Below are 527,840 nucleotides of genomic sequence, written 5' to 3'. Positions count from 1 at the left end.
TTCCTCTGCATCTGGTACTGCAAATCACAGAGAAACTGTGACCGGTTGCAGGAAGGGGCATGAAAGTTTAATAGTATCTTGGCCTTCTGAGAGCCCAGAGCTGATACTGATTCTCCAGTCAGTTGTAGTTTGCCCTGAATCACAGAGGAACTCGGGTTTATCCAGGATCAGGATGTACCGCTCCTGCATCCCGTCTTTTATCCATGACTAAGACCTTTCTTTCTCCCTTATGGCAATATTTCTTTATGGTTCTGCCTCCTGCTCCTGGTTTTGGAGAAAGACAACCTGTTACGCTCATTCGTCTTCCTGAGGGCTTCTGGAGGCCCATGTACAACATCCTACCAGAACCTTTAAGGAACCTGTTAAGATTGTGTAAAGAAAGTAACTGCTGATCAACAGCTGGAATTTTGCTCAGTCCCATCACTCAGAAACAAAGGAATAAAATGTAGTTCTTAAAAACAGAACAAAAAAATTAAAAAAAAAACAACCAACAAACATGCTAATACTTTCATGAGTGAACAAAACAATGCTTAAAAAACATCAATATTAAAGCCCACTCATGCAACCTTTTAGTCTAATAGCCTAATATCTATTTCTCCTCAGAAAGATTTCCCTTAAAATAACTATACCTGCTAGCAGACTCTCCATTAAGAACCTGAGGACGAAACAAGCCTTCCATGAGGCCAAACTACAACCTGAGAGGAAGGCAGAAATCTTTTACATTGGAAACATTAATCCTATTCTGATATTGCACAATTTTTAAAGTTGCAAACAAGTATAACCTGTTCATGTGTTCATAATTTGAGTTTTTCAAACATTTCAATTTTATGAAATCTTCACTAAAATAATGTCCAAAGAATAATTTCATTATGACAGAAATAATGGTTTCGAGTTATGTAATCCATCAGTAATTAAAAATGGATCCAGTTTACATGAATCCTCATGCTGATCATATTTCAAATATTCAGGAATTTTTTTTTTTTTTTGGATAACCTTTATTTGTATTTTCTCTTTTCAAAATCATTTGCCAAAAATCTTTCTCTAAGCCAAGTAAAACAGAGAAAGTTATTATAAAGAGAATTAATCGGAGGACAAACACAGCTGAAGCAGATTATAGATGCAGAAAACAATGTGAGTGTTTCCAAAGATTTTCTAATGTGGCTCTCTAAGGCCTGTTGCCTTGGAGTGGTCCATTTCTTTTCAAAAATGATGGCCCATAAGAACTGCCGTCCACAGCTGCCATTAGTTTCTCTGGATGCATCATGACTGCCATAATCAAGGCACAGGTCATGTCCCCAATTCCTAAATCGCTTTGCAACTGCGGCCTCCTTACCCAGGCATACCAAGCAGAAATTAGAAGCCATCACATACATGTGGAAAGCTGTAAGAACACAGCAGCTTTCCCAACTAGGACCTAAACACTAATTTAGCTAGATGTGGTATGTTAAACTGGGCTAAATATTACAGTTGGTCTAAGCAAATGGCAAGAAACTATTTGTAGACAAGCACTGTTCTGCATGTGGGTTTTTCTCATCGTTCCAGATTTGCACATGACATCCTAATAAACATCCAAGTCCAGACCCTATCTCGTATAAAATGGCAAATCCATTGGTAATCTGTGTGTTTTTAGCCTTACTTCTTAAGAAGTCAGAGCTTAGGCTCTCAGCTTGTCCATGTACTGTCCTGTCCAGCAGTACTATTTTCTTCACATTGTTTCTTGTGGTATTTCACTCTGTGTTTAATCACACAGAAGCTCCTGAAGCTGTACATTCGCTTCATCCAGTTTTGACAGAAGAAAGAAGTCAAGATCCTGAAGTTCCAGCAATGTTAGCAGCTCTGAGGTGAAGCGAGCCTGTTGCCACCCTGCTTTCTTCCCACCTGCCCCAGGCAGAGGTTCCCAGATGAGCTCACCTCACCAGGACCAAGGCATACCCATGTAAGACAGAGCACTGTTTGTGTAAAAGTAGGCCCTGCAATGGCCTGGTCTTTTGGGATATTTTGTCCTTGGACAGTATTTTTTTGTGTGATATTAGAAAAGTTAATTTATTATTGAGCAACTGTGTTCAAAGGGTGAAAGAGCTATTACGTTGCAAGTAGCCAATGCACGCCATTTCCAGCTAAGATGAATATTAATTTACCAGTGTTGTAATTTCTGTATGAAAGCCATTCATATCTTTTTCATAACATTTTTGTGGTACTTCATATTTTTTAAAATGCTCTCTCCCCAGTAGTAAATTATCTGCTGCGTGTAACAAATGCAGAAACTTGTAATGTGTTAGTAACATTTCATACTCATTATCTCAGCAGTTGTAAGCATATAATCAAGCCCTGTTAATAAATCACCAGATATTGTGAAAGCTTAAATACCTTTGACCAGTCTTGCCAGCAGCCTGCCAGAAGTCCTGCTGTTCTGTCATATGTATTGCATTGAACCTTCCAAAACCAATTGCTATAAAAAATAATTAAAGTTTCACCTTACTTCGAAGGGAAGGGAAGCATTCACTGTCAGACTTGACAATATTTACCATTTCTCTTACCATGAGCAATTGTCCAGTGCCCTTAATGAAAAATTAATAAATAGAAGTTAAAAGGGGATTGGTAATAGGATACTTGTATTTTCTGTTTTCTTCAAATAAAGACACACTGCTTAGCATAGTTCCTGGAGGAGCTGAGGTATTGTAATTGCTCTGTCTTTATGCCTTTCTGTATACACATATAACTGTACCTCTGCATTTTGAATCTTTGAACCATCACAAATTTAACAAAGGAAGTAAGTACCGACAACTTCCTTTGAATTAGTTGGTCTGTTGAAGAAGAAAACCCTGAACTAGCGTTCTGACTTTGGGGAAGATGATTTGCTCCTTGTTACACAGCTGAGAATCCACACAGGAGATATGCATCTTTCAAGGACAGGAAAAGCTTGAAGCTTAGCTCACTTTTTATTAGAAGTGAGGAAACTGAACTCTGAGTTATAACCTGATAGGAAACCTGGCTTCATTGGTTTAACCGTAAACAGAACATTCTGTTTATGTATTTATTTTGTTGACAGGTTCCAGTGCTGCAATTTCAGCTAAACACAAATGGTCACTAATGGCACTGAAAAAAACCCCAACAACCATGTGCACACTGCTCCTGCATCTTTGTGTCTGTCTTCATCTCACCAGGAAGCCCAAGGGCATTATCAAGATACATTTGTGGAAGCTATGTTATTTTTTAAGTCCAATATGCATGATTCAACTTCCATGCTATGAGAGATGAGAGTTGGCACTCCAAAGGAGTTTGTGTATGTTGTATTGACAACAACAGAAATAGATAGGGAAGGCCATAATTGCATGGGGCTGCCTGTGGAATGCCTTCACAAAGAGGAGCTGTCCTGGGAGTGACAGAGTACACTTCAAAGAGAAAAAATACATGAACAGTCATGAAAACATAAGAAAAGTGTGTGTTTAAGCATACATTTTACACTTGAGTGTATTGTATCCCGCAAAGGCCATCAAAACTTCATAAATACATGTTTATATGTGCAAGTGTATATGTATGCCACATTACCCAATTTGTTTTCTTCTATTTGAAGTGTCTTTTTTTTTTCTTTTGATTTCCTACATTGCTTCAAGCCATTTAAAAAATATTTTAAAGAGTTTTCTACCTGCAACTGGCAGTGCCCCTTCCTAAATGGACTTGTATCTCCAGTACTCAGCGTAATACACGGCCCTCAGAAGCCTGGAATTTCATGTAAAACACACTTCATTCAGGGGATGTGGTGTGTCATTTCACCTCTGGTTTTGTACTAGACTTTCCGAGCTTGAAAAAAGTTTTAATCTTCCATCTAAGCCTCTACAGCTATGTATTAGTAAGCAGCAGGGGCCATCAGGTATGCATGTCAGAATTAACTGGGGCTTGTAGCATATGAGGAAGTCCCAAAACTCAGGCAAGACAATTAAATTAAGTCTGAGATCATAATTATTTTACCAGTAATATCTTGAGTAACCATGAAACTTATCAACGTTCTTTGACAGTCTTTGGTATTGTTGATGAAGGACAGGTAACAAAGAGCTTGCTGTCTTTGTCTGGCTTTCTCACAAACTTGTACATGTTCTTCAGTAAATCATTTCACTATTTAGCATCTGCATTTCCCTTTCTGATGTACCAGAAATATTAAAACTACATCTATATAAAAATATGCATATATAAAATATCATAGAAACATAAGACTGGTGTGGGTTGTAAGGGACATTGTTTCACATCCTAGTTTGGACAATGGTAATGGATGAATGCGGCAAAAAGCATGAAGAACTATGGAGAAGACAAGAGAAGCAGGAGATTCATAATCAGTTAGAACTTATGCTGTATGCAGCAAGAAGGTGGGATCTCTGCTCTATTCACTGCCTGCACATCCATGCACTCACACAAATGAATACACACATGCAGAGAATATTCCGGTTTCTGACAATTTTCAGTCCTGTTTTGCTTTTTCCAAGGGACAGGGCGGTGAGCTAAAATAGCAGTGCAAACTGCATTTGCACCTAGTTCTGGCGTTTAAGAAGCTTTTCCCGTCTGATTCTGAGCTATCCTAAAGACTAAGAAGTGACAGCCGGGCAGCGCAGCCGAGCGCGAGGACGGTCGTGTGGCTCATGCGGTGTTCTCGTACTGCCACCGCGTGGGGAAGAGCGCCGCGCCGTCACCCCAGAACGGTGGGCGCTTTCCAGAGCCCTACCGTGGACCTCCGAGGCTCTTCCCACGCACAAGTCCCGTGCAGGCACTCAGCCCCGCGCCCGGACGTGGCCGCAGGGCTGCCCCATACACAGCCGCGCTCCCCGCGCCTCCCTCAGCGCAGCGCGCTCCCGCTGCTCTCCAATGTCCCCACACGGGGGCGCGCCAGTGCCGCCGCCCAACGGCTGTCGGTCGCCGGCCGACTCAACCCATCTGCGCCGCTAACCGGGGCTGAGGCGGTGCGAGAGGGAACAGCAGCACTAAACCGCTTGTGAGTTTAATCATAGTGAGAGAAAAACAGCAGAACAGAAGCACACAAGTGTAATAATCTAAAATAAAACCTGGAGGTAAGACAAAGGAGCGAGCAAGAAAGGAAAGTGTAAAATGTTAAATGCTTAGAGAGCCTGTCTCTGTGTCTAAGGTGACCATGACCTGAATTCCTCTCTCCTGAGTTTGTGTGTGCACCCAGGGTGCACTGGTTTGGGATTCCTCTCACTTCTGTGGAGTGAGGCACCTTCAAAAGGAAGCAGTCCTGCTGCTCCAGGCTGTGGACAGCTCTGGCTCTTGCCCTCACGTGCCAAGGATTTGCTGACCTCTGCCCATTGCAAGACAGTCCTTGTAATGAAAATCACTGGAGGGAGAGATGTGGTTTGTGATTCGTGTGAGGCCAGCCCATGTGATCATCATTAACTCCCTGGTCTTAAAAACGTGACTTTAGTTTCAACCTTTGGCACATTGTCCTGAAATCTATTTTGAACTGAAACAGGAGGACGAGCAGAAAATCACGAAGCTGTGTTAGCTTCTCTGCTTGTCTTGGCTCCCTTCTCCCAAAAGGTTGTGCTGAACAGCAGTGTGCAGCAGCAAAGAAGCTGGATCATTATTTCTAAACAAACATGGATTTATTGGTGCATTTTTTTCTTATCTGTATCTCATTTTTTATACTTCAATCTTTGTGAGGCAATGGCAGTCTTTATCTGTGATGGCACTAAGACCATAATTAGTGTTTAACAGTAAAGCATAAAAGTAAGCTTAAGCCAAGCTGCAAAATTGCATGCTCATAGACACTTCAGTTAAAAAAAATCAAGTCACTACTTCACGTGTAGTTCATTTTCTTTGTATTATGTACTTCTAAGTACCACAAGAAGATGAATAATATGCATTAAGCACAAGCTTCACATTTCCATTGTGTTTCACTTTCTAATACATGGAAAAGAATTGTGCATGGATAGTGGCAACGTAAAGAATTAGCACCATAATGGATTTCTTTCTTAAGCTGAGAAAGCAAAGTCACAATAATACGTTATCAATGCTACTTATCAGCAGCAACATCCTGATTCATTTCAAAAGCTCAGCTTCGGTGGTAGCAATTTTGTACCTGCTAATTTTGGTAGTTCTGTGTACTTCAGATAGATACTATTGTTCATGTGTACTATAGATGCCTCTTGGTCATCTCAGATAACAAGTGCAAGTTATTAAGTGACTGAGTGTTTAATAAAAGGAGCATATACTTCTCTGTGGGGAAAAAAATAGCAGGATAATTTTCTTTCCTATTCAACTCAGATAATATTGATATCTTCTAGGACACTAACAAGAAGCAGAACTTTCTATGAGAAGATTACAGTGTAGTGTAAAAGTCTTGCCTGAGTAAAACACCTGCACTGTTTTGGCAGTCACACTAGAGCAAATAGCTTTACTTAAATCTGGAGGGAATATCTGTCATTTCAGAAGTATATTCGTGGCTGGGCTGTGGCAGCCAGTGCTGCAGACCTGCTATAATGCCAGGTCTCTCAGGGCCCTATGCCTTCTCCTCACAAATCTCCCTGGCATTTTTGCCATTCTCATGTGGAGGAGTGGTGGCAACACAAAGCAGAGCTGGCTGAAAATCTCTAACAAAATATATCTCCACCAGGGAAAAAAAATAAATTGCAATTGACAGGTTTCTGAGCAGTGTGTTGGCTCTGACAGAAGCCAGGCAGGATCCCAAGCTGTGTTCTTTCCCTGCAGGCTTCCTTGGCTTTCTCTGTCAGCTGCTTCATGCTTTCCAGGCTGTTTGTCAGCTCTACAAGGAAGCTACCTTGGGTCAAGAATCCTGCAAACTTGAGAGGTAGGGCCAGAATCAAGTCCACGTTTCTACTGTTATCTCTGTTTGATAGTCTTTTCCAGAGATGAAAAAGAGAAATTCTGGTTCTCCAGTGCTCTGATGACTGAGAAGATGGTCTCCTTTTTCAGAGTACTCGAGGTGATGACAATAACAGCAAGAGCATCTGTCCTTCTCCAGCTAAGTCAGCAGCAGTGGTAAGGTGCTACAAGGGAGAAGAGGCAACCCCTTGTCACTTTTTGAGATGCAGAGGTGGAAAAGACCTACCAGCAACATGAGGCTGCGGCTGCTGCGCTTTTCCATTCCTGGCCGTAACATTTTATATGATGATACAGTTACCAAACATATAGCCCAGAGCAGTGAGTGAGGGGAGTAAACAAAGGGTAATCTATAGCTCTCAACTACTGTTCTCAGGCAGATAATGGCACCATCACACCCTGGCTGCTTTGTCAGCGATGCTTGGATCTTGTCTGAAACCTTCCTTTGTAACTGTTGGGCATCTACAGTTTTTAAGCAAGCAGTGAAATGCTGAACAACTGTATGGCACGAATAGTTTTAGGCTAATAGTTTTAGGCTTTACCACTAAGTAGCCGTTCTTCAGTATAGCTCTAAGCACGTATGCTCCCTCTGCAATAAAAGCTGCCTAATAGATTAGCCTGGCAACACGGCAATTCTGCTTCTTCTCACTGTAGATTAGGAACTGTTCTACAGTGAATCTATTTCAAACCCAGCACACTCTGTGTTATGTAGACTCCAGAACAGTGCAGATCCCAATGTCTTTATTCAGATTTTGTTTAAACAAACTGCACAAGCATTAGTCCAGCTAACATGATGGTTTGCTGTATTTAGGTCCCAAGTCTAACTGAAGCAAAGTATTCAAGGAAGTTAAAATCGGGATGTAGCTTTCAATCTGTCATGCACATCTGAATCCTTGCACCTATGAATAAAGCCTATTATCACTTTCTCTTTTCATATCTTTTAGTTTTATTTAGCTTTTCACAGTCATCTGTAAGTTATTTTCCCATCAGGAGGTATCTGTAGAAGCAAATAGTGCAGGACAGTCTTGTAAGACATCTGGTCAAGAGGCAGCATTGAACTTATCACATCTAAGTGATTTGCCACAAAACAGTGAAAATCACATTAATCTTTCCCTGGTTCCATTTTAGGTTGTAAGAAGAGAGGTGAATACTTTTTTTAAAATGTGCTTTCTGTACACAATACCAGAAGGTTAAATGTGTGTTTTCTTCTTCATAAGCAAGTCCATGCTTCTGGCTACAGACCAACAGACGTTTCTCTTTGTCCATTAAGGCAATCTCCTACGCAGTTTACCAGGGAGGATTAAATTCCTCAAGCTGTGTTATAAACATTCATCACTGAAGTCACACTACTAATAGCACAAACAAAAGACAAAATTTAAGAGAGCTCTGTGCTGGGTGTGCTTTACATAGGCTGTAGAATCCAGACTGAAGCAGTAAAATCAAAGACCAAAGAAGCCACCGTGAAAAGCTTAAACAAGACAGTTTTCCATCACCAGGACTTCTGAGGTTCAGTGAAAGTAGGAGTTGTTCTTCTCCCTTCCTCTTGCTCAAGATCATTCCTCCTGCATAAAGTTTCTTAAAGATGAAATATAGGCCCTGTCAAATCCGCCCCCTCTATGAGCAGCACCGACTTCAACCTGGCCTGCTGTTCACCACAGGTCTGATAGCAGGCAGCACTGACAGCACCACCCACAGGCTTCTGGCCTGAGAGATTTCTTTATCAGCTCACCATCCTGTCTTCCTTTTCAGCTGCAATTTACTCCTTTCTCTACCAGTCTCACTAATTAGTTTAGGGGATTTGTTTGTGTATAGCCCTAATAAAGAGGAATCACCTAAGATATACAGCTTCCCCAGTCTCTGACCTTCTGCTCTTTGTGTATGTCCCGTGCCAAGTTACTGGGTGGAAGGATTGGGCAAGGATTTCCTATGTACTTTCATTGCCAGCAATGGAGAATTCAGACTTTCCTCCCTCATATAAGTCTGTGCTAAGGGTTACCACCATTAACAAATTATTTCTTTTATGAAAGTGTTTCACAGACTTGAGTTGGATAAAGACAAATAAGCTATCAAGAAATCAAACAAATTACTACAGAACTTCTAAAGCATTTTTAAAGATGAAAACTCTCATGTCCATGTTTTTGTGACAAAAGCTATGAAACTCCACAAATGGCATACTTTTTCTAGAAAAATAATAAATTTTAGAGGACTTCAAGAAGGTTTGATTACATGCTAATGGCAATAGGCTTCTGAGGTGGGATGTTCTGACCATACTGTGAGCATATGAGCACCAGTGTCCCTGCCACAGCAGTCTGCACATGGTTTTAGCGTTACATTTTCAATGATGCTGTTCTGGCAAGATTCTGATGCATGAACCTAAAGAATCTGGGAGTCCCACTGGACTATAACTTACACAGAAGGCTGCACTGAAGCCTTGCAAACCTGGTTCTCTAGAATTTAATGGCGCAATAGAAGGAAACATGCCAGCCCATCTACCTGAACTACTATTCCCTCAACACATTCCTCTGTGGTGTTTCTTTGCTGGCTGCTTGATCGCTCTGCTCTGGAACTGTTAAAAAATTGGTGCTTAGAATTACAGTTCTCACAGTTCTTCACATCAATTAAGTGGCAGAAATACCCCTGAATACTCTATAAGTTCAATTTTCCAAAAATAAACACAAAGCCTGAGAAATAATTGTATGTTCCTAACACCATTATGTTGATATACTTTTAGATAGTACTCGAAAGTAGCAAATGAATGCTCACAAATTTAGATACAGGTCTATGAAAATCAGAAGTGCATCTATGAACATATAGTTTTTCAAAACTTGAGCAAGATACTGTAAAATTAAGAAGTTGAATTAATTGCGTTTAAAAGCAATTTTAATTAGAAGATATTCTTTGAGCCAACACTACAAGCATTAATTTATCCTGTTTCATCACAAACACTCTCAGTTCTTTCTTCTCTGTGGAAAACTGGCCATCATCCCATCAACTGCAGTGCTCCTCTCCTCTCCTCAGAGGATCTCTATTTATGTAGCACTTAAAGGTAGGTACACAGTAAGTGCAAAATTGTGATTATGGAAACAGAGGAGCTTAGCACAGCAAAAGATCTAGCATACAACTGGTAAAGTATTGCAGAAGTGATTTAATTTGTGTTTTTATATTTCACTTGTGTAGATGATTACTATGTCTGCTGCAGAAAGGAGAGGGGTTTCAGTGTTTGCCTGTCTCACCGTGCCACAGTGAAACAACATGTTTTAGTTAGGTCATGAAAGTCAGTCATGTCAGTCAATGGGAAAATGCAGCTCAGCTTTCCTGGAAATGGTAGAACTGATATTTTTGTAAATTGTGGAGTACTTCAGGTTCAGAGTGTATGAAATTATGGTGTATTTATAATTCTTTATTGCTACCTACAACAAATATTGAGGATTGTTTCTAGCAGAAGCAATGCTTAATTTATTTCTTTGCTAAATACTAGTTATATACAAAGCAGTGAGTTTTAACAGCAGAGCAGTCGCACTACAATGGCCTTTAAGGACAGTGTGCTACTGTACCTATTGCACATAGTGTATAAAGAGCTGCTCAATAAGCAAAGACAGGAATCTGGAATAATTTGGTGCTATATATTTGTGGACACTTTCCATTTTCTTGACCAGATGAAATAAAGCAAGGAATCTTATTAGTAATCAACTAGCGGCTACCACTGGTAACTTCTACTGTTCCACAAGTTTATGTGAGAATAGTCTCACATACATAAAATTCTTTCTCTCTGTCATTCTTATCCATAAAGTAGATATTCCTCCCAGATGTCCTATCTCTGAATGATCATGGTATGCCATAAAATTTCAGTTAAAATTCTCTGTACACCCCAGTGATGCTGGGAATTCCTGCTGGAATGCAGGAGTCCTTTCACTGACTTCAACAAGCCTTGGGTCAGACTCTGACTTGCTTAGCCCATTTCTGGTAGAAGTCAGCAACCTTTCGTGACTTCACTCTCTCTTCATTTTGGAACACTAACTTATAGCCTTTCAGAATCTCAGTAATTATCTTAGGAGAGAGTTTGTTGTTTTTTGTTTGTTTGAAATTCTGGCATTAGACTATGGGTTGTTCGTAGACTAAAAAGAGCCTCATATTTATAGACCTCTTGAGAAAACTGAATCACAAGTACTCGATAAAAAATAATCAGCAATTTAAATTACTCACAGATATAAGAGTTTAACTAAACACAGAAAATACCCTGGTGTTCCACCCCACAGGGTCTTATTGTGATCAGTTTGGATTCTATACTACAAAAACATCTTTAACTCCTAAGTATGCCAGTAAACTTCCCCTACAAGGTAGACTTCCACAAATAAAGTGCTCCACTAGTGCACCAGTGTTTGCTTGTTAGTCTCAGAGTAAAAGAATCAAGCGTATCTCTGCTGAGCCAACAAGCTGCTGAAGGTGTTCAAATAAGCATGGGAAAGCAGAAAAGTTGAAACCATAGAGATAGGATTTGGGGCAAGGTGATGTCATTGCCTAGCATACAACATTTTAGTACACTGACAGCAGAATGCACAAACTCCAGAATCCTTCCAGTTCGGTTGTAGCATGGATGCCACAGGAGAGGTTTTTAGTAGACTGTACTGAGTCAAACCGAGGTCTTTGGAAAGCTCCAGTAGAAATGAAACATGCACATCTGGGAACTAAATCAAACCAACACAGTGCTTTAACAAGGCTTTTGCTTGCTATCACATATAAATAAAGGTTATGTGTTTTTTAAATTCTTTTTAAAATTTCACATTGATTCTTCAGGCAACTGTCTTATAAACAGGTAAATGAAAAGCTTCATTGATGGCTATCAGATTATAGCATCAATAACAAGAATAAAAGAGAGTTAGTCCCTGAGGTAATATATTATTTTACTTTGAATAAGAGTAAGATAGAGAAAGCAGTGTGTTACCGACTGCGGAGATGAAAAGGGCATAGCCTACACCCCAGGAGATTGGATGCATTCACAATGTACCGTTGCTCAGACAGGATGCTGGGAAACAGGATTGGCCATGAATGAGCAACTAGTTCAAATAAAGGAAACATAAAGTGATGTCAGAAGCATAGAGAACATTTTACAAACTATATTAAAAATAAACAACAAACAAACAAACAAACAAACAACAACAACAACAACAAACCCTGAGAAAAAATGTTTTCATTTTTAAAGCAATTTGTTCTGAATTGATTAAGCAATAGTTCAGTCTAAGGACAGTGGCTATTAATTTTCCAAGATATGCAAGAAAGCATAGCTGCAAATGCATATCTGCTATTAGATGCTAAGAGAAGTAAGAGTATGGCAGTAATAAACCAAGAAATATTTCCAGGGAAGGAGAACTTGTGGTACCCACAAATCTCAGAGACCTTCTGAGATAAACTGTGCCTCCTGTGCTGTGTATGGCACAACTGATATGCTGCCATTATTTCCTGTTAATAAAGAATAATCTAAAAGTGAAATTGATTTCACCTTTTGTTTAGATCTGCTTGCGTGTTCATTGCTCATCTTCAGAGACTGTGGTTTTGGAGGTCAGTGGGCATATCTTGTGTGATGTTCAGGCTTCGTGTGGGAGTCCCTTTATTCATGATACAAACTTAAGAGTAGATGTTCTTTGAAGGTCCCTTCCAGCCTAACTTCTTCTGTAATTTCACAAATATTTCTAGTTATAAAATATGAGGATTTTTCTGTATCAGTGGTGTCATTGGAGCACAGTGTTGCATTTAATGCAAGCACTTTGCTACAGCTACCAGGATGGCCTGTCACCAACTCAGGCAGCTGCTTGTACATGTACACAGCTGATCCTGAAGCACACAGTGGCAGATCCCCAGGGAAGGGCCTCTTAACAGTTCCTGCAGCCCAGGAGGAGCTGTAACAGTCAGCGCTAACAGTTTAACACAAGTGTTTTCCCAGGCAGCAACAGGGAGAGGCAGCATATCACAGCTCTTCTGCCATGAACGAAAATACTCATCCTTCTCATTTTGAAGGAAAAGTCATGAGTTTCTTTCCTCTTCCTGTATCTTCTTTTGGAATAGACTCAAGTGAAAAGATTTTGAGATATCTGGGTACCGGGTGATAGTTGGGGACCTTCTGAGAGGATTTTCAAAGGTTCTCATCAGCCTTCCATAGAAGAACCTGTTTAGCTGAGAGAGTATATGGGACAGTTCCCTATCTCAGCTGAATTCTTCTCCGCCCCCTTCTGCATTGTGGAGTTACGCCATTTTTTCCTGAAAAGACGCTGTGTACTTTCCAAGCAGCCTGCAATGTGTGTCTTGAGTGTGCACGTTAAGCACTGACCCACAAGTCAGGAGCCTCAGGTAGTTGCTTGAGCACACACTGAGCCCATCCACACCTGGAGAGTATTTTTCATGCTCAGGATGGACATGTGTGTTTCTTGAAAACCCGGCCTTTCATCTTATTCAAACTAGCCATAATAAGCATCAAAAGATTAAACCTGTGTTCACTGAGGCACCACCTCTCCCACAGATGGTCTGTAGGTCAGTTTATACACCCTCCATGCAGTCTTTGGGCTTTATAGCTGGAAGTAACCCTGGCCCTGCCAATGGGTGTTATATTACCTGGTGGTTTTGTGATGTTGGGTTAACCTTCAAAGCAACTTGACTGAAATCACGTAACTATTTTCATTACAGCCTCCACCTGGACTGACATCACAGTCTCACATAATAAACAAGAGCCCTGTCCACTAAACCCTTTCAAGCTGTATGCTTTAATGAAGTTTTCAGTTTATGTAAAGATTTTGGTGAAAATCCCACTTTGAAAAAATTGCACTGTGAGTGCCTTTATGTTTGTGGATTTCCCCTTGCCTTGATCCTATTTTATTTTCTTCTGTTTTCTTTACTAATTTTGCCAAAACTAACTTCTGCAGTCTGAGGTTTGCTTTACTCCCAGCTTTCTACTTCCAACATTTGATTTTTAAAGGTTTTAAAATTTGGACTCAGTAATAAATGTTTCAGATTTTCAAAGCCAGAGTAATTTGCTTTAGCGAGCCGGTGTATTGCACCTGTATCAGCTTAGCGGCACAAAACCTCATTAGGGAATTTTTCATTAGAGATTTTTCATTTTATTTTCATTCAGACACGAGAACAAGAGCCAAGACTGATTAAGCTTTAAATAGTTTTACTTATAACAGGGAGGAGAAATGGGCTGCATGAAGAATTTGCTTGCTGTGCGCTTGGCCTGTGCAAATGCTATACCATTACTGCTGAAATTATTCATACTTGTGTTCAGTGCTTAGCGTGTGCAGAAGAATAACGTATCAGAAGTTTTAGCAGATAAGACTTGGGTTCAAACCATGGCCTGAGGGGAAATATGCTGCTTTATTAAAGTTGCAGAACTGGCTCATGTGCCTGAGAATTGTGGATAATTACCAGCATTTTAAAATGCAGCCTTATTTGGCAATTTGTGCCAACCCGGTTATGTGCAGTTCAGATGATTTACGTGCATTATTCTGTATGCTCATAGTGAGAGACCTGTCCTCCGCATGGAATTTCAGTTAATGCTCATGACCTCAGCACTGTTTCATACAGGAAAAGGTTAGTGTTTGCTCTGCTCTTGTCCTTATACTTGAGATAGGTCCTTATGTAATTATGGGTCCTTTCATACACAAAATAAGCTCATTGCGTTTTCATGCTCTGAGTGGACTTCGCCTAATGAAATGAACAGTCATACAACAGGCTGTCCACTCTGAACCTGCTATTTCTCCACACAACCTGCTTTTCCACAGCTTTTACTGGGAATGCAGAACAAGATGACAGTTAAAATGTTCACTTAGCTGTGCTGAAGCCAGTCAACACCAGAAGTCATCATCTGAGGCCAGTTACAGGTATGTCTGTTGATGGAAGCTGGGGCAAGTCTATAGAACATTCTCAAGCACTGCACACCTCCTTGCTGGGGGTATACAGCTCTTAGCTAGTTAAGCTGGAAGCTGCAGATAGCTAAAGTCTCTGGCAGACCAGTATCTCACACTGTTCTTTAAGATGAGAAGATGGGAAGACCTTGTGGGCGATGTGTTTAGCCTCATTTAGTCTTTTTTTCTGCAGCCCTCTGCAGGGCTATTTGCTGGTGGAGCGACCCAAAAGAGGCAAAGGAGATGCATTTGCTTCAGTTCATTCTTCTTTCATCCTTATGCTAGGTAGTATTTAACTCTAAAGCTGCCCTGGCTGGACTCACAGCAGGAGCAAGGATCTCTGTATGCAACTGTGACAGTGTGTAACCCCCCTCAAAGCATCCTGCCAAGACTCTACCAGCATTGCTTCTATCTCAGAACCCATGAGTTCCCTCACCACTTGCTTCCCAGTTCTGCTGGCACAGCCATCTGCCATGTCTGGAAGAGGAGACCTCAGAGTGAACCAACCACTTGATCCTTGCTAATGTCAGCTCTTCAGTCACCCCCAGAGCACCATTCAGCAGCATCTACTCTTTTTTTGGATGCCTTCAGAAATGAGGTACTCCACAGAATATTGCTCTTATTGTAATGCTGTGTGGGGCTGTTCTTCCTACAGGGCAGGGTTGTGAATTATCCTTTTCTGAAATTTGTAAGGCTCTTGTTGTCTTATTCATTCAGCTTGTCAAAGTCCCCCTGAATGGCACCAAAACCACCTGGAGTATCAACCATCCCTCTTCATGCTGCACCATCTGCAAACTTGCTGAGGGTGCAATCCACTGCACTGTCTAGGTCATTAATGTAAAAGTTACCTAACTGAAGAACAATCTGATATTTCAAATGCTGCTGGCTTTTATCCACTGGCAGCTCACTTGCTCATTTGTTCATTTTATTTATGAATATTCTGAATATTTTGGGAAGCAAAGCCCAACAATTCTCCATTATTCAACTTTATGTCTTAAGTGCAACATAAAGCCATGAGGTTATTGAGAGAATCTTAATGTAATGAAATCTGTAATGGAGTATTTACGATAAAACAGTTTTGTTTTTCAGAATGAATCCAATGGAACAACATTCAGAAGACCACTGAAGCCTATTTTTTACTGAAGATTTGGTACAGAAATATTCAGTTTTCTAAAGAGGGTTTTGTGGTTAGAACACAGAACACACATACTAAAAAAGAACAAGGGATACTTCCTCCCTAGCTATGGTGTAAAAGCTAAGAACCTTTGAAATAAGGTGTTCCTGTACAAAACAAACAAACAATATATGTATATACATATATATATATACATATATATATATATACACATATATATGGATGTTCCTGTAATATATATATATACATACACATATATATATATATATACATACACATAATATATTATTTTAGTATGTAAAAATGAGAGAAGTTATATTTTCACTTTTCATCCAGCACAAACATAACCCACATTTGACAGGAGCAGAATGCTGTACACATTTTTATGCTAACACTGGTTCCTTCTGTTAATGCAAGCTTGTGTGCAGAAGACTGGACACAGATCTAAGGTGGGGAAGTTACAGAAGCATACACAGCTTGTAAAGCTCTCCTATGTAAGAAGTGCAACAGCAGCCAGAATTTGCACAAGGTCAACAGTCCCCATCCTCTTTCCTAGAAATAAATAAAGCTCCACGATGTCTCTGATAAACTGATGTTTGCTTCTGTTCCACCAGAGCTGTGCCTTTGGTTTTTGTCCAGTGTTCTGCCACAGTAATCCTATCATTCTTACTCCTGAGAGATAATGCAGCAAAATGTAACTGCTGTTTGTTCCTTTTGTGTTCGCAGGCTGTGTTCCTGTTTGATTAGTGGTGTTTCCTCTTTCCTGTTCTTTGTTTATTACTCTAACATATTTCCTGTTTATCAGTTTATAGTAACTGGACAAAAATAAAGTTGTTTAGAGCTTTGAGAGACCTCTGTCTCAAAGTGCTGGAGGTTCAGTCACACGAAGCGTTTGACTGCTATACTTCTTCCTGATTTCTCAGCTTCTTTTCCCTCTCCTTCTCCTCTCTTTCTCAGCCCTTCTCTCCTTGCTCTCTCACATGGTGCTTTTTGCTCTCCACCTAATCCTTCATTCACCTATTCTCATTTCAGACTCTGGAAACATAAGTACTTGGCCAGAAGGAGGGACCACAGAATAAGGTCACAGTGCAGCCAGCATAAATGTGAGCTTTGCAACGCTAGTAAGAGAAACACAGTTGGATGCTGCTCTCCAATGATAGGACATGTGCACAGAAAGCCAGACAACTGGGTGAAACCAAGCTCATTTCTGAGCACCCACCAAAATCTGGATTAAAAATTCTAAATCTCCAAAAAAAAAAAAATCATAATAAAATAAATATTGCTTTTGTTTCTTTGTGATCTGGGGATATTTAGGGCTTACATTTTCAAGCATTTCTCTACTATACTGAAGACTATTGTTTTTAAACTACTGTTTTCCTTTTTGAGAAAAGCTCACATCTATAGGTAACAACCTGACAACAGTACCTAGAACTTTAAAAAGACAGACAATGCAGGCACTACTCAAATACCATAAAACCCTGCCAGCAGACACCTCTTTGCCTGATCTCTATACCTGCAATTGCACTGATGTGTTAGCAGTTTGGAAGCAAGTTATCCTGCTTTCTTCATACATCATCCTCCACATCTGCCAACTGCACCAGCATCCCATAAATGTACAAATGCAGAGAAACTGGAGACCTTCATTAGGCCTGATAGGGATACTATATACAAATATTCAGGACACAGTTGCCTTAAGAATGGTTGTAGTCAAACAGATCACACCTTCATATCCAACCCCAATAGGAAAACAAACATAACTCTTCATGTCCAACATAAGAGAGTTGCACCCTAAGGTGCAGAGCACAGAGCAGCAATCTGTGGCATCACAGCTGCTGTGATCAGGAGCTCTTGGTAATCCCTGGCAAGTTCACTCCCCCTGACCTTCACAGGCTGCTCCCAGCTGCTGCAGAGGCCTGGAGAGCTGCCTCCAACATAACCCTCTTGCTCCACTCCTTGCTCCTTCCTGATAGTACAGTCCTATATGGTCTGGAAGGTTTACTGCAGAGTTTCGCAACCTGGAGGTTGGAACTGGAGGGCAAAGTAACATGTAGCAATGAAGCTGACGGTTTGCTGCAATAAATGAGACCTGAAAATCAGAAGGCTTTGGTCACAAAGAAGTGTCAAGAGCCATAATTTTCATTTTTCGGTGGCTGTAAAAATAGCTAGCCACTCAAAGTCTGCATAAACAATCTTATTAGCAGCTGGGAGCTGCTTAATGAAAAGAAATTATATTTGTCCAGAAGGTGAAGGAGCTGCCCTAAAGAGAGAATTAGATCATGTGAGACACGGAATGACCATACCAAGGAAAACAGACTCGTCCTTCCAGGATGTTATTTGAACTACCAAGGAAATACTTAAAAAGGTTGGAGAAACAAACTGCTTGGAACAATGCTTGTTCCAAGACCAGTAGGGATCACAGCAAAGGGCCAAAAGCTATTCCTTAAATAATAACTAGCCTGCAGCACTCAGAGCTTTACAGTGACAAAAACATAGCTGTGGCATGCAATAACACATAACAAGTCAAGTTTTACACTCCCTCCTACTACAGTAACTGAAAGCAAGAGGCATTTATAGGCACCAGGTCAAGCTTTGGTGCCTGTAAATCGCCTACATAAGCAACTACACTAGTGTTTCTAAAGAAGTTTTCCATTCATGCTTTCAGTTCATATCAGTGAAGATGACTATGCTGGCTATTTAGATGCCTAGTGAGAAACTTAAAGGCCCAGCTTGAGGTACAAGTTTTGAAATGCTGCCCTAATTTCCTCATCAGTGCACATAGTCAATCAATGAAAGAAGGGTGACTGCGTTCCAGAGCACTGCATTCCTACCACTTGACTGGATGTTGGAGAGCAGAATAAAAAAATAATTGTAGGGTAATAAATTCTTGCCTTGAACGTTTTCATTTTCATTGGCATTCTCGTTTTGAGTATTTTCACAGGCATTGATTTCCCTCAGGTAACAATATATGCACGAGAGTCACATTTACATTTTTGTTAAGTGTTGCCACCCTCTGTTTTTCAATAAGTTTTTATGCTTATGTTTAAAGACATGTAATTTGTAACAACTTTTATACTGCAAGAGAAACACATAAAATTCTGTTTATTATCGCATTCTTTATTTGTCTCCGAGTTCAGCCTGTCCCCCTGTGGCACTGAATAGTCATTTGCTCACAACTTAGACAGTAGATAATCACCAGTTTTGTCTCCAAGGCTTAAAATAGCTCAGGGTGGTACTTGTGAGCTTTTGCGTACACACACACACCCGTCCTCTGCCCCCAACAGCCGCAGTTAACCACAGACATATTTCCATATATCTAAATATCATTTTTCCTTGTGCAACAGTGGGAATATGTCCCGAGTCACCCCAGCTCACTCTTTTTCTTTGGAACCATACAATTAGCATCTGTTTTTAGTACTTTGTGTTCAGACAGAAGGGGATAGAGAGAAGTCCCTGTTGCTGTCCCTGTTGCTATGGCCTAGTTGGTAGCAGAGTGAAACATTTTAGCCAGCAGAATGAACTAGATCTTTCTCCAGAGTGCATCCCCACATATTTTGCCTATTAGCCTCCATTTCCCTGCGCATTACTAAAATCTTTTGGAGTCCCAGCAGAGGGCCAAGCAGTGCTGCTTCTGGGTGCACAGTGGGCTGTGGTGGGAAGAGAGAATGGAGGAGGTCTAAGACAATACGGTATTTGCGCGTAGCTCTCCTTTGTGGCCAGTTATTACAAATTCAAGACTTGGGTGCTCAGAATGGTGTCGCTCTATTCCAGCACAGAGGAAATACACTTCACTAAAAGACTCAGGTTTCTATCTTAAAATTTCCTTCTGCTGCAACTGAGCATCACTGCAGACAAGGCAATGTGAGGACTCTGATCTGTCAATGTTTTGCTATGTTTCCTAAATTCTTGTCAGAGTCGTTCATGGGGCACCACAAAAGACATATGAGAAAAGTAACAGCATGTTAAGAAAGTGAAACATCTCACCCTTCTTTAAGGTTAATAATTTGATGTTTGCCACAAAGGCCTCAAAAATAAAAGGTGTCTCTAACATTACATCTAACTTCACTTAAAGCTCAAGTTTGTCTGTGGTGATTGTTAGTTGTAAACACCAGATTAGACAACTACTGCTACCATCCTCACTGGTTTACAACTAGAGTACAACTCAGACTGCTACAGCATTTGCGTACCTTGTTTCTTTGTTTCAAGCAAGTTGGAGACGCAGTTATAAAATTGTGCAACCCAGAGTACTCCAGCTCCACATGCAGTTTCTATGGAGAGAGGTGAAGAGTTGAGTCATGCCCAGAAGGAATGTGTGTGAGCATGGTTGTAAAAGGGAAGAGACAGCAGCAGTGTGGTGATGTTGCCCTGTGCAAGGCTTCCCTGGTGCTGCAGGCAGCCACAAAGATGTTTCAGTTCAGGTCCTACCAGGCCCTTGGAAACAAGCTGGATACATGGACCGACAAAATTGTGGCTGATAAGGTAGGCTGGTTGGCTTACTTAGAATGTGACACAATTCTGTGGTTCTGAATTGAAAGAACATGGAGAGTTATTCTTAAGAATACTGCATCTTTCCCTTCGTAACATCCAGTGTAGTAGTTTTCAACTAAGCAATCACCATGACTTTAACAACTAACCGGTGACTACCGGTTATATAATTTTCCTACTCTTCTAATCATATTTAGCCACAGTTTTGTTGTAGCATTTCATGTATGGTTTTGATGACTAATGATCTCACTTTATATGTGCTCTTACCTAAAATACTATAGTTGTGCAAGCAGTGACATAGTAACATCATGACCTGCTTCTTTTCAGCTGTGGCAAGGTAGGCCTGAACCACAGATGCCCATATTTTTAAAATGTTTTAGGCTATTCTGTGTATCACTTGAACTCTTCTCTCACTGCTCAGTCAGCCATTTTGTTATTAGCCATAAGCTTCTATGTGAAGCTAAGTTTTTATTATCTCTGAATTATTTCTATCAAAGCAGTCACAGAGGCAATGATAAATAGCCCAATATGTTACACATATTTTCACGAAAAGGGAGCCAAATTCTTTCTTATTATATCAAGCATATGTTGGATTTTGCTAGCAGGAAGTGTTTGTGTATTTGCATACACATCGTTTTCAAGAGGATGAGCTCCTCCATTGCCAAACCACATTAGCAGTCAGACAAGATGTCTGTGATTTTCTGAATATTCAGCCCTGAAAATAATAAAACTAAAATTCTAATCCTAATTACTATGGATCATATATTGAATACATGTGCAAATTAATGCAGTCTGTTCTTCTACATGTCCTGTAGCAGAGAGAGACACAATCGCAGACCTGGAAAATCTAACATTCATCGCTGTGTGACAGGAGATATCAAAGTAATTTCCCATTCCTTCATTTGACTCTCTGTGTATGGGTCATATTGACTTTCATTTGAAAACCAGTGCACTATTATATCATGTCAACAAAAGATGGTGCCTCTAAATCTTATGACCTACATTTAAATTAAGGGTGTGACTTGTCCCAGTTTGCTGCTGAATTCTGAGGAAGTGGAATCAGAAATGCCACTCTGGAAACTCGTGAAGCTCAGCTTTAGAACATACTGTGGGTCCACTGTTTTACTCTTGCCATATGTCTTGACATTAGGCTTTGGGATTTAGCCCCAAACCACTCTGGATTTGAGACCAGCCTCAGGGTCTGATAATGCAAACCATCATGCGGTGCACCCACATAAGCATCAACACAACACTTTGCAGTTTATTCAGTGAGCTCACCGAAAGCTCTTCAATTTAAACCAGTAGTGCAAGACTGGAATGCTGTTTAACAGCATGGCTTTTATGTTGCAGATGGGTTTTGGCACATCAGATAAATATTCACATCGCAATCAGCAACTGCAATCTCAATTGCAATATCAGCAATCACAGTATGATTGAACCCATTTAATCTAAGATTTCAAAGAATCCAGTCCTCGTTGTTGTCTATAAAATGTCTCCTCTATCTACAATGGGCATGGTCTAATTTCAAAAGTGTTTATATTAAGGTAATTTTGCTATCCTATTTATCTGAACAATCTTTCAAGAAAAAGTTAAAGCATAGAAGAACTACAAGAAACTGTCTGTTATTTGGATGGTTCAGATGAGCATTGCTTCCAATAAAAGGCTTAGCTCCGACAATTAATTAATAGCCATCTTTCCAAAGATCAAAGAATAGAACCTGATCAGGAACAGATGCTGTTATGTGTGGTTATTTACATATTCCTGTCTGATATCCTAACATGTTTTTCATGATCTTTCTCCCTTCTGCAATGGATAATTCCACAGTTTTATGAAAGAAAATTGATGCATCTATTCTTGGCAGATGGCAGCATACCTAAGATTGTGCTGTCCTTGATCTGTACATGGAATTTTTCCCAGCATGAATGGGAGTTTCATATACGTGTAACCACAGTCCAGAAAGGGAAAAATCCTGCTGCCCTCAGGGAGTTTTTCCTGGGGAGTGATATTTTTCCTAGCAGTGATATGTCATTGATCAAAAGGGCTGCAGGCTCAGACATAAAGACTGGGAAGTGCTCATAACACACAGGCTTCTGTCTTCCCCTTCCTGTGAGGGTAAAGTCATGTAATTTACTATTTACTAATTAGTATTTTACTAATTAGTAATTTAGTATTTACTACCCTACTATGTAAATTTGGATGTCTGCAAAGAAATCTGGTATTCCAGGTGCTTCAAGAGAGTAGGTGCTGACTCTGAAATGTCCAAGCAACAAGATCCTCTTATCACTGTTTATGTCAGTAATTCAAGTTCAGACATACAGTGGAAGGAAAAGTAAACTCTCCTTAAGCTGAAACTGGACAAGGAATGTATGTTAGTTAAGTCTAATGATACTGAGCTCAATTTCCACCTAGAGAAAATGAAAATAACGACCACAAATTTACTTAAAAGGAAAAAAAGATGGCAAATGGTATCAAAATAGCTCAGAGAGAAGGGAGAAAGATGACAGAAATTATGGAAGGGCAGTAAGTGGCTGAGAACAGATGGGGAGAGAGGAAAAATCTCTTACTTGAAGCGAGATTTTGTGAGCATGCATATCCTGTATATAGGCCACCCACCCGTGACACATGGATTTTGAAAAGGTGTTATTCTACCCCTTATACATAGCACTGACTTTCCCTGTAACTAAGAAAACATTTATTTTAAAAATTGAATCAACCCTGACTAAAACATGGGTTTCAGTTACAGGAAGAATAGGTTCATGAACTCCAGCTAGATTTCTGAACCCTGCCATCTCAAATACAAAATAAAAAAATCTCGTATCTGCAAAACTCCAGCTCCAGGAGGCTCACCTCTCCCTGGTTCACCATGAAAACTACCCAGTAAGAGGTTTCAAACTGGATGTGAGGCAAAATAGTGGCTAACACTAACTTCTAAGCCACTAAAAAAGAAGAAAAATATGAAAATGGGTACCATGAGTGCCCTAGATAGCAGAACTACATCATTCTTCTGCTCCGAGGCAATGCTCATATGCACGGCTCCCAAAAACTTGCAGTGGATTGGACAAATATTAATGACAAAATGGGACAGATTCAAGTCTTTCAAAGTGTGATGGAGAAAGCTCTGCAAATCCTTTGCAGTTCCTAAAAGCGGAGTAGATTTGTAGTCCCAGTGCAGACCTCCCCTTTCTTTTCTAAGTAAAAGGTTTTGCCAGCCAGTGCAGCCTCACTGGCAATTACTGAGGATGAGCAGCAGTGGAGGTATGATGTGAACTCATAGGCCACATGAGGAGGAGTTTGGCCCTTTCTGGAGATCTGTGTGGTCCTACCCCAGCAAGGCAAGCAATGCTAGCAAAATGGGCTTCAAATGAGCAATGGGCATACCCTCATGAGTACCCAGAACCTTGATATTACCCTTTGGCAGGGGTAAAAAACCCCTGACTCATGAAGGAGAAAGATTTAGCTGAATGTTTTGCAGCTTTCTGAAGACATGTATCTACAGAGCCAACTGCTATTAGACATGGTGTGGCTTAAATTTCAATATAAACCTTATTTTGATCTCATACTGCTTTTACATCACTACAGCCTCACTAATTCAAGGCTCTGAGTGATGTGAGATGTAAATGAAACCCAACATGCTGCTTTAACTTCATGTAAATTAAAAGGTAGTTTTAATAACAGATCTTCGTGCAATTACTTTGTTTTGCACCTGAGGATAATAAAGATCAGAAACTTGCAAACTCTTGTTTGTCATAAAGGGTTTTTTAGTTTTCCCAGAAACATTGAGTTATGTCTTTTGACAGGTTCCTCCCTTCCGTCTTTTACCTGCCCGGAGTCACTCAGTGCACGCGTAACTGGACTGCATAATGGTTTGACTAGCATATGAGCAAGCAAAGGCTCAACTGCCTGCATCTGAGAAGATCTGGCATTTGGACCACAGCTTTCAGTGTTGTTTGTATCTATGAACTGAAATATATCGGTGTGAGTTCAGCAACTGTGTCTTCCCTGCATAGTGAGACCCATCTCCTGCTTGAATAGAAGGACCTCAGGAAGCTTGCCACGTTCAAGAACGAGGCTGTTCTGTTTGTTGTGGATGTTTACTTGACCAGATATACTCTTCTGAACAGTACTTGAAAAATATCTGTGGCATGTGCTTCATCCCAACCACTCATTCCCTTTTCTTGACCTGCCCTTTGTGGAGAGTGTGGAATGTTAAACATTTCTTGTTGGTCTGCCCAGCCTCCTGCTCTATTTACACTTATTCTCCCATTCCCTTATCCTGGGGCACCTTTCAGGATATTTTCTTTCCTGCTCAAAGTAATAGTGTTGGTAGGGACAGATTCTTCAGCCATTGAGAAGTGGAGCTGGCTATGAAGGCTATAGTTTGTATGCACTGAAGCTGTGTGCAGAATTAGAAGCAGTAAAGGAAGTTAGGATTTAAATAACGCACTGTGTCTTGCTAAGATTTCCTTTAAATCATCACTTTTTCTGCTGCTCTGGGAAACAGTATTTTTGAAACAGTAAGGAAAAATCAGTTCTGCAGAAACATTTCTTCTCAACATAAACAAGTTTTGGGCTCTTGAAAACCATTAGATCAGTAATAGCAAAGCCATCTCTGCCGCACTTAACAGACTGTGCAGAGAATGAGGCTCAGAGTGGAACAGCCGAGAGCCTGCACTTTCATCCAACCTAATTTACAGATTTTATTTTGAACTATTATAAGAAAACTGAGCGGTATTAACACTTAGCAGTCATTCAGGTTTGTTCCAGTTTCAGCAAGACAGCTTAGAGGCTGCTTTAAAATAAAACAAAACAGAACTCTGTGCCATTTTTTTGCTTCAAATCTATGTGTAGATGTTTTTATATGTATATGAGATAGGTTAAGAATTGAGGGAAGCAGATGGACAAGAAATACTCAGTCACCCAGAAATTTGAAGTGAATAAGAATTCAGCTCTTCCCCTAGATTTCAGCTATTGCCTCAGAATTCAGCTACTTTCAGAGCTTTATGTCACCTCCCGAAGAGGTGCTGTAATGCTACAGCTCCTGTATATGCTATTCAATTTCATATTTCAGTTGCATGTAATATTTAAAAAACGTGGTGCCACCTCCCTTTCTTCTGAGTTATCCTTTGCATTAAGAACAAACTATGAAACAGAAAAGATGTTTTCAGTAATGAGGTTGCAATATAAATGTAATTTTAAAGGGAAATCCATAGAAAAGTGTGGAGAAGCTTCCAAGCCTTTTTTAAAGGACATTCCTCAAAAGTTGTGTTAGATTTGAGCTCCTACAATCCCACAATGATGGTGCTAAATACATAATATACAACATTGTAATATTGGTGCCATATGGATCTTAATCACACCTGGATTACTTCTGAAAGTTCATACTCTTAAGCATTAATATAATTTAGTACACAGTATGACCCTGGCCAAGATTTTGGGATGTGCCTAATAAGCACAGGTGCCCCCACACTTAAGGCACTTTTCATGACCCAGGTTACAGAACTTGATGGAAATACTTGCAGCCATGTAAGGAAAGGAGTCCCAAACCCAAAGATGAGGCTTTGATAAGTTTGGTGTTTAGCTGTGGAACTTAAAAAGAGATGAAGAGTTGCAATTATATTCAAAGACTTGGTAACAGTGACACCAAAAATAGGCACACATGCCAGTGTCACAGAGGCTTACAGTGTTCAGACTGAAACACTGCCTGCCTGCCTCAAGTGGTCATAAGGTTCAGATCCGGCTGCTGGCTGCCTGCTGGGCTTCGACCTGAGCTAGGGCACAGTGAATCAGTCTGTGCCTAAAATCTTAGCCAGATCTTGGTGTGTTTCTTGGTGATAAAGGGAGCCTGCAGTCAGAGATGCAAAGCAGACCCATGGATTCCTCATCCTTTGATCTACAAAGAAGGATAAAAAGGATCTTGGCAGTGGCAAAGGACTGCACAGTTCATTCATTCATGAATGCCAGAGGGAAGCCAGAGAGTTTCATAGCAAGATAAAAACTGTCTGGAAGGTCTGGACGAAAAATTGCACTGTCATATTTTCCTATACTGTTGAATGGGTGACAGACCACATCTCATCAATAAAGCTATTATTCATGATCTCGTCTATCTGATGAAAAGATTCTTTGGGAATATCTGAAAATAACTTGGTTTTCAAGGATTTACAGGGGGAGTGGGTAAGAATTCCATGCAAAGCCCATGTTCAAAGCATTTAGATTCCTTGTGGTTTCTCATCTTCATGAGGTAAACTAATAAGAGAGAAAATGTGTACCAACTTCTGTGTCACTGCACAAGAACACTTTAAGACCATCCAAGAGATTTACTCACTAAACACTGAGAAGTTTATTTAAGGTATCTTTCTGCCCTGCCTGGAGATACACAGTGGTGTGGCTGCATGGAAAGAACAGACCCAGTACTGCTTTTTTACCTGCTTGAATGTGAGCACAGAAGTGGAGGAATCTACAGGTCAGACATAGAAGCAGACTGCAATTTAGGATTCAGGGGTTTAAGCCTGGGTAAATCTTTCAGTCATTCTGTACGTTTGTTCTTCCTCTGGAAGGAAAAAAAAAGAAAAAAGTTAAAGGCTGACAAATGCTAAATCTTCACAGAACAGAGGATGGGAAAATGTGAATACTTAATGTTGAAGCAGACACCAATCTCATACACACCGAGGACAAACAGAAAGGGTTTCCATGTGAGCAAGCTTGGGTAAAAATGTAAGCCATACCTCTGTAGTCCATGAGGTCAACAGAACATGGATACTCTGAACTTTGTAAAATTTCCCTCTGCATATTAACAGCAAGCTCAGCTCCTCCCAAATAATTAGTAATTGCAGTGTGTGTTGTAATTGCAGGTGCCAAGATGAGTGCTCAGCACTGATGAAGGCTGGTGGTGAAAGTCAGAGTAAAGCCACCTCCACACCCTAAGGAGTAAGAGCAAAGGCAGCCCTACTCAGGGATGCAGGAGAGCAGAGAGAGGTGGCAACACAAAGCAAAATGCCTACTGCTGAAAAACCAAGCCACCCACTGCCTACCTCAGGCACAAGGAGGTTTTACTCCCTGTGGGGTGACTTCAGTCACTGTCCTCAGAGCACTGTCCCCATCCCCAAACCAGCCATGGAGCTACCTGGCACCAGAACATCCACACAGCCAAGTGGTGTGTTTTGAACCCACTGCAGGGAGGAAAAGAGCAAATTGAAGATGGATGAAGTAATGATACTGCACTGAGATTAAACTGGGATTATCTATCATGTGTTAGGATTCTCATAACTCCTGGTGTTCGTGCAGAGAGTCTGGGAGAAAAGTGTTTTCAATTGCAGAGCTGATAGAAAAACTAAAATAAGAACTGAAGTGTGCAGGGAGTGAAATAGAGATAGATCCAATTTTCCCCACTCCTGTCCATATATTAGGAAAAAAACTGAAGATTGCACAGAAGGGGGAATCCCATCATTTCTAGTATAGTCTCTCTCATTTTGTTCTCCGTAGTCTGAAGTTTTTGAAAGTCGGTACATAAAGAGTCTCAGGGATGGGAATGGGGCATTCACCGTCACTAGTAGCAAATGTAAGTTTTGCAGTTGATTTGATAATAAGCTTTGGAAAAGGATCCTGAGTAATCCAAATATGAAATACAGAGTATATAGGTAATTAATATGAAATTGCAACATGAAGTTCTGGTTTTAAATAAAAAAACAATAAGCAAAATAAACATATGGCTTTTGCATTTTATATTTGTTTGTTGAAAAATACTTGAAGCACATCTTGTCCCTTCTGTACAACACTTTAGTTCAAAGGACACAACTGAAGCAGTCATTGTGAAATCTGAGATACACAACTTTGTTTACAGAATGAGAAAATTCTGATAAACCACTCCATGTCACCACATGCCTGCCCTTTGGGCTCATGTTTCAGCACTGGCCTTAATAACAACCTTCAAGAAATGTATTGGATCAGGATCATGCACTATTACTATTCCTTATCTCCTGATAGCAACAAACTATATGAATATACCAAAGCCTTTTTTAAGCTCCCCCCACCCCAAAAGCCTTTAAATTGTTCCTCAGACCTTTTGCTGCCAACTTCCTACCTGCTGCAGGGCCTGGTGTAAGCTTCTGAGATATTTTCCTCCGTTTTGCTTAATTGTAGCACTGAACAAGCAGCCTGTCATTCTACATTATGGAAACATCATAGGAAAAATAGCAATACTTGTTCCTTGCCTTTGCAGACCCAACACTGTCCTAGACCACTTGCAAAGACATTATTCCCAGTATGAACGCACAAAGGAAGAGCTAGGGAGAGAAGAAACAAATCTAGTCCTTCCTTTTCGGCTTGATGTGCGATTAGTCTGAAGACAAAAACCTGTCTGAGCTACAGCTACTGAATCAAACTATTCATTATAGACTGTTAGTTATTCACTTACGGAAGATGAAGTGGTTTGATTCATAGTTTTAGAAGTTCTCTAATCATTCAGGTTAATAGACATACAATCTAGAAAAGTGTGCTCTGGAAATGTGGAAATAGAAAGCAATTCATAGAAAAATCAAGTGACTTGAATAGTCTGATTCTGGGCACACAGTTCAATGTCCATTCTCTAAATATTCATACGTTCTTAACTGCTCACAGCAACTTTAACCTACATCAGTAAGACAGAATAATTTACCTTTTTCCCTCTAAGACCTTCACTTTTCCCATCTGTAAAACATATTAATTTGTAAAACCTATGTTAAATAATGACAGCAGTCTAATCAAAGATGGACTTTTTGCTCAGGGAATAAAAGACTCACAGACTTTTGGTTTGGGGAATGGTATCCCATCAAAAAGAAAAACAAGATCTGCCTCTGAAGAAGGGAATCTGTTATTGAATTCATTTGAACTTAATTTCCAATGTTAACAACCTTTTCTCTGCATAAACAGAAGCAGGAGTTAACCAAAGAAGTTCCAAGTTAAATTCTCAGTTTTCCATATCAATAAGAGAAATTCCTCTAAACCCTCAAACTCAGTATTTTCACTTTGTGTTGAAAGAGTGAAGCTGGTAGCCAAACCTCAGTATGCTACACATGCAACAGAGTAGCATCCGTTACATGGGTAATAAATTGCCTCTGGAGGAAGAATTTTCCAGCTCCGATGAGCTTCCAATAGCAAAGTGCAGGTGTTCCAAAGAAGTCCTTGGTTTAGATGTGGTGAAAGGATTTTACAGGTGATAAATCAGGACTATTGCTTTAGAACAACTACCCAGTTTTTATTTCTAAATTACCCATTTGCATCACACCTCCTCATCTCTGTATATTCAGTCTGAAATACTCCTTTCATTTGCCAACACCACTGACCACCCAGTGCTTTCAAACAGTGTGTTCTGAGAAAGAAAGGGAAAGCATGAGAATCTTTGCAGATACCCACTACCAAAACGTGCACACAAAAGTAATTTTCCAGGCAGTCATTTTGGCATAACCATAAAAATGAAATGCAAAACCACTTCCCTCTTTTAGATATCTAAATTTACATATCTTGGTACCCTCACCGTGATACCATAGGATCACAGCATAATGAGGGAGCACAGACGAAAGCTGTGCTGGCATCAGCTGGCAAGAACAGAAGATATCCAAGACAAATATGTGGCCTGGCATTTTAGACCATGCTAGAAAACAAAACACAGGGCCAAGATTCTTGGGTGAGCTCTTAGTGTGATGGTTGTCTAAGCTAATATGTAGAACTTTCAGATCTTCATTATTTTTGTCAGTCATGCTACTGGATTCGGTTGTCGTGGCAGGCCTATCCATATAACAGTCACACTTTTCCTGTGTACAGAACAGAAACTGCTGTAGCCAGAGTCTGAAGTAGAATTCAGGACTTTACTTTGAACATCTCAATCACATTCTTTAACTTCTGTGAGGTTTCCTGCCATTAATAGATGCCACAGTGTTTGGAAATAAATTTTTGTGGCACTTTGTTGCTGAGTTGGCATTTCAAGTCAGGTTATACTCTGAACCTTTTTTTTTTTTTTCTGAAGGAAAATGAATCTCCCTACATTTCTGCTACCTTAGATTCCACATGTCTTGTCAAATTACCTTCAAATTCACACATTGGAACTGTTCAAATCTCTAAGGTGTAATAATAGCTCAGTAAGAACAAAAATTTGTTCAGAAGACTGCCCTTTGAGTTCCCAGATCAGAAACAAAAACAGTTAAAATCAGCACTTTTAAAATGCACACAAATGCATGTTTAGTTTTAAGAGAAAATACGTTAATGCTACATGAAGTTTTTCAACTTGCAAGTTTGAAATGAACTTTTCCTCCTCTCCACCACATCTGCAGTTCACCACATGCAGACAGGCAATCTATGTTTTTGTTGAAACAGAAAAACGCAGTAAAATAATATGAAAGCTATCATAGCCACAAATGGCTTATGTGGAGTCATTGAAATGTTTGAAAATAGCACTTCCATGTTTTCTTCTAGGCAATATTTGCTGTCTCCCACACAGAAGACTGCTGAAGACCCCACACTTAACCAGGCAGTGCTCTTCACAAGGCCAAACTGCTGTTTGAAGTACCAGTCCCTCCCTGGATAACCACAGAACAGTTCAACATGTTTGTTGATGAACATTTCACAGATACATTTTGGTTCTACTATTTCCTGGTTTATACCTCCTCCAAGACCTTGTATGACACTAAGCCACCATCTGCTGGAACTCAACTTTTAACTCTCCTGAGCACATGTGCCCAGTATCAGCCAAGCAGATGATATTACGCTGAAATCTGTCTTTCTTGTGTATTTGAAATCACAAGTTGCTACAACGCACAGGACAACTTTTACATCTAGGCTACCTCAGTATTTCCTTTCACACTAATTCTGTAATGCCCTTCAATGAAATAACCACTCTCAGCCTCAGATATGGGAAATATCTTTCCATAAGCACTAATCTCCCTTTGCTTCTCATTCCCTCAGCCTACCACCAGCACTGGTGTGAACTCTGGTATTAATTAAGAATCTGGAGGCAGGAGATTTTGACCCTTCCAACATTTTAAGGTCTCCTCTCTGTGAAGAATAACATTATTCTTGTCATTAGCCCAAGTCCCAAACTTTCCTTTTTGTCAATAGAAATTAATTTCCCCTAGTTACTGCTGCATGCAGCACCACATAATCCCCGTTCTTATAGAGCTGTACCATGCTTCTCTTTCATCTTGCCTTCAGCCTGTCCCTGCTGCCCTGTACTCCACCAGATGCTGACTCCAGGACACAACAGAAATCAGTCATTTGGAAATGACACGGTGATTGTGACTGTAAAAACCTCCATCCAAAAGCACCTTTTAAAAGCAAAACTTTTGGAAGAATGCAGAAAGTCATAACATTTGCGTAGGATGCTACAGTGGCTGTCTACTCTAGCTAGCAGAGTGTTTACAAGTAAAATAGAATGAAGACTTTAACTGCACATGCTCTTACAGAGATATTTCTCCACACCCATCACAGCTAGGAAACCTGACCAGACCCTTCAGGTTTGTGGTCTAGGTCCAGTCTTCCCAGTCTCTCTGAGTACCTCACCAGTTATGTTTCCTGTCAAACAGCAGTTGGTCAGGTTTCTTTCTGTCCTGTCTCAGGGAAAACAGCCTTTTTTAACTGGCTTTTAGCAATCCAGTCTGCATTTGCAATACACTGACCCTACCAAAAGTTATTTTTATAAAACTGTGATATGCACAGAAGTAGCCTGGGCTTGAGTGATGATTCTCTTCTTTCCAATAAAAAGACAAAATTTTTGACCATTAGCATTTTTGTTAACTGTTTTTTTGTTTGTTTGTTTGTTTGCTTCTAGAAAAGTCTCGTCATTGGTTTGCAGACTGAGCACTGACATGCTCCATTGACTAATAACTAGTCAGGAGCATATTCTAGCTAGGTATTCTGTACATTATTAATTAAATGACTTCAGTATGTCCACTCTTTGATGGTGAATACATCCAACATTATTAAAAATTACTCATATGTTCTTCCTTTGGCATTAAATTCTATTGAATAATCATGAAAGTCTGTCATTCTTTACCCTTCGCAAGAATTGTAACTAGCTTACCATAGTAATAAGAATATTAAAATACTTAATCTGACAAAAATTGTTTACTTACCCATCCTAGCAGGGCAGCTCCAACCAATAAGCACATTTTTACAGGTCTCTAGAAATATACAAAATTGAAAAAAAATCACTCGTGAAAATGCTCAGATGAATGATGTAGTAAATAAGAAATTTTTACTACTAATAAATTAGTACTTTTTGAATAAGTGCTTTTGGACTTTGCAGTAATGTTTTCAGACAACAAAATGCTAGCTCAATTGTTTTGTTTTGTTTTGTCTTCTAGGATAGTCTTTCAATTTTATTTTAGTGCTTACTAAGTGATGGGTTGTCATCCCTTTGAGACTTAAAGCTCTGATTCATAGTTAACAAAGCATAGGCAACAAAGCTCCTACTCATAGCTAGTATGGCTCAATCAAAAGCAAGGCAAAAATCTCATTTTTTACAGGTTGCTAGGAAATGAAAGCAAAAAACAAACAAAAAAAAAAGACAACACATTTCTCTAAATTCAGAATTCTTTAAAATTATCATAACCATCTGCTATGATATACTAAAGTATCAACATGCCCTACTTGTATATTTTCCCGTTGAATATTTTCTAAAATAGATCAAGCAATTATAGGTGAGACAAAATTTCCATTAGGTAACATATTCAAGAGAGATCAGGACAGTTGCCATGACTGTACTGTGCTTATACTATGTACTACTGCACAGTTGCAATAACTGTAAGAGACTCCGCTCTCTTCCCGCTATATGAAAAATCCTCTGGGATAAAATATTCTGTTCATTAAAACATAAATATGCAGTGTCACTGAATATTCTTCAGCTTCATAAAATCACACTTAGTAGCACTGTTGATTGAACTGGGCTTTACAAACTTTGTATTCACTCCCTTCTCCTTTGCAGAGCCACATGGCACTCCTGTGAGCTCCTCTGCCTTGAAGCGCCTGTGTGAAGGTCTGTTGAAAACTGAGGAGCAGATCTGCTGACTAAGACAGATATATAACTTCGCTGAATGACTAAATTACTGGTTAAAACTCAATGAATTATTGAAAGCCAGCTAGTAGAGACTGTAGAACCACCCTAGCAGCAGCACAGACATCCCTTTACCCATCACTTAAAACACAAGCTTCCAGATTCACTTCCTTCCCACAGGAAGCATCTTTTATGGTATCCCAATAGGAACTCTTCAGCCACTCCCTTACTAGTACTGTTTACTAGAAAATCCTTCCAGTTCCTCCTATACCCTGTCCACCTACAAAAAAATTCTACTGTCACTAGGATGCAGCTCTAATTATCTTATGTCATTAGGCTGTGTTCAGGCATCTGGCAGCAAGACAGATGGCTGGGCCCCTAGCATTGGATGAGAACAGGCTAGGAGACCTTTTCTTTCTGCATATGCATCCTCTGGGTATGCGGATGTACCCACACAAACTGAAGGTAGGAGTCTCTACACTGGATAATTTATAAGAACTCCTTATCATAAGTTTTTGGCCTTATTAACACAAAGTTACATTCTTTTCATTGTAGCTCTTGGATGAACTTGATGCATGTAGAAAAAACTTGTCCCTCACATGTTGCACATGGGGAGGCAGATTTTATCCTTCCTTAATTTGGGCTTTGCTACTCTTCATTACACAATGTATCATGCTTGTACTAGCAAGATGTATGTACACCATGTGCAATGTCCTGAGTGCTCTAAGTGAATGAGAGCAAAAATCTGTTATTACCACAACCCATCTGCTCAGATACTAATACTCAGTGTCCTACAAATCTGTCTGTCATTACCCTCAGACCAAGTAATGACACCTCCCTTTTATGTCAGGTTTTGACTTGTCTCTGGAGAATAAAAGGCATTATAGTTTTGAATTAGCACTTTGAATTGCATTTAAGACCAAACTGAAACAGTGACTGACACACTGACTTGTAGCTCTTAGGAGTTATAATACCATTACATTTTCCGTTCTTGGACAAGTTGTAACTCCAGTACTCCAGCTGTGGGGTTTCACTGTTTTACGCATCTGTCCCTAAGCTGCAGGATTCACTTTACCTCAGCTACAGATGCACAAGGAAATGCTTTGGTGCACATTATGCTCTCTGTCATCAATGACAATCTCTTGTCTGTGCTATCATTTCTTACAAAGGGGAACAAGTAGTCTGTCTTTTGCCAGAAGAGTGATGCTATCAATATCTTGCAAAATCTACAAACAGCTCGTTCATCCATATGTTCACCAAACGCTCTTCAGCTCTATCTAGGCATCCTGGATCTGTAGAAAGCCATCTGGAACCATGTGTTGCCAACTTCTGATCTTAAGTAGCAAATTTCTGAGATTGTACTTGCTAAAATGACTAAATTTGGAAACATCATAAAAATGCATTACAACTGAGAATCCTGTTGGATATTTCATATCCTCAAAGCGCACTCCAGTGTTTTCATTCAGCCTTTTAAAAGTAGTATAAAAATAGTAAACAGCTTGATCTGCATCAATTCCAGAATAAATTCTGTGGGCAATTTCTCTATCATTTGTATTTTATCTTAATCCTTTGTTCATTCTTTATCAATTATATTTTAAAAGAACATTAATGGCATTTGTCATTTAAAACCATTGTTTCCTTAACTGCACTTGTCATTCAGTTTTCCTTTACCCTTGGTCTGTTTGTCCACTGACATTTCCTGTGTGAAACTGTTGCCCACACATTTTGCCACTTCTTCCAGAGCTGGAGTCATTGACTCTGGGGGACATCCTGGGTTTTTGTGAGGACAGAAATAATATCTCCCAAAAACATTTACAAAACTCACAAGCCAATAGATGTCATGGAGAACTATCACTTGCTGGAATCTCTGGGCAGAGCTAGCTACTAAGTTACTCTGCTTTTAGCTAACAGAATTACTATTTGCAGCAATAGCATAGGCAAGCACTTATACTAAGTGAGATTTTACCTCAACTGTGTTTTCACAAGCCTAAGATGACAACTTTGAACAAACTTTCAGAAGATACTGCTGTTAAATCAGATATTCAAAACAATATAATGTTCAATTTTTATCATTTTGCCAATGCTGGAAGCACAATGTTTATTAGAGATGTTTTAAGAAGAGGAGGTTGTAAGATATAGAAGACTTATCAATGAATTTTCATGGGGCTAGATGACTTAAAGGTCAATATCCATGCTGAGAAGAATCATAGAATGACAAAATCATGGAATCAGTAAGTTTGGAAAAGACCTCTAATATAATCAGGCCCAACTGTCAGCCCATCCCCACCATGCCCACTAACCATGTCCCTCAGTGCCACATCCACACAGTTCTTGAATACTCCTGGGAATGGAGACTCCACCACCTCCCTGGACAGCCTGTGCCAGCACCTCACTAATCTTTCTGAGAATATTTTACTTCTAATATTCAACCAGAACCTCCCCTGGCAGAATTTGTGGCTGTTACCTCTAGTATGTACTGTTTCACTGATCTGTTTTAAATCAGTGAAGAGTTCTAGATAAACAAACAGGAAAAAAGTTTATGCTGAATGAGTATTTACTCCAGTGTGTCATTAGCACATCTTGTTATGCCATTTTTCTCTGTTATTATTTCATGCTCAGAAACAAGAACAGTTCAGTCATTCATAGCTCTCTGGAATGCCTTTATCAGCAAATCAGTAAACGCTTTTGATGTCAGTGATTTACAATAGCTTCAGAAGTGCTCCAAACTTTGTTTTCATTTTTGGTTTCGTGTCACCATTTCTGAAGACAGAAGTGACTGTTAGTAATCCCAGTACTGTATCTGTCCAACTCCAATCAGAGGGATCAGAATTCATTTCATTTACCTGAAGCCTTTAAAAAAAAATCATCCTTCCCTCTTAATCACTTTTATATTTAAACATGAGTATTGCAAAATCTGATAAAAACAGTCAAAGTTTGTTCAAGAATGCCATTCTTAAAACACAGATCTATCTCAAGTAATGCATACTGGTCCAGTCTCTGCTTCCAAATGCCCTTTTCCAGGTTACTGTCTTTATACAGCTCCTGTACAACTTTCCTTGTCCAGAGGTGTTCTCTTCACCTCAGGAGTTTGTTTTGCTCTTATTTGTCTTTTTGTCTCTTATCTCCATGACACTTTTGTCAGGGGACATTATTCTCATTAAGTCAACTGTATGTATGGACTGTATGGATGATTTTCACTATGTTTTGTGTAAGAATAAGAATCTGTTTAATCATCAATTCAGCCAATCTAGTATTTAGGTTTATTATGTATGGACAGTCTCTTAGAGGATTTTACTTCATTCCTTTCTTCTTGAAAGTGACACAAGAGCTGTAGATGATGCAATGCTCAGGTGGTGACAAGAGAAGTGCCAGCAGATGCAGCTGAAGAACATGCAGCAAGTTCTTGAATTATGTTTTTTCATAGCAAGTGGCTGCTGGTGTTCCAAACACACTCAGTAAAGAAAAAACAAAAGAAAAAAATAGTGATCTGGATCTTTGTCTAGTTATCTATTTAAAGCAGATTAAAGTCACCCTCTTGAAAAACTGAGCAAGGAATTCTCAGTGAAGGTGTTTCAGCTTTGTCATCAAAGACATGCTATTCCCTCTATTGCAGACCTTTTATCAGAACCTTCTCCAAGCTCTTCTTGCTCTAAAAAGCCCACATTTTCATATTCAATTATGCCTTCTACTCAAACACTGCTACAACTTTTTTCATTTCTTTATGCCTTAATCCAGGCTAAATATGCATCCACTCTGCACAAAATCATTTTGAGACATTCACTTCTGCAAGGCAGTCAGGAAATACAAATCCATGTTGGTCACATCCTCTCCCCTCTGTAATATTACAAAGGAACTAGACAACATTTAACTAGAAAACAAGCAAGCAAAAATAACTTTCTTCTTCCACTCCCCCTAGAAGACCTTCCCACTACTAAATTAACACCTAGGATGTGATCTCTCGTTTTTGTATGACTCATTTTGTGACTTGGTCAAGGCTAGGAATAATCTGTAAATTTTCATCTCGCGTGAGCTGAAGAAGACGTTCAGTTTTTTCCAAAGAAATGAGAACATCAGCCTTCTTCACTCAAAGCCTAGAAGCTTTGAGGTAGGAAGACAGATTTTAGTTTGAGGTGAATAGGTGGGGAAGGAGAACATTTGAAATCACATAGGTTCGAGGTGGTGACAAATGAAAATACGGTGAATCTGTCTGAGGCAGTTTAAATTAGTGACTCCTTCCTTGTCTTTTGTTGTACTGAATTTCACAAGTAGGATTCAAGATCCATCTGCCTTTCTCTGCTTTTGTCCTCTTTACTTGCAGCTTACAATCTTTCCTAAATGATGGATGCCAGAAGTGCTGCCAGTAAAATGCTCAGTTCCATGAGATCTTCCTGTTGCCATTTAGGGTATGGTCTCATTTGGCAAATTTGGATGTTAATGTCAGAAAATTCTTCTGTGGCTCTCTGTCAGAGCCAACCAGGGAAATGGCACAGGGGAAATCATGTTATTACTTCAGTACCAACTCACCCACTGGTTCAACAGCATGATTCAACCAGTAGTTTAATACATTACCCTGCTTTATGACATTCTGCAGCTGAGACCAAGGCACATGCTTATTTATTTCTGCTCCAGGGGTGATAATATCAGGCAGATCCCCTTAGAAACATTTTTGTAATTTAAAGATCTCTAAAAATTGACAGTTCCTAAGCAGTTTCTCAAACTGTCTTCAATTCAGAAGACACTTTTAGCTGTAAAAGTGAGGATTAATATGACAGACCCACAACATCCTCTGTATAAGAAAGAATTAAACAAGCTCTACCTGCACACAGAGCTGTGCACAGCTGCTTTCCTGCTCCTCCATGTGCTCTGAGCATGCTGTGAAATATGGAGAGATCTTACTCGAGCATCAGAGATGCATTTGCAGTGCTGTGTTAGAGGACTCCTGGGTGCCAGGGCAGTAAGGGTACCAAATGTTGAGACACACAGCACTCAAACTTCAGATTTTGAGGTAATTCTGGAGTAATTGAGGATACAATGGCATTGCACATAGCTACTTGTGCCCTTGGGAATGGCACATTTCCCAGCCCTAGAGTTTGTAGCTCTCTTGGAAAGTCTCTTCTTGACAGTGGTTTGGCTGCACCACCCACATCTAGTAACCCTTTTGTGCAGTTGTGCATCTGTCATATTCATAACGTTACCTGACATCCTACTGTCAAAAAGAGGGGTGTGTAGCCAAAAATGCTAACAGCCTTTCACATTCCTTTCAATTTTGCAACTGTCAAACAGCTGGCATTTGAAATTAAATTAATACATTAAATCTAAATATTTAATTCTTTCATTAAATGGAGGAAAGTTTTCTTACAGTTTTTGTCTAAGGAAAGAGACTCAACTTTGTCAAAAACAGTCTTCTAGATCTTCTAGATGGCACATTTTTTGTTTCTGTCCACTTCATAGTATATAGTTTATAAGAAAATTCTGCAGTGGCATAAAATGTGAAGCTAAGATCATTATTAAAGCACAAAGGTGCACTATATTCTGCCAGGCAAAAACACCAGAGAAGCTAGAAGCCAATATGGAAATACTTAATCAATTTTTCAGTAGAAGTGCCAGATACTGTATTTCATCAGAAGGGAGGAGGATCTAAAACTAAACAATGCATAGATTTTGTAAAATGTGCATGTCATAATTTACAGTGAAAATAATTGAGGTTTTGGGGACTGTAGTCACCAACACTAAAATGCTATTTTTAAAAAGGAAATGATTGTCATTTATAGTGGCTCAGAAATACAGATATGCATAGAAATAGAGCCAGTTCTGTAACTGAGAATTACAAAGGTAATCTGAATCATTACAAACTATACTCAATTGCCTGCATTGCCATTGAAGATATACTGTTTAGAATAACAGAACTGAGAGATCTGCAGGAATTCCCCAATCAATAATCAGTCAGAACTGGTAAGAATATACTACCAAACCATGCCAGTCACATTTTACATCAGCTTTCCACCCTGGAAGTAATCAGACAATGCAGCACAATGGCTGTTGGAGTTTTGGAGCCAGAAACATCTGACTTTTAGAATATTTAGGACACACCTTTAGAATGTGATCTCCAAATTCTGCTTGCACTTATTTATGCATGTACATCCACAAACACACCTTATAAAGTATTTGTGCAAGTGGTCATATACCTCCAAATGTCTTCCCAACAGTATGGGGAATGATGATGGCTGCATGAGATGGCTTGAGTTATACTGATGAGTGGTCTAACATTACATTAAAAAATAATCCATACACCATTCTTAGAGAAGGTAAATATCACTAAAATGGAGAATAATTTTCTTTGCATGGATTCAGTGATAACTTATCTGTTACAGTACAAACAGAGTGAACTTTTTAGTTTTAAAATGATTCTCAGTTATGCCTCAGATAGGCACTGGGCCAAAATAAGACTCCTGAAGATGGTTCCAGTCTTCATTTCTCTCAGCAAGTTTATGATACCTTTTGCTCTTTGGGAAAAAGCACTCCTGAAAACACTATGAAAGGCAAAAGTTATTGTTTCAGGTTAACGTGTCAAACTGATTTGTCTACAAAAATGGAGTAGGTATATGGAATAAAGGAAGAGGATTTCCATGTAACAAACTGTCATGATAACTCAATGACTTATAGTGTTACTCAATCTCAAGGCCACTAATGCACTGCAAGATAAAATCCTACCCTTCACAAGTGTCAGGAAATGCATATTTATGTGCTTCATCATCTCTGTCTGATTTAGTGCTGACATTGTAAAGTGCTCTATAATCTACATCCAGGCTCCAACTGTACTTTAGGAGTACCATCAAGGAAATTAGCATGAATTAAATAGAGGAAAGATGAAAGACTCTAGGAAGCATTTAGGACCCAGTAATCGTGTTTTCCGTAGAATTAGACAGAGTGTGGTCAAATAAAGCTGCTGAGTGATTAGGTCAGAGATTTCTGTCTCACAATCCTGGGCCAATTTCAGTGAAAAATGCTGAGCAGCCACAGCTGAGAGAAGAGGGCGGCTCAGCACTTGCTATTTCTACCTGAATGTGTTCCCGTTTCCTTCCCTGTCTGTCCTTACCACATAGCCACTGCTACAGACTGTGAATTGGAGGTACCCTCTCCAGTTCAGCTTGACGTTCCCAGGAGAAATGCATCAGTTATACTTAAGCTGCTGGATGTCCGAAATCTGGAAAGTAAAAAGAGAAAAGGTGGGTCTTGGCTTCATGCTTTCTGTTTTCCAGGGACATTTGGAACAATGCTGTGTGATCCATCTGCCTTACCAAGCTAGATGCATGATGGCACTATAACCTGAGATTAGGGTAAGAGATATTCACATCCAAAGATCCAAATTACTCATGGAATCACTTCCACTTGCCTGTAAGGGCATACTGAACGTAAAACAAACTTCAGCAATTCTGTTTAGGAAGAAATATCTCTTCTCTTGGTGGAAGTAATCATGTAAACTATAGGTCTGTGAAAATCCAAACTGCACTACAATGTCATAGAGGTGTGATGAGGATAAATTAGTTGATACCTGATGATCAATAGTGACCTAATAATTAATTAACAATGAAGCATGCTTTGAATTAAAAAAAAATATTATAATCAGCAATTACTTTTTCAGGAAGATATGATGTAGTTTTCAATTCCTAACACTTAGCTTAACAGAATAATCTTATATTTTAGTAAAATTTTCAATCTGTTTTTATACTGTATTAAGACAAAATTAGAAGATCCCTTTAGTGGACATAGTTTCATCTGTCTACACCAATGTGACAGACAGGCTTCACTCATCAGAAAAAAACTGTTCCTATTACAACTTTAACATCTACTGCCTTCCTCACTGTGAGTGAACTAAGCTAAAATGCTGAGGCTGAGGTTGGGTGCCTATATGGGACAAGGGCTCTTTGGGTGGATTCAGTGGCATTCAGTTTCAGGGGTACTTCTGCGTTTGTTAGGTTGCAGTTTTAGGTAAATATGAATAGCTGTGACATGGTGGGTGATGTGTCCATATCAGTGCCTGCACAGTGCCATCCCCAGATCAGTAGTGGTTAATTTCCATGGCTCCCTGTGAGCCTTACCAACAAACAGAAAATCTGTTGGACAGACTGTTTCATACTCCAATTTTTTACTGACCTTATCTTGTGCAACATACTGATGTTCAAGGCTCCATGTAGTTTGACAAAAACATTCTACCAGCACAAATTAGTATCAACTCTTGCTGGAGAAAGCAGTCTTGCCCTGGCCTGAGCTGTTCTTGCCCTTGCTTACATGATATCTTGGGCATCCATAGAGTGAGATAGAGAACTGGCCTGCCTAAAAAACAATTACTCTGGCACATGGGAAGACCTCCAGAGTGATGGGGATGTGAATATGGGGTGGGCAGAGCAGGAAAAACAGCAGCACAAGCTTAAAAAATTTATCAAAGTAGAGCTGAAAAGATCTGGATCAACTATAGGAAAGTAGCTGTGCTGCAGTTATCACAGGACTCCTTGAAAACCAATTTATTCTGCTGAGAAACATCATTAGACAGTTTCAGTTACAAGATATGTTTTACTTATTATCAGAATCACCTTAACTTGACTCATAACTATAGAGTAATCGTGTATTCTGCCAGAGTTGCAATGTCTGACTTGGGAGTTTTCCAAGTACCAGGTGTTCTCAAGTCAGGACTGATTTCAGTACATACAAGGGGCTAACAGTGCTCAGTGTAAGGACTAAATAATCTTATGTGACTGCTGTTTAAAGGCTCTTGATTTACACTGAGATATGTATATACATATGTACACGTGCACATATATGTGTGAGGGTGTGTATAAAAATAGTATATGTTAAAACAGTTTTTAAAATATATGTATAGGGACAAGATTAAAGAAAGAAGAAATCTGTTGCAAGGAGAAGGAATTTCTGAAAATGATCACAAAACTCATTTAAAAATAATTCCACAAAGTTGCATCCCCAATAGGGGAAAGAAAGAAACGTAAGGAGGGTTTGAATGATTTGCTTAGGTGCTGCCAACTTAATGTAAGTCTTAGGTCAGCATGGGAATCCTCATGCTGACTCCAGCCAGCCTGGAATCAGGTCCTGAATTTTCAGCAGGGGAGTAGAGGACAGGGGACAAAACTCATTGCTGTTGATGTTATTGCTGAAACTTGCACTGATCTTGATTTACCAGAAGAAGAATGTATCCAGTTGTTTACACACATTTGTTCATAATTCACACAAAGTATGTCTGAAATATGTGGACTATGATAACATTTCAGAGCAAATTTGTTTCAGGTATAGAGTTAATCACAGTCATGGATTGGGTGATAGCTTTTCACTTTTCAAAAAAGTAACTTTTTTCAAAACTGTTTATCGATGTTTTCACATAACATAAAAGCATTGGAAATGCCAGTGATACTGAATTATAATCAGTATTATAAATCTGAGGCTACCCCACTGCTTAACTCCATGGTAAGCACAGTTTATTCTTTATTTGAGGTGCAATGAACTGGAAATAGAAGAAATAACATTCTGCTTTTTAATCCTTCATTTCATTCCGCCATCCATTCAGATTTCTTCTGTGTATTTTAAGTACATGCTGTGTCCAGTGTGTACACTGTGTACACCGTGTCCAGTTCTGGGCTACCCAGTATAAAAAAGACAGGGATCTCTTGGAAGGAGTCCAGTGCAGGGTCACAAAGATGGTGAAGGTCCTGGAGGATCTCCCCTGTGAAGAAAGGCTATGTGAACTGGGTCTCTTTAGCCTTGGGAAAAGAAGACTGAGAGGGGACCTGATCCAGGTTTATAAATATCTGAGGTGTGGGGGACAAAGTGGCGAGGCCAGACTCATTTCAGCAGTGTGTGGAGACAGGACAAGGGGGAACGGACAGAAACTGCAGCACAGGAGGTTTCGCACAAATGTGCACAAGAACTTCTTTACAGTGAGGGTGACGGAGCAGTGGCACAGCTGCACAGGGGGGTTGTGGAATCTCCTTCTCTGGAGATATTCAAGACCCACCTGGACGCCTACTTGTGTGACCTGGTGTAGGGAACCTGCTTTGGCAGGGGGTTGGACTTGATGATCTCTTGAGGTCCCTTCCAACCCTTGTGATTCTATGCAAAAATCTGGAATCGATACCTAAACTGACAAACTATTTTTTGAAGACAAGACACTGATTCTGTAACAGATTCTCAAGCCCTTTGTAGCTTGGCTGCTAGATCATGCCCTCTACATCACTTCCAATGACATTTTATGTAGTTGTCAGCATAGAAATCGTGAAAACTTCATATGATGTTACGACTGAAACAGAGCTGTCAACGTAGCCTGTCATTGCTGTGATATTTACTGTTTCATAGAATAACTAGTTCTTGTTCTGCAAAAAGCATGAAAACATCAAACTATTAAACAAGTTGTAAAGACCCTCACACACACATACACACGCACAAAAAAGTAGATTTTATTTATTTTCTAATATATCTTTACTGGGCTGACCTCAAGGCTTGATTTCCCTTGGAACTGGCAAGGCTAAATGAAGAAATATGGTACCTAGTTTACAGTGTTAAGTCTTTACAGTAACTATGACCAATATGCATATTGTATAAACAGACACTGGCATATTTATAAGAAAACCTGCACTGATAAATGCAATGTACACATGGAATTATTCCTACTTCAAAATATCTTATTGATTTAGGTAGAATTGCATGGAAACTGATTATGTCAGAAACATCTGCTGAGCTTCCTGGGACACAGAGTCTTTTTAAAGCAAATGAAATACAATATCACCATCTGTTTTTAGAGTAAGATATGACATAGACTAGGTAGAAGGTCACACTAAGTGTTTATAACATCAAGGAATAAAAAAAGAAGCATCAACATTTTTATTACTTAAAATCTCATGATTTTAAGGGAGAAACTGCCTTATTATTTTTGGATGACTGAGTTTTGCTATTGCACAAAATAAACTGCATAGTGAAAACAGCTCCTAGTAGAATTGTAATTGGTATAATCTATCTGTTATTCTGACTGCTTTTACAGATCCCAAAGTAGCTTAGTATGGTGGGGGGGGGGGTGGGCAGAGCTCAAGATTTTATAAATCCACCCATTATTCTAAATAAAACATTCTGTTCAAGCAATCTAACTACATTTCTTACAACTTATAACATTGGAAAACGATGATTCTCCTCTTTTAATACTAAAATTAAATCCTATATTATATTATTTCATGAAAAGTATGGATAGGGAACCACTTCTTGACTGAAAAATCAAAATTAAAATATTAATGAATCAAAACCACGTAAAAAGCATCAGTCCCATTATCATTAATAGGGGAACACATTTCTGGCATGCTTAAATGATACCAGTAGCCCCATCAATGTACTAATCTATCCCATAAGAGTGAAGGATTTGGTGATTTTTTTTACCTGTAGCATTTTCCGTTGTATACCAGACAAGCACATCTCCATCCATAAGAAAGCCACAGGGCAGCATGCTTATTCTGCACAGAGGGCTGCATTCCATGCATGCACTGAAATTACAGCTAAGTGGAAACCAGAGTTTCTCTGGGCAAGAATCATGACTTCTAATTAACAAAGCTAGAAGATAAACTGGAAAAAAATATATATTCTTTCAGATATGGCTAAAATTATGATGTGAGTCTTAGAAATATTTATCTTCCCTTCAATAGTGAATGTTCTTCTGGTAACTTGGAGTTTTTCTTGGACTGTTATTGCTGTTTCATAATGATATAAGGCTTTATTTGTAGTCTTAGCAGTGCTTATATAATTACGTAAATCTAAAAATATATAGTGCCTGATTATGCTAAATTCCAGCTAAAATGAGTCAGTCGAGAAAGGAACTATAGCTCAACATGTCAACTACACTTCAGAGGTTCATACATTCATTTGCTTAGCGGGCTGCAGAATGACTGATCTTGCCACAGGAGACAATCAGGATTTCTTCGAAATCCCAAATATAATTAAAATGTCTAAAATGTATTCACAGATATATTAAGCCACAAAAGGTAGCAGTGCTCAAAATCTCCAGTAGTAGTAGTACTTGGGCCAAAGGCTTTTAGGAAGCACTGAAGAAAGGCAAGGCTAATGAACACTGATAGTGTGGATTTAGAGTTGCTTACAAAGGTGTTCTCGTGCAATGAGGAAAACCAGCCAAACTCTGTCAGATGCTTCGTCCCTGTGTGGCAACATCACACAATCACATATCTCCAGGATTTCCTAGACATACTGCCCATCTACAGAGTAGTTATGCCTAGTACCCAGCACCCTAGTTGAATGTGACTCTTCCTATCTTTGTCAAGCTGTTTTTACAGGTCTGATGTGGCTGCACAGTGCATGCAGGGCCTACCTCATGCTTGCTGTAGCAGCAGGCATCATGTGCGTGATTTATATATACATCCCCTCTCACTACCATGTGTCCGCACTCTGCTTCTCTAGGACTTCTTACACAGAAGGACCAAAACTGTCAGCTCACATGTCAGTCAACTGCATTGTGTTCAAGAAACATTCAGATGTTTTACTGGGGGATGTGGTTTGGTGGGAAACGTTGGTGATAGGTGGATGGTTGGACTGGATAATCTTGAAAGTCTTTTCCAACCTTGGTGATTCTGTGATTCTATATGCAAAACAGGATCTGACCTTTAGCAAAGAACTGTCTCCAAGAATGTAGAAATCACCAGACAGGTATCGAAAGTGATTAAAATTTGTTCAGGAAAGACATACAGGCAAGAGAAGGGCAAATGCTGAGAAACAGCAACAAAGAAGCCAGAGGATGAGCCAGAAATGGCAGTTCTGCTCTATCATCCACAGCTGCTAACACATGCTATTGCTGTTGGAAAGTATGTAAATATAAAGTTGAAAAGGTTTTCTGCAGAAGCATATCTTCCTACTAACTAATTAAATGATGAAATCAAAAGTCTGTCTTATATCAGCTACTAATGACTAGAACTGGATCAAATGCAATCCAGATTCATTGCATTATTTTCTTTGTTTGCAATTCACATTTTTCTGTTGCCCAAGTGGGAAAAATCTCACCAAAGACATACAACAATAATTCCTCTCACTTAGAATTTAGAAGAAATCTTAGCAGCAACAGGATAAGACATCTGAGAAACTGTCTTAGTAATTGTTCAGAATGAAAACCAAACATTACAAGATACATGACAAAAATACAAGTTTAGCAATGCACAGCATTTAAAATGAAACATAATGTTCAATAATTTTCACTAGAAGTATAATACATTTCCAAGAGTAATGTGTTTCTGGACGCTGTAGGCAGAGACCTTTGCAGAGCACAGTGGATCCAAGTCTAAGCTTTTCCAGATTAAAAAATAGTAACAACAGTTCGTATCTTTTCCATATACTCTCTGCAAACTTCTGTAGATGAGAAGTTTCTAAACTTTGGCTACTTGCCAGTCTCGAGACATTAACTTTCTCTTTCACTGTCAATTAGAGGTAAAAATGGCAAAACCAGCTCTTTAGGGCTGGGTCCTGCTCACTGTTACATTACTACATTTGGACAACCAGAAAACGAACTAAGATAGAAAGTCTAAGCAGATCAGAAATCACTGTATTTCCATCCGTAGTATGTATTGTATGCAGCCATGAGGAGTTTGGCTAACATGTCTTTCTTCTTAGGAGAAAACATTCTCCATCTAGTAAGAATTTGCTGAATGTGTAATGCTTTCCTATTAATTCTGAACAAGAAATGCACACCTGAGAATCCCAATATGCAGCTGGATCAACATTCCTGCACGCTCATGCAATGACTCATCAGGTCTGATCCAGTTCATCTCCCCAGCTAATGAAAACGACAGTACCTTCAAAGTCCAGCTTTAAGCCTTTTATCTAGAACCACCTGATCATTGCTAAAAATAATGAATACTTTCCTGTGATAAACATGGAGATTCAGGACATTTTACTATGAATATTACGAAAACACATTTGTTTTCACTTAAAAGTCGATTTTCATGTCAGTTCCTTGGCTTAGATGGTTATATTGAGGCATTGCTTTTAAACAAAAAACAAACAAACAACAAAAAAAGATCCAATGTTTTCTATTCAGTGCAGATTCTTCCATTTTCTCTTTATCCATGAATCTATGAAGTTATCCAAATATAAATTAGAAGAAAATCTAGATATATATGCTTTGGAAAAGAAAATAGGAATTAAGTAATCACTGTCAGGCTGAGCTTTTGTTTTGTACCTCTTTCTTCAAACTAAACTATCCACAAACATAGGGCAGACGTTAACATTACATCTTTTCTTATAAATAATTAAGGTTCAGTTTCACTGACAATTTAGCATCACAGATACCTTAATATCAATGGAGTTTTCTTCTGATTTGCACTGCTCTTAACAACAGCAGAATCCAACCATTAGAAGATCTGCATTTTGTCAGAATTTGGCCTAGCATTGTACCTCCCTAATAGTAACAAATAGGCATTCTGTGTAGAAGCCTCAAGCATCAGACTTTTAATTAGGAGGATGATGAAGTGTCAAATTATCTCAACTCTTCCCTTCCATCAATTAAGTGATACAAAATGAGGTATTATTTGATTATGCCATTTTCTTTATGAGACCTACGTTATAGAAATGAATCCTAATAGTCACTGCTCAGCTACTGTCAAAAATAACATTAGCAAAAGACACAGTGGCTGTTGGAGTAGCTTGTCCCAAAAAAACACACAGAAGCCTCTTGGAAACTTGGAAAAACAAGCACTGTGAAAGCAAAGGATACATGTGAACTATAACAAACAGCTCTGATAAGAGCTACACAATGACTGTGCAACCATGGAGATAGCTAAGAGAAGGCACATAAATCCATGCAATTAGCCACAGATTAAATGTGGCCCCAGCTTTCCCTTCAGGGCACCCGCAGCTGAGCCCTTTGGCAGCCAAGGGAATGACACGTTTCCACCACCCCTGCAAGCAGCACATCACATACTGCTCCTGGCACTGCTCTCCCCAGGGCCAGAAGGACACCAGTGCCCAAAGCGGGTCCTGGCCTGCTCAGAACTGCCAGTGCAAGGAGCTCCAAGGCTGTCAAGCAATGCCCCATTTCTGTCTCCCAGACACCCCACTTTGCCAACCTGCCCCTAATTACAGGTACACTGTGGGAAGGAGAGGAAGGCAGAGTCCTAGAAGGTCATCCTTACTGGATGGTCAAGAAGCACTACGTAGATGCTACAGGAAGTGCCTCTAGGTGTGATGTTAACAAGCCCCGAGGTGTGGCTTGCATACTGTGAACTTATAGAGGGGTGGCAGACATGGTCAGATCGAAATGTCACTGTAGAATAAGCCCGAGGGTTGTCTAAACTATTGGACTGAGAAACACATTCAGCATCTGAGTGAGGGCTGCCCAACACTTCCCAGCTTCACACTGGGCAGAAAGGCAGAGGAATGCTGCCTGATCCTGCTCCAGGAAGCAGTACAGAAGCCCAGAAGAGAGCTGGTGAGGACCAGGTCCTGGTAGAGTTGGGAGGACCACGTGCACCAGAGTAGGCCCCTGCCCTCAGACTTGGCAAAACCTGCGCCTACCTGCTGCACCAGGGATATCCCTGTTCCACAGGAAATGGGACAGATCCTAAAAAAAAACAAACAGGGAAATGTTGATTCATAGCAGCCGTCGGCCTATGGTGATCTAACTGTGCTGCGATTTCACATACTCACATTCCTTGATTCAAACCTACCATGAGCTAATTGATGACACCTTTGGCTCCCCATTGGACAGCAAATAATAGGGGTTTAGATACCAATCAGGAATGCAGCACAAGTGAGGAAGCTGAAAGCTCCTATTTATTTGGGACTTCCCCGTATTGAGATCAGCAGTGATAGGAGGTCCAACTGAGCAGGAAGGATATTATGGGCTACTGCCTACTCTTTGCAATCAATTCCTTTCAAATCCATGCAGGATGTAGCCTTGTCATCCTGTTTGAAAACACTTAATGTCTTACACTTCTCAGTGACAAGAGAAAAGGTGGCTGAAAAGGTTTCTTATGGCCACAGGGATCAAGAGACATACATTTGTGAGGATGAGCGTCACTGAATAACTCTATCATCCTGTAGCTCACTGCACCTGTGCAAGCATTGTGTTTTTTAGGAAGTGTTTCAATTTACAATATCCTGTACCAGTCAGCTGAAGCCACAGCTATTTACAGAAAATGGCAATAGTATGCCAAAAAGAGAAATGGAATGTGGAAGTTCAGCGTTTCTTGGTACTACTTTGGACTCAACTATTGTGTCCCCACCCCCTGGAAATAGTTATTTAGATGTGAAGTAATTCAGTTCAGATGGGTATTTATTTCCCAGGTCAATATTTGCCTTTCAGGTAATTCCTGTTGTGGACAGTGAAATGCCTTCCTTCTTACTTTGAAGAAAAAAACTGCCTAACTATGAAACAAGAGTATTAATGTCATTGTCACTATGTGACATAAGTCATTCGGAAGTCCAGACAGGATTTTCTGCTAAGGGCAAACTTTGCCAAACCTCAGCAGATAAGCACTAGCAAGTTCCTTGTGGGCAAAAAAAGAACCTTAACACCTACTTGTCTGTGGGCTGCATTATTAGCTTAACTTACTTTTAACGACACTTTCCTTCCACATATTTATTTCCATTTCACTTTAAGAGACTGCATACTTCTATATAAATTACCCTAGGTGTTAATAATGCTAATTTTTTAATACTGTTAGTAAAATAAATAATTTCCTTGATTCTAAATAACAGAGTAATTTAAATTTAGATCTAAACAGTATGCTAGCCAGAGACTCTAAATGTGTAAATCTCATTAGGCTTGTTGCCAGGCAGAGAGCTCTCCCAAGCCAGCAAACTTTCCTTTGGACTTGGGTGGGCTGTAAGATAACCTGGCCTGGCCTAGGCCCCTGCGTCTGCTCCACAGCAGGGAGTGGGGCCATGCTGACGGGGTTTGCAGGCTAAACCTGTAATCTGGAGGCTTGTAGTTTAATCCAACAGTTATTCAGATAATGCAGCATCACTGTGCATAAGCTCCTTATTACCACCATCTTGCATCTTGAGGGGGGGCTGGTGTGAGTGGTGGGCTGGGCTCTGCAGGGCCTGTCAGCCAGCCACCAAGTACTCTGGAAGCTGATGGGGGGTCACCCTGTGCTCCAAAAGGCTGTACATCATGAAATAGGTTTTCATCAGAATTAGGTTGGAATGATTTGTCAGCACTTGTGATGTTTCACAGCTCAGAAATGCAGTTCCATACAGAGAGAGTATTATTAACCAGCGTGCAACTTCTGCAGGATGTCATGAATCACAGGTTACTGGACATCCTCCTGAAAGACTCCATAAATTCTGAATCACTTTTTAAACAAACACTAAACAATGGCAAGCAAGGCCAAGCAGAGGTAAATATGAAAACACTGACATGCAGTAATCAGATTCTTTCCTCTGTCTCCTGCCAGCTGATACCTTCCTCCCTTAGCCTGGGCACTGGACACTTTCCAAATGAGAGTCCCTTCAGGGAGAATTGTTTCTGCATCCCTCCACACACCCTGCCTCGTCAGAGTCTGAGGAAATCTCTGTTAGAAACTTCAGGAACTGGTCAGCTGTGAGCAAACTCTGAGTAAGGTTCTTTCCTTTTTTGATAAAATCCACTAGAGATTTAATAGTAATCTGCTCTGGCTTTTTTTTTTTTTTTTTTATGACACATTTTTTAATTCATTTTTCCACAGTTGGACATGCCATGAGAAAGTCTTCATATGATATCATCCCATGAAACCAAGATTTTTTTTTAATATGTGAGCCTATACAGCATAAAATACGCTTACCACTTCAGAGTCCAGTTGAAAATGGAATAGACTGAATAACAAAGTCATCTCTTCAAGAACTGATGTTCACAGTGTTGGACATTCGATTGTGTAGCTTTAGGCTGCGATGGCTTCAACAGTGCCATTAGATTCACAATATCAAACTGAAGATTGATTAATCTACATGGAATATTTGTATAAGTAACCCAAATTTGATGGAAAGAAAAGGACACTTCCAAATTTAAATGAGGTTGAAATGGAGAAAAAGTAGATATATGAAAGCAATTTCAATTTTTTCTATTTCTTTCAGATTTACTTTTTACAGTCTTGAGAAGACAACCAGAAGACAGAAAGGCTGAACAGGCAACTGATTCAAAAGTGGTGTATATTTTTGTTCCTTATGATGTGCTAGCTCAAATCCAATGTGGTTTATTAGATTTCATGTTGTCTGCACTTACAGGAGGCCTTGTGATCAACTTTTTATCGGTCTTTTTTTATTAATTCCATCATCAAAAGACATTAACTCATAACCTGGCATGGATAACTCATACCTTTGAGTTGCACTCTGAAATATTATGCCAAAGAGAAGGAGCTGTTCTTAGCACTTTCAGCACTGCTTGCTGAAAGTAGTGGAAATCTTATAACAAAAACACTTGGTGTGTTTCCAGTGAACCAATAGATGTTACTGACTGACTGTACTTCTTCCACAGTCCACAGTTCCCTTTGCAGACATCATTGCACATGTAAATCGTCTATAGTTAACAAAATTAAAAACAATAAAATTAAATAAAAAACAACTTCAAACATACCAGAATCCAAATAAAAAAATCAAAGTATTGTGGGTATTTAAGAAACATAAATTATGTCATTCAGCACAGACACATTCGACACACTCAGAATGATGTCTTTCCTCTCTAAAATATTTATTCCAGTCATTTCAATTTGCTTAAAAGATTACTCAGAAAGCATAATTAGCTAATGAAGAATGAGATTTAAAATATTCAGCCAGCGTCAAAAGACACAAAGAATCTGAGGACATAGTTCTGGACTAATTTATTGAATGTAAAATTCCTACAGATTTCAGTGAGGGTTTTCATATTCTAGGATTTATTTACACTAGTAGGACACTTTTTGCCTATAATTAATTGTCAGTTTGTATGTGGTTACCACATTTCAAAAGATTAGTCCAGTTGTTTCCCAAATAATCTTCAAGAATTACAACATATCTATGTATGTGTGGGAAGGTGAGGAGGAGGAGGAAGGAGTTAATCAAGGTTACATCCTTCAGATGAAAGTATTTTTGTCTGGGGAAAAAACCCACAACTATTTATTATAAGCAAATGAAGTTTTCCACTACTGTCAAATTATTATCCTATGCAATTTGATCAGTGTTTTAATGACATGCAATATGTTGGTTGTTTAGCCAGATGTCAGGTCATCTAATTATGTAACAGGAGTACTGGTATAAACACTACTGTAATTGAAGTGAATTTTACGAAAATTAAAACATATAACATTAATATTTGTTATTAAGCTTCCAGACATTTTTCTGCAAATCACTAGATATCTTATGGAATGTACTTCAGATGCTATCAGTCTAATCATTTTTAAGCTTTCCATATATTTTATTCCTACTAATACTTTTCAATCTAAAGTAAACAGCTAAATCTTTTCCATGTGTAGCAAAAAGGTGTAAGTTTGCATTCCCTGGATTATATATTTCAATATTTCTCATTCTGCAGGCTTCTAAAAATTTTTGTGCACAAATGCAAACCTACTGACAAAGTGTGTGCTTTTTTTATATACAAAGCCCTTAGAAGTGGTGCCCAGAGGTCCATGGGCCACAGGTTAAAAACTAAGGCTTAAAAACAGGGTAGTAACTAGCTTCTCTTAAATGATATGGAAATAGTGTTCAAGCAAAAAACAAAACAAACAACAACAGTAAAAAATAGACCTTTAAAATGTTGGTGTTTTCAAGCTTGGATGGTGACTTGCCTGAACTATGAACTGCAGAAAATCTGTGGGGCTGCGGGATAGATAATTTTACAAATTTCGCACTTTAAATGTTGATAATGATGCAGAGCATAGGCATAGCTAATCACATCTGTGAGAAGGGGCCTACTATCCAATGTCAGGAGAATCTATAGCAAAGGCAGACATGATCCTGGTTTCCAGGACACAGGGTAGGAGCTGCATGGCTATAGTAACATTAGGAGATAGAGAAGTACACAAAGTATATTCCTGTATGAAGTGTAGTCTTTAAGTGAGGTGCCTGATGAGGATTTCTCACCAACATTATGCCACCGATCATAATAGTTATTCCTGACGTATAATAAAATCAGATGAGAATCAACTCCATAGTGGAGTTTGCACAGTGCATTCATAGAGGCACTGTGTGAGGACCAGCACAGTAGATGAATCACTCCTTTGTTTCCAGTGGGCATGTGGTCTCAAAAAGGTCCTCGTGGCAAAGAAAACAGGTAATTATTGTTTTTAGCTCAGGTCTAAGCAAATGAATGGCACAGCTAATCTCCCGCGTATCTATCCTGCTACTATATTCAGTAATGTGACATACTGTGGTGTTTGAGGTGATATTTACTGGTTTTAATGGCATAGTCAACTGCATCGTCCTGTGGTATGCTGTGGGAAAACTGGTCTGTTCTTTGTGAGTACCTGTACAGATGTGACTTTGTCCTGAAAACATAGTAAACTGCTTTCAGCTTGGCATGCTGAAGTTTTCTCTCTGTAACCTCTATTCCAACAGTGGTAGGGCATTAATCCAGCTTGGCGCACTGATCTGTTCCAGCTGTTGGCATTAACGCAACTTTCATTTTGGAATCAGAAGGTAAATGCATGACAAGAGACATGCTTGAAGGCATTTTGTCAGTGACTTCTTGTTAGCCAGCAGCACACCTGTCTAACAACAATGTGCAGACACAGAGGCAGCTGACAGAAGCTTTTATGGCTGAGAAATCCTATAATGCTGATCAGTGATGCTGTGGTAAGGCTGCAAGCAGTGAGATGGCTTTGTCCTGCAGATTAGAAGAGGCGAGTCCTATGATGCTATTGGAAAAGCTTGCCCTTTCACTTGTCCAGAAAAGGAAAAGTAAGGCCCCTGATAAATCTGTGAGGAAATGATATCTTCCATTCCCTTAGGTACATCCCATCCAAATCCAAAACTGAGGACTTAATTGAAGCTACATTACAGCTGGAATTGTCCCATCGTCCTGGTAGGACACTGTGGTCTGAAGGTATTTGCTATCTTTCACTGTTGAATTAATATCAGAGAAAATGTGCAAGAACCAAAAGGAGACAACCAGTCTGCTCTTACTTTTGCAAGCCAGTGGGGTTTGTGGTGAGGGTCAGGGGCTCCACCATAGGCAGTGCTTGGAAAGCCCAACCTTCCTTGAGGACACACAGTGCTACTGCTTCTTAAGAGAACCTCTAGCTGCCTCCCTTCGCGACCTCATCCTTCCAGCACTGAAAACCAGAAGGTAGCTCTAATTCTCATCTGGATTAAAAATAAGACTGTGTCCAAATTTGGCTTGACCTGCTGCTTGCTGCTGGATTCACAAAGTGTTTACAAAAGAGTTTCGTGGAAGTGAAACTCAGAGAGCGATTGTTTAGCTTAGTGGCAATGGTACGAGGAATGTGAGATGCATATGTGATATCTGGATTTAGGGGCTGAAATCTGCAGTGTTTGTTACCTTTTGTTTTATCCTTTGCAAACTCTCATTTTCAGGTCGTGTAAAATGACTCTTTACCAGTCCACACCCACACCCAGCAGACTTCAGCATTTCCTAATTAGGTTATATTCAATCTTTATAATGTGCTTGTAATAGATGTGGTACTGTAGCATAATCTTAACTGATATTATTCACTTCCCAGGAATGTACAGCTGAAGCTGCTCTGCAGGCTCTGACTGAAAACAATGGGTGTGCAGCTGACAAATAGAAGTAGCTGTTTTACATACCCTGGTCTACTTGGATTCCATTGTTCAGGCGATGTCTGCTGAACAGGTATTCACATTAGAAAAACAAGCACAATTACAATTTTCTGATGTGGCAGCTATTTTTGAAACTCATTAAAGCTTACTAGTGCTTTTCCCATGCAAAGAAAAACTGGAATTGCCTGTTGTAATATTGGCCGGCAGTTATGAATGGTTTCACCTCACATTTTATAATGAAGAAATGAGCTCATGCTATATAGTTGCGGGCTATCCCCAAGAATATTTTTATTCAATCTTATTGTCAGACTAAATTAAAACCTCCAAAGAACCTGAATCTTCGGGATGCCGGGTGCTCTCAGCTCCCACAACAGTTAATGGGAAGCATGAGCACTCAGCAGTTTCAGAAGCAGTCCCTATATGCTGAAAGCAAAGTGCCAAAATTAACCAAGATAACATTTATAGAATTGCCACTGTTCTTTCACCCTTTGAGAAATGAGCAGTTACTACTGAAATTAGTATTCATTCTGTACCTTATCCATTTATTACATTCATATGAACTACTACAATATTCTTTCTAGTGACGTGTTTTACTTTTCCCTTCTAAAAGTTTAAAACAGCCATTGACTTCCTTTTATTAAAAAAATTAACTAATTACCTACCTGAAGCTGTCAGTGATTGTAGCCAATGGGCTCCACTTGGTACTAGTGACCTGTTTGCATCCCCTCCCTCCAACTGCAGGGGGACTTTTGTACTCTTCTTCCTCAGGAGATCTGCAGAGAAAAGCAGTCTGGATTTAGAAGACTCGGGAAGAGAAGAGGACAAAAGAAAGAAAAGCTGTTTGGGGCAGGACATGAACTGCCATCTCCTTTCACCAGCTGAATCACTGCCTCACCCCACGCACTGCCCCCAGGCACTGCCAGGCAGCCTGGGAATACTTGGGGGAAGGCCGCTGCCTGCACACACACGTGCCTGCACATGGGGATTTTCATAATGCAGGAGCAAAAGGCAGGGTAGGAAAGCCAAATTTTGTGCAGTGTTGGAATACCAAAAAAGCTGCATGTCAGACATCTATCATTAATATGTAAAAGGTCATGCTAAAGCTTTGCTCAAACGGAGAGTCAATTAGTCCTTCTTTCTCCCCTGAGCCCAAAGTGTTATCACCGCAGAGGATAAAGAGTCAAAGCAAAGTAAGGTCCTCTGGAGATCAGAGGTCATGGAATAAGAGACTAAAAAATGGGTTCCAAATACTGTAAGTCTTTCATCGCTGTTTTCTAGGTATTCTGTTAAATATCCCACTGGGAGGTTTCTTTTCGTCAAAGCTAACCACATTTCTTTGGACTTTTTTCTCTGAGTGATTTCAAATATATAAAGAATTCAGATGAAAAACAGATCTGTATTTTTTCATTGTTTAAAAAATGGTAGAAAACGTTTGCTTCTCAGAAGAGTGATAGTGATTTTATTTATAGAAATTTCCAAAGTGACAGTTATAGAAATAATCTGCGGCAAACAAGTTGCAGAAGATTTTTCTTTCAGTCAGATCATATCATTTCTTTCCAATGCTTCATAACAATTTCCACAAAAAGAAGCTGCATTGTGTAGCCCTGATTGTTATTTGGACGTGGTTAGAGAAATCAGTAAGGAAAAGGAATAAGGTTGGAGAGAAAAGAAGCCTCCAAAGCTCGGGGTGTGAAGAAAGTGAGCTACTCAGCTGCAAAGAAAGGTCTAAGGTATTAAACTGATGGTGAAATAGAAAAGAGAAAAAATAAAGATAGTAAAAGGATAAAACGGTGGAGTTATTGTGGGAGGCTGTGTGGTTTCTATCAGTGGATAATTTTAGGAAGAGGATGGACACACAGAACACAAAGGAGTGTGTGGTTTCTCAGCCTGCCCACAGTGCTATGGAGACCTATAGGGAACTGCAAAAGGTGGCTGAGAGGGCTGCATCCCCCCTCAAAAAGAGAACTGAGAGGTCCAGAGATTTCGGAAAGGTTTTAAAAGGTAAGTGTGCTTGATCCTGCATCAGGGCACAACGTGGAGGAGATGACACCGAAGTCCTTCAGACACTACAGTTCTGTATCTCTGTAAAGCAAGCTACCAGAAATGGTGCATGTTTGGGTACGTGCACATTGGCAATTTGCACAGATTATTAAAAGTGAGACAAAAATTCCTGTATAGGATTGCTAAGGACTATTTAGCAATAGTATTTCAGAAAGTAATCTTCAGGAACACTAGGAATTGTATTAGATGGATTGTGAAAAAGGTTTTAGAAATATTACCTTGTTTGTGGTTGCAGTATGAAGAGTGGTTGTGTTAAATAGTAACTTAGCTTCCAGAGCTTATGGTAACAGCACATACTTTACAGATCATAAAGCTTTTCTCAAAGTGTGTTTTTTTAACAGACAATTTCAAAGTATAAGAGCATCCACTTAACGATCCTCACTGTATTCATCATCTAGTTCCATCTGAAAAAAGCACAAGAGTGCCATATATAAATAAAAGCAGTACTATGGCAAATAGAAGTCATCCACATTCAGCAAGGCACTTAAACAGATACTTTAATACTTACATTCCCTAGATATCTCAGGGACTTAAGTATTCAAGTATTCAAGCATGCCTGTCATTTAGGAATCCTAAGACTACACTTTAAACTCCAGTTTTAGCTCCTAATGACAGAGGTTTGAAATGATAGGAGAGCCAGTATAAGTCTGTAGTGGCAGGAGACCAAGTGGTGGAAGATTCCATCACTCTCCATGATCAGTTCAAAATCTGCATGCTATTAATGATGTTGATACTTTAACTGCTAAGAATTCAAAGACATTCAGAGTTCAGGATCTTGCAGGAACCATGGTTCCCCCTCTGGCACGCACAGCTCTGTCTTCCAGGGTTTCCTGTAACACAGGAAGCCAGGGAATGGGTTGGCATTTATTCTGCAGAGAAACTGAAACTTTTCTCTGAACTGTTACTGTCTCAAAACAGTAACTGTATTTATTTGTATTCAGAACACATTCCTATTAATACATCCTTTGTTTCTTCATAGTAAAACAAAATTCAGGTTGGAAATCAGGAAAAGGATCTTCACCAGAAGGTTTTCAGGCCCTGGAGCACTGCTCCCAGGGCAGTGGACATGACCCCAAGCTGTCAGAGTTCAAGAAGTGTTTGAACAATGCTCTCCAATGCAGGGTTTGAATTTTGGGTGGTCCTATGGAGAGCGAGGAGTTGGACACAGTGATCCTTGTGGGTCCTTCCCAACTTGGGAGATTCTATGATTCTCTGCAGCATTATCATTGTGATCCATGGCTGTAGACTTGGGCACTGTGCAGGTTAAAGAAGATACTTCTTGTGCTGAGGTGGCTTTGCATGCCTTCTGTGACCTTAGGGTGACTAATATGGGATTGAAAAAGGTAAATGCAGTGACACAACCAAAGTGGCATTGCTGCAGCCTTCAGGTAGAATAGGCTTTTAGAACTAGAGAGTAGCTGGTCCTTTTCTCACGACAGTGGTGCAAAGCGCAAGCACAAATCTCAAAGTGGAAAAGACAACAGTAAAACAAAGAGGAAAAGCTGGAACAGGTGCTGCAGGCCAGAGGCACGGGAGGTCACTACAGAAAGAGTAGAAGAGAGAAACATGAGTTAAAACAACCGTGGCACAGTATAGCGACATACAGAAGTTTGAAACCCAAAAAAGAGGAAGCAAAGGAAGCATTCAGAAGGGGCAGGGATGTGTGACATGGCTGGGACAAGCTTTTTAGCTGTATGGTGCCAACAGCCTGTTATTATGGCAGATGAATCCAAGTGTCTGTTTTGTCCTCAGAAACGGCTGTGCGGATTGCCGCCAGCTCCGGCACATGAAGCCACACACATGCGTGCCCACACACATTTCCCTTCTGAACTGAAAAGAAACATGAGCAATGTCATCCCTCAAGTGTCCGTTTTCAAAAGCTCTAAACCACTTAAATTAGGTTCCTAAATGAAAAAGCAGTCTCAAGAATAGAGTCGGTAGATTAAAGGTAGCGTGGAATGCATTCACGCAGAATAAATAATTGAATAATTGCTCAGTTGGAAATGTGTCCAAAGAAGCCAGCAGTTATTACAGAATCCTTTTTTTCTTTTGCTTACACAAACTGTATAATAGCTGTTTTCTCTGAACGTCCTTCTGCATAAACTGGGAGCAGCCTCTGGGCTGCTCTCAAATTTACTTTGGCTTTTGCAACAGCAATTAAGAATTACTGGAACCGTGCGGTCCTGGCCTGTGCCATCGGTACCAGCAGAGCCCCACAGAGCCCCGCTGTGGGCCGGGGCCGGGCTGTGAGCCCAAAGCCTTCCCGCAGGCAGAAATCAACTCCCAGAGGGCTTGGCTTTTTGAAAAATCAAGTTCTGTAAACGGAATGGCTAAAAGGACTTTCGTGGATTTTGAAGTACTTCAGATTTCATCTGCAAGGACAGTATTTCCTAAGGAAGTTAAGAAGCTGCAGATGTCCTATCCCTGGAGGTGCTCAAAGCTAGGTCGGGTGGGCCCCTGGGCAGGCTGAGCTAGTGGGTGGTGCTCCTGCCCATGCCAGGGGTTGGAACAGGGTGGGCTTTTAAGGTCCCTTCCGACCCAAACCATTCTGCGATTCCATGGTTCAGAGAGCAGCATCGGGGAACCAAGTTTTCTGTACCGTGTGATGCTTCATGCCCACAGACACTACTGCAAGGGTGCTGCAGGCTGAGGGCACGCTCCCAACATGGAAATATTCTATGCATCCTGGCACTGCACGTACATAAAAGCAAATGTGCTTGTCCTGTGGTCAGGTGCCTTAGCACTGAAATGTTCCGATGCTAACAGAGCAAACAGAGCAAAGGGAAATATTCTCTCACCCAGGTGCGAGTACATAAACATATTCTGAACTACGCATACACCTATATACAATGCATCCACAGTTCACGCTTACTTAAAAATGCCATGCATAATGAAAATTATGCAAAAGCTCAGCAAAACGGCCCAGCTGAAGTCAGGTGCGTACCACATCAGACGCTTCCACAAACGCACACGCGGTGCTTTGGGATGCTGCCAAAACAGATCTTTCCAAATCGCCCCTTCAGCAGCACCGCCGTGAGCGGGGCAAGTAGCTGCCCACGGGCTGCCGGGGAGGGCAGGCTTGCGGGAGGGCGACGACCTCGGCTCTCTACCAAGGAAAGTGTAAAAAACATTATCGACGCCTCCCCACGTACGAACTCCCCACGCAGCGATCCGCTGGTCGGCCGACGGCCAGAACCCGTGCGACGGGACGGAGCCCTTCCGCCGGCCTCGGAGCTCTCCCTGCCGCCAGGGCGAGCTCCTCGCAGCGAGCACCCCGCGCGCGGCCCGCCCCGCTCCGCCGCGCCGGGATTTCCCTGCAGCCCGCCCCGGCGCCCGCCCTCCCCGCCGGCAGCACCGCCTCCCGCGGCTCCCGCTGCCGCTCGCGGCCCCGTGCCGCGCCCCCGGGACTACGGGAACCGCCGCCGCCCGGCCGCGCGCTGACGGGCGCTCGCAGGTGCCGGTCACGGAGGGGCGGCCCCGCTGCCCGCCCGGCTCCGCGGCGAGGAGCGAGGAGCGGCGGCAGCCGCCGGCAGAGCCGTGAGTCGGGGAGCGGGGCGGGCGGCTGCCGGTGCGGAGCTCCGAACCGGGGTGGCGGCGGCCCCGCGGCGAGCCGGGAGGGAGTGAGGGAGGGGAGGCGTTTATCAATGTATCCTCGCGTTGGGGTGCGGTTCTGCCTGACGGCTCAGCGTGTTTCTGCATCACTGTAATTCAGAGCTTACATTCGTCTCCCGATAATGGGTTTACATTGTCTCCGCTGCGGGTTTCGCCGGTTCCGATTTCCCGTTCTTGTCTCGGAGGCGCGGCCCCGCAGCGCGTCCGCTTTTTGTGCGGGGCGAGCCCGCACGTTCACTCTGCCCTCCATCCCTCCGTCCGTCCGTCCGTCCGTGTGCACCTGAGCGGCGGCCGGGAGCGGCTCCCGCTGCCCGCAGACAAAGAGTCCCGGCAGGGAGGTGCGGGGCGGTGCGGGGTTCGGCCGCCGGGGAAGAGCTGTGGGCGGCGGATTGAGGAAAGGGGCTCATTTCATCGTCGATGGAAATGGAGAAGGGAGTGAAGTAGAGGAAGCAATTAATTTAGGACTTGCGTCACCGTAGATTGTTGTTACGCTTTAAAAATAGGGTTTATTATGAAATGCTTAATGAAACGAATATGATCCGGATCTTTTATTTTCCTTTGAGAAGCATTTGGGTGTGGGGGGCGGGGAGAGTGCCCAGGACTGAAATTGCTTATACACTGACCAATAGTATCAGTTTTGTTGAGATTGTACATATGTAACAAAGTTCAGGGAAAATAGATGCTTTAAGGTATGAAAACCTAAAAGTGAGCAGTTGGTGAGGCGGGCGGCAGCAGAAATGTTGAAATCCATGTGCTGTGGCTCGGATGTTTGGAGGAATGACAGAGCTACCAAAAAAGGCATCGTGATGCTCAGAGCAATGCCAGGAGCAGAATTTTCTCCTTCCCTACAGAAAAGGAAAGCGCGATACTGGGAGCAAGAAGTGACAGATGTGGCATCTCAGCAGCTGGCTGAACATAAAAGCATCTATCAGCAGGTGACTGCCGTTGCCAGGATTTATTTTTAAAGTGTTTTGTACTGAAAGGGTCTTGCCTGTGGTCGTGTTAGCATTAAGCTTTACTTTAGCTCTTTGGCATGTTGAAAATAGTTTTTCAGTGGAAGCATTCAGAAAATAACAAAAAAATTCCTATGTTGAAGACATTCCTTGCTTTGAACATTTGTTTTTTATTACAGCGTGCAGGGGAGAGGAACCGAGCAGGTTCTCCGGTCGGTAGAATTGTACTGAAAGGAGTGATTTTTCCTGGCCTCAGCATAAGCCAGCAGTGTCTGCAAAGGAAACAATGGGGCCCATCTCCTCCTTAGATGAAAGATAATCCCAACTCCTCTTCTCTCAGCAGCACCTTGTGCGCTCGTAGGAGTGAAAATCAGGCTGCTGCAACTGTCTGTCCCTGTAGTCCTGCCTTCTTCAGTGATGCGTCAAGCCAGCCAGCATCGCCAGGTGGTGGCCTGGGTGCCTTTGGGAAGGAAGGAGATAGTATCACCCGACGGGCAGCCTGGAGCCACGCGTTCCCTGGGGCAGCGTGGCTCTGCACCGCCCCATTTGACAGCTGTCACACTGACTTCAAAGAGGTGTTTAAAACTGTTCCAAGCCACTGATAGAAGCTTTGCTGTAACCAGAGAAAGCCTTGTTTCATGGCAAAACATGTCTTGTTCTCAGCTTTTCATAATTACGTATGTTGCTTTGGTTTATAATCTTTTAAGCTAGGTGACTCCTTGTAGAAGAAATTCTGGTCCTCTGCCCAAGTCTTGAGAAATAGTTTAAGGTAGGGGAGGAAGCTGTGCTGGCATTTAGAAAGCCATTTCCTTCTGCATGTAGAACTTGCCTTCAGGTTCTTATTGCTTCTCCTGGCGCGGTGTCCTGGGGCTCGGAGGTGCTTGTGTTCCTCACCCTCATGGACAGAATTGCCGCAGATTCAAGTCACGTAGTGACTCAGAAGAGCTGTCTGGCTGTCCCTCCTAGCAGTACTTAGGGAACTGACTGGGAAGGCTATGCAGAGCACAGCCACACCAGTACAGTGCTTACTGGGGGGCACTTGGCTGTACGTATACCCTTATGGTTTTCATGCATGTGTGTGATAGAAAGGTGCCTCTCCCAGATAAACGTGGTTCTGAACCTTGATGTGGTTATGGAGAAAATTGTATGCAGGTGTTAGATGGTGGACGGTTTTTAAAGGATTTCTTCTCACTGCAGAGCAGCCCAGTTTCTAGCCTATGAAAGCATACAGCTTGTACTGATAGATATTGTTAGGCACACTATTGAGAGTGGATGTGAAGCACTACCAGCCAGGGGAGGGCTTTGCGTGAAGCTGCATGGCAGAGCTAGGTGCTACGAGTGAGTAAGAGTCCAGGTAAAGCTCACACTGAAAAGAAGATATGTTTCTAGAGCTGCTAAATAACAGACTTCTAAATGATCCTCATGATTATCATTCTTGCTTACAGTATTTTATAGAATTCAGTATTCTTCTAGCAATGGTATTGATCCAGCATGGTGACTGCAGTGGGAAGAATGTAGTAGGAGTGGTTAGAATTAACTTCTTCATAGTTTAAGGGTTAAATCAAGACACAGAACTTCATAAATCAAGATGAAGTGAGGTGATTACAAGTAGACAGCATTGGCCAAGGTGACAAGGTGTATTTACACCATCACTTGGGTTTCATTGGCATTTATGGAATAGTCTGGTGTAGAAAGAAATGTTTATTTTATGATTCAGCCACTAGTTAAGTGCACAGGAGCACAGTTAATCAATAATTTTTATAATCGACTGTATGTTTTTTCTTCTAAGAGCTTAGTGAACTGTTGAGTGTGTTTTATTCTTTTTTTGTGGGGGTATTTTTTTGCTTTTTGACGTGGGAGATAAGCCACATACAGGCTATGCACACTTTAGAGTAGTGTGGTTTAATACCTACAGCTGTGAGAATGATAGTTAAATACTTAGACAAAATCCTATCTTCATGACCATAGCAGTTTTTTGTTGTTTTTTTTTTTTTAATGTGAGACTATTTTATCAAAAGTATGTTTAGCAAAATTAATTTGAAGTATTGTTACATTTGAAATTATGGAAGTTGCACAATACTTTTAAAACATGATGACTCGTATCTCTTAAGTGCCAGGGTGCCACATTAAGGATTTCAATCTTCACCTTGTGTGGTTCAACAACTTAAAATTTAACTATGTAAATGTTCATGTTGTTCATTGAATAGTAGAAGAAAGCACGCCCAGTTTGATGCACAGCCTTGATTTCCATCATAAAGGTCAACATGGAACAGGTTAGATAAGAAGTTAAATGGGATGACGTAGTTAGTGTTCTGGGGCTCATTCGTAATGATCTAAGTGAACTTCTCAGTAGTTATGAGCAAACAGAAGCTGGACTTCTGTAGAGATGCAAGTGCTCATGACAAGCAGCACTGAAACTAGGTCCCACTTGCTTAGTCAGGTCTCTGCAAAGTTGTCTAGATGTAGTTAAAAAGTAATTTTTATTTTTTAAAGTAATTTGTAGAGAAGTTTCTAAAAATAAAGCCTTCTTGTCTTTGCTGGAAAAGTAAAAAATGTAGGGCTTGGGGTGTTTTTATTTTATTATTTATTCTGTCCCTTTGAAATACCAGATGTTTCAAGTCTGGTTCTCACTGTTCCGCTGTAGAAATTTTTGTGTATCTGAATATTTGTATTGTGCCTTAAACAAAGGAAACAGGTGTAGAGTCCTTATTCCAAATGTCTTTTTTGTGTTGTTGTTTTTTCCTGCTCTAAAATATTAGAACCTGTCAAAAAATAGTAAATGAGAGCAAACTACTAGTATGAAAGTTATTTTTTTCCCATTAAAAAAAATCTTTGTAGTATAACAAAAAGCCTATGTGAAAAGCTTGTCAATCAATGATGGCAAAAGCAAGTATACCTAAGTCAAAAAATGTCTGGGGAATATGATGATAGATGCATAAGGGCATTTTTGTAAGTTGTTACTTTTCTAACCCTCTTGCCTCAGAAAATACATGGGATGAATGAAGTGAGAAGTAGCAAAAGAAAGGATGCCTCTGAAATAATGGGCTGAGGCTGAATATCCTGCTCTGTCATAGCCCTTTTGGTTGTGCTGGACAGTGTAGACAGTGGAGGATTCAACTAATGCTTTCACAAGTAACATAACCTTGGGATTTCCTAACTTTGCCTTCTTTGACTTTGCAAGGCTGGTGTCCCACATATAAAATTTATAATTATGGAGTCTGAAGTGATACTCTGCAAAGAGGTTCAAAGGTGCTTTGTTCCAACACAGGAGGCATCTGTGAAGTATTTCTCCAAAGTAGTTGTGAAACTAGCTTTCTAACAACCAGAGATCTGTCATGATCTTTGCTAGGACAAACTGACAGCTGGAAGGATATGAGTGATATTGTTTCAGTAGAACACAGTGCTAGGTGAAAGAAATGACGGGAAGAAGTGGTAGACTAAACTTCAGTGAAGAAGTGGCTGATAAAGCATTTGTCAAAGCAATAAGATTCATCTATTCCTCCAATTCTAGTAAAGCAACTCCTTGAGTTTTAAGAGCATATTTCTCTCAAGTTGGGTCCTGTTTTGCTCAGCTGGGTCCATTCCTGTATAGTAGACATTTAGTAGACTTTTTTTTTTAATGCTTGAGTGGTGCACTAATACCGAGTACAAGAAGACAATGCCAGTGTTGCTGTTTTGTCTTCTTTTTTCTTTCCCACATTTACATTCTTGTCTTTCTGTTTAATTTTTCCCATATTTATTTTCATGAAGTGCTTAGCAGCACTAATGGATTCTTTTTGTTAAAGAAAGCTTTTAAATTTTAGAAAAAAAAGTACTTTAAGTTAGAACCTTAAAAAACCCTTGCGAGAGCAGAACAACTATTTAATGTTCCTCTTGATTCTAACAGTTACTAAATCAAACCTTTTAAATTGCATTCTTGAATCTGTTGTTACTAGAAAATGATTCCATTCCTTCTTTCTTGCATGTTTATCTCCAGCTCTAGTGAAGTAAAGACCTAAATTGTGTGTATAGATATGTATACATCTTTTTCATGAAGATCTAAAACATATTTTAGAAACCACAAACTTTATCTTTTTATCTCAGTTAATCTGATTTGGTATATACTTTGATTTAATTTGACTTTTAATTCTGTTTACTCATCAGATTTGGATAAATCAGATCTGAAACTCGGCTGAAGATAAGTCCAAGTTGTAGTAGGGTTTGAGATGAATGTTTTCTTTTGCTTTTTCTCTTTCCTCTGCTTGAGATGTACACTATAAATACTCTGTCCTCAATGTTATGGACCACTTTGAAGGAAAAGCACCTTGTTCAAGCATTCTGACACTGTTTTTAATTAGGAATTCTGTTGGGGAATGGCCATCAGTATTAATTTTCGGTCTTTATTTTTGGATTTGATTAAGCTGTCTTGTGGGAACTAAAATGTAATCTCAGTTTGTTTAAAAATTGTCCTAGATTTGTTAGGTCCATCTTCTTAAGGTTCAGATATCAAATAATATCTTAATCAATTTTGATTTTCAAGGTCTGTGACATTTTAAAGCATTTCTAAGACTCACTGTTTTTCTGAGAGTACTATTATTGTAAATGTAAAAAATAAAGAAAAAACAATAGTGATACCAAAAGCTGCATGTGTCGCAGTGAGAGTGAAGGGAAAAGAAAATGCAGATTTTGCCTTCTGTAGTCTGTTGTGACGGCCAGCCATGCTATTTCTGCCCAGTGCTGTGGTCCTTGCAAAGGCACTTCAGCTTTCGCATGAGCTGCCTGTGTTTATTTGAAGGATGGTGTGTAGCTATATAGATTTGTTGTCTCCCTTCTTGTGAGGATGCATGGCTCCTAGGAAAAATGTTAGGGATTACCCCAACTCAGGAAAGACGTAAACAGTGGGAGAGCGCTACATGGTGAGTGAAACGGGGAAAGGAAAGAATAGTGCTATTGATGGTCCTGCGTGTCAGATGCAGCTCACATGTTCCTTCCACAGATGCAAGAGATTGTTGCTCTTCATTAAGTTTAAGCTGGTCCTTTGCTTGCTCATTTCTCTCAGGCACATGACTTGGAAAAATAACCACAGTTCATAAGAAGGTAAGAAGCAGTGCATCTGCAGGCGTTGCTTGCATTTTCTGCAAGCAGCATTTTTCTGCTTCGATATTTAAAAAACAGATGGGAATATGGAGAATGGGGCAGTGTGTCCACACAGAGGATATGTGGACATATGGAATTGTATTTTACTGCGGTCCAAGCAATCATTTTGGGGTAAAAGATGGAAAGGGGAGGAGAGGTGATGCTTACAACAGTTATAAAATGAATGGTATCTCCTGCCCCAAAAGATGCTACAACTGATCAGCTGTATTTTGTGAGTTGTTCTTGTTATGTGTGCACAGTTTGTAACATGCAAGACATCTGGCTTGTCATTAGCACTCCTGTTGCTACAAAAATACTCCTCTCTTCCTTTATGTCCTTTTCCACTTGCATAGTACGATTTTAGTTGAGGAGGGAGGCTGTTTTTCTTTTTGTTTTTCTTTACAGCTGTTTTTGTCTACATATACCCTCGGGCAGGATGAAAACCCATCTCAGTCTCCAAAATCTTATAGATAAGGTCCACTAAGGTCAACAAGAAAGAAAACAAAGGCATCTGTTTTATGGCAGAGTGGCCTGTACAGTTCTCTTAAAAATAGTTATTTCTGGTCCCAAGGAAGAAGAGTTACAATAGCAAGAGCCCAAGTAGGCAAGGAATCTGTAGGAGTTCCTAAAGGAATTTATGAGATAGATAAGAAGAAACTTTACTTCTCCAAGTGAAAGTAGCAAATGCTCCATTCAGCTTTCATATTTTTGTCTGATAATTAACTTCACTTTTTGTTGTAGTTCTTTTACCTCAAGACTACAACAATGCTTCTTCTACTTAGACAGAAGAATATGCATTGTATGTGATGCATTTTGTAGTGTTGAATAACAGCTGGATTATTGGGATTTACTCTGATAACACAGTGGCAACTAATGAACTGATGACAGAGAAGTTGGAAGTTTTTTGCTACAGCCATTGGTGGGAAGTATACCCATTAAAGTGTAAATCTTGTAAGTGTATTCATGTAGTCTCTGAAAGTACAAAGATTTAATCTTCATAAAACTGAAAAAAAAAAGTTCAAGAAAACAAGTTTCAGTGCCCAAATAAGCAACCTAAACATGGAATTAACTCATACTGCTCAATTCCAGTTGATTTTTCTGTATCAAACCTGCTTGTATGTCTTTCTCTTTTGTGTATCTGCATGTGACGGTTAATCTCTTCCCCTCTTCCACTGTACATCATCTCCTGATTCTGCTTTCTTAGTTCTTGTGCACAGGTTCTGTCCTTTCTGACTTTGGACTGATGGTTCTTCTTTCATCATCAGTAATTACTGGGCTTTCTGAATTTCTGACTGCTCTGTGGTGCAGTCAACACACTGAAGGGAAGGGATGCCGTCCAGAGGGACCTGAACAAGCTTTAGAGCTGGGCCCATGTGAACCTCATTAAGATCAAGCAAGACTGAAAATAAGTGGTATTTCTGGTGTTGTCAAAATTCAAGTGTTATCTTAATTTCTCTTGAGAAAAGTAAATAAAACTGCATCTTATTTTTTGCTGTTCTTTTCTCCATAACTGAGTATCTTATATTGAGCGTTGAATGAATTCACTCAGTGAGGGATTTGCGATGCTTTTTTTTTGTAAGTTGGACTTTTAAAATGTTGCATTTTCCTTGTTAGCTTTGAGTAGTCTAAGTTGTTGTGAATGTATGGCCTTCTGCTTGCATCAGAGGAGAAACAGCTTTTAAAGCTTGTAGAATTCAAACTGTTCATGACAATTTGACAACAAATAATTTATTCCATTTTCTGTGTGCAGTGTTTGGAATGGTGTCAAACATAGTTGTTGGGGTCTTTTTTGTTTATTTGTCTGCTGTTGTTTTGTTGGGTTTTTTTTTACTATTTTGTGGTGAAAGACCAGAACTTTCAAAGCACAGCAATTTTGATGAATGCTCTATTTTCATAACTTTTAGGAATTCCACCTTTTCAGCCTCCAAAATTATCTTTATGGCCAAGAAAACGTAATTTGTGGACAAAACAGCTCTAAAAAAATAGTATGGCTTTTCCTAGGTAAAAATACTTTCCAAAATATTTAATCCTCTAGTGAAAGGTCATGTGTTTTTTCAAGGGAAAATACTATTCATACCTTGAATGTTAAAAAAGTCAGTAGGGAATGTGTGTATCACAAGCTGTAGGCCTTTCCTGAATTTTTACCAAGTTCTGTGTCAGTGTGGCTCCTGAATTGTTTTAATTAGATCATGAACAGTTTGTGGGGGAAAAAAAGTTAAAGTTAATAAACAAATAAATAAATAAGTAGAGAACCGACTACAAACCCTGGTAAAATGTTCTTATTCTTCAGAGAAAATATGTTTTTCTTTCTTCCTTTACTTTCTCTAGCTAAATGCTAGCAAACATGTAATAGCATAATTCAGTGGCTGGGAGCTGGATGTACTCTTATATATTTTTATTCCATATGAGTTAGTTACAGCCCACGATCAACTCATCACTAAGTTTTCAGAATAGCTGAGAAGATTCAATTTTCCATGGCTCTGTTTCTGTAAACTATCTAACTCTGTGGCTCTTTTCTTTAGTGACATCCTCCTGGAATTTTGGCTACCAGGAATGGACATGACAATGTCCTAATACAGAATTTTCCTTTCCCTTGTCATTTCTCATTTACCCAGTGGGGAATTGCAGTAGACCTTTTGACCTCAGCACAAGAAGATCTGGTTCAGCTGCTTGTCTGTCCTGACCTGCAAAACTCTTGCTACTGTTTCTGAGCTCTTATCTTCCATGGTAAAATTTTAATCTTGAATGTGTGAATTTGGCTACTGTTAAAACTTGAACAGCTTTCTGATGTTCTTGTGCCATGCTGGTGATCAAGTGTCAGCAAATCACATTTTTACTCTCATTTCCGCTCCTCCCCAGTCCACTCCTCCCTCAGTCTTTCAGAGAAGGTCATTTTAGAGTAATTCTACAAATGAAATGGCTAAACTAAAGGCAAAGATTTAAAAAGCATCCATTGGGAAGGCAGGTTGAAAGTCCTGCTGAGCAGAATGCCTACACAAGTTATATATCCTATAGTGGAAGGGAGTGCCACAACTTGTGTGTGGAACATACTCAGTCTTACTGTCTATGTACAGATAGGTACAAATTTAAACAAAATCCAGCATATTATACTGGTGTATAAGAAATTGGATTTGACCTACTCTATGATCCCACTGGTTAGATGAGGAGATGCCTTTGTTGGATGTTATACAAACTGTCCTTCTCCCATTGTAGCTGTATCATTTTTGTTATCTTGTAATCTATTTAGTGAAACAAAAGCCCTCATTCTGATTTGATTTAAAGTAGTTACAGCCTCTATCAATTACACCCATTTAATTACTGCTATCATAGAGAGAGAAGATGTGAACTAAGTGTCTCAAAAAATAAACCTGGTTGTACTTTTAAGCTATCTGAAAAGAGTAATCAGTGGCTGCTATCTGGTAATGTGTTTCAAAAAAGTTGGTTTCATGGTTGCTTCTTGAACTTAGTAGGGGAGTGTGGTTACAGAAAGAACAGAAAAAGGAGTTAATTGCACTTTCTAGGGTGAGGAGTTGTTTCTTTCTAAGTGAAGAAGAATATTTTGGTGTCTGGAAAAACACACAGGAAATCTTTCTATATCTTCTCCTATATAAGAAAAACAAATAGCAGGAGGTGTGAAGGGAATTTCACTATTTATTAGGTGTGGTCAAGTTCTAAAACAATGGTTAGTTCATATTGTTGGAAAGTAAATCACCAGGAGCTTAACCACCAAAATTCAAGGTAGGTTGAAGATCTGTCTGGATTTTCAGCTATTCTCAATTTTAGAAACAAAAATATTGTGATTTCATTTTAAGAAGTTGTGGTGTGCTAGGCGATGCTGCCTACCCTGTTACAATCAGTGTGGAACACCTGGAAAGGTGTGAGCTTTCCTAATCATGGCTGTAGAGATTAAACTGGGAGCCTGGACACTACTGAAAGTTAACAGTTCTACCACAAGCTGGTACTAAAGTTGAATCTGAAGTTTTGGTTTACTAGTGTAAATATTTATTTCTTTTTTCATGGCTGTTTGGGTCTCTCTTTACTTTGCATCCTTAATTGTCTCTACCTTCCCACTCTCATTCTCTAAAGTGAACGGATTGCGGTCTTTTCAGGAATGGCTAAAGCTTAAAAGCAGTGCCTGTGGCAGGATGTCTGTTTCACAACATATATAAATTGGAGTTACTGTAGGATAACCTGTGTTCAGCATTTTTGTGTTTGAGAGAATTTCAATAAAACAAAAAGAAAATTATATTTCCCCAAAGCGTCACTGAATTCTAAACAAGGAAAATTCTGCTGCTATTAATTCACTCAAAGGCCCTGTATGCAGTTAGATAGGTTCTGAATAACTGTAAGGCTATATAATGACTCAAGTTGCAAAAGAGTGTTTTCTCATAGTATGGAGAAATTACTCATCTTTAGCTTAAAACTGAATGTTTACAGAGATTCTGACACAAGAAAAAAAAGGAAAAAAAAGGCTTATCTGTATAGAGTATAAAATCCTGTATAATGGCAGTAGAGCAGGCAATAGGAAAGAAACATATAATATTTAAATAGTAATTTTAAAAGCTAAAGACTGTAGGTTCTCAGTGTTTCTGCAGAGGCTATTTCTGACATAAGAAACAGCATGGACTTTTATAAATAAGAGAAGAGAGAGCCACACTGTGCCTTAAATTAAGACAGTCCTGTTGCATTATTACAGTATTAAATGGAAGATATAATGACTAGATATTATTTCTATTTTCTCTTACTACCAAGGAATTAATCTCAGTTTCTGCTCCACTTGGCCACACTAAGGACATCAGGAATACCAGAGCATGCCCTGCTGTGGCTTGGGTTCTCACTGTCTTTGCATTGCTTTTATTTTCTGTTTGTTTTTTCCCTCCAGTGTTTTAGCAGAGGTTGTTGTTAGTACTGTGGGTGTCTGTCCTGAGCTCTACCGTGTGTCACATTTCCTTAAATATCAGTTGGATAGTAACCCATACTGAGTGACATACCACTCCTCCCGTGACTTGACTTTTGACTCCCTGGAGCTTGCAAGAGCCATTAGAAATTTCTTTCAAATAGCTGTCAGTAAAAGCAGAAGTTCATGTCACATACCTATTAAAGGATTAAGCAAATAAATGAATCCTTTGCATGGGAAAGTAGGTCTCTGAATAACATTCTTTTATTTGTCTGCCTACACCCCAGTGCCTTCCGTCCCAGGTATGTGAATTGGTACAGGAGCTACTCAGAGCATATGGTAACAGCTAGTGCTTGGGTTAAGGGAAAGGTGCATGCATGCCCACAGGGATTGCTGTGCCTCATTTCTCTCCTGTTACAGGTGTGTAAATAAAATGTATGATGACCAAGCAGAGTTATAACAGTCTTGCAGAAGTGTTGCAATGCCATGTAAGGCCTTGGTATGTGTGGTTGGTTTCAGAATTAGTTTCTCTCGACCATGTAGTAATGAGTGTACCTAGATAAAGCATGGGCTTAGCGTAGTTAGCTGGCGTTCGTTTTGCCCGATCTTAGTGTAACTTCTGCCATGTGTGATTGTTTCTCCTGCTGGTCAGCAGTACTCTGTAATGTGAGGGGCAAAATGGTGTTGTGAGAGGCAAGCTGAGACACTAATGAAAGCCAGGTTGTTGTTTCATTCAGGTGGCTATCAGAAACCCACTATAAGTCTTTTCAGTGTGTTGGAAGTGGAATGCTCCTGTCGCTCATTGTAAATTGTATGGACAGTGGTTTGGGCAATGGGTAACAAATTTATTGGTCAGCTTCAGGCTTTCTCTTCCCTTTGATATCCCTTGTAGGAAGCTGCATAAGGAACATGGTAGCTACTGCTGAAGAGCATAGTTAGCAGTTAGTTGGCACTAAGGGAGTGAACCTCTCCCCTGAGGGTAGGAGGGAGGGAGAAGTGTGAACTCATCCCCTGCTTAGGCTGGGAGGACTGCAGGTGTTGTCACCTGTGTTACCTGAAGTCTAGCCCAGTTTCTGTTGAAGCATCTGACTAATTTTTGGTTTTCTTTAATGTGGGTGTTGAACAAATTAAATGTGACCAACATCCCAAGAAGAATCTGAAATTTGTTTTCAACTGAAGCGCTCTTTATACAAATGAACATTCAATTTGCATAATTAAGCACACACTTTATTCCTGCTGAATACAATTGAATCTTGAGACAGAAATTGCTTCTTGCAATGCCTCTCTTAGACAGTGAAAGCTACTTAGGCCCAGTCTGTGTGCTCTTTCCCAATCTTTCTGGTGAGGGGTTAGTTTAAGAGCAGTTTACTACCTTTGAAAGGTTTGTGTACCCTGTCTTTCCTTGCAGACTAACAAACTGGGTGTTCCTCTCTCTTTGCATCCCAAGGATTTACAATCTTTTAAAGCGTGTGAGATTTTATTTAGATAGGAGAACTCTTCATAAAAAGTTGTAACTTGCTATTTTCACCAAGGGCAAGTTGTTGTTTTGGTTGAGTGTGGTATTACACCCCACTGCATTTGTCATTGTCAATTTACACTAGGCTTTAAATAGGATACTCTGCAATGAGTTTGTTTGCTGGTAGCCTGTAATGCATTCAGGCTAGCTAACATTAACAAGAGGCAGCATTACTGTGGCTGGTGTTCTTTTGATCATGCACAGCCCTAGTCAGGAAATGGGTGAGGAGCGTGAGTCATGATTGCATTACCCTAATGTGACTGCCTACTAGAAGTTTTCTTTTGCCGCCAATACTCTTTCCCTTGACATTACTTCTAAAAACAAAATGTGCATTTTGGAGCACTTTGAAATACTGATGTTTAAACACGGGGATTTATGTTCTTTTAGACTCAAGGCAAAATTCTGAGCTGGAGCCCCTGCAGAGAGCAGAGAGAACAAGAACGTGAGCAAAATGCCTTTTCAAAAAGCTGCTAAAGAACAGGAGCTGCAGTGCATTAGGTCTGCTTGGGTTCATTGGATACAGCCCCTTTTTCTGACCCTTTAATTGTTCTGTCATGCTGCCTGCGTATGCAAGCTCAAGGTCTGATCTTCTCTATGTACAGATGCTGCCATCTCATATACCATTCGGCTTAAGTTGTGTCATACATATATGATTATCATTGGAAATATGGCTGCAGCAATGGGGGGAGGGTTGTAGAGTACTGACTGAGCTAAAACTCTGAGTATCAAGAAGGTGGCTTTCCTGGGACAGCAGTGTTTCAGTCAGCTTAATTAGATGCATGGGGTTTACAATTTGAAAGAAATATTTGAAAGAATATTTTAGCTCTGAACTGGCACAGTGCCACTCTGAAAATTCTGCCAGTGTATCTCTGTAGTGCTTCCAAACATGGAAAAAACAAGTGCTGAGTATATTCATTTCTTTCAAATTAGACTGCTTGATTCTGCCTGGTTTTAAGAGCAGTATGTGAAATGCAACTATTGGCACAGAAAGTGAATGTACTCCAATATTATTTGATATATTCCAGGAAAAAAGGCTGATCAATATAGTAGAAGCAACTCAAGTTGACAGAAATGAGCACTTGTCAAAAAGAGATGTGAAGAGGAAATGGGGAACACAGAACTGCTGCTGTCCAGCGTGATGCAGCCCTATCAGCTGGGGCAAGTCACAGGTGTTGCTGACATGCTGCAGAGCAGAGAAAGATTATGATGTACATTTTAGTTGTCACTGTTACCTCTGCTGAAGCAGTATCTTCAAATAGTGGAGCTTTTTTGTTAGGAGTATAGCTTAAACTTGTAGTAAAGTAATTTCCACATTTTTCCTTTTATTTCATATAAACGTGGTAGAACAAAACCATTTAATTGTGTTAACAGTTTACTTTGCATTGCATACAAATGACCACTTTTTAAACTCTTATTAGCTCTGTGGTTTCATCTCCATTTTCCTTAAGGAGGGCATTACTTGGACCAAATAAGAAATTCACTGAAAGCTTGTGTAATTAATTCATTGAAAAATTTCCTTCCTTCCTTCAACCCCATCTTCGTGCTCTTTGATCTCATCCTGATGGCTGTTCTGCTCCCTGGAGCAGGCAGAACTGCAACAGAGCAATGGATGCATCCTTTCCAATGCAATGCAACAAGTCGGTTCTGTGAATTTAGATTTCTCTGTAGTTCTGTGCCTCTACTTCATAATTAACCTTTGCATATAGAGAGTTCTCTGGCCCCCAAGTTTGGTTTAAACTAGTTTATCAACCATTTCAAGATAGTAAATACTTCAAGTGAAACACTTGAGGAACTGAATAATAACAGAACTGGTGACTATAATATGCCTATGTCACTTGTGTTTCAAGGAGATGATAAAGAATATTTGACTTAGAGATGAAGAGTATTTGAGAATTGGAGGGGTGGATAAAGGGCTGGAGTTGGTTTGAAAGGGATCATGCAAGATTAGTTTATTTTTGTTCCTTTTTGTCAGGAGCTTACAGTTAAGGAAACATTAGAGATCTATTTAAAAATAATAATGATAAGCTGTTAAAAAATACCTGGAAAGCCTTTGTTTTTAGGTTATGTCAGCTTTGGGAACCCTAAGACACACTAAGGCATTTTTTCATCAGAAGTGAGTGGGAAAAAAAAAAATCCATGGGTATTTTGTTTTGCAGAAGAGTTGGTTATGAACTGCCTGTCCCTTCTGCCAGAACCCTTTGCTCGCTGAACTGCTTAAATGACCTCCTGCAACTGGAAGTAGCAGTCCCACTCCTAGCTGGGTGATCTTAAACCCCTTTCCTAGTTAGTTTTTACCCTACTCAGTGAGCTGAGCTGGCTTTTAAGGGGTCAAGTGTGTATGCATGGATGGTGGGAAGAGAATGTCTTTGACAGCAAGTTATATTGGGCTTGAACTCTCTCTGGACGTGTTACCAGCAGTCACCCTGCAGCTGTCTGTAAGCCTTTACTGTAAACTTGAGTCAGTGGGGAGAACTGCTGCTGTGCCCAGTTTGCAGTGTGGCTTGTAGGTCTGCCTGCATGCTGAGTGTACAAGGAAATGCAGTGTGCAACTGGGAACAAACTGAGAGGAAACAAGGGCAGGAACTTCTTAAACCAGCTTTGAGAGCAGAGCTTGGCTGGAGAACTACATCCTCTGTGTTAAAGGAGAAAGCTATGTAGGTAAGCTGCTCAGAATTATGAAGGGGCAGTCCTGCCCCTTCTGATTCTTCTGTATGGCAATAACAGCACTCAGGTCTTGTGCATCAGGGAGCTTCTTTGTCTAAAGACTAACCCTTCCTTTTCCCTTCACTCGTGAGATTTCAGCCAGAGCAGTTATCCAATCCTTTATGTGGCATATTGGCTTGGGTTCTAGAGGAGTGGGCTTTTTTTGTCCTTTTTCACCATTTTTTGTCACGCTAAGGGGCAAGATTTTTAAGCTGCTTCATCTTGTGGCCTGTGAGTTTATGGTTCCCAGCTGTTTGCTTATCTGATGAGCTGGCTTTGTAGGGAGGAAATGTGACCATGCTTCGGTGCACAACCTGGCTGATGTATCATAACCTCACTTTCACAGACTGCATGAGTTAAGGTGCTAGATTTTGTACTGACATGTACTTATGCCTAAATTGGCACGGTCACACATTGTTTGAAAGCCAATGATAAAACTGAACTATATGGTATTAAATCCATGTGTATGAATGTACCAGCTAGCAAAGCTAAGAAGAACATAGTAGAGACCTGCTTCAGTTCATGGAGCACACCAGCAGAATCCAGTGAGCTCATTATATGTCTGTCTCTAGAGAAGAAAAGACAAGAGGTTTTTATTATTCTGGAAAAGTTGCAAACTTTTCAAAACTAGAAGAAGTCTGTGGCCAAAGCCTGCTGGGTATTTTTTTCAGTGGGTATTTTAAAAAACATTCTGATGAGCAGTCAAAAGCACAACTGCAAAAATACACTGTATAAGGCATTTGACTCAGTATTGCCTCACAGCCAAATTTTTAAAACATTAGTTCTCTGTAGTGTCAACAAAGAACGTATTAAACACATTGAGGATCTCAGAGTAAATGTCAGAAGGACATTGGCATAAGAGAGGAATGTATTTCATTTGAAACCATCCAACAATGTTATACAACGCTGGGGTTTATGGTGTTTTCATAAGCAGTCTGCAAATAAAATTGTTGCAGTACAAATTTGCAGATCATGGACACTAGGGAAGCGTATTGATGAAGAAGGTGATTGAGCACATTCAAATAGAATGTTTTCTCTTTTTGAGTTATGGCCCTGCATTTTTTTCTGAAGAACATAAATACAGCTTACTTGCTCTAGAACAATAGCTTGGAAAGCCTTTTTTTTTTCTAAAGAATAGAGTCTTACTGGACAAATGGCATGGTATGAGCACTACCATTGGCTTGCTGGCCAAATCTGTTGATTAGATGTGTAAATGCTTATCTCCATCTTCAAAAAAATGGATGGGGTATCTCACACTGGAGCAACAAGCGACTCTGGTTACAAATTGCTGACTTTGCTAATAGAATTCATTGTGCTTGGAGAACAGCAGAAGAAATCTTGAAGGGTTTGTGATGCAGTGCTACTATCAAAGAGCTTACAAATACTGGAAAATTCCTGTTGTAAGATGGTGAAGATAGATGCAGAAATTTGATCTTGTTTACAAATGAGAAGAAATGATGGAAAGGAAGAAGTGATTTTATTCCTTTGTGTATGCTGCCAGGGAGTGTATGCTATATGAGAATGTTGTCACTAATTCTGATCTGCTCTGAAAAGGCTGTTGGAAAATTGGAGAGGGTTCAAAGGAGAGAAAGCAATATTTGAAGGCCTAAAATTACTCCCCCACCATCACCACATGAGGAATTCCCCCTGTTCACTTCGATCAAAAAAGACTACTGAGAAATGACTTGGTTAATATTCAAGTACCTTAACAGGGTGAAAGTTGCTGGTTGATAAAAGGCCTTTGTAATCTCACAGACTGATATAGAACAAAATAATAACCGGAGACAGGTGCCAGTTGTTCAGATTGGAGAGCAGCCCCAAATTAGGTGACTTCAGCAGCCCCTTCTAGTTGTGCTGGTACAGCTGTTTGTTTTCACAGTTAATTTTATCTTCCAATTATTTATAATTTGGTTGGCTTCATTTCAATATAATGCACACATTCTTTAGTGGTTTATAGTTGGAGGTGTTTCCTTGTTAATATGATTTACTCTAGCTTGATCCTTTGGACTAGATATTATGCAGGGCAAGGTTGTCAAGATTTAAGGCAGTCAACAATTGAAAATAATTTCAGGAACTTGCTTCTTTTCATTCGTAAACATGTTTGGGGCTGAGAGGTGCTGGACAAATGGAAGATAATTGGTGGAAAAGACACTGTATTCAGTCTGTTCCCTTTCTGTGCTTACTTTGAATGACATCTAATACCCCTTCAGGAATGCTCATTGCTAGTGTATTATTTATCCATACAATTTACATTGGAAAAAGTGTTTATAGCAAGGAAGTTGAAAACATAATCCTCAGATGATTTTCTTATCATGGGAAGGGAAAATCAGAAGGAAATATGGCTGTCAGTCCTCTGCTTTTATTTATTATTTTATTTCTCCTCAGCTTGTGTTACATATAGCTGAAGTTTTCCAGCCTTTTCTTGTCATTCGATGATGGATTTGTATTATAGAGTATATTCATATTTCCTTGCCCACTCCTTTTAGTTACCTTCATTCAGAAAAATTGTTTCAAAATTCAAACTACTTCAAATAGCAGAAACTTGGAGTTTTTAAGTTATCTTAATCTGGAAAGACATAGCAGGAAAAATTCTAGGGCTATCGCCATCTCTTGCAACACAGTGTTTCTTTGAATGATTCAAAGGTATGCTTATTATATCTGTAGGTGATTATAAACCCACGTACAGAAGAGGCCCAGATTAAAATTAAAATTGTTAGGATAATTTTCAAGTGTTTTCAATTAATAGAATGCAATGCAGTGAGTTTGAAGGCTTTGCTGCGGAGGCAGTAATAATGAAGAAGATGCAGAATAACTGGCTAGGCAACTGTTCTTCCTTAAAGAAGATAGGTCTTTAGCAGACCACAAACTAAACATAAGCCAACTATGTTGTGATACTAAAAGAAAAATGCAGATACACTATCAAGAGAGCAATTGAGATCTCAGTTTGAAGATTGTCTACTTTGGGGCATATTTAAAGAAAGATATGAATGAGAGGGAGGAGGACCAGAAAGAGAGGTTGTTGGGAAGCTGCCTAAGTTCTAGAAAGCATGTCTTGTGTTGAGAGATTGAGATACTTGTGTTGTTTCCGTATAAAAGAAGGATGAAAGGAGTTGCAGAATATGTATTAAAAAACAAACAAACACAAAAACTGTGTTTAGGATACAAATTGATGCCTTTTCCCTGAGGACTAGCCTATGCAGAGTGAATTACTGTGGGCAGTCTGCACATGTAGAAACTTTGAAGTGGAAAGAGAACAAACATCAGGATTAGCAGGCTACCTAGACCTCTGAAGGAAAATGGAGACATGAATGAACTGTATTGTAGGATCCTCTCTTGACTGTGTTTCTTTAAGTCTGGGAAGAACTGGGATTTTTCTGTTTATTGTTTTGTTTCTTAGTGGTTTTTGTGCATGTGTTTTCCCTTCATTTTCTAAAAAGTGTATGTAAAAATGAGATAAAATAGGTATGATTTGGTTTGGGAAACTAGGGTGAGTACGGTTGTTGTTGGAGATTAGTTGCACTGAAGTGTGATTAGCCTGATTGTTTTTATAGAGTAATTAAATCTGTAGCTCTAATCAGAAGGGTGCAAGTTCTTTGAAGAAGGGAGCAACCAGAGGGTAAGGGCTTTTAATCCAATCAAGGTGGTTGATTTTAATACAGATGAATTCAAAGGCTGGGCCTCTTAGAAACCAAGTAAACTTAGATGAGCAATCTGTAGAGGAAGTGTTACTACATCATTTGGTTAAGTTTATTTGGAAAGTGGTGGATGTATAAGCAAAGGCTCTCTGGTGAATTGATCTAGAAGTACATGGACTTGTGCCTCATTTTCAGAGGCTGCCAGTACATAGACACCCACATCCACAGGAATGAGAGAGGTAAGCTCTATTGTGCATGATCTGATGATTTTCTTGTATGTGAAGACTTAGTTATATGTACTGTGAGTTAGTTTTAGACACATCAGGAACTGGGACAGCATGAGTTCAAACCTCCATTACAAAAACATTGTACTGATGGAGTTTCAGGCATATTTGAAAATTAGCATAGACAATGAGGATCTCAACAGTTTGTGCTGGTGAGAGTGATTGGTAGCTGAAATCCAGAATGAACCTCTAAAGCCTCGAAGGCCTATGCTTACAGATGTTTCTTTAAATAAAGAAATGTCACCAGCTTATTACACAGCCTATCTCTGTCTTTTGCTGTGTTACTCTCTTTTCATTTGGTTACGTAAACAATGTACAGATTTTCTCATATTCCTAGTGGCTTGCTCTTTGTGCTAATTCCCTGCTGTTGTTATGATGCTTGGAAATGGGTTCAAAATGGAATTTTAAATGTTTTTAGCCAATGATACATAAAGCAGAATCTTTGCTAGGGATTGTCCTAAAGAAAGCCCATAGGCTTCCCAGAAAACCTCACTTCTTGTCCTACTCCGTGGAAACAGGATTTTGTTTCTATCATTTATTTGCCTAGGATACTGCCTAAGAAACTAAGCCTCTTGGGATTTGTCCACAAACAGTTTTTTGCACTCAGACCCTAATTTATCTCTGGTTTGTAAGCCTTGATGTTGAGGTACTTGCTGATAGCCTGTGGAATAGACTGAGGCATCCACTGAAAACTTCAAGCTCTGGGGAAGGTAGTTGCTGAGTGGACAGAAGGTTCACAAGGCAATTTGGGAAGTGCCTCTGAAAATATTGGCCTTAGTTACCAAGCAAAACACTTACATGAGAGTGTGAAGTGATAGGAATGAAAATGAGTTGGTGTTACAGCCAAACTGAAACTCTAATTTTCACTGGGCTGAAATTTCTGTCTTTGCTCACGCTCAGATCTTGTTAAAAGAAGGAAATCAGGAGATCTCCTAAACTGGAAGAAAAATCTCAGGTATTCTAAGGAAAGTCTTCTACTGTAGGATGGCAGTCTAGGACTGTAGATTATGGGCTATGCATTAGGTTTTCTGATAACTTCTCGTTCTGCTTTCCAGTTTGGCTAAGTGGTCAGTTACTGAGATGAAATTTATCAAAAAAGGTTCTTCTGAAACAGCCAGCACAGCTTTATCAATATCCAGGAGAAGGCCAGTGGCATTAATGTCCCTCAGGAGTCTGCCCTGAGGCCAGTACTACTTAACATTTTTGTCAGTGACAGAAATGCTGGGACCAAATACACCCTCAACAAATTTGTTGAAGACCAACTGTGTCCTGGGTTGCATCAGAAGAGTGGTGGCCGGCAGGGTGAGAGAGGTGACCGTCTCCCTTTTGAGGCCCTGTCTGGATTACCGTGTCCTGGTCAGGAGCCCACAGCACACGAGGGATGTTGAGCTTTTGGAGAGGGTCCGGCTGAGGGCCATGAAGAGGACCAAAGGGCTGGAGCACCTCTCCTGTGAATGGATGGTGAGGTGCTGGAATAGGTTGCCCAGAGAAGTTGTGGGTGCCCCATCCCTGGAGATATTCAAGGCCAGGTTGGATGAGGCCCTGAGCAACCGGATCTAGTACTTGATCTAGCAGTTGGCAATCCTGCCTGGGCAGGGGGTTTGGAACTTGGTGATCCCTTCCAACTGAAGCCATTCTATGACTCAATGAAAACAGCTAGATCAAAAAAATGCCTAATTTTAAGACAAAGTGAGCCTGTGTAGCCTGATATTGAGATAGTAGTGTGTTCTGTTTCTTTTTAAGCAGTATATACTGGTAATTTCATGAAATTTTGCTAAATGCAGGGAGTATGTAAGCTTCTTGTGGAAATTTTGTCAATTATTCTTTTAGCTCCGCGGGAGTTGGGCTGGGAGCTTTGTCTTTTTGTACCTTTTTTCACTTATCAAAGTCCGATTTTTAGTTAGCTTGTTTTTTTTCTTACCAAAGACTTCTGTTTTCATAAATCCACTTTATATACTGATATGTTTTTCCTTATTTAATTACAAAGTAACTATGAGGAAAAACAGTATTTTAAAAGAAGTCTGTTTCTTGATTGATTATGTATTTCACCTGATCAGAGAGGGTTGAAATCTGTCCTTTGGACAGGTGACAACTGGAGTAAATAAGCAGAAAGGAAGTTGCTCTGATGTCTAGGTTATGCTGTATGTTGAAAGATGGTCAGACCCTCTGTTTAATAGGGAGCCCTTATCTTTTATTTACAAATTGTAATTTCAGGATTGTCAATGGGATGGCTCATGAAATGTGCAGCTTTTGTTTTTAGCAGAGCAAATGATGCTTGCAGAAAAGTGTATAATTTTGAATGTTCTCTTCATATGCAAAATCTTCTTTGCACTGGCTGTGTGGAAGGCAAGGCCTTCCCAAGTGCAGAGGCTGCTCTGTAGAGAGGGATTATAATACCTGGCACTGAAGTCTCTTGAAGCATCTTCTGAGGTACTGTGGTTTTACACTGCCCCTTACTGGACTTTCTTATAGTGCAAGAACTAATGGCTATCCGGATGCCCGAAAGTTTGCTCTATTTCAAGTTCTTGAGTGTTGGCATTTTTTTTCCTCTAAACTATAAATTGAATAAAATACAGTACTCTTTTCTGTGTCAAAATGCATATTATTATTTTCACAGTTAATTCTAATATTTCTTGATATTTCATTGTGTACTTCAGGTTTGTTTGAAATCTCCTTGCAGAGTTTGGTGATAATAGTCTTTGATACAGACCCAAGCTGATAGGATCTTTGAAAGAAACAGAACTGATCTTTCATTTTGAGACTAGCAACCACTAGGCTTGACTTTCAACCACATATAATCTCTGTAGAGTTGAGGATGTTGTGTTCCTAAATTGGCTGCAAGGTTAGAGTGATAATCAGGGTAAGGTGAAGCACATAACAATGTGTTGATTTTATTTTTTATTTTTTAAATCTGAAAAGTTGCTGAGTTAAGTAATCAGTTTTGTTCTATGATATGTGGCACACGCAGAAATCTTATTTAGGACTTCAGAGTCTGTAAGATACAAAAGGGAGTTAGGTACATGGAGTTCTAGTATGTAATGGGAGCCTCCTAGTATTCTGTAGATCCTAATGAATTGGCATTTTTCTGTTAAGAGTAAAGCTGTGCAGGATTGTAAGCAATCTTATTTTCAAAATGGAGTTTAAAAGTATCAGATGTTCTCTGCATTCATAGATCATTTGGCTTATTTTGTATGACAGTGTTTTCTGTTTATATCTGTTGTACTTTTGTGTGGAGTGATTTTCAGCAGTACCTGAAGCGCAGCAGATATTTTGTGGAAATCAAAAACCAAAATGCTAACCTGGCAAGATTCCTAGCTCCCCTTGTGATGCACAGTTAAGCACCCCACTGAAGGAACTAATTACTCAGGTTAAAGGATTTGTGAAAATGCTTAAATACTTCTTGGCCATCTGGTTTTATTGCCAGTACAAAGCTTTAGAACTGATGGTTCTTGCTGGGCTTAATTTGACGAAGGAATATCTTTACTGGGGCATGCATAAAAGGAAGCAAAAGTATGGATGGGTTCTCTTTGTGTATTGCACACAGATGTGTTTCTGTGGAAAACACTGCAAGCTACATTACAGAATTAGGATGGAAATGGACAGTGTAAGAGACTGGGGGCTGAGAATTTTAGTGAGGAATGGCCTGTAATGCTCTTCTCACTGGACTGAATTGGGACGACTGCAAAGATACCCAGGATAAAAAATGCTTCTGTTCTGAGATTCTTACAGTATCCTTTCTTGATTCCCGAGCAAAGAATCACACCATTAATGCATTAGGAAAGAGTATTTTTTTTCCATAACTGACTGACCCAATCGCTTGGTTAACCCTTCTGAACACCATTCTAATAGGAAAACTTTATTTAAAAATAATGTTTCATTTGGTTGCACAGGGCAATTCTTAGTCCCCGTGGCCTTGTGGCCTACGTTGCTCATGAGCTACTATCTAAAACTAATTGCTGTGTAGAATTCCTGTAGTCTAAAGATTATGGTCACAAGAGTCAATCCCTCCTAAAACACCTTTGGATATTTGTAACTAAGGACATGGACCAATACTTCCATCAGATGCCTATAATTATCCTTTTATATGAGTGCATTTAAGAGAAAAGCTGTTTTTGACCATTCATTCCACTAGTAAATGGGAATATCAAAATTTCTCAAATCCAAGGTGATCTATTTCCATTAAGGAAAAGAACAAGTGCTTGAGTGACTTTGTTAGTTTTCCTGGGTCTACCAAAAGCTTAATGTTGTTGAATGTTATAAATCAGTTTCTGCGCTTGTACTTGAAGAACAGTATTTTGAATGCCAGAATGAGAAGAAAGATTCAGATAGTGATGTTTACCAAATGAACTGTGCTCAGCAACCGTGTCTAAGAAACTCTGACTTCAAAACAAGTTATAAAGTCAGAGAAAGGTTAGCTAGCCTTTGTTAATCTTAAACCCTTTTATCCTGCCTAATGAAGGAAAGAAACATCATAATGTTAATCTGCAGACTGGAACTGTCAGTACCAGTGCTAATTTTTTTCTGTGTGTGTGAAAACAGGACTGAACGAACCATGAAAAATTAACGATAACCTGATTTTCTATCCTGTGCAGGTTTTCTCAAGTTCTGGAAGTAAAACATTTGGTTGCTAACTGGCCTGAAACTTGTGTTCCATCTTGCAGAGTCCTCCAGTGGGAGACATTCGCGTACCCAGAAGTTCCCTGCCACAGAAGAAGGGGACTTGATGTGCAAGATTAGTACAAGGAGATGATGTAACATAGGTCACACTGAAGGTCTCCTGAGAAGAACTGGCTTTGTAAGAGGCTTCTCCTTTTTCTTCCTTTGGTTTTTTGGGGTTTTTTTTTGTTGTTGTTGTTCTTTTTTAATTCCCCCTCTAGAATCTACAAGCAAGATGCCAGCCAAGACACCCATCTACTTGAAAGCCGCTAATAATAAGAAAGGGAAGAAATTCAAACTAAGGGATATCTTGTCTCCTGATATGATCAGTCCACCACTTGGAGATTTTCGTCACACCATACATATTGGAAAAGAGGGACAGCATGATGTTTTTGGGGACATCTCCTTTTTGCAGGGAAACTATGAATTATTGCCTGGAAATGAAGGAGAAACTAGAGTTAGCCAATCTGGTGCCCACAGTGAATTCTTAAGGGCAAACAGCACTTCTGAATCCATGTTTACAGAAACTCCATCACCAGTGCTCAAAAATGCTATTTCCCTCCCTGCCATAGGGGGTTCTCAAGCCCTTGTGTTGCCCTTATTGTCACCAGTGACATTTAATTCAAAGCAAGAATCCATCAGGTCCTCAAGAAACCCAAGGCTTAGCTGTGAGCCTGTAATTGAAGAGAAGTTGCAGGAGAAAAGTAAACAGACAGAGAATGGAGAAACATACAAAGATGACGTATGGGAGCAAAATGGTTCTTCATCGCATTTTATTAATGGTAGAGACAGTAACTCATCCAGCTTTTCTGAACGATGCACTGATTGGCAAACAGTTGATTTGTTTGAAGATAGTCGACTTCCGTGTGAACTAACCAAGACAAAGTCAGAAGAATCCCTTTCAGATCTTGCAGGCTCTCTTCTCTCATTACAGCTTGACTTGGGACCTTCACTTTTGGATGAGGTCCTCAATGTAATGGACAAGAATAAATCTTAGAGCTGGTACTCCTTGCTTTCTTATAAGCGATTCACTTAACAAAAATAAACAAACAAAAGCGCAGTTCAAGAGAAGAGACTTAAAGAATCAGCTGTGTTTGCAGCTGTTTGACGGGTTTTCTAAAAAATATTCATAAAGTACTATTTTTTTACCTATTGTTTTTTCATAATTTTTATGACACTAAATTCTCGTAACAGGAAGGTAAATTTTAATAACAGTTTTCAGCAAACATAAAATGTTTTTAAGTACCAGTATACTGATCAGAAACTTAAGAAACAGAATTTGAGGATGAGGATGATACTGATTGTGACATTTGGTTAGTTCACTTCCATGGGCTTCTGAATATATGAGACTCTGTAAGTGTCAGAAAGGAGATTGGTATTAATTATTCACTGTTATAAATTATTGCAACATCACTTTACTTGTAGACCTCTTTCAAGAACCTTGTGCTTGGGGTCTTTGTTGTGTTTTATTTCATTTTCCATAGTACCGTTTCTGTTATACCTTCGCAGTAACTATTTCTGCAGTCTTATACTGCTCTGTATTCAGATGTAAACAGTTGAAGGCTTTTTCAGCTTCAGTGTCAACTGTTCTAAATGAGTATGCACAGATTTTCACAGTTTGAGGCTTTGGGCCTGATATTGTATATGAAATGATATGTTGTAAACAGGTGACACATGCAAAATATGATGGTTAAATTATTTTAGAAGTTGAAATATATTTTTGTGTGTATCTTGGCTTTTTACTGTGGAGTCTACACATACAGTATCTCATCAAAATAATTGCTTGACATTATTGGTGCTCTTCTGAAAATTGTATATTTGTGTGTTTGAAAAGAAAAATGTATTGATACTCCTTGCTTTTTTTCTTCATTTATTGCCACACATGCTTAAACTTGCAACCAAAAACTTTAATTTTTCAAGAAGGCACTGGTTATTCACAATGCTTGTGATGTGTGCTACAACAGGCAATGTTTTGGGAAACACGGATCCTTTAAATACAGTATCTACATGGATTGCATAGATATCTTGTGCAATACAATAAAGGAAATTAAATTACTATGTCTTTGTGATTCAGTACACATCCTCACAAAAATAAAAAACTTTTGTGTTCTGCTGTGTTAAAACAGTCTGCAGTAGAGTTGTGAAAATACAGGAGTGAGTGGCAGATCAGTACTACTGTCTCCATTAATTTGACGTATCCAATCCAATTTATTTGCTGGGGTAGTAAGGGCAAACTCCAAGCATGTAGGGCCTTCTGGGATAAGTGATTTTGTTAAGTAGTAGGAAACAAAAGAGTAATGCTTTGATATTATTTTAGTCACAGTGAAGTTAATGGTGAAGTTCTTGCTGCTTTCAGTGAAGGCAGGAATCCTGATACAGTTTGTAAACGGATTTGCATCTGTGTCTTCCTGCATCTTTATCGTTCCAGTCAGAACATGTAAATCATGGAGGACTTAATATCTGTCATCTTTGTGATCAAAATTTCTAAGGAGGCAAGGCCAACTAACTCCATTCCTTCAGTCTGTTATAGGAGCAATTTTGCCCATGACAGTCATTATTCTTTGTTCCAGTCGAGCAGTTATATTATTGTGTATTGATGAGACATGCTTTCTTCCAGGTTATTCTAGTAAATGAGGAACTGAGATACAGAATGCTCAAGAGCTGGATTTGTTTGTAAGATAATGCTTAATTGCCTTCAACATCATATTCGCTTTGTATAAGCCTGGATCTAATTTCCAGTGCATTCATGGAACAAGAACGGTGCTTCTGCAACTATAGTAATTTTGTATTTTGAAGAACAGGTTCAAGAATCTGCTTGGCCACATGTTTCTAATGGGATCTGCAGTTTCAGAATTTAATAAGACTTTAGGCCAAAACCTTCATTGGAAAAATCTGTCAGTTAGTAGAGAGGAAATTTGGGTGAAGTACAGAATTAGACATCTTCTGTGTAGACCAGCTTCAACTGTCATGAGTAGGACATATTCATTTACTGAATGAAAAGTCAGTATTGTGCAGGACTCCTCAAGTAAGTATTCTCTGGAAAGCAGAAACAGATTCTTAAAACTGTTGTTGCAGTTGTCTTATTTTTGCTTTGTCATACTTGATTTCCTGGATTAGTTCACTGAAGAAAGTTTCACCATTTCAGGAGTTTTCAGTCTTTGTTATCCTTCCTCTGTGATTGTACTTCTAAGTTTGCAGATCCTTAGCTCTTAGCGTGAGGGTGGGTGGTCTAAGATGTCATCACTTCAGGCAAAAAAGGACCACTGTGTTTTAGAGGAGCCTGTGCTCAAATCAGGAGTAGAATTTTTAAACTAGCAGCATAGTGTCATCTTTCTCATAGCATTTCTGTCAGTGCCCTCAGGAGCTACATTCCTGAATTTATCAGAACTGCTCAATCTTACCTGTAAAGGTTTGTTTAGAAGATGCGACTTCAAAACATGCCTGGCTTCTGTCCTGATGTGGTCTTCTGTAAAATACTGCTCTGTGTAATCTGATTTGGTATCTTGGCTGTCACAACACTGGTTGTCAGCTCAAAACCTTGGATTTCTGGTTTGTGAGGACTTTTGCCTTCCTGAAGGACTTTAGAGGAAAATGAAAGCAAAAGAAACCTCCACACCAAATCACAAATCAAGGGTAAGAAACAATCTGATGAGGGTTCCAGAAAGCCTGAGATTAGTTTGATGTAGTTCATAGTTTCTTTTCAAAGTCCACTGTATAAGTACATCGAGAAATTAACGACTTCCACACCTGCCTTACTTTCTTCCCTGCTGACAAAGCCATTTTATGTTAGAAAAATTTGCTCATTGATATTTGCTTCAATTCTTGCTCTTCAGACTTTCATATAGAGATGGTCTCCATTCATTTCACTTCACTTATTTACCTTTAAGACTAAAAAGTGTGTGCAGTACAGAACCACTTGGATATCCAGCAAATGGATATAAATAACCACACAGGATGTGAACATAACAGAAAAGGCAGCAAATGCAAATAAATAAATAAAAAAGCCGCAAGAGTGATAAACAATATATTGTTTAACAGTGACTTCCTTCATAGTTCATTTTCCTTTTTGCAGTTCCTGGTGTTAGCAAGGAAGCTAGCTACCAGGGTAACGAACATTCTCTAACTTGTGCAGGAAATTCTCAACAAGCAACAAGAAGAGTTTGAGACCAGGTTTCTGAAGGGCTTAGCTCTGAGAAGGCAGGTCAGCTCAAAAAGTTTTCATTCCACTACAACTGGTGAGAGAAGGGACCCTTCAGATGGCTGTCTCTTTGAGAAGGATAGACATGACCAGAATTGGAAGCAACTTTTGATATATCACATATCAATAATCCAGGTGCAAACCTAGCAGGGAAATTGTTGGACTTGACATAAGGCCAAATAATGTAATGCAAGGGAAAGCTAAGAAATATACACACTAGACTTCATTCCAAGGTAAGAAATTATCAGTTGTTGTAAGCAAATTAATTAAATGAACAGTGACCTAACCCTGTTCTCTTCACATGTATTTGTTTTTCATATGAGCACAAAATACATTAGTACATCTAGTTCCTATGAGTGCCTTCATTTATGAGCTTTTTAGAGGGGTTATTGGGTCCAAATGGAAGGCTGAATCTGTCACTGTTTCTCTCTAATTAGAATTCTGCTAGTTCTAGAAAATCAATAATGCACCTAATACTTTGTTTACTTTTTCATATTCCTAGATGTTTATATAAGGACTGATTTTCTCCCACTGTAAGTTAGCATCATTCCAGCTAAGTTGTGAATTCTAATCTCCACCAGAGAATTTCCAGGGAGATATAGATTTCCCAAAATATTTACACCTGAGAAAATATTATTTTTCACAACTTTATTGCAGTCTGACCCTACCATTCCTAAGGCTATTTCTTTTCATCGTTGTCTAAGACAATCCTTTCTTAGTTTGTACTCTAAATAACTAGGACTTGAGCTTTGAGGATGGTCAACTTTTAGTCTGAGCTATTTACTTTGTTTCTTCAGAAATTCATACATCTGGGGACCTCTCTTCTATTATAACCTGTGAGGGTGCTGCAGGAGCTATGGCAGAGGTGGAAGCCTGCACTCCCACAGTGTCACTGGGGACAGCTAAAATGAGGTCCTGAGCCCTTTGTCAGGGGTTGGAGTCCCATGTGAGGATCCTGACACGTCTGGCAAATTTCTGTGGATAGTGCTTTTGACTTGAGACATGAAGTTCGACCTTGTCTCCAGCAAGTCATAAATAGACATAGAAGCCATCTAACATGCTATTTGATTTTGGCAGAGTAGAAATGAAGGAGCCTTGGGACTTTCTCTATTTGCTACATTGGGTGAAACCATAAGGCAGAGAGAAGAGTAACGACATCTACCCATTTGGCAAATTGTTAATGCCATGCCAGGGCTCCTACTGCCTTATTAGAAATGGGGTAGCTTTACAAGACAAAGTGATGATCAATAAAAGTACTGTCCCCACATTTTGCAGGTGTAGCTAAGTTTTGGTAAAAACTAATAAGTTAGATATGACATGTCAGCAGTTAGCCCTGTGGATTTTTGCCAGTTTCTTCTTGTCTCCCTACAGCCTTAAGCACTTGGAGGTCTCAGTCTCCAGATATTCACAGGACACAATCACATTGCACTATAAGATGCTGTCTCATGCATTTTTGAAAAAAGAAATCAGTGAACTTGATCTTTCCTTGCTTCTTGCCAGATTGCCACAAGTCTGACCTCTTCCACGCACCCCTAGTTAGCTCACTCACACCAAGCGACAGCAAGTCAAGCTCAGACTCAAGCCAGAGCCAGAATGAGCTGTAGTGGAAAGCGAGCACTCAGAAGTTACAGTCCAGAGGTGTTACCTGTTGTAATCTCAGCTGGAGTCAGACAGACAATCTGGGATTCCTGGGAGGAGGCACCCAGGAACAGGCCAGCTGCTGGGAATATGAGCAATAATGCTGAGGTCCTGCTGGACGCATATCTTGGGCACCAAAGAAGGTTCACTGCAGTAAAGCAATAGAGTAATAGCTGTCCTCACTGTATGAGTGATTATTTCTATCATCAGTTGTGTGTTTTGTTTTACTTTTGTTTTCTTTTCCCTTTGGGCACACTTATACCTTGCAGGTGCTTTGCCACAGGGGAAGTCAGGCTCTTGGACTGCACCTCTTGCCACACACTGAGTCACGGTCTGACCAACGTCAGGTTTCCACCTGGCACAGAGAAGTTCTGCACGGCCAACAACCTTATACTGACAGGGCCCTGTGCCCCCATCCTCCTCTTCCCAGGCTTATATTTCCTGAATCCCATGGCAGAATTTTAAAAGCAAATGAAGGCACAGTCATGGAAATGCAGGAAAATCATAGAAATGCAGGAAAGCTCTGTCCCTCCACCCAGCTCAACAAGTAGTTGTATCAAATTTCAACAAATCACTCTGAGATTATAAAACTGAACTATATCTGAGATCATGAAGTAATTTTGTGAGAAATATCTCTCTGGATAATGGATATTTCCACTGACCTTTCAAAAGTCCAGGGATTAAGTGTGTCTACAAACACAGCTTCAGCATCATATTTAGCCTGGCTTTCCCCTTCCTTTGGGGGAAGAGGTATTTTTCTAGGTCTGAAGTGACACAGATCAATGTCACAGGAATGTAAGAGTAGTACTGGATCATGTCAAACTCCATCTAGCTGATGTTCTGTTACTCTAGAGTGAGTGCTCAAGGAAGAGTACAGGATAGGAGAGGGTGAATTAAATTTCTGAAAGTATTCACCCCACATCCAGTAACCTGGATCACAGATTGGTTCACAAACAGAGATGTATTTGTACTGAATATTCCTGGATCAATTTCTCTCTTCTACAAAGCTCTGTAATCTTTAACAACCAAATCTCTTGCTTCAATGAGTAACACAAGTTAATTTTACTGCAGGTAATTGGAGTGGTAACTAGTGGGACGCTCATGTGACCCTGGCATTGGTCTGACCTTTTGTGATTTTTAGTCTCCCTGGTCTGAGTAAAGATTCCCATAATCACTTGAGTCCCCATTCACAGCCATCAGTAGCAAGCAAATTTTCTTTCCTCAGTTTATCAGCCTTATCCCCTGTATTTGGATTTGTTTAAGGCTGAACAATTCCCATTCCATCTTGAAAGCACATAGGACTACCTGTTGCTATGAAGAGCAGTCGATGGCGGGAGCTATCTGTGAACTGAAATGCCCTTTCACTGTATTTGGCTTATTAAGTCAATTTTGAATGCAAACCATTAATATATTAAAGGTTAACCAGGATTCTACAGTGAGATCTATGTCCTGTGACAGTGTTGGGGAAATCCAGACTACACTAAGGACCTGCACAATGAGGAATGCAATTTCTTGTACTGGAGGTGACATGCTTCCCAGCACTCATGGCTGTCCTTGCACTGGTGAAGTGAAGGAAGTTTTCCCTAGCACTTCTAGAGCAGACAAGCAACCCAATAGGAAGAAGAAGAAGGAAAGGAAAAGTTTTGCCTGTGAGTATAATACTGACACGATCTTCTAGGCTCACTATGCTCTGGCACAAACTTCAGCTGTGGGCATAAACTTTGGCAAACCATTTAATAGGGATTAAATTTTTGGTTTGAGAATAGGTTGAAATCACAGCTTAGACTGCCCTCCCTAGAATAAGAAAAAGTAACATTATACTTCCATCAACTTCTGTCCTATCTACTTAGACAGAAAAAGAAACTGGTCAGTGTCTCTGAGGACAGTGCTTAGCCTCAAGAGGCATTAGCATGGTTATCTGAGTTGTATGCAACTATGGATGCTTTACTACATACATACAATATTATATTGTAAATACTTGTGCTCAAGAGTTTATATATATATAATTAGTGGTAAATGCCATAAAACCACATTTTCTTTAAACCCCTGTGTAAAAGTATCATTTGATGAAAAAAAAATCTGGCATTTACTCACAGCTTGAAATGAAATTGATCGCAAGACAAAATGAATGCACAGGTTTAAAAAGAGAGCAAGATGAGATAGTGACAGTTTCAGGAAGTCTAAATAGTCAGGATTACCACCAAGGAATCAAATTTGTTTGTTTGTTATTGTTGTGTTTTTGCAACTGTGCTGCAGAGCAAGGATTGTCTTAACCTAAGTTCGGAGAGCCCTTAGAGTAACTTGGCTGTCGCCACAGTTCAAGAAATAATGTAACACGTGGCCAGCAACAGAGAGATATTCACTGTGCCTGACCTGGGAGGAGAGATGTCAGGTAGAGGTCAAGTTTGTGGAGATACAATTCAGTGGGAACAGGTGTGTCCCTACCACCACGAAATAACTATCTGGTTAAGTCCTTCTAAGTGAGGCAGGAATCATTCAACCTTTGTGGTATTTGTAACCTTAAACCATCCTGCAGCCACAAAGTATCTGATGCTATTCCTAGAACAAGTGAGAGAAACCGACATCCTTTATGCCTCTTCATAAAAAATGTTTTATCCTGTGAATATTATGGACTGCTACCTGATTTGGCAGTAATCAAAGGATATTTTCCTTTCCTACTGTTATTGAATTAAGGAGGAAAACTCTAGGTACTCTGCACATGGAGTGCCCACTTTTAACCAGATCGTATCATCATTGTGGAGGAGAGCCACAGCAAGTGGATTACTTTGCACCTCACACAAGTCATGGCTCAGAGTTCCCAGCGTGTAGCTGCCACACAATCTGCAGGAGGCTGTGCCACTGCTTACTAAGTTTCAGTGCCTTCATACCAACTTAAAAACCCTCTAGGTTTTTCTACTTAGAAACTCATTCATTCAGCCTGTGTTGGCATTGAGCTATTGTTCAATTGTTCCAGTGGAACAACTCAAAGACCTAACCAGAGCATGTCCAGCTTGTGTCATAAAATCATCAAGGTTGAAAAAGACACTGAAGATCAAGTCCAACCATCTACCTGACCTTCCAAGACCCATCATGAAGCGATGTCCCTTAGTGCCATGAAACGTGACTTAAATACCCCCAGAGATGGGGACTCCACCATTTCCAGGAGCATATCTTTCCAACATTTGACCACTATTCTCCTTGTACAAATTCTTCCTTATATTCGATCTAAATCTCACCTGGCACAAGTTCGGGCCATATATTCAGTTCCATATTATGAAAACTGAGCATAGCAATGCAAAATGGATGTGTGCTTGGATCTTGCTCTGGTCTCAGACTGAATGCTGCCAGGGCACTTCCCGACAGCCAGAAACCCAAACATTCGCCATTTTCTTTCCCCTTCTGGAATCGTGAGGTTTGCCTCTTTACCATGGACCTTGCAAGGCGTCACTCCAATGAGTGAGCCCACTGTGCCTTGCTTTCTGTTTATCATATAACAAGACAGCAGGTCAGACATAAACAGCACACTTTTCCATTTGTAGATCTCCTGCAATCCACTGAATATGGATTTAAAAAAATTAAAAAAAAACAACCAACAACTAATTATCCCCCCTCTCCCCTGTTATCTTGCATTTGCAAGGCATGATCTGAAATCTTTATTACTATCTTAAATCACAACCTAATAACTCTTGTCATCTTGGAAGATACATCATATCAGTGAGCAAATCTGAGAGAAGAGTGTAAGTTAGTGGCTGACCTACTGAGTAACGCATCTTTTTCTGATATGGAATAAAACTCAATCTATAGCATAACTGGTATATTAAGACATAAATATGCACACTTAACCAAATAAAGCAGCAGTGTTAACGCATTATCATTTCTAAGAACTTTTATGTCCTTAGGAAATAGGGGAAATCCCTTTGTGTGGATTCTCTCATGTCTAAAAAGTTCCCTTTCATGATACAGCCTTTTCTGCATTTCATGCGTACAAACATAATACAAGGGTCTTTTTCTGCTCCTTAGTTACTCATCAAATGTCTGGCAAACACACACAAAATAAAGCCAAGCTAATCATGCACAAAGTTGTGTTCCTCATTGCAGTGTATGAAGTCAGGTGAGGTAAATTGTGTAAATTGATGTTGAATTCAACTCTGTGTCTCAAGATTCAGATGTGTTCTAAGTTCAAACAAATTTAAATACTATGCAGTCCAATTTTGGACTGTTTGTTCATTATCTCTTAACACATCTATTCATCTTCTGTGGACAAATCTATCTCTTCCTTTTTAGGAAATGTCTTAAAAGACATCACTTAAACTATCTCATAAAAAGTTTGTTATTGTCAGGCAGAGATATGGAAAATTGGGCTTGTGTATGGCTATTTTTTGGATTCTGTAAACTATTTCCTTTTAGGGAAAAATCTACTGATAGGAAAAACTTCCATTAGTTTTCATTCAAGGTATTTATATATATACTGTTATTTTTATTCTATACCTGCTCATTGATTTTCATTATACTTTCTACCAAGATTTTTTTTATATTAAAATTACTGTCTGATACATGCCAGTTTTTCAGTTCAGCCAGATCTTTTCCTTTACATTGTACATCTTTGCCTGTATATGGTGGTGTCAAAGTAGGAAGGATATGCATTAATCTGAAATGCTGAACCTCAACATTTTCTTTCAAAAATACCTGTAATGATTCATACCATCACACTTCCTGATTAAATCCTCCTTTCTTCTGAACTTGTTTTCCTGCACAGTTGAAGTGCTTTTCTATTTACAAGTGTGCATATAATGTAAGAGAGTTAAAAAATGTAAAAAGTTTTTTCACAGTTAGAAAACTGTGTCACTTGAAAGTCTGCTTAGATATTTTGACTCAGTAACACAAAAATTCAAAGAATATCTTGAAAAACAAAAATGGCACAGATTTTGTGGGTTTCCTTCTTCCCTCAATGTAAGATGTCACTTTAAATAGGATTTGATATATGTTTGCATACTCTATAACATGTGGGCTAGATAAAGAAAAAAAAACCACAATGAAATATATAAAATCCATCCGTATAACAGCAACAACTTACATCTATGTTAGAGATTTACATAACACCAATTAGGCCTGACAAAGTTCAGACTTATGAACTGTAAAATTGTTTAATATGATGAAAACTGTAGATCTGACCTGAGAATAAGTGAAATCCACGGTGCTCTGTGAAGCTTTCTTGTCAGTATATCTTCAAATCATTTTTATAGTGTAGTAAGTTCATAAGTTCATAAGTTCATAAGGTTGGAAAGGACCTATAAGATCATCTAGTCCAACCATCCTCCTATCACTATCTCTACCCAACTACTAAATTAAGTCCTTTAGCACCTCATCTAAACGCTTCTTGAACAGCGCTAGGGACGGTGCCTCAACCACCTCCCTAGGCAGGCCATTCCAGTGCCTGACCACTCTTTCAGAAAAGAGTTTAGTATCTGTGGAATGAAAGAATTTTCACATTAAAATTATATTTTGATCCAAGGAGATGTCAGAAAACAAACAGAAAATAGAGCTCTCTATAGGAAGCTGCGTGAGTTTATAATGCCCCAGTAATTCTGGGCCTGAACCTTTCCTCTTCCTCCCAGTCCTAGGCAAAAAGGCTGCATCAAAGTACTGAGAGTCTTCTGGCCATCACCCCTTAACCACTGTAGAGGCTAACAGATGTCTACAGAATTGAAAAATGAGTTGGGAAATACTACACAGAAACACCAGTTAGATTTTCACTAATACATGGCCTTAGAATCTTCCTATTCAGCCCAGTTAAGACCACAGATCTGGAATATAGCCATGATATGCAACCAATCTATACTGGAACAATATAATTTGGTATTCCTCAGAAACAAGCAGATATTTATTGAACATAGAGTCACCATTTGTTTTCTGTGATAACTTACTCCTCATGTTTATCCTGGGGTATTTCAAGATGGTCTCATAAATCTTTTCAATCTCATCCATTCGTAGGATTGTTTTCCCCTTCTCTTATTTATAGTGCTAGATCCAAATGGCTGAAATCCTCCCTGAAGTAACTCCTTTAAACCAGAAATCTCTCTTTTTATCGTGTTTTATAAATAAATCAGATCTTTGAATAAGATTACCCACAAGCTGATTATGCTTGAAGAGAAAATAACTGATACTTCTATAGTCTGCCTGCAAGTATTTACTGTACTAGATTAACAGTATCTTCCCATCAGATAAAATACAGTGAGGAACTTAAAATAAGCAAATCTAAATCTGATTATAAGGAGTCTAGGTTCTAGTGCTTTACTTCAGCTGTACGTTTAGAAACTCTGAAGGGGTGTCAGTCATTTTAAGAAAGAGCACACAGCCAAGGAAGGCCTCTCTGAGTTGCATGGTGATGCTGTAACCCAGCGCACATCTCTGGGTCTCTCTTCAGCATCAGGATGGGAAGAAGATAGATTGTCTTTAGACATTTTTTCACCTCTTTTGAGTAGATGGTCAAAATAAATTAAATGGGAGTATGAGGCAATGAGAAGAGTCTGAATAGTTATGTACTGTCCCTGTGTCAAATTGTATGACAAAAAGGAATTATAGGAACATTCATTAGCTTGCTCATCTGTAAAGGCAGTCTCTTTTTACCAAGTTCTTTATTAGCATGGCGTAGGAAAGCTTTGAGAAATTATTTCTCTGAGTTCCTAAAATGGACACATCTTAGAAGAATCTGCCTTAAGGAAACAGTAGGATTCTTCTACATTAAGTTTTCATTTCTCACAAGCAGTTTTAACAATGATTATCCTGCAACAGTAAAGAAAATATCAACCTCGCGTTTTCCTGCTTGCTCCCTTTCCCCATTTAAAGGAATAAGTAGAAAATCACTGAAATCTGGATGTGTCTATGCATCTATAAATCTTACTGTAGGAATCAAGCACGTTATTTTTATGTTTAGTCATGAATACAGTGAGATCTGAAGCTTATCATTAGTTCTACAAGGAACACATTCCAAATGTAGGAAAGCCAAGTCCCTGTCTCTTGCTTATGAGGGAGCCTGGACTCATTTCATTGTTCTTGTGGAATGTAGCTGCTCTGTTAAGGTCCTACTCACAGCTGGAGAGGCAGTGGATGGAGTTATTTCAGTACATGTTTGTTTGTAGGCTAGGTCTTAAAAAGGTAAAACTGCATTGACTATATCAAAACCAATCATCTCTCACATCACTGCTGGCCACATTATACAGTCTGTTCTACAGATATGTCAAAGTCCATCTTAAATGCATTTGCTTCCTCTGCTGCTGTCATTACCCCAGCATTTCATTCTTGCAGGAATCTTCTTGTTTTCTCAGTCCAAAACCATTAAGGGTCAGTCTGTACCCTTTTGCCAGTGTTGCTTTTTACCCTAAATGGCATTTCCTCCTAGTGTTTACCCTTTTTCTCCGGTGTATTTGTTGACAACATTCATCTCATCCTCATTTTGCTAGACTAAACAAGTTACTCTATTTAAGGTACTTTTTAAGGTATTTTTGCTAGACTAAACAAGTTACTCTATTTACTCCTAAAAGGCCTTTCATTCCTTAATGATCCTTTCAGCTCTTCCTTGCAAACATTCAGTTCACGTTCCTCCTTCCCATACGTGGATAATTATGCAGTTTCCAAAAAGTGGTTTCACTAGAGCCTAAACTTCTCAATTTGTACTGGAAGTGCCTGCTAGAGTCCAGAGTCTTGATAAGCATTATGGATTCCCTCTGACCTGCAAGGAATGGGAAGCTGCTATATGCAACAAAGCAGTTAAGGGAGATGTCCGCCTACTTTCTTTTGCTGCTAAGCAGAAACTCTTCCATGCTGAGAACCTGCTGGAGGCTGCACTGCTGTGTGTGGTTTTGTTTCTGGTTAAGTTACTGTAACATTGTCCTGAATTCCTGAACTTAGAGGTCACTGTAGTCAGGTCTACTTCTGAAAGGGAAGTTCAGTTTTAGATATAAGCAGGCACTATTTGGATACCTAATGGCAGTGAAATGCTTGAAAGAACTCAAGAGTTGTTGAGCATGTGTGTGAATTTGACATTTTACCACAGTACTTCTCTCTTGCTACAAGGCCATCTTTGTGTCCCCAACACCTCCAGCTGGCTGTTCTAACCAGCAGTTGATTTTTTGATAGAAAGCTGGAGGACTGTTCTGTGTGCATTTGAAGGGAAGACCTCAAAGACCCAGATAATACTACCCATCCACCATGAGTACTGTAGGCTGCCTTGCTGCATACCCTCCTGCAGGCAAACAGCTGCACATTTGTGGTGATCTGAAACCTCTTTGTGCAGTTTCCACCTCACCCTGTATTGATAATACATGGGGTCCCATGGGTCTGACAAGCCTGGAATCTGATACAGCTAAACCACCATCAGGACTAGGGAAAATTGAAGTATCCCACAGAGGTGGCCCTCACCACCCTAGAAACTGACTATGAATCCAATGTAGAGATATGCTGTTTTTGATGCTTTTTGTTTTCTGAGAAAAAAAAATTCTTCTTTCTCATGCTGTTGTGAAGTGGAGAAATAAACAACAACAAACCAGACCTAGTTTCAAAAACAAGTGAAGTCCTGGTGTAATTTAAATCAATGGCAAAACCCCCACTGACTTTCCTGGGGCCCAGGATAGCCTGGATATTAACCACAAGATATAGTATCGCTGCTTCTATTTGTTATCCTTTTTGGTAGAGACAAAAATTCTGCACAAGGTTTATTTTTTAATGGATTTTTATAGTTGTAATGCAAATATTATTGCAGGGAAGCTGAATTATAGCACTATGTGACAACTGAGCAAGAAGTCTTCAGCTGCTGAAAACTGTCACATCTTAGCTGAAATCACGTGTTTGCAAAGAATGCTCCCCACACATTTAGAATACAGGAATAGCTAAGGTGTTAGGAAATTTAAACGTGTGGGAAACAACTTAATGGTTCAGTTTGATTTAGTATTCCTATATTAAAGGAACTGAATAACCTACTCAGAGTGTAAAACATATCAACCTTGAAAGAAATGAAGGCATTGTTATATATTGCTGACTGCAAGCACAGACCCTCAAGCAAAGAAGAACAACTACTGGAAACTTGTATTTAAAATATAATACCTTCCAAAATAATTTTTACAAGCAGTAAGAATTAATGCATTGTGAACAAAACAGTGCTTTCAATATAAACATTTAAAAAGGAAAAAGGTTCAGCACAAAAAGTCTGCAGTTCAATCTCTGATGATTTCGGCTTTTTCCTCTGTTACATAGTCATAATTTATCAGGAAGCTTAAGGGTTTTCAGGAGAAAACTCCATGCTTGATCATTTTGAAGCAACTTTGTGTTTTTCCTTTTGTTTTCAATTTGTTATAGTTGCATTCTTTCAGAGTGGGAAAAATAAACCAAGCATTTCTAAGATATAAATAGTTTAGGATGAGATGAATAATTAAATGAGAAGAAACCAGAGCTGACTGGTGATAGATCTAAATGACATTACAATGAAATTTCATTCTTTCCTCCTAACTCAGCATTGAGGAGGTGATGATTTTATGAAACAATGCTCCATAAAAATACAATGTACTGCAGAACATGATTATATCTTCCCCAAAATAAAAAGCAACGACAGAAAAGAAAGATGAAAATCACCTCTTGCTTTTCAAGAGACAAAACACATGCAAACTTTGTCACATTATGTCATTTGAAGAGGTTTTCCTGGGGCTCTTGCTGCAGTTTCAGAGTTAGGGAAACTAGCCCCCTCCACACTGGAAAAAATAAAGCTTTTTCAGCTCTCACTCACCTACCTACTTTGGAACCTGCTCCTCAGAGGGAGGAATAGTAGCTGGTAAGGAGGAAGCACATTTTTCACAGTTTAGCACCCTTCTTGTTACATCTCAAATATTTTTGTTTCCTTCCTTCAAGGTACAAGAGCATAAAGGAAGCAAACCAAAAAAAACCATCAAGTAATCAAATAGCTTATGCTTCCTGTTCGGAGGAAAGATTAATAATGCCAACATTTCTCTAATAGAAGTAATAAAGAGTTGTAAATTTATGTAAAATGTAAATATGAATACGTGTAAATAAATATATTTGTTTGAAAAAATAATTGGTTATTTAGAGCAGATACTTTCATCCCTCTTCAAAGAATTATAGATGATTGAAATAAAGTCCATTGGTTCTACACTGTCTTGCCATACTTCTACTTCCCTATAGGTTGAGTTTTGAAGAATAACTGAGTATCCATGTCTTTGTTATTATTATTATGTTTTTCACTCAGAAGGTGGTGAGGCACTGGAACAGACTGCCCAGAAAAGTTGTTGCCACTTCCTTGGGAGTGTTCAAGGTCAGGTTGGATGGAGCCCTGGACACCCTGATCCAGTGGAAGAGCTCCCCACTCATGGAAGGAACACTGGAACTGGATGATCTCTAACGTACTTTCCAACCCAAAGTATTCCATGATTATAATGAAATAAAAGAGCTTAAATTAACTGAAAAGAAATGAATAAGACTTCCTGGATCCTCTCTTGACATTCATCAAACAAAACATGTTATATTTTCCTTAAACGTGAAAGAGCTATGATGCTCCAATATATATTGCAAGCCACTTTAAAAGAGCAGGTGCCAAGTAATAAATACCACATATTACTGTTACACTGGGAAAGGCAGTCACCTTCACTTTGGTAAGAGAATGAAGATCTTGATGCCTATCCTCTTCACTGTACTACAGTTTTGTATAGTTAAGTTAATGGAATAAGGGAAGGGACTTATTGTTTATTATTCCTAGATGAGCCATAGATTTCTAGAGGGGCCTGTCTGTACTGGTTTTACTGCTGCGAGGTTTTACAGAGTTCCCTTAGTGCAGATGAATGTGCTTATCCAAATACAGCTTCTTATTATAGAAGCTGTAATAGCCATTTCAGTGTCACACATTTATATATGGGTGTTCACCCAACTGCCTTTCCTGTATGTTACTATTTTGGTAAAACAGTACACCTTTAATCAAAACAGCAATGTAACAACAGCAAAACTCCTTAAGTATATCAGATTTGAATGACCTTTTGATTTTAATAATCTTCCAGTGGAAACTTCTCTCTCTTCCTTTTTAAGAAATGCCTTTCAAGATAAATTAATCTTGCAGAAAGATCATCACAAGGGAACAATAGATTGGACAACGGAGGTCTTGTGACCTCAGTTTTCCTGTTGATGTTGTGCAACTGAAGTGAATATCAAATCTATTGGTATAAAAGTCACTATGAAGAAACTCAAAATTATCAAAGCTGGGAATGCTGAAAGGTTAAATGCAAAAATAGCAATTTAAAACTATAAAACAAGTCAATTACTAAGAAACACGATTGAAACTACTTAGTCATGCAGTAGTGCTATTTGGGGTAAAGTAAACTCAGGTTCACCTCTACTACTAATGTTATTGTTAGAGAATACTGTTAGAGAATATATGGATGGTGCCAAGTTTAGAATTATGATTGCTGAAATTAAATTGTAATGATAGGATTATGCCTAGCTAGAGAGCCACTCCTCTGAAAAGCTTGTGCTTTCCTTGGATTTATGTTGGTAAGGAGGATTCATCTCCTTCTCAGTTTCCTTCCCATCTGCAATGAAGATGACTATAAAAAAGTGGCAAAAATGGTGACACTGTCAATTTTTGTCAGTAGGAGCAAGTATAGCAATTGAAAAGGATATCCTAAGTGGGTTTCTGTGCTCTGTCCTGAAAAGATTCCTTAGCTTGTGCTTCTCTTTTGTCTTAGGAGCAGAACATATTGCATATATATCAACAAGTCCATCCCACAGCCTCACTGAAGCAAAAGTGGTCTCTGTAGCAACAGCCTTTGAAAGACAAGGAGAAAATTCCCCAGTCTTTTTGACCTGAAGCTCTCCCTCTGGGGACCAGCTGCTGCCTTTTGTCTCTAACTCTAGTTTTAAAACATTTTAGCTTTGATCTGTGTTTATACTGACAAAAAGAATCCATATAAAATAAATGAGTCAAGTTCAGCTGTATAAACCTGCAGGCTGCCTCAGCAAGAGCTGGAAGCAACAACACTGAAGATAGAGATCTTCAGGATATTCCATTAACATACAGAGTCAAGTAACTTGGTGTTACTGCTGTCTTCAGTAGTTCTTACAAACAAGGTGAAGTATGTATTTCCACGAGGATAGATAGCACAGACCACTTACATACTCTCTTCTGTACAGAGCCTATGGCTTTATCGGACAACAGCCCTATATATATTTACTTGTGTTTAATTTCAAATATATGAAAAATATATTGATGATATATAAAAATAAACACATACATAAAACACCAAAGAGCAGGGTATCTGATATCTACCTGTTACATGCATGTCAGCCTGCTGCAATATGAGGAATTATGCAATATATTGCTGGCTTTTCATGTGTAAAGTATCAGTGGGTCATTAAATTACAGCTTTTCTGCAGCTGCGGTGCAAAAAAGCCTAAGAAAGCAAGTGTAAATAGAAAAAAATCACACTGTTGTGCTTAGGGAAAACCTTTGATGAACAGGGCTGAATGCTACCTGTATTTTTCAGTAACTTCTCAGCTGGTTAAAAAAACAAAAGTTTCACAAGAAGTGACATTAAGAGCTGTTGATGCTGTTGCTCATAGAACAGCTCTAGTCTTAGGAGTCCCAATAATGTTATGGTCCTGTCCAAGTGATCAAATTGGCTGAGAGTATTTCCTAGCAAAGCAGGGGTAGAAATTTTGACACAGTGTCCTAGTGGTTGCCTTGTTCTGTAGTTTCCCTCAACGTGATAATAAATGACTACTTCAGAAAAAGAATGATATGCTATCTCCAGACAGAGTTTTGATTATGCTTAATACTAGCTAGCTTACATGGCAATGAAAAAGCCTGGTTCAATGCCAGGCTTAATGCAAAGCTCTTCTGCATATGTATGTTTATACTCTAGCACATTCTCTGCCCCAACAAGTGACTGAGTGATCCAATGCCTAGGATCAGGTTTGTTTCACTTGGTGAGAGTGCTGCACTCAAATTCAGCATGCTTCTTGTCCCATTCTCCTATTGTGTCTCTGCCTGAGAAGTTCTACAGAACATGCAGGCTTTATAGACAAAATTTTACCTCTGCTTCTTTTCACACTGCTATTCATTATATGGGAGCACAAGATGAGTTATGCAAATATGCCACTACCTAAATAAAACTGAACACTAAAATTTCATTTGTAAGTAAACACCTCTAAAACTGATACTGAGGTGGAATTTCTGCTTTGCGATAAAACAGTTCTGCTAAAAATGCAATCAAGATAATGTTACCTTGAGATATTTTCATCTGTTACTATAGCGAAAAAAGAAAACAAGCTAGTAGTACAAGCAAAGACAGAGCTAAGCAACTTTGTAAGATGGTTATAGGGCAGAGTTCTGGAAACCTTCTGTCTACTGCAACTCCTAGATATTAACACAAGCAGCAGACTAAACATTTGTACCCTGTTTGTATTGCCAGCTGACAAATGAATGTAATTAATGGGCAGCTATAAGGTGAGGGGGTCTGGAAAATAGCAAAACTCGTCATCTTGGAATGTATAGCACTGATGCCAGAATATTGATTTAACTGCATTACTGTTGCTAAGCAATCTCGTAGTTTTGCATTATGTGTTGCCATTTGCAGCTCCTTATTTTCTTCTATTTTTTTAATACCGAATTATCCTTCACAACATTTATGGTTAGCTGGGCATTAAACAAAAGAAATATCCCATATTAAGTGCAGCTATTCAAGTCAGGTGGTGATGGGATTCAACAGTTTTAATTTTGTTTTAGAAGTTTCTATTCTACTTTTCACAATGTAAACTCTGCTAGGGGTTAATTACAGGGAAAATACTTAGCGAAATTAAAATCAGTGACATCTGTTTCATTGTTCACTGGGGAAATTAACAAAAAAACCCACCGTTTTCCAAATGACCTTTGTAAGTGGCTGGTACTAAATGAAATAGGAAAATAAAGATGCGTGATCGTACACCACTTGTTTTACTCTAGGTTCTTTATTTTCTCTAAAATTACTAGTCATGTGAAATGAACAGGCTGTATTTGCCATGAAATAAACTGTAGAGCTTCTTTCAAACACAGCTCTCTTCAGGGTCTCAATGCATCTACATCTCCGTGTTATAAGGGGAGGAATACTCCAGCTTCATGTTTGAAGTCAGCTTTCTACTGTTTGTCTGGAAGGCTATCAATCCATGGCCTAATAGTTACTGAGAAAAGCAATCATAGTTTGTAGTAAAAAAAGATGGTCATAATGGCATGGCCTGAACTGACTTCCTGCCTATCCTATCTAGCAATTTCCCTGATTTTCTAAAAAAAAATCCACTAGAAAACACATTTTTATGGAGACAGCTAATTCAAATTTAAGGAGGGCAAAACTTGCTGAATTTTCCATACTCTGGTGGACTGCTCCAGTAATTTTCCTTAGTGTTTTTTTTTTCCTGCTTAATGTAACAATGTAATCTTCAGCCATTGAGTTTCTGATGCATATATCTTGATACTAGAAAGTGCTCCATCTACCATCAGCACTGGCAAAAACTATTCTGTTTCTGGGTGGGAAGTAGGATAGGATTAAGGTTAGAAAGTAATAAATCAGCTCTCTCCGGCATAAAATATATATGTTTCATTATTTCTAAATTTAATCACACTCAAGAGATCGCTCCAAGATTGTGCCAACAGGAACGTATTATTAGATCAATCCATATGCAGATTATACATATATATTTTTTTTCAACAGCCTTTTCTCGTTATTTTATGCACAAATTTTAAGGAAGATATTCACGTCCCACTTCAGAAACATTACAGGGATTTGTGTGAGTGCATTGGCTTGCACAGAAGAATATTTTTGTCAAAGAAAGGGGGAGACTTGCTGCCGATAGCCACTGTGGGCAGTGAGAGTGGCAGTGCTGGTTCTGGAGAGTGTCAGTGGGAGCCAGGCCCCAGCATGGCAGCAGTGCTCCATGGGCACCTACTAGTGACAGGGAAATGGCTGACAGAAGGCAGAAGGGCACCTTCTGATATCCTTGGGTTTCCAAGTTTAGATAAAACAAGGGCTGAAATTCAATAAACAGACCGAACATGACTGAGAAGAGACTCAGCCTTTCCTCCCTTCCCACCTTTCTTACCTCTTTTCTCACACCACTTTTGGCACACTTTGGAGCCATCTATGCTCTAATTTAACTCACTAATATGACAAAGAGCTATCTTTATTTATTTATTTATTTATGTTCCGCTATAGCTAATGGAATTGGCACACAGGAAAGGCTCTGTCACCGTAAGCACCATCCTAAATGTGAGGAGGGCAGCCGTGAAGGGTGGACACGCAAACACTCCCTCTGGCAGCAAATGAGATTTTAGGTGGGCCTGCTGAGCCTTATGAAACTCCTTAAGTTTTAGATAAAGCCATAAATAGTGGTAATACCTCAAAATGGTCGGGCAAAAGCCCATCCCAGATCCCGGGGCAGCAGTTGGTAGCAGGCCGGCTGGCAGCAAGCACACAGGGAGCTGAGGGTTCCCTCTCAGGGCTACTGCAGCAATGGCTCAATGCGGGGCCTGTGGCACCTCTCGCCCTTCCAGAGTACTGAGGCAAAGCAGGGAAAGCTGCCTGGCTAACAGGGGACTGCAGAAGGGACAGCAGGGTTGCACCATCAGGACACTGGGATCTTAGGGCTGGAGCTGCTCCAGTATGGAGCTCTGCCCACTGCAAGGGGTTGAGGGATAAGGAAGAGGCCATGAGCCTGGAAACCTCAAGAGAATCAGGAGGCACTGCAGGACATCCTGATGGTGTGAGTTTTAATTATTATTATTGTTATTTTAATTTGGACTATATTCCTCTTTCCCCTACTTGCTTATAATGCTGTGGGTGTTCACCCATGATGGAGCCATTGAGGTTTTTGATGCCCTATGGTATAATTTTTTCCCACCAATCTCGATGTGCTTTGTTGATGTGCCTTCTTGATTTTGTTTTGTTGCTGCTGTGTGTTTAAATTGACTGCCTACATTTTCAGGCATTTTTTATTGTCTCCCAGCTCTGTTCTGTGCCGTTACTTATTCCATACAGTTTTGCTGCTTCTACTCACTTCAAGTTTTTGAAGTCAAAAGGCAAAACAAAACAAATACACATTTGCTTGAGATATTGAGATATAAGAAGAAAATTGATTAATCACATTTAAAAGTGTCTGTAATCACAATTTTGTTGTAGCAGAGGAAGAATTCTGATTACAGTATCTTTCTAAAATAATTCTGTGTAGCTCTAAGTTGTGTAAAATGGCTGCTGCTTCATTATGTTGGTCTTACAATGAAATAAACAGCAAAAACAATGTTGAATAAAACCAGAAATAAGAGAGAATAGTACTCTTTTTTTCCAGTTTAGATAAGGTTGTGAGAGACAGGCTTTTGTTTGTAAACTTGAGTCTTTATCCTTCCTTACTTCCTGATGTACTCAGTGCCCTTTTCACCAGACTGCTGCTGCTTTCACAGTGCATGTTTCAGTAGTATTTGCAAACCAGCTCCATATGGTTTCTAACAATCTTTAAAAATAGAAATACTGGAGAATTATTCTTTAAATCCAGATTTATCTCTGTTGAATGTTGAATGAATGTTATAAATCCAAAAGCTGCTGGTGAGCAGTCAGAGATTAACTAACATTTATTTTAAATGGCATTTTCAAAGCACCGGCTATTTTTTATTGAGTAAATTGAAGAGTAAATACGTAGTAACTTGAGGATGTTTTCTGTTATCAAAGTCACGGCAGCAACTTTGGCTGGACAGATACCGCAGAGAAAAGCCAGGCTAATACTGCACTGGAGCTCTTGCAGCAAGTTGAACAACTGGGGGCTGTTGGCAGGCTCCAAAATCAAGATTAATGTCAACTGGGATAGACTTGGTAACTATGAGAGTTAAAAATTGGTAATTATTTTTATTTGTTCAGTTATGTTCTCAGGTTTCATGTTTTCAAGATTTTTTGTGCAGTCCAGAGAGATATAAACATAAGAGACAGATATGCAGAAGTGCAGATATTCTATCAAATGATTAGAAGATGTAAGGGCTTAAAACACCTTTCATATGTGACAGGGTTTTCAGTAACAGTTAAGAGAGTTGGCTCCGCTAGTGAATACTCTGTTCAATTAAAAATCTGCTGCAATGATGTCCAGTTAATGCTTGTTACCTAATTCTGTTGTTCAAAGCTACTGCTGCTATCACAGATTGGTAATGTAGCACATGGTGGGGAAAAGAATTCTAAGAAATCTCTGCATGTAAATGGCTACTGTTCCTAACAAAATGCTGCTGCTATAAATAGGAGCAGTACCTGTGCATTCTTCAGTTTCCAGGATGGGGCACAAATCATTTGTTTTGCATGCTCTTACCAATACTTTTTAGCATTTTCCATGTGCAGAGTGTCTCTAGAGTACTTAATTTCTCACTGCCTGGCTTGAGTCTTAACTGAATATTCACTTCCTCTTTTAATTCTTTCAAAAAAAAAGTGTGCTTTTCATAGTAGATTTTTAAAAACTACATACTTTTGTGGGCATTCTGTGATTTTTAAAAATTCAGCATATTATTTGGACCTTTCAAGCTGTCTCTGATTCCTGCCTTGGATTTGTGCTTTTTTTGTCCCTTGAGTGCTATGTGGAACCAGACAGACTATGATTTGTTTCTTGCCATTAGTGAAGGGAATAAAGAATAGAGTTCTTTACAGTATAACCACTTTGCAAACACCTGCATCGAAAGAAAAGCATTGACACGTCCTCTGGTCAAGGAAGTTCCTCGGCTGCAGCTTGAAGGAACTGGGAGAGAGAAGGACAGAGAGGTTATAGCAGGGGATATATAATGTAATTCCCATACTGCTTCTGAATTCCTCTCTAGAAATCCATTAACCAGTTCTTGCAGACCTTTCTGTGCTAAGAGGACAGAGGATCTGGCCCATTAAGGCCCTTTCTGCACTTAAAGACTGAGGCCCTCAACAAGACATTTCACAAGACCAGAATAAATACTGACTGCACAGTTAAAGAGTTAAGTTTAATTTAGCTTCTTTCACAAACTGCTTCTTAAAGTCTTTTCTGTTTGCTCATACCCACTGGATCTTAAACAGAGACATTGTGTTGCTATGGAAAGTAGTGTGGAAGCAATAACAAATGCTTCCACACATAGAAGGAAAGCACCCTGTTAACCATCAGCCATGCAGATATGACTGAGAATGGAAAAGAAAATACAGGGAAAAATATGAAACCATTTCCAGCTTTCATTAGTTTTATGTGAAATACAACCTGATTGTCCTCTTTCAGCACTGTGTAGTGGAATTCGTATGATCCTGGGGAAGAGGGTCATTTGCTGATAGTGATTTCATTATTCAGGGATACCTGTCACAGTCACGAATATCAGTCTGAAACAAGAGATGTTGAGAAGCCTCGCCTGCCTTACACATATCCTGCACATACACGTATCCTTCACTAAGCCAAAAAGAATAAGGGATTTTTCCTTCTATGATTTCTTTGGTCCCAAGAAATTTCTTCATGAGACATATGTGGAACATAATATCCACAATCCAGTCAGACTTTGTCTTGCCTCCAGACTCTGAAAGCATTAGAGAAATATAAATTAGAAAAATTTGACACTGGCCTTGATCTTAGCTTTGCCACCTATGATGCATTCCAGGGTCAGCCTTGAAATTCAACACAACACCATTCTGTTGGAAAAAAGTAAAAGTTGCACAGTAGAGCTATTTTATTTTTTAAAATACAGCTAATTTTTTTTTAATGGTCACAGAGGAGCCAACCTATTTTTAAACAACTGAACCTTTTCATTCTAGAGCCTCTGTGTTTTTCCCATCTATATGCAGTTTTGTTTTTATAATGTTCTTAGCTAAGCAAAGCTAAAATCAGTACTCTTAGAGGATGCTGAAACTGACATTGTAGATCTTTGTTTAAAGAGGTGAGTTGTGTTGCGACTGGCTAAGAAAAGACCACAGTTATGTTGTTGTTCTTACTAAAGACAGGCAAAACTAGGCCAAATTCTATAGAACTTAAGCAAAACTCTAAAAGAAACTTTGCCTAAATGCACGTAAGAACTGTCAGAAGTGGAGCAGCTCTGTATTTTTCACTGTAATTTAAAAAACCATGATCATTCCTTTTTCCAAGTGCAGCTCATGTGTTACTCAAAAATGTCTAATTGAAATGTAGAGTAAATGTAAAAATTCAGCTAAAAATACATACCAGACATTCCTTCAGTATAAAGTTCCAATTACATATGAGTTGAAGCCTAGTAAATAGAAAATTCCCAATTAGCTGAACTCAAGATAATTTGTGTAGATTATGAATAATTAAGATGGTCAGAAAAATGTTCACTGCCTTTGAATATAATCTGCAGCAGCAATTGCATCACACTGATCTCCCTGAATCAGTAACGCATCTATTTGACAGAATAATTAAATTATGGGTTTATTTTTGTGCCTGGATCAGATGAACAAATCATAAAATCCAGAATCTTTTGTTACATCCTTTTCCAGATCTAGATGCTCATGTAAATGAGTACTTCTACTGGGAGAAAACATTACTTTGAAAAGATGTGCAGTAATTCACCTATGCACATAAACTTCTTTCTTTTGGTTATACACCCCTATTTTATTTTTATTATTATTATTATTATTTTAGAATTTTAACTTTTTCAAGGAACACTCCGGCTCAATATGGAATGCAGCACTCCACAATGTTTATTTTTTACCTAATTTCTAGCTAGACTGCCTGAAGCAGATGAGGTCTTGGCATATGCCCACAATTACATTTTGTGTCAGTACATGAAACAGGATTAATAAAAGACTTGTACTAAGCTTAATCACCAATCTGTCTGTAAAGAAATATGTTTTCCAGTGAGTGATTTAGACTGAGTCCAAGCTTGTAAATTTAACTCTTTGAATTTGGTTTCCTGTACCAGAAAAATACATTAACCCTCATTATTTACCAGGAAGGTAATGTACCTGCAAAATAGCAAGACAGTCCTGCAGAGAAAGTAACATAGCCATCTCTGGACATTGAAAACATGAAATAATATTTCACTTCTCCCTTGGTAGGGAATCAAAGAGAATCTTGAGCACTCTGGTTCAAACCACATCAATGCTGAAGTGTCCAAAGAGAATCTAAAGTTTCAGATACAACCACTGCTATGTGAAACAATGCCACAGGAACATTCTCATGTCAAAAACACAATTTTTATAGCCAGCTGAATAGCTCTTTTAGTCAATAAGCAATCAGTTCATATGTAAAACTTATTCCAAGTAAAACAGAGATCCACTGTATATCTGTTCATAGAGATTACTTAGCCTGGACTCTAATCTCTTGAAATCAGCATAATATGAAGGCACTCGAGAGAACAAACACTCAAATTACATACTGTTAAAATAGGAAATATGCTAGAGTTCTTTTACTGACATGTTCTGTTGGACGTTTCTCCAGTTATGCTGCTGTCCAAATATTACTGCTCTGTGTGTTAGTTTGAAAGGTTTGAAGGGTTGTGTTTTCTGTACATGAACCGAAATGAAGGCTGCAGATCAAACTTACAAAAATAAAAGATGTCAGACCTCAAGAGTGTGACCTCTATTCATGTGAATGGTAAGCTCTTCTATGATGGCTACAGAGAGAGGGCTGCCTTTACCTGGAAGAGGTATAGAGATGAAATCTCTTTTTTCTACTGGTGTCCAGCTCCTTTCTGCTTTTCCTCCATGTATAACACCCCCAGGGGATTGCCTTAGTTATCCCAAAAACCAGCTTAGCTTTAAATAGGAACAGAGCAAGACAGAATAACTGAATACCCTTCAGTCCCTCAAAAAGCTGTGTGCAGGTGAAGAAAGCTCATGTCCATAACAACTCATACAAACCTGCTTCCTCTTTTTCTCTTCTCCTATTGCAAACAGAAGATTTTCCAGATTACACAAAGCTGTGTGATTATTGAACCATCTAATGATTGGTGGCTCCCTCCCCTAGTTTCCTGAGTTCAGCTCATAACTGAATAAGGAAAATATATATTCTCAGAATTATTGCTCTGCAAAGCAAGTGGAGTTTTTCCTTCCAACACTCTTCTGAACCATCAGAGCAAGCTCAGCAGCTTCTACGGAGCTGAGAACATCAAGGTGCAGTTTAAAACTAAGTTGACCTTTGAAGTTCTGTGTTCTACCTAAGATAAACAAGAATGGATAAACCAAGTTTCTCTCATTCTTCAGTACAACTTTGCATTTTAAAAGATGACTTCTAGCTCTTTCTCTCTAGCTTCTGAAGATTGATTTCACTGAAAGTGTGTTCAAAGCACCAGGAATCTCTTAGGAACCTACTCCCTGTGTTAAGACATACAGATGCCTTGAAAGTAACCTCTCCTGATTAGAGAGAGGAAAAGATTTAACTTTATATGCTTTAAATTAATTTGCCATTGAAACACCTATTACTTTCTCAAACCTTCCTTCACAGTACCATTGATTCCTTTTGATGCAGGATATACAAGAACCTCATTTTTAATTTATTGTGCTATACTACTACATGAGACATCAGTGACATCAGGATTGGAGGCTGCCTGGGATGAACTGACCATGCAGTGGTGGAGTTTGAACTCTTGAGGGATATTGGACAGGCAAAGTATAAAATCGGAAAGCTTAATTTTAGGAAAGACAACTTCCAGCTCCTCAGGGAGTTAGTCAGTAAAACCCCCTGGAAATCTGTCCTCAAGGACAAGGGAGTGGAATAGAGCTGGCAGATCTTTGAGAAAGCTTTTTTTTTTTTAGGACAAAAGAGCTTTACATCCCAGGTGTTGGAAGTCAGGAAAGGAACACAAGAGACTGGCATGGCTTTACCAGCCATGGTAGAAAATGCACAGGCAGTGGAAATAGGAACAGGTAACCTGGGATCAGTATAGGGATGCTGCTAGGCAGTGTAGGGATGGGGTCAGAAAGGCCAAGGCCCATCTGGAACTGGATCTGGCAAGAGGCACAAAGAAAGGTAAGAAAGGCTTCTACAGATATCTACAGATACATCAACTGAAAAAGGAAGGTCCAGCAAGGCATACTCTCCCTAGTGAGTAACACAGTAACAACAGTTAGTTGCAGCTAGTAACAGCAGATAAGTAGAATGCTGAGGTATAGGATATCTTTTTTTATCAGTCTTCACTTGTGACTGCTCTACATACAGCCCTTGACTAGATGGTTCAGAAGGTGGGAACTGGGGAAGCACTGTCCCTCCTGCTGCAAGCCTGAGGAACCTGAACTTCCATAATCCTATGGGATGCATCCCAGAGTCCTGAGAGAAGTGGCTGACATAATCAACAAGTTAACCTTGATGGTATTTGAAAAGTCATGGCAGGCAGGTTAAGTCCCTAATGACCTAGTCCCTGGAAAAAAAGCAGCATAGCACCCATTCTTAAGGATAGGAAGGATGATGCAGGGGCTAACCTGTTAGCCTCATCTCAGTGCCAGGAAAGATGACAGAGCAGATCCACCTGGAAGCTATACTAAGGCACACAGAAGAGATGGAGGTGATATGGGATAACCAGCATGGCTTCAGCAAGGGTAGGTCCTACCTGAACAGCATGGTTGCTTTTTATGATGGTGTAACTGCATCAGTGAACATGGGAAGAGGCGCTGGTGTCAACTATGTAGACTATAGTAAGGCCTTTGGCATAGTACCCCATAACATCCTTCTCTTAAAATATATGCATTTGGTGGGTGGAATGTTAGATGAACAAGGTGGTTGTAAGATCACACCCAGAAAGTGGTGATCAGTAGCTTAACATGGAGATCAGTGACAAATGGTTTCCCTCAGTGATCAGTACTCGGACTGACATTGACAATGGGATCAATTGCATTCTCAGCTAGACTGCAGATGATACCAAGCTGCATGATACAGTCAACCCAAGGGACAGGATTCTGCTCAGAGACAACTAGGCAGGCTGAGCAGTGGGTCGAGGTGAACCTTATGAGGTTCAATAAATCCTAGGTCTTTCACCTGGGTAATCACAACCAATGCTGTCAGTACAAGCTGAGGTGTGTAAGGCCCAGAGGGGGGACCACAGAAATGATCCAAGGGATTAAACACCTCCGCAAGGAGAGGCAGAGAGAGCTGGGACTGTTCCACCTAGCGAAGGCTCCAGAAGACCTGACAATGGCATTGAAATGTCTAAATGGGTGCTATAAAGAAGGAAAAGGACAGACTCTTTAGCAAGGTCTCCTGTGATAGGACAAGGGGAAACAGTTTCAAATTAAAAGAGGGGAGATTTAGATTCGATATGAGGAAATTTATTACAGCAAGAGCAGTGAGGCACTGACACAGGTTGCCCAGAGATGCAGTGAATGTCCCGACATTTGAGTTGAGGCTGGATGGGGCTCTGAGCAACCTGATGTAGCTGTAGGTGTCCCTGTTCATTGCAAGATGGTAGGACTAGATGACCTTTAGTGGTCCCTTCCAACACAAAATATTCTGTGATTCTGTTCTATGATTCTACATTAAGTTTTAGGATAACTTTTCACTTGATGCTATTCAAGAAGTATGATCTAAAACACATTAAAATCAATCAGTTGCACAGAAAATATGAGTTTTCATTATATCAGTTTGAATTCATGACTCAGGCTACAGAGAAAAAATCATTTTCTTGTGAGGAAAGGTCCTCTGAATGTAAATATCAAACAACAATAAAGAGTGTGGTTTACTTCGGGGAAATCTCAGTGAAAATGGTTAAAACCTTGAACTGTGCTGACTAGAACTCTCTGCAGTTTTTGGTAGAAATCTCACATAGGCAAGAAAGCATGCCCTTGTTCCTTGGGTTCCAGGGAAGGATACCGTGGGCTGGCTTTCCTTAATATAAATATGTGCTCACTGCAAAAAACACCTACCGCTAGAAAATTTTAAAGGTTTTAGTAATTTTGACTAATCTGGGACCTGCATGTTCACCTGGACTTTAGAGCATTTTGAAGGGACACTGAAGCTACAATAGCATCAATTACATGGCACATGTAACTTTCCAGTATCTGGAAGCCTGCTGCCCTCCAGGTTCCTAGCTTATCCAGGAAATTATCTTTTTGTTGTTGATTTTCACATACACAAATGGAAATCTGTAGTTTCCCAAACCTGGCACTGAAACCCACAAAAAATTAGCATCAGTTTCAGAATGAAGTGCTAAAGGAAATAATAATAATCTTGAATTTAATATATTGATCTTTTTATATTTTTTGTTTGGCAATGTTTCTGTGGAAAAAGAAATGAAGTTCAGAGCTTCACATCTACTTAACACCTGGTTAAACTTCATGTAAATCCATGGCAGTGGCCAAATACAGCTCATTAAGGAAAACTTGTGGCTACTGTCCTTATTAAGTCCTAGACCTCTCTATCTACTATTGTGGAGTGATTCTCTAAAAGCTTTTTCAATAAAGCATCTGTTCAAACTAAGTGTGTACAAATTAAGTGACATATATTTTATTTAAATAACCTCCTCCAGGTGTGATTCCTCATGTCATTTGAAAATTTGCTTTTAAGAACACTGTTTGCAGGACAGCAGGGGGCAGATGTTTTTACAAAGTAAAAGCAGAACTGTTGACACTGTAAAAGCCAATTCTTCTTGGCACCTGCCAGTATTTGGCTCTGTGACCGACATGTCCCCCACTTTTTGGGCTTATTTTATGCACCAACTATCTAGCCAAAATCTTGACACCATTCTGACTTCATATCTTTTGCTGAGTGCTAAAGGCCAAGTGCCTTTTACCTCTCTTCTTTCACCTCTCGCTTTCACCCCCAGGGGTCAGAAGTTCATTTACATCTCTTTGGAGCAGCCAGTTTCAGTAACAATTCGTTGAATAAGATTACATTAAAGAAAGCAATGTTGATTACATTAGAAACCTGAGGGAAGAATTAAATGAAACAAAAATGAAAACAGAATAAAATTTCCTGTAGCTGGCAACTACACAAAGTCTAGCTCACCAGGTCACAATCCTATAGTCACAGAAATATGTATCAGACTTATCTGACCTTTCTTCTCGTAATATAGGCCACAGATCTGTTAGAACAGGAACACCAGCCAGCAAGCTACTTCAGGGAAGAACAATTCTGGCAGTCATGAACAGCAGGGAAATGTTTCACCTTTTGAAGCTCACATCAGCTGAAAAAAGTCTCTCTTGCTAGGATAACTGAGATCTACTGTTATAAATGGCTAGATGTGTTTAAATATATTCTGAGGACACAAACTGCAGAACATGGATAATAATATTTCCAAATCTTGTAAATTCCAGCTTTCTGCTAGGTGTATCAGAATTTTTTTTCCCTATTAACTGCAAAAGGAAATCTTTAGCTGAGACTACGTACATTTTTGGATTTGTTTATATACAGTGCCCACAGATCTGTCATCAGGAAAACATATTCCTCAAAGAAAAGAAAAAGAATTATTCTTTAAAATATAGTAATTAAAAATTAGGTATGTTGTAATTAAGGCAAAAGCTTTTGTCAAGAGACAGAAAACTTCACACACACAGGCTGGCTTACCAGTGGGCAATGTTGTATATGAGTTTGTACAATGGTACAGAAGGCAAAAATAATCTGCCTTCAGATTGGCATCCCTTTCAAATATGGAATTTAGATGCTTTGTCAAGAAGTCAGTATTCCTTAAATTGTTTTCATTTAGGACTGCCAGATTACTATTATTTTTTAAATTGCTTGTCAGAATTAGTATTTGGTCCCATTAGAGAAATCTGTCAACTAATGTTTCAAAAACCTATCAGACTAAACAGTTAGAAGCATCATCAATGGACACCTACTGCACTGTTTCTGTCTCTACATGGCTTAGACTTCGTTCTAAAATTTTTCAAGATCAGATTAAGTGGTTTAGGACATTCTTTAATGCTGACCCATTAACTAAACTGTTCAGGACAGGAAAATACAGCTCTAACGCACCAATGCATTTGTGGGATGTGTTCATGTTCTTTTCAGTTATTAAATGAAATTGTCACATGCAGCCCAGAGCCCTCATCCACTGCTGGAGTTGTGCTCTCTCTTTTCAGCCCCTGTACTCGGAATGGAGTTGCAGCAATCACTTCAAAATCTCTCATTTTCCATGTCCTAGTTGTGAGAGTGCATAATACATAACCAAGATTGACAGGAGATAATTGTCACATAGATGAAAGATTGGGATACACAGCTTTTTGTAAGAAGATAGAATGGATGGAGATAATGCAAGTAAGAACAGAGACAAGCAGGCCTTGACAGGCTTAAAATAAGGAAGAACAATGGAAACAATTGACAAGGAATAGGAAATTGAAAACAAGAAACAGAAACTACTCACTATTTCAGAGAAGGAGGAGGGCTTAAAAGACAGTAAAACCAGAATGAAAAGAAAAGGTGGAGGGATATGAAAGTGAGAAATGATATAAAGGAAAGCAGGAGGAAGTACAGATAAGTATAGGAGGTTAGAGATTGATCAAATGTTCTTAAGTATGAGGAATGAGTAAAGAAGGGAAAATTTGCTTGAGATTTGTATGAACTGTTGATGAAAGCAAAAAGAAATAGGAACAATAAGAAAAACATTTTGGGAATGCTAACAAAACGTAGAGATGTGAAGACGTTGGGACAAAGAGTAGACAAAAAAAAAAAAGACAATTCAAAGCAGAAGAGAAGCATGAGCAAAAAAAAAACTAAACCCAAGATAAATAAAAATACCAAGACCTTACTATCTTAAGCCATCCAAGCTAGGAGAAATCGATGAGGTGGTCCATATTCTCTCCTTTTACAAAAGAGTGTACACTGTTTTCATACTACAGAAATAGCAAAGCGTCTGTTTGTTGTTTTTTTTACCACAGTACATCCTAATGCAAGATAAACTCTTACTGGATGTCCGTGTTGGTTCTTACTTTCTTATTTACTTTCTCTGTGAACAGAACACTGAGATGCTAGTCAGGAATTCATTCATCAAGCCTTCTTGAACACACAGAAGTATTAATTGGCACATCTATGTGAAGAGAGCTATAAGGTACAGCATAATCCTTGCCTTGCAGTGCTATCCTTAGCACTACAGATGAACAAGCAGACTGGGGGACAAAAGTGTCTTAGTATAGCTTTCAGATTTAAGCAGATTCTTTACTGCTTTTGATCATGATTTTGCCATTAGCTGGATTCACTGGCCCAGAAAATCTGCTTTGCATATGAGGATAGTGGGCTTTTTTGTTTGTTTGTTTGTTTGTTTTCTATATATTTTATAGGAATGCTGCAAATCTTTCCTAAGTAGTGGCTTTATCCAAGAGCAAGATAGGAAAACATAATATTTAAATTAAATAAGATCAGAGAGAGAGTTTCTGTGAAAAACTTTCCAAGTATATCCACTACATATTCAAGTCCCTCAAGCTCTTCACACTGACAACAGGCATTGAATGAAACTGTTAAGTGTAAAACCAAACTGAAGCACTGATACTGAAAAACAGGATGTGGCCCACTGGATTCTCACCATTTAGGCCAAAAAAAAAAGCAACTTGAAACAGGTGTCAGACACATTTGGAAAAAAAGTAATTGCAATTTCCAAACAGTCAAATGGAGCAGCCATTTCATGAAGCAGTTAGGTAGCTGCTAATGCATGCCTATCACACTCAACAAATGTATTCAGATGTTTACAGAATTTTCTGCTACTCATAGATGGGACCACACTTTCAAATGATCATGGTTGATCTGTGTTTAATCTGTTCTTCCCCCTAATGTGCAAACACATGGAACTTATTGCAGGATACTTACAATGTAAGAGGCCACAAAACGTGAAATGAAATTGACTGAAATCTAATTATGTGAACACATCATTATCTGTAAAAAGTGAACTATAAAATGATAAATGAAAGAAAATTATTATAAGCTAGAAAAGTACTTGCACTGTAGATCTGGTCTGAGGGAAAATAGGCTCAAATCTCTCCTTTCCTTACTAAGCTGAACTGAACAGAGTAGAGAACTCAGAAAGGTAGAGTTAAAACATTCACTTCCTTTCAAGTGAATCATGTTTTTCTCTAATATTGTTACTCATTCTTTCTAGCTATGAAACACATTTGTGTTTTGTTTCCCCCCCCCCCCCACTGGACCATTTAATAAACCACAGAGTTATCCAGTTAGTGATCAAACCTTAATTAGATTATTTCCATGCCAAAACATCCCCAGTCATTGATATGAACCATATTAACTCCAAACAATTTGAAAGGAAAGCATAGGCCCTGAAAACAGCTCCCTCTCTCATGGATGGGAGAGCAGCTGCCTGTAGGATCACGGTCATGCCAAGGATACTTTATGCTCGGCAGATGGTTCCCTTCTGCCTCAAGTCTGAAGATAGAGAATTGCTGAACAAGCCTTTTGTAACATTCCTATTGAAAAGATAATGGTCAGCAATCAAGTCTGAACAAAAAAGAAGAGTCACTACTACAGAATAGTTACCCTAAATATAAAAATCTATCGATAGCCTTCTAGCAATAGCAACTAATTTGGTATTTCCTAAACAAGTACTTGATTGATAACATTTGGAAGGGATAGTGTTTTTAAACGTTAGAAGTGGAATGAAATTATATCACTGTTGATTGTAGCACATGCCTGCTCACACCAGTTATCATCCCATGCCTGTCTGAAGATTAATACTCTGTATATATACTGTGAGTGGAGAAAGTTGGAGAAAATTCCATTCCAGCATTTTTTTAGTTCAGCCAGATAATTTTCCCTGGTCAGAAAATCCTGTTCCCAATTTTTTATATGCAGCAATTGTAGGGAAATGCATTGAAAAGCCTTGGTCCACAGAGTCGCACCTTTATTGACAAAGGTGAGTGGTGAAAGCCTGCTCTTGTGCAGTCGAAATTGTTTGTGATGTTGGTCAGTGCCCACTGAGCTGGGCTGTACCACCTTGCAGAGATCTCTTATAGTCAGACTGAATCACTGTAGCAAGCCTGATGTACACCTCATGCAACCGAAACCTTTTAGGGATGGTGCATAAGAGAAATAAAAAGGCAGAAGTGAAAATCACCACACGCTGAAATGAGAAGATTTTTATGGCTGTTGATACAGTTTGATTTTTGTCTGCTTTTCTCATGGCTGTTTACAAACAAGTGTTATTATGTACCACCAGTACTATTACATAGTTTCAAAACTAAGCAGCTTTTCTTTACCAGTGGGAAGCCCACCAAAACCACAAAATGCCACTGCAGGTCTTGCCAGCAGAAACAGAAGTATTCTTCCCGTGTCAAGAAATACTGGCTCTGGAAAGTAATTTGTGACTTGTTTAACATTAAAATCATAGTTGACTTTAAAAAAATTGGTAAACAGGAATAAAAAGCTCTGAAGAGCTGGTAAGAGAGTGACAGAATGAAGTCAGAGAAGACTGTGCTATTAGATCTTGCTTCACACCAAGTCATTTGTCAACCCATGGAGAAATTAATGGAGTCCAAAAACTGCAGGACTCCAAACCATAAAGCCCTGCAGTTAGTACCCTATTTTGGGCACAGTGAAGTGGTATCCTGACGTGCATTCTTAGCAAACCAAAATGGAATTATACTGATAACACACAAAGTAGTCTATGCTCCTCTGCAACTTGTAGGACCTTATGACTTTGGTGCTAAATGGATTCAATCCACATATAAGCAAGTGATACAGTGATGGCAGGATTTCAATTTTGTTTGCTTTGCTGGTCCTTTCCAGTATTTCTTGGATATTCATTTCTTATCAGTTATTCCTCCACTATTATTTCCAAGGGCACTGCCTCTGACAGATCTGCCTATGAACTGCAAATGTTCATGGAACTGCCAAAATTATCTCATTCAACATCTGAGCCTTTCTTCACTCAACTGAGAAAAGATAAAGGCATCTGTGTTCTCATCTGCATACATACAAACTGATTTTTTCAATATTTACAACAAGAAATCATATTTTTGGACTGGCATTTAAAAAGCCTCCTTTCAGACCTTAAGGCAACTTAAAGAGTAGATATAAACTGGCAAACACCAGCACGTTCTCTAAAATTAAAGCATGATGAAATGCTAAAATCATAGTGTTGATTTTTGTTTTAGATTATCTTTTAACATTCAGATATCTCATAATTTCAATAAGCCTAAAAGGGTTAGCACCTACTAAGACTTATGTCAGTGATTTTACTTGGAACAATTCTTTATGTTTCATATACAGTTGCAGTAATTTTCACCATACATTCCCACCAGCTTTTCTTTCTCAGTTAAGAAAAGAATTCTGTTTTTAAAATTTAATAATATATGAAGAAATGTAAACTGCTCCCCTTCTCATTGCCATTACATAGGACTACTTATAATGTTTAAAAATCCCAAGAGGGACTTCTGCTAACTGCTCCATAAAGCCAAGCAAGTAGAAGCATCCTCCCAAATCTGTGAATAAAATATCACCTATCTATTCTACAGAGTAGACCTATAAGATAAGCATAACTTTTTTTTTTAAGCTGTTACCTAAGACTACTGATACTACTAGCAGTCAAATTCTTAATATCTGAGTATAAAGTAGCACTTGATTCTTTAATAGTACCAATTTCTCGAGCCAAACAGAAATTTTAGATCTGCTGCTTTTAAAAAATGAACTTGGCTTTTTATCTGTGGAAGACTTCTTCAAACGATTGCCTTGTGCTAAGTGGCCAGAGTATTAGTACATTAACAAGTTGCTTGCCCCAGGCTTTGTAGGCAGATGTTCAGCTATGTAAATCTCTCAGATTTCCACTTCCAAAATCATAAAGACAGAAGAGAAGGCAATAAAGGGTGCTGCTCCAAATTTACAGCATTTAGACAAGATAAAACCACTTTTCATTTTATTTTGGATTGTTTGCTGTGTTTCAGATGGCACGTGGTGGTGGGGGGAAAGGTTCTTAATAACTTACAGTCTTCAAAGAAAAGGGAAAAACATATTTTTTCTTATTTGCAATTTGTGTTCATGTCTTACTGGCAAAGTCCCATCTCTGTGATGTTACGCAACTGCATATTTCTAGTGTTTTTACTGCCGAATGCTGGGTAGACTGCTCACCAAATCATTCATCTACGAAGATATTTGGCAACCGCTGAAAATCAAAATAGAACCCCCAGAGGGTGAACATACTCCAACTTAGATTAATATTTCATATTAAGAAACACATTCTTGTTCTATTTTAGTTTTCAGAATGCCAAAGAACATGTTCTGGGCATGATTTGTGAAGAAAACCAAAGAAAATTTCACTTTTTCCTATCCCATAAACCTGCTAATCATTTATAGATAAGATCGTTAGAGTAAACTCAAGCTAGAATGCAGGATCTAAATCTTTGTGTCTTTAGTCAACGATTTATGAAAATGTTTTTAAAAGCTCCATCATAAATAACATTATCAATTATAACAGTGTGTCCTTGTTTATTTTTCCTTTTAAGAAATGGCACTGAAAAGAAAGGTTAAATAAAAGCCTACTCCTTACAGACATAAAACTACTTTCCAAGCAATGCTTATCGCACAAGAAATATTCTAAATAGCTGATTTGTGATAATTACGTAAAAGTCAACTTGCACAAGTTCCCTGAAAATGTCTCTCCCATCCTATAGAACAACAAACATGATACAGCAGCTAAAGAAACTCTGTTGTGAAAAACTGAGTAGCTTTTGTATGAGCTACATATATATGCATGGACACGCACACATGCACAAACACAAATACAGTGAGAGGGGTGTTCAGCATTGGTGTTTTATTCTGTGTTTAAGTCAAAATCTCTGATTTAATATGTTGGGAGTAACAGCCTAAATTTTTACAGAGGCAAATTACCCACATTCAAGGCATTTGATATAATTTTGACGTTCTGAGGGAAATTCAGTTTGAAAATTAACCTACTATTTTTCATCAGAACAATCTTTACAAAGTGCAAACATCCAAAATATATTTGAACCAGGTATTAAAAATAGGGTCTGTGACTGAAAGCTCTGATGCATGAAGACTGGAATTTTGGCATAGTTCGGGAGACAAATAATGCACTATAGGCACTTCAATGCCACAGAGAATTAGCAAAACATCATTAAGATGTTATAAAGACAAAAATAATTCATCTGGAATCCAGCTAAAATGAAAAATTAGCTGTAAGAAAAATCTCCTAAAAGCAACTCTTTGCCACATTTTAAAGCTGCTCATAAAAATGCATAAGATTGCCACAAAAAATCTTCAGATGAAATTCAAAAATAAAAAAGAGGAGGGAGTAGGTTTACCCAATCAGTACCTATAAAATTATTTTTTCCATCATTTTCTCATTTCTTATACTTTCTGTCCTTTAAATGTGATTTTTTTTTGTCTTCCTATTTCTGTTCAGCAGCCAAAACCAAAACAGTCAGAACATTCAAACCAAGTAATACATAGAATGTTTCCATTCCCCTGTTCTACAGACTATGACACTGCTGACAGTGTGTAGAGGGAAGGCCCTATCAGCAGCTATAAAAGAAGAGTTCAGCCACCACCAAGAAATACTGACTACTTTTGTACTCCCCACAAAGATATTATGAGCTTGCCCATATCCCTTGCATCTTATTCTTAAACAGCTTGCTGCTGCCTTGTCCAGAACTGCTGGTTCTAGTGTGGGCACTCAGTGCTGTCTTCATTCCAAGGCTGAAGAAGAAGCAATTCTAATTTTCCGTTCTTCTATGCCAATGGAGAAAAAGCTTTTTTTGTAAAGATAGCTGAGAAGGATGCTATTGAGAGAATTTTGAACAAATGGAAATTTTCTATGTCTTTCTCCAAACACAATAGCATTATTGCAGTGCCAAAGGTTAATTTTCATATAGTTCCTGTGTAAAAATTGTGTGCTATTTGAAGGATTAAAGCCAAAGTCTGATCTCACTGATGTCAGATGAGATACCCTCAAGACGAATGTGATTCTTGGCTTCCCAGGCAGCCATTGGAGTCAATGTGTTTCTAATAAGATGGAGATCCAGAAGGGGCCAGGTGCTCTATTAGCTTAAGAGTTAGAGTAGTAGGAGCTGTGTAGAAATTTAGTACGTGTAAAATGTTTTCTGCCTTCCCTTGACTCATTCTCCTAGCCCAGAAATTCAGTCATTGCAGCCCAGCGTTTGTACTGGCTGAATTTCTGACTGAGGCTTACTTTATAAGTCCTTTATGTAATAGTAATAAAGCAAACACTTGATGTTGTATATTTGTGCAAGAACTTCATTTCAGCTGCTTTATTTCTCCCTATTCTGTTTTTGAGCAGAATTCTGCTTATTTCCCTTAATTTTTTTTCCTCTTATATTTTCAAAAAGGCTTTTGTACCTGCTATTTAAATAGTCCTTTAGTTCTTAGGTAGCCAGTGTTCATTAAGCATACTACGGAACAAAATGCTTAATGCAAGCTAAACACAAAACCTGTGGCTTCATAATAATGTCATAATGGAGGAAAATGTTGTATTGCAAGAAGAAAGCTAAGTGAAGCTTCACATAGTCAGGCTGGAGTAATTTCAGACCATAATGCTGTAAAGTGGCTGGCAAGCAATGGGGTGATTTGCACTGGTATTGGTGGCTGTCCTGATGGAGGGAGCCCCATGACATCTTGTAAACATTCCAGAAGCACTTCTGAAACAGAGCAGCACCCTGAGGGACACTGCTGGGATGTCCACAAAATCGGCTTCCTGGCACTGGGCTCTTTTTCCAGAATAGAGAAGCTGTTCATTGGGCTACACTTCTTCAGGATACACTGTGTATGTGCTACTTGGCACAGCAAATCATATCTTCTCTCTCTGACAGCTCCTGCAGCAGCTCTCAGCACCTCCATCCCCTCATCTGCCCTCCTCAGAAGGAAGGCTTGCTTCTAAGTGGTGCTATGGCCCCAAGCTTTTCTTGGCTTCGTAAATACTGCACATTTTCGGGGATCCAGGAGAGATAGAAACTGGGGAGTAAATTGGAAGTATACTCACAGAAAATACAGCTTGAACAAATCTCTCTTTTTCTCTGAGTGCTTATCTATACACATATTTACACAGTATGTGACTTCAAGCAGTACCTCCAATTTACCACAGCAGAGCTGGAGAAGTGCCCTGGTGGTTAAATCAACCACGACAGAAAGACTTTTTTTCAGGACAGAGCAGTCTCGTGCCTAAAAGTATCTACATTTGTGTAGTGCAATTATAGAGAGGGTGAATGAAGTCCAGATGGCAGTCACAATCTCTGCAATTCACAGAGATGAAAACATCCTGCAGAGAGGTCACTAGTACCATCTGAGCTGTAATGGAGGTTCAGATCATACCACGCTACCCTGACTTGCTGATGCTTAACAGGTTTTAGCATCATCCGTGACCCACTAACACAGTCTGTGTGGAGATGACTGACCCTTTTACGAGCTTCACACACAAATTTCTAAAGTCAAGAACCAAATTCTGTGTATTTTATCCCATGAAGAGTTTTGAAAAACATACAAGAATAGTTCAGTCAGAAAAAAATAAAATAAAAAAAACCTACATAGATTAATTTTTCAAGTAGAATAGAAGCTGGACTATATCCCAGAGAGACAGTCAGGAGGAGTTCTAAGTGTGAGTTAGTCAGAAAAAAAATGCTGTTTTCTCTGTGATGAAAGAAGAAGCTCAGTGCTGACCTTCTGGGGAGTAAAGAACAGGCTCAGCTCCTCAAAGGAGCTGTCTCTGACAGAGACCCTCACTAAAATTTCAGTGAATTGCCCTAAAGCAGAGATAGCAATGTCAGAATGAACTCCTGCTCTGAGACCTTCCTTTCTCACAAAAAAGATCTACTACTACTTCTTGCTGATCTGATGGCTCTGCTGTTCAGTCTCACCTGACCACTTACCACATGGTGGTTCCATGAGAAAAATACACCCAGCATCACATGGAGTCCACAAAGCGATCTCTGTAGGAATATAAAAATATTATTCTTTCTACCATCAGGTAAAGCATTTGCCATATGCTGCATGAGGTGCTCCTGTGTTCTACACGAGGCCAGTCGGATCTCAGTGCTATCAGACATGAGTTGCTGCTCCCTGTGAGTGCAGGTGGTGGGCCTGAACTGAGAAGGTTGGGCAGGAAGGGCGAGACCAGGCACATTGCCCTGGTAGGAGATGATAAGGAGGGTGAACATTCTGACTACTTGTGCAGTGGTCCACCTCCTACGGTAGGAAGATAACTGTGTGTGTGGGAACTACAGTGTGAGTGTAGAAGCAGACAAGTACTGGGAAAGAGTCTTTCCCAGGAAAGAAACTAGCTAGCTTGCATAACAAATTAACAGCATCTACCACATTAAGAGATACAGTGCTTTTCTTTTGTAGTCTACTTGAAAATGACTTACTCATAATTAGTTCTACAACATAAGGAAGGAATTAGCTTCCGTTTGAAACAGTTCTGTTTCCAGAAAGAAAAAAAGTGAGCAAAATCTAGAGCAATATCCGTATCTTTTATTGAACAGCATGGTAACATTTCATTCCATAAGTGTTAACACTAAAAGCAAGCAGGTACTTCTTTTGTATATGCCATACTGGACTGACCCCCTGCAAGGCTGGGAGCACTCTGGCTGAGGCAGACAAGTTTCTATGTCCACTAATTGTGTGTGCTAGCTGATGCAAAGGGAGGCAGCAGAAAGAATTGTCTAGCAAATAAATACCTCCATTCAGTCCCTGCACTCCCTGCACTGCTGTGAATGTAATCAGCAGCAACCACTTTGTGGGAACAGTAGAGCAGAGAAGACTTCTTCAAAAGCTTTGAGAAGTCTTCACTGTCATCTGAAATTCTTTTCTTGCCACGGCATGGTAAGATGTTAACTTAATCATAACATCTCAGGTTGAGACAATAGTTAACAATACTAAAAACATACTCAATGAGAGAAAAACAAGGTTAAAACATTTTATTGTGTTTATAAAACCAAGAAAATGAAAATGTTGATGATAGTTAATTTTATATCCACTGAGATAAAGACACACATTGTATTAGTATGCACACATTCAACACTGGGTGTACAGTTGTCAGTTAGTACTTATGAGCCTGTTTGCCAAAACTGCAGTCAGTGTACTACAGTCTATGCTGGGCTTTATTTACTTATTTGTTTATTTATTTTCCACTCTACATGTACACCATTTACAAACAAAGAGCTAAGGTACATGATTGAAATCACACAGCCAGTGTCAGAAAAGAGTCTTCCAGTCTCAAAACTTGGAACTGAAAATAGATGTCCACAGTTCCAATTCACTACACAAAGCATAAGGCTGCCTTCTTCCCTTTTCTGTATTCAGACAAAGTAGGAAGTAATTCCAACGTTTCACATGATGTACATCTTGGTAAGTCCTATGAAGAGAGAGAGACTGTATAATTGCACTAACTTCAAATCCCTATCTTACTGAAAAATACAGTAGTAATTCCTTGCTCATGATAATCTGTTTTCTGAAGGAACTCACTTTTAGATATGGCTCACAGTAGGCATTCATGAAATTAATGAAATTAAAATTACTTTCCTGTGTGTCTCAAGTGACTAGTTAGGGGCACACAGAACGTGAGAATAAGAGAGCATTAATTAGCTTTACTCTGTAAAATATTTGCTTTGGGGTCAGCATTTCTGTTCTCTTAATATGCTAAAAGCATATGTGTTTAGCTGTATTTTTAATATGTCTGTGTGTGAACATTATTATACACTGCTGTGCACTTTGCAGCTCTTCTAACTTCGTACTTTCATATAAATGCTAATGTATTTTAATCATTTGAAAACAGATTAAAGAATTACTGTTTAATGTTTACACACAACTGTGGGCTTTTGAAATTATTGTTTGTTTGTTTTCTTTTCTCTACTATAATTTTGTACTCTGTAAATAGATGGGGTAACTGGTCTATTGAGCCAAGCAGGTATTTTGTGAACAACACAGTTACTAACTTCCATTGAAAAAGATTATAAAAAATGGTAACTTGACAGGGCAACATGATTATCTTGGGAGGAATTAAAGCCTTAATCAGAAGGAAAACATCTACCCTGATACACCTTCTTACTCAGCATGCTATCATTGCACTACCAACACATTGCAAAGTGGGAAAATTCTCTTACACTGCTTGAAGGAACTGGTATGAAATAGAGTAAGCCTGTCCAATATAAATGTCCAAGAAACAACTCTTATAGAAAGCAATATCTTTGTGCTGAATGGTATTACAGAGGTTAGGGTGCCAAAGATTTCAAATGTAGCTGAGATTGAAAAGCAAGTGCATCTGGAGATGTTTAAGGGAGAGGTCAGTTATGGGTTTCCAGATGGCTAAAAAGAAAGAGCTTTAGAAGAGAGAATAGGAGCTGGTTTTCTTGTAAAATTGATCAATCACAACCCTTCTTAAGTTCAAATTTAACTTGGAGAAGGTGTTCAGGGCTGACTCCCACTTCATCAAAAACTCAGTATTTAAGCTGCAAACAACAGACATTACTCTTAAGCTTTCTTAAAATTATGAAATCAACTGTATGTCAAGACCACGCATGCTCTCTTTGTTGAGGAAGTACAACAGTCCATTTGTCCGGCTGATGTGAATAGGGTCAAGGGAGTTCAACACCTGCTTTAGGAAAACATGCTCAACACTTACCACATTTTGCTGCAACAGGTGCTGAACTCATCTAACCTTGGTCATGCTAGATGGACAACTGTTTTCAATGTTATTTGATGAAAGGAGTAAGCTCTGGTATGTTTATTAGCAATATCTGTACCATGGTTACATCTCTGCATTCTTCCGGATGTGAATAGCTAATGACAATGATTTGCAATTGCAGTCTCTTCAAAGGAACTTCCCTCAGCCTGAAGTTTCTGTGTTTCTCTAAGATAGGTGAATAAGGCTAATATTTATCTGTACTTCTGAAAAATGTTTCCTAGAACTAAGAAAATGGCCCACTGAATATAGCAACAAAAGGTAGATCTAATTTGTAGAGCGATGCTGTAACCCACAGAGTCACAGCATCATGAATTGCTCAGTCTCATAAGAAATAAGTCATAAAAAATACAAGAAGGTTGTGAATAAGACCACTAAATTACAATTAAACACTGTTACAATCAAATAGCTCATGTATAACTTCATAAACACTTCAGCTGGTGCTCTTAAATCGCCAGATACATTTATTTTACTCCTTAAAAGCATGCTAAAGAAAAAGTGTTCTTTGTTATCTGGAACTATTTTGAATCTTTAGCAGTTCACTTAACACATCATAATGTCTGTCACAGGCTTTGCTAGAACACCAGGGAAAAATGCATACCTCAAGAGAGGAATAAATCTCCTATGAGGTGTTAGTGTAATTATGTAGGTAGCCCTGTAGAGGTGAAGTGCCTGTTAGTATCAGTGGCTTTTAGTCCTGATTCAGCAGTGTTTAAGCAAACTCCACTAAAAGCAGTATGCAAATACAGACGCAAATTCTTTTCTGAGTCATACTCTTTGTTATCCTACTGATTTGGGTGAATTCTGCCTCTTCGCTTCCCAATTGAGTATCAGCCTTACAGCACATGACAGAGCCAGATGTCCAAACATAAATTATATGCCTGTTTTTAAAGTTTATTGTTCTTCTTCTGAGCTGTCTCAGAGTATCCTATTCTAAACACACATGCATTCAAACCCTTGTATTCTGTGGTAAATCTGCAAGAAAGCGGAACAGTGTGACTAGTATTTTCAAACCTGTGGCTGCTCACACTAGAACAGACAGAAGATTGGAAGGAGCCAACAGTCTGGTCCTTCTCAGAGCTGAGCAAAGTTGATTTGCTTTGCATCCAGTTAGGTTTTGAATTATTTCTAATGACAAACTCCACAACCTGCCTCAGGAACCTATAAAGATTTTCCTTATCTTTAAACAGAATTTCGTGTATTCCAACATGTACCCATTGCATCTTGTCCTTTCACAGGGCACCACTGAGAGGTCAGGGCTCTCTCTTCTTTACTCCCCACCATCGTATGGTTGCATGCACTGAGAAGATCCCCCAGGAGCCTTCTCTTCTCCAGGCTGAGCAACCCCAGCTCTCAGACATTTCCCATTTGTGGCTGCCAGGAATTCAGATTAGGTTATTTCTGACCTGCAAGAGGCTGATGCTTTTTGCCTAAGCGCCCTTGCCCTGGAAGCAGGTGGCAGCCCTGCTGAGAAATATTTAAGTGAAAGCTTCTGGATGGCAGAGACAGGTTCTCAGGGGAAGCAGCTCATTTTTCTAAGGAAAGCCATTTTAGAATATGGACTACATCGTCCTGGAAGAGACATTTTAGAAGTGGCCATCTGAGACAGAATATATGATCTATGATTTACGATATATTATTATTAGTCATTCTTTTGTGTGTGCTGTTTCTTTTATTGTTTTGTTTTGCTTAAATTATTTTTTATTATTATATATTATTAAAGACAAACACCTTGAAGATGATGGGCCAATAATTTTCACACTGGGGGAGAGCTCTAGAAAACTGAACTATTATTCTGGTTCACTACTGAAGACTGAAAGATTGTTCACAAGATATGTCTGTTTCTGAAGCATTATTCAGAAACATTTCATTTCAGAGAAAGCTTTGGAAACAAAGCACGGATTATTGGAAGCAAGTTTCATGCAGCACTGAAAGCACATGCCATCAAATAAGCTGGCTGTACTATGATTTTAGCTCCGAGACTCAAGGGTGTTCACTTCTCTGAGCAGTGACAGCTTTTTGCACCATTCTTACAGACTAACACAAATCTCTTGTTCTGACATTCTCTCTGCCTTCCGAATTTCAACATTTCTTGGGCCACAGCATATCTTTATTTTTTACTTTTCATTACTTAGTCTCGTATTAGGGAAATTTTGAACACAGTGAGATAATCTGGCTTTGTGATTAGAAATTAAGTTAATTTGCCTGTGTGGCACATTTAAAAGCATGATAGGATCTGAAGTTTGCTTGCTGTAACTTTCTGTGCTCTGACTCCTCATGGATGTAGCAGGAGATTGGTGTTTTTGATGTCCCTATAGATAGCCTGACATGAAAGATGGATCCCTATTTTTGAATAAACAAACCAAATGGTCAAAGGAGCTGACAGACCAGCTGTCAGTGCATAGAAGGCAGTGAGGGAGAAGGTATGCGAACTCTTCACTAGGCTGCAAAGTTCTCACAGCTGTTCAGGCAAGTAAACTCTTCTACTTTTTTATTTGAAAGATGAACTCATAACTACTTAGATGCAAATGCATGCACTTCATATTTTAGTCATTACAGAAATGGCTGAAAAATGGTTTTCCCGTCATAAAATTACAGCAATCATCAGCAAACATGCAGGTATTTCAGCTTCCCAGCCCCTGAAAGCTGCTGTTGAGGTAGAAGTGATGTTCTGAGTGCTGGTTCATCTCTTTGCAGATAATCTGCAAAGTGCTTTCTGTGCTGGAAGCAGTTCAGACACTTGGGGGACCTCATGTAGCTGCATTAGCAATTGAGGAATATGCCTTTCTGGTGTTTTCCAGAAAGATCTCACAAAGGTGAAGGACTGGACAAAATAAATGACCAATTAGCTTCAGTGTAAAAAAAAAAAAAAAGTGGAGCATTTCACCTTGGAGAAAAATAGGATGATGAGCTTGAAAGTGGCACTTAGACTGCTCAGGGAAGAGATCTTGCAGTCATCACTGGCAATGTTGTGAAATCATCACCTTAAGATACAATAACTGAAAAATACCCCCCAGAACAGGTCAAGCGTGATCAGGAAGGGCACTGAGATCATGACAGAAAGCATCATTCTGCTTTGGTACAAAATCTCACTCACTCACATCTTGGTTATGGTGCGCAGTTTGTTCGAACACTGCAAAGAGTTACAGTCACATTAGAAAAGGTGTGGAGAAAGATGATTAAAGGTATCAAGTAGCTGCATTACAGAAAGAGACTTAAAGGTCTAAATCATCAATTTTGAGTGGAGCTGTTAATCCACCAAATCCTTCAGTAATAAAACTAGGTGTCACCCAGTAAAACTAGCAGAAAAATGAGTTTAAAACAAATGGAGGTATATATTTTCTCACAGCAGGCAGTCAAGTTCTGAAATTTATTGCCATAAATTTTGGAGGTAGATAGCAGGTGCTAAAAGGATTTGGATGTGCCTGAAAAACCAGTCAGGAATTGCTTAATCAGTCACTGTGGACACAGGAGCAGTAGTATCGGGATAGTGGCCAAGAGCACATACTCTCTCCAAATATCATTTCCTACTGCCACTGGTGGATGGAGAATACTGGTCCAGCACAGTAGGGTGTATCTGAGCTCTGCTGAGACATAATTTTCATTTGCTTTGCAGCACCACGTACAGGAGCCAGCTGGTCTGCAGACCACAGATCAGTAGATCAGATCCACTTCATACTTACAGCATGTGGGGTCACAGAGTAGAGGAGAGACTGCAACAACTTGTAGCAAGTCCATGAGAACCTCAGGCAACATCTGGAGTATGAGATGTGGTCAAGTGATTAAGTCATCTGCTGTATATCACGCCCGGTTGTCAGGGCTTCTGTCAGAGGAAGAAGAGAAAATCAGGCTGACAGGCAGTTAGAACAAAACCTATAAATTGTTCCTTCTGATTCCTTCTGTTCCCCTTCTGGCTCCTACTACATGACTTGAGAATAGGATTATGGGAGGCCATGAACAAGCTTAAAATCCGGGCACTACTTAACCACCTCCTATTTCATATGTGGGAAGGAAGTGGCCTCAATCTGACCCATCTAATATATATAATATATTCCACAGCATGTAATGTTTTGACAGCTTAAGTAGATATACGAGCACTGAATTGGTAACTCATTCAAATCCAAATTGGTATGCCTCCTATCTAAGTATTGCAAGTTCTGGTTTTATTCAGATAATTGTGTTTACTTTTTCTTTTCCAGCAAGATAATTGTATTACTTTAGCCTCTGGTATGTGTTAATCTTGTCCAGGTTTTTTCTAATGCATTTTTTTTGAAATTTTAGATATATTTCATGTTAGTAATGAAAAGTGTAGGTGCAGGACAGAAGCACAGAGGGATGAGAATCTGTTTTGTCAGTATCAAAAAGATGTTGCTTGTGCCAGAATTTTTTTTTTCCTCTTAGTACAACACTATGTGAACATTGTGAGCACATCACAGATGAGCTGATCTTTCTAGTATGTTTGTCAGGAACGTTTCCATTCTATAAATGAGGATCTAAGCCACTGAGAAATTTGTGTTTTGTCAGACATCAGTAACAGAAATAAGAAAAAACTCTGCAGTGCCTCAACCACAAAGCTGTTGAAACGATGGGCCATGGAGCTAGTCTTTTTGTGAGCCTGACACAATCACCGAGCTCTTCCAGAGACACTGTCTAAAGGAATTATTTTTCTGGGCAACATCGTATCTCCTCTAATGATGAAAATAAGTGACACACATCAGATACTCTCCTTGCAACTATTTGAAATCCTCTGGCATGCCTATAATACAGGTAAGTGGTACAAACAGGAATTATACCACTGGGAGTGTACACAGATACAACTCAAGACAGGCTAGGTCAGTCATTAAGAAAGCTTTCAATAAATCCCAGAAGCTTGGACCTTCAGTCATTCTTCTTGACTCACATAAAGATTAATGACTTACTTTTTTTCCTCTTTTTTTTTTAATCTTTCTTTTCTCAATATATTTTTTTTCCTTTGTCCAGCAAATGCTTGGCTGTTCCTGACAGCTCAGCCTCTAAGTCTTAAATCATTTAATGACCCCAGTAATGCCTCTTCTGGCTCCTGAGCCTCAGCCCATACTACCTGAGAAAGCTGTATTAGCAATCAAGAACACAGTTCTCACACTTGAACAGAAAGGATCACAAGCATCTCTTGATCATGCTTTATTCATATGAAAGTCTGACAGGCACATAGTTGTTGGCACTGATCACAGACCATGAATCAACAGCTTGGAAGCATCACTTCCCTCAACCCCTCATCTTGTCCTCAAGCCCAAGATCAGCATGAATCATGAGCAAATGTGCTTGCAAATATCCTATTGTCATACCAGTCCATGTTCTGCAACATTGTTGTAGTCTTTAATTAACTTTAGGAAAAACTTTTCACTTGCAAAATATTGCATTTATCTCTCACAGTATTATAGAATCACAGAATAATTTGATTTAGAAGGGACCTTAAAGATCCCCTAGTTCCAACCTCCTGCTTTGCTACTAGATGAGGTTGCTCAAGGCCCCATCCACCCAGGCCCTGAATACTTAGACTGAGACTCTTAGTAAACATTACCTTACCCTTCTAAAGGACCATCAAAAAGACAGGTCAACAATTCATTGTGGAGGTAGAAAAAGGCTGGGGAAGTTCATTCTTATCTCTGTCAGTTGCTGTCTTTATCACTTTAGTGGGAAGATAAAACACATGGACATGATTTTGCAGTGCTTAATCCCAAAACATGAGTTCAATTGCTTAAAGGAATCTTTGCATAGATATAATCTTTGTGAGTCCAATCCCTCCGGGATCTCATTTTCTTGCAATTCTTTTCCTGTGTCTCACCTTTTTTCTTTCCTTTGTGGTATTACTTCCTCTCCTGGAATTTGATAGATGCTGCAATGGAGAGATTTTCTGAGAAGCCTGAGAAGGAAGGCAGGGCTCAAGAGCCATTCTGCAACATGTTTAAAACAAACTTCAAGAGGACACTGAAGGATCCTTTCACTCATATATTTCAGCTATGGAAGCCCAATTAGCTAGTTGTCTGTGAGGGTCGCTAGAGCTCAAAGGAGCACTGAAAGCAATTAAAAGGATAAAAAATGAAAAAAAATTGATGAAGCAAATGTTGGCTTAGTTTTTTTGGAAACAAATGATCCTGTAATTTCCCAAACCCATGAGGAAGAAGGCTGAAGGATCTTAGCTTGTTCACAGGTTCTACTTGTGAGTGCAATTTTGTATTGAAGTGAGTGACTGAAATAGGGTTCTCTGTGTCTGCCACTTCTATCTAATGGCTCCTGTTAAGCAGGTCTATAGACAATCTTCCCATTAATTTTAATTCTTTTTTTCCATTTTAACCATTTCCTAATGCACTTTATGGTAAGGTAGGGTGAGATATTTTAACAATAGGCTAAGTAAAAACACAACAAATCTCAACCTGCAGCCCTTAGGAAGATGAGCATATTTTCTAATTTGGAGTTCTGGGCACAGGGAAAGATCCCCTTGATTTTACAAGCAATCCATCAAATCCTTGTCTGCATTTTTGGACACTCATTATCAACATAGATAGAAAGCTGAGCAGTTCAAAGATTGCAAATGAGTTGCACAATTTCTTTTTTCTGTCAACACAAACGAAAGAGCAAGTCCAGTGGGGACACATTATACATGCACATAATTATGGCAAAGAACTTAGGCACGCTAATGTATTTCTCATACATTTGAAATTTAATGCCCTTTACTTCAATAGTCTTTGATTAGGAGAGTCTGAAACCAATGACAAGTAAACACAAAAAGAACTGGGAAATCCCCTATGATATGTGAAGAGGAAAAAATGTAACTTAAGGCAGAGAACATTCTGCTGTCTCTGAGGATTTGTAAAAGGGAAAACAAGGAACAGTCAATAAATGTTTTAGTTTCCTCCACTATCTGGGTTATTCTGAGATGTAGCCTCAAAACGACAGTAAAAGATGAATTCTGACATTGTTGGAAAAAAATATATGGCAGAGCAATTTTTATTACATCTGAAGAAATGTAATGTTAAAGTTAATGCTAAATCTTCACATCTGATTTCTACACAGGTTCTCCTAGGTTGCACAGCCAAGTCCAAGAGATCCCTTTAAAACTTACATACTTAAACTCAGTGTGCAAATAAAGAAGTTGAATTACCTATTCATTTTTTTAAGACAGCCAAAGAACCATTAAATGCACAATAATATTTTTAATTTGTTCCAATTTCTGAAACTATATTGGTTTTTCAATGAGGACTTTATTTATTTCATCCTTCCAGTACCAGATCTTATGCTATTACCTTCCTGTCTTCAGACCAGCATTGCTCACTCTACTGCAGCACAAGCTGTGAGGATGAAGGTGTAGAAAATTTAATACCCGCATTCCATTCAAAAATCAAAAACAGCTCCAACTCTCACTTAAATAAATCCTTTGGAGACTCAGAACTTTCTTACATCATAGAAGGAATTATTTTTTGTAAAATAATTCTGCAGAAAAATAAGAAGATGACAAAGTGAGTGCTGATTTTTTTTTTTAAGGCACAGTACAAATCTGATCTGTATTTTAGTTAATCTATACAGCTTTTTGATTCTATGGTTATCCAGTCCTTCATATCAATAACTGGAAGTGAACTGGATCTGAATCACTGCTCAGATAGACTTCAAAATCAGTTACAGGGCCACACTCAAATCCCTCGAGGGAGCAATTAGTTCTATCTATGCTGTCTGTGTGGCAGAGCTCTGAGGCTCTCACCAGTACCAGATTCACTGCGTATGAAGGCAGTGACCCCAAGTACACATCCCCAGGTATGATAGCATGGTGTCCAATAGAGCCTCCAAGCTCTTGTGTGCCTGAGCACACCCTGTACACTACACCAGCCAATCTCGACAGGCTGGCTGCTGGCAGACTGCAGGTGTCCACACATTGCCCCAGTAAGAGGCAAGCAGGTCGAGGCATGATCACAGCCACTCCCCAGACTGCTTCCCTAACGAGATGTAAATGTAGCTGCCAGGGCTGACTCACTGCTGCTGCTTTTGCATTTATCACCACCACAGTTTCATGTGGTGGGAGTAATATGAAGAATGAAGCTGATGTTATCAGAATGATGAGAAAAATGAATAGATGAAGGACTAAGAACCTAGCACCTGTGTTTTGCAGTGATGAAAAGGGGGAATCATGCACTGTGAGGCCAGATGGGGCGGAATTAGAAATGCAGGGAACCCAAGCTGTGCAATATTGAACAGTCATGCAGTTAGGACACAGCATATTGCATAAATCATATCCATGGAAAGGCGTTCCCATTTCAGTCATTCAAGCTCTTACATTCATTTCTTAAAGTAAAACAGTTATATTCATCATTTTTACTATCAAATAAAAAGGATGTTCACATGAGAACCTGTTGCTGCAGCTTTAGAAAAAGGCAGGGCCGTGCAGGTGGCATCACCAGCTGCAAGTGGGAGCTGTCTGCAACTTCCTCTTTTGCAGTTAGATGGCTGTGTTTATCCTACATGCTAGAGGCATATGCTGCACAGACAAACTCTGTGCACAGGCCTGAAGACCATGTTCTACATGCAGCATAGCACAGACCTGAACATGCTCAGAAGGGTCACCAACTCCGTGATATGCAATGGTCTTCTGGTAGGATCACTACACCTGTGTAGGAGGAATATTGAAGGACTTCTTGTACCAAGAGAAGACAAAAGAATTGCTCAAAGGCACTCTTGTGTTGAAGAACAAACAACTAGATGGCATTTCTGAGCAAAAGAGCAAGGCGATTTAGATCATAAGGAAGGAAGAGTAGAAATGTGTTTAAGACAACTTAGAAGTACTCATCTGAATTCTCCCAGTTAGCTCTGGCAAAACCTCATCTGGAGCATTATGATCAGGTTTGGGAAGTCCGTTCAAAGAAAGCTATGAACACGTGGAAAGCAGCAAAGATGATCAAACATCTAGATAATGTGACCAACAAGATTGAAAAGATGAGAATTGTTTAGTCTAGAGAAAAGAGAATCGAGAGTAGACATGAGACCAGTCTTTATGTACTGAGAGACTGCTGTGAAAAGGGTAGAAACAAATTATTGTGTTTATTGGTGAAGAAAAATTACAATGTGCTCATCTCCAGCAAGGGAAATTCAGGTTAAACAACAGAGAAGATTTCCCAAATGTAAAATAATTAAGCACTAAATAGACTACTCACCAGTAGTCACCAGTAGTTACTCAATGGTTTGGCACCCTTTGATGCACTGCCAGCCTTTTTCCATGGCTAGAAGGATGCTTCCCCAGCAGTTCAGTTTAGGAAATGTTTTGTTAAAGTGGAAATCAGAAATGCTAGAAGACAAGGTAGAGACAAGCTCATAACTTGGATTAGATGGAGGGAGTTGGGTCAGAGGAAAAGTGCAGAAGGGATCAAGCTGTATGAACAAGTGGGCATCATTCAGAGGTAGACAAGATAGACCTAAAACCAAATGAGGTTTTGCTGGGGTGTGAGCTAAAGCACGACTCGAAGTAAGCAGAAAAAGTGGCCTATCATGCTTTACACTTAAGCAACTATAAGAAAAACTCATTGAAACTGCAAATGTAACTAAGAATATTGTTTGACTTTTTAATTTTGCAAATGATATAATTTCAGTGTGACATAAGATATTTAATAAAAACATCTTCAAGTATCCACTATTTGATTAGGTGACTGCCTATGGTGAATTGCATTGTAACTGCCAGTTGCACTAGGTTTCTCAAATTTGATAGAAAAGCTGAAAGAAGATTTTATAAAAGAAATGTTTTTTAAGGAACAAAGCATAGACTTCTGAAGAAATTCTTTTCATTTGCAGTGCTTACAGTGCATATGGTAAGTCTGCATGCTGACTGCATAATGTCATTTTGCAGTTCTGAAAGATTAATCTCCCATGATCTCGCCTCTGTGGAAATTCATGCTTTGTGCTTCTAGCTGACAAAACGATATTTTCCTTAGAATTCAGTATTTCATGTGTTGTGCTAACCACAGCTGTCCAAAGCCAGATGATAATTTTGTTTAAAACTCTTTAATTGAATCGCATTAACAGAATGTTTTAGGGACATTCCTAATAGAATCTTGCACTCTGTAAACTTCCTGGGTGAGTTTGCTTCCTTCGTCAGTATTGCACAACATCAGGAATACTAATTAATTTATACAAGAGAACTTATAAGATAATATTAGACAAAATTATAGTGGAAAATTGCATCTGTGGCTAAGTAGAGCAGTTACAATGTTATGTTCAAATCCAGCTTAAAAAAAAATTATATTCCTCTGAGATGAACATTTGGTTTCTCAAACTGTATTTATATTCCTAAAACCAATAGAGCCAAAATGATAGGAATGGAGTTTGACTTGATAAGTAAGTAACCTACATTGTGATTATATTTTTGAAAGTTTATATTCGAGATTTACTGCTGTGTGTTAACTGCACCTAGAAATTCCATCCAAAACCACATCCCTTTGTCCTTGGCTAATTTTCTACACTGAAGGATTTCCAAATTAAATAAATAAAAAAGAAAAGGAATGAACGTGCACAGAGATGTGAGCACAATCAAGATTTTTGGGGGCAGGAAGTTGGAAATATTATCAGCAGTATTTCAGTCCCAGTTCAGTGATTCAGTGAAGCATATTGCCTTGAGAAATCTAAGTGTCACTTAGAAATGCTCCTTAAAGTCTAATCATGCCTGGCTTGCTTGTGATATTTGTCTTATTGATTTCATAAGGCTTTGAATAAGATGATACCTTAGAGTTTTCCAGTCTTTCATCTAATTAGGCTACTGCTGTACTTTATTTGGTAGACAGATAAGTAGATGTCTCCCATAATGACACCTTAGCAAGTCTTTATGAGATTCTTCCAACTTTGGTCTTGCTGTGTTCCCCCTTTACGCTTCTGTGTAAGACGCTGGTCACTGGTAACACAAGTCTCCAGTGACAAGAAAGATGTATATCTTTATTAGATAAGTCCTTTTACTGCTACTGTTTCCCTGCAGATAGTTCTTTTCCGTTTTCTGTGTGATTCTCTCCTGTTGAATTCAGTGCTTCAGATTATGTTTCTCCAAATGCTCCAATGTTTTTCTAAGATATATTTGCTTTAGATTTATTTCCACCCATTATTTAGTTGCAATACTATTGATATGTCTACACTACTATTTACATCTCCTACTAAATTTGAATCATATAGTAGACATTTACCATGGTCTACAGTGGGATTTTTTTATTAACATTATAGCTTTCATATGTGATCACACTGCAATAGCAGGATATTCCCTCACTGTTGCCTAGATTTTTTCCTCTCTCTTCCTCTTCTTTATTCTCTTCCTCTCTTCCTGTTGTCTCTCCTTCTCACTTTTCTTCTTACTTATCTTGAAAAAGACACAAACAAGGACACATAACTCTGTATATTAAAAAATAATGTCTTTATCCAAACAGTGTATTTTCAGTTATGAGCACCCGACAATAATCTGTTCCACCAATTGTTATATCTCTGTTTATTTTAACTCATACTTTGGCCTGTCAGTCATAACCCCTTAAATTCTCACAGTCCTGAAACAACAGCTTTGTTTCTGAATTTTCTGATGGAATAGATCACCTACTTCTGTACCCTGCACAATATCATAGCTCATAAAAACCTTGGTAGAATGATTGGTATTAGTCTTTCTCTGAAATAAAGCCACTGAATAATGTATGCGACAAATCAAATTAAGTGCCCACTAAGTACTCAGAGTTTTACCCATGAAATGTGAAGAAAATCTGTTTCTGTAAAGCTTTTATAATGCCATGGAAGGGATAATCTAGGGCTAAAAACTGTGTTTGTAGCAACTTGGAGATGGTCTAATCCCAAAAGCCTTTTTATTTTCTGTTTGGTCTAATGTAAAATAATCAGTTAGTCTAAAGTAAAATATTGATTTTTCTCTGTAAACACTGCTTGTTTGTAGTGTTTAACATAAAAAGCCTTTCAAGCTTCTTAAAGCAAACCAAGGCAAAGGAAACTAATGGCAAAGTATTTTGGCATCTCTTCTTTTGTGAGACAAGTTAAACAGCTACTCATTTATTTGGTATTTGTTCCCCATAACTTTATCGCTTGCGAATTCTTGCTAACTGGAAAATAGAAAGACTACTTACACAATTGCAATAAGTGTATTTGTCATTACTGTAATGAGTCACAATTCATTCTTCTTGTCTTAAAGATAAATACAGGTTTGTGTTTAAGGAGTTGGAACTTGATCATATGCTCCTGTAAAACTCAGTGATGTTTCCCTCATAACCTGACTTCCACCTGCATGTAAATTAGTGCTATTTTTCTGGCAGTGATCACTCAGCTTAGAGACTACTGAGGGGCAGGTCAATACGGGCAGTATGGCATCACAGAGATTCTTGAGATAAGACTGGACAAACCAGTTAGGAATGAGCACTAATGAGAAGATGTAGGCTTGTGCTGTGGGGCACCATGTTGTTGGGACTCAAAATGTTCTTTCAGGTTGAATTAAGCCACAGAGATATGTCTTGCATGTCTTAAACAATGCAGCAGAGTAAAATGTGAATGATCAAGCCTGATCTTCTGCATTTCTGCAGAAAATTAATCTATTTTGACACTTAAGTTTAAAGTTGGAATACACCTTTGTATTGATCTGCTTTTAGACCTGTGCACTTTGGCTTGTATAATGGAGAAGGTCTGGAGTATTCAAAACGGCATTCTTCCAGACAAAATGTAACTGAGAGTTTCCCCAAGAGCCCATCTAATGCATTTTAACTACTAAAAAGCATTCAGTCCATGGGATCACACAAATGGTAGTCTGAAGTAGAACTCCTAAAACATGTAGTATGGAGGTGGACTCCTACGCACTCTTGTTTTGTTTTACCAACCCACTCCAATTATATTGCACTGCTTGCTAACGTAGACATAGCCAAGAACATACTGGCTCCTTAATTCAGAGGTTTTTGCTTCCGCAAATCCTTTAAAACAAGATAGTATGGGGATGACTACAACAGTGGTTGAACAGTAGAGATTTCTCTGGCATTATGCCTGGAATTATAATTAATCATTTACATCACAAGATGTGTGAATTTGGACCAAATCATTAATAGAGGAAAAGCTGATCCTAATGACAGTTCTTTAATTCTACATCACCTCAAGAAGGTGAAGTAAGTATCTTCCACTCATAACTTATTAACTATGTGAATTTAGATATGAATAAATCTGTATTAGATAGAAAGCGTATAAATCTTACAAACTCTATCGTGGAAGTCACAACATTACTGATAAGTGAGCACGTTTACTAAGAAAGTAACTGCCTCAGTTTCCTAAATCCTTCTCATCACATTACTCATTCTTTACTAGGAAGAAAGTTCCTGAATACAGCATACAGAGGTTCTGCATGAATGTGCGCAAGAACTTCTTTACAGTGAGGGTGACGGAGCAGTGGCACAGCTGCACAGGAGGGTTGTGGAGTCTCCTTCTCTGGAGATATTCAAGACCTGCCTGGACGCCTACCTGTGTGACCTGGTGTAGGGAACCTGCTTTGGCAGTGGGGTTGGACTCGATGATCTCTTGAGGTCCCTTCCAACCCCTTTGATTCTATGATTCTATGTTTGAACAAGTAATGAATGGATTTTCAGACCATTTACAAATTCCTGTCTCTTCGGTGAAGTGGTATGGAGGATAGTAACAGCACATCCTGTAGATTGACACATCTGTGTCAATTGAGAGTCCAGCTCCTTTCTTTCTCATTTATGTGGTCAAGAAATATGATCATAGCATAGAAATCTAATTGTTCATCATTTGGCATCTTACCAAGGAAGGTAACTTTAAAAAAGCTTTGTACCTTCCAGTGACAACCCAGAGGCTGAAGAAGTGTGTAGCTTAAAACAGACAGCATAGCCTGTAAATTCTTAAGCATGGAATGGGGTTCAGCAGCCTCTGAACTTATTCCTTCTGACGTCAAGTACTTCTTGTACTTGGAAAGGGGTTCTAGAGCAAAACATCTATGACCTCTTTTCAGTATTACTCAGGCAGTCCTCACTCAGACAAGCACAGAAATTTTAGTCTATGTCTAACATCTGGCACTTCCATTTGTCTTGAAATTTCCACAAGAAAATCTTATTTCCTAAACTTCATAGCATTAAAAGACCTTTAGTATTCTGACTAGATTGCTTATGCCAGTGATCTTTATAGAGCAGCATTAGAGGATACAATAGAGAATGATCATCCTTCTCTGCAATCCTCTCAGAACTGTTGGCTTCATAGAAATGTCCAAAAATTTAAATTTAATTGTTACCTAAAATGAGAAATCATATTAAAAAAACAAACAAACAAAAAAACCGTGTAAACAAAAAAACTTACTTAAAGGTGACTTACTGTTAGTACCACATCCTGTCTTCACAAACACTTCTACTGCCCAACAGTATCAGTGCTACTCTCTCTTGCAGCTGGCCTGTAATTCTCTGTTCTATAAAAGAAGGCTTTACTGTCATTTTCTTGTGATTTTCCTCTCTTCCTCAGGCACCTACTTCAGCTTTCAGAACCATGTTGCAAGCTTCAGATCAGGTCCTGCTTACACTTAACAGCACAAATAGGGGACTATGGGCCTCTCACCCTCGCTGTTCAACACAACTTCATGAGCACTGCATTGTTCCATTGGGAAACATGTTGGGCTCTATCCATGATTACCCTGCACCACATTCAATCGTTTCTACCAGGGCAGGTGGCAGTGTGAACTGGTAGAGTTTTACAGGCAGATATTTTCACTTTGTGTCACAGTTTGTAACCATGCAAAGGGCAAAAACGAGGATAAGCTGAGCCTGTTGTCTTGAGCTCTCTCATTTACTTACATAGCATGTGATCACACCTAAATGACAGGTAAGAGACACAAATAACACATATTCACAGAATATTAGAATCCACCTTAGGCATGAAATGTCCTTTCTCTTCTTGTGTTCTGTAAAATAATCCCCTTACAAATGCAAATGGTATGGCAGTAAATGAGATAATTCAGTAAAACCTAATTCATAAAATTGAAAATATATACTCTTTTCCCTCCAGCAATATATTCCAATGTTTAAATCAAGCTTCATGTTTCTTTTAAATAGTTTTTAAACTTGTCTCAATTGAAAAGTTATTCCAAAGTTTGAAAATATCCTCCATCATATTATTTATGAACTCAAAATATTTTCTCAGAACCATACATTATTTCTAAGCCTGTTTCCCTGGAGTCCCATTATGAAATGAACTTTAAAGCTACAGTTGGAAGGTGAATTTAATACCAGTCATATAAGATATAAAGTTTCAGTCCTGCAAACACATCTGTGTCTAACTTTAAGCCAGTAAGTTTTTCTACTGAAATCAGAGGAAGCACTCCCACTAAGGTTAAGTATGTCTCTAGTTTGTAGCCCTGGATCTGAAAGTACCACAGTAGTTTAATAAGTAAATAATTGTACAGCCATTCTTTTCTCTAAATGTTAAATTCTCTGAGCATCTTTAAAATTCCTAGCTAAGAAGCCTGTTTTGCAATATTAAGAAGTCTGGAGCAAACCAAAAGCAAGAATACGGCAAACTTTGCCAATTTTGATTTACATGGGCACAAACAATTCTGGCTACGTCAGGTTATGGTTTGCATCGTTGCTTTGACTTAATACAGACAAGAAATATTTAGCAACTAGAGTATTTTGAAATATGGAAGTGTTTATTTTAGTTTTGATTGAAACCAGAAACAGGACAAAAAGCTGCTTATTTGAAAATTTTAAAGGTAGGTCAAATTTTGAAAAAATAAGTTTGTTTTGGAGAGGACAATGTTTCCAACTTGTCTAAGCTAAAAAAACAGACCTTGATTGAAAACATTTAAAATCTACTTCACACAGCAAGTTGAAGTTGCATAAGCATAAATGGAGACACCTTCAAAAGTATGTTTGAAGCACTTACCCACACTTCAGTTGTAACTGTTAAGCTTCATTTTAAATATCACCTGTTTTTCTCAGAGAGCCAGATAGAGACAAGAGAAAGAAGGACAGACAACAAATATTACAGCTGTTTTGCTTCATAAGATTCAAGTTGTAATTACAGCATGTTGCATGCTCAGTAGGTTAGAAAGATACATTCTTTTATCATGTACCATATCTCCTTGTGTTCTGACTGTGCTCATGGTGGCTGTAGCCCATCAGCATTGAGAGTCTGACAGAAGTCTGCAGTAGACATGTGAAAAGGCTATAATCAAGCTTTCAAGGGAGGAAAACAGCCCCTTAGCAACCAAATGCAATATATGATGAATGAAAGTGAATGCTGTTTGCCACCATCCCAGATGCATTCATGTGTAGTCTGTATCGGCTGATACTGGGAAGAAGGAAGGAAGGAGGGAAGGAAGGAAGAAGGGAGGATAGGAAGGAGAAGAAGGAAGGAGAAGAAGGAAAAGGGACACATCCCACTGTTGCCACAATCCTGAAGAAAGAGAAAAAGAAGGAAAACACCTGCATTTCGAAAGCTACAACAAAAACAGAATGAATTGTCACAAAATGCTCCTACTCTCTGAATATTTACTGGTCTCCTGAAGTATACAAATGACAGTTAATTTAATATATTTCAGACTCTTCTATCACAACCTTGAACATGTTCTACGCACAATTTGATGTTGAATTTGATAGCGGGGGTGTCTTAGATGATCTGTATTTTTTGTTAGGCTTCTAGAAAATGTCATGTTTCTATTCCCACACCTAGGGCTGTAGTAGTACAAGAAAAGAGAAATAAAACAGCATGCATGTCAGGAGAAGATAAGGTCAACAAAAGTATTTCGTTTTCGCTCCTTGCCTTTTCCATGTGGAGTTGTGTTAGGCCCTGACATTGGTTTTCTTCCAAAAATGAGAAACAGAGGACAAAAGCTCAGATGCCTTGCATGACAAAGATGTATTAAAAAACAGTTAAACCAACAGTCTCTGGGAAATGGCCAGAGAAATATCAATTTCCCTAGTTTTCTCTCCTTAAAATTCAACCCAATCTGTAAAAGGTTTGCATTTGTAACAAAATTCAGTCTGCTAGAGTAGAGCCTTTCCTTGGAGCAAAAAAAGCTATCTTTTATCCATCTCCCAAATTATTCTTTGCCAAGAACATGTACATAGTTCAAAAATTAAACAAGATTTTTTTGTTCTTAGCTTCCCACAAAAGAACATCCTTCAATATTGTTTTGGAAATACTGCTGCACAATTAAGATAGAGCGTAAATCATAGAAAGAATATTTCCTGTAGCCTTTGAAATGTTCTAAAGCAGCCTGAAGTGAAAGCAAATGCCTTTATTGTTGCTTAATGCCAAGTGAATATTTCTGTCCAAGAAAGCAATTTATGATTAAGATCTCACAAATAAAAAAAAAATCCTTTCTTGCATTTCAAAGACAGAAGAAATTCCAGTGTTTGCTTATATACTGTTTAGAGTGAAAGAACAACCAGAAAGTAATAACCAATAACAGCAAATAGGACTTCATAACCTGTTGGGAAAATTACTACTTAGAGCCATGGCTCAGCACCCAGATGTCAAATGGATTTTTAAGTGAAAAAGAAATTCTGGGATAAAGGAAGGAGTCATGAGATAATGGGGGAAAGGGTACCAAGAGGTAATAATCAAGGATCTCACAATGAAGATCCATATCTCCAGCTCCACTAGGAGGAAAACGTGGAAAATCATACAAGCCTTCATTTTCCACACCACTCAGTCAGATTGTCTGAAGGATCTCTTGAAGACAGAAGAAATTATTCAGAGGTCCTTTTGTGGAGGATTTTGATCTCCCTGACATCTGATGCTCACTGACAGCCAGTGCTCACTGGCTTAGCCTACTAACATAGAAGCAAAACCATGTCTTCACTGGAGTCATCAGTCAAATTCCCATTTAATTCTCCAACATTTTAAAGGTACTTCAGGAGTGTATCTCAGAATTCTTGCTAGACACACAAGGTTTCCATTCTGACTCTGGAAATTCTTGCTTCTAGTCTCAGCAGTTCTCAGAACAGACTTAAAAGATGGGAGTATCTCCCCTAATATAATTAAGATTTATGAAATGCTGCTGGAGCTCCATACCTACTGCTGGTATTCTCATTTCTAGTCTTTGTGCATGTGGGAGTCTGAATCTTCCTGTCTGAGCTAAGGAGATAGTATGTGAGTAAATAGCTGCGCTGGATCCACAAAAAGAATGAGATCAAAGAGCAGACAGTCTTTTTGTAATTTAGAAGGTGCCTCAGCATCATTACCCCATTTTTATAGATGATTCAGTTGTGAAGTCAAAAGTAAAATAAACACTTGTGGATAAGAACAGTTAATTCTGAAATTAAATGAAGTTTTCAACTGATGCAAACTTACTACCAGTGGATAAATCTCCATTTGCAGAAATGGAGGAAAGTGACAAAATGAGGGTAGATATGGTTTCTTTTTTACTGAATATATAAGTATCAAGCGTTTGATTTTTAACAGCATAATACCAACAAGCAATAAGTTGATCACAGTTCCAAACTCGACAGTTGTGAGTACAGAAGCAATGTTAATGACAAGGATTCCTCAAATACATTTCTAGAAATTATCATTTTAGTAAATAAATGTGCTCTTATTTTGCACTTGTTTAATGCTCCAGTATTGGAGCTCTTGGAAGCCAGACAGCTGAAACATCATTTAGAAAAATATTCATAGCTAGATTCCTGACATTTTGAAATACAATCTGTTCTGTAGTTACAGTTATGTCCAAACACTGCTAGCAGTATATTTAAAAGATGTATAAACTGTGTGACATTAAGTTGATTCACACGGAAATGGCTCACAGCCCTGTAATGACTCTCAGTGGCTTACTATACTACATTTTAGGCAAAAGTACAAATTTATTTCACTAATTCCTGAAGAAGTAGGATATCAGGAAAGGTACACCTCATGCAGAAAATGCGAATGTCAAAAATCTTGGAAAGGTCCTAGTTGGTGTACTTTAATGGAAAAAAATTCCATTTAGAAGGTGAGAAAACAGGAGAAAAGGAGACAAAACGGGCATAAATTGAGATTATAAAATGTGGGTTAGATGGATTAATCTGATAAGGAAAAATGTATGTAGATGGTTTTACTAACCTTGTTTTCAAAGAGGATTGTACTCTGACATAAATTACTAGGTTCGTTGAAATCAACAGGGCTAGTCTAATAACGGACAGAGTGCTCACCACCTTGCAGTTTGACATAAATAAATATGTGGAAGTCAGTGTTCACTTTCTAATCCCACCACTCTTCATTACTTTTCACATCTGAGACAGAGATGACAATAGGTAAGAGTGACATTCGTAAGCAACACATCTTTTCGTTATCATTTTCCATCTCTGAGAAAACAGATTAATGACATTCACTTGACATGTTTGTGCAGTACCCCAGCTTACACATGTTCTGTGCCTGAGTGAACATTTGCTTGATGAATCTCAACTTGAAATTGAGCCTAGATAAAAATTATAAGAATAAATAAATAGACGACTAAATGGAATGTATATTTATTATGAATTAGAAACTTTTTTTAGGCAGTCCTCAGTCACTTTTTTAAAAACTTGATAAACGTGAATGTTCCTTTACTAGCTCAGTACTGAAAGGGAATTGCTACCTCACTGTACATGCACTGTGCATGCTAAGTCAAATGGTAAAAGAAAGCTGCACGAATGTGTTAATTTTCAGCACCTATTCCACAGCAGTATAGTAATTGTTTTCAACCTCAAGAACCAAAAGCCATTTTACTCCTGCTGTTCTGGTTCTGCACAGCTTGGTTTCTTGCATCTTTCTCCCTGGACAGAAGCAGAGAAGTGATGACTACAGCATGACACTCTGCAGCCAGTCCTTTGAACTCATCCTGCAGCTGAGTCATTAATCTTATAATTTCAAGAACTTCTTTTCATCTTTGGAGAAAATGGCTGAATTTGTCCTAAGAGCCTCCTGGTAAACACTATTTTGTAGCTTATTTTTCTATTTATTAGGAAAGCAGCAGTACAAAAGTTGAGCCCACAAACCACAGAACTATTTTCTTAAGACTGTTTATCATAGTACTGCGTTTTCATAACAAGTTACTTCAACACTCACAATTTGAAAATAGTTGCCTTCACATTTCCCTGAGGTACAGCTGTCTCACATCAGAAATGATATTTTGTGAGAGGTTTCTGTTGCTCTGGCAACAGACTTTGACAAGTTCTGCCTGTGAGGTTGCAGAGGAGAGAAATTGCTCAGAAAGATCCATGCCTTTCCCATTGAAGTTCTGACTTTGCCATAAAAACAGGACACTGTTTCTGAGAGCTGCCAGTAAATGGATACAAAAGAGTACATTTCCTTACTGTCATAGAGTACCACAGGGAACAGAAATTATGAGTAAATATGCTGGTTAAGAATTAACTGGTTCTATCTTAAACAATATCTAAAGAAACAAAACTATGTTACCATGCATACTGTTACTTGCAAATTTCAATTTCAAATGGTGGTAACACAGGTGATAGAGAGACCCAACATACATAAACGACATCAGAGCTGAGAACAGACTGCCAATATAATAATATTTTCAAGAAGTATCATAGAATTATAGAATGGCCTGGGTTGAAAAGGACCTCTAAGATCATCTAGTTTCAACCCCCCTGCCCTGGGCAGGGTCACCAACCAGTAGACCAGGCTGCCCAGAGCCACATCCAGCCTTGCCTTGAATGCCTCCAGGGATGGGCCACAACCTCTCCGGGCAACGTGTTCTAATGTGCCATCACCCTCTGAGTGAAAAACTTCCTCCTAACATCCAAACTAAATCTCCTCTGTTTAAAACCATTCCTACTTGTCCTGTTACTGTCAGTCCATGTAAATAGTCATCCCTCCTCCTGTATATATGCTCCTTTCAAGTACTGGAAGTCCACAATGAGGTCTCCCTGAAGCCTTCTCTTCTCCAAGCTAAACAAGCCCAGTTCCCTCAACCTTTCCTCATAGGAGAGGGGCTCCAGCCCTCTGATCATTTCAGTGGCCTTTCTCTGGACCCATTCCAAGAGCTCTATATCTTTCTTGTGCTGGGGTCCCCAGGCCTGGAAGGAGTACTCCAGATGGGGTCTCATGAGTAAAGGAGGATAATCACCTCCATATCCCTACTGGCCACCTATTTTTAAATGCAACCCAGTATATTTGGCCTTCTGGGCTGCAAGCACACACTGCTGGCTCATGTCCAGCTTCTTGTCCATCAAGTAATTTCATTCTTGTTTATTATTTTTGCTATTAGAAAAGATGATGCATCTTGCCATTATCTTTTTTTGTGAAGGGAAGGTGATAATTATACATCCATTGGGCAGTATGTTAATCCAATCTAATTAATTTGCTCTCTGGATAAGACAGATATTTCTGTCTACCAATTAATCTTAACCTTTGTCAGGGTCTCTGTAATGGCGCTCTTTCTGTCATAGTCATGTGACAGTAGATCCTTCCAGGTCGCTATTTTTCTTCAGTCTTTGGGTTATCCAAAAAGGTTGATTTATGAAGTGGCTTGCTACTGAAGCCCAGAGAACTTCTGGAAAGAAGCTCTGGTGTTAACCCCTTCACTTGCTATCCCCAGGTTCTAAAAGCTTTGAGATCATTAAAGCTTTCTATCTTATACAAAAAATGAGATTTTCTCTCTGGACATATTAGGTATCCAGAGAATTTGGCTGTCAAACTGTAAAAGTCAGTGACAAGATTGAAGACCGTGAACTCAGATACATGCTTTTTTCTGAGGATACTAAGCTGTGAAATTAGTTCTTGGCTGCAGTAATGAATTTACAATAACGAAAAAAAGTTAGATAACTTAGCAAGGAATCTGTGAGTCTCTAGTATCTGTCAAGAACACTCTACTTGTACTGTCAACAGCTTTATGGAAGTTAAATATAGGATGTAAGTTGCTACCATTGATCATTTTATTCAGTGATGTTGCATAGGAAGAAAACACAATAAATGCAAGAGGAGTCAGCAAAATCTTGCCATTTTCAAAATCTGCTGCCTACCACGCTGTGGATTCTTTCCCATGTAACTGCACAGAAGACTGAGATCAAAACCAATTGAGCCCACACCAGATGGTTATCCTGATCTTGCTTCCTGAGTAATATGGTGAAAGGGTTTTTTCACCTGGCTCTTCTAGGATGATTTCTTTTCCTATCTTGCAGTAATATTTTCAAGTTCTTTTGCTGCTTTCTTTAAGACATTTTTTTCTTCTGCTTTTAGACTAAATATCTACCCTACAGTACTTTATGTTTCACAGTAAAAAACTGTGCTTTGAACATTCTCATAAAATGTGAGCCAGATCCCCCGAACTTTATACTGCCTTTGAAATAAATTTAGAACAAAAAAAAGATATCTGGTTCTCTTTAATTGTTTCTTGCTATCAACGTTAAAGTTGTCATCTTAAAGCTTTTCATTCAAAACTGGAATGCTAGAAAATTTCTTTCCTTTTTTTTTTTCCCACTGAGAAAATCTGCAGTTTTGAAGTATACTTGCTATAGCAGTTGAGAAACTCAAGAGAACTCAGGGGAGCAACAACTATTGCAGGACTGATAAAACAATCAAGAATTGAGAGCGCTGATCATTTTACTAGTTTTATTGGAGCTGAATCTTTTTAACTAGATTACCAATCAGAGGCATGAAAAGAATAAGTATTGTATGGACTTTGCCTCTAAATTTGCATATAAATGAGTGGCACATTTACAGTATGGTGATATGCATTAGTATAGAATCTTAACATAAATAACATATGGCACTGCTGCCACACAATCAAAACAGCTAAGAAGCAGCAAAAAGGAGATCCCAACAATGCCAATAAAGTTAGTGCTGAGAGTGTATTGTGGAGTACCAGCACTGAGAACAGTTACATGTATTCTACCAGTAGATTTTAGCAGGCACGTTTTATTGAAGAGGATATAGCTCAGCAGTGGTTTCAACAATTTGTGGCAATTGAAAGTCTCAGAGAGCATGGAATTCACAGCAGTCTATCAGTATGCTTACTCATAGACTTAATTAGATGTAAATTGAAGACACCCAACAAAGATTTTGACTCCACTCTGGGCTTCAGACACCCGGTTCACTAATGGTTTAGAAGACTGCTGCTGAGAAAAATCAGGAAAAATGAGCTTCTTTCCAATAGGTTCAGGTCTTGCAAAGCCAGCAAGGTTCTAATGAGGTTTTTAGAAAAGCCACTGACAATTATAATGATACACCATACTGAATGAAATAGAAATCCTGCAGGAAGAAAGTCATATGTGATTTTTTATTACTAGTCCTGCATATGTATGAAGAGATGTGATCAAGGATTTATGGGCAACATTGTTATTCCCTATGTGTGAGACCATATTAAACCTCAGAGTACTTTCATATCTTTTTCACGGATTCCTTACAAGCCTGTGCCATAAAGTACCTCCCAGTAACTGAAGAGGTGAACTTAGAAATTACACAAGAGCAGATTCATCCATCTTTCAACATCAGATTATATATGTTTATAATTATTGTTAAATTAATCATTTCTCAATGTTGTATATGTCTGTAGTCAGAAATTCAGAAATACAGAAATTCACAGGAACTGTAGGTATACAGAACATTTTAGTTTGTCAGTAATCACAAGGAAAAGTACAGATTCAGCTGATGTTCCATTCAGCTACTTTGTTGGTTCATGTCTCACAGTCAATTAATTATCTTCTTCCCAAGATAGTCTTTCAGAGTTCCAGTCCTATGTAAGTGCTAGTTATTGGTTTACTCAGTCACACCCCTGGAATCCAGAAAAATCCTGCAGCATTACAAACAAGTAGAGAATTAGTACAGGACAGGTAAATAGACCATTTAGGCTCTGTCTATCTGGGTTTCAGATACTTTGTGTTATTTACTTTTTAAATAATGCCTTTTCATCTTGCATTATGATGACTGATTAAGGCAAGAAGGTACCATGAATACATATGAATTTTCTTACTGTCATCATTCCTAGGAATGTAAGTTTGAATTAATCTGTATCAGGGTTGTTACTTTTCCTGCCCAAATATGTACTTCAATTTTTTTCCTACCGAAGAAGTGGACAGTGAGAAATTTTGATTTATCAAATGGAATACCTGAGTACATCTAAGCATATTAAACCACACAATCATTCAAAATACGAAACTCTCTGTTATAACAGGAGAACACACAAGGGTCTCCTATTGCATTAACAAGTTAGAACTTGGCAATATGCAACCTCTGATGATATTGACTCTTATTCATTATTCTCTTGCTTCTCTGCACTGAACTAGTAGGAAGTTCTGATCAAATCAAAACTGGGCAGTCTTATCTAGTAGTTATCAACCCTGCCCAAAGTAGGGCATTGGAACTAGATGATCTTTGAGTTCCCTTCCAACTCAAGCCATTCTATGTTTTTATGAAATCAGTCAAAGGATTCTAAATGCAATTGTGGTACTGAACATGTTTTATGAGAATTCAGTTTTGCTGAAAGCATTTTGAGCTTATGTCTTATCTTATATCTTCAGCTTTCCATCACTTTGCAGGAGTAAACTGCAAGAATCTTTACCACAAACAAATTTCTGGCAGAAATTAGCTATTCAATTTTCAGTCTTAAAAAAGATTAAAGCACTTTGGGGACACACTGAGAAATATTGTCTTCTTTTTCCAAAATCTGTATGTTTCATCCATTTTTTTCTTTTTGGGTGGTTTCAGTCTCTGGTTGCTAACTAGAGCATTCTTGGAATCTGTCTTCAACAACAACAAATCTGGCTATTTTACTGTTTTCGTTGTGGATATGAAATCAACTGCAGTTGAAGGAGAGCATTTTTTCCATGTGGTTGATAGGACCTCATTATAAGTTCCCATGAGTAGTATTTAAGGTTGATTCTTTCTCTAATATTTCCTCTTTATTTGCTACATCTATTAATGATCCTAAAAACCGACTCATATAAACATTTTCTATCCTACCAAATGCAAATGCCAGTTCTGTTGTAGAATTTATGAATTTATCCTAGAGACTATAAAGAAAAAGTTCATGTCGGAACTCTGGATTACATGTTACAGTATTTTAGAGCCACTGGGAAATCATTGTGTTAGTCTCATAAATCTCTGAATTTTCAAAATAAAAAGACATTGGTAAGAGATTAATCTCCATAACTCAGTGTCCTCATATGTGAGAAAATTTATTTTTGAAAATGTCACATTGTCTGTAAATGGGTTAACTTGCCACTTCCCTGAAGACAAACTACTTGTATTTAAGTAATTTTCTTTTATCTAAAATTGCTATTTTCTTAAGTATTCCGTTTTCTTCTATTACCACTGCATTTTTTTATTGTATGTGGAGTTTCTTGATTGTGTGTCAACACATCCTGTCTGCATTGGGTAGTGGCAAGTTTCCAGTGTTTAGGATTTAGATGTCATCTGTATGATCCTGCAAAAAAGTGTGAACACATTTACCAGCAAAACAACTTCTCTACCCTTTCTACTTTTAAGCCATGAGCTTAATGAGACCTTTGAACTTTGTTTTGCTCCCTTTAAAGGATTTGCTTTGTTGTCTCTGCTTTCTCCAAGATAGGGCCTCACGTGCAAGCATACAGTCAAAATTCATTGCCCTTTCTGGCCACCTGTACAGCCTTATCTCTCAAGGTCTTGGGGAGAAACTGGTAGAAGGACTTATAAATGGATGGTGCTTACTCTAAGCATATTGCTCATTTTAATTTCCTGAGGCTCCTAGTATCTCATCAACGTATCAGTGTATTCAAATAAACAGAGATCTAACTAACTGCTCATTTCACCCAATGAAAACATAACCCTTTAGCACTGTTCTCAGAAAATCTTTTCTGATGGATGAAAGACAACTGTATATCACTAAAATGTATGCGCTGTCTTGCCCATCTTTCTTCTGTCTGCATTTCCAAATACTTGTTAATGTCTTGCTCATACCCTACATCAGCACTATCATCGCTTTTCATCAGTTTCTTTGGAGTTGAGAATAGACACATTCCTGAATAGACTGATGTCATGTGCAGCATATAGCATTTACCCTGGGTTTTCACCTGGCACCACAAGGCCCCATAGTACATCTGTTTTTGTTTGGAAGGAATTAAGGAGCTGATGGGAACAAACTATCATTTAGTGGCACGAATGGCCCACAAATCGGGACACAAAGAAAATGAGGGAAGTCAGTTACTTAATACTGTAAATACACTGACCAAAAATAGGGTTAGTGGTCACTCAAATTTTAATCCTCAAAAACTTTTCATTACCATTGTGTGGTCATTACTCGCTACTGTGATTAAAAAGCTACATTCATTGTTTTGAAATTAAAAAAAATAATGTTATAAGGCAATATGTGTAGAAATTTAAACCTTTCCACACCAGACTGCAGGGAGAATTTCAGTCAGGAGACGTAACTAAGTAACTCTCCAGTACTCAGGATCTCCAAGAAGTTGCAGGGTGCATTTCCAAATTGAATTCCGCATTTCATGTGCAAAAACCAAAATCAATGTTTAGTTAATAAGAAAATTCTCTCTCAAGCATAATTCTATCACTACTTGAAAGACATTTTACACTTCTAAAACAAACATCACTCCTACAGCAGAATCTTGGGAACACACAGTGCAAAGGAAAGAGGAAATAGTCTCTCTTCCATTCCTATCACTCAGCCCACAGCCTACATTGGGATGGTCTGGACGTGATCGCTGGCTGACCCCCTGCGCTACACAACTGTCCTGGTTAGGAGAAGCTCAGCTCCTCTCTTTCCTTCAGTCAGTTCCTGTATCCCATTCTGCCACATGTAGTGCAGATCATCTCTCCCTGCAGTGCTGCAATTACTTTCAGACTCCTCGGAGACACCACCACATTACTCTTCTGAACAGGAGTGGTGGTGGAATAACAAAGAATACAAGCTAACGGGGAGAGAAAAACCCTTTATTTCCTTTCCTACCCAAGAAACTTTTGCCTGTAAGTGAAAAGGAGCCATGATTTGAATGGGATATTGGTCATTAGAAACTTCAGGAGTTAGGTAGGTTTTCTTTTTTTCTGTCTCTCTACTTAGCTGAAAGTTTGTGTGGTGCTGTATCTGGGAACAAAAGTTCTGGTGAGTTCCACTAACAGAAGGTAGGGAATGGGGGTATATGGAAGCTTTGATGATAAAAATAAGAAAGGAGAAGAGTGAAACTCTTGTTAACAAAATTCCTTTTTTCAGTAAAGAAAGAGATGCTTGAAAAAAACATTTCATGCACAGTCTTTTTTAACAGAGGTGTTTTGTACCAGTAGAAGTTCATGTGGTGTTTACTGTGTATACAAGCAGAATTGCGCTCCAATCCCAAGTACTCTTTGGTATCCCTACTTATCTAAAATTATCCAAGATTAAAAGCCTACCAGAGCTATGTGTCAGTGATTCACACCTTCAGAGCCCAGTGTAGATTCATTTACAATGGAAACATGAAGATTCGTATCTCTGAGGTAACTGCAGAAGTTCATCAGAAAAAGAACATCAGAACCAAAGGCGTTATAAAAATCTGTCTCATCTCCCTGTATATAGGCAGGAATTTTAAGAAATAACTACTACCTCAGAGTATTGAATCTTAGAAGTACTTAGAGATCAGAAATTAGACATCTGAAGTAACCCAGTCTGGGAATTCAGCTTTGTTCTTATCTAGCTCTTTGTGCTTCTTTGCCAATGGCCTTTCACAAACCTTATCTGAGAGGTGAGGTCTCACATCACATGTTCTGTTTGTAAGCCAGGAGCTGAGCTGCTGGGTTGGGCCTGGAGCTTGAGGGGGAATCATGCCCCTTCACTTAGGGTGAGCAAAGAGATTGCCCCCATTCCTTACAGCACTCTGGTGGAAAAGAGGACTCTTTACATTAATTGGACACTGCACATTAATTGGATAGAGGAAAAATCATTTGAGAACCCATATCTGTCCACTTTTAGGTCTGAGGATCCCTAACACTACAGTCTCTGGATCAAGGTACTTTTATTATTTTTAAGAGTCCCCAGGACTATAAAATTCTTAGGAACTCGGCTCAAAATGAAGGCAAGACATAGCTGCTCAGGAATTTGAATGCTCTGAGCAGAGATACTTTGGCTGCACGAGGTTCCTGAAAAAGTGTATGTCCATGTGTGTGCACACATTGCTGTGTCTGTGTGTGTGTGATGTGGCTTGGGGAGAGGAGGAGTGAGACCACACACTGAAAGATAGAAAAAGCAGCTTTGGCAGTCTAAGCACCTCTGCTGTGCAGGCTTGTGGGAAGCCTGGAGGTGACTCTTGGATTAAGATTCTGGCAGAAAGAGTTTTGAAAGAGTAAGTGAAGAAGCTGTCAGGTTGTTTGATTATTTTTTGTAGTCACAGAAGCAGGATTTGTACATTCCCATAAGTTAAATTGCATAAAAGATATATGACTGAATCCATGTCTGGTTTTCCTCCCAATTGTCAGATCTAGGAGACCCTGACATTTGAACAGCTGCTTAGATCAAAACATGTTGCTAACAGCAGAAGGATGTTTTCCTGCCCTATTATAGAGAATGTTCAGATATTCTTAAAAAATTTGGTATTTTTACCTACCAGTGCTGTGCCTACTTCCTCAGTACTGCTTTCCCTATTTTGTGGTATTCAGAGATGCTATTATTTTATAAAATCAGGTTATAGTTATTTCAGTTTTTGCTTTGAAATAACTCTGATAACTCTCAAGTACTCCCTCTCTCCCAAGAAGATAGGTGGACTTTCCATGTTGGCTGTGGCATTGTAAAGTTTAGTCAGATTTAAGTTCAACCAACATACTATCAACTGCCATCAACTGACTCTATGTTTGAAGTGAATCCTGCAACTTGGATCCATTGAGCTACTCAAAATTTGCATCAGAAATAAGAATGTGAGTCTCGGTTAACAAGTATAAACCATAATGATGTTTTAATGCCTGTTTTTTTCTAAAAATTAATCCCTTGGCAATCACTCAGTATCAGCAAAAAGGACAAGAGACATGTGGAGATGTACAACTGACAATCCTGAGTAGTCTAGGAGAAACTGAAGCAGTCTTCTAAAGAAAGGAAAAATGGTAGGGAAGACAGTCAGATTTCTTTTGTAAGAAGGAACCTAACTACAGAAAGCTTAAGAGAAGTGAATGAACTTCAGATTGGCTTCTCTATTGGCTGCTCTGTCAAAAGCATGCAGTGCTGGTTTCTGCAGAGGCAAGGGAAGTAAGCAAAGAAGCACCTTCTCTATGAGCTCAGCAACCCATAACACCAGTATCTTTTAAGATGTCTATTATTCGGTCTGTAACTTAATTTATATCCAAATCAGCTTGGTTGTAAGTTTGATATATATAGATGATAAACTCGTGTCCTCTCTGGAAGGAAGGCAACACTCTGTATTCATGTCCCAGATTGCAAGAGCATCCTGGTGAGGTTACTGTCTGCCACTGCCACAGGCTCTGGGTCAGGCTGGGGCTGGGGCTCAGCTTCCAGGCAGCACTCAGGGCTCATCCTGCCAACTCCCAGTGAGGGGGCCATGCTCCCTATGGCTGTAGAAACCAACATGGAATTTAACTGAATAAATAGTTGAGCAATGAATATTACCAAGTAACCTTTTAGTTGGTTGTTGTATTTTTTTTTCTTTAAACAGGGGATAGATATTTTGCTGCCAGTTTGTGTGTTTATTTTCCAGTTGCCATAGGAAATAACTGACTTATTTTCTTCCAAGAATAAATATCTTTATTCAAGCTCCCTAAAAAAAATATGCAGCCAAGACTTGCACTGAGGCCCCACCCATGCTGTCTGCTGCTACAGCCCACAGCGGACAGATTAAGCTTTGCCATTTTTACTGAGGCTTTTGAACTGTTGGATGCAAATGTGTTTCTTACAGTACATTTATCCTGCGGACTCCTACTGTTTCAGACCAGTGATGCGGTTCTAATGAGAAGCCTGAGGAGATGAGAAATGTAAAAAAGGCATTCAGCAGTGTTATGGCCCCTCACTCATAGCTGTTTTTTCACCATTTCTTTAACTATCCCAAACAGATAACTAAGTCATCTTCAAAATGTTCCAGCCAATCATTCCTGTCTCTTTTCACCTCTGGATGCATAAGAGTTTCATCAAAAGCACACTGATTTTACAGGAATTGTTGATTGCACTAGGTTTTTGATGCTAGTTGCATTATCCTTTGTTTCTGGATCATCTTTCTTTTGCTCATGGATTTAAGGAAAAAGGAAACCATTGGGATCTTCATGCAGCTTCCCTCTGAAAACCAGGCTGTTTGCTCACTTAGCCTTTCTGTAACCCCAGAATGTGTGTGCTCAGGCACTGGTTGCTTTTTCCCCTTGTGCTAGTCCCTTAATATTAATCTTTGTGCATATTTTTCATGTTTGCATACTGCTGTCAACCAGAAATCATTCAAACATTCTTTCTGCCAGATTACAGACAGTGCTGCTATTTATATACTGTGGATTTATTTTCACTGCTGCTAAGTGCTGCACTGAATCTTAGACTTTTACCTATGGCTTTGTCCAGCAGTATTTCTGTTCGGTGGTGTGCACGGGTAGTGAGGCCAGCTTGTTGTGACTGAAAAGTCTGCAGCACTCCAGCCTTATTTGCTGAAAAAATGGAGCGTGTGCTAAGTACAGCACAAGAACACAGAAAATGAAAGAACAGCTGTGTAGTTATGACCTGAAATTGTGTACCTGCAGGGGAAGTTGTTATAAAATGCAGTGGCTTCTTCCAGTCTTCTTGTGCAAAAGATTCAGCATCTAAACACCTGTTCATGAGGCAGACAGCTGTGTGGCTCCCAAGCCTATCCTTCACATTTGCAGATGGAAATCTCTCATCCACATCCTGTCTCCCACTATCAATTATACATCATCATGCATGCATTAAAATGCACTTGTTTAAACCAGACCAGCTTGTTTCAAAGTTCCTTTTTAAAATATGCAAATATACAAAAATGTTTTCTTAGTGCACATTACAGGATTGTTTCAGATATTAAATTAAAATTGAGCATAGCTGAAATTCCTGAAATAAATAAGACTGATTGCAACTGGATGAGGAAAGGGAAATTACTGTTTACTCAGCGTTGGCTGTAACTGCAACTTAAAGAAGACAAGCTTTTGATCTTATATCTTCCCACTATGTTATGTGTATGAGGGTTAAGTCATCCCAAAGATGCTCATGGGTCTGTTCACTCCAGTATTACAAATTACTTAGTGTTCTCCATGGATTGATAGCCAGATAAATAGAGGCAGTGTTTGTTTTACCACTCAGCAGATCTTTCAAATATTATTACTGTGGTATATTTCCTTTGTTTTATTTTATTTCAAGTGGAATGCTAATTAAGACTTTAGGTCACTGCTTTATGCCCTTGGGCAGGGTACAGATCTTCAACCAAGCCACTACAAATAAATTGGGGAGATTTTTGTGTGATTGCAGATCGTGACAACCCTGTTGGGAACATTTTATTTAAATGCCATGTCACTTTCACCTACTGCCTTCAGGCCAGTGCATGACATGCAGTAAGTGTCACACAAAATGTCACATCTGTGAGGAAGAGCTTGTGTGAATGTTAAACTGGAATGTGGAAAAATTGTGTCACATACCCTGTAATCTAATATTGTTCTGCCTTAAAAGGGATGTTTTCTCTACGGAGATATGTGTTTAACCAGAATGACTTGTGCTTGAAGTTCAACAGAAATTAAACTTATTTGTTTATCCCACATTTTCTTGGGAAGCTCTTGCTACAGTGGTTCAGTTCCAGGTCCTTGTATATTTTGCTGACATGATAAGAGCCTTTAACAAATAAACTCAAAACATGGAAAGAAGAGGACTGAAATTAATTTTCCTTATAGCATGAGAATATCATCCTTCCCCTAAGGCTCCAGAGTAAAGCTGAGAATGTATCAATTCTGTGATGTATCATTCTATACCTAAAAGTTGTTCAGACATTTATTTTCACTCTGCTTTGTCAACTGGTCATCCATTTAAGTAACACATCTTCTTAAACAGAAATAATACTTGAAGAAATAGCTGGAGAACCAAAGGAAAGAAAGAGAGGAATGCTATTTTCACTACTGGTAGATAACAGCATAGTAGTCAGACTCTATCTTGCTCTGGTTTGCCTGGAAAAGTCAAATGGAGGCAGGAAAATAGCCTTAAGTCAACCAATTTGACATTTCATCTTTTCCCATTTGCCAAGATTTTCATCCCTAGCTGTGCATCTCACTAGCTGGCTCAGAGTGCCCCTTGTGATGGTGCTGTTTCACTGAGTTATTGTTTTGCTGTCTTGGGACACCTCCAGAGCAGCAGCTCAGTTACACTAAGGAAGGAAATCCTTTTCTGGCAGCGGCCAGGGCAAGCCAAGTATAAGAACAGGGCAATTATCTACTGATACTTCCTTGGTACATTCTCAGCTTGGGGCTTTATGAACTTGTTGATGCCTTATGTGAAGTGTCTATCTTTCGTAAGCTATGCAGTTTTCTGTTCAGGGAAGCTACCGTTTAACTCTGATGATCCTTGTTGTCCTTCTCTTTATCTTTTATTTTTTCACAATAAGTGGTTGAAGATGAGGGTCTACTACGGATTCATGCAATATTCTTTTCCAAAAAGTCCTCGGAATTTTAGCAGCATAATTGGTCATTGTTAAAGACTGACCTTTCAAAATCTCTACTCTGAGTGATAGAAACTATTTCCAAGTCTAACATGTATATAGGATTGTTTCTCCCACAGGCATTACTTTACATTTATGCATTCAGTTTCATTTGTTGTTTTATTACTCCCTTAGCATCACAAGGATCTCCTGCAAATCTTCAGAGTCAGCTTTCTTTTTGATTACCCTGAACAATACAATACCATCTGCATATTTTGCCACTTCACTTTTTAACCCCTTTTCCAGCTCACTGATTATATTCTCTGTCCCTCTTTTTACTGGCTAAACTTGTGTTTTCAATGGTTTTGAATTCTTATTTCTGACAGATTAATCCAGTTCTGTTCACCTGGTACCAAGATGGTTTTAAACAAGACCTTATACACAGCTGTTAATAGTTCAGCCATTTCAGACTTGCTTTCCATTACAATTCAGCTCTGAACAAGATCTGGGCATAGTGATTTGTTACTGTTCATTTGGTTGATGGTTTCACTTCCACTGATAATTCAATCATGACTCATTCTCAGATACAACCACCAGGAAGAAGTCTGAGGGGGAAATATTCCTAAAGTTTCCAAAGAGAGCACAGCTATAAAAAAAAATTGTTTACCATTTCCTTATGACCTTATGTTCTCTGAGTATTCCCTTTTATGCTTGGCCATTTATTACCCTGCAAACTTTCTGGCTGACTTTTCATTCCTCATCTGTTTGAAAAAGAATTTATTATGACATTTTATGTCTTTTTCAAGTTATTCATCAAATCCTTTTCCAACCTGCATTTACATTTAACCTGGTAGAGTTTTTATTATTTTCCATTTTCCTCCTTTTGATGTAGCCACAGATATTTGAAAACTGTCTTCAAGTATCTTCCATTAACCTGACACTGAATCACGTCAATCAACTGTTTGGGACATAGGATGGAGTTTGCTGTTATTTTGAAAGTCTGTGTAGAAGAAATGATACCATTGTTCTGAGCCTTTGACATCTTGTCAATAAATAGTCTTCAGGTCAACTGCAAACATTTACTCTTTCAGTTGCTCTTTTAGGTTCTTTTTTAATAAGACATCTCATTTTTATATAGGTGTTCTTTTTTTTTTTAATCAACTGTTACTGAAGTAGATTTTGGAGATTTACTGCTCCCTAAAATTTTGCTTCCGTAGATGTTACGTGTAGGTGTATTAAGGTCAGTGGTCTATTTTCACCTACAGGGAGACTCCTCTTGGACACTTTTGTTTTGTTTTGTTTTGTTTTCCTGACACTACGGCATATACTGTCTTCTCTGCTGACCTCTCTGGAGTTCAGTTTGTGGCAACTGGTGCATGCATTGGAGTTTGGAGTTCCCTGGTCTTCTTTTTGCCAAGAAGCATCTGCTTTGTCCCCATTTTGGCTGAAATGAGCTAAAACTGTTGCTGAAGGAAATCTGAATGACAAGCACCCAAAGATTAAAATGTGTATGGGGGCCAAATTGCTCATGAATACCTATCAGTGATCTCACCAACACTGATTCAACGTTCATTGCTATCAAGGGTAACATACCTTACTGTATCATTTTATCTTCAAAATATGTATCTCTTTATTTTCCATTCAAGTTTCTACCTTTGCCTTTGAGACCTTGTCGCTGTCTGCTCAGTTGCCTAAATACCTTTCCATAGCAGTCTGCCTTTATGTGTCTCTTTCAAACATGAAGAGAGATTCTGTCCATGTCCTACTTTTATCCAAGGTCATGAACCCAGCAATACATTGCCTAATTCAGATGGGATTCTCTGAAATGCAAGTACACTTTCTTCCAATGAAATACTCCTTTCTTGGAACTATTTAATTGCATCAACATGCAACTTGCCCATTTATTTCTAGATAGAAAGATAATTATGTACATCATCCCAGATTCTCAAACAGACCTATTAGCTGCAAAATGGTGTCATCACACTGCACTTGATAAATCAGTCATAGGACTATTCATTTATGACAACATCATCACCTCTGCCCTCAGAGTGATCAGCTTTTATATGTTCTCTCTTCATCAAATTCAGAAGTAAATCTCTTAAATTTTCTACATGATGGCACAAAATAGGGCAGTGAGCTTTCTGACCTACCTTAATACTTTATTAATGAATAAGTAAATTATTAAAATACGTACAGAAAGAAAGGGGGAAAACAGAAGAAACTTATGCTATAAATAGAACAAGCTTACCGCTTCAGAGTTAAGCATTCATCCATACTCACTTTCTGAATTATTTAACTCACTGCACTAATTTCTATGGCAATCCTCTGCATTTACATTGAGATTATCTAAGTGGCCTCTAATATTTTATATCGATTTTTTGTTTGTTTGTTTGTTGTTTATTTGTTTTGTCTTTTTCACCAGAACCTACAAATTCAAGTTTACCTTTGTCTTTTGAAAATACTCTCAAGGTTAGCACTGGGTCTATGCCCTGATGACAGCTACAACACAGTAGAAAAATGAATAAAGGAGGTTTAAATGGGTTTCATCAGGATGTTGCAGCCACAGTAACTTTGACATAGACCAGCTGCAAGTTTCTCAGGCTAAAACAGCCCGGAGATGGATCAGTTTTAATAATACTTCTGGCTTGTGCACCATTATAATTGCATCTAAAAGTCCTCTAGGTTTACTGAGTTCAAGAGACAGTATTATTATTCAAACAGTTTTATTTGCATTAGTCTCGTAAAGCTCAAGCAATAAGCTCCTCACATGCTATTTACTCTAAAGGCTACTAAGTGACCAGTAAAGAAGTTTGTTGTAAATCCCATATCTCAAAGCTGGACAGACAGGCCCAAGTGCAACCCAAGTGTAAGCTCAGAACATATCATACATCTCTGCACAAAAGGCCAGAGAAAGAAAATCCTTGTTCTTGGTTGCTTTCTTTGGTTCTGAATAAGAAGTGGGCCCCTAAATGCCAGATCCTGCAGGAGCTGTCCCACTGCCCCAGACCTTACAGGCAGAGAAAGGTAACCCCATCTGCCTCCTCTCCAGGGAAGTTCACTTTAAGGTCAGTAGAAGTGAATATTTTCAGTTCAACTCACCCAGCATCCTAAGAGCTACTAGACCAGGCTATGAGTGATTGCTGTTCTGTTTGTTTATTGTCTCAAGTGATGAAAAGTATGCTTATTTTGACAAGTTTCTTTAGAGCACACTGGGCTTCTGCAGCTGTCACAGTGTTTAATGTTGGTGAAGAGTGAACAGGAAAGTTTTGGTACGGAACTTGTATTATGGCTGAGTTTGCTTTCAGTCTCACTTTGAAGACAAATCTTGGTGCCTACAAAGTGAGGTCTGATGACGACAAATTCTTGTGTGACATTTCTGGAACACTCTGCCTCCCTCTCTCTGGTGTACTTCTTGTTTTCCCCAAAAAATTGCACTTTTCTTGTTTTCCTTCTTGTTTTACCAGTGAGGGATAATTTCGAAAAGCAAATGCCGTAAGTTTTGATTAGTCTTGAACCAAGTGTTACTGAGGCCAATTTGGATCATGATATTCAAATCTGAATTTACCAGCAATCTGAAATGTAAAAGCAAGAGGATGACTCAGTGATTTTACATCGCTCTGAGACTCTTCTCAGTGCAAACCAAAAAAATTTGAGAGCCTCTTTGCGTATGCTCTTAGTGGTGATCCTGCCACTAAGGTCTGCAGCATTAGGATCATGTACCACAATTAAAAATGGTTTTAAAATAAATACCAAAACAAACAAATGAAAAAAAAAAGGCAGAATTTAAGGGTAGGAACCTGGATTTATTCTGCACCATATAATTAAAAAAAGGCATAGAAAATAAACACAGAAAAACTAGGTTGGAAAGGACCTACAAGATCATCTAGCCCAACATAGTTGATCACAGCACCTGTAGCCAAACAGGTAATCCCGCAAAAAGACTCTAAATATTCAAAGAGGGATGTTCCCAGTGAAGATCCCTCTTAGTAGTATTGCAGGTGTATCTGCTGAATATCTGGGGACATGTCAGTTTAATCACATCATGGGAGGTGAATTTCAGTAAATTCCTATTAATCCTGTCTTTTCCCATCTTTCTGCATTTATTTGCCTTCGATCAAAACATATGCATCTACAGATGTTGCTTTTACATTTTCAGAATGTGGCTGGAAGTTTGTAAACACACTGATTTCTTTTTATTTGGCTGAACATAATGGCCTTATCCTTTCAGCTCATAAATTTCCCCAGCACTTGCAGTTTGTTGTATTCGAATGAATGATCTCACTATAAATATATGCCTTTGGAGTTCCTCTTTTTCAGCATCCTGTGATTTTCCCTTCAAGAAAGGGAATTTTGAAATGCAAATGGCAGTTTTAAGTAGTGGCAAGACCTTTTGCAAAGCCTTCTCACAGCTTGAGAAAGGTCCTTTTACAAAACTGTGTGTACTCTCTGGCAGAACTAGATGATGATCTAATTCCTGACACAGAACCAGAACAAAAACCTGACTGGGGCTATTCGGGAATTTTAGGACAAAATGCAATGCCGTTGGAAAATGCTGACCTGTTAAAGACAACATATTCTTTGGAAATAGCTTTGCTTCAACAAACTGGTCTCAAATCACAGCCACATTACCCTTAAAAACCTGCCTGGTTTTCTGAGAGTTCACATAGAGATCTGCTGAGGAGTTTGTGATTCCAAAGTCTGAAGCTCTGGCCAGTTCTGGCAAAGCTTAAAATAATTTGAGCTGGAAGGAGCTAAAGTCCCAAAATTTACAGTTTTTGAAAGAAAAGGTGGTTTTCTGAAGAGAACACTTGAGAAAATACTCAGAAGAAATCTCCCTCATTGGTTGCTGACTTCCCAGGCCTGCTTCTGAGCTACAGCAGCTGGTAAGAGCTTCTGTAAGGAGTGAGAAGGGCCGTCCGCTTAGCCCTCCTGCCACAGACAGCAGGAGTGACCCAGCACCTCAGGCTGCATCCTGGCTGCCAGGACGCTCCTCTCTTTTCCACCCCTGCACAACCTACTTGGGAAAGAGAAGGAGCAAACAGCACCTTGCTCTGTCCTACATCAGGAAGGATGAGGATGCAGCCACTGAAGATGTGGGAGGAGAACTCTTCATAAATCCTGCTCCTATCAGTATAGGCCTGAATTGGGGTTTCAGAGATTCCAATCTGTGGATTGGACAGGTGGTTGCTGGCAGCTACATGCTTCACTCCATGTTAACAGAACATGCAGATCACCAGTGCCTGCTGTCAGGCAAGCTGGGGATGAGAGGCCCTCTGCTTGCACAGCTGGAATTATCCTTCCTCATTAACTCTCAGCCTGTGTCACAGTCCTCAGCAGGACAGATAGCTTCAGGCTCTCAACTTCAGGCAGGGGCTGCAAAGGCTTCCAGCCTCCCTGCAGCAGGACTGGGTGCCAAATGTAGATGCTGCACTTTTTTGGTTGCCTGATCTGGAGTTAGGAGCCAAGGAGCCAGGACACAGACGAGGGTATTTGAGTGCTCTGGGCTGGCTGCCAGGGTGCTGTGTGCTGTGCCAGACCTTGGGGCCGTGGCCACGGCTGCACTGGGGAGTCCCCAGGAGATAAGTCAGCTCCACTGCACTTTGAAAAAATGTAACAAGGCGAGGTGACAAGAGAGATTGCTGGCAGATGACGGTGGCTGGAGTTTCCATTCCAAATCAGAGGGGAGATTGTTGATGTCTGTCTACAAAAAGCTAAGTTTTAGGTAATTCTAGCCACAGCTTCAATCTCTGCAGCAACTCATGTGTCTGCAGATGCACAGAGGCAGAGCTAACGAGGTATTTGTTCTGTCCCTTTCTCACAGAATGTTTCTAATATATGATTGGACAAAATATACATCCCACAGTAATTCAGTACTTACCACTTTCTTCCTTCAGGACTCTGACCATCCTGCCTCTATGTTGCTGTGACTGATCAATCAGAATATTGTAGCTGATACCCACAGCTGCCTGTAATAATTATTAATGCTTCAGTCCAACAACAAGATGCATCACACAAATTGGACCCTAAATATAAAGGCACTTCACCAGCACTTCCCTTGCTCTGTGGCAACCACACAAAAAAAGCAAAAGATAGGTTCATAGGTTCATAGGTTCATTAGGTTGGAAAGGACCTACAAGATCATTTAGTCCAACCATCCTCCTATCACCATCCCTACCCACTGAACTACTAAATCAAATCCTTTAGCACCTCATCTAAACGCTTCTTGAACAGCACTAGGGACGGTGCCTCAACCACCTCCCTAGGCAGGCCATTCCAGTGCCTGACCACTCTTTCAGAGAAAAAATGTTTCCTCAGGTCTAATCTAAATCTTCCCCGGTGCAACTTATGAAGTTATGAGATACACAGCATCTCATAACTTCAACAGAACTTGCCATACTTCACTTTTTATATTCACGTTGGTGTTAAGTCCATAAAGGATAGGAGAGTATCACCATGCTTTTCATCTGAGCCTGGCATAAATGCAGCTCATGAGAACACTGCAGAGAAAGATGGTGAGATGCCACCTATATGCTTGGACTCTCCATTGAGGAGAACTTTAAAGGATGCTGGTTAGCAGGACATGGGTTATTTCTTCTGACAGAACCATCCCTTTCTGCTTCCACTCTGCCCACTGGCAGACGCATAACAGCTCCTTTGCACCAGCTTTGGAGAGCTCAGCACAGCTCTGCTCCACACTGGGCTGCTGCTATTGCAAGGGACCAGGAGTGAGCCTTACAGGGCATGATAGCCATCAGTGATATCCCCACTCTGTGTTCTGAAACCCAGAGAGTTAGTGAAGTTCTTTAGAGGTACATAATGTGTGTTATGGACTCTGATGCCTAAAAGTCTTTCTCTGGACTTTGCTGTCTAGGTCAGACTGAAAGCCGTCAGTGAAGGAGAGGGTTGGAAACCACAATTTTGAGCTGTTCTGGGCAGCAATCAATCTTTTAAAAATATTTGCTCGAGAAAGATCTGCCTTCTGGAGCACGCATTGTTTACAAGCTGAATTCCTTTCTGTACTTGATATTTATAGCTACCACAAAATTTTTAAAGGAGAATGGCCTCCAGTTGCAGAAAGATATGAGTTTTCAATTATATAATGCCCATAAAGGTTGGATAATAGGTATGGTAGCCTTTCATTTTATTCTTATTTTTATTTTTATTTTTGTAGCCAACACATTGCAATGAAGAAACATAAAATAATCTGCACTCATGCTGCTTTGAGCAATCACATTTACAGATTTATAAAAAGCAAATAAAGAAGTATCTCTTTTTCCCAGGGCAACCTGCTTCTTGGTTTGCTGAGCATTGGCTGTTCAATTTACAAAAGATTTTAAAAGATTTTCACATACACAGGAGAATAAGCAAACTGACAGTTCAATTAAAAGACACAATAATTGTATGCATTATATGAAATACAGATGCATTTGTTTCTTCAATAAAGCAAACTCATTTTATCTCCATTTGTAGAGACACAGTGACTCCCAGTGTTTCTTAACAAACATAACAGACTGGCCTATAACTTACTTGGAGCACTGGATCAGCCCATTAAGTTAACTGGTTCATATGCACCCCAGGGTCAGAAAATCCTCGTGTATGCTGTTCACTGATAGAAATATGAGTCAGTATCTGTATCTAGATCTATACATTTAATTGAAGCTCCTAAACTAAACCAAACAGAAATATACAGCTAATTACACAAAACAAAGAATAATACAAATTTGACAAGTCTCCATTTTCTTAGCTTAGAGTTCACACTTTCCCCTGGAAAATTCCTTTATGAAAATAAAACCTTGCAGTTCTTGATTTTTCCAGCTTCCCACACTACCACAAAGTTAATGCAATGTTTTCTTAATGCTCTTGCTAAATAAAATGCTATTGGCATGAGTACAAATCAAATCATTCACTGTTTTCATTTGTCACAAAACTTCTGCTAAAGTCTGTTGGGAAAACTATTTTGTCTTCAGGGCAGGAGATGGGATGTTATGAATTCATTCTGTTCCTCCATCTTTGTTCTAGCTTTCTGGCTAGGAAATCTGCTTTTACAGTTAATAATGTGTGAAGATCACTTCATATTTTCAACAGCAAAGCTGGTTTTGCTCTACCTTTGAAGTGCAGATTGAAATTCTATTGTGGATTTTTTTTTTTGCGGGAGTGAGGTTAGGCTTCCAAATGGAAACTCAGTGCCAGGTTTAATTAAAAAAAAGATATCCATTACTTCATTTAACATAAATGAAAATTTTTCTACTTGAATTGTTGAGGTGTGATTACTAATCTAACAACACTAGAGTCATTGATAATTTATGAAGAACAGCAATTCCATTATTTTCAATGTGAAATTTTTGTTTAATCTTTGTTGAAAAATCACAGGGGTTATTCTCGTGTTCTTATGGTCAGCAGGAGGAGTACAAGAGTTTAAGGGCACTTTGGTGCCAAGCACAGACTAGCACTGTTCTGCAAAAGACAAGATAGTGCATGTTCAAGACCCAGAGGAAGCGAAAAAGTCCTGAAGCTCAGGCTCTTCTGACGATCCAAGAGAAAATCCTGGTGACATCAGTGTAGCATAATTGTGGGTAACTGCTTAGATGTGTTGGTCCAAATGAGTCATAGTTTTGCAAGTCTGACAGTGAAAAAATCCCTCTGCTCTGGGGAATACACATGCCTATGACTCTTTAAATACACTACAACAGTCAAGGCTGGGATTGTGAGTAGAGCTCCTGAGACATTCATGTAACATGAAGTAGTGATAGAAGTAGCTAGATTTCTGTGAACATCTCCAGATCAATGAGATTTCTCTCCGGATGCGGGGATATTCATGGGCTTGAAAAAGAATAACCCCTTTCTGTTTTCTCTGTCACAATTTTGTAGTTTTAATAACTTTTTCTGAGCTTTAACAGCAATAAACATATTCTTAGTGTTATTTTCTTCCTTTTGGCAAGTGGCACCATTTGATCCAAATCTCTAGGTAATTTTTGAGATCCTAGAGTTGAAAGAATTGAAGCAGATGTAGCTCCCATAAAAAGAAACATGATCATCCTAATTTCTCATTAAAAATAAGTCTCCATTCAGTTTGCTATGAAAAAAAAAAAAAAAGGAAGGATCTCAGAGGGGAAAAAGACTAGAAAGGAGTAAAGTTAAAGGCTTGCTGTCCATATGTGAAGGAGTCTCTACAATTAGAAATAGTCCCAGTCTTATTTTCCTTCCTTTGGAACCCATTATATTTTCACACAAGAGAAGTAACACAAAGAGGAAGTTAATGCTCTTCTTGCGTGCTAGCTAGTTATTAGAGACTCGCAGTAAGGAAGGTGATCACAGAATACTTGTCACATGCCCAAACTACCCTAATTCAAGGAAACTGCCACCTCAGTACATCATATGAGGCAGGTCAAGCCTAGGGTGAAACAAGCTTTTTGTGTAAGAATTTTAATTAGCAATGAACACAATAAAATACATAAGCTGCTGAAAGTTAACAAGTGCTACTGTTTGAGATTTATGCTCAAATCCATGCTATGTACTTCCCTTTCCTCACCGCCATAACGGATTAGCAGTATACTGGATAGTAATCTACAAATATTACAGTCATCCTTCTAATCTTATTAAAAAACTTGTAAGAAGCATTAAGGGCACATTTATACCACTTGTGGGAAACAGTCCAAATACAACGAACCAAAAGCTGCTTATCTACAAGCAAAAACAGCATTATATGACTGAAGGGGGCCAAGTTAATCAGAGCTATCAAGGGACTAATTCAGGTCCAGAGGGCTGGGAAGGCAGATTAAATGATCGTTCGTAAATCATTGAAGGCATACACTATACAGTATTGTAACAACAAACAATGATCTTCTGTAGGGTGCAGTTTCCTGCTTTCTGTGTATCTATGTTTTGACATTTTAAGTATCTCATCAGCATCTTTTTATCCCTAAGTTGTGAATGTGTAGCAATAGCATTATAACTCAGCTTGTTAATCATCAGACCCTTAGGAAGGAAAGGGATAGACTGTAAAAACAAACCTAAAAATGTTCGTGTTTACAGGCAGCACTACTTTGCTCACTAAAAGCATGTACAGAATAGAATATGATCCAAGATATTGTGAACAAAAACTGAGGAGTGCAACTGAGGGACTGTGAGAACTCAGCTTTATATATGCCTTAGGCTTCTTTGCTTTATAGAATGGCACTAAGGGCATTGCTGCTTAATACTTTTCCTCTAAAATACTGTGTAGAAAATGCATTGTTTTAGCAAGAAAAGCATCACAGCAACATGAAAGCCTAAACATTGATCCCACTATGTTTGGAATAACTTATTTAACTTCTTTGGCCTTGCTTCTAGTGGGATTGAGACTGCCAACAGGTTACAGCTATTTTTGATTCCTCTTCCAGAGGCTCAGGTACCCGTTTTTAAAAATGATTAAACTTTTTCTCTTTGGATGCTTGTTTTTTGTCCTCCTGACAACAGTCCTAACAAAGACTTGACTACAACATACCAAAAATAGAGGGACTACATTTGGTACAACTGTTTTCTTGGGGATTCCCATTTATTAACATCTCATCCAAGATCCTGGTTTGCTCTGAGCTTCTCTCTAAGGTTCCTTAATTGCAATCCTCACAAAAGGATTACTCATTTTCATTCAAGCACCATTACTGAATTTTATCATCACCATTTTATCTTATAAGACTGTTTGTTTGGACTGCCATGCTTTCTTTTTCAGCTTCAGGAACAGCTATTAACAATTTTCTGTTAGCTTCTTTCTAGATCTGTATTTCTGTAAATAACTTTACATTGAAACTGAACTACTTTAAAGATATACTGATTGCTTCAAACAGCTGTCCACATCCTACTAGTTTTCAGGTCTAATTGGTCTCTTTAGTTTGATATCACATCTTAACTTTCAGTCACTCAGTTCATCAGAAATTGACCTAGTAACGTAGGTTAGTCCATCCCCAACATATGTCAAATGACTTATGTATAATAAACATAGCTTTCTCAAATTTTGATACCTTCAGCTACAAATGAAATGAAACAACAACAGAAAATAAGACAGTTCACAGTTAGGTGTATGCTTCTGGTATGTTTATAATGTTTTGGTTACAGCAAATGGATGGACAGGATTAGATGTTTACTGCCTGGCTTAGTACAGTAACATATATTTGAATGCCATCACATACATGACAGCTTTTACTTGCAGAAAATGGCAAACACTACCTCTTGCTCTGTTACTGCATCATGTAGTCAAATATTAACTGCCCCTCACCCCAGAGAAGGTAACTCATAGAAGATTAAACATGATCTTCCCATGGAACAAATAAAGAAGCATTCTGTTAGCATGCCTTCAGAAAGAACATTGGTAGACATATGAATTGCCATCTCTATTTCAGTTACTGTGTTGTGTGGTGCAGGCAAACATTACTCAACTTTTTCAGAACTTGGCATCCAGTGACTGACCATGCAGACTGTCAACAATAGGTCATGAATATTAGTGGCATTATCTTCACAACCTCCTGAATTCATGCAGATTAGTTGGTCCTGGGATTGTCAGGTTTATTTGACTGCAGTATTTACTGACTTGAAAGGAGCACTCTAATGCTTCATGACAACCAGCAATCAAGATTGCAAGACCCCAATAGAAATGTGTAAGAAATAGCTTGTCTACGCTGTATGATAAAATTTTCAAGTCTTAATAGTGTACATACTTCAGATCAACTTGTTAAAACATTCAGATTCTTAGCATTACATGCTTGATTGTGTTGTGAAATGGCAGAGAGGAAATTACTTCCTTTTTTCTATCATTCTTATCCATACTTATGGATTTGAACAGGATTCGCTTTCTTAGGTTCTTGTGAAATTTAGGTAACAGTTTTGCATGAAAATATGACTGTTGGAGACAAGCAACAAACCAACAAAGGTAGAGGGACCCTTCATGTGAATGAGTGCTGATTCACTATCACCTGTCTGCCCTACCTTTTAAGAAGATTTTTGACCAAAGTTTTTATGATGTTAATGTATTATTATATAGCTTTTTTATAAAAGCAGCAATTGAAATTAGTATTTTTGAAAATATATATTGTTTTTAACACTATTAGATTTTTATCACTGCTTACAACTCACATTAATTAGAAAAAGCTGTAGCTGATTCATCTTCCTTGTTCAGAACAAAAGTTTCAATTCTTGAGCTGTGGAGATGGTCACACAGAGCAGAGCTCAGCGCTGCCCCTCCGCTCCCTGTGAGAGCTGCGGCCGCCATCAGGACTCCCCTCAGCTCCTCTGCTCTGTGCTGAGCACACCCAAGGACCTCAGCTGCTCCTCACATGTCTGAAAGACTGATTTGAACTGGCTCCTTCAAAAATGTCACTATAAGTATTACACCCTTTCTTTTAAGCTTATTTTAAGCAAATGTCACCCAGGCTTTTCTTTTCTTTGTTTAAAGATAAATAGTTAAAATCAGTAGTTGAAATTCCCCACTGTCAAGACAAAGGCATCTGAGATTTCTTGGAGAAAAACATGTACAGTAAAATGATACCTGAACTTTCTTCTTTACAAATTCAAGAGGTAAGATAGTTGTAAGAAAGAAAACAATGTACCCACATCAGCTTGCTGTCAAACTAGAAAAGACTTTCAGTGAGCAGCAAATCACCATAGTGCTTTACTCCACATTATCTGCAAGTTTCTTCATTAAGTTTCCTTCCGGTGCAATTTCCTAACATCCTGTTTGCTTAAACAGTATGTTGTACAATACATTTCTGCTGCCAAAATTTATGGAAATAAAAGCGCTCCTCGGCACAAAACAAACTCCAGTACACCACTAGTTGAAATCGTCGGCTACGGCAGTTTTCAGAAGCCCTCAGTCCAGCATCACCGGTCCAGTTACTAAATATTCCTCTTGGTCTTAGAAAGGAGCGCATCCCGGAGGCACTGGCAGCCCTCGCTCGCCCCGCTGCCCAGGCACCGGGCCGCCCCGTCCCGCGCGGCCCGGCCTCAGCTCCCGGGCGGGGCCACCCCGGTAAAAGCAGTGCGGGCGCGCCCTCTGCTGGCGACGGGGAGGGTTTGTTCCTCGGCCCTCACACAGCGGTGCGTCGGGAGCAGCATTCCTGAGTGGCTTGAATACCTGCCCGCAGACCTGGGAGGGGCAGGGCACGGCGTCTGTCCCCGCCTCCGCGGTGGGGCTGATTAAGTAGCTCCTCGGAAAAGAAAGGGTGGCGTCAATGCCCTGTCTTCTGTGCCACATCAGCCTGCATGTATTTTAATCTTGCACAGTGAATCAAACAGCACATGCACAGCACCGAGCCCAGCGAAACTGGGGGAGGAAGCAGCAGTGATGCTGCCCTCCCATGAAGCCTGATCTGTCACTTCCATTTGGTGTAGCTTCTAATAAATGTCTTTGTGTTGACTTATCTTGTCACACAATATTCCGTCCTTAATTATCATTGCTTTAAATGTCCTCCTCAACACTGACACAGTTTGAGACTTTCTCTCTTTCTCTCCCACCTTTCTGCAGTGCTCTGATAGCTACTCCTCCTGTTGAGCAAGACATAAGTTTGTTTTGCCCCATTCACCCTCAAGTCTTGCTCTTGCATTGCAACGTGTCTGCTCTTGTTAGGATACAGGCCTGGAGCTCCTCCAAGGTTTTGAGACCCAACAAAGAAAGAATTACAATGAAGCAAATGAAAGTTTTGCCTTTAGACCTTTTGTTCTTTGATGTCATGGCTTAGGGGTTAATATAAAAACAAAGGAGCCTAAATTTGTCCAATAGTAGATGCGTCTGTTAGGCTGGGGAGGGCACAGCTTCCAAAGCTTCAGTGATATCCCAGCAACAACAGGGAGCAGCACAAGCACTGCCCTGTAGCTAAATGTAAGTGTAGCTTTAGCCAAGTAGAGAGGAAGAGACACAAGAAATTGAAAGGAAACCAATTACAAAGGTCTTGCAGCAAATGAGTGCCACGTGGTAGTTAAGAAAATTATCAGATTGTTCAATTGCTCAACTACCTCAACAGGGAATAAAATTACACTAAGTCATTGATCCATTCATGGAATCACAGAATTGTAGGGGTTGGAAGGGACCTCTAGAGACCATCGAGTCCAACCCCCTGCCAAAGCAGCTCCCTAGCCCAGGTTGCACAGGTAGGTGTCCAGGCGGGTCTGGAACATCTCCAGAGAAGGAGACTCCACCACCTCTCTGTGCAGCTGTGCCACTGCTCCGTCACTGCACTGGGAAGGAGTTCCCACACACATTTGTGCAGAACTTCCTAGGTCTGTGGCCATTTCTCCTTGTCCCATCACCACACACTGCTGGGAAAAGTCCAGCCTCGTCCTTTTGCCTCCATTCTGTATTATTAAGAAGGTTTTTGATAAAGAAATATAAGTTCTATACAACATGTTGAAAGGTAACCTGAGTTCAAATCTCTCTTTTTTTTTTTTAATGTGTGTGTGTGTCTTTATATAAATCCAAACTGGTTATCTTTGGATATGGGGAAAAAGAAAAAAAAAAGAAGAAGAAAAAAAGAACTTCCCCCTCACATGCTTTCTTCTAAAAATCAGTTTGGCTTTTACTTGTTCTAGGTTATTTGAGAGGGAACTTGTAGTGATTTCCTGGAACGGAATACATATGGGAAACAAAGTTTCTTCTCCAAATCAGACTGCTAAAGCATTGATTTCTTCCTATATTTATTCCATTTATAATATATCCATATTTACAGGGGAAGTTCAGACTGGGCATTATGCAACTTCTCTACCATGACAGCATCCAAACACTGACAGACTTGCTAGCGAGGTGGCCGACGCTCCACGTCCGTTCGCAAGATAATACCCTCCTTAACGAGCTTTATTTTTTGTTTGATCGCTAACGAGACTAACTACATCAACCTCCCTCAGGCAGCAGCCCCGGATACCCCTCCTGCCGCGGGGCCGCGGGCGCGCACCACCGCACGCCGCTCACGCACAGAACGGCCGCGGAGACGCCGCGCGGCAGACGGGCACGGAGACGGCGAGCGCCGCCCCAATCACACAGCACCACCCCCTCCCCGAGGCGCTGGCTCCGCGCCCCGACCAATCGGAGGCCGCGCTGCGCCGCAGCCGCACCGCCCTCTCGGTGGGACAGGAAAGGGCGGGCCCTGCGGCAGCCAATCGCCGCCGAACAGCGGGCGGGGCGGGGCTCGGTGCCGGCCCGTGAGGCGGCTGCGCCGTGGCCCTTGGGCGCCGCTCAGCGCCGTGGCCGCCGCCCCGAGGGCCCAGGCAGGTTCAGGCCGCGCCGCTCGCCGCGTATCCTCAGTATCCTCACAGCCCCGCGGAGGGCGGGGAGATGCAGCCCCCGGGCCCTCAGCAGCAGCCACAGCAGCCGCCGCCGCCGCTTTTCGCGCCCAACAACGGGGACTTCACTTTCGTCTCCTCGGCCGATGCCGAAGGTGAGCGCGGGGCCGTCGTGGGGACCGCTGCCGCTGAGCGAGGGCCTCGGCCCGGCCCGGCCCGAGGGCGGCTCCCGGCGCCGTGGCGCGGTGTGTGCGTGGCACGGCCGGCGGGCTGCTCGGTACCCTGACGTAACCGCGGCGGGCGCTGTCCGCGGCCCCTCCTGCCCCCGCTGCTGGTGGGCTCGGCGTCTCTTAAGCTACGCTGCATGCTGGCTCCCGGCGTGCTCGGGGCTCCGTGCCGCGCTGCGTTCCGCACGGTAATAGGGGAAAGCGGGGACTGTGTGTAGGTGAGGGGGCGGGGTGCGGCCTACCTGTGTAGCTGCATGTCGTGAGGGCTTGTGTCGCGGCGCTGCAGAAGGGAACGGCGAAGAGTCAACGCTGTGCTACCTTATTTTGGTGGGAGAATGACCCTTGGGACTGTAGGCATTTAAACAACCGTCTTTCTGCTTTGTATACATAGTTACTTTATAATTGTGGATCACGTGGGGAATGGGGTACATCCTGGCTTTTGTGCCCTGCCCTGAAAATGAAGAATTGAAGTGAAATGCCACTGTAGAATGCTTAACTCTGTTCTTTGGCGAGCTTGTCAGTTATTCTGGCAAGGGATGCTGATCAACAAGTGCAATCCACATTGCTTTGGTTTCGTGTTTTTTTTCCCATCTTCCACCTTGGCCCCAAAAAAGGAGTTAGGTGCCTCTGAAGGGAGACTCTGGATTCTCCCTGGAGATATTTGTTGAGAGCTGTGTTAGTGCTCTGCTGGACCCCGTCCATAGTAAGAACCTGTCCTCTAGGATGTGTTGAACAGGGCTTGGCTCTGTATTCTCTGTGGGCACGAGCAAGGTGTGACCTCATCCCTGTTTGAGTGTAGCCCTGTGTTCTTCCCGTGACAGTGGTGGAGAAAGCATCTGACCTGTCACCAGCAGGCACCAGAACCACAAACTTTTGTCAGGTTCTTCAGTGCTTGGTTGGTCTGCTGTTAACTATTTCATACGAAGCAGACTAAAGAAGAGGCAATGGCAGATTTTCCTTGGTTTCTTCAGCTTTGTCCCACCTGAGATGCCATCTTCCAAAATAGACTTAAGATCATGTTATTAGGTTTCAAGATCTATAATGTGGTTGCAGGTATTCTGTAACAATCTTCTGCATGTAGAAGTTTTCCAACCTCAAGGTGGGTTGTCACTGATTATTAAGGACAGAGAAATCAAATCAACGGCTGATTGGACTCTTTAATTTACTTTGATCTTCCTGAGGACCCTGTGGGGGGTGATGTTCTCAGGATCAAAGCAATGGATTGTTAGCTATCACAATTATGAAAAGGTTGAAAAGCAGTAATGGAGAAGCATAAATTTAAGCCAGAGTGGCCTAGCTAGCTGATTTGGGACAGAGAATTCTGTTAAACTAATGGTGGTACTGAAACGACTCAGTAAATGCTGTCTGAACACTGTGAAACATCTCGTCATTGGAAAAATCTAAATTCTCCAGAGTTACATTGCTTTTAGGTAAGTGTCTTAAATGTAATCCACACCTGGCTTCTGTGTATGTGTTGCAGAAGTATTTCAGAAGTACTTGCTGTAGCTAAGTGTTTGGAGAAATTCATATGTATGTTTGTGTGTGTGAAAGTACATAACAATACAAATGGAAATCAAGGTTTTCTTTGGTGAAGCAAAAAGATGTCGGATGAGAAGGGAGTTGTTACAGACATTTTGAGAGGCAACAAGATTTGTACAAAGAATTGACTTGTTGCTGTGTTGTCGTATGTTGTGTTTTTACACAAAAAATTCCTGAATTCTTAGTAGACTGTATACTCATTTCATCCCCTTCTATTTTTTTACTACTTCAAGCTGTCTATTTTCAGTTACCATTTTGTCTTTTTCCTTGGTATATAACTGACTACAAAGTGAATAAAATAAGAATTGGTGACTGCGATGCAGCTTAAACATATAACAGTTGTTTGTGTTTGTTTAGTACTGTGGTAGAGCAAGATGATGGCATGCTAAAGAGCATCTGTTGTATCTCTCATTATTGAACAGAACCTGGGGATTTCTGGAAGTATTCTTTTTCCTAACATTTTCAACATTTAAAAGCAGCTTGCAGACGAGAAAAGCTGCAAATGTTTTCTTTCTGTGAGAAGTTGGATTGTGAAGAGAGAATAGTTTGGGTGTGATGATGCCAGCCTGCAGGAGTGGGCTCTAAAGAGATAGTGTGGTCAGCAAAAAATGATAAATAATCCACAATTCACGATATGATGAGAATTGCATTGGTTTAACTCCCTTTATGCCCCTAAATGATTAATGATAAAGCATGAATTGGAGCGTGCTATGTTATCTAGGAGCTGGAACTTACTAATTGGAGTCCTAAAACAACTTTGTTACTGTCGCATAAAACCAGGAGTACCCTTTCAGATTATGTAACTGTTGGTGTATAACTTTGAATGTTTCATGGTGATGACCAGCACATGTAGCTTTTATACGTATTTATTTATTTTGCAGTAATTTTGAAATCAAATGTATTTTGACAAAATAAAAATGCATATCTTCCTCTCCCTTTTTCTCTCAGATCCTAGTGGGTCCATAACAACTCCAGATGTTAAGCTAAATCTTGGAGGAGAATTCATCAAAGAATCCACTGCAACTACGTTTCTGAGGCAGAGGGGTTATGGCTGGCTTCTGGAAGTGGAAGATGATGACCCAGAAGATAACAAGCCACTCCTGTATGTACTGATTGTTTGTGGGTCTCTCTTTGTTAGCTGAGTAGGGAAAACAAAGAGCTTGTAAGCCCGTCAACTGTCTCCTAGTCTTTTCCTGTGGCTAGAATTCTCTGAGAAATTACTTGACCAGTTAGTCTCTTTTGGTGCAGGAATGAAAATACTGTTTTTCATTATGGTGGGTTTTCTTTATTTTTATTATATTTGTTTGTTTAGCTATATTTGTTGTGGGAGAGGAAGGAAGGAGGAAATAAAAGTTTTATTACATTATAAGTGTAGAAAGAAATATAGAAATGTAATGGGTTTTGTATACTTATCTGTTGATCTTGTCATGGTTTAAAAGAATAGATTGTATTCTGCAGCAGGGTTGCAAGTAAAGTAGCAGAAACTTTCTGTTCTCTGATGCTACCTTATCTGATAAAGTTCTCTTAAGGGAGGTTACTGTTGAAAGTCAAAAATGTCTTTGAAGCTGCAGATGCCCACATTACTTGTTCTGTTCACAGAAACATGATTGTCTGAAAAAAGCTTGTATCTTAAGATACTGCAAGTGGGGCTGCCTGGGTCTTAGTCTGTGTTCTGCACCTGAGCAGCTTTGTTCATATTGTCTCAAAGTTTTCTCACGTGTAAAGATAGCGATACTTTTTTAAAATAGAGTGAGAAGGAAGGTACTCTGAGGAGTTGAAACCAGAGCACTGAGAGAAAACAGATGCCTGGAGAGCTTAATAATGAAATTGCTGCTTGAAAAGTGCTTGAAAAGTACTTCAGTTGTGCAGAAGTAGCACCTGTGTGACTGAGTCTGTTCTGTAACCCTGTAACTTTTAATTACGAAATAGAATGGTGTACTGAGGTGACAATGAGTGAATTCCCTCATTTGTGTAATATTGTATGCCACAAAAAAAACCCCAAGCTTGTGATTCAAAGACTGCTCTGTGTTCTCCAAAGCCTGTTATTGGAAGTGAGGAGAACAAGCCAGGAATAATTTTGTAGCAAAGAGGACAAATCTTCTCTTCCTAACAAACTGAATCTGATTTTGTGTAGCAGCTTTTGTGCAGTTCTGAGTATTCCCAGAACATGTGTTGTAATGAAGTATTCTAATTGGAATGCTTCTGTGGGTTTAAAGTTTTTTAGTTCCCCGATGTAGTACTACCACACAAACATTTTGTTCAACAGTTAGATTATTTCTGTCCCCTCAGTGGACAGCTGTGCTTTCAGCACTTATCTCCTTTTGCAGCTACCATCTCCTCTTCAGTGAGGTAACTGTCAGCTTTGTGGGAAAGACAGTTTTTTTTACTTGAAACTATCAGGAACCTTATGCAGTGACAAAGAATTCCACAAAGGGAATATTTCTGTTACATAACTGTTGAATATATATATATATATATATAAAATAAATGAAGGAGAAACAAAACAGTGCTTAAAAATGGATAAAAATGGATGCTTTTAGTCTACTCCTTTATTCAGTGTTGCTTTAAAGAACAATTTTTGTTACTTAGGCACAGATTAGTAACAACAATCATGAGATAACCTCACTAATTGCATCCTGAAATTGCCTTAAGAGAATCAATGAACAGTACTTCATTTTTGAAAGAGAAATTGTGGTGTCTTTGTATTTATTTCTTGTTTCTTCTTTATATCTCATCAGATTAAAAGAAAATATTTTGAATGCTGTGGGATTAATGAATATCTCTATTAGAATTTGAAACAAAATTATTCCATAGTAAATGTGCTTGTGGCAAACTGTTCAGTATAGGAATACACGCGCATCCAACTCCTGAGTACACGTCTTGACTTCCGTTTCCAATTTTATGAATTTCACACATTCCTGTATGCTGGAAAATAGATCTACTGCCTTAATGTAGGCTACTAAGATGTGCTGGGGATGTTTCCTATTCTCAGTCATGTAATTGATCTTTGCAGAATAAAATATGTGTCATACTGATTTCTGAATGTTTGAAGAAGGTATGGTGTTGCTTTTCTGTGGACAAATTGTTTTGTTGCTAGTCATGGTTCCAGAAGGCATTATGGTGACAGGAGACCGGCTCTGTAAATCTGTTAGTCCACGAACTTAATTTTTATGCTTTGTTTCATTCCTGTGTGTATAGTAATGCTCCCTTGCTTTACAATTTCAGGGAAGAACTCGACATTGATCTTAAGGACATTTACTACAAAATTCGATGTGTGTTGATGCCTATGCCATCTCTTGGGTTTAATAGGCAGGTAGTGAGAGACAATCCAGATTTCTGGGGTCCTCTGGCAGTTGTCCTCTTCTTCTCAATGATTTCATTATATGGACAATTTAAGGTAGGTACACACCTTCTACCTAAAAAGAAATCTGAACTAAATATGGGGACATTATTGCTAAGCAATTTACATTCTTATGTAGATAGAAAGTCTCTTCTTCACATATTAATGTAGAGCATTCCAAATATAGTTTCTTGTTATGATATAGAATTATAGCAGTAAGAAATGTATTAAATAACCTACAGAAAAGTAAATCTTGATTAAAATGTTTTTTTAATGTAATAAAACAAAGAAAAGATGCAGTTTCCAGAGGAAATAGATCAATGCTAATACATTTACAGCCGTATTAGTGAATCTTTCCATTTTAGCTGTGACCTTTTGTTGACTTGCTTTTTTATTACTAAAAGTGATACCAAAGAACATCTGCATAGGTGTCATGAATTTTAATTTCCCGACAAGGTAAGCTAGTTGTTTAATTTGTGCTACATCACAACAGTTTCTGGTATGCTTAGTCTTCATTAATGCACATTACTCTTTTGTCCTCTGTGCTCAATTACAATAACTTTCCTCTGGCTAATGGAATTTGTCTATAATTCTTTTTGAACTAGAGACTGAATAGTTATTTGAAGGTACTGTGCAGATTTACTTAGCTTCTAAACACAGTTAACCTTGCATTCAAATTGAAGTAGAGAATTGCCAGCGTTTGCAGCACAATTTGAATGTGAGCCTAGGTGATGTTTTTCCAGTAGTTATTGCATTCTGCTATGGAAATCTGACTAGATATGCAGTTACAGATTTTTTTTTTAAATACAATTTGGAATAGCAGTAAGCCATATATGTAAAACAGCAGAGTGTGTCTATGCTAGGATTTTTGTGAAAGGTGAGGAAAGGCTCTCTGTGACCTCTGGCTTCTATTTGCTGTACCAAATGGTGACGAAGAATTCACTGTCATGTTTCTGTGAGACGTGAAGTGAGCAGCCTAAAGCACGGTAGGGTTCAAATCTTTTGGGTGCACCTCTTAGTTGTTTTCTGGACAAAACAGAGACCATCACTCAGTCCCATGATGGATCACTTTGCTACTGGTGTTTGTGTATCCGCTGCATATGAACAGTGGGCCATATGATAATGAACATTACTGTTAGTAACATGGATTTATCATGTAGATGGAAAAGTGCTTTTTGTGAGAAAGGAAGGCTGGTAGCTAGCAATGGAATGGATGACAGCAGCTAGGCTAGATGAACTAGGTGGCCTGTAAGCTGGGGAGAGATGAGTGTTGCTGCTCTAAGACTTTAATCCAGTTCTCTTCTTTCAGACAACAGAAGAAAGCAGGAAGTAAAAGGAGGATGTGTTATTTTCACAAATAACAATGTTATTTTTTTCAAGTTATATGATATGTATCAGATAAAATAAAAACCTTTATCCCTATTTTGATTCTTAGGCAAATCTGGAATTTTATGTAGAAAAAATTGAATTGAATACTTATGTTCATTTTTAAATGCTGCCGTGGTACAGTAGAAAGTACAAAGAATGGACTGAGATTATTGTTTCCATCTAAAAAAGTATTTCAAATGGGAAAGCTTTGCATCTAATCCACCCAGTAGCTCAACTCCAGGAACACCTAAATTACTTTGAAAGTTCTCTAAAGTTGGAGAATGATTTTAGGACTTCTGAAAGAATGACAGAAGCAGGAAAAATAATTACAGGGCTTTGTTGGTTTTTGTTGTTGTTGTTGTTTGTTTGTTTTTCTCCCAGGACTCTGATCTGTTTCTTAAATTGTTATCATAAAGTTTTACCGAGAGTAATCCTATGCCTTCTTCTGAGTACTCCTGGTTTTAGAAAAATAATTAAGTTGTGTCTTTATAGATGAAGAAATGAGAATCTCAACTCTTTGTACCGGGTGTGCTGACTATAGGGGAAAAAATGTCAAAACCAAAACAAACAAAAATCTTGAGCCAACTTTTTGGAATAAATGAAGGTGTTTAACTAGAGTGATCTTAGCTTTACTTTTAACTAGCCTCTTCCTACTTTGATGCAATAGTATAGTATGTACAAAACATTGTTTAAACATTCCTTCCTCATCAAACTTAATGTTACTGTGATTTTTGTAAATGTAACATCTGAATTTTATTTTCAAGTTCCATTGTGAGTACTGAATAAAACTATTGTTGCTGCAATTTAGAACTTAATTTTGTTTAATAAAACTCTTGAGTGCAGTGCGGTGAATTATGATTTTTCCTTCCTTACAGTGTAAAAGAGTAAATTAATTGTACTTTCCATTTTCAAGGTTGTTTCTTGGATTATAACTATTTGGATATTTGGATCCTTGACAATTTTTTTACTGGCCAGGGTTCTTGGAGGAGAAGTAAGTACCTCTAATTTATAGGAAGTTGGTAGTGGGGGGCTATTTCAAAATCTCTTGGCTACGTTTTTCAGTAGTGGTTGGGTTTTCTTAGTGCTTGACTTTCGACGATGTAGCCACCTAAGAGTGGGTGAAATTGAAAACTTGAGCACGTAGATTTCAGATTCTTGGTCACCAAAGTAGAATTTAAAATACAGAGGTGGGCAGCTACTCTTGCTGTGCTGTGCATGGAGTGCTGGATGTGGTAAATCTGCAGATTCTTATCAGAAATCCCAGAGGTTGCTGCATGTACCTGTGGTCCACACCTGAAATCCTTTCCTGAGGTCATTTTCTTGAAATGCTTTCCATTTTTCAGTCACTGAGCTAAATGGGGCCATTTATTTCAATTTTGTTAAACTGGTCTGGCAGCAGCTGTGTAGCAGCCTTTTGTACAGAGCACCTACTGGTGTTTGTTTTCATCCTTGGCCTGATGGAGTTCAAACCCATTAAAGGATGAAAATCAGTGTGTGTACTTCAGCTGCAAAGCCAATTGAAGGTCTGGCCTACGTCCCCTCCCTCCAGCTGCTTGCATCAGCAGGGTTGGCATAGCCGTTAAAGCTGTGTTTATAAACTGAGTCACTGAGTGATTCAGGTGTAAACAAAATATCATGGCTTACAGCAAGGCCCACAAACAGCTACTGTGGAACAGTCATGAGGATAGAAACATCTGAAAATGGATTTGCAGCTTAAAATGCACTGAATTGTCTTATAAGGAAGAAGTAATGCTTATATAATTTTACTATGCATTATCCATTAATAATAAAGTAGTTTTGCAGACTTCCTACATTTTTAAGTTTAGGGTGGTTTGGTGTTGTATTTTTTATTTTTACTTTAAATTTTTAGGTTTACTTTTTAATCATAATTGCTAGAGGCTTCTTGACTGAAAATTACTTGGAAAGGAAAAGCTTTTATGAATGTGATTGCACAGTATTTTAGCATACCAACATAATCCAGATGCCCTGAAGTCAGCAGGTTTTGTGGCCCTAAATGTAAACATTAGAATAGATAAACATTGGGATAGATAAACTGGTGAGAAAGGGGGGAGGGATCACTGTAAATCCAGAAAGCCTTACTGGTTGAGGGACATTTCCAACTGCAATAGAGAAAAATCAGACATTTTAATACAACTAAGCTATAAGCAGTTGTGGAAGTACTTTGAACAAATCTGTCCAGCTAGTCATAGCATATCAGGTTCTAGATCTGCTGGTGCCAAAAACATTTATTTGCTTTTAAGAAGGTAATTAAAATGTTAATGCAGGAAATTATATATTTGCTGCTTGCGACAGCCAGGTCTACAGCTAATGACTGAGAGGTCTGTTCTAGTCCTGTGCTTCCAGATATTATTTGTATACTCCATGGAGAGTGGCAGTTGCAAAATCACTTCAGGTGAAACATGAAAATATGAGGAATGGGCAGATTTGATTATTTTTTTTTCCATGTGTAAATGCTTCCCTTGGAAGTGTTGAAATTGTTATATGAAGTTATTTTTGTTTTGGTTTTTAAAACAAGTTTTGTTTCTGAAGATTAACTACAAAATTCTAGAGGATTGCATGGAAAAAAGTTTGCATGCTAGCAATCTTCCTTTGGCTTAGAATTCATGAATTGTCAGTGTGTTTTTTATGGTTACTCATACTGTTAAAACAAGATAAAATTGTTTCATTAAAGTGATTTTGTACTAAAGTTTGTTTATATGTGCTTGAAAATTCCAGGTTGCTTATGGCCAAGTTCTTGGTGTGATAGGATATTCCTTGCTTCCCCTCATTGTCATAGCACCTGTGCTTTTGGTGGTTGGATCGTTTGAAGTGGTTTCTACCCTAATAAAAGTAAGTTCACTAACATCTATTGAGAATTGTTTACCATTGTTCTGAGTCACTTTCCTAACACTGAAGTATTAATCCCTACAGCACAACACGTCAAAATACTCAGAAATATAATATAAAAAAATACTCAGAAAAGCATAATAATGCTTTTGGTAAACACAGTGGATATGACTGCTAAACAAATTCTGTTCTAAATGTTTCTTATGAGTATTTGGAAATATTCAGTCCCCAAGGAAATATAAAACCACCTGTTGCTATCAGCTTAGCTTCTATTGAATTATTTTGCTACATTACATTAGTTGCATTAAAAATTAAGAAGGACTATCATTTTTAAAGAAGGATGCGTAATTAAAAATCAAAATAAAGTATCTGAAAATAAGATGTTCTGTCCCTTTCCCCATCATCAGGTTTTAGCTATTGCTTTACAAATGTGTAACATGAGGCACAAAGCAGAAATAATGTGCTTGATGCCACCTGCTGCTAGACGCCTTTTATGAAACTAGCATCAGTCCCTGATGGATCCTAGAAGTGGGTGATGTTCTTGAACTCTTCATACAGCCCTTTTAGTTAGCTTTTGAAGTCTTTGCTAAACTTCTGGCACTGACTGAGAAAACTGTCACTGGCTAACCTGCAAACTTTTTGAGATCTTATTCTGAGAATTCGATTAATTTCTGTCCTATTGGCTTGCTGGTTTACAGTATAATTGAAATACAACTAACTGTATGATAAACAAGAATAGTAGCTGTGTTTGTGAAATGATAACTTGCAGTTACTATTAGGTGATGCATTCAAAAAACTAATTATAACTTGGCAGTTAACTAATATATTATATAAATTAAGTTTCATTAATTGTGTTCATTTTTATCTGATTGCTGTTAACAGCTTTACATTAACTCAGGGCAAACATATACAAGTTTCTTTCTTACCAAGTTTGCAGTTAGGGTTCATTTGTTTTTAGCAGCGGCAGTTGAACTGGTCACGCAATCCATCAAGGATCTTGAGCTCCTCTGACAGCACCATGGGAAAAGTTCTTTACTGGGATCCTGTAATATCTGTTCAGTGAAGGGCAGACCTTTGGCCTTGCTCTTTGCTTTTCTTTTTTCATTAATATTCAAGTTGTTGCTTGAGGATAAAAGATGTCCCATTATTTTTTGCTGTAACCTTATTAGCTTGAGACTTGAGTCAAGTCCACTGACCTGAAGGCTTTTAATAATGTTACAAAGTAGGTGTATTAACTACCTGTAACATGGTGAATGTTTACATGTACTGATACTTTCCACAGGTCTTTTGAAATGGTTAGTTATTAAAGCAATCAAGTCTTTGATACACATTCTATTTTGGGAAGGTTCTCATTGCACCTGAAAGGAGTAGTAACATAAGTTTCAGTTAGTTTAAGTTGGAACCTATAATTAAAGTAAAGCTTATGAGTCAGGCAAGTGAAGTAAAAAAGGACAATTTTATATATATATACACACACCCTTTGGTATATGTCCTGGGAGGAAGAGTCAAGCATAGCATGTTTTTTGAGTTGAAGAAGCTTACAACTTGTATCATGGTATCCATATGTCTTATGTCAAAGAAAACTTACTGTACATTAGCTGCTTGCCTCAGTAAAGATGTTGTCTTAGCCTAAAGTAACATGCCTTTGTTAAATACTTTTCTAGACTTAAATGAATGTTCATAGCATATCATTTCGTGTGCGGTCAGAAGTATTGTTTGTGAGCTTTGCTTTATTATTTTTTTCTTCCACATAAAGTTGTACAGTTCTAATTATTTTGCAATTAACTGATATATATATATATTTAATTTGGGGCAGTTCTCTTATGGTGTCAGCTAAGATTATTTATTTTCTTTTTCAGTTGTTTGGAGTCTTTTGGGCTGCGTACAGTGCTGCATCATTACTAGTTGGAGAAGAATTCAAGACCAAGAAACCCCTTCTAATTTATCCCATCTTTTTATTATACATTTATTTCCTGTCCTTGTACACTGGGGTGTGATCTAGTGAAAGATGTGGCCAAAACCCATGTTTTCTTCACTTGCAGACTGATAATGCATAAGGTTAAGGAGGCTGGAAATAATATGAATGACTGTTTTGTATCCAGTTGTCAAGATGTTTTAAGATTGAAGAGCATATTTGTGTATATTATTTAATGAAGTAATTGTAGCTATATAGATTTGTATCAAAGTTCTAGGTTTGTTTAAGACTCTTCAGATTTTAATGAACAAAATAAAAGAACCTTGTGTTTTATAAATAAAAAAAGTGTAGCAAAACCACAACTCTATACCTGTGCCAAAAGCACTAGGACCAGATTACTATATTAGAAGAGAAAAATAAGTTAATTGTAACAATCTCAAAGTGCAATTTTTTTCTTTTGAGCTTAAACAGCTGGCTTTTTCTGGCACAGCAAATTCTGTAGATAATATATATATTTATTAAACAGTCCTTATCGTTCACGGAATAGCCTGTATAATGGAGACATGAAGATACTACTTATAATTTAGTGCCTCAATTACTTTGATTTGGCTCTTGAGTTTTGATAAATTCCAATTTGTTTTCAAAATATGTATATACTGTGTATTTTGTATCTATGACTTGCGTGTAGCATAAGTACTCCTTGGTTAAGGATGTATATTGGGTTCTTAAATTTTGAAAATACAAGTGTTTGAGGTCTTCATTTACTATCTCTGACCAAAGGAGCAAGCAAGACACTTACTGTGTAACATATATCATTAAATTGCTTCTTTAGAGCCTCAGTTTACTTAAGTTTTAAATTTACAAAGTAGGTGAACACCTTCCTCAACTGTAGTGCTGGCTTAGTGTCAGAGCAAAAAAAGATCTATCTAGTTTGTGTGCTCTTGAAACAATGTTTTATGATGACAAAATAAAAAGAATGCTTCCCTAACTATATTTTATAACATCTTGCTCTATTTTGTTTTTAATAGTAATGACATTTAACCTGCATCTATTTTTTTCCCAAGTACTGTTGATCCCTTGCAAAAGGTAATAATATTCGTAAGGTCAAATTCTCTCCCCCACCCCCACTATAAGAGCTAGAGCTACAGCCTCAGTAACAATCTCGCTAATTCTGACTATCCAAGGATTATGTAATAACATGATGTTAGATATTTCCTGTGTACTGTGTTGATTGCTTATGTAATAGTCCTTACAGTAATGTTTCTACACAAGGGAACTCCACTGAAATTTGCTTTGCATGGTATTTAGTCATTTGCAACCTTCAGTGTTTAGTATTACCAAATAGATCTGAAGTATTTTTTTTTGTTGGTGGTATTCTTTTTGGTTGGGGGCATCATTTCCCTAAGCCTTTTTTTTTTTTTCCTTCCCACCCCAACACTGGAAATAAAAATCAACGATGACAAGGGAATAGAAAGGGCTGTCTTTGATTCCTATTGGATGTGTTTCCTTACCAGAAGTTTCTCAGCTTTTTGGATGGCGTAACTTGCCATTTTAGCAACTTATTTTTACCACTCGTTGATGCAAAATACAGACGTAAGTTCAAATTCTACTGTGACCCTTTATCTTACTGACTGCTTTTTTGGCTGATGCTTGTGTTGGTTTGAAACAAAACTATTGAAAGTTGATACTGGACATAAACTGTAACATAATATTCTAGCTTGTGATACATTAAAGGAGAAAAACTGGTGGAGTGACTGACTTTTCACCTAATTTTTGGCTTCTGTGGAAGTTTTGGTGGAATTGCTGTAGAGTCATAATAAACCATTTATGCTGGCAGCTTAGTTCTTATCTGGAAGTATTTTGAGAATATTCATTCCCCACTTAAAACAACAGCAACAAAAAGCTATAATGTACGAGAATGCGCACTATTTTTGTAATCTTGAATTATAATCTGGTCTTACCTCTTTCATGGCTGTGTTTCTTGATCAGGAGTATCAAGCTGTAAGACTGCAGATGAACACTGAGAATTCACATATATCTAATGCCACTGCAAACGTTCGGGGTAAGGATGCATGTAGTTCACGAGGCTGTTGGAGAGCTTTAGGCTTACCTCCTCTGCGTAGCTGTTCGTTTGGTGTTCGTGATGGACCTATGCATCTGAAATGACTGTAAGCATTCAGAGGATGCAATAATGTTCTATTTTGTCTTGAAATATCTTCATTTCCTCTATATTAGCGTTCTGTGAAGCTGATAGTTGCAACTTAAAATGTTCTTTTCGACAGGTTGGGCACGTGTAATATGCAATGTCAATATGCACAACAGAGTACATATTTTGTACGCAGTTGCACGTTTGCACCTTTTACTCAGTATCTTTAGGGCCACCTTTTGCATATGCTGGGATAAAATATGTACAGACAGCTCAAATGGTTCTGATAGTTTGTAATAACTTTGCATTCAATAAACTTATTTTTAGATAAGGTATGTGTAAGTACAAGCTGTATTTTATAAAAGTTTTTTAATCAAACCTGTTAATGTATATTTATTAAGGCACATCTATATTCCTATCCCTGTCATCCATCCCGAGCTTTGTGACAATAAATGAATTCTGGGTATGCTACATATACAGCTTTTATTTGTCATGCATGGCAGCTTGATATCTACCAGTGACATCTCCCTCCTCCTGCCAACACCAACTTGGAAATCACATTGTTCTGGCTCGGAGACCACGTCCAGCTGGAGGTCTGCTTCAAGTTTCTCTTACTCATCTTCAGCGTTAGTTTAACGTGAAGAAGCGAAGCAAGCTTAATAGCTATTCACTTTGTTCTCAGTACAGAATGGCTCGGTAATGACACGTAGGTACCCACGTGTTCCTTTCATTCTTTCATTCTTTCTGCACACACTTTCCGAAGCTACTGTCCTATTGCGTGCGCGAGAGGTCCCGAGCGGCGCGCGGCGGGCTCGTACTCCCTGAAGGGCGCGCGCGCGCGCGGCCGTAGCACCGCGCCTCGCTTCCCTCCCTCCCTCCCTCCCGCCACTCCTCGTGACGGGCGGTCTCTCGGTCCCTCCCCCCGCTCTGAGGCCCGCGCTCGGTTCCGCATCCGGCGCGATTGCGTCACTTCCCGCTCACGCTGGCGCTCTCCCTTTCCCCCTCTCCCCGGACCCGGATGGTGACTGGCGGCGGCGGCCGGGCCTGTCACTGAGCGGCCCCGGGCTTCTTGTCCTGAGGGCGGCGGCGGCGGCCGGCAACATGGCGGCGGCGGCGGCCTCCTGCTCTGCCGGGCCCGGACCGGGGCCGGTGTCGGCCGGGCCGGGCTCCTGCGAGTGGCTGCTGCTGCGGGACGGCTGCCTGCGCTGCGACGCCGACGGGTTGTGCAGCCTGTGCTACCACCCGGCGCTCAACGCCATCCTGGCCGTGACCGCGCGCGGCGCCATCAAAGTCATCGACGGCACCTCGGGGGCCACGCTGCAGGCCTCGGCCCTCAACGGTGAGCGCGGCCCCGCGGCGGGGAGAGGCGGCGGCCGCTGTGCCCTGCGCCATCGCGGCGGGAAGGGCGGCCCACGGGCCGGGGCTGTCCCCGGGCTCCTCAGCCGTCCCCGCTGTCTCCGGCAGCGCCGGGGTAGCTGGGTTCCGTAAAGCGTAGCGGCGTGGTCGCTGCAGGCTGCAGCGCAGATGGGAGATGTAGGATGGGGTTTCTCTGCTTCAGTTTTTTTTTTCGCGTATCGACGGCGTAAATTTGATCCTTTAAGCGTGTTCTGCTGGATGGGCGTAGTTCTAGTTTCTAACGATGGGTGATGATGTCGCGTAAGTATCGAGCCTTAACCCGGGTTCGTTAAAAGAGCTTCTTTCTCGCGGGTAGGATTTGTCTTTCAGCTAGGAATTATTTAAGGCTCAAGTCGTTCTGGTAGGTTTTTGGTAGAACATTTTGAATAGATATTTGCATTGTTCTTCAAGGTGCTGAACGACTCGGTTGTCTTTGGTGCTGGTAGTAGTATGTGTGTAGTTGCTGTGATGGTTGGGCTAGATCTTACTGGTTTGTTCCAGCTTAAATGGTTCTGCGATCCTATGGTAGAGAGGCACGGTTCCACACTGACTTGGTGAAGGCTCAGACTGCAGCATCTCAGTAACTATAAAGCAGTGTTCTCTATTGCACACCAGTATTCATTACTCTACTTACAAACTAGAGCTGTAGGAGAAGTTCCATGTGCAACGCAGTTATTTTTTCCCCCTTGCTCACAGATTTGTTCTTAAGCTGTGGTACTTGTCAGAACATTGTGGGGTGGTTTTTTGTACAGACTTTGGAGTAGAAGTCTGTGCTGTCATTAGTTGTGTGTTTTGCACTTTTATTTCTCCTGACAGTTGCACAGTTAAGTGTTGTGAGGAGGATCTGGCTTTGCTGAGTGGTGTTAGTGAAGGATTGACAGTTGTCACCTGCATGTGGCCTAGCAGTGTCAGGAATTGTATGGAGGTGACATAGTCTGAGTAATATATGTACTTGTAGCTTGAAAACCAGCAACTGTGTTAAAATGCCAAGCTAAAGAGAGCAAAACAAAGAAACAGATTTTCCTTTCATGATTCAGAGTAGGTGCATTAAAAACTGTTAAGTGGTTGGAGAAAATACAACATCTGTGGGATTCAGAAACTGTCAGCTACTTTTGTTGTATCTTGCTTGTTTTGAAAGCAAAGCTCTTGTGTGGTGTTCCCCACTTTGTTCAGAAGTCAAATCACTGCTTCTGAAATACCCTTTCTCCTACCTTACTTGTTCCTTAGGTGTTTTTTACATTAATAACTTCATTTCTTACTATTCTTCAGACTGTTACCACAATTTGAGGATTTCTTCTAACTTGTGTGGGAAGCAGGCACAAATGGAGTGAACTCTAGATAATTGAAGCGTGAGGTTGGGATTTGTTTTTTGGGTTTGGTTTTTTTTTTTTTTCATTTTTCTGTGATAAAATTCTATCAAGGGATTTGATTTAGTATTCAAAATGCTAATGGCAATTTTCTCTTACATAGTGACTATTTAAAAATAACTTGCTGCTCTGCCTCTGTTACGTACATTCAGCCATGTGTACTTCCGGTAGTGTCAGTTCTCTGTGACAGGCAGAATGGCTGCAAAAGATGGATGCTACTCCTCCTCATGTCAAACAACAGAGCTATTTGCAGTGTGACCAAATCTTGTCTGCTCCCAGATGGCCGATGGCTCCGTTTAAATTAGAAGCATCACTAATTTGAAGAAAATACAAGTGAACGTCATTACAGATTGAGAGTGGCGTGGCTGTTGGAAATGGGGTACATCTCAGCAGTTGGTGGCTGTTGATGGTGCTTGTTCTTGTTTTCAGCCGTTCTCTGGAAAGAGGAAAAAAAGGGAAATCAGTTGTTCTGTGATGTCTGTGTGCTCTGTGTGGGACAAACTCTTTGAGTGTCAGATGTTAGTAGCCTGGACACTCAGAGCTGCAGGCCGGCTATGTCCCTGTATGCTCCCCTGACATAAATGACAAGTCAAAGGATATTGTTGTACAAGGACTTCTGGTGCCACACCTAAAAATAGAGTCTGTAGGAATTAAAACTGCTTCTCTTGAGAGGCTGATGTCCTCCTTGGTGACTGGGCTGCAGGCCTTCTGCCCTGCCCAGAGGTTTGCGTTGGACAGAAATGGTATTGCTCATTATCCATGGGGATAAAAAGCAAACAAACGAAAATGTACCAGCCTTTCTCTGTAGAAAACAGAGTAAGAAAAAGAATCATCTAATAGGGGAAAGGAAAAAAAACAAACACAACAACAAAATGAAATACCACCAAACCGTGATGTTGCTTTCATCTGCAGTTCACTGTGACAAGATATTAAGCTTTGAGCTCCTTCTTAGTGAGAAGATTGAACTTGTGGAATACTGAAACCAGTAGAGCAGTGGAGCCTCCATTCATTAGAATATATGTGCAGATTGCTGTCATTGGTGTTTTGAAAGAACAAGATAAAAGATTCACAGACAGAAGGCAGTTCAGTTATAGATCAGGTCTTTGTTCTTTTGGAGATTTGGATGTTGTCTCTGGCCTTTGTGCTTCAGTTTCTGATGTCAACAGAATTGGTCTGATTTATCTGATGATCTGGAGATTGTTATTCTGAGCCCAAACTGTAGGAATCCCATGAGGAATACTCATGCTTTTTCATTCCTTCCCATACTTCTTTGGGTTGCAACGCTGAGTCTTCTAAGATTTGTCTCATAAATATATGCAGTCATTTTCTACTATTTAAATCTGTTCCCTGTGTGTACAGTAGGTGTACTCAAGGCAGCTGGGGGATTACTTGCAGCAGCTCAGTGTGATAGTGAGGAAGAGTGTCACTGGCAAAGCAAAGTGAGCATTTAGTGTGAATTTTTGCCTTTCCTGGTCAGGATCATCCTTTCTATTCTTTCAAGTGAGCACAGGCACTTCAGAGAGACCTGCAGGGAAATACGAGAACGGTTCTTGTGATTGCTGGCAGTTGTGCATTTCTGTGTGCTTGTTAGTAGTGGTCATTTGGGACTAGTAGGAGTCTGTCGTACATGTCCATCGAGTACTTTATTTCCACTTAGGCATTTAAGTGCTTGTGTGCTTCCAGTTTCAAGCTGAACATTGGTATCCAATGAGCATGAATGATTCAAATACCAGCTTCCAGATACAGTGGAAGAGTCTTTTTCTCTGTCTTAAAGAAAAAAACTAAAAAGCCTTCCCCCAAGCAAAACAAAATTCCATAATATCAGGTGACTGTCTTACTGTTCATATGATATCTGATTTGTCAGATCCTTTTATTTACAAATGAAATCAGAAAAATGCATGAACTGAGAGAGTGCTGCTGTTCCCAGGGAAGCTTGACCAGGAGCGTAGGAAGGAACCAGAATGTACTGTCTGAGGGACACTGACTGTCTCGAATGTTTCTGTAGTTTCTTCTAGAGGAATTTGACATAACAATGGCTTCAGTCTCGTTTGCTAAAATGTACAGTGTTTCTTAGCTAGTGTCTTCAAGATGACTTTAGAGGCCCTATCGGTAATGGAAGTACAGACCTCTGAATTCAAGTGCTTAATATAGAAGGGGGTCTGTTCATTGTTTGCATACGCCAGTCCCTGCAAGGGAAACAGATACGAACTATCACCAGAAGTCCTTGTCCTGTTCCTCTAACAGAAGAATTTAGAAAGAAATAAATTCCAGCCCAGGAGGTTTGCCTGTGGCAGTAAGTTGTCCTCAGATTGTTATTATGTTTTGGGGTTTTTTGTTTGTTTGTTTGTTTTTGTTTTTTTAATTAATTTTTTGCATTTCCATGTGATGAAAGAATAAAAGATTGTCTTCTGCAGCTTGGAAATCATGGAGGGAGTGTGCACTTTGTGTAATCTCTTGGAAGATGCAGTTGGGGTACTCTGCCATCCATTTCTAGGCTTGAAATGCGTGAAGGGCAGCAGCAGTAGTTCCATCTGTTTCAAGTTCACTGCAGTAATACAGCTCAAGTAATTTTCATTCATCAGAATCGATTCAAACCTTTGTATCATTTGTTTAATTACAAGATGAAAATAATCTACATTACATTACGATATTGCTAGGTATTTGACAATGTCTTGTTTTTGAATGTACTTGAACTTGGATGATAATGCTACTCTGGGAAAAGTGCTTCTCAATGAAATCATTCAATTGATTTATTGATCTTAAGGTCATTCATGAAAAGTCTTAAGTGCTAACAAAAACCAACAAAACATTACAAGAATCATCAGATTGGAGTTGTGTTTGATACCAGTGAAGATTGTAGACTATTGTGTGCTCCATTTGTCTGCTAGCTGAATCAACGTGTGTCCCACATCCCCTTCCTACATGTGTCTTGCCAGGCTATTGAGATGCTGTGAAATGATACTTCCAGGCTTTGTGGAAACACATCTGCTTTATACTCTGCAGAAGCTAAAATAAAAGATCAAGTTTTTTTTCATATGTTTTCAATGAAGTTTTTACATTACTGTATTTATTGCAGGGATCCAGAAGTAGCAGCAAACAGTGATGGACACGTATGTTCTGTTGCCAGGCAAAATGTAAAAATGTTTTTTTTATTTGAAGATCATTCATATTTTTACTGATGGATTCATGGCTGTCACAGCAACAATAGTGCTGTGTGAGGAAAGTTTGAGAATACTTTAATGTCGAAAAATGAGAAATTTCCTAGAGCTGTGCAAATGGAATTTGAAAAAGGTCTTCTGCAGGCAGGAAGATGCATCTTGAAGTGTTCCTAACTGACCTGAAAGGGAAGCACTGTGCACTGCAGCGGGGATTTGAGCTTTGCCTTCCTGTTGTATTCCATCTCACAGGTAGCTGAACTGCTTCTGATATATGATAAACTGTTTTTCAACCACAGTACTCATTGTCATCCATCTTTGATCAAGACAGCTTATAACATGCTTATATGACAAGCCCTTCAGCTCAGCTCCCAGTCATGTTGTATACTGTATTACACAAAGTGTAGAAGATATATACATTCTGGTTGAGATAACTGCTTTCTTCAATCAAATTCTGGACTTGAACTAAGGAAATAAATCTCTATTTAACTCTTCAGTAATGGTAGTGTGAAGAAGATTTTTGCTTTGGATTGCCCAGTGTATTTTGGTTTTCCTCTTCTGAACGTCGTGGTGCTCAATGATTTGTGTCTGGGTGCACTCTCCTGTGCTATAATTGGTCCTTTTGAGCAGCCCACTTTATTTTATCTGCCTCAGTAGTGCCCCTTTCTGAGTCCTTAGTAATATAGTTTATAACAATGTTTGCTGTTGCATTGAAATCCATCCCTCGAGCTTAACTGAAATTCAACATCTGGGTTTTCATTTGACAGAGTATAAGAAAAAGATCTGACTTACACTGAAGTTTCACTGTAGTTGTTTCTCTTGAGATTTTAATAATGATCATGTTTATGGGTTTCAGTGTTTGTGTGTGGTGTTACCTGGTTTTTCAGGTTTTCTTCCCAAATACTTCCAAACCTGAAAACAAAATTGTCCATCCTTGCTGCTTTAAGGATTCTCTAATTTTCTCTGAACAGTTGATATGCTTAAAAAATGCTTCTTTAGGACATAGTAGAAGTGGAGATAAAGACAACCAAGTAGACTCCAGGACTACTTTGGTGCATCTCAAAGTGTGCTAGATTACGTTATGAGATAGTTGTGTGTTGTCTCTTTCCTATGGTTCTGGAGCTTCTCATCAGTTCATTTTTAAATAAATTACACATGGATCAGCTTGCTTTCCTGCTGGTTCTTAACTGATGCCGCAGTATTGCTTTCTGCCATTAGAAAGTGGTCCTTTAAATAGTTAATGCTGTCTTAATTGCAATGACTGCTTGCAGTCACCAGAGGAGCGCTTATTGTCAAGTGGACAGCTGAAGAAAGAACAGCTATTGCTTTCTGTTCTTCCATTTGGGGCGTATGTTTGGATACCAACACTTGCAGCTTCTTTTGGTTTCTGTGCAGTCAATGATTGGTTTTCATGCTGGCCTTTTTCTTTTGCTGCCTTGTCTTTTAGAAGGCTGTCAAGATTTGCTAAAGACCCAGCTCATTCTGCCAGTCAAAAAATAACCATGAAGTCTGGTATATGCAAAATGTATTTGAAGATTTGCACATATATTAGGGCAGAGGGCACTGTGCTGATTAAAGTCGGGGGGGGGGGGGAAGAACAGCTTTTGTTTTTCTGCCTAAATGAAACGTGTAAAATTATGGAAATAACAACTTACTTGTCATGTAATTGTAATCATTGTGTTTGAAAAATTATTGGGGTATTTGCTAAAGGTATTCAGCAAATGTTTTACTGATCTTTTTTATGTGTTACCCAGAAGAGAAGGGAATTTGGTTATCAATTCGATAGTCTTGACAATGAGTGTCCTTCATGAAAATGCATATCTGGTCTGAAATGCTGGTTTCTGAAGGCTTGCATAGTGTGATGTCTGCCAGGCAGTTCTTCTATCTACTGTACAGTTCATGGGAGGAAAACTGTGTGATCCATTGCACTTTCCTAGCCTAAGTGAAGCAGGATCCCACTGAGTATTTGGCAGCTCTAGAAGAGGAGTTTGATAAACGGTGCTGACTGAACAACAGTCTATGGAGACTGTTAGGAAAAACTGCATATGGAAAGGGCGAGCTGGGAGGGAGAAGGATGGCACTGAAAAATGAGGTGAAGTGACTGGGTAGTGGTGGGAAGAGGGCTGAGAGGGATTAGGGAAGTGGGAAGCTGTGTGGATGGCAGCAAATCAGGGCTGGGAAGGTGGGGAAGACTTTATTGAAGATCCAGAAGAGATTGTGGATATTGTGGAAAAATATTGTGAAAAATTCAATTGACTTATTTTCTCCTGGATCCTGCATCCATGTTGTATTGGAAATAATGGCATGTCATGCTGCTAGATATACTTTCTTTTAATAGTGAGGTTTTTTTCTGTCCTGTTTTCTATAGCTTTGGTAAGTCAAAATTGATACAAATATCATTTTTCAATAACTGAGCATTTTTCAGTAACAACATAGATTTCCTCTCTACTTAAAAAAAAGAAGCCCCAGGTCTGAACTTCTGGAGGAACCTTCTTCTATGTATTGAAGGATCCTGGCAAAAACAGCCTTAAAGGATTAAGTTAGCTTTTGTGAGTGTCTCCTTACAACAACACAACTTAGTATTTCAGGGTGGTGACTATGTAAGTTGAATTTCTTATGCTGCTTAAGATACCTAAGTTGTCTTAAGTGTACAAGTTTCTTCAGTTTTGCTGGCTTTTCTGTAGGTTTTGAAAAGACATCCTATAGAATAATTTCACTTCAAATATATCTTAAACAGTAATGGATCTGGTCTTTTCTACTTCAGCTTTCCTATGTGGAAGCAGTTATTAGGAGGCATTTTCTTTGAGAATACATTTAATTAATTTTAAGTCCTTATAAGAATTTGTTGGAGTTGGTATCCTGGTATACTGGATTCTGAACTGACTCATAATGACAGAATGAGATCTTGGAGTTGTGCTAGAAATATGAAATAGCAACTAAATGCTCGGAAGTGATCGTGTAAGCAGTTACTAGAGAAGTCCTCAGAAAACAGTCTGAGAATACAAATCCACAATGCTTTCGTTTGTGCAGCTTTGATACTTCCATCCTCTAAAGAGTTTAGCAGAACTGCAAACTTAAGATGTGCAGTGGCTTGTGTGTTCAACGCAATCTAATGAGTATTCAGTGTGGAAAAAAAATGGTGGGGAGCAAGGAGTAGGGAGGTAAGGCTCTGAAAGAGGTTTGCAAAATTTGGGATTTGTGAGAAATATCTTTGGAATGAAGTACTTCTTACAGAACATGACTGGAGGCATCAGTAGAAGTTAGGAGATGTTTAGTTTAAAACAGCTGTGAGAAATAGAATCACTGAGGTTGGAAAAGGCCTACATGGTCATCCAGTCCAACCATGGTAGTAACGCATGCAATGGCTGCCTACAGAAGGCAGTGGACTCTAGATATTTATGTGAACTTAAACCAGCATTGAATAAATTAATGCGGGGGGGGGGGGGGAGGAGAAGCCACAGTCATAGGTCATCACATGAAACAGAAATGTCTTCTGTCTCAGAAAGTCCCTGAACAAAAATTACCAGGGGCTGAGTGTTACAGAAGGTACTGTTGTATATCTGCCCTTTCTGAAGCTGCTAAGTGTTCTACATCACAGTCTTGGATGTGGAGTTTCTGCATGGTTGTTGCCTTGTACAGTGTTACATTTCCTCAAAAGTAACACCATAATGATAGTTAATAACTCAGTCTTCTAATGAACTGTTGAACTACTACTGCAGGAAGGGAAGACTTAATTTCCTTCTGAATCGTTTTTTCTCCAGTCTAAACAAGTCACTTCCCATAGCCTTCTCTCATGTCTTGGATGCTCCAGCTCCCCAGCCACCTTAGTGGCACTCCACTGGACTCTTGCAAGTGTCCTGTCTCAAGTGTTATGCCAAAGCTGGAGTGACATTCTGCATATGGCTGCAAAATGGTCAAGCAGAGAGAATCATGGCTTTTTTTTCCCTGAACTTGTCTGTGTGATTCCTGTGTGGTGAGTTTGTCAGTGTGGGGATGCGTTCTGACTCTAGTTCAGCCTGTCCATCAGGATCACCAGGTTCTTTTCATGGGGTTGACACCTAGACATTTGGTCCCTAGCTTTTGATGATGCATGGAGTTATATTCCATGCCAGGTGTAAGACCTTGACATTGTTGAGCTTTGAAAGGTTTGTCCATTTCTCTGCCTTTTTGATTTGTTTAAATGACATCTCTGCTCTTTAATGCTTCAGTTGCCCTTCATTTACCCCCCTCCCATTTGGTGTCACCCACAGTCTTGCTGAATGTGTGTTCTGTCCCATTCTCCAGGTCTCTGATGGGAGATAGCAAGGCCTATCAGCCTTTTCTGGATGCCACCCATAACTGCCAGTTATGTGTTGAATCATTAACCACCACCTTGGGGCCTAACAGTCCTGTCTGTTATTTCACTCACCTTGTTTTAGTCCACCCGTCTGCTTTAGAGAGCTCACTGCTTCCAGGTTTTATTTGTTGGGTTGTTTTTTTTTGTTGTTGTTTTATTTGGAAGCTCCTTGTAATTGTAGGGCTTGGATGAGTATACGTGGAGTTTAAAAAGAGCTGCCACTGAAGATGTAAAATGGGTGAACTTGACTGAAATTTCTGGAAGACATATTTCCTGAAAATCATGGGTTTTAGTTGGAGAAAAAAATTGAAGAGCATTCTGTCGCCCATGATACATTTCCAGGAGAACTGCAGGGACTTAAACTGTCACAGTTTACCTGAGTTTTTACAAAGGAATGTAGACTACTTTTTAACAATTTTCATAGCTGTTTGTTAGGTATAATGGTGCAAAATCCTGTGAGCGATTGCATTCTGTGTAACATATAAGGCAGCAACAGCAGTATGTAGACTGAGGTCTGAAACAACATGAGGAACATGAGCATAAAGAGCACTCCTCTCTTCTGATTCAGTCTTCTGGTTTAGATCCATGGAGGACAAAAGAGCCCCATGTCTGCAGGCTTAGTAGTTTAGAGTGGTGATTTGCCCTGATCTCAGTGGGTTTTTGATTGTTCTGAAACCTTTCAAGAGTTAATGTTGTCTTCTAGTTATTAGTTGCTTGATCAGACACTTGTAGTTCATATACGTAAGGCACTTTCCCATGTTTTAGTCCAGTGAACATGTCTTCCTACACTACTTTAACGACCATTATTCAAACCAGCTATTATACAGTACAGCTGAAACTGAAACAATTCCACACTACTTGTTGGTGAACGAAAACATGAACTATGTCTTATTTTTGATTAACTAAGTTCAGTATTGACAAATAAATTGTAAATTAAGTGAAGGCACTTTGTAGCGCAAAGGTAAATCTGCCTCCTTAAACCATCTTGCTGTTTAGAGAGCAATTTTAGTTTTCTTTCCCATTTCAGCTCTGAGTGTAGCTTTGACAAGTTCAGTAAATTTGGACTGCTATTCCAGCTGATGGCAAGGAGGTGTAAGTATACATGATGACATTTATCAGTGGAATTGTTGCTCGTGAAGGAAACAAGTAGGTTCAAACATGTCTGCTTAGTTTATGCAAAATGGTAATTTGAACTTGTTTACATTCAGTAGCTTCCACACAGATTTGAGGATGTTCTTGTTTTGCAAGAGAAGGGGCTGTCTAACATCTCTGTGGTGTCAGCACAGTACTTTGCTGAGGTGATCCTTGGAGTAAATCAGGGACTGCACTTATGCCTTTGTACCATTAGTGCTATGATGCATTTACTGCTCTCACTTCATAGCTATGTTTGGGGTCTTAATTAACTCTAACTTACAAACTATTGTGGGTTTTTGCTGTTCCTTGAGAGCTTCCTATCAAGAGAATTACAAACTATAATGTAGCCCACACTGCTCAGCAGATTTCAAGACAATTTAACTTCTTGGTAGTAATAGAAAAGGTAAAAGACGTTACTGTCAACATCACTCCACATCTCTTCTTGGTGGTGGTCCTCAATATTCATGGATTAGGAACTTTCTTTTGAGCTCTGGCTTCTTTGAGCAGAGAAATTGAGATTAGACTTATAGTTCTACTCCTTAAAAGTAAGACCAAATTTCTCATTGTCTTGATTCATCATAATGCCTGTAAACAAGGGCCACAGTAGATGCTCTTAAATATATATTCCACAAGCAAACTTGTTTTCTTTGAGGGTTTTTTTATTTGTTTTGTTTTGGTTTTAGTTTTGTAGGTAAGATTTTGATCACAGGAAATTGCTAGTCCTTGTTCTGCATTGCTTGACATAAAGAAGGTGGAGGGAGAATGTTCCTTTTCTCAAATTCTTCATTTCTACAATCTGGTGTCAGTTTGCTTTTTGAAACAAAGCAGGTTGTTTGTTTGGTTTTTTTTCCAGGTTACTAGCTGTAGTGTTTTAGCTAGCAGCCTGCCAGGCTATAGGAACTGACAAAAGGCTGAATGATTTCTGTTGTGATTTGTTTCGTTTTTAATCCTAGACAGATAAGCCAGAGATGTTGGGAGGAACTGTGAACTACTATGTGGTTAAGACTGGAAAGTAAAATTGTTACAAACTATGTCCATTTCTCCTGGTACCACCCAAAATATATCATAGCTGGAAGAATGAGAGCTAAAATGAGATTTTGATTATCTGTTTCAAGTCATTCATGAATTTACATGAAACTTTTGAACTGTAGTTTCTGAAGATACATTTTGCTACTTATTGCCAGAAAACTTAACCAGAGTGGAGAGCTAGTAATTATGTTGCAGTGGCACCAGTAGGTTTGTCAGAGGATACTGGTTGGAGTCCTTTGCTTCATTGTAAAATATCCTAAGTTAGAAGTGACCCTTCTGCAGATGCTTGGAAGATGAGTAAACATCTGTGAGCAATTTTTTCTACACTGGTTATGTATAAATTCTTTTGTTTCCTGGTCCTCAGCTTACTGTTGTAAACAATGCGACCAGCAGTGTGCGAACTGTGATCCACTTTGTGACTAGCAGTGGAATCATCTTGAAATGTGTTCTTTGAACTTCAGAATTAATCTGCCCAGTTTGCAACATAGCTTGTCAGCAGTTCAGAGGCTATTCAAATTGTAAACCAGTTGTTTGCAGAACATGTTTCTCTGGCTGTTGAAACAATGCTAAATATTGATGAAATATTTTTCTTGAAGTTCTGTTGCCTTAGAAACTATAATTTTTTGGGGACAACCTAGCCAAATCTTTCTGGCAACCACAATGTTAGAAACCATGTGAGAATTGTAGCTGTTGGGCAATGTATTTCTTGTGCTGTAATCATAGCTTCTGTAACAGCAAAAATAGTGTGTTATCTACTCTGTGGTCTTTTAAAATTGGGACTGATTACACAGAGGATACCTGTTAGCCAACTGATGAATCAGACGTGAGATTTCTTCTACCGTCTCTGCAAAAATGATAAAAATGAGAGTGTTCCATCTTTGAAAGACATATGGAACTGGGGCTCCTACAGACTACTGAGCTCAGAGTGAATGCACTCTTGTGGCTGATGGAAAATAAGCAAGGTGCAAAAGAAATGTTTGCTCTGTTGGCACTGCCTGGAAAGGTGAGCTGCTTTTCTCATCTTCTGTGAAGGAAGAGGAGAGAAGTGATAAGTTAAAAAAGGGGTCCTGTAGTGTTATGTTCCACCCCTTGGATCCCAGTGAAGGGGCTGCAAACTGTGTGTTCATCTACTCTGAGTTCTAGTTTAGGACCTTTCATTTTATTTACATAATACTTTTCAGTACATCGTTACCGCTCATGTTTGTAAAGAAGTTAAAACTTAATGGGTTTTACAAAGAGGTATATATTTTTTTTTCTGTAGAATGGCTTACTTCCTTGCCTGCAGTTGTGTTGCCTGCAGAAATTCCTGTGCTAGGAACTCCAGCCCATTGGCAAAAACACAGCATGAAACTAGCTGAAGTGCTGATCAGAGGACCCTTTTTGATGAGACAGAATCAAGGGCTTCTCAGCTATGAAGTCATTCTGTTGCTCTTGAGGTTTTCCTGGCTTGTAATGGTTAACGGTTGTGGTAGATCTGATACAGACAGAGGTTTATGTACTGTATGGAGAGTATATGAGTCATTGTTTATAAAAAATTTTGATGAGAAGGGCAGCTGACAACTATTCCTGAACTGAGTTTCTGAGAGAGGTTCCCATTAATGCAGTGTGGTCGGATTAATATGCACTCTGTTTTAAGAAGTTTTAGTTTACTTTTGTCTATCTTCACATCTGTGAAGATGAGAATTTGGGAATTATGTAGCTATCTTTGTCTGTGTGCTAGCTACCTAGATGATGTTTTTTAATTATTTGCAGTAAAACCAGCACAGTGTCTGAAGAAAGAGGAAAACTTGATTATAGCAGGATTTAAGAAAACTCACCTAAACTCATTTAACCATTGCCACAGCCTGTAGTTACTGAAGTGCAGACGTTGTTTTGCCACTCCCAGCAAACCTCTCTGACCTGTTAGTGGCATGGTGTGGGCAGTGCAGAACAGGAATAAGCTTACTTTAGTGTCTCAGGGTTTGCATCTCTCTCTTATCTCTGACAATGTACAGGTGCAGGCAGTGTGTTAAGTACTTCAGAGTTCCTTCTCCTCACCCACTCTCCTGTTTGGTCCAGCTGGAGTGCTGAGGGACTGATCTGCTGGGTGGTATCAGCTCTAGAGGACTTGGGCTGGAGAAGTGTTGGCATACATCATATGCTGTGCTTAGTTCTCAGAGGTTCGAGTGTTGTTTTGCTTAATGAAGTAGTTTTAATCTGTCTTAGTGGTAGTTCAGCAGTTTTGTCCTACTTCTCCTACTGGTATAGTTTAATTCTTCATAAGTTCATAAGTTCATAAGTTCATAAGGTTGGAAAGGACCTATAAGATCATCTAGTCCAACCATCCTCCTATCACTATCTCTACCCAACTACTAAATTAAGTCCTTTAGCACCTCATCTAAACGCTTCTTGAACAGCGCTAGGGATGGTGCCTCAACCACCTCCCTAGGCAGGCCATTCCAGTGCCTGACCACTCTTTCAGAAAAGAAATGCTTCCTGAGGTCTAATCTAAATCTTCCCTGGCGCAACTTGTGGCTATTCCCTCTCGTCCTGTCATTACTTATCAGGGAGAAGAGGCCTACCCCCTCCTCACCACAACCCCCCTTCAGGAAGTGGTAGAGTGCAATAAGGATTCCAATAAATTCTTAATAATTCTGCAATAAATTCTTATTGTTGATTCTCAGGTAATGTATAGTATATCAGACATCTTAGACTTGAAAGCACTGGTTTAGACCTGGTAGGAATAAGATGTGAGTGTTGGCTTCCATTACAGCTGTTAAAATGGATGTTTTGGATGTTTGCTTAATTTTTATTCTATTTTTTTAAGTACAAATTAGAACAGATTTGATGAAAATTGTAGCTAATAAACTACTTCTCAGTCATCTCAGAGAACAGATTTTTCTGAAGTCTTAAGCTACTTTCAAGAACAAATTTTATCTTTTTTTTTTTTTAATGAAAGCTGTTTTCTAACAGTCTTTTTTGTCTTTCTCTTTATAGCTAAACCAGGTGGACGAGTGAAATGTCAGTATATTTCTGCTGTGGATAAGGTGATCTTTGTGGATGACTATGCAGTAGGATGTAGGAAAGATCTCAATGGCATCTTATTGTTAGACACAGCTCTGCAAACACCTGTTTCAAAACAAGATGATGTGGTTCAACTTGAATTGCCAGTTACAGAGGTAAGATACTGAAAAAAAAAGCGTATGTAAATAAGTGTCAGAAATACTGAAACCAGATGTTTGTCCCTTAATTTCCAGAGTGATGTTAACAGTATGTAACGGAAACATTTATTAGTTACTAGCGATTTCAGAGCACTAACTTACTGTAATTATTTGTATCTCAAACAAATGATAGCTTCCCTCATCAGGAGCACGTTATTTTGGAACTTCAGTGACCAGAAACAAGGACATGTTTCCAGAGCATTGACAGTGCTTATGTATGGAAGTTGATGCTGCTAGGCATCCTGGTTTTGTTTTTTGTTTTTGTTTTCCCTAAGGCTTTTAGTGGAAAAAAGAGACAATCTCTAATGAAGCACTTATCACTTTAAGGGGTGAAAAGGTATACATTTTTTGCTTAGAGTGTAATGCTCAGGATTTTGTTCTATTGTTTTATCTTCAACCAGTGTAGCACTTCATAGATGAAACAACTTGTACATTAGTGTTCTGTTCAACTGCTACGAGGTACACTCTTGGTGATGAAGACAGTAGTTTTCATCTGTGTAGTGATTATGAAGTAATATACAATGGAAGTAAATCTGCAGAACAATTTCAATTACAAGTGAAATTAAATATTTGTTAGGGAAGAACATAGAGCGTCTGCCAATGCTAATATTTGGAGTACTGCATACATTAAAAAAAAAACTGAACTGCTGAATTCAGATTCTAAAGCTTTAAAGCACTTTGAGAAAAGTGGACTTCACTGTTTATAGAGGAAATAAATTTATACTAAATGACGTACCAACAAACTTGTCCTGAAGAATGATTTCAGATATTTATGTGAACATAGGATGTGTGTTACTTGTGGTTCTTTGAACTGCTTGCCTTGAGGGGGAGTAATAGCGGTAGCCTGTCACTTCATAGATGTCTGCAGAGAGCTTTTCAGGTTCCTGGTTTTCTGGGCTTTCTGACCCTGGAGTCAGTTTTAGACCATTCCTGTGTAGCTGTGGAGTCTTTGGGGTGCGTGGCTGACCAAGAGGGGGCTGACAGGTCAGCATTTCCAAGCTAGCGACAGTTTTGCTGATGTTGGTTTGCGTTCTCAGATGGTTTAGTACAAATACAAACTACAAGATCGTGTCAGTTTTTTAGTTAAATATTCCACTGGGTCCAAAGAAGATCAGTAGGAGCAGATTGGAGGAGCTGAGGGCCAAATCAATGAGATGAGGAATATCATTAGCAATATTCAGATATTATTTTTAGTTTAAAACAGGAGATACCCAGACCTCAGAAAGTTTTAGTAGATATTGAAACAGGAACACAGAAGTATATCAGTTCAGTTCTTTTATTGCAGGAAGGTAAAGAATCTTTATTCAAGCAAGAATTTTTTTTTAGGCTCTAAAACTTCTCTGCAAATCTTTACTCTTAAGTAGTTGTTTTGTATGATTAGTCTGCTGGTAATGTGTGTGCATTTCTAGTAGGTAGCACTGACAAGTTGTTATACTGCCTTTATGTTGGTTTTGCTTCTTCCTAGAGCTCTATAAAATTGAGAACAGTATGTCTTCTGATCTTGTATTATCTGTGAAAGACTTTTGAAGTATGAGTTGTGCATAATACTTTGTGGAAACCTGAGGAACAGATATGGCCTTAGCTAAGGGGCTGATTTGGCTTATTCTTGTTTCCCCTGAGCTCCCCAAACACATAACCAAGTAGCCATTTAGCCATTCTGTTTGGAGTAGTTCCGGTCCGTTTAAAATCAAGGCTGGCCATTGCCCTGTGGAAGTATTTCCTTTTGTTTGTAACTTGAAATATTTCATAGAACATTCATATGTAGTCTACTTAACAACAACAGGTACAGAATGCTCTGTGCTTGGTGCATAAGATTTGCCTTTAATTCTTACCTATAGACATGATGTGGTGCAAACTGCAAACAGATGGGACTTGGAAGAAAAACACTGTGTAAATGGATGTTAAGAGTGTTCTTTTTCTAGATTTGTTATTTCTGAGTTGAAAATTTCTCTAGGCAATGGATGTCATCTGTTTTGCTTGGCTTTAATATGTCATGTGTTAACTGTAGGACTGACTTGTTTAATGTTTGTTAATATTGTACCTGAGGGAATTTGCAATAATTACTAACATTACTGCTGAGTTTTCCATTGGTTGGACTGCAAAATAAAATTTGAAAGTACTTGCTCAACTCTGTGTCTTCTAAGGAGTTATGCTGATATAGCATAAGGTGAACTATGTACTCCAGTATGCATTTCCCAGAGGAATTAAACAGTTGTAATTTTTTTCTGCAGCTGTTCATTCAGCATGGATGTTAACTGTTCTTACACATCTGTGTTTTAGGCTCAGCAGCTGTTATCTGCTTGCATAGAAAAAGTAGATGTTTCTAGCACAGAGGGCTATGACTTATTCATCACACAACTGAAGGATGGTTTAAAAAATACCTCACATGAAACAGCAGCAAATCATAAAGTTGCAAAGGTAAGAATTTGTTTCTATACTGTCTAGCATGGATTCTTGACTTCAGTTTGCTTAGCTACTGTTATCGAAGCATGCAAATTGCTTAACTTAGTGTGATGGGTTTTATTTGAAGAGGACAAAACGTATTATGTGTTCCTTATTTCCTCAGGATGAAGTTTGACTTGTTAGGCAAGAAACTGACAAGACACTGAGATTAAAATTATGAAGATATTTAATTTCCTTGCATCATGTCTGTGTTGTTTTTGTGTCTATTCGTCTATAACTTCTTAAATTCATTGAAATCAGGGTGGATTGCAAGAGGTGCATTTTCTTTTGCTTCTGAAATCTTTCTGATCTATTTGTTGTTTAGGTGTCAGAATCTTAAAATGTGTTTACTCGTGCACTTTTTTCTCTGTTTAGTGGGCAACGGTTACGTTCCACCTTCCTCATCATGTTTTGAAGTCTGTCGCCAGTGCCATTGTAAATGAACTCAAGAAGATAAATCAAAATATTGCTGCCTTACCTGTAGCATCCTCTGTGATGGATAGGTTATCTTACCTCTTACCCAGCGCACGACCAGAACTTGGTGTGGGACCTGGTCGATCTGTGGACAGGTACATTAAGATAAAACCAGTGATGAAATTGACCTTCTTTGGGTTAGAATAAGCTCTTATATGACCTTAATTTGTTTCTTGAAGGAAAAAACATTGGATTAGTCCTGTTCTGTACCTTCCTGCTATTACTCATACGGCTATTCGATTGTTTAAGGGATGATGCACTGTACTTATTGGTAAACGTAGAGAAACGTTTATGGCTGCCAAAAGAGTACTCTGTTTGCAGAGCCACTTTAGTTCTAGTTGGATGAGGTCACTTTGCTTTCAGAGAGATAAAAGTTGCAGCCCTAAATTTAGTTCTGGTATAGGTGGTATTGTAATGTGTTAGTACATGTTCAGCCATGTTTTACTTTCCATGATGTTTGGTTATTGCTGTGTCTGGACAGTAAGGTGCACATGACTGACTATTTAAGTTACCAACTATACTAAAGCTAGTACTTAACGTAAACCTTACTGAGCAATGTAAAAATGTTCAGAAACTGCATAGCTTTATGAGCTTATGTATGCCTCTTTCTGAACACGGAGTGCATGTGTTTATCTACCAGAGTTAGTGTGTACCCACTATGCTACATCACAAAATCACTTTAGGCACTGAAGTGACAGAACTTCCTCTGATCAGAACATTTCTGTGATCTTTATCAATAATTTTATATGTAAGTTATAGGTAACAATCTGTTATTTCTAACAGTAACTAAATTGTTGAAAAATATGTCATAATGAATTCATCTCTTGTTTTGTGTTGATTTTTTTTTTGTTTTCTTTTGAATGGTTCTAGGTGACAGTTTTAGATAATATAGAATTTTTGCCCTTCTAGGTCTTTGATGTACAGTGAAGCTAACAGAAGGGAGACATTCACTTCATGGCCTCATGTGGGTTACAGGTGGGCACAACCAGATCCTATGGCTCAAGCTGGATTCTATCACCAGGTAAAAGGTTTTATTGTTTTTAGTGTTCCTCTCCTAGGTGAGGGTTCAGAAAAATGCCTTTTCTTTTTTTTCCAGGTGTTATTTCTAAACCTCTTCTATAGAAACGTGGTGTATCATGGTTGGTTTTTCCAACATGAAATATTCCCCCTTTAAAGTATGTAGTTTTGTGCTTTTTATGCGTTTGATGTGGAGCTTTGATATGCCACTAGAAGGAGAGTTACTTAATCACCTAATGAGTGTTTCATGTTGTTTAGCTATGTGAATTTCAGTTGTTCCTTTTTATATTTACAGCCTGCTTCATCAGGGGATGACAGAGCCATGTGCTTTACCTGTAGTGTGTGTTTGGTATGCTGGGAGCCTACAGATGAACCTTGGTAAGATTAATGATATTTGGAGTAGATTTAGGTCTGTGTTGAAGAGATCAGAAATCTTCAGAGACTAAAGTCCATTTATCTCAATGGGGTTTCTGGTGAGTTTAGGAATTGGCACCAATGAGAATGCATTTCCGGAACAATTCCATGGGACAAATCACAGAATAATTCCTTGCACTTAGTCAACTTTCTGTATAGTAGTAAAAACAAGGAATCGTAGTTGGTTTTATTTCTTAAATCTGGTTTTACTTTTGCTTTTTGAATCATTTTATGACAAAAATGATAGCCAACATTTCTTGGTAGGCTTCTAAACTCAGTCTTCTGTATGAACATAAATCCTTGAACTGTGGAGGCCGTGTAGTATGTATGTGCCTTGTATGTAAAATTGCAAGAGCCGTTACTAATTTCCAGAGTCAGTCGAAATTGTGCGTAGTGACAGAAATGCAGGACCATATTTTGATTGTAAAAGAGTCATTAACATAATTGTTGTCTTGACCATTTGTTAATTTATAATCATTATTTAAACAAAACAAATTTCTGACTTGTAAGATACTTTGCTTTTTAGCCTTGCCTTTCACGATTCCTCGTCTGCTTTTCCTTGTTAGTTTTCAGGCATTCTGCAGTAGAGTAATTGCTCTTTGCCGTGTCTCTGTTTCTTTGTATATCAAGGTTAGATGCTTGCTGTTTTCTTTTTTTTTTAATGCTTCTAGGTGAGTGTGTCATTCGAACTGTTTTCAATCTTTTTGTGGATCTAGATGTTACTGCTTATTAATACTGCTTATAATAGTCTAACAGTAACTCATGGTAATCTAAAATGTTTTTTTTTCCTTCATGATGCCATGATGGGCTACTGCCTGTAGAAATCTTTTTAATGAAATGGATGAATTTTGAAATTATGGATAGCCTCCTTTGATCTTTTAATGGACAGTCATTTCAAACTAAGACTTTAATCAAGTCTGCTATCGAAAAATAGTAAGGAAAGCTGTTTTAGTAATTTTAGAATGGTCTTGAACAGTTGGCTGCAGCAGTGTTCAGTTTCAGAAATGGTTCCCTCTCAACTTTACTTCATGATCCGAGTTTGTATATGATGTGTCTATTTTTTGAAGTGAGAAATCATTTTTGATATCTCTGTTTTTAATGTGAAAAGGTCTGAACATGAGAGACATTCCCCAAACTGCCCGTTTGTCAAGGGTGAGCACACTCAGAATGTACCTCTTTCAGTCACACTGGCAACAAGTCCAGCACAATTTCCATGCACAGATGGCACTGACAGAATAGCCTGCTTTGGATCTGGAAGTTGCCCTCATTTTCTAGCTGCCGCAACAAAGCGAGGAAAGATCTGCATATGGGATGTTTCCAAACTTATGAAGGTATACAATATAAAGAATTTTTATTAAGTGATTATTTGTGATTTAAGCATCTTGATATAAGGTCACTTCTGCTTTTTCTTATTTCTCAGGTCCACTTAAAATTTGAGATCAATGCATATGATCCAGCTATTGTGCAACAACTTATGTTATCGGGAGAACAGAGCTCAGGGGTTGACTCAAGGAGACCAACACTAGCATGGCTAGAAGATTCATCTAGCTGCTCAGATATACCAAAATTAGAAGGAGACAGGTATGCCAATCTACAAAATCCGAAATAAGAAATGCTATTGTGAAAGTGGTAAATGTCTTTAAGTTCATGTTTTTTGAAACAGAAGATCAATGTTTTCATGGAGATAATTTTTTTGTAAATGACTATGTCTGCTCAATTCATCACTTCAAAGACAATATATATATTTTAGTTTTCAAAGGCATTTTACTCCTGTTGTTTCAGTTTTTATTCTCCACTGACAAAAAAAAACCCACAACAGATCCCATTGCTGTTCTATGCTGGTGTTCCAAAGGCAGAAAAAGCAAGGAATACAAGTTGGGGAACATATTTTCATTTTAATTGTAGAATTATGTTTCAGGTTAGGAAATGAAAGATTATGTACAGGTTTTTAGAAGGCGTTTTTTCTCTGATTCCACCTCATTAATTTTTGTTCATAAAGTAAATCTTGTGGCTGTGGTAGGAAGCGCTTGCATTTGTAACTTTAACTTTTAAATAAGTTAGTGCTACGTGAGAATAAGAAGTATTCCTTCATTTATGCTGCTTACAGTATGTTACTGGAAACTCCTTTCTCATTAAAACTTAAACAAAATAATACAGTGATGCTGCTCAAGACTAAGAGTACATTATATATATATATTCTACTCAATGTATGTGAAGCTTACTATCCATTTCCCACCTAAGGAGGAGGGTGGATGATAAAGAATTATGTTGTCTGGTGAAGTAAAGGTTAATCAGGTTTGAGTCAAAAGAAAAGACTTTTCTCTTGGGCCAGAGGAGAAGGCATCCAGTGTGTTTAAATGTGGGACTCTAACATAGTACTGTGAGTTATATTAAACCCAAAGGTCTGAAGACACTACTGTTGTAATTAATTATTACAGGTCCTATGATAAGAGATTGTTTCTTGGATTAGAAAAGCCAAATGTGTAAAAGCTTTGTATATTCTTAGAACTACTGAACAATGTATTTCTCTTGGAGAATGATCTTGAACAGAATCTGCTTTTATGAAAACACAACTCATCTGGTAGTATTCTTAAAATCAATGTGATAGTCGTATGCTGCTTCCTGAAGGGGTTGTTCTGAGATATTCAGAATTTATTCAGTTATTTTGAGCCACGGGATGATGACGTTGGTAGCTGCAGTGTTGTGGGAGAAAAACATTACATGTGACTGGAACATGACTATTCTGAACCATGACAGTGTGTTAGCTGCAAAATTGCATTAGTAGAATGGAAAACCAGTCTGGCTGCTCCACTTTTTGGAGATTATTTTGAAGAACTTCAAAGGTATCATCAATTTTTAGGAAGTTTTTTTCCTAATGATTTCTGAGAACTGGTTTTCATTTTCTGAATTGCTGAGGAGAATGCAGAATGAGGCAAATTAAAGTACAGTGAGCTCTACTGGCTCAGCATCAGTTGACAAAATCAGTATGATAGTGTCTGTTACTGATTCATCAACAGATACAGAATGGTGACTAAAAATACAGGGTAATAGTAAAGATTTGATTTTTTTTTTAACTGTTTGATTTATTGAAGAATAAGAATGCTAAAAATGTACATGGTGATATTTTTATATATTTTTTTTTTCAGTGATGACCTACTGGATGATTCAGACAGTGAAGAGCATTCTAGATCAGAATCTGTAACAGGTAGGTTATATTAGATCCATGTAATATGTAGAGGGCAGGAAGGAAACTGTAATTCCAAGGCTCTTAAACCCTGTCTAAAGCAGAGGATAGTGGTATTAGGAGGAAAAAAGATTAAAAAAAAATGACCTGGAAAGCAGCACCAATAGTTAAGTAATTTGTGTTGTGGAGAGCGTGGATATAGGAGAAAAGAAGAACTGTTAAATAAGCTTATTGAGAACAAGAACAAATGACAGCTGTGGAAAGCCCCTTTAAATTCAGGGGATTGCTAGAGAGAGTTCCTGTATCCAATTTCCTTGTGTATATGGTCCTTGACAAAAAATTGGCATTTTTCTCCTTCTGAGCAAAGCTTTCAGTTGTAAGCAGAACAGTGCTATGTGTAGTGTTTGCGTTGTTTTCATAGAGGTCTTATCAGAAATTTTTATGAGAGGGAAGATTTATGTGCTTGTTTTCCATAATCAATTTTCTCTTCTGAACTGAGTGCAGCCAGGGGAAAAAAAATGCAGCTTGTGCATACACACAAGAGCCTGTGTTAAGGGAATGGTTATAGGCCTTTTCTATTGTTCCTTGACTATTAAGTCTTGAACAAACATTGTAACATACTGAAACTAGAGCAGTAACTTTCTCTAAACTATGTGGGTGTGTAACATGTAATACAGTTCCTTTTTTTGAACATATGTTAACAATTTCTGTTTTCTAAAGGACATACATCACAAAAAGAAACGATGGAAGTCAACCTGGATATAACAGCTCTCAGCATTCTTCAGCAGCCTGAGAAACTTCAGTGGGAAATTGTTGCAAATGTTCTGGAAGACACAGTTAAGGATCTAGAAGAACTTGGGGCAAACCCCTGTCTGGCCAACTGTAAGAGTGAAAAGATGAAGGAAAAACATGTAGAACAACACAACATTCCCTTTCCTTGTTTATTAGCTGGAGGTCTATTAACATACAAATCACCTGCTACCTCTCCTGTTAGCAGTAACTCTCAGCGGTCACTGGATGGCTTAAGCAGGACTCGAGGTGAGAGTGTCTCAGAACAGGGATCAACTGACAATGAATCCTGCACTATTTCAGAACTGAATTCCCCTCTGGTAAGGAGGACTTTACCTGTATTGCTGCTATACAGCATTAAGGAGTCTGATGAAAGAGGAAAACTTTTTTCACAGGTGAACTTCATAAGTAAAAGTATACATGAAGATGGTTTCACAGTTCCACAGATCATTGAAATGGAGCTGGACAGTCAAGAACAGTTGCTGTTACAGGATCCCCCTGTGACTTATATTCAGCAGTTTGCAGATGCTGCAGCCAACCTAACTTCTCCAGACTCGGACAAGTGGAGCTCAATGGTACCCAAGCCTGGGACTTTGGTTCAGTGCCTACGTCTGCCCAAGTTTGCAGAGGAGGAGAACCTGTGTGTAGATTCAATCACTCCTTGTGCAGATGGAGTTCATTTATTAGTAGGACTTCGGACTTGTCCCGTCGAATCTCTGAGTGCAATAAATCAAGTAGAGGCCTTGAATAATTTAAATAAATTAAACTCAGCACTATGTAATAGAAGGAAGGGTGAAATAGAATCAAGTCTTGCTGTAGTGAATGGCACAAGTATCGATGTAATCCAACATGAGCCACCAGCAGATGTAACAACTCCTTTAATAATTCAGCCTGAGCAGAGAAGTGTTAGTGGTGGATACCTAGTGCTTTATAAAATGAATTATGCGACTAGAATAGTTACTTTAGAGGAGGAACCAGTAAAAATCCAGCATATCAAAGACCCCCAAGACACAATTACCTCAATGATTTTACTCCCACCAGATATATTGGATAATCGAGAGGATGACTGTGAAGAACCTGTAGAGGAAATGCAATTAACTTCTAAAAATGGCAGTGGGAGAGAGAGAAGATCTGAGATCTCTACTCTTGGGCACCTGGTAATAACCACTCAGGGAGGATATGTAAAAATACTAGATCTTTCGAACTTTGAAATTCTGGCCAAAGTGGAGCCACCTAAAAAAGAGGGCACTGAGGAGCCAGATATGTTTGTGTCGGTGATATACTGTTCGGGCACAGACAGATTATGTGCATGCACCAAAGGTAAGACTTCTTTAAAGATGTTTTCTTAATGTTTATTTGACTGTACTGTATGTAGGCTGTTAGAATATAAATCTCAAAATAGTAATTGGCAAATGCCTATAAATTTATATACAGTCTACTTTTGTTCTAGAGAGCGTGGGTTCCGATTGATTCCTTCTCCTACATGTGAATTTTAATCTCTGAAATGTGAATTACTCTTGGGTATATCCAGTATGTCAGTGAACTTGTTGTAGTGTCACATATTTGCTTAAATCAAAAACAAATATAAGTAATTCTTTTATGTAATTATTTCTGTACTACATTTCTCTGATTCAGAATTGTCTTCTGTCTGTAATTGGGGATACTCAAGAGAGTAGAGAATGTGATGCTTTTATACCTTCACTGGTGATCAGTTAAGATTGTTTAGTTTCTCACAGGACTGCTGGTTCTGCTTAAGCCTTTTTATAATTGGGATTACTCTTGTCTCGACTATGAGAGCTGGACCCTCCATCCAGGATTGTTAAATGTTTCTTAAAAAATACATTGTATTTCTATTCATTTTTAACAATTTAGGCACTGTTATTGCTAGTTTTTCTCGCTTTGAAGAAAGTAGCTCCAAAGCCATTAAAATTATTTAGGGTTTATATGTCAGCGTTTCAGGATATTATACCAGATACACTGGAGCTTTGGATTCCTAGTGTTTTATGCTGAAGTTTGAAGATTTTTAAGGAACGACTTACGTAATAAACACTTAAGATATAACTGTGCTGCATAAAATTCAAAAATACTAAAAAAAGCAAATGAAAGTGCTTTACTATCGATAGAACCTTTTTATCATATTACTTGCTATACATTTGAATAGAATTCTCTTAATGTCTGTTGTGTTCAGTCATAGCCATCTTTAATCTTTCTAATGTAAGAAGGTCAAATTTCTTATCTGCCAGGTGACTGAAAAGATATTTCTCTTCTTATTATTATTTCTTAAATGCTGTTAAGTTTCTTCCAAAATCCCTTTACAGTCTTTGCTCTTAACCGCTGTGTATGGGGTGATGCCTACAGTAAGACAGTGTAGTGATGATTTATGTTGGAAGGGGAATGGAGCCATTTACTGATTTATTGGTCATTAATCCTAGCAAGTAGCTTGCAGTGCAGTGGCATAGGTGAAAACATTCAGTAGAATGTTTGGAGCCTCCATGCATCTTTATAAAAAAACACTGAAGAGGAACACTTCCTCTGTATGAATGATTGTTACAGGCTTTGAATGTTTGTACATAAATGTTTTAGACCTGCATCATCCATCTCTATTGCGAACAATTATTCTTATATCACACTTAATAGCATTGCATCTAGGTTTCAGCCTAAAATGCCTCCATCTGTTTTTTCAAGGATTGCCCGTAGTTGACCTCTGGGAGAGAGTATATTCTTGGTTTCAGTTCTGTCAACAACAACAAAAAAAAAAGTAGACTTCCTTAGTATTTTACTTTCTTCTCTTCCCCTTGCCAATGTACTCTGTTTAGTGTCATGCCAATTCAGTTGGATATTGTCTTCTTCTAAATCATTCAGAGTTAGCAGCTATGAAAGAAGATCACAAACACAGCATGTAATCAATCTTACAAATCTGTTATACGTTCATTTATAAGCACTTCAGTATTTAGATTTCTCATGTATGTAATCTTGCCAAGCTCTTGCCTGCAGTGTTACACTGTAGCAGGTGATGTTGTAGTCATTCCTCTTTGTGAAGGAATTAGTGTTGGCTTTTTTCATACTGATGTTTAGTTTTGTCAAAAGTGAGCTGTCTGTACTAGTATTTCTTGTTGCAAGTCTGACAGAACTAGTTGATGTTTTCACACATTTGGGAATGAATGCCACCAACTCTTGTGCCTCTCACTTAAAACACATTTTCTTGCTCTCGAGTTATACGTAGAGTATTAATCACTCTCTGTAGCTGCTTTTTACATTTTTGTTTTCAGTGTTCTACCTTCACAGTCACTAGGTTCTAAATGGGGATAAGGGAGGGCTGAATTGTTTCCCACAGCAGAATTAGTGTTGGAAATGATCCTACGAGATTATCTTTAAGACAGGATCAATTACATGTAGTATTTCAGGAGATCAGCCTGTGTTTAGATTTCTTCAATGTGGGAGAGGTTATCTGCCTGTTCACAAAACTTATAATACACCTTATTGATGATATTTTTATAGTTTTGTCTGCATAATCTTTCCTGATTGGAATTTGTTGTTGTGTCCCTATGGACATAGAATCGTTTATCAGAAGGGACCTTTAAAGGTCATCTGGTCCAGCTCCCCTACAACAAGCTAGATCAGGTTGCTCAGAGTCTGACCTGACCTTGACCACATCCAGGGATGGGACATCCACCACTTCTCTGGGCAATCTGTGCCAGTGTATCACCACCCTTATCACAAAAAACTTCTTCCTCATATCCAGTCTAAATCTCACTTCCTTCAGTTTGAAAACATTTCCTCTTGTCCTGTCACAACAGACCTTGCTAAAGAGGCTGTCCCCTTCTTTGTCAGTATCCAGAGTGGCCATTAGACAGAATTTTTCCCAGTTTTCCTATTTGTACCAAAGTCTTTAGAATCTAACTGTATGTTGCCATTGCAGAGCAAAGCTGGGGAGAAGGCAAGGCTTGTTGATTGTAGTAATAAGGAGAGAGAGGCAGTAACCAACTCTTAAATGGCAACATAATGTAAACATGCCCTATTCCAGTTAACTGATAAACCATGGAGGGTGAAAAAAGAATGATCACAACCTACTTCACAGTATTGAAAATGCTTTATCTAGTTGCAATGATTTCAGTTTTAAGAGTGATCTAGTAGATAAGCTATCAATTTATACATACACATCATATTAATATGAAGGCAGTGATCATAACACAACTTCTTAAAGTTACTTCTCAGATTACTGTGTGAGCAGTAATGTTCCTCACTCCTATATAGGAGCTGAGAATTATGTATTCCATATCCACTTCAACCATATTTGTTAAAATAATATATAGGAATTAGATCACTATTGATCTAACTCCTGTGCTTTCACACATCACACAAAACATTCTTTAAACACTGCTAAACTTGATTCTCTTATGTTACATACAGACAGTTCAAAGTATTTTCTACAGTAGAAGTCTTCGGTACTAAACACAAAACAATTTTAAAAATAAATATGAAGACTTCAAGATGTTTTGAAATAAAACTATATTATGTTTGGGCAACAACTAATAGAAGCAGTAATTGTCTTAGAAGCAAAGCTTTTTGTAGCAGAAGTCACAGCTTTCATTAACGCAAACAAATCTCAGAGAACTCGTTTGCTTGCTTCCACTTTAACTGAATATCCTCCAACTTTGCAGAAGTCATAGATAATTCCACAAGTGAGTATTGTTTCATTAGAAAAACTGCTTCTGTTTGTTTGAAATCAGATTGAGTTACACAGCCTTTATCCATATGGAGAGTGTAATGCTGAAACACAATGGAGAGCACAGCAATAACAGCAGAGTACCAGAGTCCCAGGCTGCAGTAAGTGAGGACTTGCTCAAATACAATAGCTGTGGACACAGAAATGAAGGAACAAATCTACCTTCAGAAGGCCTCAGGTACACAGGGATCTCCAGCAAAATACCCTTGCCTCCACTGCCAAACCTTAAATGAGGTCTGGGAGAGGGTGGATCCTGGCTGCACCCCTTTTGGTCTCTCAAGTACATTGTGTGCAGCTGAGCTCACCTAGGTTGGCAATGGTTGCTTACAAAAAAAAAAAAAAAAAAAAAAGAGGAGAAGGCAGGTGTTGTCCTCCAATAATTTGTTTTCATGAACCAAATACATCCAATTCTTTAAACGTTCCTGCAGAGCTTTGGAAGAAAAAGCAGAACAAAACAGAAAAAGCATGTCACTCTGTCCTCCCAATAGACCTCAAATCAGTCCACATTTCTTGACCCAAAAAGCAGACACAGTAATCCTACAGGTGTTTCTGCATAGAAGCTATTTCCTTAGAAACTGCACTCTGTACATACTGTATGTGCATATACATACTAGGTTGTTTGCAGTTCTATGCAGGAAACTTGAGTTAGATTTATCTTATGACTCACAAGACTTTTCTGCAGAACTGCTGGCTGGCTGATTTTTCTTCATCCCATAATAGTGCATTTAATTATTTCTTGCTAGGCATAGTAACTTTCACTTGTCCCTGTTTAATTGCAATATATTTTTTTTACAAACCAGGATGGAATTTAACAGCTTAGATTTCCAAGAATAGAGAAAATTCTTCTGCAGTGAGGCTTTTGGTAAGCTTTCCTGAGCAAAGTTTTGTAGGGTTCTGAACCTATTAAGTTTAGAGCTAACCACTTCTATGCTGCCCAGTGAAGAGATGAGGAGGACTGGAAGTTGTTTAGTGGCTAGTTCCTGTGGTGTGGGTTAGTTTTTTTTAAATTCCTTTATCTATTTGAGTATTGTTTTGATTCTGTCCTCGTGTTGTGGTAGCTGTCAACGATTATGTCACTATTCTGAATTCCTGCCAGAATGCAAGGTACATTCAGGGTATTGAACACTTCACCAGATTGGCTTTGACTACAGAGGCCTTGTCTCTGGCATGTTCTCTAATTTGTTCCAGTGCTGCTTTGCTGGAACTGATCACTGTTTTGCTTGGAGGAATCTTGGGATTTATTTGAATGGATTTATGGTTCTTACATTCTGTTTGTATAACCCACCAGATTCCTGAATCCAAGCAAAATACAGATTTAAAGTATAATTCAGAATTAAATAACCAATGTTTTGAATGTTTTACCTGTTATTTTCAGGAAGTATAATGATACTATTTTCCAGTTAAGTTATACTCCTTTCTGTTCACTGAGTAAATCAATGCAAGCTTTTGTATCTTCTTGCTAGTACAACAGAACCATTTATCAGCTCTGACAAAAAGTGATAAAAGCATCTTGAGGTAAACTACTACATATCATGCTCACTACTAGGACTAGAAAATACCAGGTGAGTCACTGTTTGAGCCTGGTAGTACATACAGTGGAACAGTAAGAACAAAACAAAAAAGAAATTTGCTCAGGCTTTTTTCCTGGCACTTGACTATAGAAACTATGGTAACTCTACAGTAAATAAGCATGCATCATCAAAAGGTCATTTTGAATGTTCTATCAGAGCAATTGCTTCTTCTGTGATAAAGAAGCAAAGCTACCTGCAGGGTTTTGGAATGTTTGCATAAGCGCTGATTATTTTATGGGCTAATACTGTGTTACTGATGTTAATGATAAACTTCTTTACAGAAGCTTTTTTGAAAACAAATGTGAGGAAATAAGATATCTCAGCACAGATTTTTTTTTCTTGGAAGAATGTTGGAGTCTGTTAGGAATTCAGAAAATATGTCTTTCTCTTCTACATGGATACAAGTGTAAGGCATGTTTTTGCTTGCTGCTAATTAACAGTATTCTGCTGTAGTGACAGAAGCTTGGTTTGAAAATCAAATTATTTTTTTTTATGTAAAACAAAACAGAACAAACCCAACCAAGTGCAGAACAAGACAACCTTGGCACAACTCCCTTAGAAAAACCCATAGCCTTCCTAAGTTCTTCAGCTTTCTTCTGCTCTGAGACATGGCAGACAGCCAAGGCAATCTGTTAACTTCCGTTGCACTAGAGTATACTTAATTATTTCCAGAGCAGGAGATTATCAGGTTTTGTTCACTGAGGTCATTCTGATAATTGATCTCTGAGCAGCAAACATAACAGGAAACGAAGTAGGATTTGATGTACTGACAAATTAAGCTGTCAAGGTCTACATTAACTAATATGTTCCTAATTCTTGTTGTTTAAGAAGATTGATAATTGGTGAGCTATTTAATCTCAAGGAAATGCACTTTAAGTGTTATTTACTGGAACTGTTCCTTTTTTGTTGACTCTTGACATCTGTTACTAATGTACCATTCTGCACCAGGGTAGGTGTGGGGGGGAGCTGGGAGAAGAAAGGCAGTGCAGGCTTCTTACTGGATCTCAATAGGAAAGGCCCAGAATAGTTCTTCTACAATGATAAAAAGAAAAATCTCTTTGAACACCAGGAAATTCTGTGTTTGTGCAGCATTGCTTGGTCTCAGGATGGATTTTCCCATGACATTCTGCACTGATTCTGTGTGTTGAAAGGTTCTTTCTTTTTGGTCATTCACGCTATTATTCTCTTTCTATTCTGTCTTGTGAAGACAATTTTACTAAGCCATTTTTTAGCCTTTTTTTGGTCTTTTCTTACTGAGATCCAGTAAACCCTGCACCATCTCTCTGTGCCTTTCCATCTGCAAGTTTCACTTACCCATATTCCCTCAGAGCAAATCGTGCACATGCCAATTGGATTTCATTACCTACATTATCTCAAGTTGGTTTGTTTCAGTTTATCTAGATAATTTCCCTACCAGGGTTTGTCCTCACAAGAGCTGAATGGCATTCTTCAGTCAGTTTTCAGAAGAAAAGCATAGAAGTCCTGCCAGGATTCTTCTATTTAAGTTCTGCTTATTAGGATTTTCGTAACTACTGTAACTGGTAACTCCCTTGCCCCAGTGTTATGTAAAATTGAACATTTCTTCTCAGTGATTTCTTGATAAATGACAGAATTTGTCTGTGTAGATCACTTGATGGTGAATTCATTTGAGGTGACTCCCTCCAATGGTCTGAAGACTTGAGCAAAACATTTTGTCCATTGAAAAATTTGGAATTGCTGTTTTGACTGTTGACTTAATCAATGTTGTTGTTCTAACTGTACAATGCAAAGAGCTCTTTATTTGGAAGAGTTCAGTAGGAAAATAATTTTTTCATTTCTCAGATACTGAACTTTAGAAGGAAATTAATGCAGCATGTACCAACAAGGTAGTATGCTGCCAGTTGATGTGATGGAATATTTTCTGTTTAAAGCATAATTTGAGTTACAGAAAGCACAACAGTAGTTATGTTGTGAGATGTCTGTTGGGACTTGTTTGGTTAATTACCTTTTGTACTTTGTCCATAATATTTTCTTTCCTTCTATGGTATTCACAACTGAAGTTAGAATTTTTGTAGTTCTTTTGCTTTCACTCAGAAGAATTTTGTTGTAGTAAAGCAAAATGAATTCTCGTATAAAAAATGCAAGATCCAATAATTACAGTAATAACTGAGAAGTACTTTAAGAGGAATGCTGTCTTGTGAGTTGAATTTAACTATATGCTTGTCTAAACTTTTTTAATTGGCTGTTATGTTTTTAGGTGGAGAACTTCATTTCCTTCAGATTGGAGGAACGTGTGATGACATAGATGAAACTGATATACTTGTAGATGGATCCCTTTCCAAAAGCGTAGAGCAGTCATCAGAGGGCATCAAGCCATTATCTAACCCTTCTAGTCCAGGTATTACAGGTAAATAATACATCTTTATTATTACAATAAAATCTCTGAGCTGCTTTTAATCTCTTCAGGATTTTCCTGCCTTGTAGATTAAAAAGCAGAAGTAATAGTTGTTGCAGTGAGTTTTCTGCCTGACTCTGGGTCTTCATCACTTTTCTGAAAGAATTTTGTGTTTTCTCTCAAGCTGGAGGATATGGTATTGTTGGTTCAGACTTAGTGCTGAGGGTATGGTATTTGTTTTCTTGGTGATTTTTTTCTTTACAACTAAAATCTTTTGGTTGGTTTGTTTGTTTCTTTTTTTTAGTTGTAAGAAAAAATGCTAAAAATGTATGAAAATTGACATGATGCATACTTTACTCTCCCTGAATTTTTCAATCTCTGTGTCTGAAGAAGCCTGTTTTTAGAGCTCCTTTATAATGTTTGTTTAGGTATTTGTCTTCCTGAGATATTTTATTTTTCAGTACTTTTTTGATGAATATCCTGTAAACCCATTCCTTCAGGACAGGACTTGGATATGAAGACAAGATATTTGTCCAGGCTCAGTGTCTTTTAAGTGAATTGTATATTGCCTGCATGTTTTTCATTTATCCCTCTTCTAAGCTAAACTTGAGAGCTTCAAAAACATTCTGATAAACGACCATGAAACAAGTCTGCATTGATAAGGATGTGCCAAAGTAATGTTTTAGACAACTGTGATAAATACTAAAATTTCGTCTAGAATGTGTTTTAAATTATCTAAAAGTGTTCTAATCAGCTTTACACAGTTAAGTGTAACTGGCTGTCTACTTCATTGTGGTGGCTCTTGTTGAATCTCAGTGTGCTCATATCCTTTTTTGAACTTATCTTCATGTCACAGTCACACATAGTTAACTTCATGCATGGCAGTTTGACTTTGTTAAAATGTTAATAAGATGTTTTGAGGAGAAAAAAGTAATCCATATAGTAAATATTTGTGTTCTGTAATTATTCAGGAGTTGATCTTTTGGTGGACCAGCCATTTTCCCTTGAAACATTGACATCTCTAGTAGAACTTACTCGTTTTGAGACCTTGACACCACGATTTTCAGCCACTGTCCCTCCCTGTTGGGTAGAAGTCCAGCAAGAGCAGCAGCAAAGGAGGCATCCTCAGCATTTACACCAGCAGCACCATGGAGATGCAGCTCAACACACTCGAACTTGGAAGCTACAGACAGACAGGTAAGTAGAATAATGTACAGAAAAGAATTGATCATGCATGTAGCTACTGTTATCACAAATTTTGAGTGATTTCCTTATTTTTAAACAGTGTACAAGTTTAAGAATGTGTACTTTTGAAGAGACCAGTCCTTATTCTGTGGTTTTCAAAGGAGTTCTTCATACCATAGTTGTTGTAGTTTATTCATGTATTTTTTGTATTACATTATTATTTTCTCATTGAACAAGTAGATTTCCAAGAATTAGATATTCCTCCAAATGCATCTTCTTGTGCACACATATTCTTAATAATTTTTTCCGACAATGCAAGCAATAGCTGCTGTTATAAATGTAATTGGTTGTCCTCATCCAAACTGTGTTGTAGTTTTATTTTAAAATGTGAAAATAGAACATAGATTTATGTATGTTAATGTCAAATAAAATGGGTTTATATGCAAAACATTTTCTTGAGCAGGAAAGAGCCCTTAGTGTGCTAAAACTTAGGCAAAATTTTCTGTAATAGGAAGTGTGCTGGCACAGTGTCTTGTAAACTTGCTGTTTTGTTTTACACTGGGCATGTGAACTTGGGATTCTTCAGGAATTCTAAAAACTGAAACAGTAGTGAGGCAGTCTTCTTGATGATTTGCTTAAAACCTAGTTGAACTGCCTTTCCATGGTATTTTTTAAATTAAAATTCTTGAGAAGGCAGCAGAGTACAGCTGTAAGTTGTGTAGTGCGGTGTTTTGTTTTTTTTTAATTTGTTTTGTTAATGAAATGCAGAATAAGATACTGCAAGATATTTTGGGTCCAGCTGTTAACACATCCATCAAACTGCTATGTAAGTTTTTTAAACTAATGATGAATCTAAATACCAATAGAGTGAAAAGAAGGAAGCCGAAGGACACTAGGGGTACTAGAGATCATATGTGGAGGGGAAAAAGGATGTATAAATAAGTTAAAGGTAACATATGTTCATTACACATTTGAGATGGGAAAACAGGTCAGGAAAGTAAGGGTTGCAGGCCTGACTGATGCCTAGCATGAGCTGAACTTGTTTTATCTTAAATATTCGTAAGCTGTGGTTAAGAAAGGTTTTGAAAGCTGTCTTTATTTTGTGATTTTGCTTTGCATAAGTGAAATATTCTGTTTATGCCAAGTGAAAAAGAAGTTTCCTAGAAAATAACTTCTAGTAATGACTGTTGATTATCTAGTGTGGTCAGAAACAGTTGGAAAAATAAAAAGCCATGAAATAAGTTACAAAAAACCAAAACATTAAAGTTAATAGTTGTTAATAAACTAATGTTCCAGTTAACATTTATTTAATTACAGAAAAAGATTTATACATGCTGTGAAGTAAAATAGGAATGTAAAGAAGTAAAGGTGAAAGCTTTAGTATAGTAATGCATACCGTTAGTAGATGTTAATGACATATTTAGACAACAGATTACAGTCCATTTTTTTTTTTGTAGAATGAAACATAGGTTTTCAAGATTAAGAGTGAGGTTTGTAATTAGAAGTTAGATATTCACGTGTTTCCCAGCATTTAATCTCTGGAAATGGAGGTGCAGCTCAGAGTTCAGTTGTAGTGAAAGATGAAACATTGAGACACTGGAAAATATTTTGTATCTGTGAGAATGCTGGTAAACTTGCATTTAGAACACAGTCTTTCTTGTGTATTCGTCTTTAAAATGATAACCATACAACTAGAAGGACTTCAGAGAGTTAAAAATCTGATTAAAGGGGAGGTTTTTTCACTCATACCTTAACTTGATTGTTCATTGCCACATCTAAGAAGATCTCTTCAGTATTCGAGATGAATATGGGGCCTTCTTGTAGGGCCATTATACCATGTATATCTGCTATGTACTTTCAACTTCCTTTGGAGCATCTAGTACTGACTTGTAAAAATATATATATATGTAAATAGAGTAAACCATTCACAGTTCTATATTGGTATGGCAGTGTGTGTCTTCCAGTATACAGGCTATAGTAGACCACTGCAGACCAGCTGGTTTATTACTTCAGCTTAAACTGGATGAACAGATTATTTAGTTTTTCTGTAGGTTTGCTCCTTTGAGTGTCTCATTCACTTCATGTTTTGCGCAGTGTCTATATAAATATCCAAACATACAAAAAAAAAAAAAAAAAACCAAAAAACCAAAAAACCCCACCTCCACACCTTCTGTTTTGTGTAGGGCTAAGTATCCTACAAGACCCAGAAAAATCATGAATGATTCTGACAAGGTTTTTGTATTATGTTTGCTAAATCTTTTCCCTGGAGCTGTACAATTATTTCATTTCAGCTAACAAGTACAAATATATAAAATTCTTCACTGTTGCTTTATAAATCAAAACCATAAGCTTTCTACTGTCCATCTTTTACCACCTCCCAAAATAAATAATTTTCAGTACTGCCTTTCTTGTGAAAGCAGGAGAGAACTTCCAAATTCTATTACTGTTTTTCTGTGAGAGCAGCCGTAAATAACGAGGCGTATAATGGTGTGGTTTGTACCGTGCCGTGTCTGAATTGCTAATGCTGTTTAAGTTTCTTGACTTTTAGTTTCCCCTTGGCCTAGAAGCTTTCTACTGCAGTATGAATAGTGCTGCCATTATGCCCATTCGCTAGTTTGCCAGCCCTGCTTTTCCTGGACAGGCTGCTAATAGCTGCCCCTGCAGTGAAGCTCCTGAATTCGCTCTTCTTCATCAGAGGCTTCAAGTGCATCTGAGACTGCTGAGGTAGAAGCAAATTCCATAAAAGGCAGATGGTTAACTTCTTAAATAGTCATTGAAGGAAAAATGAAACCATTCTCAAATTCTGTGTTTAATTCTAAATTTCCACAATATGCAAAATGAGTTTGAAGGACTAATCTTGTTAATTGCAGCAGAAAAAAACTGAATTATTTTACCTATCTATTGCCTTAGAATTTGCTCAATAGTGTCTTAGAATCATAGAATTGCTCAGGTTGGAAAAGACCTTCAAGATCATCGAGTCCAACTGCAACCTAACCATACTACCCTGATTCTAGCAATCCACTGCTAAATCATGTCCTGGACCACCACATCCAGACGGTTTTTTTCCATTCGGGGTGGTGACTTAGTCAACTCCCTGAGTAGCCTATTCCAGTGCTGAACAACCCTTTCTGTAAAGAAGTTTTTCCTTATATCCAAGCTGAACTTCCCCTGGTGCAGCTTGAGGCTGTTTCCCCTTTTTCTATCACCACTGAGAAGAGACCAACCCTGTTCTCACTGCAATCACCTTTCATAGATTTGAGGAGGGCATTAATGTCTCCCCTCAGCCTCCTCTTCCCAAGACTAAACAGCCCTAGTTCTTCTTGGCCACCTGGCTACACTTCTGGCTCATATTCAGCCGACTGTCCATCAGCACACCAAGGTCCCTTTCTATCAGGAAGCTTTCTAGCCACTCCTTTCCAAACCTGTAAGGTTGCAAGTGGTTCTTGTGACCAAAATGAAGTACCCAACACTTGGCTATATTGAAATTCCTAAGAGTTTACCTTAGCCTATCAATCCAATCTATTCAGGTCCCTCCGTGTGCCCTTCTTCCCTCCTCACAAATAATCTTCTGATGATTTAATTTAATGTGTATATTCATTTTAGGGACACTTCATATTTCATGTTGAAAGGAAACACCTCCTGTGCTTTCAGATATCTTTCCAAAATACATTTTATCTTATTTTTTGGTTGATAAAAAGGAAAGTATTGAAACTGTAGTACAGTTGTAATCCAAATAACTTTCATGTAGAGATTCCTTCAGAAGTATCTACTTGCTTGAAGGAGACAAGTATCCTTCAGGGATATTAATATTGCAAAGCGTTAAATATATTTTTTACAGATCCTTAATCTGTTTATATCTTCAGAACAACACTTGGTCCATAGCATATCATTTGATTTAAATTAAATACCTTTTTGTCATTTAGATGTTAGAAAAACATTTGGATAGTAATTTATGTCATGTACACTGTTTCTTATTGTTCTCAGCTATGAAATCAGATAATCACAGGTTATCAAAGTTGCTATGTTTTTAAAAATTGTAAAAAGTGTTGATCTGAAAGAGCAGTTAAATACATACAAATGTGACAATTCACTCACAATTAATTTTATTCAAATTGCTCTTCAGGTTGAACTATTTATTGCAAACCCTTTTTTATCAACCTGTGGAACTGATCCGTGAGGAGTACTTCTCAAGTTTATAATTTTCATATAGAACAAAATTGGCTTTAAAAGGAAAATGTGACTCATTAAAAGAAAGCTGCACCCAGTTTGCTCAGCTCAGGCTCCTGAATGTGCACATGGCAAGAAGCACTTCTCACCCTGCGTAAATTTCCAAATGTGTATTTATTTATCTATCTATCTATATATCTAGTCTAGAGGCTAGTATTTTGAGCCTCCTGGATGTGGCTGTTCTGGTCCTGAAAAGTGACACTGTTTAACAGCTACCTATACAGATGGCCAACTTAGATGGTTGCAAGGCAGTTACTATCATGCTTTCATGTAATTCAGCAAATGGAGGATCCTTTTTCAGCTTTTTTTTTTTTAATTCTAGAAATAATACTGTTACTTATAGTAGTATGGAAGCAGTACTGTAATGAAGATAATGTGGAACCTTCACTGCTGGTTTTATTCGATAAATGTCTTGTTCTGCTGGCCCCCCTTCCCCCCCAGTCAATTGGCCTTTAAATTGTTCTTCATAAAATGAATGTGGGCAATTGCAGATTGAAATCCTTCTACTTCAGGAATGAACGTGTATATCAACTGACATGGAATATATTTTTCTGTTTTTAAGGAATGCGTGTGTAGAAGGAGATTGTATTAATACCTGTTTGATTTAAATATTAATAATGTATCTTTGTCTTCCTTTTTTCCTTACAGCAACAGCTGGGATGAACATGTCTTTGAACTAGTTCTTCCAAAAGCTTGTATGGTTGGGCATGTGGACTTCAAATTTGTTTTGAATTCAAACATCACAAACATTCCTCAGATTCAGGTGACTTTACTGAAAAATAAAGCGCCAGGCTTAGGAAAAGTCAATGGTAAGAAAAGACTTGAGGTATCTTTTACAATATTTTCTTGTCCTCAAAATCAGTGTTCTCTCTGAAGCATGTTAGACGACTTGGCTGAAATTACGTAAACATCTTCATTTTCTACTTAGTTCATTTTTATCCTGTTTCTAAGAGTCATGTTCACTTTTTTCACTTTACATGTTAAAAGGTAAATTAGAAAAGCAAACAGAACAAACAGTTTCAAAATCCTGAATTTTATGGAAATAAAAACTACATGGTTCAGAAAGGTTGAACCATTTTCTTATGATGTGTTGCTTGAATCCTGTAGTCATTAAAAAAAGAAATTGCTGTTAATTGTTATTAATCTTAGAGGTTAACAGTTGAAGCAACTTCATGTCTTCTCATCTATGATTTGTGAGAACCATTTAATTGGTAAAAAATTAAATATTATCAAAACAGTATCTTGATGTTCAGTGTGAAAAATAATTGTTTTCATGTCAGCTCATTAAAATTTCAGTACTGGAATCCAATTACTTAGGAGGTAATCTTCAGTTGATTGCTAAGAGGAGATATTTGGATGGTTATTCAGAGAAATATTTTATAACATTTGCTGCAGTTGCAATCTTAATGTGAAAAACACAGGAAGCTGATAAAATCTTCAATGAAAACTCCTGGTTCTGTTCTTTATAAACCTGAAGCAATGCTTATAAATTATGCTGTTTTTTATTCTCCAGAAGCAGCAGTCGATAGACAGATTACATTTCCTCTATCTCCAGCTCATAATAGTGAAACAGAGAGAAATGGAAAGCCAGGACTGGTTGAATTCAGTGAAGAAATGCAGTATATGGATGTAGAGGAACCACAATGTAAGCTTTATTTATCTTGTTACAGTTTGTTTAAAATGCAAGCTTGCTTTTTTATACTTTTAATTATATACTGGAATTTCTTCATAAATATTATTTAGCCATTTGTAACAGTCTCGTTTCTTAGACCTGCTCAGTGATGCCTTTCTCATTATTCTGTTTTTACTGCATGAGTTGAAAGTCAAAATAAATGGATAAGCTAATTGCACTGAAGCATTTTTTTGTTTCAATACAGGTTAGTACTTGTTTGAATTTAAGTACCTTTCTAACTTAAACTATTACTCTATTCCAGAAATATTTTACTCGGCTTCCTTACCTAGTTCTAAAACAAATATTTTATGTTCTTCATTTTTTTAAAGAGATTACTGCAGCAAACTAGGAAAAATAATAAAAGGCATGTAAACAGTTCACAGCCAGTCATGTTAACTTTCAGCCGTTATCAGAATTGATCTGCCTATTTTTATAATAATATAATCTTTTTAGGATTTTTGTTGACCAGTGCTCTTCCACAAAATGTACTGGAGAGACTCTATAAGACAGTCAAATTAGATCTGAATGAGGAGAGCTACTAACTCTGGAGAGGAAAAATAATTAGTTGGAGTGATTCAGTCCAAGAACTTAGATTCTTTTTCTTGGTCTGTTCATCATTTCATATCTTTTGTGTGATCAGTTTTATCTAGATCTGTTTTCTTATCTATCTATTCATGTCTGTATTATTCATGTTTTTTAAGGTCTTAGGTTGTGTCCATTTTTGGAGGAGCATAAGGAGGATATACTCTGTGGTCCAGTATGGTTGGCTACTGGACTTGATTTGTCAGGACATGCTGGAATGTTGACACTAACTAGTCCAAAGCTTGTTAAAGGTAAAACAGTTTACTGTGCTATTCATATGAAGTATGCATGTCCGAATTGCATCTTGTACTTTTGTAGTCTGTCTTGGGTTTGGATTTATCTTCACGTTGATAAATTTTGCTATATATAACACAGTAGTGAGTTACTATTTCAAACTGATGTTAAAATACTTCGATGTAGTTGAGCTCTGCTTGTGTATGCTGTATCTCTGAAAGCTGTTACAGCTTGCCCTAGTAACTGATACATGTTCTTCCACCTCTTTCTTTTTTTCTTTTTTTTTTCTTTTTTTTTAATCACTTCCAGGCATGGCTGGTGGCAAGTACCGTTCATTTTTAATTCATGTTAAAGCAGTGAATGACAGAGGAACAGAAGAAATCTGCAATGGTGGCATTAGGCCGGTTGTTAGAATACCATCTCTGAAACCACAGACTAACAAGGGCCATTCCCTTGCTTCACTGTTGGCAAAAGTTGCAGCAGGCAAGGTACTGAATAGCCAAGAAAGACATCTGTGTTAATACTGTAGAACTGGTATGGCTTAGATCACCAGAAAACAAAACAACTATTAAGAGAATTAAGATCCACAACAAATTACTTTTATTTTTTTTCTCAGGAGTTAATCCTGTATTAATGCTTTCAAGAATTAGAGTTATTACTTGAAAGTTGTCTCTTCTGTGAAAGTTTAGTTCCTGCTGTGAGCATTTGTTTTTAAACTTCTGTTTTTATGAGTGACTTTTAGTAGCTGATCAACTTTGTCCTTTTATGAGATTTTATCTGTGTGTATTTTACTCTTGATTGTTACAGTTAGAAGATTGAATGATGTGGTGTACCTCTCACTGGAAATTATTAAAATGGTTAGAACATGATAAACTACAAACAATGTTAAATTTGATGCTCTGCATAAAAATAGTCCACTTTAGTACAGTACTTTAAAATACTTCTTTTAGCTTAAAAAATCTTGACTTATAGCTGTGCTGTTGCTAGCAAGCTGTAAATATTCCAGTGCTCATAGTGGAAGATTTTGCTGAGCTGTATGTGCTTTGTTCTGAACAGAGTATATAGCTGCAACAATCAAAGACAGTGCAATTTCTGAAATCTTTTAATTCCTCTCTCTTTGCCAAACATCAGGAAAAACCATCTAGCAAAATTGAAGCCAGTAATTCTTCAAGAAAATCAGATAATCTTAGAGGTTGTGATTTACTTCAAGAAGTCTCTGTAACAATTCGAAGATTTAAAAAAACTTCAATTTCAAAGGAAAGGTTAGTAGATGGTTTATAATTGTATGAAATGTTGGTTTCAGATGGAGTCCTTGTGAAATACTTAGTCCATGAAATATCATAGTACAAATCATTGTTTGAAGTTGTCACTTTGTAAATATGTTTTATATGAGAAGCCCAGAAAGTCATTTATTTTGGGGGCATTGTACTGTGTAAGTTGTGGTAGAAAACAGTATGTAATCCTTAAAGCATGTAGCTGTTTCTGAGTGATTATTTGCCTTACTCGTAAAACAGAAGGTAAATAATACCATTTTCTTGGTAATTTAGATGAATTATTTAGTCAGACTTCTAAAGAAGAATTTTTTCTTTCTTATTTCTACATGATGTCTTGTTTTTAGCACAAAATATATTATTTGCCCAAAAGTGGAGAATGAAATTCGGTTATCAAATCATTACTCAAATACGACTTAAGGTCTCTGTGGACTGGAATTACAGACGTGATGCTATATAAATAATATAGCATTTAATCTGTATTGCCAACTACCTCCCCACAGTGGTTGCACTGACTGTAATGGGCTGTAACATAATCCAAGAGGCTGCAAGTGCAGGAAATAAAAATAGCGACTTCAGTTACTCCATGGGGTTTAGAAAAATGTCTCATTAGGACATAATACAGATAATATTTTTGGATATAGTTGATGAATGTTTATTAGGGAAGAAGGAAATCCAAGAAAAAAATGTAACCCTTAAGTTGATCCTGAGTGTGATGGAGGTTCTGCTTAAAACCTTAGTCATTTGATAACAGCAGCTGCAGTACACTTAAATATGAATTTAGAGGAACATCCTTGGAGGAGCAGTGAAAGTTTAAAATTCTTCTACAGTGGTGCTTTTTATAAAGAGTACAACCTTCAGTGAGACTTGTTGAAAAGAAGATTTAAGGGACACCGGAGAAAACTTAAGTCCCTTCAGCCAACAGAAAAGCTGCTGAAGAACATGATAGTGGAAGCATCAGGCCAGTACACACTGCTTATGGGGAAAGATGTCCTAAACAAAAAGATAAATTATTTGAAATAAGAAGATATTGTTCAAGAGTGTGGATGCCTTGTCCTGAAGAGAATAACAGGACTCAGACACTGTACATGTTTACATTAAAATAAGCAAGAACAGAAAGTATTTGAAGGATGGGGAGCAAAATGAAGCAGTAGTTGTAATTTGTCTTTTAAGTGTCAGGAGCAGAAATCTTGCTGCTTGGTCTGTAGGGCCAGTCAGAGATCAGATATAGAAAGAATATTCAGAGCAAAGAATGAATTGTCAGCATCATTGTTCATGGTGGAGAATACAAAGAAATCTAAAGCATGTGAATTTCTAGTGTGGGTGGCATTTTAGAAGACCAATCTTAAATTTAATTAATTGTATAATAGGTTTTAGATGAAACTGACAAAGTGAACAGTAGTACTGTTTAGGACTGCCTTGTGTTCAGCAAAGAATTTCAGGAGTCCTCCAGGATGAAACAGATGAATATCTAATGGAAGTGAGGTTTCATGCTCTCAAATGCTTCAGAACATAAGAAGAAGTGTGTGGTATTAAAGAATGGTTCTGAAAATGGTTCTAGGTAACCACAGACTTGTAAGCCTGTTGATATTACTGATCTTCCAGCAAAAGTTGTTTTTAGTTTTCCAGAAAGCCTGTGGTGATGGCTTTTGTCAGAACTATGAAGAGTGGGTCCTGAATGAATTAGCAACAGATCCTTTAATGGCAGTGCTGGAAGTAGATATGTGCAAGTAGTTTGGGAAGACTTTTAGACAATCAAAGTTTGCTTAGGTTTACAGCATAATAAATGAGCTAATATAGGGGGGAAAAATGTAGTTTATTAAATATACAATAATTATGCAGAAAATAGGAATATTAGGAATCATAGGATCACCAAGGTTGGAAAAGATATCAAAGATCATTTAGTCCAACTGTTTACCTGTCACCAATATTTCCTTCTAGATCATATCCCTTATCATCTAAACGTGCAGAGAAGATATCATATATGCATTTAATGCTTTAACTGTCATCTAGGCATCTTTTTTTTTTCCTGTTCCTAAGATAGGTTACAAAACTAGAAGCACATTTTAATAGGAGAATGACCATATTGAATAATTGTTTTTTTAAATCTCCATCTTTCCCAGGGTTCAGCGGTGTGCCATGTTACAGTTTTCAGAGTTCCATGAGAAACTGCTCAATACTCTTTGCAAAAAGACAGATGATGGTCTGACCACCGAACATGCTCAGAGTCTTGTTCTAGACACACTTTGTTGGCTAGCAGGAGTGTACTCAAATGGACCTGGCAGGTAAGAGAGAATCTGTCTAAAGTAGTGTAGCTGCTTGTCAGTATCATCTCTATTCGAACAGTTTTCCATGATTATCTAAGGCATGCAACTTGTCTTTGCAGCTCGAAGGAAGGAAATGACAGTTTGCTTGCCAAAACACGTAAATGTGTCTCTGATATAATACGTGTTTGTTTCTTTGAAGCTGGACGGAGCATAGCTCACAAATGTGCACGGTTTCTTGCACTGTGCATTAGGTGAGTGCAGTTTTGTTTGAAATGCATGTGCTTCTTGTAAATGTATATATTTCAGTGCAATCTGCATTGGATGTAGCATTTGGTTATTGCTTAAATTTATGAACAGAATGGTCTGGATCTTCTGCTGAGGAAAATTATGTTAGGGAATGGCTATGAGGGACATCCAACTTTCAGTTTTATCTTCTGGTGGAGATTTAATGTATCTTTCTTACTTTGTTAAACCTTAAAGTGTCTGGCTGTGTCTTTCTCTGTAGCAATGGCAGGTGTGACCCAAGTCAGCAGGGTTTTGGATCAGTTCTCCTAAAAGCTTTACTTGACAATATGCCTCTTCTACCTGCTGCTGCAACAGGTGGTATGTATACAGTATTTATTGTCATGCAGAAATGCAGTACCTTTGTTTGTCATGTTTTGTTGGGGTATCTTGCAGAATAGGAATTACATGATTGTTTAGTTAGTAATAACTGCTTCTTGTGGTCTGGTGCACTGTACTTGCAAATTTAACTGTAAGGAGAAGTACCTGGAGCAAATAGGGAATGAAGAGACAGCAGCCAAAAAGAGGGTCAGAGGAAACAGCTGAATCTGGAATGAGAGTTGGCTCAGGAGGAATTGGAGCCTTTAATGTAGTATCTTCATGTACCCAAAGCATTTTGGTTGTGTTTAGTAAAAGCAGAGCACAGAAGTAAGGAAAGAAACGTGCAAAATTTTCTCTTTGGAACCTAAGTTTATTCTGTTATGAACCAGGCAGCAAGAGAAGTATTTGTGAAAGCGTTATTATGATTCTGCAGTAAAGTTATTCCTCTTACCCCCTCCCTCTGCCTCTCAAAAAACACCCAAATAACACTGGTAGATGAAGGGAAGAATGAGTATACTTCCTACTCTGTATTCAAGAATTTATTAGTTCATTTATTCAGGGGCCACAGAGTTGATCAGAGGGGGCTGGAGCACTTCTCCTGTGAAGACTGTCTGAAGGAGCTGGGCTTGTTCAGTCTGGAGAAGAGAAGGCTGAGGGGAGACCTCATTACAGCCTCATAGTATTTAAAGGCAGATTATATAAACATGAGAGAAATCAACTTCTTTGCTTGGGTAGATAATGATAGGACAAGGGGGAATGGTTTTAAACTGAAGGAGAGAAAATTTAGATTAAATGTCGAGGGTAAGTTTTTGATTGAGAGAGTGGTGAGGTGCTGGAGTAGGTTGCCCAGAGAGGTTGAGTGCCCCATGCCTGGAGGTATTCAAGGCCAGGTTAGTTGGGGCCCTGATCTAGTACTTGATTTAGTGATGGGCAACTCTGCCTGTGGCATGAGGGTAAGGAACTTGATGATCCTTGACATTCCTTCCCACGTGAGCTGTTCTGTGATGTCATGGTTTGACACTTCCATTGATTATATTCTTGATATACTGAGTGACGTATTCACATTATGTTTCACTTGGAATTAATTCTGTTTCATTTTATATTTTTAATGCAGGATCAGTGTATTGGTATTTTGTTTTGCTGAATTATGTGAAAGATGAAGATTTGGCAGGGTGTAGTACAGCTTGTGCATCACTGTTAACTGCTGTGTCCCGACAGCTGCAGGATCGCCTAACGCCTATGGAAGCATTACTACAAACAAGGTACTAAGAGTAGTAGTCATTGTCAACTAAAAGACAAAATACAAGCTCTCTGATGCTCCCCTCTGGTGTTCTGAAAATTGTTGGCTGTTTAAAACAAAATCTGTTCTACTGTATTTGAGCAAGGACTAATATGATACAGCTCTGAAAAATTGTTGCAAAGGTAAAAGTAAATTAAATTACTATCTTGCAATTTACAGTACACTTTAGTTCAGCAAGTGTGTAATGATGTTGGGAGTTGTTGCATCTTTAAATACTGCTTAAGTTGTTTAATGTAAGGATTAACAGAGCATCATCTTTTTTGAATATAGTAGGGAATCAAAAATACTTAATAGTTTTTATTCTGTATAATGCTTCATAAAATCGTAGTCTGTCTGTGAGCTGACCATATATTTAAGAATTGCTACTGAACATCACGTTCTAAGAGTAAACACTTGGAGTAATTCACTGGTAATGCAGTTTCTTATTCTAAATTATACAACAGCATAGTTTCTGGCTGTAATGTTGAATCTTTTAGATGTTGAACTGATTGGCTGTGTTAACTTTGGGCTTACCTGCTGTATCTAAAGGATATCTCTGGTGGTTCTGCTTTGAAGCAGTTTCCAAGGCCATGTTATGATGGGAGCATGCTGGTGTTATTCAGCAGCTCTTCCAGTCTGTTTTTCTAGTCCTGCTTAATAATTAGACACAGTTTCCATTTGTTTTTTTTGTTTGGTTGGTTGTTTTTTTTTGGCTCGTCACTTGTTTGTACTGGGTATTAGTACAAAAACTACTGACTTTTTTACTACTTTATTTTCCTTTTTCTTCACATATAAAAGCCTAATTGGCTTGGGACCATCTTGCTACCTGAGCGATTGTCTTAATTCACTCTAGTACTGCCTGAGTAAGAAGCAATGAGATTTGGTTCTTCTGAGATAATTGGACCAATTATTATCACCAAGTACTGGCAAGCGTTGATTGATAGTCCTAGTAGCATTTCCATTTTTCTTCTAACTTCAGCTGGAAGAGCAAGCAAAATTGGAATTTTGTTTTGATATTTTTGAAAACAATACTTAATTTTTATTAGCTTCAGATAAATATCTAATTCAGTGCATGCGGACTTGCATGTTGCTCTGACTAATTGTTTTAGGTTTACAGTTCCAGTATTCATATCTGAGTGTGATTATATGTCAGATTTCCAGGGCAGTGTTAAATCTGCAAAACTGCTTAGCAACAGTTCCTTAACTAGCCACTTAAGCTGTTTGAATAGGTCACTTAATTGATTTTATTGAAATAGTATCGAATGGTAATTTTTGAGATGTATCAGTTGAATGTGGAGAGTGGTTTGAAATAAGACAAATTCTGCATGAAATACTTGCTCTTTCTCTCTAAATAAATTTATATTAATTCTTTCTGTTTTAATACTGCTATTTGTCTTACTCTATTTGCAGATATGGATTATATAGTTCACCTTTTGATCCAGTTCTCTTTGATTTGGAAATAAGTGGCTCCTCTTGTAAAAATGTATACAACAGCAGCATTGGTGTTCAATCAGATGAAATTGATTTGTCTGATGTTCTGTCAGGTACATATGTTTAAAAGTAACCTATTGTGGAAAAATTGGTAATTCTCTTTATTGTGCTGATTTTCTTTGGTAAGATGGAGTTTTATACTTTCCCTATGTTTTATACTTGTACGCAGTGAAGTTCAAGAGATTCTCTTGCTTCATGAGGTCCACAGTTCCTGTGGGCCTTAAGGAAAGATGAAAGTCTTTTTCTTATCCTGTAGAAGAGCTGAGAGAAGGCTGGACATTAAGCAGAGAGGTTGAAATCATTCACTGTGTCAGGGTTATCAAAGAAATAATTTGTCACTTCAGTGTCAATTTGTCACTATCAGTTTGTCTGAGGTATCTGTTTATTATTCATTCAGGCTTGCAGCCATCACCAAGGCAGAGAAACGTAAATGGTTTTTTCAAAACTCAGGAAGTTGCCAGATGATTCCCTTTAATTAAATGTTATAGATCTCATGAGATTTTTTTTTGTTGTTTCAGAGACACTAACATACCTTAAATATTCTTATTTCTATCATCTCAGGTAATTTCATAAGGGAAAGTATTAGGACTTGTAATGTCCTGAGAAGAACATATATATGTCTTAGGAAATTCTTTTCATAGCAAACATATTTAATTAATCATAGTGACTTCCTTTTCTTGGTTGCTTTTGTACACCATCTTTCCAATCCTCCCTCTATTCTGCACCATATAATGATTAATATATTGAATAAAATTTCATATAGATTTGGTGTATGATCTTTGTCAGTCTGTTATTTTCCTGTCTTTCTTTCCAGGTGCATCAACATATTCCTGCAGTTTTCTGATATGAGAAAGAATAAAGCATCTAATTTTTTCTGGAATTAAGAAAGTTAAATTGTGTTCTGCTTTTGCATATGATATTTTTGCATTTTATATTTTGACTTAAGATTCTCTGTTCAGATTTGGCAGCATTATCCATTTTAAAATATACTCCCATCTATATGTATTGTGGACGTGATAGAGTTAACATGAAGCTATAAAATATTAAAATTATTAAATTCATTATCCATTTCAACACTATGAAACTTGCAGTGTTGTTATCAATAAATTATTAGGTGATGGAGCAAATACTTACTTCTCTTTCAGGAAATGGGAAAATAAGTAGCTGTGCAGCTGCTGAAGGAAGTTTTACCTCCCTTACTGGGCTTTTGGAAGTTGAACCTTTGCACTTTACATGTGTTTCAACAAGTGATGGAACTAGAATAGAAAGGGACGATGCAAGTACGTTTACTGGTATATACAATTTTTCATTTTTTCTACTTAGCATAATTGTACTGTATGAGATCTTTAATTGGAATTTAATTGGAACAGTTGTTTTACAAATAGATCGTCTGTGGGTTTTAAAATGTTTTTTAGAAATAACTACATCTGTTTATTCTTAGAGTTTAATGAGCTAGATTTCAAATCTATGAATTGGAATGAATTTCTGTATGTGAGTATAATGTAAAAATTTGCAAGTATGCCTTGCAGCCTAATGTGGCAAAAGCAATTGGAGGCTTTAGGAGGCTCTTCTCTAGTGAAGGTGTTGGATGTACACTGTGCATAGTCTGTAACCATATTCTTTGTAATTGTGCTGGTGTTACTTCATAAGAAGTCAATAAACAAAATACCTCGTTTTTACATTGCTCTTAATAATTATTAAGGAATTCAAGGTGTTTTGTTATAATTTCTGTTCTACATACATGTTTTTGTTTTGTTTGTTTTTTGTTCCATGCCAGTGAGTACCTTTGGGGTTACCCCAGCAGTTGGTGGTCTCTCATCTGGAACAGTTGGGGAAGCCTCGACAGCACTGAGTTCAGCAGCCCAGGTAGCTTTGCAGTCTCTCTCTCATGCAATGGCCTCAGCCGAGCAACAGCTCCAGGTGCTGCAAGAGAAACAGCAGCAGCTTTTGAAGCTTCAGCAACAGGTTGGAGGCTATTTAGCTATTTTTATAATGCTGTCTCTAAACTTCAAAAGTTGAGGAAAGTAATTGCAGAACTAGTCACTTTTCCTGGTTTTTTGTTTTTTTTTTTGTGGTTTTTTTTTCCTTCTTTTTCTTTTTTTCCATAGTGCATTTGAGGAAGGAAGAGCTCTGGACTGAGGATTCCCTCTCATTAAGCAAAATACCGAGTTTCTTCCTGCTCTTTTGGTCTTTCAGACTTGGTGGTTGTGTTTTTTTTTTTTGTATATTTTGTCAGTGGTGAATTTATTATCAAAACTAAATCTCAATAAGAGCATCAATCTGTGAAATTGAGATAGCCCTCTGAAATAAAAAGCATTGTTGCAGATGTGGGGAAGTACCAGGGGTAAAGCCATTATCAGAATGCAGTTTGTGTTGACACTGTGTTGACTCTGTTCTGTTGTTCAGTTCTCGTTTTTTTTTCAGTTATTTTATTTTGTTTTATTTTTGATTACTCAAATTAACTACTCATTTCCTCATGCTCCTAAGCAAGGGTGGTCAAACTGAGCAGTTTCATTTTTCATCTTATAGCAGGCAGCCCACGTGCCTAAGTAGAAGGTGTGAATTTCTTAAATATAGCTTACAATGAAAACTAAACTTGTAGTTCAGTAGCATGTCTATGTTCACAGTAGCAGTATTGTCTACTACATATGTTGTTTAAAATTTCTCTACAGAAAGCTAAGCTGGAAGCAAAATTGCATCAGACAACAGCAGCAGCAGCAGCAGCAGCAGCATCAGCAGTTGGTCCTGTTCACAACTCTGTGCCTTCTAATCCAGTAGCAGCCCCAGGGTTCTTCATTCATCCTTCAGATGTAATTCCACCCACACCAAAAACAACTCCTCTGTTCATGACTCCTCCTTTGACTCCACCTAATGAAGCAGTTTCTGCTGTTATCAGTGCAGAGCTTGCTCAGCTTTTCCCTGGTTCTGTCATTGATCCCCCAACAGTTAACCTTGCTGCACATAACAAAAATACAAGCAAATCTAGAACGGTAATTATTTTTGTTTTCATTTTTATAGAAATGAAATGACAGTCATGTCAGGATCTAATTTTTTACTTGAGTGCTAGTAAATACCTGCTTATTTGGATGAGATGTGAAAACTATTGTTGAGTTTAGACTGTGTGGATAAAAAAGACTTTATGAAAGGAAATTACAGTTGCATACCTCAAATGCTTTCTTTGGAGCTTGTTTAACAGTATAATGAGTTATACTAACTACTAGGTTTTAAGTATTAATATTTTGCTGGTACATGCTCAAATCTAAATTGAATGCAGGTGTTTTTGTCATCTTTAAATTTAAAGAGGTTTTCTTAGAGTTTTTTGTAAAGAGTAGATTATTATAAATGCATGGACTAATGATTTAATTGGAATTTTGTTTTCCCCTCCTTCAGAATCCGCTTGGATCTGGTCTTGCTCTTGCAATATCTCATGCTTCACATTTTCTTCAACCTCCACCTCATCAATCAATTATTATAGAGCGGATGCACTCAGGTAAAACTGAAATTCTAATAATGATTTTGACATTTTCTAACAAGTTAAATGTTTTCTAAGGTCTTCAGTCAGTTGCTTAGCTGCGGTCTCACATGTCTTTCTAAAGGAAAGAAATTTCAGTTTGTATTTCCACTGTATCTGGAAGTATAAGCCCAAACATTCAGTGATGTTTACCAAGTTGAAAAATCCCTTTGAGTTGCACAAAAGGGATAGTGTACATTGGGTCTTGAGACAGAGCATGAGTTACGAAGTGATGCATAGGTCTAACATCATATATGAAATTAAACCCTCAATTTTCTTTTTAATGAGCACAAACTAGTTTGAGAGCTTTTGTGTCTGTGCAGTTATGTTCAAACTCAAATATACATCTTTCTGAACAACATAGAAACATAAGATTTGTTGTTTGAGGAGTAACATTTCTTCATTGATTAGCATGCACTGATATTCTATCTAGATAATTTGTGCTTTTCCCATAGGAGCGAGAAGATTTGTGACCTTAGATTTTGGAAGGCCTATTTTGCTGACGGATGTATTGATACCCACTTGTGGAGATTTGGCTTCTTTGTCAATTGACATCTGGACTTTAGGAGAAGAAGTGGATGGAAGGCGATTGGTAGTGGCTACTGATATCAGCACACACTCACTGATTTTACATGACTTGTTGCCACCACCAGTTTGCAGATTTATGAAGGTAAGAGGAGATGGACTGCATGCTGTCTCTTTTAAACTCTTGATCATCATGAGAACGTGAACATCCCTTAAGTCTTCCTCAGATCAAACTTTAGTTGACTCTATGCTGTTTTATGAATTCTTGATTTTGTATTTATTTTGCCTGCTTTGTTACAGTCACCCTACAGTACTGCTGTATTTTCTTTCAGATCACTGTTATTGGTCGATATGGTAGTACAAATGCCAGAGCAAAAATTCCATTAGGATTTTATTATGGCCATACCTATATCTTGCCCTTTGAAAATGAGCTGAAGCTAATGCATGATCCCCTCAGAGGAGAAGGTGAAGCTGCAAATCAGCCAGAAATTGACCAACATTTAGCAATGATGGTTGCGTTGCAAGAAGACATACAGTGCAGGTTAGAAAAAAATACACACATCTACTACTTATTTTAACTTTAAACACTGGAATATCAGAATCCTACTGTGTTTTTTTTCTTCCTCTGATAGTCTTCAGATAAAAGAAAACTCTACCTTCACTCTAGAGTTGTTACAGTGAGTATCTCTATACTATTAACAAAGAGTAGGCTGCTTTTGGTTTGTTTGTTTTTTTAATATCTGTTTTAACAATGTATTCAGAATGGACCAGAAGTCAGCTTTTGGCAAGGTGATTGTCAAATGTATTGCTCCTTACTAACATCTTGAATTCTGCTGGAATGTTTCCTTTTAGGTACAATTTGGCCTGTCATCGACTAGAAATCCTTCTGCAGAGTATTGACCTGCCACCACTCAATAGTGCTAACAACGCCCAGTACTTTTTACGAAAGCCAGACAAGGCAGTAGAAGAAGATAGCAGAGTATTTTCTGCTTACCAGGACTGCATTCAGCTACAGCTTCAACTCAACTTGGCTCACCATGCTGTTCAGAGGCTCAAAGTAGCTTTAGGCGCAAGCAGGAAAACACTGAAGGAGCAATCGGATCCAAAAGAGTTGATTCAGATGTCATCAACAGAACAGTTACGCACTATCATTAGATATTTGCTGGATACTTTGCTTAGTTTACTTCATTCTTCCAATGGTTAGTATTTTTTCAGGTTTCAGTATTTGTGGAAACAATTGGCAAGTTTTTATTTTTCTTGATCTGTATATTCCCCCTGTAAAGGTTTTAAATTATAGTCTGATAGTTTCACTGTGGGTTTACTATTGAGACATATGCAGTGTACATCTTGACCAGTTGCACCAAGCTGACTTAACCTCTTCCTGCTTCCAAAAAGGATATGAGAGGATATCAAGATCCTTCCCCCTTTTCCCTCATCCTGGCTGCATGTTTTTTTTTCAATCAGATACCCTTCAGAGCCTCCTGGGGACTAGTTCAATTTGTTGAAGCAACAAAAGACTGCCCAGGCAGAAAATTGATGTTGTTTTTATCAGCTTGATAAAGGATTGTGGAGCTGGTTTAAGCAGTTAGAAGTGGAGAGAGAAAGCAAAGATGCTTCTGTAAGGGGGGGGGAGCAAAAACATAAAATCAGTATCTATACTTAGTTACTGATTTTTAATATCCAGTGTTTTTATTTCAAATCAACAAACAAAAAAGCCCAAACAAACAAAACAGCAACAAAAAGCCACTAGTAACTGTGGAACATTGTTCTCAAAATTCATGAGCCTATCTGTTTTACAGTTTTCTGTGCTGGTTTGTTCTTAATCATAATGACAGTTTGATTTTTGCTTTGTGTTTCGGTTTTGATCAAATGGCCTGGTCTTGAGAGGTTTCCTGCACATTACCATCTCCATAGATGCTCATCTCTCTTTCTCCTTTCCCATGTCAATTAGTCTCTCATAATTATTTCAGAAACTTCTTAGAAACTTTTTCTCCCCGTCACCAAGCCATCATGGTAATAGTATCATATAGTATCATATGCTGCCCTTAAACATAGTTGCTTATTCTCTTTCCTTAAAAGGACATTCTGTTCCTGTGGTTCTACAAAGTACTTTTCATGCTCAAGCTTGTGAAGAATTGTTTAAACACCTGTGTATCAGTGGGACTCCAAAAATACGACTGCATACTGGTCTTCTGCTTGTTCAGCTGTGTGGAGGAGAGAGGTGGTGGGGTCAGTTTCTCTCAAATGTACTGCAGGAATTATACAATTCAGAGCAACTTCTTATATTCCCACAAGACAGGTAAGGTCTAAGTCTGTATTAATAAATGATCCACGGGTCATGTCTAAATAATTCCACAGTTTGTAACTAAATATGCCAATTGACATAGATATGACTCAATAATACATATGTCTGTTCCACTGATAAAAAAAAAATAGTTCCAAAAAAGCACTGCAAATGATGAATATCAGTTTGTAGAGTTTTTTGCATGTATTTGGTACTTAACACCACAATGCTGCTGTTTTTCCTTACTTAGGAGTGATAAGGAGGGTATTTCTGTTAGCATTCTTCATATATCTGGGTTTATTTCCAATGTTATAAATTGCCTTCTGCTTTATCAGGCTTTAAGGCACCTTCATCATGGGGCTGCTCTTCTAATGCATTTGGCATTAGGAATGAGATTGAAAAGCACAGTTTGCATGTAACACTCAAATTTTCTCCAGGATAATAGCAAACAAGTGTAGACCTGAGTAATGAGTGTTATTTTAATCTAACTTATTCACTGCTCTGTGGCTTTCTGCCTTCTTGGCCATTTAGATTGTCATACTTATAAATTGATTAATTCAAGGGTATAATAACACTTGGATTTAATTATCCCTGCTGCTTGGTATATCATATGGGGTAAGAAATTAAACAGAAGAAGTCCTGTTTCAGACAGTACAGAGTGAGATGCTCTGCACATGTCTACAGACCTATTGAGGATGAAAGAAAAAATGTGTAACCTGAAATACTGCAGATATTGACATCTAGTCCACTTGTGGGGGCTCAGTGTTGCTTTCTCTAGCAATCTGCTGGTATCTCAGTTGAAAGCCTAGGGGGCTAGTGATCTAGAAGGGGTGTTTCATAATATTACAGAATTTGAAAAGGAAATAAAATCTTAAATATTTAATTTTATTTTTAGGGTCTTCATGTTACTTTCTTGCATTGGACAAAGATCGCTTAGCAACAGTGGTGTTTTGGAAAGTTTACTTAATCTCCTGGATAACCTTCTGTCACCACTGCAACCTCATTTACCTGTGCACAGAAGAACTGAAGGTAGCCCTCTAATTTGGGAAACTATATTTTCATATTCACTGAATGCTAGAAAATTGAAAAAGTAGCTCACAGTTTTTGGTGTACTAATAGAAGAGATTGCTTTTGTTTATTATATTTCTGAAACACAGATGTCTTTCAAAATGTGCTAAAAAATCTTGTTCTTTAGGTGCTAAGAGGTGTTTTCCCCCTATAAACATGAACAAAATCTATTTGTCTACTTCTAAATCAGCTAGAAACCCTTTAAAGCTTTAGCTAAATGTGCAAGGAATACCCAAGGTGTAGATAGATCTGATGACTCCAGTCATTACTTTGGAATTTAGCCTTTTTGAAGAGGTTTTTTTTCTTGAGATCCTTAAGTTTCAAGCATTAAAAGTGAAACATGGCCTTGAAGACAGCTTTCTAAAAATTCTTGAAATTTTATTCTCTAAACTTGATTTTTGAGTATTTTCTTTACTACTCTAAGACTGAAGAGAAGGCTTGATTTTGAAAACACCAAAGTCTAGGCTGCTTCATAGATTATGTACATGTAGCAGAGCATTGCAGATGATTTGCTACTTAAAATTCTTAGCATTGTAAAGTTGATAAATACCAGCTGAGAGTCTTTTTCTTTGTCTCCTATCATAAATGAACCTCAGGCTGGTGTCAGAAGCTGTCCTATTTATTGCTTCTTCTGCCGTGTACTTTCTCTGTCTTGGCCATATCCTGCTGTAGTCTCTAACTAGTCTGAGGCAAACCCAACCTTACATCTCCTCTACCTCTGTTTGCACTCTCCCCACAGCTGCCAATTCCTTTCATAGCTCTTGCCTTACTAGTTGTCCTCACGGAGGACTTTAGGAAGCAGAAGTAACTGATACTTCAGAACTTATATTTGCTGGTCTTCCAGCTTACTTCCTCCTGGACAGTACAGGTAAGTACTAGGGCATTATTATGTGTGATGGAAGCCTCAGGTATGGCAGAAGAAATTCCTGTTTCAGAACTACCATGCATAACTAAGAGTGAAAGGGATGAAAACTTAGTGGGGAGGAAGTCAGAAAACAATAGAAAATCAGAGCAAGAAGTGAGTGTGGTGAATACAGAATGTGTGAAATCTCAGGCTGGGGGGGAAATGAATGAATAAAAGATACTTGGAGGGAAGGAGAAAATCTGGAAATCATGATTTTTAAGAGACAGAAGATAAATATGTTAGTACAAACAGAAATAGGAGAAATTAGATATTTTACTCTTCTGCAGGTTCCTTTCTTCTTGTTCTACAAATCAAAATGGTCACCAGTGCCACTCATTTCTATCCTTGCAGTTTAGTCTGTAGTTCCTGCAGAGGCTATGGAGAGGCCTCCTGTTCCTCTGTCTGCTTGAGGTGGGCTGTTTTCAGCCAGCATGGAGAGGAGACTAGAGTGAACAGTTGAGGCCTCCATCTGATTGCTTTGGCTGCCAGCAACTAGATGTGATTTTGGATATGGTGTTTTTAAGCCTTAGTGTTCTTGTTTGAGCTGAAATTAATAATGATTTGAGTTGACTAAAGCTTAACTTGGGGTCAGTGCTTCAAAAGTGCGGTGTGGCTAAATACAGCTCAACACTGTGTACAGATATGGAAATGTGTATGTAACCTGTAGTACTAAGTTTATGTTATTTATATTATGTAAATGATCCAGTGGTGATTAATTTCAAGGTTTCTGGTTCTTATTGACTACATTTTAGAACTCTTCATTTAGATTTATTCACTTATACAAAGATTTTCTTGCGTGGTTTGTGAGATACATTTTATTTCTGCCTGTATTACATTTAGAGTGAAACAGAAATTTGTAATAGCAAACCTTTAGTGCTGCCAGCACAGTTCTTCTAGTGCGAATTCCATCTTGGCTTTTCTGATCATGGTTTGAATGGCTATGTGAAAATACATTTTAAAGGAGAGAAAATGCAGCTGTGTGAGTGCACACTTACAATGGCCTTGTCAGAGCCCTTGATGATGGAGGAATTTCAAGCTTTGGAATTAAACATCTGACTGATGTGCTTTAGTGCAAGCAGCTGTCATTCTGAGTTTGATATTTAGGAAACTTAGGCATAAAATTGTAGACTTTTATTTAAATCCTGCTCAATTTCTGCATTAACAGTAGAGGTGAAGTTTTTCACTTCTGACTTTATCAGCCTAAGGGAAATGTGACATTTGCATTTGTGTCTGAATTCTACATCAAATATTTGATTTCCAGTCACGTTTATGAGTGCTTAGGCTCTGGCCTCATTGGGGGAAAAAAAGAAAAAAGAAGAACAAAGAGGAAAAAAAAAAACATCTTTGTGGACTAGTGAAATGTGTGCCATATAGTTCTTATTATAACTTTTTTTTCCAATGTTTTCTGTTATGGCTTCCAATCTATTAAGGCACTCGAATCTTTCTTTTTAAGGAGTGCTAGATATTCCAATGATCAGCTGGGTTGTAATGCTGGTATCCAGACTACTGGATTATGTAGCTACTGTTGAAGATGAAGCAGCCACAGCCAAGAAACCTCTGAATGGAAAAGAGAGGGAACGTTTTTTGACAGGTGTGCAATACTGATTTTTAATTACCTAACAAAGCTTGTTTCTTCAGGTATTTGTTTTGGCATTGTTCAAATATTTAAAATACATCTTTGACTCATTTGAAAAGTGAGCTTTTTAAATGAATTGTTGTGATCTGCACTCTAGTCTGCTTCTTCACCTCCCTTTTATTTTTTTTTAGAAATATGATAATATATATATATTATATTATATAATGTGCCTGTTTTGGTATTTGTTGTAACATATGTATTCCGTATATTTAAATGCAATTTGTAAAACTTCTTTATTTTTAAGTGGAATAGCTGTTTTCTTTGAACAGCTTTTCTGAAAATAAAAACTGAAAAACTTTTTTTAATTTTTATTATTTTTATTTTAAACCAAGGCTCTTCAGTTATTTTTATTTAGTTAGAAACAATCATTCTTACCTCCTTATGTTTTAAAAGTAATAAGAACAAGCATTTGAAAATTGCATAGGAATTGCATCAGCCTTTTATAACAGAATTATATTTTGCTCATTTCTTCAGTATTTTGAGCTGTTAACCCTTGCCATATAAACGTTTTTCTTTGGATTTAAAAGTTTTTATGACTAATATCTGCTTGTTTCTCTTCTCTTTTTCCATTAGGAAACCAATGGAGTTTTATAAATAATAGCCTTCACACTCAGAGTTTGAGCAGATCTACTAAAGGCAACAGTAGCCTAGATAGACTGTATTCCCGAAAGATCAGAAAACAGCTCGTTCATCATAAACAGGTGACTTCTGACACGGTAGTGGCTGTTTTCACAGAAGATACTGTAAAGCATATTTCATTTCTTGAGAGAACAGCTTTGGCCTTGGGACTCATTCCGCTTTGCTTTCATGTAGTCTAATTCTGTAGCTAAAGGCTGCCTGTTTTCTTTGACGTTTGTCTCAAAGTGCGGGGCATGGCACCTGTTGGAAGAACACCTACTTGTTGAACTCTTTGATCCATATAGGGTAATAAGTAAAATTTGCCTTCTGAGTGCACAAGGGTGCAAAGCTCCAAAGCTGTTGTTTAACAGTTGGTAATTCTTCAGATATGAAAATTTCATTTCTAAATACAACCATGTGGCTTTTATGACCCTGGGCATGGATGTCCTGAACTTTAAAAAGTACTGTTTTTTTTTTCTTAGAGTTTGTCTGTTCAGATACTGGTGGCTGCTGACGTTGTCTCAGTTAAAGTTGTTTATACAACTATCTTTAAAAAGCTCAGGTTGCATGTTGAACAGAAGCTTGATATCATGAAAATATGGATCCTTTTAACATCTTATTGCTTAAATTTTCATTTTTCTCCTATTAACATTTTCTTTTAGCAACTTAACTTATTAAAAGCAAAGCAGAAGGCTTTGGTGGAACAGATGGAAAAAGAGAAAATACAAAGCAACAAAGGATCATCATACAAACTTTTAGTAGAACAGGCAAAACTAAAGCAGGCTACTTCCAAGGTATGATGCTCTGAAACTGTGATTGACTTCTTGTCCTTTGTGTGAAAAGAGCTGTTCCTGCAAAGTAGTGTTTGTTCTGTGTTGAACTTTAAAGTTTTTCATCATGGCTGCTATGAAGGGTACTTAGATGCTGAGTACAGCAGCCATCTGGAAATTTCTCTCACTGGGAAAATTAGTTTACCTTTCACATTCTGACCGGTAATCCTGTAGCTTTGGGAATGCTAGTCATATCGTTGAACAGTGGGTAACGCATACCGACAGAAATTTGAAGTAACTTTTTATTATGCCTGCCTCTTATGTGTAGTGCTCTACTGAATGCCATCCTGATTAAGAAGAAGATAATCATGCATCTGAGCAGCTCTTCCCAGAGTGAGAGATAACTTTGGGGAATGTTTTCTAAGCTTCTCTGAAGCTTCTGAGCTTTGTAAAAATATAATGTAAATTGTGGCATATTGCAGTAAGCCCTATATACTGTAAATGGTTGTGATAGTAAAGGAATTAATTTGATTATGAGATAAGGTGCTAAAATTTAGAGATCTCCCAAGTTGGCACCATGGACTTTTCTTGAAAATACACACACACAAAAAGGTGAATTTTTCTAGTTATCAAAATTAAGCATTTCTTTATATTTTTCCTGTTTATTTCCTGTTGTATTAATGTTAATTGTTAATTATGAATTGTTAATTGTTGATTGTGAAACAAGATTATAGAATATTGGACTTTAGAGGCATTCTGAAGAAAAGTCTTAAAACAGTTTCCAGTAACTACAAAAAAAAGAAACCTAGAAGTTTAAACACTAGACTTAAAAATGAAGCCTTATGTTTTCACCGACTCTGCTTGTCATGAGCTATTCTTTCCTGCACTATCCTCTGCTTTATTCAAACAGGTTATATTGGGAGGACTGTTTCAACAGGTCTGCTCTAGCGGTGACTCCCTTGAGACATCTTTTAATGAGTCACTGGCTGAAATACGTTGTCTAGCTATTTAACTTTCACTTTATAGCAGCCATGTTGTATCCAAAAACGCATGTTGAACTGAAGAATTTCTGAAATATCTTAACATCTAGTTATGGTATCATTGTGCATTGGATAGTTGCATTTCATGTGGTTTTTACTACTCCACCTGCTAATCACTTCCAGTTATGACAAGCTGTGAGTAACCTAAAACATTTATTGCATTTTGGAGAAAGCTGAAACTTTTTGTTTTAGTAAGAAGTTCTTTCTCTGGTCTACTTTGCTGTCTAGAAGATGTGAGATTTTTAAGAGGCTTTTGCATTACTTAATTTGATACTGCTTTTGTAGCTGATACAATGAGCAGAACTGCTAAATGAATGCCTTTGGTGAATGATAGGATTATTAAAAGCACCTTTTTTCCTTCACTGAATTTTTAGCACCTATATCAAAGAGTTTGTAGTTTCAAGCCCTGAATCAGGTATTGGATTAATTTAGTTTATGGTGTGTAATGGATGCTTCATAGCCTGTAAATATTACAAATGTTAGATGTTGTTGATACTTCTAATGTGAAGAAATGAAAGTAAGCAGTCTTATTAAGGGTAGATTTTAATATTTCTGTCTGCAGTTTGCTTCATGCTAACAATAGTTTTATATGCAGGTGGTGGAAATGAGAAAGAAGCTTATGAAATACATATCCATGATAGGTTTTATGGCAAACATTAAGACTTAAATGGCAGTTGTGCGAAGCTGAATAACTTGGTTATTACTCTGTCACCTGAGACAGTATGCTGCCAAAGTAAATTTCTGCCAATAAAGTCTTAATTCCATTCCAGATTCTCATATATTTCTAGACTCTTACTTTTATTGCTGCCTCAGATTTTCACTTGGAAGAGATCCAGAGCTTATCCATAAAGTATGTAACTGTTGTTTCAAATTTGGTTTCTACAGCACTTCAAGGATTTAATACGTTTACGTCGAACTGCAGAATGGCCTCGTTCTACTTTGGATACAGAAGTATCAACAACAAAGGAAACTCCAGAAATTGAGCCACTTCCCTTTACACTGGCACATGAACGTTGTATTTCTGTAGTTCAGAAGCTAGCACTCTTCCTTTTGTCTATGGACTTTACTTGTCATGCAGATTTACTTCTGTTCGTTTGTAAGGTAAACAGAACATGAAATGCCATTCTATGCCACATTAGATTAATTTTTGATTACTTCTTTCTGATTAATTAATGATAAGAGTTAACTGTAACATTAAAACTTCTGGTGATTTGTGGTGAGGGAGTTTTTTTCTGATCTGTCATCTTTTGTGTAACTGTTAATATGATGGCTTCAAAATTGTCTAGAAAGAGTAACTTTTCAAAAAAATCTACTGTGTAAATATATGTGCAGAGTTCTAATGTTTAATGTAGTAAAATACCTAATTTTTTGGTTACCAAAGTCTAACATTCGTGGAAATTATAGCTATTAACATATCTTCATGGTATTAAAAATGCATAAGCGAGAAGAACATGACTATTTTGCTATTACTGTATCAAATAGTTGAAGGCATATTCTGTTAGCCTGAATACAAGATCCTGAGTCACTATAGCAGTTTGCTTCATTGCTAACTGTAGGAGTTTTTCTATATGAATCTCTATTATGACATCCTGAATTTAATACCAGGATGATATTAAATTTGGACTCCATAACATGGCAGTAGCTGCTTGATTTACTTCCGGCACAGACTTCTTTTTTGAATATATTTCATCCAATAAATTTGGACTTTGTTTCTTTTTGAATGAAACACTATAGAGTCTCCAAAAGTTGTTTGTGTAGGATTCTCCTTTCTAAAAACTATTTTGTGCTATGTAGTGTGCTATTTAGAACTGTTGTCATGCAGATATTTGTATGTGTAGTTGATCCATGACCTTAATATGAATAATGTTAAACATGCTTGAGAAGTTGAAGTAGTATGCAAATTATTTGTTTTTTCATTGCAAAATTACTCAGTCTTTGAAGGCTGAGCAGGACATTTTTAAGCTGTTTTGGAGATATTTTGTAGCTTTACATTGCTATAAAAATGTTTCTGATCACAATTTTATAGTTTTTTTAATAATTTTTTTATATTTTTTTTTCTTGAACTAAATTGCAGGAGAGAATCAGGACCTCATTGTTTTCCTCTGAGCCAGAAATGATTGGCACTTTCACTGATTGAGAATGAAAATCTCTAGTAATAAAGTAGAGAGGTTAATTTCATGGTTGAATTGTTTCCACATCATTTTTCAGAATGCTGATGCTTGAGTAGTCAATATTTAGGTGACAGGATAAAAAATTTAGTATTAATTTTGATGACTCAATTATTTGGAGAGGGAAGAGTGCAGGAGATTCAATGCAATTATATTTTTCGCTTTTTTAGGTTCTTGCTAGAATTGCAAATGCTACAAGACCAACAATTCATTTATGTGAGATTGTAAATGAAACTCAATTGGAAAGATTGTTGCTCCTTCTTGTTGGAACTGACTTTAACAGAGGAGACATCTCTTGGGGAGGAGCGTGGGCTCAGTATTCTCTGACTTGTATGCTGCAAGATATTCTAGCAGGTTTGTTTTAAGTTCATGGTCTTCAGGCTGTAGCTTACACTAGAAACTTGTGTTCTTCAGGGTTTTTGAATTGTCATTTTAGAATCTGCTGACTATTAAGAAACAAAGAACTAATATGCTTCACAAGCAAGTTGGGATTTGATTGCAATAAGTGCAGTTTAAAATATTTTGATCATTAAGTCCTGAATAAGTGACTTCTGCACTGAAAACTCAAGTGTATGTATATGACCTCAATTATTTGAAAATTATTCAGAACTCCGCCCTTTTTCCAAGGAAAAAGAACTTTAAGAATTTAGGGTTAGGTGTAAAAAACCAGTTGGCCTTGAAACTGAGTTGTTACCTTGTAACTGGAAGGAAGTTTGAAATGAAGTTGTCTACTTGATGTCATGTATAGGAGAATTGCTGGCACCCATAGTGGCTGAAGCTATGGAAGAAGGTGCTTTGGGAGAAGATGTTGGTGCTTCAGCTGGGGATTCTGACGACTCTCTTCAGCCATCCACAGTTCAGTTAGTGGAAACAATAGATGAGCCTTTGACACATGACATCACAGGTAAATTATTCTGTAGTCATGAAGTGTATATATTGCCTGCTGAGAAGTTTAAAAAATAAATAAACAGCCTTTGCTATAATTAATCTCTCAAATATCTGTAAAGATTTTTTTTATGATAGAGTCGTTTCTGACAATAAAGGCAAAATGTGTGGAATTCTTGATCTTAGTATGATGTTTGATTAGTAAAAAATGATTATTTTTTTCATTACTTCAACAAAGCAAATTTGACTGTATTTATTAAATATTTCCACTAAGAGATGTTTGTATAAAAAGCCTCAGCATTACCTGTGAAGTGTATGATATATCCTTGTTTCGTAATTTGTACTTGGTAATATTAAACCAGTTGTAAACATTCAAAGGTGCTCCACCTCTGTCATCTTTGGAAAAAGATAAAGACATTGACCTTGAATTGCTGCAAGACCTGATGGAGGTTGATATTGATCCTTTGGATATTGATTTGGAAAAAGATCCCCTTGCAGCCAAAGTTTTCAAGGTATGATGCACCTGAGATTCCCTATCTTTCTCAGTGTTAATTTAAACTTCGAGCTTCATTTGAATTAATCTAAATTATTTTTGCACGATTTGTAAGTACTTCAGACAGTACTAAGGTTTTTTTATGTTTTCTTTATTTTCTCATTTTCTTTACCTGATTACCTATCATGTAGAGATTTTTTTCTTCAGATATCCCTAAACTTAATAAGTTGTAAGCCAATAAGATGTTGTCAAAAAAAAACCTAACCAGAAAATCTCTTCCTCATTCCTGAAGATTTATTCTGCTTTTCTGTTTATGTAAAATGATAATTGATAGAAGATTTCCTATTAAAAACACAGTCTTACACAATTTGTCTTCTTGCAGTATTTACTGCTATTTTCTCTTGTCATCTCTATGCTTTCTTAGTGCCTTTAATTATGACATTTGAGTAAAAGTTGTTCAACTCTTGTAGAACCCAGTTCAAATAGCCCCTGAGCCTCACCAAGGCCACAGGGTTCTTTATAAGTGTTGTTATATTATTCAAGATACAATACTGTATTATTTATAACTTCTTGAAATACATGAGTAGTAACTTCAATTCCAAGTTCACAATATGATACAAATGTGTGAGTAAAAATTGATGATAACATTTTAAACTGGCTTCTTCAGTCTTAGAGACAAAATTGCTGGATTTTTATGATCGTTAATGAAACAGTAGTTTGTATGGCAACAAAAAATTGAGACGAATTTTTCTAAAGTGATTAGATGCAATCTTCTGGTTTTGATTTCTTGTAATTTCTGCATTTGTTGTTACTCACTACAGATTTTATCTCTGTATATGGGCAGTATAAAGAGTTGCTATAATTCTTTTCCTTTTTCATTTGCTTTTTAAGCCTATAAGCAGCACTTGGTATGATTACTGGGGTGCTGATTACGGTACCTACAATTACAATCCTTACATTGGAGGTGTTGGAATTCCAGTTGCAAAACCACCGGTAGCTACAGAGAAAAATGGATCACAGACTGTGAGTGTGTCTGTTTCTCAAGGTAAGCAGTAAACTCATGTAGGTATCAGTTTTGTGATACTGTATGCCACTCTTCAGTGTATCAAGTTAGAGTTAGAAATATCTGTATGCATTAAATGGAAATAAATTTTCTATATACCAAACTTTTTCTGTGATTACTGAGAAAATGCTTTGTGAGTTTCTATTTAAATCTATGCCTGACACAAGAAAATCATATTTTCCAAAATTTTTGAAGACCTTTTATAGTCAGTTTTAACTTATTCCTGTTTTCTAGGTGCAAATTTTGGAAGCTCTTTCTTAACTGGATAATATTTCACAAAGTTGCTCCTATTCCAGAGAGCAATAAGGTGGCATACTTGTTCAGGAGCGATTTATAAATCTCTTCCCTAGCATATTTCCTTTGGTTGTTGTTTGAGCAATTATTTTTAGGAAAAGTACAGGCTTAGAAATACAGATTTTGTTGTTTGTTATATTAAGGTGACTGTAAAAAGAAATGCATGTATTTCCTGAGAAGTTTCTCTTAATCATACATTTCACATCCATGAGGATCTTGTGTTCAGTTCAGAGTATAAGTTTCTTCATTTTGTTGGCATCGTGTAGGAGAATTCACTTTTACATCAGAGATACTGAGATGTTTTTTTCAAGTTTGGTGTGGACTGTATATCTATATTGCTTGCACAGACCACTAGAGTAACTAACTATAATTGTCTTCTATATAATTCAGTTTTACTCTCTTGCATTGTGTAGCATTAGATGCGCGTCTGGAAGTTGGACTTGAACAGCAGGCTGAACTGATGCTGAAGATGATGTCCACTCTGGAGGCTGATTCCATTCTACAAGCACTGACAAACACATCTCCCACATGTAATTATATACTATCAAATTATTCTCTTCACATAATGACTATTTGAAAATGATACCTATTTTTTTCTGTAGTTGCATACCAGCTTAGAAGAAGTTGAGTTTTTGCTTTAGTCATCTTGTTAGGCTGTGCTTTAGAGATTTCTTTTTTGCAGATTTTTAAATCGTATATATATACACATTAAAGGCTTTTTTTTTAAATTGCTCAAATAGGCAGGTTTCCTTTTACAGTGCATAATAATACATTGGAAGAATTACTTTCATTTTCTCATCTGAGCATCTAAAAATTGTTTTCTATTTTTTGAAGCTTAATTATTGTATTCCGTGTGAAATTTAAGCTGTTTGAAAGCCGCTTTGTACTTGTTTCACTTGTTCCATTATAAAAGTGAAAATATTTAGTATTTTGAACATGATTATGCAATAAGCTTATGTTGTCGAAGTATCCATGATGCTGAATTAGTTTTGTCAGATATTCCTAAAATACATCTTTAACAAGTATGTGAATTTGACTCACCTTCCAAACAGTTTTTGTGAAGATGTCTAACTTTCCAGTACACCTTTCACAATAGCATAGTTAACAGTCTAACACAGATGAACTCCACAGTGAAGAGCCGTCTTATAAATTATAACTTAAGCATGTTTCCCTTAAATTTAAAGTAAGAAGAGATGAATATGGAATTGCTTTTACCATTTTTTATAGTATAATCCACTGAGGGAGGGCATTTCATTTTGTTTCATGTAGTAACACAGTCTCCCACTGGAACAGATGATTCATTGCTAAGGGGATTGCATGCTGCTAACCAAAATGCCCAGCTGATTGTACAGTTGTCATCAATACCAATGCTGAGTGCATGCTTCAACAAACTCTTTTCGATGCTACAAGTCCACCATGTTCAGGTTTGTGAATGTTGAAATGTTTTGATAATATTCTTCCCTAAATTTGAAAGTTCTCTTCCTGTATTTCATTTTGTATTGCTTAGGGTAAAGCTAACCTGTTAGGTTATGTGCTTCCTGCACAAAAGTTGCCATGGATAACAGTAACAGTAATGAAATAGCTAATCTGTTGAAACCTTTTAGCAAATAGGGATATTCTTGTTAGTAGGTATCTATTTTTTGTCTTTAAAAACAAGTTTGTAGGTTCATTAAATTATGATTGTTACCCTGTTATTATTATAATAAATATCAATTTGCCATCTTTGGAGGTTTTCAAAACCCAGCTGGATAACCCTCTAAGCAGCCCAATCCATGTCTTAGTTGACACTTCTCATCGAAAAAGATTGGGCTGAAAACAATCCTATGATTCAAAATGTTAAAATGAGATGTACACTTTTTGAAAAATCATTTGTTTAAAAACGCTTTTCTTAAGGAATGTAGTGTGTGCTGTATGTAAGTGCTTAGGTATCTGCCTACCTGTTTATATTTCAGTTGGATAGCTGACTGCATTTAAATATTCAAAATAGAGTCAGCACCTTGATGCTTCCTCAGAAGATCAACTATTTAGTTTCTCCAGGAGGGTCATTCAGTGTAAGCATTTGTGTCTCTCTGATACTTCCCATGAGTTAAATTGGCTTCTGTGAATTCTTTCAGTTGACTGTTAAATATAATTTGGCTAAGTTGTGGAATTCCAAAAGCTTACATGCAAACCAGTGTTTTAGTAGAAAGATGATGATAGTGATTTCTGAGTAGTATGTACTCAGTTTATTATTAGTTATATTTTGAATAAACTAATTAAGAGAAACTTAACTGTATTTTGAAGGAGACCGTTATAAAAAACACACAAAAAAGCACATTTACTAGTTACATTAAATTTTATTTTAATATTTTATGTATCAAAATACTAACTTCCCAGTGAAGGAGTGAGGGGAGAGCACGTAATCAGTGAAACACAAACAACTGAAAATGTTGATATGACTAAAACTGAATACTTTTTATGCTCTGCTGCTCTGAAAAATCATTGCAATTTGGTCTGATGGTGTTTTTTTTTCCCTTTTTTGCAGCTTGAATCCCTTTTACAGTTATGGCTCACATTAAGCCTGAATTCTAGCTCCTCTGGAAGTAAAGATAGTGGCGCTGATATTTTCCTTTATAATGCTAATCGAATACCTGTAATTTCCTTGAATCAAGGTAAAATACATAAAATAGGGAAAATTAACTTTCAGATCAGAAAGGTTTTCTTAAATGCTCAATATATGTTTGTTATTATTAAGATTAGTGATGGAATTAATGATATGGTTGGACTAGATGATCTTGTAGGTCCTTTCCAACCTTATGAACCTATGAACCTATTTCTGTGTCTCTAAAGAGCTCTTGGTTTCACTATCTACTTGAATTGAAAAATGTATAGCTAATGATAATTGGGGAATTGTTCCTTGAATTTGTGTAATCTTGTTAGAATGTAAATTATAAAATGTGAAGTACTTAATTCATCATTACTATCAAAAGGGTTCTTTAAAAGATACTCCTTCAGTCTGATTTGAGCTGTGCACCTTTATGCACTCCTTTGATAAATTTCTTTCCCTGGTACACCGTTCTATGATTTGTTTATTTGTTACTGTCCAAGGCATCGAGGGTGGGCATGTGGGTGCCCTTCAGCTTTTTGGCTTCAGTCTGCTCAACTAGGAGAAAGATGTGTCTTAATTATTGCACTCGATAAAGTAATTATGTAGTTTTTAAAAAAATTGTTGAATTTTGTAGTGAGAGTCCAAAACATAAATGCCTACTGTAATGGACTTTTGAGTGTTATGGAGACCTCTCAAAATAAACTGTTTATTTGCATCAGGTTTTTTTCTGAGAAGACATGAGTTGACACTATAGGAAGTTCTGTGGGCCTGTTCCTGTGGCATATTTGGTGATGGTGTCTTTTTCTAATGGCCTAGAACAGTAGTTGTCAAAACAAACACAGCCAACAGTAAACAAATAATATAGCAACTTGCTGTCAAAATGAGAAACTTATTATAACATTTTGAAGATTAATACCAGGGAAAATGTGTTTTTCTTTACAGCTTCAGTAACTAGCTTCCTGTCTGTTCTGGCATGGTATCCTAACACCTTACTCCGAACATGGTGCCTCGTGCTTCATAGCCTCACTCTTATGACAAATATGCAGCTTAATGGTAAGTTGTGTTATGTTTGGTCACCAGTCTTTTACAATGTGTAAGTAAGTGTTGATTTTGATCTGAAGTGTTGCCAAAATCTTCCCTTTGTCATAGAAGCACTTTGATACTCATAAAGCTCTTTGATATTCTTTTTTAACAAAGAGGCTATAGAGAGTAGACTCTGTGGACTGCTTGTACCATGAAACCATAGTGTTAATTGAAAAAAAAAAAAAAAAAAAAAGTAAAAAAGTTAGCAGCATCTTCTGGAGATGAAATCTAAGGCCTAGCTAAAGATCTTTGGAAAGTAGCTTTGTATTACGGGAAGAGGTAGCAGAGAGTGAGGAGTAAGGCAGCATGAGATAAGTTTGTGTTTTTGTAATGCTTTAGGAATATTTTCATAAATATGCAGACTCCAGTCAGTGCTTACATCGAGCTCTCTGAAGATAAGCCCCTAAAAGCTAAATTTATTCAGAAAAAAATCCATCCACTTAATTTCACTTTCCTGTGCATGCTAGATTATTGTGCATTCTCTGTGTTGCTCCATAACACAGTACTGATTATCTCCCCTTGGGAAACAGATTTTGCTACAAGTCAAGTAGAGACGTTAACGGATACTGTTTTCAATGAAGAAATTTAGCTTCTGAAAAGAAATTATAGTAATAGGACAGCTGTCAAGAGGACTGCTTTTATGGCCTTGTTCTTAAGCCTAAAGAAGATATCGAGTAGTTTGTGAAGTTGAAAACTGGAATCTCTGAGAACATACATATTTAGGCGATATCAGAACTTTTTAAATTCTGTTTAAAGATTTCTTCCTCTATATGCTGTTTGAAATCTTTGTCTTTGGAATGGTTTTTTTTTTTTTCCTTCAGATTTTCACTTTTTCTTAATATTATATAATTTATTATTTAATAAATTAAAGATATTATTTAATGATCATGAAAAACTTCTGAAACTCCTTCTGCTAGGTGAAAGTGACACCTGCCTAAGAAAAATCTCAGAGCTTCAATTGCTCTAATGTAAGCAGCTGTTGTCTTTCAAATCGTTTTCATAATATATTTATTGATCTGTTTCTTTAACGAGAAGTATTCATGCTCCACTCACATGCCCTTTTGCTCATCTTTTATGTTGTCACCAGAGATACTGTTGGAGGGAGAAGTGTTCTGAGCATAAACGCTACTTAACAGAGTGGACAATGTTGATGCATCCTCAGGTCTGAGTTAGATCACATCAGGCTTTTAATACAATATACAAATGAAGGGGGTCTTATATCCAACTTCTAAATAGAATATATAAAAATAAAATTACCCAGGAGGTAATGAAGGTGTAGTTGTTTAGTTATGCTATCCACCCAATCGTGGTAAAGTGGAAAAAGCTATGGAGTCTTCTAAACCTAGAAGCAGTGGAGTTGAATGTTAGCCTGTGGACTTGGCTGCTGTTTGTCAAGAGAAGGTGATTTGGGGACATCAATTCTGGGGAAGTTCTAGCATTTAAAACAAAACAAATCCCCACAGAATGGAAGTGTTGCCTGTCACACTGATCGTTGCACTTTCAGAGAATAACCTATGAAGTCTGTTTAACAATATAGGAAAGCACAAATGTCCTTCATATAAAAATTACAGAACATTCATGAGCTTATTTTAAAATAAATTTGAATATTTCTGGAAAAACTAATGTTGTAGACTTAAGTTTCAGTTTTGCAGTTACAGTGAATCAGCAAAATGTGAGAGAAAACAAGTCTTAAGTGTGCATGCAAAGGTAGTAAGTTAATATCCATAGTAAGTTAATATCGTTTGTCATCTGGGTGTTCATTTTCATCTTTTACTTAAATTGTAACAAACTTATAAATGCCACTCCCCCAAAATAACAAACAGACAGAATACCTACCAACAACCTACATATAGCTAGTTTTCCCAGGGGGTAAAATTAACATTTTGGCTGTTTTACTACAGTAAATATTCATAGATGCTGTTTCAGATGGGGAAAATAAACGTAATTAGTTCACTGAGGCTGATATTTCCAAGGCCCATCCTGTAGTGGAAGTTTTCTCCATTCTGGGAAGTTTGGTTTTCCTTTCAGGGATTCAGAGGAAGTGAGCACTTAGCTTCTCTTACAGGCTTGTCCTTCACCCAAATGAGACCTAGCTTTTTAATTTTTTGCACTGTTAAACGTAAACTGGAATAGGCTTATTGTCTATAATAAAATGGAATAGGAATGCCTTCAGATGCTTTATTGCTTTTATTCAATTCTAGCTATTGCTCTTCCATTTCCATCAATTACCAAACCTGCTTTTTCTAAATTTAATATTGGTAAATCAATGCAAAATTTTTTGTATAGCTATCCAAGAAATGATTTCAGTGTTAGTTTTCTGCAGTCATCTAAAGGAGTAAATCTGTTTATAGTTAGAAAATAAATGGAATGTGGTAAGGGAAAAACTTGGTATCTATTGTCTTTGTTTTTAGTTTCATCCACCTTTCCTTAGGAATTTCTTCTTATAGCAAGTATCTTTCCAATGTTATTTTTATTTCATTGCTCTGGAAGCTTTTCAGCTGGCATGGAAGTAGTCAGGATTTAAATGTCATTTTGACAGAGATTTTTCCCTTGTTTGGTTTCTTATTGTCCAATTTAAGGAATTTTTTTGAATGGTGAGGACTGTGATACAAATGGAATGACCAGTAAGTAGTTTGGAATTTGATTCTTTTAGCATCCCCCCTAATTGGGAATCATCCCTTGAGGGGTGAAGGGATATCAGTCCAAATCTTGCACCGGAACACCATTTCCTCTTGATTCAGTCTTTCTTTCACATGCTATGAGACAGTCAGAAAGAGGTCATATCTTCAGCATGTTATAACTTGAAACTCCATGCAGGAATTTATAAGCTCTGCTTTTCACAAGGTGTCTTTTGAGTTGGTTTTATATGCAACAACGGGGTGGGTAAGACTATGTTTAAGAAAGCTTATTTGTTTGATTATTAAAAGGTGTATTTTATTTTAATTCCTTGTCCTCAAAGCCCTTATCTGTTAAGCTTCTTGCAGTGTTAATGATATGAAATTGCTGAATGTGCCACAAAAAAAAATATCTTGATTGCTTACAGGATAATGGAACAGATGGTCTCTGGCAAACTAAGAAATGTGCATAAGTCTTACTATACAGTGGATTAGCAAAAAAAAAAAGTCATAGTCTTTGTAAATATTGTTTCAACAACATTAAAACTATACTTTTGTGAATTTTACCTTGGCTAGCTGAGATATTAGTGGAATATTTGAGGGCGTTGTAGCTGTACTTAATGGAAAACTCATTACTCAAACTTGTATTCCTGGGTAAGCAACTTTGGGAGTTGATTCAACTGTGAATATTTTTGCATAATTAAGTAAGTATAATAGTTAAACAGTATAGATGTTGTATTTACATTAAATGTTTAAGATGAGAGATTTAATTTTCATGGTTTTATTTTTCAGCTGGTCCAAGCAGTGCCATTGGTGCTCAGGAAAGTACTGCCCAACTGTTGGTGTCAGATCCAAACCTCATTCATGTGTTAGTGAAATTTCTTTCTGGCACAAATCCTCATGGAACAAATCAACACAGTCCACAGGTAACTAGCAATTAACAGAATAACTCTTCATAATAGCATTTAAATAAACTTGACAGAAATATGTGTTATCTATTGTGTATTATAGCCTGTTCAGTTAGCTTACTGAAGTCATGCTGGATTATGATAAAAAAGACAATGAAGATTAAATACCTAACAATTCCAGTTTTTAGAGGAGTGTTTTGTGCTTCTCTTTTCTGCCTATTCTTTGAATTGGTATGAATTCTGCTGTGTTTCCTAAATTCAGCTAATGTTTTTCTGTTCTTTGTGGCCTTTACAACATTTGTGAATGGAGGTAAAAAACGTCAGTTAAGTTATAATTAAGTTCACTTATTCTTATGTAATCTTGTTAGGCGTTTCTGAGGCTCCTGTCAAGTGTTAGGCTAAGAACTAAATTCTTGCTTTTTACTCATGGATAATAGTAGAAAAAAACACGTGGTATAAATTGATACAGAGTAGAAAACTCTAAATTTGTTCAGAACACAAGTTAAATTACTCAGTGCTTATCTGTTCTTACAAACATTTTTAGGAGCAAATTCCTGATCTTGAAGACATTTCAATTTTGTATGTACTTATTAAAATTACTTTCCCTCTAGGTTGGGCCAACTGCCACGCAAGCTATGCAAGAATTTCTTACTCGATTACAAGTGCACCTTTCATCAACTTGTCCTCAAATGTTTAGTGAATTTTTATTGAAATTAATACATATACTTTCAACAGAAAGGTAAATCTTAAACTTTCGTTTTCATAGCCTCTTTGACTTTAAAATCTGTGTGTGAATCACAACCAAAATGTGTATATCCCTCTCTTGTCATACAGTCAAGTTATTTATGGATGGAGATCTTCACCACAGCACTAGTGGCAGCTAGGCAGTTTCTGGCTTGTGGAGGAGTGAACCTGGAATCCATACACATCTAGCCATCTTTATGCAAGGGACAGTGAAAGTAAGCAATGAGGAGTCAGTTAAAGTGTCATTGCATCTAGGGCTAATATGTAGGCCTTTTTCAGGGTTAGAGTAATTCTGATTAGTTTACCCATAAAAAGACAAAATGCCAGAATTAATTAAAGATAAAGCAAATTATTTATAGAATATTTTTGTAATACAGTAGGATGAAATGTGTGATTGCATAATCGTAATTATTTCATTAAAATGCTAGCAAGAATATCTATGATTTTGGTAGATACAAACCACTGATTTCAACTATATCCATTACATAAAATTCTTATCCATGAAGCTTCATTCTGATAAAATCTACTAAAAGCCAACTATAACGTTAACTAGAAAAAAGAGGAGATACTGGAAGAGAGTAAAACTACAGATTGAATGTTGTATTGCATCTTCTTTTTCTTATAATGTTATTGGAGAAGACATACATTTGCTACCATCGTTTGAACATCAAGTTTTTAACAACCCCACACATGAAAGTAAGGGTTTGCATCGTTTTGTTTTTTTTTGTCTCTGCTTACTTTCCTCATTCTTTTTTATTCTTTCTCTCTATTCTACAAGCTCAAGGACACACAGGGGGAAGAAAAGGAAGCACGGAGGTGAATTGTAGGCTTCTGCTTAAGATAGTAGGAAACACATGGAAGACTGAACTTTTAAGCAAATTTTTATTCTTACAAAGTTGTCTCAGTAGGACATACAGGAGAGTGCTGCAGCCAGCAGAGACAGCTGTACTGAGGCTGTTTGGAGCACTAACCACTAATTTCCAAATCTGTTCCAACTCTCAGCTTCTTGGATGGCCTGTCCATTTCTTATTTATTTTTCTGCTTTTTTAGGATTCAAAATCTCTTCTAAACTTTAGTGGAGTATGTGAATTCACAACGAAATTCATTGTTCTTCTGCAGTATCATTTTCTGCTTTTTAAGATCTCACTCTAACTAGTTGAACAAGCAATTGTCTGCTTCATCTAACTACACCTGCAGAAATGCTTACTTCTGTTTGCTATTCCTTTAAAGTAACTAACTGCATCTAGTAAAGAAAAGAATTGCCACATTTTAAATATATTAACAGACTACCCAGTTGTGGTTTCATCACCAGCAACAGTGGAAGCTTATAAGACACCAAAATGATCTGGCAGTGTTTCTGCACTTAAATGTAGCCGTGTCCATAAGCAGCAACATAAGCTTCTTTAGATCCAGAAATGTTCATGTCTGGAACTTCTGTTGATGTTGATAAGGTCTCTTTCTTCTTTCCTGCAATTAAGTTTTCATAACTAAGAAAAGGTGAGGGCATCTTTCTGTTACTACCTCTTTCTTGCTTTAGGAATAAGATCATGATTTTTGGAACTTTACCAGTTTTGAAAAGGTTTCAGCATTTCAAACATAATCTCAAACTTTGCCAATGTGGAAAATGAACCAAGTGTCTTTCTTCTTACTCTGTATGGATTTCATCAGTATCTGAAGCTGGCTTTACAGAGGGTGGTAATTTAGGCAAGTCATTTCTCAGAGAGTCTTTTTAATGTCGTGATCCTAGCTTTATTTTACTAGCTTCTGAATCTAAGATCTACAATTTTTTTGCCTTTGACTGAATCGAAATTTTGTCATCTCTTTCATCTCTTTCATTTTATTTCCTCCTTAGTTGAAAGACATTGTGGCCTGCTTTTTTGCTAATAAAAGCACCCTTTTTTTTTCCAACTGATACGTTTACCTGGGGGATATTTCTTTGTAGTAGGAGCAGATTTTTCATGTTTTCTTTTTCTAAGTCTTAGAGAAAAGATTTCCACAACACTATGTCCTGTCTGCCTTGCATACAGAGATGTCCTCTGTATGGACATCTGACGTGTTTTGGTTTTTTTCCTTATATGAGCCATAATAGTTTCCTGAAAGGCTCGTAAGGTTCTTTTGATAAGGTTTCTTTTGACCTGGCAATGCCTGCTGTCTGAATCATGCATTAGTTTGTGAGTGAAGGGTTTATTCCTGAGTGTTCTGTCTCCCCTCCTGAACAGGTAGTTGCATTGTTGTTCTGTTTTGTTTGGTTTGGTTTTGGTGTGGCTTGTTTTTTATTTTTGTTTTGTTTTTACTGTAACTGCATGTTATTTTAACTGTGCTGCTTAGTTCAAAGTTCAGGTTTTGGAATATCCATGTTGGGTAATTACAAATGATACCATTCTAGCATTTCTTTACGCAGATACAAAAATATATAGGGACTATTTAGATTTGTGGTTTTTCAAGGCTTTCAGCTTTTGGTTTGAGAAAGAGAAGGGAAACCTGCTAATGATCTGTTTTATGCTGTGTGGTATTGCTATGGGGACAAGTCCTTAGTCTGGCTATCTTCATGCCTGATCAGGTAGTTGATGGCATAGCATTGGAAAAGTTGACACTGTCTGCCTTTCCTCACTTCCTCTTCTTCAAGTAGGAAAACCTCCTCTGTCCTGCTCTCTTCTGTTGATGTAGTGTCTGAGTAGTGATACAGTCGTGGAGAGAAGGAAGGAGTACCACTGTCTATGCAACAGCAAAGAGTGTATACCTTGTGCGTAACAGTTCTGCTTCTTGAAGGCTTGGTTAGTGGGCCCAAGACTTATGTGTACAGCAACCAACCTGTTATGTGGTAATTTGTCTGGCCTGAAGTGCATTAGGAATTGTGATTTTCTTCTGATATTGATGTTCTACATGTCTCCAGAGAAAGGCTTAATATAATGAGGGAAGGGCTTCCTCGTTTTCTGGCTTCTCTGTTTTCCAGTAGATGGCACTTTGGTTTTATATATCCTTTAATCTTACAGAAAACTGTTTCATCCTTTCCTAAGAAACTGTACAACATTAATTTGAATTGGATGGGTGGCGTTTACTAGGTCACATTCACAGACTACTATGCATACAAGAAATTTAATTATTCTGTAAAATCATTAATTCACACTGAATCTTAGAATGCATACTTATATGTTATACTTGAAATAAGCTGATTATGCTAATGAAGTGATAGCTTTTGTGTCATGTTAAGGTTTTTTTTAAGGCAAATTAAAAGTCAAACCAAAATATAACATAGAAGCAAAGCACTGAAAATTAGTTTTGATGATTATTTCTGGATCCTCAGGCAGTTATTGAACTGTACCATGTCTGACCAAATTGTAAGATTGATTTTGAAGAAAAGCAGTATCTTACTGTTACAATAATTAAATGGGAATTATTTTCTTCAAATCTATTTATAGAAAATATTTTTTCTGCATGGCATTACTCATTGTCAAAAGGTACAGAGAAATGTTTCAAGTTACTAACTGAACCACACTTAAAGAATTAGAAACAGCTTTATTTTACAGTCAATGTGTGAAAGCAATTAGAAAAATAAGCTTACTGCTAGATGAAATCCCTCATGTAGCCAAACCTATAGGCATCTACCTGTGACAATTTGAATATCTAATCGTTTTACAAATAGTCACTGCTTGGAAAGCTAAAAACTGACCATTCTTCACTCTTCTTTGGAAGGAAAAGGTCTATGGAAGGAGAAACCCTGTTGAATTTTCCTGTTAGAATTAAGAAAAAAATCCCAATGATACTGTCATATTAGACGACTGCTTCTTCCTATGCAATTTCTGTGCAAGTTTGTGAAACTTTTCACCCACGGCAACTAAACAGGAATGTATCTGAAATAATTAACTGGTTAGTTAAAAAGAAAAAAAGAAACAAACAAATATCAACTAGATATCAAACTTTCCCACAGGAAGCTTTTGTTGTTAGTAGTATCAGAAGCATTATAACATGAAGGGGTTCCACAGATTGTATAATGATTGATAGCTAAAAATTATTACCGCTTCGACCATGTGAAAGATCAAATTATGCTTCAGGTTGCATTTTGGCTGGTTTCTCATTGGAAGTCTGGTGTGCTTTTTGATTCTTAAATCTCAAGCAAACAACAACAAAAAATTGTCTACCTTGTTAATATTGAATAATGAAATATCTTTTTCCTTTTTTTTCCTCTTTCCTTTCAGAGGTGCTTTTCAGACAGGCCAAGGGCCTTTGGATGCTCAAGTGAAACTCTTGGAATTTACCCTGGAACAGAATTTTGAAGTTGTGTCAGTTAGCACTATTTCTGCAGTGATTGAGTCTATAACCTTCCTTGTGCATCATTACATTACATGTTCAGACAAGGTGATGTCTCGCAGCGGCTCAGACAGCTCCGTGGGTGCTAGAGCATGTTTTGGAGGACTTTTTGCCAATATTATCCGTCCAGGTGATGCCAAAGCAGTTTGTGGAGAAATGACAAGGGATCAACTTATGTTTGATTTGTTAAAGCTGGTGAACATTTTAGTTCAACTGCCGCTTTCCAGTAACCGAGAATATAGTGCCCGTGTACCGGTAGCAAGCAGCACTACAGACAGCGTGTCTGATGAAGAAAAGGTTTCAGGAGGCAAAGATGGCAATGGAAACAATCCTAGTATTCAAGGATCAACTGCATATGTTGCGGACTTGGTGTTAGCCAACCAACAGATTATGAGCCAGATTTTGTCTGCCCTTGGCCAGTGTAACAGCAGTGCTATGGCAATGATTATTGGTAGGTATTTCTTGATTAAAGGGGAAAGTCTTTTGCAATGGTAAACACTTCAAACTTCTATAAACTAATAACTTGGGTGTAGACATGAAAATTGTCTAAAATTAAAAAGAAAAGCTGATAGAGAAGTGATAAAGACATGTGATGTAAGATGGGGAAAAAAAAACACCACGATATAAGATGGGAGACAGTAATTAAAGCCAAATGGGAGTGTGTTTGGCATTTGTAATTCAGCAAATTCAGCAAGATTGATGTTGAAAGGGGCCTCTGGAGATTGCCAAGTCCAACCTTCCTACGCAAGTTAATTCAGAGCCGAGTAGGTTCTCAGTACCTTGTCCAGTGGGCTTTTTAATTCTTCAGGAGTGGAGGCTCCACAACTGTTCTGGGAAGCCTATGCCAGTGGTCAGTCATCCTTGAAAGAAAATACACTTTATGTTTAAAAGGAATTTCCTGTATTTCAGTCTCTGCGTGTTGCATGTCTCCATACATGGATTAGAATTAGTCTTCAGTTTGTACTGCAAGCATGTTTCCTTGGTAGTTCACTACATATAGCAATATTTTTCTTTTTTAATCACTTTGGAAGAGAAAATTACAATCGTGATATTGCAAAAATGCAGGCACTTTTCCATTCCTCTGTTTTTACTAGAGGTCTCCTTAGCAGCATGCTCTTCAGGGTCCTGGTAATATATTTGTGGGAATTCTTACATTTACTAACAAGTGTGGATAGCTGATGGTCCTTCAAACAACGAAGCTGCTGTTTGTCGAACACATGTGTGGGATGTGTTTTCTCAGAGAGGTTATCTTTGTGACTTGCTTTTGAGCTGTGAAGATAGAATACAGTTTATTTGCACAGCTTGAACCACTAGATGAAATACTACATGAATGGTAACGCATGTGTCTAAGAACATTTTACAGAAAGATAGGTTTGGACCACGTACTCCATTTCAAAGGCAAAAATAACTGAAATTTTGTACTTTGTAGTGGTTCTCTTATTTCCAAGAAAGCTTCTCTGACTTTTTCTGTGCTGATTTCTTTTAAGCAGTTGTGAAACTGTTTAATCAAAGTGGTATCAGAAAACATTGTGTTCTTTGAATGAGAATGTGTGAATGTCTGACCAGGTCTCTGTTATAAAAGCAACTGAGAAAGTAGTAATCCCCAGTAGTCAAATTAAACAGCAGGCAAGATTTGACAAGCCTGAATTGCTTTGTTGGAATCTTCCTGAAATTAATTCTGAAACACCTCATCCTTCACTCTGGGTAGTTGATGTATCACAAGTATGCTATGAATGAACATTGACAGTAGGTTATTCTTTGAATGATAGGTTGTTTTCAGCATGTGGTTTTGGAGGGTGAAATTCAGATACTCTCCTCAACTTCCATGTCTTTCTGAACCACCAATTTGTGTCTAGCAAATGTTTTGCATTTTATAAAAAGTCAGTTTGGGAAGATAATGTTGTTTCAATATGTTTTTCATAGAATTCAGAGTACTTATCCAACTGAATCCCTTCAATGGATTGTTTCCCCGAGGGTCTTTTGATACAGGTTACTGAAACTAATTTGTGTGTATATTTTGGGATGATATAACATAGTTCTTTGCGGTTTTAGTTCCTTCAAGAAAGTTTCTATTTAGCTCTCTCCAGACAATTCCTTTAAACAAAACGTTTCTCCAAGATTGCTGCTGAAGTTATCTATGATCCAAAATCAGTTACCAGCATTTAGTAGTAAACACGTAACGGATAGCACAGAGTGCTGCCTACTCACGAAAGGTAAACTGAAAGACTTAAGCAGATGTGCTCTGATAGGTAGTGGCTCTGGTGTCAGAATTTCTGTCAATAATGTTAATGTACAGCACCTTGCAAAACAGTAGATGGGAATCAGAATAGCCTTCAGTAACTTTTTTGTCTCACGAAGTTAAAATGATTCTGAGCTTTGTCTTTGCATTTCATTAGGGTTTTATGCTTTGCCATTGACAGACTATGAAAATCATGACATAAGTAATAGTATTCCCATCCTGTGCTACTCTTCCCATGGCTCAAAATCTTAATAACACCTTCTTCAACTATGTCATTTATTTTTAACTTTTCTAGACACTGCGGAGACTGAGTCCTAAGAGACTTCTGTCTGTCTCCACGCTTTCAGAGCTTACCAGTATTTTCTTTCTTGACAACTTAAAAAAATGATTAAAGTACTATAGCTGTCAATTCTCTTGCCAAAATGTTTCTCTAAGGCATATTGCAGAGATCACTTAAACACATTCTCTATATTATTTTCTGTGAGTATAATTCCAGTTCCTGTAAATGGAAGGGAAATGAAATCCATTTCCCCAACTCCAATCTAAAACCACTTTTAAAAGCTCAAATTAATGTCATATGTGTTGCAAGGCAGTAATTTTTGCAGAGGTAGTTTCTTTTTGGGGAGAATATCCTACTGCTTTCCTTCCTTCTCTTCAGGAAATATGTAATCAATATTACTGAATAAATCCTGAGCTGTAACACTGAGAAGAAAAGTTCAAGGAGAGGTTTTTTCCAATAAAAATGCATCTGTTGAGTGGTCTAAGAGCACTAATGGTAATTTATAAGATCCTGAAAATGGGCCTTCTTGTAAAATCCATGCCAATATTTAGCTGAAATGAAATTTAAATATCCTTGAGTTCTCTGTGCTGTAATAATTTGTTAGGTCTCAGCTTCTGAACCTTGAACTGTTCCTGTTTTCACTAAGGTGCAAGTGGCTTACATCTCACTAAACATGAAAACTTTCATGGTGGCTTAGATGCAATATCAGTTGGAGATGGATTGTTTACTATCCTGACAACACTTAGTAAGAAAGCAACAACGGTGCAAGTGATGCTTCAGCCAATTCTTACTTACATGGCTTGTGGGTATATGGGAAGACAGGTAGGTTCCCTTTTATTTTGCTGTTCTTCAAGGTGATTGCAGTTTGGTTGAAGCAGTAAGCTATAATGATGTCAGTAAACTAACTGATACTAACATTCTTCCGACATCACTGCAGTGCTGAAGATAGGAAATTTTCACCCATCACTCATGTTGAAGGGGGAAAGAGTTGGAGAGTTTCTGGAAGGATATTTTGGTATTCCTGTAAATATTCTTAGCAAAAAGTAAATTGAATGTTTCTTTGTGTTCAAGTGGGAGACACATTTATTGTGATTATATTACTGGATATTTAAAGTGCTCAATATTCTTAATTCCCTTCAGATACTTAGCTTGTCATTTAATCTTTTCCTTACTAGAAAGAGTTCTCCTGTGTAGGAGTGAACCTTCTGGATCGTGATATTGCTATTTTGTGTTAAGAGAGGTCGACTGTGGTAGGATTTCTTATTTCCCTGCTAAAAGGGAAGACGTAGAACATTCATGCATTTTTTTGGTCATCATTTCTGTATGAAGTTGTATTTCTTAACTTTCTTCTAGGGTTCTCTTGCCACTTGTCAGTTGTCTGAACCACTCCTCTGGTTCATTTTACGAGTCTTGGACACAAGTGAGGCACTGAAGGCTTTTCATGATATGGGTAAGAATGTCTTTTCTCTGGGTGCACTGGGTGCTTGAAGTAAAAGATTTATTATCGATTTTATTGCACTTAAAGAATACAGATGTGTCTTGAGAAGCAAATCTATTAAGTTTGTTTGTTTGCTTAGAATCTGTAACAGGCTTCTGAACAGTCTTTTTTTTCCCATCCCAATCATACATAGGTGGTGTTCAGCTTATTTGTAACAACATGGTAACGAGCACAAGAGCTATTGTTAACACAGCAAGAAGTATGGTTTCAACTATTATGAAGTTTCTTGATTCTGGTCCCACCAAAGCAACAGACAGTAGTTTGAAAGCCAGAGTGCTAGCTTCTGAACCTGATAATGCAGAAGGAATTCACAATTTTGCACCTTTGGGTAAGTAATAGAACCTTCTCTCACCTTAACATCCAGTGAATCTGTATCAAGAAGAAGTATTGTGTCATATGTTGAAGTACTACCAAACCTTCTAAACCTTTTAGTGTTTCAAAATGTTGCTGAGTGAGAAAACAAATTCCTGGTGAACTCTTCCTCCACTGTTCATAAGAGCTAATTTGATTCGGGGATGAAAAGAAAGGAAGTGTGTGATTTAGTTACTGAATCAAGGTAAACCCCTTCCTGGGTTGTTTGATTATTCACTTCCAGCCCAGTTTCTGTGATACTCCACTAAGACTCAGTGGCTGCACTTAATGTAAGACAGATTTAATCTAGCTGTTACAGAAGCATTTCATAGGTGGATGATGCAGAATGAGCTTGGAGTTAGATCAGGCAACAGCAGATTGAGCATTGGGCTGTTCTTGATGATGATGCTCTGGTGCTTGTATGTAACTGCATCAGTGTTGCCTGCATGAACGTTTGTTAGAATTGCAGGGCTTTTTGTTATCTATATAATGGGTACCACTTATTAAAATGCATGAAATTTAAGATGTAAACACACTAATATTTTACTGAGGTTTATTTTTCCACTACTAGTTTTATGATTCATGTTGCTGCTCATTATCCCAATGTAGCTGATGAATGTGTACATCCAGTATCTTATTGTCAGAAGTGAAGAAAGGATTATTTAAAAAAAAAAACAAACATTGAAAATACTGTAGGATAGGAAAGAAGTCCTCTTTAGTCCTTTCATTCAAACTGAAAATGATCAATTAAAATGTTTTAACAAAAAAGGTTTGTTTATCAGAACATGGAACCATTTGAAATGTGCTTCACTAGTCATGAATTCTGAAGAGAGAAATTTGAGAAACGTGCAAATGTTGGTACTTAGTTATTTTTAGTGGAAAAAATCCTAAACATGTATCACAGTGGGTTCTTGCGTGTCTCATCCTCAAACATGATAAGTACTGCAGTTCCTGGTGTTCTCCTTTGAGTTTTATCTATCTTAATATTTCACTTCCTGCTGAGAGCATGCTTTTGAAGTGTACCTTCCAGTGGTCTCTGTTTACTACGCTTTGATTCTCATCGGGTGGTAGTCCCTGAGGCACAAACTGAATTCGTTTGTGATGAAAGTCTGTCAAAAGGTGTGCTTTAGGAATTCATCCCCAGCTAATTGTAGGCATTCAGTCATAGGATAAGGCTGGAGATGCTCAAAAGTAAAATACTTCATATGTCTGTAGTTGGAACAGCACAGGTACAGCCTTGCTGTAAACCATATAAACTGTAAACTGTATATATAAGGTGCTTGAAAATTAAAAGAAAAATACATCAGCAGTTATCATGTATGAAGTGTGTGAATAAACAAAACATATTAAAAAGTGTTCTCCATATTCAGGTGGCAAATTAATCTGGATTTAATTAATGAATATTTATAATTACTGTTAATACTGCTGTTTTTTGTAGGTTCCATCACCTCAAGCAGCCCTACTGCCCAACCTGCTGAAGTACTGTTACAGGCTACTCCTCCACACAGAAGAGCTCGATCTGCTGCGTGGTCATACATATTCTTACCTGAGGAGGCTTGGTGTGATCTCACCATTCATCTTCCTGCAGCAGTGCTGCTCAAAGAGATACATATCCAGCCTCACCTGGCTTCTCTTGCAAGTAAGTACATTTGCTGGTGCTGATTGATTTGAATATTTAAAGAGTAAGATTTAGCAATGTCAGAAACGTGTAATCAGAGGAAGAAGAGTGGATACACTGTATGAAGAATGTCATTAAAATGAGTTGAGAAGCTTACTCGTTCTCTTTCTCTTGAGAGATGAATGCTCTAATTCTGATTAATTTCATGTAGCTTAGTGCATGTTTTGTGGCGTTAACATTAATATGCCAGAAAACTTGTCAAACTTCTCAAAATTTGAGGGGAACATGTTGCTGATCTCGAGTCTTCAGGCAAAATGGTGTTTGGGAGTTGCAGTGAACCATGAGAGAAACAGATTTTCGTATTTGCCTTAGCTCTCCATAGCCCAAATAGGAAAAAAACCTGATATTTATACTCAGGACTTTTCTTCTTCTCAGATATTTGGATATAACCCATTTATAAAAATGCTTATGCATTTCACCATATGTTAACACACAGGACACGTACTCTAGCTGCAGTTCTGCAGTGGTGTTTGCTTAAGTTCATTTTCATCAAGTTCTATATCTTCAAAATAAATTCATATTTAATGCTTAAAATTCAAACCAGTACAGTTTTTTAAATGGTATTAAACCTTCTTATTTTAATCCATAGCTTGCCCTTCATCAGTATCTGTGGAAATAAGTGCAGATGGTATCAATATGTTACCTTTGTCAACTCCTGTTATCACAAGTGGTCTCACATACATAAAAATACAACTTGTAAAAGCTGAAGTTGCATCAGCTGTCTGTCTTCGTCTCCATCGTCCACGGGATGCTAGTACGTTAGGCCTCTCCCAAATCAAGTTGTTGGGCCTCACAGCTTTTGGAAACACCTCATCTGCAACAGTCAATAATCCATTCCTTCCTTCTGAGGATCAGGTCTCTAAAACAAGGTAAGCCTCTGGTATCAGTTGACAGGGACTAGGGGAACAGTTCGTTTTCTTTCTGTGCTGTTTTTTGCTGTGAATCAGGTCTTTCAGTCGCAAACTCTATTAATGAGTAGCTGTTTTTATAGCTGAGTTTTAGCATTTAGAGAATTTGTTATAAATAGAGGTTGTGCATTTCTGGGGGGATTTTTTTGGAAGATAAATACAACATAAGCACAATTTCTCACTCTTTGTAGCATGCTTGTTATGTGTGCGTAAAATGGAAATGTTTCATCTCTGTAATGGTGAATGAAAACAAAGGACGTGGAAACATTAGAACTTACATTTGGTGTCCTTAATTGTAGACGTTTATGAAAATAAATAAATAAGTAGCTGTGTATTTCTTACCTCTTCTGAAGTTTCTTATGTAAGTGTTGAAGCAGGAAAAGAAATAGGACAATAGAATGTTTTGTGGAAGTCATATCCAGTATTTCTATTTGCAAACAGTTGAGAAATAGGAACCGAATGTTGTGATTCTGGCTTATCAGCAAGATCTCTTTTCAAAAGCTTTTGATTTGCTTAGTGTTGCCTTGAATTTCATACTTATTTTTAAAATAAAAATGTGTAAGGACAACTTCAGTGTTTTTAAGCTTGAATTTAATCATTCATGGGTAAACGTTTTAGGTTATCTGTTCAACAATTTAGCTTACTTAATCATTAATATTCATGACTTCAGAATGTTTCTGCTTTTAACCTTGTTTTTAAAACTAAAGAGAAGGTATGTGGAAGATTTTAAGTATGTTATGCCTTTGAAAAAAACAAAACCTAAAAGTATGGAAATTTAGAAACCATGCATGCTGACTGGTGTATATTTTATAGAAACTGCATAAATGAAACTGATCCTTGATCTTGAATAGCAAGTTTTCATGGACCAATTGTTCTCCTGTTCTATATGTTCTTCAAGAAAAGTTAGCTTTGAGTTACACAAAAATAATCACTACTAAGGAGTGTACATTCTTAATGTTTTGAAGGGTTTTACTGTGGTTTACAGCTTAATACAATAAGTATCTCAAAAGACTCATGGTAGTGATTTGATTGATATGTTAAATTTGGCTATAATTTTATTTTACACATACCAGATAACTTAGTATTTGCATAATATTTTGAATTTTTTTTTCCTAAAGTAAAAATTCAAGCCTTATGTAAGATATATCTTGCAAACTTCCATTAGTTTCACTGTCTCCCCCTCTCAAAAAAGTGGGTAAAATCAATTGTGAAAACTTAACTGTGAAATGATGTCATTTATTTAGTGTACAATTTAGATTGCCTTAGGATTACTTTTCATTATTAAAAGGAATATTGAGCAACATTGTTCAAAAGACACACAGGGAATAACTGCAGTGATAAATAAATTTAATCTGTAGTTTTCCTGTGCTTTGTAAGTCAGGTACAACTATGTGCTCGCTCATGTTCACTGTATTTTGTGAATGACCCTAAATAGGTGCACAGCTGGCACTGTGAAAACTATTAATCCTTTTAAAAGCTCTTATTTTTAGGAAAGCTCTGCAGCTATGTATAAGTAGTTGCCAACTACTACTACAGGATCTTGGCCTTATATATTAATAAATCCATTTATGTCCAAGTGAGATGGGCTATTTAATCTTTCACATTTATGTGACTTTTCCCATTACATATGCATTTATTGCAGGTTGTAAGCCACATTTCAGAACTAGAAAAAAAATTGTGGAGCCAAAAATTTGATTTGTCCCTGCACACAATAATACAATGTTTAAAAAAAAAAAAGCAAAAAAAAAAAAAAGCATAGCAATACTACCTTTTCCCACAAATCCTGCCTTTCTTACCAACTCAAAGCAGTAATTGCAACAGTAATGCTAATGTATGTTACATTATGCTCTTAGATTCAGTTATTTCAATTTACTTTTCTCAGGTTGTCTCATTGTGTCTCAGAAGTTTTCTGCAATACTTGTCATACTATTGTAATGTATTCTAATACAAGTATGTATTGTATGTATTGTAATACAAGTAGATACATTATAGATGAAAATAAAATGAGAAAATAACACATTTTGCTCATTTTGCTCTTTTTCAGTATTGGATGGTTAAGATTATTACACCACTGCCTCACTCATATAAGTGATTTAGAAGGAATGATGGCTAGTGCTGCAGCTCCCACTGCTAATCTATTGCAGACATGTGCTGCATTACTGATGTCACCATACTGTGGTATGCATTCTCCAAACATTGAGGCAGTGCTTGTAAAAATTGGGCTGCAGTCCACCAGAATAGGCCTCAAATTGATCGACATTCTTCTCAGAAACTGCTCAGCATCAGGGAGTGATCCCGCAGGTGAGTGCATTGTCTTTCTTTTCAGTTGTTGCTTAAAAAGTTGCATGTGTAAACGTAGAAATATAGTGTTATTGCGTGTTACTTTGAGTTTGAAATCTGCTTACTGTTTTTTCATGACAACATTGTTTAACTTGCCATTATATTTTGGGGTATCACTGAGCTTTTTGTCTGAGTAGCTCTACAGTAGTAAAACAGTGCGGCCAGTATTGTTTTGATTTGTGTAGAATGTATGATATGAGGAACGTTCTGAAGACACAGAAGTAGGCCATGCAGTATATCCCGAGCGCAGCTGTGTATATACCTGTATGCAATGTCCATGTGTTTCAACATGAAGGGTACCGCAGAGTCGTTTTAAGGAAAGAACAGCAATATTTTATCTGTACTAAGCTGTAGGATAGAGTAAAATCTGGATAGCACTGAGATGATTATTCAACAACTGATGTGTGTCCCACAGTAGCAGCTCTTCAGTCTGAATTCTTGTTCGTGCTATTTTAAAGTTGCTGATTCTAAGAGAAAACACTTTTTCAAAATGCCTCCCATGATGTACTTCACCGTGAGTTAATGTGACAGTGTGCCAAATTATCTTTTATTGGAATGCTGCTAAATAGGAGAGTGGTTTTTTAAATGGCAGGAGATTGAAAATATAAGAAGGAGAAGATGATTTGGAAATAATCCAAGGACTTCCTGGGCCAGTCATGTTGGGGGAAATAGGATTTAAATATGCTTCCATACTGAACCAAACGTTTGCTTTTTGGGTGCGTGAGGTTTGACAGCTCTATTGGAATTAGTCATGTTCTTGGTTCTATGACAGGATTTTATGCCTTTTGGGAATATGTTAAAAAAAATCCTGCTTGTTAAACCTGCAAGTATTCTGTCTGATGAATGTTGAAGTTAATTATTCTCTTCTACTGAAAGGCTTGAGCATTATTTTGAATGTATTAAGTGTGGAATATCGTGATAGTGGTGTTTAGATAGCATGCCTATGTTAATGGAAAAGTTCAGTTCAGTGTCAGTATTGCAGTTCTTTAACAATTTTGTGAGTACTTTAAAAAAAAAATATGTATGTAAGTACTTCTGTTGTTTTCCCCTCTTCCCCTTCCTCCCAAATCCCCCATTTCTTTTCTTTTCTTTTTTTTAATGCGGCAAGATCTGAATAGCCCTTTACTGTTTGGAAGATTAAATGGTCTCTCTTCTGACTCCACAATAGACATTCTTTATCAGCTGGGAACAACTCAAGATCCTGGAACAAAAGATAGGTAATATTATTTGGATTATCCTATGGGAATGTATTTAATCTACTGAACAGTGGTACAAAAGCAGTGCCTTTAAAAAATCTAATTATTATTATATAGCCTGAAAGTGTGTAAATCTAGAGAAGCCTTTCAGCTTTCCCTTTTAGCTCTTTCCATCCTTTACGGAGAATACTGTCCCTCTCTTGTTTGGTCTTAGAAAAGTGAGAAGCTCTTAGTGTTTCAGCTGAATTTTCTCTCAAGTACTAGTCTCTCAAAATCTAGTTACCTTCTGTGTTTTCCCTCTCTGTAGTTAGAAAGCTTACATTTGACTGTCAAATATGGTTATGTGTTTTTAATTTATTTGGCCCTGTTCGTTATCTAAGTCCTGAAAACAGAGTTTGAGCTCATTCTTGAACTCTGCTTCAAAGAAAGTAATAAATGTCTAAATCAACCTACTCAAAGAGATCATGTTAATTTGGTTTTGAGTGTTGCTTTGACTCTTTGTAATGCACTACATCATCTTGACTTCCAGGATTCAAGCACTGTTAAAATGGGTCAGTGATTCTGCGAGAGTTGCAGCTATGAAAAAGAGTGGCCGGGTCAGCTACATTTGTCCAAATAGCTCAACAAGAGAGTATGGTCTTTTGATGCCATCTCCTTCCCACTTGCATTGCGTAGCAGCAATTTTGTGGCATAGTTATGAACTGCTTGTTGAATATGATTTACCAGCATTGCTGGACAGAGAGCTCTTCGAGTAAGTAATGCAAACAAACTATTGTACCGCATGCTTTTCTAACTGAATTGTTTCGTTATGACATAATACAGCTTGAAGTAGAATAAGTAGTGGAAAAAGGCATCCCTGATGCTGTTTGCAAGAGTGAATAAGAAAGAATGTAAGAAGAATGCTAAAATGGTATCTGAACAGGCAGCTCTGTAGCTCTAAACACATATAAACAGATGTATTTTAACAATTATAGCATTTGAGAAGAAAGAGCTGTGGTAAAATAGATTTCTTAAAATGAGTAACCCAATTGGATTTGCACCAATATAAAAGTGGGATGAACTATTGAATTCATGTCTGTTGGAGAGTATGTTGCTTTCAGCATAGGATGAAATGAAGAAATGCATACTAAAACTATTGTACCTAGTTTCAGTATGCATTTTGGAATATAGTCCTGTTCCTCTACCTTCTGCCAACTAAAACTGTAATTCGTATCAGCCAGCATCTGGAGCAAATTATATAATATATTATTAAATGAGTAGAGAAGGATTTTTGTTAAACATGGGAAAAATAATTCTTCAAAGGAAAATAACATCTCCACTGTATTTATCTTCTTTGATACTTCAACTTTTGAAGTAATTTTGTTGACTCTAAGTTCTCCTTCACGTGATATGTCACTTCTCTGGATGTATTTTCCAGTCATTCCCATGTTCTATTTGACTACTTCTGTTGGTTGGTTTTTGTTTGTTTGTTTTTTACCAATGGATCGTAATTTATTCCTTACTTATTTTTAATATCTAGTTGGAAAAGAATTTTATTTTTCTAAAGAGAATAAACTTATCTATAAAATCTTGATGGAAAGATTGTGTTGAATTTATAGTTGGTGAAGAGTTTGTGTGCTGTTATATGTGGATTTGAAAAAAAAATCAAAATGAAAAAATACTTGCTACTCAAACTAACTGGGACTTCGGAAAAGTTCCCAAAGTGTTTTATCTTAGAGTAGTTTTTAATCAGCCAGCGCTGAAACTCATGTTTGCTAGGGGTACAATCTCTTTTGGACTCTTCAAGTCTCTCTAACTAAGCATAAAATAATACTTCACACAATCCTTATCTTCAAAATAGAAGCGTGATATGGGACAATACATTCAAATTATTAAAATACTAACATCACAGTGCCACGAGGTGTTAATTGATGTGTGTATGTAGAGTTTAAGATTATATAACTTGTATGTGATGTCGTGGTAACTTGAATGCAGTTCAGAAAACAGCTTTTAAAAATATTTCTTCATACCAATTTGTTCAGAGTAGACAAAGTATGATGTTTTCACTAATTTACAGATACCACTTTGCAAGTATAAGCTAAATAATTGGAGCAAAATTAGCTTTTGCATTCAGGTGCGTTTGATCCGATGCTATTTGAGTAGAAGTAAGCTTAAAGGTAGGTGGAGTTAAATTGTGTCCTGAGGATAGTAAGGATAGTGTCATTCAACCAATGAAATTCTTGCTGTTTTCATTTTCAATGTGACATCTTTAGTTAGAATTATAATTAAGAAAAAAACAAAAAAAAAACGTAAAAGAAATGATGGAAGAGAGGAGGGGGGGAAAAACAAAAGTATTAAAATACTTCCAGTTTTTACCAAGGATTAATTAAGAGAACTTTGTGGAAAATGTGTGCTTTTCTAGTAGCTGCATCTTGAAGAATGGAAAGCACAGACATTTTAGTTATCTGAAAAATGTCTAAGTTAAGTGCTAACCGTCCAAAGATGGAAATACTGTCATTGATGGCAACATCCCAGCAAGAGCCACCTCTTAACTATTTTAAGTACAGTGTCACAAAGTGAATTCAAATATAGGGATGAAGAATGCTTTTTGGTTAATGAATGTCCTGCTGATACAGTGATCCAAAATAGGCTGTCAAGCTCAGCTCAGTTTTACAACAACTTCTAGAATAGTTAATATGGAAAAATGTATAAAGTGACAAAGAAAAGGGAATGTGAGTAGCAAGCTATCTATGTTTTGATATGATTTTTGTCTTCTACAGATCTCTGTTTAACTGGTCTATGTCTCTTCCTTGCAACGTGGTTTTGAAGAAGGCTGTTGATAGTTTGCTTTGCTCAATGTGCCACATCCACCCAAATTACTTTTCCTTACTCATGGGATGGATGGGTATCACTCCTCCTCCAATGCAGTGTCAACACAGACTATCCATGACTGATGACAGCAAAAAGCAGGACCTCAGTTCATCTTTAACGGATGATTCTAAAAACGCACAAGCCCCTCTTGCACTAACAGAGTCTCACCTGGCTACTCTTGCTGCTTCATCTCAGTCTCCTGAAGCTATCAAGCAGTTATTGGACTCAGGTTTGCCTTCACTGCTTGTAAGAAGTCTTGCTAGTTTTTGCTTTAACCATACTTCTAGCTCGGACTGCAGTGCACAATCGACGGATATCACCCAGGATAGGCTCAGGAGACATCATGTCCCACAGCACTTTAATAAAATGCCTATCACGGCAGACCTGGTTGCTCCTGTTCTCAGGTTTTTGACAGAAGTTGGCAACAGCCACATAATGAAGGACTGGTTGGGTGGTTCTGAAGTCAATCCGCTGTGGACAGCACTTCTATTTCTGTTGTGCCATTCTGGTGCTACTTCTGGAGGACACAACGTGACTGCACAACAGACAAGTGCAAGATCCAGCCTGCTTTCTTCGACTGTAACAGCAGGTCTGACCACTCAGCAGCGGACAGCAATTGAAAACGCAACGGTTGCTTTCTTCTTACAGTGCATTTCTTGCCATCCTAATAACCAGAGGCTTATGGCACAGGTGAGATGGAAAACAAATGAGATTATCCAAAAAATGACAATAATGAGTCATAATTTGCATAGATCCTCACTTTGAAACTTTTTTTTTCTTTCTTTTAAGGAGTTTGTTTCATTGTCATCAACTGGGAGAGTTTTGTGTTGAAATTGTTAGCTTGTTGATCAGACTTTGGAAAGTATAAAAATGCTTTGACATGGCCCTTCAGTTCTCTGTAATCATTTGTGTTCCACTTGGCTGTATCAAGATCTATTTCTGGCTTCAACAAGATACTTCAGACCAAAGTCCACAATTCTGTATTTAAGTACATAGGTTTAAACTCTTTTGAAGTGGGATTTGAAAATCAAGCTCTGTACACATATTTTAAATTAATAAATTGAAAAATTGTTTATTTACACAAACGTGTAAAATGAAAACTGTGCAGTTGTTCAGAAATATGAGCAATATTACAGAACAGTCCTCTATTCTAATGCAAATTCAGCTAATTTCCTCACAGTTGTTAACCTTTCAGACCTAGCTGAGTGAAAGTACAATTAAAATTATTTTTCCTTTCAACATTAGAAACATCAATGCCCCAGAAGCAGTTAACACAAGTGACAAAAAAAAAAAAAAAAAAAAGCACATTTCTCTGCAAATGGCCAATAGTGACACTTAGCTACAGCGTAAGAAAATCTTGCTTTCAGGATTCAAAAGTTATTTTTCTGATTCAGTTTTTATTTTTCACAGTACTCTACGTGTTTGATATTACTTCACTGTAGTCAGTGTTTGGTACACTTTAAAGAAAACTTTGTTTATAGTTTCTTCAGTGGCGCTCATTTCTGTTCTGGTTTGAATGATAGCTGGAAGGTAGATCTTAGGCACTGCTTATTATGGCTGTATAGAGCTGTATTTTGGAGACCTAAATATAGAAATATTTCAAATATGATGTCATTTTGTGTTCCCAGGTTCTCTGTGAATTGTTCCAGTCTTCTCCTCAGCGTGGGAACCTCCCAACCTCTGGAAACATTTCAGGATTTATTCGGAGGCTTTTTTTGCAGCTGATGCTCGAGGATGAGAAAGTGACTTTGTTTCTTCAGTCCCCGTGTCCAGTAAGAGTTTTTTCTATTTCTACATGGGCAACACAGATCATATTTAACCTAGAAAACTATCAGTGTATATTCAACTTTGAAAGGTCCCGCAGCAGCTTTTCCTTCTGTACACATCTGGAGAGTAACGTTTAGGTGAATTGTAATTCAGCATTTTAAAAGAAAATTTAAGGCAGTATTTTGAGACAAAGCCGTCTTGCTGAAAGCATCAACATTCTAACAGAATAGAAATCTGTTTTGTGAAAGACCTTTTAATAGTCTTCTTAAACATTAGCAACAAACGTAGATGTAAGTTATAATCCTTGCATCAATTCTTTATTATAAGTATTGTTGAGAAACTGTCTCAATTTTGATGCTCCAGAGCTGGCAGAGATCCTTCAACGTTAGCCACAACACCACAGATAAATTCTTGAACGATAAATTCTTGAACTGATCTGTTAAGCAGCTTTATGAATTTACACTTCTACTTGCTTTGCCAGAACAGAATTATAATCAGGGACTGTGTGAGAGCACAGAGCTGCTGTGCTCTCATATGAAGGCTGTGCATTAAGAAGCATTGAAAGATATTTTCTAATTTGTTTTCTGCTATTCTTTCTACATTTCAAAAATAAAGTACTATGTGAGATAATATGTACAGGGAAACTGGGTTAGATAGCATTAAATGAAAAAGGAGGAACACAGAAGTTGTAGCACAATATCATTTAAATGTTTTGTTTCAAGCTGGGTGAGATCAGTTCTTATCATGGCCCTTGGTAACATTGAGGTAGCGTGAGTTTTCTAATAAGATGGTTTACATAGAACAGATTTTTGCAGTTACTGAGTAAGCAAGAGCAAAACTAATTCTTAAAAACAAGTGGCTGGGTAATTCAGTTTCATCTCTTAACATTTCCAAGAAACAATGCTGTGGTTCATAGTAGAAAATTCCTCCTTTCACATCCAAAGAGGAGACTTAAAAGTGATCTGGATATGCAGAGTATACTTCTAGTACATCTAGGAAATTAACCTTTAAATTATTGGATCCCTGTTTTATCTCTGAAGTTCTTTCCAAAACTATCTGTTTCAAGTCGATTTCCCATTGTCATAATGTATTAAATGCATTTGTTAGTATTGCAGAGCAATAAATGGTTTCTATATATAAATATTAGTAAACGGTTCTCCTGATGATACCAAAAAATGGAGCAATAGCTCTTTGTGCAGAAAAGTTTGTAAAATTATTACAAGCAAAGAACAAGACGAAAAATGTGAACGCAGCTCAGGCTGAAATACGTGATACTAAAATACTTGAATGCTTTAATTGGTAAAGAGTTTGTTATTCATCATAATAGCAAAAAATAAACATAAATATATTGAGTAGAAAAACTTTGATTACAAGTCAGAGCTCTAGAGAAGTAGTGTCTTAACCATAATCTGAACTTCTGAAGTTGAAGGGTAAATAAGTTTTCTTTTTGAGCACGCATAACAGTTAATTTTGCTGAGGTATGTTTATAAGAACTTAATGCTTTAACTTTTTTCTGTATCTGAAAAGCTTGTTAAATTTTAACTTTCTTTTTACCTTTCAGCTGTACAAAGGTAGAATTAATGCTACTAGTCATGTAATTCAGCATCCAATGTACGGAGCTGGACACAAATTTCGTACTCTCCATTTGCCTGTCTCAACAACTCTAGCTGAAGTTCTTGATCGTGTGTCAGGCAAGTTTACAACTTTTTGTTTTATTATTTTTTTAAGATAGCTTTCAAACAAAAGGAAATATAAACCAAGTCTCTCTTACATGTATATTTGCAATGTTCCTAGGTACTTGTCAAATATGACACAGAGGTTTAAACTGTGATCTTTTAGATATACCTTGCATTTTCCATTTAAAATGCACTACACTGGTTGTCTACTATTTTTCCTTCCATTAAACTCAAATTCTGGTAACTAAGGTACCATTTCAGTGAGGAGGGGTCGGATATTTGTTGTTTTGTTTTTAAGGTCTCGTGTACTCTTAAATTTCTGAGGTATTTGCAGTACCATTCAAGTCGTATTGCAAGTATTAGTCTTAGAAGTACTTCAAAGTGATGGTTGACAAAAACAGCACGTGCTTTGGAGTGTTAATTAGAAACAGTGGAGCCTAGAAAAATGAAGTTTGTTTACCACAAAATAATTTACTATTTTGCATAGAAATCTCGATAGATTTAGTGTTCAGACATGATCATGTGTGGAATGTGACCAAGATCTCTTGTTCCTCCTGCTGTTTATGGTCAGAGATACTTTAATGAGGGAAACAGTTGATGCACATGAGGTGAGGATCAGTTGTTAAGCAGTGACGTACCCTGTACTGAACAGCTGCCTTGGTGCTGTATTGTGTTCAGCTTGATAGCCACTGCTAATAGGGTCTGGAGAAGGGAATGTGCTGATGTGATGTACAGTAATGCACATAATGAATCTGATCAAATGCTGACTTAGTAGTGCATCATAACTTTGCTTTATCTTGCAGAATTGTTTCATTTTAAATTGAAAGAATGAGTTCTGGAAAGGTTCACATTCTTTTATGCTTCCCTCCTGTATGTGTTGTGATTTTGCTGATGTCGTTAAATCTTTGTATTTTGTGTATATCTTTCCATGAAGTTTATGGTTAGGACAGTAAAGAAGACTAGTATACAAAGAATGAGCTGTATGTTTAGATTGAAAGGAGAGAAAGGATGTACTGGCAGTGGGAAAAGAAAGAACGGGCTGCTACCACTGCAACAGTAGGAAGTTTTGAAGATCCCACTTCTAGTTCCGTGGATTAATTTTGTTTTTCATTCTTAGCTGTTCTTTCAAGGTCTTTTGTTATGTTAAGATCTAAAATTGATCGTTTCGTACTTTCTGTAAAAACAAACCACAGTAAGAGTGTTCATCCCATATTTTTTCTCACTGTCCTAAAAAATTAAAAAATGCAAGTGCAGTGTAAGAGCATTGCTAAACTTGCTGCTCGTATCCCTTCAATAGAAGAAGAGTATGCAGTGTCTTAGCAGAGACGATCGTCTAGAATTAGTTGTTTTGTATTCTATCAACCTTGGTTTTAATTTGCTGGTCTTGACAGGTCAGAAAGACTGAACAACAAAGGTGGATATTACCCAAATACTAACAGTATGTTTTCTTAAGCATCTCCAGTGGTTTTATTAATGACTAAATGGACATTCAATCCACTAGACCAAACTAAATTTTAGTATACAAATAATACTAATGAGGATGTTAAAAATACTAGTGAGGATGTCCACACCAAGTCTGAAATATGTATCTGTAAATAAATATATACACGGGTATGTACATAAATAGATGTAAATATTTATATATTAGGTCCTGAGTAACAGCAGTTTCACACTATGTATCTTCTCCAAAGCAACTGGAGAATGATTTAACAATTTTCACAGAATCATGGCACTGTGGGGGTTGGAAGGGACCTCCAGAGATCATCGAGCCCAACCCCCTGCCAGAGCAGCTCCCTAGCCCAGGTTGCACAGGTAGGCGTCCAGGTGGGTCTTGAACATCTCCAGAGAAGGAGACTCCACCACCTCTCTGTGCAGCTGTGCCACTGCTCCATCACTGCACTGTGAAGAAATTCCCACACACATTTGTGCAGAACTTCCTGTGCATCATTTTGTGGCCATTTCCCCTCGTCCTATCACCACACACTGCTGAGAAGAGTCCAGCCTCATCCCTTTGCCTCCTGCTCCTAACGTATTTATAGATGTGGATCAGATCCCCTCTGAGTCTTCTTTTTTCAAGGCTGAACAGCCCCAGGTCTCTCAGCCTCTCCTCATAAGAGAGGTGTTCCACGTCCTTTATCATCTTTGTAGCCCTCTGCTGGTCTCTTTCAAGGAGATCCCTGTCTTTTTTGTACCGGGGAGCCCAAAACTGTACACAATACTCCAGGTGAGGCCTCACCAGGGCAGAGAAGAGGGGGAGGATCACCTCCCTTGACCTGCTGGCCACACTGTTCTTAATGCACCCCAGGATGCCACTGGCCTTCTTGGCCACCAGCGCACACTGCTGGCTTATGACCAAACCTGTCATCCACCAGGGCACCCAGATCCCTCTCTGCAGAGCTCCTCCCCACTGGGTTGTCCCCCAACCTGTACTGGTGCATGTGGTTATTTCTCCCTAGGGCCAGGACTCTACACTTGCTCTTTTTTTTATTTTTGATTTTGGTACCAGTGGTTTACAAGGCGTAAAATAATCCATTGTGACAAACAGTAAATAATTTTTAAGCTGCTTGCTGATATCTTTGACTTACACTAATGATCCAACTGAAATGAAATATTCACTAAAGCAAATGCACAAGTTTTGGATGTATTCTTTATGCATCCTCTAATTTCACCAGATCTGGAATTGATATCTAGATATGTGGGCTTAAATACAACAATATAAGTAAGTCCGTAGATATGCTTTAACAATATATTTTGTTTTTCCTTAGGGTTTGTTTTGATTGCCTTTTGTTTGTTTTGTCTTTTTCTAATCTCATTTTTTTAGTAGTTGCAGTTGTGTTTTAACATAAAAATATATGACTTAGCATGTAAAAGATTTAGGTTGAAACAGTTTTAGATTATTAAGGGGTACGTTTTGGGGAAGTGACTGTACTTGCGATACCTTCATTCTTTGATATTTATCAGAATATTTTTGCTTGGGATGGAAGTCTAAGCCACAGAAATAGTTCAGCATAGTTGTGTTAACAGCCTAGAAAACAGTGAAATGAATATGGTACCTATCCTTTCTCTCCTGTTTTGATTTTTTTATTTTTATTTTTTTTCCTGAATAGATACACCCAGTATCACAGCTAAGCTAATTAATGAACAGAAGGAAGATAAAGAAAAGAAAAACTATGAAGAAAAAGAAAAAGTTAAAGCAGAAAATGGGTTCCAGGACAATTACAGTGTCGTTGTTGCTTCTGGTATGTTTTTGTTCCATCTTTGAAAAATTGATCTTTCTAAAATTAAAAGGGTGCAGGAGGGGAATCAAATCTGCAGTCATTTATTTAATTACTAGCAAGGATTAGACAAAATTGTAATGCCCAGTTAATCTAACTGTCTGCTAAGCAGCAAAGATCAGATCCAGATTGAACTGTCTGTACTGAACAATAGACCTTGGCAACTCTGTACCTAAAGTTGGCTGTCTGTTGTGGGTGCTGTGTGTTTCTCAGGATTTTGTAGACTCACGCTCAGATTTATGTTGTATGCTAAGATATTAGTATTTGACTACTATTATATAGTTTGGGTATTAATTCCTCTGCCTTTTTGCAGTGACTAGTGCCTCAGAGTTTAATCACCTACTTCCACAATATGTTTTGGAAATGAAAGTATTTAAAACTTGTCAGTATAAGAACACATTATTCCACTTGGAAACCACAAATGAAGTGTACGCTCCATTATTACAGAGGCTATAGGTTGAGTATGGCAATCTTGCAGTGGTACAGCATTACAGTCCAGGTGATGGCTGTGGAATTTCAGTTTGACGTTCTAGTGTGTGAAAGATTATTGAACTTCAAACTGCCCTTTTCTTGTCTAGGTTTCTGCCCTCATTGAGCGTTCTCTATTTCATTTACACTTCGTGAAGCATGAAGAAGAGAGGCTGTTATTCTAAGAGTTCTGGCACCAATATTTCTTAAGCTTTTTTTATTCCAGCATTTTAGTTATAATTCAACTGTGGAATAGGGCAGCATTTACATGGATGTTGGTATATCATAGAACCATAACAATCTTTAAAACTAAACAGGTGATTGTTAATGATAACTGGTATCACTTAGGCAGGATAAGATTTAAAACATAAAGATATGTAAGTGAAGTGTTACAACATGATGGAAGGAACTAGGAAGAAAACAACATACTAGTGCTGAAAATAGGGCACAGCATAGTTAGCCATGTTTCATCCCACTTGCATCTCCGGTTATACTACTTCATATGAGCAATTCCTTGTTTAGAAACAAAGATTATTGTTCTTTCCTGCTTGGTTTTCTTCCACTTAGGTAAAACAGCTTAAATGTGAATTTAATTTGCATTTGTTTTTAACTGTCTTTTCATGGAATCTTTTCTTTTGTCTGTATCTTGTTATATTTTCTTTTTTGTACATTTTTTTTGTTTCCTAATACTCGTGCAGTCACTGTTTTACCTATCCCCATTGCTAAAACTGTTAGAGAGTTGTTTGGAGCCTGATCTTCCTGAAACAGACTGTGTTAGTAGACTACTGAAGTTAATTGAGTATTATAGCTTATCCTACTAAGAAGGTGAAGTAAAAGCATATTATAACATGGCATGTCAGGATAATATTAGTTTTACAGCTGCTCTTGGCTGATTATAGTGCAGTAGTTGCATGTATATTCTTACTTAGGTCTGTTGACTTTTTCACTTGTGCTTTTCTATACAGCTGATAGAACGTGTTGGTAGTCCAGTTTCAATATACTTTAAGTCGTCGCTGCCTGTCTCAAAATGTGGCAGTTTTGATCAGAAGCTCAGTAAGCTTTCATATACCTGTTCTTCACTTTAGCTTTCTTGTAGTTCTTAATTATAAGGTTTTGATCAAGGCAGCTTTAAAAGCTTGTTTAAAGATGCCTTTCAACAGTTGTTCTAATGTCAGTACAAGTAGCTCAAGTAACCTGCTTGGCCCGATGTTTGTCTATGGACTATATACCTGGTGTAGGGAACCTGCTTTGGCAGAGAGGTTGGACTCGATCTCTTGAGGTCCCTTCCAACCCCTTTGATTCTGTGATATGCTGAAGTACCTGTCAGTGTAGGAATTTTTACCTTACTCGATTTCAGTTTGCTAAAACAACCTCAAAATGTTTTATTATAGGTCCCTGTCATGGGTTCAAGTGCAACAGGGAAAGGGGGCCTCTTTCTTCCCCTTCTGGAGAAAAGGAAACAAAACCATGTTGTTATCATTATTCATTATGTGCATTGCTGATAAAGCCAGGACAGACCCATTGACAGGCTCTTTAGCTGTGTTAAGAGCAGAGTCAAAGAAGCAGTTTACAGTTACAGCTTGTTTTATACGTTGGACTTAGGAGGATGCACAACTGTAAAAATATGAGGATTAGATTCAAACGCATTTTAAATGTGAATGCTGCTCTGATACTTGTAGTATTTTTCAATGCGACTTTTTTGCAACAGTTGACGGGATTGAGTGCATTGCAACTTGGCTATCTGAAGTTATTAAATACTATAATAACTTGATTTTTTTTAATTATTATCTCTGTACTAGGTTTGAAATCTCAGTCAAAAAGAGCTGTTTCATCTACCCCTCCACGTCCACCATCGAGACGAGGCAGAGTGATGGCAGATAAAGTAGGTACATCTTCCTCTGGAGCAGAATCTTCCAGCAAGACTATTAGCGTTCCAGTTTTCCATCTGTACCATAAACTCCTACCAGGTAACTTTAATAACTGTTTTTAAACTTTACAAAACAATCTTTTTCAGTAGCTGATTATCATTAGAAAGATGATACAGAGACAGATCGACACTGAAGACTTTACTGGGACTTGTGTTAATTGGCCAAGTACTGTCAAAATGAAATTAGTATGCTAAGGATATTAAACGATCTAATTCTAAACCATTTGCCTTTATATCGAAGTCTAATAATTACCAGGAGAATTTGGTCTGCCTTAAGAATAACTTGTAATTTCAAGGAATAACGTATTCTTCCTTAGCAGAGTGGCCAAAGTCCTGATATGAGTGATGGATTTGGGCTGTAGTTGCATGTGCATTTTGTTTCTACACTGCTGCTAAGGAAATTACTCCGTGCACTGCCATTCACTTTTTCTTGAGTTGTTGTGCCTTGACACTGGTGTACTGAGTTAGGCCTGGGATTCATAGTGCTGGAAAGGAACTGCAGGTTTGTTTGTTTTCTAGTTTTTTCCACTTCAGCCTTTTTACCTTATCATCACATGCTTTTATGCCACCACAATGTAACGGGTTGAATTCAGTAGTAGGGGCAGGTAGTACCTGATTAAAATGCACTCCAAATTACAACCTTAGCTGTTTGCTACATATGCCAAGTGCTTTGGGCTTTTGACACAGAGCTGCTTTAGGGAATGTTGCCGTAGTTCTTTGATGCTCTATTCCTAGCTGGTTGGGCCCCTTTTTCCAAGAGTGCTGGAAGTAAGGCCTTGGTTTAGAGCCACTTCCTCGTGACGCAGATGCCAAGTATACTAAAAGAACAGCACCTGGATATGCATGTTACAATAACCCCATCATAATTTTCCACACTGACTCAGTGCTGTTGTTGTTTAGGCCAACCGTTACCCGCTGAAATGACGCTTGCCCAGCTTCTCACTCTCCTCTATGACCGTAAACTCCCTCAAGGATACCGATCAATTGATTTGACAGTTAAGCTTGGATCCAAAGTCATCTCAGATCCAAGCTTATCGAAAACGGACTCATTTAAACGTCTTCATACAGAAAAAGGTGAGGTTTTTTTTTCCTTTTTAAAATGCTTTTATTTTGGGGAAAAAGAAAGGGGGGAGGGGAATTTATTTTTTGTTTTTCTTTGTAAGAAACAGCAGCTTTGTGTGCTATCTTGCAAATGTGTTTCTGACCTATTTGCTAAAAGGCAAGTGCTAACCTTTGTGATAGATAATGAATTTACTGCCTGCCTTCGGATTGTATGTGTAAGGTGTACCAGTATGTTTGTTATAATTTCACTTTTCTTTCTTCGTTATGTTGTTGTGTATGATATGCTTGTATTGATACTGTGTATTTAAGTCTAGACATGTATTCAGTTTCTCAGTAGCATGTGTTTGGGCTAATAGCCAGGGCAGATAAAATAATACAGGAGCACTTACAGACACGTGAAAAACTTTATTGCAGTAGCCTGAGAACTTAACGTACTTCATGGAAAATGAGAATTAAAAAATTAAATTAAAAAAGTTTCAAGCCCATCTGAGCATGTCTCATAACTCCAGCTTTTAAGAACATTCTTTTTAAAATCATCTAATATAATCTCTTCCTTGTTCAGGGTTTTTCTAATTGCTTGCTATCTTCTAGCTACAGCGAAGGGGGAAGAACTCCCTTTTGGAGGAAAGAACTGCATCCCAGGAATCTAATTTGAAAATTGTTGTTGTTGTTCATTTAAAGAAGAGATTAGAAGAATGGGACCTTGATATTTAGCCAGGGTGATCCAGTCACCAACCTGATGGCACAGCATGGAATTACAAAGTTAATCACACAGATGTTTTAGCATAGAGGCTTTTGTAAAAACTCATTAAATAGGTCTTTCTGAAAAAAAACAAGAGAACCTGAAGAAGAGTGGAATTAAATATATATTTAAATCAATTTTCTTGCTACTAGTCTGAACAAAGTGTTTCCTGACTGTGTGCCAGGAGTGGGTATACAATTCTTTTACTATTGAAAGGACTTTATCTTTCAAATAATATTTCTGTTTTGTTTTGCTGTTTATTTAAACTCTAAACCAGTAATTAATATTTTTTTATTTGAATGAAATTAGAGTAGATTCAGTTTATTAGTAGTTGCATGCAAAAATATGAAGATGCTCTTAAATTTTTTACTAGGTTACCGGGGTTTGTTTTTTGTTGGATTTTTTTTTTTTTTGTTAGACTTGAGAATAATACTATTGCAAATTTTACTTTGTCATCACAAATCCATTGATATATGTTAGTATTCAGGAAAGTATTAATTATATTCAGGTGTTTCATAATGGCCACTTAGCAGTTATGAAGGTTAGTGCTTATGCTTTTTAGTAACTATTTTTATTATAATTCATAGAAGTAATTGCTGAATTCATATTAGTATTTTTGATGCAATTTTCAATTAAAATGTACGTTCTAATTATTAACATATTAATCTCTGTAAATTATCCATAGTTACGGCATGAGTTTGCTGTAATTGCCAAAAAGTACTAATAGTTTTATTTTCTTTAGATATTCTTGTACTCACTCTTTTCAGGTTCTTGACTCAGGATTTCTTTAGAAGAGGAGTCTACTTTTGATGTACTTTTTTATACGAGAAGGTGGAAAAATACACAGTATTGATGATGATTAGCTTGTTTTAACTATTAACTTGTTTTACCCTTATGTTTTTGTAGAACACACAGATTTACTGGGTCCTTGTCCTGAAGATGAAGCAATCAGTCCTGGGGATGAGTGCATGGATGCAGTGCTAGATGAATCACTACTTGAAACATGTCCCATTCAGTCTCCACTGCAAGTTTTTGCAGGGATGGGTGGATTGGCCCTAATTGCAGAGAGACTTCCTATGCTTTATCCTGATGTAATTCAACAAGTGAGTGAAAAAAATCCATCTAGAAAAGCATGCTAACAATCTTTTGTTTAAGAGCAGTATTGTCACCATGTTTCCATATTGTTCTATGTGACATCTCAGCCAGGGGAGGAAGCTACTTAAAAATACACAAGTGCATACACAGCAGTTGAGTAGCCATGTTCTTGTAAAACAAAAGCAGGAGCTCAGTGTTGCTGCTTGCCTTACTTCTGTTAATTCCTATGGTAATTTGGAGAGTACGGTAGCAAAGAGTTGTTGTGCTATAAAGCCATAATTGCATATCATTTAATTACTCTCAGTGATCATTTTTTGTGGTTAGGTGGAATGTAGTTTTCAGTGTGGATCATATAATTTTATTTTATATATTATCTTAGTAAGTAGCCTTGTCTGAATTAATTTTTTAATAATAGCATATAAATTCCATAATAAACACGTTATTTATTTGTATATTTGTGATTATAGTTATGTATTGACTTATCATGGGTAGGCTTTTCGAAAATGTCAGCAGTTGCATTAGTGTGGAATTACTCCTTTGGCTGCTTTTCTTGGGGCACAAGCCCTCATGAAAAAAAAGTTAAAAATAGCTCCAAAATGATTTGGTTGGCTGTGTTTCTTAACATTTTTTAACTGATACACCTAATAAGAAAGATTGTGATTATCTGTTCCCTTTGAAATGGAGTTGATCATGACTGAAGGGTGCTGCTGGGTACCTTGACTGCAAAACTATGACAGGAGTGGGTGGCCTGTCATGAGACCACGGTGATTAGTGTGAGTCACTTGTAAATAGCAGTGCAATTCAGGAAGAGCACATTCACTACGGCAGCACGTTACAAGTATAGTTTTTCTGAAGATGTTTTAGAGATATTGCATGAAGCCTGTACAATATCTAAAAGTTAAGAAAATGTGTTTGCATAAGTGGTTACTGTATTTTGAAATACTGTGAAATAGCACGTAGTTTGCATTGGTAAAGGCAGATCTGTGGGATACTGCAACAGATTAAAGTCAAATTATGGCCATAAGAAATTGGATCCCTTTTTCCCCTTCCTAGAAGTCTTCCGGAAGTCCTGGGAGGTTATTTTATTGAAACATTTTTTTTCTAATTCATGATACGTTTAAATTCAAATACAGAATAAGAATTGTGGGCTGTTAAAACAAGTACTGTAATTCTAAATAAAAGATTCAGGATGGAGGCGATTGAATTCTCCAGGCTCTTTAATTTTACTCATATTTTGCTTTAAATTACTGATACTTATCATTCTGCAAATGCTATGTTTTAATTTTTACTTAATTATTCTCTTAATGTGTGGATGGTTGGAGGCAATACAGCTAGTTGTGGTTTTGACTTCTAATTGGAATTTGCCGTTCTGAATAAATTCTGCAGTGACTTTTTAGATTAATTTTTTCCAGCTTAGATCAGTGTGGTGATAAGTAACAAAATTTTAAATAGGCTTACATCAGTTGATTTTTTTTGTTATAAAAGCCTGAAGCTCTTCAATTTAGAGAGAGGCATGAGTGTCTGCAGTGGGTTCACGTGACTCTGCTTTTTTGGAGGTCCCTGGTACATGCATCTGTAAATGGTAATGTGCTTAATGTGAATTGTAGAGGTGTTTTACACTGAGATTTCGTGTCCTTTAATTCTTAATATTAATTCTGAACGGATGTTTGGCTGTACAGCCACCAACTTCTTTTATTCCTGTTCTTATTGTTTAAGGTGAGCACTCCAGTTGTTACCTCAACCACACAGGAAAAGCAGAAGGACAGTGATCAGTTTGAATGGGTTACTATTGAACAATCAGGGGAACTGGTGTATGAAGCACCAGAAACAATTGCTGCAGAACCTCCACCGATCAAGTCAACAGTTCAGACAATGTCTCCCATTCCCGCGCATTCTTTGGCTGCCTTTGGTTTATTCCTTCGTCTCCCGGGCTATGCTGAGGTGCTGCTAAAAGAACGGAAACATGCTCAGTGTCTGTTGAGATTGGTGTTGGGAGTTACAGATGATGGTGAAGGAAGTATGTGCTGCAATTATTATGTTTCTTTGTAGACCACGGCTAGATCATTTTACTTAAAATTATTTATACTGTAACACTTGTAGCAGGAAGTTAGAAATGGTTTGTGCAGTTTGTGAAGAGCTGTGTTGCTAGCAGCTGTCATAGTCTCACATCTCTTAATGTGTGATTCTTCCTGGTGAAGTTTTGGGACAGTCATCAGTATTCATGTGCTTACATCTAGACGCTATGAGTAATTGTAAAATAACTACTGATAAAACAGAAATGACAGTGCACTTGGACAGAACTGTCTTGCATAGTAGGATGTGCTCAACAAATTGAGCAAATGTTGTGTATTCCTGCAACCAAATGCAAAGTAGCATAGCTAAAGCAGATGCAGAATGAACTGTTGGAGACTACATTAGAAAAAGGACCGGATGCTATGAAGATTATAGCAACCAAGTAGCTAAGAATAAACTCTATTGTAGTAGTGTGAGTTCATAGGAATAAAGGGAGTGATCTTATGTAAAACAACAGATGAGCAGACCCTTATTTGCAGTCAGTGTCTTTCCAACCTAGAATAATGCATATTGTTATAGTATTAGTTATTTCTCAAAGTTTTGGAAAAAATAAAGAGATCCTGCAGTACTTTCAGACTTCTTTCATTATGCCTTTGCAAACAGTGCCATTTTTTCAGATGTCAATCAACTGCACTTCATCTCTGTTACTGTCCATTCTGTGTTATATTTTAATTCTGTTATATTTAGGTACAGGACAGTAGTCAGGAACACGCTGCATAACAAACTGTTATGCAGTTTTCTGGCTGTTTACTTCAAACTTATTTGAATGGCAATTACCTAAATGACTGTGTATGCTCGCTCTGATTTTGATGTTCATGAGTTGATTTCAGTCCTTTGCTTTCGCAAACAATTATATACACATTCTGTATATAGAAAGAGACTAACACAAAATTTCACAGTTTGAATTGCTTTTCTTCCTTCTAAGTGTGCATCTACTGTTGCTATTGGAATACAGTTCCAGAACATCATTTTCCTGATAATTGGGAGCTGTCATTCATTTTCAACCTAAAATTACTCATATCCAGTTTTGTGCCCAGTTATCATTGTACCTACATTGGTCTTTGTGAATAACTCTTCTTTCTCATGCACTTGATGACAGGAATTGTATTCCCTCTTAGCGTATGGTTTTGAAGGACTAAATAATGAGTGTCTCCATTCTCGTAGTCAAAAGGGTGAATTCAGCTCTTTAACAAATATGTTATCAGTTGTTCACAGTAGTTTACACTAGTTCTCTGTGTGAAGTATTAATGTTTTCCATTTCTAAGTACATCCCTCCATACACCTGTAATTTTTTCACATAATATGGAGATATAGGTTAAATATGGATTCGTTTGTCTGAGAAGGTTAATCCTGGGCATATGTTTAGAACTGTTTTAAAGTTTTCTCCATTGGAGTACACGTGCAGTTGTGGAAGACTGTCAGATGCACTTTTTGTTTTTTCCCAGAACTATGCAGTTTTATTTAGGAAGATTAGGAAAATCCAAGTCAAATGATATTTTGCATCCTTCTTTTCCCTTTACGAAGGCTTGCAAATAGGCACAAACTGATTGTGTGTGGATATATATACACACAAATACATAGTCATGTTTGTGATGTATTTCATTTAATGCCTCTGGATGGTGGTATAGCTGATAAACTCTTTGGTCTGAAGCAGAAAATAATATAAACATATTTAAAGTGAGAAGGAAACTTCTGAACAGAGCTGGCTATTTAGAAATGTGTTCAGTGCTCAAATATCTCTATTTTACATATACACTGTAGTCAGAATGTCAAACATATTTTGAGACATATCAAATTCATTTGAGACAATTTCCAAATCTGTCTGTTTCATTTGTAGGTCATTCCATTATTTGTAATGTGGCTTTTAGAAGAAGTAATTGTTGCTCATAATACGTAAGGGTTAAAATTTTTAGATAGATCTCCAAAATGAAAGCAAGCAGCTCATGGAATTGAAATTATGCTATTATTTCACCACATGACTTGAGTCACGTCACAGCTTGGATTGTTTAGGGTGTTAATTCATAATATGATCACAAGTTTAAAAAAAAAATAACGAAAAACAAAACAGCACATCCATCATAATAAATTACAGCTGCTTGCCAGCTGAGCTGCTGTTTGTTGACCATCTGTGTTTAACTCATTTGACTTGCAAGGTTTAGAAAAAAAATTAGTCTAAACTGCTTTCATTCTGTTTTAGTTAGAAATATAACATGCAGCATCGTTAAACATAGAGAACACATGTAATTGTTAAGGAAATAAATTTTTTCCTTGGAAATGGTGTATCAAATCTTTTAACTTTTTATTTTAATCAAGTCCATAAAGGAGACAAAGAAATATTCTTCTGAAAAACTGTTGATAAGAGAAACTTAATATTAGATAGCTTACCATAGCTGAATGCTTAAGTCCTTGCTATATTTCTGTATTGTGTTCTGTAAATCATTGCAAACATTAACAGGCAGTACTGAACTATTGAAACAAAATGTGATTTTTCTTTTCTTTTTTCTTTAATCTAGGTCATATCTTACAGTCTCCTTCAGCAAATGTGCTTCCAACCCTGCCCTTCCATGTGCTGCGCACTTTGTTCAGCACTACACCATTGACGACTGATGATGGAGTACTGCTCAGGAGGATGGCACTGGAAATTGGAGCTATACATCTTATCCTTGCTTGTCTGTCTGCTCTAAGCCACCATGCACCAAGGGTTCCTAATGCTAGTCCCAGCCAGGCAGAGGTAAGTTTAATAGCAGAATAATTGCAAAACAACAGTTTTTTGCTATAAAAAAGAAAATAATCTCACTACTTTGGTTAAAATTTAATTTCTATGCAGCTGACATTTGAGTGAAGAGCAAAAATAATTAGAAAGTACTTATTAAGTAATTGTACTTGCTTGTTGCATATAAACATAGTGATCGTGAAATTCAACCAACAGAGAAGGCTTATCATGAAGCATTAAGGTGTAATCAGTTTCTTTCAAAGATTCTTTTTTTTTTTTTAAGTGTATGAGAGGCATAGTAATGGAGAGTTTGTTCTTTCTTCCTTAATGATCATTAGGTAGCATGACCTCATTACCTTATTTAGCATTCATCGTCTAAACTCTACTGACTGCAAATTGTTTTCTCTTAAATGCTTATAAAATAAGCAGTAAATAAAAATAAGTGAAAAATAATGAATTAATAGACAATCTTTTGAATCTCATTTGTCTATACTTTTCAAGATCCCTAGTGGATCTCTGAAGTAAAACTTTTTCAGGGTGCTTACTGTGTTAGATTACCCTGTATTCAGAATGTGTATGAACTGACTTTTTTAGGATTGTGAGGTGCTATTTCTGCTCAAACTGCCTGTATTTAAATAGTTTTGTAAGGGCTAGGAAATTTAGTATTGGAGTTCTGTTAATGCAGTAATACAGACCATTGGAATAAGCACTGCAAGCTCCTTTGGAAAAATATAAGGGATCTCAGAACATGGAAGAAAAGGCATTTCCTCCTTGTTATCCGCAGAGGAAATAAGAGTTTATGTTTCAGTGATACAGAGATCATGTATCGAAGCTACATGTGTAACTTTTACCACTTCTCTTTTTGGTACATGTATTCAAAAACAGCATATTCTTGAGCATCTAAACATTTCAGTTGTTTACTTTTCGTGACATTCCTTCCTTCCATCCCTTCTTCTAATTGTTATTCAACTTGAGTAAGAGTTAAATAATAAAAATTTCAGAGATTTATTGCTCAGCATGATATCAATTAAATAACGTTTTAGTGTCTTTCATCTTTTAAATAGTAACAGTATTTTAAATGAGAACAATAATAGATTTGCAGTTTTAGTGAAATCTAAGAGTCACTTGCAACAATTTAGTCCTGACCTTTATGGGGATTCTGTGGCATTATTCCTCTTTAAAGCTTTTGAGTTCACCTGTATATTAGCATCTTTATTATGTTAATAAATTGAGATTACATTATTTTACAGAAGACTTTTTAGATATCTGGTTGGTAAGATTAAAAATATGAAGTTATGACTTTTTTTTTTTTCCTGTAACTTAGCCACAGGTGTCAAGTACACACAACAGTGCATCAACAGAAGAACAGCAGTTGTACTGGGCTAAGGGTACGGGCTTTGGAACAGGCTCCACAGCTTCAGGATGGGATGTTGAGCAAGCTTTGACTAAGCAAAGGCTAGAAGAGGAGCATGTGACCTGCCTTCTACAGGTGTGTATTGATGAAATTTTGAGTAATTACAAGTGATTGAAAGCCTAGGAAAAAAAATAGAGTTTGTATTTTTTTAGTCTGATAGTACAGTAATTATGGTATTTGGGGCAAAAAGAAAAGCAAAACAAAACCTTTTATAACTGTGTGCACAACTGTGTCCATGAAAAATTAAATATGTTTTGAGTGAGGCTGTTTTTAAGCTTCACTAGGCTACTGCATAAAAAGGACCCAAGCGGGTAAGCTTAGGTGACAGTTCTGAATAGACTGAACAATGATGTTTTCCAGTGTATTTCCCTGGAGCTGTCATACATCTCTGTGGCATTCAGTAAAAAGTAAAAACTGTCCATTAAGGAAAAATGATATGGAAGCAGACTTTTTTTTTTTTTTTTGTGCCAAAGTCTCATTACCTTCATTTTTTACTTGTTTTTCTCTGCTTTAAGAAAGTGTCCAAAGTTGTTAATAAAGCATCCATGAATGTGTTGTATGTCAGTAAAACAAAACCTCACTCGGGCATACTGTAAAGTCTTGATTATGACCCTTAACTAGCTATATTAATTGACCGATGAGCATCTAGATCTCAGTAATACCAATGCCTCTCAAATACCTTATATTAAGGAGAAGAATGTCCCATTCAGTTAGGGCTTTTAAGACCAGTTGTGAAATGCAACCAACCCGTTATCTTAGAGCAGTGTAAAATTAGAAACGTTCTAGTCATCAAACACTTCATTCACAGAACTGTCAGCTCAGATGTGTTGGTTAACGTTATGGCTGGGAGAGAGCACAAATGAGGTCAGGTTCTGAAAATGTCTGTGCCCTCACTGATGAAGATATCAATTTGATGGAATCGGTTATTTCTGTCACTGTAGATTACAAGGCACAAGGATCGCATCCTCTTACAAAAGCAAAACAAAATCTGAAACAATTCTCCTAAGCACAAGAGTTCAAAGCACCTGAATTACTGTTGGCGACGCTTCCAGGCAGTATTCTGTGTTATGCCATGCAGAGGTTTAGCTATAACTGTCAAAAGTCATGAGGAACGGAGCCGTTTGCCTTGAGTAGTCAGCCACTGGAGGAAGAAGTAAAAAACCCTTCAGCATTTTGCTAAAGATGTCAGTCAGTTTTATGATCAGTTCTCCTGAAAGATTGTTTTGGAAAATTCATACAGCATGCTAGTAGAGTAAGATGCTGCAGCAAAAGACAGTGGGTAGTGGGGTTAGATCAAAGGAGAACAAAAGAAAGTCTTCAGCATCCATTGAAGGGCCTGTGAACTCAGCACGAGCTGCAGTTGGCATGTCCTGAAGCAGCTTCCCACCTGTGCTGTGGGAAGGGTTGCTCCTTGTTTACTGAAGCACAAGCACACACATGAGCAGTCGTTCAGAGTAACTGGCATGCTCATTGCAAGTTATCTCATCTGCAACTGGAAATTCCATCCAAAAGTAGATTACAGATGGCTTTTAAAACATTTGAAAAAGTAATAATTTTTAGGTATTGGCTGTTCTAAAGGGAATGGGATTGGTTAGCAGCACATCTCAGCAGTGAGCCTGCAATCTCCTGTTTTGAGTAATTCTAGCAGTTCTATCTATATTCACATTAGTTGATCTCTTGAAGTCATTCAGAATTAAAATACTTATTTAATTTTCTCATTTGCCAAAATTGTGATCATATTCTTGGAGCTGAATAAAATTCCTTCTGAGACATCTTCGGGACTGCTGAAATAAACACAAGTAATGAATTAACAGTGTAGCTTGCAAAGTATTATGGTGTATCCCTTAAGGAGGAAAACCAAAGTTCTTTTCCCTAAAATAAAGCAGTTTTGATTAAATACTTTTCTGCATTTCAGGTTCTTGCCAGTTACATAAATCCTGCAGGAAGTACATCGAATGGAGAGACCCAGAGTAGCCACGAGGGTAGAGGGCAGAACAGCAGCGCTTTGCCATCTGTTCTCCTTGAGCTACTCAGTCAGTCTTGCCTCATTCCAGCAATGTCATCGTACCTCCGCAACGATTCGGGTAAGGTGCCATTCTTTCCTGCTAAGCCCCAAGTACTTAACTCTGTCAAGTAAGTGTTATAAGAAAACAGCACTATATCCATCAACAACAGCTTGTTCTGACTAGTTTCAATATATTTGCCATTTTAGAACTGTACTAACGAAGCATTCACTTTAGCCTTCGAAAACTAAATAACAGCATTCACTGAAATACTCATTTGTTCTTAGTGCTTGAATTTCCTTGGTTTATAGTCTTTAAATTTGAAACCCAGTTCTTAAACTGTTGAAATGAATGTGAATATCATTTTTCCATCTGAAAAATTCTTACTCTCCTTATTATATAAAAGATATATGGAGAGAGAGTACTTTATACAAGACCAGGAATCTTTCTGAGAAGAAAATTTTGAATTTTGTAAGAAAATTGATCAAGTATATGCCTGAAGTAGCTATATGTTGAAACTACTAAGTTCTAGAGCTATTCTGTGTTTACTTCGAGCAGTCCTTTTACTCTTGCCTTCAGGAAAATAAAAAATCAGCCCCTTAAGAAAAACTGCAGTATTTTTAAAAAATGGAACAATGAAATCATCAGAGTGGGTTTTGTTTCTGTTTTTAAAGAAAAAAAAACAGGTGAGTTATATGTTGCAGTTCTACTCAAAAATGTTTCAGTAGTTTTCATTCAGTATGCTAAATCTTACTACAGAAGGTACTTCAGTTATCTAAGAAAGTTTCAAGCAGTGAATTAAGCAAATGTCTGTGCGGAAATAATGGTAAAACCATCAGATGATTGAGTTTATGATCACATTTAGTCTCACTAGATGACAAGTGTTACTATAAAGTTATTCATAGATCCCTTAAGTTTTTGAACATAGACTTTGCCTTAGGCTGGATTTTTGTTTGGATGCTTTATAAAGATGGATTTAATCTGTAAATAGCAGAGGATATTGTTCCAATTCTGAGTAATTTGGTTTGGGACCTAATTTTGCCTCCCTCGTTGAAGTAACCAGTAGACATGTTATCACATTACTGTAGCACTTTTGGATGCCCGTTGTATTGTGTAGAAATGAGAATTTCTTGGAACAGTGTCATAGCTGCTTGATATATTTTGTCTCCAGAGTTTAAAGAGAAGTCATCTGTGTCTTAAGAGTCTACAAAGCTACACAGAACTAAAACAAGAACGTGGCTGTTCCTGTGGTAACTAGGGCATGACATGATCCCCTGTGATGGAATAAAAGTAGTTCAATGAGTCTGCTGAGGCTTTACAGTAAAAAATATATAAATACAGAGATGTCACTTGCTGGGCCATAACTTGACAACTCTCTCAATTTTTTCATGAATTTGTTGGTTCAATTTTGCACATATTGCAGTCAGGAAGATGAACTATGTGGCTTACATACTAGGCTCATAGTTGCAAATGAAAATTTAAAGTAAAAGACTAAATAAAAAAAAGTAAAACAATGAAGAAATGTAATCTTTCTAACAGACATTCATAAATTCTTCTGTTGTTGAGGTAGAAGGGAAAAAGTCACTGAAAATCCTGGCAAAAATGCCCTTTTATCTAGAGGATGAAGCTGTTGGTTCAGAGTTATAAATGATTCGCAGCTGTTGAAATTACTTTTCTGCTGTCTTCTATTGAAAAACATATCTGTCTGTGTAAGTCACCTTTAACTGGGGAAGAACAGTCAGATGCTGATAGAAGAGATGAGATATGTGGCTGGTAGAGAGAAGTTTAGACAAGTTTGACTTTCAGGGACAATTTGTTTTCCCTAAGTACAAAGAAGAAGAACAGCCTCAGTGGAAAAATTTAATTTTAGCTCTCTTTTCCTGGACTACTGCTATTGTGATTGTCAGAGGATACTCAAACGTTAGAGTTTTGAATTAACAATTAATCAAGTGGGAACAAAAGAGATACTTCACGTATTTTCATAAAAGTGTGTGTAGCTCTTAAAGTAGCCAATAAACTGTTATAGCACAGCAAAACCTTGCTTTTTAGTGAAAAGCTGTTACCTACTCTTCTAATTCCAAATTCACAAAGACTATTTTATTCATTGGAATTTAGAACTGAAAGATTGCTGTGCTCAATACATTGATCTGAGCAATACAGTCTTAAGTGCTTCCTGCTGTATTTGAAGTTTTATACCTAAAACTGTAGTTAACAATGTTCTTCATTAAAAAGAAAAGAGCTCTGCAGGCTTATATCAGTCAAGCTTGTCTTTAGAAATGTAATAGGATACCTGTAGGAGAGGATAATGTGCAAGTAGGCATGAATTCCAGAAAGAATGTCTTTGCATCATGAATATTTGAGTCAGATGCATTTAATTTAAAAGGAGTCCCTGAAAGCAGTTTGTCTTACTGACAGCCAGGCATAACCAATGCAGTAATTGCTGTGTAGTCCAAAAGCAGACAACTCTCAAATCAATGTGTATGAGTTGCAGGTGGTGCTGGGGTTCCTAGTATCACCTGCGGAGCATCAGGACACATAACTGATGGGAAGGCCTGGCCTTACAAAAGAGTTGGAAGTTGAGATGCTTTGGAGTAATGCTGAGCTCTTGTACAGTGCTCATAAGATGAGAAAATTACCTGAAACAATTTAGGTTGGTAACTTGGATGACTAAACCTTGAAGACTAGTGAAGTGTAGTAGAACAGGCTTGAGTCTTTCATGTTAGACCTTCTAATTTTATTTCAAAGTTCTATAGCTTAGATTCTTATCTTTACTCCAATAGGGCTGAATGCTTACCCAGTACAAGTAGGAAGAGGAGCAGTATTAGTGGTAAAGCTCATGAACACAATCTTCCAGTTTTCAAACAGGTGTACCTTCTACTATCAAGTGTACTTTCATGTAGAACAAGCAACTAACTGTATTTTTCCTAGAACATGCTGGACTGAGAAATCAGGACACTGCATGCAGAATGCTAATAGAGTGTTCCCATGTTTTGGCACCTCATCAGTAACAAGCTGTGCTGAGCAAAATGCTGACAGAAAATAGCAAGTTTCAGCATCTCTGTAACTTTCTCAGACCTGAATGGATAATACTGGAACTAATTAATACTTCCAGCATGAGAGTAACCTTTATTCTTGTGCCAGATTATAAGTTTCACTGTAAATCATTGAAGTAAATGATCTTCACATACTATCTCTGCCATACGCATAAAGTTATGTGGAGAACATTCTCTGTCAAGAAATACGTGTAAGTAAAATGCTGGCTTTTCTGTGTCCCATTATTGCACAGCAGGCTGATGCCACTGTGGTCAAACAAAATAATGGGCATTTTGGTATTGGTGAGAATTCCATGTATTATTTACACATTTTACTAGGTACAGGTCTGCTTCATCCTGCAGTATTCTTGAGCAGGCTCAGTACCAGAATATAAAATTTACCTTTGTTGCGCTTTAGAAAGTTATCTAGGATTTGTGTTGCTTTAAATATGTTTTGCCATTACTGCTCAATTTCCCTAAAACCTATTCAGATTGGATTGTTATCTAGACTGTACTAGATTAAAGTAATATTAATCAGCTGAATAGTGCTCACGTAGTTTAGAAGTCTCACCTTGAAGTAGATCTTTGCAAACCAGATTGCTCTGTCACGTTCTGCAGCTTCATCTGCTTCTGAGTAAGGTGATTGTAAAGCCCTTGAAAATTGCAAACTGGTCAGGTTTTTTTGTTTGTTTTTGTTGTTTGTTTTTTAACTTTCATTAATTTCCGTAATTGCTTTCTTTCATGTAAAGAAGGAAAGTTTGTCTATCTGTGAAGGACTTCTGCATTTTATACAAGATAGATCACAGCACTAGTCACAAGGAAAGATATCTACTGGAATTCTCCCCATTTATTTGAATGTTTTTTCCCATCTTTGTCATATCATGTTATGGTATTGCTGTGTCTTTTGTCATATTTCATTTTATAAACAAAAATAAGTTTGCCTTTATAGCACAGCGAGATTTTCCTATTACGTTTATGTTAATTCCTGAAGAATTCATGTTTACATTTGTAAAACTTGATATCATTCTTAGCTTCTTTGCCATGGAACATCTAGCATGTATTCATTACTGGGCATTTATGTGTACTTCATGCCAAAAGCTGTCATGGAAAACTTTTTCAGTGTTCTCTTTCATATAGCATGTCTAAGTTGAAAGAATATATATTTTTTAAGAACTCCCTCAAATACATGAACGTTTCTCTCCTTGAGCACAATGTAGCACAATGAAATTTGCTTCCAACAAGAAGTTCCCAACAGACATGACCATCAGGAATACGTGGTGTGGTGGAAATGCCAAGTCACGGCCTGAACCAGTGATTGAGCATCTGGTGGGAAGGCAGGGCCAACCCAGGGGAGATCAGGTCCACCCCTTCCCAGGCCCCATAAAGGGTTGGCAGTAAAGACAAGGGTATCTCACTGCAGATCCCTGCCCGCTTTGAGGCCTTCCAAAGGTAAGCACTTAAAGAACTGAAAAAAGAAAAGTCCTGGGAGACCTAGTCTCATGAAATCTGATAAATGCCAATATTTAATAAGGAGAGAAGAAAGCACGACAGTAATAGGTAGGTTCTTCTTGCTTAACTACTAGCTGTACTAGTTTGTTCCTAAACTAATATCTAGCAAGCCCTGAGATGACTTCTCCTTGTTTAAACCCTGGAGAGAGATCTGTTACCACCTGTTTCCTGGAAGACAAGCTTTGTGGCAAGTCACAGAGCTGTACCTGAATTCTTTGCTTGAATTCCCAGGCATACAGGAAGCAGACAGTGATGTGATTTGAGCTGACATCTTCTTGCAGCTACTGCTTTGAATGCTCACCTCTTGGCTCTTTTAGTCACCCTCCGTTCTTTGGTGGATAAAGAATCCATGATATGTGTTCCACATAGCTTGTAGTGTTAGATCCAGCTCAGTCTTCCTTGGATTTGACTGTAGAAAATAAAAGTTGTATTTGTATGGGAGGGCTTTACTGAAGGGACTGTGTATGCAGGATGTTCCACTTGGTAACAATCCAGTTTTTGCTCTTAATGCGTATTTTGTTGTTTATCAAGTACTGTGCCATCCTGGATATGTGTGTTCATTAGCTGTTGGATTGCTCCAACCTGCTGCCAAATACCTCCTTGTGAAATTTTTGTACGCAGTACATACTACAGACAAATCTGCTGAAGGTGAACATACTGGGTTTGTTTTTCTGCCTCTAGATAGATCTTTGTTGTGGCTTTATCTATTATAGTCATTCTTTTCAGGCCTGCCTTCTTCATCTCAGAGCTTGAACTACACTAGCTTTTTGCTGAAGCATTTATTTTCTATTGATCAGACATCTCCTCAAGGCATTCTGTGGTGTTGTTTTGCCGTTTTAAGAGCAGTCCGTTTCTACTGGACTGAGAAGGCCGAGTACTTCTGGAAGCTTGTGTTCCCATATGGGTCTCTGAAGTTGGTGCAGTGAGTTCATTAAGCTGTGTGGTGACATCTTTATTCATCCATTGCTGAAGGTACTACTGCCGTGTGAATGTTGGAATGTCATGAAACTCTGCTTTTCCATAGATTTATGCCTATATCTATGGTATAAGATAGATATAAGGTACGAGAGGTATAAATTCCTTGTTTGTTTGTGATTCCTACGCATATATTTGATTTAAGGTGTAAACACAGGATCTATTGGATTGGAGCTTTAGTAAAGTTAGATCTAGGGTTCTAACTTCGTGAATGCTCTTTCCCTACTGTGCTATTGAAGTGCTTACAAAGTGAGGAGTGCAGTATCACACTCCAACGTTGGTGTACTGGTCAAGTCACAATTTGGAGAAGACAGTTATGCACTGAAATGACATGAAAGTGTTTATTTATTTCACAGAATTGACAACCGTAGAGTAACTTCTGGATGAAAATAAACGGTAGTTTCTATCTGAATTTTCCTTTCTGTTAGTTTTCAAGTTCTCGTAACTTCTTATTTTAAGCCCCATCTCACGTAACCTTGAGATTAATGTGATGATAGGCGTAAGTGTACTAATACGGATAGGACATTGAAAGAAAGTACTGACTATATCCTGTAGTCCTAAGTAAACATGAATAAGCTTCATAATTTCTTTACCATACAGCTGAGCCTTACATAATGCTCTGGTGCTTTGTATCCTAAAATTAGTACACAGTACCAGAGAACTGCTGTAGAATACAGACCGTAAGTTTTCTCATCTGTGTGTTTTTGTTCCAGTGCAGCCTCAGCTCAATGCATCATTTCTTCTAGATGAACCAGTATTGACTCAGAGTAGCAAAATCAGAATGTGCCATCTTCTACCTCGTTCTTCTGTAAATCACTGAGTTGCAGTGTTGTTTCTGTAACTGATCGAACTATCATTGCTAAATTCTATTATAGATCCCTGTCCTTGTTTTATGTTCGTACTTGTTAAGAAATGACTTTAGAAGGCTCAGTTTGTTAAGCAGGTAAGAGATTCTATTTATTTGCTGTCATTTTATGGAGGAACTGCGTACTCTACCACTTCCTGAAGGGAGGTTGTGGTGAGGAGGGGGTGGGCCTCTTCTCCCTGATAAATAATGACAGGACGAGAGGGAATGGCCACAAGTTGCGCCGGGGAAGATTTAGATTAGACCTGAGGAAACATTTTTTCTCTGAAAGAGAGTGGTCAGGCACTGGAATGGCCTGCCTAGGGAGGTGGTTGAGGCACCATCCCTAGCGCTGTTCAAGAAGCGTTTAGATGAGGTGCTAAGGGATTTGATTTAGTAGTTGGGTAGGGATAGTGATAGGAGGGTTGGACTAGATGATCTTGTAGGTCCTTTCCAACCTAATGAACCTATGAACTGCATGTAGTTTGGCAGTGCTGGTTTCCAGAAATGCAGCTGTCTTGTTCTTCATGTGACACATGTATTATTAGGAATGGTAGTTTTAAAAATCAGTTCCCCATCCCCTTCTTTATTTGTATATGAGTTTTCTCTCTTGTATTTTTAATCCTAAGCTCTCAGTAGTAGCTTTTCTTTTAGAAGATGTACGTGGATTATAATCATGTGTAAAAAAAACTTTGATAGCCTCGAATTGTCTGCAGATTTGAATTAAATTCAAAAACATAAATAAAAATACAATTTAAAAATGTACATGAAAATAGTTTAATGAATTAGAGTAAACTAATGATATGTTCCATAAAGTACTCATGGGAGTTGCAGTTCTGGGCCTAAAACATTAACAGTTCAGAAAGGGAAGGACTTGGTCCAGAGAGAGTATACTCTTCTGGGAAATGATATGGAAGCTATTTTCCATACGACACCATGAATCTTTTTTATTTTACCAGCAAATAAGCATCAAGTAAAACTACGAAGCTGTACTTTACTTCCATTAAACACATTCTGAAAATGGTGATATGGAAAATGTAGTTTTTGTTTGTTTTTTTTTTCCTTGAGAGAGTGTGTGTTACAGTATCATCATTTTTAATATTTCTTAAAAGAAGTACTGAAACTCTTATTTTTTCACACCACTTAAAAGGAGTTTTAATTAGAAAAGCACATTGTCAGTATAGCATGATTTCAAATACAGATTCAATAAAGGCAAGAGAGCCTAACTTTTTTTGAGCTTTCCACAAGACTAACAAAAATGCTGCAGAATATAGTCAATAGTTAAAATTTTACTTATAATTTTACCTCTTTTTTTGGTATAACACCATTCCTCTTTCCACACTTACTGCACATCAGTGTAGATTTTAAGCCAAAATTATGGTAATCTAAAAATAAACCCTTTTGTCTGTTCTCTGGTCTCAGCAATGAAGAGACGGACTGCACAAAGCTACAGTAAGCATCATGGGACTTGCTTATATATATATATTCATGTATTTAATTAATCTCTTCCTGCGTTCTGATTGTTTTTGCTGTTTTTCTGCTTATAATTTGGTGCCTTGCACGTTGTTGTCAGTAAAACGGTGCCATCTCAGGTTCCGTTATTTGGGTTTCGTCTCTTATCCATAAGAAACTGAATGTTGTCTGCCTTCATTTACATAATTTAGCACCCTACCTGGGCTCACAGACACATATAGCAGTCATCGTTGCTGTGCCCTTAGCCAGACACTTTGCTCTGGAATGTTTTTGATAATCTTTTCAGACTGTGGGCTTTCTTGCTTTAAATTTAAAGATCATCCTTACCATCGCTGGTCTTTGCACTGTGTGCTGTGCAGCTGATGTTCAAAAATGCCGTCAAAGTGTGGTGTAGATGTACACAAAAACAATAACAAATAAATTGAGCACAGTTCCAATAATTCCAAGCAGTGCTAGAATAGATTCTTCTTTCTCCTCCTTCTCCTCTCGCCTTTTTACATCCTCCAGTGTCGTGATGGCAGAGGTCCCCATTTTTCCTGCAAATTTCTTCACCAGTATTCTGGCAGCTAGCTAGAGGAAAGAAAGCAAATGGTAAATCTGGTCTGACAAATGAGCAGGCTCTCATCTTTTTAAATGCAGTTCTGTGCTTTACAGTCTCTTTTCTCATTTCTACGTTCATTGAGTTGAATTCATCTTTCATTTTCTTTTTGAATGAACATGGAGATGTTAGAAATAGATGCAGATTGGATAGGAGTGAAAAATAGCTTGATGCTTCAAACTTAATTAACGTGCCTTATAAAAGCAATGTAACATTTGTCTTTAGCCAGCTCATTTGTTTCCTGGTGTAACATCAAATCGATGAACGCAGGTATGGAGGCACTGTCAAATGCTGTGAAATGCCCGGAGAGATTCTGTGATTTTTCAGTGGCTGTTAAATTATTTAACTGTCACAGTACAGAAACAGTTGAAAATGTTCATGTCTGCTGTTGCCCAACATGAATAATGTGCCTCCTTAACACAGCATCACAGTCTTTTTTGGAACAGTGAGCCATAAGTAGGCAATTGCAGGTGAGATCTCATCCTTGTATTCGTTTAATACATCAGCCTTTGGACATCCATGCAACAGTAAACACTGAACAGACAATGTCTGTCTCAAAATATAAAGGTTATTATTATTTCATATGCTTATTGCTGCAGTATGCCAAAGGACAGCAGTACTTTCACAGCAGCAGAATTCTGTGCAGTTTAAGGACTGAGATAGAGATTTACAGACATACGTGTGATTTATTACCTATTTTTGTTGCAAAAGTGAGGTCGACAGCCTGTCTCTATTACTTAGCTGTTCTTGCACTCTTAATTTACAGACTAATGTCTTCTAGAAAGATATTCCCTGTAAAATTTTGTTCTTTGGTGGCTGGGATGTTGATATCGTATGTAATCTGCTATGCTGTTTTAGCCTTATCGATCAGAAATTCAATATCTTAAACTGAGATTTGGTTGGGCTTTTTACTAGCTCGGATAACCCACATTTATTGAGGGTTTGCAGTAATGTTTTACAGTGCTACAGCGTTTTTCTCTCTTGGCAAACATCTTTAATCATTGATGATGAACATATTTGGCTGAGTCTAATTAAAGCCATCAGCTCAGAGCACATCTCCCAGAAAGGTAAAATAAGATGATGTATCTTACCCTACATTGCATCAGGAATAAAATGTCATCAGACATGCTTCTTACTCGTTGATTCAGTGGCAAGCCAGGCTTTTATCTTCATGAAGGGGCTGCTCTCCTCGCTCAGACAGACCCAGCACAGGCACGGACAGTTCCTTGCCGAAGAAGTTTAACGGTGAGGGGAATAACATTACAGAAGCTTCCCAATGTCTGGCCTTCTCCCTGGGTAATCCACCAGCACCGAGGGTAGTCAGAAAACCTTCCTGGTAACGATCCTTGCTGTTGACTAATTCTCATTAAAATGAGGATTTTTTTTCCCTGGATGATGTAGAGCAACAAAATGCACGCCGTTTGGTTTTGCCTTGTAAAAAAAAAAAAAGAAAATACGAGCGGCTCCTGTTGTATGCAATTATTTTTAGTTATTAAGACTTCCAGCCCCCCACCCCCCACCCCAGCCTGTGATTTACGCTCTGTGGCAGCTGCCTGAAGAGGCTTTCTCACGTTGATGCGCTGTAATTCCAAATGCAGTGAACTCCGTGCAGCCGCTCTCCGTAATTTTAGTCCAGACTGAGGAAGGATGCAGGGAGGTCTGTGCTGCTTGCGGCCGTGTCAGCACTGCCACACACCTGCACTCAGAGGCTCTGGAAATAATTCCAAGGTATTCTTCGGAGCACCGCAGGACTTAGGCAGACAGATCTGAGGAGAGGAATGACGGCGGCTTCAGTCGTGGCGAGCTGTGACATTGATTAAACATGCACTTGGCACTTGCTGAATAAAGAAGGAGCTACGAGCCACCCTTGCAGACAGCGAGTTGCATAACAATGTGCGATGGCTCCGCCGCTTCATTGTCAGGCCGGGCACATTTTCATCCTGCAACAGCAGAGAAAGTGTGCGGCTGGGGAGGAGTGCGGCTAACTGTACTTCGGGGGGTGCTGATGGAGTGCTGCGTGACAAGTAGCAGCATTAAGGCATTCGAGCTGAGACACGGGTCCTGCCTTTTGTCTTTTTATGTTTTGACAGGCAATTGTTTCTTTGGGAAATGCTGATGCTCCTAATGCTTTCCCTTTTTGTATTCCCCGCACGAGGAATGCAGGTGAGGGTGTAATTAATGAAAGCACAGCCTTAGAGAAAATATTCCTGTTTTCGTTTCAGAGGAAGCAGTACCCCCAAATTCTTCCTAGGTAGATCACAGAGGTGCCTGTGCAGGGGAGGGGGCAGCTCACTTCTTCCAAGCCTCTTGAGAGGGAAACCGATGATAACTGGAAACCTCCATCACTTTCCAGAACAGCATAGTTCAGAAATTAAACGCATCACTTGAAATTCATTTTTTGATAATTTTTTTGTGACTTGTTACAAGGAAAGCAAGAAGGTAAAATCATCACTTCAAATGCTTCAAATTTCAAGTTGATTTATTTACACATTTTTTTCTCATTTTTCTGAGGTGTTTTAAGTACGGTTGTTTTTTCTGCTTTCACATCAACACTTGATATTTTACACGTGCATTTTTTAATGGCAGCTGCTATGTTTCAAGGCAGCGCATTGTGTACAGTGGTGGTACTTGATTTGTCCCTCACACTGAGCACAGCGTTGCCTCAGTGCAATTGTCTGGCTGTAGAAGGATGGTGTAAAGAATTAGTTTTGATCTCTCCAGCATGGCTTCCCTAAAATATATTCTAGTTTGAACATATAGGCTTTTCCTTTAAGCTCTTCCTGTGTTTTGAAAAGGCTGCTGCAACTCCACTTGTTCTTGGAATTGTTTCCTGTCAGTGCATCTCAAACATAGTTCTGTTTGTTTAGATCCGTTTGGATACAAAGATGGGAAAAATGTCACCTGTGTATTCTGACCATTCACACTTATTGGTAACCTAATATTCAAGCCATCGTACCATATTAACTCTCACATTAAAACCTGAACTCTTTGTGAAAGGGGATAGAAGATGCACATTGCACAATTTATTTAACGATGAATGTCATACTTGGAGGGGAAGAATCCATTACCTTGTCTATTTAATGCAACTTGATTTGAAGGATTCAAGGCCAGCAGAAGAATTTCTTGCAGTGTTGTCAAGTGTAAATGGTGGCAATGAAGTAAATTTAGCAGCTGCAGTGCAAATAGACAGCTAATTAAGATGTATCCACAGAGAGCAGCAAAAGGACCTGCAAAGTATTTATTGGCCTGGTTATAGCCATGGTTGAGCTCTTGTGTCGGTCTGCTGTCATGAGCGATGCGATGCAGCTGACACTACAGGGGCTACATGAGCCCAGGGAAACTACTCTCCCTCTGCACACAGTGGAGGGGGAGCAACAGCTCTTTAACACCGTGATTCAGATACACCCTTTGCCTCAGTCTTGGTTTGATGGCCCATCCTTCCTCTGCATTGGTACGTGTGGCTGGGCAGCCGTGCTGAGGTTTGGAGAATGCACCCAGCACAGCACAGTGAGAGAGAAGGGGCAGCAGCAGTGCCAGAGTTCCTGTCTGTAAGGGAGAAGGAAAACAGAAAAAGATTGTCGATCCTAACATTTCTTCGTTACAGGAAGCTTGAGGAGTTTGTCTGGGTCGAGTGAAAGCTGATATTTACAAATACCAAACTCCCTTATAGCTACAACACATCTTCAGTATGAAGAGAAAATTCCATGTGAGGTTTCTCGCAGTTGTACATCTTAAGTGAGTAATATTGGCTGAGTTTGAAATGACCTTGATTTCTGCACAGTTGTGTGCTATTTGGTGTTCGTATCCAGAAATGTATTAAAAGTAATTCTGCTTTTTCCATCTAGGCCAAGCTTTCAAGCACTTAGTAAGACTTTGGCAAGTCATTGGAAACTAATTTATGTAGCATCCCAAGAGCAGAGTGAGTGATTTCTGTTGATGAGAGGTCGTTCTGTTCATTACTGCTGGTGTTTGAGCATTTGTATTGCATGGAAATAGTCCTCAGGCAATACAAATGTATGTCATATTTTACAGATATTCATATTTCAAGAGAGAGTTGCCAAGCTATCTTGTAAAGACTCAGTGCTAAAATACGACAGTACAGTTTTGGTCCTTAGATGGACATTATTGTGCTGTATGCTACAGCTGTGAGTAATGTGTTATACCCTCAACATCACACTTAGGAAAGAGACAAGTACTCTTAGCCAAGATATAAGTTTTGGGTTTTTTTCCTTGTGTTTTTATGAATGCATTTAATTTTAATTTTAATGTACTTTAAGATTATTGTGTATGTTATATCTTCGTTAAAAACTACATACTTTGAGTGAGGTATTTATTGCCTATAGAGAATGAATGCTCTGGAGAGGATTGCATGTTAAAGGAGAAAATACATAGAAAATGAGAAGAAAAGCATGAAGAATTGTCTAGACTTAAAAATCTATTTAAGACACTGTAATGAAATCCGAAAGATCACTCGTACGTCATTTATTGATGAAGATTGATTCCGTTTGTATTTATTCTGCATTTTGTCTAAGATGCAGGAAAATGCATCCCGTAGGTTATACATTCTAGTTTTCTTCTATAATGACTTCCACAAACATCTGGTTGAGATCTTATGCTGTTTCAGTTTGAGTGCAGAATAACAGAGAAAAGCTGTGTCTGCTTAAGGTGAACTGGTTAGCTTACCGTAACCAAGAAGGGGATGTCCATGCCCTTTCCTTCTCCTTTGTTAGGTTTTGGTGTTTTACTATCATGAGATCTAAATACAGCTACTGTTTTCTGTCTGTTGAGTGGGTGGATGTGAGCTCCTTACTTACTTTTTTCTGACTGGGGTGATGTGTGATGCCTTTGAGCCTGCAGTGGTGGCATGGTTAGTTTGAGACAGATTTTGAAGTCTTTATTTTCCTGTCCATTGTGAGGAAAAATGCTCAAGTTACTTCTAGATTTCTTACTGTTCTCATTCATAGCTCTTTATGTGCATCACCTCAGTCTTGTTTGAATGATGCTGACACTTCAGCTACGTATCTACGTCTTGTAAGAATTTGCTTTCCAATCATGGAACTTCAATCATACAGAATTCTCTCACAGCTATAAATTCTAGCTTTTTCCCATCTGTCAGTCTTCACTCACCAGGAACCTGCTTGTTCCAGTCTCTCACACTTCTGCTCTGTAATAGTTTTCTTTTAAGAAAGCAGTTTAAGCTTTATCAGTGCCACCCAAAGTAGTTTGACATGGAGAGTAACATCAGTTCTTCTGCCAGGCTGTTTTTGATGCTAGCTTCCATTAGCAGCACTCAGGATCAACCACTGCTTTGTTTGTGTATATGTTTGGAATGCATACCAATATTCTATCAAGAAAACTGGCAAGTTTGATAGCTGAGTCAACCTACCTTTGAAGGATACTGAGTGGCATGTCACATACTGGCTTGAAGGGAACTATTTTAATCTCTCTAGAGAGAGTTACTTGGGAGTTGGTGACTGAATCATACTGACTCCAGCTGTAGTCACTGGATGTAGCGGAAGGGAATGATGGAAAAAAGACTATTGCTTTTGTCTTTAGACTCAGGCATCTTCATTTTTAGTTTTGCTGTGGTATCAAAGAGAATCTCTTGTATGGGTGTTGTACTTCTGAAACGTGATTAGTGTAGCTTTCAAAATGCTTCAGTGGTGATTCAGTGCTGTTCTTTACAGCTGAAGAGGGTTGGGTTTTTTTACGAAGTTTTCTGGGTCCATTTCTTGAAAATGGTTTGAATGTAGGCTGCATGCTTCTAGAGGATGGAGGATTTTGAATATCAAATTTCAGAGCTGTCATGTTCATAAATTTTATTGTAGTAGATTTATCAGTTAAATGAATATTGGATCTTTCTCCTGGGCAAGCCTGGAGAAGCAAAGTAGTAAGAACTGATCCTAGTCCAGGAAAGTGGCACTCAGTGAACAACAGAACTAAAACAAATTCCTCATCTTTACTTTGAAGTTATTTTGGAGCAAGACCATGACATTCTTCTTGTGAAGCCTTTTATTTTCTATTGCAGAAAGAAGATGAGTATGTGCTTGTTATATTATAAAAGCACTTAAGGTATTGAATTTTTTCCTAGTGATGTTTTTATAGTATAACTTAACATGTATTTTTTGAAAATGTTAAAGCTGATAATCCACGCGTGGTTAATAATATTGCAGATTTGTGAAAGAACTAATTGTAAACTTGTACATCTATCTTGTCTCTGTAGCAGAATGTTATTTGCATTTTAAAAACAGGAAGTCGTTATGAAGTACGTATTGAAGAATTACCCTACTGAGATATCTGAGAATTAAAGACGAGGCGACCTGCCTTTCTTTTGTACTTAGATACTGGATTACTTGTGGGATAAGACACTTAGTCCTTTGAAGACTGAAGTTTGCTACCTCCAAAGAGCTGATGAATAATTATTTTCCTACAAATTATTATTTGGCAAAAATCACTGCGAGATTTTTGACTTCTACTTCAATCTTTAACTGTTTCTGTACTCCACATTGTTTCAGTTTGCTTTTAAGGATCAGACCGAAAGTTCTTCACTGATTTACATAGCTGGTGATGACTTTTAGAGCTGCATGTACAGAGCATGCTTTAACCTGCGGTATCTGGCTCCACCCACTTGATTGCAGAAAATTGAAGTACACGTTACATTTCCTGTAAAGAAGGGAATTTTTTAGGCAAGATACCTGAAAAAGTATCAGATGAGAGATAGAAGGATTAGGAATGGATTTCAGTGGGGTTTCTCACGTCACACCTCGTTATTCCTCCTGCTCTTGCTCATCTATTTGCTGCTGAAATTCTGTGGAGTTTTTATGAGCTTTAAATTACAGATATTTTTTCCAAAATTTTGACTGAGTCCCCAGAAGTTCTTTTCAGGGCAGTCTTGAAAGCATAAGGAAACTAGGCTGTTTGCTTATTAGGAGGCCAAACAGAAGTTCTGGACCTCTGTGGTTATAGGATAGAATGATTGTTTTGAAGCAGGAGCAACAGACTGCTTATCTGTCTGTATCAGTCTGCCAAGAACCTGTAGTTTTATGGTATCCCCTTTAGAATCTACTTGAACGTCATTCTTCCAGTACTGACTTGAGGTATATTTTTTCTGGCAGGCTTTGATGCCTTGCCCTCAGCTGTGCAATATGTTTTGTGTAAAAGGAAGCTAAGCTATAGTGTTTGCCTTTTGCCTTCCATAGATGAGAGAATAAGCTTCTTTGATACACAGGGATTTGTAGAAGCATATGTCATATATGAGATGCAGCTGATTTTCATTTTATTACTGAAGTTAGTTTCTGTGGGTTTGGTTTTAATTGTTTACTTCAGAAGAAATGGTAAAGAAAGCTGTCTTCAGAAGGATTTGGTTTTGGCCATAAGTGTGTCTGTTCAAGTGATATGGCAGAAAAGCTTCTGCCTTATTTAAAGGAAAGGGAGCTTAACCATAAGCTTTCCTGGTCAATATTAAATTACTGCTAAGGTCCATGAGTGTTTCATCCAGGAGTTGTGTTGTCTTGTTTTGTTTTGTTTTGTTTTTTCCTCTTCATTAATTGGAGACCAAAACTGGCAGATGTATCTGCAAACAGGAGAAAACTGGGAGTCTCTAACTACTAAATTAGGTTTCCCTCACAGTGTAATTGGTGAAGACACTTCACAGGCCCTTGAAAATTTGAGGTACTGCATTGTATCTTTGAAAATTTCCATGGTAAATATTATATGTAATGTTATAAATATTACATATAGATGGGAGCTCCTGATTTCTCTTATTTTACTTTATTCAGACTTTACATCTCAGATGGTTTCATGTGGATTTAATGAATGTAGTTGGATAGTTGGTGGGTATCTGGTTCACTTGCTGCAAACACATTTGCAGCATCAGTGTTTTTTGAAAAGAGAATATGGCATCACAGGATAATATGCCATTGTGCTAGGTGTCCTGTAGTTCCATATTACATTGTAGAAACATTGATGCCCTTCACTTTTATTCTCATTGCATCCCGCTCCTTCTTGCTACTGATACTTCTGGATTGCCATTCAGCAAGACCTGGACAGGCTGGAGAGTAGGGCAGAAAGGAACCAGATGAGGCTTAACAAGAGCAAGTGTAGAGTCTTGCACCTAGGGAGGAAGAACCACATGCACCGGTACGGCTGGGGGATGAGCTGCTGGAGAGGAGCTCTGAGGAGAGGGACCTGGGTGTCCTGGTGGGCAACAGGTTGGCCATGAGCCAGCAGTGTGCTCTGGTGGCCAAGAAGGCCAATGGCATCCTGGGGTGCATTACAAATAGTGTGGCCAGCAGGTTGAGAGAGGTGATCCTTCCTCCCTACTCTGCCCTGGTGAGGCCTCACCTGGAGTACTGTGTCCAGTCCTGGGCTCCCTGTTACAAAAAAGACAGGGATCTCCTCATAACAGTCCAGTGGAGGGCTACGAAGACCATGATAAAGGGCGTGGAGCACCTCCCTTATGAGGAAAGGCTGACAGACCTGGGTCTGTTCAACCTTGAAAAGATGCTAAGAATTTCTTGTGCAAAGTAGCATTCTCTTTCTTTCTGCTCACATATAGAGCAGATTGCCACGGTTAGTTTTAGATAATTTATTTCAGCTTTCCTTAGGAGGAGCTCACTGTAATTCTGGGGCAGATTTTTTTTTTATTTTTATTTTTTTCACCAGTTAGAAGGCAGTGAAGCTCAGCATGAATTTGAAGAGAAGCTTACTGGAACACCGAGCACTGCCTTTCATTTTCATCAGCTGGAACTCTCATTTGTTAGATGAAGCGATAGGTCTTGATTATTCTGGGTAGTAACAGTCTCACTGTCTCATCTGTCATTTTGTGCTTGTGTTCTTATTTTCATTCCTCCCTTTGAAAATAAAAGGTTATATCTGTCATTTTCCATATTTTATGCAGATGCTTTTGTAATATTTTCTTTCTTACTCTCTCAGATTGCATTTGGAGTTTTAGTGCAGGTCACAAGAAAACAAGTTCCTGAAGTTGAAGGTGTTGTTCTGAAATAAGCTCTTTCTAGACTACAAACTCCAGTTTTTTAATGGAATTCCTATCTTCTTGTCCTCTTACGAGCGCAACTTCGCTAGTACCACTCATTAAAAAACAGTAAACTTTTCTTTTGAGTTTGCTTATTGTTATGCTCTACTCTCGGGTTAGTGGATGGCAGATTTTAAGAAGTGATGCCACAGCTTGCTTGGCATTGCATGGGCAATATAAATTCTCCTGTTCTGCATGTCTGTGCTGTGGAGATGATTCTTCTGTCATTTGTAATACTCAGGCACACTGGTGGATAAGTTTACCACATAGCTGCTTGCATTCTAGGGCACTCTCAACATGCATTGAGTGCCTTTCATATTCAGGATGGCTATTAGGCTTCAGTTTCTCCATAGCCTGTGCTTCACTTGTTTATACAAAAATCATTTATTTCACAGAAGATATACTATAAGTTGTAAAAGTTCTGTTTTGCATTTGTACAGGGATTTTGTCATGCTGTCCAGGCAAAATGGTTAGGTGTTTAGGGTAGAATGAGATCTGTGAAATAGTCTTCTTTCTGCCACTTGAGGGCATGATCTTGTAGGTGTGCTCACAAATTGAAAGTTTGCCCTGAAGCACGATCAAAGCACATCCCCTCAGTCTAAAATGAATGTGAGTATCCTTTGCTGATAGCATGGTAGTTGGAAGAGAAGGCCAAAGACCTGGCCTTCTTCCATCTTCTGAAGTAATGGTTTAAAGAAAAAAAAGATAAAGTAATCCTTTATTATCTAATTTTGAATTTCCATGTTAATTTCTGCAGCATGTTCTATGAAATGGCAGATTTCCATCTTATTTTCAATTCCCATCTTGCCTTAAAATACCATTTTATGGTCTGGAAGGAGTAACATGACTTGCTGAGGACCATTTCAAGATGGCTGCTTGCCCACTCGTCCTGCCAAAAATAGTGAAATCATTGTTCGCTCTCCCAGTGCTGAGATGATGAAAGCCAGATTAACTTCCTTAAAAATCCTGCTTCGTGTTCTTAGAGCAGCGATACCTTCACTCTGTAGAGTGCCTGTACTTGAGAATTAGCTTCAATTATACTTTATGATTTAGGAATTCAGAAGGGGATAAATATGTATTTTGTTCTAATGATAGACTTAGAGCATGCCAGTGTGCAACAAATGAATGGGCCAACAAATAGAGTTGCTGTGTCAATCTATGAATTTGGTCATATCTGAATGTAAACACACTTAACGTGAAATAATAGGGTAGCTTGCACCTGATTTTATTTAATTTTATTTTTTAATAACATTTTTGTCCACAGGCTACTTAAATAATGGGATTTCTCTTAAGGAAAAAAACTTTCTTATTTTCTTAGTTAAGTGGAAAATTCACATTTTTAGCTTACCATTAATATTAGATAGATATCATTAAATCTGCTTCAAATGGATTTATTTATTTTTTAATTGTATTAAATGCCATAGCAAAGAGAAGTAATGCTGCCTATTTATTTCCATGGAACTAAAACAGTTACAAAGAGCACAATAACCCTGTTTTGATAGAGCATGTTCACAGCCATAAATCACCCCTCTTCAGCGTGGCCACCACCAGTAGGCATGCTTTTTTTGCCAGCTATAGACAGGCGAATGCATACCGCCCTCATCAAAATCTGCACCAGCAAAGGTGACCACTTTCACAGCTGCTGTGACAGCACTGTTCCGAGGAGAATGCGGACCATCTTTCATTGGCCCAACAGGTGGAAGTCAGAAGGTGCCAAATATGGACTTGCAGTGGGTGTGGTAGGACAGATCAGTCAAAATCATGCTCCACTGTCTTCAAGCTGGTATGGGGCCTGACATTACTATGTTGGAAGATAGAGGTTGTTGTTTTCTCTTGTCTGATTCTGGAAGTTTGAGACTTCAGCTTAGTCAGTGTTGTGCTGTACTGATCTGAGTTGATGGTTTCACTGGGTTTCAAGAAATCTGGAAGGATGATTCCTATGTCAGTGCACATCACAATACCTGCTGGGGACTGTCTTGAACTTCTTTGATGGGGACTTTGCATGCTGTACTCCATGGACTGCTGTTTTGACTCCAGCTCCTAGTGGTGACACCATATCTCATCACTGGTAATGATGGGATCCAAGAAACTCGCTTGCAGCACTGTCAGTAGGTCCTGACAAACTTACATATGATGTTCTTCCTGTTCCTATTTGAGCATTATGATGCAAACTTTGCAATATTCCAACGTTTTCACCATCATTTCCAATGCCTTAAAGTTGATATTCAGTTCTGTACACGGTTCCCAGGTCATAGTCCACCAGTTCACATGGCTGAGCTGACTGAGAGTCTTCATTTCATGGTGTCACAACGGTGTGTGGCCATCTGGAGTGCAGCATGTCTTTCATTTTGCTGTTGCTGCTGCTGAAGCACATGACCCACCACCTCACTGTGCTCACATCTACTGTTTTGTCTCTGAACTTTCAGCAAGTGTTGATGAATGTCAGTGGGCGCCATTTCCTACACATGGAGGAATTCAGTGACACACCTTTGGTTCATGTGCACTTCCATGGCAGACTGTTCCTCTGCTGCCATCTGTAACATGGCAAAAAATGTAATAAACGGTTCACACAGATACTTACCTTCACCAAAATAAAATATGCTTTAAAAATAAGTGAAGCAGAACTACTGAAGAGCAGCGTGCTGCCCTCTGAGCAGCCTTCCTACCCAGAATCCAACTGGTTGACCAACTAGCTTGAACAATGCATCTTGCCTCTTGGAATTGAAGTGCACTATTTCCCTTTCCTGCAGCAGTTAACCTATTATTTTTGTATGGTTTCTCAGAACAAGTGTGTGAGTGCTGCAGTGCTGGGGCAGACCCATGCTTGCCAGTGTGGTCAGCAATAGCAGGTAGTAACAGGTGGCTGTGGGAGAACATAGCAGTGGAGCTGACCTATAACTGCTGGGCTGCTAGTGCTGTTGTGTGGCCAGGGCTCATGTCAGCTCATTTATGAGTCCTTGGTGCCCTGTTCTTACTGTGTGAATTTACTCAATTACTTCTGACCCTGTAATAATATTTCTGCCCCAGCATTTATTGCTAAGCTCTTCCAAAGCCTAACTGTGAAGCGTTGTGTAACGCATCCTGCTGTTCTTTTACAGTTCTTCTCATGGCATGCCGGGTTCTTTTAATGTACAGATCACTCCTATTCACGTTTTCTTTACCACTCATGATTTTGAAAAACTTTATCATATGCTTCTTAGTCACTGAGGTTGCAAGGTCTTCGTTTGTTTCATTTGAGGTGGTACAGAAGCTCACACGGTTGCCTTTCTTTTACCCCTTTTCCAGTTCTGTGCTTCTACGTGAGACGAGGGAGAAACAAACATCTGTTGAAGTCTTACTACTGTTTGAATGCCATCTCAATAAATAATTTATTTCTTTCAGTTTTCTGACATTTGGTCTATTTTACTTTCTCGGCTGCTTGGTGCTGGTACCATAGGAACAAGATGCTTTGAGGAAGACTGAATCTGAATAATAATAATTATCATCATGAACTCGGAGCCTGATGCTGCACATGTTAGGAGAACCACCCTTACTGCGTTGTTTCACTGTGCCCTGACACTCGATTTGTAACTCCTGAGGTGGAAGCTGATTTCCAGCACGAGGCTTACCCCTCTTCCTGCTGCAAAGGGACTTGTCTCTTCTGATGCCTTATTTATTTTTTTTCCTCCTAATCCAAAATGGTACCATGAAAAATGTATCATTTTTATACACAGAGAAGCAAAGAAAAAGTCAGAATAATTGGATGATTACAAGATGGCAGTGTTTAGAAAACTTTTGTTTTTCCCTAAGGTTAATGTTTTCTTTAAGATATCTAATTTTGAAATATTCTGTGGGCAATCTTTTTTTCCCATCAAAATGTAACAGAACATAGAGTGCTAATTAGGCCCATTATAAAAGAGGCTTGCCCTGGGTTGATTGTGAAACAGAAAATCAAGAGGCAGCAGAGCATGACGTATTTGGAACTGACACTATAGCCTGCAGCATGGACTGCATTCATAGATCATATGTTTGAAAGATGCAATAAAGGGTGTTGAGGAGTGCCTGCACTTGTCAAAGCTATAGAAGGAAGTGGGGCCCTACTATAAGCACCATGTCTCACACGGCTGTTGGGCAGTATCTGTGGTCACAGAGTTGTATGAAGTTTTTGACTGAAAATACAAAACCAGTGGTTTTTTGTGTCTTAATTTTGAGGAGTGGCATTTTTTGCTGCTGAAAGTTTAATAGAAGGAGATCCTGAAAAACTTAGTTTAATGTCGGCTTTGCATTTGGGGTTTGTGAATAACCTAAGTGCACCCTCATTACTTATGAGGTGTGTTTTAGAAGTGGTGTAGAGTTGACAGAACCTCTGAGTGATGTGAAGGTTAAAAATAAATAAATCAGTGGCAGATGTGTGTTGTACTGTAGTTACAATCTTAACATTGAGCTTAAAGGATTTTAGTAAGAGAAACGATAATGAGAACCTTATTTACTTTCATCTTTTTAAATTGAGGAGACCAATGCCTTTCAAGCTTTGCTACAGTCTTTTAAAAAAAAAATCTGATCTTTGGAGTGTAAAAGTGTTCTCCCTTGGTTGGCTTGTTTGCTTTTGTTGGTTATTGGGATTTGTGGTTGGCTTGTTTTTGCCAGGGAGGTTTGAGTGCACTATTGTAAATCTTGAGCCTTTATGCCTGATGTAAGGAGTTATAATAGAGTTATTCTGTGTAATTGATACTTTTCTTAATTGAAATAGAGGCAGAGTTTGTATTTCTGAACAAAAAGGAAAAGAAAAAATACTTCTAGTTTTTCTAGGAAGATGTGAAGTCTGGTAGGAGAAAAGTAGATCCAAGTCAGATGAGGAAATGAGATTCGGAGGAGGCTCTTGGGTCCCTGGAAACTGCTGCTTGCAAGAAGAGAGATGAGAACATTACTGTAAAATCAGAATTCCAATTTGTCATGGGTTATAAAAGTGATTTTGTTCAAGTTTAAATCTATTTTTCCCCTCGTTTGGTCTATTAACTGCAAGCCACAGTATTTGCAGGAACTTTTAGGTTTAACTTGATATTTCCTGTTTCTAGTCTGCGCCTTCTCTACAGAATGCCCTTTTCTGTTATTTCCTTTTAAACATGGCTGTGCATCTCATGGCTGCACTGGGAACTGCAGGAAGTGACTGTAACTTTGAAAGAGTGCCTCGTACTAGTGCTGCCAGCACAGCGTAGTTTCCTTCAGCAGTGGCAGCAAGATGGTTGTATATGTTGCTCAAAGAGGTAATTAAATTGCACATACAATAAAATAGTTTGAGAAAGTCACGCTTCTGTGGGTCTAAAATGGCTGAAATGCAAGAAGAGGTCCTGAAATGATGCTATTCTGCTAACTGTCAAATGATGTACAGGATATACTTTTCTTGTACTCTACTTTTCTTGTACTACGGAAGCCAGGAGTGTATGCGTCTTGCAATGTGATGCACTTAAAACTGGTATGGGGGGGGGTTCTTAGGTGGCGGTTGTTCCTCAGGTGTCTGTTTTGCCTCATTTTACGTTATATTTACAAACACTTTGGGGTAGAAATTACTATTTTAGTCACGGTAAGAATCACAGTGGGAATGCTTTCACATTAGATCCTCGTGAAGCAGAATTTGTCATCATTTTCTTAGAAATTATTCTTCTTTATTTCCTCAATCTACTGTGAAGCCTGAACATTTTTAATGTAGTGCATATACTATACTAATCATTTATTTTATTGTGAAATAGATGTGTTTATTCTTTGTATTATGTTTTAAATGTCCATTACAGTGGAAATAAGTTTTATAATCTTACTCATACCCAGTTAAGTTATACTGAAGTTGTTAAATGAATTGCAGAAAAATTTATTGTTGCTCAGTATTATCTGTTTAATGGGTCATTAGGCCTGGCTATTCTTTGTTTAAGTATTGTAAATATTAAAAGAAAGTAAACCTATTAGACTCACTGAGGCATTATGTTATTTCAGATACTTACACAGTTTAAGGCAGTACCTTAATCCTACAAAGCTACCTGCCTCTCATGTGCTTTTTCATTTATTGAGGTTATAATTGTATATGGATGGTCTTAGGTCCTCTTTAAGAAGTAGAGCTGTATCAGTGATGCATAAATAGATGTGGAAATCAATCCAAATCTCTTAAAATAACACACAGTTTTTGAACCTAAATCGGTTATTTTCCAGGAATAAGAGGTTATGTTGAGAACTGTTCAGCGATGCAGTAGGTGCCCTCATATCTCACGGCCTTCTGGTATTTGTGGAAGATGGGCATGCTTAGCACCTTCTAAAAGCAGAGACTTCTTAAAATGACTTCAGTTTCTTCTCCCCTCCGCTAGCCCCTGGTCAGAACTGCTCACTGTTCAGGAATGAGGGAAGCCTGGTTTCATCCATTCCCATTTTTGACCTATTTTTAGCCTTCACTGTCTTTCAAAACTACAAACACTGCAGCAGGAGGCGAACAGATATCTGTAATTACTGAATATTTTTGGTGCCGGAATAGCAGGGAATCCTGGATAATGTATCCACCCGTCATGTATTATGAAACCAAAAGTTTCGATCTCCTGCTTTGATTTTCCTAGGAATGCTGTGTATTTGCAGTTTGGTACACTTGTGTATGTGCCCATGTAATGTAAATACTCTTTGTGCTTTCTTAGACAACTGAAGCACCCATATTTCTGATACATTTAAGATGTACTGATACTATTCTCATTATAGCATCTCTATAAGCAAGATTACTTATTTTCGGATGTGCAGAAAAGAAAATCTTAACACAAGAAGGCACTGTATTTAATGTCAATAAAATGTTATTGTGGACTTGCATTGCCTGATCTGTTAAGACAGAAAAAAAAGTTCCATATGTTCCAAGGTACAGCATACTTCAACAGAGTGGCATACTTGTAACGCTTGTTCTTCATTGATGTTTATATTTGCTTAAAAGCTAAACTGCTGTGACCATGGATGGTGAGCTACAGGTTCATAAGGACATAGTCTAAGGGTTCCGTTGCTTCTCTTTGACAGAAATAGGATTTCTTAATGTTCAGATATGCATTTTATTTTTGTCTCCACGATGCTGTGTGGAGAAAATTTGATTCCTTTTACTTTTGGTTTCTTTAAAAGGCTTAAAAACAGGATTTTTCTGGTTTTACACGTTTACACAAGCATTTTACACGTTTTAGGGGTTTTTCAGTGGGCAGTCTTTGCTCACTACAGAGTAGGTACTGAGCATAAGAAATGAATGTGTGTATTTATGTTATGGCAAATAAGAAGCTGATTTTCTTAAATGCCAGTGTTTAAATTCATTAGAGTTTGATTTAAATATATGATATATTTAAGCCCAGGGTGTTTTCAAAGCCGTGATAAGAGACCTGACAGATTAATATTTTGTTGTAGTAAATCTTCCTTCTTTTCAGCCCAAAATATCTTTGGTGAATGGTTGGACTGGATGATCTCACAGGTCTTTTCCAACCTTGGTGATTCTGTGAGCTTGGGGTGTCAGTACTTTCAAAATACAACTAGCAAACTCTTTATCAAAGAAGAGAGAGATCCAGCTGAAAACTCGGATAAATTCGCTCATTGAATTTTAGTTGGCTACTTATCCTGACCCATCATGCTGCATTTAGTGCTATGGGATTGGTAATGGGACATGAAAGTTTGTGATATGCTTTAGCTTGGAGGGTGAGATGTTCTAAATGAAACATTAAAGAGTTATTCTGTGCTTCATTCTGTCCTAATGCAACTTGTCAGTTAATTTGTGTGTGTGTGTGTTGGAAAAAGCAGAAATGTATTTCATCAAACTCAGTCATTTGTAAATAGTCTGAACTAGAGCAGTGGTTTTTTTTTCCCCAGTTAGGTTAAAAATAGTATGTCCTGGGGACAGAGGAAGCAGCTGTGTTAAAGTATCTGCATATTGCTACATTTTCAGGATTTCTATTAATGATATAAAGTCAGTTGAAACGACATCCATTGCATATTTGTCCAGGCAAGTGGAAAAGAAAAGTAAACAATGTGGTGCTACAGAATCCATTAGAATCATGCGTCTCCGCATGTCTTTCCTACTTAGAAGAGCTGATATCTGTATTCTGGCCACAGTTACTTCTATCATTCTGAGCAACACTAGGACAGCAAACTTAGCCTGCCTAGTTTATATTCTTATTCGTCTTTACTGGTTTCTGGTTCATGAGTGCGCAGATAAAATATGCATCTTTTTCAGATAGTGCACACTCTGAAGAATGCATAATCATTTTTTTTAAGATGATATTTTCTGTGGAAAGGAGAAAAGCTAGACCTCTTAGCAGATAAGTTCATTTATTTCATGACTATAAATATTCCTGCAGTAACACAGACAGATTTTCCCAATGCAGAAGGTAACCTTAGATTCGAAATGGATTATATTTAAGTCTTTATTAACGCTCATGCCATTAAAATTCCAAATGCTGCACTGCTACACCATATAGCTTTTGACTTTGTCTTGGAGTGGAAGGTTAGAATTTCTCCCCTAGATGTTCGTTTGCCATTTCTGACAGCATGCACCATGAGCCAGGTTTGTGTAATAAGCTTCCAGAAAAGAATTGTGAGATAATCCTACTGTGAACCTCATTAACATTTTTTCTTTTGTCCTCTTGTGTCTTTTGCTAACCTTTGTTTTCTAGGCATCTTTCCAGTTTATTCTGGACAAGCCAATTAAAACTTATATTTTAAACGGCTGTTACAAAATACCATGTTTTATAACAGTCATTAACATTTTAATAATTATCCTTATATAGTTTTAGTAATAAATGTAAATTGTTTTTCCTCTTAGTTTTGGATATGGCCCGACACGTCCCTCTCTACCGAGCCCTGTTAGAATTACTCCGTGCTATTGCATCTTGCACGTCGATGGTGCCATTGTTGCTTCCTCTGTCTGGAGAAAATAGTGAAGAGGAGGAAGAACAGTTGGAGTCACAAGCTTCTGTTGGGACCTTGCTGGCCAAAATGAAGACCTGTGTAGATACCTATACCAACCGATTGAGGTAATTGTTCTTACTATCACAGCCATTGTCCAGACTGAGGACATACTGTCTGCTTCAACTACATTTGTGTTTACTATGTATATATTCTATTATGCTACTTACTAGAATTTTTTTTTCCATGACACAAATAAGTTGATGAGTTTCATAGTTTAGTCAGAAAAGCAGTATTGCTTAAGAACCTGGGAGCTTCAAATATGCAGTTTCTTTCTTCAGTGAGGCCTTTACATCTCCTGCTGTCAGTGTGAAAGCAGGAGCATTCCTTGGAAGCTCTTTAAACATGTCCATTCTTTAAAGGACGGGACTGAGGAGGGATAAACCAGATAGTTTTTACCAGAAATATTTCAGGTTTCTTATATATGCTACTGTGATACTTTACCCATTGAGTAACAGTGGATTGTCTGTCAGAGGCTGACTGGTTAGTAGAGAAGCCTTTTTGGGTTCTGTCAGGAAGCGTAAGATTAAGAAGACAAAATACTTAGTTGTTATTTGTAGTGAGAATCCTCACTGTATAGTGCAAGCCTGAGGTTGCTGAAGGTTTTTGACTAGTGTTATCTTCTGCACACGGTGATTCTACAGTAGTTAATCTTTCCATTAACATGAGTTTTAAAAGTGAGCTGGTATGCTGAAGATGTTTTGAAATCACAAACAAAAGCCCTGGAACCATCTGTGCCAGGCTTCAAGGTCTCCTACCCTTTTCCAAGAAACTCCACACTTGACAGTTCTTGTCAAGCACTCCTGCAGTCTGACAGAGCCATGAGCGAACAAATGGAGAAGTGTCCAAATATCCCTTCTCTGCAGTGATGCTGTCTTGCTGTGTAAGGCTTGCAGTATAAAGCCATACAGGCTTGTTCTGCACCTGTCCAGAGTTCAGGGGACTTCTTAAGGAAGGTCATGCAGGCAAGTCATAGGTGGCAGCTTGTTTCAGTAATTGTCGACCGGTCTCTCAGTAACTCCCTTTATTTTTAAGAAGGCAGTAATAAACACAGATTCTCTTCCACAGAATGTGTGAACCCAGGCTAATCGGTAGCTGCATTTTTCCTTGATGATTCTAGTGTATTCCGTAGTTACATAGCAGTTTTGCTTTGTCAGACCTGGTATTATTTTCCTATTATCTGTCCCAGGCTGGTTGGCCCTTAGATCATGGACAGCAGCAAGGTATAGAGCACCAGTCTTTTTCCTGTTCTGTTCAGTTACAACCAGTATCTATATTGCTAATTTTTTTTCCCCTTTTGAATTCACTCTTTTGACTTGAAGAGCTGCATGTTCTGGGTAAATACAATGCTGTTGTTTCAAAGACCAAGCCATCTTCTCAGAGCAATTCTGAGTGATCAAATCAATTTAATCATTGATTCTCACTCACAAAACTGTGGCTTATCTTCTGAAATTCTGCTGTCACAAACTGCTGATCTGCATGAAAGGCTGCATTTTACTATGGCTCACAGGGCAAGAGACAAGCATAAGACTTTGTTTAAATCAGTTGACCAATTAAGTTGGTGATGTATGTGTTTGTTGCTTGAAGGAACAGTCACTGCACTGGCACTCACAGAAGCAAGGAGCCCCTGCTTACTTTCCAATCCCTTGTGCCTCTGGCAGGTGCTGGAGTTGGTACAGATTTCACAGCCCACTTTTAATCTGTCTCCAGACTTTCTGGTTTCCAGGGCTGAGGATTTGGGTGGGTTTTTTTGTAATGGTTGAGTCAACTTTTTATTCCCTGACTGAGGGGAATGAGAGAGCTGAAAGGCAAATGCTGCAATTCAGATTTCCATTCTTCATCTTCAGTAATTTTCTGCCACCAGCAGTTAAGAGGTTTCTTGGGTTATCTTCAGTTGCTTCCAATACAAAGTTGGCTCATTAAGAAACAATATTCATCTTTCCCTGAAAAATGAAGTTCTCCCCAAGCATATGCTGAAATATCATGAGCTTGAAGTAAATAAATACAATATCAGGAAAAGGTGTGTGTGTGTTCTCCCACTGTAAACTGAGAACACATGCCAGTCAGTACTTGAAATGCAGGAATCCCATTATTTGGAATAATTTCCAGTACATGCTGATGAGTTTAACTTCTTGTAAATTTCTATAATCCTTTTCAACTTAGCTTTCTAGTCTTGCATATCAAGCATGTGGTAACGTCATGCAGTTTTCTTGCTGACTTAATACAAGAGAAAGGGAATAATATTACTTCATATTTGATCCATATCCAAGATCTGTCCACTTGTGCTTTGGTGGCAGTCCTAGTTAGATCTCAGTATATGTAATCCTCTAAAAATAGGAAAGAAAACTATTTGTCTTCTGTGTAATTAATTTCCAGTATAAATACTTCTTTGTTTTGTTAATCTGGGCATCCGTTGGGGATTTACTGGGCACAAAACCTGTGCCTTCTCATGTCACTTCCCTAAGTTAAAATCCAAAAAGATTCTCTTGTGAGAATGGCTTTTCACCTCTACTACTCACAAACTCTTTTTCATTTTGATAAAATAAAACATGATACTAATACTTCTTTAGTGTCACCTTAGGATCTGAAAATAAAGAATAGTTTTTCAGGCACAGAATTAGTATTAATAACCAATGAATTTTTTAATTGGTTTATTTATGTTATCTGTATGCCTTTCTTGCATTATTTTGGTGAAAGAAATCTTGTCTTTTGCTCGTTGGTTTAAGCATAATACTGTTTGTCTTTAAAGCTCTGTATAGACAAGGATGAAAATACCAACAGCCTGGACAGCCTGGAATCATTGGGGTGGAAGGTTTTAATTCTCAGCCTTTTAGCTGAAGGTTTGCCAGCAATGTAAGCAAGTGTTGGCATGAATTACTTAAATGGGACAATCTGTTGCCCTTTTAGGTCAGATGCCTTAAGAACAACATAATTATGGGATCTGCTTTCAAAGACAGCGTTTTCCTTTACGTAAACAGTGGTTCAGCTTGCATGTCTACCGAATGTCACTTCCATGTTGGAACATGACTTCCATCCAAAATTCAAGGGGAACAGTTTGGTTATGGATTCCAATTAGCATTCAATTGCATTACCTTCAAATGCCATAATACTGAATTGAAAAGTCAAGAACCTTCTGGATAATGAAGAAGATGTTTAGGAATGAGATGCTCTCGTGACTGTTGGTCTCATAGGGAGGCAAAGCCATCACTAACCGCAGTGGTAGGGCTTGCAGAGAAGGTCGTCCCTAGGGTGAGTTTGAGACATTTGTTTTTCTCCCATCTGAACCCTCTGCTGCGGAGAACTCTGCAGCAAAGCAGGCACGTCTGAACAGCCATCTACTTGTGAACTCTGTGGCAAATGCTTCAGCTTGACTAAATAAGCTGATGGCTAATTTGCAAGCCTATGTCTAGAAATTCCTAACTTTTACTTTTCAATGTCACCCTGGCCACCAAAGTGATAACCGCTTCAGGGAGATCTGAATTCCATGGTCTTACACACTTCTGTCATTTGTCATTTGCTGCTAAGGGTTAATGCAGGACAGTTCCAGGATGGTCTGAAAGTATCTGACCTTTCCTGACACGTTGTTAAAGCTCTTTGTTTTTCTGTTGTGTGAAGATGTTAGAATATAATAAGCTGAGCCTGAGGCATTTTCCCTGCTATAGCTTTTCAGTGTCTTCACTGATTTTTTGCAGAACTTCTAAATGAAATGGTGCATTCTGCAAACAACAGTTTCCTTTCTAATCAGGTCCCAGGACAAAACCACTGCCAGTTTCATCTCAGGAACTCTCAAGGTCATGTTCAGAGTTCATGATTGGTGGCAGAGAGCAGTCCTGCAGTCTTTGTAGGTTTGAAATTTTCAATTTAGTATGAGTAAATACAGTGCTTGAAGTCCCAAGGACGAGTATGCAAAGCCATCTTGGAGGAGGCTGCTAGGCTTTGTCCATTCCATTTGCAAAGGCACGTTGCCTTGCTTGTTTTGCCACATTTCAGGATATTGGTTAAAAAATCTGTAGATTATTGGAAGGAACATTCATCTGTTTGGTGTCTGTGCAAACCCACAGAAGGACATTAAGGCTGGCTGATAACAAACTCATGGCAATTTAATCACAAAGAAGTGTCCATCATTATAAAACAGCAGAATTATGTTCCAAGCAACATCTCTGCAGTACAGAATGGTTCACTGCCTTTATGTGAATAATTTGATAAATGTGTCATTCCATATTGTCACGTTTACCTCTTAAGTACCTGGCTTGAGCGAGTAACTAAGTATTGGCTTTAAAAATTAAAGTTGCCTTGGGAGTGTATCATTCATTATTCATTTAGCGCAGCGTGAAAAGAAGGCTGTCATCTTCCAGCACAAGCTAAATTAATGGCTTAAATTATTAGCATGTACACTGCTGTCTTCTCTAGCAAATAGATTAGTTACTGTCAACCTTTTAAATATGAGTTGACATGATATTGTCCACTTTTCCTTCAGTGGGTGAAAACTGCAAGGCAAGTTTCTAAGTCCTAATTAAATATTTGGCTCTTCCTCGACTCTGAAAAGTGTAATATTTAGACAAAGATTTGGCCTGTACTAATTAAGTGATATATTTTGCTTCCTGCACAAAATCGTGATGGAAAGAAATGTACAGCGTAACACAGACATTTAAATATGTTCTAAAAATAGAGAGGATGTACATCAAAACAATTAAATGGTTGTATTTTCTGCCTTAGTTTATTATTTATGAGTATTATTGGTTCTTCAGATTCTTTGAAATACTGAAAAACTCAGAGCTCAGGAATGTGATAACACTGTTAGTTTATCTGTGTGCAGATAAATGTATGTGCAGGAAAGATGGAAGGATCCTACTGTCTTTATCACTTCAATTTCAGTATTTCACCTGCTTGTTTGTAGTCTTTTGTGAGAGCGTCTGCAATTCTTAGCAGCTCCCTCTCTCCAGCTGGGATTTCTTCAGCCTTCTGAGATGTGTGTGTGATGCACAATTTGGAGAGCTGCAGCTCTGAGTCCAGGCAGAATGTCAGCAGCACTATAGAGTAGAGATGGTACCACGAAGGGAGGATAATGTTTCTGCAGCTAAATAATTTGTTTTGCCCGTATTATACTTGCTCACAAATGGAAGAATGCTCTGCTAAGTGCTTTTTTGTTTGTTTGTTTGTTTGTTAGCACATGAAACAATATAATGTGTTTGAGATTATACTGATTAGGTTTGGGGACCAAAAAATCATCTTTGGTATTGCTGTAAATCTGTTCTGGGAGTGATGTTTGTACTGCCCTGAAAGTCCTGCTTCTGACCCCCCAAGATCAACCTAACAGAACCTTGTTACTAGTATTTATTCCATGTGGGGGACCTCTAGGCCTCAGCAGGCTTACAGAGGCCGTGAGGTACTCTGCTGTTCAGTATCTACTTCTCTGAGTGTACTGAGTCCCCCATGCATTGGTGGTATGTGAACCCCATTTAACTACCACAGAGCTTTACATTACATTTGTTTCATGCCTTTTATAGCCATTTCAGGATGGGAATTATTTATGTTCCTGGATTTTCCGTGTCAGGGAGTGTGAATGTTCCTGTTGTTACGTGGGGGAGGTAAGTGCATGGACCAGATGCACACCTCCAGCAACAGTTCCAGAGCTTTCATACAAGATTAACCTTTTAGTGTACCAAGTCTATTTTAAAATTACATTCATTTAAAAGATGTAGTGAACCATTTTATGGGGATGTGATTTTAGAAAGGGCTGATGTGATCTTCTACCGTAAAAGAAATCTGAGGTCAGATGTAATAGTGCATTGACAGTGAAATTCAGTTCTGTCTCAGGAGGCTAGTGATGACAAAACTGTGTGAACTTCAAAAATTGTCATCAGTGTGAAAGTATATACCACTGGGAAACCCTTGACAGATCGCCCCATCTGGAGTCCAGGGAATTGTTTGATTTTACCATATGCTGATTGTAAATAAACTGCAAAACTACAAAGCACTGTTAATATCTCTAAGTAATTGTGTATATAACTGAGTATATAGAAGGACTGAAGCAGTCTCAACTGTGCAGGATTAATTACAGTAAGCTGATATTCTAATCTAGATACCAATAGGTTTGAATCAAGTAAAGATACAAAGGCAAAAGGAGGGAAGAAAAATTTCTCCAAGATTTTTGTAGCAAAGTGCTTAAGGGCTCTACACCAACAGCAAGCACTGCTAACTCTGTACACCTCTCTTGGAGCTGCTGCCGTGTCTGAGATGTCAGCTATCACCGAGCTTTAGTAAACTTAAATACATGTATCAGACCTTAACAAGGTATATAAAAAAAGAACTTGGCCTAGATTTCCACAAGGAAAAAGACAGTGATAAGGATTTCAGGTGGTATAAATGGGAGAGGCAGCTGCTGTTTTTTTTTAACTGTTTCTTAACCTCTGAACTACACTGTTTGCCTTCAGTGAACTCCTCCCGACTTGGAGGATCTGAAAGCTCAGAGTTGTTTGAAGTCAACAAGGGGCTAACGTCAGTTTGGATTAAGTCTGGAACGTGGAAACTATACCATGCTCCAGTATTGGTTTTGTGATTTCTGTTATATTATTGATATTCAACATCATGACAAGTAATTAATGTTGTTAATGTACTCCAGTGATGTTCTCATTTTATTAGGTTTGGTGCAAAGACTTTTACTGATGTAATCACCTCTTTTGAATACTTTAGAGATTGGTTATTTATGCATGATTTCCATTTAGTTCAAAATAAAGAAAGCATACTGTAATTGATATTCACTAAAGTATAAGTTTGGAACGTCAAAGTATTACATCATTAATTCTTCTCGCTATGGTAGCTTTGTTTTGCTTCTAGATATGGAAAGAAAGCTGCAGCTTCTTGGCTGTTTATCTTGTTTAGTTCTCAAAATGAACAAAGTTCTGAAGTGAAGCTACACAGAAGAGTTTCTCAGGCTGCTCCTGTAAGGACAGGTTAGGCTGAGCACTCAGTTCAGATCACATTTGGGGTCTATATGGGACTGAGTCAATGTCCATTTTTATTAACCATCTTTTCAGTACAGCATTCTTTTCTCTACCACATGTGCACCATAGCCACACCTACTGCAGGAGCAGTGAATCTCTGTGGTTGTCATCACCTCTGCATGGAAGCATCTCTGGTGACCCACAAAGTTGTCATGTTCAGTTCCTCTGGTTATGGGCTATTGCAAGAGATGGGCCCTTCTGGGTCCTCAAATCTTTCCTTTTAGTGAATGAGAATTTTGAACCTATCTGTTTAGTGAACACAGATCCCAAATCCTTACATTCAGTGAGCTCACGAGGTCTTCAGCTCTGTGACTTGCATCAGAACCCTGCATTTGTGATCCTGGTAGGAGAATTTGGGGTTGATGCTCTGTGTTCTGGTGGGTATGGAGATGTTTGAAGAAGAGTCCTCCATAAAGGAGGAGTTGGACTCAATGATTTTAATGGATCCCTTCCAATTCAAGGGATTCAGTGATAAGTGCTATTCAAATATTGACAGAAGACAGCTGGGAGGATGGGGCAAGGTGTGCTCATGAGCATTAGAATCTCTAAGTTTTGCAGTTATAACAGTGTAAATTTATTCCAGCTCTTAAATATTACATTCCAAAGCAGGCACAGTTATTATGAAATACCACATCTGAATTTCAGTAACTGATTATGCTGGTGAAGGTGATCAAAATATATAAATATGTATGTATGTCCACAGGTCTAAAAAAGACAAGGCTAAAGCAGGGGTAAAGCCAGATGCTTCTGATCAAGAACCAGAGGGACTGACTCTTTTGGTCCCAGACATCCAGAAGACTGCTGAGATAGTTTACACTGCTACCACCAGTTTACGCCAGGCAAACCAAGGTAAAATAGAAATACTTTCATAAATACCAAGTAGTGGTTATTTGTAATTTGTTCTTTAATGGGTAATTTAAAAACTAGTTTAAAGGCAAGAGAAAAGACTTCCCCGCAACACCAGTGACTGGCTACGTTTTCAAGCGTAGTTGTTTGGAAGCTTGTGTTAGTCTTAAATTCTAAAATCAAGATGTAGAATAATTCAAGTTAGTTAGAGGACATTCACAACTTTCTGCACCATTAGGTAGTACATTGTTTTAGTTGTTAGAAGAGATTTAACCTGTAGTAGTAAGGCCTTTGCCATTAAGGCTAAACGTTATGAATTAGCGTGGCTATATGCTGAACAAAAATCTGAATTGTGAGTTACACTTCATACGGCCAACCAAACACCTGATTGTCTAGTAAAGCAAACTAAGGTGAAGTTGCCTAATTAGTTGAGAGCATGTTTTGTGAAGGAGTTTATAACCAGCTTCTGATATCAGATAGTGGATAAAGGGATACTCATAGCAGCACTGGTTTTGAATTATTCCTGAACTGCGATAACCGTCTTTATTTAGCTGTTTGGATAATGAAAAGTAATAGTGAGAAATGTGGAGATGGTTAAAGAGATTAAGATTAGAGGCAGCCTGGGCTGCAGTGACCATGGCCTGCTCAATTTAAGTGGTCTCAAGGAATGTGGGCCTGGCAAAGAGTGGAGTCAGCACCCTGAACTTCAGGAGAGCAAGCATCAGGTTGTTTAAGAAATTGTTGAAAGAGATCTCCTGGGAAAATGTCCTTAGGGTTAAAGGAAAAGAACAGAGCTGGCAGCACTTTCAGAATGTGTTTCTGAGAGCACAAGCTCTCCATCCCCCAGAGTAAGAAATCAGGCAGAAGAGGCAGGAAACCAGCATAGTTGAGCAACACTTTTTCCACAGGTACATAGTGATAAGACAAAGAGGAATGGCCTTTAAACTGAAAGAGGGGAGGTTTAGGTTAGATGTTAGGAAGAAATTCTTCGCTCGGAGGGTAGTGAGGCACTGGCATATGCTGCCCAAAAAAGCTGTGGATGCCCCATCCCTTGGAGGTGTTCAAGGCCAGACTTGATGGATTCCTGGGCAGTCTGATCTGGTGGTTGGCAATTCTGCCTACAGCAGGGTCATTGTAACTAGAAGATCTTTGAGGTCCCTTCCAACCCAAGCCGTTCTATGATACTGTGAAATAAAGATTTGTATGTTGTGATTCTCAGAATTCAGAATTCTTTGCAGATGCTGTAATCGTAAAATGTAATTTCAAGGTAAATAATCCCCAAATGTTTGGTGTACTTGTCCCAGAATTACATTAACTACAAATAATCATCACATTTTATATAACAGAAAAGAAGATAGCTGAATATTCCAAAAAAGCTGCTGTGAAGCCCAAACCATTGTCTGTTTTACGCTCTCTTGAAGAAAAGTATGTGGCTGTCATGAAAAAACTCCAATTTGGTAGGTTGAGAAGTGTGAATGTATTTTAGAAAGCATGTGCCTAAGAAATATATAATGTATTGCAGTGAATCCATAACTTTTTTATATATTTTTTTAAATATTTTTTACATGATACTTTCCACATATGATTTTACAAGTCAGATTGCCAACTAATGCGCTCACTGAATAAATAGGAAATGTGTTATGCTGTCCATACACTACATGAATGGGACCAGTCACAAAATTCAGTGATGATGTTCATATTTTTATTCCAATACTGATTTGCAAGATTTTCAGTCCTCAAATTCTATTGCAGTGTCAGTAGAATTTTTTTCAAAGCTCTTATTAAGGCTTATTAAAAGTACATCTTTTAAAAATATGGCTTTTATTTTTTAAATGGAACAGAATTTGGGGGAAAAAAATAGTGTAAAATGGAACTGTCATGAACTGCATTCTGTGCTTTTTGATGAAACTGAATGTGTTGCATTTGGAAAACACGGTGAGAATCAGTCATTTTTGCCATAAGAGTGTGTGTTCAAAAAAATTCATAATCTCTCATTCAAATAGAGCTGTAAATTTTTTTTAGAAACATGTTTATGAATATTTTTTGAGTTTCAGTGGCAGTATTTGCAGTTGCATTTCTTTGCTGCTGTAGTTCTAAGGGATTTTCCTCACAAGTGTTCGTGGCGTTGTATGCCAGGAATAGGCAGGTAGGAAAGTTTGTAATGGCAGCTTTTTACCTGGCAGCCAGGCTGCAGATTTTGTGTACTGAAGGCCAAAAAAAAATTAACCTCACTGTAATTCTGTATGGTCTTCTAATAACATTGTAAACATTACACAATTAAATGCTGTTGGCACTCTGTTTCACGCTGATTCCACTAGTACCATTGTTATGCATTTATAAGTATCATTGTATTCTTGGCCTGGAGTAGCTGGTTGCCTTCCAAATCAGAAATGGTATACATTGGACAAGTTGCATATGAGAGCTTGTAAATTTGCTGCAGGAACATTCAACTCAAGACTGATTATGCTTCGTTTTTTTTGAGATCACTGTTAGCTCACAAAACACAGATCTTGATACACGTAAAAATTTCCTGATTTTAATACTCAGAATCTCTAACCAAGATTGATCTGTTATTGACTTCACTGTTTTCCTGATGAATTGATCTTTTTTTCTCTCTTCTAGATACATTTGAAATGGTTTCTGAAGATGATGATGGAAAATTGGTTTTTAAAGTAAATTACCACTACATGTCTCAGGTAAAAAATGCAAGTGATGCCAACAGTGCTGCCAGAGCCCGACGTCTTGCACAAGAAGCTGTGACTCTTTCAACATCACTGCCTCTCTCATCTTCATCCAGTGTTTTTGTACGTTGTGATGAGGAGCGGCTTGACATTATGAAGGTAAAGTTATCTTTATTTCCCTCTTTCTGCTCGTTATATAAGAAGATACAGAAGTGTTTCATTTGTATTTCAGTTGTTATCTCAACTTCTAAACTAAAATAGTTGGTGGTATTTTAGTCTGATCCCAATTTTTTCAGTAACTTGGTGGGCATCCATCTACCAATAGATGACTTTGTTAGCAAAGTAGACTTAATTGGACAAGGTTTGTTCTTCAGCTATCCTGAAAGGAAAAATGTAGTTTTGCTACTCCATTATGGTCAAAGTAACTTGGTTATACTACAGTTAAGTCAGTTAAAAGTGGTATGTATGGAGAAATGCACTGTACACCTCTTGACCTGAAGTTAGAAAGCAGACGTGGTAGCTCCTTCTGTTTTGCTTTCTGTTTGTAATCTATATGGAGATACAGATATTAGCAGGGGGGCTTCAATTATCTAGACTACTGAAATGAACAGACTGACAGCCTGCATGTGATGGTGTCTAATAATATTTTCTGTTAAGTAGGATGTGGAAATAAAAATGATTCCCATAACTTACAGAGATCTCAGCTGGGTGAGAAATATAAGGGCTTTTTCTGAAAACCATTTTCTTTCTTTCTTAACAATGGTAGGTTCTCATTACTGGTCCAGCAGACACCCCTTATGCAAATGGGTGCTTTGAATTTGATGTATATTTTCCACAAGACTATCCTAACTCCCCTCCACTTGTGAATCTGGAAACAACTGGAGGCCACAGCGTGAGATTTAATCCAAATCTCTACAATGATGGCAAGGTAGGTCATCTTCACTGTTTTGTGTAGATGTAACAATGAAATGCAACTGATGAAACTTCTCTGTTAAAGTTCTTTAGTGGTTTTGTGTCTCACATATGATTAAGAATGGGAGACCAAAGGCCTTTCTACTGCAGTAGCTGTCTTGCTTCCAGTCATGACCAGGAAGGTGTTGTTTTTTGCCCCTGGGATGTGGCATATTTTGTACTCCGGGTTTGGCAAACCTGGTAGTTTCTCCAAGCGGAAGTTACTCATCCAGACGCTTTGTGACTCTGTGTGTGTGTGAAGACAGATCTTGCTGTCTGGAAGGCCAGCAGGGTTTAAGAAAAGGGCAAGAGCTGATCAGCACTTTCCCAGTCTCCAGCAGCTTAACATGCCCCTCAGTCTACCAGTTTGTCCAATGACTTGCATTGCATAATGAAAAGTATGTCTTCATCTGCAACACTGCACAATATCAGTACTACTGCTACACAGTCAGTGGTGTAGTAGTTCCTTTTCCAAATTCTGTTAAAATTTCAGAAAATTTGCTCATAATTGACTCTTAATTAAAATGTTGAAGTGTGTATAAGAAGCTGAGAGAGGTATTGCACGCTCCCTGAATTTAGAGGTACTTGTTTTTTTCCTCCTTTTACAATCAAATGATCAGCTGCTTCTGACTAGTGGAGAAAACTTCTGTTAAAGCTGATCTTCAAAGTATAACGAAAAATAATTAAGCAATTTCAAATGGAAATGATCTCTTATCTGAATTGTCTTGCAGATAATTTATTTTTACAAACTGTATCAGCTGGAATGGACTAAAAAGCAAGCAATTTTGACCTAGAGAAATGTTCTTTTCCACTTTCCTTGCTAAATTAGTCAGGCCAAAATTTATTCAGGCTAACTGAAGTACCCAGGATCCTTTCCATGCACAAAATGTGCTTCGTATCACATGCAACCAGTTGCATTTGCCAAGTACATTGTCCCTCTCTGCATGCAGAAGTGTTTTTCTTAAGGGAAGAAAATATATCCTTTATAAAAGCAAATACAAGTCTAAACAAAGGATTGAATTAACCGTTTTGCTTTGAAAATACTGAGATTTTTGGAAATTATATTAAAAGATGAAGCAAATGACAAGTCCCTCCTAGCCCCCAGACTCCTTGTGGTGTGGCTCAATCTGAAGGTTCCAACTTCACAAAAAGTCAAGTATGCCAGGGAGATGCAACTTCCATTTATATTAAGAATAAGCACTAATGAAATTCTCTGTCGGACTATTAAAATGGCTGTCTGTGTATTTCCACTGAAGACCCACAAAACAGCTTTGACTGTACCAGAGTGGCACTCAGCTTCTTTAATGCAAAACATTTATGGCCAATGGTTTTTCCTTTTTCCACTACCTTTCTTGGCTTCCTCTTGCTCACTGATTTCAGAAGCTGTAACTTTCCTTTCCAGTACCAGACACAAGATTTTTTTTTTCTTAACATAAACACTGAATGTAATTCAAATGGGAGAGTGTTTATCCTTTTTCTTATGCTCAGCATTAAGTCATGGTGAATACTGTTATCTATTATTCTTATGTTTTGTATCATTGAGTTCCCTCTCTTTGATTGTTCCATTCTCTGATAAGGTTCAAGAACTCTATAGACTAGACTACAAAAAATTCAGATCAATTGTAAGAGCTGATAAGTATTTTCAATTTCTTGTTAGTTTGTGTGACAGAGAGCACCTTTGAAATGCTTAACCAGAATGATTTTCCTTAAAAACAAGAAGTGTTAGAACAGTATTTAAAGAAGAAAATAGAGAATCAGATATTAATGATTCATTTATTTTTGGAGCCACTAGAAACCTGAAGTTTTCTTTGAAGAAATGTAATGCATTTGTTTTATTAGCATGTTCTTCTTCCTTATCCACATTACATCCATCCGCTTTCATTTCAGATTAATTTTGTAGGAAATAAACTTGTCTATTGCAATGAAGTTAACGCAAGTTTGTCCAAGAAAAAGGAACTTAATGTGATGCTAACATTTTGTTCTACCAAGCAGGACAAATTTATTATAATATTTATCTGTGGCATTAACAATGTGACCTTCTCAGGTATGTTTAAGCATTCTTAACACATGGCATGGGAGGCCAGAAGAGAAATGGAATCCTCAAACATCAAGTTTTTTGCAGGTGAGTATTTTTTGTCAGTGACTACTAAGTCTGTCAATCTTAAGACTTTCTCTTAGTGATTTTACACTGGAATTTTCTTCCTTGGGTAATCACAAATTAAAGGAATTGTGAAATTCATCTTCTGTAACTGGTACTAACATGTTCATCTGAAATTGTCTAGGCATTACTTTGCAAATGGACTTGAGTTTAGTCCACCTATGTACTAGGTCAGTAAGCAAGGTCTAATCGAGAAGCTATGTTATTGAGTGTTGCTATTTAGAAGATAAAAAGCCACCACAATCAGTCTGATCTCCAAGTTCAGAGCATGGGAGAGTAAACTCACATCACAGTCACGAATGCAGGTAGATGCATCTTTATACGAGTCTTTCAGTGCACGGTGAAGGGGCTGTAGGGGAGTTCATAACAGTTGATTGTTACTTAAATGTTACTGCAGAGATGAAATTAATACACTGTGAATGTCCAGCACTCAAGCCATTCTCAATTTCTCTTGAGGAGTGCCTCTTTAAGATGATTTTTTTTTTACTTCCACATGTAAATATCCTTTCATTGTACCAGGAGCTTTGATGGGATGTAGTAATCTTTTTTACATATATCCAGGCAGTTACATTTAGCAGCTACAACTGAACTAAATAACTGCTTGAATTTGTCAGAACCTGGACTGAAAACTCACAGTATACAAAACTCCCACATCTTCAAGTATTTTCTTGTAATAGCAAATGCTGCAAGGTTGAGAAAAGATGTCTCCCCCATGTGAGAATCACTTTAATGCTATTAAAAAAAAAGAAATTCCAAATTATACTTTTGAAAAATGTTGCAACTTAACACTAAACTCCAATCTTGCCTTACCTGGCAAATCCTACCTCTTTTACTCAGAAGTTAAATATGAATAGCTGATAACTTAAAAGTAGTTAACTTTAGTAACAGGTCTAATCCAGTCAAATACAAAAAGAATTAATCAAGAGTTACATCATACTGATTTCTTAAGATTGCCTAGAGACAATTCCAATTGATTCCACATTTTTTGACTTGTATTGTGCAAATCAAGAAAACTACATCAAACCTGGCTGGACTGAACACTTGCAACCGAGTCCATATGGGTACCTTTTGTTCAAGGTATCAGAGCATCCAACTTAAACTTCTAAGGGGGCCTGGAAGCATGGTGTCTATTGATAATTCAGTTCTTTTGTAAATGTGGAGACCTGTCCTCATAGAGCTTATCACAGATTTTCAGTCAGTTGCAACAGGTTGCTCAGTGTTCTTGATACCTGCAGAAGTATTTTCCTGAGCAGGCTCAGAATGTCTCAGTTATCCCACAAATACATACACTCAAGATGATGTGTAAGTGCATGTTTTTAAGCAATCTAACCAGATGTGGAGGCAATGTTAACTCCAAATCAGCTGAGAAAACAGCTCCTATTCACTCTTTTCTTGTTTGCTCTCACGTCGTTCATTCTCTCTCTGTGCTTCATGCAGACTTCAGCTCTTGTACAAACTAACTGCCTTCTGCATTCACACACTACCTTCAATTCACTATCATCTTCTGGTGTTCTAATCCATGTGCAGTCTGAGTGACTGAATTTCCTGTATGACTGTCCAGCTATACACAAACTGAAGTTGTGCATTCTCATGCAGCAGATTTGGATTTTCCTAGGTTGTTCCTCCTGTTTTGCATCAGATAGCATCATTTAAAGGTTTTCTGACTGTATAATGCCTTCTATTTATGTGTATGTCTTTATACAGAGTTGCTTTTTCTGTATTTTCACCAGTGGTAGAATTTTCATGACTAAAATTTAAATATTCTTCTAGGTTTTGTTTATACTGCATTAGTAATTTTCAAATTCCACAGCAACAAGAAAGCACATATATTACTCATTACCCTTGTACTGGTAATGTAACAAAATATGTAGTTATTTAAGAGAGTCATCATTTTGAAAGCCATGAAAGTAGGTGAGTATGGCATTCTGGGTCAGTAGCTATATGCTTCTAGGTTTCAAATCAGGGGATTCACCATCCTAGACAAAAAAAGGCTTATGTAGGCTTATCTAATAACTGAGATACCATGGGAAATACATAATCTTAAATGATCTTCATTGTTGAGATCTGAGATGTTGCTTTTGTAAGCAGAGATTTTAGTAAAGCCAGTTCCAAAGCTTTCAATTTCTAAAGCCTTCAGTGACAACTATTGTGTGGAACATGTATCAAGTATTGCATCTGAACTTCTCTGAACCATTTTATAGCTCTGTTTGCACTGGATGCCGTTCTTTTAATAGCAACTCTTTGAAACCTCTGAATTTATCAAAGTATTTGTTTCTTTGTCTACAGTTTTGTCTTCACATTAGTTTCTTCTTTAAGCTCTTGCGAAGTACTTTGGCTGAACAGTGGCTTCCCCTGTAGGTAATACCCATTACAGATGACTGAGATTATCTTACTCAGATTTTTTCACCATCATGTCCCTCAGCTATAAACCATTCTGTAATGTCAAGTCCTAGTGGTTAGTTTCTGTAGGTAAACTGGAGTATTATCTTACTTGTTCCTTAACTACAAGCTTTTGATTGCAGGCAGAAATCTTTTTTTATTAGGAACTTTGTGACTTTCCTATAACAGGAAGTTTCCAAGCTAAAAGACCCAACAAGTGATTATAGGATCCAAAGTTTATGGTGCGGATTTCTATGCCACTGAAGATAATGTGGGCAAGATCCAAGTAACTCTTGCACACACTAACCTCATTGGTTGGATGGTACCTTGTTTTAAGCCTTCTTTTTATGTGATCGTAGTGTGATGTGCCACTTCAGGTATCTTAAAACACTCTGGAACTGCTGCATAGTGTTACACTCTGACTATCAATGAAATCGTGCAGAAATACTTTGCCAGTACAACAGTTTCTGTGTGTACAGGCAACCTGTCATGTCAGTAGCACTTAGTTATTTGATTGACTTAGTAGACAAGTTAAGCAACGTCCCATATATTACATGAAGAAATCTAGACTGTTGGACTTCCCTTAATTTTCTCCTAAGCAGCCAATGGAGATGTTATCCAAATTTTAAAAAATAAAAATAGTAGTGTGTGCAGTTTTTATTCTATCAATACACAGGTAAACAGCAAGCTACTTTCAGGTATGTGATGCTTTCCACACTTCAATTTTTGGCATGTTGTACTGTGATCTTTCACTAAAATTCAGTATAATAAAGACAGTTCTTATAAAAATAGGTTGCTCTGACTGAACGCTTCTGTAAGGAACAGTGGCTAGCAGTGTGGTTGCAGCATATGATCTGAAAAAACCTTACAGGTGCATTTAAGTTTTGATGTTCTAAATAGTACATTTCTATAAGAACAGTGTTCGGGAGAAGTGAGTTCTCTGATTTCAATATTACCGGATGCTGTAATTTGCCGTAGAGCCATATAATTAGCACTGGGAAATGAGTACAAAGCACAGTGCCAATTACAATAGCTTTCACAGGCAGACTCAGAATGTGTGTGGTGCAAATTACCTTCTTTACTATCTCTGTAACCTAATAGAATATTTTTTGTATGAGAAACTAACTTCTAAACCCTGGGATGTTTTAATAGATTAAATTATTTTTATAAACCATGTTTCAGAAAAGTTAAACTGGAAATTCTGAAGATACTTTGCATACTTCAAATAGTCTCAATTGAAATTACTCTTGAATTGGGGCAGTACTTTGCTAAGTTACTTAGTGAATCCAGAGAAACCGGGTTTGTCTTCAGTTCTGGAAGTAATTTTGTCTTCATTCTCATTTTGTATGTCTCAGTGAGCCAACTAGAAACAATTACTGCTGTGTGGTATTGAGTGCTGGTACAAAAAGAAAGAAGAGGCACCTTGGAGAGTGATCAAATGGCTCTGGAGTGCAAGACAGAGGGCAGGGCTGGATTTTATGCTAGCAGGAAGTGTTCACTCGAATTATCTCATTGAATATCCAGCTTTGATTTCTTAAATTGAGCATAAGGAAGACATGCTGAAGTTGGACTTTGTGTTCTGAAGGGAGTGAATTCAGACTGGCTTTGAGATGTTCAAAACTGAAACGTTCTGCTGCATTTATAGTCTGCCACCAGTCTTTGCTTTGGTGCTTGATTTTCTTGTATTCATGAGTCTTAGTAATCAGTTATGGAAATCATACAGGGTGAGTTACAGGTGATGTTTTTGTGGCATTGTAAGGTCATCGCACTTCGTTCAAGACGTCTGGATGGCCTTGGAACTCTAGAAAAGAAACACTGGCAAATTATTCTAAATGCTCTTTCCAACCAGTATCCCTATTGAAGAGTGGCTGTTTATTTGTGCAGCTCAGTCCTGGTACCACATGGACTTGCTTGGGTCACTTATTTTAATTTTTTTTGAAGAAGACGACTCAAGGATGGCATCACCTACTGGAATTCATGTAATATCTGTATCTTAAGCTATTTATGGTGAAGACAAAGCTCCACATTCTGAGAGATGAACAAGTGAAGTACACTAGTGAAAACTGTAAAGGTACTCCTGAATTCAAGAAGTAAACTGAGTAGAGGAATAAAACTGAAGAGCTGAAGTGTAGCTGTGCTATCTTTACTAACAATCAGTGTTAAATTAGTCCAGAATTTATCAGGACATACTAGGTTATGATTACTGTCTGAACAGTGCTTAACATTTTCAGGTTTATGCTATAGAAATGTGTTAAACAGTAAGCACATACATCAAGCAAAATAAAAACTTGCAATGATTTGTTCAGGGTTCCAATGGCACTTTCTGAGTATATTCCTTGAAAAGATTATTTCATAGCACAAGGTAGATTTTCTGTTCCAGATTATAAAATACTATGCAGTTTCTGCTTCAGCATAGTAAAATTGAAACTCTGGACTTCAGCAGAAGAGATTTCAACTTGTTCAGGAATTGGCTTTGGAGAGCTGGTCTATTAGTCCCCTTAAAATTTAAGAATGATGTATTCCAGTGTGTCAAGTCAAACAAGAGTGGCAGAAAAGCAGTTTGAGTAAATAAGGAACTCCTGCCTAAGCTCAACTGCAAAAAGAAAGTACACAGAAGGTGTAGGAGGGAATGGGCTTCACGTAAGGAATATTAAGGCATTGGCAAGGTTTCTCAGGAAAATCAAAGCTCAGCTGGTGTTAAAAATGACAATATCTAAAGAAGAAGAAGGGCTTCCTATAAGTATGTTGGCAGCAAAAGAAAGCTTTGGGAAGTTTTGGTCCTGCTGCTCAGTGGAGCAGAAAATATAGGCGACAAAGGACATGGAAAAGGCATCTTCATCATTCTTTAGCACTAAAATTTGCTTTTCCTTTTACATGAGTTCCCTAGGTCTGTGAGAAAGAGGAATTGCTCACAACAGAGAAAATAAGTATTCAACTGAGTCTGCAAGTTCATGGAACCAAATCTCATGTATCATGGAAGCTAGCCAGTGCCATTGCAGAACTGTCATTTCTCGTCTTTGAGAAGTCACAGCTAGCATGGCAGCTTCCTGATGACTGGAAAATCTCACACCATTGTCAAGATAGGCAAGGACAGTGTGGGTAGCTACAGCCTGTTTAGCAACACAGGAGTAACAAATTCTCCTGGGAGCTATTTTCAAGTACTTCGAAGACAGTAGTTAATGTGAATGTACTCGGCTGAATAGAATCTAATGTACCTGCTTGATGTCTACAGTGAGGTATCTGGCCCTACACAAGGGGAGAGCAGTGGACCTAGTTTACTTTGACATCAGCAAAACCTCTGATCCAGTCTCCTTCAGTATCCTTACAACCAAATAGGGGAGATATGGATTATAACAAGGTGGAAAAGTGGCTAAAACCAGTGGCAGAGAGATGGGGAAGTTATAAAGAAGACAGAGCCAGATAGCTCTTAAAGATGCAGAGCAACAGGACAAGTATCTAATGACATAAGTTGGCATGTGGGAAATGTTGGTTAAACATTAGGAAGAGCTCGTTTTTTCACTATGAAGGTGACGTGACACTAGGATAAGTGTCCAAAAGAGACTGAAATCTCCACGCTTTGAGATGTTAATGTTTGCTCTCTTTACAGGGGAAAAATATGATTTGGAGAATATAGTTGTAGTTCCTTACATCATATATCTTTCCCAAGATCCAACTTTGTTATCAAGAGATGAGCTTTTGAACTATACCAATAAAGCTGATGTAGAAAGGTATTAAGCAATCTTATTCTCAGTGAAGTACTTTTTCTTAGATTAATTGGTTAGATTCAGTTGTTAGAAATCTCCTACAGCATTTAAGTTTAAAATGCTCAAGTTTTTTTAGAGCTTGAGTTTGAAAACAGTAAGAGAGTTGTTGGAAAAAGTTCTGTCATTTTTCCCCCAACACACACACACACACACAAAAAAAAAAAAAAAAACACTTCATAGCTATTAAATAGAAAACAGCTGGAGGATGAAATAAATTGCTTGGAAAGAATTAAGTACTACATGTTTTTTTTATTTCTGACTCAGAGATTGAGCTATTAACAGACCACCCAAAAACACTCCAGCAATTGACTTTTCTGACCCAAATTAAACTGGAATATCAGTTTAAAGTTTTTCATTCATTGCAATTATTATACACAGTAACAAAAGCTTATTAAGGCCAAGAAAGTACATATAGTCCAAATTTCTCTATCATAGCTATTTAAAAATTATATATTTAAAATATAAAATTCAAAAAAGTAAAACTCATTTACTTTCAGGCACACGAAGGCCACAGAATATACAAATCACCACAACTCCTTAGGTATCTGAACTGTTGGAACAGAAGTAGATTACTTGTCTTCCTTATAGCGTTATAAATAACTATTTTTGTGCTGAGACTCAATTTGTGCAGAACATTCTGTATACTTGAATGCATTTATCTGCATTTTTACTTTTAATTGTAGTGCAAGATAGCCATGGCAACTTCTAGTTAAATGCGTGGCAGGCAGGGGAGGCAATATTTAATGTAATGTCTTAGCTCAAACTGGGGAAAGCTAGTTCATACGCGACCATGTGCCCTATCTATTAGGATAAGATTTTGCTGGGCTAAAATGCCTGGCTGTTCTACAGTTTGAGCGCATCAAGTACACACGTACAAATAGCAAGAGTTGTGGCATCAAAAGAGCTAAGGATGTGGTTCCTTGAGGTGCTGTTGAGATTAACTTAACTCATTCAACTCCTTCTTGGCTGTTGTTTTGAAATAACTTACTATTTAGACATTGCATCATTGTAGTCAGTAAATGTGACCGAGTGAGTATGGAAAGCTGAAATGTTTCTTTGCTGTTGTTGCTACAAGAGAAAATCTGTGAGGACACTGCTCCTAATCACAGAGCACAACTACTTAGTTGTCGGGGCACTGCCTTCTGAGGGAACAGCCCTTGGCTGTGTACATGGTAGCTATCTCATGTAAAGTTTGTGTTCTGCATGTTCCAAGAAAAGAATGACTACTTTCATCCAAATTCGCAAACAAGACTCATGAATTAGGGGATATGCCCAAGCTTTGGGTTATATCTAGGCTGGGATGAGAGTTCTAGAAACATCTACCTAGAGTTTTTTTGTTTTTTTTTTTAATCTACTGCAGTGGTACCTTGCAACTCACTATCATTCTGAGTAGGAGAGGATCAAGACTGCTGACTTACCTTGATAAATTAGCTTTCTTTCACAACGGTTGCAATTAGAAATGTATTGCTTTAAACGTTTTATTTTGCTGATTTTTATTTATTTTTTTTTAACTTAGTTTTTACATTTTCTAGGCATTTGAACTAAATATGCAACAGTAAGCATTAGATTTTTAAGGTGTAGTAATGGTTTCAGTTTGAAAACACTGAAATTCCCTACTTGCAAATACTCCATACTGCAAATAAGAATGCTTTGTCATAAGTGTTTTCACATATCAGTATGCAAAATTATGTATACATTTAAAAGCAAGTGAACTGCAGTTCTAATGCGTGTTTTTTTCCTTTAACAGGTGTTAGTCTCTGTTCAATCTCTTATACTTGTAGCAGAACCATATTTTAATGAACCTGGTTATGAACGATCAAGAGGTACTCCGAGTGGTACCCAGAGCTCCAGAGAATACGATGGAAATATACGACAGGCAACAGTCAAGTGGGCAATGCTTGAACAAATCAGAAATCCATCGCCATGTTTTAAGGAGGTGGGTTTTGTGAAACTAAGTAAATATCTTCTTTATGTCAGAATAGTCAAGGAAACTGATCTTGGAAACATGCTTATTATGTTCCTTTTCACAACTGCTTTCTTGTACAAAGAACCAGTGTTCAGTGACTCTTTCCGCTGTTCAGTAGAATGCTGAGAGTGATGCAAATACTTGGAAACATGTTTTGCGTGAGATATCTGGTTTTTGTTGTATTGTCTTTATCCTCTGGCACAGCTGACACTGGAAACTGAACGGAACAAGAATGCACCTGGCTTTCACAGATCCTTTTCTGGGAAAGGGCTCTGTGACAAACTGGGGGTGACCAATAACTCAGGCTTGGTGCATAGGTTGATTAAAACATGATTTGTATAGGTTGGCTCAGTCTTAATACCACGTGTTGCCTTTTACATCAAAGAGTCAACTGTTGATCAGCCCTGGAGTGGACATTCAGTCTCTGTTGATCAGCTTAGGTAACAGTGAAGTATGAAACGTTTTCTATGAAATGTAAATGTGAAGCACAATTAGGAAACGTTTTGGATACACTAAAACAATGCAAATTGGAAAAATAACGAATTTCAGCCTTCATGTTATTCACAAAAAAGTGCATGAAAGAAATCTTTTCCTTTGAAAACAACTGTCTTGATGTTGTGTGAACAGTACTAACCTTCATCCATTCAAACTGCCTTAAAAACTTAATTGGAAAAAACTAAATTGTTTAATTTTTTGACATGCCTGAAAATGAAATAAAACTCACTCAGAGTATCACAGAGTAATGTAAGTTTTAGGGACCTCTCTCATTGTCCTTAGTCCAATTCCATCCCCGAAATTGGTCCATTTAGGTTGCAGGGATTTCAACATGCATGGCAGACAATTCAAGGAGAAAAAGTGTGGAAGTTACACGAAGTAAGAGAAAATGTACCAAAAAGATGTGTAATTGTAAGTGTGACATTGGAGTGAGGGGGTAATCTCCCATCCCTTCCTTACTATCCATAAGAACATCCTTTGGAATGCAGAAAACTTTTTCCGCTTAAATTACTCAGTGTCTTACAGAATGAGAAATCATGAACATTTAACCTGTGTAACAGAAGTTAAGTATTCTGTCCACATACAGGTGGAAAATGATATGCTATATACTCTGGTGTTTGGTATTAATGCAGAAAAACATGGTTGCTATTCTAAGCTACTTCTTGTTTTATTCATTAAGTTGACGACCATGATAATGCCATGACACCTAATCAAACAACTTCTGCTAATAGGCACTATTTATTCTTAAAGGTAACAATTTAATTTTTGCAAAAATTTTCTCCACTTATCATCACTTTAAGTTAAATGAAGATATTATAAGTTGGTGACATCTGACAAGAACATTACGTCTTTCTTTTCCTGTGCACAGAAATGAAGGATATATAATTTACAAGATTTGATAATTGAATTCCAGTTTAACGTTATGGTACTTCTGAAAAGAATCCTAAGACCATTACATGATTATTCTGTAGCTTAGGTTTTTACTGCTTTCTATGAAAGAAGCTTGTAAGCTGCAATCCTGCTGCTCTTCAGGAAGGTAAAGTAATGAAGTGTACCCAAACAGGGTTGCTTCAATGGAAAAACTATCACTCTGTGAGAACAGGGGGCTTGCACATAGCACATCATTACCAGAAGACAGATGTTGAAAACAATAAAGCCACTAGCTTCCTAAATGCAGTATTTGTCACTAGGACTGAGTTAAACTAAACAACACAATGTGTAAATGTGAAGTAACATTGAGAAACAGATATCAGTTTGTAGTACTATCTTGGACATTTGAAACTCCCTTCTGTGAGCAGTGTTTCTGCACAGAAGAGAGCTGGCTAGCACTTAAGAGCTTTGGATCCAAAGCTATTTTGTTTTGGTTTAGACTTCTGCCCACATTTCCCAAAGTACAATTCTCATTTCTCCCTGTGTTTTCCTGTTCTTTTTTTTCTCTCCAGGTGCTTTTAGGCTTGATTCTGTAGGATAGTATGATTAAATCCTCAAGACTATAAGAAATCTGAGGCTATGATAGCTTGCTTCTATGAGATGTCTGAGGTTAACATAGCTTGCCTGCATGTTAAAAAGCTATAATCGTACAAGATTAAGCATGGGGTCCTACCCTAGTGCGTTATGAGATGAGAACTTAAGAGAATTCCCTCTGTGCTTCATTGAATACATACCCCCTTCACTGTGAAAAGCAGCATTTATCTTTCTTTACATAGCACAAAAGTAAGAGGAAATTATGCACTGAGAAACGTTATGTTTTTCATTGATGCAATAGCTGAATTTATTGGAATAACGCAACATTTGGTTTGTAGTCCATCCAAATGAGAATAAGTTCTGAGTTATCTGAGCATTTCTCTGAGGCAATAGCTTACTGTTACGAACTGTTGGGTTTTGTAGGGTTGTGTTAGGAACAACTGAAACAACTACAGTTCAGCAATACACTACCACCTAGAAGCTTAGGACTAAGAAAGAATATACATCCTTCCACTCACACTATCTTCTGTCTTGAGCAGTCTTCCCTTTAGTGTCCTAAATGAGAAGACGACCCAAGAGATCTAGACTGCCAATCTGTGGGAGTACTTCCAAACTCCATTATGGTCATAAGGAACACATCCAGAATTTGAGTCTATTAGGCTTTCAATCTGCAGTTTTTCCTTAGACAAACAGCTATATTCTCTAACTTCTAGAGGGAGAGATTATTTTCTCAATTATATTGCAGTGTTGCCAAGAACCCACTGTGCTCAATAAAAATTTCTGTAATTTTATTGTCTCTTTCACCAGGCAGAGTTTTTAAAATCTTTTAAAGACAAAGCCAACACGAAGTAGAGTTTCATAACTTTGTATGTTTCATTGTTTGTTAATGGTAGGTTTTAATTTGGGGTGGGGTTGTTTTTTGTATTATTTTGGCTATTTTTTAAACTCCATCTAGAAATATCAAATGTGTGATCGTAACATGGGTGCAGCTAAATACCATTGATAGAGAATTGTAGTGTCCTCAGTGATGCTGTGTATGCCTGGAGAGTACAGTGTGGTTGTTTCTCTTACAAGCATTTGATCCTTCTTCTCTATGCAGAAGCATGTTATTTTTCTGTGCTTAAACTGCTCAAACGGTTTCTGCTGATCTGCTTTCGGTTCAGACAGCAAGCAGTCAGTAACAAGAGAACATAGGGTGCTTATAAAAGAAGCATTGGTGGGAAGTGTAGAACAGGGCAGTGAAAGCAGCAATGAAAGTCCGAACATTTTATCTTGTATCCTTGCACGTATGTTAATGTCAGTGTACATACCTAGTGCCTGCATAGTAAGGTCATCTTTGGACTGGAGAATGTCTGACATTCCACTATCACTTGGCTGTTCTGACATATTATTCATTGTTTGGTGCTTTATGATCCTTACAATGTTTTGGTCCTTATCCATTTGGCCTCATGGGGCTATTGCAGGTTTTGTATTATTTAAGTATATGGTTCTTAGATGAAAACACTGTGTGTTTTCTTCCTGAATATTTTCTTGCAGGTCATCCACAAACATTTTTACTTGAAAAGAGTGGAGATCATGGCTCAGTGCGAGGAGTGGATAGCAGACATACAGCAGTACAGCAGTGACAAACGGGTAGGCAGAACTATGTCCCATCATGCAGCAGCTCTCAAGGTGAGACTTGCTTTTTTAACTTTGTTCTTTAAGCCAGAAATGGCGAGTAGCAATTAAACTGTACAACAGCTGAGTTTTCTAATAACAATGACTAAAACCAAGATTTCACAGCTGTCAAAAGCTGAAGTGTATGTACAGTCCACTTTCCCAGTATTTCCTTTCTACAAATAAGATCTTAGTTTAGTTCTTGTTCTGCCTATTTCTCCATAAATATTTATGTAAGGCATAAATATTTTATTTTCTTCTAAGTATTTCATTGTTCATTTGCTTTTATGACAGAATTGTTCTACAGCCACCCTTCAATAAATGTGAAGCTTAATTCCTTTCCAGAGAACAATCTTTCTGGATAGACACACACAGTTAATTGTGATCTGTTACTTTATAGATGTGCTTTATCCTTTGTTTTAAAAACTTTCATCAACACAGTTATAACTATTTACATGTTTTCTTCCATCCTTGTGTATTTTGTCTTTCACACGAACTACAGACTTTTGTATAAAATATTCTTTATCTAATTATATGGGGAAATTTGTAAAGATTTATTTTTTTCTGTTGTTAGACCTGCATTCGTTTGGTGTGATTGGTTGTTAAAAGGTTATTAGTTAAAATCTCCATGTATCTGTCTCTACGACAGATCTCATCATAAACTGTTGGATAGTTTTGACTGTGACCTACCTTGTCCAAGGCAGGCCAGTTTCTGTTGTGATCTCAGAACACAGACGTGTCTCGAATGCGAAAGAAATAGCACAACACTTACACTTATGCTCTTGTTTGCTGCAGTTCTTTGTGCTGCCTTTAGTTTGTCCCCAGTAGCACCTCATTACTGTCACTATAGGGATTTGATTTAGTAGTTCAGTGGGTAGGGATGGTGATAGGAGGATGGTTGGACTAGATGATCTTGTAGGTCCTTTCCAACCTTATGAACCTATGAACTATAAGGAAAGCACTCGTCCTTGAATGAGAGCTATGAGAAAACCTTATACAGGCAGCGAAATAAGGCATTAAAACCTTTGCTACTTACTCCTTTTGTTGTCTTCTGTTCCCTAAACCTGTGAAAAGTCACGTTTTAACTGTGGCCTTCAGCGCTGACTACTTCTTGTATATTTAGCGTCATACAGCTCAGTTGCGGGAAGAACTTCTGAAACTTCCCTGTCCTGAAGGACTGGATCCAGACGCTGATGAGTCAGTGGAAAAATGCAGTGCCACGAGTTCAGAAGAGACTATGCTGCACGAACAGGTGAAACCCAGCAGCAGTAAAGATATCCCCACTGATTTCAAGTCATGAGTTGCATTGACATGGACTTTCTAGACACAAAGGCTTTGAAGCACAAGCCAAATATGTCAATATTTGTATGTAAGAAACTAATTATGTAATAGGCAATGAAACTGAAACTATACTATGCCCTTAAGGATATACAGTTAAATTCAAGATGATCTTTTATTTACCTGTACAAGAGTGTAAACTTTTTTGTGCTTTTATTTTTCAATTGTGAGAACCACTGATTGGTATGTTTAAAAAAGTTATGTATACAAGAAATGGATAAATCGCTGATATATAAGGGAAAACTACCTTAGGAAAGAATGTTTACTGAATGTTTATTATTTTTTTTTACTTGTAGAGTGAGGGCGGTTGTAACAAAGAATATATATTGGTCATTCTTACAGCTACTATTTAAAGTCAGAAAATTTTCACTGAATTTGATAGATTTTACGTTTGGCCATATATTCATGCTCATATTTGATTCTAAAGAAAACCTCCTGTATACTTCAATAAAAGTTAAATGGACATGATCCCTCTTTTATGATTTACTGGTACATTTTTTAAATAAACTGCCATAAAATGCGATATAGCTGAAGGCTTGCACTTGTATGACTGAATTCATTGCAGTCAACATATTTAATTTTATGCTTACTAATTCTAAAATGCAGTTGAAATAAATGCACATGGTTTTACCTCATGCCAAAATCTGGACTTCTGAATTCATCTTTTATTTAGCTAATTTAAGCAAGCTAACACGGTTCTAAATTTCTAAAGGGCTGTTGTGGAACAAAGTCTGTTTTCTGTTGAAATGTCTGATTTTTACATGATAATGATAATAACTGAACTTTTAAGTACTGATGAGCTGTGCCATGTAGGACACTTAATGTTCTGTCTATGTTGCTGCATAGGCTTATTTCTAATTTTACTCTCGCAGCCACAGGTTCCTAACTAAAAAGGGATTTCATGATTCAATTATCACGTCTCAACTTTAAAAATTGATAATAATGCACTTTACATTAAGTAGTTCCTGAAGGACTAAGAAGTTAATAGTGGTATTACCTCAGGCTAAATGATCTGTTGTATTAATACTACAAGTGAGGTAAAAAAAAAAAAAAAAAAAAAAACAACCTCTTTTTTGTTTTCTATTTGTTCTATAAGCAGCACGCTGGAATTTTTTCAGTTTTTGTTTTACTGTATATTGTTTCTGATCATTAAAAGTGGCACCCACTGAGGTTGTGTTTTGATGCGGATGGTTAACAGGCATTGATAGTTCTGTCCAAAGTACAATTCTGTTATTTTGATTGTGTTATCCCAAGGCCCATCCAGATATTACATAATCCTCAAAACATCAATTTAAGCGTTTCTGTGTTACTTCAGGAAACCCTTAAAAAGGGAAGCCAGCAGCTCTGTGCCAGTTTTGCACAGGTAAGTGTACAAAACGGAGTTATGCCATGGTCAATGTGTTACACTGGTATCGGTATTAAAACAGCACTGTGTTTCTCTAGGTGGGTATTTACTTACCTTTTAACTATTGTACAAAAGAACTCTGATATTCTTGTAAAGGCTCCAAAAGCAAAATTACCACAAAGTAGCAACTATGTTTAAGTTAGTGATTTCCATTAAAGCTCTTCTTTTAGTGTTTAAACCCTCCGTCTACAGGAGCACAGGATTTTTATAAAATCCTGGTGCTTGTGCCAAAAAACATACCAGACCTAAAGATCTGTCTTATATGTAAAGATATATATTTTTAACCATTAAAAAAAATATATTAAAAACCCTCACAAGAAAACACTCCTGACATAGAAAGCATCTAACTTGCATTATCTGACTTGAAGAGGCTGTACCATTTTCTCTTAGACTGTATTTATAGTACGATGGTGATGTTAATGTGAAGTCACTGCTGTTAAATTAAGCCAGTGCAAACAGCTGCATGGGATATTAAACTGTAATTTGTATACACATACCAAGTTTTCTTGCTCCAACTTGAGCACCACAGAGCAGTATCATACCAAATTAACACAGTGATTCAATCCTTAACAACTTGCTACTATGTTACCAGGTAGTGAGTAGTATTTCCTGGAGCTTCATAGACAATAATGCCAAAGTTTTTTCTGATTGCTTCAGTCTTCAACAGCTACCAAAGAGAGAAAGGCTCAGCAGCCATCTATGAGACTTTGTGCTCCATGAGAGAAAAGCAGTCATTATAGTAATCTCTACACATAAACAATCACTCCGTTTTGCTTTTGTAGATGCAGTACTCACCGTATGCAGACATGAATGCTGCCTCTGCAAGATTTATCAGTTTCCTTTGAAATTTCCTTTGCACAGAAAATGTTGCAAAAATGTATGGATTAATGCTTACCTGTAACTCTACCATAGCTGTACAAGATGGAAAACAAAGATGACAACCTAGAAGACCCAAGAAAATTTAATACAAGAACCTCATGGACAACATTTACTCCAATAACTATCTGTTAGATGTTTAGAGACTGAAAGAATAGATCGTATAGACGATAGATGGACTGAATCTGAGGTAAAAATTATTCCAACGGAGGTAAGGCACTGGGTTACTGAGAGCTTAAGTCTGGGCATGTCATCAATACTGTAGTTGGATGACAATCTCTTATGCAGCAGTAGAGCCTGAAAAATAAGGAAGTTTCCACACGATACAGGAAATAAATGTATTGCGCTATTTATGATGGCTTCAACCAGTTTAATCTCTGCTTGGTCTATCAAATAGAGCATATATATATCAAATAGGTTTCTGGCAGGAATCACATTATCCAGAAAATATCACTCCAAAACTGTTATTTTTTGTCCTGTTAACTGTGCAGTACTATACATAGGATGATGATTAAGGGAGCTTTTCTTCTCCAAAATGTTCCTGGAATTGCATGAACAGATGCTCTGTTTTACATACTGAGGCAAAGAAATTGACAGGTAAACCACTATATTATTAATTTACCTTGTTTACTTGTAAATATCTGAACAAAAATCTAGCTGACCTACATTTAAGGCAGGACTATTCTATGTTGCTCTGTTCCCTCCGAAGGAGAATTATTTAGGCTCTGGTATTTACCTGGAGTTTCTCTGACTTGTTTTCCATTTTCTCCCTGCATAATGCCTTGGTATTTGTGTGTTTTGCAAGTGTTCTTTTGTTTCTTTCTTTGTTTCCACAGAAGCCAGTCACTGTCATGTGGACATCTCTCTGGACTGTCAACTCTTCATAACTAGAAAACAGAAATTAGAAGGATTTTTCAATGAGAAGGTGATGAGTTTTGACATTTACCTTAACCTAAAGAATAAGTCTCAGAAGACATTTCAAATACATGTTATCATATACATGTGAATGTGCATGTATATTCTTATATGAATAAATAGAGTCAGGTTAAGCAGTTATTTGTCTTTGAAAAACAGTTATCTGAGCTTTAGTTTTCTTCTCTTTTGCCATGAATTCTTAACATAAGGTGGAACATGCAGGCATTTATATTGAAACATGAGCTTTCTATAAAGGACAATAAGCTGAACAGGTAAAAGAAGTTTAACATTTTCTAATACAAATCAACAGTAAAAGCATTTTCTAGAGACTGCAGTTGCCGTTGTTTTATTCCTCTGGAACAAAGGTAAAGAAATTATAGTATCTACTCACTGAGTTACTATAGTAAAGCTCCAAAATAATCTCACTATGCCAGTGTTTTTAATAACAGATCAAAGAAAACAAATTCCAATACACAGTGCTTTATCTTAAAGGAGATGGTTCTACGTATTGTGATCTCTCCTCCCTACAGGTGATGATCTTTCCTACACCTCTGGACTCAGCTGTTTTAATACCGCTTCTTTAGATGAAAATTACCTATAGTATCCACATCATTTAATATGATCTCATCTCAGCTATCTAATTAGTATTAATCATAGAATCATTAAGGTTGGAAAAGAACTCTTAAGATCATCCAGTCCCACCTGTCCACCTATTGCTAGTGATTGCCACTGACCATGTCCCTCAGTGCCACATCCACACAGTTCTTGAACACCTCCAGGGACAGTGACTCCCCACCTCCCTGGGCAGCCTGTGCCAGTGCATCACTGCTCTTTCTGAGAAGAAATTCCTCCTAATATCCTGAACCTTCCCTGGTGCAAATTGAGGCACCCCCTTGTCATATTGCTGTTTCCTGGGAGAAGAGGCCAACCCTCACATCACCACAACCTCTTTTCAGGGAGTTGTAGAGAGTGATAAGATCTCCCTTGAGCCTCCTCCATGATGAAACAGTCAGACTGATAGACCTGTAGTTCCCTGAATCCTCATTACGACCTTTCTTATAGAATAGAGTCACATTAGCAAGCCTCTGCTCATCTGGGACCTCTCCAAGTCTGCAGTTTTGCTCACCAGCACCTTCGGGTGGGTCCCATCTGGCCCCAAACACTAGATGGGGGCTCATGCTAGAACTGGAAATGTTTGTGATTCATATAGCAAATCTTGGATTTGGGGCTGTTTAGGAAAAAGTCTAGAAAGGAAAGGTATTGATTTTGTATCAGTCATTGACTATGGACAGTATTTATTATCATATCTCACTGTGTTATCATTTAAAAACTTCAGAGAAAGTATTTTAAATGATAACTGTGTTATCATTTAAAAACAGCAGAGCGTTGGGAACAGGAGGCTTTCCTGTTCCCAACGCTCTGCTCCGTACATCTAGCTTAAGCTCTTGATGCATTTTTACATTTGTTCTACAACTGCATCAATCGTTCTCTTCCTCACCCCCAGAACCACCCCCACAGATATAGATACAACAAAGCCTTCAAAAGTTCAGAAATTCTTTGCATAAAGCTCTTAGGGTAAAGCAACCACATCCCAGCTCCTCAACAGAAAACCAAGGAACACAGTTTAAAAAAATAAAAGTATTTTCAAACAAGGAAACTAAAGAAAACTAAAACCACATAATTAAAAACAAACAAACAAAGAAGACTTCATCATTATTACAGCCTGCCTCTGTTGTTTCATTAAATATTTTCTTATGGGTAAATAAGCCAGACACAGTCTTTTTTTCCATCTTATCCATTTTCTTTCAGATACTTAAACGAGTGTGTTATTTGCAGGGGGAAAGTGCGCTGGGAGGGTAAAGGCAACAACTGTCTTGCAACCTACTCCTAAATAATGGTTTGGAAGTTTCCAGAAGTCCTGTTGTGCTGTTCTTTCACCTTGAGTTTAAAGCTCATTTTCAGGCACCAAACTCCTTTCCCCTTCCGCAAGTTAACCACAACCATATCACAGCTGACTTCCAGGACAGCACACTTCTGTCTGTCAAACTTCTTTTGTCTGAAACCACTGGTAATAATAATGTTATTTCCACAGTTACCATTTTAAGCAGGTCCTAAGGAGGTGGAAATGAGCTGGACATCACAGCCGTACAACAGCCCTAGCTGAAGCCCAGAGCAGTACAGTTCTAAGCCTGGAGTAGGAGGGCATGTCCTCTAACACTGCATGAGAGGTACCAGTATGGTTTATTTAGCAAGTAACGAGGCCATCATTGTTACATATACTCAGCCTAGCCAAGCATGGGCATTCTCTTGTTACGGAAGTCAGGAAGCCAGATCTCTGTGCACATGGTTGGGAAGCATTCTCCAGGATGCAAGTCACAGCCTGCATTCTGGCTATAGCTACAGTTCAGGCTGTCCTGAAAACCTTGCAAATGTTTGCTGGCAATGAACTGTGGCAGTGATTTGAGAAGAGGCAGAGGTGACACAAGAGAATAGAAACTAATAGCCAACAGTGGGATTGCTGAAAAGGAAATAGTAGGTCTGTCAACTGGTTCGATCCCCTCTACTACTAGGTTGTCAGTGCAGATCTCAGCTGGGTTTTGAGGCAGTTTCAATCAGAGAAACTTGTTATGATATATAAAATTCACAGGGGCTGGCCTCCAGATCAGCACATGTCACAAGAGAAATCATGTAACCATCTGGCTGGCTGAATTTTGCTATAGCATGTGGGTTTCTGGATAAGTCCCAGATCATTTACAGTAGCCTCAAACTAGCAAAAGAAAAACTCTTCCAGAGTCAATTCAACACATCTCCTGTCTGCATTATAGTCACTAAAGGCAGCAGAGCGTGCAGCTAGGTCACACAGACATGGAAACACCTGCTGTCCTATGGCTCCCTGGGAGGCTTTAAATGTTGGCAACGTGAAGAGAGACCACCTCATCCATATGACAGCAGGGAAGATGAGAGGGGAAATTACATCTGAGTGATGATTTAGCTTAATACAGATTTCACTCTAGCTTAAAAATACATATCTACCTACAAACTCATGCTCAGTCACAAACAATTGCTTTTGATGGTGGCAAATAGAGACCGAAGCAAAGGTTCTCCAGATAACAAAATATGTGTTTGTATCTGTGCTGCCTGCTGATGTGTTAAACCTCTTCTTGCTCATTTCTAGCTGTTCCTCTAAGGAAATCAGTCGTGCTAGAAAACAAATAGGCAGATGAACAAATGACACGGCAGGGAACTAAACATCAATAACTAGTATCAGAGGAAATGCCAAACCATTTCAACAGAGAATGACAGTACATGGCTCCTGATTAACAACTGTGCAATTTGGGAAAGATAGTTCTATCTCACAGGGCTCTAGCAGAAATCAGTGAAAGACAGAACAGAAATTTCAAGATTGAATTTAGAGAACTCTAACAAAATTCTGTTATTCAAGATTCTATGTATGTCTAATGCAAGACATGGATTAATCATCTGAATATTTATATAACGCAGTTCCTATGGTTCCTTTTAGTTTCAAACAGTTTCTGATAACAACACTGTTTTCCTGAAAATGTTAGTCTCATTTGTTTGAGTGGGTTATTAATTATTACTTAAAATACTCTTTCACTTGCTCATGCATTTTCAGGCACAGACTCTAACAGCAAGCAATTTTCCATTGCCAAGTATGCCTTCAAAGACAGTTGCCTGGTCAGTGTCACTGAGGGCAAAGCACGACAGTAAATTCATCCAGTTTCCATTTTCCCCAGGTAGTTCATTTTCCACATCTCAACACACAGAGCATCTATGCATCAAAGCTTCACTGAGGCACCAGAACAGTGTTCAGTGCCCTGGTATTCATCACAGCCTGCAGCTGAGTGCCCCACCAGTCAGAATCTGGGGTCAGAATCTGTAGGGCAGATTGAATTGTTCTACACCTCCTACCAAATACTACATCCTGTGGCTGCCGAAGAGTTTCCATGCAGACTGAATTGCCAGCGGTGTTCACCTCAACCTTTGCCATCTTTTTACCAGACCAAATTCATGCCGTAAGTCTTCTGTAGAAAATGACATTGCTTACGTTTTTCCTAAATGTAAGTATTTAAGTGGATCGAAAGCCTTTGCCTTCATGGCCTCAGAGTTTTAGTTAAGTTAGTATATGGAAAGAAAACATTATTGTTATTTTGATATGTTAATTAAAAATCAAGAAATTTACTGGCAGCTGAAAAAGCTTTGTGATTCCTGACTATAAACCAGGTAAAACAACAAGTACTAACAGAAATCTTTGGGCCATGGCCTCCCATAAAACACAGATGAAAATTTAAGGGTAGTTTCAAAAGCATTGAACAAACTGGGCTTACCTTCCATTAGTGTCATTCATTTCTACATTTAGCAATGTGGAAAGCACGCTTTCCACAGCAGCAGAACTACCAAAAATCACTTTGAAATTGATCAAACCTGAAGAAAAGACCCATCACCAAACACACAATTCCCATCACATCAAAACAGCTGTGCCCTTCAGTGCTGACTTGTTAGACTCAATGCTTCACAGAGCTTACTAAACAGACTGATCTTCAAATGCACACATAAGAAAACCACATGTAAATAAGAGAATGCTGCGTACTGTCTGTGCAGTTACAAAATACTTCACCCACTATAACTGCAGTAATACGTTTTGTGTGAACTCTTAAACCTACCACATTCACTGCAAACAAGAAATAATAATTGTTAAGATTATTAGCCCAGGAGTCCCATAGCAATGTGATGAAAAAATCTTTCTGCCACATAAATTTATTTGCACAGATAAAATTGAAGCCAATTATCCTATTTAAAAATGTTCGTTTTCAGGAGTATGCTAAGAAACCGACAGTCTACACAATACCTCCAGAGTTCTTGCCCAGTATTATTTTCTCATCCTAGTTTATATTCCTGTATTAAGTATAAAAGACAGGTCAGTATGAAGACAGTAGAGACATTAACAGTGTCATTTTAAGGCACCTATATCTGCTTTTCATAATTAATATGACTTTGCTCTTCATATAGCCATGCTGTACACTGTCTCCTGCCCAAAGTCAGTTGTATCATAGAATCACAGAAATGATGACCAGAAGGGGCAGCTGGAGGTGATCACTGCTCTTCCCCAAAGGATCGAGTTCCCCTAACAGCTGTCAGCAGAATATGTCTCCTACAATTTTGATAGTTTGGACTCTGCTTCAGGCTAAAGGCCTTCTCCCTTTTGTCTCTAGTCCCAGCTACACTGCATTGTTACTATGGACACCCTACTTTTAGAGTTTACTTCAATTACTAGATAATTTTTATTTGCTCAAAAACCAAACCATTTTAAAATAGATGAAGAAAATAGAGAAGAAAACAAGAGCAAAGGTCGTGTTGCACTTTTAAGAAGTCCAGCCAGTTCCAGTTTCTCTCATGGTTGCAATGAAACCATTAATCATAATAAACTCATTTTGTCTAAATGGAGAGGTAATACATTTTTCCATGTAAATCATTCCATTGCCATGACAGAATGATGTCAGAGAGTCTAAATAGGTGATCTAATAAATTCTCCTTTAGGAACACTGTTTAGCTCTAAAGGTTAGAGCAGGGAGGGGTAGGGACCATGGGGCGTGATTGATGGCAGCTATTGGTAAGAAAGATTTGGTTTTAATTTTCTTAAAATAGATCCGAATACTAACTATGTTTACATAGAAGCATTTTTATAGACTGAGAAAACACATATATAACTTAACATTGGAGCAATAAGCACTAAGACCTTTCTAAAATAAAAATACAGCTCTAGCTAATAGTAAAGATTTCAGAAATTTATAAGAGCTAAGAGAAAAAAAACGTAACTTTGCTAGCTGTTTAAAATCATTCAACTATTTAAGGACTATTTTTGATATAATTCAGCCCTTAATGTTCGCCATTTGTATGCACAGATTCATACACATAGATTTAACACTTTTTTTTTAACTGAAATTAGCTCTGCATCTGATTTGACTACATGCACAGAAATGTTTCAGTAATGAAGCAGTAGTACAGGAAACAAACAGCATTTTATTTCCCACCTCTCTACCTAAAGGAAATGAAACAAACAAGCAAATAAAACCATCCTTGCATTAACTGCCCTTTATACTTCAACAAAAACATGACTATTTGCTGAGGTACTACAGCAGCAAGGGAGAGCAAATGTCCATACTGACATCATGGAAAATGGATGGCCTGTGATGAAACATTAAAAAAAAAAAAAAAAAGCTAGAACTGTTACTCTCTATTTCTTTGCATCAGATATCTCCAAGTCAAGCTTTGGAAGAAACTACTGATTTTGATTTAATTACAACTATTTTTTTTCCTATTTGTTCTTAATTTTTTTTCATGTGAGTACCCAAACTGGGGAAAACAGATGAAAAGCTGTTCCGCCTTAATCTCTGCTCTTTACTGCAGCAGTGGGCACACTCAATAGTGACAACCCCGCTGTGTAAAAAAACAGCAATTCTTTTCTTTCCACACATAGTTGATCCAGTGAAATGTGTGCTACAGGCCACACAGACTGGCTGCAAAGAAAGAAGCAAATCTCCTTTAAAACAGCTATTTCATATACAGATAAAACAGAATGCTGGATAACCCCCCAGCATTTTTCCAGCTCTTAGAACGAGTGACACAGACTCTAATGAGCTCTGCAGTTGCAGCTCTCTCATGTTCCCAGTCGGCTCCTTAAAGCCAGCTTTTTGCAGACAGGATTTTCACATCTTCTCTTATTAACTAGATCTGTCAAACAAATACCATCTTCCAGCACAGCTAATCTGGGTAAAAGAACTAACTAAATATGGATTGGCTCATTATTTATTTTCATACTTCAACATACTTCAACACCTGACTCCAAAGGAGATGCTATTTTGTCATGACAGTTCTACTGGCAGCTTTGTTGACATTTCTCTCACATTAACTGTTAAACAGTTAACCAAGATGGATATTTGGATGTCTTAATCATCCATTTCAACCTGAAGCACATGGGATAGCAGTGTGAGACGGGCATGAAACATTCTAACACATCACTGCTGCAGAAATGGGAGCAGTCACCTTTTCCTCACTTCAGAGCTGAGCTGCCAGATCCAGCCATTGCCATCACAGTGACTGTGTAATCCCGTCCAACAAGAATCTGCCTGCACAAAGAGAAACCTGTCAGGAACTGGAGGCAGTTAAGGGAAACTCCTTAGTATCAGAGCAGTCCTCATGGAAGGGGCAGGGCAGGGCAGGGCAGTGCAGATGGAAGCAAGGCAGGAGGGAAGAGCAATGAGAGCTCCCATTTTCAGGGGCAGCGAGATATTTGACCAGCTCAGCTTCTCATGAAGGTGCAGCATCAGCTTTTCCAGCTTGCTAATTTTTGAACTTGCTCTGTAACTGGTAGTTTGCTTCTTTGTAAAATGTAGCATTAAAATCTACTTATAAATTTTAACAGATTTGTTAAGTAATTTGATTAATTGCAGCACAACAGTTTCTCAGTACACTCAACGTAATCTCTTCATCAGTGACATTTATTCATTTTTATTCAACTTGAGAAGTAGACTAATTTTAAATTCCTCCTAATGTGCTCCAGAATATATTTTTGGTAAAATATATCACTGACATGTCCTCACATCAGGAAAACCTTAGTACATAGTGCAGGAAAAATAAAACACCAGAATGATGCATCCATCATCAGTAGAGCATTTTCCTAAATGCTCACAGGAAAGAAAGATGAATGTCTTATTTCCATAAGTCTGCATGCTGCCACACAATACAACAACAAAAATGACAACTCAGGGAAATGGAATCTTTTTAATATTTTTTCCTGGTCTTATCCACCTCTAAGAAAGACATGTATATAATTCTTTGTATTTCTATATTCTATACACACTGTTTGTGAGATCACGACAGAAAGGCAAAATCAAACACAGCACTTCAGCTTTGTTTCCATAGGGGTGACATGGTGTCTTTCCTTCTGAGGTATTCTAGCAGGCTTCATCAATTTGTCAATACTGATAACTGAGAAAGAAAATCATTTAACGTGAAATATCTAGTGTTTTGGATAATGTGTAGCTGCACATCGATTCAGAGAAACCCTGGAGAATGCTACCTTAAACAAGAACAAGTCTTGGTAGACAGGATCTAGGTGGAATAACTCCCCAGAACTGAATCTTTACTGCTGACTCTGAAGAGACACAACAAAGCATCAGATCTGAAGAACAGGGATCTTCTAGAGAGAGCCCACTGGAGGGCCACAAAGATGATTAGGGTACTGGAGTATTTCCTGTATGAGAACAGCTGAGAGCCCTGGGACTGTTCAGTCTGGAGAAGAGAAGGCTGAGGTGGGAATCTCATCACATTTGTAAATATCAAAAGTGGGGGAGTGAAGCGGATGGAGCAAGACTTCAGTGGTGTGCAGCAATAGAACGAGGTAATGGGCAAAAACTGGAACATGGTAAGTTTCATACAAACATAAGGAAGAAGTGTTTAGGTTTTTTTTACTGTCAGCGTGGCAGAGCACTGGCACGGGCTGCCCAGAGAGGTTGTGGAATCTCCTTCTCTGGAGACAGTCAAGACTCGTCTGGATGTCTGCCCATGAGACCTCCTGTAGGGAACCTGCGTTAGCAGAGGGCTGCACTGGATGAACTCTAGAGAACCTTTCCAACCCCTACAACTCTGTGATTCTGTGACAGAAAGAAGCATAAATTCCTCACTGATACATTTAAAGCTAACTCAAACACTGTTCTCAAGTGCTGTTTTTCCATGTGACATCCTTTATCAATGCACGGGTTTTTCCATTAATTTACTTCACTCTCACTGCAAGAAATATAACCAACTTTTCCAGAGTTTGTATTTCTTCCCTTCTACGTTTTCCTTACTAATGCAAGCACTTCGAAAGTTCTGTTAATGTAAGGGCCTTTACTTCAATGTAAGTACTGTTTACTTCTTACTTCATATTTGTATATCTACTTCTCTTAGTTTCCACAGGATTTTCTCGGTTAATGGTAACAATTCCATGGTTTTCTATAAAACAGTTCTCTAAATACATCTTTTCCAATAGCATAGTGGAAATGCTAAGTCACAGCCTGAACCAGTGATGGAGCACCTGGTGGGAAGGCAGGGCCAACCCAAAGGAGCTCAGCTGCATGCAATGCACCTGAGTGACCAAAAGGGTTGCAGCCAGGATCCACCCCTCCCCAGACCTCATTTAAGGGTTGGCAGTGGATGTAAGAGTAACTTGTAGGAGATCTCTGTGTACTTCATGTCTTCTGAAGGTAAGCAGTTTCTTTCTTTTATTTGTGTATTTACTGCTGTTGTATTTGAATGAATCCTCACTTGCTGTGACCAGGGATCTTACTGCTCTACTGTTGTTGTTGTTGCATGTTCTATTGCTTTACAAATAGAAGCTATTTTTTCAAGCTCTTTCTGGCCATTTGAAGAAAACAATAAAACCCAGAGTTCAGTGGCTGAAAAACCATCATTCACTTCAAAAGTATGTCAGTGTAATGCTTAAATGATAATGACAAAGCTAATGCAAATGAGGAAGGAAATGTACTTGCATTTTGTTTACTGCATTCAGTTTAAGAATGTATGGTAGATGACAACCCTGTATTCTTTTCAGTGTAAAAAAAAAAAAAAAAAAAAACCTGGCTATTCACAGTTCTTTACTCCTTGACACTGATAAAGGGAGTATATTTTTAAAATTCATCCTGAGGTCTGTTATTATCTAAAGCTGTTGCTGAAAGCTGACAAATTGAGCCTGCCTGCTATGGATGTATTAAACTCTTTAATTCCCTCAGCCTACTACATGCTGAAACCAATTACATTTTTTTACTTAAGCTCACAGCATTAACAAAACTTCACATCTAGTGTGTGCAGTATCTGCTAAAGCAGAGTTTCTCAATCCTCTGCTTCTGTCACCCCAGTGACTGTGCTGCAGACTTGCTCTAATCATTGCACTTAGCAGTCACAGGTGACAACATGTGGCTATCTTATTTAATTTCTAAAAGGGCCTGTAGATGTATTTGAGCTATGAGGCTAAAGTGATCTTTAGTCCAACAGCCATCTGATAAACCTTTCTGGATAAGGTTGGATGTGTATAGGGGGATACAGGGAGGTTTCACTTGCTTGGAAAACTCTACTGCACTCCAGTGAAACAAAGTAAGCTTCAAAACAGAGAAGCAAGTATACTGTCTGGGTCAGTATCTTCTCCTGATGGTTAACTTTGACCAGAAATATTGCTACAACTTATCAGGTTGTTCTTGTTGATTCCTGGCTCTCTGCATAAAATACTACACTTAATTATTATTTTCCTTGTTAGTAACAACAATGCACCCATCAGACATTTCAAATCTGGAAGAAGACACTAGAGCTCTTAATATATGTCAATTGATGCATCCTGGTCCTTACTCTGCTAGTAGCATTCATTTCTGCTGCTTATTTACTCTTTTCTCCACAAGCACATTCATGCTACCTTTTGCACTGTGTTATGGGCAAAGTAAAAGACACTCCTTCCAGGCTTGTTTGCAGTGCCACTTCTCTATACTCTTATCAGTTTTCAGTATCCACCATGACAGCTCCTGCAACATACTGGCTGTATATAGATGGCAGATTTGTACTGATCTCAATTATTTCCATAGCATTCAGATCCTTTTATTAAAAATAATAGTAATAAAATAAAATCAGACATGATGTAGCTGTTTATGCAGCTGGTTCATGAAAAATTATTTTTTTTCTGCTGCTTACTGTATTAGCCTTTCACAGTATCTCTAGGTACATCTTACAACCATTCTATATTCCCACCTGAAACACTGAAAGAATTTCTGCTGTGCTGCTTGGTGCACTAACAGGCCTTAATAGACTTGGCCAGTCTCATCTGGGGCCTCTACATGCATCTGTCTGTGAGCCCAGGAGTCACCACGTTGTTCTCCAGGCCCAACACATGAGCTAGCTTCCTTGCTTGATCATGGACCTGCTGCACCACTATGAGCTCACAGAATGAACCAGACTGCAACCTATATATTTTTCCTGACTTTTTTTTACTGCTTAAATGATAATTTGTGTAAGTTTAACTTGCTCTTAAATCCCTCTTAGTCTCTGCTAATGATCAAAGAGGTTTCACTAAGATTTTACATAGTGTTCCAGGAAAAAATAAAGAGATGTCCAAAGAATAGCACAATCCAAGGATTCTGGCATATCTAATTCAAAATAGAAAACATTAAAGAGCCTTCTCCTCTTCATTCCTCCCTCATGCTTTCTCTCTAGCTGGTGTTTTCTTAAGAAACATCTTGTCTAGATGGTATTAGTACCTGAACCAAAGCAACACCCTCCATCTTGGAAACTAGCGCATGTTGATGACAACTAGCAACAGGCACAGAAAAACTCTATAAAGAAAACAGTCTCCAAGGGAAAAAGAACAGATTTACCAGAGTGAAACTAATTATTTATGGCACGCATCTAAGAGCTAAACATGTTTCAACAGTGATGAAGACAACCACTACAAAGCAGTAAACTTCAAAAGCTGGATTTCTTGAGGGCGTATTCCACCTGTTCATAACTAAATCCTTCTAAGTCTCTTACTCAGTGCACTGCTGGAAGACAGGCATTCTCTGTCTAATTAGAGAAACACACTGAGAAATGTAAAGGCTTCATTAGAAACTTAGCATCAAGAGATAATTATAATAACTGACAGTATGATGCCCCAATAGATACCAGGGTCAGATGAGTCCGACAGCTTCCTTCTGCTGTGACTTTAACCAATAACCAGTCATGTAACTCTGAAGCTCTTAATGTTAAGTGGAACATTTTTAGATTAAAAGTAATAATAATAAAGCTTAAAACAATCAAGGAGAGAGAAAAATAGATTAAATTATCATAGAAAGCTGAATGCAAATGTTTAGTGAGATAATTTAAAATATGTAATACTCGAAAAGAATCCTTTAAAAATCAAAATGTTTGTTAGGGTAATGTTTACCAAAGGAAACCGATGAAAGCAAGGAACAACTGACCCAAAGTTTCCTCTAATGAATTCCACTAGGGGTGGAAAGATTTCCTTGACCTCATAGCAAATTCAAAGGAATAATTCTAGGCACGCAGCAATGTGTATTGTCATTCCACAATCCTGGGGCTGACCAAGTCATTTCCTCCTCCTTCCCCAGAAGACTTCAGTATCAGTTAGTCCTAAGTTCTTAAGACTGAAATCTGGAGATTTTAGGCTACATGGTTTTTATGGATTAAAAATTATAACATTAATTGTGATACAGGATGAAGGTGAATTATGATGGTGACTACTATCACCATTCACAGCAGAATTTAGCCTAGAAATACATGGATACTATGGCACTGGAAAACTAGTAATAAATTTAAGTGCAAGAAGTCATATCACACAAAGAGACACAAAATCTTACTGGGAAAAGTAAACAGTTTTCAAATCTGTGTTCTGTGAGTGGAAGTTCTAAGGATTCTGGTGATAAAACTAAATCAGGAGTTTTGCAAAGACAAAAATTAGTGAGGCCTAGATTTCCACTGATCTGTGCTTCTGCTGTCCACAAAACTGAATTGAACCTTTTCCTGTTCTTAAGGTATTGTTTCTCCTTGCTTTTTGCTCCCAGTCTTCCCCACCCCAGGTGGAGTTCTCGGTTATACCCCTAAGGTTTTCATGCAGAACACAGCTGTGGATGTCATATTTCTCTCCTTATCTACCCACATTTTCATAACACTACAAAAAGTTTAATGACCTTAGAGATGAGTTATGCTTCTGTTTGTCTGAACAAGGTAGGTTCTGAATATAGTAAATGGGGAGAGCCAGCAAGACAAGACTGCATTAATCTGTTTTCCTCAAAAATAAAGCTAGCAAGAACAGAAATAAGGTGGCTGGATAGTTTGTTTCTGCTCCTTTACATTAGGTGCTGTTCTTTTCAATCCTACTTATGTCTATGTTGGTATTATCCCATTATTGGGATTTATCAATGTGTTTTTATATTTCATCATCCAATAAATATAAGGTGTATTTATTTAGGCAATGAGTCTGAACACTGTTTCTGGCAGGATCTTTTCCTGGAGGTTAAATGGCACCACTCCAAACTGTACCTTGGCAGAGATTTTGGCTGTGCTTAGATCCATAGTGTTTCCTTCTTGTACTCCTAAGTGATTATACAACAATAAAATTTTGCTAACTAATGTTTTGAATTTTAGATAAATTATTTTAATGGTGATTATATCATTATGAAGTCATTTAAATTTTGCTCCTTCCTGCTGCGTTACCAGTCAACTACTGTGTGTCAAATATTTTGAGCCTTTATATTGTCACAGCAGATTCTCTATACATTGTGTGAGAGTTTCCTACAGTATAAGAGTTCGTGTTACAATAGCTGTCCTTACCATAAATAATAGCTGAGATAACAGTAATTGCTTCAGATTATTTTTAAGTTTGCTTGCAAAGGCTAGAATAAGGTAATATCTAAAACTGCTGAGCTATCTCAATACAAGATGGGGCAATACGAGCTTCAGTTTTATTTATAGTAAACTTATAGCAAATTCAAGAAATAATTGTAGTTAACCAAGGCAATAAAGAATTATATTTCAGTTCCATGGTTCCAAGGACACCTGACAAAACAGCTGCTGCTTCTCTCAAGTGAGACTGTGCAAGTTTGAAGAAGTTAGTTAAGACACTATGCTGGGAGTTTCAGCCTGAACGTACTTACAAACATTTAAAACTAATTATTTCTGACTGCCTTAAATTAGAAAAGTACTATTTACTATACTAAAATATGAAGCTTGCCTGCTATTGGGCCTATGCACTTGAATGCAGAGACAGAACAAGGGGTTTTGAATGCCTGAACACTTTCCCATTAAAGTAAATGGAACACATTGAAAACTCAGTTCATTTGTCAACCTGGCAGCAGCTGGGAGATTTCTGCATATGAAATACAGGAGCATCTGGCTACCAAGAGTATTTAAGACCTTACCTATTGATCTCTTTCATCAGCTTAAATAATTGTGTTAATGTGCCTAAAAAATTGTAATTAAAATTTCCATGCATATAAACCTTAAATTCCATTAAGCAGTGAGAAGACAATACAAGTGCTACTAAACAAAATCACCATCAGAAATCACAAACAGCTGACTGAAAACCTGGGAAGAATAGAAATTCAACTGCTGGGGAGATGTGGAGAGAGCAGAGCATGGAGAGGGGAAGGAAGAACTGTGCACATTATATGCCTTTGTCGAGAAAGACTTCATGGGAAACATTATTGAAAAGTAAGAAACTGAAAAAAGATGGAAAAAATTATTCATGGTTCTCCTAGATGCTTAAAAACAAAAAGATCAAGACATTATTTATGACTGTAAGGTAGGTGTAACTTCTAACAGGGATTTACAGTCTCTGCAAAACTCAGACTGTATACTGAATTTCTGCAGTAGAGTCACAAAAGTTAGAAACTAGAGGGCTTCACAAATACAGTAATAAATCAGTGATGTACCCTTTACAATTTATTTTTAAATAGAAATATATGTTTATAAGATAAAGCTGCTTCTGGGGCACTATCTAGTATTAGGTCCCTTGCTAAGAGAAGAAGTAACTTGGGAGATTTTACTTGAGGACCACTGAAGTAGTTACAGGCATATTGAGGAGGACTAAAGGAACTGAAGACAAGGAGAGGCTGAGGGCACTATGCTTGTTAAGCCTGCAAAAGAGAAGTAAAATAGAATCATAGAAATCATAGAAAATATGGAACCAGACTGTTCTCTGAGGCTCATAATGAAAAAGGCAATGTTCACATGATTCACAGATCCCTTCAAACTTACATTTGTCCATGGGCACATTTCATCTTATCCGAAAAGTTTCAAAACTTACTAAATCACAAAACTTGTTCCAAGAGTGTCAAGCTACACAGAAGAGAGTGTCAGGAGGAGGATGCAGCTTTAAAGAGCTAATTGATAAGGAAAACAAAAGCTTTTTATTGCATCAGGAAAGTGTGAGAAGTCATCCAATTTTACTGAAGCATGTTTCTATGGAAAATAAGCAGTTCTTCTGCTGAGAGAAGCTAAAGATTATTTTAAAGTCTACAAAGGTAAGTAACAGTTAAATTTTGAAACAATTGAGGTGAACAACATCATATTGTTTATTTCTCATGTATAACAATATGTGAAAAACTCTCAGTTAGATATAAGTACATTTTGATCCAAGTCAGTATTCAATTACATCATTCTTATTATTCTTTTGATTGTCTTTTGAGATTGTCCAGATCCGTTTCCATGGCCATGCAGAGAAACATAAATACTTGATACTTCTGAAGTTTAAACCAACCTATATTGCTAAGTAGGCAATTAATGTAAGATAAAAACCATGTTACTTCATAATTTTTTTAAGAGAAAAAGATTAAAATTAAGTCACCAACACCTACTTCTGTTCCTTCATTAAAATTCAACTACACCAAGGGTGCTATCTTTATCCTATGTCTTTCCACCTTTTTTCATAGTAGCATAGAAATGTTAGGGCTTCAAAATGAGATCTAAATAGAAATAGCAATTATTCTACGTCAAGAACAAAGAGATGACATTAAAGGAGAATCTGTTCACACCAGAAGCCAGGCTAAATTAAGTGTTGACCTATACCACTGTGATGCTCTCAGAATCTGGCTCCATGCCAGTAAGTCTCAGTGAAGCCTCAGCAATCTGAGTTGAGCTGCTAATAAAATTATCTTACCTACAGGAAAAAAAGGAAAGCAACATACAATTGTTAAAAACCTTTTAAAGTTTCTAGAACAGTAATAAAGCATTAGTTAGTAGATGAAACAACTAATGTAATTAAGACTGACTAATACATAACTTGAAGAAACACCAATAAAAAAGCAGAATAGATTCCCAACCAAAGCTCTAATTGCACCTAGCCTTTTAAAGGTCACTCAAGCATCGTTGCTGCAATGACTTGATTCATTTGAGGGTTCTGCCTGTGTGCAAAGCAGGAAGTGAGACAAGGGGTGAAAAGAGGAGAAAGAAGGGAAAAGAGAAATAATGTTTATCTTGTTTTGTTCATTAGCTTTTTTCTGAGAAATATTTAAGGAAATGCTTTGAATCATTTGTCTGAAATAATTTGCAACTAGAACATAGACTTTTAGACAACACTTGCTTATTAATCAGGTCATCATCAATGGAGAGATCTCATCTCTATTTTCCTGACTACACCTTCAAAAGAGTAGACCAGTAAAGCATATTACTCATGGAAGTTGTTTCTATGCGAGTGAAGCTTCAAACCCTATTTCATAGTCTCTAACCGCCCATTTGGCTTTAGATTGAAACTCAAGAAAATACAAAATTACAAGGAGAAATCTTCACCAGGACACAAACAAAATTCCTACCCTTAGAAGACCACAAAAGCCTGAACATTTATCCTTTACAGCAACTTTTATGTATGAGCAATCATGAACTCCCCTGAGGCTTTTTCGTTTGATTCGACTAAATACTATCCTATCTTTTCTCATGCACTAGTTGATAATGAGTAAAACTTGAGAAAGAAACCAGAGACTAGCAGAAAATCACTGATAAATGGAAAAAATAAGTAAGAAATTGAAGTGTAATCTTCTGGCTTCCTGACTCTTCAGCCACTGTCAGAAAACCAAACAAAAGAGGAACACACACACCAACCAAACAAAAAACTACTCTGAGGTAACAAGAAGTCTTAATTAGTTTATATCTGAGCATTCAGAGACCCTGTGATACCATGTTCATAGAGAGAATTGTAGATTATCTCTCTTCATCTGTTGTTTGATCTCTGCTATCACTGCCACTTTGGTCAGATCTCCTCTCCTCTTGTGCAAGCTTCTCAAGTTTAGAAGCAAATCCTGTAGGACTTTTGCCAGAGATGAACAGTCACATGCTCTTTGCTTGAGTGTGTTGACAAGAATTTGGCAGTTATACCTGAAATATACCTGAAAAGTCCTTGTGAAAAATGCAATGAGTGACAATTCCAATGACATAGAGAAAGGGCAGATAACCCACTGTGTCACCAAGGTTATAGAAGATAACAAGAGTGTATGTGTGTGGGGGAAGGGAGAAATTAAAATCTCTGGAAAAAAAGGATGTTTTATTTTCCCCCCTCAACCCACACAGATGCAGATTTGGAAGTTTGCCCTGGAAACGTGGTGTCTTGTCTACAGCCAAAAAGACCTTAAGAACGTATGGTTAGTGACATCTGCTCTCTGTGTGCAGGAGTGAAGCAGGAATGTTCACTCATTTTAGGACTGATCTATGAAGGGGGAAAAGAGACAAATGTGTACCGTTTCATCCTAGGCAGGGTAGTTCTGAGTTGGGTGAAAATGACTGCAAAGAATTCATGTTGCTAGTTGAATATCTAATTTTAGAAATGTTTTTCTTCCAGTGGCTGCTCAGTTATTCTTTTGTAAAGATGAGCATCTTCATTCTGAAGGGCTTAGGTGTTAAGCACATGAAGGTAAGTTGTACATAATCTGTAAATTTGTAACTGGTGCATGTTCTGATTTCTTGTGTATTGACAAGAGAGGGACTTCATTTCTGTCAAAACTCCTAGAGAGTCTGCAGAGGATTTTATCCTCCTTTTCCATTTGGAGGAATAAGTACTTGCTTATAATACAGAAATAAACGACGTACTGCATCTGAAGATATAAAAACCTCAATGAGAAGAAAACAAATGTGCAAAGTGAACCTGCTATTGGGGAGATAGATAAAGCAGTTCTTTCCCAGCAGGGATGTCAGCGTGCAATGAGAATGAGTCACTATGATGTAGCTCTGTGATTCAAACAACTCAAAGCCACTTTGGGATGTCAGGTCGCCAACATATTTTTGCTCTGTGTGAATCTACACAAAGGCAGAAAGCATTCTCCAGGTCTTTATAGACTTCCATGTCTAATAACTTTCTGATAAGGGTGTTTTTTTGCCAAATATAACCTTAGGCAATTCAGACAAAATTCCCAAAATCAAGACACAAGGCCATGTAAGGACAAAACAACAACAAACTAATCAAAGAAAACCTCGTTTGCCTTTTGCCTTTAATCATTTTTTATTTATAAAGCTGAACAATTTAACATCTTCCTCCAAAATGCGACATAATTCTAAAGCAACTGCTCTGTCAAATGAGCAGGTGAGGGGCAACATGAATGCACAACAGTGCAAACGGAATGAAAAAATGTCGAGAGCATCACAGGTACCATTACTACACAGAGAACTCAGTCACTCTGAGGGACTGTAACCCACTGGGTCAGTTTCCTCCAGCTCCTTGGAAGCCTGCTCAGAACATGTCAGCATTGCCACAGTTTCTCCTTCAGGCAGCCAGGGGAAACAAAAGGCTTAGCAAAAGCAGTCCTGAAGGACAGGGAAATGAGTCATCCTACTTCACTGCTAATGATCACATCAATCCTTCACTATGCCACATTACAAATATATAGTAAACATCGACAGGCATTTTGAGGCAGATTTTCAAAGAGAACATGCACCTTGTTTTTATTTTTCTCAGGAGAGAAAGCAAAAGAAGCCGGTAGTTTCAAAGATTTAGGGAGAATGTAACCAAGGAGAATATGAAAATTCATGTAATGCAAGTTTTAGGCTGTTTGAGGCCAGTTGGAACTACTGGTGTTTTAACTGAATACTCTCTCCACTTCCCTCCGCAGCAATATAGTCATTTATTTTGCTAAAACCTTCTCATTTGCAGTTTCTAACATTTGCAGTCAGTTTTCCCTGCCTCAGAGTAACATTTTGCCTTTAATGTTCAAGAAGTTATTTTGAAGAATATAGTTTGAGCACTTAGGTGATGTCTTTCTGGGGCTGCTAATCTTTCAACAAGCTTGAACTCTATTTCTGACACTATAACCTCAAATATGGTTATCCATAAAGACTAACTGATTACTAAGAGGTAGCATAACTGAACTAATTGAGCCAAAGAAAAGCTGATTGAATTCCCCAGTACAAGCCTTGCACCTTCTGTCCTCTTAGCAGATACACTGAATGCCTTCCTAAAAGTTGCAGAAGAATGGACAGACAGTCTTGTAAGATTTCATCCTGCCATACAAAGTGTCTTTTCTCCTTGGTAATAGCAACTCCCTTCTCACCTCCATAAATGGAAAATAACTGTTGTCCAAAAATGGTATACAATATGGTTGCATTTTTCTTCACAAACACCAGAGACATGGCACTTTGAATTAAGGATGAATTTTAAATTCATGTAGTAGCAGTTTCTACAAACAGCAGCTTGTTAAAAACATCACAATAAATATTTATCTATAGATAATAGGAACTTTAAACTTACCAAATCTTTTTTCTTTCTTTTTTATTTTATTGTTTTTACAGGTAATGGTTTTGAGAGATCATGTAGCATTTTGCTGTCCACAATGAGATAATCTCTTTCAAAATTCCTTAGAAAAGAACCCTGCAACAAAAGGTAAGCATTTTATCAGCACAGCAACACAGATACTTTGCAACTTGACTTTAAGTGTTCTAATTCACACATCACAGAGAGCACAACACGTCATACCATTTTCCCACCGTCCTGGAAAAGACAAAAGATATTCACTGAAAACCTCTGTATTCAAAGGTTTGGTTACCTACTTCTCGCTTAGAAATAATAAGCAGCAATAAACAGAAGTCTGCAGCTCACAGTATTGCAAGAGGCATGCTTCGCTCCATTTGCAAACAAAATGGATAATAGATTCATACACAGGCACCACACATATATACACTCACTTTGACTCATTTAGGGAAACAAGGTTAAGCAGCAGATTTCAGTAAGGCTGTAACAAATGGCAGCAAATCAACTTTCATTCCAGCAAGTGCACTAATTCCTCCTGGTGGTACTCCTGCCTATTTACCTGTTATAGTTTCTACATGTCTCCTGAAACTGAACTGTGTGGGAGAAAATCAAACAAACAAAACCACCAAATTGAGGGAATTTTTCAAGGTGAGAAAAACTTCTTTGTTAAAAAAAAACCTTATGTTTAAAAACTATCTGATCCCAGAAAAAAAGAAAGAGGGCACTTAATTAAACCTCTTCTAAGAATTCATCCACTTCATTCTGGAAAATGTATGTACGCTTAATGAAGATCTATTATGTGGAAGGGAAATATATTTCTTTTAGTAGAAGTCATATTTAAACACAAGGAAATAGCCTAATTCCTGACTGCTAACGTTTTTCATACAAAATCATAGTCAGAAATACACAGAAAGAACTGCCCATCAAACACACATTTTGGAGCATCTAGATTATTTCCTACACTCACACTTAATTCAGTCAGTTGACTTCTTTTTGTAGAATGAGACTGTGCTAAGACAAAACAGAATATATGAAGATACCGTATTTTCACTAATGAGTCCTATTGCATCAGTAAAGCCACACATGTGATACACAAATCTGTTGTCAAATGAAAATCAGCATGCCCAGAATACCTCTGTATTGCTGTAAATACTAACAGAAAGCAAGCTGTTTCATTTTCACAGGTTTTTTTTAATGGTCAATTTCATAAAATGAACTTTATGAAGGTCTGATTTTTTTTTTCCAACTCAGTACATGGAACTCAGTACATGGAAACCTAATTGTTTGCTGTATTTTAGCAGTTTCTGTAGACTGCTACTTCTTCTATTAGCTACACAAGTATGTTTCTAGTTTTTTGGTCAAAACTGATGTTCAGTGTATTGTTCCAACACAGAAAATAAGTTGAAAATCATTTTTATTTAACCACATTTTTGTTTTGCTAATCTATTCTTATTTTAGGGTGGTCCTCTTTGGAGCAAGGAGCTGAACACTGTGATCCTTGTGGGGCACTTCCAATGTGGAATGTTCTGTTATTCTATGAAATCTGATAAATTTTGGTATTAAAAGAAGTCTGTATTTTGAAGTGTAAATGGGCATTTAAAAAAATAAATAAGCGGTACTAGGTGCTTCTTAAATTTTGTTAAGGTAGGAAATATGTTTATTTTTCAAAGGATGGTCATACTTACATGAACCAAATGAAAAAAAATGTTTTCTCTCACATCTATTTCATAGAATCATTAAGGCCTCCAGCCCATCCCCACCACGCTCGCTGACCATGTCCCTGAGTGCCACGCACACAGGGTGTTGAACAGCTCCAGGGTCGGTGACTGCACCTGGGCAGCCTGTGCCAGCACAGCACCACTCCCTGAGATGAAATTTCTACATGGCAAATAAAGCCATGTTCTCACCTGCGCAGCTAACACAGTAGCACTGTCTCTTATACGCTCGGACCTCCTGACTCAGTGCAAAGGCCGCCTGAGAGAAAGCCCAATACGAAGCGCGGCCCACCGGCAGCGTACCGGACCGCGCGAGTACGGGGCGGGGTTCGAGCTACCTTTTCCCGCCCACTGCTGTCGCGTGCCTAGAGCGTACTGCGCCTGCGCAGTGCGTCCTCCCGGCGTGCTCGGCGGGAGCGTCATGGCGGCTTCCTGCGGGCGCTTCCCGCACATGGGCTGAGGGGAGACCGGCAGCGCGGTGCCGCTGGCGCAAATGAAGCGGAGCGCGGGGAGCGCCATGCTGGCCCTCGAGCGCTCCTTGCTGCGGGGCTTCCTCAGCGCGGCGGAGTCCCTGGAGTGGAAGCAAGGGGAGATCTCGGCGACAGGTGAGAGGTGGGACGAGCTGTGGCCGCGGTGGCGGCTCCCCCGCTCCGAGAGAGAGAGGAGCCTACCCTACGTACCCTACGTGCCCTGCCTGCCTTGGCTGCTCGCTCCCGCTGCGGGCATGGGCTGTTCGCTTCGGTGCTCCGGGACCTGTGGCGCTTTTATTGCTCGCGGGTTCTTTAGGGGACAGCAGAAAGTATGTTCTGGTCATCGCTGAAGTGGGCCCTACCCGATGAAGGTCTTGAAATTTGATTGGGGTGAGAGGCTTTAAGGTGCCTTCCTGCGAATCCTGTGCTTCTATGAAATCAAAGATCTTGGATTTGTGTGCTGTCATATGTTAGAAGTTAAACAGAGAATTAAGAGCAGATTTTTACTACAGGAAGTTTTGCTGCAGTCTTACTTGAAGGAAGGCTCAGTATTCTTCATTAGTGTCCTTAGATCCAATGGTTATTCTACAAAATGCCCGTCTGTAAGCTAATGTAAATAAACTCTCTTTTTTATGTGTGGAATAAGTTCTCCCTAAAGTCCAAGGCATAGGTGGGAGATTTTGTTCTTGTTTATGATCTCTGGGAGGGTATGGTGTCTGTAGGGCTCCAACAGCATAACTATTCTTTTGCATATGCCCTTCCATGTACTGCTTAAAGGATTTATAAGTCATTTGGTGCAAAAGATTTCTTATATCGGTTGACTGATCACTACTGCAAAGAACAAAAGCAAATTGTGATCGGTGGTATGATCTGCAGAGATTAGGAATGAGTGCCTATCATCCTTTTCCTATCAGATCATCTATCGCTGCTACTGAGGTTCTGCAGTCAGTCTTCGCATATATCCAAGGTCAGGAATACTAGTTTTGGCTGGATGAGTTTGTGGTTGGTGTTTAGTTCACTTCCTTTCGTGGCTGTAACTTGTGTGGATGTGTACCTATGCTAGCATTAAGTCAGCTGGCTTTTGTACTAACATTAGGGTAACCGTGGTAAAATCGAGTACACAGGAGCTGCAGTCCCCAGATGGAATTTCATTTTACTCAGGTACATCGTTATCAATATCTGCATTAACTAGTTTAAAACTAGTTGGTACATCTACATGAGCTGCTCTTGCGGTGCTGACATGTAACTGATTTCGCTAACCATTTTAGTATGAGTTCTAGCAGACAGATGCTAGATTGGCTGCACTGTGATGTTTGAGGAAAGAGGGAAAAATACCTTCTGAGGATAAAGCCAGAGTCAGGAGTGCTTTGTGAGGTCAAAGCTTCTTAAAATTTAAATGTGTAGTACTTCATGATTCTGTTTGTCTTGAAAGGATTAAGTGGAGAAACATTCCTTGTCTGCCTTAGTAGGTGTCCTCACAATGATGGCCTCTTATCGGGGTAGTCAACTTAGAGGAAAATAAGTCTTTTCTGAGGATAAAATTGTATCGCCCATTCTTTGTGAATATTCTAAGTATTTAAAGGAAATTTGTGTTGCTTTACATGGATATTCATTAAACTCTAAACATGACCAATTGTTGTTTGGTAGAATTTCTCTAGAAGCACCCTCAAGTCATTTGAAATTACTCTGTAGTCTGTAGGATTTTACTATAATAATGTGAAAGGAAGGAAGAGAACCTTCTTGTGAAAATTATATTATTCATTCAGTAACTATAATGTACATGTTTTTAAGGCTTTCTGCGTGTTTTCCTTGAATTTTCTGTGCAAGTTTCATGCTTTATATTCACCTGTTTGTGTTTCATTGTAACTTTAATACAAGTTCTGTAAAATTCATTTTGGATAAAGTGACTACTGCTGTTCTGTTTTAGTGCAACTGCTCTTATCTGCATCCTGCAGCGTAAATGAATATTTACTATTTGGAAGGGGAGAGTCTTTGGTTTTGGTTGGAATATTTCTTATAAGGTGGGGCTGCTTCAAAGTTAACACTGTATTTTTTAATTAATTTTTTTTTTCATTTTTCCAGAAAGTGGATCGGTACTGCAGTTGATTTTTGATGGGAAATATGAGGCAATATTTTCAAATTCAGCTGTCCGGAATGTTTTCAGTGCATCTTCTGTGGCAGAGGAGGACATTGAAAGTTACTTGGAGAAGCAGATTCTAATGTACCTGGACTGTTCTGCGGAGGTTGATAATGTGGAAAGGTGAAAACATTTACTATATGGAAGATGAGTAGAGGCAATGTTTGAATTTTTACAAAGGGCATGTTTAAATTTTGTAACATGGGACATAGGGCCTCCAAAGTAGAAAACAGATTTCTCAGGTTATTTCTGTGTTTTCCTGCTGGATTTGTTGGTTATCACTGTTTTTCTTTAAGTGGATACTGTTTTGATGAGAGTTTGTTGAAAATATTGGCCTTATTTGTGCTGACTACCTCTGAAGTTGCTGGTATAAAGAAATCACTAAATGTATATTTATGTTGCTATATGTTTTTGGTTTAAATGTTTTCTCTCTGAAACATTTCATTACATCAATGTGAATAATTGAAGTACCAAGTAATGTTACTGTTAAAACAGTGTCTGCATTTTTGAGTCTGGTCTGCAGTAAGTTTGTTCTGATCTTGATATAAATGGTGTATGGTAAAATTCCTGGCCTGTACTTGTGGATTAATTATTTATTCCATAGGACTCTTAACTGTACTGTGTACGATAATTCTTGCTGTTAGTGAATCTGACTTTAATGTTTACAGTTCTTGAAGTAAGTAATGACTAATCTTGGTATAGTAGAAGCAGGAATTAGGGACAGTAGAAACAGAAAGCCATGTATATGCTTTGTGTATTCTGAGTTGAGTGTGGGAACGAGCTTTAGCCATAGGTAAAAGAACATGAAGGTAAAAAGGAAGTAAGCGTGGCTCAGCACATTACCTTCTTATCATTAGTAGAAGTGCTTGTATTTTGGTGTGAGAGGCATGAAAATGCAAGTTTTTGCTAAAATGACAGAAAGAAACTAATAATTGGCAGCTCTAAAAAACTGGGCTGAGACTTGTTAGTGCCACTGATTGTAATGTGATGAGATTGTCTGCTGGTGTTATGTTGTACAATGTGCTACTGTTTTCTGATCTGGAATGTATAGAGATTGTTCCTGTGCATCTTGTCTCTAGGTTGCTTTTTTGCTTTGTTGTGTTGCTGCTATGAAACACTATCTGTAGTTTAGGTGGTGACTTAATCTGGAGAAAGTTTTCAATATTGTTGCCTTCTGGCTGCTTGGAATGTTTTATTTTGAATTATTCAACAATTAAAGAAAGATTTGTATGGACTTGAAACAGACCAAATATGTTAACTCAATCCTAATCTGAATCATTGATTGAAATGTGTTGCTGCCCATGAAAGAATTAGTCCTCGTGAACTGTTCAGCTTTTAATGACAGTCATATTCTATATTATGCATCCAGCCAGACTTCATATATATCCTGTCACGGACATTTGTCATCTTCTTCAATTCTTCTTGTGAGTTTTTATTGGCCTGTATCTCATTTTTGGTGGCTGCTGTCCTACTGCAGACAGCAAAGCAGTTTGTTCCTCGGTTGTTCATACTCCAATAGTTTCTTCTTGCAGTTTTCCTTGTTTGCTCTGCAACTGCAGGCACTGTTAGAAGCCTCTTTGCCTGAAGATAAAGAGGCAGAACTATGTTTAGCCTGGCAGAAGAAAGAGTTTTCTGCTCAAAGTTACATGCTAGATTTTTATTCAAAAACTAAAAAGCTGTAATTTTCCAAATGTGTCATTGTATATTAGAAAAAAAAGAATTAAGTTAGTAGACATTTTGCTGTTAGGAGTAAAAGAGATCATTTCTCTTTTAAGGTGTCAGTACTGCATATAGCATTTAAATCTGTGGTATGTTTGCTGATTGTGGAAGGTTAAAATGCATTACACAGATATTTTTCCAATTGTGTTACTGCTTTATGGAAGGAATGAATGCAAGTTTTGCACACTATTGACCTTTCATTGTCTATGGTGAAATTGTTTTATTTGTTTGTTTGGGGGTGGGATATTTTTTCTCTTATTGAGTAGTTCAAAGAAAGTTCTAGCTCAGATAATTCAGTAAGACTTTGGCTTCCTTGTGACTTAGTAGATGTGATTTACTTCAAATGTGTGGGTTTTTTTGCTGAAATGAAAGCTGTAATTCTGGAGATTAAAAAAACTCAGAGTTTAATTCATTCGGAAACAGAAAGTTGGATAATACTAACCTTATTCTTTTAACACAATAAGGGAACTGTACAAAGTATTGTTTTATTATAGTGTGAAAAGAATTCTTAAGCGAATCTTCTGAAGCTAAAAGGGAGAAGCTTGAGGGCAAAACAACTCAAATTATATTCTAGATTTTAATTTTGTTTGTACTTAGCTTGTCTGTTTTTCAACTTTGAAATCCATGATTCTGTAAGGGAAATGTTTAACAGTATTTTGTTCTTGCAGGGAATTAAATTAAATAGCTGTGTCAAAGAAACAATACAAATGCTGTTTTGGAATATATGTCAATGCAATATCTTTTCTCTGAAAATGCAGAGGCTTAGATGTAAAATAAGAAAACACAACAGAGTATTGGGCAGATATGTGATAATCTTCATCCTATGCTTATCTCCTGCTGATACCTGATAATTAGCTGCAGTGAAAGTTTTAAAACATACAGTGTATTTTTATAAAGTGTTGTTCATTTCTTGGAACTGTTATAAGCAAACATGTTTCTAAACTTTTTAGTTCCCTGTGATTATTTTACTAAGTTCATCATATTTTCTGAACAATGGGGTAATTTTTAAGGCTTTAAGCTTTTGAATTAGTGGGGGAATTAATCAGATTTTATAATCTTAATTACAAATCGGATCTATTGCTAAGTGTTTCTCTTATCTATATTGCAGGCAGAGGCTGATGTTCCTACTGGGTGTGGGCAGTTTGCAGCTCTTCGTTCAAAGCAATTGGACTGGGCCTCCTGTTCACTTACAGCTGCAGGACTTCTTGCCATCTGCATTGTTAGAGAAATATGTTGAGGTAAACTTGAGTTTTAATAAGCTGTCTTTCTACAGTGACTTTTATTCAGGGATAACCCGTTTATCCAGACACATCTATGAGGTGCAGGGCTAGAATAAGTTGTGTTCATTGTTGGTCATGCAGGCTGCATGATCAACTATATAGGTTTTCTTTAAGCACTATACTAAAAGTAGTTACAGCATTGGTCTACTTCATTGTTAGAGATTTCCTATTGGAAATGTTATTGGATAGGAAAGAGGTTTATTGTAGAGCAGTATTTCTTGAAGGACTTTTGCATCCAATAAGTTTTATTATTTAGAATCACAGGGGTTGGAAGGGACCTCAAGAGATCATTGAGTCCAACCCCCCTGCCAAAGCAGGTTCCCTACACCAGGTCACACAGGTAGGCGTCCAGGTGGGTCTGGAACATCTCCTGAGAAGGAGACTCCACAACCCCACTGTGCAGCTGTGCCACTGCTCCGTCACCCTCACCATGAAGAAGTTCCTATGCGCATTCGTGCAGAACCTCCTGTGCTGCAGTTAGGAATGTGTCCTTAGCTGGATCAGAGGGATAATTATAAATGGCTTAGAAATTTTTCTTCCTTAGAGTAAGGTAGGTGCTCTTGAGAATAGCAGATTATCTGGTGGACTCTGAGAGAATGGTTTGGAAGGTAGTATCCTGACTAAATGAATTGTATTATTAGCTTTTTCTTTTTTAAGTAATTCAAATAGAGCTTTTAGAAGAGAGGAATATAGGAGATGAAGCTGAGGCTTGTTAATTTTATTTACTTTGACATCTTTTTACACAGATAGTGCTGATTTATGTATGTTTCTCATGGCAGTACTACACTTAGACTCTCCTGTATCTGTGGTTCAGCACAGCTTCTCAAGCGTTAGTTTTTCCCTAGGAATTAAAGCTGTGGTAAGATACTGCTGCAGCATGTCAGGGAATCACATACCCTACTCTTTGCTAATACTAAAGTTGCATGAGATTTTGAGTTTAGAATTTGACTGTGAATAAGGTATAAACTATGAACAATGTAAATGCTATAAATTGTGGAATGAAGGGAAGTTTGACAAGTGTGTAAGCAATTTCACTTAAAGCCTTTGGATTTATGTTGCATTATTGTGGAATGTTTTTGCAGGAATTCTGTAACTCATGAAATCTTCCTCTAGCCTCATTTGCAAGGCTGTATTTCTAAATTACTTAATTCAGATAAAGTATCCCTTTTTTTTTTTTTTAACATAGATGGCTATCTGTGCTGTATTTTGGGGATGGCATGGTGTGTATATATAAGTATAGGCTTATTTTTTGCTTTATTTTTTGATACTATAAATAAAATGTGGTCTTTTAATGGTTAAATGAGAAAACTGGAAATTAAGTGTACTAAACTTTTGAGAGTAAGAAGTTATTAGAAAACTTTAAGCCTGCTATTTCTGAGAGGGAAAACTGTTCAGTTTTATAAGAAATACAAACTTATTTCTTCCATTCTTTGTTTTTAATCATTAAGATTGCATATTATAAACATAATATTATAGTCAGTAAGCTTAGTATTACGCTTATCTCTTTCACAAACACTAATATTCTATTAGTGTGCACATACAGGCTGCTGTCTAAAACAGAGTCTGCAGCCCATTTTGGTAGTCATAGAATGGCAATCATCAGCAGTGTCCAGACCTGTAAAATGCAATGTTCATTACTTCTATCAGGCAACCTGTTCATTGTCTGTGTTAATGGATGAATGGAATGTACTATCTGCTGAATAAGGGGGAATACAAGTTTCCTGCTTAGTTTCTCCTATGGCCGTGAATGCAGTGCATTGATGGATGTTTGGATATGTAATGTTCGTATTCCAGAAGCTAAATCAGCAGGATACAGTGAAAGAAAATGAATGTGAGCATACTTGGTTTCTAAAGAGCATTGAATCAGACTTTGATATTGCTGGAAGATTTATGCATCAGGCAAAAGAAGTTTAACTTATGTGTATTACTGTTCTGTATAGCATAATTTTCTGAAAAGTTAAGGTTGTTTTTTTTCCAAGAGCACAGGACAGTTACTTAAGTGTTAAAATATAATATCCACTTATTTCTTTGTGAAATGTCTTCTTTCAAACACTTTGATATGCTTTGAATTATCTTTATGTATATGCTTTTCAAGAACTCTTAGGGTATAAACATTCTGTAAAAGTGAGCATCTCAACAAACTGACATTTTCATGCTGCTTTTGATCCAGCATTTCTCTTGCATACACAGGTAGATATTCAGAACAAGTGTGTTAAAATATAGCTCTAATTTCCTTTTCTTAATGTAATGGTTCGTATTCTGGAATTAGTGCTGGCACTATTCCTTTTTTAACAGGCCTTCAATTTTTTGAGTTTTCAGACTGTAATGGTCTTCCCGCATCAAGGTTTCAAAAAACAATAAATCCTTTATCTTAGCCTGCTGTGAGTAGTGTTACTAACTTTGAACCTTGCAATGTCTCATTTATTTCAGGAATATTTTCAAAACTTACTTTCAGAGTACTTTATTGAATTCATTTTAACTTTATGCCTTTCAGGCTATATTACTGCTGTCATTTCTGTCCCTTGAAGGTTTTTCTTCTGAGTCAGTGGCACAGTTTAATTTCTGTTCCCACATAACTGTTGAATGCATCATTAATTTTACTTTCATATTAGTACATTAAGACTGCATTAGATCCGTTAACTTCAGTGAAGAACAAATCATTAAACAGCCTATTTTAGATAACCAAGAGGCCCCCTCCAGCAACTTATTTTCCATGAACAATATTCAGGAATATGTGTATGCTTTTTCCCATCCTCCAAATAGATTCCAGGCTTCTCTGTGAATTATGGTTAAATGTATGTACTTCATAAGGATTTATTTTTATATCATAGAATCTTTAAGGCTGGCAAAGATCTCCAAGATCATCTAGTCCAACCATCTACCTACCACCATATCCTGCAGAACTGGTTTCTGCTTTTTGTTAAGAGTCCTCCATAAAATCAATTCAGTACTTTCTAAAGTGAAAAACATCTGGTGTTTTAGTTCTTTTCCATTTTCTAAAATATCTTCAGGACTTTACCACACCAATTAAATAGTCTCTCTGATTCATCCTGGAGTATTTCTTATGGTAGTTGACTTAAGTGAGATTAAAAATAAACAAACATTTAGGTTAAAATAGGTTCTGCCTTTGAACTTTCAGGGATTTGACTAAAATGTTCTTACTGGGCTTAATAGTAGGTGGGATAGGGTCCTTGTGTCTTTAAAGATTGTCACTGTCTGTCTGCATGTAAAGGAATGGAAGGTGCAAAACTGTTTGGGTCTCAGCGTGCTTATCCTGCTTTGTGTTTCAGAGTTACAGAGCACTAAGTCATGAAATTGAATTTAGTGTATTCAGTAGATGAACTGCACAAGACAGTAGTGACTGTTAGACTGTTGTGAGTTTTTAGCTGCTTTTGTTTATTCTCTGAATTTGTATACTCAAGTAGGATATATTTGATAAGAGCTAGGAATTTCATCTGGAAGAAGATCCGAATGTACTATTGGATAATACTTGTAAATGGCTGATAGGAATTTTCCAAATAGGTGTATGAGCAGCTCTGATGGCTTTTTTGAAGCTTCCAGGTTGGTTCCAAATAATGACTTTTGGAATGCGTTTAAGTAAATCTTTTTCTTTGTGCTTGTATTAATGTTGCTTTTATGCACGATTTGATTATTTTCCTGGAAGGAACAGAACTGTTACCAGACTTCTGCTGATACCAATAGCTGTGAAAAACACCGTTGGAATAGTACCACTACTGTCTCAAATCCAGTATGATTCCTTGTCCTTCCCAACTCAAATTGTTGGGAGTGTCTTTTGTTCTAGTTTGCCTGCTTGGCTTCCATTAGCATGAGCTAGCCATACAGAAGAGAACTGAAACTTAAGCTGATGATTATGCTGTTTGAATACCAGGCATTAAGATGTTGGAGGTTCTGAATATATATATATATTATTTCTCCTTCTTCTGGGCTATATAAGGCAGGATGGTAAAGGCTAAATGAGGATGTTAAGTCTCATGAGTAAAGATGGTCTCCTAAAGTAGGGTACAGTCTGGCCCTTGCTATACATATGTAATGCAGCCACTTGGAAAATAACTTCTTTCCTTAACACAATGGAGCAAAAGCAGGCCTTAAAGGCAATACAAGCAGGAACATTGATAACTATGTGCTCCTACTTGGATTGCTCTCTGGGAAGGCTTGTTTATGCTTGTTGACCTTTATTGTCTGCAATCTGTAGCTTAGCTCTGCATTGCCTACCTGTGGCTCATTAGGCTCGCAAAGTTGGAGATAGTTTAATTAAGTAATTACAGATTTTGATTGCAAGTTTAATAAAGGAAAGACTCAACCATCTGATTGAGGTCTGAAGCATTGTGTTAACAAGCATTGAGTTGTGTCTATTTTGAGATAGATAAGGTTTTTGAGATAAATACTGAAGGTGACTAACTTAAGCATTTAGACACAAGAAGATAAGTTCAAAATTCCCTTTTAGCCAATGTTTTGAAGTTTCTGTGCATTTCAGTGCAGACTTTTCAGCCCCTCAAGTTGTGGTAACTTTGATGTTTACCTCTTTTATATGTAGCTGTTCTCTCACCTGAAATTGGTTTTTAATTGTAGGATTGAAATGGTTAGTGATGTCATGAAAGAATTCAGTGTTAATTTTCAATGGTAATAAATGCTAAACAGTTTTAAAATTTAAGCAAATCAGAAAAAAAGCTTGAAAATTACTGTAAGGAGAAACAGTGATTATTAGAAAGTCAACTGCAGCAATAGCATGGCTTAGAAGTTTATTTATGAAGAGTAATCTATGGGAAAAGGTGCTGAAAAGAGTTTCAAAGAACTTAGGAATTATATTACCAGTTTAGTTAAAAAAAAAACCTGCAAATGTAATTCAGATAACTTCTATCTTGTTTGTATAGGCAATATAAATCTTTCTCAGATGAGTGACTTCAGTGTAAGCTGTCATTTAAGCCTCTTGTTTTCTCTGTGTTCCATTCCTTTTTCTTGCTGCTTTCATGCCATCTGACAACAGAAGCCATACTTTTAGTTTGCAAAGGAAACCCGCACAAATGTCAAGTGATGAACTGACATCTGCCCAAATCTGAAGATTAACTGCTTGAATGCTTTCATTGCATTAGAAGGGAGAGAAGATGTGACTGTCATCTAACAGTCATCACCAGTAGTAAACAGGTTCCCCAGAGAGCTACCGTAAGCCCATTAAAAAAATAATTACTGCAGAGAACTTCATACATAAAAGCATCCAAAGACGCTTCCAAATCAACAAGAGAGGTCTTTGTTGATTGGACAAATACAAAAATTGCTCCAGTATCACTACCCTGATGTCAGTCAGACAAGATGCCCTCTGGTGAGAGAGAAAGTTAACACTTGTTGACACCACTTGGGAGGAATATCTAGTGTATTTGAGTACTGTAGGATTAATTTAATTAACAAATTAACTTATTTCTGTTATATTGAGCTAAGTGGCCCTGATTTATCACAGGTTTTTTTCTTTAGATTATGGGATGGATGATATACTGGAATGTATTTAGTGGGAATAGCATTAAATGGACATATGCATTTTGGGAGGGTGGAATCTGAGTGTTTCAGATGACATTAATATGATTACCTTGCCAGCAAGTGGCAAGGCAGAATTCACCACAATTTAGGAAACAGCTGGAATTCTAAACACAATGATAGTTTGAGCAGACTTTTTAACCTTAAACATTTAAATTGTTGTTATTTTCCCTAATTCTATTTGTTCATAAACTTAAGTATTATTTCCTTGTCACTTTTTTCTTTTTCAGCCAAAAATGCTACATGCAACAATTCTGAAGTTGTTGGTTCTAGATGCTGAATCAGTCTATACCTTGACTTCTAATCCTATTTTACTGCTCATAGCTAGGGTAATCCTTGTGAATTCAAGACACAAATTTGCATCTCTTCAGGTAAGAAATGTGACAAATGATTATGACTGAGGTACTCATTGTTTGTTGTTTGTTTTTCATGGCACGTTGAGTATGACTTCTTACAGGTTTATTCAACTCTGAGGTTCACTGGTTCATTCTAAGAAGTAATTCAAAATGATTACAGCTTAACACAAGTATCTCCTTAAAAATGGCAATTTTTCTCACTGTAGTCCTCAGAAGATCCCTATGTTATCTGGAAAAAAAATAGAAAATTGAATAGAAAACAACTGTTTGAAAAGGCATATATTTATGTCAGTATTGAAGAAGGAGGAAAAAAAAAATTCCAGTATAGCATACATACTCGGTGGCCTTTTTGGCAAGATTTGGGATACCATCTACTACTACTGTATAAATTCTAAGCCACGAATTATAGATGTAATTGTAATTTTTCTCATAGTCCTCAACATCTCCTGCAGGCATCCATGTGGGATTTACCTTAGTTCTCTCTTGTGTTGGTGCATTAAAAAAGAGAGATATAAAAAGAGAGATTCTTGAGAGGGTTTTTGACTTTGCCTTCCTTGTAGTTTAGCAGTAGGCAGGGTGGTTGGGGGTTTTAGTAGCAGCAGCAGCTTCTCTTCATTGCATTCCGGTTGAACAGAGTTTGGCTGGAGAACAAAATGCCACATGGTCCTTCTTTACGCTTGGCTGACAACATCTATTCCCAGCTGGGTCTTTGTATGAATGATGAATTAAACTGTTTGGGAGATGTTGACTCTACAGCATTTCTGGAAGCCAAGCTCTTCCATCGTTTTCCCAGTTATTCACAGATGAATGCTGTTGAATTTCAGCAACTGAGTCAGTCAGGGAGGGAGAAGGCTTTGTTTAGAAAATTCCCATGCTGCCTCCCCTCAGTCTGACGTAATTATGGACCTCCTTCTACCCACTGGGCATTTAATTATTTCTGGCCACAAGTTTGACTAGTAGTCCAATAGCAGTAGGTGATTAAAAGCTCCATTGTTCAGCAGGTCACTGTAACAGTTGAAGGTTGCCCGTTCTTTCTCATTTTATCCTCATTCAGAGAAACACTTCTTAATACGTTTTTCACATAAATTTAAAGTAGGCTAAAATACTCTGAAATCTGTTTTATAAAGTGTTAATAAAGACTGATTTTGATTTAAATTGTATATATGTATTGTCCATAACTAATTAAGTATTTGTAAGTCATGAAAAATATTCTTAATGCTGCTCCCCCAAAATAACATTCCTAATAGAAAATGGTAAGAGTTCAAGTGACTTGCTTGTAACTTTATAAATATGTTCTCTGTGATTCTAAAATTTTTGAGTGGCAAGCATTTGTACTCAGAAAATTGTATCATTGAACTGAGTGGATTCGAACAGCAGTTCAATAAATAAATAGAAGCAGAGGGCAATAAAGAGCTACATATATAATGTTCATTTTTATGCTAGGTCTGTGTTCGCTTTTTTTTGTGTGTATATATGTATATGTTTAGAAATAACAGATAGCTTTCAAATATAATCTACTAGATTATTTCTTTAATTAAAAAAAAAATGTTCATTTGAAGTATCCTTTTTTTTTTTCAGACTTTACCTTGGTGGACTCTAAGATGTGTGAATATTCACCAGCAACTGTTAGAGGAGAGATCACCTGAGCTATTTACTCTTGCCCAGACCTGTATAAGACAAAGTATGTTTTTAATTACTTAATTTGTCGACCTGACAGCCTGAGTTGTAAGTTATCTTGGGAGATAGGAAATTATAGGCATAACTCTTGCAATATGAAGTTTGTGGGATTTATGTGTAAATACAGAGAGTAGAGATGGACAAGAATTCACTTAAATTGACAAGTAGTTGTATATCACATGCTTATTTTGAGAGCGTACGATGAATATGAGATTGCAGGCAAAGGTTTTCCTTCCCCATGTTTATTTAGTACTGTTACCTTACTGTTAACTTCAGGAATGAAAACTGCACAGGATGGCTTCATTTAGCTGATATTATTTGGTTTTGTAAAGTGAACACCTTAATTCTTCTGCATTTTCAAGAGTGGTTTTCTTTCTTGTTTACTGCATCTCATTCTGAATTTGGAAGTTTATTACCACTGTATGCATTGTATGTAGAGAAAACAGACAATGTCAAAACTAAATTAGCCATTTGATGTTTACAGATGCATTAATTAGAATATCAGAATGTCAAATTAATTATATGCACTTGACACTTTTTTCTAAGGGAAGCAAACTTTTGTATAGGTGAGTTAATGTCATTTGCTACAGCAAATTATAAAGTTTTTTGCTTGTTTGCCCCTCAACAATTAATTTCTTTGCTGAAGATTTTAATTTAACTTTCTAAGTCTGAGATTTCCAACCAAGTGCACTTAAAGAAATATTTTTTGCATTTAGAAATGAGTTGTCATGTATATTTTCTTTCACCAATGAAGTTAAAATGCTAAACTTTCAAGTCTCCCTGCTCCTACCACACCTTAATGGAGATTTTTTTTTTTTTTAATCTGAACCATACGTAGGCTCAGGGCATGCCGTCGACACTGAAAAATATGAAGTGGTTTTTAGCCATTGGAAAACTTCCAAATAAGTAACAAAAAAATTGTTAGTGCAGTAATGGAATGGAGCAGAGCGTTTTATTAGGTCCTTTTGTAGCAAAGAAGGAATTGACTTAATTCACTTTGTGGATGATTAAAGCACTGGAATGGGTTTTATTTCGGTTGATGAAAACTGTAGGTTTTTTGTTGTTTATAATTCATTAGACAATGTTGAACTCATGTCTACAGTTATAACAGGTATGAGAATCTGAGATTAAATTCTGCTTAGATTTTTAATCAAATTTCAGGTTTTTATTCATAGAAAGCTGGGAGTGTTGGTGGTACATGTATTAGAATATAACCAGTAGTTGTAATTACATCACGATAGATGGTTAAATCTTCCAGTGAATACTATGTTGATGACTGGAAATGAGCTGGATGATGCAAAATTGTTGATGCTCAGTTTCTCATGTAGTGATGCTTGATCATTTGTTATGTTCAGAATTTATATTTTCTGAATAGTTACATAAGATTATCTATAAATTCTTTACTACAAAGCAAATGGTGTTGATGTGCTTCATTGAGATAAGGAAGGTTAGGGAGCGATGTTTGTAGTAGCTTAAAGAGCAAACAAACAAATAAAAAAGAGATTGTATATGTCTCATCCTTCACGTTTCCAGAAAAGATTTTCATTGTTGTTGTGCTGAACATGTGTTTTGTAGATATGCAGCATCAAAGATACTTAGATGCTGTGAATTTTGCAGCTCTATTTGAGTACTGCAGTTATTATTTTACAAAATAGTTTTGTTATGTTTACTTTGCTGAAGAGCGTAGAACACGTCGAAACATTTTTTGCCTGTTAAGTAGCAGATAAAATAGAATTCTTAATAGGCTAATCTGTGGTACAGTTGTGTTTGTTACATTTCCTTCTTGGGCATACCAAGAGACTTGAATCTAAAAGAGATGTAGTCTTAAAGTTGCTTTAAATTCATTAATAAGATGGTACTGGCTAGAGTAGAGAAATGCAGTAGGTTGTGTATCTTCGATCTGCATACAGCATGCTGCTTATGCACACATACTGCATAAATACTAGGATGTGTATTTCTAGTTCAGTCTCTGGTTTTCAGAAATGGTGATGTAAACTACACTTGGATGCATAGTATGCTTCTCCTGGCTGGCTTTGCTCCCTATAGCCTCTAGCAGTTTATGAACCTTCTAATTCATTGAAGCCATATGGGGATTCAAATAACTGCCAATATATTCCATAAAACAATTACTAAGCCTTCAAAATAGCCTTTGATTATGTCTTGAAAAACTTACTTGCTGAATCAACTTGACTGGGAAACTTTGTTCTTTTTTAAAAAAGAGAAGTTCAAATTTGTGAGGGAAGCCGTTCAAAATGTTGCTCTCATAGAGCTAAGTTCAGCATCATCAGCTAAATGTAAGACAGCTGTGGTGATTCCCTCCTGTTCTGCAGCAGCTGTTGTGCAAAACCTGAAGGGTTTAATGCTGCTTTCCATTCATCAATGCTCTGTGCTAAAATGTGGTACAGGATGGCAGAGTGATGTCTGCATTTGGAAACTCAGTGCTTTCGTGCAGCTAATCTATACTAGTAACCATGTGAAGCTTTCCACAAAGATCTTTGAAGTTTCAAGTGCCTAAACCTATCAAGATCAAGCTTTGAGTTACCATTTTAAATGCATGATATCAGGAGTGTGAGATCTCTTATAAACACATTACTTTAGTACAAAATCATGAATACTGATAAAGAGGAACAATTTTTCAGTTTGTGGATTTTTTTCCAGTCAGAAGTCAAGGGTCTTAGTTGTCATAGCAACCATAGTGAATGTTTCAAATATTGAAAAAGAAAAATGGATGCATTTGGATGTGTTTATTGTAGCATCTATGTGGTTTTAGCACAATTAATTTTATATCAAAATTATTGAAGTTTATTAGCTACTGAAAAATGAAGTACTAATGTCTGATTGTAGTTTTTTTTTCACTGAATGATTTTGATTCAGTTTCAAAGTTGCGTTCACATGATGTTTCCATGTGTGGACATGCACATTCATTATTTTGTAAGCTCTTTTGCACTGACAATAGACCTTCAGGATTTAGTCATTCAAAGTGTTTTAAAAAATCAGTGCAAATCTACACTTACATTTGAATAAAAAGCACTCATTGAATTTGTTTTCTTTCTTAAAAAAATAAATACTTATAGAAAATGACTTATTTTTCCTTCAAAACTGTCAGAGAGGTACTGTGCATTTGAAGTGTGTGGGAAGCAGGTGAAAATGGCAGTATAAATCATTTACTGATTATTATATATATCATAATATATAGATATATATATAATAGTATATATATGCTATTTTTTAATATAAAAATAGAGTGAAGAAGGTTTTTCCTAGAAATAAAATGGTCCTTTAGTCATGATCTCTTTAAAGACAAAAAAAAAATTGTTTAATAATGTGGACAAAAACATTAAAGACTCAGATGATTTCTTATGAAGAGTGTGCATTACTTGCAGAATTTATCCATTCAAGTTCTTAAATTTAAAAAAAGAATACCGTAATTCTTTTCTAAATATTGGAGAAATTAAAAATATTCAAGCTTAACAGCTTTCCATACTGATTGAAAGAATTTGAGGATTATTGAATATTCTGCGGTGGGATATGGGAGGAAGACAAAAAGTATATGAGCTAAAACCTGTTCAGCTGTAGTGGGGGAAAAATGCACCACAAAATGTGTATTATTAATTGTATTTTTTTTTAATCTAGTTAGACTTCTTACTTATCTGTGTAAAGATTGTTTGAATAATAAAGTAGCCAGTGTACATCAGTATTTGGTACAAGTTCTGTAAGGTAAATGCTTGGAACTAAATTAAATTTGGTAAATATTTTAAATCCAAATCACCTGAATGGTTTTCAACTCAATGGCCTATATTTTACCATGTAAGAGTATATTTTCTCACTCTATTTTAATAGATAGAATGTAAATATATAGAAATATTAATACTTCTGTGAGAGATGAAAAAATATGAAGTTATCTTCCCTGAAGTTTTCAGATTCATTTTCCAAGGTATTTTCTGTTTTTCAGATGAAGGATGTGATCATTAAGCAAAATCAGTAATTGTCAAATATAAATAAGATCAAGGAGTCCTAAGTCCCAATTCAATCCTCAGTCTACTGGCCAAACTTCAACTTTCTCATCTAAAGTGTATTAGTTAATGGCGGGTATTCGTTTTACTTCAACATGCTGTATTCTGCGTTCCTACACTCTTTAGCATATCCTGGAAGATTAGAGATATATACTTTCTGCAAAACCAACAGCTCAGCTTTACTGTAAAATACAAGAGATTCAACTTTTTTTCTTATTCTAGTTGTAGTCCTGAGTTACAAGACTTGAAAAAATGCTTTTAATAGATGTGTCTTTTATACATTGTATGTTTTTAAATGTATTGAATTTAAATTTAATCATGACAGAGTTCCTCTCCTAGTATTTTAAATGTAAAGTATAATTCTCTGAGATTTGTGTCCTGATAGCTTTTTTTTTTTACTCTTGATTTCTAGTGACAGAAGCAGAAGATTTGTTCACAGGTGATGAAGGCTGGCACTTAGCAGTTCAGTTCAATCTTGAGTGTGCCTATACATTTTTGTATTACTATGAGTACAAGAAAGCTAAACAGTGTTTCAATACAGCTAAAGACATAACAAAACTGGAGATTAATCTAACAGGTAAGTTTGCTTGTTTGATCTAAGTAACAGGACCAACACAACTTACAGATGACTTTATTCAGACATTTTAAAAAATGAAATACGTTTTGAGAGTTCTTGATTTATAAGGAGGTAGGACTTGCTTATTTTCTGAGAATTAGCGTTGCTTGGAAGAAGGAATTAAAATATACCATCCAGTTACAGTGTTGTTCTTAACATGAGTGTCTGACCAGCTGTAGTATTCTGATCCATCCTTGTTGTATTTCATTAATCAGTCAAATTCCAGGTCTAGTTGTTTCTCTTAAAGGAAGAGACTCCCAAATCTGGTTCTGTAGTGATGCTTACATCTTTGTGTTAGGGGTGTGTTCTTATTTACTTCTAAAGACATCTGAATGATAATATGATGCAGTCTTTCACCTTTCATGCCAATGGTCTAGACTTCCATGTAAGTAACATTTAAAAAGGCCTTTGCATGTTCCTGGGAAGAAGTGGAGAAAACTTTGTACCCATTTTTTTTTCTATAGATTTGTTAGTAGGAGGAACTGAGGAATTGAAAATTGCAGCCTCTGAACCTATTACACCACAAAGCTAACTGTTCCTTTATACTTAGATTGGAGCTGTTCCTACTCCATGTAGATTTTTTGTCAATTTAATATTTTAATTAGGAATAAAAATATTATAATTTTTATGGAACTCCATGCTCATTTATTCTAAGGTTTTAAAGGTTAACTTTGAAAAATCTGTAATGAAATTCTTGTGGCATTATGTTTTGTGTAACTGTGATTAAATTGATTATATTCCGTGATATCCGAATGAAACAGGAGTAATTTCCATATCCTTGTTTAAAAGAATTCAATTTTATTTGATCGTATTCTTTCTGATGTGTAAAGCATTTCTTGAAAAAGGAAGGTTGTTGTTTTTTTTTCTTGTTTTTTAATGAAAACATCGGTTCCTTTGATGTTCAAACTATGAAAATTTAATTAACTAAGAACAAGTAAAATCAGAGTGCCAGATAGCTATTCACTGATACTCCTCAACTTGCAGTTATATATTTTTTAAATGAGATAATTAGTTTTTTGATGAGTAATCTCCCTAAATCTAGCCTAGGAAAGAAAACTGTTGCTTGAAGTGTAGGGGGAGAAAACAAGTCTGGATGCTGTGGAATTGTTTTTATTTTTGATGACTGAATTTGTTAGTCCCAGAGAGAGATTATAATGAAATAGTCTCTTGGAAAAATGTTGTGAAATTCCTAAAAGTTCTGTGGTTTATCTCCGTAAATCTATTAGAATTATTATGAAGGATGTCTAACCTGAAGGCAAATGAAATGAACTAAACTTGTGGGAGTTGCTAGCATTCTAGACAAATTAATTTGACATGCATGTTTTGGCTAAGTGCATGGAATATGACATCATCAAAAAAGACTTTGCTTTAATGTAAAAATTCAACTTAATGTTAAAGTTATTTTTAAGAGTTTTGGAAGGAATTTCCTTTTTAGGAAAAGATTTTGAGTATTTTGTTCCTTAATGGCTGTAATCCTTACTGCCTGAATATTTTATTATGGCATGGAAACTTAAGTTGTTCTTAAAATTCAGAATCAGTTTTTTTTTTTTGTTATTTTAAAAACGTTTGAATAATACTCGTTTTGGCTTCTGTATTTTTTTTAATACCATCAATCCAGCTCTGTCCTATACTCATCATTTATTTAAAAATATCTTTCTGTCCCTCACAGTGAGTCACTATCATTAATAACTCCATGAAACAGTTCCTAGTAAAAGAAGGCTATGGTCCTTCTAGCATATAATCTTACTGAAATGAAGGCTGGTAATCCAAAATAAATTGAAGGTCATCTAATATGAAAAACTGATAGTGCAAGAGCCTGAAATCCGCATATTATTTTCATGCCCTTTAATGCATCTGTGGGAATTTCTGCTATGGGGCAGTAAGTAAAATCTATGATACGATATGTAGATTCCCTCTCTTTTGTGATTCTTTCTGACAGTATAATGTAGGCGTTTTTTTTTCCTCAACATGAATACATGTGATATCTATTTTCCTAAATGTGTTTTTCCTGTAATAATAAAGAATTATTTGCTAGGGAAAAAAAAAAAAAAGCATGGAGGGGTAGCTGTCTCAAAAGCAAACAGAAATCACGACTTCTGGGTTGTAAGTTTAATAGTAACATGGACAGCTTTGTGAGTGTTTTATTTAGAGGTTTAAGCAGTAAGGTATGATAGGAAATGAATTACAGCATAATGGCTTACAAGCATTATTAAAATTGTGAACTGAGTGCTACTGTGTAAAAATAATATGAATTGCTGGCTGGTCTCTCTCTTTCCATCTGGTCCCCCCACAGTGTGATTAGAAGGTGATATTTTTAGGACCTTTTTCATTTCTTCATGAACTTTTAACACAGGGCATTCCCATTAAAAGGAGAGTTTGGCAGAAAAGGAGTAATCTGCTTAATTGCTGATTTCCCTGATGCTCGCTTTCCACATGAAGGAAATGAAAGGAATAACTGCTATTACAGTGTTTGTGCCAGATGATTCTCACAGATGATGGCCTCATCCCCTGGCCTTTATCCACTAAGCAAATGAACAGTCAATTATCTTTTAATAGTCTGCTCTTCAAAACTATAATGAAACTTAAAACCTGAGTTTGATCTCAGTCAGCTCTGTAAAAACAAAACAAAAACAAAAAAAAAAACAGTGGGACAGTGTTTAGTTCTTCTTGTGTTTCACATTACCTGAGCAGTGAATCATAGTCAACAGGCAAGACTTCCAGTTTTTGTAGGTTTTAGCTCTGTTAGGATTTCATTATTTTCAGTTCTGAAGTTCTCTGATTGCAGCTTGAAAGCAGGTTTCTAATGGAAGAGCAGCTGTTTGGTTTTTTTACTTTCAACTTTGATATAAATGTCAGTTGCAATCTTAAAAGCTAGTAGAAGTTGTCTGAGTGTCTAATAACAAATTAAAGAAAAAATTAAGATGGCTTGCACTTAGCATATTTGAAATATTTAAAATGATGACCTGTGGATGTAAAACATAATTTAGAAAATGTCATGTGAACTGCATTTGTATCTCTAAATGATATGTGAACTATAATAACATCAACTAAGGTTTTTTCCTAAGAAAAAGTTGTAAGCTGTCTCAGAACAACCTGAGTTGGAAGAGACCCAATTATCAAGTTCAAATCCTGGCTCCACACAGGACCACCCAAAATTCAAACCTGGTGTCTGAAAATATTGTCCGAATGTTTCATGAACTCCAGCAGTTTGGGGCCATGACCATTGCTGTGGGCAGCCTGTTACAAGGCCCAGCCAAGCTCTGGTGAAGAACATTTCTTAACACCCCACATGACCCTCCTGTGATGCAGCTCCATGCTGTTCTTTCTGTCACTAGAGCAGTGCCTGCCCCTCTGCTCCCCTTGTGCAGAAGCTGTAGGCTAACATGGAGCCTTATCTCTGTCTCATCTTATCTAGGATAATCAAGCCATGTGACTTCAGCCACTCTTCAGGTGGTTGGTTTTTGCCTAGTCCTTCAATTTGTCAAGATCTCTGCAAGGCTTCTCTACCCTTGATGGAGTCAACAGCTCTTCACAAATTATTGTCATTCTTCTATCATATTTGGTTCAAGTGTCTAAGTGCTGTCCTTAAATGCTGAAATAGACCTAGAAACAAAATTAATGGGCTTTAGAAAATACAGATTGGGATCATTTTTTTTTCCAAAGGTTCTGCAGATCAACGGAAGCAGTCAGACGCTGTTAAACTGTTTCCATTTGGAAATGTTGTCCTTTCATAAGATGTTAAAAGGTTTTTATTTTCCTGAATGTTTCTGTGTTGTCAGCAATGTTTATCAGGCAGATCCAACAATTATTTTCAGTTTATTAGTAGTATTTTAAAGTAGGGAACTGGTGAAATTTGATGACTATAGGCTTTTGAGAGTTAGTAAGGTGGGTTGCAGTGACTTTACCCAAATTTGGATTTACAGGATGCATCTAGATATATTAATATATTTGTAATTTCTATTTTTTTTAATACGTTGCAGCTACTAGTGAGAACACTATTGCAAACAAAACATGCAGAGTTAAAGTGCTGATATATATTGCACGTACACAGTGTGTTTCTTTTTGGGGGATACAGTGAGATTACTGTTGGTTTTTGTTTTTTTAGTGGTCACTTGTATAAACTTGTATTAATTTTCTATAGGTGCTTTAGGAAAGAGAACACGGTTTCAGGAAAAATATGTAGCACAGCTTATACTGGATGTCCAAAGATCAGAGGAATTTATCCCTCCCCATGGTGAACTAACTCCAGCACCTACTCCCCTAGAAAAATTAACTATGGTATGTATTTGAGAGGAATTGTCTTTCTTATTTCATAAAATCCATTCTTAATTTTTAACGTATTTTAATGAAAATGTTTTTAAGGTTTTCTTGGGTGTTTCCAAGGGGAAAATGTGCGTTGCCTAGAAGAACCATAGAATTTCTGAAAGTTTTTGGAAAAGATGAGGGACAGTGTCCGTGGTCTTTGTGTTGTGATCTTTATAAAACATTTATGCCTTCACAGACTCCTGTGGATCTTAAGCAAAAGAATTTAACGTCTGTATTTCTGCATTGAAAACATGATGTTCAAAATAAAGATAGATTAAGTAACCTTATCTTCTCTTTCTGAAAAGTAGAAATGCAGCACTAAACATTACTTGAGTGGTTCTGGCTGTAGGAAGGGAGTTGAATTTTGTGCAAATCTGAGCAACTATTAAGAAATTTTGTCTTAAGCTACTTAAGCTGCCTGTTGATAAGTTAGACTTTCTGTTCCCACAGTTTACTTCCTAAAAATGTTCGAAGCCTTTGATTTTTGTGTTTATGTTGTATGTTACAAATTCTACAAAGTAGTACTAGGAGAACCATGTGTTGCTTTGAAGAAAACCTAAGCTGTTTCAAGTTCACACATTTTGTTAATGTAATGTGTGAGTTGTTAGAGATGTGAGACCAGGCTTGACTCTCCAGTTCGAATGTGCCTTGACCTACTAATGTTTTTGTTTTTCCATTTTCTACCATGTTTTTACTGATAATAACAAAATACAACTTCATATCATTTGTCAGTATTTTGTAACAGTGAGCCCTAGTCTTTCTTTTGTCTGGTCTCAAATTAGTCAGTGCTGGATGTACCTTGAAGTCCTTTCAGGCAAAATTGAAGTTCATGCTATTTTCTATTTGCCAAAAGCTACTGACAACAGCATAGGTTCTCTGAGTTTAGCCTAGATGTTCAGTCTACCTTTGTAGACTTTTTACTTTCTTTTACAGAAAATTTATGGAAGATGTATAGAGTACTGAAAAATTATTAAAGAGGATTTTTATTTCCCTTTTCACTGATCTTATTTTACATGTAGGTAAAGTAAAATATATTTTTTTCTAAAGGATAGGATCTGTCGTGGATTAGTGGAGAATTTCCTGATAGAATTGTCTCTGCCAGTTTATATAAGGGCCAGGCTGAGGCTAGTCACACCTCTCCTTCTGATTTTCATCTCCTGTCATGGAGTGCTTAGTTTTTAGAGCTCTTCCTCTGTTAATGTTCAGGAAGATGACTGAACAGGTTATTTTGCAATTAAATGGTCAGCAAATGCATTCCAATAAAAATGCCACGTGGCCACTTACTGGACTGGTGTCTGGCCAGGAATTTCTTACTTGCCCCTGATGCTAAGCAGCTATATTATCTCAGAGTGCACTAGAAGGAAAACTATTGAGTTGCAGAATAAATACTTGAGATTATAAATTCAAAGTTTGGCTACCATGTCAGCTTTCTTTGGGTTGCAATATCTGAAAGTGCACATTCAGTTAAACTGACAATGTGTCTGTGGAAGGAAAACCTCAAGATTGAGGTATCGCATGTGGACTCCTGATATGAGATACTGCTTATAAATAAATAACAAAAAGTGTTTGATTAGTTTTATGCTACTCAGATCTGTTGTTATGTTTTTGGGATAAGATTTTTTTTTTAATCTAGCAGTAGAAATCATGCTATGTATATAGGATAGAATTTAAAAGTTATGTAGACCATAAGCTGGAAATGTTTAGCAGCTTTATAAATTGTAATTTCTGGTACATCTGATCACTACACTGATATATCATTCTGTTCTAAAATCATTTGCCTCTGGAAGTGGTAGATGCTACTGTATAGCTTAGGTAAGGATTTGGAGAAGGAAATGACAGTGTTGTTTAATTTAGTTGCATTTATAAAGTGATAAAAATACTGGTGATGAATGCAAATAATTCTCTTCAAAGCCTTTCTGTTCACTTTTAAAACTTCTGTGCACCCTCATTTTGGCCTCACTAGTGAAAGTTAAAGGATCTGAAGGTGCTAATTCAGTGGGTTGTTGTTTGTTTGTTTCATCCTTTTTTGTCTACGTTTCTTGTATTTTTAATGATCTTTTAAAAACAAAAAGAAAGGAGAAATTCTTCCCAGTGTAAGGAATTTGGTTCTACTGGCAGTTAGCATGCTTTACTTGGTTACAGCACTTAAAAAATAAATCCATTCACTCCTAGTCTTTGGATGCTAGCCTGAAAACCTGTTTGTTAGAAAGTTCTTTAATGTCACATATATGTAATCAGTTTTGTCTTGTCTAATAGAGAAGGGGTTATGAATAATACTGTGTGCAACCATTTGAAAAGCGAATTCTCCATCAGCTGTTATTTAAGAAGAATATTCAGGTAACCTTGAAGTGTCCCTGAATGCTGTAACTCTGGCCTTTTGCGTAACAGCAAATGTACTTATAGAAAAATGGTTAGAATTATGCTTTCTTCCACTGTCTCAATCAGAGGAATAATCATGATAGGAGAGGATTCAAGATGATTATAAATTGCCTTCTATTTAAGTCATTTTTTGATGTTCATGTTACCTTTCTTAAAAAAAACAACAACATTGTTTTCAAATTTTAAGACGTAAATTTATTTGAAACTATTTTTTATTATATTACCCAATTGTTTTTAGTTGAAAATGTATTTTTCTTCTTCAACAGAATTGTGATTTAAATGACGATACAGTGCTTAATGAGATAAAATTAGCAGATGCTGATCAATACCAGGTACCTGATTTGTGTGCAGAGGAGCTTGCCGTAATCCTTGGAATCTGGTAAGTTCATTCTTTAATTACATTTTAAAAATAAATAGTTATGCTTTCCAGCCTCCCTTCACGTGAATCTTTTTGGTAAGGAAATAATGAAGTGGGAAGCTGATGGGATATTTTTGTTCCTTTTTTTTGTATACTGTAACTAAAAAGCTTAAAAAATGAAAAATAAAAACACATTTTCAGTTTCTTCAGTGTAGATGTTAATATCTAGAACAGATTTTCAGCAGTGTTTCATTAATGGCTATATCATTCTTTTATCCTTGAAAAAATCTCTTTTCCTTTGTGCCTGAGCTTAATGATCTTTAAAATATCAGGATGGTGATTGTTAAATGTTGAAAATATTTTTAGTCTGTAATGTTTATCTTGCTGTGAAAATCATCTATATCTTTCAAGAAAAACTATGCCCCTCTTTTCAGTGTGATAGAAGTACATGTACAGATTCCAAATGTCCACTGCTGGTTACAAGTTATAATACAAAGTTCCTCTGGTTTTGCACATGCATTTTCTTTTCCTAATTTAAAGGATTTTTTTGCTGTGTGAGTTTTAGAAGTGGCACAGAAGAGTAAAAGCAACCTGAGGTTTGAAAATAGGAAACTATTTGTCAATGAACACTCTACTTTTCCTTTAGATAACCAAGTGTTTACTAAGTTGAAGAAGGTTTTTTATCACTTTTTTTCTGTGATTGTTTCAGAAGTATTTGTATGAAAAACTAAAAATAGTCACTTTGTTACAATATTCATCATTGTTACCTCTAAAAGTAATTTTCCAATCTGTGACTTGCAAAATCAATAGAGTCTGCAGTACTGCTGAAATACCCTGTCAAGCCAAAAGAAGGCTGGGAGTTGAACAGTAAGAGTTCAAGCTCCTGAGTACCAGACAGACCTGTTTTCTCTATGCACATGGATGTTGTAAGATGTAACTGTCTTCATTATGGGGTGACAGCAATAAAAGGCCAGCCAAAGGGCAGTGAGAGAGTTCAGTGGCTTAAGCTAGCAACCCAGAAATTAATGGTTGTTCCTTTATAGGGTGTGTCTCTTTGCTTTTTCTGTAGCTCAAGATATAGTGCCTTTCCACCCCCGCCAGGTTTCCCTGCTCACTTGTCAGTATTTCTGGCTGTTTCTCCCCTTCGTATTGCATAAAGTGCAGTGAGAATTATTAGTGGAGAGAAAGTTGTTTCCTCTTTTATACCAATTTCTCAGATTGCAGCTTTATGAAGACCTAGACATTTGCTTGGCTAGGTTCAAGTGAAGCATGAAGTTTTGCATCTCTGGTTTCAGCTATGCCCTTCATACATTCAGCCCACTCACTGCAGTGAAAAAGTCATGAGTAGAGTATGTACTGTGACACTGTATTTTCTTTATTTCCAGAGGCTTAAGCTTTCTTTCTTTTCAAGGCTACATCTAGATTCAATTTGGAAACAAAAGAGGGGAATAAAGAGTGGGATGATGAATATCTCCTTTATGAGAAACATTTTCATGTGCAGTTCATTTTCAAACACAGTAGTGTCTTATATTCAGATTATAGTATCTCACCTTCCCAATTTTATCTATTATAGTGCTATTTGTAGGTCTGACTAATTGGATTAAGTAATTGGTTGTAAGCTCCAAACTACTGGCAATCTAGCTTTTACTGATTTGCTGAGCAGATACTTTTCCTGCTGTGGAGAAAAGCTTACTCTAAGGTTCTTCTTTATCTGCATAAAGAGTGTTCATTTTTTATTGTCATAAATACTTAAAGCATAGCTACATTTCTACTCTATATATGGATTCACATAGAAAATAAAGCTTTAGATTTGATTTGGTATGGAAAATCGTTAGACAAGTTTCATTTTTCTTCTTTATCTTTCAAGGTTGCATTATTGTGCTTATGTGTCTTAAAGCATTGAACATGGATATGGCAGAAATGGAAATTAAAACCATTTAATAACTGGCTTTGAGCTGGAAGATGTCCATCTATATGCTAAAAAAAGCTGTGACAAAAATCTGTTCTAGAATAAGGAAACCTTTCTGTCTGAATCGGTGTATTTTTAGGATATACAAAAATTCTGCATTATTTTCCTGTTTCCATGAAAAGAAAAAAAATTCAAGGAAAGAAAAGGTGTTATATAACAGATTGATTTCCTAGCAGTGTTGTCCAACACTTTCAAAAAATAAAAATACAAAATTGATAACTTGCCAATCTTATGTGGGAAGAAGGGGATAATTTCATTAATGTAGTAGATGATCATGCAGTGAAGGGACAAGGCATGGCCAAATCTTTGCTTGCTATTCTAAGCCCTTACTCATTCCTATTCTACCGAAAGCACAGTTATTTCCTTGTGACTACAATCATACAGCTTGTACCAGATGTGAATTATCACCTTAAGGTGCATGAAGAGGGAGGGTGTGGAATGTCTGGCATGGGAGGTCTTTAAGGAAGAGTCAATGGGCATATATTAATCTGAAGATGTCATAGAGGATCTCTTCAAACTTTCACTGTATGAATTGCCTTTCAACTACTCCACTAATTTTATTCCTTACAGATTTGTCGGAAAGTTGACTATATCTTTCTCAAAAAAATTCTCAGTAGTGATGCCCGTTCTCTCAACAACTATTCCAGACAATGTCCTTTATTAGGTGCTTGTGTTGTTACAGGATAGAACTATTTGGCTGATTGGTCAGAGGTTTTTTGTTGTTACTTAGAAGAAGAAAAGAAATTTTAATGGAAATAATCAACTCTCTAAAGGACTGCAGTTAGATAATTACAATTTGAGCTTGAGCAGTTCATTCTTTTGGCTCATGCTGGCGTGAATAATTATCAGCTCTAAACCTGATATCCTTCTAGATTCTATATTTTAGTTTATATAGCACTTCTAAATGTTAATATTTAAATCACTAAAATGAGAGCAGCTCCCATACGCCGCTTAGATTCTGTGATTGCTCGTTAAAAAATTAAAATAAAATATGGAGCACACGTTTCAGTTTACTTTCAGATCTTGTGTTTCCTCCCCTTTTAAATCTAGGGAAGTTTGGTAAGAAAACATGAAGAACTATTGAATGATAGATAGAATGATAGAAAGTAAAGATATGAGTACTTGAATGACGCCAGTCGTTTTCCTATCTTGAGTGCTTCACTTCATTCTCTTAGAATTACTTCTTACTACTTTATCAATAGATTTTCTTCAGAGGAAGAAATGAAATGCATTGGGCAGTCTAGTCTTCTCACGTCACGTATAGCCTTGCTAATTATACTCAAGTAATAAAGACTGGGTAAACTCATTAGTCAGCAGTGGTAATTATTTCTAAAGAATTAACTGTATAGTAAGAATGAAATTAGATTGCAGCAAAATCTTTTCTTCAAAGTAAAGTATGTAAAGAATGTGGTGCATCATCACAATTAATATGCTACATTTGCACTTTCTTAAACTTTACAGCAGGCTTTATGTCATCAGGAATATAATCCTGATTTTAAGTGAGTGATACATAGCCATTATATAGATTTGGTGATTATGCATACTCTGTAGTTTGGTTTATGATATATTTTCACTTTGTTTCTTCTATTTTCACAAGGAACTGGAATTGTATCCTTGTTGCTTTTCTCTCTGCTGCTTGCGGGATTCCTCTGGTATATTTGTAGATGTTGATGGGCTATTGTCAAAGGATACAGTACACCCACATAGTTATAAACCAAATTTCTTTATTGTCTACAAAAATATTTATTATCTGTGGGGAAAAAAATAATTTCTGTTCTCATCTCTCTATTCTTCTGGGTTTCCCCTTAGTATGCAAGAAGTCAGTAGTAATGTCAGTTAGTTGAGAGGTGTACTCCTCTGGTTATGTTCCTTGAGTGAATAGAGAGTGTATGTTTGAGGTTACCCTTCATCACTTTTTGAGCATTAGTGTCTTTTTGCTTTACAGAACCTGTGTTCAGTTAGTCATAGAGTTTTAACTGAGAACAGATCTCTGTAAAAACAGGGAATGGATTTCAAACTATTTAGAATACATAAAATTTAATGCTGTAAATGTAAAGGTAAGAAAGACATATCAGGTTAATAGTGCCTTTCCCAGGCCATACTAAGTATCTGTGTCCTATGAAATGATTCTGTTTTTCTGCGAATGCTCTGAAATCTTGGCCACCTGCATAGACACACTACTAAGTACTAAGTCAGGGCTTGAACCAATGACCGGGCACCTGGTAGGAAGGCAGGGCCAACCCAGGAGAGTTCAGGTGCATTGCAGTGTACCTGAGTGACTGGAAGGGGTGGAGCCAGGATCTTCCCCTTCTCAGACTTCATTTAAGTAGTGGCAGTGTAGGCAAGAGCATCTTGCTGGAGGTCCCTGCCTACCTGAGGCCTTCCAAGGGTAGGCAGATTTTTTCCTTTTTTTCTGCATCCATAGCTGCTGAATTTGGGCTTATCCTCACTTGCTGCAACCTAGGACTTTGACACCCTGCTATTATTACTGTGTTTTCCATCATGTTATAGCGTTCTGACTACACGCTGCCATTTGTATTTGTAATGCTTTTCCAGAACATTCTTTAGATTTCTGCAAGTTTGAGAGATGTATTCTACGTAGTTGTGTGCTAAAGAATAAATAAGCATTATTTTATATTCTTTTCCTTTTTCTTTACAGTATAGACTTCCAAAAGAACAATCCAATACACAAATTAACTGAAGAGGAACTTTTGGCTTTTACTTCCGTAAGTAACTTATCTGAAGTTTTTTACTAAATGTGTTTTCACTTACATATTAAGTACCAAGCAGTAATTTGACCATCACATTAATCATGAAGCTGTGAAGAAAATTCGTTTTAGTGTTCAATTGTTTCAGTACTTTTTTCTTATTTCAGCAGTCTAAAAAGGTGTCAAAATTCTACTCCATTTTGAGTCATCCTCATGGCGGGCAAGGTTGACTCCTCAAAACTTAATCTCTTCTTTTAACTGTGTTTTGTAAGGGGAGTTCAAAAGAAGCTGTGTATTTCTTCTACCAGATTAATTCAGTTTAAGAATCAAATGTTTGACACAAACATGTTTCTTCCCAAATCCATGGCTAATTTTCCTGTTGCTGCAGAACAGATCCTTAACTTCCAAAGATGACTTGAAATTTCTAGCTCCCTATTTTAAAAATGTGTTTTGTTGGTTCAGGACAAAACAGTGTACATCTTCATGTCTTCCATTTCTCTGTGTTTTTCATCAGTAGTTTAATTGAGAGATGGAGGGGAAAATGCTAGTAATTTTACTGCCATTTTTTGTGCTACATTAGTCTTCATCTTTGATACAATTCATGGTGCTTGTTCTCCTATCCAGATTTTGCAGTCTTACACTGTTTTCCATAGTAGTACCATCTGAGAGACTAAGCTCTTGTTAGAGTTTGCAAGTAGGATCTCAACAGAAATCCAATAGATTTCAATTGAGTTAGAATCTTATGACTGGCATTTGTATTTATACAAAAGGATTAATGAAATTAAATTAAGATCAACTATTGTAATGTTTTTATGGTCCTAAAAGTAAGTCTGAAGCAAAAAATCCTTACCTTTTTGTTAGATTGATTTTAATTTAATGCTTGTTTAGTTACCAATGCTAATATAGAGCATGTACATTTCCTCATTCTGATCTAAGTGAATCACAGTAAAACAGTTGGGTTTGTATTATTTTTTTTTTCCTACAAAAATTACATACTTTCTGATCATATCTTTATACTTTCTGAAATGTTTAAATTTTATCTAGTTTTTGTTTGGTTTCCAGAAAGATGGAAATAGCTTGAAAAAAGATTATGTAAGGAAATATGCTCATAAAAAAGGGAGTGGGTTAATCTATTATCACAAGTTTTTGAAAAGGTGAAATGTACGGTTTTGTTTGTTGTTTTTACAAAAATAAGGTTATGTAGATGCATACATTTTCCAAATGTATATATAATTTTGTTATCACAATCCTTGCTGATTTTTTTATTAATATATGGAGTTGAGAGTTGGTCAACTCTGAAAACCAAGAATTTTACTTCTTATTTATTCCCTGCCAGACTCTCTTGTGTTTATATGTTCTCTGCTTCAGTCTTCCCACTGCCTAACTCTTGAGTAGAAAAGTGGACATAAAACACTTGAATATAAAATAGATTTTCTGGAAAAGTTTATCTTTTTAATAGTAAATGAAGTGATATTGTGATAATATATTTATCAACACTGCTCCTGTTTTCCTCACGTACCTTTCAAATTAATGAGATTCAGTGGGAGTTTAATTAAACACTTGAGTTTTCAAACATTCCTCCTGCTTTACAGTACAGGTGAAAAGTCAAGTTATCACATATACTAGGTAAAGGTAATCAGCTTTATTCAGCTTTTTCATCTGACATTGTTTGAGGCATTGTATTCCCTGACATCTGAGGTGTAAGAGACTTGTTGAGTGCATTATCCATCATAAGAAAATTAAACTGCATTTTTCTGCCATCTAGTGGCTGATTACTCAAAAATCACAAGAGCTGATGAATTAATTCACTAAGTAATTGCTGCAGTCTGTTCAGATCTACAGAGATGTGCAGCTGAGAAATATTTGTAGGTCACTTTATCACTTTGTGCTCTGAGCAGCAAAATAAAAAAACAACACAGGATCTGTAAAAATAAATAAAATATAGATCTCTAATAGCTCCGAATTCAGTGTAGAGCAGTGGCTTAAAGATGAAGTTCATTATTAACTCTAAATTTTTAGGTCACTAACCACAGTATCAGAATAATGTTCTTCTAAACTTGTGCTTAATGTTTGCTTATTAACTAGCTGTAGCAATACAGTTCAGTTTTGAGTTTTCTCTTGGTCTGGTCTGTGCTACTTAATATAAATAGGATGTATGAATTCTAACACTATTACACGAAATCTTTCCCGTAAACTGGAATCAGAAATCAGTTATGAGGTTATGCAAGTTCATTTTGATAATGACATGTATTTAAATGTTAAAACAACAAGCTTGGTTATAATTGTCTGCTAGCTGAATAAGAAGTGCCACTGAAATATTATTTAAGGTATCTTCCAAGCTTTGGTATTACCCTGTCAAACAGGCAGACGAGCCCTATGTCAGTGCTGCCCAATGTAGTTTTTTTACCATCATTTAAGCTGCTGTGTGTGTGTGCGTGTGTGAGCAGGCATCTTCTCAGCCTACATGTGGATTCCTAAATCTGCAGGCTGGTTAGATGGTTGTCATGCATTCATCTGATAACTGCAGAAATTTATCTTTCCTGAAGAAAGGAAGTCATTCCAACATAACTTAGGACTCTTGAGAAATTTCAAGTCACTCACAACAGATCAGTGGATCATCAGGAGATCATGTTCCTTTGGATACTGCAAAGCAAATGCATGTGATCTGCAGGCTCTATGTAGCGGAGAGATTTAATTTCCAGGTAGTATGAGGGGGAAAGAATAACAAAAGTGACTTCTAGTAGTTGATATAGTCCTACTTCATATTAAGTGTAGTTTAGCAGGCAGGCATTCCAAACTCCCTTTTCTATCAGCGCAAGTTTTAAGTGACCAGATACTTAATCTATGTAGTTTAAAATATATATATATCTTTAAAGACCTAAAAATAACACTGTTGAGAGCTGCTTGCTGTCTGCAGTCAAATACAAAAGAATTACACTGTTGCAATTCATTTATTGAAGTCACTTGGGAACAGCACCATTCGTCCTTAAGTACTGACTTTGGTAACCAAGAATTACTATTGCTAATTTTTGCAGCATGGTATTTGACATACCCCCCAATCCTTTTTACTTCTATATGTAAACTCTTGGACTGGGATAGCTCCTTTTAGTTAAATAATTTGAACTTCAGTGCTTGAGGTGTTCTGGTCAAATCTGTACACCAATCATCAGCTTAGTATTTCAGCTTTAAGTCATTAAATTATATCTAGATTAGTTAAATTTGAATTTTTTCCTATTGAAATTGTTAATTTGATATATTCTCAAGAGAAGGAATTCAGTTCTCATATACATAAGAATAAACCCAAAATTGAATGCTTGATTTTTAAGGGGTATTACTATCCTCATATGAGTCTTTTCCTAAACACATACGTAGTGATTTTAATTAATTCTATGAAGATAATGCACTTGAATTCCAATTAAAGCTAAAATTGTGTTTAGAGTTCAAATACTACACAAAAATTGATTCAGATGCACAGTTCTGCGTATGATGTTTGGCATAAATTCATTTTAGCTTATTCAATATTTCATTGAGAAGCCATTATCAAGAAATGGAAAGAGAAACAAGTCTGAAACCCAGTGCTTCTCTGTTAGATTTACTGGTAGTTTACTTAGTAAATGTTTCTTTTTTTTTTTCCCATAGCCTTCTGTGTAGGAAATAGGAAGTGTCTGATGCTAGTAATCAGAGAAATAATTGAAAAATGACATTTTCACATGTAGTTTTCCTGTCTTAATTTATTTCTAGAACTCCAATTTCTGGAAAGGAATAACTACTAGGTGATGTTGCTTTTTTTTCTTACACAGAAGTGTTCAAAAAAACCCAAAATAACATTTAAATCTATACTCTGCAATAAATGTTCTTAAAGCTTTTCAGAAAGGTTATACCACAGCTTGTAGTTTATATACTGGAGAAGCAATTTAGTGTTTCAGCATCTGATAGAACACTGCAGCAGAACATCCATGATTAAGGAGCTCCAGCTGGTCTTTAATATTACCATTGCCATCTGTGCTGGACCTTGCCCTGTCCAAGGGGGATGAGCTGTGTGGTAAATGTGAAGTATGTGTAGCCCATTGTATGAGAATATGGCTTTTTTTCTCATCGTAGTGTGTTACGATCAAGTGATTTTTATGTGGCAGCAGCAAATTAAACTGTAGGAGACGGAGGAGGAAAAGCAAAAAAAGCAGGGAAACAGAAGCCTCTTGCACTACACTTCTCATATCTTAGTTCCATGTTTGTATTCTTTGTGCAAGATGAGAAGGGAAAGAGGAGGGATCATGGAAAAGTTAGCTGTCTTAGTTTGTTATTTGTCTGAGATTTCTATCATTTCTGAGGACTAGAGTACTGGGTTCCTTTCTAATATGATGAAAACCGGTCAGAGGAAGTTCTGACAACTCTTCTGTCTATTTTTCAACTGGTAAGGAAGTCTTTCCAAAAGAGGAAAAAAGATAGCATAATAGTTTTTATTTCATTCAATGAACATAAATTAACAAAAATACCTGAACATTCTAGCATTATCCCTTTAATGCTATAAAGTATACAGATGTCTGATTAAGAACCTTGAGAATGTGGAGCTGTCTGTAAAAATGCAAGGAATACTGTGTATTCCAAAGATGAGCCAGAGGGAAATACTCAATTTCCTTTGTTTTTTCCACTGTGTTGAGCAACTAATTCCATAAGAAACTTTTTTTTCACTAAGAAAATTGAAACAGTTGGAAAGATTTTTTTTTTTTAAGGTGAGCATTTATACAGTGGAATAGAAACTAATGATGTATGGTACCTTTGAAAATCATGGCACAGAACAGTACGAATTGTGTGTGTGTGTATGTATATGAATATTTTTTTCTGCTTTTCATTAAGAAAGGAGTTTTGAGAGGAGAGCAGTTGGAAATGCTTTGTTTGTGTCATCTTTTGTATTGCATTTGCGATATTAATGTGGAACTAGGGAGCAATCAAATCACAGCACATAAGATTTTTAATGTTAAGTCTTCCTATTAAAATCTCTGTAAAACTAACATGCCCATTTGGTTTCTAAAGGGAAGTTGTTTATATAGCTTAAATAAAAGCAGTGCATTTTTCTCTGCTGAGAAAATGGCTGCAGTTTTCTTTGTTTTATACCCAGCGAGGGTATTGAAAAGCTCATTAAGATTGCCATGTGTCTCTACTGCTGTAATTTTGGTGGCTTTAATAAAAAGTCTCTTTCAGTTCTTTTCTAAGCAGTGTTGCATGTTTTGAATAGACTCTGTTGGTTGCAAGTATATTACATACACTGCGAAGGCTTTCTCTCTGGAAAGCCCTGGTAGTAGTGCTAGTAAGACTTCTTTTTCTTTAGGTTAATGATCTAAAAGCCATTTTCCTCTTTTTCTGTAGGTTTCATTTTGTCTTCTAAGCTTTCTTATTCAGAAGTCTGAATCGTTTTCCAGGAATGTCTCGATCCAAATGCTGTTAATTTAGTGCATATATGTTTTCAGATCCGTTGTGCATTACTGGGAAATGTGAGTGAATAAAGCAATAGAGATTTGCTCCTTTCTGTGAAAGCATCATGTGCTCGAGGCTCAACTCGATTTGTTGGATGCTGATTCACAAAGCGTCTGGTGCTTTGTTTACAATGTGCTGTGAATAGGAAAAAAAACCTAGTCTTATCACTTGTTTGTGGGTTTTTTTCTGTATTCTGTCGTGTGCTTTTAGGTATTTTAAGGTAAAATAACTAGGTGCTGTAGTGCATGTGTTTCAGGGCAAGGGGGAAGTCTGCATTCCATCCCAAAACTGGGATTAAGTAACAGTCTGTTTGAAGTTGTTTTATTTTACTAAGTATCAGATTTCAACATAATTGACACTTTCATCTCCTCAAACTTTGTTCTCCTCTGTGGTCTGCATTCTTCCCTGAGTCCATGGAGTCCACAGCTCTGCTTGAATCATCTCTTACAGGAGATGATTCCTGACTTATTGTGTGCGTGAAGAAATTTGGAATAGCCCTTCCTTTATAGAACTGTATGCTTTTCTGTATAATTTCTATAGATTTCTTCAAGCAGTAGATTTCAGTTGTCTCACTGAAACTGCAGTGGTAATAGAACATGAAAATAATGTTTAAATATTAATAGATAATTTGCTTGTCTAAAAGTTTGCAAAGTTAAGCAGGCAAATTTGATGACAGTTAGTAACATTTTTTCCCACAGCAGCCTTTCTTCTCCCTCTCCTCCTTCATCTTTATCTATCAGCAGCTCACTTATTATTTCTAGCAACTTCTGACAGCTGCTTGACATGTTGCAGGCTTCCCTTCCTCCTCTCATGTGCTGCAACAGTTGTAACTATTAGAATATAGTCCAAAAAAAAAAAAAAAAAGGTTTTGGAGTTCATTGTGTCCAGAAAATGAAGTTAGATGTCAAGGGCAAGTTTTTTTCTGAGGGAATGGTGAGGTGCTGAAACAGGTTGCACAAGAGAAGCTGAGGATGCTTCATCCCTGGAGGTGTTCAAGTCCAGGTTGCATGGGCCCTAGGTAATCTGATCTAGTACTTGATCTAACTGCTGGCAAGCCTGCTTGTGGCAGGGGGTTGGAACTTGATGATCCTTGAGGTCTCTTCCGACTCAAGCTATTTTATGTATGAAATTATACCCCACATTCAAGAAAATTGTTTGGTGTGTCATCTGAAGGGAATACAGTGTTCTTACTTCTCTGTTGTTTTTATCTTCCCTTGATGACAATACTCTGGTGATCAATTCGGAGATTATCACTACTAGTGTTAATTTCTCTTTCAGAGGTAGTGTTGTATACTGTACAGACCTACCTTCTTGGATGGGGAGAGAAGAAGGAGACTAATCCAAGTCTTTGGTTTTTGAAAGTAAAACTGGTTTTGTTGTTATACTGTATGAGAGAATTATTCTTATACTTAGGTTTTCTTATGTCTTGCCCTCGCTCTGCCTATTTCTGGCATTGTCCCTTTATTTCTTCTGTTCCTAAACTATCAAATATTATTGTAATCTTCCTTGTTTTGGTAGCATCTGTAAAACCCGTGTCTGAGTTCTTGTTCACTGGTCAGTTTTTACTGTCTCTAAGCAACAGTTTAATTTAATCTGATCCTATCATGTCTGTAGTTTGAACTAGAAGTATAACATGTATCAATGCCCAGACAGTCTTTGTTCTACACTAAAATGAAATACTGAAAAAGTAACAGATTTTTGGCATGTTGGACAATTAAGTTTGATTCTAATATCACAGTCCTTAATAGCAGTCATGAAGTATATGTATTTCTTTCCCCCAGAAGTCTGGAGTGTGTCAATCATTTCTCATGGCTAAAATGTCACTAACACATTGTCCGTACTTTTTTTTTCCATTTTAACTGCTTCAGGAAAAATATAACATGAACTTGATAAGACGCAAATCTGTCCATCTGATTTGATATTAAAATGACTGTAATGTTTTTTCCTTTTTTCAGAATTCTAAGATTTTTAGGTAGTCAAATGACTGGATAAGATTTTTAGGTGGCATTTTCTTGTGAGGATTCATTAAGAATTTTGTAGGAAAAAATTAAGTTCTATATCCATTGGTCTATTGAAGTCAGGAGGATTAAAGGGGAAAATGCATTTATATAAATTTTAGGAAAAATATTCATAAAAAAATTCTTACAGCTTTGGTTTAGAAAAATATCCATTTATAAGTTATCCACATTTGAGTCCTGTTCAGCAGGGAGGGAGCATATCCCAGTCTTGGGTATGACCTATGTTTTTACAGTGTGCTGTCCTTGTAGAAGTATTCAGTTAACCATGGAAAACCATGGTATTGTCTATCTTGTGTAAGGACAAAGTTTAAGCAGTGCTAGATCTCCTAATTTTACAGTATGTCCTTCCTTTTATTTAAAGCAAGAAGTTTATCTAGTAAAAGGGAATTTTCAAGTGTGGATGACCAGACATTAAGATGTTAAGTTCAATTTGATTTCTAGAACTTTTAAATCCATATGTACATAGACTGTATACACATTTATTTTACTTGTTTATTTAACACATGAATTCTAGTACTTATCTTGCTCTAAACTGACTATTATGGCTAAAGGCGGGGAGAAAAAACAAACCTGTACTCTGCCAGTATGCTTCACTACCCATCTTTTTTCTAATGCACGTGTATTTTATTAGGATAACTGTCATACTGATAAGCAAATCGTTATTTTGAAAAATGATTTGTGACAGCACGTGTGCAAGAAAATTTCAGAAGGTAGTTTGCATGAAGTGCCTATTGGATTATTGCATCAGGAAATAAAAAAACAATGCCAGTATATTTCATGGACTGCTGATGCAGTGTATACCAGAAGCAAGTATTGTGATTACTGTGAGAAAATCCAGACATATTTTATTCTGTACAATTGATATTATTAGCGTATATATGATTCTATGATATGGCATAAATACTTGTGACATGTTTGGATTGGCTGCCTTGATCATGGCAAGTGGGACTGTTAGTTACGAAGACTGTTCATATAAGTGCCAGTAAAATGTTTAAATGTATCACTTGTTAATGCTTGTTATCTGTGAAGTTGAGATTTGAGGGTTTGAGACTATTTAATCTGAAATAAAGATCGTGGAGTTGGATATTAGTTGGTATGCTTTTGATGTGTTTGGGAAGACTTCACTGCCTTGCCTATATAATCCCTAAACATGTATTCCATTAGTTAAGTTGGATTGTTGGCATTTTTTCCTGAAAGACTTCATATATCTTGTCAGCTGGATTTTAAGTATGTTTGTCAGTATATGTTGGCCAACACGTTCACTGATGACTTCTATCATGGCCTAGACAAAAGATGAGAGGGAACTTGTATGGATAGCTAAAAATGGGCTGTGAAACATCTTTCTGCTCTCTCACTGCTAGAGGCACTGTAAAATGAGGTGTTTCCTTTTAGAACTAAAATGTTTGAAGAGAAGCGGCACGTTTTTGCATTTCCCCAAATCAATATGATATTCTGTTAATGCTGTTAATATGGAGTACAGTGTCTCTCTACATAACCTTGTCAGATTTAGGAACATTACTGGCTTTTGCACACTGTTTTTGTTTTTTTTTTTTGTGCTTCCAAGCAGTCTCACTCTTTTTTCTTTCTTTTTTTTTTCCCCAGTGTTAATGTTTGCCAGTGGCAGCTTCCCACTTTTTTTAGCTGTTCTTTCTTCAGCAGGCCATATTCCCCTCAGTTGAGCTTTGTCAGCTCTCACTTCCCCACTTATTTATCTGACCTTCACTTTTGCTGTCATCATTCCTTATTCCTTTGTTTCTCATATGTCCTTACTTCTTTCCTTCCTGTTTTTTGTGTGCTGTTTAAGGAGTCAGTCTATTTTCAGGGTCATTTTGTCTTCAGACTCTGTAAGGAAAGTGGCTGCAACTTTGTTTTGCTTCTGGAAACCCAACTTTTGCACATAAAGTTTAATGCCAGTCTGCTGATGACCTCCAGCAGCACATGACCTCCTATTGCACATAATGGGAACAGTAGTTCTTTAATGAGACAGAACACTTCTAGCGGTGAAGTCAGGAACTGGAAGGAATCAGAACACAAATATTTTTAATGGATATGGAGACTTGTTAACCTTCTCTTTTCTGGGAAATTGCTGAGGCTGCCCTAGAACACCCACAGAAATTGTCACTTCCAGACTCCAACTGTAGCAGTATAACCCACCAAACAGTAATTGAGGCATGCCTCTTGCATTCAACATTACGCGTGTTTGTGAACACCAAGTATTGCAATACACAAACCTGTAAATTACTAGGCAAAATTCCTGTGGTGGATACTGGCATTCAAAATGGGAAAACCGGATATGGCACACTCAGTAGAATCCTGTCTGGCAGTATGTGGATTTTCCTCTGCTGTGCCTCACTGTTCCTCTTCATACAGCTGTTTTTCCAAACTGATTATATATAATATCCTGTACGTATATATTGTTCTGACATAGCTTAATAGTACAGTGTCAGGTTTACCATAAATCACTCATTAAACAAGTTTACTAAGTTTTCTTGTCTGTCCGTGTCACAGGAACAATAAAGTAATAGCTGATTTTGACTAGTTAATAGCATTATAGAGTGATTTCACAAATGACATTTTTGGTGTGTAAAAGCTGTACACAATCAAAGTATTCCTGCTATGCCATTGGCTAATCTGGAAGCTTTGAAATTATGGAAACATTTAAGTTGGTCCTTCACTAGATGATGATTGTATGCCTGATTCCAGTCTGTAGACAAAGGCAGCAGTGAGTGAAAATTAACTTCTTACACTGCCCATTCCCAAAATGTTCATTTTAGAGTAGGGGTGAGGTTGGGAGTTCAGTGGGGAAGTAGCAATGAACTAATTCTTGGGGAACTAAGAACTAGCTGTCCAAGATAATACCAGTTTTAGGGGTAGCACATTTCTTTTCCCTCACTGTCTAAATGGAACATAGTAGAAAATATTCTTCACTGATGGCGATTGATCTTCCATTCATTTTTGTCAGTCCATTTTTTCAGTCATTTGCTTTGTCTGATGAAACAGAATCTGAATCCACATTTTGTATGCAATTACATACAGTCCTGAAACATTGAAATATGTCCAACCCTTAAAACAAATTCACTTTTCTACTACCTGTGTAGAGAGCATTTCCTTAATGTTTTTCAAAGTATTGTCAACAGTGGTTTATTTACGAACTTGGTGTAGACTAGGAAAATCCTGAGGTTGAATAGATAAGGGAATTTTACTGTTATTTAAATTGTAAGGAAACCCTTATCACTAGTACCAAAGAGTTAAACGTCTAGCCATTTGAATCCAAAGCACTGATTTATTACTGTTGAGATTGGGCCTTAGGAAATAAATGCAGTACTGTGATGTGGTGTGGAAGTCTGTACTAATGCTATTTCAGGAGTAGGTCCAAGCCACAGACCTGAAAAAGACAATGCTACTACAGTCAGATCTGGCTGAAGTTATTTTCAGCGTAAGTGATAGGTTTGGCGCAACACAGCAAGTGTCATTAAAATGACTGGACTTCATTCTAAGTGAAAATAGGAGCAATATCTTATATGGCTTAACCTCCACTAGTCATGGCAAGCAGATTCTATTTTATAAAGTAGTATCTTCTTTCTTCGTGACATTTCCTTTTCTTCTCTGATGTCTTCCTTTTCTTGAATAAAATTAGTTGAGAACCTCTAAGGAGAAGTTAATTCTGAACTTGAATATGTGTCTCAAAGTGAAAAGGACCAAAACACAAACCAAAAAGCAGCTTAAGCAACAGCTTAAAAGATATTACCTTAAAATTTTTGCAAGAGGTTAGAGTATTGAAACCACATGATATCATTGCATAGTGTTAAGCTCTTGGTGAGTTGATAGGCATAGTGGGCTGGTATTTATTAATACAGAAGAAAATTAAAACAATTATTGTCACCTTGGATAGATCTTGCTGTTTGGATGTGTAAATAGAATTCAGATAATACCATTGGACTGTTATTAGAAAGCCCTAAAAAAACAAAAACATGAAAACGTTTTTCTAGCAGAACTTAATGTGAGATTTTTCAAATATCTAAAATTACTTTAAAAAGCCTTTTTTGTGTTTTTTTTTTTATTTCCTTCCATAAGCTCCTCTGGATGTTACTACCTCCATGTGTACAAGTTAAATGATGGATCATTACACAGGATTAAAGAAGCATGTTATAGCTTATCAGATGTCCCAGAACCTTTTTATTTTTAATCCACACAAGCTAATCAGAGCTTGCTTTTCTGTTTTTGTTACATTTAAATATAGTTGAAACTTTGAATATTATTTTGTTTCCATTGAAAATTCTTCACTTTGTAATTTCTTGTACTCCTTTCCTGCAAATTATTCTGTGAAACATATGAAGCATTCCTTGCAAGAGAACATTTTTGTAATGAACATTTGCTTTGACGTTTTTTTCTTTGTAGTCTGTAATATACTGGGCCTCCATCTGAGTTTTATCTGTAGAAATGTAGCATAAATCCCTTTGGCCTGGTGCCTTATCAGATGAGTCCTGTTATTAATTACGTTCTCAGCTAGATAGAATGGCATTCATCACATCTTTGTATTTCTTCTACTTCTGACTAAATGTATTAGATTCTACGTCCACATCAGACAACTCTCTGAATTTCATTTTCTCAATAGAGACAATATTTGCATGTTTCTGATTCTCAAGGTTATGAAGCGAGACAGGGGATTTTACAAGAAAAAGTTTAGAAACATCCAGCTTATGAGAAAGCTCAGGAAACTCTTGATGTATATTCAGAAGATGTAAAGACGTTAACAGGAAGAAGAAACAGATACAGACTGAGCTTTGGATGTAAACATGATTCTAGCAAGTGCTTACCAATTTCCCTGTACACTACTGAAGACTACTGAAAAGTACACTTAAGAGGAGAGGAAAGTCACTTTGTTCTTCCTGTATTTGAATAAGTGTATATGGAAGCAAGAGGGAAAAAGAAAGATTTTACAGAACAAAATTTATATCTTGTAGGAAAAGCAGGGGAGAAATACTTCACATATTTTGCTTTTTGTTCAAAATTAAAATTCAACACAGCAGACAGCTAGCCCAGGATGACTTCAGATTCTAAATGACACATCCATGCAAAATAGAAAGGGAAACTGGTTGTTTTCCTAGTGATTCAAGACCAGGTAAGGCAGCTTTATTTTCCTTGAATGTTCCCTTTGTTGCCTTTTGTGGAAAAAATACGAAGACGAACAAAAAGAAGCTGGGAAGTTTGAGGATATTCTCTTTTGGGAAAGCAAACTTTTCTCCATCAGGACTTTTAGCCGTTTTGTCAATGGAGTATGTGAAGTTTGAGTATTGACTTAACAAAGAAAAGCAATAGCCTAATTTTATAGCTGGAATGAAGGTGTAGTGTTTTGCTTTGGTAATACTTCCTTTTAAGGGCACGTATGAGAAATAGCTGAAGTAAAATGCTGAAGTCTTTTGATATTTCTGATGAATTAGTAAGAGTATTTTGAGCAGTTAACAAATGATAGTTTTGCAATGTTTTTGGAGAGTTGAGCTGTTAGTGCTTACTACAAGAAGCAGATGCATTTATTTTGAAGAAAACTTTAACGTGTGGCTGTTTTCAGTATCCCTTTCCAAGATGTTCAGTATATATACAGTAATGCGTAGTCCTTTCGTAGCAGGTATTCTTGGCTTTCTTTGGCTGACTTTTGAATTGACATCTACAGGAATATGATTGTCTTACAAAATGAAGAAGCACGGTATGCAGTTGGGTTATTTGCTCTTTTTAAAGAGACATTTCAAATCATTAATGAGGTTACTGATTCATATTCACTTAAATCTATTACTTGCATAATTCTGAAACTTATGTTTCAGTGTCTGTAAAGACTTACATAGTAAAAACCGTAGCACAATGTGAGATGCATCTGAGGTGTGGTGGGTTTCTTTTCGTTGTGTTTTTTTTTCCCCACTCTGAAATCCTTCTGAAGTTTTTCTTCAGAGTATGTTCTTCTTCACTTCTTAGATAAAACGTTCATTCCAAAGGAGTCTGCAGCAACGTAACAAGCTAAAGGCAACCAAATGACATCAGAAGTTGGGATTTAGGACCTGTCTAGAGGACTCGCTGGCATTAAGTACCTCAGCTGGGCTTTTAACCTAGATGCTCAAGCTAGGAACTTTGTCTTTTTTATAAAGCCAGCGCATAGTAAGAGGCTTTCTCAGAGTCCCCCTAAGGTTGATGCTTGTTCAAAATGATCTTCTGAAGGAATCTTCCTATTACCAACGCCTGTGTATAAGACTTAGTAGAGCTAAATTCAAGGCTTTTCTGCCTGAATTTATATACTATATATATATATATGGCACAAAAAACAGCAGAGTTTACAGGCTGACCTCCCATCAGTTAAGGGGCAGAGGGAGGGAAGGAGAATAGCTGTTCTTTGCAGGGTAGTTACCAGGAGTAAAGTTATTGCTTAAAAGCAGTGTCATCAAGTAGAAATATATTTAGAGTAATAGGAAGGATGGAATGTGAAGATTTCATTGGGTAGTTGCTATCAAGAGCTTACCTATTTGCTGCAGAGCAGTGTTATAGTAGAGTTAAAAGAAAAAACAGCAAAATCATTGAGCAGTTAGAGTGGAATTGTTAGCTTTATCATCTAGAGTATTGGAATATTTCAGAGGTATTGTGAGAAAGAAAACTGCTACTCTTTTGAGTTGACTATGTAAGCTACTGAGTAATTCCTACAATGTATTTATTCTTTCTAGCTCTAGATATGATAAATTCCAGAGTCAGTCAAATTGAACAAAAGGTACTCTGAATTTACAGTGATGGAATGTTACAATTTTAGCGTGGAGGCTATCAGACAAGACTAGACAAAGCTAATGTTAAAAATAACTTTCTAGTTAAACCAGTCCTTTGGTATGGATCACTGATAGTGTTTTGGCCTTGCTCTTGACTTTTTAACATTGAAAGGTATTTCTAATGGCTGTAACTAAGAGCTATAAGCCCAGCCCTGCTCACGATCAGCTAACACCTGTTTTGGTGAAAAGCTATTTTAGTTGTGCAGTCCCAGGATTAATTTTATAGACTAAAATAAACCCTTGTCATGCACTTGAGCATGAGACTTTAGACTTTGGAAAAAACATATTGAATGTGTGGTCTAAACCAACTTAAATATATATGGAATGTTAAAAGTAACACTGGAAACTGGCTCTGGGCATATGTTGATGTCTTGGCCAATGCAAGAAAGTAAATCTTCTCTGTCACTTTAATACGTTTGGATTTCTACCCGTTTCTGTAATTTACCTAGTTGAAATCAAACACAACTTATGTTAAGAGGAAGATAACATTCAAAATGTGGTAATTTGAAGGGATCTTAAAAAAAATCAAAACTGATTATACAGTTGACTCTGTAATATACTGTTGTGGTATAACTCAATAAAATCAATAAAATACCTATTAGAGGAAAATACGAATCTTTTGCTAATACATAAAGGCTCAAGTATTACATATGGGGCCTGGTCCAAAAGTAACACCTCCTGTTTTATTATGTTGACCTACAACATCAGAGATGGTTCTTGGTGCTATAGCAGTAGAGACTGAAGCTTCCTGCCAATACTCCATTGTGCCACAATATTTTCTGTTCTTTCAAGAAGTCATAAAATGAGTTTTGAAGTTGTCTTGCCTTTTGTTCTACTAACATGGAATTAATGTTGCCAAGTTAATTATCTGGATGAATTCTTGAGAATTGATGAACAATATCCTTGAGTATATGGAAACAAGATGAATGACTAATAATAAATATTAATTAATCATACAATTAATTTGGAAACTGTGTATGGCTTCTGGGGAAGGCAAACAGCAAAGCTCATGAAGTATGTTAACTGAAATGGGCAATGGAAGAAATTAGAAAGGTATGTTTGGGTTTTTTTTTTTCCTCTAAGCCTGTCCTAGTGTTTTTTGTTAGAGTATAATTTTAAATACCATAGCAAATACCTGAGGGAATGTAAACTAAAGGCCATTTCTTTGGAGGGGATGACAGGACAAAGAAACAGAGTAGCCCGCAGGGTGCCTCGTGCTTACTCCTTCAAGTAAGTCATTTCAACATGTCCAATAAGCAGTATGCCTTTGGTTCTGGTGTGGAATTCCCAAGAGTCTGCACAACTTGTTGCAATTAAAAGTGCTTGGAGTTCCAAAGTCCTATTTTCAAATAACAGCTCTGTCATAGCAACCGAAATAGTTTGCTAAGCTACTGATTTTTTTTAATCGGTGTTTATCAGTGTTTTATCACTGAACAAGTTAAAATGGTAGTAGAATGGGCTTACTTAAAGCAAAGATTTGTAATAATGAGGAAAAAAAATCAGAACTTATTCAAATGGTTTACAACTGCAGTTACAAAGTAATCGACTTCATTTGCTCCAGCTTCTTGTCTATCATTTCTAGTAAGCCCATGTAGTCTGATTTTTGTATAGGTATCGCAATTCACAAAACTGCACTTTCTCTCTCTCTTTTATTTTATTTTTATTTTTTTAAAACAGAAAGCAATAGGAGTTATCAGGGAGTTCATCATACCTAGATTCAACTCTGAATAAGGATGAGGCTGAATAATTGTACCTGAGAGTTAGCCCGGGTTTTATAAAGCTATTGTAACTGAGTTTGGTCTGAGTGTCATTTGTAACAATCACCCGTCTCACAGTTCAGATACCACTTGCTGTTTTGTTCTTACACAGTAATCAGGATATTAGAAAGATTATTATACAATAATACACTAACTACTTTGTTAATGAGACTTTGAAGTTCATTTTGTTTCATTCACTTTTCATGTAAGAATGACGTGAGTGAAATATTCAGTGAAATATTCTGTTTTACATAATATTTTGGTAGAATCTCCTTTCTACACATTGAAATGATAGGGAAGGAAAGTAAGTGTTCTTTTTTTGTAGGAAAAAAATGTGGGAAAGAATTGGAATAATGAACTTCCCCATGTAAAAGCACTCCATTCAGTGCAGAAAATATATTTCCTTTTTTCTCACTCTGTGACACAACTTTTACCTGCTTATCTGTCTTTCATACAAGACAATAAACTGATTTGTTGACAAAACTTGCATAATCTTGATTTGATTATTATTTCCACATGTTTAAAAAGTAAAGTCTAGGCTCATGTTTAAGTGGAAATATAAAGCTTTGGGACTGACAAGAAATCATTTGTGGTCTAGAAAATGTAGAGATTTTGGATGGGAAATTAAAACTCATTAATGATATTGGTTCTGAAATTATTCTGTGAAAGTCCTCAAATGTAAATACTCTGTAGCCTTTACATGTATTTATTTTTTGTGCCTGTCCTGTTTAAAACTTTATAATTCTGCAGTGAGAGCGTGATCATTTGAGTTTTGTTGTGTAACAACAAACTCAATGCAGGGATAATTACAAGCTTTTTTAAACTGAAAAATAGGCCCGTTTCTCATTGTCCTAGCCAGTTGCAGTGTTGTTTTTTTAAATATCAATAAATTTGTTAGAGAATTTTGTTCGTTCATTCATAAATGTACAGCAGGTATACCTTGTATTTTGTTTTATGATCAACTTTTACAGCCCAGGATCTTTACTCGGGGTAGGAATGACTGTGAGGCTGCACAGGGCGGAGCAGAGTGGGACAACCCCTCCCCTCACCCAGTGGCAGTGCTGGGCTGGTGCACCCAGAGTTTGGTTGGCCCTTTAGGCTGACAGGGCACTCTCCTGGCTTCAGGTCTGACCACTGTTTAGCAGAGGAAAAACTTCCCTTTAAGTGAAAAACACAGTAATTAGTAGCGGGGAAGATTGGTTAAGCTTTCCCACCAAAGTTGCCTCTTTTTATTTTATTTTATTTTAATTTAATTTATTTTCTTTTAAGCTAAAATAAGCATTGTTTAAGTGTTTGGCCAAACATCCCCGTATGTTTTTTTTCACAGCCACTCATAATGGGCCACTGAAGAATAAGGTCAGAAACCTGGGCCCTGTATTAGGAATGCCTTGCTTGCTTCCTGAAGTGGAGAATTTGGCTCAAGACCAACCAAAATGTAGGTTTGGACTTCTGTGGATGAGATAGGAGGGATTAGGAGCAATCAGTGGATTTATTGATCATAATTTCTAAAAGGGCAATTAAAATTGTGTAGTATAGAACACTGTAATTACATTCCACATGTACATTCAGGTCCTCAGTGCAGTTAGAATGATGTGAAAGCCTTTGGGTGTAGTTTGTTTGTTTTAACCATAATGCTAAATAGAAATCATGAAACAATTTGTTCAGGGTTTGTTGGTCAGAAAAGGAAGGATCAGTTAATGTTGGAGTTTCTGGTGGTACATGCATTCATATTCTTTTCATTATACCAGATTTGCTGTTGCCTCTTCTCGTAGTTTGCTTGGGAGAGAATTTGTTTTAGCTTGTCTCTTTCTGCTTCCTTTCCCGTGGAAATACTGTGAGAAAAGAAAACAAATTACAATATGTCAGAAATTTGTGAGGCATTTCAAGCAAACAAGCGTATTTTTTTTAATGCTTTAGGAGATCTTTGGAGAGAAGGAATAATAACTTGGGCTCTTTCTCCAGTCTACAGATATCTATAGACAGATTTTGTTTTTCAGAGAAGCTGGATCATATGTGTGGTGTCAATAACGTTAGCAAGGATGTTTCCCTGCTGTCTCTCTTTTCAAAGTAAATATCTAACAGAAGTTTTAGTTTTAAACCATTCTGGAAAGAATTCATGCTATTTATATGTTATTAAGGAATATCAAATTACATTGACCACATGACTCTTATTGGGTTTTTCTAAAAATTAGTTATTGGAGTTGGTATCAAGTTCTTAGCAATTTGGCAGGGAATTCAAAGATATAATTTCCAGTGTCTTTAGCAAAGCTTTTTATCTAGTCCCTGTACATCTATCACATATCCAAATCTTGCTGTTATTCTCAACTCACGCACACTTGAACTTTTTAATAACCTTGAGATTCTTACCAAGTTCAGCTAATTGAACATAGGGATACTGTTAATGCACATATTTTGGAGTACCTGAAGTATGAGAAGCTGAGAAGAATGTTTCTGCTCAACTTTAAGACAGGAAAGGGTAAGGAAAGGGCTCAGTACTGTCTATAACTATCCAAAAGTGAGCTTTTGGAGAGCAAAGGAGAAGACTGTGTCAGACTTCTCAATATCAAGTTCTTTATATTTCTTTCACTGTGAGTAGACACTTTAATTTGTGCAATTTAATCCATACTTTTCTAAAGTGTGTGCCACATGGACACCTGTGCACTGACTGTTGCAGCAGGAGAAAATCAATTTGATGGTCTTCTTTTCTATTGACAATACATAAATGTGTTCTTTACAGCCTTGAATTTATCAAATAAATAATACAACCATTTATTTGACTTTCAGAGTAGGAAACAATTCGTGCTTGAGAATGCTGTTTAAAAACTTGACTTTTTTCAGTGTCTTTTAAAATGAACTACCATAGTGTTTTAAACTGCTATTTTTTTCTGCAGTGTTTGCTCTCTCAGCCGAAGTTCTGGGCCATTCAAACTTCAGCCTTACTTCTTCGGACTAAGCTTGAGAAAGGAAGCACTCGTAGAATGGAACGAGCAATGAAACAGACACAGGTAAGGTTTCTGCCTTGACATGACCTGAATATCTTAGTTATGAATATGTATTTTTTTATCTATAGAAAGGAGTCAGGCAGGAGTTAGTAGCTTCTACACTTCCTTTCTGAGCCCAAGTTTCTAATTATGTGTCGGTTAGATGCATTTCTGTCAGTCCTCGGACAAACTCCCATATGTATAAACTAATGAATGGTTATTTTCTGTCCAAAGCACTAAAGTTTTGGAAGATTGAAATTGAAAGCTATTTATTTTACCTCTAGTGTCTGATTCATTTGATATCTGAGGAGCTGTTTCAAGTGAGAACTCAAATGCAAAGCTGCTACTGCTATTAAAAATATTTTTTACTGAAATAAATTACCTGTAGAAAAAACTGAAGCTTGCAGATGGTCACTGGCGATGAGAACAGAAAAATGTTTGTGAATTAAACTGCACATATTTACTGTGTTGATGTGATACTCACTGATTACTATTTGCATTGTAAGATTGCGATTAAATAATCTTGCTCCAAACACTGGTAAGATCAGTTTTCAAATGAGAACAATAGCAATAAAAAAAATCGATCTGGAATTTATCATCTAGTGGGATGAAAAAAATAAAAACAAAGGAAAACTGTAGGCTTTATAAAGATTTTTTTCTCCATATGACAGAATTTTGTTAGCTATCTTTCATCTTTATCCTGTTTAGTCTTGTTGTCACATGAACAGCAGGCATTACTATGCATCTGGCAGGCAACAATCCTGCTGACTAAAGCATCCAGGAATGTACAAAATTAATGATTATGGTGCTATCCAAATAAATCCTGAAAAGCTTATGTTTTGTTGCAAATTGTTTTTAATATATGAATATTAGAAGAAATGCAGCTTGGATGTGCTGCTGCATTTTTCTTCTGCTGAGGGAGGTCATAGAGTTGTTGTAGTGGAATTTCCTAGGGTCAGTAGGAGATGTCAAGGAAGCCAGGATTACATGTCTGGGAGAAGATGTAGCATCTGGTGGCATTTGGGAAATGATCTCAGGATTCTCAATGCCCTAATCCATAAAGCAGTTGGAGCGTTTCCAACATTTTTGTCTAGCTTGATAAACCTGAGTCCTGGAAGCTGTTATGCTGTGCAGTTTGACATTCTCATGATGGAAATCTCATGAAGGGCTTATCATTTTAAATACATCTAACTATATTCGTTGTTGTAACCACCATAATGTGAAGAACTGTGTAGCGTGCCCTGTGACATTCTGGAAGGCAGTCTCACTATAAACACTGAATATGTGATTTAAAGTATCATATTTAATCTTAATGTTTTCAATTTCTTTCAATGAGTTTTGTAGACATTTGAAATGACATATTTGTGTTTACTTGATACAGTGTCAAGCTGTTTAGCTCAATAACCAAAAATAGTTAAAGTTGTGTAAGAATTGATCTGTGCCAAATTAATCAAATAACTTGAATAACTTTCCATTTAAGGTTTTCATTCTTGAGTTCCATAAATTCAGAATTTTTTAATACCTTAGTTTCTAACAGTTCAAAGAATTTTTGAGAAATCAGAAACTATAGGCTGAATCCTTGATGAACTTTCCATTGAATTCTTTCCTTGAATAAATTCTCCACTCATAGTGAAATTTTTTTTTTTGATACATCATTTTCATAAATATGCCTAAGTAGTACCTGAGGAGCTTGCTAGTTCTGCATCTATTTGTCAGTGCAATATGTTTTATAAAACCACAGGAATTTCATACAAATCATTACGTTTTTAGAGTTTCGTGTGTATTACATACAGTCTCATTGAGCCTGGCCTTGAGAACATCTCCAGGGAGGGTGGATCCACAATTTTTCTGGGCAGCCCATTCCAGTGTCTAACCACCCTCACAGTAAATAATTTCTTCCTAATATCTAGTCGAAATCTACCCTCTTCCAGTTTAAAACCACTTCCCCTTGTCTTGTTGCTACAAGCGCCTATAAAAAGTCTCTCCACAACTTTCCTGTAGATCCCCTTCAGGTATTGGCAGGCTGCTAATGGGTCCCCACCCTAGAGCCTTCTCTTTCTCCAGGCTGAAGAGCCCCAGCTCTCTCAACCTGTCCTCACGGGAGGTGCTTCAGTCCTCTCATTGTCTTTGTGGCTCTCCTCTGGATCCGCTCCAACAGCTCTATGCCCTTCTTCTATTGGGGGCTCCAGAACTGGATGCAGTACTTCATGTGTGGTCTCATGAGTGTAGAGCAGAGGGGCAGAATCGCCTCCCTCAACCTTCTATTCATGATTCTCTTGATGTAGCTGAGGATGCAGTTGGCCTTCTGGGCTGCAAGCACACTCTGCCAGGTCATGGTTAGTCTTTCATTAACCAGCAACTCCAATTTCTTCTCAGGGCTGCTCTCAAGCCACTCTTTGCATATCTGTGCTTAGAATTGCCCTGAGACAGGTGCAGGACCTTGCACTTAGCTGTGTTGAACTTCATGAGATTGTCTATGTTTGTCTAACTTATTTTAATCAATTCAAAGCAATTGCAATTATTTATGAAAGGAAGGTATGTTGGTTGAGTGTAGCTTTCATGTTCCAAGTATTATATATATCCCTACTTTGTTAAAAAGGTGTTATCAAATGATTTTTAAATACCTATTCTAACTGGAAATCTTCGAAGAGAATTGGAATGATTGTTTTGAAAGTCTTTCAGATTCCATTAAAAGTCTGAACATCTGATAATATCACCACAGAGAGTACCCTGGAAAGTGTGTCAGCTAGTAGCTAAATGAAAGTGAGAAGGAAAGAGATTTTTCTTATCATTTTCTGGATAATGCTGGTCATCTCTGTCCAACGTTTTGCCTAAATGAGGCTTGGGCCCACAAAAATGAGGTTAAAAGTTTTTGAAGTCAGTACTTTTTTCAATAATTTTTCTAAGAAAAGGAAACAGTATTCAAAAGCTAAACAGAGTACTTTTACGTTCCACTAGAATATTTAATTGTGACCAATATAATGTATATTGAAGTTTGGATCAAGGGCGCTGCCAAGTAAAATGTGTCTGGATACAGCATTAATTTTATTTTACATTAAAAATTAAAATAAAATTAAAGAACCATGGATGGTTGTTTTTTCTGGTGTGGTTTTTTTTTTGTCATTTATTTTTTTCCCCATATGGATATAGATTGGGGAAGGTAAATTACTAAGATGAAAAGAGAGGAAAGAAGAGCAGAGAGGGAAAACAGGAGGAAAAACTGTTACTTTTGATAAATAGCTCTTTATGTAAGTAGGACTGCCATTTCTGCATCAGTATTGGGATCTTCAACTACCTTTTATTGTAAGGAAGTAACTCAGAAACTGTTAATAATGGAAAATGGGTTGGAATAATCTGCTAAACCACAAATTATTGCTGAAAGTGCAGCCACAGCTCAAGTAACAGAATGAGGGAGAAAAAGGGAGTTTTGAGTGGTCTAGGAGCTATGGAAAAAAAAAGAGAAAAAGAAGGGATGATTTTTAAAAGAAATAAAGAAGCTTAGAGCACGTAAAGGAAAGTATCCCACTCTAGTGTCTTGATATTTGAAACAAGAGATCTGTTGCATCTCAATGAATTTTAAATTATTTTTAAGAATGAAGCAAAATGAATTCAGGTGCTGTGCTGAATGCAGAGGGTGGTAGCTGTGCAGGTGAGAGCCCTGTTACTCATGCAGTAGTAGAGGTTAAACTGCCATGTGCCTGGTAAAGCAGTAGCCTACTAAAGCCTATCCCTCAGTGACTTGTTACAGCTGCTTCCTGCAGCTTAATCTGTGTGGTTACACAGGCTACCTAGATGCCTGGAGCTTTTGTCAGCTTGTTACATGCCCCTTCACTGATTGTATTTTCTACTGCTGGCTGCACCTGGTGATAACATGCCCGCAAGCCAATGGCTTGGTTTTCCCAATGTGCATTATGATGTCGGTGATATTTCATCTGGTTCTCTTGCTTTTCTTGGCAGCAAAGGACTTTGCCTGTTAGTGGGAGAAAAAATGTGTCCTGAAAATGGTGTTTTTAATAAGACTTCAGGAGAGCAGAGAGCAGACTAGCAATATTATAGGCCAATCATTTTGTCTAAGATTGAAAGGTCACATGAGAGCTTGTTTTATATCCTTAGTCATACGCAGATGTATGTGGTTGGGAATTCTGTGTCAACTGCCCTGTAGTTTTCACTTAAATAATACTTTAGAGTGTCATTTTCTCCAACAACTGTTTTTCTGTATGTACCAAAAGGGAAAATCATGACATTTTTGGTTTAAATTGTCCTTACCAGAAAAGTGTTGTAGTTGGTGTTCATTCAAATCTGAAAAGAGTTTAGTGTGCCTCTATATAAAGGAAGGCCAGTACTGGATCTAGTACTGACATTTTGTGCTCTGTGAGGTGTAAGCTGCCTAAATGGAGGAACTTTGCTGTTTCATTACTTTCACACTGATGGACTTAAAATACTTATGCAAGAAAAGCTGTGTGGTTTATCATAGAAATATATTCTCTTTCAAAACAAAACTGTGCCTTCCTTTCCAACTTGCTCCCTGTGCTCTGCTTTATTTGGGTGTTGTCTGACATTGAATCAATTCAGCATTTTAAGGGAAAAGTTTGGGAAAAAAAAGAGGGGGGTAGTCTTCCTCCCACTAGGTATCTAATCTAGAGAGACTTGAGGCTCAGATTTTTCCTGCCTCTGTATCTTTCTGTTCAGACATCTTAAAACCGAAGTTGGAGCAGTATAGAGAGACTTTTAAGTATGACTGAGGGAAAGCCAACACTTGTCTGGTCAGTTTAACTACTCCCACTATAGTAGGGAGTTCCTCTTCTTCAACCTCTGTCTTGTACTCTATTACATAAGATTTTAATGATTGCTTTTGGTTTTCTCTTGAATGGGAGAAGGGAGGAAAAAGGTGGAAAATTAATGATAAATTTAGACAGCAAATTTGTTTTATGGGAAGTTGAAATTTATACAGAAGTTCATGGAATTTGAGAAATACACTGGTGAACTGTGAGAGATTTAGCTCACTCTATAGGAGTGTAATATGTGGAAGAGACACCTTCTCTTCTTTCCTGTAGAGATCCCACACGGATATCCCAATAGTTCTCTGCTCTTTTGAATTGTATTTATTAACAGAACAGATTTCAGAAAGTTTTTAGGAAGAGGAGAAAAGCTAGGTGCCATGTAAAACCTTTCCTTAATGAGCTCCAGACAAGATCGGAAAGTCTCACTAACCCTAGAAATGTATTTCTTCAGAAAATGACTGTGAGGGAGACTGACCTCGTGGTGATAGTTACAATTTCAATTTCAAAGCATGCACTTTCAAAATATATTTTATTTTGCTTAAGCAGATGACAGATTTGACAGATTGAAGATGTTATGTGGCACAAGTGGTTCTGGGGATACACTGAGTACGTTAACACGCTTCAAAATAATTAGCGTAATGATGCTTGACACCCTCTGTTTTTCTTCCTCTATGCCATTATGGTTTCTTCTGGAAAAACAACAATAACCACCAACAGAAATCATATCCAGTCTGCCAAGAGTTATTCAGGAATAGCTGAAGTTTTTGTTTTTGTAGCACTGGCATAGAAGAGAGTATTAAATAGTATCATTTTCCAGGTACTGATTTCTGGCTATAAATTTTCTACTATACCGTTTTATTTGACAGTTTATTTACCACTGATCCAAAGATCAGTGGTATTCACTAGTTGTGGGGAAAAGAATGTAGACATTCTTTTTGTCCTAAAGTTTCTTCATATTTTTCTCAGTTATTACTTTGAAATACAAGTTTTTTTGCTGGTTTAAGAATTATGTTTAGTTTTGAACTGTTCCACTGCTGTGTTGTACACTTTCTAAAAAGCAGCCAAAAATTTTAAGCTTCACATTTTTTAAAAAGTTTCCCACTGAATTGTAGCTCTGAAAGTGTTTACCTTTTTCCCTTTACAGTCTCTTCATGTATTGTCCTGATGACTGGAATGATGGCATTAGAAGTAATAATGTCAGATAGGACAGTCCTTGAGCTATATTGAAGAGTAAAACTATGCCCAAATGATGACAGCAAATTGCAAAGCAAAATACCAATATTGATAAATTCTAGAACATAGCATTCATATTTTTCTGCCTGAACTTTGCACTAGAAGAAGGAAAAAAGCTGAATTTCAGCAGGACTATGCAATTAAAATAATTAACTTCCACATGTAGTCAGGCCACCAAGGCATGGAGTATACACTTCCCACCTGTTGCTAACTTTGAATAGAAGAGCATTTAGAGCTGTTGTCTCTAATACCTTTGCAAAACTGCAGTACATATCCCAAGGTGAGCTAGCAAAACATGATCTGAAATAGTCCGGTACTTGTAGAATTTATTGAGTCACATTGTGCATATGCATATGCCATTTTTTACTACAAAACAGATTCTTTTCTGCTAAGGAAATTTTCCATTCCTCCTATATTGTAATTTAACTTTGAAGTGATCACATCTCCTCTTTCTTTTACATCCTTCATTCTTTTGTTCAGTTTTCTCTTTAGAGAAAATTGCAAGTAAAACTAATGGAAGAAGTGTTTTGGTCAGTTTATCAGCAATTGTTCATTCCCTCAGAACAAGCTCATTTGGTAACTAAATGTAATGTAACAGCTTGGAACTTCATGCAGGCTTTCTGTTTTGAAGTGTATGCAGTTCCTCTGCAGGTCTTGCACCTTGTGCTGTGTTTTATCTAACTGCTGTTTCAACAACGGCAGTATCACAACTAGCTAACTATCTGCAATTATGAGACTTGCATCTATGAGATGCAGTTCAGAATTTTGTCTATCATGGATGAGTCTCCATATACATGGTTTCACAAAGTGTGTCTACTGTGCAAGATTTTAGGACTATATACAGCTGTGGCAAAAATGTCAATTTGTCTGGTAGGAAAAGGGGACCCTTGAATGAAGATTTCTTTTGGAGAGTAACTACAACCACTTGTCTTGTTCCTGAGCCCATAAGGACATAGACCAAAGCTAACATCAGGTGCATTGGCATTTGAGATTGCAGAGTGAGAAAGAGATTGTGATGCTGTACTGCAGACAAGAAAATTGCAAGGAATATGAAAAATAGCCAAGAAGGGCATATGAAAATGAGCATTTTCTTTCCCCAGAAGTCAAATAATCTAGTTTATATTTATATTTGAACTAGGTGCAGCACATGCAGCACACTCATGGTAAATGGATGGATGCTATCAGTATTCTTGGTTTTGCAACAGAAAATTAAGGGATATTTTTCATTGAATCATAGAATCTTTAGAGTTGGAAGGGACCTTTAAAGGTCATTTATTCCAACACCCCTGCAATGAACAGGGAAACCCACAGCAGCTAGATCAGGTTGCTAAGGGCCTGATCCAGCCTTGCCTTGAAAGTCTCCAGGGGTGGGGCATCCACCACATCTCTGAGCAGCCTATTCCGATGCCTCACCACCTTTGCTGTAAAAGACTTTTTCCTTATATCTAACCTAAATCTCTATCCTCTTTAAGCTTGAAGTCATTTTCCCTTATTCTATGACCACAGACCCTGCTGAAGAGTCTGTCCATTCTTTCCCGTAGCTCCCCTTCAGATACTGAAAGGCCGCTGTCAGGTCACCTTGCAACCTTCTCCTCTCCAGGATAAACAGTTCCAGTTGTCTCAGCCTCTCCTCGTAGGAGGGGCATTCCATCCTGTGAATCATTTTTGTTGCCATCCTCTGGATGAGCTCCAACAGGTCTGTGTCCCTAAGCATTGGCAGTCAGTAACTTTAGGCTCAATATTTATCCAGAACAATAAGCTTGTATTTTGATAGTGAGTGATGATGTCGTGATATTGAATGCCTCATTTATTTCACTGTACTTCCTTAGGTGGTATTATTTGGCTACAACAGAACATCCCAAATGACAGTGCATGGGGGGTGCTCTAAATTGCATAGTATACTACTTCAGTGAAAAGGAAATACTACATCAGACATTCGTGAATCCATTTATCTTCTACTCATAACCTTGACCTCTTTTGTATGAACTTTGATAACCAAATGCACATTTGGGATTGTTGGACTCATTTCCTCTTGTCTGCTTTTCCTCCCCACCCTATTGTGAAGAAAATGAAGGTTTTGTGGGGTTTTTTTTAGTATACTGATGCTGACAGCTTCAGTTATTGTTTTGTTTCTTAGGTGTTTTTTACTGCTTTAAGAATGGAATCTATGTTTGCAGGGATTTGTGTCCTGATACGGTAAACAAAAACATCCATAATAAGTATCCAGTACATGAGTCATCTTAGGAAAAGTAGGCATGCCTAATCAATGACTTCCACCCCAGCATATTTCTTTGCCTCACATCTATAAGCATCTTCCTATATCTTAAAAGTTCATTTGAATTAATGTAGGAAAAAGAAGTCTTATTAGTAATTCATTAGTTCTAGCCACTATTTTTGCATAGAATCCTTACAGAGAAATAGAGAATTATCATAGAATCAGACAGATTTTAGGCCGTTTAAAGGTAGGTGGCAGAATTTACCTAAATGGCTGGTCTATTTCTGGAATCAAGTTAACAAGAAGTGATAAATCTACTTCTATTGAGTAGGAAGTGTAGAGCAATTACTTACTGAAGGTTTAGCTGAATTGTTCAGTGCTAAGTACTTTGTGTTAAAATCTTTATGCATGCATTATCTGTTGATGATGCAGTCACTACCTGTAAACCTGTAAAACATTTGAAACTCCTATAGCTGTGTCATAAGGTAGGATAGTGGAAAATTGGTAAATCCCTTTGTTTAGATTTTATTACATATTACAAAAATATGTTAATCTTGCATTTTTAATTAGTAGTTGTTATACCAGTAGCACGTTTGATACTGAAATTTAAAGACAATTGTATGTGCAATCTGGAGAAATTCATTGGCAAAGTATCTGCAGTGAGAGTACACTGAAGTGGTAGAACAGGCTTCAACATCTGTATACTTATGCAGGTATAAAAGTCTGTTTTCTTTCATAGCTCAACACGTAATTCTTTCAGTTAGAAAAAACCCATGGGAGCTGATAATAAGTGTTTTTCTTGTTTGGCCTATAATACCAGGTTAAGAAAGGAGCAAGTTGAAAATGCAAGTTGATCATCTTTCTAGTTACAGGTCATATGATGTTGTGTGATTGATAAAATAATATACATCTGTTGTGTCTGCCAATTCTACTTCCATTGCAGTCTATAAGACTCTAAAAATGTTTACTTTTTATTTAGAATGTGAAAAATGCCATTCATCATTCTGTAAATTTTTAAACAGTAGAAATATTATGCTAAATGATGCTTTAAACATACCTATAATTAATCCTCCATTTTTAAAAAAAAAGAAAGAAAAAAAAGAAAAAAGTCATTACATAATCCAAAGGCATGCTGCTTCTCACTGTTGGTGAAAATTCATCTTTTAAAGAAGAAGGAAAGTCACAAATGAAGGAGAAAAAAAAAGAGTGATTTGAATTGAAATTGTTTGGCTGAATGAAATAATACTGAGCTGCAATTATTTAAAGTGCATCGATTTTTGTCACTTCTTTCTGACTTCAATATGCTAAATCTTCAAGGGGAGATGCTTGTTAAATTGTCATTTAAAAACATTCTTCTCAAATTGTAATAGTTTCCAACAATAATAAAAGTTTACACAGACCAAATAGGAAATGCATTGATGATGATAGATTTGCATCTCTAATTCAGTAGTGGTCATAAATTGTTTACAGATAGGATTAAATCAGTTAAATATGTGGGCTGCTCCGAAAGTTAATGTAGGCTATTATGTTGGCCCGTGATATCAGAGGCAGATGTTGGTGGTATGGCGGAGGCTACACCTTCCCAACAATATTTTATGTTATGTTGCTGTGTGACAAATGGCAGTGGAAAGGGCAGTCTTGACACAATGGCATCTGACATGGAAGCGCATATGAAGCAAAGGGGTGGAACTGGATACAGTAGCACCCACTGACATTCATCAGTGCTTGCTGAATGTTTGGATGTGAGCACAGTGAGGTACTTGGGGGTTTGTTTCAACAGTGGGACAGTGACAAGAAAGACAAGTGATGTTCTTGACTGCGATGCAGATGTTTACAAGTGTGGCGTGCAGGCTCTTGTTCATTGCTGGTGAAGATACAGGGCTAATGGTTGTGACTGTGTTGAAAAGTAGTCTTATATAGCTGAGATCTTGCTTTATCTAATAATGTTATTGTGTTCTTTGTGTCTGTTGTAGTTTCCATGAAATGAAATAGGAGGCATTACTCTTGGGGTGATGTATATAAGGCATTTCTCTTTGCCCTGTTAGAACTTTCCCTGAGGAATATGCCTTCAGTCTTTCCCTGCTAAGCTTGCCTGGTGATAGAGTTTTTCGCTCTCATTAGAAGTTTCTAAGAGCATAGACTAATGTATGAGAACTTAGTTCTTCAAAATGATATATACTAATTCAGTCTTAAAAATTAGTCATAGGTGTATTTGATAAGACCTTCTTATTTACTGAAATGAAGCTGAAACCTGCAAAAAAAGTTGCTGGGGAATAAGAACAACATGAATGAGACAAATGTTTGTGTGCTTTTTGAAACCAATCCAACATTGTTCTGAAAATTTCTTCCATTAGAAGGTATTTTACTGCAGTGTTAACTGTTTCAGGAAATGAGAGACAAAAGTCTGTTTTTATTTTGGGGAGGATTTAAGGTGGGAAAAAAATATGGAAATGGTGGTGCTTCAAAAAATGGAATTAGGTAATAAGTCAAAGCCAACTTTGTGAATGGGAATAATTGGTGGTTTTGTTCTCTCTTACAACAATAAAAAAGACAAACAGTCTATTAGTAAGGTTTTCTTCTCCTGCCACAAAAAAAGAATGTTTTACTTTTTTGGTTCATCACAGCATGCAAGCTGTGATTTCAGTAGAAACCAGTGCATTTATTGTTGATGGTGATTTTCTGTAGGAAATCTGAGAAAAGCTGAAAATAATTACTCTCAAATCTTAAAGCAGAGGACAGAAAGTAGTTGTATGGCCAAGATGGAGTAGGATCTTAGAATATTATATTGGAAGCATTTTGTCTTTATTACATAGGTCAACACCGCAGATAATAGCACAGAATGCTCTAGGCAGTTTGGCTCTTAACCACCCGTGAAGAGTAAAATTTTAGCAGATAAGTTTCTGCAGCAAAATTGCAGTGTAAACCACAGATTGGTGATCGCTGACCCAGAGTACTGATTGACAATAAGTGGTGGGAACAGATTTGTAAGAAAGGTAATTGAACTGGTGACAAATCTTTGAGAGATATATTCAGAGATAATGAAGAAATATAACACTTTGAGGGATCTATAAAAAAAGAAAACAGAAAAAGAATTGGCTACAGTGAAGTTAATGAGGTAAAATAACTTTTTTTTTACCTTAGATGATCATTATTTACAAAAATGAGAATTTAAAAAATGAAAATAATCATTCTTTTGAATTATTTTATAGCTGTGTTGCTCTAGTGGAGAGAGATAAGTGCTTTTTCAGGTAGCTATTTCTACAAAAAAAACTAATTTCTGGCATGTCAAGGTTTTTGCTGTCCAGTATGTTACAGGGAAGGTCGGTTATAAAAAAAATAATGATAATATAGGGTCATTGTATGTGATTTTTAAATATTTCTAGGTGGGAAATTTGGGGTTGTGGTTGTAAAGGATTGGCTGAATTGAAACATTTGTATTGGAGATAACTTCTGCAATAGTGTGGGCTGAATGTAGTTTCTTTCTGAAGAACTCTTTGCTCAACTCACTTAGTACATGTTCTGTCCCAGTTATAGTTGTGAATAGAGGGATTTATTTGGCTTTTGAATTTTCCAAACCGATTCAGGTCCCATTGATTCAAGTAATTATTTGGATTGGTTTATGGAGATTTCTATGATGATATGATTGGCTCTTTTCCTCATTTCCATTCTCTTTTGCAGTTTCCCAGTTTCTTCATGGTATTGCTTTGTAACTATCTGATCGTTCTGAATTGTAGCACTGTGTTTTTGTGATAAGACTTGGATGTTTTGGCAAATGTGGAGCTGTTTTTGGATGAGATATGACCTACAATGCCTGAACTAGATTTTAAATGGTATGAATAATATTGTTTGTGACTATTTTGTTCATTGCTGTGCTATACCTACCCATTTTTCCAGATACAGATCTGTATAGACGTTGAAGTTGCCCAGAAAGAGAAACATGTAGTAAATGATTCTATGACAGAGCTCTTTATCTGTCCTTTATCCCATTTTTCCCTGTGTAAAATGTGTGCAAATAAAGATTGTGCTTAATGTTGGAAATTTAGACACTGAGAAGTCAGAAAATGCCCAACTATTTTAGGAGCCCTCAACCTGTTTGTTGCCAGGATAATTCCTCTGGCCTGAAGCCTGTCTTCCTTCCTCTGGTTCCACACTAAAGGTGCAGGCTGGTGGCTAGGTGAACTGCCATGGGCTCTGCAGCTTCTTTCTCTTAGGCTTTTCATTGAGTTGTTTTAATTGGAAGGATCCTAAAAGGTCTAGTCCAGCTCCTCTGCAAAGAACCTCTGGATGATATCTACAGCTAGATCAGGTTGCTCAGGGCAGTGTTCAGCCTGACCTTGGGACAGTGCATCCACCACTTGCTCAAAAAATAGGCGGTAGCAGCCTGTTGGAGAAGTCCATTTGTCTTTCAGTCTTCTCCCTCTGGCCCTGCCTTAAGTATCTCATGTAAAAAGGGGCAACTGAAAGCAAAATGCATCAGTTCTTCTGGCAGCAGTACGCAAGTTCCTCCTTAAGATCATCAACACAAATTCTCCGATGTGAGACTGGTACTATTAGAACTGACAGATGATTATCCTTAATTAAACAATTGACGGTCACTAACAGACTGAAGAGTGCTGATTGTCATTTTGTTTTTGCAGCCCTTGCTTCTACTGGGCAAAGTTTTACATATCCCAGGTCCAAGTTTAGTTCTTATTGCTGCTCTGTGAAGCAGCAGCAAAAGTGATGGTGTCTAATCTCAGTCAGTCCCTCAGCCTGTTTGGTGCAGGTGACCAGCACAGACCAAAAAACAGTGTCCAAATGAAAGAAAGTTTTGCTTTGGTTTGGTTTCTTAATTGATTACATACCAAGCAGACTGTACACAATCCTGCTTTATGATTCTGGGAAGTACTGTATTTTTTGGGGGAGCTTGATGTGCTTCTGTTTGAAAGCATCATATAGTCAGGCATGGAATATTTAATGCATTCAGAGTGTTTCCATTTTTGCTTGAAATGGAATTGATTTCAAGCCAGTAGTTGCTGAGGACACTTATTTTTCTCTTTGAGTAGATCGATCATTAACACAGAATGATAGGGTTTTTATTTGTTTTTCCCTGATGTATAGTGAGCTTTCCAGGAATATGTGAAGAACTGGATTGGATGTCTTTCAAGAAAATGTATATATTGAAAACAGACTTCTTTATATGTGATTGCATTTCTTTGGGATAGCTAAAGTTTAAACACTTTGTCCATGTGTCATATTTCTAATGTACTTACCATCATATACTCTACGGTTGCTGGGTCAGGCTCAACTACTGAAAGAATGTGTCTCTCCTGCCAAGTAATTTTTCAAGCAAAACTACTGAGTATCAGTCCCGGTTTCATTGTATAGGGCAACTATTCTGAGAAGGAATATATATATATTTTATTATTTATTTATTTATTTGCAAGAAGGGAAAACAGTGAGTTTTCTGAGGTGCTATGTGAAATGTACTATAAAATTTGTGACAGAAGAGACAGAGCATATCTTTAATTTCTTTTCATACTCCTGTCCCTCCCTTGCCAACTAAACTAAAGATGTTCTTGAGATTTGCAACAGAATAGGAACAGTTGAAAAACGCTTCAGCAAGAGAGCACTTAAGGTTTTTTTTGTTTTGTTTTTAATAAAAACGGTTACAGACATCAATACTATTTTTTCATTGGTACAGTCTAATCAGGACATCTAAGCAATATGAAAGAATGATGCCTCTTTAAGTGTAAAAAAAATAAATAAATAACTGTATTGAATTATCCATAGACAGTGGTACTTTTTTATTGTATTGTGTGGTTTTTCCTCAAGATTTCTACTTGCAAAACAGAATACAGTCTGTACCGTAGATAGAAGGGAGCTGAAAATGTTTTCATGCTTGGAATTGATAACTTTGTCGTATGAAATTTGCTTTATTTGAAGTATTTATTTACATTCTCCAGAAATTATAATCTAATTATTAAGTACTAACGAGAACTTCTGTGCCATACATAAATGTTTATTTAGAAGCATTGTAATTTATTTTATGATTAAGATTGAATAAGGTTTCTGCTACTTTCAAATAACTTTTTTTTTGTATTACTTGTGCATATACTGTGCAACTTATGGTAAGTGAAGCGCAGATGTGTGGTGTATGCTAGGTAAACTCAAGTCTTCCAGCAAGAGAAAAAGTACAGGGTGTTTCCAGTAGATTATTCTTCTTGAACAGGGTGTTCCAGTTGGAAGACAGAGTAGGTTTAAATGGCTTATAAAGAGGCATGTATGTTTTTTGAGTACCATACATAAACAATGAAATACTGCATATAAACATTTTTAAGCTGAAGGGTTCAGCTTGGCTATCGTATGTTTTTGGCTTTCCTATGGACGAACTACATCTGTTGAAGAATGTACCTATTATGCATTATAAATCATGAACATTTGGCTTAATTTATTTTGTGTAGCAATTTATTTTAATGCCTGACACAGTCAGGAAAAGAATCATAGTACAACAATAAATGGTATGTGGCTTCAGGTCAGTCAGATGCTTAAAGCTTGCCTGTAGCAAGTAAGTTCTTTTCTGAAAACTGGACACAAGCCTTGCTTAAAAATAAGCAAATAAATCTTGTATTTATTTATTTATGCTTTAAAAAGGCGTAACAGCAGAAGTATCAAATGCATCAAATGAAAAACATTTTAGGATAAAAAAACTAAGCGTAGTCTGTTTCAGAGAGAGGACTGCATTATTCTCGGGTTAACTTCAGGCATTTTAAAGTTAGCTTTAATAAATTTGAAAGCAGCTGTCAGGCAGTATCATTCTTACAGAGTAGCATGGTGGACAGTCCTCCAGTCAGTTTGAATTCACATGCCATTTGAGGTTTATGAGATCAGTCCTGTCTTCCAATTGTTTCACTGGAAGAATGGCTGAAAGGATGATATTGCAAAGTCATTACAACTACCATATTTTAATGATTCTAAGATATTTGAAGGAGGAAAAAAGTAGGCTAAGATTGTCCCTTTTTAAGAATTTATCTTCTGCAGAGTTCTTACAGAAATGTTCTCATTTTTCTGCAAACTTTGAATAATATAAAAGCTCTGGTAAGTAGTGCTGTTCGAAGATCTTGTTGTCTCTACACAATGTAAGAATTTCTTTCGAGTTTCCATGAATCATAACTCGATTTATAACAGTGTTCATTGTGATACATTTGCTTCAAGTTTGTAATGTCGTAATTCCTTTGAGAAAATCAGATAAATTAAAAAAGTAAATAAAGGGGGAGGAGTTTTTTCCGAATGTTGAAATAAATCCTTGTTTAATAGCTTTCTCTTTGGGTTTGGTTGTTTTAGTTCTTGACTGTTCAGTGATTTTCACCATTAACAGAAATATACCATTCAAAAAAATGAACTTTTTGAAAGAATTGCTAATTATTTGCTTCATTTTAGCTTGTGAGCAAAAAAATCTTGTCTTAAATGTTGAAGTGCTGTTCTGAATAATGGTTGTGTGCAATAGTAAGTAAAAATATACTGCTTTTATGACTTTTTGTCTGGCGATAAAATTAGCAATCAATTATGTAATAATTACTTGGTCATCTTTTCCTTCTTAAGGTTTAGTCCAATCTCAACTATTTCAATTGTTTTCCACATTATATTCGTATTTATCAACAAGAAATTACTCTTCCATTAAACAAAACTGCATTGCATTGTTATATGAAATCTGTTTTTATTGCTTCATAGTTTCTGGTATTACTTCACTAAATTAGCAAGTTATTTTGACCATTGGATTTCAGAAGTCTGGTTATGTCTCAGTTTGTCCCGATGGTCTTGGTTTCAAGAGCTTGGCATAGAGCTGTTGAACCAAGTTTGCTGTCTGGACTGTAAACATGATTTGTTGCTTTAGTAAAGTTTAACAAAAGAATCCAACTAAATGAAATTACATATCCATAAGCTACTGAAATACTTATTCCAAGTTTTCATAATATGTTATCTAATTTAATTCACAGGACAGAAAATATGAAAAACACTAATTATTCTGTATACTTCTTTGCACTGGTCACCTGCTTTCTTATGTGTGTAGGTTTACTGAATTTTAGATTACTTGAAATATTTTCTTGAGGAGAGAGTACAGCTTTCACTAGTAGTTCTGTATTACTGAGTACTCTGATGTGGAATGAAGTTATGACTGTTGCTGTCATAATGAATCCCAGAAGTAAGCTAGAGTTTAGTTCTTTTCTGTGCAGCACTTTTCACATTTTGTTGTTAGAAAATGTAATATGGCAGAGAACACTTTTAGAAACAGTAAAGATGCTTACAATTTTGAAGCTTCAAAAATTGTTTAAGTTTTATGTTGGAGTAGTATTTCAGTATCACTCTCTCCAAAAATATGGATGCATTTAAAATTAGGTATTAAGTTGCATTAAGATTTGAATTAATTTATTGATGAATCTTCGAAAGTTTTGTGGAAGTCTTTGTGAATATTACAGGTTGTATTAGGGCTTGTTAAATAAGCTTCAAAAAATGCCCACTTTTCTCCTATTACATACTAAGCAGTAGAAACTATTTTTCTGTGTGACAGAGTAATATGGTAATGAACCAAAGGAGATTTTTTTTTAATGGCCTCAGCCACTCCTCTTTAAACACTTGCCCTTTAAACACTTCATCATATTTGTAGCTCTCCTCTGGATGCTCTCTTAATAGTTTAATGTCCCTCTTACATTGTGGTGCCCAAATCTGCATATACAGTGCTTGAGGTAAGGCCACACCAGCAGCCTTCCACAGCCTGGGGGCAATGCTGGGCCTGCTGCAAGCCAGTGTGCAATTTCCTCAGGGCACGCTGCTGACTCAGATACCACTTGTTGTCAACCAGAAACCCCAGATCCCTTTCCATATTGCTACTCTTCAGCCTCTTGTCTCCCAGTTGTACATATGTCTCAGCTTTCCGTGTCCCAGATGCAGAATCCAGCACTTGATCTCATTAAATTTAATTTGGTTGATGATTGCTTAGTCCTCTAATTTGTCAAGATCTTTCAAGTGATTAGGCTGAGATTGTTTACTAAAGAGATTAAAAACAGTCTTGATCATTTTGAAGTCACGTGGTCACATCTGACACGGGCTATCCGTTATGCTTCTTTCTTTATCTCTTACCAAAAATATGAAATAGCATGCACTAGATGACTAGGGCTGTCTAGTCCTGCTTTCATGTGGCTGTGGTGTGCTCTTTTCTTGTGACATAAAATCCCATCAAAAGCATTTATGCTTTTGTTGTCTCCTGGCTGGATTAATGCATCTTTCTGTACTGTTTTTTGACTTATCTGTGGCTGCTAAAATGTATGTTACGTGGTACAGGGATTGATCTATTGTTTAGAGCTCTTAGATGCTGCTTAAAGAAAACTTCATCTATCATTTAGAGTTATGAATTTTAGGTGGTTTCTGCTTTAGTTCTATTTAGAAATGTTTAGGGCAGGAATTTGATGCTTTCATCAAAGTAAGACACCAAGTTTTATCTTTTTTAATTTGTTGCAAAGATTCTATATTTACACGGAAAATTGATGAGAAAGAATGCTCACCTGACAGTGTTGTCTTGTTAATTTTTTTTAATATTTAGTTCTGTGATGAAACATCAACTGCTCAGTAAAGTTAGGTTTCTTATTTTCTTGCCGTTATAAAATATATTTTTTTTATTCAAGCATATTTCAGAAGCATAAAATTCAATTATTTTTGAATAACTGATTTTCTGTGATTCATTGAGATACAGAACTTGCAAAGCTTATTTTTTTAGCATATGACAGAGTGCATGAAACATGGATTTTTAATTTTTTAAGTTTGCGTTAATTAATTTTTAAGGAAGATATAGTATTCCTAAGTTCTGTCTATATTCTTAGGTAATCACAGAATTTCAGGGGTTGGAAGGGACCTCTGGAGATCGAGTCCAACCCCCTGCCCAAGCAGCTCCCTAGCCCAGGTTGCACAGGTAGGCGTCCAGGCGGGTCTTGAATGTCTCCAGAGAAGGAGACTCCACCACCTCTCTGTGCAGCTGTGCCACTGCTCCGTCACTGCACTGGGAAGAAGTTCCCACACACATTTGTGCAGAACTTCCTATGCTTCAGTTTGTGGCCATCTCCCCTCGTCCTATCACCACACACTGCTGAGAAGAGTCCAGCCTCATCCCTTTGCCTCCCACTCCTTAGATATTTATAGGCATGGATCAAATTCCCTCTGAGTCTTCTTTTTTCAAGGCTGAACAGACCCAGGTCTCCCAGCATTTCCTCATAAGGGAAGTAGTCCATGCCCTTTATCATCTTCGTATACCTCCACTGGATTCTTTCAAGGAGATCCCTGCCTTTTCTGTACAGGGGAGCCTAGAACTGGATACAATACTCCAGGTGAGGCCTCACCAGGGCAGAGTAAAGGGGGAGGATCACCTCCGTTGACCTGCTGGGCACTCTTATTTTAATGCACCCCAGGATGCCATTGGCCTTCTTGGTGCTCTGGGCAAATTTATGTTGGGTGTTTCTACTTAATTTAGATATTTACTTATTTAGAATGTCTGAAAAGGAGATACAGTTAACATTTTCCAGATTGATTGTTTTTGAAACACAGTTTTTCTTTGAATTTTCTCTGGAACAATGGAACTGGGGGAGGAGGAGAAGCTCAAACAATAACAAAATATTTTGATCAAGTTATAACGTTTTCAGCCTTCCCATCTTCTGATCTCTTCAAAGAAGTTCTTTTACAGGTCACACTTTCTTGCTTTGTTCGGAATTGGGACGATTGTTGATTAAAAAAATTTTATGCTGTAATTTACTGTTTTGTCTGATAAAATAGCTAGCTGAGAACTTTTTCAGTTTAATTTTTGTTGCGGCAGTGCATAAGAGAATGTTTGTTCAAAACTCTGAAATGTATTTTATATAGTTCAGAGTCAAGTAAACTTTGAAATTGAATAGTTATTTTAAAGGCTTTATTTGAATCTGATTCCCTTTTGATCAGAACTGTGCTTTTTATTAATCCATCTCATTGGAGAGATACATTTCAATTCAAGAGACAAATACATTTCAGTAATTTTCTTGGGGTAGGTTTCTGTGTAATCTCTAGGAACAGGTAGGTCTCTGGAGATAACTTTGAGAGACATTGTGAATAAGGTAGATATTTCATAATAATCCTGCGTAAAACCAGAAGATTGTACATGGATTTAAAAGCTGAGATTACTGTTGTCTGTTGTGAATTTTCTTACTAAAAGGATAAAACCACCTAATAAATCATGTTGCTATCAGTGGCAGTTACAAAATGCTTAGTGTTTTAAGTCTGATAACTGATTATTTTAATTTTACACAACTATTATTTGTGTTTCTCATATAGGTTGAATTCAGGGAGAGATTTGTTTTAGGAAGAGTTATCCAATCCCATTTTCCCTTTTGTTTCACAATCTCTGCATTCTTTTTCCATGCTGAAAACATTCTGAGAATCTGTTCTTCTATAAATACTTGACTAAGTTATATGCAAGATGGGTCGTGTGAATGCAAGCAATTTAATATTCCCTTATTTGTATTTTTGACATTTAATTTACTGTTTTTGTGATGACTGGCTTTTGAAAGAGAGCTTTACGCTTACCTTAAAATGTCTACCCAAATTTCTGTCTTTAGCTGCTTTTTAGTGTTTTATTTTTCTTGCTCTTGAATTTTACTTTAATTAGCTTCATAGTGGAACAAAAGTTCATGCTGAAGTTACTGCACTTTTGCTATGCAAGATGATGATATTCTCTTTCAAAGGGTTTCAGAAGAAAACATTTCTTCCTCATAAATCCAAAGCTCCACCAAAACAGAAAAGCCTAAATTACATTGGACTCCAAGTCACAATGATTTATTTTGTATTAGAACTGTGTTTCCAAAAGCATGGCTCACTATTTTCCTTTCTTCCTCTTTTAATAATAAGTTTCATGTTTAAAGCACGCCAGTGCAATGTTTGACATGAAAATAGTTGGAGATGAAATGCATTAAGCAAGATCACTAACGTGGCACAATTTTTCTGTGCATCTATGAGGTTGAAACTGTAAATTTGATTCTTATTCCTGTTAGGTGTACTTTGAATCTCTTCAAAGCTTTCAATTTATCTTTTTTGTGTTGATTAAATTTAAAGTAAATACTAAATGAGAATGTGCTTTCTATTTACAGGCACTTGCAGACCAATTTGAGGATACGAATACTTCAGTATGTGAACGCATGAAGATTTTCTACTGTTGCCAGGTGCCTCCACGTTGGGCCATACAGGTGTGAAGCACCACACTTGAAACTTTACTTTAAAGTCCACGGTTCTTATCATTTTTGAAACTGTTTCACTGAAAATCGAGATTAGGATACTATGACTTTACACTGAAATATTGCAGAAATAAGACATAACCTAACAACACTCTGTTTTTCTGGAAACAAATCAAGATCTACAATATTTTGCCTTCTAATCTCTTGTTCCATCAGGCATGGAAGGAATTGCTTGTAGTGAATTTCATCTTTATTTTTCTTTTTTCCTTCCTTAAAATATAGACAAATTTTCAGGCTTCCAACATATCTCCAGTAAAAATAATTTTCTATTGTTACTATTTATTTATCTTAGATTACTATTACTTGTATCTTTGTCTGCCTCGTAATTAAAACTCAATTATCTCAATTATATTCAACTCATTATCTTTGAGTTGTTTTCAGGAAGCAGACTGTGGTTGAAGCAGCTAAATAAAGTCAAAAGAGCTGACAAAGTCTTCTTTTTTTTGACATAGCCTTTTCAACTAGTGTTGAAAGGATATTTTTTTCCAAAACTAAAATTTGAAGGTAAACATCTTTCTAGAATAGAAATATCCACACCAGTCTTATTTGGTGATGCATGTATTTTATTAAATTGGTTGTTAAATTCGTCATCACAAATCTCCATATGTGTGCATGTTGTATTTTTAATGTTTTATTGCTTTCTCTTTAACTTTTAATCTAAACACATCTTGTTTCTACCAATCATATTTTCTTCTAATATTTTCAGATTTTGTATGGTCTTTCAACAAGCACTTGTAATGAGACTAGCAAATGTAGATCTCATTTCCAGTTCTCCAAGTGGCACTTCTCAATCCAAGCCAATTTCCCAAGCCAAAGATAGAAATATTAAAATAGGGGCTCAGAATGGAAGATGGCTGTTGCGGTCTTGTTTAAGTAATGAAGAGACATTGCCTAAATAATTATTTTGATATTATATTCTTTGTAAATTTAATAAAAATTAAATCTTGCTTAATTTTTGACAATGGAAAGCATAGCATTTTTTCAAAGTAAATAGCATCAAGCGAACAAATAATCACCTCGTTACAAATTTTCAGTTTGTGAATTTATTTGAAAGAACTGTAGCCAGCTTAATTTTTTGATAACTAACTTTTTTATATATGGATTGTTCCTCAGATTTGTAACAGTTAGCAAAGCCAATATTATAAAGAGAAGTCCATGACATCTATGCAGAACTTAAGGGAGTCTATTCAGGATCACCAAAAATGCTACAGAGGTTCACTGTGCAAGATCTTATAGCATGATTAGATGTCCTTGTACAGAATGCTTCCATTTGTTTTTGCAAACCAAATAGTATATTTCTCACACGCGGTAAATAAGTCATTCTTTCTTCAAAGATGAAAAATATGCTATATGCAAACTTAATCTCCTCGTTAATAAAAAAGACAAACAAAAGACCAAAGGCAACTTTTCAAAGTTGTTAAAACATACCTTGTTTATTTTTCAGTTGAGGGAATTGCTCATTTATTTTCATAACTCCATTGAAATAATAGCTGGATTTGAAATAACAAAAGGGATGGCTTATCAGTGAGGAAAATTCAACTAAGGAATTGATCCTGAATTCAAATCCAATATTGATTTGACTAAAAACTAACACCCTTTCGCAGTGGCTGTTAGGGGAACTGATTTTCTAGCACTGTACCTGGCAAAGTTGTTTCAGAACTTTCCTTCTTCTGTATTTACACAGGTACAGGTTACTGTGGCAAACATTGCTAGAAGCATCTTTAATGTCCTCTTTTAGCCTATTTGTCATTCTCAGTGCTCCCAGCAATCTGCTGCAGCTGCTCTCCAGCCACGCAGGCCATGTGCCTCACTTCAGGAGTGGAAGTTCTCCTCTCTCAATTCATCCTTCACATGTGTGTTTCAATTTTAATATTATTGTAAACTAGTTCAAAGTAGTTGAGTTACTGGCATGAGCTGCAGTCAAATCAAAGCTATTATTTTTCTGTTGATTTTTTTTTTCGAGGTACATAAATTTTCTGAGGCTCCAGCTAGAGGTTTCAAGAGGGTAATTTCATATTTTCTCTGCTTCTTGTTGATGTCAGAAAATCTTATAAATCTGTAAAGAATACTATGCACATATTTTCAGTTTTGGAATTCCTTATTTTTCCAGCGTCAGCTTGCAAGCTTCCTCTTTGAGCTTGGGTGCACCAGCTCTGCCTTACAGATATATGAGGAGCTGGAAATGTGGGAAGATGCAGTAATCTGCTATGAAAGAGCAGGACAGCATGGGAAGGTAAGAAAAACTGCTGACATCCTTAGTCTTGCCATGGGAGCTGAAATATGAAAGGCTTTCTGACTTTACCTGTCAATTCACTGATGGAATGCATTTTTATTGGGTTACTGTGAGGAAAGTCCATTTAGGACACGGGGTGTGCAGATCTGTTATTACATGAGTACTAAAACAGAAAATCTGGGATAATGACTACTTGAAATAGAAGTGGATAAATAAGAAATAACTTAAGCTGCAAGAAGACAGTTAAATCTAACACATTAAAAGAATTGCCAAGAAAGCTTCTTGTTTAGATTCAGAGAAAAGACTCTGAGAGTGATTTTTTGAAAATATTAAAGGAGAGATTAAATTAACAAGCACAGGTGCACAACAAGATGCAATGTGGGTATTGAAAGAAAGCTGTAGGGTTTGGTCGTGTTGGACTTTGGGAACTCAATCTAGATGAAATCTCAGATGTGAGATAAGTTAAACAGCTTTATCTTGTATTTTTTAAGTCTGTGTTAATATTTTCCTGGGCTTCTGTCATTTCTTCCTGGGCTTCTGTCATGTCAAAACCACTGCAGCTTCATGCAGTCAGCTCCATGCAAAGACAGCTTTAAAGCCTCCATGTGACTCAATGGAGTCATGAGTCTCCATGAGGACTCATGACTTGTTTAAAATGTTTAAAGAATTGTTTAAAAATGAAAACTGTAGCAGTCTTCCTATTATTGAATGTTTTACTGTTACTGTTAGAGCAATGGTAGGATTTTAGTGATACCTGGAAACAATGCCTATTTTTATGGCAGTTTAGCAGTATTGTATTTCTAGTACAATTACTCAGATAGAGGGACTGTAATTAATAGGAAATCAAGCTATTAAGCATTGTTTTCAGAATTTATATAGCTTTCAGAAATATTCAACTTTGGAACGTAAGCATCTGTTACCTTGTTTCTTTTCCTTTCTGTTCTGTCCATCCATTTGGCATATTGTACTATTAAATATATAAATGCATGTATGCCTTTATAAAGATGTGTGCTTACACTAATTAAGTTTACTGGATAGACAGTTATTACTTAACAAAAACAAAACAAAAAGCGGAGTTTCTCAAATCTACATTCACCAATGCCAAATGTCAGTCATTATAAACTAACAGATATGTTCTGCTTTCAGTTCTGTGTCACATTATGCATGTCTTGGAGGCATTATGCTAATATCACAGTCTTTTCAGTACAGTGTAGAAGTAGAGGTCAATACTTTCCATTTCCTGGAAATGTATTCTGTCCCAGTTACATTCACAAACCGCCCTTAGGGAGTTATGAAAATGACACTCGGAGAATAGGACAGGATATCTGACACAGGAAACTGCGTAGAAATGCTTTCAGAATGAGGATTTGTGCTGTGCCTTGAAAACAAATGTTATGCAAGTACTAAGTCTAGTGATAGGAAGAAAGTCAGCTTGAAATTAAAAAAAAAACTGGAAAATTAGGAACGTGATGTACACCAAGAGGAGTAACTATTCACGCTTCAGAAAGCTTTCATTGTATGAGGTGTTTTTGTATTTATCAAGTGTTATGTTTTTAAACTTCTTAATTTTTCTTTTAGAAAGGCATGTTAATCTACTGAAGCAAAATATTCAGTAGATGTACATTATTAAAGAACTTAATATACACATGCCTAAAAGAGTAAACATAGGCATACGTGTGTTTCACTCATAACTGCTTTAATAGAGAGAGCTATTAAATGCTGGAAAAACCTAAAAAACCAAACAGAAATTGGTAGTATCAATAAATCTGAGTGCTTGGGCACTGAATGTAGTGTGTTCCTTCTACTTTAGGTTTCTTTCAGTGCAAAATTCTAACAACTAAAGCATGTAGGTAGGGTATACACAGCTCCATAGCATTGGGAAATACATAGTTCAGAGTTAGAATAGTATAGCAGTACAAACTTTGCAGAGAAAGTTATCCCTCACGTTTAGCAAACTTTTTCGTGGATCCTTTCTTTTTATTAGATATGGCTCTATATTGACTTGTTTCATAAAGTAAAAGAAAAAAATGATAACATGAGTCAAGCAAAAAGTAACATAGTGCCAAGCAATGAGCAAAGCAGGGCACGAAACAAATGAAAAAGGTATTATAAAATCTGAATGCACTGCGTGTTGATGGCTGCTATAGCCTTGTTGTTCTAGTATTTCACTTGTATCCCTTTAAACAAACCTGCTTAAAAGCAAGCACTACTTTCCATGTTTGTAATGAAAACTAATGTTGAAAAGTGTCTTTCTCCCTTCTTTCTATCCTGAGAGGGAATGAGATATCTCAAAAGTATTACTTTACAACTTTATTTGGTTTAGTTGAGTTCTCTTCAATATTACCTGAAACATATAATGTACTGAAAGTGGCTTTATTTCTCTGCTGGAGGAATAAGGAAAGGATGAGCTCAAGATGTGATTTTTTTTCAGTTCTTCCAGTAGAATTGAGGCCCTTTTCCCTGCAGGAACTCTAGAGGACTGTAACTGTTGATCCTTGATAAAACCAAGAGAGCCATTTTCAGCCTCGCTTTCAGCCTTGTCCCCATCATCTCATCAGGTTAAAAAGTGCAGTACACAGCCTATTTTAAGGCCAACATACCCAGCAATCCACCTTCCACAGAGCCATTTTTCTTGTCTCAACACGGGAAAGATTTCTCAAAACATTTGAGAAAGGAAATAGATTTAGAGTACAATATTAGAAGCTTACTTTTAAATTCAGGAAATGCTTCCCATTTGCAAAGTAAGTAGTGCTACACCAATTAGTGGGTGAGGATGGTTCAAGAACTCGACTGATGTTCATTATGTATAAGAGTAGACCCTGAAGGCAGGTAAGCACTGCTTCTATGTAGCTGTAAAACAGAGAAAGAGGAGTACATGTATTATCCAAGATCATCCATAAAGTTACAGGTAAAGGCTAAATTAAAACTCAAGAACCCTTTTCCCACTCAATTCCATGCTTATCTGTTCTGTCTCTTCACGTTTCTTCTCTGGTAGCCTAGCAAATACTGTGCAAGCAGAAAAGAAGAAAGTGTTTTAGAAAATACTTTGAACTTGGAATGAATTGTCAAATAATGGAACTAGTAGATCCTGTAATGAACGAGGCTTAGTAGAGGATCTTAGGAAACAAAACAAAAGAATGGGAACACAGGAAGGGTATGGTATGTGGAAGTTTGGGTTCGGGTAGCAAAATGTAGGATTCATCTTGAACTTGATTTCCAGGTATCTCTGTTGTGAGAAAGACAGACAGATATTTTATTTAAACCAGAGCCCTCTTGTTGTAGATTTTTTCCCATTTAATTCCTGTATATACTGAAGGTCCTTTGATCATGCCTTTGTTCTTAAGTCAAAGTTTGCTCTTTGCAAAAGCAGAGCTCTTATCAGAGATTAAAAGTACATTCTTTGAAATCGTTTACTATAAAGTTAGAAGAAAGGAATATCTTTTCTCAGTAAAATCAGAAAACCTGTTTTGAAGTATTATCTGGTTTTGTAGAAGAGAAGTGATGAATGTAAAGATTTAAGTAATGAAAAGGTTTGTAGTGTGCCAGAAAGGTGATCAGATAGCTAATCAGATGAAGACAAAATCAGACCTGATTATTTAATTCTGTTTTATCTGTGTGCAGAAATATTTACATTGGCAATGAGTTCTTGTAAGCTTAGACCAGAACATTGTCTTTATGCTCTTAAATGTGAAATGCAATTAGTGCGTGGTTGGCTTACTAGTCTAGTGTGTGATTAGTACTAGGCACAACCACAGAATAACAGTCTAAATTTGGGAGTGGCCTACTGAAGAAGAGGTAAAGCAAGAGCATGCAATGCACTTTTCACCTCATAGCTGCTGTTCACACAATAGAATTTGAATCTTTTTTCTTTATTTGGAGAAGAAAAACCCTTACCTTTTGGTGCCTGTGATTACTATGTAACAAAATATATAACAAATAACAGTGTTCGGTTTGCTCTACAAAAAAGTTGCCTTTAAGATCAGTTGTTAGATCCTTAATTCTTGTCATGGCAATTAATGGAGGCACAGAAGGGGGAAGTAAGCTGTCTTTCAAGCAAATTCTCTGCAAGTGCAGTCCTGTATGGCTAGGCTGTCTAACGTTATTACTAATGCTAATTCTAAATTTTGAGTAATCAACTTTTGTCGTCTTGCAAGAACTTAGTCACTTAAACACTTGTTGTTATTTTTCTAGAGTTCATCTCCTAATTTTCTTCTTAATGTAATTCCATTTCTCGAATTGAATGCAAGTGGAAGATCCCTTTACAAATCCTAAGCAATGTACTCCCTTCTTCATTTTTGTACGCTTCAAATATTTGCGGACTTTTCCTACTGAATTAGTTAATAAAAAATTATGAAGTGTCATTGATAATATGTATTAAAGCTTTCAGAAACAAAACATTTGAAGAAGTAATTTTTCTAAAGATGTTTTTTCAGACAGGAGCTGTCAATTTTACTGATTGGAGGAGAGGGAGTAGAAGACTATATAGCAGACATTTGATTCCTGGCGTATCATCTTGAATGGGAAATAAAACGGTTCTCATAAAAGCAGTAATTTCCATGCAGAGGTGAACACAGCATTCCTTTTAGATAAACTAGCTATGACAGAAAAATGCAAGTGTTAACAGCGTCTAATTCAGTGACAGGCTGTATTATAGCTCTTGGTTTAGGTGGATCAATCAGACCTTTTCAAGTGGAAGTCCATACTGAGCTAAATTACGTATGTGACATTTTTGCAGTGGGGACTGAGTTAAGAGTTTGGCATGAACAAGAGGTCATCTGTCTTGCATATTTATCTTTTCAAAAAGTCACAGAAAGCATATTGTCTCTTGCCTAAAACAGAAACAGTAATTTTATTGTTAGACCCAGATAGCAACACTGAGATAAAGAGCTTTTGAAAATTGGTTACAGACCATAATAAATTGTCTGCAAGACCCAGCTTTTGTCTTCTCTTCAATAATACTGTACATACTTTTAGCATATTTAGTCTCAAACACTTAGATAAATGTATGAGTATGAAAGTTAGATGCATCTTCAGACACGTAGGTTGCTCTGAAAGTAATGCCTCTCATTTATTTCCATGGAAACTCAAAAGATACAAAGAGAACAACAGCACTATCTGATAGAGCAAATTCTCAGCAACAAGATACTGATTTTTAACGCAGTTACCACCATTAGCTCTGCTTTTTCAACAGTGATGAACAAAAGCCCACGTGCCACACTCATAAAAATCTGTACCAGCAGAAGTGACTGTCTGTTGCTGTTGACACTGCTGAAAAGCACTACCTACCACCTCGCTGTGCTCACGTACAATGTTCTGTCTCCATGAACATTCAACAAGTTTGTTAATGTGAATGTCAATGGGTGTTAGTTTTTCTGCATGAAGGAATTCAATTCCGTACCTCTGTTTCATACACACTTCCGTGTCAGACACCATTCTGTCAGACTGCCCCTCTGCTGCCATTCCTCACATGGCAACAAAATGTGAGAGTATTGGCTGGAAGTTTCAACCTCTACTCCCATATTACCAACATCCGCCTCTGGTGTTGTGGGTGAACATAAGAAAGTAAGCGATGTTACTTTTGGAGCAGCCCTTGTAGAATGGAAATAGCTGTCTTCAAAGAAGAGTAATTATAGAAAAAGAAATTACAACCATTGCAGATTATAAATAGTAGTGATAATTGCAGATGATAAACTAATAGAATTGTACATACTTTAATAATGCTGATACTACATTGTCATGAGGTTAGTGTAGATCTGATCCCCTGGACTCATATTTGGTCTTGAGAGGGAATGCATACATAAGATAGAATATTAGGTTTCAGCATTAAACCAAAGGCCACTATATTATGTTGATACTGGAGTCTTGTGTGTATTTATGGTTTTGTTTGTTATATGTTTTTGAAGGACAGCTTGGAACTTGATTCTCCCTAGACTTTTCCTCTAATAGTTGGATCAAGACCCTAATGGTTTTTATTTCCTTGTTTTTAATTGGTGCTTACAAGATACTGAAATGGATTTTGTTCTGATAAGTGATTAACTGAAAATAAATTGCCCCATTGATTTATTTTTGTTTTTTAACAGGCAGAAGAAATACTGAGGCGAGAGCTAGAGAAGAAAGAAACACCAGGATTATATTGCTTGCTTGGTGATGTTCTTAAAGACCACCAATGCTATGACAAGGCTTGGGAACTGTCCAGGCACCGCAGTGCCCGCGCACAACGGTCTAAAGGCCTCCTCCACCTCCGCAACCGGGAATTCAGAGAATGTGTGGAGTGCTTCGAGCGTTCAGTGCAGATCAATCCTATGCAGGTCAGGAAATGATACAAGTGTGGCTGTAGGTTAGTTGGTGTGTTAAGTTTTGAAGGATGGCATACCTTTTTAAAAGGCATTTCTGTGCAAAAATGTTAAAATGGCTGTTTTGTGTTCTGCATAATTACTACATTTCTGGTTCAGAAAAATTTTAAAGATTTTCAGTCTTGAAAATCTCATATCCAGAAGCTGTTTGGTATTTAAATTCCATGTTTTTTTCCAGTGAATCTCAGTCTTAGTCTTATTCAAGTGAACTCCGGATAGCATAAAAAGACCTTTAAAGTGGGCATCAAAATGAACACAAATTCTTCCTTTATCTTCCAGTTCTATTAATGTCTCAGGAAATGCCATTGCCAACCAGATCTGTACTATTAATCAGGTAGGAGATTTATTGAAATCAAGGTGGCTCCCAGAGAATGAGGGGCTGCAGAATCAGAAGTTAGCCTACAGGACTCAAAAATGAGAAATACTTTGCTGAGATGCATTTTTATGTCTTTTCTGAAGGAAGATCAGAATGCAAGGTAATCCGAGACACGTAGTCCAGTCCATATAGGAAAGTAAACATTTCCTCCTCTTGTTGCTTATGAAGATCTACTTAAGATTCAGATTGTTTCAAACAAATAGATGGTATAAGTGAGCAGTGTGAATTGGTGTATCACTGTATTCTCAAGTCTGTATGTATTCTGTCACTGGAGATTTTAATTGCTTCCTATTCTGGGATGTCTTGTACACAAAGAGCAGAGAGGCAGGTGATTCTAAATTCAAGAACTTCAATACTAGGACATTCTAGGAAAACTCATTCATTAATTTCTTATAAAATTGGGAATAATTTATAAGGTAGATAAGGACTCCATGTCACAAGGATGTTTTTTCTTTGAGTGGCTATCAGAAACCTTTCTGGGAAAAGTAATTTTAAACCGCAGCAAACGATTCCCTGATAAAGCTATTCCATCAGACTTTATTTAAACCTATGTACTATTTGTCAAGCAAACTTGTTGGAGGTCTCTGCAATATGAGCCAACCACCATATTAGACATTGGAGAATCAACAAAGAGATTAAAATCTCACAATTCAAAATATATCTGAAACCCATCTTTGTTAGCACTACTGATCAAGGAATGACTTATTTCTGTATGTGCCTAATGGGTGACAGCTGCATTTCTTCTGCATTTTCAAGAAGAGCATCTGTTAAGGGAGGACTGAGACAATTCCAGTGGGATAGTGAAGGAAGGAGAAGGGAAAGGAGATAAAAGAGCTCATGCTGTGAGTTCTCCAAATATGCAAGAAAGACTGTGTAAAACAAAGCTTACGACTTGTTAAATTACAAATTTGTTAGCTTTTGTTCTCAACAATGTATGGTTCTCTATATCAGGTCAATGCATGCTTGAATTTTCCAGAAATCATGTTCATAGCACCTTTTTTATGCCCGCACTATTTTCTACTATGTTACAGTCTGCCTGAAAAGAATAATCATATTCTGTGCTAGACTTCTTGGCTTATAAATTCTCAGGATAATTTTCCTGGGTGTGAGGCAAAACAAGATTTCTCTCAATTTTGGGAAGACAGTTACTGTTTCAGAAATCAGCTTGCCATCAACTATGTCTGGTATTCAAAGCTTTGGACAATATGCTGAGCCTTACTCTCAGCAACTCTTTTTCTTGTTCCTCTTCTAATATTAAAAGTAACTTTTAAGAAGAGTGGGCTAGAATCTCTCATTGGAAACGATAAAGTCAGGTCTCTATACTTTCTGAAACTATAGTATGTTCTATCAGCATGATACATTCAAATCAATATAAATCAAGAGGGAGATAAACAGTTCCAAAATTGAGTAATTAAGAAAAGGTATTCAGGTAGGTTTTCAATCAAGTAGAGCTCTTAAATTTTAATTACTAATCCCAATGACTAATTGCACTCTACAGGTGAGATAAATAGTTTTTGAATTAACACTATTCTTAACCAGCAAGTATTATGATAAAGAGTTCACCAGATTCTAAACAAACCAAAAAAAAAAAAAGCATTTTTTTCTTAAATAGTAGAAATTGCATTAAACTTGAATCTTTTTTAAAGTATTCAGTTATATTTTTAACAAATTGTTTTAGAACCATGTTCTCAGTAACTTAAGTATTTAGAATAAATAAATCAGAATAAATTTTGAATAATTTCATAATCATATAGAATTACTGAGAACTCGTTGGAAATTCTTGATAACTGCTCTTAATAGAGTCTAAGCCTAAATTTTCTTTCTTTGCTGGTCACTATCTTCTGTCATGAAAAGGAAAAAATTTCACAGATCATTTTCATGTGTTTTTTCAATCAGTAGTAAGATTTGAACCTTTAGCCAGCACACTATTCTTTTTTAATTTCCAAAAGAGAACGTTAACCTAGTTCCAAAGCCTTGACAAAACTTCTTTTGAACTTTGGATGATATTTCACTTAGTCTGCCTGGCTTTGATCATTCTACTCTCTTACTCCACTTTTCGTGTCCAAGGTGTGATCAATCTAGAAAAGAAAAGGGAGTAAATCAGGTAGCAGCTGTCAAAAGTGCTGTCTCCTGGAAACTGAATGGATAAGTGAATAAAAAAATGAGGCTGAACTAATTTTATTTCCTGTTAATTTTGCCCTCTGAGATATGGGAAGCAATTTGTTTTTTATCCATATGCAGTTTCTTCTCTGAATGATGAGTTTTAGGATTGTGAAAAAAAGAGGCTGACTGTGCTGAAAAGTAGATATTCCTGATTGTGTAGCCCAGATATAATTGGCAGAACCATCTCTGCATCCACATGATCCAAGCATCAGCCATCCCACATATACTCCAAATGCAAAAAGATGTTTATTACTAAGCTCATTCAGTTATTTTCTTGATGTGCTGAAGATTGCCTACCTGGGTGTCAGATATGGCAGGGATTAATGTAGTACATTTGTATACTGGGATCTCAGCAAAGCAGGTTGGCAATGAATTCCATAGCAAGTAACTCAGATTAATCTAGCTGGATCAGATGTTCTTACTGATTTTTAGTTGAGACTGAAAGACAGTAAAATGAGACTGATTAGGAGAGAGCTGCATAAAATATCTGCTGAAGAGGTCACAGTTATTCTGTAGAAGTAAGCGGTTCCTTACATATGAGCTAACAGTTTGGTCAGAAACATCAGAAATGTTTCTTGTAAAATATGATTTCCTCAAAAATAAGTTCCCTAGCACTTACCATTTGACTTAGTAATGCTGTAATGTGAACAGGAATTTTTACGAGTTAAAGCAAAATATTTAAACCTTTGGATAGCTGTTGCTTTCTTCTCTGAAGATACGTTGTTAAAGAGCACTTCATGTATTGTTAAGTGGTCTCAGTATAGTCAGCACTTTTGTTTATCGATATTCATTGAAAACCTCAAACCTAGAGCTTTCCTATATTCTCCATATGTGATATTATTTATTCCAGTGTAATATATTGTAACTGAAAACCAGGTAAAACCAACAAGAATAGTGTGGTTTTGGGCATCAAAGCAAAGAGTGATTTTCTTTCATGCAGAAATACGTGTGTGTATATGTAATGGTCTGTTTTTCTCTCCAGCTAGGTGTATGGTTTTCCTTGGGCTGCGCATACATTGCGTTAGAAGGCTACGAAGGTGCTGCCAAAGCGTTTCAGCGCTGTGTGACATTGGAACCAGATGTATGTACATTTTAACAAGCGATTCAGATGGCTTATCTAAAAGCAACAAGGATGTTTGCATTATAAACAAGCAGAGCAATAATGAAAAACTTCTTTAAACTGTAGCCCTCTGAATAAATCAAACTTGTGCATAAAGAATATATTTTTGTCATTAGGCATCATAAGGATTCTTGCCTAGTACTTAACTTTGTCCAAGTATGTGTGTGTGAACTTTAAAATATGTTTGAGCAGAATATCTCTTTGTGCTTTATACAGAGTGGAACTAAGTAAAGGTAAGAAGAGATAAAATATTGAATTAAAATACTTAGTCCTTTAAGTAATCAAATGCTCTTGTGGAAATAAGTGGTTATATGACAGGCATTATTTTCTCTTGGGGAAAAAAATAAAAGAGCAACAGATGATAACAGAGTAGTTTATTAATAAAATTGAAAGAACTTGAAGAAATAAAAAATTACAGACAACCTGGAAATTTCATTTTTTTCATATATTCACATTTTTCCTTTGATATAGTAGATTTACTCTTAAATTGTTATCTCTCTGGGGTCTGTACTTTATTGTATTCATGTGAGCAGGTCAACTGACTTCTGTACAGGTTTTGTGAATAGTGGATGCTAAGATGACAAGGGATGAAATCTATCTTTTTACAATGATCTGCAATATCAACATGAGTATTTTCATTTCCAAGATGATTTAAATGCTCCCTGATCCTGAGGATAGCCTTTAGAACAAGAGTACTTTTCACTGCAATACGTGGGTTCGACTCTTGGAGTTAAGTGGTGCAGCTTTAAACTGACAGCAGTAAAAGGTGATGGGCAGGTATCATTTCAGCATGTGGCTTTGCTGGTTTTACCAGAGTAATGATTGAGCTTTGTGTGATCCTTTTCAGCCAAAACATTTGATAATTAGTTATATTTACTTATTTTTCTTAGTATAGTAATTTATTTTTTATTTTAATATACTTATGTATAATTTTCTTGCAATGTATTACATATGATACTTTAATGTGTGATAGTATGCATGATCCTTTGAAGTACTTCATTTACATATATTTTTATCAAGTAGGTATAGTATAATATTTTTTTTCTTTTTGTCATTATAGAATGCTGAGGCCTGGAATAACTTATCAACAGCTTATATCAGATTAAAGCAGAAGTACGTACTTCAAAACAATTAGAAAATATTGCATTCAAAATAAATAATTGGATTTTCTTTCTTCTTTTGTTTTTTTTCATCGAATTTTATACTCTTACGATGTGGTTAACTCATTTTTCATAATTATTTTCCCTTCAGTCCTCTTTTCCAGGTTGAGTCATTAATAAGTTTATTTTGCAGGAAGTAAACTTTATTTTGCTTCATAAACTTTATAAAAGCAGCAACTTCTCGGCTTACACTGTTTTTTCTTATTAAACATACTATAATGTAGTAATTATTACCAGTGTAAAATATTTATATTAAATTTGGAAAGTAATTTGCCTATTTTAAAAAGATGTAAACATTTCAAACATATATATTCAGACCTATGTCAATTCATACTACATTAATCTCAGGAGATTTAAGGGAAAAAGAGGCAGATTTATGTTATGAAAGCAGATAGATATCTACATATGAAAGCTCACTTGTTCTTTTTCTTCTAAATCCACCATTAATACAAGGAGGTTTGACCTAAATTCACTGCCTTTCTTACTTTTTATTTCAACTCAGTATAATTAAACTTGCTTATAAACACATGATACCTGAAATAACTTTGTATTTAAGGAAAATTTTCACATTATAACTCATCCCCAGTGAATGACATAATAAAACAGGATATATTTTTAAAAAGCTCACTCAATCTGGTAGCAGTCTTTACAGTTATGCAATCATGAGGAAAAATAGGAAAGAAACAAAGAATAGTTACTTTTCAGAGAAGGAACATATGAAGAAACAAATATTGTAAATAAATTCAGTAAATGATTCAAGATGCAAATGGGAACAGGAAGGAAGAGAAAGTGAGGGTTAAATGACTGCTTAAGACTAGAAAGAACCGTAGGAGTCAAAAACTTGCTTTACCTTTTCAATAGTTCCTACTATCTTCAGCAATGCCTTAAGAATACATGATTTAATTTTAAGGGGAGCTAGTATGATTTTATTTTCTCCTAGCCTTGTAAAAATAAGATGATTATACAGTTACTCTGAAATAACTAAGAACTTCATCTCATCTTTAGAGTGCATGTAATAGATTGCTCTTTTTTTTTTTTTTGCATAAAGTTCAAAAGTATATTAAGTGCTCGGTATTTTGGCTTTTACATAAAATATGTACATAAAATCCAAATCAGATTATCAACTATTATCAACTACAAGGTTGATAAACTAATGAGTGATTGGTTTTGCTTTATTGATTCAATTTTATAATTGTGAATTTACTAGTGATTTAACATGAGAAATGCATACAGAATTTGTAAGCTATTTGATATTTTATCTAAAATGATAAAGGAGGGTAGCTTTTGAATTTAATTGCCCCATTAATCATGTGGAAGAGGAATATGCGTAGAGAAAAGTCAGTAATATATGCTAATAGAGAAGCCTGTATTTGCTATGCAGTAACTTTATCCTTTTTCCCTGATCCAACCATTTTGGACTATTCATGATTCACTAGTTAGTTAGCCAGTTTTCCTGGTTGGGATATTTGCACACCCCTGGTCCTTCGTTTTGAAACTCATCCAACAGTTTCTTCGAACTGTCCTTCTTAAGAGAAAGCACTTTTAGCAACTTAAGTGATACAGCAAGCAAATTGCAGATGTTGGTAATAAGCCAGCTTTATATGATTTTTATTAAGAAGAGATTTCTATCATACCTCCACAAAGATCTTTTACCAGCCTGGGAAAACTCTTGTTTCAGCTTTTCATTTCAGTAGAATTATTCCTTTGTGTTTTTTCTGCTTTTCACAACTGTCCAGCTAAAAGTAGGCTTCAGTCTCTTAAAGTCATAAGTACCATATCATTCTATGTCTCTAGCAAAGCTTTTCTTGAAATCTCAAATTCACTGAATCTTTCAGCAGTACATATAAAGCTTTGGAAAGCAGGCACCCAGACTGTACTGACACATGCTTCAGGTTATATCGAGGCCTCTTATTCCTTCTGCCTCCTCTGTCAGCACTGGTCACACGTACCTCAGGATGTCATAATGGTAGAGTTGCCTGGAATGGGTCCATATGGAAAAAAAAAAACTATATGCAAGATGCTTCCTTACTTAGCACTGACTTGTCAGGAAGCATTCTGACTACTTTATTCCACAATGCTTTATCTGTTCTCTATAGCACCTTTGGTGAAGGATGTTAGTGTTTAAGGCCACTGTCACAATTGCTTTTAACAGTATAAGGAACACAGCACGTAAGTAAGGCTGACATAAGAAAAAAAGTTAAAGCTCTGGGATTCTGTACAATGAGTACTTAGGTTTGCTATGTGATGAAATGGGTCAACATCATTCTTTACTTGCCATGTTGTGAAAAGTTGTGAAGTTGGCTTTCTAAATTCTTTGTAATGTGTTCTACCACTGTAGTGTGTAAGGTTATTTTCTCATGGTTCCAGTTAAAAAATCAGAAAAAAAATACTGACTTAGATGGGATGATTTTATTAAATTTTTGTGATTGGTAATATATAAATTTGCCAAAATCCAGCGGCGAGCTAACATAAAGATAACTTCAGCATACCGAGGAGTGAACTGATAGATCATAACTGGCAAGAGAAAATGAGGAAGTATCAATATTATAAATAATTAACTTTTACATTATGTTGGGTTTTAAACAGACTTTTTTAAAATAGACACTTCTAGTTGATGCAATGGCAATGGATGCCAATATATTTGTATACAATTTCTTCTTCCTTCTTATTATTTAGAATCAAAGCATTTCGAACCCTTCAAGAAGCGCTCAGATGCAACTATGAGCACTGGCAAATTTGGGAGAATTATCTTCTCACCAGTACAGATGTTGGAGAGTTTTCAGAAGCAATTAAAGCTTATCATCGGCTCATGGACTTAAGAGAAAAGTACAAGGACACACAGGTGGGGAAGTTTTCATGTTAAGTCATTCTGTATGTATTTTCTTTTGAGACAGAGAGAGATTACTGCTGATAGTGGTATCAGTAATGATAGAGCACATACCGATGAAGTTATGTAGCCAAGCCATTTGTGTTTTTTTTAATCTGCTCCATAAGACTAAGCATTTAAAATAAAAATGAAGAGGAAATCCTTTTCATCCTCAGATTGCCTCAAATTTTATAGAAGGATAACTACGAAACTGGCAGTTTTCATGTCTGTTTCTAAAAAAAAGCACCATCTTTCCACATTGTTCTTGCATGTGTCCGTATCAGAAATAGCATACATTATTTATTTTCCACAAAGGCAAGTGTTTTCCATGTGTATGAAAATTCCACAGTAGGTCTTCTGAAAGCAAGTTATGTTTCATGGATTTAATGCATTACAGTCAGAACGATGACTCTCAATAACCTGGAACAAAGGGAAGTGTGGAGGCATTTTGCTCACCTTTCACTTTTATTTCAGTTAATTTCAGTGTTTGTAAATGAATAGTTTAGATAAAATCCAGAGAGCCTGCTTTAACAGTTGCCAATGAGATATTACCTTGCCTAAATCCAGATCACAATCTAAGCAGGGTTCTGTGCGCTCGGTGAAAGTAGCAGGGTAAATCTGAAAGGATATTTGAAGAGTCCCTTCAGCAGAATTATCCGTGAACTGCATATGAGTGCTTAGGGATTTCATCTGTGGTGCCAAGGTTAGAGGATTCAGCTGTAGCTGGTTCACTGAAATCAGGGATATGTTTCTTTTCTTATAAAATGATTTAAAGGAGCATTTGTAAATCTTGGGTGGATGAGCTCAGTGTTGAGGAGAGGGAGCAGATTAGTTATGGTTGTGGAAACATATCATTTGTTCATGGATTAGGGAGGCATCAGGGAGAGGGAGTGCTAAATTTTTTGAGTTTTGTAAGACTGATAATTAAAGTCCTCTGAAACTCTCTGCAATACGAAGTATATATGGAAAACAATCTGATATCTGGCAAATATTAGTCTGTTTAGCATATTGTGGTACTTGCAAGGTCTCTGATTATTCAGAGAACATTTTATAGATAATATACTTTTTATGATTTGATTCCTGCTCAGCCATCAGTCAGAATAAAGATATAATAGACCACCTCTAAAAATATTTTTATCTAGCACGTGACAAAACAAACATCCTATTTCTATTCATTCTAAACATTTGGAGATGATACATACTCCTATTCATGTGGTTATTGTTAAGTTTTTATGTAGGATATTATAGTACTTGGGTATAATGCTTGCAATAAATTTCTGTTTTTGTTCTGTAACTTTTTCAGCTTGTTGCCTTACAACTTCTAATCTTGCATTATTATTTTTACCCAGAATTATAGTTATGCTATGTATACGACAATTTTTTAATTACAACATGGTGTTAAATTTGTGTTCTGTTATGTGATACACTTTATGGCTCTCAGCATAGCTTCTAGTACAGTTTACTCAGAAATATTTTACTGCTGGCCAAGAAAAAACTCAGAGCCTGATTACGGAATTTTAGAAAGGCTTTAATCAGTAGTCTTTACAAGGAAGAGAAGAATGTTCCCATAACAAAACAACATCAAAATGAAGCACATAAAACTGTAAAGATTGTTTACAAAGCTCACCGTTAATTTCTGAGCCTCTTCCATTTGCCAACTGGCCTTTTCTAAGTAGAGATGCCTTGTGGCGTTCTTGTGCAATTGAATTTTAATGAAATACAATCAGGCACTTGAAGTGGAAGCATGCACCTTGATTTCCATGCAACACAGTTTCTCAGGTTATATTTATCATTTGTAGTATTCCTAGATTTTAATTGATAGGCCATGAAGATAGTGGTAAAAATAGAAAGTTGGAATTGGGAGAGAAAGTACATAAATACTCCGATTCCACTGCTTTCTTATAGTACTAATAGTCTGCAATTCTTTGTGAAAACAGAAAACAGTCATTGGACTTTTGTATACCAATCATTTTTAGTACTATCAGTGTTGCAAGATTCCTCTTGAGAGTCAGAATGCGTCAAATAAGAGCATGCAGCTGCATTAATAATTAGAAATGTCCTTGGTCAGTGTAGTTAGAACAATCATATTTGTAAATCACTGATTTCTTTAATTAAAAGTAACACATTCATATATTTCCCTGTGATTTCTGTTGGGTCATTGCTGTCTTTTTTCACCAGATTTCTGAATTCAGAAAGGAGCTTTGAGAATTTTTACTCCTGAGTTATTATTAAATAATGATGTTATTGTTGCGGCAAAGATTCTGAGATATCATGAAAGTGAATTTATGTATGTTCAAATTCTACAGTCAAAATTTAATAAGGAAGAGCTTAAGCGTTATTTATATATATTATCAACAACACAATAAAAGGTTATGGCAAAGGAAGTACTTTCAAAAGTCCCTGTTTCCTCATAATCCATCGTAATATTTAAAGCATGCTTTCTTGCTTTCCTTTCTTTCTTGTTCTTAAAATTCCTCAAATTTCTTTAACTGTTTTTATATTCATGAACTTGCTGGGAAATATATCTTGAAGACTTAGCTTGTATTGTTATGTAATAAATTGTACAGACTTGCTGAATTATTTGCAGCCTAAGCCAGTGGATCAGTCACTGAAAAATACCTGATGAAAAACACCTGATGAAAAACCTTTACCTGTGCTAAGTGTGAATTAAGCCTCTGAAATTATTAGTCTGAGGATGTAAATTCAGCTGAGAAATTTCTGCAACTGCTCATGACGTTTCTTTGTACCACATGCCCTTTCTTGGAGCCAAGAGTTGTGTTTTTTTTTTTTAACTTGGAAAGCTTCAGTTCTACGAATAACAAAGTTGTTTTGCAGGTGGAAAAGCTGTTTTGCTACATTGCTTTCAGAAATTAGGTCTCCGTTCTGCGCTGTGAAAAAAAAATTAATTCAGAAGTATGGAGAAGTGGTTCTTCCACAACCCTGTGTTTTTCAGAATCTGACAAAAAGTTTTTCTGTTACTCTTTCCATCAAATGTTGTCCTCATTTCAGCGTTTCATATTGCCAGGCTGTTTTCTAATAAAAGGCTGTGAGTGAATGTTTCAAGGGGATTTTAAGGAGAGAGAGTAGGAGTTGATGCTTTGTCCTTTATTATAAATCTTTAATCTGGGGATTGGGAGGGCACAGGGAAAGCTCAGCAGTTGCACAGTAGTCATTTTGGATCTGGTATCTGAGAGTTCATTTCTTATTGAACACTGTCAGTCTTTGTGTTAGTTAAGTTTCTAAATGTAGTTGGATGAAGTGATTTTTTTATATGAAAGGAACTGTCTGGAGAACAATTCCAAAATAAGACTAATATCAGCCGTAACATTTAAAAACAATTGTGCTTGTTAGTATGTCCAGATGGGGTCTTTTGTTAGGTTTTAGTAAACGCGCATTCACAAGAGTTATTAACTGAGGCAAAAAGAAACAACAGACCCTACTACTTGTGTAGGACCCTGGGCAGCAGAGCATTGCTTCGTTAGTTCAGTGTACATGGCAGCGTAACTCTCCCAAAGGTATAAATTAACATCTAACACTTAAGGCAACTGTCTAAAGTGGGAAGCTCTGTTGGAGTGCTAATACTTCTTGGTGATTAGCACAATTCACTTACTATTCTAAATAGCTTTATTTAACAATCGGGCACCGACAAGTAGGATTAATCATTAATTAGTATTTAATGGACCCTTTAATTTGGGGTTTCACACTGGCTTTATTTTAACTGCTGTAATGCTAATGCTTTTATGCTGAACAAGAAAGAAAAAATCAAGAGATTATTATAATTGAAGTGAATGAGAAGCATGAATTCTATGGGAATAAGAGTTATTTTTCAGTTAGAAAATTGTACTAAGGAAACGTTTTTACGTCTAAATAAAATACTGTCTATAGAACTCTTGATAACTATAGGTGATATATACCTGAACTTTTGCAATTCAGAGGAACAATTTAGATACTGTAGACTGAGAAACTGACTGAGAACTCATGCATATGTATACAAATCCTCAGGGCCGTACTTACTTCCTTTTCAAAACAGATCACCGTTTAATGTTTCTTCTTATACCTTTTCTATGTTATGCTAATGGAAATATCAATACTCTCTGGGGTATTTCTAGCAAATAATTAAACAATACCTGATTCATTTAATAATAGATTTTATTCCTTTAGTTTCTAAAACACAAATGCAGTATGATTTACACCTATTTCATAACATTATTAGCTATTTCTGTTTGAGGATGTTTTTCTTGTCTAATTTTCATTGAAGTCAGTAATTATTTCCTGGAATACATGTTAACTGAATAATTCTAAGAAAAGTTGTATTAGAAAAATGATACATCACATATATTGATCTTCACTTTTTTTTTTAAGTGTAATATACTTGGATGCTGTGATAATGTTTATATTACTTTCTGCCAATGAACTACACCTTGGTTCATAAGGATGCAGCTCTGCCCTACTTCTAGAGCAGCAGTATATTTGTGTGGGTTGAGGTTATTCACAAATCAGCTTTGAAATTTGAAATTCATAGATCAGTATTAATGTTAATTTGATTTCATATCAAATATGAATTTGTGGGCAAAAATCCTGGAGTGTTAAAGTTGGGAAATGAGTGGTTTTTTCACCTACCTATACGAACACAAACATTAGGAGACTTCCAATTATTTTTATTTTTATTGGTTGATCTCTCTTCTGTGCTATGCAAGAAGGGTAGTTCTCAGTAAGTCATGGCTTACATGGGTTTTATTTTCTTCTGATTTAATTCAGTGCCTTCGTTGATTTACATTTGTTGTTTCAATTTTCCTGAGAGCTAAGATTCAGTGAAACTGTCTTCTAATTCTGAGGGTTCACCTATTCAAAACATTAAGATTTGTTGTTTTTCTGTTTCTGGGACACTATGTAGCCCTTCATTCAAGTAAAACGTAGCTCCCATCCAGTTCACGAGCAGGTGCATGTTTTCAGCAGTTCTTCAGGTCCCACGTTCTCAAGACTGTGACTCAGAAAGCTGTGTCATAGAATGAGTGCTTGTAAAGTTTCATTGAACTGACTGATTTCACCAGAAATTCATTAAAAGGAATTTCCAGGGCAGCATCAGTTGCTTTCCAGTTTCCAATCTCATCCAGTATAGATTTATAAAGGCAACTAAATAGAGGTCCTGTAAAGGACCTTCCATTACCTCATTATTCTGTTCAGCCTGTTTAGTGATATAGCCATATTATAAGGTGAAAATACCTTTGTGATGCTGCCATAATTTTCTGTCCCATTCGCTTTCACACTAGCCTGTCAGGATAACTGAAAATTTGTCTTAGGTCTTCTACTCTTTTATCTACGCCAACCATAGAATCTTATAAGTGACGTTTAATTTAGTTGAATTATTCCCCTAATAAATACTGTATTTGCTATATGGTGCTACGTTTGTGGGGGGGGGGGTTGTTGTTTTTTTTTTTTTTAATATTGATGATCATTATATGTACTTATGTTGATTTGAATTGAAATAGTAACTCTTTCCTGTTCCTTTTTATAAGGTTTTGGCTATTCTAGTCAGGGCGGTAGTGGATGGAATGGCAGATCGCACTGGAGAGGTAGCAGGTGGATTGAAGGGGAAATTGCAAGAGCTGTTGGGCAGAGTGACTTCACGTGTGACAAATGATGGGGAAATCTGGAGACTTTATGCACGACTTTATGGAAATGGACAGAATGATAGCAGTGAAGATATTGAAAAGGTAAATGTGTTCTGATGTCTATGTCATGGATGCACACTACAAACATTTTGTTCTCCAGCAAGCTAAGTACTATAATAATATGCTTTTGTTTCAGATGTGTTTTGCTTTAGAGTTTCAGTAATCTTATCTTTTGCTTTTCATGTTTTTACAGCATGCATTTTTATTATCTAACCAAAGATAATAATTTTTATTAAATAAAGAAAATATTAAATAAAAATATTTTACATCCTTTTTTTTAATTAAAATAGTAGTTCTCTTATCAAAATTTCATTGTAAAGCATCCTAACAGAATACATGTTCATTGTCCTGGATTCATATTCTGAAATTTTTCTTGGCAGCAATCTGATAGCTATATATTATTTTATTATTTTTAATAGAAAACTTTGATTTTTAAAACAAAAAACAGTACTTTGGGGAAAAAAGAAATTGAATCATGATGGCATGATCCAGTGGCATGATAAGCCATCAAAGTTTTTTTGGATCTACAAAGAAAAACTGCAGGTTAAGAAGGTCTGTTACACAGTTTCCAGTGTAAGAGCGTTTTGACCTTATATAGCTTAAAATGGAATTCTTAACCTGTTAAGCTGTTGGGCCCCCCATTATCTCTCTGTGGTTTAGCTATGCTAACTTCCATCTCTTTTTCCTATCACTTCCCAGGAAATTGAGATGATTGCATTTCCAAAATTAACCACTCAGTACTGTTCTAAGTGTTTACTTTTGTGTATGCCACATAGTACTTCGCATTTGGTGTTGAATTTCCAAAACTCAAATAGCCTTGCACACTCCAGAAATACTTACAGGTTATCAGATCTTCACTGAAACTGGAAATACACAAGGTCAACAGTCAGTTTATTTCCTATTGGGGGTATGCCTTTGGCCAGGGCAAAAATGCCTGTCTGGAAGGTTGCTTGTCACTTGATGTCCAGTATATTATGCATGTGATTGGGCCCACAAATTGTATGCCTTTGCAGTTGAAATTGGAATTAATTGGGCTTTGCTCAGTGTCTTCCTTTTCAGGCTCTGCCCTGTGAAATGCCTTGTTTAGTCCTTTCTCAAGTCCATTATAACTTCATTTCTTCCCTTTTTTTTTTTCCCTATTTTTCTTTACTACTAAACAGTAAAAGGGATTTGGCCTATTTGGAATTCAGAAATACAGACTCTGCAATATCCTGTAATATATCCATGGATTCTTACTCAGACATGCAAACTAGGAGAGACTCTGTCTATACTATAAATGTAATCATTTCAGAATCTGGTTACATCACAGTATTTTTCACTAACCCAGTTATAAACGTGGTTTCAATTTGTGGAGTAGACATGACTTTAACTGAGTTTCCTAATCAGACTTGTTATGGAACATACGGCCTAACTTGCCCTGCAAGATGCAGTCATGTTTATAGATTTATGATATTTTTCCATGTATATCCAAGTATCCTAGTGTGGTGCACAGAGATGAATCATGAAAGAGCAAAACTGTCCACAGTCACAGCACAAACTAATATAAAAGTCGATTTAAATATACTAGATAGTCACTGGTAGCTTCTTTGATTCAAATTATAAATTATAAATGTGAAAAGCATGAGTTTTTTTATGTACCAGAAGTATCATTTGATGTCAAATATTAAGTGAATATAATTATCTGTAGAAGAATTCTAGATATATTGTTAGAATTTTCAACCTATTTTTATTGTTCAAAAGGTCATTGAATTCTGAAAGGGTATTATTTACTATTTTGTTGTATCATAGGACAAAGATGGGAAAAAAATCTATCATAGAACCATGTTCCTCCTTACAAATGTAGGGCTTGACCTTTATTCCATAATGTAATGCCTTATTTAGCACAGATTTAATTATATTTAGCTCATGTTTTTCCTGGAACCTAATTTGAAAGAATCTCTGTCTGGCTATTGTAGAGATTTCCTTTGTTGGTTTTTGTTTGTTTGCTTGCCTTTCTGTTCTGCTGTCATATCTGACACTATGAATCATTTGAGTCTGCAGCTGTGATTCACCACAGTGATACATATATATATATATACATTGAATCAGTTAGATGGGCATTAGCAGCGAAAACTATTAACTTTTACTTTTTAACTTGGAATACTTTTATCTTACCCTTTGTAAGTAGTTGACTTGCCACTTCTTTTAGAACTTCTTTCTTTGCTGCCTTAAATGCAGTCCCCACCTTTCCCACCAAAAGGCTCTTTCCAACCTTCAAGCGGCCCATCTGGATTCTGAAAACCTTCTGTTCCTTGTACTTTCCCCAGGTCAGAACCCTTTCCTTCCAGGATAAATTCAGGTTCCAGAAGTGCAAACAACCAAATGAAAGGACTTAGAATTCTTTCCCAGCTCTGATATCTGTCAACAAAAGGCTTTGCTTGTTGCTCTGACTCAGACACATCAAGATTAAAATCAGGCTATTGTAAAATCTGTTTTCTTACAAGTTTTTCTTTCTGCTGCCTAGTGCCACCAGCAATTATGACCTAGCTTACTACAAAAAAGAAATAGTCTGCTCTAATTTGTCTTTATGCACCTTTATTGCCACTTGCAGCCATTCAGCATGAGCAGTTCAATCACCTGGGCAGTAATGGCTGATACTCTTGCTGGGAGAGAGAAAGTAGAAGCTTCTGGGATGACAGTCCCCAAATTTCATCTGTGCTTGTTCAGCAGTGAGAAGGCTTTGTTGTGCTCTTGTACACGTAGTCCACTGAGAGCTTTTTCTTCCTTTGTATAATACTTAAACTTTTTAAAAATAAGTGATTGAAGAGTTGAACTAAGCCACACATCTTTACATGTGCATTTGTCTCTAGTATTTCTTTTACTGTAGAAAGATAAAACAAGAAAGCAAAAATTAATTTCTTATTTTTTTCTCTTGCAAATCCGTGTGCGTTCGTTTAGTTAACTAGATTTTTATGAAATAAGCTCTGAGGATTGATACATTTTTTTTTAGATTTTTTCTTTGAATGGTGAATGCTTATTTTGGACTAGCTATATGTTCTGACTTCAATTCATAAGCTTCCTACATTCAAATATCATTTTTAATCTCATTCATGAACTGTTTTTTTCCTCTTCTGGCTAATGGAGTACTAATTCTAGTATGGTATTACTAGATTTCTGTTCTCTAGTTATCAAAAGTTACAATAATAAGATTAATTGGTTCTTTTTTTTTCTTTCTTGTCCTTACACCAGGAGAGAAACATTGTTTTACTCTCTATGCATTTTCCTGCTCTCGGTTATATGCTTTTTCTTAATGGTGAACCCTCCTGTGATATTTATGTTTACTTTCTCAGTTTGTTATTCACATGGAGAAACAGTGCAGTATGGCAACTAATAGTTGTGTCTGTAAAATACTCACCAAAAATGCATGTATAGAAGGAAAGTTTTGATGTATTCAATTCTGTATTTAATAGCTACTAGGTTACTATTCGGTGTGAGTACAAGTATTTTTCCCTTTTCATGTGTATTCAATTATGATGCCTTAGCAAATATGGGTCACATCCATCAGTCTAGACAGCTTTTTAAAAGATAAAAATTAGATACATGTTACTTTGTATGCCTGTCATACTTGAAATGCAATACTGGTGAATAACATCTGTGTTGCAGCTGGTGCTTACTACTGCAGAAAAAGATGCTACTTCAATTTGCAGAAAATCAAGAACTGTAAAGATATGTTTATTGTCTTGACTGACCACCAAATTTATAGCCTCTTAAAACTAAATTAGTCTCCTAGTTCATTTTTGTTTTTCTTCCCTTTCTTGCAGTCACTGCAGTGTCTTACAAAGGCACATAAATGTGAAATACAATCAAATGATTGGGAGAAAGATGTTTCTTCTTTTAAGGAAGTGACAAAAGGGGCCATAGAGATTGCACATGGTATGTCCTACCTGAAAAGATCTTATACATATGATGAATGTAGCCAATATTTATTAAGAAATAAAATTTTGCATTATTCATTATATTTATTGTTACTATTTGGAGTCTTCTAACATAGAACATTCCAGACTTGGAATATAAGGTAGAAATTGTGTTAGGTGAGTCATGAATGGTAAAATGATAACACTGTGTTTTCCAGTATATTTCATGGTCTAGCAATTTCATAGTTCAAGTGTAAATGCATCAGTAATTCAGTTCTCAAATCATGACATTTGATTGGCAGTGCTATGCCAACATCTCCAGGGTAGTTAGTTGTATGTATACTTTATTCAATAAGACTATTCACTATGCTGTCATATGTTTTTATGAAGGATTCTTTTAGTCACAGACTTAGTGATTTTAAAAGGATTTTCTTAAAATTACTTGGCTTTCCTTTCAAATATCCCGGAAAGGAATACTGCATTCAAACATGTATAGAAGATATAAAGGTACTTTTAATCAAATGTTGTTTCTTAAAGATTATTGCTATTGAGGTGATGTATCTTTGTTTTGATGCCCTCCTCCCCTGTGTTTGGATTCTAGTGGCTATAAAATGCAGTAAGAACAAATCCAATAGTCAGGAGGCTTTGCAGATACTTTCTTCAGCTCGGCTTAACTTACGTGGCTTGTCATCCAAAGCAAAGGTAGGAATGTTTGGAATACGTATCTTTATTCTATTACTGGCACCCATTTTTCTGTTTAAAGTCATTTACTGATAAAATAATACCTTCCTGTCTTGGTGAATCATCAGAAAGATGTTCACCTCTACACTGTGTACCATTTGTACATAGACTTCTAACCTTCTTCCTGACAGGATTTAACTGAAATAAACCTACTGTTATAAAATTTTAGTGTAATCTTCCAGACTGAGTTAGAATTTTATTTAGTGTTGGGCATTCAGACTGAAAAGTTTGGAAGAAATCTGTCTTTTTTAAGACTTAATTCCTTAATGTGAGTAATCATGGGGAGGAGTGGAGCAGTCTGAGAAGGAATGACTAGTAAACCTCTAACAGGGAGAGAAGTGTGTCCAGACTGCTTTGCATCACGGTTATTTATTAAGGGAGAAACTCATTTTAATTATGTTTTCATGGATATCTTATAAATTAAGATAGTAATTATCTGGAAAATGTTATTGTATTTGAATTACGTTTTCTTTCTGGAGCTGTAGCTTGTACCTCCATAGTCAGTCACCCAAGGAGCCAAGCCTGTTTCTGCACTGTTATTATCCTAATTTTACAGTGTATCCCACAACATGAGACAGGGCTGTTGTTTGAGGGCTGATACAGAATACCTTTTTGTTCAAAGTCTTAATGTCTTATTCTTCCTGGCTCTGTGTGGGGTTTCGTAAATGTGAATTACAGAGTGTAAGTTATATATGGTGTGTTTGGGTTATAAAATGTTGATCCCTCATCAGTGTGTTAAACTTGACTTGCTTTCTTTTAAATCCTGCATCTTTAAGGATAAGAGCCTAGGAAAGCTGTATAAAGCAGACATAAGCAAGCTCTATAAATAACTGTGCTTGTAGATCCTAACATATGTAAGTCATAGGAATGTTGTAAAAAAAAAAAAAAGTCCATTTGTATGTTGTATGGTGATTCATGCAGTTTTTTGTTTGTTTAAAAAAAAAAAAGAGCCTGCAGATTGGCCATGACTGTAGAAAAATTGTTTCCTTGACATAAATGATATAAACACATGGTGGTGGTTTATCTTATACTAACACAATCTTGAAAGATTAAATAGTTGAATTGAATACATTGTTTTCTTGAATTCCTGAAGGTGTTTCTTTATTCTTGGTGTCTCTGAGTTTCATGTCATCTTGCAGAAAGCTGACATGTTAGAGACAAAGCTGTTGGTGTCACTTACTGGAAAGTATGAAAACATAATTGTCATTTTTTGTTTGAAGTCTAATTGAATTTTGAAGTATGTTGATTGTTGTTTAAAAACTCAGCCATCTTCTGTACGATGATACGCACAACCTGTTCAACAAGTGTTGAGGAGTGTCCAAACTCAACTGCAGTGTTGTCTTTTGTTGCCTCATCAGTGTGTGATTGTTTTGTGGTTAATTTTTTATTTTTAAAAGAGAGAAAAGCACACACACACAAAGAAAAAGCATAACTACTGAGTCTGATTTCAGAAGGAATAAAGGAGTAGTGAACGTAGATTTTAGACAAGGATAGTCCAAAATTCTATTCTAAGGATCATAAATGGATCACGCAAATGGATCATAGTAGGTTTTGGACTGGTGAAATAACATTGCTTCTCAGATTTCCCAGTCTACTTGGATCCTCAGAGGTGGAAATCTGACCCCAACCTTATGCCACTCCCATCATGTAGCCAGACTCAGCTAAAGGCTGCCCCTAGATAATGTGTTGTTAACAGGCTCCTTTCTGCACAGAGCTTTCTGGGCTGTCACACACTCTGAAATATGGTACAGTGGACTCTCTTCTGCTCCTTGGAGCCATGCATCATTCAGTTATGAAGGTGGGGTCTTCCAACAGGAGAGAGGTCCTGGAGCTGTATTGTGAATGCATGAAATGCGGGTACTGTTAGTGAAAAACATGAGGCACAAACCTGAAGAACAGTGCTGCATGAACTCCCCCCAGGCTGCATTTAAGTGAATAGAATTCTTTTCTGTCACAAGAGTTTGAGAGATGAAAGTCAGAGAAGCCTCTGTACTTGTATCAAAAATGTGTTCCTATTTTTGTGGAAGAAGGTCCTTGGTTCAGTGACAGGACTGTTCTGAAACTGATGACTTTGGTTCAGGCTTTTTAAGTCCATATATATATATATATATATAATATATATATATATATAATTACATATATATATTTATATATATATGTGTGTGTATATATATATGTATGTATTGTTCCATTATGTTTTGTTGATACAATGATGGCAGGAGTACTTCACAACAACTTTTGTGTTTTGGGTTTGTTTTTGTCTCTACATGTTGGCTTTTTCTTACGACAGATGGAGTGTGCCTTCCTTTTTACATAATAAGGGGGAAACAAGCTTTGATCCCCCCACTTTGTTTATGTGGAGCAGTACCTCTCAAAGCCTCCATATTGCTCAAGTGACAGATCCTAGTCTTGCAATAGCAACTTGTTCTGGTCTATCTGCTCTCAGACCTTGTGTGTCTTGAGACTTTAGACTACCTGGTTAGCATTCCTCCCCCTTGATTTTCCTGTAAGGATGTGGATTTTGATTGCTTCCAAGTTAGCTGCTGTTTGTTTGTTATTATCTTACAGTCTTTAAGAACAAACTCTTTTCATTACGTGCTGGTATTTTGTTTTCTCTTATATAACATTATGCAGAGATGCGTGTCTCAGCCCATATATGTCTTGACACCAAATACACTAGTTTTATTTGGGTTTTTGGAGAAAATGACACAACAGTTTGTGACACTGAGATGATGACCACTAAAATTCACAGCTGGTACTTTATCAACAAGTGAATCAGTAAACTGTAGTTGGCAGTCTGAGATGTCCTTTTGTTTTGAGTTTCACAGCTAAGTCCATAGCATTCCGTGCAATCAGGAGTCAGTGTGTGCAGTGCAGTCACAACAGAGACCCAACCTTCCCCTGTACAGGGGATTTCAGTCCCTTTGATTCACCTGTTTATTAGTCACAGGATGGACTACAGGGAGAGAGAGACATTGTGGCTGCTGAAAATATGAAAGGCAGCACAGTAGTGCTGAGCAGGCTCCTGAGTTCTCTCCCCTGAAACAAATAAACTGTGTAAGGGTGGTTTAAACTAAAGTTTCTCTCTGTCCCACAGCAACGCTTTATAGATGTAGGAAGCCATGAGATCTGCAATGAGATCGCTGATGAAGTGACAACTATGGACAACTTGATTGCTGAACTCCAGGAACTGAGCAACCAGCTGAGGGACCAGGGCTGAAACAGACAAGATTTCGTGGCTGGAAGGCATGAATGACGTATTTATTTTGCTACAGCTTTTGCTGATGAAACGGTAACAATTCTAAAGCAACTACAGCCTCAATAAACGTTATTCTGAACACTGCTATTCTTGTGGTCAGCTTTCTTCAGATAATAGACTGCTTTAGATCCTTATCTGCCCTCGCAGTGTTACAGAGCTGCGCGTCTGCTTCCTCGGGCCCAGATTTTCTGGCAGCGAGCCGCTTGTGTTTATAAGGCCATTGCTGAGGATTAGCTGTGGCTGAGCGCGTGGCGCCACACCCACGGGGGGCAGCTCGAGAGGTGCCGGGGTGGACGAGATGGAAGGAGGACCACCCGGCGGAGGCGGGAGCTCACTCTCTTCCCACCTATCACACCCTGACCAGTGAGGCGGGCAGCCAATCGGAGGGCGGGACTTTCTGGAGCTGGCCAATCAGGAGCTGTAAGGCTTGACCCGGCTGAGGCGAGCACCGGCCGCGGCGTGCGTGGCGGCGCTGCGGCGTGAGGCAGCGCGCATATGCCTTGAGGGGCTGTTTATGATGCGCTGTTTCAGGCGCTTTCTGATTTCAGTTCAGTCTTAATTCCTTGCAGAGGAGTACGGGTGGAGTCCAAAAGTAATGATTTAGCTACACCGTCGAAGGAGCAGAACGTACAAAGAGAAAAGCGGCGGTATTTTTTTCTAAGCTGCGTTTGTGACCCATGTGCAATAGATCAACGCATTTGGGCCTTTTAGAGGCAGAGGGGTTTCTCTGCACTGTTGGCATCAGTAAAGCTAAAACTGACTCGGAAACGCTTGCATGTGATGGGCTGGTTTTATCTAGGCTGTCTTACGTTTCTCAGTTTTCAATCCCTTTTGCTACAGCTCTTCCTAAAATAACAAACTTCAGTATTATTCAGAAACCAATGCAAGGCCAGTTTTGCCAGTCACGGTGATTTTGGCTCTCTGTTCTGAGTGTGACTGACAGTCTCCATCAATACGGCTGTGCGTGCTCTGGGCACGCTGGGTTTGCGGTGCTGTTTGTGGTGCAGTTTGTGGTACGACCATGACAGCCATGAAGTTGTAAGTGGTGAGTCCAGTCCCTGAGGGGAGAGTTGGAAGGTAAAGGGAAACAGAACCACAAAGTAACTGGATACGAAACAACTGTAAGAGTGTCATTTCAGTGCTTGAAGGTGAATACGCCTTGACATCTTTGTAAAATTTCGTATCCTTGTAAAGATGCTAAGAATGAAGAATGCATTGCTTACTTGCCAGGATTATAACATGAGGCTCCCACAAAAAGCATCATTTTAACAAAGGGCAAACTTACTCATGGGGGAGAGTTGAGTCCACAATTCCATAGAGAGACGTTGAAGTTTTTGCAGAGCAGCTTTGCCAGAGATATCCAATTTTGCTCATATATTGAAGGGTCTCTATGATTGCAGCAAAAAAAATGGACCATCACTTTTGGGGAAATCGCACTGCTACTGCTGTTTTTAATTATGTTTTTATATGACTTTGTTTATTCATGGGGATGAAAAAATCTGAAAACTATTATATCACTGATGGGGTTAATTTTTATCTTGGGAAGGGTTTAGGTGTGCAATGACTTGGTGGCAGAAAACTCTCCCAATCTTCTTGATTCTCAGAGGTACTGGCAGAAAACTTCTCCCAATCTTATGGCAAAATTTGAGCCACAGTTATATTCAACTGTCAAGCAGGTGGTCATATGAAAAAGTCATTCTCGCTCCTCCAGAGTGTCTCTTCTGCAGTTTTTTCGTGTTTCCGGAGCACAGATTTTTCCTCATTTGAGCCTCCCTCTCCTTGCAGATGTGTGGAATATAAACAACTTTGTATTTCGTCTAGTACAGGGAAAGCCTGCTATTCACAGTCTCTTTCTCAAGAGTGGAATGGCTAGTGTCATGGCAGCACACCAATTTTTACTGTCATATTTAATGAAATAGAAGGGGAATGTCTGAAAAGACTTAAAAATAAAAAACTAAAAAATTTAAGACAGTATAAATGTTGTGGAGGATGGAGAAGCAGGAGCTGGATCACCGTTTCAGGAAACACTGGCTTTTCAGAACTGATCACCGTCCCAGGAGATCTCAGTCTCTTCATCCCTGAGCCCAAACACCAGATGTAAGTCTCTTTCCAGGTATGTTCTTGCTCCATCTTACTTTGTATTAGTGATGTTTTCATCTCTCTCAAATACAAGATGAGATTACTTTGATAAGAAGTTTGTCACAGAGGACTTTTAACACAGGCCTCCTTGGTACATTGTACAGTACTCACGTTCTGCACTCATGGCAAGAGCATGTAGCTCTGTGAGACCAAAAAGGACTGTTACTACAAAAGCTCTTGCTGTCAAAAAGCTTTTTAGTATGGAAAGAAAAAAGAACATTTCCCAAGCAGAATGTAGTCTTTCCAGATCTTCATCCCACAGGGAGCATCTGTCTTGTAACATGGAAATGATTTTTCATTTAAACCACTCCCATGACAACTGAGGAAAGAATCCTTGTGGCTTTAGCAAAGCTGTATAGACCTTCCCAATGTAGCTGTCATACCTACAAACACCTCTGTAATGTCTGTTATTTTCAATTGCTCTGTGCAAAGCCATATGAGAAAAATTAGATAGCATAGCACGTACCAGATGAAGCAGTATTTCACAGGAATTGCTATATATTAGAACTGCATATATGCTCAGTCTTGTTTTCTTTTTGTCATCTCTCTGCCATTAGAGCTGATTCGGTGTGAAGCAGAGGCAAGATGAGTGAGTCTAGAATTTTTCAGCCTCTGCCTACCTGAGAAGAAACTGTCTCAGGGTTTTGAAGATGAGTGTAAAGCTGGTTAAGCATGAAGGATATACGATGTATGAAGGAGGATTTACTTGCGTGGCTTAAGGGGATTTGTTTATGTGTCTTTGACCAAGTATGGTTCAATCTACAATGTATTTTCAACCTCGGGTATTCAGAAGCCGGGGAAGATCTCCTGATAGGCTCAGAGAGCTGTGTCAGCACAGCATTTTGCAGCAGGGTGTGGTGCTAAAAGCTTTGCATGGGTGGGAATGTCACTACTCATGAGCTAATATCGTTCTTAGGGCTGGTGAGGCCGTGCTGAGTCAGGCAGATCTCCCTGAATAAATACCACTGGATGATGTGTGCCACATCCCATTGCCTTCCACTTTCCTTCTGCCACACTGACCTGTATATTCCGAAAGCTGGGCATCCCAGTATTCATGCAGAGCTCTTTACTAAAAGTCACTTTAAATTAAATAAGGCCTGTAATATTTTTTCATGTCTAAAAGTGGTGTATGGCTTATATGCAAATACAGAAGGTACATTCACAAGGTTAGCTTCAGGGTACGTATGTACATTGGTTAAAACTATTATTACAGCCATTATCAAAATACATGCAGTAGAAAAAATGTATTAATTTCTTCCTGCTTTGGAGCATTACTGTCCAAAGAAAAAAAAATAAAAACCACTATCACCCTGCTATTTCCAGACTAATAAAAATTAAAATATTTATCTCTTCTTACAGTTAGTAGTGTACAACTAGTGTTCTCTGAACTTGAACTGGAACTTGGAGGAAAATCTGTGTAATTATTTTCAGTATGATTGCTGAAGCTATGACTTGTGTTTCAGAACTGTTTTTGTAAAACTAATTTGGTGATTTTTGTTCGTATTTAATGTATCTTCAAGCATATATACATATGCAAATATATATCTTTGTGTGTGTGTGTGTCAGTGAACAGAACTGCTGATTCTGAAAATGTATGAGGAATGAGATTTTACAGGGAGGTAAACCTCATGAGAGTAGAACCCAGTAAGGAGACAGGAACATAGGGCAGCCTCCTGCCTGCGCATTTCTAGCAAGCTTGTCGCTTGTCTAAGAGATGGCTACACAGTGTTTGTGTTCTTGCTTTTCAAAACCGATCCGTTGTTTTGCTTGTGTTGTTGAAGGAGCAGTTAAAGGCGTTTGGCCCTTAAAGCACGTGCTAAGCACACTCAAAATCAGTGCTTTTCTGTATCTCGGTAAACGTTCAGTAACTCTCTTTACAAAGTCTCTATTCAAATTTGACGAGGGTAGGCTCTAATGTCAGCCTGAATATGGATCATCTAAATTGGTTATTAATAGGCAATAATAAGAGAATTTGTAAATGTTTCCTGTACTTCAGAGATAAAAAGGATTTCTGTTGTAATTTAATGCATTTAAACACTGTACGCCTTAAATCAGAGCTTTCCAGTGTGTTTGTTTCAGCTCTGATTTCCATAAAGCCTTCTGTTGCTGGTCTTCTTCTTAGGTTTAAAGTATGTAAACAAGCATAATCTCACGGGTTTGTTTTTATTTTAATATTCACAGTAGAGAATTACATTGCAATTACAAAACTGGTTTTGTCCATTTATGAATCATTTAAATGGAAATGTTAATAGAACGGACTTTGTATTAGAGCTCAAGAATGAGCAGGTTGGAATATAACCAGTCTTTTTTATAATTGTGAAAAGCTGGTGGTTACTTTGAATGGATAGCAGTTAATTTAAGAATGGCTTTGATTGACATTTCTTAAGGTCTTCTGCCTATGCAGGTGCATCTGGAAGGTGTGCCTGCTGTCCCCTGCCAAGAACTGCCAGACCTGCAACTGTTACTTCTTTTGAGGTCAAAAGTCATAAGTAAATCAGGCCAGATGTAGGAAAGTATCTCTTAACACATTTTACGTGATAGGACTCTGAAATAAAACTGACAAATGAGGCTAACGTCAGAATGTGAATGGCAAGAAAATATTTACTGTTCTGCAAAAGCTGCTGCAATACTGCAATGCAGACAGCTCTTGGCGTCATTCAGAAGCACTCATAAATAGATAGGTTTCAATCAGCAAGTAGCTTAGTCAGGGATGTGCTCAAATATAGTAGCTGCATTCATTAAACATTCCTACTAATCCCTCAGCTACACTAATAAAAGAGTAATCCTTCATAGGCAGTGGCAGAGGTTGTGTGGGTTTTTTGTTGGTTTTCTTTTAACATTCTCCAAAGGAGTAATCATTATTTGTGACAGTGTTTGGCTTTCAGCAAAGGAATGAAAAGTTTGAGACCCTGGAAGCATTTTTAGTTAGATTGGCCTGCTGAAAAATGGAGTCACCCTTACTCTTAGAGACAGTTTATAACGTTTGTTGTATCTTTAGCAGATCTATTTCTCTTCAAACAAACAACAACAACAAAATAGCCCAACGTGTGCTTGGGTGTGTTTGTTTTTATTATCTTTGAGCATTTGTCCTTTTACTCACTTCTTCCACACTTTGAATCTCATTGTTTAAGGCAATAAAAGTGAGTTCTTGATTTTGGACTGGCTTCACTGAGCAAGAGGATAATATTGGGTAGAGACAAGACACACGCATGAGTCAGGGCTCCGCCCTACCAAGGTAAATACAAAACCAATGACAACTTTAAACTGCTATTACTAATTCAAACCTAAACTGGGTCTTTGCAATAACAAGGTGACTTTGGTTTGAAAATCTGTGATGATTAACTACTTTGTGTGTAGCACTGTTTTCCAAGTTGTCATGAGTATGAAAGTCCTTTTTTAATGTTTCCTGCTAACTCTGACCAGGCTTGTTTTTACAGAACACACCAAGAGTCACTACTGATGTCACGTATCCTTTTTTCTTCTTTTTTTTTTCCTATTTATTTTAAACCCTAATGACCTGTGAGTCAACTACAGCAGTTCCTGGCCATAAACAAATGTCATGATACCAACCAAGAGCCATGCAATAGAAAAATGAGATTAACAGCATGAAATTCTTCAAAATGGAAAGTTAGCCTGTTCATGACATCACTAAATGAATCAACTGAAGTTTGCAAATCACATTTAGATATTAACTCCACAATTTGGCTCTTTCTCTGTCACCCCCAAATGAGCAGTGTACTCTTTCCATCTTAAGTGCTGCCATTTCGTCCGCCTCCAAGCCTCTTGTCCTGCTTTTTTCAGGTTCTGCAAACCCACAAGGTTTTCTGTTCCCTGGAATGGTGATCATGCAGTTGTGTGAACCACATTTGTGTTTCCCTGAACTCTGGAGCAACGTTGGCATGTTCATCTTTGCGTGAACTTCTTTCAGTTTCATCAAATTCATGACTTGTGTTCTCTAGAAAGCACCACCAGGTTTTATAGTTCTTTCTGTGTTTATGCCCAACTGCACTTCCATTTTGTTGATTTCCATGCCCCTTTCTCCCCTCCCTATAATCTCGTGTCAATTTCGTTAAGACTTCTCTATAAATTCTTTATAGGGAAGATGCTAGGAGGGTTCTTAAGATCGCAGCTTGTGTGGAAGGTAGCTAACAGTAATGTGAGAAACAGATGGGATCTACTGAATGGAGTATAAGAGAATGTTTTTCCCTCTGCCTTGTCTAAGCAACCTTGGGGATGAGACAGAGGATGGGGGCCTTTATGTTTAAGGCGGTAAAGAGCGCTGCAAACCTTTGCCAAAGGCTGAGACTGTGGAGGGACAACAGCAGCCCGAGGACGGTGATGGCCCCCTTGCAACTTCTGAGGAATGAAAAAGAGATTAGCACTACTCATTGGGTAGGAAGGCTTGGTTCTTTCCTAGAGCAGTAAATAATCAGAGCAAACTAATCCATTGTCAGATAATGACGGCAGACCAAGCAGAAGTGACAGATTCCAGTTAGAGAGAAAAGGTAAGTTATAGCTTGGCAATAGCCCAGAATTAAAAGAACTGAACTGTAGGTGCAAACAACAGTGTACTGTAGGGCTTTTAACAGTCCATATGGTCTGAATGATTCAGTCTTGGGAACGCTCCAGCCGTACCTACAGTATGCTGTATTTATAGCAGTCCGTCTTGCACTGCTCGGGTTTTGCTATTGTCAGTGCAATCACCTGCTATTTTTAGAGGCTTACAATTTGGCTGTAAATTCTATATGGTCCTAAAACCAGTCATAGTGAATGCAGCTTCAGCCAGTCTGTGTTTTCTCTTTCTAAGAGAAAACAGACATGGAGTTTGTAAGCTTGACAAGCAGTTGGAGTCAGGTAATCTTTGTAATCTGTAACTGCAAAACTACCTTACTGTCATGGTAAGCAGAGTTCTTGAAGGTGAAGCATGTTCTGCATTTGGTCTGTGCTTCTGAAGGACTTTGACTGATGTAGTAATCTTAAGAAAGTAGATAGGGAAGCTGGGCACATCCAAAATCAGGGTGTCTATGCAATTTCAACCAGAATGTTGAATTCAATCCTGTATAAGCTAACACTTTAAGAAAAAGAAAAAAAAAAGAAAAAAAACATATGTCCATTTTAAGAAATTAACTCAAAGTGAGATAAAACAGTGATAATGCTGAGAACACTTAACAGACCATTCAGAAGTGACATGGAATAATATGTGTACTTTAGTCTATGCATGCTGTTTTATTGCAGAAACAATTATCAGAAATAATTCTGATTCTAGTTAGAACCATTGGTGACATTTGGCAACTGAGTAATCAGAAGGATTGATATGGGTCAGTAGGATTTTCCAAAGCTTTCTGTACATCCTGGAGAAAGCTTATATCATCTGAGGTTCATCCATTGCTTATCCTGTTTTCTTTGCATCCTGCATTTATTATGCTATATATTATTATATAGTGCTTCACTCTTTTGGATAATGTCAAGAGTTTTGCACTTTGATTGGGTGATGCCAACTACCTAACTTAGTACAGATGTCACAGACCACTTGTGTATATGCTCATGGTGGCATATCTGGGACTGTGTGTTTTACCCATCCTGCAGATGTATGCTCCTTGCCATCACTGCGTTGTTCGAGTGCCTTCTGCATAGCATCACTGACTGTAATCAAATTTCTTGTGGGAATCATGGGACCTTTGGGTTTCCTCTTTTTCAAGCAGAGAGAATTTTGCCTCTAATTGAGGCAGAATTTCAGATACTCTGGTTACAGTAATGTCATTTATAAGGTTTAACTGGGCAAAGAAGGTATCAGTTTTGTGAACACCACTGTTAGCAGGGTTGGCTGGCTAGAAGAATGGGTTTGCTGTTTTTTCTACAAGCAGTTGAACCGTCTATTGTTTTGTGAATAGTGCCTTTAGGTGAGTGGTCAGTTTGATGCCTTGTGTGGAGGACTGGGCCAAGGAAACTTGGAACAAGGTGGCAAATTAGTTTCTTAATAATCATAAGTACGTGCATATAATTCCTTTGTGTGCTTGGACCGTTTTCTGACATTTTCTCATGCTTTCTTACAATAATTTATTTTGCATATTGCGAGCGTTTTCTTAAGGGCCTACTTTCTTGTGAAAGGCAGTGAAGTAGCTTGCTGTGACAACAGTGAACATGGCTAGGATATAGTGTCAGATGCTGTTTGCACATGTTTTGGATCACTGCAGATATGTTGACCTTCCAAGACGTAACTCCAGAGTAAAACTTGATACCCTTCTTGATGTTGCTTCCTTTTATAATAACATTTCTACACGAAGGCTCTACATCAGTGAAAACAAATGGTAGGGATGGGTAGCTAGTATATATGCAGAAAAGCAATTGCATTTGAGTTTTTTGTCTTAAGTTCTCATGCTCTGATTTATTGTTGCTGAAATTTAATCTAGAGTTTTCTTAGTTTGGACTTTTTCTGCTGGAGTTCCAGAGAAAATATTGCATCAGCACTTCAGGAACAGAGCAGCACTGTTATTCAAATCTGTCAAATGCAGAGACTGTGAAGTTCCCCTGAGAAACTGAGTGAAACAGCTTTATCTCTGCTGCTCACTTCAGGACTGGAAGTGTGGGGAATACTTTCTAAATGGAGGCACCTCCAGTAACCCTCACAGCTTGTTCTGCATGCCTGACTTGTTTGCATTTCCATTTTGGGTGTAGTGGGGGAAAGTTACTCCTGTGTAGATTTATCAGGGTGGATCCTAACATGGTAGCTGAAGTAAGCATCTCTCAAAATATAGTGGCTGTTGAAAATTACTGAGCATAATCTTAGCAGTTTTTAAATGTGTCTTTCTGCAAACTTAAATATGATTTGTTTTTTGAACGTTTCAAACCTTATTTGGAGAAATAATTAAAAAGGAGAGACTTAAGAGGAAGATAACTGGAATAATATTAGACATTTTAAATACATAAGCATTCTCACAGCAGCGTTTATTTGACAGAAGCTTAAAAGCATCTTTGCCTCTTACTTTTTGTTGAGAACATGTACTTAGGATTGCTGTATGCCTGTGTTTCTGTGCCTTTTAAAGGCGAATGGTGGGTTTATAATTTACTGTCCTGTTTGCATGTGATACCATCAGTGATCTCAACACGACTCTGAAAATGGTGTTTAATTGTGGCAGAATGAGGGCATGGATATAAATACTATTTTGTAAACCTCTCTCGTTTATACTGTGGGATGGGGGAATTTGAGTAGTGGTGTTGGGAAAATCTCTGAGCTCATCTCTGTGCTTTGGGGTATGAAAGCATTATGTAGCAATGCCTTGACTAGGAAAGTAATACGAGATCAGGAGGAAGTAAAAACTTTCTCAAGCACCCGTAAGACCTCGGAAATAGCAAAACACTGCTGCTGTTCAGGTTTTGAGGTTCAGACATTAAGCTGAAACCTTAGTCTCATGGCTAAGATCCCGTGGGGTGAGCAGTGCACACAAGCATCCCAGGCAGTCTCTTTGGAAGAACTGGTATTTATAATAGCATTTGCTAGGATTTATCCTCCTTTATGCTGACATGGCACAGCTCATATCCGTACAGCTAAATATGTTTCTCTCTCAAATGACACTGGGAATGATCCCCCAGTGCCCAAACTTGAACTGTGCCCATGTACTGACTGTTAGCAAATCTAAGCCCAAACCATGGCAGAAGCCATGCAGCCAATTCCACAAGATTCCTTTGAATAGCCTGGTCTAGAGGGATGTATCCTTGCTTATACCAGGTGAGTTGGAACCTAGATGGTCTTAAAGGTCCCTTCCAACATGCACCATTTGGTGATTCTGTGCCCAGATCCATCATGGTCTCCCCAGGCCCTATTTGAAAAGCCTAGAAATAGCTGCAGAAAACAATTCCTGCTCCAGGATACCACAGCCCAAGTACTGCCAAATAGGCAGAGGAATGCAAGTTGCTGTGATGTTCTCTGGGTAGGTACAGGAGATGTGAGGTACATCCTTGTAAAAGGCAGAGGGCTCTGCAGGTGGGCTTGAAGTCACTGGTTTTGTGTCTAGTTACACATACCAAAGATGTCCCAGATGTGACCTAGGAAAGCTGACAAAGAGAAGCTTGTTGGCTTGACAGAATAAATAAGCCACAGATGGAAAGACAAGTAGATAACGGCTGTCTTGACAAGAGAACATGAAAGAGGACAAGACAGAATTAAGCCAGCGTTGAAAGTCCTTAGACTCTTAAGTGACTGATAAGGGAAAACATTTAAACAAGAAAGGGTAGAGAGTTGGAAACCATAAAATAATCAAAATTATGAGTGAATAGCAAGTGCTAAAATTAATTACATTCTTCTGCCCCAGAACAAGGATTTTAATTTTCTCCTTTAATGTAGTCTGCTCCTACATCCACCTTGTTTATATATATTACACTTTTCTGCAAATATAGCAGATGTCAAGTATAACAGATGTAACTTCTATATGAAGTCAAGGAAGCCTCTCACAGCTGCGTAGAACAAATATCCAGAATATATTTAGAGAAATGCAACAGTAAAAGGGTTTTATTTGTCAGAAGAAATAGAAATCTACAATTCACGCGTGCCTGCAGTCCCCATGTGCTATATAATCCAGCAGCAGATGATGGCACCAGAGGGGCAGCTGGGCCGTAGCTGACTTCTCTGTAAACCTGTAAATTCAACAGCAGCTGGACTCTTCCTATGGCTGAATGACTAGGGAGTTGTAGGTATTGTTTTCTTTAGCCATTTTATGGATTCCCTACACAGAAGAGTGAGATCTGCAATGTACACCCCCTTGCAATTTTTTTCTTTTGACCCCCCTTTGCCATCAGCATGAGTACTGAGAGATATGAAAGGTGTTGAAAATAAACCCCAGCCTGTCCTCTCAGCTGCATTTATCAGGGTGCATTCAACACCATTTGGAAGATTTCATTTTAACTGACCTTCAGGCCATGACTTATTTTTGTGCCCTGAGTATTTTTAAGATGAGCCCAAAGGGGCACATAGAGGAGGAGGATACATGCTCTTGGTGTTGCCGTTACCAACAGTACTGAAGGGTCTGGAAAGTCCCTGCATTCAATTTTCAGCTTTAAAGATAATTTTCTAAATGTAGAACGCCTGAGCCTGTAAGTAAACTTTCCTGCCAAAAGGCTGAGAATGAGGGAAAGAGGTTTGTATTTGTCATGTAGAAATCTGTGCCTGGTGTTGCACAGCTGATGGCACAGAGCAGTGTGAGTGGTGCTTCCCGGTGTGAGGCACACCAGGTCTTTAAGGCACGAGTGTGACTTGCATCTAGGCATCAGGGTTTCCCGCCTTATGGCGGTACTGGCAACTAAGCTGAAGTGGAAGGAAGCACAAGGTGAGCCTACATCGAGGGATAGTGCAGAAGTGTTTAATTTATAGCATGGTTGCTACATCTGAGCTGGGACTGAGTAGCAACTCCCCTGCTCCAGCTGTGTGCTCCCACACAGATCGTGTGCCCGTGAGCTGGGTAGAACAGGGAGGCTGGAGAAGCTGTTCTCCACATCTTTGCAAATACCAGGTGTTTCTGTAACAGCTGGCCATCTGTGCCACATATCAAAAGGATGTACAGGCCCACGAGGGCTGGCTCTCTTCCGACAGCCTGCTCGCAGTGGGATTAGGCTTGGAGCAATTGGATAAAGGAGAACTACAAGACACTCTCCAATTTGGACACTCTCCAAGTCTGACTAGTCCCAAGCTACTAAGCAAAATGAATGTACCCCACAAAGAACCTTCTCGGCTTGTTTCTTCCTGGGGAGCAGGGTAAGGAACTGAATCAGAGTTTTGTGCTGCAGGGGCAGAGAATTTAAATGATGTTTGCCCACTGGGTAGGATTGCAAGTGGTTAAGCTTCCTTGGAGAAAAAGCAGCGGCAGAAGAAAGGAAAACTAAGCCTGCTGAGCAAAGAGATAACTGGTAGTGGCTACAGTCTAATTACAGCGTCTGCATATCCAATTGACTTTTTCCCCTTATTTTTTTCTGAGATGTTTTTGGATTAATCACTGCTGTTACTTGTAAATAATCACTTTATGTGGTGTGAAATTCCTATACTGCTCTGTTTATCATAATTCATGACCTTATGCCCCAGGGGAAGGGTGTAGTCAGCTTGGCATAAGTGGTCCTGTGCCAGATGCAGGGCGGTTCACATTCAGAAACGTTACTTACAGAGATACAAGAGGGGGAAGGAGGGAATCAGAGGATCAAGGTCCCAGATAGCCTGGAATGTGCAGGATCAGATATCTGCCTTGAAGCACTTACCCCTTAATTCATGTTTCCCGGATGCCTGACTCTTACAGATTGTTTCTACTCTCAATTTATGTGTGCCTTCATATAGCTATTTCCATTGCAGTCACAGCGCTTGTTAATGTCACTGGCAGACCTCATTGCAGTTGACTGTTTTGTTTTTACATAGCAGCCAAAATCAGTGGAGGAACATGGAATATATAGGATACAAATTATGAAATCAAATTAAATACAAAGTCACATAAATTAGAAAATAGTGAAGGGACTGACAGCAATGATGCTCAGATACCACAGGGTTTAGCTGGTGATAGGTCTGGTGTTAATGAGCCATTTACAAGTGAAGATGATTGATTAGGGAACATTCCACTGAAAATCACCACACATACTAAAATAAGAAAAGAGTGAATGTCAGATGATTACAAATTGGCTTGATGAATGATCTGTAAACATTGAAGAGATATTTATCATCTAACAGTCTGCATGGAAAGCAGGTCTCATGGCAGGGGAGTAAGGTTCTGATGGTGCAGAGCTGTGGGAAGGGGGCAGTAAATTGAGACTGTCTTTAAGGTGCAGAGGGAAAGATTATGGAGACTTTCAAGAAGAGAAAGAAATAAAGAGGAGAAGGGCTTAAAACCAAAGAAGGAAAAATATTGTCAAAGTTGGGGCTTAAGAGGGGTAAATAAAACACTGCTCTGCCTGAGTTTTGGTCTAGCTGTAAATAGGGGAAAATATTTCTTTACTATATGTTTTCCTGCCATCCTGCTAACCAGAAACAATATGAAGAAGAAGGGACTCACCCAAGGAAATTCATTTGTTCCATACTGTGTGACTGCAACACTTGACAATTTCCTTATAAAGATGGGACAAAAAGAAAGAATTGTAATAATGGCAGGCACGGGAGAGTGATGAATCCTTGGAGTAATCGCTGTCCTGAACAGTGGATGGATCTTTATCCATACCAGTAGTCATATTTAATATATGGGATTTACTGCTTCCTTCACCCTCCCCTGTGTTCTGAGGCTTGTCAGCCAGAACCAGGTAAGTCTTATGGTTGCTGGCCTTACAGATTGAGGTGAACTTGGCATGTTTGTTTTCAAGTGTCTAGCCTGTTTCTTGGTGCAGATCTGAAAAATACAAGCCAGTGTAAAGCCACACTAACAGGCCACATGTATAGGAAGACCATACTTTTATGGCCTGTCGGTCCTGGGGAACTCAGAAGATTCAGCTCTTTGACCATGGTCAGAGTCTCCAGGATGTTTTTGTGAAAGCTGATGCAGTCACGTATTGCAGATTTCCAAGGCGTTGTGCTGGGTTGGTTCTTTGTTTTGTTTTGTTTCTTTTAAGGGTGTGTTTGTATATGTATGTGTTAAATCCTGAACTTGATGGGTAGGTTATGACAATTTTGTAATTTACTTCAGTGTTTCAAGAGCGTCTACTGTCAAGAATATAGAGGGAGTTTTGTGGCTAAATTTCCTTTTCTCACAAATGGAGTAAGGATTCCAATAAGCAATGGAGTATGCACACGTGATTAAAAATAAAATCACTGATTAGTTTGTATGCTCAATTCTGAGGTGACCAGCTGTAAGACATCAAAATAGACTTATTGGATTGTTGTTTCTTTTTCCAGCTGATTTCTTAAGACTGGCCCTTTGGTGATAAATCAGGTTTCAGATGTTTCAGTATGCAAAAATGCAGAAGATTTTAGGACACAATATACTGCTGAAAGGAAAACTCCAAATAGCTTGACTTGTGGCATATTTTTTCTGCTAAAGATTTACTCATTAAAAATAAAGCATCACTTTTTGGCTAAGTAGGCAAGTGGTTTAAATTGTTCATTTTTGTTGCTCTCTGTAGTCTTATGTCATGTTTTGGTTGTGCAAACATTCGCTCAGCTCTATTGGCTGCTTCACAGGTCACTGTTTTATTTGTTTACCTATTTACAACGGTGAGGATGTTTCATAGTGAGTTAGGTATGCAATTTATAGTTCAATAATAATAATAATAAAAAGCACTTAGTGAAAAAGGGGGGGGGGGGGGGGGGAAGGTCATCCAGATTTGCTCATGCCCACAGAGCAGTGCATTTCTTCAGAATGCCTGCAATAGCCATTTTGTTAAACAAGTAATTTTGTGGCAGCAGAACTAATGGAGCCTGGTTTCCTACGGTCTTTTGTCTCATGGGTGATTGACTTTCACTATCTGAGAGGATGTGAGCCCCAGGCAAAGCTTTTCCCATCGTTGGGGTGTTTATATAAGGGTTTTCTCCCATGAGGCTTCTCTCATATCATGAACTCACAACTGCAAGTTTTCTCAGAGCCAGGACTGTGATAGCATCTCTACCCATCTCTCTGTTTTCATGAAGGAAAGAAGAGGAATTCAGCTATCTTTCACAAATCTACCAGTGTTTAAAGCTGATTGGAAATCCCATTAAGGAATCATTTGAATACATAGGTGAATATACACAGAATGATCCCATAGGCTCCAATTGTACCCGAAACCACTAAAAGTAGCTAGTGTGTTTTGGGGATGCAGTACTGCAGTTAATATCAGATAATTCCCAGTTTGCTGAAGACAGAATATTCTGCTTTCTTGAAAGACCTGGTTCAAACCTTTCCCCTAAAGAGAAGTGGTGGTTAGTTTCCCCATTTACAGTGTTATGTGCACAGAACAGCAGGTTTACAATATGTTTCCAAATGGTGATTGTCTCCCTTTCCTTTAGGTGAGTCCACAAGACCACAGCCAGCACCATTGGTTTACTGTACCGCTTAATCCAGGCTGCATAGATTTTCACTTTTCTACCCTACTACAAAAGCCTGCACTGATAAATACTATTTTGTTGTTTTTATTTTCATAGTTGCACTGTTATTCATAATTGTGGAGATAACTTTGTATGTGATTGGGTAATTATCCATTGCTATTTTTAAAATAATTCAGATCTTTTCTATCCAACAAATTGTACTTCTAGCATTTCATATATACGGTTAGGTAGTAAAAGTAAAGTCATAAAGAGAGAGCCCTAGCATAGCCTGGACATAGCAATGCCTATATTAAAACCAGTGAAGTAAAAGACTAGTGTATCCTGGGATGCTCTGCCTCAGTGTTGCAATACAGATGTATATTTTAATGGTTCTCTTATAGTATTGAACTCTCGGCTATATTGAAAAGCAGCTTTTCATCCTTTATGTTTTTGGAACGTGTTGAGAGCATATTATCCATATTTTTCATAGATCCCAGGGAGACCTCCATGTAACTTTTATTTTCTCTGCATACATCAAACCCTGCCTTGTTTGGACGCTGCAGAATTCTTGCTAGTTAGTCACCAGTGAGGTAAGAAGTGGGAGTTCAGTTAGCTGTCTCTACTTCAATTAAATGAAAAACTCAGGATTCTCATTGGATTGTTAGTTTTGGACCTTGTTTTTTTCAAGAGTCAGAACTACTGGATTTTTTCTGATTTTTCTTTTGTAAAATGAGCTGAGCTTTTGCGAGATGGGATCTACAGCAATTTTAAGATCTGCTGGGGAAATTACCTGAAAAATTACCTGCTGGAAATTACCAGCTTTTGCTTTAAAAATAATGTTATATGTTTGAAGTTTTGTGCTATTGTTTTGTACTGGTAAACCATCTTCTATGTTTATTTATATATATTTTTTTTTCACTAACAACACACTGTGGGCTAAGGGAGATGAAGATGAAATTTTCATTTAATTCAGAGCTCTGGAATTCAGCCCACTGGAACTTGTATCTTTTGAAGCTCTAATAATTAACATGCCTGCATTCCTTGAACTGCCTTGCTCACCAGAATGTGCTTCCTGCAGAGTCAAATGAGGGCGAGGACACTGTCTAGCCAACAGGAAGAAGAGGATGGTGGCCTATTCTGGAAGAATTCCTCTGTCTTCGGGCTTGTCATTAGGGGTGAGGACTCACATGAGCAAAGTCTCCTGGTTCCTCTTCACATACAGAAGGTTTTTCATATACATATCTGTCTCTTCAGGCCTCTTTTTTTTTTTTTCAATTTAAAAACACATACAAACAAACAAAAACACAACTCTCATTTGGAATTTTCTCAAGCAAAGGTCTCAGGAAGGGAAGAATTAATTAAACCCACATCTCTTCTCATAGAGGTTTCTCTAATATGCTCTTAAATACCCCCCATAATGACCTCTGCTTTTTTGTTTTCTTTGTTAGAGGATTCTTTCCCCCCGTATTTCTTGTATTGCAGTTCAAGCAAATTATTTCTCATCCTGTCACACAAGACCTGGAAAACAGCTTATTCCTTTCTCTTTTTCAGTCCTGCACTGTTATCAAGTCTCTTCTCAATCCTTTTCTCTAAACAGCCCCAATTTATTCAGTCTTTCCTTCTACGTCAGGTTTTCTGGACCTCTGATTAGTTTCCATTGCTCTCCTCAAGATTATCTCCATTTGGCTCCATCCGTGAAGTGCGGTGTCCAAATGGGGCAGAGTATTTCAGCTGAACTCTTTCCCATGCCGAGAAGGAAGAAGAGCACCCAGCCTGTCTGTATGTTTCACAGTCCTACTGGTGTTGCAGTTCCAGCACTTAGGCCAACAGCTTTTCCTCAATTCTAGGGTAGAGCAGAAATCACTAGCCTATAGCCAAAGCAAAGCAGATACTCAAACACCACATTTCATCCCTCCTCTGGATCCAGGTGGACTTGTGGCTAAATCCACAGCAAGCTCTAATTTAGCTTCCGTTATCTTTCCTCTCTGCACAGAAAGGGTGATGAGGTGTGGCTTGTCAAGGCAAGCTGCCAACAACTAAAATTTCCTATACAGCTGTAGAAATAAAGAGCTATTCAATGTGCCTGCTCCTCACCCCACCCTTTCCCTGGCTCTGCTTTGCCCTTTGTAGCTGAAGTGCCCTACTCTGATGTCAGTACTTTGCAGGGATGCAGACAGAGTCGTAGGATACAATTTCTGCCCCTCTTCTTTCCCTTTTTCTTTTTTTTGGTGACAGTCACATATACTGCAGGAATGTGGCACATTTTGTGCTGAGTGTATGGGGCCTACCTTGTATTATGGTGGACTTTTTTCTATTATTTTAGGGAGAGAAAGGCTTCTAGGTTGGCAGTACATACTTAACTTTCAGGTAATAGCAAAAGTTACCCATGCATTCAGAAGGACTGTGTGGGGCATCCTTATTCTAACACAAAGCTTGAGCATGGCTTTTTTGCCCATTATACTTCTTGGCAGAGATTCATTGCTTTATTTCACTGATGTCTCTGGCAGAAAAAGGGAACAGGCAGTCCTGAAAACTACATTAAAAGCCACCACGTCTGAAGCTGAGGATGCAGAAGCTCACTCTTTTGAGATGCTAAGAGTGCTCACCTGCCTCTGGAGGTCAGCAGAAGGAAAAGTTACTAAGCACTTCGTGGGAGGCTTTTACCACCCGGTGGGATAAGAATCAACTCAAATCAGCACATGAGCTGCCTGCTCATGTGAAACTGATCCATAGAGTAGAAGGAACTAAGAATTTAATCTCGAAAGGGAGTGGAGATTCATTACACTTGGATGTGTCTTTGGGGAGACTGAGTACAATCAGAAGTGATTTTTTTGTAACTGATTTTTCTTTTTTTTTAATCATCACGTAGTGGTATTGTGTTGTGGAGTAGGAATAATGTATATGCCAAATCTAATAGAGCAGGCATTGCGAGCTGTGTAGAGAAAAGCAAAGGTGTTGGGTTTTTTTCTTACACTAGGAAAAATGTATTTTTTTCCAGCCTTCCATAATTCAAGCAACAGCTGGATATATTTACTCTCAAAACTTTTCAATAGAATCTGCCTTTCAGATGAGAATAAGCAAGAAAATATTAAATAGTATTTTCAGACAGCAGACAGAGGTAATGTTGGGGTTCACAGCCACAGCTAATGCTACTTTTGACAGGCCGTTCTTTCTGGAAATAAGGTAAAGACACTGAGAAAATGACTCAGTATCATTAATATTCTGCATTGCAAGAGATTGCAACATATTGTCAGGATTGTTTCCCTACAAACTGAAAGGTATTGCTGTGTAAGGTAGAGTTTAGTTCATACAGTGAGTACATCAGTGTGTGAAAGGGGAAAGCAAGAGAAAGTGTCAGCACACTGTCACCTGGACTAGGCATATGGTCAGCTGTTGCACCTTGAATAATCTATTGTGTGCTGATTTTGTGTCCAGTTACGTCTGCAGCAAAACTGAAATAACAAAGTGATTTCTCATAAGAACGGGTCTTTATTTTCTTTTAAGGGATTATGTCCAAAGTGTCATGCTTCTTTACGGTAAGAGATTATCTTTTACATTTCTTAGCAATAAGCACCAGTTCTGCTCAGAACCACAAAAGCTGCTGCTTGCCTAGATGTGCAGCTTTGCAGTCAGTCGCTCATATGTCATCTTTGCTGATTGAAAACACAGGGAAATTGGATGAATGCTGCCAGGGGCTGTACGTCTGTAGCTGTTAGTTGCAATAACTCGTGACTGAGAAGTACAGATGTGCCATGATTTACTCTTGCCATGATCTTCCTTTAGGTACCTCGTGTCAGTCTGTGCTACCATAAACAGTCTCTGAAAAGCAGCTTTTATAACTGGCTTTGGCTTTAATGAAAACCACAGTCCTTTTAGGAACTGGACAATAAAATTGTCAAGCATTTGTTTTGTTAGCTGAATTTTCAGTGTCAAAATATTTAAGGCATATAGTACCATTGGTTTTCATCAGAGAGATAAGATACATGGGGTAAGAGTGTAAATAGTACTTAATTCTTTACACATACAAATTTACTTACATAAATAAGCAGTTTTTTAAAAATATAGTGGGAGATTTTTCAGTCAAAACAAACATCTTGTCATATGTGTTCAGAGAGTATGAGAATCTGATTTTCCTGCTGTTGTATTTTAGCTTGAACTTGATTTTCTAAGTTTCCATAGGGCTATCCAAATTAGTTAACTATTACAGCCATATTTTGAAGTTTATTTTCAATTTCTCTTGAAGTCTATCTAGTATATACGGGTTCCAGGAAAAATCTTGACATAGAGGCTGGGTCATTTTTCAATTTAATATTTTTTGTGCTTTTTCCTCCTTATAGATACACAATTGTTTTTTTAGGAAAAAAAAAAGGGTAAAAACAGAAGTCTGGCGGAATGAAATCCAGAAGCATAACAACATAATGAAATAACATGAATACTATACTGTTGAAATTACTGGATAAGACTTTATGGATTGTGTGATCTCTTTCCAATGCTTAGGTGGAGTGGGGGCCAGTTGCAGGACCCGCTCACGGGATGTGGCAATGAGACGATGGCTCCTGGGATGAGGTACTTAGAACATTAGGAGGGCTCCAGGTTTTCCCCTTTGTCAGTGGGGGCTGGAAGCAGCAGCAGTATCTCCTGGGAGGCAGAGGCAATCTGTTGTGTAGAATTAACCGACAGCTTGGATGGCACCTGCAGGGAGCCACGTGGTGTGCAGTGGATTGGGACTACACAAACAATTTTGACTTAAAAAAAAAAAAAAAAAAGAAAGAAATCTCTCAGCCACTGCATAGAAAGTAGTTTTATGAGTAGCAAAGTTCCTGAGGTTCACTTTTAGATGATTTTTCTTATCATAGAATCACAGAATCGCAGGGCTTGGAAGGGACCTGTGGAGATCATTGAATCTTACCCTCTGCTAAAGCAGATTCCCTACAGCAGGTTGTACAGAAAAGTATCCAAGTTTTGAATATCCAGAGAAGGAGATTCCACCACTTGTCTGGACAGCCTGCTCTAGTGTTCTGTCACCCTCAAAGTGTAGGTTTTTTTTTTCCTCATCTTCATAATGAACTTCCTGTATTCCATTTGTAACCGTTGCCCCTTGTTCTGTTGCTGGTCAACACCAAGAGTCTGCCCCAATCCACTTGACGTCTTAGGTATTTACAAGCATTGGTAAGATTTCTTCTTCGACCTTCTTTGAGCTAAACACTCCAGAGTTTCTTAGCCTTTCCTCAGAAGGGCTCCAGGACCCTAATCATCTTTCTAGCCCTCCATTGGATGCTCTCCAGTTATTCTGTCTTTCTTGAACCAGACAATGGAGCCCAGAACCGGACATAGTACTTCAGACACGGCCTCACCAGGGCAGAGCTGAGTGAGAGGATCACCTACCTTGACCTGAAGGCAACCCAGGGTACCATTGGCTTTCTTGGCCAACAGAAAATTCTCATCACCTTCATTTAACAAACTTGTAGGAATTTAATATATTTCACACCTCTCCTCTTAAAATTCCATGGGAAGACATGCATTATTGTTACACATTTTCAATATCTTGAGGAGCTAGGCCAAGAATAATAACGATATCAGTTTGTTGAATAAAATATTAAGTCACATAAGGATGTTTTTGCACACAAACTCTCCTTATTTTGTAGGATGTCATTTGGAAAATGAATTATACATTATAGAGGTTTGCCAAAAAGTCTGATGTCTGCAGATTCCTTTGTAGGACAGATCTCTATCTTCTGCTCTTCCCCATATGAAAGACAGGTGGTGGAAAAAAAAGAGATGCATTAACTTACTTAGACTGTAGGAAGTAAAGAGGAAATGAGCTCTGGTGGTTTATCTGCTCTCAACATTATATAACAGAATAGGTCTGATGTCAATCAGCCATGGCAGAGGGAGCTGGTTTGTAGTCACAGATGCACAGAATCATATGGATGGAAGGGACTTCTGGAGATTGAGTCCAAGCCACTGCTAAAGCAAGTTCCCTACAGTAGGTTGCACAGAGGAAAATGTCCAGACAGGTTTTAAATATCTCCAGTGAGGGAGACTCCACAATGTCTCTGGGCAGCCTGTGTGCTTTGCCACCCTCATAGTAAAGATTTTCCTCACCGTCATATGGAACTTCCTGTGTTCACTATTTACAAAATTAACTAAGTACCTATTTTTTAGTTTAGCTTTAAGATCCTACTTGTTCAGAAGTTAGGCAATCCTTAACACGATAACTGATGCCTGCAGAGATGATTAGGATGTTTTGTATTAGAAATATCTGTTGATTGCTGAGCTGAGGTCCCTCATCTTTAGAAAAAGCTATTGATATTTTTTTTCAGGAAAGAAAAATTCAAGTTAAGCAGTTAATAGAATTTCTTTGTAACATCTTGTAATGAATGCATAAAAACAGGATTGAATCAAAAGTGGACAAAATAATAATGGAAGCAGTTCTTTTGGGGAAATGTTTGTGGTTTTTTTTTTCAAAAATCAAGAGAAGAAAAAGTGGAGCAACCGCACACAAAAAATTAAATAGGAACATGTTTCCAAAATGGTAAAATGAATGAAAACAGTAGATTGGAGAACTCTTCCAAATGTCTTATTGCCCCTCTGGTCAGAGAACAGGTAGATTTTGAAGCAGAGGTGGGTTAACAGTCATCTCCTTCAGTTTTCCTTATAGCACAAACCATAGGTTTTTACCGTACAGTTTTTACTTTGTGCTGAGAACATTTGAATTTGGTATGAGGAAAATCACTGTTGACACAGACTTGAAATCATGGAGAATATATGGCATCCTTTCATAAGCAGTTTTAACTGTTTAATTTCCTCAAAATAGACATTTGTGTGCTTTACTATTTGAGTTTATCTAATTTTTTCCAGATATGAGATTTTGTTATGCGATTATGCATGGCTTGAAAGCATCTGGTTTTATAATGAGAACACAGGTGCTGAGACAGGTGCGTGCCAGCTCAGTAAAAGGAGGATAATGCTGAAATGTGTCACATCTGATTGTGTGAAGGCCTTTCCCTAAGTCAGAGAATTCCATCAAGAATGTAAATGGGAAAGTCATTGTGTTACAGCAAGAGAGGTGAGGGATCAGGCACTTTTAATACCAGTAATTACTTTCCCATGTGACATGTGCATCTCTTTAGTGGTGATATAGTATGACATGCTGATTTAACATGGTCACCACTCTGACATGTAAGATATTGGAGCTACTTCTGAGAGAGAAAACACTGGTTCCACCATTTGTCATTCCAGAATTGAAAGAATGTTGCCTGACAGAGGGCAAATATCGGTCCCTGTCATTTTGCTGAGATCATGAAGATAACTAACTTGGCTCTGACTCTTCTATGTCATTTTGAAAAACATATTTGTTGACTTCTTTCTAGCATATAGAATCAGTGTAGAAGTGAAGGCTTAAATAAGCAGCATATTCTGTTGGAAATTCTCCATCTAGAAAGAGAGAAGGAAAAGGCAAAAAACTGCTTAAGAATTCGTTGTGATGGAATTTTTATTTTGAAAATTTAAGATAACTATCAGAGTAAGTGACTGATCTTCAGACACTGCAATTGAATGTTTTGGGCATGCAGAACTCTTGAATGTTTTCTTTGTGAAACCTGCGGTCGATCAATTGGTCTCTAGTACTATCACCTCTTAACACCTCTTCTGTGTTATCCCTAGTTCCTTTAGTGAACTCTGAATCTTATTATAAAGAGGGAGAGAAAAAATGAAAATATTCAAAAGACAGAATATTCAATTTACATGCATCTTTTAGCCTCGTCTCACTTTCTTCAAGCTCCAAGAAGTACGTATATTAGTTTATCTTAAATATTCTCATGAAAAGCACTTAGCCTTTACTAAACAATTGCTGTATTTGTTTGGATTTTTCAGATGTAGTGCTTCATTTTATTTATTCCTTGAAAACAATTTGGGAAAATATTTACAGCATAATTCAGATGAAAGTATTTGTAACCACAAATACAGATGGTTAGATTTGAAGGAGAAGCATTCCTGTCTGATAACACATGCAGGATATTGCTGTGAACTTGGAGCTTTAGACTCAACCCCACACATGACAGAAGTGCTCAGGCTAGGAGACAGGAAAACAGCCTGAAAGCTCTTACCTTGCTGCCTGCTTGTCCCAAACTCCTGTAGTCCCTCCCTGCTTGATGTCCCTGATTTTCTATTCTGCATCTCCATTTGTAACCTCCGGGGCACTCACTTTTCTGGCAATGCTTTAGCTGTTTCTGCTGATCTGAAAAGGACTGAAGCTCAGTTAGTTATATATACATATATATGTCTACATATGTGTATATGTGCATATATCTGTAGATGAACCTGCAGATGATCTCTGGTATGGATACTGAGACCTCATCTCTTTCCCCCCCCTCCCAGAAATGAACGTCCTGGCCATAGGCCTATGGTCAAGTTCTATCCTGAAGTTCTGTACACATCTTGGCTCTCTTCGTGCTGGGTAAGAAATGGAGTTTGTGTCCGACCTCCTTGGCCAGGCATTGTCAGTAAGAGCACAGCAGAAAGCACTGCACAGACATCTGCAGCCCTGCTGCCCCTCCTCTTCCAGGTTCACGGGTAGAAAATTCTCAGGGAGCTACGATGACCAGAAGATGCGATGGGACACGTTGCTCTGAAGAGGCTAGACTACATCATACTGGGCTTGATAGCTCTCCCAGCACTCTTGTCCCACAAAACAGCACCAAATCACTGCTGAGACCTCATCACCAGGCTCCCAGGACACATACTGGCTGGGTGATCTTGCTGCCTATTGTGTGAACATGAGGAGGTGTGCAACAGCTTTTTGTACCACCTTCAAGCAATGGAAACTCCTAATTTGGAAAATGGAAAATCAAATTGTTTGGTTTGATATTTGAAAGTATTGAATGAGGAAGCATAGCAAAGAAATAGGGAAACTGTACCGTTTTCACGTGCATGGGTTAATCTGCTCGTTTGTTTTCAGTTGCTTGATTAGAAAAGAACATGTTAAAGTTGGTCAGTGTTTTCAAGGCAACGTTTTGTTCTGTGAAATTTCGAGAACGTCGGGTACCAATCATACCCATGTGGATATTGTCTGACTGGGTTTGTTTCCTACAAGGTGAGTTATCACACACAGTATGATTATGTTGGTGGTAGAAATGGCCTGTTTGCTTGGGGATAGTGGTTTTGTGAGTATATCTGCAACGTCGCTTAGACATCTGCTGCTTGTCTCTGCAGTCATTTTTTGCCAGTTTTGGCCTAGCATGTCTACTGAGAGAGAGCTAGAATCATAGAATATCCCGAGTTGGAAGGGATCCCATAAGGATCATAGAGTTCAACTCCTGGCTCCATACTGGACCACCCAAAAATCAGACCATATGACTGAGAGTATAAAATGATATTTGCTATCTTGTAGCAGGGAAACAGGAATTTCCAGTTTGCTACATCAGCCTTGTCTTGCCCGTCTCACTGCTTTCCTTACTCCCTCAGCACAACTGCATTCATGCCACAGCAAAATGGGAAAGCATCAAAAAGTCCTAAAGTAGGCAGAGGCTCACGCACAATGACTAAACTGGATTTGTCCAAACCTTTGCCATTTCATTCTTTCTCAGATGTTTTGTGGGGAAATTGCTTGTGCCCTGACAAGGAAACTATTGTATTGTTTTTGTTTGTTTGTTTGCTTTTTAAGTGTTAGATATTTTAGAAAAGCTCATTTTTATGCTCTAATGACCGCACAAATTGCTACTATCTGTTAGTATTTGCCTGAAGGATTGGGACTAACATTTAAAAAAATCTAACCATCACGTCTCTGATTATTGCAGAACCGCCACATGAAGTATTATTTGGTGGCAATTTTATGATGTGCCCAAGTGGAAGAAAATGCTCATTTTATGAAAAAAGAATGCACCCAAGGACAGTGCAATAGGACCCCAATACAAATGTTTCACAATAGGACACATTTTCACAAAGTGATTTAGTGTCTCAGCTGGGGTTTAACTTCCAGGGAGAATTCCAGAATTGTCACTTACTGACACTGGTTTATTTTCACTGGAGAATGCTGACTTCTCAGAAAGGGAGGAGGGCAGGGAAGAACTGTCTTATTTGTTTTATCCCTATGTATGGTGGGTCAGGGCAAAGTTATTTGGGGGCAGTTCTGCTGCATTCCTCATCAGATACTCATTCCTTAAGTACTAAGCAGGGAATTTTATTACTTTCAACTGAGATAGTTAAAAATAATAAATTGTATTTTAGAATGTATGCCTTATAAAATTTACCCTCAAAGAGTTTAATCACCTGTGCAAATTCACCAGCAATCCTGTTAACATTTGGCAAATGGGAAAAATCAGTTTAAATTAAATTTTTGGTGTAGTATTCCAAAGGAAATTTTTAATTAATTTATTTCCCTGCTTTGCATGAACCTAAAGTGATTGGCCATTACATAGTCAGAAAATGTGCTGCTTCCATTGTTAGTTCTGATTGAAGTGTAGCTACAAGTACGTTTGGAAATGAATTGTCATTACTGAATTTTGGATAACTGAAGTTTTAAGCCTGACAAGGACCAAATGTGACTGCTTGTCTATAGTAAGCATGAGCCATTAGGGGTCGTAAGGCTCCATCACTCCTTGAATTTTAACCAACATGGAATCTAAATCAGGTAAGTAATTGGTTACAGGAAAAATGGATCCCTTTCTTCTAGTTTTAAGGCATGCTTGAGAAAAATCCGAGTCCTAGTGTATGAAATAGACATAGATACAACAATGAACATTTTATTTACTAGCGATGTCTCTTTGTACTTCACTTCTTGGTCAGAAATCCAGCATAGAGTTAAAATGTACTTCAAATATTCTTGGTGTTCGTGATTTTTTTCTGAGAAGCTGTCCATGCTTCATGCTCAGAAAATTCAGAGATCACTTAAGTTTGCTCTCTCACATGACAGAAATGACCTCTCAGATGGATGGTCTGTTCCATCTCTGGGACTTGGAAAATTGTTAGTATCTACTTCCCTGCCATGCATATGCCTTAGTGGTACCCAGAACTATCCACTATTTTCTTTTCAACAAATTCTCACTTACGCCCAATGTGGCTGTGGCAGGTCTCAGGCTGCACAGCCTTCTTGGTTATACATTCATCTATGTGTGAGTTAACATTGCAGTGGCACCTCTCTTTCTAACAGGAATCACTGGTTGTGACAGAGGTGTTTCTGAAAATCCTAGCTTGCCAAATCAATGGGTAAAGTCTCTGACAATTTCATTTTGTGTAGAAATTTCCTTATAATTTTAAATGAATTTGCTAACAGCGTAAAGATCAATTAAAGTTTAAAAAACAATATAATTAGAAATCTCAGAAGTCATAGAATAATAGAATTGCTTGAGTTGGAAGGGACCTTTACAGGTAATCAAGTCCAACTTGAGTGGAAGGAAAAGTAAAACGCCCGCTGGATGTGAGATAGAAGGGTTTTCTGTCACTTTCACTGGAATGGAATGGAATGCAATGCCACCAGTTCCACATGTATGGTGATACAAAATAACAGATAGACTGGAATAACCTGGAGTCAAGTGGTTGTTAACTGCAGACTTTCAACTAGCAGAATGGAGCAGAAGCATTTGGGACCTTAGTCCTCTGAAGAAAAGGCTCTCCAGTGTCTGTTCTTAGGTAATTGCTTTCTTTCACACTCCATAACGTTCTTCTGTGTCCTGGTGGCCAATTGTATCCTGGGGTGCATTAAAAAGAGCATGGCCAGCAGGTCAAGGGAGGTGATCCTCCCCCTCAACTCTGCCCTGGTGAGGCCTCACCTGGAGAGTTTAATTAAGACATGCTGAAAGCCTTAGCAGATGCCGGGCAGACATACTCAGTATTATCAACGCCTTTATTTTTATCTCACTCAGTTTGTTTTCAAGCTTGAACATGTGTGTGCACTAAGATTAGAATTATTTGTATGCCAGGTTGCCAAGTTCAGTTATTTTGGGGTTAACTCCATTAAAAAAAAAAAAAAGAAAAACATAGTGAGTGGCATTTGATGAGGAGGTGAAGGGAAGGTGATTTTATTTATGGCAGAAATAAAAGATTATTTTTCTTCCAAATCAATTAAAACAAAGAAAAGGCAAAGCCTTACGTGGAGATCAAGCACAGTAAAATCCAATTTCCCAAAGAAAGAAATTGTCTTCATTTCCATCCTTCCCCAAAGGTAAAAATAAATTATATTTTTGGATCCCTGAGAGCTCCTCCTTATAGCCACGTATGTGAGCTCTTCTGCACAAGGAATCTGCAGCAATTCAAGGGAATTTATGGCCAGCTGCACTAATGCTCCATGCTTATAGGCCAAGGTCTTCACAGTTCTCATCTAGACTGAAATTCATTTAAATCAAATATCCACTAAAAGTTCTCTTATGTGAGAGGCTCTCAAGGGGCAGATTCTATATACATTGCCATTCATGTCTGCTTGCAGAATTAGGCTTTGTTTGCTTGTGCATGTAAGAACAGGGCTTTCCTACAGATTGCCTGATAAGACTACTTTTGACATGATCTAGCTTTATAAAACATGATGTCTCTTAATTCTCCTTAATGCCAATCTGGAATTTGTGGCACTTCTATGCACGGAGGTCAGGAAGGCTCAGAATCACTGCATTAATGAAATCATAAAGCCACTCTGCCTTTTGCTGCTGCATTACCCAGACCGCAGTTGCAGCCACACCCCTGTATCTTCCTCTTGGTTGCATGGGATCTTAGTTTATTTTTGCCTATTAAAACCAGTGGTCCAGCTGCAACATCTGGCTCAGGAAATCCCTAAACTGCTGATTGTCGGAAGCAGGGAGGATATTTGGGGGTGGGGGCATCACTCTAACACCGCACACCTTGTTCTTATATTCTCTTCCTAAGTGCCTGCCCTTGTCTGCTGTCAGAGGCAGAATATTGAACTAGATGGATCTTTGGTCTGACTTGGGGTAGCAGTTCCCATGCTGGGGGACAGCGTGGCAGTGGCTGTGAACCTCCATCTCCCAGAGTCTGAGGATCCTGAACATGACTGCCCACCTGCTAAACTTCATGGCTGTAGTGTTTCATCTGTCATCCCTGATTGTGCTCACAGCAGTAGCGCAGCACTGGGGGAGGGGGTAGAGCTGGTCCTCTTCTTAAGGACTGTGTATTTTTATGTACTTGCTTGTCTATTTTGGCCTGGATGGAAGTTTTTGTTTTGTTTTGTTGTTTTTCTTTTTCCCCTGAATAAGGAATTTAGAAAAGTGACATCACTTTTAATCCTTGACATTTATGGGCTTTGAAAGAGATTCTGGATAACACTGAGCAATTAAGATGCCATTTTAATAGTTCTTTCAAGTGAAATCAAGTGAGTAATTAAATAAAATTGAATGAGGACCATGTCAGGCCACCCACAAGCTTTCATATCTGCTACACATAGAGGAATAAGTCAGGGTGGGGGACAAATGTTATGCAGCTAAGTGGTCCTATTTATGTATTACTCAGTAACTCTAGGAATGAGGTTTTCAGCTGAAAAGTTTGATTTCTTTGTACAGTGTTTCCAAGCAAACAATTAGCTATTGCTATTCAAGTGGCAGTAACTTTCCCATCTTTAAATTCTAGATAATGGTGTTAATGGCGTTATTTTATATGGACAGCTCATGGTAATAGTCACAGAACATAAACAAGATTTTTAACATGAAATGCTGGATTTTAATTTCTGTTGCCTTGTTATGTATATGATTATTTTTAGATGCTTTTTGAAAGTTGCTTTAGAGCACAAGCATGGGGTTTGGTATTACACATTTTGCATTCAGGTTACAGAGAGAAAACAGGAAAGTTCAGGCAAAGGAAAATAAGTAGTTCTGAGATTTCCAGTACAATGCCAACTAAGTAGTGATGTAATGATGAAAAGCAATATCTATTATATATCAGTTCATTTTCTTAGGAAAGACAGAATCTTTTTTCTTTGACCTTTTCCACTCTTTCACATTAAATTTTGTGCCAGGATTTCTCATTGTAAATAGAAGTATTAGCTGGAAACTATCTTTCTGATGTGCATTCCTTGAACTGGAGCTGGGATACCAACCTTGTCTTAGATACCTAATGTTCACAAAATACTGATAACTGAAAAATGTTCCGTTTTGAAGTTAAAACCAAGCTATTAATACAAAGATATCCAAGAATAGTTTTGCATATCTGATTCACGCCTATAGCACTACTTTCCCTGAAATGAACATAGGGCAAGGCACTGGTTCGATACAGCAGATCAAATAATTTCATTGTATTTGTATTCAGAGTCACAGAAAAAAAAAAAGTTATTCCTTAAGAATTTCCTCTGTAGGATCCTACAGGTTCCTCTGTAGGACCATCTGGGCACAGCAGCTACAGAACCTGGCAGCACTCCTTGCTCACCCCACATCTTATTTTCTTTTTACCTTATCCATCCACAGTCACTGTGTTGCAATCAGCAGACCATGACTCAGTGCACGTAGGTGCTCTTATTATAAATACCTAGTTGCCTTTTAATTCCTCTCCTAAAAGACATTTCCCTTATTTTACTGAGAATCTGGGACAGTGCAGGCCCCATCTGGTGGTCGAAAACAACACAAGTACGTTTCTACAGGCTTTCACTAGAAGTCTCTTCTGCCGAGGATCCAAAATGTGTGCTTTACATTTTGAAGTCATGATCGTGGTAGATCATTTTTCCAAGAAAACCACTGGGATGAGCCAAAATTGTAGAAATGTGCATGTGTCAGGTCCTAGGAATGTGGTTAGTGGCACTGTCAGGTCCACACAGTGCAGACACAGAGTTCCTAGCACCGATTCTCACTGCCCAGCTATCCAGCAAGTGTAGGGACAGCACTTGGGGTGCCAGGACCAGGCCTGCTGTTGGAGGCAGGGCAGAGCATTAGGGAGAAATATCGACTGCTCAGAAAAAATACCTGCTTGATGTCCCAGGCTGCTCTTTCTCTGGTCCCTGGAAACCACAGGGATACTAGGCGTGGCACATGAAGGTAGAGAAAGTGAGTAGAGGTTAATTTAATGTTTTCTGTGGCTGCCTTTCAATTTGGTGTAGTTGTTCATGACAGCAAAATCATTTGGATTCTCACAGAGTTATGTTTTATGCTCTAATTTTAAGAGGAAGACTCTCCAAATGTTTTTCCTTTTCCTCTCTGTGTGAAAAGTGGCATTTCCCTTTGCTGTTGTGAGGATGTTTCGTGTTGTCTTCTGTGGCAAGTTATCACTTCTGACATTCTGGAGGCTGAGGTGGTTTCTAAAACAGCCAAGAAATCCAAACAATACCTAGAAAACATGGCACTTTTGTAATCAACTATCAGAGATGTCAGCGGGAGAATAATTCAGCTATCCAAAATCTGCCTTACAATCACTGGCTAGGGCTTTTCCTTCCCTTTTGAATCTGGTTGATTCTCACACATAGCACAAGCTGCACTGGAATTTCTTAGGCTGTCTCTTAAGCCCCAAACTTGACTTTTCGTCTTCTGTCTCCCAGCAGCAACACACACCATCCATCACTCAAAGGATAAAAGACTATTGTCACCACAACTGCTTACCAAGAAAAAGAGTAATTCACCAATGTGTTTATATGCTTAAGAGTACTTGATCAATTCTGTCAATGGTGACAGAGGATTTAATAGTAACATACAATAATTCTGTTGTTATAAAACCCCACTAGTCACATTAGTGGCTGCCGAAGCTCTCCTCATTGTCATGTGATTCCTATTATTAAGGAAGCTGAGTGAGGTACTGTGACGTCTCATTAAAATATGTTTATGCAAAATTTTCTAACTGTGCTGGTTTTCCAGAAATCCCTACTTATCTTCATCTCCTTGCAGCTACTCTGCATACCTATGGACTGAAAAAAAAACAAAAACCAGAAACAAAACAAAAAAAGGCACTGTGCCATAACACACATTGAAGTTTCAAAACTCTGCTAGCCAGGGTCATCCTGGCCAAAGGCTTCTGGATGTTTTTTGTGTTGTTTTTTTCCTGCAGTAAGTCAGAAGGCCCTGCACAATTTACTTGTGAGTGTACATCATTGGCAGCTCCGCACCACCATCAGAAAAGATGCTGCCAGAGTAGCTGGGCTGCTAAGAATTTAGAGTGCATTTTTGTTTTAAGTTTATAAATTCCTGCATCACAAACATTTTCAAAATAGGAACTTAAAAACGGGTACATGCATTTTCACTTTTTCAGTATAGCAAAACAAAGAATAATTTGGATGAGATTTCTTAGTTCTTCATCTTCGGTCATTCACTGTGCAAACAAGCAGTGTTTGCGTGCTGGGTTGCTGCAGAGGAAAAAAGGCTTGAGAGGGAAGAATAAGAGTTTATAGCTGCCTTAGGAGCTTTCTTTTGCAAAGTGCCAAAGATCTGGTTACATTCACAGAGTTTGCTGACTTTAAGAGATGAGGATATTTTTAATAAGCATTCTTCAGCATCCTGTTCCTTTGCTGAGTAATGAAACCGAAGTTCTGTTATGTATGTATCAGTCTCTGAATGTGTCAATCCTTAACCTTGTTTTTGATGAAGAAGTCTGAATTCATGTTGTTTCTCACTTAGGACATTTATTTTTCAGGTGTCTAAACAGCTGCATTAGAGCTCCATGAGATGCAAGCAGTTAAGGTGCAATCCCATGCCAAAACCATGATGTATGGACTGTGTTGGCCCAGGAGCTGATGGGTTATCTATCATAATTAGAAGGTGAGCCTGCTCATTTACAATCATAACCTTGCCTCATCCCATATGCAGTGAGCAGAAGGTCTTCTGGGGACCAGTGTCCTCTTCTAATGATCATTCTGTATGTGTCCCTGGCTTTTGGTCTAATAAAGATTTTGGAACAGGGCTTTCAGGACAAGGAAGATTGGTCATCTCCTATGTTACTTTTTGTGGCCTTGCTTTGAACTTTCTTTAATCTATCAGTGTCCCTTTTGAACTGCAGGCACTAAGCCTGAATAGTATTCTAGTGGTAATTGCTTGGATTCATGCAGACATACGATAGCCATCCTACCTGATAATACCCTTCAGTGTGTCGAAGAGCAGCATTGTCTCTTTTAACTGTGTCATGCTGGGAGCTCCTGTTCTGCTGACAAATTGGTATGACTCAAATACATTTCCAGAGACCTAAAGCTCATGAAAGAGATGTCTGTTTTGTCCTAACTGCAGTTAATCATGAGGAGAAACAGAATTACAGTGAGGTCTCTCTTTACTGTTTGTATTCTTGGGGACCAGCTTCATTCCTGTGCCCCAGAAAGAAAGACTTTACGTATGAATTGTTAAAAGACTGAAAAGACCCATTCTGTTTCTTTGTTTAGGCTATAATCAGCAGATGCCAGCAAAGGTATTGAAAGAATTTTGGTATGGGCATGCATTCCTCTGACTAGGTCCTTACATGGAAAAAAAAATTATATGACTGTAATGCTAGGAGCTGATATTTGAATCCTACCCTTTGTGCAAACTACCAATTAAAGCTGAATGACACTGTCCTTTCTATTCATCCTGCTGCTGATACTAAGAGCAGCTCAAAATGCTATTCTAAAGATAAGGAAAAAAATATTTAGAAAAATGTGGTATGCAAGAAAGTTATGGGCAGATGTGAGGGTCATATATATCCGAACTGCTATGAGAGCCCTGAATTACTCTAAGACAATGTTTTCCTGTGATAAAATTTGGCTAAAATTCTCCATCCGTCTTCCTCATTGGCACTACTTGCACCTCTCCACACTCTTGCCAGGTCAGTGCAGCCACAAGTTGTAGTGATGTACACCCCAACAGCCCCAATGTGAGAGGCTGATAAAGGTGTCAGGTCATGAAGAAGGGACAGAAACAAGTAAAGGAGGAATTTCACAGACACACAAGGGTGTTGCTGGGGAAGAGGAGTCAGATGCAAACTGTATTTTTCAGTAGGTAAAGCCCAGTTTATCTGCAAGATCAGCTGAGGACAGAAAAGGAAAATGAGTTGGTAGATTTAAATGGAACAAGCCAGGAGCTGGGGCCATAGTGTGAGGATGCTCCTCCATAGCAGCAAGAAAATGGAAGCAAAGAAGCATGGATAGGAAGCATTGCTTCCTTAATCAGTAATTGGCAGGCTCTGTACGTGACTCACCCAGTGTGCTGGAGGATTTTCCTGACCAAAGCAGTCTGTTGGCAGGTGCTTCCTCATCTCAGACCTAGAGATAGCCACACAGGCTGCTCAGGGAAGGCTAAGTTGAGGATCACTGTATTACCCTTACAGTATCCTGAAAAATAAAGATAGGGACAATGGTTATAGGAAAAACTTTGAACACTGCCGTGCTCTCAAGTAACACAATGCTTTATTGCATGAGATTACTCAGTTAGATTTTCCCATAGAACGAGGCTGAAAGAACAAGGTAACTTTAAACCATCGGTCTGTGGTGAGAAGACAGGAAAACAAAACCCACTATTAAAACCACATTTGGTGAGTATCTTCTTCAGGGTCTCCATGAACTCATGGGGCTGAGACTCATGTGTTCTGTCCACCCCAGCCTCAGGGTGTGCTGTCTGACACTTAGATTCATCCCGTTATACACAGCTTTTAGGTGTAGGCAGAGCCATTGCCTTAGTAAGAGCAGCTTTTTGCAGCCAAAATGGCAGGACTGCTTTTTTCCCATCTGTCTGTCCTGTTTCTCATGGCACTGGATTTTAACACAGTGCTAGGGGTATTGTGTCACGCTTTCCCCCTTCCTCCAGCTTTCCTTCCCACCTCTAAGGTCACTTGGTTAATATTTCTATTGTACACTTTAATTAGCACATTCCTGGCTGCAGGCTACCTTCTCCTCTTCCTGGCCTCTTTAAAACATAGCAGTTTATATAATGCATATTATTTTTCAAATGTTAATTGTGCAAAGACCTTTTAGGATTTGTAATGTTTATCTTGCTGTGACCTTTGCACAGGATCTACACATGACATATGCACAGCAAACACTGGCTTACTGCGGCAGCCTGCCAAAGCTCCCCAGCCTCTTATCACCTCTTCCCCCACTTAGAATTTGTTAGATTTCTGGGGAACCCTGCCACACACATAATATAAATATAAACAAATGTGGTGAAATCCTATCTGTATCTGTTCCTTAACACCCATCCCGTGGTATGTCAAACTGAGGACTAAAAGGTTGCCTTTGATTGGCATCTAAGGAAGTCTGCACTTAGGGCGCTGCAGAGTTTAAGAATAAGGGCTAGCTCAGTGAACTGGAGCACAGGTTTCCATTTCTCAGGAGAGCTGGTCAGGAGGGGCTTGCCAGCCCCCAAAGTAAAAGGTGCTTCTGCTGATTTTCTGCTGCTATAAACTCTGGTTTCCTACAGCAGCCTTTGCCACCATGGTGGGTGCCAGCTTCAGCAAGCCCTCTGAGCAAGCACACTCCACTCCATTTACCACCCATGAAAAATTAAAAGGCCAATGATTTAATCCCTAGTCGAAGTAAGAGTGATAAAATCAGGATCTTATCCATAAGATGAGTACCTGTTGAGAGGTATTAAAGATAAAGCAATCACAGCAACAACATAATTTCACAGTGTCAACCTACAGATGCAGTGACAGAGGCAGATCTCTGAGGGGGGTCACCTTTGGCAGGGGAAGAAGGAAAGAGCAACAGGGAGCAGCTGGGAGGATGCTGGGATCCTCTGACCCAGTTCAGCTGCAGATACAGCAACACATGCAGGCAAAGCTTTGTTAATAGCTTTATAAATTTCTGCAATATTTGGGTGTTGTCTAAAGGTTTCCCTTGAACACACCCACGTAATCTGAATCTCATTCAGTACAGCTATAGAACGTACCGGAAAAGCTAACAATGCTTCTTTTTAAGAAGCAGATCTCAGCATCTGAAATAAGTCACTGTGCTTGACTTAGCCAAACCAAATTCCTCATGTCTAGAGTTTTGTCTATCTAATGATAGTAGGATTAGACACAGTATGCGTGAATATACTGCATGGCCATGTGAAACCAAGTAGTGCCACAAAGATAATTGTGGTTTAATTAATACAGTCTGCTGCTCTATCCTCTACCAAGCTTGTCATTATTTGTCCATCTTTAAATTTTCAACAAAGCATTCCTGCACAGTTGGATGCCTTCAGAAAAAGGAGAAAAAAAAAAGAAAAGAACAAAAAAGGTGTCTTGCTTTCCATTTTGGAAGTTTTACTTGTTTTCAAGCTGTTTTATTCAGTAAAAAATATACATATATGATTTATTAATAACATATTTGTCATCTCCATTTTTTGAACCATTTTGAGATTCTGAATTTCTGCAAATTTTTTAAGTGGACATGAAATATTTTCACGTATGGCATAAAAAAACCTAAAGCAATTGGGAATACATATTTTAGTTAAATAGATCCATTTCTGAAATATTTAGCTTGCTTGTTAATTTTGTTCAATGATTTTACTTTCATGTCTCAAACTCCAGCTTTTAAAGATGTGTCTCAAAACTTTTAGTTTTGGGGGTACGTTTTGCCCACTCACAGCAGTTTATACTGAACTTTTTTTCACGGTTTTCTAAAAGGCTGAAAATAAAAACATACTGTTCACATGTTCACATATGTCCACATAGTGGACAACTTTTCCAGAGAGGGAAAACAGAGATTTTTATGACTTAAGAAAGCAGAGTTCCCAGAGGGCTGGTCTGCTTTTCTTTCACTCTTCCCGTTAGGATTTTCTGAAAATGTTTCACTTACTTTTGACTCTAGAGTGTGCCTTTATAGGCTTTTATTTTTAGGAGTTTGTATGTACCTCCTGTGTGCATGCTCCAGTCCTGCCTTCTGCCTGCTTTCCCATGCTGACAGAGGTACTACAGCACTTTTATTTATGTACATTTGCTCAGAAGTGACTGAAGATTCACGGAGGTTGGGGTGCTGTATTTTTTTTTCTTGTTTCCCCTTCCTAGCTTCTAGGCAGGAATTTGTTCTCTGTCTACAATGGCTAAGACTGAATTTTCAGTGTCTAGAAGTTCTAGTGAGGAGAGCAGCCCTCAGAGGGGCCAGCTTCTGCCAGGGGCAACCCCTCATGCAGCAGGCAGGTGGGAAGTGAAGCTGGGCTGTGGCTCACATCTTCCTCACCACGCTTCATGTTCCTGTCTTGGCCTGGGCCTACATGAATAAGAGGTCAGAAGCTGTGAGGAAACAGAAGTCTCTCTGTCCATCCGCTCCCAGCAGTATCCCCCAGCCCGTGCCCTTCTGTCACTTCCCAAAGCAGAAGCAATACAGCAGGGTCCAAGAGGGCAGAACATGCCTTTGTCCACTCCCTTATTATCCTGAACAGCTGAGTTGGAGACACACACACCCCATGGCCACAAACAGAGATATTAATTTTAAAAAGAAAATCCTGCTTTTGATTGGCTGTGCCAACTGTTTTGACAACACAGCTTTCCAGCAACTCAGAATTTCTTGTTAAACAGGGAATCGTAACAGAATAGGGAACAGGAACATTACTTGAAGACAGATTCAAACTGGGAAGTCCAAATTTGCCTTCTTAGTTGCACCTAAATTAATAATCTAATTTTGTAAAGAAATCAGAACCTAGGCAGCTGCTGGTGGATTTCTTGTAACTGTTTTAGAGAGTCAGATTATGTTTTTCAGAGGATTTGGATGCATATGCTATATAAGAATGATAGCCTATTCTTAGTGTAAACTTTTGTTCATTGTTGATTTTTGTTTTTTTTTGTCCTAGCAATCTAACTAGTAAATATACAAATGCTTTAAAACTTAACCCACATAAAAACTATACTGTACTCAACAGAGGGGCCTAGCGTGTATTTCTTGTTCAGCACAAGTTAAGATTAGTTGTCAGGTAACTATTTACTTCCCAATATTTCATATTTTAAGTTTCCTTGTCAAACTTACTTCTTGCATATTTAATGTCTTCTTAAGAAGGGAAGTGTGATTTCTCTAAGCTAATAGGTTATTTAAGCCCTAATTCCATGTTATCCAAATGTTTTCTTAAGGCTGAAGCTTAGTTATTTAACTGATAAATCTGTTAGTCTGTTTAAATTAATTCTTAAACATTAAAGCTGATTGTAATGTTAATTAAAACCAGTGATTTAAGGCAAGGACATTGTCTATACCTCTGTAAAGGAAATTAATACATTTTCAGTTGGAATTGCGAGTTGTGGAAAGCGCAGCAGATGCATAGTCTTTCTTTTGCATCCAGAACTGGGTTTTTCAAATATAGAATATTGTATTGAATATAGAATATTGAAAATATAGATATATAATAAATATAGAATATTGTAGCAGTAACTATTAATCCATGGGCGGTGGGCCAATAGACTGGTACTTAAGTTCCCATACCTGCTACCCACACAGGAAAGGCCCTGAACTTCAGAAAGGTGGAAAAAAAATTCTCACACCAAAAGCAGGGAGCTGATATAAACTAGCTGTGGATGAATTAAGACTGGAGTTTAGAAGACAATGGTGTCTTAGTGTCAGAGCATTGGAATTCGGTGGTGGCATTACAAGGAAGTAATAGGGCCAAAGTGCTCCATTCTGTGAAGGTGAAGGTTGATCTGTGTGTGATGATAATGAGATGATGTGGGGTTGCTTGTAAAAACTGACTGTTGATCCATCTAGCCCTGGGACCTTGCTTTTATGCTCTTTGTTCCCATGCAGTGGTAGGAGCTCAGCCTCCTTTTCTGTTAAGCTTTCGCCTACTTGGGCATAATAATTAGGAGAACCAACCTATAACTCTGACTGTTTCCAGCACAGGGCAGGAATGTTGACAGATGTCAGTGTTGAAAAACTTTAGGATTTCATAATTTAGGCACACAATTCAAGCACTCGAAATAGGGAATTCCAGGTGTAAATCTAGCCGCACAACTTTAATTGACATTTTGCCTGTTGCAGGTGCACACTGCACCTCATTTGTATTCCAGCTGCCCTGATTCAATTGACATTTTTTGCTGGATTGAAACTTGAGTATATGAGGGAGGAGAGTGTCCCCCTTCTTATTTCCCTGAATGCATTTCCGCTCACCATCCTGCAAGTTTCAGCACTGTTTGCCCTGTTCCTTACAAGGCCCCCCTCTCTGCCTTCCCCTGGATGGCCCACAGCAACATTTCCAAGGCTGCACGTCTCCCTCGTTTTTATCTCTCCTTATCTTTGTGACTTGCAGCCAACCTGTGGAGGGTGCAGCGATGTGCTGGGGCTGAGCAGAGTCGTGGTGGGAGGGTGCAACCTGGCACCTGCTAAACCCAAGTGCCCAAAGCACAAGGCTGCACCTGCAGGATGCATGGGAACCCTGCAGCCTGTAAGTGCCTGCACACTTGAAGTCTGCTGTGGCTAATTAAACCCTTTTCCAGCACACCAGAGGAAAAAAACAAGTTATATCCGTCAGCCTCCTGCCACCCAAACTGCAGCATGCATTAGAAAGCCCAGTGTCAGCTTCACTTTTCTTGACTTGCCCCGTGTGTGAAGCAGGGGTACAGCTGCGTCAGTCTTTTGTAGTCTATAAAGGAAAAGTGTTGCATAGGTGTGAGTATTATTAACTGCTTAATAGAACTAGACAGCATTAAAAATGAACCTGGGGCAGAAAGGGTGCCATAGTAGTGTCAGTTTAAACCCAGTTAGCTGCAGAGTTATTGCTGAGAACCACTAAAGTGCAGGGAACAAGTAATTGCTGTAGCATTCCTGTAACTGTTAGTAGTTTCTCTCTAGCAGAGTCGCATACAACAGAGACAACAGAGTTTCTCTACGCTGCAAAGATTGACTTTTTGCTCACATTTTTCAAGTCTTTTGGGGAACAAACAAACAAACAAACAAATAAACAAATTGAACAGCTGAGCTGCCTTATCCTCCTATAGCCCAGCATAGAAATTTCCTGACAGCTGATTTCTTGTACTACCGGGAACACTGTGGTCAGTGAAGTCTTTCCACACAGGTAGTTTTCCTGATTCTGTATGACAAGGTCAGTTCTGGTCACCAAGAAAGCCAAGAGATGACTTCCTATCAAGTTAAAAGCTTACTGTAAATACATTGCCAAGACCTTTCTGCCTTATCTCAGCTCATGGAAGAGCAGCCATGTGCAGACATGGCTGGTTTGTGATCCCTACGTTGTGAAGGGTTGAGAGGTGTTGTGAAAATCTGTGAGACTAAGCTGGGAAAATCTTTGAGGTTTTCTGAGAGAATTTCTGAGGGCTGAGGGAGCAGCAGGATGTGCACAGTTGTACAGCCATCCATGTTGCAACTGCATCCGGGGCAGGGAACTGTCTTTTCATGGGCTGTTTTCCTCTCTCTTTCCACTGTTACCTTTCAAAACAGTGCCAAAACCCATTTTCCTTTGGCTGTGTAATATGTCATAAAACAACCATGCTTGGTCAACTTGGTAGTTTGTAACAATGAAACAAGCATATATAACATGGAGATTTTTTTCTAGAGAGACCTTGTTTGTTTGTGTTTTAGCTTTCCGCTTGCAACTTCTGCATCCACAGGCTACCACAGCATTCCCACTGAATTTCAGGGTTTTGGTCCCAAGTACCACTGAGTAGGTTGTGCCTAAGCTTTTATTTGAAGGGTTTCTTTTTTTAAATTATTTTTATTTTTACAGTGTTGGTAGTTAGTGTCTGTATTCAGAAATAATACGCTGAATACTTTTCTATTGTACCTAGAGAGGTAATGTTGTACCCAAAAATCTGTACTGATTTTTCCTAAAGGAACTTGGAAACTAAACAGTATGGCCATTGTATTTCAAACATTAGAGCAATTGTTTAGTACATGTGGTGCAACCCTAAATTTCCATGTCAGAACATGGTGCCAACTCTGAGTCTCTGTAAATTATGATACTGTAGTATGCATGCACGTGTTTCAACAAGTGCTTTCCTATCTTGGGGTTATATAATCGTATTTATATATACTGCTTGGAAAAGCCAGACAACACTCTAAAGTGATAAAAAGGAACCAAAAACATATGCTTATTTTCCACACCATTGTACTTTTGAAACAAAGCAAAACCTGTTATGGTGCTTGGGTCTTTTTCTAATTATATTGGCATTTGTTATATATAAATGCTAATGATGTTTATTCTTGTATATCATAAAAAGCTCTAGGTGGGCAAAAGAGGCCTAGTAAAACAAATACAGATAAACAAAGATTAATTCATTGCTTGCAGTTGAAAGTATATTGCACTATAGCTTGCATGACAAGAATATGCTCATAAACCTGTGACTCTAAACATTTTTAAATTACAGATTTAGGCAGCCAAAATATTAGTGTAACTTCATTTCAATTCAACAGGCTACCCAGTAGCTTAACCTACTACTGAAGGTCAGGAGAATATAACTCATCCTCCACAGTGCCTAGACATCACCAGCTACATTTCTGGAGATATGCTGGAAAATGAAACTGTGAAAACATTCCAAGAGCTTCAGTGGGATTATTGTCTATGACAAGATCCTTTTTGACAGTACACAGACCTTGGTGCACGTAATACCTGATAAAAATCAAACCTCACCCTCAGGACCACTCTACTTGCTGTACACAGTATTTCAAATGGATTTATAATACGTGGAATCAGCGCCATCAGTGACAAAAACTAGCTCACAGCTTCTCACCCACATGCTCAGTTTAAGTATTCGTTGTACTTTGAAACATCTTTTGTTTTCTTACTTTTCCAACAGGGTTTCCTATGTGCCATAATACCTAGCCCTGGAAGATGCTGTTCAGTGTACTCTTATTTCCCTTTATGGAAAAAAAAATAAAAATTACCCTCTGAGATACTATTTCTGATCTTTTTAAATTATAAAAATAAAAATATGTTTTCCTATAATATTTATTAGTCTTCTTGGAACTACCATATGGAAACAGTGGCTGTACAGAATAGTTAAGATACTGCAAGATTAATTGATTGTGGGATCAGCAGTATGCTCAAAGAGCATTAGCTTTTCCCAAGATAAGAATATTATTACAAATTAGAAGAGGACTGTAACAGGCAGTGCTGGCCCTTGAAACCAAGGTCCACGTACACCCCCACACCAGTGATTTCAGTCTAAGCCTTATCCACTAGTGTGCTGTGGAGGATGATCACGTGACCACTGTAATTCCCTAATGCATGTGTGACCAGATATATATACATATAAGTAATCTATATGAGAAACTTAAAAGGTAAGCACGTTGTTTTGATTAGAGAAACAGACCCAGAAAAACAGCAAGAGGAAAGCTAAGCTTTATGGGAAATTGAAGAAAGAAACTGCAGAAGGAAAGGACGCAGAAAGTTTGGTTGGTAACTGAAGAGGGCTTTTGTTCTTGTTAGTATTAGAAATCAGTATTCTTTTCAGCTATAAAATACAATTAGGGTTATGTTGATCTTACTTTGCTGAGACAAGGAGCTGGACAGATTCTGGAGAATTGTGTGACTCATGGAAAGAGTAACTAGCAAATAACTTGCTTGACTTGAACTCTTGCTTATAGAGATTTTATTTACCCCAGGGGAAGGGTGAAAGTTTCCAGTTTGGCATAGAGCTAAACTACTTTACCAGTGAGAGAGAACTCAAAGCCTCCTTTGCGAAGAAGATAAGCTTTCATGTTACAGGATAAAGGCTGACATGTAATGAAGAACATTACACAGCAAGAGAAGAAAAAAATGCCTTAAATCATCTTTCTTTTAACTGTGAAAACTAGCTAACGGAGTTTTCAACATGTATGTGGTATTTAACTAGGTGGTCACATTGAATTCTTTTCAGTACCTAAGACAAAGCATTACACATCTGTTTACAGCAGACACTTTTACTATACAACAAAAAAAAGCTCCCTGCTTTGAGGAAGGGAGAATCTGTAATAGCTCTTTCAGCATTATTTGCCACGAAAACCTTCCACGAGAATGCAATCAAAACACATTTTTGATTTTTATTCCTAATGTGAATAATACGTCAACATTTTTACTGTATTAATATTTGGAAACAGCTAAATTCCAGAAAATTACCTGCTAAAGAGGTGTAGTTTATATGCAAATTCAGCCTCAGCTAATCCGTTCAAACATGTTTTGATAGAAAGGAAAAAAACATACTTAGCAAAGGTGCTGATCAGAGCTCTTTTAAAGTAACCTAAAATATGCATAAATTAAGCAGAACTCCCCAGTTTCTCCTGAACAGAGCAGAAGGTAATCCTCATGTGCTGCTTGCCTTGGGCATCACAGAGAGAGAGAGATGACGTGAAATCTGGATGCAGATTCCAAACAAACACTTCTAATAAATGAGTTATGAATATGGAGCTTCATTTTTTTTTTATATAAGCCCTACCTTAATATATGAGAGAATACTTACACTGCTGATGTGAATCTTTTGTTGAGAGTAACTACGTATTTGTTTAGCTTTATAAAAGGACTTTGTTCATTTTAATTGTCTCATCAAATCACGGAGATCCTCTCTGCACTAAAAAGAACACGCGGATCCTTTCAGGAAAAAAAACAACTCCATCAACACTCAATTTAAAAATAATAGAACAACAAGTAGCAGGAATTCAGTGTCAGCCCTATCTTTGAGCAGAACTAAGTTATTTAGTAGAAATTTATTCTAGACTTTGAAAGATATGTGATAACAAATATGATGAGCTGACTGAAGAACAGCTGTACAGTTACAGCTTGTAAAAGGTGCTTTAAATAATGAAACAGAAAATATCAGTGTTTGTTGAACTGTACTGTTAATAATCATGAAAAATTCATATAGATCCTGAGAATGTTACGCTTAAGCAAAGCCCGTGAATGCTCAGAAAACCCAGCCCAGCAGTGTTTTTGCCAATCAAAGCTAAGGACTTGCATGTGGTCTTTGTTCAAGTTCTCTCTATTGGAGTGGGTTTCTCTAAGTTACCTCCCTGGGAATCATCAAACTCGCTGTTTTGGAGAAGAATACTGATCATTGTTAGCCATAGGTACAGCCTCACAGAAAATGAGAGACACCACAAGTGAAGTCAGCTTAGAAGGAGTAGAGGAATTGCTTGATCTTAGGTCAGTGACAGCCATCGATGTGCTTGGAACAGGAATAGACAAGAAGCTTTTGTACAAACATTGTTATTTTTTTCTTCAGGTTACATCTTTTCAGTTAAAGACCGTACATACTCAGGTAAAAACTGTGCTCCTCGAAATTTCTATGCTTGTTTTGAAAGAAAAGAATAGAAACATCCCTATCTATCTAATCTATCTATCTATCTATCTATCTATCTATCTATCTATCTCCCTGAAAACTGTAAGCATCTTTTATTTTGCTATCTTTTATCCATCTATGCATGGATCTTGAATCTAGACAGTTTTCACTCTGTGCTGCTGAGTAAAACTCAACACAGCTACACTGAGAAGAAAAAGGGCTACATGACCCAAAAGCATTTGCTACAAATGCCTGCTTTCCTGGATGACTGGAATCTGTAGCGAGAGTGACTTTTCTCTTTGTGGTGGGCTACATGTGATTCAAACAAGAATCTAACTGTCAGACCTTTCACCACTGAGCACATCATCAAGTTATTTCCAGATTGGAATGCAGATGTGTGTAGCTGAGGCTCTGTGCATGCTGTTCCTAACTGCTGCATGTGGTGTTTCATTGCCCTATGATTCTGTGTTTTCTAGTGAATCAGCCCGCAGACGTGTCACAGGAGTGTTTGCTTTTGCGTGCAAAAACATTCTGAAGAGACCTTCAGCACACCTCCGTGGAGATGCCGCCAGTGCTGGGGCTAGGAGTCCCCCTGGGAGAAGTGAGTGCATGAACGAGGGAAGGAGTGAAAGACTGCCCGTCAGGTGGGCTCCCTTTGCTGGCGATGAGGAGCTGTGGTTGCGTGACTCACCGGCTGGCCGTCACGGGAATGTCTGAGAGCAGGACGATGTAGGCTCGCTGTGGACAGACCACAAGCCGAGCGCTGTTTAGATTCATCTGCTACTGCTTCAGGGAATCACAGCGAATTACATTGGCAAGCTTAAAACAACCTGGAAATCATAAAACTTAATTTTAAACACAGCTGTTAAGGGAGAATGCAAATCTTATCTTTTCACATTCGTCCTTTGTTTAGGATCTGTGCTCTGAGCCCAACAAAAAGCTGCAAAACTGCCTCTCACCAACAGGAATGGGAAAAGGATCTCATGACCGAACAGACTCTGAAGCCATCGTGTGAAGTACTCTACATTCCACAGACTTCACCGGCACTCTTCAATCCAAAGACAAGCGAAATCAGTAGGAAGTCTTTCCATTGACTGCAGCTCACTGAGATTGAAGTCTTCGGATCGCTTTATTATGCTGCTACTCCACCTATTTGTGGGGCTGTGCATACAGGAACTTCTCACTAAAAGCAGCTAGGCAGGTCCTTCTCTCATTGTCCCCTTGTCGCAGGGAGACCACTCTGGCCCAGGACTTCTTGCTGCTGCCCTTTTGCACAAGGAATGCATCTGAATTCCTGCTGAATATGCTTAGCTTGCCTTAGAAAGAAAAGCCTTTCATTAGGAATCTAACATGAGGTTAGTATGATAGGGGCAACTCAAGTCACTGGCTTCCTCTGACCTCCTCATGCCTCTGTTTAGTTCAGTCTTGCAGCCTGCTTGGGACAGCTACAGTTAAGCTCTAGAGAAGCTCAGAGTAGTTATTCACATCACCTTGATTTGTCTTGTTGTAAACTATGTTTTAATTGTCTCGGTTTTTAAGCCCCTACCAGGCCCTTCTTGGCTAAGCCCCTTAGTTACCAGTTCATGTTCAATCTTCTCTGATACAAAGCCAAAGCTTTGAACTGGTTGTGCTTGCCTCTCTACAGTATGCCTAAGTTATAACCAGCCTTGTGGCAAGATCAGTCCAGGCTGTGCTCAGCAATGCATTTAAGCCCAGTTGTTTAAATTTTCTCTGGGATCTGCTTCATTCTGTCTGGAATAACCTAGCTCTTCTGGTCTTTTCTAGTCCACAAGGTCCCTTCCCACTGCAGCTTGCAGCAGGAGGCCTTGCATACCATTACCCTGCAGGCCTACTTTCCTGAAACAGGTTTCTGTCCCACCAAAAATGGGCACAAGTTTTGTCTGTTTCTGCCTGAAGTTGTTAGGCACAGTGCCACACCTTGGCATATGCTCAGAGGGTAACTGAGAGTCCTCAGTGGTCCTCTGGTTAACTCCTCAGAGCAGGGTCAGTGCCCAAGCATCCTGATGCAAACCTCAGACAGACACACTACAGACTGACTTTAAACACCTCAGCAGACACCTTTTGCTGTTGGAGAAAAAGTGATGGAAATGAAAGGCCAGCATTTTTCTCTCTACCTCTTTTTTTTTTTTTTTTAACTTGTAATTTTCATTTCACCACCTTCCACCACAAACCTTGAAAAAGCAGCAGACAGAGGAATCTACACACATACTCCCAGCCTCTGACATTGGTGTGGCTGGAGGCCTGTCCAGGTGCATCATTAAAAGTAGTATTCTGCCCTTCTTTTAATCCAAAGAGCCAGAATCTGCTGCTCTGTGTGCCCAGCTGGTCTTTGAACAATTGTTTACTCTGATCATTGAGCTTTTCAGCACAGCAGTCAGAGCAGGGCTTATTTTCTCTCTTTTTGACCTACAGAGCAGGGCCCCAAGCTGCCCACTTAGGGTCCTCCCAAGCTGTTGGGGCCTGCTGGAAGCTAAACACAGACAAGGGAGTAAAAATGTTATCTTTCACATCATTAAGTGGGTGCTGCAGTCATGGGTGCTGTTCCCATGAACTGTGGCTCCTCTTTCCTTTGTCTCAGACTGCTTCCATGTACTTCTCATCCCTTCCACTTATGCTGATGGGCTTGTCTGCCTGGATTATGTATAATTATGAAATCTTTAAGATGTTTTCAAAGCTAATTCAAGTCACAAGGAGACCTGTTTTGCCAATATGAAGCTTTTTTCCTTCAGCTTTCATACATCTGAGCAGCATACAATGCAACAGTGAAAAACCAGGATCGGCTGCTGAAGTTTATTTTTGTAGAGGTTAGTGTTCTTGGCATATGACATAGCCATGCTGCGAGAGTTTTCAAATATTAGTTGTAATATTTACTTTGCTTTTGTGAAGAATGTGTTAGTTTAAACATGTCTTCTCCTGAGGTACAGTGAAATAGTTAAATGTATTTTTTCAGTTTATGCTCCTTTCCACCTAATTTCCTCTGTAGTTTATTTATTTTCAGTGTACATGGCATTGCACAGCGAAACAAGCAGTTGTGAGGAATAGTACATTTAAAAAGCTCAATGGATATTATAATTATTTTGTAGACAAGACATATTTATTTCCTTTGGGGGGGAGAATAATTGTAACAGCATAGCATGGAGATTTTCATATCTTGAAAAAAAAATTTGTATTTCTGAATCAGTTATTTAATGTATGTGAGGGTAACTGTGAAACTGCCAAATATCCCAGTAGAGATTTCTGCTAGTTCGGGAAAATGGAATTCAAGACTATGCAAATCTGTGCAACTAATTTTAGTATGACAGTTATGTCAGCAACTTGAAAATAAGCCAAATCCTACTTGCCTTTAGCATTTTGCTGGATATAGCAGTGGTCAATAGTGACAAACTGGCATTAGATTTTTCCCAAAATGAATCCAGATTTCATTGTGACTTAATGCCAACCACCCCCCCAAAACAAACAAACAAACAAACAAAAAAACCTTTATGGCAAACTCTTTTGGAAGTAGTCCAAGGGGAAAGATGATCAATACCTTGACTATCATTAGTCTGTCTCCTTTTCCCATCCAGACTGGACTACCTGTGTTAATCTGACTGCTTCAGACACGCAGTGCCACACAGAACCCATGTTGTTCCAAGATGTGAATTCACATACAGAGCAAGCTGTAAGGCTGCTCGTAAAAGCTCGTTCATCACTGAAAAACTAGTCGGCTTCAGGTGCTTGTGATTCCCAATTGGGAAAGCTGGTATCATTCATCTGTTGGCATGTTTGTACAGTGTGAAATGCAACGTGATCACAGTGGGGAGAGGAAGACTTCTTTCTGAGGAGAAGATGGGGAAGGTGCTACAAAGATGCATTTATGGTAGCACACTGACTGAGGGGGAAGCATAAGAGCATTTACCAAGGGTAATGTAATGTGAGTTGCCCTGAGACATGCAAGGGTTCATCATGACAGATTGGCAAGTCACACAGGAGGGCCACCAGCAGCACATGGCTTCAGCAAGATCAAGACACTTCTTTCCAAGGCCTCACACATAAGTCCACACAGAGTCTGACCGTCTGAGTTCCTTGGAACTGAACATAAGCACTTACATGAATAATGCAAGCTGGACTTGTCTTTTTGTGAAACATTAATTATATTTGTATGGTGGTAGCACTCAGGAACTGTTGACTGTGGAGTAAATACAGTTCCTGCCTGAAGGCTGGAAGGTACAGTTCTGTACAGAAAATACTTAATAGAAGTAGAGAATTATCAGCGTGGTGTTGCTCTGCCAATCTACTTCATCTATGTATTCAGAGTCATATGTGCTTTAGTGACATAATAAAGGTCAATTAATTCTTTTCCCTACTCTGATGACAGTGAGATTAAGCCGTCCTCTTTCATTGAAAAGAAATACCTACTTGATTAGAGTAACATATACACCAAGGAAGCTGTGGCTGAAGGTACAATTTAACCTACAAAATACAGGGTTTTTTTTGCAGATCCTTGAATACAAAAGAAACCAATTGCCAGCTGATTTTCAGTTCACAGGAAATTGTGGAGTCTGTTTTATCCCAGAAGTTTAGATTATTGTTATTGAAGCTTGTGGAGCCTCACTACTGTAAAAGTGCTCTTCTGTAGCCATAACTAGGACTGGGCAGAGCATTCAAGTCAAACTCTCACATGTACCATGAGCTCCCAACTCTGCTTTCCTTGCAGGCTTCCTGCTCAGTGGGTGTAGACGAGCACCAGGACCTCTTGCTGGCCTTGCAGTGAAACACACTGGGGACCTGTGATCATTCAGCTTGCTGCCTGGCCAATGTGGACAACAGGTCACAGGAAGACATTGTGGCACTGCTGCAAATGTAAGTTGGTGATCAGCCATGCTCAGGTCACTTCACACTCAACATAGCATGCATATACCATGCAGCATCCTGCTAAGGGCCTGGCAAACCAGGGTTCCAGGCACATACTCTGTGAAACACACGGCCTCAGTCCTGTCCCCTTCATTTGCTGAGAAGGAATTGTGAAGGCAGAGCTCAGAGGGTTGTGATCGAAAGTGCAGAATCCAGTTGGAGGCCTGTACTTAGTTCCTCAGGGACTGGTAATCAGTTCGGCCCTGTTCAACATCTTTATCAATTATCTTGATGAGAGGATAGAGTCTACCCTCAGCAAGTTTGCTGATGATACAAAGCTGGGAGGAATAGCTGACACACCAGAAGGCTGTGCTGTCATTCAGTGAGACCTGGACAGGCTAGAGAGTTGGGCAGAAAGGAACCAGATGAGGCTTAACAAGAGCAAGTGTAGAGTCTTGCATCTAGGGAGGAAGAACCACATGCACTGGTATGGGTTGGGGGATGAGCTGCTGGAGAGGAGCTCTGGGGAGAGGGACCTGGGTGTCCTGGTGGATGACAGGTTGGCCATGAGCCAGCAGTGTGCCCTTGTGGCCAAGAAGGTCAATGGCATCCTGGGGTGCATTAAAAAGAGTGCAGCCAGCAGGTCAAGGGAAGTGACCCTCCCTCTCTACTCTGCCCTGGTGAGGCCTCACCTGGAGTATTGTGTACAGTTCTGGTCTCCCCAGTACAAAAAAGACAGAGATCTCCTGGAAGAGTCCAGCAGCGGGCTACAAAGATGACAAAGGATGTGGAACACCTCCCTTATGAGGAAAGGCTGAAAGACCTGGGTCTGTTCAGCCTTGAAAAAAGAAGACTCGGGGTTTCTGATCCATGTCTATAAATATGTAAGGAGTGGGAGGCAAAGGGATGAGGCTGGACTCTTCTCAGCAGTGTGGGACAATAAGATGAGGGGAGATGGCCACAAATTGAAGCATAGGAAGTTCTGCACAAATGTGTGTGGGAACTTCTTCCCAGTGCAGTGATGGAGCACTGGCACAGCTGCACAGAGAGGTGGTGGAGTCTCCTTCTCTGGAGACGTTCCAGACCCACCTGGACGCCTACCTGTGCAACCTGGGCTAGGGAGCTGCTTTGGCAGGGGGTTGGGTTCAATGATCTCTAGAGGTCCCTTCCAGTCCCTGCAATTCTGGGATTCTGTGAGTGCTGCCAGCTTTGTTCAGAAACAACAGTTCTTCTGCACTCACCTCATGGAGCTGGCCCCAAAGTCATGAGAATTAAACAGAGATGTATATGGAGACTTAGCTCTCTCATTTTGGTTTGGAAAATAATAATATTATATTTTGGTTCTTATTGCAGATACTGTCACCCTCAGACCTGTTCATTAAATCTCTCCCTTGTTCATTAAGTCCTTAACCCTTGAAAGAATCCTGCCATTTTGTTAGGCAACAGGTTTCTTGCTCATGGTGTTCTGACCAGCTCGCCCTACCTCAGCCAGATTCTCACCATAGAGCACCCAGAGCATGGCCCTCTGGTGTGAGCTGTACAGGCTGAGGACCCTTCTCTATGTTTCTCTGTGTTCACTCTTCAGGCACAAATCAGAAGGGGAAAGGAACAGAAGTGGTATAGCTGGCAGGTGGTGCAGGATGCTAACTTCTGCATCTAATTGAAATAATAGTGCCAGCACAATTCCTTTCCTTCAGGAAGTGGGAGGCAGCCAAAGGAGTTTTCTCTCTGGCAGCAATACTGTTTGCTCAAGGTCCCTCAGGAGCTGTAGTAGCTGCTTGGCTTGTTTCTGAAAGGCCAGCACCCAGCCATTTGGTGCTGGTTAGATGTGCTTCTTGGTCTTTGGAAGCAGAGATTTTTCTATACGCTAAAAAATTTTGAGCTGCAGCGGCAGTTCACCAAGGCTCTCTTTTAAGCTGTTAAATCTTCTGTGGTCAACCCAGTGTGTTAATGCAGCCAAACCAGGTCCCAAATGCCTGAACTTTCCAGAGCTGGGAAGGAAACAAAGTTGGAAAAAAAAAAAAAGTGACCAAAACCAGACAAACAGACAAGAAATGTGTGGATTTCCTTGTAAGAGGGGAAAAAAAAAAAGACAGTTTGATCTGCTCTGTAAATTGCTGAGGAAGGATTGATCTTAACCAGTTAATCTCAGCTAATACCATTTTTTCAGTGATGTTTCTGAGCCTAGACCATTTTTTGCAAGGCATTCACCTTTGTGGATCTATTTCTCTCAGTTTCTCACCATTTGTTGTACAGTAGCTGGTGATACATCACCCCTGCCCTCTGACGTGACTTAAAACCCACATTTCTTAAAAGCAACTGGCTCCTGCTGTGGAATGATGCAGCTTTTGCCCTCTGTACAACAAGCCCAGCCACACAAGTAGTTGTGATCTCATGCTGGAAAACTTCTGAAGGACAGTGGCCTTGTGCAGAGCAGCAATCACGAGCGCCACATTAGTGTCATGCCGCGTACTCAGTCTTCTCACCACTTCTCTTGTGTCAAGGTATTTTTTGCTCCCTGTAAAAGTATTTAGCATGCTTAGGATTGACAGTAATTATCCTTTGGAAGAGTGAACAGTTAGCTGATCAGAATGTTGAAGAAAACACCAGACATACATGTGCGCTGAGGGAGGAGGCAACAGTCTCAACAGTTAATTTCTGAGTTATTTTCAAGGTGGATCTACTTTTAATCTTTATCTCAGCTTTGTTCTGAACCTCTGGTGCTTAGGCTCTTGCATAGTCCCGTGAGGATTTTTGAGCCCCTGGTGCCATTTTCTCCTCAAACATTGGTTTGGGCCCAGGGCACTGAGGCACAGTGGCAGGAGCCTTTGTTGTTGATGTGGCCCCTACACGCTGTGGCTACAGAAAGCTCCCAGCTCTCATCTATTTAAAACATCTATTTCAGGGCAGTTTTAAATAGATGAGAACTAAGGAGGAAGGGACCGCTGTGCTCTTAACTCCGGCTTTTGCCTGGAATCCTGTCAATGCGAAACCCTCCTGCTCCCCGTGCCGGCTGTGCCAATAGCGTTTAAGAGGAAAATCTCATGAGTTTGGAGGCAGGGTCAGTGTCCTTAAAGCTCTGGAAAGGAGCAGAGGAGGACCTGTGGAGGGAAGACCTGGATTCCAAGCCGCTGCATTCACAAGCTGTTTGCTTCTCTGAGAGGTTTTTTTGGAAAGAACTCAAACATGTTAGATTCTGATTATTTTAAAAGATGGAATCTTCACGGTATTTTGCTAACTTTTTTTATTTACAACGCTAGAAGGTGACATCAGTTAAGATACGCTGTCGATAAACGCAGGCACTTTGGCTTACGCATTAATTCCTGGGATACGCTTCGGGTTTTCATTTTGTTCTTTAGGAAACACACAGTGCTTCACAACAGAGCACGGTGCCCCCGATGCTGCCGGGCTCTCTTCTGGTGGTCTGGAGCCGCCGGCTCCGACCGCGTGGGCAGAGTAGCGCGCCTGGCCTCTCGCCCGTCTCGGCGCTCTTTGCACTCCCACCTGCGCAGCGACGGAGCACCTCGGGGCCCGAAGCCTCAGCTCCCCGACCCCGACGGGCCCTTAGGGGCCGCGCTGCCGCCGCTCTCGAACGCGCCAGGTGCGCCGCCCCGCGCGCGTCCCTTCCGCCATCTGCGCGGCGCCGGCGCCCCCCGCGCCGTTACCTGGCGTTGGCGCCGGCCCCGGCCCCGCTCCCCCTGACGTCACGGTGGGGCCAACGCAGGGCCGGCACCGGGACCGCGGCGCCCCTTCCCTCCCCCCGTTCGCCGTCCCCTCCCGCCCCCCGCACTCGCTCGCTCGCCGCACAACTCTTAAAGGCGTTTTTTCAGCCCGGGCCGTCTCGCAGACAGCGCGGAGCTCGGCGCCGCTCGCATCTGCTCCGCGTCCCTACTACCCTCTCGCTCGCACCCCCCTCCTCCTCCCTGCCCTGACCGGCCCGGCCCGCCCTCGCACCGCCGCCGTTCCCCGGCGATGCGCTGCCGCTCCGCGGGGCGCTGAACTCCGCGGGCTGTTCGGGGCGGCCCGGGGCGCTCTCCCTTCCCGGCCCCTCCGCGGGCTGGGGGCGGCGGGAGGAGGACGGCCGCGCGCGC

At 37.9% G+C, this 527,840-nt stretch overlaps 4 protein-coding genes and 2 long non-coding RNA genes across 8 annotated transcripts; 5 read left to right on the top strand and 1 right to left on the bottom strand.

Moving 5' to 3' along the window:
• Positions 1-60,588: 60,588 nt before the first annotated feature.
• On the top strand, positions 60,589-86,596 carry CDC42EP3 (CDC42 effector protein 3). Of its 2 annotated transcripts, none has more exons than XM_065729195.1 (2): positions 60,589-60,706; positions 84,546-86,596. In XM_065729195.1, exon 2 carries the CDS (start codon positions 84,776-84,778, stop codon positions 85,535-85,537), a length of 762 nt encoding a protein of 253 aa, XP_065585267.1. In that variant the 5' UTR covers positions 60,589-60,706; positions 84,546-84,775; the 3' UTR covers positions 85,538-86,596. The 2 variants fall into 2 exon arrangements, with proteins under 2 accessions (XP_065585267.1, XP_065585276.1); XM_065729204.1 differs by lacking the exon at positions 60,589-60,706 and adding an exon at positions 75,704-75,920.
• Positions 86,597-175,644: 89,048 nt separating this feature from the next.
• On the top strand, positions 175,645-188,786 carry YIPF4 (Yip1 domain family member 4). Its single transcript, XM_065729182.1, has 6 exons — positions 175,645-175,866; positions 178,426-178,579; positions 180,703-180,874; positions 183,099-183,176; positions 184,922-185,035; positions 186,892-188,786. Exons 1-6 carry the CDS (start codon positions 175,764-175,766, stop codon positions 187,027-187,029), a joined length of 759 nt encoding a protein of 252 aa, XP_065585254.1. The 5' UTR covers positions 175,645-175,763; the 3' UTR covers positions 187,030-188,786.
• Positions 188,787-190,129: 1,343 nt separating this feature from the next.
• On the top strand, positions 190,130-353,306 carry BIRC6 (baculoviral IAP repeat containing 6). 2 transcript variants are annotated; one of them, XM_065729152.1, is made up of 74 exons: positions 190,130-190,432; positions 204,486-204,667; positions 206,990-207,127; positions 207,527-207,720; positions 208,535-208,646; positions 208,938-209,020; positions 210,165-210,387; positions 210,477-210,637; positions 212,203-212,261; positions 212,961-214,349; positions 221,563-221,712; positions 222,672-222,897; positions 227,761-227,921; positions 228,626-228,757; positions 229,486-229,617; positions 229,910-230,088; positions 230,732-230,862; positions 232,995-233,156; positions 233,258-233,389; positions 233,644-233,741; positions 234,856-235,003; positions 236,431-236,564; positions 237,657-237,791; positions 238,289-238,476; positions 239,184-239,501; positions 239,902-240,001; positions 240,478-240,692; positions 240,880-241,088; positions 241,400-241,746; positions 242,627-242,846; positions 243,727-243,860; positions 246,257-246,394; positions 247,013-247,140; positions 247,720-247,851; positions 249,753-249,968; positions 251,206-251,389; positions 251,784-251,939; positions 252,299-252,432; positions 253,305-253,458; positions 254,184-254,300; positions 255,040-255,194; positions 256,295-256,421; positions 257,300-257,410; positions 260,848-260,981; positions 261,575-261,702; positions 265,904-266,466; positions 269,181-269,356; positions 269,888-269,984; positions 270,166-270,360; positions 271,822-272,022; positions 272,651-272,930; positions 275,014-275,270; positions 276,418-276,526; positions 277,035-277,256; positions 279,265-280,045; positions 280,984-281,127; positions 282,684-282,813; positions 285,906-286,037; positions 288,341-288,508; positions 289,369-289,542; positions 291,179-291,375; positions 293,084-293,384; positions 295,954-296,171; positions 297,478-297,642; positions 299,483-299,651; positions 325,827-326,037; positions 333,677-333,822; positions 335,166-335,276; positions 336,442-336,659; positions 337,267-337,428; positions 339,496-339,573; positions 347,500-347,688; positions 351,214-351,348; positions 352,457-353,306. In XM_065729152.1, the coding sequence occupies exons 1-74, from the start codon at positions 190,195-190,197 to the stop codon at positions 352,631-352,633; spliced, it is 14,550 nt and encodes a 4,849-aa protein (XP_065585224.1). In that variant the 5' UTR covers positions 190,130-190,194; the 3' UTR covers positions 352,634-353,306. The 2 variants fall into 2 exon arrangements, with proteins under 2 accessions (XP_065585224.1, XP_065585216.1); XM_065729144.1 differs by having other exon boundaries at positions 237,657-237,803.
• Positions 353,307-354,704: 1,398 nt separating this feature from the next.
• Positions 354,705-377,123, bottom strand: LOC136044089 (uncharacterized). Its single transcript, XR_010621787.1, has 4 exons — positions 377,039-377,123; positions 375,132-375,251; positions 355,689-355,839; positions 354,705-355,018 (listed from the first exon to the last, which is right to left on the bottom strand). It is a non-coding gene; the product is annotated as an uncharacterized LOC136044089 (long non-coding RNA).
• Positions 355,793-356,484, top strand: LOC136044091 (uncharacterized). Its single transcript, XR_010621788.1, has 2 exons — positions 355,793-355,877; positions 356,398-356,484. It is a non-coding gene; the product is annotated as an uncharacterized LOC136044091 (long non-coding RNA).
• A 150-nt stretch (positions 377,124-377,273) lies between the features above and the next one.
• On the top strand, positions 377,274-475,844 carry TTC27 (tetratricopeptide repeat domain 27). Its single transcript, XM_065729131.1, has 20 exons — positions 377,274-377,451; positions 379,399-379,576; positions 382,281-382,410; positions 388,230-388,370; positions 389,934-390,036; positions 394,458-394,622; positions 398,803-398,939; positions 401,612-401,724; positions 406,332-406,398; positions 425,319-425,432; positions 445,778-445,873; positions 448,032-448,154; positions 454,235-454,462; positions 458,029-458,127; positions 459,227-459,279; positions 462,003-462,168; positions 467,709-467,906; positions 471,665-471,776; positions 472,359-472,459; positions 475,596-475,844. The coding sequence occupies exons 1-20, from the start codon at positions 377,340-377,342 to the stop codon at positions 475,716-475,718; spliced, it is 2,559 nt and encodes an 852-aa protein (XP_065585203.1). The 5' UTR covers positions 377,274-377,339; the 3' UTR covers positions 475,719-475,844.
• The last annotated feature ends 51,996 nt before the right edge of the window (positions 475,845-527,840 follow it).

The sequence above is a fragment of the Cyrtonyx montezumae genome, unplaced genomic scaffold, assembly GCF_038088225.1.
Source record: "Cyrtonyx montezumae isolate F1298 unplaced genomic scaffold, pur_monq_1.0 scaffold_0, whole genome shotgun sequence".
In the NCBI taxonomy this organism is placed as follows: domain Eukaryota; kingdom Metazoa; phylum Chordata; class Aves; order Galliformes; family Odontophoridae; genus Cyrtonyx; species Cyrtonyx montezumae.
Note: the sequence above shows the minus strand (reverse complement) of the source record. Positions and strands in the feature narration are given on the sequence as shown.

Bases quoted from the DNA above. Each gene is read 5' to 3' on its own strand.
- YIPF4 (XM_065729182.1), top strand. From the start codon at position 175,764: ATGCAGCCCCCGGGCCCTCAGCAGCAGCCACAGCAGCCGCCGCCGCCG. The intron at 175,867-178,425 runs GTGAGCGCGGGG...TTTTTCTCTCAG, and splicing joins CTCCTCGGCCGATGCCGAAG to ATCCTAGTGGGTCCATAACA. The intron at 180,875-183,098 runs GTAGGTACACAC...TCCATTTTCAAG, and splicing joins CATTATATGGACAATTTAAG to GTTGTTTCTTGGATTATAAC.
- BIRC6 (XM_065729144.1), top strand. From the start codon at position 190,195: ATGGCGGCGGCGGCGGCCTCCTGCTCTGCCGGGCCCGGACCGGGGCCG. The intron at 207,128-207,526 runs GTAAGAATTTGT...TTCTCTGTTTAG, and splicing joins CAAATCATAAAGTTGCAAAG to TGGGCAACGGTTACGTTCCA. The intron at 235,004-236,430 runs GTACTAAGAGTA...CTCTATTTGCAG, and splicing joins GAAGCATTACTACAAACAAG to ATATGGATTATATAGTTCAC.
- CDC42EP3 (XM_065729195.1), top strand. From the start codon at position 84,776: ATGCCAGCCAAGACACCCATCTACTTGAAAGCCGCTAATAATAAGAAA.
- TTC27 (XM_065729131.1), top strand. From the start codon at position 377,340: ATGAAGCGGAGCGCGGGGAGCGCCATGCTGGCCCTCGAGCGCTCCTTG. The intron at 462,169-467,708 runs GTGGGGAAGTTT...CCTTTTTATAAG, and splicing joins AAAAGTACAAGGACACACAG to GTTTTGGCTATTCTAGTCAG. The intron at 471,777-472,358 runs GTATGTCCTACC...TTTGGATTCTAG, and splicing joins GGCCATAGAGATTGCACATG to TGGCTATAAAATGCAGTAAG.